Raw genomic sequence first — 576,716 nt, forward strand, 5'->3', positions numbered from 1 at the left:
GCCCATACAAGCTTCTCTACATTGTTCTGAGAGCACCCAAAAGCCACTGGGATTGTTGAGACCACTGGTTTCTTTGTCCTGAAGAGAAGAGAGAGGGAAATGATTGCTGCTACACTCACTTTGAAGTGAGAAAAGTTGCGGGTGGCTGAAAATTTTACTCTGAAAAGATGCTGGGTAGCTCTTTGTTCCTACAGCCCTGCAAACTATGCTCCTGATACAGAGTGGGGCAAGTGGGGCGGGAAAGTGCTGGGAAGGGAAAGGCGTAGTCCCTCGCTGGGGATCCAGCCCCAGACCTGTGCCCACAGACCTTGGTGAGGATGGGCATTTCTGTTCTCATGCCCAAATATTGCATTTCCCACGACCACCCTGGGCTGCCATACCCCTATCTTGTGCCTATAAAAACTCCAAGATCCTAGCGGGCACACACACAAGCAGCTGGACATCAAGAGGAACACACCAATGGTTGAGGACACAAGCGGCTGGAAATTGAGAGGAACACACCCGCGTAAGAGCACACCCACAGGCACTGACAGATTTCGGCAGGCCATCGACTGGTGGAACAATGCAGAGTTTGGCTGGGGTGGTCGGAGAAGAGCCCAGCTGCCCGGAAGCCCGATTGCAGGGGAAAACCACCTTCCCACTCCAGCCCCCTTCTGGCCTTCCCATCTACCTCGCTGAGAGCTACCACTCAATAAAAATCCTTACACTCATTCTCCAAGCCCACATGTGATCTGGTTCTTCTGGTACACCAAGGCAAAAACCCCGGGATACAGAACGCCCTCTGTCCTTATAAGGCAGAGGGTCTAATAGAGCTGATTGACACAAGCCACCTACAGACAGCAAAGCTAAAAGAGCACTCTGTAACACACACCCACTGGGGCTTCAGGAGCTGTAAGCATTCACCCCTAGATGCTGCTGTGGGGTCGGAGCCCCACAACCTACCCTTCTGCATGCTCCCCCTAGAGGTTTGAGCAGCTGGGCACTGAAGAAGTGAGCCACTCCCCCTGTCACACGCCCTGTGAGGGGGACAAGGGAACTCTTCCCGTTTCACTCCCACCGCTCACCCTCTATGTCCTGGCACCCAGAGGGGAGCCCTAGGGCAGGCACACCCCCAGCCTTGTTGGCTTTAGTTATGTTCATCCCATCTTCCATCTTCATTCTCAGTGCATCTGCATAAGCCTCATTGAAGTTAGCCAAGTCCAGGACCGTAGAAGCACATATGGGTTAAATAATCCCCTCACATTCCAATCCCAGCCTTCCTTTCGCCTAAAGCATCTCCATCCCTAATTCACTGCAAAGTACTAACCTCTAACTCACGGAGGCTCAGAACTCACCTTTTGGGGATCTCCTTATGGCCTCACTCCCTGGCTGTTACTGACAACCAGCCCCAGTGGAAAGCCAGAGCACTCTGTGGCCAGAATGAGTTTTTTAAATTTGCCTTGTCTTGGCTACAATTTTTGTCACTTTTTACAATAAAAAAGTTTTTCCTGTACTTTTAGGAATTTTCTATAGCCAGAGAAGTCAAGGATGGCCAAGAAACTCCAAGTGACTAGAATACCATGACCCCAATAATTAGTATGTGGTTAGCTAAGAGATGTAAATTCATATGTACATTATACTTTTTGAGAAATAACTATCGGCTCAATTAAAGATAATCATTAAAGAAAATTTAATGCAGACTGTGTATACGTATTTGAGACAGGGTCTCACTCTGTTGCCCAGGCTGCAGTGCAGTGGTGTGATCATAGCTCACTGTAACCTTGAACTCTTGGGCTCAAACGATCCTCCCGCCTCAGCCTCCTGCAGAGCTGGGACTTACAGGTATGCACCACCATGACCGGCTTACTTTTTTTGTTTGTTTTTTGTAGAGACAGGGTCTCACCAAGTTGCCCAGGCTGGTCACAAACTCCTGCCCTCAAGCAACCCTGCCACTCTGGCCCCCTAAAGTGCTGGGATTATAGGTATGAGCCCCTGCTCCTAGATGAACTGTATATTTAAAAAGAGTTTATAATCTAGAGAAAATGTAAGTAAATATAAATAGTTATGTTTAGATACATTTTTGTTAAGTTCTCAACACTTCTCTAGAATTATTTACTCCAACATTATTTTTCCCATATTATAAAACTTCCTCCTGCCTTGTGCAGCAACTTCTGAACTGCCACCCTTGCCAACTTCAGGCTGTTGAAATGGATACAGGCAGGTTCCTAGAGAAGTATGGGAGTAGAATAGACTCTTGTGGTTTAACAAATCAGAACAAGTTTTTAAATCAAAGAAACACCAGTTTTACAGGTAAACTGAGAGGTGATCATCTAATTGATGTGATGCATAGATGCTATAAACCACCTTACTTCCCAAAATGTATTTGTTCACCTCATCCATAAAATTTCACCATTCTATTTCTTCATCTTAAAGCACTTACTCCGTCAAAATGTAGATACCCATAAGATTTTTTTATGTGTACCGTTTTGCAAAAGATTTGCAGTCTTTTCTAAGAGTTCATTCTATTTTTTTTTTCATATCCTTTAGACTCAGTAAGAGTCCATTTAAATAGATGACATAGGAAAAGTAGAAGAGGACAGATACATCTATGGGGATTGGGGAAAGGATGGAAATCTGAGAGCCTGATGGTTTTGGCTTCAGCAATCCATAAATTCATTAAGCTTGGAACTGCTTTACCAACAGAAGAATTATATACACAGATTCATCCATTAGCTAAGTCTTTTATGCCAATGGACACCGCCGAAGAAGCATAAAGTCTCTCTTCCCACTGCTGTCATGTCTAAGTCAGAGTCTCCTAAAGAACCCAAACAGCTGCAGACGCTCTTCATCTGAGAGTTGAGCTTTGAAACAACCGACGAGACTCTGAAGAGCCGTTCTGAGCAATGGGGACAATTACCACACACCAACTGTGTGGTAATAAGAGATCCCAACACCAAACACTCCAGGGGCTTTGGGTTTGTCACATATGCCCTTATGGAGGAGGTAGATGCAGCCATGAATGCAAGGCCACACAAGGAGGATGGAAGAGTTGTGGAACCAAAGAGAGCTGTCTCAAGAGAAGATTCTCAGAGACTAGGTGCCCACTTAACTCTGAAAAAGATATTTGTTGGTGGCATTAAAGAAGACACTGAAGAACATCACCTAAGAGATTATTTTGAAGAGTATGGGAAGAATTGAAGTGATTGAAATCATGACTGGACGAGACAGTGGCAAAAAGAGGGGCGTTGCTTTTGTAACCTTTGGCAAAAAGAGGGACTTTGTTTTTGTAATCATGGCTCCGTAGATAAGACTGTCATTCAGAAATACCATACTGTGAATGGCCACCACTGTGAAGTAAAGAAAGCCCTGTAGTAGCAAGAGATGGCTAGTTTTTTGTTCAGCCAAAGAGGCTGCAGTGGTTCTGGAAACTTTGGTGGTGGTCATGGAGGTGGTTTTGGTGGGAATGACAACTTTGGTCACGGAGGAAACTTCAGTGTTATGGTGCCTTTGGTGGCAGCTGTGGTGATGGTGGATATGGTGGCAATAAGGATGGCTATAATGGATTTGGTAGTGATAGTGGTTATGAAGGAGGCAGCCCTAGTTACTCTGGAGGAAGCAGAGGCTACGGAAGTGGTGGACAGGATTCTGGAAACCAGGGCAGTGGCTATGATGGGGGTGGCAGCCATGACAGCTATAACAATGGAGTAGGCGTAAGTGACTTTGGTGGTGAGAGTGGAAGCAATTTGGGAGGGGGTGGAAGCTACAGTTATTTCTGAAAAAACAACAATCAATCTTAAAATTTGGACTCATGAAGGGAGGGAACTTTGGAGGCAGAATCTCTATGGTGGTGGAGACCAATACTTTGCCAAACCACAAAACCAAGGTGGCTATGGCAGCTCCAGCAACAGCAGTAGCTATGGCAATGGCAGAAGACTTCAATTCCTGCCAGAAAACACAGCTTAGCAGGAGAGGAGAGCCAGAGAAGTGACAGGGAGCTTACAGGTTACAATAGATTTGTGAGCTTAGCCAAGCATAGTGGTGGCAGGGCCTAGCTGCTACAAAGAAGGCATATTTTAGACAATACTCATGTGCATCGGCAAAAAAAAACCTCGAGGAGTGTATTTGTGACTAATTGTATAGCAGGTTATTCTAGTTTCTGTTCTGTGGAAAGTAGAAAGCATTCCAACAAAAGGTTTTAATGTCCATTTCTTAATTAATCCATTTATTGTTACACCCATGCTGTTGATTGCTAAGTATAATAGTCCAATCATGATGCTGAATAAATGTGCCGAAGAAGAAGAAGAAGAAGAAAAGAAAAAAAGAAGAAGAAGATAGTCGCCAACTTACAGTGGTTCAACTTGAGCTTTTTCAACTTTAAGATGGGTTTATCAGAGTATTAAATGCATTTTTGACTTATATTTTTGATTTATGGGATGGGTTTATCAGGACATAACCTCATTTTAAGTTCAGGAACATGTGGACTTACAGTGGTTTAACTTACAATTTTTTGACTTTACAATGGGCTTATTGAGGGCATTAAATGCATATTTGATTTATGATATTTTTGACTTATGATGGGTTTATCAGGACATAACCCATCATAAGTCAAGGTGCATCTGTACAAAATAGGAATATTGTTCTTAAGGGCAAGGAAAGACAAATGTAACAACCATATAACATATGCTTCCACATGCCTTTCTGTGAATCTAGACTTCCTTGGAATGATACCTGAAGTGTACTGCCTGTTTCCCCTTTCTCTTGGCTTATCAGGCTTTGGAGGGGAAAGGCACTTGATAATACTAAGTGCATATGCCTTTGTTGAAAATAAATTTTTGTATAAAATAAACATTTTCAACAAAGGCATTGAAAAAATTCAGTGTGAAAGAAAGGATTATTGTTGTTTTTTTCCAGTAAGTAATGTTGCAGCAACTAGCTATCTGTAAGAAAAGACAGAAGAAACTTGAATCCCCTAGTCCCTACCTCACACCATATACACCATACAGAAATAAATCTGAGATGGGTCATACATTTAAATGTAAAAGCTAAAACCATAAAGTATCTAAGAGAAAATATAGGAAATATGTTCCTGAACCCTAAGGCAGGCAAAACATATCAGAGGCAATAACCATGAAGGAAAGAAATGGACATCATCATAATTAGAAATTTCTGTTCATCAAAAAACACTCATTATGAAATTAAAAAGGTAAGCTTCAGACTGAGAGAAAATATTAGGCAAGCTACAGACTGAGAGAAAATATTATATATATATATGTAATATATACTCTGAAATATATATATATATGTATAATCTGACAAAGAACTCACATCCAGAATATATAAAGAACTTTTTCAATATGGAAAAGGTGGGGTGCAAAAGACTTGAATAGGGATTTCATTTTAAAAAATCCAAATGGTCAATAAACACATGAAAATGGGCTAAAAATTATTACTCTTCAGAGAAATGCAAATTAAAACCACCGGACGATATACTGTATACCCACAAGAATGGTTAAAATTAAGTAGTTAAAATTTAAAAGACTGATAATATCAAGTGTTGGAGAGAATGGAGCAACTAGAACTCCTATGAATTGCTGATGGAGTGTAAAATGATACAACCACATTGGAAAGTGGTAGTTTCTAATAAAGTTCAACATACACTTTGCCCTTGTCCCAAAATTTCCACTCCTAGATATATAGACTAATGACTTGTTGATAGCAGATTTATTAATAGCCAAAAACTAGTATCAATCCAAATGCTATCAGCAGGAGACTGAAGAAACAAACATAGCATGTTATTACACTGGAATACTACACAGCAATAAAAAAGAACAAACTACTAATAAATCTGATAACATGGATGAATATCAAAAACATTATGCTAAGCAGATGAAACAAAGAGCACCTACATCATACTTCCACTTATATGAAATTTAAAAACAGGCAAAACTAGTGGTTGAGCACATTGTAGTGATGGGAGAGAACTTTCTGGGGTGATGGAATGTTCTATATATAACAATTGTAAAAAATGTGGGAACATATTATGTAGCTGTGCACTTAAAATTCGTGCATTTTACTATGCATAAATTATGCCTCAGTTTTCAAAAAGGAAAAGAAATTCCACCTGGACTCCTAAAATACGTGTAACCCAAATAAGAACTAGGAAGTCCCCAGCCACAAATATGTGGGTAGAATTACCTCGTCCTCCAGTTTAGAGAAGGGAAACCCTAGGCCTCCCCAAGAGTTTGGCTGATCTCTAAGGTCTGGCTCTCTTGATTCTCTTCTGATCACTCTGTTTTGCTCCACAGTGATTCAGGCATGAACTTAGTGTGCTCTTCCTTGACCCTGAAAAAAATAAATACCCTCATGCTAAGCTTTTAGCAAGTCCAGTTAGTTTTTTGCAGGCTTGGCGTCGCAGCAGGGGTCTCGCCATGGAGTATGGGCTGCTCTCCTGCCATCCCGCTGGCTGCACTGTCTCTCCCCTCCTCAACATGGAACAGAAACTCTGCTTTTCTCAAGCCAGGAAGCCAGACAACAATGCGGGTACAGGGATTCAGCTTCCATGCACTATGATGGCCAGAGCATGTTGAGTGTTGAGGGTTTAGTAGAAGAGAGGGAGTTAGTTCGTGTTTTCCTAATATACCAGTCTACACATTGCCTCCAGTTTTATCTTCCTAAAGCACAAATGGCTTCTCTATAGCTCTGACTTTTCAGTGACCTCCATTACCTAACAACTAAAGTGTAAGATCGTTCACCTGTTTTTCATGACCTGTCCTCAGTCAACCCTGCCCCCCACTTTCCCTCTTCACCACAAGGATAGCCAGGAGGAATAACTATGTCCTCCCTTGAACACACACTTCAAATAGGGCCTTCACAGTCATTTTTAAAGCACTGTATTGGTGCAGTAGGAGTTAAGACTCTAATGAAAAACATTAGAGGAAGAAGTATAACAGCGAGACCAAGAGACACACAAAGAAGGCATTCAAAAGGCAGTGCTTTTATATTCTAGCTTTTTGGGGGTGTAACTTACATATGATAAAGTCCACCCACTTTTTTATTTTTTTATTTTTTTGGTGTGGAAACAAGACCACCCACTTTAAGTGCACAATCTGATGAAGTTTGGTAATCATATACTGTTGTGTAGCCACTATCGCAATCCATGTATAGAACAATTCCATCTCCCTAAGACGTTTTCTTGCGCCCCTTTACAGTGCATTCCATCCCTCACCTCAGCCTCAAGCAACCTCTGATCTCCTTTTTGTCACTATAATTTTGCCTCTTCTAAGGTCTCATCTAAATGGAATAATATAGTCCATGGCCTCCTGTGTTTGCTTTCTTTCACTTCTTCTTACATTGTCTTGTTTTTGAGGTTTACCTATGTGATTTAATGTATTACTATTTTGTTCCTTTTTATTGTTAAGTAGTATTCTATACTGTGACTCTACCACAACTATTCTTACCATTCACCAGTTGATGGACAAGGAGTTTTCTTCGGTTTTGAATCATTATGAATAATGCAGCTGTTAGCATTCATATGCCAGTCTTTGTGCAGACATATTTCATTTCTCCTGGGGAAATAGCTAGCAGTAGGAACGGTGGGTTGCATGGTAAGTGTATGCATCCACACATCTACTCCTGGCAATGGGTAGAAGCGCAATTAGCTGGGGAAGTTCAGAGCCCAGGCCTGTAACTAAAGCTGGAGACAAGCCCAAATTCTCAGTATCTTTATGGTGCAAGAGCTCTAAGCCAACAGTAAAGTAAGAACTGGGCTGGGGCTTGTGTACCTCCTAGGACCTGGTAGCGGAAACCACCCCATAGGAAAGCCCCACAAACCAGCCACAAAAGAGAAAACTCACATAAAAGATAACTCCTGTGGCAGATGAGCTCACAGACAAGAAATATGAAATATATGAGGATATCTAGCTCCAGAAACACAGTCTGCATAATTCATACCAAAAAATCCAAAAAGCAATCTTAAAGGTACCTTTAAAATAAATGTGTATTTAATCAACTGTTTGTTTAACTTAAGTAAACAATTAATACAGAGATATGAATTGTGCTTTTCTCTTTTGCACTTCCTTGTGTGCGACTCTTTCCCTGTCAATCAGAGGCACACATACTACTCTTGAGAAGAACTAGGATTGTTATAGGAGGAATACAAAACACAAAAGCAATATTTGCTTTGGGGAAGTTTTTACTTCTAAAATAAATTATTGAGAATCAATAGGAAAAAGCTGAAAGTACAGGGCATAGACCCTAGAAAGAGAAGGGTAGACTTGTGGTTTACCATATCTCTTACCACTGGGGAGATTCAATAAGGATGGCCTGGACTAGGATGTCAGCAGACAACTAAAAATGGGCTTCAGGCTTGGAAAAACGTCAGGGGCCTTAATATGAAAGGACTTGACTTGGGGAGGTCACATGAAGATGAGTAGAACCAGTGGCCTATGAAAGCTGAGCCAAAGTCTTCAGATGACCTGTGGCCTCTTGAGGGAGCACCTTGTCATCCACATTCGCTGTTCTTCTTAATCCACAGGGTAAAGGCATTCTATGGAGAGATACTTGTGTAGCACCCCTTAGTTTAGCCTGTAAGACACTCACTTAGCTCCAAGAGTTTGCCAAGCACCCACCAAACATCATTATAAAGAAACAAGCACCTCCCTGTATTGTGATATAGAACAGTCTCCAAAATATATTGTTAGGAATAAAACAAAAAGTATAATAATTTATGTAGGATACCATTTTTATAAAAGAAAACCTATATAGATGAATATGTATCTATGTGTGTGTGTGCGTGTGTGTGTAGCCAATTTTTTTTTTTTTTTTTTTTTTGAGACACAGTATTGCTCTGTCACCAGGCTGGAGTGCAGTGGCGCGATCTTGGCTCACTGCAACCTCTGCCTCCCAGGTTCAAGCGATTGTCCTGCCTCAGCCTCCTGAGCAGCTGGGACTACAGGCGCACGCAACCACGCCCAGCTAATTTTTGTATTTTTAGTAGAGATGGGGTTTCACCATGTTGGCCAGGATGGTCTCAATCTCTTGACCTTGTGATCCACCCACCTCGGCTTCCCAAAGTGCTGGGATCACAGGCGTGAGTCACCGTGCCCAGCCTCCAATTATTTTTATATTTGTATGTGTAAAGAATGTCTCTGAAGGATACAGAAGAAGTTGGTGCCAATAATTGTCTCTGGAGAGTAGAAGGGTGTCTGAGGAATTAAGTGAGTGAATAATTCCTTATATTGTAAAGCCTGGTTCCTTCCAAACATTTTTATCCTGTGTATGTATTATATATTCCCAAAATTGAATAAAATAATATACATAAATATTCACACAATGTGGCCATTTTGCTTCTAGATAAGTTGTCTGCAGAAGCCCTCACTCATGTAAAAAGGAGAAAAAATGCAACGTTGTTTGTAAGAATGAAACACCAGAAACAACGAAAATCGTCATCAATAGAGAAATGAGTATGTAAAATATGAACTAGAATATAGCAATTAGATAGGTAGACTAAATAGATAGGTCTAGCATAAAATAGCATATCACAGTTAAAGGAAATGAACAGGATTGATCTATCTGTGGATTGATCTATGTGTATATCAACATAGAAAGGCTCAAAAACATGTTGAATAGAAAAAGGAACATAACATAGAATATATTTAGCATACAATTTAAGTGAAATTTTAAAGACACACCAAGTAAGACATATTTTAATTTTAAAGACACACATATAAAAATGGCCTGGAAGGATATTAATTCACCATGTACTTTGCCTTCTGGAAGGCAAGGTTGCGTGGGGTGTGGGGCTTCCTCCATATCTGTAATATTTTATTTCCTAAAAATAACTACAAAAATAAAAAACAGCAAGCAAATATGACAAAAGGGTTAAAAGTTTTAATTCTGAGTGATAGAAATATAGATGTTTGTTATTTTATTCTTTGTGTTTTACCGTATGTTAAACATTTCCAGATATTTAAATAAGAGTAAAGAAGACACATCCAGCCAAGGTCCTCCAGATAGATCCTTTTGCTTTCTTTCTAAAGTCAAGTAAATTCTAAACTAACCTTGACATTATTAGTAAGTTTTGCTTTAAAAAAAATAAAATTTTGTGTTAGAAGTTTTAAAACATTTGGAAATTCTAGTTGCGGCTTCAGATTTCATAATTCAGATGATGCAACAGGATGGAACCATTGTCAAAGAGAATGCAGGGACGTTTGATGCTTGTTAGGACATGACTCCTGTACTTGCCCATTTGTTCATCCTCCAACCCCTCTTTCTTCCAAATTCCATGTAGCATATTCTCTCCAGGAAGCAAGAAGACTTGCCTGGCGGCATACTCATTTTCCCCATGCCTCTTTGCTGTTTGTGGAAAATAAAGCATTCTATAGGCGGAGCTAGTGAACGCCTCTTTTAAAACACGAGTCTCCACACTTCCCTGTTCACTTTGGTTCCAGCATCCTGTCCAGCAAAGAAGCAATCAGCCAAAATGATACCTGGAGGCTTATCTGAGGCCAAACCCGCCACTCCAGAAATCCAGGAGATTGTTGATAAGGTGAGTTGATGCCATTCAGGAAAAAGTCTGAGCCAAAATCTTGATTCATAAGTTGTCCCTGTGGAAAGGCTGTGGTTGAACATGAAAACCAGAAGTTTAGGATGTTTGTGGCTTTGTTCAGGTTTCTTTACAACTAAGATGAAATAAGAGTTTTTCAGATGAAGCCTCAAATAATCCCCAAACTGTGAGTGTGACCTTGAGCAAATCACATTTCTTCTCTGAGCTTCATTTTCTCCATGGGTAAAAGAATTTGTATTGTATCTTCTCTAAAGCTCTTACAAGATATGATTCTAGAATTACTAATTCAGTTTCTGATGAAACTTTTCTAATCTCACCAAGTGAAGCCAACGTGTAATTGAAGTCTAAGGTTATTAACAATTTGATGAAGTAGTCTTGGAATGCACTGCAGGGAAAATTTTTTTAAATAGATTGAATGAAGAATAATATTGTAAAGGCAATCTACTTACAAACTTCATACACTTTTGCCCAAATAGATAGTGTTTTAGTCTTTTCATAGTTAAAAGGTAATTCAACTAATAGAACAGAGGTGACAGTCTATAGTGACTCCGAAATGTCATAGGGCACCAAATTATATATGGAAAAATAGAACTCAATGTTGTTAGCAGATTGATGTGTTTTTCACTTCTTCTTTTTTGTTTTGTTTTGTTTCATTTTTAAGAGATGGGGTCTCACTCTGTCACCCAGGCTGGAGTGCAATGGTCTGATCACGGCTCACTGTAGCCTCAACTTTTTGAGTTCAAGCGATCCTCCCCACTCAGCCTCCTGAGTAGCTGGGATTACAGACATATGCCACCACGCCTGGCTGATTTGGGGGGTTTTGTTTTGTTTTGTTTTTAGAGATGGCATTTCATTCTGTTGCTAGACTGGTCTTGAATTCCTGGGCTCAAGCCATCCACTCACCTAGGCTTCCCAAAGTATTGGGATTACAGGCGTGAGCCACCACACCCATCCCTGATATATTTTTCTTTGTGTGATTAGCTATCATCTAGCTATGTAGTAAACATTTATTTGCATATTTTATGAAAGGAAAACATGTACAAATTACTACTTTAGGTTTTTAGTTTGTTGCCTTATTTTCTTATATTATTCCTTCTTATTTTTTCTCTCTGAAACATCATTCTATGACAGCTTGGAAAACAAGATCAGCTTTTTGTGTGATTATAAGAGTTGGGATCCTGTATATTCTGGGAACTAGAAAGCTCTCTAAGGGGCCAGATGCCTAGAATCCCATCACTCATTCTTGGGGACTAATTATTTCTCTTTCAAGAGTTCTTTTTTTAAATAAATATCTTGGAGCTTTTTTCCTGGGAGATGATATTAAGTCAGTAATGTCTTCATGTGAATCCCCAGATCAGATCAATGTTCTCAAACTTGAATGTGCACATGAATCACCTGCACGTCTTGATAAACCTTAGATTCTGATTCAGGGGACCTGGGGTAGGTCTGAGATTCTGCATTTCTACCAGACTCCCAAGTGCTGCTGCTGCTGCCACCCATGGCCTTGCTTGCTGGCAGGACCAGAGATATATGGCATCCTACAAGGCCAGTGGGAGATGGGGCTTTAAAAGTCAGGGTGCAGGCTGGGCTCAGTGGCTCATGCCTGTAATCCCAGCACTTTGGGAGGCTGAGGCAGGTGGATCACAAGGTCAGCAGTTCGAGACCAGCCTGGCCAACATGGTGAAACCCCATCTCTACTAAAAATACAAAAATTAGCCGAGCATGGTGGTGGGTGCCTGTAATCCCAACTACTCAGGAGGCTGAGGCAGGAGAATTACTTGAGCCCAGGATGCAGAAGGTGCAGTGAGCCAAGATAGTGCCTGCACCCCAGTCTGGGCAACAGAGCAAGACTCTGTCTCAAAAAAAAAAAGGGCCAGGCGCAGTGGCTCACACCTGTAATCCCAGCACTTTGGGAGGCCGAGGCGGGTGGATCACGAGGTCAGGAGATCAAGACCATCCTGGCTAACACAGTGAAACCCCGTCTCTACTAAAAAATACAAAAATCAGCTTGGCGTGGTGGCGGGCGCCTGTAGTCCCAGCTACTCGGGAGGCTGAGGCAGGAGAATGGCGTGAACCCGGGAGGTGGAGTTTGCAGTGAGCCGAGATTGCACCACTGCACTCCAGCCTGGGCAACAGAGTGAGACTCCGTCTCAAAAAAAAAAAAAAAAAAAAAAAAGTCAGGGTGCCAAAATAAAATTTGTCTATTTCATTTGAAAAATGAAGGTAACACCTCTTGCCCTACCTATGTCAGAGCTGTAAGGACTAAGTGAGATAATGTGCATAAAAATGACTTGAAAATGAAAAAGAAATGTGCATAGGTGAGGTATCACAATTGTTTACTTCAAATTTGTGGCTGAAAGCATCCCTGACCCTAAAAAAATCCCCCTGAGACTCTCTAAGGAACAGAGCTGTAGGAACATAGGGAAAAATAAATTTGAAATAGAGACAGTACAGAAAATTTTAATGATTTTTAAAAAAATCTATCACTCGATTAGCAAGAATTATTAATTTTTAAAATAAGAAGCTACCAGAAGGCCTTGCATTGCTAATAACACCTATCTGTGAGCCCCATCTTAAATTATAAAATTAATTTGAAAGTGTGTGTGTGGCAGGGAGGAAGCTGCTTCCCTTTGGCTCCAATGTCATCAGAGAGGTAGAATGAGAGATAAGTATTAAGAACAGCTACCTCACCCCAGAAAGGGGTTTTGCAGTTTTTAAAAGCTTGACCTCCATTCGAGCTCTGATTTCATCTTCATAACCCCTGGAGCAGGCAGGGAAGATATTGTGTCTATCTTGCAGATGATGAAACCAAGATTCAAAGAGATTAAGAGTCACTTAATTAAACTGGGCATGGTGGCTCAAGCCTGTAATCCCAGCACTTTGGAAGGCTGAGGCGGGCAGATCACATGAGGTCAGGAGTTCGAGACCAGCCTGGCCAACATGGTGAAACCCTGTCTCTACTAAAAATACAAAAATTAGCCCGGCGTGGTGGCAGGTGCCTGTAATCCCAGCTACCCAGAGGCTGAGGCAGGAGAATCACTTGAACCCGGGAGGCGGAGGCCACAGTGAGCCAAGATCATGACATTGCACTCCAGCCTGGGCCACAGAACAAGATTCCATCTCAAAAAAAAAAAAAAAAAAAAGAGTCACCTAGTTAAGAAGTTAGCTCACCCCCAGTGTTTGACTGCCTGCCCTCTCTACCACACAGTGGCAGAACACAGAGGAGCTTTGTTAGGAAACGGAAATACACTGAATGGAGAGAGTGTGGTAAGTTTGTCTTCTCAGTGGAAGCACCAGCCTCACAGTTAAGTCCATATAGGAGGCCAAGGCAGGCGGATCACCTGAGGTCAAGAGTTCAAGACCAGCCTGGCCAACATAGCTTTCTACTTTCTAGTTTTCTACTAAAACTAGAAAATTAGCTGGGCGTGGTGACGGGCGCCTGTAGTCCCAGCTACTCAGGAGGCTGAGGCAGGAGAATTGCTTGAGCTCAGGAGGTGGAGGTTGGAGTGAGCCGAGACTGTGCCACTGCACTCCAGCCTGGATGACAGAGCGAGACTCCATTTCAAAAAGTAAAAAAAAATTAAAAATTTAAAATTTAATTTTTTTTTTGACGGAATCTCGCTCTGTCGCCCAGGCTGGAGTGCGGTGGCACGGTCTCGGCTCACTGCAAGCTCCGCCTCCCGGGTTCACGCCATTCTCCTGCCTCAGCCCCCCGAGTAGGTGGGACTACAGGCGCCCGCCACCATGCCTGGCTAATTTTTTGTATTTTTTAGTAGAGACGGGGTTTCACCATGTTAGCCAGGATGGTCTCGATCTCCTGACCTCATGATCCACCCGCCTTGGCCTCCCAAAGTGCTGGGATTACAGGCGTGAGCCACCGCGCCCAGCCAAAATAAAATTTTTTACTCCTTAGAAGGACTGGTGCGGTGGCTCTCGGCTGTAATCCCAGCACTTTAGAAGGCAGAAGCGGGCAGATTGCTTGATCTGGGTGGTTCAAGGGCATCATGACAAAACCCTGTCTCTACCCCCTCCAAAATACAAAAAAATAGCCAGGTAGTACACGCCTGTAGTCCCAGCTACTTGGGAGGCTTAGGTGAGAGAATCACTTGCACTCAGGAAGTTGAGGATGCAGTGAGCCATGATCACGCCACTGCACTCCAGCCTGGCCAACAAAGCGAGACTCTGTTTCAAAAAATAAATAAATAAATAAATACAGGAAATGAATATCACTGAATCATTTCATAGTAGGTGCATTTCTTGTATATCTCCTAGGTGTCTAGCATTATGCTAATTATTATAGAAGCTACATGAGGTCTATAAGATATGGCCCCTGGCCTCTAGGAGTTTACAGGGTAGTTGGGAAAATCGAGATATCTGGAACATAATATAAAACAATATCCAATTAAGTGCTTTTTTTATAATCACAGGTTTTGGACCAGAAAAGATGTTAGAGATTGCTGGTCAAACCTCCTTCCTTTCAGGTGAATAATTACTGTGAGGCAGTTCAGCTCCTCTGGTGTTAAAGCCCCAATTATCACTTATCTGCCCTCTCTTGCAGGAGTGAGCCTTAGGGCACAATTTCCAATTCAGTGTTAGAAGGTAGAGGAAGAGTTGGAAAACTCTTTGTAGTTTAGGAAGCACTTTCACGTCAATTATATCATTTATGCCCCTACAAACAGCCCCAAGAGGCAGGTATTATTATAACCGCTTTATAGGTGAGAAACTTGAGTCAATTCCTTCTCCAAAATTACAGTTAGGTCCCCATGCAGGAATAGGGAAAATGGATAGATGCTAGTAATTTAGGGACAATCTCCACTACCTGTCACTTACTTGCTAGTTTTATTATTTTTTATTTTTGAATGTATCTCTGTTTTTTAAAATCACCTGTTAAAGTGGAAGTATTCTCAGAGGAGCTGAAGTTTATCAGCTTTCCTTGGACTTCTCAGAGAGCTTCTTAGTGGAAGGCCAACTGAAGAACCCCATTAGAAGGAGAGAAAGAAGGAAGAAAAAGATCATCACATAGAAAAGGGAAGAGTGTCAAAGACAAATGATAACTGCATGACCAAGGAATTTGATATCACAGTGAAAGAGGAATATTGGATGAGGGCAGAAAGAAAAGAAAGGCAAACAAGGGATGGCAATTGAGAAAACTTGAATGTTTTTGAAGGCAGGAGAAATGAGTTTTCCCATTCTGAAGATAACAGAGACTGAACATGTCATTGTAGCACCATGTACTAAAGTACACTTGGAAGAAAACCCTCTTCCAAGATTCTCCGTATTAGCTGATGTCATTGCTATACTCATCTTTCCTATTTGGGGAGACAAGTTGTCAGGATGGAAAACAACTGTGGTCTTTTCATTCAGAAAACATTGATTAGGTAGACAGAACTGTGTGAATTGCTATGGGGGTAGCAGGGACATAAAATAGTGCCTGCCCTTTGGGAAATTAATAAAATAGAATGGAGCTAAGAGGGACACATCCAGAAAGACAGAGCCATACACAGGCCCATTCATGAAAAGCCACAATCTGTATAACGAAGAACCAAATAAATGAATGGCCCAACAGCAAAAGCCTCCGGATCATTATTGCTGATCCATTATCTTATATAATATGTTAATAAGCATTTTGATGAGAATTGTGAGCATATTTATGAGAAGGAAAGAAATGTTATTTAATTGTTTTTAGAGGTAAGGGCTACTATACATGCAATGTGCATGCACACAACAAACACACACACACACACACACACACACACACACACACACACTCCCCTTAGTCATAAACCTAATTGCTGAATACTATTCCTGGCCAACACACAGAACATGATTTTTGTCAGTCAGGACACCGCACAAACACTTCATCTGCATACCATCCTGGGCACACCCTGGAACTTAGCATGTCATGGCTCTCACCCCATCCACAAATTTGCATTCCCCTCTCTGACCACAGCCTCCTTATTAGTCGCCTCTCCCACTGTCCCACACCCAAAGAACCTGTCATTCAGCCACACCAGAATCCTTCAGGCACCTACCTTCCCAACTTCATGAGAACATGCCCAGGCCCACTGAGTCTCTCATCCAGCCTGGACCCCATGACAGGAGGGTAGCTTCAAATACTCCTCCACTCATGATGATTTCCTTGACCCTGGGAGCTCCTGACATTCTAATTCTCAATTAAAGGTCACACCCACTGCCACCACTTTCTATGCAGCTACTACTGTTCCAGAATCAAAGAACTTTGCCAAAGCGAGGTGCAGAACCACAGAAAACTCACCATTACAAACCTGTGGATTAATGCTTAACAACCCGGACAGGACCCAGGGCTGCCAGAACATTCTTGCAGTCATATTTGTTGGTCTTTTTCTAGAAACCCCACAAATGTAAATCTCTCTTCAGTTGTTCATTGCCTCCCACCCCCATGGTCCCTCCAGCAGGATGTCTCAGTTCCTACTCTTCTTAGGCCAGCTGTCCCCAACCTTTTTGGTACCTTTGTGGAAGGCAATTTTTCCACAGATGGGGTGGAGGGGATAGTTTTGGGATGAAGCTGTTCCACCTCAGATCATCAGGCATTATTTTCTCATAAGGAGCACGCAACCTTGATCCTTTGCATGCAGTTCACAATAGGGTTCCCACTCCTATGAGAATCTAATGCTGCCGCTAATCTGACAGGAGGCGGAGCTCAGGCCATAATGCTCACTGGCCCACTGCTCCCCTCCTGCTGTGCAGCCCGATTCCTAACAGGCCATGGATGGGTACTGGTCTGCAGCCCAGGGGTTGGGAACACCTGTCTTAGGAGATTGCAGATCTCTGGTAAGAAAATGCCCCAGCTGACCCTATCTCTTGCTGGATCTCATTCCTCCCTAGACTCTATTCTCCTCTCTTCAGCCAGTCCTTCCTCTCTTAGCCAGGTGACTTCATTTCTTGCATCCTCAATGCCTTGTCCCATACTTCCTTCTTCCTTCAAAACATACTTAGACAATAAATGTCCACAAGTCACATCTTACTGGCCCTACTGTCCTTTCATGTTACTATTCAAACTCTCCTTCCTTACTCTCTAAATCTCCCCCAAATGTAATTCATCCACTTTGCCATCAATATCTTTCTATCTATTTTCTATTAAATTAGGCACAGTCCTATTGTTTCTGTAGAATGACTACAGATTAGGGGAAAAGCCTGAGTGTTGGGTGCCTCATGGCTCAAATCCTCAGATCTCAGAGAATAAACACCTCACCAAGATTCATGCTCAGTAGCAATGAGAAATGCTTGAAGAACTCTGGGTTAAATGCATTATACCAGGTGCTTCTCCCTGGTAGCCTCCTCCCCGGCTGGAGACCAAGCGACAAACCTCCACTGTATTCCTTGAGCTCCCGTCACCATCACGCGTGGCAGACTGAGAAAGGTGAAGGCCAACTGCATTCAGCAGGAGATGTGTCCGTTCACCGCCAGTCTCCCACCACCGTTCCCAGCTGGCCTGCATCCTCCTAGTGCCCATCCTGGGGAGTCTTTCAGCACCAAGCTACCTTCTGAGACTTAAGTTTCACTGACAAGCTCCCCTACTCTGCCCCTTTCCCTGCTCCTCAGCTCAAATCTCATCACTCAGGTCCATGTCATCTAACATTAAACCATGCAAATCTATTTTACTGGGAAGAGGGAGGGAGGCTGCAAGTTACAAGTAGAGTGAACCAGAAATCAAGGTCCACAGTCTGACAGGTGCCAGAACACTTCAAGAAACAAACCAGATCTTTTAAATCCCCTCTCTCATGGAAAATTCTGCATTTGTGGATTACACAGATACGATGGAAAAGTTAAAGATTTGGATATATTTCTAGGACAGATAGAAATAAAAACTTAGGGCCAGGCATGGGGGCTCACCCCTGTAATCCCAGCACTTTGGGAGACCAAGGTGGGTGGATCACCTGAGGCCAGGAGTTTGAGACCAGCCTGGCAAACATGGTGAAACTCCATCTCTCCAAAAATATAAAAAATTAGCTGGGAGTGGTGGCAGATGCCTGTAGTCCCAGCTACTCATGAGGCTGAGGCAGGAGAATTGCTTAAACCCAGGAGGGAGAGGTTGTAGTGAGCTGAGATTGTGCCACTACACTCCAGCCTAGGTGACAGAGCAAGACTCCATGAAAGAGAGAGAGAAGAAAGAAAGAAAAGAAAGAAGAAAGAAAGAAAGAAAGAAAGAAAGAAAGAAAGAAAGAAAGAAAGAAAGAAGAAAGAGAGAGAGAGGAAGGAAGGAAAAGGAAAGGAAAGGAAGGAAGGAAAAGGAAAGGAAAGGAAGAAAAAAGGAAGAAAGAAAGAAGAAAGAAAGAGAGAGAGAAAGAAAGAAAAAGAAAGAAAGAGAAAGAAAGAAAGAGAAAGAAAGAAAAGAAAAGAAAGGCTGGTTGGCTTAGGATACGTGCTTAAAAAGAAACATGACTGAAAAGCAGAAGGAACACAGATCAGATATATAAGTTATCATGCAAGGACTTTAAAATAACTATGTTGAATAATTTTTCAACTTTAAGCAGTCATGCTCAACTCATAGCCTTACATTCTCCATTCATAAAATGAGGTTTAAATGGATACTTTGGGGGTTAGTGTAGAGATTAACTCTTTCAAACTCAGCTCCTAACTTGACTGGTGCCAAGTACTGGCCATCCCTCCTTTGGAATTTTGAAAGGCTTTGGAAAGGGACCCTAAGACAATAACCTGTTTCCTTACTCTACTTCTCTGTGCATCCTTTCTCCGCTCTCCTGCCCCTAGCTCTTCCCACTTCTGGTTTGTCCTCACTATTTGTCTTCTCCCTTTCTCCACTTTGAAATTTCATTTCCATCTCAACAGAACAATCACACTTTTCCCGTCTATTCTCAAGGTTACAGGAGAACTGAGTGGTGGTCCGTGGAGTGTTTGGCCTTTCAGAAATGGTCTGAGAACTCACAGTTTGCATATGTCTACATCTTTGAAAACAGTTCTGGTACTCAAACTGAGGCATCAGTAGTAAAGGTTCAAAACATCTGCCCAGGGAGGATTGTTTGAGTCCGGGAATTCGAGGCTGCAGTGAACTATGATCACGCCACTGCACTCCAGCCTGGGTGAGGGGGAGATTCTGTCTCTTAAATTTAAAAAAACAAAAAACAAAAAAAACCTGCCCACTGATAGGAAGGACTGCCTTGGGAGAATCCTAGATGGACTGGAGGCCTGATTGAAGTTGTATGGACATGCAATGCTTTCATGAAGGGCATAAAAGCAAGTTCTCAATAAACAAGGTACATTCAACACAGAGAGTTATATCCTTTTTCCTCCAAAAGACAGAAAAGAATTGGGGTTGAAGGACAAATCCACAGACATAAAGACAACAGGAGATAGGCAAGTACCACCTCAGAAATACCAATAAAATTTTGGAAGTTGGAAAACAGATGAACAATGGAAAATGCTGAGCAGTCTAAACAGAAGCTAAGCCCATAGAGGGGAAAGTCTAAGCCAGAAGCAAGCAGATTCACACTGCAGAACGTCACAATGGCGCAGGCATGAGCAACACCAAAAAGTCGTAGCCAGGAGTAAGGTCTCAGACCAAAAGCAAGAGGACTGATCTGTATGAAGGACAGTGAGACCTCCCATAGTTCCTTCTCCCTCACTGTCCTCCACCCCGGCAGAAGACGAGCTTTACACTTAGCAGGAACTGAGTCAAGAGCTCATAGTAGACTCTTGCATATCAGGCCCAGCTGAGAGTGGGAATGAAGCACTGTACAGAAAGTTGATGGGCTCAGTAAAAGTTTACATATTGAATTTGGGACTGTCTCCCTTCTCATGCTGGGTTCGGGAATGCTGACATTTAAACCCAACCCATATCCCTCCATGGTAGACAGAATGATGGCCCTCCAAAGATGTCCATGTCCTAATCCCTGGAACCTGTGACTAGGTTCCTTTACACAGCAAAAGAGACTTTGCAGGTGTGATTAAGTTAAGGCTCTGGAGATGGAGAGGTTATCCTGGATTATCCAGGTAAGCCCATGCAATCACAGGGTCTTTATAAGAATTATACCCAAATACTGCACTCTAGTTAGTATATTGTTTTCCACAGGGGTATAGGTCAACAATTCTGAAATTATTTTATGTATATGCTAGAACTGAGAAAATAGGCGAATACATTGCAAATAATAAGAACCAGGATTCTTCCTCAGTGTTTGAGAAAGGAGTTATAATAAGGAAAAGGGAAAAGCTAAATGAGTCCTGTGGTATTTGATTTATTTTATTATTTATTTATTTATTTATTTATTTATGTATTTTGAGGCAGAGTTTCACTCTTGTTGCCCAGGCTGGAGTGCAATGGTGTGATCTCGGCTCACTGCAACCTCCGCCTCCCAGGTTCAAGCAATTCTCCTGCCTCAGCCTCCTGAGTAGCTGGAATTACAGACACCCACCATTGCGCCCAGCTAATTTTTGTATTTTTAGTAGAGACGGGGTTTCATCATGTTGGTCACACTGGTCTCAAACTCCTGACCTCAAGTGATCCACCCGCCTCTGCCTCCCAAAGTGCTGGGATTACAGGCATGAGCCACCACACCCGGCCGTGGTATTTGATTTTAATCAGAGGAATACACACACACACACACACACACACACACACACACACACGTACACACACATATATAATGTATATATATAATGACACACAGATAAATGTGTGTATATATGCACACACATACACAAATGCGTAAAGATGTGTGCATGTGTGAGTACACATATTATTTTGTAGCCCTTTCCACTGAGTGGGCCTAGAAGCAATGACATTTAGTAACAAGAGACACAGCACCCAAATCTTGGGTCTTAAATACCGTTCTCCAATAAAAGGAGCAGGGACTCCTTGGAGAAATAGTTGATTCCAGTGAGGAGGCAAGGAAACTTCAAGATAAACCTGGAACATCTGACTCTACTTTTGTAGAGTCAGAAAGTAAGGAAGTGCTTATAAAATGATGGAGGCATGTTGAAAGAACACAGGCATCAGGTGAAGGAGCTCCCAACGGCCAAATCTAGGGCATTTGAGTAACAAAATAGAGTAATGAATTGTAATCCACAGAGTAAAAGAAATATCCATGAGTCATATTAATATAAAATAAGTAATTGACTACATAAAGAGGAGAGAGGGAACAGCTCTTCCTTATGGCAGAATTCCAGATAATAAATGCACAAGAAATGATTTTTTAATTACCATTTGGCCAACACCACAATTAATCATTGTTGTAGGCAAGAACCATCAATGGATGCTAAAATTCATGTATGAAAGTATGGCGAGAAACAAGACTCCTCACAAGACACTTACTAATTACAAAGGGGAAAAAAATGGTAACTTTACCGTGGAGAAACCTGGCAGACATCCTAAGTGATCAAAATTAACATCACCAGTAATGAAACGTAGCTCCTGATAGGATGCACTTAAGCACAACATCACGTTTGTGCTATCCTTACAAACATGTATAATACTAACATAAGAGGAGATCACACAAACCTAAATTGAGAGACATTCTACCATTTAACAGGCCAGTATTCTTCAAAAACATCAAGGCCATGAACAAAAAGGAATGAACCCAGATTGTAGGAGACTGAGGAGAAATGACAACTAAATGCAATGTAGGATCCTGCATGAGATCCTGGAGCAGAAAAGAGACATTTTCAGGAAAACTGGCAAAATTCTGATAAGGTTTAGAGACTACTTAATAGTATTATACCATGTTAATTTCCTCATTTTGGTGATTATACTATGTTATGTAAAACGGCAAAATTAAGGGAACTGTAAATGATATAAGAGAATTCATTATACTAATTTTACAACTTTTAAGTCTGAAATCATTTTAAAATAATGTTTTAATCAAGTAGTAATTATTGCTCCACTGATTTTTATTAATCAAAGATACATATAACTCTTAGAGTTTTAGCAGTCAAAACGCTCCTATATTGCATTACCACACTGAGTTGATGTGAATTCAGCCTAAAGCAACAAAATTTGACTTTTTAACCTATGTAATTGTATTAAAACAGGTGTTTTCTATTGAAATAATAAAAATAGTTCATAGATTTCATTACCATCTTTGAAGACTTTTAGGAGGATGAGGTTCCCAGATGGGTACATTGCATACATGGAGTCTAATATAGCTTTGATTATTTGTTTCCTCTTTTCTTTTCTTTAGGTTAAACCACAGCTTGAAGAAAAAACAAATGAGACTTACGGAAAATTGGAAGCTGTGCAGTATAAAACTCAAGTTGTTGCTGGAACAAATTACTACATTAAGGTTAGAGTTCAGCACCTACTTTAGCGCCAAAAGATGTATTTCTCATTTTATGTAAAATATTCCCTGATTTCCCTACCACATAATTCCTTCCTTACGGTTGTCCTAAATTAAGATGCCCAGCATGATTCCTTCCAAGTGGTGGACTCTCAAATTTGGTAGATGATGTGACACCATTTTTTTTCTTGTGAATTCAGAAAGTTTTATTACATTGATTCTTGATTTCTGGAAATTGTATAGAAAAAGATTTCATAACAGTTCAGGGCATGCTGGATTTGTGGCTGTGCTGCTGCTTAGGTAAGGAGGGAGGATCACGTCTCATCTGCCTGAAGGTGTGGGGCTGGACCACATGGTATCTTGAAGCTGATTCTACCTCAAAGCTGTATGATTCTCTATGTCTAAATTAAATAAATTAAAGTAACGACTCAAATCATTAGCTGGGAAAATAATTTAAACCTTTTTTGCCCTTCAATTAATATAATGTAAATACTATTTTGTAACTCAAATTAGATTTAACTTGTGGCACTCTAGGCATAGTTTAAAAGAGTGGAGTATTTAAAATAGTTTAAAAGTTAATTTTATAGCTCTGTCAAAAAATTACACAATGCATTGATCGAGTTCTAATTGAAGTTATCAAGAGGAAACCAGTTGAACAAGTCAACCATGAATATTTGAGAGCCATGTTTGTCCTTATATATTAAGAAGATGATAATGCTGATTTTAAAAATAAAAACAAATATTCAAGTATATTTACTTAATCTTTACTTCACTATTTGACCAGGGCACAGTGTGGCTTATTTCTCTTTAACAAATATTTCTATTAAAATATAAACATTTTAAAAGATTTTTTCAGCAAAAAAAAAAAAAAAAGTAAGTGAAGTAAGTGGAGCTAGTCAGCTCAGCATAAGAAAGTTTCAGTACAGAGCTATGTACACAGATCAGCCCTGTTCTGCCAAATGTGAGCTCCTAGTAACGACCAGGTCCCGGGGAGACACATGTGAAAGAGGACCCTGCTGTATCCTCAGAAAACAATGGCACCATTTCCTCCATTCTCAATCTGCTTTCTTCATGGCTGGAAAAGAAAGTTTTCCAGTTAAAAATGATTATGTGCAAAGATAGGAAACATTCCATCAACATTAACATATTTAATAATTTATGATTAATTCAAATGCATAAATTTCACATATTACCAGCTCACATGTTTCTTCAACAGTTCATCAGATAACTATCTTGAAAATTTCTGCTTGAAAATTTGTTCCCTTGACCACCCTTTTGCCCTCTCTTAATCAGTCTCCTCTCTCTCTCTCATCTTTTCTTCCTTCTGCTATCAAACTTTTCCTACTGGATCTCAGCCACCGATCCCAGTTCCCTTTTACTTCCTGGTAGTCTGGCTGTTGATCCCTTTGCTCTGAGGCACTCTAGATTTAAGGTCTTGCCAGTGATGTGACCTTCTCTATGTATTTCAAGTACCTATCAAGAGGTAGGTGGTAGAATGGAAGGACCACAAGCTTAGGTGTCAGAGTGTCCTGGGTTTGAACCCTTGTTCAATTTGTTCTATGGGAAGCTCCTCCTCCTCTCTGAGCCTTCATTCCCTTATCTGCACAATGAGGGTAATAATCTACTTCGCAGCGTGTTGTGAGGAATAAATAAGCTGGAAATTTATTGAGCACTTATAATTCACTATGCACTATTCTAAGAACAGGGCTTATCTCATTTAATCCTCACAACAAATCTATGAGATAAGTACAATCACTTCTCTTGGGTTACCAACGAAAAAACTGAGTTCCAGGGTGGTGAAGAAACTAAAAAGATCACACAACTACAAGAGCAGAGTCAGGATTTGAACCCAGATAGACTGAGCTTAACTACTGGCTGTGCTGCCTCTAATATAAAGCACAAAATAAGAGCTTTTACAAGGTTACACTGGCCTGGTGTGGTGGCTTATACCTGTAATCCGAACACTTTGGGAGGCCAAGGTGGGAGGATAGCTTGAAGCCAGGAGTTTGAGATCATTCTGGGCAACATAGCAAGACCCTGCCTCTACAAAGAAAATGTTTTAATTACCTAGGCATGGTGATGCACACCAGTAGTCCTAGCTACTTGGGAAGCTGAGGTAGGAGGATCACTTGAGCCGAGGAGTTTGAGGTTGCAGTGAGCTGCGATCGCACCACTGCACTGTGAGCCAGGCCTCATTCCCCGATCAGTACCCCCCAAAAATGTTACATTGTAGAGTGAAAAGAATGTAGATGCTAGAGGCTAACAGATCTGGGTTTGAATATTGGCTGTGCCACTGACTAGCTGAGAGATTTATGGAAAATCACTTAATCTCTCCTACTCTGCTTCCACGTCTGTAAAAATTTCATTGCTCCACTTTTCTTCAGGCCTATAATATAGGTTAATATAATCATTTATATAAAATGTTCATCATAGTGTCTGGCTCACAGTAAACATTTGATATATGGCATTTGTTAAAATTAGGATAGGAAGTGACATCAGAAGCACAATAAATATTTGTATAAGACAAAGCATTTATTGTCTCCAGCAAGAACCAAAGTAAAAATTCTTACCATAATTTTCCAGGTCTCAGATTCATGTCCAAACTACTGCTTCTGCTTCAACCTTCCTACCAATGACTTCCTAGTAAAACCCCTTAGCTTTTTTTTTTCTTTTCTTTTTTGAGACGGAGTTTCACTCTGTCACTCAGGCTGGAGTGCAGTGGCACAATCTCGGCTCTCTGCGACCTCCACCTCCCGGATTCAAGCGATTCTCCTGCTTCAGCCTCCCAAGTAGCTGGGATTACAGATGTGCACCACCACACCCAGCTAATTTTGTATTTTTAGTAGAGACCAGATTTCACCATGTTGGCCAGGTTTGTCTCAAACTCCTGACCTCAGGTGATCCACCCACCTTGGCCTCCCAAAGTGCTGGGATTATAGGCGTGAGCCACAGTGCCCGGCTGGCCCCTTCACTTTAGAAGGGAGGGTGTCCGCCCCCTGGGCTCTGCTCAATCCTACCAGTGGGTGTTTATAAAGTAGGTTCTGATATAGGTATGGGAACCCTGCATCCCAAATTTTCTAGGGCAATTCTGATTTTCTTCTCCCTTATCAGACTGTATGGCAAACAAAGTGTCCCAAGTTGAGAGTCAGAAAACAGTATCACCAAAAATATAGGCTATCACTTGTTTTCTTGCTCCATGCATCTTTGAAAATAAAATGCTGTCCTTTGTGCCCAGATTATACTAAAAAAAATAACAAAATAAACCTAGGACCTATGCCTCTTGCCATGCCATTAGTCTACAATTTTTTTTTTTTTTTAAGACAAACTCTTGCTCTATCACCCAGGCTGGAGTACAGTGGCATGATCTCGGCTCACTGCAACCTTCTCCTCCTGGGTTCAAGTGATTCTCCTGCCTCAGCCTCTAGAGTAGCTGGGATTACAGGCATGCACCACCATGCCCGGCTAATTTTTTGTATTTTTAGTAGAGACGGGATTTCACCATGCTGGCCAGGCTTGTCTTGAACTCCTGACCTCGTGATCCCCCTGCCTCAGCCTCCCAAAGTGCTAGGATTACAGGTGGGAGCCACGGCACCCAGCCTAGTCTGCTCTTTTTCTCCTAAAATAAGGTGGTGGATTTATGAATACAAAGAGTCTAAGAATGGTGGACTAGGTCTAGCAATGCTGTTCCTCAGCAGCTTTTTGGACAGAAGTCTTTGTAGACCTGTGGCTCTCTCACTTGATGTAGACCCATTTGAATGAATCTCCTTTTGCTTTCTCTTTCTTTAATATTTTTCAGGTACGAGCAGGTGATAATAAATATATGCACTTGAAAGTATTCAAAAGTCTTCCCGGACAAAATGAGGACTTGGTACTTACTGGATACCAGGTTGACAAAAACAAGGATGACGAGCTGACGGGCTTTTAGCAGCATGTACCCAAAGTGTTCTGATTCCTTCAACTGGCTACTGAGTCATGATCCTTGCTGATAAATATAACCATCAATAAAGAAGCATTCTTTTCCAAAGAAATTATTTCTTCAATTATTTCTCATTTATTGTATTAAGCAGAAATTACCTTTTCTTTCTCAAAATCAGTGTTATTGCTTTAGAGTATAAACTCCATATAAATTGATGGCAATTGGAAATCTTATAAAAACTAGTCAAGCCTAATGCAACTGGCTAAAGGATAGTACCACCCTCACCCCCACCATAGGCAGGCTGGATCGTGGACTATCAATTCACCAGCCTCCTTGTTCCCTGTGGCTGCTGATAACCCAACATTCCATCTCTACCCTCATACTTCAAAATTAAATCAAGTATTTTACAAAGTGTGTGTGTGTGTGTGTGTGTGTATATATATACTTTTTTTTTTTTTTTTTTTTTGAGACAGAGTCTCGTTCTGTCACCCAGGCTAGAGTGCAATGGTGTGATCTCGGCTCACTGCAACCTCCACCTCCCAGGTTTAAGCGATTCTCCCATCTCAGCCTCCCAAGTAGCTGGGATTACAGGCACCTACCACTGCGCCTAGCTAATTTTTGTATTTTTAGTAGAGACAGGGTTTTGCCATGTTGGCCAGGCTGGTTTCGAACTCCTGACCCTAGGTGATCTGCTCGCCTTGGCTTCCCAAAGTGCTGGGATTACAGGTGTGAGCCACCTTGCCCAGTCTATATTTTTATTCTGAAACAAACTTAAACATAGAGAAAAGTTGCAAAAAAAAAAAACCCACTTTTTTTCCTGGACATTTGAGACTAAGTTACTTACCATGATGCCCCATCATCAACAAATACTTCAGTGTGCATTTCCTACAAACAAGGATATTCTCCTGCAAAACTGAAATACAACCATCAAAATCAGGAAATTGCCAGGTCGCAGTGGCTCACGCCTGTAATCCCAGCACTTTGGTAGGCCAAGGCAGCAGGATTGCTTGAGGACAGGAATTTAAGACAAACCTGGGCAACATAGCGAGACCATGTCTCTACAAAAAGAAATTAGAAATTAGCTGGGCATGGTGGTATGCACCTGTAGTCCTAGCTACTTGGGAGGCTGACGTGGGGGGATGGCTTAAGCCCAGGAATTCGAGGCTACAGTGAGCTATACTCATGCCACTGCACTCCAGCCTGGGTGACAAAGAGAGACCGTGTCTCTAAAAAAAAAAAATTAAAAATAAAATTAAACAATTAAGAAATTAACACTGATACACTGGTAGCATCTAATCCCCAGACACCATTCAAATTACCCCAATTGTCCCAATAATGTCATTTATTACAAAAAGATCCAAGCCAGGTGAGGTGGCAAGCACCTGTAGTCCTAGCTACTCAGGTGGCAGAGGCAGGAGGACCTCTAGAGGCCAGGAGTTCAAGGCTATGGTGTGCAATGATCGTGCCCATGAGTAGCCACTGCATGCCAGCCTGGGCAACATAGCAAGACCCCATCCCAAAAAAAAGATCCAATCCAAAATAACTTGCTCCATTTAATTGCCATTTTCCTCTTATTTAATACCTTCATTGAGACATAAATTGAAACATACAACTTACCCATTTAAAGTGTACAAGTGAATAGTTTTATACCACATTCACAAATGCGTGCAGACCTCACAAAATTTTAGAACATTTTCGTCACCTCAAAAAGAAGTCTCATACCTGTTAGCTGTCACTTCCCCAGCCTCCTCCACACATAAGCAACAACTCAACTCCTAAGCAACAACTAATTTACTGTCTAGATTTGCCTGGTCTGGACATTCATACATGTGGAATTATATAATATGTGGTGGTCCTTTGTAACTGCCTTCCTTCACTTAACATAGTTTTCAAAATTCATCAGTGTTGTAGCACGTCTCAGTATTTTATTCCTTTTTATGGACAAATATTCCATTTTATCAATATATCACACGTTGTTTATTAACTAATCAGTTGACAGATATTTAAGTTGCTTTCACCTTTTGACTATCAGGAACACTGCTACTATAAATATTTGTGTACAAGGTTTTGTGTGTACATAGGTTTTCATTTCTCTTGGGTATATACCTAGGAGTAGAATTGCTGGTTCATACGGTAACTAACTCTATGTTTAATTGTTTGAGAAACTTACAGACGGTTTTCTGAAGTGGTCACACCATTTTACATTCTCACCAACAGTGGATGAGAGTTCCATTTTCTCCATATCCTCACCCACACTTGTTATTATCTGAATTTTTTTAAGGTTAGCCATCTTAGTGGATGTGAAATAATAGCTCATTGTGGTTTTGATTTGTATTTCCCTGATGACTAATGCTATTGAACATCTTTTCATGAGATGATTAGCCATTTGTATTAGGCTGATGCAAAAGTTAGTGTAGTTTTTGCCATTTAAAAATAATAACAAAAAACATAATTACCTGTCTTAGTCCATTTTCTGTTGCTTATAACAGAATATCTGAAACTGGGTAATTTATAAAGAAAATGAGTTTATTTATTACAGTTATGGAGGCTGAGAAGTCCAAAGCTGAGGGCCAGGCACAGTGGCACATGCCTGTAATCCCAGCACTTTGGGAGGCCGAGGTGGGTGGATCACCTGAGGTCAGGAGTTTGAGACCAGTTTGACTAACATGGTGAAATTCCATCTCTACTAAATACAAAAAATTAGCCAGGAGTGGTGGTGCATGCCTGTAATCCCAGCTATTTGGGAGGCTGAGGCAGGAGAATCACTTGAACCCAGGAGGCAGAGGTTGCAGTGAGCTAAGATCGTGCCATTGCACTCCAGCCTGGGCAACAAGTGTGAAACCCTGTCTCAAAAAAAAAGAAGTGCAAAGTTGAGGGACCACATCTGGTGAGAGCCTTCTTGCAGGTGGCGACTCTCTGCAGAGTCCTGTCCTGAGGCAGCACAAGCATCATCACATGGCGAGGGGGCTGAGCATGATAGATCAGGTCTCTCTTCCTCTTCTTACAAAGCCACCCGCCCCACTCCCATGATAACCCATTAATCCATTAATCCATGAATGGATTAAGCCATTCATGAGGGCAGAGCCCTTATTATTCCATCATCTTTTAAGGGCCCCACCTCTCAATAGTACCACATTGGGGATTAAGTTTCAACATCAGTTTTGAAGGAGTCAAATATTCAAACCACAGCATATATTCTGAATACAGGCCCCTTATCTGATATATGATTTGCAAATACTTTCTTCTCATTTTGTGGTTATCTTTTCAATCTCTTGATGGCATTCTCTGAAGCACAAAAGTTTTTAATTTTAATGAAGTCCAAATTATCTATTTATCTTTTTGCTCCTCATGCTCTTGGTATCATAACTAAGGATCCTTTGCCAAATCCAAACTCATAGTGATTTACTCCCCTGTTTTCTTCTAAGTGATATGTAGCTTTAGCTCTTACATTTAGGTCGTTTGTCCCTTTTGAGTTAATTTTTGTATATGGTGTGAGGTAAGTGTCCAACTTCATTCTTTTGCATGTGGCTATCTAGTTATCTTAGCACCATTGGTTGAAAAGATTTCTTTACCCCATCGAATTATCTTGGCACCCTTGTTGAAAATCAGTTGATCACAGGCACGAGTTAATTTCTCAACTCTCAATTTTATTCCATTAATCTATATATCTATCCTTTTGTCAGTACTACACTTTTTTGATTACTGTTGCCTTGTAATAAGTTTTACAATTGTGAAGTGTGAGTCCTTCCAACTTTGCTCTTCCTTTTCAAGAGTTTTTTGGCTCTTCTGAATTCTTTGAACTTCCACATGAATTTTAGAATCAGCTTATAAATTTCTACAAAGAAGTCAGCTAGGATTTTCATAGAGATTATGCTGAATCTGTAGATAAGTTTGGGTAATACTGCCATCTTAACAATATTAAGCCTCTGATCCATGAACATAAGATGTTTTCCCAATTATTTCTATCTGTATTTCTTTCAACAATTGTTTTTAGTTTTCAGAGTATATATTTTGTACTTTTTTTGTTAAATTCATTCCCAAATATTTTGTTCTTATTGATGCTATTATAAATGAGATTTTTTGGCTTATGTATTGCAAGTTTATAGAAATACAATTGATTTTTGTACATTGATTTTATATTTTTTAACCTTGATGACCTTGTGTATTGGTGGATTCTTTAGAATTTTCTATATACAAGACCATATCATTGCAAATAGAGGCAGTTTTATTTCCCCCTTTCTAACCTGGATACTTTTTTTTTCTTGCATAATTGCACTGGTGAGAAACTTCAATATAAAACTGAATAGAAGTGATGAGAGCAGGCATCCTTGTCTTGTTCCTGATCTTAGGAGGAAAACATATAATTTTTTTATCCTTTAGTAAAAAGTTAGCTGTGGAGTTTTCATAGATGCCTTGTATTAAGTTAAGAAAGTTTACTTCAAGGCTAAGCGTGGTGGCTCACACCTGTAACCTTAGCACTTTGGGAGGCCGAGGTGGGTAGATCACTTGAGCTCAGGAGTTAGAGACCAGCCTGGGTAACATGGTGAAATCCTGTATCTACGAAAAATACAAAAATTATCTGGGCATGGTAATACACGCCCGTAGTCCCAGCTACTTGGGGAGCTGAGGCCAGAGAATCACTTGAACCCAGAGGTTGAGGCTGCAGTGAGCCAAGATTATGCCACTGCACTCCAGTGACAAAGTGAGACCCTGTTTCAAAAAAAGAAAGTTTCCTTCTAGCTCATTTTTATTATGAAAGGACATTGGATTTTATTACATGCTCTTTCTGCATCTGTTGAAACAGTGATGTGGTTTTGTTTTTTACTCTATCGATATAGTATATTATATTGATTTTTTATATGAAACCAACTTTGCATTTCTGGAATAAACCCCGTATGGTCATGGTATATAATTATTTTTAGACGTGCTACATTCAGTTTGCTAGAATTTTGTTGAGGATTTTTGCATTTATATTCATAAGAGATATTGGTCTACAGTTTTCTTGTTGTTGTTGTTGTTGAGACAGCGTTTTGCTCTGTCACCCAGGCTGGAGTGCAGTGGCACAATCTTGGCTCACTGCAACCTCTGTCTCTCAGGTTCAAGCGATTCTCCTGCCTTAAGCTCCTGAGTAGTCGGGAGTTGGGACTACAGTCATGCACCACCACGCCCGGCTAATTTTTGTATTTTAGTAGAGACAGGGTTTCACCATCTTGGCCAACCTGGTCTCGAATTCCTGACCTCAGGTGATCCACCCTCCTTTGCCTCCCAAAGCATTGGGATTACAGGCATGAGCCACCATGTCCACCCTGTCTATAGTTTTCTTGTGACACCTTTGTCTGGTTTTGGTAGAATTGGTGAATTGGTATTAATTCTTCTTTAAACCTTTTTTTTTTTTTTTTTTTTTTTGAGAAATGGTCTCACTCTGTTGCCCAGGCTGGAGCGCACTGGCCAATCTTGGCTCACTGCAACCTCCATCTCCTGGGTTCAAGTGATTTTCCTGCCTCAACCTCTTAAGTAGCTGGGATTACAGGTGCTCACTACCACTCTGGGCTAATTTTTATATTTTTTCAGTACAGACAGGGTTTCACCATGTTGGTCAGTCTGGTCTCAAACTCCTGACCTCAAGTGATCCACCCACCTTGGCCTCCCAAAATGCTAGTATTACCGGTGTGAGCCACTGTGCCCAGCCTTCTTTAAACCTTTAGTAGAATTCAGCAGTGAAGCCATCTGGGCCTGGGCTTTTCTCTGTGGGAACTTTTTTTATTACTAATTCAATATCCAAACTTATTATAGGTCTATTTAGGTTCACTGTTTCTTCTTGAGTCAGTTTTGGTAGTATGTGTTATTCTAGGAATTGTTCATTTTATCTATGTTATCTATTATTGGCATACAATTGTTCATAGTATTCCTTCATAATCCTTTCATTTCTGTAACATCAATATTAATGTCTCACCTTTCATTTCTGATTCTAGTAATTTGAGTATTCTCTTTTTGCTCTTAGTCTACCTGTAGGTTTGTCAACTTTGTTCATCTTTTCGAAAAAACAACTTTTATTTCAATAATATTCTGTAGTGTTTTTCTATTCTCTATTTTATTAATTTCTACTCTAATCTTTATTATTTCTTTCCCTCTGCTTGCTTTGGGTTGACTTTGATCTTCTATTTTCTGTGTCTTAAGGTAAAAGGTTAGGTTATTGATTTGATATTATCTTTTTTGGCATAAGTGTTGACAGCTATAAATTTCCCTCTAAGCATTGCTTTAGCTGCATTCCATAAGTTTTGGTATGTTGTTTATTTTCATTCATGTCAAAGTACTTTCTAATTTTCCTTTTGATTTTTTCTTGATTTCTTCTGTGACCCATTGATTATTTAGGAGTATGCTGTTTAATTTCTACGTATTTGTAAAGTCTTCCATCCTTGCTCCTGTCGCCTACCCTTGTGACTCCCACCTCCACCGTCCTCACCCCCTCATCTGCCCCCCAATGCTCAGTCTCTTATATCCTGTCCTGGACCACTGCCACTATCCCCCTATGTAAATACCTGCCCTCTCCATGCCAGCTATGCTCCACCATGGTGGGTGGGCACCTACCCATGGAGAAGCCAACTCCAACATCTAGTTTCAGACCATCCAAAACCAATATCTGCTCTCCTTGGCCCTACTTAATGGATTTGGGGCTAAATTGTTAGGGAAGGAGAGAGGAAGAGGAAGTGGAGGGGAGAGTAAAGGAAAAGGAGAGAATGAGAGAGGCAAAGTGAAGAGAAAACTTGTCTTAAACATGCTCGAGCCGGGGCCAGGTGCAGTCGCTCACGCCTGTAATCTCAGCACTTTGGGAGGCCAAGGTGGGAGGATCATGAGGTCAAGAATAGAGACCATCATGGCCAACATGGTGAAACCCTGTCTCTACTAAAAATACAAAAATTAGCTGGACGTCGTAGCGTGCGCCTGTAGTCCCGCTACTCGAGAGGCTGAGGCAGGAGAACCGCTTGAACCCAGGAGGCAGAGGTTGCAGTAAGCCAAGATTGCACCACTGCACTCCAGCCTGGCTACAGAGTGAGACTCTATCCCAAAAAAAAAAGAAAAAAAAAATTGCTCGAACCTGGTGTGGTGGTATGCACCTGTAGCTACTTGTGAGGCTGAGGCAGGAGGATTGCTTGAGCACAGGATTTTGAGGTTGCAATGAGCTATGATTGCACCACTGCACTCCAGCCTGAGTGAGAGAGCAAGATCCTGTCTCTAAAAAAAAAAAAAAAAAAAAGATGTTGTAAAGCAAGCTTGTCCAACCCGCAACCCACAGGCACCCAGGACGGCTTTGAATGCAGCCCAACACAAATTCGTAAACTTTCTTAAAACATTATGAGTTTTGTGTTTTTTTTTAGCTCATCAGCCATCATTAGAGTTAGTGTCTTTTATGTGGGGCCCAAGACAATTCTTCTACCAATGTGGCCAGGGAAGCCAAAAGATTGGACACCCCTGCTCTAAAGTCTCCCTCTGGGCTCTGCACTCTGCTCATCACCCCATTAATGCCACTTGCCAATCCTCTGTCCCAAATAATAATAATAGCTAATATATATTAAATGCTTACCATAGTCTAGGTAGTGTTCCAAAGACTTTACAAATAAAACTTATTTAACTTTTATAACAATCTCATGAGGTAAATATTATTGCTATCCTCTCTTTACAGAAGACTGAGTATAGAGAGGTGAAATTACTTGTGCAAGGCCACCTGACTAGTTAGTAGAGAAGTAAGGATGTGATCCCAGGCTGTTTGCCTCCAGGGCCAATACTCTACCCCTACACTCTACTAACATATGCTCAGAATTCCTTCCCTCAGCTATTCTGACCCCTTGAAGCAGATACGTAAGGGAGTGTTGAAACACTGGTTGTTTTTAAATAACCATTACTAACTCTTAATGCCTCAGAATGGAGAAGCTATCCTATTCATCTGCCTTCAGCTCCTAGCACATAAACAGTCAATAAGTGAACTAAAAGATCTCCACTGGCTGACTAGTATTAGCACTCTGGAGCTCTTAGGTAACAAGAACAACTAGAGACAACTCTACTGGCCCAGTAATAAGAATTCTTTTCTGAGCAATGCAAAAACATAGACACACACACATGGGTAGCTGTATACACAGAGCAGTTGATTAAAGATATAGGAAACACCATAATTAGGGTGATTAGATTTACTTTAACCTGATTTTGGGGTGGAAAGTCTAAATACATCACACGCTTAAAAATTAATCTAATAAGGGACATACAAAACCTATGCAAAGAGAATGACACTCATGCACTGCCATAATGATGTTTTCATCAATGACAGACCACATATACAATGGGGTCCCATAAAATTATAATGCAGCTGAAAAATTCCTATCACCTAGTGACATCGTAGCCATAGTAAAAACTTAATGCAATACATTACTCACATGTTTTTGGTGATGCTGGTGTAAACAAACCTACCTTGCCGCCTGTCATATAAAAGTATAGTGCATACAATTATGTACAGTACAGTACATAACACTTGATAATGATAATAAACAGCTATGTTATTGGCTTATGTATTTACTGTACTATACTTTTTATCATTATTTTAGAATATACTCCTTGTACTTTTTTTTTTTAAGTTAACTGTAAAACAGGCTCTGGCAAATGCTTCGGGGGGTATTCTAGAAGAAGGCATTGTTATCGCAGGAGATAACTCTATGTGTGTTATTGTCTCTGAAGACCTTGCAGTGGGATAAGATGTGGAGGTTGAAAATAGTAATATTCGGCCAGGCGCGGTGGTTCACGCCTGTAATCCCAGCACTTTGGAAGGCCAAGGCAGGCAGATCACCTGAGGTCGGGAGTTTGAGACCAGCCTGACCAACATGGAGAAACCTGGTCCGTACTGAAAATACAAAATTAGCCGGGCATGGTGGCACATGCCTGTAATCCCAGCTACTTGGGAGGCTGAGGCAGGAGAATCACTTGAACCCAGGAGGCTGAGGTTGTGGTGAGCTGAGATCGTGCCACTGCACTCCAGCCTGGGCAACAAGGGCAAAACTCCGTCTCAAAAAAAAAAAAAAGAAAGAAAAGAAAAAAAGAAAATAGTAATATTGATCATCCTGACCCTGTGTAGGTCTAGGCTAATCTCTGTGTTTGTGTCTTCATTTTTAATAAAAATCTCAAAAAGTAAAAATATTAAATATAGAAAAAAGCTTCTAGAATAAGGATATAAAGGAAAAATATTTTTATACAGCTGTGCAATGTTTCTCTTTTAAGTTAAGTGTTATTATAAGAGCCAAAAAGTTTTAAAAGTTTATAAAGTAAAATTTTGCAGTAAGCTAAGGCTAATTTATTGTTGAAGAAAGAAAAAATTTAAAATAAATGTAGTGTAGCCTAAGTGTACAGTGTTTATAAAGTCTACAGGAGTGCACAGTGAGTCTCAGGCCTTCACATTCACTCACCACCCACTCACTGACTCACCCAGAGCAGCTTCCACTCCTGCAAGTTCTGTTTATTACACCATTTAAAAAATCTTTTATACTGATTTTTATTGTACCCTTCTATGGGTTTTTTGTTTGTTTTTTGCTTTCTTTCTTTTTTTTTTTTTTTTTTAGGAGACAGAGTCTCACTTTATTACTCAGGCTGGAGTACAGTGGCATGATCATAGCTCACTGCAACCTCAAACTCCTGGACTCAAAGAGATCCTTCTCTTTCAGCCTTCCAAGTACCTTAGACTACAGGCACATGCCACCGTGCCTGGCTGATTTTTTCCTTTTCTTTTTTCTTTTTTTTTTCTTTTTTTGAGACGGAGACTCGCTCTGTCGCCCAGGCTAGAGTGCAGTGGCGTGGTCTCAGCTCACTGCAAGCTCCACCTCCCGGGTTCACGCCATTCTCCTGCCTCAGCCTCCCGAGTAGCTGGGGCTACAGGCGCCCATCACCATACCTGGCCAATTTTTTGTATTTTTTAATAGAGACAGGGTTTCACCGTTTTAGCCAGGATGGTCTTGATCTCCTGACCTCGTGATCCACCCACCTTGGCCTCCCAAAGGGCTGGGATTACAGGCGTGAGCCACCGCGCCCGGCCAATTTTTTTTCTTTCTTTTTTTTTTTTTTTTTGGTAGAGACAGGGTCTCACTATATTGCCCAGGCTGGTCTCAAACTCCTGGGCTCCTGCCTTGGTATCCCAGAGTGCCTGTTCTATGTTTACATAGATACACAAATACTCACCACTGTGTTACGATTGCATACTGTACTGTATTCAGTATGGTAACAGGCTATACAGGTTAGTAGCCTAGGAGCAATAGGCTATACCATATAGCCTAGGTGTATAGTAGTCTGTACAATCTAGGTTTGTGTAAGTATAGTCTATGATGTTTGCACAATGACAAAATTGTTTAATGGCATATTTCTCAGAATGTGTCCCCATTGTTCAGTAACATGTGACTCTACAACAATTCACTCTCCAAAATAAAAGACTTGAACAAATAGATAAACATATCCTGTTGCTGGTTAGGTACACTTCATGTTAAAGAGAACGTAACAATACATAAAAATAAATAGGAAAAAATATCAAGTAATGTGTGCAGGGATTCTTGATCTTGCCTGCATATTAGAGTCTCTTAACTTATAAACTAACACCAAAAATTCCAAGGTAGGGTACCACTGCAGATCGATTAAAAAAGAATCTCTGGAAAATAGTCCAGGTGATTCTGATGTCAGCAAGGGTTGAGTGCTACTGTGATATAAAGGGAAAAGGTGTAGTGGAAATACTAGCTGTAATGGAATTAAAAATATATCTTAAAGTATAAAATGTATTACAAAATATTCCACTGAGCCAGGCCAGGCATGGTGGCTCACACCTGTAATCCCAGCACTTTAGGAGGCCAAGGTGGGCAGATCACTTGAGGTCAGGAGTTAGAGACCAGCCTGGATAACATGGTAAAACCCCATCCTACTAAAAGTACAAAAATTAGATGGGTGTGGTGGTGCATGCTTGTAATCCCAGCTACTCAGGAGGCTGAGGCAGGAACCTCCCCTGAACCCGGGAGGCAGAGGTTGCAGTGAACTGAGATTGTGCCACTGCACTCCAACCTGGGTGACAGAGCAAGGCTTCTCCCCCAAAAGGAAAAAAAAAAATGTGAGCCAAATTTGTTTAAGCCAGATGGAACAAAAGCAATGTAAAAATATTTTTTTATTTACTAAATGCTGTTGAAATACTGCATTTTATTTTGGAATATAATCAAAAATTTGGATACAAATTTCATATATACCATAACAAATTACAAATTGGTTAAAAAGTGAAAAATTGGAATAATTTAAAAACAACTTTATTGCAGAAGATGACTATTTTTTTTAAAGCTTATTTTAAAGGGTTAGGAAGTGGTGTTTGAATTAGACTTATTCTCCAGAATTATTGGGATTCTCAGAGTAATGAGAATAAGAGACCTGCAACTGGATAAACTGCTGATGGAAAGAGTGTTTGGAAGTTTCTTCGTCATTAACAGCTGTTAAAGGAACAAGTTTCCCCTCAAAAAAGACCGATCTTCCCTCAGCAGTACTCTTGCAACCAAAGGAAAAATTACATCTCTGAAATATTTTCCCCACCAAATTTGAAATGGAATCTGGAAGCAAGAATTTGTACTCTATTGCAAATATTATTTTGCCTGACCCCAAAGGGAGAGACAGAGAATGTACTCTTGCCTTGCAAGGGTGAGAGACTCAATCTGTACTCTGGCAGGCACTCCTAGAATTTTCTGCCACAGACTGTGTTTTTGGCACAGTGTGTGGCCACTGGTATTGGGCCAAGTGAAGATTCAGAGGGTATGACCGTGCCCAGGGCTGTGGGCAGGGCTTATTCTGTTCTCTCTGGGAAACAGATTTCCTCCCCTACCTGAGGGAGAGAATCAATCATCATCTGTCTAGTTTCTCATTTGGAGAGTTCCAGAGACCCATCCTGGGCCCTGGAGGCTCAGAGGCTTACCTTGTTGGACTTGAAGTTCAGACGCAGTGATGAGTTTCACCCAAGGAGCTACCCAAACCCATCCCTGCTGCTCTGAACAATATGAGAAGTATTTCATGAGGAAAATAATGTGCTAATGTCAGTGGATTATTTAAACAGGGAGATACTGCTTGGACACTGGCTCACTGGGAATGTTTTAGATAGGCTCTTTTGGTTCAAGAGAATTTATTTTATGTAACAGGGATTCTTTATAAAGATGCATTTGCTTAGAAATCTAGAAAATGCCAAATAGCCAGGCTTCATAGAGGAAAGGGGCCCACACAGAACTGGGTCTCATAGCCAGAATCAGAATCCAGGCAGCTCTAAGAACCTGAGGAACTGTGGTAATGGGTTTTTGTTCTAGGGCTCCATCATTAATGGGTCTCAGCTGTTCCCCAAGCAGCTGTCTGTACTTCTCTTTGTGTCTACTTTTCTGCCAGCTTCCACTGGTGTTCTTCCTTCTACTCTATATAACTCTTCTCTGCCTCACAGTGTACATCCTTGTTACAGCTTCTGCTTTCTCAGAACATTGAGCTTCCATGGCCCCTGTTGTGCCTTATCACCCTGCTCCTTCAGGCCTTACTTCGCACCACTCACTACATAATTCTCTCAGTATTTCTCAGTTCAAAGCTGTGAAAAATTTGATTGCCCAGATCCTCTTTTTGCCCCAAGTCATGTCATAGGACACTGGCCAACTTAAGGTTTGGCAGTTCTTGGGTGAGCTGCCCAACCTTAGTCTAATCAACCTAATGCAGAATGGGTCAGCTGGGGGCACTCTTTCAGTAGGAGCTGTGGGTCAGTCTTCCTTAGAAAGGGCTCTGATGTAGCAGGCATCTGATCCACATGACAAATGGATGAATGGATGGATAAGTAGATAAAAAGCAGAAAGGTATATTAGATAGAGAGAGAGAGAGAGATAGACAGATAGATAAATAGATAGACAGACAGAGATACTTAGATAGACTGACCAGCATATTTGTCCTTAGAGAAGTAGGGAGAGATTGTGGGCTGAACAACTGAGCAAGGCGGGAACGGCATTCACGTGTTGAAATATTTTATTTTATTTTTATTATTATTATTTTTGAGATGGAGTCTCACTCTTTTGCCTGGGCTAGAGTTCAGTGGTGTGATCACACCTCACTGCAACCTCCGCCTCCTGGGCTCAAGCAATCCTCCCACCTCAGCCTCCAGAGTAGCTGGGACCACAGGCACACACCACCACACCTGGCTAATTTTTTTGTATTGTTGGTAGAGATGGGGTTTCACCATGTTGCCCAGGCTGGCCTTAAACTCCCAAGCTTAAGCAACCTGCCTGCCTTGGCCTCCCAAAGTGTTGAGATTATAGGTGTGAGCCACCGCACCCAGCCAACACGTTGCAATATGTTAAAGAGATCTGATCCCCACCCTTAGGAACCAAGTAATGGACAGGTCCTGGTTGGGCCAGCGATTAATGCTAAGTTTCCTTTTAGAGAAATAAGATAGATTTCTCCCAAATTCTTCCACACAATTCTGCCTATTTCTTCATGTAGGGCTTAGTATTCTCCAGAATTTTCCTATTAGAATCTGCCGTAAATTACTTAGAATGGAGCCTAATTTGTGGTAACCACTCAGCAAATGAGCGGTTATTATTATAATCTTCATTAATTGAACAAATATTTGAGCAGCATATTACTTGTGGGCTACATTTGGCTGCATGTAATAGAATCCCAAATATAGAGGTTTAACCAAATAGGGTAACCACCCCTGTTACATCCCCAAATGAACAGATAATAACATCTCACCACCTTCATATAATAACAAGTTTGAAGGCAGGTAGCCCAGGGCTGGAATGACAACACACAATTCCTTCTCCTTCTTTCTGTTCAGCCATGTTCAGACATGGTTTTCGTCTTCATCTTTCGTCTTTGTCACCACATAGGCAAATAGCCCTAATCCTTGTCACTTCTAGCCACCCTAACCACATTCGAGGTAGGAAGAAGGAGGAAAAGAGGAGGAAGGGACAGTTCTCTTCACACTGTAAACGTTTCTCAAAAATGCCCTAGCCTATCTCATTGGTCAGGATTGTCTGGCTGATACTTGGAGCTGCAGGGGAAGCTGGGCACAATGCTACCCTAAACAAAACCAGGATTCTATTGGTAAGGAAGAGAAAAATGAATATAGGGTAGGAAACTAGCAGTGTCTCATCCAGCTCAGACACTGAGAAGCACAGTGCCAGCCCTCAAAAACAGGTGGAGGAAAGAGATAAGCGAGGAACTGTAACAGTGTGATAAAGATCGTGATGGAGGTGTTATCGTGGATGTGCATAAAAGGGACACGTAACTTGTATTTGAGAGGTCAGGAAAGCCTTGCTGAAGGAAATGATAGCTGAGACCTGAAGCATGGATAGGAGTTGGCCAGGGAAGAGAGAGAATGCACAGATGTTCAGAGGTGAGACTGGGTCTTTTCTTGCAGCACAAAGAAGTTTAGTGGGGAACAGAGTGCACCATAGCGAGCAGTGAGGTTGGAGGTGAGCAGGAGACAGAGCATGGACTTCCTAAGCCACTTTAAGGAATTTGTACCTGTCTTCAAGGCACTAAGAAGCCACTGGGGGTGCTTTTTTTTTTTTTTTTTGAGACAGAGTCTCAAATCTGTCAAAAATCTGTCGCCCAGGCTGGAGTGCAGTGGCGCAATCTCAGCTCACTGCAACCTCCACCTCCTGGGTTTAAGCAATTCTCCTGCCTCAGCCCTCTGAGTAGCTTGGATTACAGGCGCCCGCCACCACGCCCAGCTAATTTTTGTATTTTTAGTAGAGACTGGGTTTCACCATGTTGGCCAGGCTGGTCTTGAACTCCTGACCTCAAGTGATCCACCCACCTTGGCCTCCCAAAGTGCTGGGATTACAGGCGTAAGCCACTGCGCCCGGCCAGCCACTGGGGGCTTTTAAGCAGGAGAAATTTTGCTTGCTGGTTTTTAAAACTGGAGTGGGAAAATCATTCAATCACAGCAATTATCTTTAAGTGCCAGTAGATTACCTATCCCTTCTTAATGCACCAGGAGATACACAAATGCACCTCAGCCAAGTCCTCTTCCCTTGGACAGGGGTGCCCCCAGCTGGCCATTGCATTCAGAAGCTGGAAGCCATGTTTGTCTAAACCTCTTTAGAGGTTGGGAATTTCCTTCCCAACGTAATTCTGTGGGATAAAATCAGGCTTGTCCTGGAAATGCTACCCCAATCAGGAGTGGTCACTTTCTATCTTCTTTATTCTTCAATGTTTATGCTCAATAATAAAGATTCTTTTTTAAGGGTCAATCAAGTTCATCAAGGGTACTCTACAAGCCTAAATACACACAGAAATCATGAGTAACCTAAGTAATCTCTAATATGTTTGATTAGATCACCTAACTCTAGATAGAATGTTCATTTTTCTTGATTTAAAAAGGGCTCACACATTTGATTAATCTCCCATTTTACAAGATGACAAGTTTATCACTCCTGGACACTGGCACATTAGCAGGGACTACTATAGCAGCACTGGGTACATTATCACTACATTTCCCAAACTGGTATCTTCAGTGTACAACTTATTATTAAAACAGGATCTTGCTCTGCCACCAAGGCTGGAAGGCAGTGGCACAATCATAGTTCACTGGAGCCTCAACCTCCTGGGTTCAAGAGATCTTCCCGTCTCAGCCTCATGAGTAGCTGGAACTACAGACAAGCACCATTTAAAAATTTTTTTTAAGAGACTGGGTCTCACTGTGTTGCCTGGGCTGGTCTCGAACTCCTGGGCTCTTGATCCTTCCGACTCAGCCTCCCAAAGTACTGGGATTGCAGACATGAACCACCACATGTAGTTCGGAGAACAACTTATAAAAGAATGACATATTAGAAAACACCCTTTTTATTACTGCACTTACTTGGTACATTTCAATCTCAAGTTAAAGCAACTTTTCAAAGACAAGGGCATTATATTTTCCAGTCAGCTGAAAACAGTCATTTGCAACCCACTCTCCATCCCATTCCTGATTTCCTTCTCTATTTTTTTTCATAGAACTTTATCACATTTTAGCATACCATATAACTTACTACTGTCTTCCTTCACCAAATATAAGCTCTTTAAAACCAGGTATTTTTGTTTTGCTGAGTGATGCAACAATAGTGGTTAATAGTGCCCAGGAAGGCATTTAAATATTTGTTAAAAGAATTTGCAAATGTATCATCATAGGTGTTTCTTCGTATGGCTGTCTTCTGTTCTGCCAAGGAAGGGCCAAACTCATCTGTGAATTTTCGCACCTTCTACTTCTTTTCTGTGTGTGTGAGTTGCTGAATCCTACCTTTCAGGCAACAAAAGCAAATCAACAAATTGTTCTAAGGCAGTAATTACACACAGGACCCTTTTCCAGCAGGCAAATCAACTTTCAAAAGCAATGTCATCCATCTTCCTTCATTAGTTGAGGCTCTAAATGCCATTCATCACACTAAACCTATTCATTTATACTGTCACTCCATGCTGCCGTCATTGCACATTTTTCATATGTTACACTGGAATGATTCAGGCACTCTACTAACATAATTGGATTAGCTAGATGGTATTTTGGCAGACCTGAAAATCTGGAAAGACTGTTAATGAATCCTTTCCAAGGATCTGAATTCCCTCCTGAGCAGCAGAATCAGGGAGATCTTTGTCTTTCTATTCTTGCATCCATCCTTTCAACTCACTTATCTACCCAAAAATTACTTACTCAACTTTATATATAAAGGCATTTTTTACTGCAGACCTCTAGGAAATTTTTGTTGAGACTAGATTATAATCTCCACAAAAAGTGTCTGACCTACAGTAAGTGCTCTACGTTTTGTTGAAAGAATGGTGGGCACTTTATATCTTTATCACTCATTTCCAAATGCATAATCTGATGGTGGTCAATGTACACAGGCCCACCAGAGACCCAGCTGGCTAATCTAACTGGGCCAGAGCCAGGTGGCTTGTTTAAATCACTGTGGTGGGCAGAGTCCTAAATTGGCTCCCCAAGATATCCCTCAGACCATGAAACTTGGTGTCTGTGGTTATTACATAATCTGGCAAGAGATTTACAGATGTAATTATGATTCTCATCAGTTGACTTTGAGTCAAGCAAAAAGATGTGGTAGGCCTAATCACACAAGCCCTTTAAAATCATTTTGTCTGGTTTGTAGCAGAAAGGGAAGTCAGATAGATTCCAAGTATGAGAAGAACTGAATGCACCACGCCCAGCTTAAAGATGGAAGGAGCCATGTGTCAAGAAATGTGGGTAGCTTCCTGGAGCTGAGAGTGGTACCTGACAGTCAGCAAGGAAATGGGGACCTCAGGACCACGATGCAACAATCTGGCAACTCAATGAGCTTAGCAGCAGACTCTTCCCCTAGACTCCAGACCAAAGCCCAGCCTGGGACTCAGCTTGATTTCAGCTTTGAGACCCTAAACAAAAAAAATTCCAGTCAAATCTGCCCATCTGGCCTACAGAACTGTAAGATACTGTTTGTGGTAATTTGTTAAGCAGCAACAGAAAACTAGTAACATAACCACTCCATACACTAGAAAGTGGTTTTTTTTGCAAGGACCAAATCCTGTAATTACAGCAGGTTTGTTACTAACTCATTTGCTGTCATGCAAGCTCTTCCCTGCTCTTCCCTTTCCTGAATTTCTGCTTTCCTTTTCCATGACCATGGAAATACTGTCCAGGAAAGAATTCCACCAAAAATTAGTTTTTATATCTGAAAATAAGATCAGTTAAGGTACTAAAAGAAAACTTCTTTGGGCATTGTCCAGCTTATAATACTGCCCTTTTATAATCAACCCACAAAGATAAATCAAGGAATAAACTTATCAATAACCAAAAAGGTCCACATCCATGCCAATAAATTTATAAAAATTAAAAAATACACTACAAATCAGATATTGAAAGTGCATGCAAATTATCTTATGAGAACTGTCTTGCAACCTGACAGGATATTAAAAAAATAGAAACTAAAAATTCAATAAATAAATAAAAAGAGAACTGTCTCAACATAGAAAACAATCAAATAAATATGTACACTGAGTCAGAAAATTATTTTAATAGTTACAAAAATTTTTTTTTTTTTTTTTTACAGAATCAGTATAAAATAGCAGTTGATTTCTCCATAATTATCAGAATTATTTATACTTGAGGTCTTGGCTAAGTGGGGCTGAAATCAACAAAAGGTCTTGGACTGTTGGCTCAGAAATCATCCTAGAAAGCCCGCCCTGTTGATATCTGTCATGCTTAGCTCTTATGAGATGACCCAGTCCTTAAAAAAAAAAAAAAAAAAAAAAAAAAAAGAATCTCTCTTTATTCATTCTTTGGAGGCTTGAAGTGAATTCGGCAGCGTTCATTAAACACCTAAAATATTGAAACAGAAACAAAAGTCATTGAGTTATCCTGCGTAAATCAGGCCTGGAACTAAATTCAATTTAGTAGGCTCCAAAAGGCTATTACCATTTTTGTCCTAAGTCAACAGATTTAGGAAACAGAAGAGTTTCCTCAGCAGTTCAAACTGACTTATGAGGTGCCAAATGCACAGAAGGCCTTGACATCCATTTACAAGACAATTCTAGTATTTTAATAAAATTTAAGTTACTTCGGGAAAAAATCATCAAGAGCCAGGTAATTTAGTTACTAGCAAACATTTCAATTTCATATTCTGGACATTTTTTAAACAACAACACAAAAATATCTAAAATAAGTTAAATAAAGAATGCTCAATAACTAAATGTCCACATGGAACTGTGTTAAATAAAAATTTGGTATGGTTATTCAATGGAATACATGCAAGGTTAAAAATAATTTATGTTCTGATTTAAAAAGATCTCCAAGATTATCAAGGGAAAAAAAAGTGTGAATAGTACAGTTTCACTTGTGTAACAAAGGTAGAAAAATACACACACACATAAAATTAGAAAAGGTTTGAGTATCTGAAAGCATATACCATCTTTCAGAGGGAAGGGAAAGTAGGAGGTAGCTGAAGGAGAGGGACAGAAGGCAGAATTTTTACTGTATATTACTATTTTTAAAATTTTTAAAACATTTTTAATATTAAAAAAATTTAAATCATGTCAAAAATTTTAAGTGTCCAATTATAACAATTCTGAAATTGAAAAGAATTTTTTCTCAGAATTTACCCCCATACATCATTAATGTAAAGAACAAATCACTTTTTAGGTTAAAAAAAAACAAACTACCTATGTTGGCTGCCATTGACTATTATAAAAATAAAAGAAAAATCTAAACACAGAGGTTGTGAGGTACTGTTACTCTATTTCTTTTTATTTATTTATTTTTTTGAGACGGAGTTTCGCTCTTGTCGCCCAGGCTGGAGTGCAATGGCGTGATCTCGGCTCACTGAAACCTCCACCTCCTGGGTTCAAGCAATTCTCCCGCCTCAGCCTCCCGAGTAGCTGGGACTACAGGCACCCGCCACCATGCCCAGCTAATTTTTTGTATTTTTAGTAGAGACGGGGTTTCACCCTGTTGGTCAGGCTGGTATCGAACTCCTGACCTCAAGAGACCCACTCACCTCGGCCTCCCAAAGTGCTGGGATTACAGGCGTGAGCCAGTAAAGTGCTGCGCCTGACCTATTATTCAATTTCTTAAGCTGAGTGGTAGATACATGAATATTCATTTTATTAATATTCATTAAATTCTACATGTCACATAATCTTTCGCATATGCATCTCACAATTAATAGAAAATATGTAGAAATTATATAGACTCTGTCTAGCCCTTTTGTCTTACAATTCATCTCACCCATTTCCAGCCCTGACATTTCCCTGAAATTCCCAATCAGACAAGAGGGAGGCTTCAGTTTAGTGGCCTTGACACACTGGTTGGGGTGATATATACAACTTGGCTGAGCTTCTCCAAATCCTTTTCCCAAATGATTTCCTATCCACTTCTGCTGGCCCACTGCACCAGAGCACCATGGCTACATTTTCTTCTTTTTAAAACAAGTAGGGGCCTCATCTTCTGTGGAGTGGATAGAACATATTTTCTTTAAAACTAATATTAAATTCAAAATAGTTCACTCTTCCCACTACATTTTACATATATCATAAACTTCTGCACTTGTTTTTTCAAGCCAGATGTTTCATTGTACCCCTTCCCCATCCAATCCCAAGAGTAAATATTATTTTTCCAGAGAATATAAATGGGAAATATTGCCAAATCCTCTCAAGTGACAGACACCTTATCATGTTGGTGGAAAGGGCAGGAATAGGAAACCTTGGCAAAGAGGATAAGATAGAGAAATGTGATAAAGCAAAGAAAGCCAATTTGTATTTTGCAATGTGTTCATGTCTCAGCAAGCCGGTACATTCTGGTTTTGGTTCAGCTAACCTCTCTTATAAGCATATAGTTTAACAACATTCCAGTAGTTAAATTCAAATGATAAAACAGAATTTTCAGTACATTTTCTCAGATTTAATAGATTTTTGCCCTTCGTAAATCTTTTAGAGTTTTAGAGAGGGGTAAATGGATATACTTTTTCAGAAAACTAAAGTCAGAGTTTCATGAATTTTGACTATATGTTTCTGGGATCTGGTCCCCTAATCTAGTTCCTAACAAGAACTATGCAATGATAATAAGGAGCTTGTAAATCTATGAGCAATAAAAAGCCTTATCAGATACCAGTAAAACTACATATAATAACAAGTTTTATGATCAGGTAAGTTAGAAGACAAGCAACCGTATAGGTTACCTAATGATAGGAAAACTTACGGAAAGTAACTGAGCTCAAAAAGGCTAATTTGAACAAATAGCCTCCTTGAAGGTTCTGAGTAGTAACTCTAAATAGCAACCATGCCTGTAATTAGTGTTAGGAGACATAGAGAATGTCTCTAATGCTGTTATGATGGCAGCTCATTCAGTTCTATCATATGCTTATAAAGCTAATTTTGTTTTGTTTTGTTTTGGTTTTTTTTTTTGGAGATGGAGTCTCATTCTGTTGCCCAGGCTGGAGTGCAATGGCTTGATCTCAGCTCACTCCAACCTCTGCCTCCTGGGTTCGAGCGATTCTCCTGCCTCAGCCTCCCGAGTAGCTGGGATTACAGGCTCATGCCACCACGCTAATTTTTGTATTTTTAGTAGACACCTGACTTCAGGTGACCCACCCACCTTGGCCTCCCAAAGTGTTGGGATTACAGGTGTGAGCCACCTCGCCTGGCCCTGTAAAGCTAATCGTTATAAAATGGCTCTAATTAGATGCTAACTGCATCCTGCTCTCCCTACCCTCCCCCCAACCCCAAAAGGTTACAATCCTCAATTGTAAATGTAAACGAGTGATCTCTACTTTCCTTACAGCCTCAAGGCACTCTTTACTCCCCCTCCCTTGGTTTCCCTTTGCTAGTTCAGTTTCCCTCCTACTTCTTTCCAAACACCAACATTATTTTATACCTTCCAGCTCCTGTCATTTACCACTTCTTCAACATTCAGTTCTGACTGCATCCATTTCAACTGCAAGAAAAAAAAAAATTGAAGTTATAAAATTTAAAGAGCAAGAAAAAAAACTGAAGTTATAAAATTTAAAGAGCTAAAACCACACTCATGTTTACCCAACAAAACCTGCTACTGCTCTAGTATTTTTGTCTGTTAATGGCAGAGTTTGGAAGCTTCTTTGACACAATCAGCTTTCCCCATATCTAATCAATTGCTAATCTCAAACTTTGCTGCATATCCTAATCACCTTGAGAGCTTTAAAAAAAAAATATCCCAAGGCCAGTCAGTTCACAGAAGACATACAAAAGGCCAGTAAACATAACAAAATGCCAATCTTACTCCAGTATAAAGAAATGCAAATTAAGCCATAACATGGCAGAATGAATAAGTTTGATAAAACCTAACATTAGTGAAGGTACGTGAAAAGATATACTCATATATTCTTAGTAAGAGTATAAATTGTTACAAAATCTATGGAGGGCAATTTGGCAAGAATCATAGGAAATGTACATTCTCATGTCCTTGAACCCAGGGATTCCAGTTCTAGAGATTGATCATACAACTACAGACTTGCAAAGATAGCACAGAGGAAAAAAAGGACAAGGAAGTGCAAACCTGACCTGAATAGAGAATTAAGAAAAAAAACCCTCAGGGAGGAAAGAGAATATACATGGAAGTGATCTAGAAAGGCATGCGTTTCCTCACACCTTAACCATACAGTCAGAGGTCTCAGGCTAAAAATGCCAAGTCTTTCTAGCTTTCTTTATAACTGCCAACCTAATTACTCCAACAGAAAAGTAGCCAATTCCATTGCCAGGCCCTGAGAGCAGGACTCACCATACTCCCAGTAGCATTTTGTTAGAGGACTTGAAGGGGAAAAAGCTGGCTAGTTCCAGGCAGAAGGCTTGAAAATATTCAGGAAAATGAGGAGAAAAAAGCATGAACTATAGGTTGATGCCAACTAAGAGGTTAACACCAGGACGATTTCCTCAGGCCAAAGTGAAGAACCCAGGCCAGATTTGGGAACAAAATGTCAGAAAGCTCAACAAGATCTGGGCAAGCATGAATCTGACACCTAGGCCAAAGACCCTGGCCAACCAGGAGCGCAGTTCAGGCAGGAGGTTTGAGAAATTTGTGGCAACAACGATAAGAATGGAACTTCGGACAGATCCAATGGCTCCTTGCAAACTCCCTTCTTAGATTCAGAACTGGCGTCAAAGCGTAGGCCTGTACATATGGCTAGAACTGTGGAACAAGGAGAAGGACTCATTCTGACAATTAGTCCTGTGCTGTGCAGTAGTAACAAGCCTGAAGAAGCCCACCAATGCAACCTAAGTTCCCATTTTAATCAGCCATACAGACCAAAATCATTAAAGCTCCACTTCTCTGACAAAGCCTGGACTGACTGCCAAAGAAATAATTTCAGTTGAAGAACAGTGTGAAAGTCACTAAGATAGTCTTCAAAACTGCTCTCAAATATTTAAAGGGATACTATGTAGAAAAGGGTTCAGAATTATCCTGGGTAACTCCAGAGAGAAGATTAAGAAGCAGTACTTATATATCATGGGAGCAGAATTTCACAATATGAAAATCTTCGAACATTAGAACTGTCCAAAAGAGAATACCCTGACACTGAGACAGGGAATCCTCCCCTGTCACAACACCCTGCCCTTAAGCAGTAGTGAAACAAAAGCTAGAAACCACTGGTTGGTGATATGACAAAGAAGATTAATGCAACAAATATGGAGTCCCAGAGACTCATAAAGGAAAGAAACTGCTACTTTGTAGCAGCCAATATGCTAGCTCTTACTTACATCCTTGAATCCTCCCCGCACATGCCCCCCAGAAATAAGAAGTTATTAGGTATCAACTCCATTTTACAGATTCAAAATCAGACTTTTCAGAACAATTAATACACAAGGTTACAAAGCCACCAAGGTAGGTGGGATTTATTTCCTCAGAGCTGTCTGCCTTTGGATTATTTTTTAAAATTCTACAACATTGCAGATATTACAGCCAATTTCTAATACAATTTTATCAGTGCTACCAACAAACTGTCACCTTTGAGACAGTTGTCTTTGAGACTGTAGGTCTTCAACAGGTAAACTTAAGGCCACTAACATGTGACAGCAGTTATAGAGGTCCAGCAACGAAGGTGCTTTTTTTGAGTTAAATATTCAGGTAAACTAGTGGGGATTTTTTGACTGGCATCTGTCTATAAATGAAATATACTCACTAAAGTATCTGACTATTAGTCACAACTTAAAGAAACTGACTGAATGCAGGGTCAGAAGAGATGGGTTAAAGTCCCAGTTCTACCACTTACTAGCTTGTGGCTTTGGGGGTGTCAGTTAGTATCTCAAGTATCTCTGAGTCTTTTTCCTCAGATAGAAAATGAAGAGGTAGAGCTGTACCATCTCCAAGAGCTCTCTCTGATTCCATAATCTTCATAGCAAACTTGAAAATTGAAAAAAAAAATTCACATTTCCTTATTTGCTTATGTACTACCCCATGGTTACCCCCAACCCTATATGTTATCAAGCTAGAAAGCAAACCTCATGCAACTCACTGATTGGTTTCTAAACCCTCCTTGCAGTGGTCATCCTGGTGATTCTATCTGGGCCCTAAAGACACAAGGGCAGATCTCAAGGCTGAGCAAATTGTGTGTCACAATCATTCCCAAACACTCAGTAGAGTTTTGAACTTTGCTCTCCACTAATGAGTCACTCTGTTGTTTGACTTGATCTGCAAACAGTGACTTTTCAGTTTCCAATTTAACAGCCTTTGCCCTGCAGTTTCCTTTGTCAACACCTTCAAGGGCGTTGAAATACAAACTCCAAAATTACTAGACTTTCACCAGTTTTATATAAATTATCTATATGCCGGCTGGACACGGTGGCTCATGCCTGTAATCCCAGCACTTTGGGAAGCTGAGACGGGCAGATCACAAGGTCAGGAGTTCGAGACCAGTCTGGCCAACATGGTGAAACCCTGTCTCTACTAAAAATACAAAAAAAAATTAGCTGGACGTGGTGGCAGGCACCTGTAACCCCAGCTACTAGGGAGGCTGAGGCAGGAGAATCTCTTGAACCTGGGAGGCGGAAGTTTCAGTGAGCCAAGATTGCACCACTGCACTCCAGCCCAGGCGATAGTGCGAGACTCCATCTCAAAAATAAATAAATAAATAAATAAATAAATAAATAAATAAATAAATAATCTATATGCCTTCATGAACAGCAAGGGGAGTAAGATCAACATCACTGCATAAGGTCACTGTCCAAGGGATCCACCAGTGCCTGTGGCATGAGCAGGTATGGAATACAGACCTGACGCAGTAGTCATGAACAAAGAGAGCAGCAAAGACAGTGGCTGAGTCCTGGATCCAGTGAGACATCCAGAATTGGCGGAATGATCGAAAAAGTGCAGCAGCCTGGCCTACTCACCTTGTGTGCAGCCAGCTACAAGGAAAGAGGTTTCTTTTCTTTTCTACTAATAGTTTTCAATAGATGACGAGGTCCCCTTTTCAAAGTTCAGCTACATCTACTAAACAAAGGGCAAACTTCATGACTGTGCAGTATGAAAAGCATGACTCAATCCCACAAGGATCCGTAAGTCACCTATTATGCCATCTTAAAATACAAACATGAAGTCAGGTGTGATGGCTCACACCTATAATCCTAGCACTTTGGGAGGCTGAGGAAGGTGGATCACTTTGAGCTCAGGAGTTTGAGATAAACCCGTGTAACATGGTGAGACTCCATCTCTACCCAAAATACAAAAAATAAGCTGGGTGTGGTGGTTCGCGCCCGTAGTCCCAGCTACTGGGGAGGCTGAGGCAGGATTGCTTGAGCCCCAGAACCAGAGGTTGCAGTAAGCTGAGATTGCAACACTGCACTCCAGCCTAGGTGACAGAGTGAGACCCCATCTCAAAAAACAAAAAAAAAACCATGATTTTGATAATTGTACACTGGTCCTGTAGGAAAAGTCCCTGTTCTTAGAAATAACTAATGAGTTTAAGGGTAAAGTGGTACAATGTGTATAACATAGTCTCAAAATGGTTCATGAAAAAACTGTATTTATGCATACAGGTGTGTGGGGAGACAGGGAGAGGGAGGAAGGCAGGGAAGGATGAAGAGAAGGAGAGAGGGAGGGTGAAGAGAAGGAGAGAGGGAGGGTGAAGAGAATGAACTGTAAAGCAGGTGGGGCAACATATAAACAATAAGTGAATATAGGTAAAGGGCACATGGGAGTTCCTTACACTATTCTTACAACTTTTTGGTAAGTTTGAAATTATACAAGATAAAAAGTTACCCCCTAAGAGTCCCCTCAAAAGAAAGACAGCAATAAATCCCACATAATAAAATATGCTGTATTTTTCTATTGTTTCCTTGACACGTCACATACAAGTGCTGTAAAGAAACAGTTCTGCTGCATTAACTGTATTCTGAAGTCTACACCCTATCTACATTATAGTTGATTTGGGAAAATAAGGCTTCCTCTGACACATCCCTAGGTAGGTACTTGCTATTTTCTTAAAAGTAAAAACACTGCAGGGATAGGGGAGGAAATGGGAAAAAGTCATGTCCAAGAAAAAGCCAAAGATCCCTAGCAACTTTTACACAGTAGGGAAATAAATTATAATGAGGTACAAGTAAATCTGGTTATATTTAAATCATACTATATTTTTATGGCTAACGAGGGTAATATCCTGAAGTTAAATAGTCTATATTACATTTCAGCAGATTTCTACACAATGAAACTGGAGCTATTTCCAAAATATATTAGAGATGTTTTTCTCAGGTTATGTCTCAAAAGGCAGATACTGTACAGATGTGATTTCCCCAGAATTTCTGATGTGGTACTTCACCTGTAGTGATCCCTTGTCTTTAATAGTGGGAAAGAAACAAAGAAATGAAAATAAATTATGACTGTGCTTATTTTAGACAAAGCTGCTATGCTGCATTTGTTCAAGAAGTGCACATTAATTTACCAATTAATAACTAAACATAATAAAATAAAGCTCACTAAAAATGAAGCACTAATCTCTTGATCATTTTTTTAAGTAACTGCCATATTATATGCCAAAATTTTCATATTAAAAATCTTACTTTGAAGGCTACAATTGGAAAAACTTTGCCTGAGAAATGTTAATTCTGTTCAACTTACCTTTGTCTGCTCTTTTCTAAGTTGTTTTAATAACGTTAAATCGTCCAAATTCTTTTCTCTCTCTTCTCGGAGGTTTTTTACTACTGCTGAAGTCTGGGCTATACAGTTTTTTATGACTCTGTCTCTACTGGCATGAGCTGCCATCAACTAAAAGAACAAAGGAATGAAAGGAGAAAAAAAAACTGCATAAATTTATCACATTTTAGTGTTTTTCAAAAAAATCCTTGAGACTATAGAAATTCAATACTTTCTAAAACAATTTCTGACGACTGAAACCATGAAAGAGAAGATTGTGTTGAATCAGCTACCTCATCTAAAAACATAACTGGCAGCATCTCTGAGGGTGGAAGGTATGAGGTCTGGGGCTGTCCTCTTCCTCAATATGCTCCTGGTATTGACTTCAGCTTTCCTTCTGCATTCCCCAAGCTGGGCTTTTCTCACTTCAGTTTCCTCTGCCCTACACCACTGACTTTCCCCATGATTCCATTCATGTGTTCCTCTATTCTACAACCACCCGCACACACCTGGCCACTTAAACGGCTATTCTTCCTCTCTTTGTCCTTTCATATTTTTTCCTGTCTCACATTGTCAACAAGTGAAAGAAATTATAAACTAAGTCATGTATAGAAGATTTCATTACAATAAATAACAAAGAATGCTACCTTTACCTTCGCAAGACAGAGCCCTTTTCAAGATTATAAAATATAAGTATTGATAAGGAAAACTTATATATGAAGCACAGATTAGTGGTTGCATCAATTGTGTGTGCTTATTGAAATTAAGGATGTCTGACAGAACAACTCTTGATAACCTCCATCTTAATGCAACAAATTAATAAAAACATTTCTCATTTATTTCCCATCTTGATTCTAAAGTATCATGGTCATGTTTCAAACATACTTCCATAATCATAGCCACATTTTGATAATACCCCAAAATCTGCATTTGTTAAACATTGTTTCAAGTTCATAGACTCTATTGTTCAGTATTGATTTTTATGTTTACCATGGGAATAAACAATGTAAAGCTAGAAAAATGTCATAGATTGAAGGGAATATGCTCTAATAAGATCTCATTGAAATTTACAAGTTTTACCTTGAGTATACTTTTGAGATTTGAAATTTCTAAAATGAGTGCTTCATAATAACCTTACTGATCAACTCCTAGGAAGAAGCGTTATTTGAAAAGGCAAATATCCCTTCTTCAGCTACAGAAGGAAGCTGGGTCAGGGATTAAAGTCAGGGTGAACATGAGCAACTTGGATATTTCATAGAGTTCTGCTTCTTGACTGACATAATACTTAAGGGAACTCAGTGGTGCTTATTGGTATGGGCACTCTGCTGCAGGCTCGATCCCTGGCACAAAGCTACTTGAAAAATTAAGCTTTACTTGATATACATGTTGCTGAATCCTTCCAGGATATAGATACAGAGAAAAACTCAAACACACACACAGGATTTCCAAAACAGAAGAGTTCTAAATTTAGTATGCAAGCTTATCCTGATTCAACAAGGAGATAAAAAACAACAACTTGTGATTCTCACAGGGCCTGTTAAAAAAAAAATGATAGCAGTAGCAGCAAACATTTTTTTGAGACAGGGTCTTGCTCTGTCACTCAGGCTGGACTGTGGTGGTGTGATCTTGGCTCACTGCAACCTCTGCCTTCTGGGCTCAAGCAATCCTCCTGCCTTAGCCTCCCAGGTAGCTGGGACTATAGGCGCACACCACTACGTCCAGCTAATTTTTGTATTTTTTGTGGAGATGTGGTTTCGCCATGTCACCCAGGCTTGTCTTGAACTCCTGGACTCAAGTGATCCTCTCACCTCAGCCTCCCAAAGTGTTGGGATTACAGGTGTGAGCCACTGCACCTGGCCAGCAATATTTGTATACAAAACACTTAGTACTGTAAGCACTTTATAATTCAATGCGCCAACAACTCTATGAACTAGGTACCATTATTATACTATTTTACAAATATTAAAACTGAGGCAGACAGCCGGGCATGTTGGCTCACGCCTGTAATCCCAGCACTCTGGGAGGCCAAGGCGGGTGGATCACTTGAGGTCAGCAGTTCAAGACCAGACTGGCCAACAGGGTGAAAACCCTATCTCTACCAAAAAATACAAAAAAAATCAGCCAGGCATGGTAGCGTGTGCCTGTAGTCCCAGCTACTTGGGAGGCTGAGGTGCAAGAATCATTTGAACCCAGGAGGTGGAGGCTGCACTGAGCTGAGATTCTGCCACTGTACTCCAGCCTGGGTGACAAAGTGAGACACTGTCTCAAAAAAAAAAAAAAAAAAAAAAAAACTGAGGCAGAGGTTATGTGACATAATCAAGGTTACCCAGCTAGGAGGTAGCAGATGTGAGATTAATCTAGATCTAGAGTCCATATTGTTAATCACTACACTATAAACGTCTAGGTTAATAGGAAGATTGTAAATGGAAACAATTTTATAGATTATGGAGATTATATGAGTAGTGAGGTGAGAGAGGGAGTATCACCAAAGTGACCATAAATTCTAGTTCTTCAGACAGAGGTACCCAAAGAAAGTGAACTGTCAAACAACCTCATAGCCAATTAGGACTAGGTCCCATCCTGTCGACTCCCAATACTGAATTCTACTCATTAAAGTCCACAATCTTATGATTTTCTCAAAGAAGACTTACCTGCTCATTTAAAATAACATACTTTAACACAGAACAAAAATATCAGTAGTTAATGCTCTGAATTTAACTGACATGGATAAGCTTGTCCAAAACTGATCTGAGAAAGGCAGTTTAGGTTTTAAGGATGCCTTCTTTACGACTATGAATCCAAACAGTAACCTTGTGGTAGAGCTTAAAATAGCAAGTGTCATTTGAACTTTAGCTTCCAAATTACTAAAAGAATATAGGTAAATAAACTATAAAAAAGATTTTGCTGCATCATTATTTCCTTCTGCTTTTGGAGACTAAAAAAGAGAAATAAAGGGGGGCAATGAAAAATGTATACTTGAGAAACCAAAGCCTCAGGAAAGGACAACTGATCCACTGGCTTTCCTTCTCTCCCAGTTGCCAAATGCTTCTATTCCCCTTCCTGAGGAGTGAGAAAAAGAAGGTTTAAAGGTGTGAAGGGTTTTAATTCTTCCTTGTACCAGCTGCCTGGCTTTTTAGGACTGACGTGCTCACATTCCTTGCTCTTGTTACTGTTTTACTTCACTGTTTCACTCTCCTCCTTTCATTCCTTTGTACATAAGGTCTCCTTAAGTTAAAGGCTACAAAACAACTGCTCCCATTCTTTAGAACCATTTCTTCCCAGGTTTGGTAAGATTTCACAAGCGTAAGGTCACACATTTTCTTTAATGTGTAGTAACCAGATCAAAACTTATATACACCATCAGGTATAGGCAAAGAAAAGATGTCATTCCTTTAGTCACAGTCGAGTTACAAGATAACTGATTTCTTATTCAGCCTGCAAAGAAAGGCATGAAAGAAGCAAAAGACTCAAAAAATACACTTACAGACTCATAAAGTTGTTTACAGGTTTGGCTGGCATCAATTTTCCCTGCAAAGGAAGCTGTTGGAACCGTAGTGTTTAATTCATGTACTATTCTGTCATCAATTGTCCTCATCACCTTGAGTAATTCCTATATGTATTTAAAATAAAAGAATATAACCCAAATGGAAAGTTAGTGACAAAAAATAAGCATTTAAGTAAAAAATAAAGCTCTTGGATATTTTACAATCCTTTAAGTCAGGAGTGAGGAAACCAAGCCAAATACATGCAACCATAAGAAAATGTTCAAGGACAATAGGTAGGTTAAGTAATGGTAATCCTAACAGTGGGCACCAACTCTGCCTCCTTGGCTCAAATGTGATTGTCTTAAGGGTTAAGACTGTTTTACTCATGTTGAAATCCCATTTGCTGGCACGGTGTTTAGCAAACAGTGTATGCTCCTTCCACCTCCAGCATACAGCCAATAAAGTGTACTACTAGTTTTTATTTTTTCTTAGTAACCATAGCTCATATGTTCCAAGGATCCATCTTACCTCAGAAAGCCTCCAACTCTCAAAAAAAAAAAAAAAAAAAAAAAACCAACAGAAAAATAATATCAAAAGGGCAGGGAACTTAAAAAGACTGGTAGTAAGTACCTACACAGCACAACCCCTCCTACCCACATATGATCAGTGTACTTCTTTTCACTTGTCACTAGAGAAAGGCTGGACATCAGCTACATCTCGTCTTCAGTTAAACTCTGGGAGAAGTTTCTGGCAGTATATCTTTCTCTTTCTTTTTAGTTTCTCAAATTTACAAAATATTCAAACAAGAACAAGAACAACAACAACAACAACAAAACACAGCCACTTAAAAAGCATCAAGAAAATGGCTGGGCACGGTGGCTCACACCTGTAATCCCAACACTTTAGGAGGCTGAGGCAGGAGTATCACTTGAACCCAGAAATTTGAGACCAGCCTTAATGACAGACATAGTGAGACCCTGTCTCTACAAAAAAAAAATTTTTTTTAATTAGCCGGACATGGTGACTCATGCCTACAATCCTAGCTACCTGGGAGGCTGGGGCAGGAAGATCACTGAACCCAGGAGTACAAGGCTGCAGTGAGCTATGATCACACCACTGTACTCCTGCCTGGGCAATAGTAAGACCCTGTCTCTTAAAAAAAGAAAGAACGAATGAAAATAAAACAGAATTATATAATACTAGGAATATACTTATTATTGAAAACATCCAAGTTAATATTCAATATTAATATGTATTAAAAGCAACGTTTGATTCTTTTTCCCTCAATATACTATGCTACTTCTTACCTTTGCCAAACTTAAATCCATGACTGAAACCAACTCCTTTCTTTCCTCGTCCATTTGTTAAAATAAAAATTATTATTATTATTACTTTCATTTTAGAAAAGTTAGAAAAAAACTTTAAATAAAAATCATCCATAGTTAACCATTATCAACATTTTAATATGTCCCTTTGGTCTTTTTTCTACACATACCTATTAATGTTTTTATACAACTGAGGTACTATGTAACATTTTAAAATCTGGCTTCAAGACATTATATTATGAGCATAATATAATGTTGCTAGAAATGTCTTGAAAGTTTTTTTTTTTTTGAGACAGGGTCTCACTCTGTTGCTCAGGCTGGAGTGCAGTGGCGCGATCTTGGCTCACTGTAACCTCTGCCTCCTGGGCTCAGGTGATCCTCCCACCTCAGCCCCTCAAATAGCTGCAACCACAGGCATGTGCAATACACCTTGCTAATTTTTTTGTATATTTTTGTAGAGAGAGGGTTTCACCACATGGCCCAGGCTGGTCTTGAACTCCTGGACTCAAGCGATCCACCGGCCTCAGCCTCCCAAAGTGCTGGGATTACAGGCAAAAGCCACCGCACCCAGCCCTGAAGATATTTTAAATAGTTGCGTTTAAGTATTCTATCCTGTTCAAGCACAACTCATTTGGCCACTTTCTCATTAACAAACATTTAGGTTGTTTCCAATTATAAACCATTTAGCCCATTCAATCTAAGTCTGTAGTCTAGATTCTGTTCTATCATTCCACTAATTTTTAATTAGTGAATTTAATGGCCTTTTCTATACCTCAATCTAGAAGTGAAACGGCTTGCAGAAGGCTCATAATTCAGACTAATAAAACACTAGCAAATATCAGGTCTAAAACCAAGTTCATTATCTTCTCGTCCTGTATCTTTCTATTTTTTTAATAGTATTCTCTGTAAACTGGAATTCTTAAGGAATAATCTCAATGCATTCATTGGGCAACCACCACACATAGTGAAGGATATATGTATTGTGCTTAAGTGGTAAATTCCAAACAAATGATGGCAGTACTATTTGGGAAGTCCAAAAAAAAAAATAGGTAAGTAGAAGACAGGGACCTACCTTGCCACTTTACCTCCTATGACTGGCCTATTTTTTTTTTTTTTTTTAAAAAAAAAGCCTCTTTAAATTCTCTTTCAAAACCTTCCTTTTCGCTATCTAAACTGAACTGATCTTCTGAGGCCAAGGGTTAAGTTGTGCCTTTTGGATAGAGGTTTCCTTGGTTATGAAAGCCCTCAGCAATATTTGTCTTTAAATAATGCAGCAGTAAGAGACAGTATCACAGAGCTCATTATTTATTAACTCATTCTTCATATAATTACTGTCATCCCTTAGTATCCATGGGGGTTTGGTTCCAGGTCCTCCTATGGTTAACAAAATCCAAGGATGCTCAAGTCCCTGATATAAAATGGCACAATATTTGTATATAACCTATGCACATCCTTCCATATACTTTAAATAATCTCTAGATTACTTATATCTAATACAATATAAATGCTATGTAAATAGGTGTTAGTTACACTGTATTGTGTAGGGTATGATAACAAGAAAAATGTCTGTACATGTTCAGTATGGATGCAACTTTTTTTTCAACTATCTTCGATCCACGGTTGATTGAATCCATGGATGTAAAACCCATAGATATGGGAGGGCCAACTGTCCTATGTCTAGCATGTGTCAGGCACCATTCAAAACATCAAGGCTACAGTAGCGAATAAAAGAGGTCCTTGCTCTTACAGAGCAAAATTCCTGAAGGGGGAGATAGAAATTAAACAAGTGTCCTATAAACAAGATAATCTCAGATACTAAAAAGTACTATGAAAAAGAAAACAAACTAAGGTGATGAGATGAAGAGTGACTGAGTGGTGCTTGGGGGCTACTTCAGATAGACATCAAAAAAGGCTTTTCTGAGGATGTAACATTTGCGCTAAAATCTAAATGACATGATTGAACCAACGATAGGAACATCTGGGCTGGGGGTGGTGGCTCATGCCTGTAATCCCAGCAATTTGAGAGGCTGAGGCAAGGTAGGAGGATTGCTTGAGCTGAGGAGGTTGAGGCACTGGTGAGCCATGATTGCACCACTGCACTCCAGCCTGGGCAACACAGCGAGACTCTGTCTAAAACAAACAAACAAACAAAAAAACTGGTAGCAGTAGAATTAAGGAGAGGTAGTTGGACTTAGGATATATTTTGAAGATAGAGCTAACAGAAATTGCTGAATTGGTGGTCAGGGACGAGAAAATAAAATAGCATGACTTCCAGGCTTGGGGCCTAAGCATCTAATTGTATGGAAGTGCCATTAACTTATGGTGGGGGAGACTGGGGAAGGAAGAGACTTGGAAAGAGTAGGAACATCAAGAGTTGTATTCTGACTCAGGCTATCTGGTGATTACTGTTCATTGTCTGTATGTGGCAATAGTATGGTGTTAGAAAGTTGTAATCTTTTGGAGATATAGACAGAAATTTTACAGAAAAAAATGATATGGTATTTGGGATGACCTCAAAATGATCGGATTAGGGTGGGATATGTGGTAGTAGCGAACAGATGAAACAAGAGTAGCCATGAATTAGTTAGTTGTTGGAGTTGGGGGATGGGTACATGAGTGTTTGTGGTACAGCCTTCTTTTGTGTTATGTTTAAAATCTTGTATAATAAAACTTTTTTTTAAAGTTTTGTTGTGGCAACAGATATTGGTAAGCATGCAGAGAAAAGGGAACGCTTATACACTGTTGACAGAAATGTAAATTAGTACAACCTCTATGGAATATGTGGAGACTTCTCAGAGAACCAACAACAGAACTACCATTTGACCCAGCAGTCCCACTACTGGGTACTTACCCAAAGGAAAATAAATCATTATATAAAAAACACACCTAGAGGATGGGCGCAGTGGCTCACGCCTGACTTTGGGAGGCCAAGGTGGGTGGATCATGAGGTCAGGAGTTCGAGATCAGCCTGACCAACATGGTGAAACCCCATCTCTACTAAAAATACAAAAATTAGACTGGCATGGTGGCGCGCACCTGTAATCCCAGCTACTTGGGGAGGCTGAGGCAGGAAAATCACTTGAACAAGGGAGGCAGAGGTTGCAGTGAGCCGAGATCGTGCCACTGCATTCCAGCCTGCCTGGGCAGCAGAGAGAGACTCCGTCTCAAAAAAAAAAAAAAAAAAAAAAAGACACCTGTACTTATATGTTGATCACAGCACTATTCACAGCAGCAAGCTAAGTGTCCATCAACAGTTGACTGGATAAAGAAAATATGGTGTACGTATACACACACATATATATAGAATACCATGCAGCCACAGAAAAGAATGAAATCATCCAGGCATGGTGGCTCACGTCTGTAATCCAGCACTTTGGGAGGCTGAGGTGGGTGGATCACCTGAGGTCAGGAGTTCAAGACCAGCTTGGACAACACGGTGAAACCCCATCTCTACTAAAAATACAAAAAAATAGCTGGGTGTGGTGGTAGGTGCCTGTAATCCTAACTATTTGGGACTCTGAGGCAGGAGAATAGCTTGAACCCAGGAGGTGGAGGTTGCAGTGAACCAAGATTGCACCATTGCACTCCAGCCTGGGAAACAAGAACGAAACTCTGTCTCCAAGTCTCCAAAAAAAGAAGAAAAATTATGAAATCATGTCCTTTGCAGCAACATGGATGGAGCTGGAGGCCATTAAGTGAAATAACTCAAAACAGAAAATCAAATACCAAATGTGCTTGCTTATAAATGGTAGCTAAACAATGGGTACATATAGACATAAAGATGGAAAGAATAGACATTGGGGACTCCAAAGGGCAAGGGTAAGGAGGAAGGTGGGGGGTGAAAAATTACCTGTTGGGTACTATGTTCATAATTTGTGTGATGGGTAAATTAGAAGGCTATCAAGCAGGTGCAGTGGCTCACACCTGTAATCCCAGCACTTTGGGAGGCTGAGGTGGGTGGATCACGAGGTCAGGAGTTTGAGACCAGTTTGGCCATGGCAAAACCCCGTCTTTACCAAAAATACAAAAAATTAGCCGCGCATGGTGGCGCACACCTGTAGTCTCAGCTACTTAGGAGGCTAAGGCAGGAGAATTGCTTGAACCCAGCACGCAGAGGTTGCAGTGGGCTGAGATCACGCCACTGTACTCCAGCCTGGGTGACAAAGCGAGACTCCATCTCCGAAAAGAAACCTGTATATGTACCCCCAAATCTAAAATTTTTTAAATTAGAAAAAACAAAAAACAAAAAACAAAGCTCTGTTTTGGACTTGTTAACGTTTGAGATGCCTATTAGATATCTGAGTAGAAGAGTGGAATAGAAAGTAGAGTATGCCAGTCTGACACTGATCGGGGTGGAGTTATATTAATAAACTGATGTTCTTTAAAACCATGAAACTAGAAGAGATCACTGGAGGAGACTGTAGAAAGCGAAGGAGGCCAATGATTAAGGAATTCTTACATCTAAAAGTAAAGGAAAAATTCTGTGATGTCACGGAAGTCAGAAGAAAGGTTTAACGGAGGGATTGGTCATTTGTGTTGAATGTTACTAACTCAAGAATTATATGGGGCCAGGTGTGGTAGCTCACATCTGTAATCCCAGCTCTTTGGCAGATTCAGGCGGGAGGACTGCTTACGGCTAGGAGTTCAAGACCAGCCTGGGCAACACAGTAAGACTCTGTCTCAACAAAAGTAAAAAATTTAGCCAAGCATGGTGGCATGTGCCTACAGTCCTAGCTACTTGGGATGCTGGGGCAGAAGGATCACTTGAGCCCAGGAGTTCAAGGTTACGGTTACCTATGATGTGCCACTGCCCTCCAGCCTTGGTGACTATGTCTCAAAAAAATTTTAAATGAATAAATGATTATATGAACAGAAATTAAACTTTTAAACTTAGCAGGATGGAAATCAAGGGTGACCTTAAAGAGAGCCATATAAATAGAGTGTTTAATGGACTGAAAAGGTAATGTGGCTTAAGTACACAGAGAAAGATAAAACATGGTGTAACATGAGGTCCATTATTAGAGGTCATATGATAGGATTTTAGTCTTTTCTGAGACCCACAGGGAACCAAACATGTGTTTTCTGTTGTGATTAAGGTTACATGATCAGATCTGTGTTCTAAAATGACTGCTTAGATTAAAGTGGACTGCAGAGGAACTAGAGTAGGTGTCAAAAGATCAGTTAGACGACTGCAGCAATCCACGTGAAAGATTACATCGTTTGACATTTCCTGGGGTTTGTGTTGACTCTGAACTTTAACCAGTTTTGAGTTTGAACACTTTAGCCCGATTCATCTCCAATAAAACAATTTGGACATACTACTAAATTCCTTACATAGCAATGGGAATCTATCCACATTAACTATGTAATGAGTCCATCAATTTTATTGTATTACCAGTGGAACCTATGGATTATCAAATAGTCATGTAGTGCTTAATGACAAGGAAACATTCTGAGAAATGTGTCATTGGGTGATTCTGTTGTGTGAACATCATAGAGTGTACTTACACAAACCTAGATGGTATGGCCTACTTACACACTTAGGCTATATAGTATAGATGATTGCTTTTAGGCTACAAACCTATACAGCAGGTTACTGTACTGAATGCTGTGGGCAACTGTAACACAGTGATACTTGTGTATCTAAATATATCTACATATGGAAAAGGTGCAGTAAAAATATGGTGTTATAATCTCATGGGACCACCGTTGTATATGTAGTCAGTCACTGACTGAAACATCATTATGTGGAGCATGACTCTGTATCAATTTTTCTGTGTGTACTAGAGAATTATCAATATATGATCTAGAGCTTGCCTTTAACATGGCAGACATTAGCCATGTGAGATTATTTAAATTAAAATTAAATGCAATTTAAAATTTAGTTCCTTAATTGCACTAGTCACATTTCAAGTATTCAAGAGCCACCTGTTGCTAGTGGCTATCATATGGAGATAGCATAAATGCAAAACATTCCCACCATCACAGAAAGTCCTACTGGACAGTGCTATATTCTAGAAAATATAATGACAACCCCTAAACTGATAATGTACTTGTTCAGGAATTGCTGAAAACTGTATGCCATTCTTAAATGTCACAGAAGAGATACCAGAAAAGCTAAAGAGAAAGAAAAAAAGGGAGGTAAAATGATTGGGGAAGGAAACATTGTAGCGAAATAAAGTGTGGGTGATGAAGTAGTAGAGGCATGCCATTTAGTCAATCATTTCAGCTATGAAAAGAAGGAGATTCGAATTTTATTTATAGGAACCTGTTGAGAACAGTGAATGTTCTGTCCAACATAGTAGCCCCTCAGTGTTTTTGTGGTGTAATGAGACAGGAAGTGATTTCTTTCAAAATTGAAAAGGGAGAAGGAAAAGAACTGTAAACCGTCTCACCAGGCTCACATTTCTTCACAGGGAAAAAAGTGCCAAAGCTGTTAAGGCAACTCCAAGAGGTTCTAGGCAAAAGTTCGGGCTGCCCTCACACATTGTGAGCAAACGAAGGTGAATGAAGGCACAAAAATGCTGCCATTGAATTATGTGGATCATCCATAAGGAATTACTGACTACCTACCGGAGGCTTAGCCCCAATGGCATACACTCCTGTCCAGAAATTCACCAAGAAAATACATAGAAGACACCCCTGAACAGAACAGACATTATACACAATAAACTGCAACACCTGTCCACAGAAATAACACAGAAATACACACAGTTCAATGGTTCTCTGAAGGCTGCATCTTGTGTAGAACCCTCATGAGCTTCTAAACATTAAATCACAGCCAAAGATAACTTTATAAATTCTGTAGTACTCCCAGCTTCTTCTATCTTTCATCCTCCTCAAAACAAGAAGAGATCTGATATATCATGAACCTCTCATTGTAGGCTGACTCTGAAATTATGCAGGCGTTTTTCTTGGAATGCATTTTATGTCTTCTCTGTAATTGGTGGGGTAAAAATCTCATCCTCTTGGAAGGCAATTTAGGTATTGAAGGAGTGCCTATATTTAGTAGTGGGAAGGGGTAGAGAAAACTTTCTGTTGCCCCTACAATTATACTATAGTCTATTCCTAAGATTCATTCTCAGGTAAAGTTATTTTATAATTCTACATATTTTTTAGGGTACATAGGGGTGAGGAGTAGGAAAGGGGCCATTATATAACTAAAATACACTGTACTCCAAAGAATGATATGGAACTCCCTTAACCTTTCCTCTCCTCTCCCTTTGCCTGATGGTACCCAGAAGTAATGTCATTGGTACTTGACATCAAAGTCCCTTTTACATGATGCTCTTTTCAGACAGATCTGGTTCCTCAAACTCTATTTTTACATCAAAGCTCCCACGGTGCTTCCCCCAAACCAGAAACACAAACTTGTCTACAACTGCCAGAGTCCTCTAACACCCAGCATCCCCAGGACAGGAATAGAAAGCAGCCCTGTAAGCATAAAAGAAACCATCATTGATGCTAGAAAATAACCTATTTAGTACCTAATTACAATGTGATTCAAAAATCACTTATGTGTCAATGAATATTCCTAATAGAAATACTAATATTTAAACATGCATGTTGAAGTGCTGGGGGGTGGGTATGATGAAAGAGACACGTATGAGGACAATAATAAGAGACATGACAAGAGGCACTTTGGGATTGGATTTTAAAAGGTCTTATATGCCATGTTAAGAAGTTTATATCTAGTCATATGAACCCAAAACTCAAAAGCATAGCTTAGATTATAAAATTCAGAATATAATAGCATATGCCACAGTATTATGGAGATTAGATTGAAGGGGGAATATAGTAGAGAAAAAAAGTGCCAGAAGATAGGAAGGCCTGTTGCAAAGCTAGTTTCAAAAATGATACGGGCCTAAACAAAGCCACTGGCAGTAGTGATGAATCTTCCTAAAGCACCTCTTCGATCATCTCACCCCTCTGCCCAAAAAGGACTCCCTAACTCACACGTGACACACAAGGCTTTCCACAAATCTGGTTGCAATCTTGTGTAATCCCAATGTGCCCCTGTATGAATAATGTGTTCTAGCAATACTGATTTTCTATTTCCTTTAAATACATAAAACTTTTTTGTCTATTATCCTATTGCCTCTGCCTAGAATACCCCTAGTCCCTGCCTGCCTAAGGCCCAACTCTCTAAATTCTTTCAGCATTTTATTCTTTTTTCTTCCCAATATTTTCTACATTTTATAGCCCTACTTAGATTACGTTCCTTGTTTTATACTCCATCCACTGGGTTTCGCAAGTGCCAGGAGACTAGTAGGTATCTGTTACGGGTTGAATTGTGTGTCCCCAAAATTCATGAATCCCTAATCCCCAACATGACTGTATCTGGAGATAGGGCCTTGAGGTATGTAATAAAGGTTAAACAGAGGTCATAAGGGTGGGCCCTAATCCGATAGAACTGATGTCCCTATAAGAAGAGGAAGAGATAGGCTGGGCGCCATGGCTCACGCCTGTAATCCCAGCATTTCGGAAGGCTGAAAGGGGTGCGGATCACCTGAGGTCTGGAGTTTGGAACCAGCCTGGTCAACATGGTGAAACCCCATCTCTACTAAAAATACAAAAATTAACCGGGCACGGTGGTAGGCGCCTATAATCCCAGCTACTCAGGAGGAGAATCGCTTGAACTCGGGAGGTGGAGGTTGGAGTGAGCCAAGATTGTGCCACTGCACTCCAGCCTGGGGGATAGAGCGAGACTCTGTCTCAAAAAAAAAATAAAAAAAAAAAAAAAAAGAAGAGGAGGAAGAGATAGCAGAGATCCTTCTCCTTCCAGGTGCAGGCACAGAGAAGAGATAGTGACATAGAGAAGACATGGTGAGAAAGCAGCCATTTACAAGCCAGGAAGAGAAGCCTTACTATAACTAATTCTGATGGCACTCTTTTTCCCCCCTTAAATCAAACTGTATAGCCTAGAAACTGATGGCAGCTTAATCTTGGACTTCTAGTCTCCAGAACTGTGAAAAAATAAATCTCTATTGTTTAAGCCACCTAGTCTGTGGTATTTTGTTATGGCAGCCCTAGCGGACTAATACAGTATCTAATAAATTCTTGAATGCATGCTAAAATGGGATTCTAGGCACTCGATTTTAAACACTCTTTTCTGGATTTTATTTCAATTTGGAAATAGGATATTTTACAGAAGTACTAAATCTAATTTTTATAATGAAAAAATAAGAGTTGCAAAAATTTTAAACACTTTAGGCCGGGCGTGGTGACTCACGCCTGTAATCCCAACACTTTGGGAGGACGAGGCAAGAGGATTATTTGGTGAGACACTCTCGCTACAAAATTTCTTTTAAAAAATTACCCGGGCGTGGTGACACGTGCCTGTAGTCCTAGCTACAGGGAGGCTGAGGCAGTATTCAAGAATACCACTACCTTCAAACCGTTCAAAGTACAAAGCTTACTACAGATAGGTCAATTTTTCAGTATCTTGGGTTAGTTAATAATGCAATACATATTTAAGATCATGATTTTGGAATTCAACTTTGTAACTAAACAGAAGCACATTTATGACTGAATTGGAACAGATAACTTTAATGGCAACTTGGTCAAAACCAGATCCCTATTCTTGCATTCAGGTGTTAATAATTAGCCCTAGGTCTCTGATATTTGAACATAAAAAGGCAAAACCTCTAAATATTACATCTTCTCTAATGGGCAATGACACTAGAGCAGGTACTATAATTAATCCTCCCTCCAAGCTTCCATACGTCCTGTCCCACAAAAATAGTAAATTGCACCAAGTATGTTTTATCAACTAAATAGCTCTTCTGCACCTTCTTCTCTCCCACAAAAACTCTACTTACAAAAGTAGGAGAGGAATGGCAGAAGCTGGAAACTGAGTTCAGGGAACTGCTACAAGATTGTTACAATCCTTATCCACGCATCCCGAGCTTTACCACAGCAGATTACCCAGAGCTTCCCAGACAAGGCCGGAGAGCCGCGGAGAGAACTATGACCCCCCTCCTCCCTCCTCCTACAGAGCAGCCTCGCTCCCTAAGGCCAAACCCGCGCCCCCCATGACCTCCAATGGCTCGAGAAAAGAGCTTTGAATTGCCCGCTTTTTCCAAAGCTGGTTCATACTCCCTCGCAAAGCAGGGAATAGGGTCTGGGGACAAAAGGAGGCACATGCCTGCCACATGAGGAAAACCCCATCACCTGGAACTCGGCGAACTCCTCACAGTTCACACCGCCACTGGGCGCCGCCATATTGGACAAACACGAGGACCCCGCTGCAGGCCAATCACCGCGGAGCAAAGGTGACCGCGGAGTCGCCTGACAAAAAATATAGTACGAGGGGAATCCTTAGGAAAGCTGAGTGCAAGGCTTGAGTTCAACGTGGTCCGCATCCACCTCGGAACCTGTCACCCTGCTGTCCCAACCCTTTTAACATGTCCTCCTGGAACTGGGCCAGATACATGGATCAAAGATTGTCAGACCTTGAAGGGACTGTTTACTCCAATCCCATCTTTTCACAAAAGGGAAACAATTTCCTTGTGGTTCCCCTACCAGGTCGTTGAAGGAAATCTAGGCAAGTGAGGCCTTTCTAATACCTCTCACTCCAGTGCCTAACCTCCTCCCCGGACCCTGGAGCAGGGGGGTCTTTGTTAAGAATTTGGGACCACTAAGAAACGTCAAGAAAAAACGGCATTTCTGGCAGTGTGGGTGGGTATGAGTAAAGTGTTTAGGATGGAGATGATCAAATGTTTTTAGAAAATAGGTAAATAGAAAACAAATTGAAAACATACATGTTAATTTCTCAGATTAGCCTGAGGGATGCTCCAACAAGAGATAGGGCCACTGAGCAGAGTCCAATTATGTGTTTTCTGATAAAAGCATATGTTCATTGAAAACACTGGAAGAGCGGCATACTGGAATACTGGTTTATCTGGTGTATTTCGGGAGTTTACAGATCACGAAAGTTGCACATTTCCTTTCTATTTCACACAGGTACTCCCATGGGTACATATCCGCTAGGGCAAGGGCCCACGGCGCCACACTCCACAGGACCATCTCCGAGGCTGGCTCAGGATGCGGCGCCAGGGGCACTAGGCTGGCGCCGCGGGTCTCCAGCGCGTGGCGCACGTCCTACACGCCCCGCACTGGCGCAGGCCTGTACACCGCGTCGCGCACGCCCCGCCCCCCGGCGCCGCCTGCGTCCTTCCCACTCCAACGCTGGGTGACATTGAGCTCACCAGCGCCACCGTCCCCGGCGAAGTTCTGCGCTGGTCGGCGGAGTAGCAAGTGGCCATGGGGAGCCTCAGCGGTCTGCGCCTGGCAGCAGGTGAGACGCCGGTCGGGATATGGGAGGTAGGGGAGCTGGCCCGGCCGCTGCGGGTGGGGGAATCCTGAAGCCTTCCTGGGCCCCGGAGTGGCTCCATTCCATGACGCACTTTCTCGGTTCCTCAGAATCCTACCTACTTAGTAGCCATGTGGGAGGGAACTAGGTGAGCAGCTGCTGATAGGCATTGGAGACTGCCCGTGAATTACCCTCATCTCCATCCACCCAGCTCCCACCAACTTAACTGCCCACGCGCCTACCCTTCTCCCCACCCCCGTCCTCAGCCTCCCCTGAGCTCAGTCTGTAAAGCACCTACTATCCCTAGACCTCCCCTTTACCCATGCATTCAGCTTTCCACCCTAACCTCCCCTATCTATTGCTCTCCTTGAGTCTTCCCTCTTCCCCCTGCTCCTTCCTCTCTGGAGTTTATCCCAGAAAACCTCCAGTCTGAAGTTTCCCCACTCATTAAATGTCTGATTAGGCCAAGGATTTAGGTCTTAGAGATTAATAATAATTGTTTTCTTAAAATGGAGGATACATTACTTTTAAACACTTATACAATTAATTGATTCGAATTTCTTGGAGGAAGTGTGTAATTGAAGGATCTGCAGTTTGTTTTGGTGGTAGACATTTGTGTGATGACTATTTTGGACTTAGGTAATGAAAGCTTAATTCTTTTTTTTTGGGAGAACCAGCAGAGCCTTGGCATAGTAGGGGTTGAGAAATCAGAGGGCTTGCATTTTGACTCTTTTCTGGGTACCAGAGATCTTTTGTTCAATGGCACACACTACATTATTAAAAAGTTGTTAATTAAATTTTTAAAGGAAAAATAGCCCCAAACTTGGCTATTCAAATAATATAAATATATATTGTAATGTAAATGAAGTAATGCAAAAAAAAAGAGTGAATGTTGCATAGTTTCACAAGTTTGATACATAACCTTCCCCACCTCAAGATTATCCTTTACACAGCTTATCTAGTGTTCCGGTAGAGAATGGACTGGAAAACATGTCTCAAACTAGAGAGTATTATTATATTTACTTCCTTTAAAAGCAAACACTTCTTCCACTAAAATCCTCAATACTATGATTTCATTGATTTTGTCAGTTTTGTTGAACTAATTCACCTAAAATATCTTCTGTACATCCTATTAACATTATGAAGCTTTTCAACAAGGCAAGTGAAAGGATCATTGCTCTGTAAAAAAGTTAAAATGGACTGCATGAAAAGAACTTTGACATCTTGGAACTACTTTGACATCTTTGAACTAATACTGAGTATATTGTAAGTAGTTCATCTTCTTGCTTTGAGAATATATTTATGCATCTTGCATAAATATATTTTTGCATCTCTGCAAACTTCTGATGTGTAAAAACTTCACTATTGACCACTTAACCAAAGCAGAATTCCTTGAGTGATTTAAGAACAATTTATTTTACTTCAGATATAAAATTTTTAATAGCACACTAAGGATGTTATATGAGCAGCTCTCTCCATATGATCTTCCACGAATGTCTGATGCTTTGTGAGCAACTCCGCAACAACCTACTACCTTTCACCCACTTCATAGCTAAATACTTTCATATACATTATTTTGTTGGATGGATTTCTCATAGCAGCCCTCTCAGGTAAGTCTTATTCCTCCCACACTTTATAAATGAAGAAACATAGGTCAGAGATGACTTGTCCAGGATCTCTTTGCCAAAAAATGTTAGAGCCAGGAGAGGGTACCCTTTAATTCTGGAATTTTTGTGCTTTTTGCTGTTGTTCAAGCTGTTCATTCAGGGGCTGTGCGTGTGTGAATTTGTCATGACTAATTGGATCTCATTAATCTGAAATGGAAGAGTCATGAAATGCAGATTTAGTTCTGAAATGAAAGTACACCTTCATGTGCAAATGGCTTTTCAAGAAAGAAGACTGCTTTAATAAGCAGCCTTAGCCAAAGGAATGAAAGATCAAATAGAAATGTAGGCTCAATGTGGTGGCTCACACCTGCTATCCCAGCACTTTGGGAGGCTGATACTGGAGGATTGCTTGAGACCAGGAGTTTGAGACCAGCCTGGCTAACTTAGCAAGACCCTGTCTCTACAAAAAAAACTTTTAAAAATTAGCTGGGCATGGTGGCTCAAACCCATAGTCTCAGCTACTCAGGAGGCTGAGGCAAGAGGATCACTTGAGCCCAGAAGTTTGAGGCTGCATTGAGCTATAATACGATCATGCTACCACATTCCAATCTGGACAACAGAGTGAGACCCTGTCTAAAAAAAAAAAAAAAAAAGAAAAGAAGCATAATCTAGGCATACCTTACTTATCCAGAATATTTGGAATAAGATTCTCTAGGTAAGTGAAATTTCAGATGATCAAAACTTAACCTTATAAATGATGGACCTTTACTTTTGTTTCTGTTGGAAATCTTTGGTATACTCCCTTAGCAAACAATATAGCAAACATAATGTAGGCTTTTATGAGCTCGAATTTGTTGTTTTGTAGATGTAGTTGTAGATACAGATCAGGGTTGTTAACTTGTGGTACTGGACACCTCCACATTTGAGAGGTCCTGTGAACTTCTCAAATTTTTATGATTGTATACCATTTTTGAGAGAGAGGGTCCATATTTTATATCTGCTACTCAGAGCAGTTCATGCTCTTTAAGTTAAAAAGCACTGATACAGATGATTAGGAACTAAATGGCCATTTACCCACACTACGCTGGGTTTCATAAGGGTAAACACTGGCTCTGTTTTGTTTTTACTCAGTCCTTACCACTTATTGGTGTTCAGTTCATAGTAGACAGGCAATACATATTTTTTGGATGAAGGATGCTAGGAAATATCTTGGAACATGCTGCAAATGTAAGGTGAGTTTTCACACCTGTTTTCTCCTGAAAGAATAAAATAGATATAACTTTTAGGATATTGTATCTTTCCACAGAATGATTATTAGTTCAAAGGAATGGAATGACCTTACAAGAATGTTTCTTATTGAAAGAAAGTTTTGCTCCCCTAAACTCTGTTGACTGGTCAGATTTGAAAATGAATTTGTTACCGTCATTGTTACCAATGTAATGGACTATGGGCTGCCTTCCTTTTAGTTTAACCCACATCTCAGAGCATTAGAGTAGAGAGGTATCTTAGAAGTCAGGTAATTTAGTCCTCTAATTTTTACAGATGAGGAAACTTAAGGGCCAAGAAGGGAATCAGCTTGCCAAGGACCACACAGGTACAGACCTGGGACATAGCCAGTATCCCCTGGCTCCCATTCTGATTTTATTTCTACCACATTCTGCTACCTTATTCTTTTTGTTTGTTCTTGCTAACCAAACCTAAATGAGAACGTACGCATTTTAACTACCCCCACATTTGGCTTTACTTATTGCTCCTTTCCAGGTCTTGCCAAGTATTTATTGAGTACACAATGGATGCCCTGTGTGTATACTGTGAAGGCTCTAAAATGAATGGACTGCCCCACTCCTAGGGCTGATTTATTGCAATGAACAAACAAACATATATAATATACCATTGGCTTCAAGAATTCTGAGATTCTTGAAGGCTCCATTGAAATGAAGGGGTGTGAGAGTGATGTGAGCACATGTAGGGGCGGTAATGAGTTGTGAGCACATGTAGGGGCGGTAATGAGTCTGAAAAAGGATATGAGAGAGGAAAGATTACCTTAGGGATTTTGATCAGGAGGCAATAGGAGGTAAAGTGTAGTGTTTGGAGACGTTTGAACCAAATGAATTTGGACCAAAAAAACCTTTTAGCAGGAGAAGTAACACAAGAAACATTTCTGGAAAATTAACTCAGCAACTACATACCAGTTGAATTGCTGCTACCTATGAAGATATTACAGTAACTGATGTGTGAGGTGATGATGGAAATAACGAATATATTTAGGAAGTGTCTTGAAGAAAGGATGAGTTTGGAGATACTGAGTAAGGAAGGACTTAAAGACAAGTTTTTTAATGTTGAGGACTACAGAAGTATTGCCTCATTGTCAGAAATAAGAAAGTTGGAAAAATAATCAGAAACGCCATCAAAGATTTGTGTTAGTTTGGCAGAGAAGATGGTGCATTATTGAGTAGGTTTAGGTGGCACTGAGTTATAGGTTGTGAGAGGTTGAAGACCTGAGGGCAAAGGAAGAGTAAAGTTATGGAGATAAAGATATGGGAGCAATTAGTCTGGAGTTGATTTTTAAAACAGAATGGAGGAGTCCTTCCAGAGAGTAGCACAGAATAGAAGCAAGGACTAAGCCTTGGAGGTGTGACATGGTGTAAATAATAGGAACTGGGAAAGAAGACATTAAAGAAGATTGGTCATAGAGGTTGGAGATGAAGTGAGAGAATTTGGTGGTACAATGTAAGGAGGCATTGAATCCTTGTAGAAAGATGAGATCAGTCGAATCAAATGGCCACAAAAATGGGAAGAGTAGAGTCAGAAGGGCTAATGATGAGAATCTAAAAAAATGTATTCATGACCGGGCACGGTGGCTCAAGCTTGTAATCCCAGCATTTTGGGAGGCCGAGGTGGGCGGATCACGAGGTCAGGAGATCGAGACCATCCTTGCTAACACGGTGAAACCCTGTCTCTACTAAAAACACAAAAAATTAGCCGGGCGTGGTGGTGGGCGCCTGTAGTCCCAGCTACTCAGGAGGCTGAGGCAGGAGAATGGCGTGAAGCCGGGAGGCAGAGCTTGCAGTGAGCTGAGATCACAGCACTGCACTCCAGCCTGGGCAACAGAGCAAGACTCCGTCTCAAAAAAAAAAAAAATGTATTCATATGACTAGAAAGAGGTCACTAATGTTGGTAGAGTAATTTTAGTAAAATGATTGGAGAAGGAAACATTGTAGCAAAATAAAGTGTGGGTGGTGAAGTGAAGTAGTAGATACATGCCATTTATTCAATCATTTGAGCTATGAAAAAGAGGAAATAAGAATTTTATTAATAGTACCTGTTGAGAACAAGTGAATGCTTTGTCCAACATAGTGGACCTTCAGTGTTATTGTAGAGTAATAAGACAGAATTCTCAGTAACTACTAGTAGAAGTTACTGGAGAAGTAGTCAGCCTTTCTGGAAAGTAGTATAGATGGATAGATAGATAGATAGATAGATAGATAGATAGATAGATAGATAGATAGATAGATGAGATAGATAGATGGAAACTTAAAGGGGTTCATACCCTTTTACCCTTCACTTCCAGGATTTTATTCTAAGGAAATAATCAGAAATACCATCAAAGATGTATGTAGAGAACTGTTCATTGAAACATTACTTATAACACTGAAAAATTGGAAAGAAATCAAGTTGTAGGGAATTACTACATTCAGATTATAGCTGTGTGTCGGGTTTTATACAGCTATTAAAAGTATTAATATCTTGGAAAGTATTTGTGACATAGCAAGATACAGTATTATCTGATTATGAAAAATGTATATGTTTTATGTAAGTATAGGAAAGGTCTGAAAAGAAATATTAATGCACCAAGTTGTTATCCCTAAGTGCTATGATTATGAGTGCTTTTATTTTTCTTCACATCTTTTTTTAACTTCCAAATTTTCTGTAATGAGCAAGTGTTACTTTTATCATTTAAAGTTTGTTTTACTAAAAGCTTTTTACATAACATGGTGTGTAACAACTTGGTGGTACAAAGGTTTTTACATAGTGAGACCCGATCTCTACAAAACAAATTTTTTTAATTAGCTAGACATGGTGGCATCTGCCTGTGGTCCCAACTACTCCAGAAGATGATACAGGAGGATCGCTTGAGCCCGGTTCAAAGTTACAGTGAGCTATGATCTCTCCACTGCCCTTTACCCTAGGTGACAAAGTGAGACCTTGTCTCTAAAAAAAAAAATAAGTTTTTTAGTTTTGATTTTAAAGATGGGGGAGATAACATTTGGCAGGAAAAAGGCAGTGGAAAATAAGGATAAGTTTGGTACGACATCCCTCAGCAGAGGGATTACTACTTAAGAATAAAGGAAGACTGGTATTTCTTCAAGCCTGCAGGGAAGGATGAGAAAACGGATATAGGGAGTCTGTTTCTGTCACAAAGCCCAGGTCAACAGCTAAGGCCTAGAGAGTTTCAGATAGACACTCTGGGGAGTGGGTTGTAATATTGATTCTCTGATTCCCAGAGAGTTGTCATATCTCCAGTCACATCACCTATGGTTTTCTCCAAGAGGACCTTGAAAGATTCTGAGAAAGAAAAAGCATCCCTACCTTTCCTCACTGTCTATCATGGGGTTGGAAAGGATATTTATGGAAAGGAGGGGACTACCAGGAGAGAAGCTGGTACTTCAACCAGCCTCACCCTGGCTGACCACTATAGCCTCCAGCTAGCAATGATATTTCTAAGGCACTGGTTTTCAGATTATGGGTCCCCCATAGCAGAAGTTTCACCATTACCTGGGCAATTGTTAGAAGTGCACATTCTCAGGTTCTGTCCATACTGACTGTATCAGTTGGGTCCAGTAATCTGTTTCACAGGGTCCCCCAGGTGATTTCGATAGATAAAAAAGTTAAGAACCTTTACTCTTAAGATTAGCCGTTTGCCACCCAGAGCCTTAGAGACAGCTGTGAGGCTTCATCTTAACTTCCTGCTAGGGCCCTGGAGACACAGAATTGGTCAGCCAGGGACAAGCTGTTAAGTCCAGCTAGAGGGTTAAAGGGCTGTTTTTCTTTTGGTTTGTATGTTTTTAATCGTGATCCACCAGAGGATGGAAAATTTCTGGCTTGGACGTCTGGTCAATATATTCTGTCTCTTTGAGAGAAAACGAAGGTCTTAGTAATGATATTAAAGTTTGTTTATGCTTTCATGTTGTTATAATTGCAAAATAAAAACCAAGACCACATCAAATACTTCAGACATTTTTTAGCGATAACTTTTTAAAATTTAAAATTTTATTTTATTTTATTTTTGAGAGAAGGTCTGGCATTATCGCCCAGGCTGAAGTGCAGTGGCATGATCTCAGCTCTCTGCAACCTCTGCCTCCAGGGCTCAAGCCACCCTTCTGCCTCAGCCTCCTGAGTAGCTGGGACCACAGGCACATGCCACTGCGCCCAGCTAGTTTTTGTATTTTTTGTAGAGGTGGGGTTTCACTATGTAGTGATAACATTTTTAAAAATATTTTTAAAGCAAGACCTCATCTTTAAAAAAATATATTTACATTAGTCTATTATTCTAATATCTATAATAAGATAATATGTGTGTATGTTTTAATCAGCATTTATACTGTAGGGAGGTAAAAGTTATTAGCATACAATATGAAGTTGTAGTAAGAAAAAGTTGGGAGATACAGTCTGATCTAGGTGAACCTCTCATGTCTCCAAGTCCTTACCCTCCATAACTACCTCAGTACCTCTCTCACATCAAATTCTACTTGTCTTCCCATTATTCATTCTGTTCTGGCCATACTGGCCTTCTCTTTATGGGCTCTAGAATCTTTTAGGGTCTTTGCATTTATAATTCTTTCTGTTTGGAATATTCTTCCACCAGATAGCTGCATAGCTAGCCCTTGCTTCCCTTCAAGAGTGACATTCTCACAGAGGACTTCCTAACTACTCTATGTAAAATTTCATACACAGCCCATTCCAAACACATACTTCATGTCCCCATTGTTTATTTTTTTCTCTCTGGCACTTAGTATCTAACATATGTATAACTTTCTCCCCAGTAGAATGCAAGTTCTATTGGCACAGATTTTTATCTTTTTTATATATTGCCTAAAACAATGCCTGGCACATAGGAAGTACTTTGTTGAATGAATTACTCCAACATACATCGATGTCACTGATAGTAGGTATACATGTTAGCATTTTTTGCTTTATTATTTCTCAAACTGAGCTAGCTGAGAGGCAGTTTGTCTTCTGTTCTCCTAAACTGCCTTTGTTCTATAATTAGGAGGAATGGGAAAGGACAGCTGTCTTAGGAAATAATTATTGATTCTTTTTCTGTTTAAAGAGCAGAGTCCTTCTAGCTTGCTGCCGGTTAACCTTGTTCCTTTTGTAAGTGCCTGCCAAAGGAGGAATGGGATAGCATTGTGTGAGATGGGGCCTTGTAGGTCACATTAAACCAGTGGTTCTCTGGGGAGATGAAAAAGTCCTGGAGATGGATAGTAGTAATAGTTGCACAGCAGTGTAAATGTACTTAATGCCACTGAATTGTACACTTAAAATAATTAAAATGGTAAATTTTATGTTATGTATATTTAACCACATCTTAGGGGAGAGAAAAGCCTAGGTTCTCAAAGTATAGTCCAGAACCAGCATAGCAGCATCACCTAGGAACTTGTTAGAAATGCGAATTCCCAGCCTCCATTCCAGAACTGTGGATGCAGAAACTGGAGGTAGACAGCCTCATGATTTGTGTTTTAACAAGGCATTCCTCTGATTCACACCAAACACTAAAACACTAAAATTTGAAGATCACAGGATTTAATAATTGTGTCTTAATCCTGAGTGCTATGAAAATCTATTGAAGAGTTTCATAGACTTTTCCCATGGCCTCATAACTGCATAATTAACTTTGTCAGAAATCCTGACCACATTAGGGGTAAAATTGAAAAGTGTTCTAGAAGTTTTATCAAAGTTAATGTTTTACATAATATTTCAAAAAAAAAATAAACTTAACAGTTAGAGAGCCTGCTGTGTTTCAAGCATCTTACCAGATGCTCCCATATTTGCTTTTCCATTTAACCCTCAAATCAACTTTGGTACAAGAAACACTGCATTATCCACATTTTAAATGAGGAAACAAGCTAAAAGCAGTTAATTTATCTCCTTTCCACTAGGTGGCACTGATGTTGTGTTTGCCAGATCCAGGCAAAGCTTTCTGGCATTTATAGCCCTAGAAAACAAAATAAATGAGGCCTTTTATGAAAAAGACTGTGTGCCAGGTAACCACAAATAGAGATTCCAACTTCTGGTGTGTCAAGAGTAAGGACCTCTGAAAATCCATTTTTACCCAAAAGCAATGATAACACTGCCAGAAGTTGGCAGAAGCAACTTTTCCAGAACTCTGGAAAATTACCAGGCATTTGTGACAATCTGAGGAGCATTTATCCAAAAAAAAAAGCCTGAAATCGTGGTAGGACAGCAAGTTTTGTGGAGTTTTAACTTGCTTTATTCCTGTCTTCTTTCAGCTTCACAATAGTCTTGAAAACCAACAGCCTCACAAATCACAGTTACTTTGAAAACCAGCAGCCTTGCAGGCACTGAAGAAGGCAGAATGGGTTTAAGAGTTTTCCAAAACTTCCAGCTGCAGAGAATTGTTACTATTTGACTTGTCTGACAGTTCGCTGGAAACCCCACTCACAGGGCTTATCTTTTTTCACCTGACTTGGAGTTTATTCACTGCAAACAGTGTTTTCCCTGGTGCATTTGTTGAAAATAATCAGCAGCACTTGTTTGACATAACATGGAGTGGGTAACAGCTGGGTCAAACAAGAAGCTGGGGAATGAGATGTCCATCCTGACATCTGGAAAGCTCTGACATATTTCTAGAATGTAATATGTGTAAGGTTGGACACATTTTCCAGGAAAAACCTGAGAGGTCTCTAAGCTCTCACCTCACATTTAGTCTCTGTCCGAGCACGAATGGAAGGTGTGTTAGGCCAGTCTCGCATTGCTAAAAAGAAATACCTACGACTAGGTAATTTATAAAGAAAAGCAGTTTAATTGGTTCATCGTTCTTCAGGCTGTACAGGAAACATGATACTGGCATTTGTCAAGTTTCTAGGGAGGCCTTAGGAAACTTACAATCATGGTGGAAGGCGAAGGGGGAGCTGGCATGTCACATGTCCAGAGCAAGAGCAAGAGAGATCAGGGAGGTGCCACACACTTTTAAACGACCAGATCTCATAAGAACTCACTATCACGAGGACAGCACCAAGAAGGATGGTGCTAAACTATTCATGAGAAATCCACCCCCATGATCCACTCACTTCCCACCAGGCCACACCTCCAACACTGGGGGTTACATTTCAACATGAGATTTGGGTGGGGGTACAGATCCAAACTATATCAGAAGGCTAAGGCAGTGTTGCAGACTGCCTGCCTGAGGGTAGAAGACATGCCCCAACATGCACACACAGCCCGTAGGCAAACACTTAATAAACTTAAAGGCATTTATTAGTCTCTCCAGTTACTAGCTGACCACTAAGATAACCAGACAGACCTCTGTGGCCAAACACACAAAGGATACAAGGAGAGACTATGAACAACTCTATGGCAAAAATTACATAAACCAGATGAAATGGACACACTTTTAGAAAAAGAAAAATTATCAAAACTAAGTCAAGAAAAAATAAAATATCTGAAAAGTCCTGTAACAGGAGATTGAACTAGTGATTTTAAAACTTCCTGCAAAGAAAAAGTCCAGGCCCAGATGGCTTCAATTGTGCATTCTACCAAACATTTAAAGAAAAAAATAGAATTAATCTTTCACAAATTCTTCCAAAATACAAAAGAGGAGGGATCACTTCCCAATACATTTGATGAGGCCACATTATCCTCATACCAAACCCCTCCCAAAAAAATCTCAAGAAAACTATAGACCCATATATATCCCTTAGGAATATTGATGCAGAAATCCTCAAGAACTGCTACAAAATGAATCCAGTGACATGAAAAATTATAGACTGATCAAGTGGGATGTATGCTAAAAATGTAAGGTTAGGACTCCTGACTCAACATCATTCACCATGTTAATAGAATAAAGGAAAAAAACACATAACCACATCAGTAAACACAGAAAAAGCATTTGACAAAATGCAACTCCTCTTCATTATAAAAACACTCAGAAACTATGAATAGAAAGGAACTTCCTCAACCTGATAAAGGGCATTAAATGAAAAACCCACAACTAACATCGGACTTAATGGTGAAAGGCTGAATGCGTTTCCCCCATGACATGACAAGGATGTCCATTTTCAACAGACATTTCTGTTCAACACTGTACTTACTGGAGGTTCTCGTTAGGGAATTTAGGCAGGAAAAACAATAAGTGGCAAAAGAAGTAAAACTATATTCCCAGATAACATGATCATGTATATAGAAAATCCTAAGGAATACACACACACATACCCTGTTAGACTAAATGTTGAACAGTTTTGCAGTATGCAAGATAAATGGGCAATAAATAATGCAAACATGAAGAAAATTCCATTTATAATAGCATCAAAAAGAATAACGAAGTTTAAAACGTACTCTGGAAATTGCAAAAACACTACTGAAAGAAATTAAAGAAGACCCAAATAAATGGAAAGACATCCCATGTTCATGGTTTGAGAGACTTAATATTTTTAAGATGGAAGAATTCCTCAAATTGATCTATGGATTCAACACAATCCCCAACAAAATCCCAGCTGGGGTCTTTGTAGAGATTGACAAGCTGATCCTCAAATTCATACAGAAATTTAGAAATTTAAGGGACCCTGAGTAGGCAAACTAATCTTTAAAAAGAAAAGCCAAGTTGGATGACTCATACTTCCTGATTAAAAACTTAACTACAAAGCTGTAATAATTAAGACAGTGTGGTGCTGGCATAAGGACAGACATTTAGATCGGTGGAATAGAATTGATAGTCCAGAAATATACTCTCATATTTACAGTCAATTGATTTTCTATATGGCGCTAAAACAACTCAGTGCGGAAAAGAACAGTCTTTTAAACAAGTGGTGCTGGGAGAACTGGATATTTACATGCCAAAGAATGAATTTGGATCCTTTTCACAGAAAGTATACTAGTATAACTCAAAATGGATCACAGACCTAAATGTTAGAGCTAAAACTATAAAATTCTTAGAATATAGGAGTAAATCTTTGTGATATCGTATATGGCACCAAAAGCTCAAGCAATAAAAGAAAAGATGGATAAACTGGACCTCACCCAAATTAAATTTTTTTGTACTTCAAAGGACATCATCAAGATAGTGAAAAGATACCCATGGAGTGGGAGACTATATTTGCAAAGTACATATCAGATAAGGAAAGAACTCTTACAACTCAAAAATGAAAAGACATAACCCTACTTAAAAAAAAATAGGCAGAGGACCTAAATAGATGTTTCTCCAGAGAAGATATGCAAATGGCCAATTAGTACATGAAAAGATCCTCATTATTACTCATTAGATAAATGTAACTTAAGACTACAATGAGATACCACTTCCTACCTACTGGGACAGTTATAATCAAAAAGAATAACAAATGTGGGTATGGATGTGAAGAAATTGGATCCCTCATATATGGAAATGTGAAATGTTACAGCCACTTGGAAAATGGTCTTGTAATTCCTTAAATGATTAAATGGAGAATTATATCACCCAGTTGTTTCACCCCTTAGTATATACCCCACAAATGAAAATACATGTTCCTCAAAAACTTGTACACAAATGTTTATAACAGTATTATTCATAATAGCCAAAAAGTGGAAACCACCCAAATGTCCATTAGTTGACTAATGTGTAAACAAACTCTGGTATAGTGGAATAAAATTTGTCAATAAAAAGGAATCAAGTGCTGACAAATGCTACAACATGGATGAACCTTGAAAATATAAGTAAAAGAAGACAGTCATAAAAGGCCACATGTTGTATGATTCCATTTATATAAAATGTCCAGAATATGTAAATCCATAGAGACTGTGACTTTTAGGGTTGGGGGAAGGAGGAAACAGGGAATGACTGCTAATGTATTCAGGATTTCTTTCTGGGGTGATGAATGTCTTCTGGAATTAGTGATCAATACACAACTTAGTGAATATATGAAAACCACCAAATTTCACACTTTAAAAGTGAGTTTTATGGTAGGGAATTATGTATCAATAAAAGTATTATTTTAAAAATCTTAACAACCATGAACATATTTTCATGAGAAATCCACAGTAGTGTCTTTTAAATTGTTATGTTCAAAAGATTTTTTTTTTTAACAGCAAGGGGGGAAAAGTAAGGAAATGATGCTTTTCACCATCATTGGGAAAACCGCCTCTGTAACCATATTTTACTCCTACTCCCTCTCTCACCTCCCCTTACTGCTCCAAACTCTGAGGCTGCAAGACACCCAAGTGGGAGTTTGGAACTTCCAAGGCACAGTCTTTTTATCTATTAGCAAATTCATTTTTAACCACAAAGGTCTGAGGGCACACTCTTACTGCATTCAATACAAGTCTTGGACATTCCATTTCTGTCATCTAGAGCATCATATAGTGGCAAAGCCCTAGTCAGATTTATCTCTGGTGCCTTTCCAGCTTTCATTTCTGTTCCACTGCTCCACATCCTAGGGACTCAGGGGCTCTTAGGTGTCTTCTGATTCTCAGGAGCCTGTACCAGACCTGGCCTCATCTGCACCACAATCCCAAGATCAGAATTACTCTCCTTTTCTCCCACCTGATCAAAACTATTTCTGGTTGTCTCTGCTTCTGATTTTAATTAATTAAAATTATTCATGCTAAAGCTGAAGGTAACAATTGCTAATCAAAACTAATGTCTTAAATGTATTTATTTTATGAAGGTATTTCCTAGCTTTGTTCACTGAAAAGGCAAAAACAGTGACAAACTGAAAAAAAATGAGCCCCCACTAAGGAGTCTCTAAAAACATTTCTTTAAAAGAACCAGAGCCCATTGGGAGGAATGTGTGATTCCAACTCGGGCAGAAAACATTTAAAATCAGTCTGGAATATCTTGTCAGAAAGAAAGCTATCAATGACCACTGATGATGTGTTGAAAGGACTCGGGAGCCAACTTAGAAGGGTTCCCAATGGGATTAAAAGGAACAACTGAAACAGTCTAGAGCACATCACATGTGTAAAAATGCAACGTAAGGAAGTGCAAGAAAACCAATTTGTTCATTTTAAAACTGGCAAATAAAGGGAAAGAATCCAGCATTTATTCCACATTTTCTGCACGGTTTATGCCTTAAGATAACCAAATAGTTAATGTGAAGGGGGAGAATACCACCATTTTGCAATCCCTAATGAAATGAATGGATCTAGGTAATAATCACCATTGTCTGCTAAAAAAAAAAGATAGATGAAAGGTTGATGGGGAACTTTCTAAAAGGTGAATCAGACTGATAGCATGTACTGAACAATCTTAATATGAAAAGAGACAAAATTGGCATATGCCTATTGATGTGGCATAATAAGACAGACACAATACCACCTATGACATTCTTGCTAAAAGATCTAATCTAAATCTTTCAAGCCTCAAAAATCTGTTTACAAGGAATAGAGGAGTTTGGAGAATATGTTGGGCAACACCATGGGGGTGTGATAAGCAAAATCTAAAATTGAGGGACACTATAGGACTAAAGACTGGTTTCTTTAACAAATAAATTATTTTAAAAAGTAAGAGGGGAGACCTATAGATTTAAAGAAACTCAGGAAGCATCAGCCATATTCAGTTTGTGCACCTATTTTGAATAAGCCAACTGCAAAAAAAAATGAGCCTATCAGAAATTTCATCTTAATAGGATTTGATCATAATATACTGATAATAAGGAACATTTAAAAATTATATTAGTATTTCAGATATGATTTTGAAATACATACTGAAGTATTTGTGGATGAACTAATATAATATTTGGGATTTGCTTTAAAACAATCTAGTAAGGGGTAGATAGTAGATGGAGTTTAGGTTAAACGATATTTTTAAAATTTTTTAAGTTCAGGGCTACATGTGCAGGTTTGTTATATAGGTAAACTTATGTCACAGAGGTTTGCTGTACAGTTTATTTTGTCACCCAGGCACTAAGCCTAGCACCCATTAGTTATCTTTTCTGATCCTCTCCTCCCTACCACCCACAACCCTCAGGTAGGCCCCAATGTTTGTTGTTCCCTTCTGTTTGTCCATGTGTTCTCATTATTTAGCTCCCACTTATTAATGAGAACATGCAGTATTTGGTTTTCTGTTCCTGTGTTAGTTTGCTAAGGATAATGAATGACCTCCAGCTCCATCAGTGTTCCTACAGAGGACATGCTCTCATTCTTTTTTTATGGCCGTGTAGTATTCCATGGTGTATATGTACCACATTTTCTTATTTTATTTATTTATTTTTTGAGACACAGTCTCACTCTTGCCCAGGTTGGAGTGCACTGTCATGATCTAGGCTCACTGCGACCTTCGGCTCCGGGGTTCAAGTGAGCAATTCTCATGCCTCAGCTACCCAAGTAGCTGGGATTACAGGCATGCACCACTGGGCCCAGCCTAAAGAAAAGACCACATTTTCTTTATCCAGTCTGCCATTGATGGACATTTAGGTTGATTCATGTCTTTACTGTTGTGAATAGTGCTGCAGTGAACATACACATTCATGTGTCTTCATGATAGAACATTTATATTCCTTTGGAGATATACCCAGTAATGGCATTGCTGGGTCTAATGGTAGTTCTGTTTTTAGGTCTTTGAGGAATCGCCATACTTCTTTCCACAATGGTTGAACTAATTTATACTCCCATCAACAGCATCTAAGTGTTCCTTTTTCTCTGAAACCTCACCACAGCATCCCTTATTTTTTGACTTTTTAATAGCCATTCTGGCCAGGCACGGTGGCTCATGCCTGTAATCCCAGCACTTTGGGAGGCTGAGGCAGTCGGATCACCTGAGGTCAGGAGTTCAAGACCAGCCTGGCCAACATGGTAAAACCCCGTCTCTACTAAAAATACAGAAATTAGGCGGGTGTGGTGGCAGACGCCTGTAATCCCAGCTACTCGGAAGGCTGAAGCAGGAGAATCGCTTGTACCTGGGAGGTGGAGGTTGCAGTGAGCTGAGACCACACCATTGCACTCCAGCCTGGGCAACAAGAGCAAAACTAAATAGCAAAGGCTTGGAACCAACCCAAATGCCCATCAGCGATAGAGTGGATAAAGAAAATGTAGCCCATATAACCATGGAATACTATGCAGCCATAAAAAGGATGAGTTCATGTCCCTTGCAGGGACATGGATGAAGCTGGAAACCATCATTCTCAGCAAACTAACACAGGAACAGAAAACCAAACACTGCATGTTCTCACTCTTAAGTGGGAGCTAAACAATGAGAACACATGGACACAGGGAGCGGAACATCATGCACCAGGGCCTGTCAGGGGGTGGGGGTTTAGGGGAGGGATAGCACTGGGAGAAATAGCTAATGTAGATGACGAGTTGATGGGTGCAGCAAACCACCATAGCATGTGTATACCTATGTAACAAACCTGCATGTTCTGCACATGTATCCTAGAACTTAAATAAATAGATAAATGAAAAAGACTGAGAATGGCCGGGCATGGTGGCTCACACCTGTAATCCCAGCACTTTGGGAGGCCGAGGCAGGCGGATCACCTAAGGTCAGGAGTTTGAGACTAGCCTGACCAACATGGAGAAACCCCGTCTATACTAAAAATACAAAAAAATTAGCTGGGCATGGTGGCAGGCGCCTGTATTCCCAGCTACGTGGGAGGCTGAGGCAGGAGAATCACTTGAACCTGGGAGACAGAGGTTGCGGTGAGCCGAGATCGCGCCACTGCACTCCAGCCTGGGCACCAAGAGCGAAACTCCATCTCAAAACAAAAAAAAAAAGACTGAGAATATCGTTACTATATAGAGATGTTCATTGGGGAGAAAGTCAATAGAGTCTTGAATATTCTCGTGATGTGCAGAATAATTGTGTAGAGATTATTTTAAATCATAAATACATCTTATATCTTAATATCTTAAATATGTTTTGTTTTCCATATATACTTAAGATATTTCTATGAAAATGTCTTATCCTAATATTTGCCAGCAAGAGTCTTGTGTAACCTTTTGAAAGTTGAGTAATAACTGTAATGCTGCTTTGCTTATTTTTCATAAAACAGTGATTTTCTTTAATATATCTGAAAATGCATTTTTCATTTATTTTTTCTTATTATTATATGTATATATCAAGTGTGGCATTTGAGAGTCTGTTGATAAAATTTACAAAAGTAGAATTACAATTTTATGTTAATGATGAAAGAATGACTTATAATATTCACCTGATTGTATCTCTTATTTTGTGTGCTTTTGTTAAACATATGTCGATTTATTTTGCCAACATGATTATATAGACAGAGAACTCCTTTTCTTTCAGGTTGGTTCATGTGATCCTGGTTAATGGAACATAAGTGAGATTTTATGGGTGACAGGGAGAGAGATCAGGCTTGACTTGAGAGCACGTGGGAAAAGAAGGGGGCTATCTCTTCGCAAAGATTTAAGTATCTTATAAGAACTGTTTGCCAGTGCAATTATGAGTAAGTGTATTTGTGCCTAATTTTTATTTTTTAAAAGCTCAGGTGATTATAATTTCATCTGTGAAATGTTGGAAGTATAGTCTGATTAAAATAGTATATATCTAAAAAAAAAAAATAGCCATTCTGGCTGGTTGTGAGATGGTATTGCATTGTGGTTTTGATGTGCATTTCTCTAGTGATCAGTGATGTTACTTTTTCTTCTGTATGCCTGTTGGCTGCACGTATGTCTTCTTTTGAAAAGTGTCTGCTCACGTCCTTTGCCCACCTTTTAATGGGCTGGTGTTTTTTTTCTTGATAATTTGTTTAAGTTCCTTATAGAGCTGGATATAGACCTTTGTCAGATGCATAGTTTGCAAAAATTTTGTCTCATTCTATAAGTTGTCTGTTTGTTGATAGTTTCTTTTGCTGTGCAGAACCTGTTTAGTTTCTGCACAGTAAAAGTTAAATTTATTAGATCCCATTTGTCCATTTTTGCTTTTGTTGCAGTTGCTTTTGGCATCTTCATCATGAAATCTTTGCCCATTCCTATGTCCAGAATGGTATTGCCTAGGTTGTCTTCCAGGGTTTTTATAGAGGTTAAATGGTATTTATTAGCCATATAGCGATCATTGTTGAAAATGGGTGATGAGTATATAGGGGTTCGTAATGCTACTATCTGTGCTTTGAGTTTAAATTTTTAAAATAAACTATATATATTATATATATAGTTTTAAAGTTATATGTAGTTCAAAACTACATCTAAAATTGATTTCTAATTAAGGACTTGTGGCTTGCAAGGAGCAAGGCTTTCTAGAGTCACTTGCTGACCACTGCAGCCCCCTAACCAGTTTATCAGCATCGTATTGGCAACTTGGTTACCTAGTTTATCACTTTTGGGAGGTTACTAATCTTTACTTAAACAGCCCTGATGCCATAATACATAATATTGCCACCAGAGCCATTGTTATGATAAGACACATGTGGGAAGTACTTATTTAAAATTTACAGCTGATAACATTTTTATGTTGTAAATTCCTAATTTCCTAATCAATAAAACATTTATATTTTAAAACAGCATCAAGCATAGCACTTTAAATATACTATGTGTATCTTACATATAGTAAATTCATTTCCTAAATGAACTACCTTTTATAAATGAAACGTAACTTGCGGGTATTTCTTATTTTGAGAAAACATCACATTTTCTTTCTTTCTTTCTTTGAAACATTTTCCTCTCTTTTTTAGGAAGCTGTTTTAGGTTATGTGAAAGAGATGTTTCCTCATCTCTAAGGCTTACCAGAAGCTCTGATTTGAAGAGAATAAATGGATTTTGCACAAAACCACAGGAAAGTCCCGGAGCTCCATCCCGTAAGTTTTTATTTTTTCTATTTATGGAGTTGGTAGCTCCCAAAGAGTAGGAAAACTTGGAATCAAAAGAACCCAAAAGAGAAGAGGTTCCTATATCATACCCTCCCATGTAGAGAGAACACATTGTGTTCACATTGTGCATGTGCACATGACCAATATGAGCACAACATGGGAGGCCTGAGGGAGGCCCATGTTCCTACATCATACCTCCCATGTTTTACTCATATGCAGGCCCATCTTCCTACATCACACTTCTCATGTTTTACTCATACGTAGGCCCATGTTCCTACATCATACCTCCCATGTTTTACTCATATGCAGGCCCATCTTCCTACGTCACACTTCTCATGTTTTACTCATACGTAGGCCCATGTTCCTACAGCAGACCTCCCATGTTGTATTAATATTGGTCATGGGCACATGCACAGTGGTTTCTTCATTTTCAGCATTTGTCATTTTCATCTTCTTGCCTGTAGGGTTGGACTGGAGCTTTCTGTAGGAGAATGGATGCACCAAAGTAAATAGTAGTCCAGAAATTATGTTTTAAAGAACTCTAAAGATGAACCAAATTAAGATATTATGCGTTAGGTAAAATATAAGCAGGGCCTTCTCCTTATCACCCTCACTGGCTCTCCCTTTGCACTGATTTTTATCTCTATTCCCGACTTATTAATGAAATGACTCAGATGGCATATATTCCCTTCAGAGTCAGCAAATCTTTAAGTAGTATTCATGCTCTTTCCTTCCCCAACTGGGTCTTTTCCCGTCTTCTTTTAGTTACAATACTGCTGTTGTCTTAGTCATCCAAGTTTGAGGTTCTTCGTGACTCCTTCCTCTTTGTCTTAACCAGTCTCCACATTCTTTCAGTCATCCTCAGACTGACCTCATCTCTCTTTCCACTGCGACAACTCTGGTTCAGAGAATATCCGCTCACCATGGTATTACAGGCTCCCATTTGGACTTTTTGCCCACTCTACCGTGTCCCCCTTTTCTGTCTCCATCCATTGTACAGATAATAAGCCTTCCTAAAACATTAGTTTCTTCCTTGTTTCAAAATGTACAGTAGTTCCCAATCAAGTCTAAACCCCTTAGCCTGACATTCAAGATCTGGTAAAATCTGATTGTACCTTACAAACTTTTTCTTAGTCTGCTGAAGTCAGACAAGCTCCTCACCGTTTCCTTGGGATTTTATAATCTTATTTGGAAAATGAAGCATCCTAAGAAATTCCATTCAAATAAAGTTCTAATTAACTTGAGGTTTCTCAGTGTTTCTGTTTAGTGACTAGTTAAAAAGCACTAATACCATTTTTCTGTTGTTAAATTTGAGAGTTATAATCTCAAACACATAAAATTTCTTGTCTGGTTTTTCTCATAGGCACTTACAACAGAGTGCCTTTACACAAACCTACGGATTGGCAGAAAAAGATCCTCATATGGTCAGGTCGCTTCAAAAAGGAAGATGAAATCCCAGAGACTGTCTCGTGAGTGCTGAATTTAGTATTACAAGCAGCTTTCATTTCTCACTGATCTAAGGGAAAAGCAATGCCTCTGAGTTCCAACTGTTTAAAACTTTTCAACCAAATTTGAAAACATTTTTCACTTTTCCAAATGTTTTATCTTTGGTAAGTACTTGGAATATAAACAATGCTAGAAAACCTGTGTCTTATCATTGTTAAGTTACACAGTGACTGGTGAAGAACTGTCAGGTACTCTGAAGTCAATTGATTATTTGATTTCATCCCCTGGCTACAGAAGTGTGACTTTTTTAAAGTTTGTTTTTAATCTAGGTATATAAATTAAGTACCATTGACAATGACTGTATTCCCCCAAATCCACTTAAGTACTCAACCTTAGGTGTAAAAGTATTTAATTGCAATATTCTGGAATTCAGGAAAGAGTGCTTCCTGTCACCAACTTCCTTAAACCTAAGGGAAGGGATCTTGGCTGGGATCATGGAACTTTTTCAGAGTTTGTAGATGATGAGTGCAGGTTCCTCCAACCCAGTTTCTCAACTCAGTACTATTGATATTTGGGGCTTGATAATGCTTTGTGGCAGGGGGGTGTCCTATTTGTTGGAAGATGTTTGGCAGCATCCCCGGCTTCTGCCCCCTACATGCCCGTAGCATTGCGGCAGTGCTGACAACCAGAAATGTCTCCAGACACTGCCAAATGTCCAAGGGGCACGAGCGGGGTGGGAATCTCCCCTGGTTGAGAACCAGTGCCCTAGCCTCATGTTAAAGACCCTGACTGGCTGGCATCTTGGCTAAAAAGAGATTCTGAGAAATAGATGTCATCTCCTCTGTGAGGCATCATCCTATTCAGGGACAGGGACTTCAGACAAAGCTCGTGGAAGTTCCCTGTCAGCAAGAAACTATTCCTGGATCTTCTGGTCTCTGGTTTCAAGTCATGATTGAAAAAGATCTGAGCTCATTCAGGATTTCTTTCCCAGGGAAATATGTAGTATTTACTTTCTGTTTACAACAGCTTTAATAGAGCTTTTCTGCTTCTGCCAGTCAAATTGATAGCACATTACTTTAACTAGAATTATTTCAGCAGGAAAGCCCTGGTTTTTCTTAGCTCAAGTCATGTATTCTTCTGGGAAATAAGAGAATACTGGAAATAACAGTGACATCAGGTTCTTGCCTATGCCCTAATTCTTCCTATACCAGCAGAAAATAAGCTGGTAGACACCCATGGCCTTAACAGATGCTGTATAGGCTTTGCTATAGAACACCTTCCTCAGTCTGCCTAATAGTTGGTTCCAAGATCCCCTCAGGCCCAAAATACTACCTCACGAATCACTCTGGAAGGGTCTTTTCTGGGCCTGGGCAGCCATTTGTCCTTGTGCTGGTAGTTCTGAACAGGCACTGCTTAACTTGCCCATTCCTATTACTCCCTATGGAATGGATTACTTTTCATGAGGATCATGGCACTTCAAATCCCATAAAATACCGTCAACATGGGAAGTCAGTTTGTGGTTAGTGGAATCTCAGGTGCTCCTAACTGACCAATTTGACAGTCCTTAGCAGTTGTCTTGGGTTCCTGCCAGCCTGCAGGCCCAGCTTAAGTGCCTGGAGAACCCCGTCCACATGCTGCCTCACAGGTCCCAGCTCCTACATCACATTGTACATGGCTTCATCATCTTCCTCCTTCCACCTGCAACATCCCAGACTCTTTGCCTCCTTCCAAGCATTTTTAAAGTACTCCCCTCCCCAATTTTAAAAGTAATATATGTTAAATATCTCAGGGGAAAGAAAGCACTTCAATCCCATCATCTAGAGATAATCACTTCCTATTTACACATCTACTGAGAAGGCCATAAGTTAATCCTGGGCCCCATAAGGGCTCCACATCCCCTGCCTTGAGGTTCTGCCAGACACCGAGGTAACAGAATCGTGACCACCAGGTGTGGCAATGCATGCCTATAGCCCCGGCTGCTCAGGAGGCTGAGGCAGGAGGATCGCTTCAGTCTAAGATTTTGAGTCAGCAACATGGTGAGACCCCATCTCTTTAAATAAAGTAAATTAAAAATAGAACCATGACTCACTGCCTACTTGCAAAATCACCAAGGTAGATTGGCCTTTAGACTCTTCTATATTAAGCCTCTTAGGTTTCACACAAGAATGATGAACCAACCATCAACTTTTTTTTAAGGCACATGGGTCTGTATTCAGTAGATAGGTTAGAAGAGCTGCACTTTGGCACTTGCCAAAGACCACAATATCAAGTTCACTGTCACTCAATTTTAGCAAAACATTTGTTTAAAAAGATAAATATTGAGGAGCATTGCTTAAAGGATCTTCCTACTATTTTAGATATTCTCAAATCTATTCTGGGTTCAAGACAGAGAGCAAAAAGCTGGGTATATGGAGCACATTGGTTAACTTTCTCCAATGTTTGATCATTCTGAATTGTGCTTTGTGTTGAAACATATGAAGCTTATTGTAGTATCTGTTGTCGAGATGTTTTCAGACGATGACTACATCACATAATGTCTTCTTAAGAACCTCAGGGAGAAATGACTGTTTCACTTCTAGCATTTATAGGCTGCTTGGAAACCTGAGAGCCAAAATTGGGGTCCACCATAGCAAGTGTAGATTAATATGCCTTGCCCATTTTTTTTTTTTGGCTTTGTTCTTGACTTCTCTTTTTGTTTTCTTCTTTTGTACTTAATTGTGTGCTATCCTGTATTTTATACATAAATGAGTTACGAAAAATGCCTCATCCTCCCCAAAGTCCTATGAGATCTCTAGGCCCTTTTTAAAGAGATCTCTAGGTCTCCCTATTTATATTTATAGACACTACTACATTTTGAATTTATACACAGCCTTTTATCCTGAGCAACTTCAGAAAGGGAAAAGTTAATAACTTTCTCTCATGATCTCATTGTATTACTAGGTTGGAGATGCTTGATGCTGCAAAGAACAAGATGCGAGTGAAGATCAGCTATCTAATGATTGCCCTGACGGTGGTAGGATGCATCTTCATGGTTATTGAGGGCAAGAAGGTGAGAAGGGGTTTCTTCTCTATCCAGTATGTATGTTCTCCACCAAGAACCTAGAGTAAATCAGGGATTGACCCTTGTATTTACCCTCTGAGAAGAGGAGGCTACTTTCTACATTACATGAGAAAAGATAAGCAAAAAAATAAGACATATTGGGAACAAGCCTGGAATATCATCCTTGGGGATAGATAGCAAATCCTAACTTTGGCGTGGTGAAGAAGGACTAGATTCATTTTGTGTAATGTAAATTTAAAAAGTGTTTCTGATGACAGGTGTCATAATGTAAATTAAGAAATAGGACACTGGCATATTTAATCACCCACTGCATATTTCCAGAGTGCTCTTGGTACCCAAGTGTATTTACCCTCACCATAACTGCCTTCAGCATGGTGAGCTTTCTTAGCGGGGTTCTTTATTTGAAGCTCAGCCAGACAGGGCCATGTGTCTAAGGACCACAGCTCCTAAGCAGTACATAGGAATACAAGTCCAGAAATCTTTAGCACAGATTATAATTAATAGCTATCACTAATTGAACACTCACTGCATTCCAGGTACTTTTCTAGCTGGTATCTCATCTGAACCTCACAAAAACACTGTAAGATAAGTATTATTAGGACCTGATTTATAGATGAGGAAAACTATAGCTTAGAAAGCTTTAGTAACTTGCCCAAGGCCACATATCTCCTTAATGACGAGCCACAGTGTGAACCTAGACCCAATTCAGGTAATAGGAAAATTCCTCCCATTTATTGAGTGCTTATTATGTAACAGGCACTGTTAAGCTCACTTAATCACCCCCATAACCCTAAGAGGTAAATAGTTTTCCCAAACTCACACAGCTAACAAGTGGCAAGATAAAAATCTAGACCCAAGTTTGCAGGTTACCAAACCTCATACTATACTATCTTGCTATTAAGCCATAGTTATTTTTATATTCAGCAGCTTTGGTCAAATTCTTCTTTTAATACCATGTATAATTCTATATATCACAGCTTCCATGTGGAAAGTGATGTCTTACAACTACTTTAAGATACTAAAAAGGTCCTTCTATACACGCACTCTTAACTGACTTTCTTATCCTCAGTAATTCCAGAGTAAAAGGAAATGTACTTTTGGCTGTCTTCATTCTTGCAGTTAAATGGAAATACTGACCATTTTAGGCTGACCTCATGGGAGTACGAAGGGGCAAATGTGCTGAGCTGGGTGAAGTTCTCTTGAAAACTCTGTTCCCACCCCACTTCATTTTTTCTTGTCTCCCTCTTTGACCTCTCATGCATAGTTCTCAGATTAAAACCAGCAGAAACATGTGGACAGGACTGTGAGCTTCTAGGATTCTGAGAAATTTGCATTGCTTTTGTATACTCGATTGTACTAGCTGAGTTTAAATACTCCAGAAGCAAATTATTCACCTGGAATCTCTTCTAGCATCATCCAGGGGTATATGCTGTGTATTTTAGAGAGTTCTTCTCCTGTTCTTTACCATAAAATTGTAACATTTTAGTTTTATGGAATTTCTGTTTCCATAAATACTACTGGAATGGAGAACTTTTGAACTCAATGTGATTTGGAAGAGAAAAATTAGCCATTGTATATTTTGCTCTCACCATCAACTTCCCTTTCTCCCCCCGCTCCCCCACCCCCCGCCACATACCCAATTCTTTTACATATGAAATTACACAGATAGAAGGAAATATCAGCTTAGGGTGCTAGTTTCACTATTTGGTATAAAAGTGTTGAAACTGGCCTGTATGTAAGCTTCATAGAAATCTGACCGTTTACATGGAGGGAAACAAGGGAAGAGGACGGTTGCCTCCCCCACTCAAAGGTTGGAATTGTAGTACAGATACTCGTGGAAATCATCAATGGTAGTATTTGGGTAAAGTCTGGGATTCCCAAAGCTGAATGTTTTTGGTAAAAGAGAAGTGAGGAACTAGAAGGATCTGAGTATGCAGATAAGTTGGGGAAGGAGAAATGGCAGCAACAGAGAAAAGTGAAAGAAGAAAAACGGGATAGAAATGGCAATGAGAAGGTATTTAGTATAAAAGAGAAGTGGGGTGGAATGAGAAGAAAGTATAAGAGAAAAGGAGAGGATAAAGACTGAAAGAAAGGGGCCAGAAGGGAAGAAAAAGGAGAGGTGTGGCACTTCTTACTTATGCTTGAGTGGATGAGCTGCTGTTCTTGGAAGCGTACGAGGAAGTTGAAGCACATAGAGGAAACTGCCGTGCTCAGTGTGCAAGCAGCAGAGGACTCCATGCCTCCATGCCTCTGTTAACCTGCTGTCATCAGTGCAAGGTAAAGACACCCTCCCCTGACCAGCATACAAATCACCTGTTCAAATCTGTTTTGCTTTAGGCTGCCCAAAGACACGAGACTTTAACAAGCTTGAACTTAGAAAAGAAAGCTCGTCTGAAAGAGGAAGCAGCTATGAAGGCCAAAACAGAGTAGCAGAGGTATCCGTGTTGGCTGGATTTTGAAAATCCAGGAATTATGTTATAACGTGCCTGTATTAAAAAGGATGTGGTATGAGGATCCATTTCATAAAGTATGATTTGCCCAAACCTGTACCATTTCCGTATTTCTGCTGTAGAAGTAGAAATAAATTTTCTTAAATAATGACTGTGTTTTATTGTTTTGATCCAAGTCAAGTGTAGCCTCTCAGCCTTTTGGAGAAAAATGAAACAATTTATTTCAACTTGAATACCAACTCTTCAGAGAAGCAGGTACCATATCTTACTTCTCTTCCCATTATCAAAGTAACCTCTCCACAGGCGAACTCATTTTGAGGAGATAAGGAAGGCCAGTTGAGTATATGGCCCAGGTGCAGCTTGGAGGGCCAGCCTTCTCAAATGTCCTGGTGTACTGGTGGGGAGGCTGCCCCCTAATAGAGCGAGCGCTGAGAAGCAGCCAGACCACATTCTATAATCTTTGAACATGCTGGCAGATGGAGGCTTTTAGGAGAATAGTTTTTTAAACATTCTGACAAGGTCCAGCCAGGAATTTCTAAGGACTTAGAAATCCCAGCGTCATGGAGTTGCTTGGGGTCAACACAAGTCACCTCTTAGCTTCATGCCTTAGAATTCTCAACTGGCTGTTTTCTTACCACCTGAGAAACTAAATTTCTCAATTATAAAAATCTCATGTATTATTACTGTTAGAAGTATTTGCACCTCATATATATCTCATTTACAGTTTGACCTTGGGATATCGAGTTGTCTCATATTTAGGTATGAATACAGGTTTCTATTTTAAACATTGATTCTCACATGCTTCTTAATTATTCATGGATGACAAGCCATTATAGTAGTCCCTTCTTATCCACGGCTTTGTTTTCTGTGGTTTCAGTTACCTGAGGTCTGAAAATATTAAATGGAAAATTCCTATAACAATGCATAAGTTATAGATTACATACCATTCAGTGTAGCATGATGAAATCTCTTGCCAATCTGTTCCATCCACCTGGGATGTGAATCATCCCTCTCTCTGGTGTATTCACACTGTATGTGCTAGCCGTCTCTGTTACGAGATCAGCTGTCGTGGAATCAGTGCTAGTGTTCAGGTAACTCTTATTTAATAATTGCCTCAAAGTGCATTGTGCTGTGCCTAATTTATAAAATAAACGGTATCATAGGTATGTATGTATACGAAAAACATAGTATATGCAGGGTTGGGTACTATCCACAGTTTCAGGCATCTACTGGGGGGTCTTGGAATATATCCCCAGAGGGTAAGGGGTGACTACTGTATACAGCCATGCCAACATGCTGGTTCTCAGAGAGTTATAAGAGAGATTAAAAATACATGCAGCTGTTTGGGCACTTTCTTCCCAAATAAAATACCCAGTAAAATGTAACATACTACCTATAGCTTGATAATCTATCTGAGGATGTTTATGATGTCTGTCTATATACTTTAATTTGGCCTTAGCTTCTTTGTAGGTATCAAGTTATCACTTGCAAATTTATTTTCAAAAAGCATAGTTTCTTGTACATTTTAGAAGATTAGTTTTTCTTATTTTGGGACACCTACACCAATGTTTTAAATGTGGATAAATTTTAATGTGGAATTTCTTTTAAAAATAATCCTCTTCATAGAGCAATACAACAAAAATGTGTTGTATCTTGGAGATTTACATTATAAATGTAGTAACATTTATGAGCTTAAATTTAATGAAACCTTTTTTTTTTTTTTGAGACAGTCTTGCACTGTCGCCCAGGCTAGAGTGCAGGGCATGATCTCAGCTCACTGCAACCTCCGTCTCCCGGGTTCAAGCAATTCTCGTGCCTCAGCCTCCTCAGTAACTGGCATTATAGGTGTGCACCACCACACCTGGCTAATTTTTGTATTTTTCATAAAGACGGGGGTTTCACCATGTTGGCCAGGCTGGTCTCAAACTCCTGACCTCAGGTGATCAGCCTCCCTCGGCCTCCCAAAGTGCTGGGATTACAGGCATGAGCCATGGTGCCTGGCCAAACGTTTTTATTACAAATATTACATTAAACTAAAGCTCACAACTGTTATTATGCATCAGGAATTAACAGTCATTTCTCATTTGTGTTATTCTCCTATTTGATAACATATAGTGACTATCTCTTTATGGGTTAAATATCAGTTTCTTGGCCAGAATTCAAGATCTGCCCCTAACTAATCCTACTTCTCCCAGTACCCTTACAGCACTCCTACCCTACTAGTAACTCTGATATCTCATAGTCCTCAGATTTATCAAGCAAACGAAACTGAATGAGCACTACTATAAGGTACCACAAACTACAAAAGGAGACAGTTTTGCCCTTGTTGCTTTCAGTTAAATTATTGTGCTATTTTTTGCTTAATTTCTAGGTTTTTTTTGCGTGTTTATCATGTCTCCGTAGGTAAAGTGGGCAGAAATCTTTTTCTACTTTACATTTCCTGTAAGTGCTGTTTGTTTGAATAAAGTTAATGTGTGAGGTTACGGTTACTTTTTATTTTTAATCAACATGATAGTTTTGGGAATTTATTACTAAAATTTATCAAAGCAGGCAAGGAATGAAGTTGTATCCTTCACTGTCAAACATTACTTGAGTCCCTTTACTACACAAAAAAGCCAAAGAATACAAGAATACAGAGACATACTTCCTGATTCCACAGAACTCATAATCTGGAAGCACAGCCCATGAAAGCATTTCAGTACAAACTGGTAAATAATAGGGACAGGAAAACCTAACTAACTCAGCTGTCAGCTGTGGTTGCAGGCAGGCCGGCAGTGGATGGTTCCTTCAGTGATTTCTGAACTGAGTTTGAAGCATGGGCAGGAATTAGTAGGTCAGACACAGAACAAAAGAAGAGCAGTCTTCATCAGACATTTAGCTTGCCTGAAAATCACAAGCACAATCTAAAAAGGTAGTGAAAGGTCCTTGAGAAACACCATTTATAATGTTGTTTTGGTTTTTGAAATTTTTAGACTCTTAGAATGAACCTAACCTTGGCGTATTTTTCCGGTTTTTTTCTATGGACCATTTCATATCCCATCACACAGAATATTACCAAAAGTGTGCAGGTAGCATCTGCCATGTCTCTCCAGTCCTCCACCAGCATCCCAGGCTTATGCACTTGTTCATCTGATCTCCCAAACCAGAAACCCTGGAATTATTTCAAATTCCCTTGCTCCCCTCTTTTAATCAATCATCCTGTCCTGTCAACTTTACTTCTAAATATTTCTCAAATACACTGATCCTCTAGGATAGTCACTGAGAGGAATGAGAAATTGTCCAGTGACAGACAAATGAAATTATTAATAGGCCTCAAGATTAGAAGTCAGTTTTCAAAGAAGACATACAAGTGGCCAACAAACACACACAAAAAAATGCTCAACATCACTAATCATCAGAGGAATACAAAATATAACCACAATGAGATACTCTCTTAAACCAGTTAGAATGGCTATTATTAAAAAGTCAAAAAATGGCTGGGTACAGTGGCTCATGCCTGTAATCCCAGCACTTTGGGAGGCCGAGGCAGGTGGATCACTTGAGGCCAGGAGTTCAAGACCAGCCTCGAACATGGTGAAACCCTGTCTCTACTAAAAATAGAAACATTAGCCAGGCATGGTGGCACGCCTGTAATCCTAGCTACCTGGGATGTTGAGACATGAGAACTGCTTGAACCCGGGAGGCAGAGGTTGCAGTGAGCCAAGATTGTGCCACTGCACTCCAGCCTGGGCACCAGAGACTCTGTCTCAAAAAGAATCATGGCAAAGATGCAGAGTAAAGGCACAGCTTATACACTGTGGGGAGGAATGTACATTTTACAACCTCTGGAAAACAGTATGGAGATTTTCCAACTAAAAACTACCATTCGATCCAGCAATCCCACTAGTAGGTATCTACCCAAAGGAAATTATATTTTAAAATCACCTGCACTGTTTATCGCAGCACTATTCATAATAGTGCTGTTTATCGCAGCACTATTCGTAATAGCAAAGTTATGGAACCAACCTAAGGGTCCATCAAGAGATGACTGGATAAAGAAAATGTGGTGTATATACTTATATACATATCCAGATGACTGGATAATGTGGTGTATATACTTATATACATACACATACACATATATGCATACACACACACACATACACACCACAGAATACTACTCAGCCAAAAAAAAATAATGAAATCTTATCTTTTGCAACAACATGGATGGACCTGGAGGCCATTAAGTGAAGTAATGATACAGAAAGTCAAAAACCACATGTTCTCGTAAGTGGGAGATAAACAATGTGTACACCTGGACGTGGAGAGCAGAATCATAGACACTAGAGCCTTCAAAGGTGGGAGTGGGGTGAGAGATGGGAAAGTATTTACTAGGTACAATGTATACTATTTGGGTGAGGGTATACTAAGCCCAGATTTCACCACTATGCAATATATCCCTGTAATAAAAGTGACATAAATCCATAAAAATTACAAAAAGTTGCTCAAAAAAGATTGGTAGTCAGAAGCTGAATTCTAGATGTGCTTTTTCAACTATCTCATTTTGTAAATGTAGTGTATGAATCTCAAAATTTAACAATAGACAATTTTTAAAATACCAAACTGCCAAAATTAAAAGAAACCGTCTTTTTAAATATCCAAGTTTTTTGGCCAACTTGGCTCTACTACTTGATTTTCAAAGGGATTAGTGGTTACTCATCCACAGTTTAATTGTTTTGTCATTTTCTAATGCTGCTGATGCGATGAGGTTTTCTGTAGGATGACAAGCTGCTGAGATCACAACATCTGTATGGCCTTGTAATTTCTGCACAATCTCTTTAGTCTGAAGGTTCCAAATGTAAACCAGGTTATCCTCGGAACCAGACACAATCCACTTTCCACCAGTAACTGAAAAATTGGCAAATATGCAATATTTCTCATTCTTATGACCAGTGTATGTTTTCAGGCACCTGCCTCTGCTATAATCCCATAGTTTAAGAGTGTTGTCCAAAGTTGCAGTGAGAATGTATTTACCATTTGGAGAAAATTTTACAAAAGAGACAGGAGGGTTATCGTCATCAACGAGCGTTTTTAAACACTGACCTGATGCAGCATCCCAGATTCTACAGAGGCCATCATAGCTACCTGACACTATCAAGGACCCACTACAATTAAAATGAACAGCAGAAACTGGGTCAGAATGAGCAGACAAAGTCTTGAGACACTTTCCTGTTTTCACCTCCCATATTTTTACAGTCTCATCAAAAGATCCCGAGATTATAAGGTTGGATGGCGGATTGAAGTTACAACAAAAGACATAATTACTGTGCCCCTTCAGTGTTTTCAAACATTTTCCAGATCTCACATCCCATAATTTTAGAGTTTTATCATCTGAGGCAGAAACAAGACGACTGGAATCTGATGACCAGGCAACATCCGATATTTCCAAATTATGACCATAGAGTGTTTTCTCATATTTTCCATCATATGCTCCCCAAATTATGATTAGCCTATCAGCAGAAGAACTTGCTAGCCATTCTCCATTAGGACTAAACTTAACTGATGACACTGCTTCCGTGTGTCCCACAAGAGTACATTTGAGAGCATAGTTTGGGTTTTCAGGCACTTCCTTGCTCTGATTGGCCGATGAGGAGAGGGCCAACTGTGCTTTGGCGTCTCTTGACTCCTTGGTTGCCATGGCTCTGAAGCTCCAAGTTAGCAGGTGTACTAGGCGTTCAGCCCTGAACCAGGCAGTCCAGTACTTTGGCTTTCTGCCCAGCAAAATGAAGATAAACGCACAGGATTTTAAAATGTACAGTTTTGAAAGCTTAAAGTTTCTGGACAGTCTTTAAACTGTGAGACGGAATCAGCAGCACGGCTTGGACTTCAAGTTTTCATCTTTTTGTTAAGTACTTGAGAAATACTGTTAGAAGGATCCTGTGCGCTGTCAGCAAGTAGGACACAAATGTTCGGCATTCCGTTAATACATAAAGCCTTCAAAGCAGGGGCGACGCGAGGGGCACTCTCTACAGAAAGTATTCTTTCACCGCCGCCCCCCTCCCCAGGTCGAAATGTTTCGGAATGCTGAGCAGCCCTACCAGTCAGGCTAGGTACTTGAAGATGAATGAACCGCCGCTTTTAGCGGATTTCAGAAGCTAAAAGCCTACGAAGCCACCGAAACTGGAAACTCTGGCCTGTCGGCTACTTTTGCTCGTACCAGCAGGTGTGCACTGCCGCGTCAATCTCCAACAAAGCCGGAAAAGCAGCCTGGCGCATGTGCAAAGGAAGTCCCTCCTACCACTACCGAGCCGAGATGACCAATGGGAGACGGCCATCTGCGCCTGCGCAAAAAAGTCGCCAATGTTCATTTCCGGTCTTTTTCGCCCCGCCCTTCAAATGCGAAAGCGACTGCCTTCTTGGGTGAGTGCATTAGCTGGGTAGGGTCTGTCCCGGACCTAACTGGATAGTGTGGGAAGCAGTGGATCGTTGTTTCAAAAACCATTTCTTTTTGGAAATTGTCACAGAGAAGGACTAGATTTGCGGATGCCTACCTTAGCTGCAGGCTTAGGCCCACACCTGACGCGTAAGCTGCCTAAACGGCAGCTAACGTAGATCCACCCAGACGCCGGAAACGGGGGAAGCTCCTGCTTTGCATGGGTTCCGCTCCCTCCTGTTTGTTGTGGTGTGGAGCCAGGTGGCATGTGTGGCGATGGAGTCACGGGGCGGGTGACAGAATTTATGCCAGATTGTAAAATTCCTGGTTTAAGTTTCCCCTGGAAAAGTTTCGTAAAGGTTAAGAAACGTGTCTGTTGAGGTCCTTTAAAAGCCGGTGCTCTGCTGGGAGTAACGAGCAAACGTTTGTTTTAGCATCTACGGCTTAAGCTTCCATAGAGAAGTCGGTATCTCAAAGTTGCTTGAAACAGAAAAGGACAAAGAGGTTGGTGGAATAGGGTAACGGATAAGGTTACTCTTAAGGAGGTTTTAGAGAGCTTTCCCCAGTTTTAGGAGATGATTAATGGTCATGAAAGTGTGTAAAATATACATGCTATTGAAGTTGCAACGAAAGACATAATTACTGTGCCCCTTTAGTGTTTTCAAACATTTTCCAGATCTCACATCCTATAATTTTAGAGTTTTATCATCTGAGGCAGAAACAAGACGACTGGAATCTGATGACCAGGCAGACTTTTAAACAATAGGTTTACCAAAAAACTGGAAGCCCTACTAGTTTCTCCAACCTGTTGTTGCTCAGTAAAGAGTGCCCGAGGCCGAGCACTCACGCCTGTAATCCCAGCACTTTGGGAGGCCCAGTCGGGCGGGACACTTTAGGTCGGGTGTCCGAGACCAGCCTGACCAACATGGCGCAACCAATACTGCTAAAAATACAAAAATTAGCTGCGCGTGATGGCGCACGCCTGTAGTCCCAGCTACTCAGGAGGCTGAGGTGGGAGAATGGCATGAACCAGGAGGTGGAGGGTGCAGTAAGCTGAGATTCCACCAGTGCACTCCAGCCTGGGCAACAGTGAGACTCCGTCTCAAAAAAAAAAAAAAAAAGAGTGCCCAAGAAAAGCAGAAAAAACGTGGCTTAAAAGATTTTACTGGTGGCTGGTCACGATGCAAATGTCTCATCAGCGTCAAGAATTTAAAAGCACTTGGAAACAATGGGTATCCTATTGTATACTTATTAGGGATAATTGAAAGTCTTGGCCTTTATAAGGCACAACAGGCACCGTTAGGTCACCTGTAATAAACCGACTGTAGTTAAAATATCATTACTTTAAGACCCTACCAGTCTAGGGGGAAATTTAAATAAGAATTGGACAAATACTTTAGTCTTAGCTAGTGCATATTAACTGTATAAACACAGTGAGGTAGTCCTGAGAATGAAGACTCTAAAATGGTTTAGAGTATTTATTTCTATACATTAAATTACAACGGTTTTTAGCTATTAAGGTCTCCATGGACCTCCCCTTGTTAACACTTTTAGAAATTTTTTTTCCTTCAGCATATCTTAAAGTTCAGTTCTAACTAAACCCTGCTGCTGCTTTTCTCTTCCCATTAGCCTGGATTAGTGATTTTTGCTGAGAAGTTTAGAAACTGCACCAATTGAAAACTATTTCCATTTTTATTAACTCAATAAAAGGTAACGTAAAAGCCCCTTGGAGCACAGGAGCAGAATTTAATCATTGTTTCAAATAATTTAAATCTGCATTTTCCAGTAACTGTTGTATGCACTAGAAGAGTAAAATTTAAGAATCGTGAACACTTGACATGAAGGCTAGGATAGGGTATTAGTGCTGGAATATATTTAGCCCACCACAGCTATCACAAGCAAGAGAGAGGGGGGGACACAATAAAGGATGTGTTGATAGGAAGATCCGGAAGTTATTTTTCTTCAGATTTTCCTAAAATCTGAAGAAATTCCTATTAACAAAATCCATTTCTTGATGTCTGGGATTTGTTTACAAATAGCATTAGGAACATATGCAAACAAAATCAAGGCTATGAATATAACTAGTTTTTTTTTTTTTTGAGACAGAGTTTCGCTCTTGTTGCCCAGGCTGGAGTGCAGTGGCGCGATCTCAGCTCACTGCAATCTCCATCTCCCTGGTTCAAGCGATTCTCCTGCCTCAGCCTCCCGGGTAACTGGGATTACAGGCATGCGCCACCATGCCCGGCTAATTTTGTATTTTTAGTAGAGTCAGGGTTTCTCCATGTTGGCCAGGCTGGTCTTGAACTCCCGACCTCAGGTGATCCGCCCGCCTCGGCCTCCCAAAGTGCTGGGATTACAAGCGTGAGCCACCGCGCCTGGCGAATATAACTAGTTATGTTCTATTGTTTATTCATTCATGTTCTGATATTAACATGTAGTCCTAACATTGTAGTCCTTAGGAAATTAGAACTAAGATTTTCAGTTTACTTGCTTGGGAGGATCAGCGACATTTCGGTGCAGGAGCACGGAATACTGATACAGGTAAATCCGAAGTGGCAGAACAGAGATTTGCATTTTGGGTTCCTTATTTATTCATTTATGAGACGGAGTTTTGCTGAATACTGATACATGTAGGTAAATCCAAAGTGGCAGAATAAGAGATACGCATTTTGGGTTTCTTATTTACTTATTAATTTATTTATGAGACGGAGTTTTGCCCTTGTCGCCCAGGCTGGAGTGCAGTGGTGCCATCTCAGTTCACTGCAGCGTTGCCAGGGCTCAGGCGATCCTCCCACCTCAGCCTCCCACAGGCACCCGCCACCATGCCCGGCTACTTTTTAAAATACCTTGTTGGCTGGGCACTATGGCTCACGCCTGTAATCCCAGCACTTTGCGAGGCCGAGGCGGGTGGATCACCTGAGGTCAGGAGTTCTAGACCAGCCTGGCCAACATGGTGAAGCCCCTTCTCAACTAAAAATACAAAAATTAGCCGGGCGTGGTGGCAGGCGCCTGTAATCCCAGCTACTCAGGGGGCTGAGGCAGGAGAATCGCTTGAACCCAGGAGGCGGAGGTTGCAGTGAGCCGAGATTGTGCCATCACACTCTAGCCTGAGGGACAAGAGCGAGACTTCATCTCAAAAAAAAAAAAAACAACAACAACCCTTTGTAGAGACAGAGTTTCACTACATTGCCCGGGTTGACCAAGCAAAATTTCTTACATGGTCTCATTAACAGTTTCTATTTCTGCTGCCCTTAATCTTTACCATCTAAGTGCTTTGGAAGTTTCCTCCCTACAGAAATCAACTAGATTTCTTTAAATTTCCCAGACATCTTAGAAATGAAGGCCGGGCGCGGTGGCTCACGCCTGTAATCCCAGCACTTTGGGAGGCCGAGGCGGGTGGATCATGAGGTCAAGAGATCGAGACCATCCTGGCTAACAAGGTGAAACCCCGTCTCTACTAAAAATACAAAAAATTAGCCGGGCGCGGTGGCGGGCGCCTGTAGTCCCAGCTACTCGGGAGGCTGAGGCAGGAGAATGGCGTGAACCCGGGAAGCGGAGCTTGCAGTGAGCCGAGATTGCGCCACTGCAGTCCGCAGTCCGGCCTGGGCGACAGAGCGAGACTCCGTCTCAAAAAAAAAAAAAAAAAAAAAAAAAAAAAAGAAATGAAAGTCTCTTATCTTAATATAGTTTAAAGGTGTGTTTCCCTTGCCCCTCAGTATTGTAAATATCTAAACAGATGTGTTGCCACAAATGGGGCAATTTTTAAATTTAAAAACAATTTTTTTTTTGTATGTGTGCTGGACCAAACCGTGGCATGGGAGTGATTCCCACATTAAGGAATGTCTCAACATCCTTCATAGCAATTCTTGACTACCAAATCCAGTCTCAATATCAAGCATTAATAGAACTATGTATACCTAGTTGCTTAAGACCATTAGCCAATGTATGAAAATCTAGTTGGGCTTTATAAATATGGAGTGGCCACGTAACATTATCTAAACTGGGACATTTTTAAAAGTGAAAGGGGGCAGTAAAATAATTCACAGGTGTTAGCTGATCTCCAAATGTAAACTGGGGCTGTGCCCAGCAGACACTACTTTTGACTTCCCAAGAGGACACTCCTCATAATCGTAACTTAATCTTGCAACCATTTCACACTCTGGTAGTTTACACCTCAGCCTGCGCAGGTCTCTCCCAAACCTGGTACTGTTCTCTCACCACCCATTACGGTCTTTTGCGTTTCTGTTTTCTCCTTACCCATCACTGTATCTTAATAATGCCCAGCCCAAGTGATGGGTAAAGCAGTGATCCTTATTGAGGACTCCCAGCGGACTACATTGGCCTTCTGCAGGTTAAGTGGATATGAATAAGAATGAGTAATTTTACTTTCTGCAAAAAAACACAGAAATGACTGTATATTAATTTAAAATTAGAGAAAACAATGACTCCTTCAAAATGCAAGTGAAATGGGGCAACAATCATTCAAGCTATCTTTAATAAACTTGTAAACCCAGTGATTTTTTTTTTTTTTTTTTTTTTTTTTTTTGAGATGGAGTCTTGCTCTGTCAGCCAGGTTGGAGTGCAGTGGTGCAATCTTGGCTCACTGCAACCTCCACCTCCCGGATTCAAGCGATTCTCCTGCCTCGACTTCTTGAGTAGCTGGGATTGCAAGCTTGTGGTACGATGGCTGGCTAATTTTTTTTTTTTTTTTTTTTTTTTTAGTAGACAGGGTGTCGCCATGTTTGCCAGGCTGGCCTCGAACTCCTGACCTCAAGTGATTTGCCTGCCTTGGCTTCCCAAAGTGCTGGGATTACAGGCATGAGCCACCACGTCTGGACATAAACCCAGTAATTTTGTACGATTTATAAAACAATGTAGTCTGCAGGAACTAAGGCTATGTTTTGCCTCAAATGTTCTTTGTTTTCAGAATAAAATACTTGGTCAGTGGAATCTCTTCAACAAAATAGAAGAGAAGCAGTCATGGAGTGAAGAAATAAATCATCTTTGTTTCTACTCATCTGTCACTTATGCAATACATACAATATGTAAAAAGGAAAAATCCCTGTGTAATAGCCTAAGGCAACCAGCAGCTTCCACGTCGGTTGGATATTAATAAATTTTTTTCTTTACTGTAAAATATACCCATCAGCTTTTTTTTTTTTTTTTTTTTTTGAGATGGAGTCTTGCACTGTCACCCAGGCTGGAGTGCAGTGGCGCAATCTCCACCCACTGCAAGCTCTGCCTCCTGGGTTCACACCATTCTCCTGCCTCAGCCTCCCAAGTAGCTGGGACTACAGGCGCCCGCCACCACACCCGGCTAGTTTTTTGTACTTTTAGTAGAGACGAGGTTTCACCATATTAGCCAGGATGGTCTCGATCTCCTGACCTCGTGATCCACCTGCCTCGGCCTCCCAAAGTGCTGGGATTACAGGCATGAGCCACCGCACCCGGCCACTAGCTTTTCTAAGACACTTTGTTTGTTTTTAAATACCAGACCTCTGCTATGACAATGTTTGATTTTGTAAACTTCAGGTCAAATCATGTCTTCTGAAAAGTAACTGCATATAAAACACGTTGAGACATTTGCTTAAGATGTTGATCCTGGTTTCAAGTAACAGCATAAGGGAATTCCTTTGAATTTTCTTTTATCAAGCACCCTTTACTAACATCACAAAGATGCATGCATATTCCTTCATTTAGTATTTATTGAATGTCTACTATGTGCAAGGCACTCACCCATGGCCTGACAGACCACATTCAAGTACAAAGAATCATTAGAGCCATTCCAAATCTAAGTGTCAGAACACTTTGAAGCAGGATGTAGAGTGGTCAGAATGACTTGAGGTAAAGCAGAAACACTCAACAACCAGTACATTAAAAGGTGATTTTAATTTTTGACATTCCTTGGGATGATATTCCTTTAGGAAGAAGTAGACTGTGTTAAATTCGCATCCATGGCACTGCTTCCTGAGGCAGTAATTCTTCAAAGCCTTTCCTTCCGTGTCAATACTTTCCACATTTGTGCGTTTGAATGGATCCATGTGTTTAGCCATTATTTTACTAAACACAAAATCATTTGCACAAAAAAAAAAAAAAAAAAAACCTATTACCATACTTGTCTGGTCATACAGAATTTTAGCACCACAGAAGAGGAAAGATGTTTGGCCTGAGAGGGCCTACACTCCAGTCTGTGTAACCTAAAAGCAACTTAAGCCTGATTTCGTCATTTTAAGGGTGCTGATGGTAAGCAGGAGTCAGGAAGAATGGTCTAACAAAAAAGGCTGGCCCAGCTGTGGTTGCCAAGTCTAGTTCTGGGAGATCCTGGGCACGGAACTACTGCGTGGCCACTGCTTTCTTCAAGACACAGAATTTGCAGGGCTCTTCCCCGCCCTTGGACAGCCATCTAAGTGTTGTAACCTTGGGGCAAAGTAATTTCTCGTAAGTCTTCACTTTGTCATCTATAATATAGTGACAATTATCAAAGAACATTTGGAAGACTACATGAGAAAAAAGGAAAGCCCTTAGCCAGGTATCTGGTGTACAATAGATGATCAAATAAAGACATGTTACCTTAATTTGACCTACAGGGAAAACACTCTGGGACTTCGTTTACCCTTAGTTGAAAACAGAACGGAACACTTCTTTTCTTTCTTCTTACCCCAAGCTTCCAGATGTATTTTATGTCCAGTAGCAATTTGATATTTTAAATTAGCATATAAATATTTGCTTTATCAGATATTCTGATGTCCTGGTATCCATTGTTATAACCTGTATATAACCTGTAATCCTGAACTGCTGGGATTACAGGCATGAGCCACCACATCCGGCCATAAACCCAGTAATTTTGTATGGCAGATAAAACATTTTATGGAATATTCTTTATGATAGCCAACTTACTGTAGTAGTCACATCTGACCTTTGATAATTTTTTTAAATTAAGTTCTGATGACAGGAAAAGATAGACCAAAATATTTCCCAACCTGGCAGATATATACTTAATCTGTTCAGCTCACAACAGAGAGAAATGGTCATATTGAGATGGATAAAAATTCAGATTTGAGACTTCCATGTATATAGGCATACCTGTGTCTGCAAATGAGCACATTTTGGAACGTAGGAGTTAGCATACAGTATGAAAGTTGAAAGCAAACAATGCTGGTTTCTAAAAGTGGATCCCTTTTCTTCACTGAACATCATCCTTAGACACCACAATTTCCAATATACTTAAAAACCATCAACCCCTAAAAAGTTATAATGATTTGCCTATTGATATAAAAATTTTCACAAAACTAGCGAGAAAGAAAAACCCCTTGACTCCAGGAAAACCTTTTCATAATGCATCCCCCAAGTTGGGGGATTAAATCGCTGAAATGTTTATTTAGCACTAGAGAAGTAAATTCAAAGTTGCCTGTGGGTAGACGTACAATAGAATTGGTTGACAAAGTTTGGTTTATAAAATATACTTACATATTGTTTCTTAGGCAAAAATCGGCAGCAATCTGGAATAATTCAGATTTTTTATGAGATTAATTGCCAATCTTTTTATCTGTGACGATAATGCCAAAAATGACTCAGAGCCAATAACCTTCATCTGTCATATGGAAGAAACAATCCTAGGGCAATAGTTTTTTCAAAAGCGGAACTGACAAAGATAAGCGTTTAAAAGGGTCTTGATCAATTAGTTACAGGAACATGAAAGAAAGTGTTCCACAGAGAACTGTGTCTCCTAAAATCTCTTTCTTCTATCATCTACCTTACCCAAAATTTCTCAATCCAACCACATCTACCTGCTGGTCCATCAGATACCAGATGCCTTTACATCCAAAATTCTCTTAATGCTTTTTTTCCCCCACCAAAGTTCTCATTACAAATAATATAGATTGGAAGTTTGGAGGATGGAGGGGAATAAAAAGGAAAAGTAAAACAAAGTCACTTTCCCCAATCCATATATAAAACTACAAAAGAGTTTTCCTGTATTGAAATTAACATGCTTTTGTAATGAGCAACGCCTTAGTGGTAGGGTATTCAGTGAATTTAAACTAAGTTAACAGAATCTGAGAGGCAAAGAACTAAAAACAGGATATACAGTTACCCCTTAAAATGTCATTTCTGTTACCAAAAAGCCTGCTTCAGTACCAAGTTCCAACATATCTGAGTTATGCTACTTCACTTTTAGCCAATTCCAACTTTGATACTTTAAGAAAAAATCATTTTATTGTTAAAAAAGAAAAAAAAACTTAGATCTTATAGTTCATGAACTTCTAGGACAAGATAAATTCCTCTGTTTTAGACACAAAATAGATCACGTCAGTTAAATAGACTTTGTTTTAATTCACTCACTGAAACATCTCCAACTACTAGCAAAAATTCCGAATGTCTGAATGCACACTACTCTTCCTAATGTGGGGAGACAACTGTGTGCTTTGTATCTTTCCCACTCAAATTGGCTTATAAAATGAAATTATTTTAACTATCCAATGGAAGGTACATAATTTAAAACATCCTATAGAAATGACATGTTACTAGTAATTTACAATTTTAAAAAACAGCCACAAAAAAGTCAAAGCTAAAAACAAGATTTTTACTATGAATCAGTGCTTCTATTATCCTTCTGAAAGAAGTTATATTTTAATGTGATGTAAAGGCAACATTGAAATTTCTTCTTTAAATTAACCACCTAATTTATCCCTAAAATTACAAAGAATCAGTCTTTTACAGGTCAAGTGCAGTAAACTAAAATGTTCTCTCAGCACAAAGCAGCACTAGAAAAAGTAACAGTTATAGATGGGAGTTGACTAGTTTTGCAGTGGCTGCGCCATCAATAACAAACAGACATCAGACGGTATCCATCCCAGAGCACAGACACTACTACAGACTAGATGCGAAGAATGCGTCACACTCTTGGCTGATAAATGTCCTTTGTCTTTGACTCTTTCTAGTTTGAATGAAGTGGATTTTTTAAAAGTTTAAATCAGGTCACATAAGTTGGCTGCTTAAATAACATCATGATGAGGTATGAAAAGCTCTGAATATCCCTTACATTCAGCAGGATTTACCAGAGATGTATAATAGCTTGTCAGGGGCAACTTCCAAATAGTTTTTACACTTTGGGGTTATAATGAATTCTAGAAGAGGACAAGTCTAAAAAGGTTTAAAAGGGTATGCTCTGAAACAGAGGTGAGCAACCTTTTCCTTCAGAATTCACTTTGAACAGCACATCAACAAAAAAATCTTCTCTGGTAGTGTATCCCAACATTGAGTCAAGATGGCCAACTAGCACCGAGAAGTCGTATTGAACTCATTTGCAGTTGTCTTGGCAATTAAGCGTATTTTTTCATTCCAGTCCAAGCACAAATGTGGATCACTGAACACAGTACTGGAAGCGCCATTTGCAGGTACAGATTGCAGTCATCATTAAATGAGCCAGAAGGCAGATACTGTTTTTATTTTGTGTGGGGGGAGGGGGAAGCGGCACAGTACTAGCAGGAGATGAAATAAAATGATTAGGAAACAATGAGGTTATAAGATCACTGTTCTTATTTGGGTTAAGCAGGTCATGTTGAGAAGATGGTTATTTCTTTCAGATAAGGATGCTACATTAAAGGAATCGTGTGCAGCATGAAAAGATTAGAATCGAGCTGCACCTAAGAAAAAAATCCCAAAGTTACTTTCAAAAGTATGTGTTATCTGCCAGTCACAGAGGGGAAAAGCACCTAGGGTGAACTCCAATTTTTTAATGAGGACCTTGATCAGGACCACAAAGCCTGAAACATTTATTTTAATGCAGAAACACAGCCCCTAGTTACACTGATTGCATTTGGGAAAATTGGAGGGTTTTTTCGTCCTTAGTTTTTTTTATTAAATTACAGGATATGGTTTTCGATTACTAAGTATTCGAAATCCTCATACCAGCAACAGAAATGAACCACTTCCAAATTCTAAGACACAAAAGACCAAAGAGAAGCAAAAGCGATACAAATTAATATGTGCCCCTCTCCTTTCTGCTCTAAGGGAATCTACAAACCAGTATCACATTTAGGAGTCAAAGTGTTAATTCTTCAGCATTCCTGACAACTAGAAAGCACATTCACTGAAGGCTGAAGGTGAGGGAGTGGATGGTTTAACTTTAATATCTGAAGAATGGCGCCAATAGAGGAAAGAAAACCATCCAATCTCAGTAAGGATTAATGCAAATCTGGCTAGAAAAAGCCACCAGGTAATCCAAGGGTTCACTGTGGAAGAACTCATGAAAAGTACTCTGAAGTATACACAACAGGTCTAAACATCTCCCTTGTCGTAAGTAGTTGTGTAAAATTCAAGATAAAGATTTAGTCTCATCTTTTAATGTCAGTTTTTTCCCCCATGTTAAAGGGAATGAGGAGGAGTCCTCTTTTATTCCCCCACAAGAAAAAGGGAGCCACATTAATATGTGTATATTCCCATAACTCTAATGTAAGTGCGGATCTCCAAAGCCTAGGGATTTTTCCGTAAAAGAGAGTGGGCCGTTCTGGTTACCCTTTTATTAGAAGGGTATTCCACCACAGAGAGCCGGAGGTTTTCCAGATGTGTGTAAGAGAGCAGGTGCGCAAGGCAAGCAAATGAGCGCAAACAGTATTATGGAAAACATTTGAGAAGTTAGCTCCATGAGGACTGTGGGCTCCACAAGAGGACTCGACTGGGTAGCCTGGTCTGACACAGGTACGTGAAAGCAGAGTATTGCTTCAAAGCTGGAAACCTTCCATAGGAGCCTCACACTGTTGGAAGATGTACTGCTGCTGGTTAAGGTCAACCTGGGGTGCAATGCTGCTGTCTTCATCTTCGGTCCCGAAGTAATGCTCAATAAGATCAAAGGCCTTTTGGTAGATCTCCTGGTTTTCATGACTCTGTAAGAACTCAATTTTATCCAGACCTAAAATGAAGAATAAAGGAAAATCTTTATTGAAAACTTCAATAAATATTGGAAATTCCATAACTATATATTCCTAAACTATATTTTGTCATATATCTCTGTTCTTGATGTAAAGAAAGATTATTTGTATCTCATAAGTATTTTATAATAGCACAGAAATGACTGCTGGGATTACATCTGAAAGCTAGTATTATAAACTGACATCTTAAATACATATGCAAGTAATATCCAGTCTGCAGAAGCAGCAATTTCCTAACAGTCCTCTTTTCATCCAGTGCCTAGCAGTAGTAGTATTGTTTTTACTGAACTCTATCTATGACCCAATTCATTCTTGGCCATAAACTTCTTCAACCAAAGCATCTTACCATAAGCTTCTTCAATCAAAGCACAGTAAGGGTTAATGCCAGTGCCATTCCTTTTGGCTTCCTGTTCTCCAAGCCTCAGGATATTTTCCAAGCCATTTAGGGCAACCTGTACAATCTTAGAGTCCATGACCGTGAGGAGATCACAGAGCGGCTTGATACAACCCAGTTCTACTAGGTACCTAAATACAAAGAATAATGTAGTCAAACAAAACTTTTAATTTTGTTAAACTTATGAAATTAGTGAGCAAGTCATCCTCAACTTCACTGCAGAGACTTAAAAAAAAAAACAAAAAACAAGCACTCTTTCAACCATACAAGCTATACCTTTTCACAAAACAAAAACAAAAAACCCTCTAAATAAATTATCCCAAACCAGTTCTCTGGCACCTTTCTCCATTCTTTTCTCTTCACAATTTATGCATTCCAAAAACAGGAATACTTACTTATTAATACCTTGAAATGAGCGACTCATCAAAATAGTATAGGTTTGAGTAATTTCATCTTTGTTTCCATAGATAGCCACACCTCTCAAACATGACACTCTTGGTGCTAAAAGCCAGCACAAGCCTGATAAGCCAAATCTTTCAAAGATGATTAGAATTTTAGTAAAGTAAGTTGTGGGAAGAATAAACAAATGTCAGAGGATTCTAGAACTGGTATTTTTCCTTTAATTCAAGCAGAATGTATAACCGTATGTAATCAAGATTAATCATACTTGAACTTCAGAGACATGATTACTGTATCACATTCACAGTAAATAGTCATGTCATTTTTTATCATTCTGGTTTCTCAAGTTGAGTACAGAGAGGCAGGGATAATGAATCCAGTTGCATTATGTGAATGTTTGGTAAGGTCATTTTGAAACTTACTGCTAGTGCTAATCTATTTCTTTCTCACATATTGCTTTTTTGTGTGGGGGAGGAAGAATTCAAAAATATATAAAAATAAATCTCTAGCCAAACAAGAAAAAAGGAGAAAAGACAAAATTACTAATATCATGAAAGAGAATCATCACTTGATCTCATGGATATTAAAAGGATAATAAAGGAATACTACAAACAACTCTATGCTCACACATTTGATCATTCAGATGATAAAATGAACAATTTCTTGAAAGACACAAACCACCAAAACTCAGTCATGGAGAAATGACTGATGTGAACAGGCTTACATGTATTAAATAAATTGAATCATTAATAACTTCCCAGAATAGAAAACATCAGGATGAGGGTTTCACACTGGTGAATTCTGGCAAACATTTACGGACAAAACGATACTAGTATTCTACCATCTCTTCCAGAAAACAAACAGTGGGGATACTTCTTAACTCAATCTTTGAGGCCAGCACTTCCCCAATACCAAAATTAAATAAAGACATCATAAGAAAGGAAAATTACAGACTAATATGTCTCATGAACATGAATACAAAAATCCTCAACAAAACATTATCAAATCAAATCCAAGAATGTATACAAAGAATTATATACCAAGTGGATTTATTCCAAATATGCCAGGCTGATCCGTCATTTTAAAAAAATGAATCAATGTAATCAACTTACGATCATTTCAACGGATGCAAAAAAGCATTTAACAAAATCTAATACCTATTCATGATAAAAACTCAGCAAACAGGCCAGGCATGGTGGCTCAAGCCTGTAATCCCAACTCTTCGGGAGGCCAACGCGGGTGGATCACCTGAGGTCAGGAGTTCAAGACTAGCCTGGCCCACATGGTGAAACTCCGTTTCTACTAAAAATACAAAAATTAGCCAGACATGGCAGCGGGCACCTGTATTCCCAGCTACTTGGGAGGCTGAGGCAGAATTGCTTGAACACAGGAGGCGGAGGTTGCAGGAGCCGAGACCGTGCCACTGCACTCCAGCCTGGGCGAAAGAGCGAAACTCTGTCTCAAAAAAAAAAAAAAAAAAAAAAAGAATCTCATTTACATCAGCATCAAAAAAGTGTAAATCTAATAAATATGTACAACAGGATATATATGAGGAAAACTACAAAACTGATGATCTAAAAAAAAAAATGGAGAAATATTCCATGCTCATGGACAAGACTCAATATTGTTAAGATGGCAATTCTTCCCAACTTGATCTATAGATTCAATGTGATACTCCCAAACAAAATCCCAGCATGTTAATAGATACCAACAAACTGATTCTAAAGTTTATATGGGAAGGCAAAAGGCCCAGAATAGTCAATACAATACTGAAGAACAAAGTTGGAGGAATGACATTATCAACTTACTATAATCTAATCAAGACAGTGTGGTATTGGTGAAAGAACAAACAAAAAACCAGTGGAACAAAATAGAGGGCCCAGACATTCACAATACTTGAATGTTTGTTCCCCTGATGGTATCCTAGATGCCATTTAGGCTTTCTTTTTTAATTATTTTTTTCATTCATTCATTCATTCATGTATGTCTGACTGAGTTATTTCAAAAGACCTATCTTTAAGTTTAGTAATTCTTTCTTCTGCTTGATCTGATCCACTGCTGAATATCTCAACTGTATTTTTATTTCATTCATTAAATTCTTCAGTGCTGGGAATCCTTTTTTATATGTTATTGTTGCTTTTTTAATTGTGTGGTGGCAGGATGGTAGGAGATGCTCATAACTTTTGTTTTGTAAATCTGTATTCTTTGATTTAACCCACCACCACTACTACTGCCATCATTCACGGATTCACCAAAAATTGGATATTATCATACTTGTTTTTATTAATCTTTCTTACATTTATGTATAGCTGACATCTGTTTCAATGTTTAATATTAGAAGGTTTTTGGGTCTATATTTTGAAGGTTGGGGATGTTTCCTTGACCAGAAATATCACGTAGTAACTCAACTGATTTATATTAATTAGCCTATGATAAAATTGGTTTTGATATATACAATGTTTCTCTTAAAGTCAAAGTTTCCTGGAACCTATCAATGACATTAAGTGAGGACTTCCTATACTGTACTACCAGTGTGTGTGTGTGTGTGTGTGTGTGTGTGGTTTCTCAAATAAACTGTGTGTGTGTGTGTGTGTGTGGTTTCTCAGATAAACTGTGTGTTTGTGTGTTTGGTTTCTCAGATAAACTGCAAATTCATGCACAGACCCACACAAAAAGAATAGAAAGCCCAGAAACACACCCGCACAAAAACAGTCAACTGATCTTTAACAGAATAGCAAAGGCAATTAAATGGAGAAAGGATTCCACCTTTTCAACAGTGCTAAAACAACTGAACATCCATACAGAAAAATAATGAACCTAGACACAGGCCTTACTTTGTGTCACTCGTGAGCTTAGACAGGCCAAGTCTTCCCAATACCCAAGACTGAGGCTTTCATCCCAGTATTCACCAGTCGATTACTTAATCATCCTTGTGAAAGAACGACCTATAGCAAGACTGACCTGCCACCTCCAAAAACACTGCATTCTCTCACTTTTCCTCATGCTATTCTCCCCTCCAAAACTGCCAATTCTCTATACAAATAGTAAGTTTCACTTCTTTGATGAATGTTTCTCTAATTTCAGTTAATAATCCTTATCCTTCATTAAGAACATGTGTTATATATGTATTAACATTTGATTATATTCAACCTAAAATTCTAGATGTTTCCTAAAACATTCTTTTTTATCTTTTGAGACAGAGTCTCTCACTCTGTCTCCGAGGGTGGAGTGCAGTGGCACGATCTTGTCTCACTGCAACCAACCTCTGCCTCCTGGGTTCAAGCCATTTTCCCACCTCAGCCTCCCAAGTAGCTGGAACTACAGGAGAACACCAACACGCCCAGCTAATTTTTGTAGAGACAAGGTTTCTCCATGTTAGCTAGGCTGGTCTCGAACTCCTGACCTCAAGTGATTTGCTTGCCTTGTCCTCCCAAAGTGCTGGAATTACAGACATGAGCCACCACACCCGGCCAAGATATTTCCTAAAATATTCTAATTGTTTCTTGCATCCAAATCTGGTATCTGCAACAAGAAGCAGCAGAAGCCAGATAGATGTCTTTTATAAGTGATAAAGTCAGTTTGTTTTTTGTAATTTGGACTGTAATATTTTTGTGACATTCTTTCAAGATAACTCTTCATGTGGGGAAGAAGAAACTGCTAGGAGGTTGGTAATTAATTTTATTATAAATAGCTATGCTGAATTTTAAAAAGGGACAGCAGCAATTCTGCGCTTCTCTAACAGAGCAAAATACTCCTGAATACTTTCTCATGAAAGATGGCATAATAAAATATATATGTTTATGGTTTATTTCTTCTTCTTCTTTTTTTTTTTTTGTTGAAATGGAGTCTCACTCTGTCACCCAGGCTGGAGTGCAGTGGCATGATCTCAGCTCACTGCAACCTCTGCCTCCCGGGTTCAAGCGATTCTCCAGTCTCAGCCCCACAAGTAGCTGGGATTACGGGTGCACGCCACCACACCTGGCTAATTTTTGTACTTTTAGTAGACACGGGGTTTCACCCTGTTGGCCAGGCTGGTCTCGAACTCCTGACCTTGTGATCCACCTGCCTTGGCCTCCCAAAGTGGTGGGATTACAGACATGAGCCGCTGCACCCGGCCTGGCTTATTTCAATTAAGAAAATATATTTGCTATAAAATATAGAGACAATTAATAACTATAAATGTGAATTTGAACATAAAGCTTATTCAAATAACTATAGTACTTCATTATTTTTACCATCTGGTGACAGCATAATTAAAATCATAGTACTCTAGAATCAGAATTTTGGAGGTTGGAAAAAACCTACAAGACAAATGTGCTTCTGTCTCCCTGAAATAACCTGCCCATGATGAACTTCACCAAAATAGCTACTGCATATGTTAATCTGTTTGTAATTTTATTCTTTCAGGTACATATTTCTTATTTTCTCTACCTGATAAATTTCTGTACTTTGTTACTATTTTTATTTTTTAATTCCAAACAGAACACTCAAAACTAGCATCTGATGAATGCCTACATTCAGTCCACAAAGCAACAATGTAAGTAGTAGCTATGTTTGTCTGATATTACGTATGAGTAAGGAGTTAATGCTTTAGCACTCATTTGAAACCATCTTTCCTTAATTTTGGATTCCCCATAAAGTTAAGACTGGCTGAGTCTAGGCTAGGCTCCATTTTTCTCTTCATCATTACTTTTTTTCCCTATCTGAAATACTAGATGTCCTGAATTTTGCATTTAATTATATGATGCTCCTTTGAAGAACTGATTCCCATCCATATTTATGTTTTCTTCCACTCATTAAGCTTATAAGCTGCTCGTCGGGCATGATGGCTCACACCTGTAATTCCAGCACTCTGGGAGGCCAAGGCAGGTGGATCGCCGGAGCTCCGGAATTCAAGATCAGCCTGGCCAACAGGGGAAAACTCCGTTTCTACTAAAAATACAAAAATTAGCTGGGTGTGGTGGCACTCACCTGTAATCCTAGCTACTAGGAAGGCTGAGGCAGGAGAATCGCTTGAACCCAGGAGGCGGAGGTTGCAGTGAGCCGACAGTGCCACTGCACTCCAGCCTGGGCAACAGAGAGACTCCATCTCAATCAGTCAATCACTAAGCTGCTACCAAGGGAGCCATTTAAGTCTTGAGCTGCTACAGCTCCTCCCTTTAACAAGAATACCATAGTACTTTAGAAGATACCTGCCTCTACTAAATTTGGCACTTCATTCTCAGACATACCACTCTTTCAATTCTGATCCAATTCTACTATTAAGACATCTAAACTAAAAAGGGCAAGAGTGAGTTATTAAACTTGGGCTCAAGTTCTACAAGTAACCTATATTACCCAAGATATTTCTGACAAGTAGCTCCAGAGTAGGTTGAAGCAAGGATTTCTATTGCCTCAAGCCTCGACTATGCCTACTTCTTATATCCCAGGATTGTTTTTCAGCAAAAAGAAATGGGAGAGTTATAAAGAATTAAATACACATCTAATTATGACACCAAGGACAATTTCCTAAGGACTGGAACTAAACATTCTTATTTGGTAAGATCGTCTCTCACTTACTTTTCCCCTCAAAGGCAGCTAATCTTTTACTCTAGGTAATATGTGGGAGGTTATAAAGTGATAGACACAATAATAATTTTTCTTTAACTTACAATATGCTGCCTGATTGGTACTTACTTGATCTGTTCAGCTGATCCTCCAGAAGTTGCATTTGTGATGGCCCAAGCTGCTTCTTTTCTTGTCCGAAATTCAGCAGTTTGTAAAATACTAATGAGGGCTGGGAAAATGTTGGCATCTATCACAGTCTAAAATTAAAGAAAAACTTAAATGGAAAAAACTGTGAGATTTATAAAAATATTCATGATACTAATTATAATTTCTAAGCTAGTTTGACTATTAACACCCCTTCTCCTGTCAGAAATAAATTGAAAAGAGTTATGTCATTATCTCTAACCTTTTTTTTTCTTTTTTGAGATGGAGTCTCACTCTGTTGCCCAGGCTGGAGTGCAGTGGTGCAATCTCAGCTCACTGCAGCTTCCACCTCCTGGGTTCAAGTGATTCTCCTGCCTCAGCCTCCCGGGTAGCTGGGACTACAGGTGCACACCACCAAACCCGGCTAATTTTTGTACTTTTAGTAGAGACAGGGCTTCACCATGTTGGCCAGGCTGGCCTTGAACTCCTGACCTCAGGTGATCCACCCACCTCGGCCTCCCAAAGTGCAGGGATTACAGGTGGGAGCCACCGCACCCAGCCTATCCCTAATCCTTATTCTGTCTTGGTATCACTGAAAACATCTTCCCTGGAGTTTATGATCTTATAATCTCCTATTTTCTCTGAGTTCTTTTCTCTTTCACTTTCCTCTTTTGTTCTGCCCACAGTAACAAATTGTTAAGAGCTCAATTTTCTGCTCCTCTGCTATTCCATTCTCTCATAGCATGTGAACTTCCATGTGCGAAAACTCTCTAGTCCTCACTTCTCACTGGAGCATCAGCCCAGGGTAGCCAGCAGTTTACGTTAGGTCTGCTAGTCATCTCAAACACATCATCTGCCCGCTATATCAAGTTTCCTTTTAAACCCCTCTAGTTCACAAAGGCTATTAATTTACATTCTCAATTTTTAAAATCCTGAGTCCATCTTTTTCCTTTCCTTTGGCATTGCCATGCTATTCTCCAAGCCACCACCTCCCAGATTACCAAAATAAGACTTATAGTTGGATGGAGTACTTTTACTCAATCCCCTTCATGTACTAACACTAAAGTAGCCTTCCCAAAATTACTTTCTCCCTGTTTCTTCCTGGCTCAAGTACCTAACATGGGTTTATATCATTTCCTACATTAAGAAACTGAGAAGTTCTGCATAAAAAAGCCTGGTGGTGACAGGCAATCAAATACAGATGAAATCACCTCATATGAATGCTATAGATTGTTATAGCTATTAATCTCAGTTCCTAATTCAGCATTTTGGGGACAAAATGCTTTCCTGGTCAAAAACTCTTATTATACCTGTGAAGGACGTCAACAAAGTTTGACAAAGTTGATTACTGGAAAGACACCTAATCCCGGTCCTGTCATTTTACTAGAGGTGCTCTTGAGCAAATCATTTTAATTCCATGAGCCGTTTCATCTTTTTATTCAAATTTTTTATTGACAAATAATAATTGTATATATTTATGGGATACAATGTAATGGATGCTTCAATACACACACACAAACACACACACACAAAATTGTGGTAAATGAAAACCTTGGATTAGATGATCTCTCTGTTTCCATTCATCTCCAAGGCCCTCTATGTCTGTGTTATATCTTTTCCTACCCACTGTTCCATCCTTGAACATTGCCCAGGCTGAACACTTTGGCCCACTGCTTGTCGTCCACTTGAGTTACTCTCCCACCAATACAAAGACAAAAGTAAAAACCAAGTAACTATTTAAAGAAAAATGGGTATCCAAAAATTCATGAAAATTTGAGGCAATCTACATGGGTCCACTGGAAAAATAAATATCTTACTTGGAAAGCGTTAAAGCCAATCGTGCTCAGCATAAAGCCCATCAAAACATTTTGAAAATACAAGACATTATTTGTTGCAAGAAGTCAGGGACCCTGAATGGAGGGACCATGAAGCCTGGCAGAAGGACATAAATTGTGAAGATTTCATGGACATTTATTAGTTCCCCCAAATTAATACTTTTATCATTTCTTACACCTGTCTTTACTGCAGTCTCTGAACATAAACTGTGAAGATTTCATGGACATTTATCACCTCCCCAATCAATACTCTTATAATTTCCTATGCCTATCTTTACTTTAATCTCTTAATCCCGTCATCTTCATTAAGCTGAGGATGTATGTCGCCTCAGGACCCTGTGATGATTGCATCATAAAGCATGTGTGTTTAAACAATATGAAATCTGGGCACCTTGAAAAAAGAAGAGGATAACAGCGATGTTCAGGGAACAAGGGAGATAACCATCAGGTCTGACTGCCTGAGAGCTAGGCGGAACAGAGCTATTATTTCTCTTCTTACAAAAGTGAATAGGAGAAATATTACTGAATTCTTTTTCTCAGCAAGGAACAGTCATGAGAAAGAGAATGCGTTCCTAGGGGGAGGTCTCTAAAATGGCCACTCTGGGACTGTCTGTCTTATATGGTTGTGGATAAGGGATGAAATAAACCCCGGTCTCCCTTAGCGCTCCCAGGCCTATTAGGACGAGGAAATTCCCGCCTAGTAAATTTTAGTCAGACTGGTTGTCTGTTCTCAAACCCTGTCTCCTGATAAGATGTTATCGATGACAATGCATGCCTGAAACCTCATTAGCAATTTTAATTTCGCCCCGTGCTCTGCCATTTGCCTTGTGATATTTTATTGCCTTGTGAAGTATGTGATCTCTGTGACCCACAACCTATTCGTACACTCCCTCCCCTTTGAAAATCACTAATAAAAACCTGCTGGTTTTGCAGCTTGGGGGGCATCACGGAACGTGCCGATATGTGATGTCTCCCCCAGACAGCCAGCTTTAAAATTTCTCTTGTACTCTTTCCCTTTATTTCTCAGACCGGCCGACACTTAGGGAAAACAGAAAAGAACCTACATGAAACACTGGAGGTGGTTCCCCTGATAACTATTTCTTGGGTCTTGGTGAAACATCAAATATTAACGGCAACAGAAAAAATGAAGGCTTAAGTGTAAATTTCAAAAGACTTAACATCTATAAGCTAGGATAAAGTAAAAAGCTGACTATGAAATAAGACAACAACATTGAAAGTGGTCTTCAAAGCAATAATGAAAACGATATACGTTTTATTTTGTTTTGAGATGGAGTCTTGCTCTGTCACCCAGGATGGAGTACAGTGGCACAATCTCGGCTCACTACAACCTCTACCTCCACGGTTCAAGTAATTCTCCTCCCTCAGCCTCCCGCGTAGCTGGGACTACAGGCACCTGCCACTGCGACTGGCTAATTTTTTTGTATTTTTAGTAGAGACAAGGTTTCAGCATGTTGACCAGGATAGTCTTGAACTCCTGACCGCAAGTGATCCACGGGCCTCAGCCTCCCAGAGTGCTGGGATTACAGGCAGGAGCCACCGCACCCAGCCAAAAACAAATGTGTTTTAAAGGGTGACTGAGAAAAAAACCTTACTTTTCAATAAAAATACTGAAAGAGAAGTTAGGTCCTATGAGGTTACCTGGATCTGTGCCCTATTTCCAGCTGTAATATTAGATATCGTCCAACATGCTTCCTTTTTGATAGATTCCTTTGGGCTACTCAGCAAATGCAATAAACTCTGCAGAGCTGAGCAATTCAGAATTACCTAAAAGAAAAAGTTTGAAAATTTTACTTATTGTATTGTTCTAAATATCAATGTTTAACTTAAGGAACACATTTTATGAAAGACATAACATCTCCCCTTGAAATTTTATAAATAAGTAACTTTATACAGGTAAAAAAAAGTATTCACTGTTAATAAGAATTAGTTTCTAAGAGTATCAGTACAGTTTCATTGTACACATTCACAACTGCTAAACTGTACTTAATAAGATACAATAATGTTACTATTGTAATTACAAAAGCATTACTCATTCACCTTCCCATCCCAATAGCGTAAGTCTTCTGAATGGGTAAATATATCAAGTGGCCAGAAAAGTCAGGAGTCTCAGATTTGTAGGTCCTCTGATAACACACTACTTGGTAGTCAATGAACGAATACGTACTTAATGAGGTATATTAGATGCTTTATAGGATACAAAGATAAAAAAGATATGACCTCAGCTATCAGTTTATAAAGGTGAAGGAGGTAACACAAATACACATGAAGAAGGAGACCTACTCTACTAGAAACTAAAATAATATAAGTTTGATTAAAATAGTATATGGCAGATTTAAGAATTAATCACTAAACAGAGAACAGAGATCTATTCTAGAAACAAATGCAGCTATTTATAAAGTTTATAATAAGTTAATCCTTTCTTCCAATGACTTGTGGCTATGACAGAACTGGAATAAAAAGCTAAACAGATTAAAGACAATTTTTTCAATATCATTTCTTAACCCTGATATGGTTTGGATCTGTGTCCCCACCCAAATCACATGTTGAATTGTAATCCCCAAGGTTGGAGGTGGGGCCTGGTAGGAGGTGACTGGATCATGGGGGTGGATCCTTCAAGAATGGTCAGCGCCATCCCCATGGTTCTGTTCTAGTATGTAGCACCTTCTCCTACTCTTTGCTCCTGCTCACGTCACATAAGACAAGCCTGCTTTCTCTTCACCTTCCACCATAACTTTTAAGTTTCCTGAGACCTCCCCAGAAGCAGAAGCTACTATATGCGTCCTGTATGGCCTACAAAAACATGAGCCAATTAAACCTCTTTTCTTTATAAACTACTCAGTCTTCGGTATTTCTTTTTTGTTTTTTTTTTTTTGAGACAGAGTTTCGCTCCTGTTGCCCAGGCTGGAGCGCAATGGCACAATCTCTGCTCACCGCAACCTCCGCCTCCTGGGTTCAAGTAATTCTCCTGCCTCAGCCTCCTGAGTAGCTGGGATTACAGGCATGCGCCACCACGCCCGGCTAATTTTGTATTTTTAGTAGAGACAGGGTTTCTCCATGTTGGTCAGGCTGGTCTTGAACTCCCGACCTCATGTGATCCACCTACCTCAGCCTCCCAAAGTGCTGGGATTACAGGCAGGAGCCACCACGCTCGGCCAGGTATTTCTTTATAGCAATGAAATAACAGACTAATATAAACCCTAAGTCACCAAAATAAATTTGCAACTACTTAAGAGTAAATATTTTTAAAAGAAATCATAAAGCAGAATATTAGAAAATAGCTGACTTGGGGATGGTAAAAGACTGTATGTATGAGCATAAAAATAAAGAAATTATAGGGGAAAATAAAAATTTCATGAAACATGTTTTCATGTCAAAAATCGTAACAGATTTTAAATGTACACCATCCACTGTGAAAAATATTTGCAACAAATGAGAGGGTTGCTATGTGTAAACTGAAAAGAGAAACTAAAATTTTAATAGAAAATTATCTCCTAAGTAATGAAAGAAATGCAAATTAAAATGAAGTCTTTTATGCCTATTAAATAGGCAATAGGATTTCATTAGCAAAAAGAGGGACTGACACTGCACATAAGCTAGAAATGAAAAAATGCAGAGACAAGCTATTACAAAGTACTGTAAGAACAGACTACTGAGGCTATTTTATTTTAAGAAACATAGTCTCGTTCTATCACTAAGGCTGGAGTGTGGTGGCATGATCATAGCTCACTGCAACCTCAAACTCCTGGGTGCAAGCAATCCTCCTGCCTCAGCCTCCTGAGTAGAGTAGGTAGGACTACAGTTACATTCCATCATGCTCAGCTAATTAAAAAAAAATGTTTTTAGAGATGGGGTCTTGCTATATTGCATGGGCTGGTTTGGAACTCCTGGGCTCAGGCAATTCTCTCACCTCAGCCTCTCAAAAAGCTAGGAATACAAGCATGAGCCAGCATACCTGGCCATGATGAGGCTATTACAAAAGAGTTCTATGCCCCAAAAATAATAGGCTAGAAAGAAGAATGAGACTAAAATCTTAAGGAGAAATTCCTTTGAATCTTTCAAGTTTCTTTATCTTACAGGCACTAAAGCAGCTTATTATTTCTAGAGGAAGATAATGCAAATAACATTACTTTAGGAAAGATTCAGCTGTTATTAGGGGGAATAAATTGAGAAGAGTAACTGCTTAGGACAGTCGGAGGATGGATGGGTACAGCAACAACCTGTGTGTGTGACAAGGACCAAAAGTACGTAATTTGATGGGGATCTAGTAACAATAACAATCAAGAAGACCCAGCAACTTGCTATACAAACTATAAGGGAGGGAGACACCACATGTAACTGCAAAGTTTCATGTGTAGGTAAAGAGAATAGTTATATCATTACCTGAAATAGGAAAAATAAAAACTTGGAACTTGCCTTGTGGGGGAAAGAAGATATACTGTGAGACAAACGTGAGATATGCAAGCAGAAATATGTAAGAAACTACTGCAGATATAGGACTGAAACTTGAGATAGGTCAGAAGTAGATGTAGAGATTCAGAACTTCATTGCATTCAATAAATATTCTTTAAGTCCCTATATATTGTGCCAGAAATTATTAGATTTACAGAGGCACAGAAATAAACACTGACATAATCCACCTCTAGAATCTTAAAATCTAGTAATTAGTTACAATACAATGTGATTAATATTCTGATGGATAAAGAAAAAAAAATAAGTACCTAACTTAAGAGTTTAGGGTCAAACAGGGCTTCTCAGAGAAAATAATGTTAATACCAAGACTTGAAGAACAAGAAAACATTAGGAGCAGAGAATGTGGATATGTGTGAGGTGGCAGTCAGAGCAAGGGGTAGCAGTGGAGACACATGTTCCAGGCAGAGGGAATAAAGCATGCGTTAAAACTCTGAGCTGAGAGTGGCCACAGCCAATTCAAGGAACAAATATGGCAAAAGCATACAGCATATGGAGGTGGGTGAGGGACAGAAAGATACTGATAGGGTTCAAAAATTCAGAGGGTATAAAAGACTCCATAGTTGTTAAAAGCCTCTTTCCCCTTCTTGTATCCCAGCCAACCAGTTCCCCTCAAAGACAACCAACATTTTCAGTTCCCTGTATATCCTTCCAGAGAAATTTTATGCAAATATAGTCAAACATATATTCTTTTCTTCTCCTATTCTCTTCTGAAGTGTCTGAACTAAGCCCTGCAAAGGATGAATAGAGACAGAACAACAGGACTTAGTAACTGATGATGGAGTTGGAGGAGAGGAAAGAATCAAGCTGATGTCCAGGTTTCAGGGGAACTGATGGTGCCATTCACTGATACAGGGAACATAAGCAGAGGTTCAGGTAATGCAAGGGGAAATGAGTTCCCTTGTGTACAGAATATATTTAAAGTAAATACATTACAGTTAGAAGACACCTGAGAGAACAAATCTAATCTCCTTAATTTTAGAGATTAGAAAAGGCATTAAATGTATTGCTGAAAGTCAGAACTGGTGAAGAAAACGCTAAGGCTAAAACCCAATTCCCAATTCTGAATCCATGCACACAAGGGTAATCACTGACATTATAAATAAGATCTATGAATGAGGCAGAAGGATTGCCCCGTGGAAGATGTCCACAAAAGGAGACAAGAGGAAAAGGAGCTTGCTAGGGAGAAATAAATGGTCGATGAGGCAGAAGAACTAAAAGACTTCAACATCACAACACAGCTGAGATTTCAGGAAGAAATATGGCTAGAACAATGCACTGTGAATGGTGTGTCTTGATACAGAAGTTGAATAGAGTAGATGGTGACATTAGAAAGTAGGAGGGAAGAATCTTCCTCACACAGGGGACTTACCATGTACAAAAGGAGAAAGCTATCAGAGAAGGTGATATTGAGATGAAAAAGACAGAGAAAAGATGCTACTAGAGGATTCTGATGCCCATGAGAACTATTTCAAATAGGAGTGAAGAAAAACAAATCTGCCTGACCAAAAAATAGTCACTATCATAGGACAACCCCAAACTACTACAAGCAACAGGTCAAGTCAGAGATACTAAAGGTATTGAGAGTAGATGCCTAAACCAACTTTTTTTTTTTTCTTTGAGCTGGAGTCTCACTCTGTTGCCCAGGCTGGAGTGCAGTGGTGCGATCTCGGCTCACTGCAACCTCTACCTCCTGGGTTCAAGCGATTCTTCTACCTCAGCCTCCAAGTAGCTGGAACTACAGGCGTGTGCAACCACGCCCGGCTAATTTTTTGTATTTTTAGTAGAGATGAGGTTTCACCATGTTGCCCAGGCTGGTGTCGAACTCCTGAGCTCAGGCAATCCGTCCGCCTCAGTCTCCCAAAGTGCTGGGATTACAGGCGTGAGTGACCGCCCCCGGCCCAACATTTTTAAACATTAGTGTAACAGAGTATCAAGTTTCCCTAATAATATGGAGTAAAATACGATAATAGAAACATGATCATGAAGTTCAATATACTGTTTTTAAAGGACAAAAAAAAGTTACCACTTCTTCATACCTGTGTCTGAATATCATCCCCTGTGACAATGTTTCCCACAGCTCGCAAAGCAGGAGAAACCACTTTATAATCATTATGCCTGCAAAAACAAAAAGTAATGTTATAGCAAACAGTTCTATCCTTAGTTTCATTTCCTTCCAAGACCAAAATTAAAAAACAAAAAAATTGTGATAGAATTTTAGAGCAGAAATGTACCCATGGGGCTAATTAAGGGAACGCTTATCATGATGATGGAATGTCTGGTGTTCCCTAGAACTGTCTTTCCCCTTATTTTAGTACATTTGGAAAAAACTACCAATCTTTCCTAGGAATCTTTCCCAGGTATTCCATCACCTGGATTCCAACTTTTCCCTCTCATTCTTTAGTATAGGTTTCATTTCCTCTTTACTGGCTTTTGTATGGTTGCTGAGATAATTGAGAGCAATAATTAACATTTACGCAACATTTTTAAGTTTTATAAATTGTCTTAATTTTCAGACGTAAAAGTGACACATCAACAGCTGAACTAACTTGAAAATGCAAGTCAGGAGTCACACTCTAAATACAAAGGTCTTTCAACTAAACTTACTAAATAAGCTGCCTTACTGGTCCAAAAACCACTCCACAAAGCCATATATATATATTTGAAGACAGATATTAAGTCCTTATTTCTAGCTAAATTAAGTCACTATCTTTTGATTTTCCTTAAGGGTCCTATTTTTCCCTCCACTTTAATGAGACCGATCACTCTTCTAAAAACTAAGCCAGTTCCTTCAAATTTAACATGTGATGATTAAAAAGAAATGGCTGGGTTCCGTTCCAAGATAGCTGAATAGGAACAGCTCTGGTCTGCAGCTCCCAGAGTGATCGACGCAGAAGACGGGTGATTTCTGCATCACCAACTGAGGTACCTGATTCATCTCACTGGGACTGGTTGGACAGTGGGTGCAGCCCACGGAGGGCAAGGTGAAGCATGACAGGGCGTCGCCTCACCCAGGAAGCACAATGGGTCGGGGGATTTTCCTTTCCTAGCCAAGGGAAGCTGTGACAGACTGTACATGGAAAATCAGTACACCCCGCCCAAACACTGTGCTTTTCCCACAGTCTTAGCAAATGGCAGACGAGGAGATTGCTCTCCCATGCCTGGCTCAGCGGGTCCCATGCCCATGCAGCCTTGCTCACTGCTAGCGCAGCAGCTGGAGATCGACCTGCAAGGCTGCAGCCTGGCGGGGGGAGGGGCGTCTGCCATTGCTGGGGCTTGAGTAGGTAAACAAAGCAGCCAGAAAGCTCGAAATGGGTGGATCCCACCGCACCTCAGCAAGGCCTACTATCTCTATACACTCCACCTCTGGGGGCAGGGCATAGGCTGAACAAAAGGCAGCAGACAACTTCTACAGATGTAAACGTCCCTGTCTGACAGCTCTGAAGAGAGCAGTGGTTCTCCCAGCATGGTGTTTGAGCTCTGAGAATGGACAGACTACCTCCTCAAGTGGGTCCCTGAACCCCGTGTAGCCTATTGGGGGAACCAGCCCCCAATATTTCAATGTAGGTTCTTTTCTATTTTCTCTAAGTGTTGGCCAGTCTAAGAAATAAAGAGAAAGAGTACAAAAGAGAGAAATTTTACACCTGAGTCTCCGGGGGTGACATCACATGTCGGCAGGTTCCGTGATGCTCCCAAGCCACAAAACCAGCAATATTTTATTAGCGATTTTCAAAGGGGAGGGAGTGTACGAATAGGGTGTGGGTCACAGAGATCACATGCTTCAAAAGGCAATAAAATATCACAAGGAAAATGGGGGCAGAGCAAGATCACAAGGCCAGGGTGAGATTAGAACTGCTGATGAGGTTTCATGTCCCACTGTACACCCATTGTCACTGATAAACATCTTAACAAGAAACAGTGTTTTCTAGAGCAGAAAACCGGTCTGACTAGAATTCGCCAGGCTGGAATTTCCTAATCCTAGCAAGCCTGAGGGCACTGAAGGAGACCAGGGCGTATTTTATGCCTTATCTTCAACTGCAAAAGACAGACACTCCCAGAGCGGCCATTTTAGAGGCCGCCCCCTGGGAATGCATTCTTTTCCCAGGGCTGTTCCTTGCTGAGAAAAAGAACTGAGCGCTATTTCTCCTATTCGCTTTTGCAAGAAGAGAAATATGATTCTGTTCTGCCCAGCCCCGCAGGCAGTCAGACCTTATGGTTATCTCCCTTGTTCCCTGAAAATCACTGTTATCTTGTTCTTTTAGAATGCCCAGATTTCATACTGTTCAAACACACCTTTCACAAACAATTTGTACACATAATGCAATCATCACAGGACCCTGAGGCAACATACATCCTCAGCTTATGAAGATGACAGGATTAAGAGATTAAAGACAGGCATAGGAAATTATAAGAGTATTGACTGGGGAAGTGATAAATGTCCATGAAATCTTCACGATTTATGTTCAGAGACTGCAGTAGACACGCGTAAGAAATTATAAAAGTATTAATTTGGGGAACTAATAAATGTCCATGAAATCTTTACAATTTATGTCCTTCTGCCATGGCTTCAGCCGGTCCTTCCATTCAGGGTCCCTGACTTCCTGCCTAACTGGGAGACACCTCCAAGTAGGGGCCGAGAGACACCTCATACAGGCGGGTGCCCCTCTGGGACGAAGCTTCCAGAGAAAATATCAGGCAGCAATATTTGCTGTTCTGCAATATTTGCTGTTCTGTGGCCTCTGCTGGTAATCCAGGAAAACAGGGTCTGGAGTGGACCTCCAGCAAACTCCAACAGACCTGCAGCTGAGGGAACTGACTGTTAGAAGGAAAACGAATAAGCAGAAAGGAATAGCATCAACATCAACAAAAAGGACACCCACACCAAAACCTCATCTGTAGGTCACCAATATCGAAGACCAAAGGTAGATAAAACCACAAAGATGGGGAGAAACCAGAGCAGAAAAGCTGAAAATTCTAAAAACCAGAGCGCCTGTTTTCCTCCAAAAGATCGCAGCTTCTCGCCAGCAACAGAACAAAGCTGGACGGAGAATAACTTTGACGAGTTGACAGAAGTAGGCTTCAGAAGGTCGGTAATAACTAACTTCTCTGGGCTAAAGGAGCATGTTCTAACCCATTGCAAGGAAGCTAAAAACCTTGAACAAAGGTTAGACCAACGGCTAACTAGAATAAACAGTGTAGAGAAGAGCTTAAAAGACCTGATGGAGCTGAAAACCATGGCACAAGAACTTCGTGACGTATGCACAAGCTTCAATAGCCGATTCAATCAAGTGGAAGAAAGGATATCAGTGACTGAAGATCAAATTAATGAAATAAAGTGTGAAGACAAGATTAGAGAAAAAAGAGTAAAAAGAAGAGTTTTCAAAAGAGTTTTCAACCAAGAATGTCATATCCAGCCAAACTAAGCTTCATAAGTGAAGGAGAAATAAAATCCTTTACAGACAAGCAAATGCTGACAGAGTTTGTCACCACCAGGCCTGCCTTGCAAGAGCTCCTGAAGGAAGCACTAAACATGGAAAGGAACAACCGGTACCAGCCACTGCAAAAACATGCCAAATTGTAAAGACCATCAATGCTGGGAAGAAACTGCATCAGTTAACGGGCAAATTAACCAGCTAACATCATAATGATAAAATGAAATTCACACATAACAATAATAACCTTAATTGTAAATGGGTTAAATGCCCCAATTAAAAGACACAGACTGGCAAATTGGATAAAGAGTCAAGACCCATCAGTGTGCTATATTCAGGAGACCCATCTCACGTGCAGAGACACACATAGGCTCAAAATAAAGGGATGGAGGAAGATGTACAAAGCACATGGAAAGCAAAAAAAAAGCAGGGGTTGCAATCCTAGTCTCTGATAAAACAAACTTTAAACCAACAAAGATCAAAAGAGACAAAGAAAGCCATTACATAATGGTAAAGGGATCAATTCAACAAGAAGAGCTAACTATCCTAAATATATATGCACCCAATACAGGAGCACCCAGATTCATAAACCAAGTCCTTGGAGACCTACAAAGAGACTTACACTCCCACGCAATAATAATGGGAGACTTTAACACCCCACTGTCAATATTAGACAGATCAACACGACAGAAGGTTAACAAGGATATCCAGGACTTGAACTCAGCTCTGCACCAAGTGGACCTAATAAACATCTACAGAACTCTCCACCCCAAATCAACAAAATATACACTCTTCTCAGCACCACATTGTACTTATTCTAAAACTGACCACATAATTGGAAGTAAAACACTGCTCAGCAAATGTAAAAGAACAGAAATCACAACAAACTGTCTTTCAGACCAGAGTGCAATCAAATTAGAACTCAGGATTAAGAAACTCACTCAAAACCGCACAACTACATGGAAACTGAACAACCTGATCCTGAATGACTACTGGGTAAATAACGAAATGAAGGCAGAAATAAAGATGTTCTTTGAAACCAATGAAAACAAAGACACAACATACCAGAATCTCTGGGACACATTTAAAGCAGTGTGTAGAGGGAAATTTATAGCACTAAATGCCCACAAGAGAAAGCAGGAAAGATCTAAAATCAACACCCAACATCACCATTAAAAGAACTAGAGAAGCAAGAGCAAACAAATTCAAAAGTTAGCAGAAGGCAAGAAATAACTAAGATCAGAGCAGAACTGAAAGAGATACAGACACAAAAAACCCTTCAAAAAAATAAATGAATCCAGGAGCTGGTGTTTTGAAAAGATCAACAAAATTGATAGACCGCTAGCAAGACTAATAAAGAAAAGAGAAAAGAATCAAATAGATGCAATAAAAAATGATAAAGGGGATATCACCACCGATCCCACAGAAATACAAACTACCATCAGAGAATACTATCAACACCTCTACACAAATAAACTAGAAAATCTAGAAGAAATGGATACATTCCTGGACACATACACCCTCCCAAGACTAAACCAGGAAGAAGTTGAATCCTTGAATAGACCAATAACAGGCTCTGAAATTGAGGCAGTAATTAATAGCCTACCAACCAAAAAAAGCCCAGGACCAGATGGATTCACAGCCAAGTTCTACCAGAGGTACAAAGAGGAGCTGGTACCATTCCTTCTGAAACTATTCCAATCAACAGAAAAAGAGGGAATCCTACCTAACTCATTTTATGAGGCCAGCATCATCCTGATACCAAAGCCTGGCAAAGACACAACAACAAAAAAGAAAATTTTAGACCAATATCCCTGATGAACATTGATGTGAAAATCCTCAATAAAATACTGGCAAACCGAATCCAGCAGCATGTCAAAAAGCTTATCCACCACGATCAAGTCGGCTTCATCCCTGGGATGCAAGGCTGGTTCAACATATGCAAATCAATAAATGTAATCCATCACATAAACAGAACCAACGACAAAAACTACATGATTATCTCAACAGATGCAGAAAAGGCCTTTGACAAAATTCAACAGCCCTTCATGCTAAAAACTCTCAATAAACTAGGTATTGATGGACCATATCTCAAAATAATAAGAGCTATTTATGACTAACCCACAGCCAATATCATACTGAATGGGCAAAAACTGGAAGCATTCCCTTTGAAAACCAGCACAAGACAAGGATGCCCTCTCTCAGCACTCGTATTCAACACAGCACTGGAAGTTCTGGCCAGGGCAATCAGGTAAGAGAAAGAAATAAAGGGTATTCAATTAGGAAAAGAGGAAGTCAAACTGTCCCTGTTTGCAGATGACATGATTCTATATTTAGAAAACTCCATCGTCTCAGCCCCAAATCTCCTTGAGCTGATAAGCAACTTCAGCAAAGTCTCAGGATACAAAATCAATGTGCAAAAATCACAAGCATTCCTATGACAAAGGGCTAATATCCAGAATCTACAAAGTACTTAAACTAATTTACAAGAAAAAAAAACCCCCTCAAAAAGTGGGCAAAGGATATGAACAGACACTTCTCAAAAGAAGACTTTTATGCAGCCAACAGACACATGAAAAAATGCTCATCATCACTGGTCATCAGAGAAATGCAAATCAAAACCACAATGAGATACTATCTCACGTCATCATTAAAAAGTCAGGAAACAAGAGATGCTGGAGAGGATGTGGAGAAATAGGAACACTCTTACATTGTTGGTGAGAGTGTAAATTAGTTCAACCATTGTGGAAGACAGTGTGGCGATTCCTCAAGGATCTAGAACTAGAAATACCATTTGACCCAGCCATCCCACTACTGGGTATATACCCAGAGGATTATAAATCATGCTACTACAAAGACACATCCATGTTTATTGCGGCACTATTCACAATAGCAAAGACTTGGAACCAACCCAAATGTCCATCAGTGATAGACTGGATTAAGAAAATGTGGTACATATACACCACGGAATACTATGCAGCCATAAAAAAGGATGAGTTCATATCCTTTGCAGGGACGTGGATGAAGCTGGAAACGATCATTCTGAGTAAACTATCACAAGGACAGAAAACCAAACACTGCATGTTCTCACTCACAGGTGGGAATTGAACAATGAGAACACTTGGACACAGGGCGGGGAACATCACACACTGGGGCCTGTCGTGGAGTTGGGGGCAGGGGGAGGGATAGCATTAAGAGAAATACCTAATGTAAATGACGAGTTAATTGGTGCAGCAAATCAACATGGCACATGTATACCTATGTAACAAACCTGCATGTTGTGTACATTTACCCTAGGACTTAAAGTATAATTTTTAAAAAAGAAAAAAAAAAAAGAAATGGCTAAAATATATAGTAGTCTAGTGACTAAAGAATACAAAGGATTACTTCCCAGATTTTGAATGATGTACTTCAGACTCCTGCAGCATCATACTGCCATTAATTCACATTAGCACTACATTACTGATCTGCATCCAGTCTGTAGCCTGCTATAATCCCAGAGTTTTCTATTTTGTATTAATACATTATAACTATCTAATATATTCCAAATGTCATGTTTGCGACAATGTCTCTTTGCATCTACTTTGTACTTTAAATCTCCCATACCTTGTAACTGTACCATTTCTCCATTATGTTATCACTTTCATTTTTTTCTTCTGTAGTATCTAAAAATTTGATTAATACAGTCTCAAATTATTTATGTCACGAGTAAATCTTCCACTCCATTATCAAAAGCATCACGGAGATGATAAAGCAAAATAAGATTGAATTTCTGATACTTGTCTAAAATAAGCTCTAAATGAGACAGACAGATAAGGAATGACTATTTTAGTGGCAGTATGCCTTCTGATGTCCGGTGGTTGATCTCAGGCCATCCAGTATGAGCCTGGAACTACACATATCAGAGTTTTCCCAATGTTTCTGCTAAAGGCCTGCTAACAGCAGAGGACTAAGAGGTTCTCTATAAGCCTCAATAAAACAAGACAAACAGATCTGACATCAAAATAAACAAGTAACAAAAACAGTAGCCCAAAGCACAATAAATCAATTATCATGTACAATCCATTAATATTTAAGTATTAGCAGCTAGAAAACTAGTACCAAGGGAGAGAAAGTGGACACACTTTCTAAAAGATATCTTACATCAGCAGTTCCACAAGTCTCCTACATACTCCCGCATCGATGACCGCTTGAATTTTATCATTGGGTCCATCTGATAGATATGAGAGGGCCCAGCAGGCATCAGCCAGTACATCAGTGTCACTGACAAACAGCAACCAGGAAAGCACATTCAGACATGGAGAAACCTGTAAAAGGAAAATGATGATTATGAAATTCAATAGACTAAAAGCCAGAAGTGAGGTGAGATACTCAAGAAGGCAACCAGGCATGTACTTGGTGACTTCTAGGGTGATTTACACTTCTAAAGATGAAGCAGCAAGTACCTAAGTGGCATTTCCATCTTTGGCAATGTTGTCAGTGATCTTGCACTAATCTGTAGTCAAAGCCCAAGGAAAATAATTTCAGAGAGCAAAGTTTTATATACATCAATTCTTGGAGTAAGACTCCCTATCAAAACACATTCTTTGTGGACTAAACAGGTAAAGGAACTTTCACAAATGTGAAAACTAGGAAATTCTGTATTTTAGATACTTTGTTAAAGACCAAAAATGCTAAGGTTTTGTTCAGTGAAAAATGATTCCAAATTAAAAACAACTACAAAAATACCCATTTATTTTAATATCCAGAATCTGCAAGAAATTCAAATCAGCAAGAAAAAAAAATCCCATCAAAAAGTGGGCTAAGGACATGAACAGACAATTCTCAAAAGAAGATATACAAATAGCCAACAAACATATTAAAAAATGCAGCTGGGCGTGGTGGCTCACGCCTGTAATCCCAGCACTTTGGGAGGCTGAGGTGGGTGGATCACCTGAGGTCTGGAGTTCAAGACCAACCTGGCCAACATGGTGAAACCCCGTCTCTACTAAAAATACAAAAATTAGCCGGGTGTGGTGGTATGCGCCTGTAATCCCAGCTACTCGGGAGGCTGAGGCAGGAGAATCACTTGAACCTAGGAGGCAGAGGTTGCAGTGTGCCGAGACCGCGCCACTGCACTTCAGCCTGGGCAACAAGAGCAAAACTCCGTCTCAAAAAACCAAAAAACAAAAAATAGATGTTGGCATGAATGTGGTGAAAAGGGAACACTTTTACACTGTTGCTGGGAATGTAAACCAGTATAACCACTATGGAAAACAGTGTGGAGATTCCTTAAAGAACTAAAAGTATATCTACCATTTGATGCACCAGTCCCATTCCTGGGTATCTACCCAGAGGAAAAGAGGTCATTATAAGAAAAAGATACTTGTATACGCAGGTTTATAGCAGCACAATTCACAATTGCAAACACATGGAACCAGCCCAAATGCCCATCAATCAACAAGTAGATAAAGTCACTCAGGACTGGAAAACCAAACATCAGATGTTCTCATTCATAAGTGGGAGCTAAGCTATGAGGACGCAAAAGCGTAAGAATGATACAATGTACTTTGGGGACTCAGGGAGAAAGGGTCGGAGGTGGGTGAGAGATAAAGGACTACACACTGGGTACAGCGTACACTGCTTGGGTGTTGGGTGCACCAAAATCTCAGAAATCACCACTAAACAAGTAACTCATGTACCTAAACACCACCTGTTCCCCAAAAACCTATTGGAAAAAAAAAAAGAATCTCATGGACTCCCAGAGAACTCACAGACCACACTTTGAGAACCACTGTTTTAAGAGAACTGAAAGGATAGTCTCCTAAACAGTATACTAATTGTATGAAGCCTAATTTCAATAAGCTTTACAAATTCTTCCTTCATGCTATGCTTTATTTGCAGTCCCATCGTAAATGTGCACCTTCAAGCTATGCTCTAAATTTGCTTTTTAAATAATAAAGAGAACCAACAAAAACAACAACAACCCTGTTTCTCCAAAAACAGATAAAATTCTAACATTTTAAATTTTAACAAAAATTATCTTCCTGTTCACCTTACCATTGGTTGCAATACTCTTTTAATTGTATTTTTTCTGCCAATGTCCCAAAAGCATAGTCCTTACCTTTGCAAATTCTGGAGGTGGACTTTTCCCTCTACAGAGATTAGACAAAGCCCATACTGCATTCCGGGTCATGGTCAGGCGGTTTTGCTTTGAAAATAACCTAAAAGCACGATGGTACAATGGTAAACTATGTAACAGACAGTGATTATCTGATGACATAAATACTAAATAATAATACTTTTGATAAAGAGATGTCTTCAGATAGCTTTTCTCCAGAACATTAAAACTTCATTAATTCTGATGCAAGTAATTCAGAATTCAGAATTTTGGCATGGAAAAAGATAGGGTGCTTGAGGAAATGATCTAAACAAGAAAATATCTGGAATTAAAAATAACACTAGAAAATCCAAAATGATTTCCAAACATGTAATGCTTTCTGAGGAATCTCTTACATTTTTATTCTCAAAAAGAAAAAAAAAGGAAGAAGGAAGAAGAAACTTACTGCAAAAGAGGGGGAAGGATATTGCAGTCTAAGACATAGTCCCTGCACATGGTACTATCTCCAGCAATGTTGCCAAGAGCCCAGACTGCCTGTGAAAGAATCATTCATTAATAAAGGTTACATAGTTTAATTCCCTCATAATTCTTTCAGATGCCAGTATATCACAATAACACGTTCATCAGGGAGTCAAATGAAACAGTTGTAGGATTGGGGGAGGAAGATAAATAATATCCTAAAGTGTACAACAAACAGAAGGTATTCGGTTTATTAAAGGAAAGAACTAATTCATTTTTGTTTGTTTTTGTTTTTTGATACAGAATCTCGCTCTGTCACCCAGTATGGAGTGCAACACAGTGAAACTCCATCTCTACTAAAAATACAAAATTAGCCGGGTGTGGTGGCAGGCGCCTGTAATCCCAGCTGCTTGAGAGGCTGAGGCATGAGAACTGCTTGAACCTGACAGGCCAAGGTTGCAGTGAGCCGAGATTGAGCCAATGCACTCCAGCCTGGGTGACAGGGACAGACGGAAGGAGGGAAGGAGGGAAGGAGGGAAGGAGGGAAGGAGGGAAGGAGGGAGGGAGGGAGGGAGGGAAGGAGGGAAGGAAGGAAGGAAGGAAGGAAGGAAGGAAGGAAGGGAGGGAGGGAAAGGAGGGAGGGAGGAGAGAGGGAGGGAGGGAGGGAGGGAGGAAGCAAGAGAAGGAGGGAAGGAGGGAGGGAGGGAGAGACGGAGAGACGGAGGGAAGGAGGGAAGGAGAGACGGAGGGAAGGAGAGACAGAGGGAAGGAGAGACGGAGAGAAGGAGAGATGGAGAGACGGAGAGAAAGAAAGACGGAAAGATGGAGAGACAGAAAGAGAGAAAGACAGAAAGAAAAAAAGAGACAGAAAGAGAGTATTTTCTTGCTTACATAAGAAAACAGTGAACAAAAAGAAACTTGCTTTCTGTACTTTTCTGCACAAAAGTGGCAAAGACTAGCCACTTTCTTTTTTTTTGAGATAGGTCTCACTCTGTTACCGAGGCTGGAGTGCGGTGGTGTGATATCGGCTCACTGCAGCCTCAGCCTCCTGGAGCTCAAGTGAACCCTCCCACCTCAGCCTCTCAAGCAGCTGGGACAACAGGCGTGTGCCACCATGCCCACCTACTTTATTTTCTGTAGAGACTGGGTTTCGCCATGTTGCCCTGGCTGGTCTCGAGCTCCTGGGCTCAAGCAAGCTGCCCACTTCAGCCTCCCAAGTGCTGGAATTACAGGCAGGAACCACAGCACCTGGCCTACTTTCAACACTTGAAATTTCTACAAGAAAAAACCTCTATCAGTAACTGCTTACATGGTCTAAAAAAGTACATATACAGGGCTTAAAGAATGTCAGGTTTGGAAGGGGAAGATTATTTTATGTGTCTAAGAGAAATTCTGCCTACAGTCACTAAGAAATTTTCTATTTGGTTAAGACTAAATTTCTAGAACACTCCTTTGTGACAATCCATAGATTACCAAAGCCAACTGGTGAAACTCAGCCCCTTATTATGTTGGGAAATTTTGTGGTTTTTTTTGTTTTTCTTTTTTTGTTTGTTTTGTTTTTTTTGAGACAAAGTCTTGCTCTCGTCACCCAGGCTGGAGTGCAATGACGCGATCTCGGCTCACTGTAACCTCCACCTCTCGGGTTCAAGCAATTCTCCTGCCTCAGCCTCCCAAGTAGCTGGGATTACAGACACGTACCACCATGCCCGGCTAATTTTTGTATTTTTAGTAGAGACGGGATTTCACCATGTTGGCTAGGCTGGTCTCGAACTCCTCGTGATCCACCCACCTTGGCCTCCCAAAATGTTGGGATTACAGGAGTGAGCGACATGCCCAGCCAAAAACTTTCTTTCACCTGCTTCTTTTTGTTTCATTTTTACCTGTTCCTGGACATCTTCAAACTCTGAGCTGAGCAACTCTATGAAGATGGGCACAGCTCCTGCCTGAATCACAATTCGGGTCTGAAGAGAATTTCCTGAAGCAATATTTGTCAGTACCCAAGCTGATTCAAACTATAAAGATAAAAATAATTTTCATTATCTTTTTAGAATGTAAAAGTTTGTTTACTTATAACAGTAACATTTTCTGTACATGAAAAAAAGATTCTGAGATCATTATTTGCACATAACCTATCAGTTGAGTACTATATTAATTTTAAAAGAAGAATATCCAGAAGAAATACCTCAACCTAGAAGAATATTCAGGGTGTCTAAAATTTCAGTTCAAGAAAGAGTAAACATGACACCATAAAAAGAATGAGAGAGTGTTACATATGCTGATATGGTATGATCTCCCAAGATATAAATGAAAACAAAATGCAAACAGTGTACATTAATATGGCATTATACCATATTTTCTAAAAGCGTTAAAAAGGAATATATGCATTAATTTACTTATTGCACAGATTATCTTCAGAATGAGTTAGAGGAAACTAAATACTTGTTGCCTGCATAGAAAGGTGATGGTAACTAGGGAATAAGGATGAAAAAGATACTTTTCACTGGAAAGCTTTATGTGCCTTTTAGCCTGTACCATGTATGTTATCTAATAAAAAAGATTTAAAAACTTCTGTAGAATGGGCAAAGTAAAATGGGGGGAGAATGTTAGTGTGAAACATAAAATACAGGCACAGTGAAAAAGGCAAAAGGTATCAAATGATAAGTAGGTGAAAGGAGTTAACAGCACATAATGAAAAGAAATGACAACTTCAAAGAATAAGAGCTTCCAATAAATGAGAGAGCTCCAAACCAAAATACAGAGATAGGACTTTTTGGGCATTCTTAATAGGGAGGGAAAAATGAAGGTAAACTGACTAAAGGTTGATATATAGCATTACAGCACTGGTAAACAGAAGATATAAAGGAAATTATGGCCAACAAAAAATAGAGCATATTACTAAAATATATCTCTAACACTAACTTGACTCTTTAGCTTAATATTGAGAAATCCAATAATGAACTCTTTTCTATTTAGTTAAGAGTTCTTAATTACATTTCAGGTTGTTTCTTCCACCATTCTGTCTTCTATTTAATAAAGCACATACACAGAAAAAAAGAAAAATTCCATGGCATGTCCTTTAAATCAGAGAAAATAACAAGTCGTCATCAAATGACCTGTGATTCTTCTAAGCTTCCAGATTAACTAAAAGGTAGCTGTCAGGTAGAAAACTAAATTCATTAATCTTTGGGAATAGAGGAAGACAGGAAAATGGGCCATCTGATCAAATCACGTTCAAAGCCATGTTAGTGATAGAAAATTCATAGCAGAAGACACATAACCAATGGATGTTCCAAAGAAAACTATAAAAGTGACATACATGAGTGAGGTAAGGTGGTTTAGTAGCAGCAGGGAGGCCCAGAGTAGGAGTACTTCGGTTAAAGAGCCCGTATCTGGTCCCTTTTTGTTATAACAAAAATTCTGGGGACTTACAGATTAAACCCCAGATATCATGAAATAAAAATTCTTCCCATATTTATCTCTATGATTAAATTACTAATGAAAGCAACACTCAGTCCCTTTCAGTACGTCTGAATTAAAACTTGACATTTGTACCGTACTTTATATTTTCTTTTTTTTCTTTTTTGAGACAGAGTCTCAGTCTTGTTGCCCAGGCTGGAGTGCAATGTCACGTTCTCAGCTCACTGCAACCTCCACCTCCCGGATTCAAGTGATTCTCCTGCCTCAGCCTCCCAAGTAGCTGGGATTACAGGCATGTGCCACCACGCCCGGCTAATTTTTATATTTTTAGTAGAGACGAGGTTTCATCATGTTTGTCAGGCTGGCCTTGAACTCCTGATCTCAAGTCATCCTCCCATCTAGGCCTCCCAAAGTGCTGGGATTACAAGCATGAGCCACCGCACCCGGCCACTTTATATTTTCAAAGTACTATTCACATACTCGCAGATGATCCCTACAACAACCCAGAGATGTAAAGTATCTGGCTTTTCTTGTGTACAAATGAGGAAACTATCTGAAAAAAAATCCAACAATTTGACTAATGACTCGAGTAATGTTACACAGTCAAAGACAAGGACTAAGTTACAGCCTCCTAATCTAATACATTACGAAGCCCAGTCATAGTTTCCTGAAACATAATGCTGACCCAGAAATATTTCATTTGCTTGTAGTTTGGATATCTAGTTCAAGAAATTTTAAATAACAGTATGCCAGATTATTTATACTAAAAAAGAAAAAACAAGTTCACCTAAGATGTAGTTTCTTTTGCTTACTAGGAAAATTAATTTGTAAACCAGAGTCATATGATGTAAGTATAAAAGCAAACTGTCCCACCACAAGGCAGGCTCAAAGTTCAATAAACAGTCATCAGATACTGCAAACATAAAGTCAAATAAATGAAAACTCTAAGGAAAAGCAATCTGGAAAAAAAATAAGATCAGAATACATACCATCTGTATACAAGAAAAAGATTACAGTGAGATTTGGATGCAAAAGAAATTATAATAATAACCTGGGTATACAGGGATATAGTACAGAGTTATTGGTGAGAAAAAATTACTTAGAATTCTAATTGGTGCCAGCGTTCAAACTGCTATTTTGAGTTTAGCACCAAAGATCTCAGGGGAAATGAGGGAGAATTCCAGAAGCTACACAAGTTAATAAAATAGAGAAGCAAAACAATTCAAGTGACAATGACTAAGAAAATGAAAAGTAAGTGAATAACAGCCTGAATACAGATGGTAAAAAAAAGAAATTATTACATCTTAGCAAAAGAATAACATGCCAGTTATGCTTATCACTAAGTAGTACACAATGATGATAACCTCTCAATGCAATTCAGGAATGAAAATCAAAAACAGTTTTGCTATTATTGGGGATAGAAGTAGATGGGTAACTGTAACAAGAGGACCACTGAAAATACAACCATATTCATGCATTAATAAGGCAATAAAACACACACACACAGGGTGCTGATTACTTTGCTGTTTTCACTTTGTGAAAGCTAATCAAGCTGTATTTGTGAAATTTTCTACACCCATCTATACATGTGTGATATGTATGTATGTTTATGCAGGTATCCACATATGTATGAGAGGAGGGAGTAAAAAACAGAATTTCCCTGAGTATAGGCCTCTGTTAATGTTAGAAGAAGTAACTGTTAAACGTATTTATGTTTTTAAAAAATTAGATGTACTTTAAACTACATAACTTCCCTTTCATCATAGTCTGTACTTTAAAGCTGTATTCCACTGAGATTTGCCATCTATTTTTTTGTTTTTTCTAAATGTTTCAGCCTTGGGTACTAGATTAGAATTTAACATGAAATAGTTGTGAAATGGGAAAGCCTAGAATTGATGGCAAACACATATGCATAAAGTTATGATAGAAACAGCCAAAAAAATTAATTAAAGTAAGCAACCCTGTTACCAGGAAATCATTAACCTGGGAAAAAAAAAAATCTAAGAAATGGTATTGCCTGAAGTAACAAATGGTGGCCAAATAAAATCTTCACTTCTTTTGTTGTTTTAAACTACTATATTCTTAATATCCAAGAATGGCATCATACAAGGAAACAAGCTATCATGCAGCTGGAACTACTTATAAACTGTAATTCCACTCATTATTTTTCACTGTCCTGAACTCACTAAATAAGGCTACACCTGAAATCTGCACACTGAAGGTTTGATGTTTTCTCTCTTCCCTTTCTTAGTCTCTACCTTCTGGCGCTCAGTTCCTTAAATAAGGAAAATGAGAATCCAAAGCTGAAGTACTTCTGACCTCCTATCAAGTTTCCCACTCCAGGTTGAGGTACGCCTGGTTCCCTTTCTCCATTTGGATCAGGACTCTGTTGCTGGCCACTTTGCCGGTTCCACTCTGGTTCCTAGCAAATGCCAGGCTCACCTGGAGAGCAAGTGAAAAGAAAGGCTCACATCAGAAAAATAAACCCAGATAGCAAACTCTGCAGAGAACAGTGCCTGAGTCATCTGAGCAACTTTCCAGGAAAGGCAGAGAGATCAATGAAGATGGGAAAAGACACAGGAGGATGAAGGCTTACTGCAGTTTATCACATTAAGCTTTTAGAGGGGACAAGAAAGGCAGAAAAGGGGAAACTAAGCCAATGTAATTCAAATTTACAACTTTTCAAGGATTATCTGTCTAATATTTGGAAATAGAAGGCAATATATTTATTTCTAGCTATTTTTATAAACTTCTATAAGAAAGTTTGGGAATGCCACATCTCAGCATTGCAAAGGACAGCACAAAGATACTGGGCCTGGACTCAAAGAAGCAAAAAAGTAGGCTCACAGACCATGCCATAAACCAGACCAGTCTCATGACAAGGGCTCAAGTCTATCTGAGACCTAGATGTCACTGAGCTTGAGAATGCGCTTAGCTAAAAGCCATTGTCTGCTTCCAAAATCCTAGATTCCACCCATGTTCACCTTCAGCACCTGGGTAGCAATGCTCAAAGCAGGCACTTTTATCTCCCTGGTTTGAGGTACCTTACTGACTTGGGAAGCCAGAAAGAACATAAAAAGACCCTTCAATAGGATTCACAGTTCTTTATCTATGGAATGAAGAAATTAAGTTTGTCCACAAGATTTATTAGTGAGCTGAGCCATCAAATTTCCTCTTGGCACCACATAGCATGACTCTCCTTCTGGAAGAGAAATGACAAAAGCCCTATTCCAAAGGTGCATTATTCAAGTTCTAGTAAGCAGGTAAGAGTATCAGGGATAGCTTACATCTGTCTGCTCTCCAAGAAGGCAGAGGAAGGAGTAACCTCCAAGCTTCCCAGAGCATGTCTAATTATTTGAAAGCATGGTAGATCATCAAGTCTCCTGGCTTTAAGGTCTCTCTCGATATATTTGCCCCCTTGCTTCTGAGGTGGTCAAAGGTCCCCACTAGTCACAGTGGAGGGAGAACACCATGGTGTCCTTAAATGTGCACATAAAAAAGCTAGAGATGGCCCTTAGATAACAAACAGTTGGTTATTTCTCAGAGTTAGGACAGCTAAGACTATCCTCATAAAATCATGAGGTTATCACTTCCGGAGGAATCATTTTGCAATATTTCAGCCTAATTATTAGTTTGCACAAGGGTGGAATCTGGGAGTTTACATAGAAGCAAATTAGAGATTTCTGAAGGCTTTCATCTTCAGATGTGTTAAAATACAAGTTCCAAGATTACAGAGTAATGAATTAAAAAAAGATGTAGAATGTCTTAGCCAGAAGAGGGCACTGTCGGAGAATGTACTTGTACTTTTTAAGGAGTACAAGGGAATGCAGAGATGGGGAAAGATCCATTTCTCCGACTTTTTTCATTTTAGATCTGAAAGGTTATATACCATCTATATTTAATGCATAAAAGAACTACCACCTAATAAAAACCGCCAGATCAAGGAGTAAATTCAGTATCTCTCATCTACTCTCATTCCCAGAGACAGGAAAGAAACACTTTTTTCAGCATGAACAAAATAATTTTCCCTACCTCCCTCTTCCTACAAAGCATTTCAAATGATAAACTGCAGTAAGGTTCCTCATTTGGTCCCTCTGGTTCTCGGCAGGTTGCTTAGGGGATCAGGCTCTGTTCTCTGCAGTGTTGGTTGTCTGGATTTCCTTTTATCCTGAGAAAAGTCTCTCTTCCCTTGCTCTCAGGGTGAACGTGATTATTTTTCAGGTGTCTGATGATCCTGGCCTTAGATGGGGACCAGAATTACAATCCAGGAGGCAGCTAGCAAAACAGAACCTTAATTCAAATGAGCATGGGAACTGGTAAGTGTCAAACTGGAGAAGAAAAACTGATGTGACATTGAAGTACTCTACCTTTTCTGGATTTCTTGTTTTTCCTCTGGAAGGAACTCATCACCGCAACAAAGAGTGTAAAACAAAGAGAAAGAAGGGATAGGAGGAAAGGAGAGAAAACATCAAGGCAAATCATCAAGTTGTATGAATAATCTATAATGGTGTAGACAGTAAGGAACCTGGGGACAGGAGCTATCACTTAACAAAAATGCCCCAGTGTCTACATGGCTCCAGCCTTAGAGTAAAGAACAGCACACAAGGGGTGGGGGATATCTTTGATTAACTAGTTTTTGGCAAATATTTACTTAGAAAGATAATCCCATTTTGTGATCAACTTGGTACCTAACCAATTTTTATAGCTGCATAGTCTCAGGGCCCAAGCCTTTGAGATTAGATCCTACAGGTGAGAATTTAGGGATCACATGTATTTGTAACTAATAAAGGCACTGACTCAGTTGGTTACTCCAGGGAAGTTTACTAAAAAATCATCAGTTTCTAAAAACCCAACTTTATCCAGGGGGAAAAAAAATAGTAGTTTAGAATTTCTAGGATGAGAGTCAGCTGACTGTTGGTTTCTTTTCTTATGAAAATTATTGAATACTTGGCTGGGAGCAGTGGCTCACACCTGTAATCCCAGCACTTTGGGAGGCCAAGCAGGTGGATCACTTGAGGTCAGGAGTTTGAGACCAGCCTGGCCAACATGGCAAAACCTCATCTCTACTAAAAATAAAAGAATTAGCTGGATATGGTGGTGGCTGCCTGTAATCCCAGCTTCATGGGAGGCTGAGGCAGGAGAATCACTTGAATCTGGGAGATGGAATTTGCAGTGAGCTGAGATCTTGCCACTGCACTCCAGCATGGGCGACAGAGCAAGACTCTGTCTCAAGAAAAAGAAGAAAAAAAAAAAAAAGAAAATTCTGAATCCAGAGATTACAAAATTTCCTCTTGGAATCCCTTATATAGTACAGTACTGAAAGCCTAAATTGACACAGCAATAAGTACACAGATTCCTGACAAAGTTATCTCCTTATCGGCTTTTTGTGGGGTGGAGGAAGAATTAATTAGGAACAGATTTGGGAATTAATAAGACTCTGATCTAGCCCATGTTACACCATCCTGAGAAAGCCACCAAGTATCATCTAAAACTCCCTCAACACCAAATTTTATGTAGCCCACACATAAGTTCCTGGCTGTAATGGCTCCTCTGCTGTAAACATTTCCCTATTAGAGAAGTATTATCCACAATCATAAACATTTTAAATGATTAAAAATTATAATAATAATAAAGAGTATAACGAAGGCCTACATGTTAACAAAGCTATGAAAGCAGCTTGCAATGTAGTTGTCAGGAATATCATTATAAACAAACTTAATTCTTCATACAGATAAAAATTAGTAACAAATTTGTGTACAAAATAAAAATTTTCAAAAGGAATTAAGTTATGAGGCAATAAATAAAAATTATTCGCACCTGCAGTGTACAATTCTCTTTTCGTTTGAGGAACTCCACAAACCTGGCCACTACTCCTGGTGTGCTGATAACTTCATCAATAGGAGGGTTAGGTTCTGTTTCCCCATAAAATAAAAGAAAAAAAAAATCCTTTGATTTCAATGCAAGAACTTAACAGCTCAAAACTTCTTAACATCCCTCCCTCCATTTACCATCTCTCATGCTGGAAATCTACCTAAAACAAATGAAATGTCAAATTGGGTTTATCACTTTGAGGACAGGGTAGTCTGAAATGTTTCACAATGAAGACAAGTCTCAATATGAGAATAAAGGATGGGAAAAATTCTTAAAAATTAAATTACTGCCTCCACTTTTTAGAAAACCTAAAAAGCAGGGGGCAAAAAACCCCTCAAAAGACCATTGTTAAGTGTTCTGGTATACTTCCTTCTAGCCTGTTTCCTGTACATGAGTTTTAAGTCTAACTGCTCTTGTCTGTTGTAAATCATCTTAAGGAATTGCATTACAAGATTCTCAATAGGCCTGCAGAATTTAATTTTGTACCTGTAGGAGCTAGCAAGAATTCACGAAGATTGACTTGCCAACTTAGTCTCACTTTCATTCATGATAATACAGTATCCTATAAATGATGTCACTCAATAAAAACTTATAAGGCAAATAGGAGGGAAATGTCATAGACAATCAGATTAATAACTTCAGCCAGAGACTGACAAAGTTACTGACAATATGCGTGTGGCAATGCCAGAAAAATGGCAATTAGATCACAATACTACTAGGGAGATTCTTACCCAAGTCGATGGCCTTACTGAAAGAGGTGACTAATGGTTCAATGTTCATTTGGAAAGGACTCTAATGACATGTCATTTACCTGGTTGAACATTTATATTAACCACGCAGGTAAGCACAAAAAAACAAATTTGATGATTACAATAAACTAGTTAATATGCTGAGTTACAGAAATAACACAGAAAAAGAACAATAAGTCAGAATAGGCAACAACAACAACAAAAAAAAACAGAAATAAAGCAAAGTTCAGCATCTAAGTTTTTTAAATGGCAATTTTTAAAAATCTACATGACTTCACAAACAAAACCTAACAACAGTTCGTGAACAAAAGCACTAGGGAGTTTAGTTTGCTGAAAATTCAATAAAATATTACTATGCCATGACTATCAAAATAACTAGCTACCTTGGACTACATTATCAAAATAGACACTCTTAGGGCAAAGAAGGTAACCTCTCACCATACCCTACATTAATAACAACACATCTGAAATATTGGATTCTAGTTATCACATTTTTAAGAGGTATGCTGGCAAACCAGAATACATGCAGGAAGGTAGCAGAATGGTGAAAGCCCTTAAAAAAAAAAAAAAGCACATTACAGAAGAAAACCATTAAGCTTAGCATGTTGAAAGAGATAAGACTTTTTTAAAAGGGGTGAGGAAGTGTACATTTCCTTCAAATATTTTTAATAAGCGGTCTGCAAAAGACAATATTTTTTTGTCATAGTAGTAGTTTTTTATTCCACTTAACCTCAAGGGATATATTAAATTTTTTTAAATCACTAATGACTCTAAACAACCATAACTTAATACTGGGGGGTTTAAGTATTTACTACCAACGTTATAATCGGGTTCAGAATTCTTTTTACTTGCCCAGGTTGATAACAAGTATCAGATTCCATTCTACACTAATTATATCAAAAAAAGTACTTACCAGCCGGGTGCGGTGGCTCATGCCTGTAATCCCAGTATTTTGGGAGGCAGAGGCAGACGGATCATGATAGGATATCGAGATCATCCTGGCCAACATGGTGAAATCCTATCTCTACTAAAAATACAAAAAAGGCCGGGCGCAGTGGCTCACGCCTGTAATCCCAGCACTTTGGGAGGCCGAGGCAGGAGGATCACAAGGTCAGGAGATCGAGATCCTGGCTAACACAGTGAAACACCGTCTCTACTAAAAATACAAAAAATTAGCTGGGCACGGTGGCGAGCGCCTGTAGTCCCAACTACTTGGGAGGCTGAGGCAGGAGAATGGCGTGAACCCGGGAGGCGGCGCTTGCAGTGAGCCGAGATAGCGCCACTGTACTCCAGCCTGGGCGACAGAGTGAGACTCCATCTCAAAAAAAAAAAAAAAATACAAAAATTAGCTGGGGGTGGTGGCGTGTAACTGTAATCCCAGCTACTCGGGAGACTGAGGCAGGAAAATCGCTTGAACCAGGGAGTCGGAGGTTGCAGTGAGCCAAGATCGCGCCCAGCCTGCACTCCAGACTGGCAACAGAGCCGTCTTTAAAAAAAAAAAAAAAGGTAATCACCCTGCCCACCAGTAAATGCATTCCTAACTTTCAGTGGTAAATTGCTAACATTAAAATCAACAATCATAACTCTTTCAAGGAGTATTTTTAAAGTCACTCTATAAAAAAAAGTCAGTCTCTCAATTTGAATTAACATGATACTGACTACTATTCACTATAAAGTCTTTTATAAAATAACCCAAAAATGAAAATAATTCTGTTTTCTGATCCTGGTGAGATCCCACAAATAAATAGGAAACTTAAAATTTAGGCATGGTTCACAATTACATATATGTCTGTATTTTTATTCTTTTATTGATAAAAATACTCCAACACAAATTACCTGTGGTATGAAAAACAGACTATGGGAAAGTAATTTTGTAGAGAGATGAAAAAATATACTGAACATATTCATAGCTCACCTTTTGAAAGCAGCTTCCTGAATTTCTGTGTTGCTGAAAGCTGTTGCTCTGGGCTTTTGGAAAATATCATTTCAATCATGTCAGAAGTGATGACACCACCCTGCGATCACAAACAAAAAGAACATATAATAAATTATCACCCTTAATTCAAAGGAAAGAAAGATAACAGATATCATGGCCAAGTTATTAAGTTAATCATACTTCCCCAGAAGTTACATAAAGGTAGGACAATCTTTACATATAGAAACGTGTAAGATTATTAATAATATAATGAAGCCAAATTCTTTGTCTATCATTAAAAAGCTCACAGTAGAAAGTGATCTTACTAGTAAATAAGACAAGGAGCTTATTGCTCTTCCCCTCCTTGCTCATCACATAGCTGGCTATTCTTTCTTATCAAAATTAAATGTTAAGTTTTAAAAGATGGCTTTTCAAGACCTCCAAGCCTAAAGTAGCCACTTTATCTCTATCACAGCACCATATTTCAATCGTATGCCCCAGCCCTTATTACACTCCCAGATATTTTTCTGTGTTCCTCCAGTATACTGTAACTTCCTTGTAAGCCCAAGACCCTGTCTGTCTTACTCTATCACTAAGGGCTGGTGTACTGTAAATGCTCTGCAATACTTATTGAGTGAGTAAATAGAGTGGTCCTGTATAAATCCAGCCACTGCCAAATTCAACAGCTGACTCTTAAACTTATTTAAAATTTCTTTCTTGTTTTATTAAAACTTTCCAGTTTCCCACTACCTTCTTGCTTTATTAGAATGTTTCCATTTCCCACCATAACTCATCCCCAGTATTAGCAGTTAATTTTCTTCTCAGGGTCATTTGTCAGAAAGAAACAAAGTTCTTATTTCATGAAGGGTAGCAGTCAACAAGATGAATTGTGAAGAAAGCTGCACTAAGCTGTAAATGCTAGATGACTGGTAAGCAATACCTAAGAATCCTCATAGGGGAATATATGACGCATTCTACTCAAGAATCAGAAAAGTAACTATTTTCAAAATTGCAAGACTGATTCCTAAATCAAGGTTTCTATATGATTTGTTATGAATATGTTTGCATAAACACATTCATATATATATATACACACATTAAGCAAATATCTTTTTCTTCCCTCTCTCATCCTCTTATAGCAAGCTGTACTGACTTTACATTACACTATTTAAGTATTGTTAACTTTACATTATAATATTTAAGTCACAGGCTATCAAGGACAGGAGTGAACATCACCCAAAGATTTTGCATCCTCTTCCGCAGAAGGAGTTAGTAAAGATGTGCCTCAACTTACAATGAATGGGGTTATGCCCCACTAATCCCATCATAAGTTGAAAATATTAAGTAAAAAGTACACTTAATACACCTAACCTACCAAACTTCATTGCCTAGCCTAGCCTACCTTAAACATGCTCAGAACACATACATTAGCCTACAGCTGAACAAATGATCTAACACAAAGCCTATTTTATAATAAAGTGGTTGACTATCTCGTGTAATTTACTTAATACTGTACTGAAAATGAGAAACAGAGTGACTGTATGGGTATTCAAAATACAGTTCCTACTGATTGCATATTGCTTTCACACCACTGTAAAGTTGAAAAATCCTGACTTGAACCCTCCTAAGTCAAGAACCATCCATACATTTTTAGTTGCACAAAGGAAAGTTGTAATCTGGCTGGGTGCGGTGGCTCACGCCTGTAATCCCAACACTTTGGGAAGCCAAGGCGGGTGGATCACGAGGTCAGGAGTTCAAGACCAACCTGGCCAATATGGTGAAACCCTGTCTCTACTAAAACTACAAAAAAATTAGCTGGGGGTAGTGGCGCACGCCTGTAGTCCAAGTTGGCCTCATCCAATCAGTTGAAACCCTTAAAAGCAAAGACTAGGTTTTCTGAAGAAAAGGGATTCAACAACATCAACTCTTAACCTGAATTTATAGTGGGCCAGTGTGCCCTACAGATTTCACACTTGCCAGCTCCCAAAGACACGAGCCACTTTCTTAAACTAAATTTCTTTCTCTCATTGGTTCTGTTTCTCTGGAGAACCCTAATACAATCCATAAAACACTTTATATTCACTTAACACTCTCTTCTTAAAAAAATTGGAAAGACTGGCTTTCTGAAGGGCCTAGAAACTTTCATCACAAAATGATGGCATTGGCTATGTCTGTATGAATTCCAAAGGAAATAATACTACCCTCCCAACTCTCAAAGAAAGCTGGTTCATGTAAACTGGAGATCTATGAAATGAAATAAAAATAAAAACTACAAAATACTATGAATAGTATGCCACCATTTACCAAAAAAAAAGGTGGGGGAGAGGAGAACATTTTAATATACAAAAGTTCTCAGAAAGAATAAATAGGAATTTAGTAATACTAGTTGCCAATGGAGAAAAATACTAGGTGGCTAAGCGGAAGAAAGATTTTTCTTCATTTTTTTTAATTGTACTTTTTTTGTTACTACAAACAACAGTACCTTTTAGGAGATAATTTTCTTTTTAAAAAAACTGTGTGTGTGTACACATATATATATATGTACACATATATAACCTATTTTTAAAATTACGTAATTACAATACTCTAGAAATCTAGATAGGTCTAATCCATACAAATAAAGCATGACTTTTATCTCTTCATGTTAACTTCAAAAAAGTAACAAAATGGTTTACAACAGAAAAATCCAAGAGTTCTGATGTGGAATCAAGTTTTTAAATCATACAAACAGGTCAATTTTGTAAATCAATAAAAAATCATTATTTTCTTTAAAGTATCTCTTATGGCTTGGTGTGATGGCTCAAGCTTGTAATTCTAGCACTTTGGGAGGCCAAGGCAAAAGGATCACTTGAGGCCAGGAGTTCACCTGGGCAACACAGTGAGATCCTGTCTCCACAAAAAATTTAAAAATTTGCCAGTCATGGTGGCACATGCCTGTAGTCCCAGCTATTTGGGAGGCTAAAGCAGGAGGATCACTTAAGCCCAGGAGTTCGAGGTTGCAGTGACCTACGATTGCGCCACTGCACTCCAACCTGGGCAACACAGCAAGACCCTGTCTCTAAAACATAAATAAATAAATAAATAAATAAATAAATAAATAAATAAATAAATAAGGTGTCTATTCTTATTCAACTTTTAAAGAGTAATTTTATCTTATAATTAGCTTGTTAAGTTTTTAGAGCAGAATTAATCTTTATAATTTAACTGCACTTTATCCAAAATATAATAAACATTTAATGAACCATGAGATTAAGCATATTCTTTTTAAAAATGAAATGCCAAGTACTTTTTGTAGCCATCTAACCTTTTTTAAAACTCAAAAGGAAATCTACATCTCATATCTTCATCACAAAAACACTGAAAAGAGTTCATTATCTTACTGGTGCCATCTCCATGTTACTAATCTGAGCCTCATGAAAGCCTCCATCTGACATAACTTCTTCTTCTGTTTCTTCTTCTGCTGTAGCAACATTTCTCCGCTTGAATAACTGAAAGATAAAAGATTGGTAGCAATGTAAATGTAAATTCTAACACAAGGGAGTTCAACATTCAAATACTAGGCACCCCATTCAAAGTGAAGTCTTTGAAAATCATTTTTAAAATTCTAAAGCTGTCAGCTTTTACTGATGAGTAACCATTTCAGATTTCTCCATAGTCTTATAATCAAATATAATTAACTATTACAACATGCTATAAACAACACTTGATAATGTAAAACTTACTAAGAGAGGTCTGACACTATATGACATTAAAAAAAAAAAGGTTGGAAAAAGGAGCTGGGTCATGCTTGGCCATTTTCCTCATCCCTTTATGTAAAGTATACATCAGGACAGTCCTAACAATGTACCAAGGAAAATGAAAATAAAAACTATGTTCAAATGACTTAATACTTCCCTCCTAATCTCCAAAGATGGTGGACTGTGGCTTCTGACCTTCCCAACCTATCCAGCAACCAGTGGCAACAAATGATGACTGCTTAAGCACTACCTTTAAAGCAGCTCCGTTAATGTGTATAGGCAAAGGAGACTAGTTCTCTCCAAAGTCAGCCAACGAGGGTGATTACCATTATATCCTTATGAATCCTGGGCAGCACATTTATTCATCAAGCCATGATGGAGTAACAGTAACTTACCCTCTCTCACGCTGAACAACTAAAAACAGACAAAATACATAAAATAATGTTTCAGCCATTGGACAATAAAAACCACAGAGTAGTGATATCTCAGAAAGAAAAACCCAAGATAAGCCCCAATACTGCCTCAGATTACTATGCAGACAGTTCCAGGCTGCAGTGCAGGAAAGGTAAACTCAACCAGAGTTTAGATGCTCCTTGGATTTGAGAAAACACAGTTCAGAGCTGAGAAGGCCAAGAGACCTAAAATTCATAACGCAGAGTACAACACAAAAAGAACACCCAAGATCTACAGGAGGTTCTCTCTGAGATTTAACTTAATACTAATCAGCACATAATCATATTCTTTCAGAAGACAGAAGCAGAGACAGTACTTCTCAACTCATTCTAGGAGATCAGCATTACTCTTAATACCAAAACCACCTACCAAAGGCCTATTTAACAGTAGTTTCTTTTACCCAGTACATGTCCAGCTATCAAGAAAAAATTACAAGGCATACTAAAATATAAAAAACACATTTTGAAGAGACAGAGCAAGTATCAGAACCAGATTCAGCCACGGCAGTGATGTTGAGATTATCGGACCAAGAATTTAAAACTACGATTAATATGCTAAGGGCTTTAAATGGATAAAGTGGACAGCATACAAGAACAGATAGGCAATGTAAGGAGAGAGATGGAAATTCTAAAAAAGAACTAAAAAGAAATGCAAGAGATCAACAACAACAGAAATGAAGAATGCCTTTGATCGACTTTTTAGTAAACAAGACACAGCTAAGGAAATAATCTCTGAGCTTAAGGAAATCTCATTCGAAATCTTTAAAACTGAAAAGAAAACAGAAAAAGGACTGACACAAATAGAACAGAGTATCTATGAACTGAAACAACTACAAATGGTATAATAAACATGGAATGGAACTATCAGGAGGAGAGGAAAGAACAAAAGAAATATTTGACACAATAATGACTGAGAATTTCCCCCAAATTAGTATCAGACACCAAACTGTAGCAGGCCATGTCTCATTAATGCAGGGCTCCATAACAACTGTTTCAGTACTGACTGACTGGTTAAGTTAAATATTAAAAGCTAAAAAAAGCCAGTGCCCTTATACAAAGGCTGGAATCTAACAAAAGCCCACCAAGAGTTTTGCCTAGGCCTTTCCTGGGCCTTAAAGCATAACAAAGAAATTCCCCAGGCCTCCACAAACAAGTTTATTGGATGTCTGAAAGAACTCCCCAAACCTCCACGAGCAGGAGACAAGATAAGGGTAATCACCTCAGCACCTAGATTAAGTAAATTTACTGAGACTCCAGAGGAAGGTCTTCAAGACTCAGACCTTAGTTACAGATTAAAAGAAGTTTCATCACTTATGTCTTTAGATGAATACACACTTACACGCAGACATATAGCTTAAAAGGTATATAATATCTGGAAAACTTTGTAATTTCGAGTTGGTCTGGCAATAATTTCTAGGCCTTCTCCCTGTAACCAGGTACAAAAATAAAAACTCTCTTCCTCCCCAGTTCATCTGCATCTTGTTATTGGGCCATGAGAAACAGCAGCCCAACCCAGTTTGGTCTGGGAACAAAACCACTGGAAGCCCAGAGAACACCAAGCTGGACAAAGGCCAAAAAAATCCCACTACACCTAGGGATATCATTTTCAAACAACAGAAAATCAGAAATAAAGGAAAAACAATCCTAAAAGACAAGGGTAAAAACACTGTACTTAACACATGAATAAAGATAAGAATGATAACCACACATGCCAGAAGAAAGTGAAGTGAAATATTTGAAGTGTTGAGAGAGAAAACCACCAACCTAGAAACTCTGAACCTTGCAAAATCATCCTTCAAAAGTGGAAACAAAAATAAAGATTTTTTTCAGAATACTAAGGAAATTTATTGTCAGTAGACCTGCTTTGCAAGAAATGTTAAACGAAATTCTTTGGCAAAAAGGAAATGATACAGGTCAGAAACTTGGATCTACATAAAGGAAGAACATCAAAGAATGAATAAGTGAATGTAAAATTAAAACATCTTAAAAATTGATTTAGCAGGTAAAATTTTGTTTAAAATAGCAACAATGCATTTGATTATGTAAGCTAATGTGTATATACATAAGATTACAAACATTTCTGTATAAGCTAAATAAGTAGGCGGGGCACGGTGGCTCACACCTGTACTCCCAGCCCTTTGGGAGGAGGCGGCGGGTGGATCATGAGGTCAGGAGATTGAGACTATCTGGGCTAACACAGTGCAACCCCATCTCTACTAAAAATACAAAAAATTAGCCGGGCGTGGCAGCGGGCGCCTGTAGTCCCAGCTACCCAGGAAGCTGAGGCAGGAGAATGGCGTGAACCCGGGGGGTGGAGCTTGCAGTGAGCCAATATCGCACCACTGCACTCCAGCCAGGGAAACAGAGTAAGACTCCGTCTCAAAAATAAATAAACAAATAAATAAATAAATAAATAAATAAAAATTTTTAAAAAAAGTTAAATGAGTTAACAGCAATGATACAAGGAATGGAAGGGAGAAACAGGATTATCTTATAGTAAGATACACTACCTGTTAAAAGGTATAGTGTTATTTTAAAGCAGATTTGAGGTAGTTGTAAATATACATTTACAATCTAGGACATTCTAGGACAACCACTAAGCAAAGTAAAAAAGTACAATTGATATGCTAAGAAAGAACAGAAAATGGAAATCATATAAAATGCTCAATTAAAACCACAAAGGCAGAAAAAGAGTGAAAGACAAAACTAGAAACAAAAAAAAAAGGCTAACAAATAGAAATCAGTAACAAATATGGTAAATATCAATCCAACTATCTTTGCAATTCCTTTGACTGTCAATAGTCTAAGTGCACCAATTAAAAGAGATTGTCAGATACATCTTGGAGTCATCCTATTCAGGGGTGAGGGAACTGGAGTATTATTTATATATCATCTTCCATCATTGGTTCAAGGTTGTTGGGGAATGTTAATTTCCTAGTACCTGCAACTTGTCACACAGATGCAAAATTGGAATTCAGTGGCCACAGAAAGTCCTCAGATAAAGAAATGCAGGTTCTGACATAGAAGCTGGGCCTGCATACAATGCAGGGGTGAGAGTAAGGGCAGGAAATGGAAGAGGTCAGCTATAAAATACCTTTATATTTGTCAACATAATCACTCTACACCTTTATATTTAGTCCCGCAATTCCTTGAAAGTTTGCAGTATGTCCCAAAATGCAAACTGTTTTGCTTATACAATGTTTTCCTTCACTGATTTCAATTTGACAGTTAATATTCAGTTCAATATTCTAAATAAATCGGCATTTTGGCAAAAAATAAAGACTAAAAGAGACTGTCGAAGTGGATCACAAAACAAGAACCGACTGGATGTGGTTTACAAGAAACCCACTTTAAATAAAAACACAGATTAAAAGTAAATAGATGGAGAAATATATATCATATTAACACCAATTAAAAGAAAGCGGAGTTGGCCAGACGTGGTGACTCATGCCTGTAATCCCAGCACTTTGGGAGGCCAAGGCAGGCAGATCACACGAGGCCAAGAGTTCAAGACGAGCCTGGCCAACATAGCAAAACCCCATCTCTACTAAAAATACAAAAATTAGCCAGGCATGGTGGTACATGTCTTGGGAGACAGAGATTGCATTGAGCCGAGATCGCGCCCCTGCACTCCAGCCTGGGCCACAGGGCGAGACTGTCTCAAAAAAAGAAAGCGGAGTTGTCCGTAATAATTTCAGACACAGCAGATAAGACAAGTTAAGTTATCAAGGATAACTTTTATCAAGGATAAAAATAAGGATAAAAAGACATAACAATGCTTAGCGTGTATAAGCCTAACAACAAAGTGTCTGTGTAGGCAAAAACTGATAGAATTGCAAAGAGAAATAAATGAATTCACTATTATAGTTGGACACTTCAACACCTCTCTATCAGAAACGGCCAGATCAAGCAGGGAGAAAACCAGTAAGGACATAATTGAACTCAACATTAATCAACTGGATATAATGAACATTCACAGATTATGTCACAGAAGAAATAACAGAATACACATTTTTACACTCATAGGATATTCATCAAGATAGACCACATTCTGGGCCATAAAACAAACCTTAACACATTCAAAAGAACAAGTTATAAAATGCCTCCTCTCAGGTCACAATAAAATTAAATTACAAATCAATAACAGAAATATAATTTTTAAAAAAAACCCAAGTACTTGGAGATTAAACAACACACTTCTAATAACACATAGGTCAAAAAAGAGATCTCAAGAGAAATTTTAAAATATTTTGAGCTAAATGAAAATGAAGACACAACTTATCAAAATCTATGGGATGACGTGAAAGCAGTGCTTAGAGGGAAATTCATAGCATTGAATGCATTTACCAGAAAAGACAAAAGATCTAAAATCACCTAATCAATCACCTTAAAAAAAACAGAAAAAGAAGCAGCGAATTAAATCCAAAGTTAGCAGAAGAATAAAAACAAGAGCAGATATCAATGTAACTGAAAACAGGAAATCAACTGAGAAAAATCAATGAAAAAACCAAAAGCTGGTTCTTTGAAAAGACCAATTAAATCATAAACCTCTAGCCAAGTAGACTAACAAAAAGACAGAGGACACAAACTCCTAATATCAGAACTCAAAGAAAGAAAATCACTACAAATCTCATGAACATTAAAAGGACAATAAAATAATACTGGCCAGGCACAGTATACTGGCTCACACCTGTAATCCCAGCACTTTGGGAGGCTGAGGCAGGCAGATCACTTGAGATCAGGAGTTCAAGACCAGTGTGGCCAACGCGGCAAAACCCCGTTTCCACTAAAAATATGAAAATTAGCCAGGTGTGGTGGCGGGCGCCTGTAATCCCAGCAACTCAGGAGGCTGAGGCACCAGAATCACCTGGACCCGGGAGGCAGAGGTTGCAGTGAGCCAAGATTGCACCACTACACTTCAGCCTAGGTAACAGCGAGACTCTGTCTCAAAAAAATAAAAATAAAAAAAGAATACTATGAACAATTCTATTTCCACAAATTTGATCACCTAGATAAAATGAACCACTTCCCTGAAAGCCACAAACTACCAAAACTCACACAAGAAACAATCTGAATAGGCCTGTATTAAAGAAACTGAACCAATCAACCTTCCAAAACAGAAAACACCAGGACTAGATGGGTTTGCTGGTGAATTTTATAAAACATTTAGGAAAGAAATTATACCCATTCTGTACCATCTCCTACACAAGATAGAAGCAGAAGGAATACTTCCTAACTCATTCAGTAGAGGCCAACATCAGAGTATTCCAAAACTTGACAAATATACATTATAACAAAACTACAGACCAACATTTTTTATGAACACAGGTGCAAAATCCTCAACAAAACATTAGCAAAACAAACCCAACAATGTATAAAACGAATCATATACCATGATCAAGTGGGATTTATCCCAGGTGTAAATTACTGGTCCAACATTTGAAAATCATTAATAAAATCCATCACATCAACAGACTAAGGAAGAAAAATCACACACCCATATCAATAGATGCAGAAGAAGCATATGAAAAAAAATCCAACACCCATTCACGATTTTAAAAATTCTCATTCCTCAACTTGACAAGGAATATCCAGAAAAAAACCTACAGCTAACATCATACTTAAATGGTATGAAACTAGAAGCTTCTCTGCTAAGATCAGGAGCAAGACAAGGAGATTTCCTCTCACTACTCCTTTTCAACATTGTATTGCAAGTCCTAATGAATGCAGTAAGACAAGAAAAGGGAAAAAGGCATGCTGATGGGAACAGAAGAAATAAAACCATCTTTTTTTCTCTGATGACACAGTCGTCCACATGGAGAATTCAAAAGAATCAATAAAAAAACCTCTGGAACTAATAAGCAATTATAGCAAGGTTACATGACAGAAGGTTAATATACAAAATTCAACTGCTTTCCTATACACCAGCAATGAATAAAGGGAATTTGAAATTAAAAAGTGTCATTTACATTACACTCCCCAAAAAACAGAATACTTAGGTATGAATCTAACAAAACATATACGAGATTTCTATGAGGAAAACTACAAAACTCTGATGAAACAAATCAAAGACCTAAATAACTGGAGAGGTATTATTCCTATCTATAAAGAAAGACTCAACATTGGCAAGATGTCAGTGCTTCCCAACTAGACCTATAGATTCAATGCAATTACAATCCCAGAAAGTTATTTTCTATCACCAAGATGATTCTAAAATGTATATGGAAAGGAAAAAGATCCAAAATAGCCAACAAAATATTGAAGGAAAAGGACAAAGTTAGAGGAATGACTCTACCCAACTTCAAGATTTATCGTAAGCAAGACAGCATGGTATTGGCAAAAGACTAGACAAACAGATCAATGAAACAGAATAGAGAGCCCAGAAATAGACCTCATAAATCTAGTACAATGATCTTCAACAAAGAAAAGGATAAAATACAATGGTGCAAAGGTAGTCTTTTCAATAAACGGTGCTGGAGTTCAACGAAACACTAACAAAATTCAACAAACAGCACATTAAAAAGATCATTCAATATGAACATGTAGGATTTACCTCAGGGATACAAGGATGGTTCAACATACGCAAATCTATGAATGTGAATCACATTAACAGAATGAAGGACAAAAACCTATGATCATCTCAATAGATGCAGAAAAAGCATGAGACAAATTTCAACATCCTTTCATAAAAACTCTCAACAAATTAGGTATAGAAAGAATTTACCTCCACACAATAAAGGCCATATATGACAAACCAACAGTTAGCATCATACTAAACAGTGAAAAGTTGAAAGCTTTTCCTCTAAGATCAGAAACAAGACAAGGATGCCCACTCTTGCCATCTTCACTCAATATGGTGTTGGAAGTCCTAGCCAGAGCAATTAGGCAAGAGAAAGAAATAAAAGGCATCTAAATTAAAAAGGAAGAAATGAAATTGTCCCTGATTGCTGAAGACATATCTTACATGGAAAGAACTCTGAAGACTCCGCCAATAAACTGTTAGAAATAATACATGGATTCAGGAAAGTTGTAGGATATAAAATCAATAAACAAAAACGTGTAGCATTTCCATACACTAACAACAAACTATCTGAAAAAGAAATTAAGAAAACAATCCCATTTACAATGGCTACAAAAATAAAATAAAATACTTAGGAATAAATTTAGCCAAGGAGGTGAAAGACCTGTACATTAAAAACTACATAAAACACAGATGAAACAAATTGAAATAAATGAATGGAAAGATATTCTTATGTTCATGAATTAGAAGAACAGTATTAACATGTTCATACTAACCAAAGCTATCTACAGATTCAATGTAACTTCCATCAAAATTCCAATGACATTTCTCACAGAAATTTTTTAAAATCCTAAAATTCATATGGACCTACAAAAGACCCCAAATAGCCAAAGCAATCTGGAGCAAAAATGAACAGAGGAGGAGGCTTCACACTGACTGATTTCAAAATACAATTGACCCTTAAATGACACAGGCGTTAGGGAAGCCAATCCCCTACGCAGTCAAAAACCTACATATAACTTTTAACTCCCCCACAGCCTAACTACAAATATGCTACCATTGACTGGAAGCCTTATCAATGACTTAAACACTAAATTAACACATTTTGCATGATATATGTATTATATGCTGTATTTTTTACAATAAAGTAAGCTACAGAAAAGAAAATGTTATTTAGAAAATCATAAGGAAGAGAAAATATAGTTACAATTCATAAAGTGGAAGTGGATCATCATAAGGGCCTTCATCTTCTCATCTTCAAGTTGAGTAAGCTGAGGAGGAGGGAAGAGGAAGGGTTGGTCTTGCTGTCTCAGAAGTGGCAAAGGCAGGGGAAAATCTGCATATAAGTGGACCCAAGCAGTTCAAGACCTTATTCAAGGGTCAACTGTATGTTACACACTATAGTAATCAAAACAGCAAGGTCTTGGCATGAAAACGAACACATAAAGCAATGGAATAGAATAAACAGCCCAGAAATAAATCCACACATTTATGATTAATTGATTTTTCTACAAAGGTGCCAAGAACACACAATAGGGGAAGAACAGTCTCTTCAATAAATGGGGCTCAAAAAATTAGATATCCATGTGCACAAGAAAGAAACTGAACCTTTATCCCACACCATAAACAAAAATTAATTCAATATGCATTAAAGACTGAAACTAAGACCTGAAACTGTAAAACATAGGGAAAAAGCTTCTTGACACTGGTCTAGACAATGATTTTTTGGATGGAACCCCAAAAGCACAGGCAACAAAAGCAGGGCGACAAATGGGGTTACAACAAACTTTTTAAAAAGCACAGCAGAGGAATCAAAAGAGTGAAGAGATAATTTATGCAACAGAAGAAAATATTTGCAAACCGTACATCAGATAAGGGGTTAATATCCAAAATATATAAGGAACTCAAAAATAACTCAATAGTAAGAAAACAACCTGATTTTAAAATAGGGAAAGAACTTAGTCATTTCTCAAAAAGAAGACATAAAATGGCCAATAAGTATATGAAAAAAATGCTCACCATCACTCATCACCAGGGAAATACAAATTGAAGCCATAATGAGGTATTACCTCATACCTGTTAGAATGACAATCATCAAACAGACAAAAGATAACATATTGGCGAGGATGCTGAGGAAAGGAAACCCTTGCACATCGCTGGTGGGAATGTAATTTATTACAGCCAGTATGAAAAACAGTATGGAGGTTCCACAAAAAAAAAAAAAAAAAAAAAAACTAAAAAAAGAATTACCATATGATCCAGCAATCCCACTACTGGGCATATATCCAAAGGAAAGGAAGTCAGTATGTCAAAGAGATATCTGCACTCCCAGGTTCACTGTAACATTATTCACAATAGCCAAGATATGGAATCAACCTAAGTGTCCATCTCAGATGAATGGAGCAAAAAAGTGTGGTCTATATATACAACAGACCGACGTTCTTAAAAATGAAAGAAATCCTATCATTTTCAACAACATGGATGAACCTGGAGGATATTATGTTAAGGCAATAAGACAGATACAGAAAGACCACATAAGCATCTCACTTTTATGTGGAATCTAAAAAAGCCAAACTCACAGAAGTAGAGAGTATAATGGTTGTTAATAAGTGTGGAGGGCTGGGGACAGGAAAGGCTGGAGAGATGTTGGTGAAGGGATACAAAATTTCAGTTAGGAAGAGTAAGTTCAAGAGATCTATTGTACAACATGGTGACTATAGTTCATAACAGTATATTGTACATTTGAAGACTGTTAAGACAACAGATTAGCCAGGCATGATGGCTCACACCTGAAATCCCAGCAATTTGGAAGGCTGAGGACGGAGGATCATTTGAGACCAGGAGTTCAAGACTCACCTGGGCAACACAGCAAGACCCTGCCTCTACAAAAAAGCAAAAAATTAGCTGGGCAGGGTGGCACTGGCCTGTAGTCCCAGCTACTCAAAAGGCTAAGGTGGGAGCTCCAGGCTACGGTGACCCACAATCACACCACTGCACTCCAGCCTGGGCGACAGAGTAAGACCTTGTCTCAAAAAAACAAATCCTGCTGAGACTGTAGAAGTGTGCTTAACACAAAATGATAGGTATATGAGATGATCTGTATATTAATTTGCTTGATTTAGCCATTCCACAATATATACATATTTCAAAACATCATGTTGTACACCATAAATATATAAAATTTTATTTGCCATTTGAAATATCTGTATCAAAAAAAAAAAAAAATGTCCAGGCTGCGTGCAATGGCTCATGCCTGAAATCCCAGCACTTTGGGTGGTCAAGGCGGGGGGATCATGATGTCAGGAGATTGAGACCATCCTGGCCAACATGGTGAAACCCCGTCTCTAATAAAAATACAAAAATTAGCTGGGCGTGGTGGCACGTGCCTCTAATGCCAGCTACTTGGGAGGCTGAGGCAGGAGAATTACTTGAACCAGGGAGTTGGAGGTTGCAGTAAGCCAAGATGGCACCACTGCACTCCAGCCTGGCAACAGAGCGAGATGCTGTCTCAAAAAAAAAAAAAAAAGAAAAGAAAAAGAAAAAGAAAAAAGGGTCCAAAGAGAGGAAATGGTGCTGGAACAACTGGGCACACACAGGCAAAAAAACAAATCTAAACCACAGGTCTTACATCCTTCGTTCACAAAAATTAACCCAAAAGGAATCACAGACCTAAATGTAATAAAAAACTAGGCCACGCGCATTGGCTCACACCTGTAATCCCAGCACTTTGGGAGGCTGAGGTGGGTGGATCACCTGAGGTCAGGAGTTCAAGACCAGCCTGACCAACATGGTGAAACCCCATCTCTATTAATACAAAAATTTAATCGCAGCACTTGGGGAGACTGAGGTGGGCAGGTCAGGAGTTCAAGACCACCAGCCTGGACAACATGGGGAAACCCCATCTCTACTAAAAATACAAAAATTAGCTGGACATGTTGGCACATGTCTGTAATCCCAGCTACTCAGGAGGCTGAGGCAGGAGAATTGCTTGAACTGGGACCCAGGAGGCGGAAGTTGCAGTGAGCCAAGATCGCGCCACTGCACTCCAGCCTCGGCTACACAGCGAGGCTTCATCTAAAAAAAAAAAAAAAAAAATTAGCCAGGCATGATAGAAGGCACTTGTAATCCCAGCTACTCTGGAGCTGAGGCAGGAGAATCGCTTGAATCCAGGAGGCGGAGGTTGCAATGAGCCAAGATTGTGCCATTGCTCTCCAGCCTGGGCAACAAGAGCAAAACCTCGTCTCAAAAAAAAAAAAAAAAAAAAAAAAAAGAACTAAAAAACTCCTAAAAGGTAATACAGGGGAAACGCTAGAGTTCCTAGGATTGGTAATGATATTTTAGATACAACACCACAGGCATGATCCATGAAATAACTGATAAGCTCAACTTCGTTAAAATTAAAACATTCTGCTCTGTGAAAGACGCTACCAAGAGAATGAAAAGACAAGCCACAGACTGGGAAGAAATATCTGCAAAATATCTAATGAAAGACTGGTAGCCAAAATATATAAAAAACTTAACAGGAAAACAAACAACCCACTTAAAAATGGGCCAAAGACCTTTATAGACACTTCACTAAAGAAGATATACAGATGGCAAACAAGCATATGAAGAGGTAACCCATATTATATGTTATCAGGGAAACGCAAACTAAATGAGATACCACTACCTACCTATCAGAATGGCCAAAATCCAAAACCACTGCTAACACCAAATGCTGGCAAGGCTGTGGAACAGGAACTCATATTCATTGCCGGCAGAAAAGGCAAAATGGTACAGCCACTTTGGAAGACAGTTTAGCAGTCTGTTACAAAATTAAACATACTCAGCCAGGCACAGTGGCTCATGCCTGTAATCCCAGCACTTTGGGAGGCCGAGGCAGGTGGATCACCTGAGGTCAGGAGTTCAAGACCAGCCTGAGCAACATGGTGAAACCCTGTCTCTACTAAAAATACAAAAATTAGCCGGGAGTGGTGGTAGGCGCCTGTAATCCCAGCTACTCGGGAGGCTGAGGCAGGAGAATCACTTGAACCAAGGAGGCAGAGGCTGCAGTGAACCGAAATCATGCCACTGCACTCTAGCCTAGGCGACAGAACAAGACTCTGTCTCAACAACAACAACAAAAATTAACTCTTCCATAGGATCAGCAACAATACTCCTTTGTATTCATCAAAAAAACCTGAAAGCTTATATCTATACAAAATCCTTCCCACAAATGTATATAGGAGTTTTATCCATAACTGTCAAAACTCAGAAGCAATCCAGATGTCTTTCAGCAGGTAAATGGATAAACTATGGTGCATCCAGACAATGGAATATTATTCAGCATTAAAAAGAAATGAGCTATGAAGCCGTGGAAAGACATGGAAGAACATTAAATAATACATATTATTAAGTGAAAGAGGCCAATCTGAAAAGGCATACACATTGTATGATTCCAACTATATGACATTCTGGAAAAGGCAAAACTATGGAGACAGTAAAAAGATTAGTAGTTGTTGTAGGAGGTTGGGGAAAGGAGGGACAAATAGGTGGAGCACAGAATTTTAGCACAGGGAATCTACTCTGTGTGATATCAAACCCACAGAATGCACAACACCAGGAATGAATCTTAATATAAACTATAGACTTTGGGTGACGATGTGTCAATGTAGGTTCATTAATTATAGCAAATGTATCACTCCATGGGGGATGCTGACAATGCCGGAGGCTATGCATGTGTGGGGGCAGAGAGCATATAAGAAATCTCTGTACTATCTGTTCAGTTTTGAGGGGAACCAAAAACTGCTAAAAAAAAAAAATTAATTAAGGTCTTTATAAAAATAGTGAAATAAACTTTTTTCAGACACATACAAACTGAATGAATTCATCATAACAGACCAGTCCTATAAGAAAATGTTAAAGGATGTTCCTTAGATAGAAGGAAACTAACACCAGATGAAATACAGATCTACAAAAAGGAATAAAGACCATCGGAAACAGTAATAATGTGGTACAATTTTTTTTAAACTTTTCTCATTTAAAAAAAAAAAAGTATTTTAAAAAAACCATTGAGGCCAGGCACAGTGCCTCACACCTGCAACCCTAGTGCTTTGGGAGGCTGAAGCAGGAGGATCACTTGAGGCCAGGAGTTCGAGACCAGCCTGGACAATACAGTGAGACTCTGTGTCTACAAAAAATAATAAAAAATTAGCTAGGCATGGTGGCGTGTGCCTGTAGTCCTAGCTACTTGGGAGGATGAGGTGGAAGGATCACTTGACCCTGGGAGCTCAAAGCTGCAGTGAACCATAATGGCACCACTGCACTCCAGCCTAGGCAATAGAGGGAGACCCTGCCTCAAAAAAGATAACAAGTGTTCCAAGAAGGTGGAGAAACTGAAGCCTTCAAACATTGCTAATAAAAATGTAAAATGGTACAGCTTTTGTAGAAAACAGGTTGGCAGTTCCACAAAATATTAAATGTAGATTTACCACATAACCCAGCAATTCCACTCTCAGTATACTGTACTAAGTGCCGTACTTAGCATACCGTATAGTACATACATAGAAATAAAAACATACATCCACACAAAAACTTGTATGTGTTCACAGAAGCATTATTCACAATAGTAAAAAAGTTAATCCAAATGTCCAACAACTGAGTCAATAAACAAAAAGTGGTATATCTGCACAATGGAATATTTAGTGAGAAAAGGGAATGAAGTACCAATACATGTTACAACATGGATCAATCTTTAACACACTCTACTAAGTTAAAGAAACCAATCACAAAAGACCACATATACTGTATGATTCCACTTATATGAAATGTCCAGAATAGGCAAATCTATAGAGACAGAAAGTAGATAAGGGTTGAGGGGTCCTAAGCGGGGAGCAGAGGGAATGGAGAGTGACTGCTAATGGGCATAAGGGGTTTTTTAGCGGGTGACTAAAATGTTCTAAAATTGGTTGTGGTGAAGTACTGGAACTCTATGAATATACTAAAAACCACTGAATTACACACTTCAAGTGGGTGAATTGTACAGCGTGTGAATTATATCTCAATGAAACTGTTTTAAAGCCAATGCTAGCTAACAGAAAGCTGGAGTGACTGTATTGTAATGTCAGACAAGTTGGTTCAAGATAAATAATATATCAGAAAGTAGGTAATTTCATAATGATCAAGGAGTCAATTCATCAAGAAGATGTAAGAACTCTAAACATTTATATATCTATTCAACTAGGAACAGAAGAGAACTTCCTTAACGTCATATGACATTTTGGGCTCAATGAAATTTTTTTTTAAGGTTTTAAAGAAACTCTCCTAAAAAAGTTTTTCTTTAGCATACTGTATAAGAACATACATAGAAATAAAAACTTTTTAAAAAGAGAGAGAACTTCCTTAATCTCATAAAATACACACATGCATCACTTAACAAGAGTCTGAGAAATACATCACACGACTTCATCATCATGTGAACATCACAGATTGTAGTTACACAAACCTAGATGGAATAGCTACTACACGCCTAGGCGATATGATATGCCCTATTGCTCCTAGGCTACAAACTTGTACAGCACGTTACTGTACTGAACACTGGAGGCGATTTTAACCCAAAGGTAAAAATTTGCATATCAAAACATAGAAAAGGTACAGTAAAAATATGGTAATTATAATCTTATGGGACCACATCATATATGTGCTCCATAGCTGATGGAAACATAGTTATATAGTACATGACTATATATGAAAAACCTGTCATTAACATCACAGGTAATGAAAGACCCACTACTTTTCATCTAAGGTCAGAAATAAAACAGATAGGTCTGTTTTTATTATTTTCATTCAACACTGCACCATTAAGTTCTAGTCAGTACAACCAAACAAGTTAAAGAAATAAAAGTCATCCAGATAAGAATGGAAAATAAGGAAACTTTTATCTGTAGATGACATGATTGCCTATGTAAAAAACCCAATGGAATCTATAACAAAGGGACTAGAACTAACAAGTGAGTTCAGCAAGCTTTAGGAGATCAATATACAAAATTAAATTGCATTTCTACATATTAACAATGAACAACTGAAATCTAAAAAATAACAATTACAACAGCATCAATAAAAATGAAATACTTAGGGAAAAATCTGACAAAAGATAAAAATCTGTAAGACCTATACACCAAAAACTACAAATTGCTAAGAGAATGTAAAGATGACCTAACCCCCGCAGCAGGTCTCAGTAGCTGGTAGAGACTGGGGAGGACGGGATGGGACGGGATGGGACGGGACAGGACAGCAATAGCTAGGCAGCCTAGCTTCACCAAGGCTCTCGCGCCTCTCCACCACCAAAATATCAAAGAGGAAGGAAGGTCAGCTCAGCTGAAGGGATAGTGAAGGAAGAGCCCAGGTGGAGACCCAGCACAGTTCTCAGCTAACTCTGCTCCTACAAAAGTGGACAGGAAACCAAAAAAGGCAGCAGGAAAGGATACATCTTCAGACAAAACAAAAGTGAAAAGGAAAGCAGAGAAAATACATCGCAGTGGCAAACCAAGAAACTAAAGATTTACCTACCTACAGAAAACAGAGAAACTAAACTGAGAAAGCCAGAGGAAAAAAAAGCCAAGTGTGATTAATATCACATACCTTGTCTTATGAGTCATTCCTGTTTCCCTTCTTGTACTATCCACAGGAATTTTCTGGTTTTTTCATTGTTGTTGTTTTGTTTTGTTTTTTTTAAATTGGAGTTTCACTCTTGTTGCCGAGGCTGGAGTACAACGGTATGGTCTAGGCTCACTACAACCTCCACCTCCCAGGTTCAAGCAATCCTTCTGCTTCAGCCTCACAAGTAGCTGGGATTACAGGCGCCCACTACCACACCTGGCTAATTTTTGTATTTTTAGTAGAAACGGGGCTTCAACATATTGGCCAGGCTGGTCTTGAACTCCTGACCTCAGCTGATCCACCCGCCTCAGCCTCCCAAAGTGCTGGGATTACAGGTGTGAGCCACCGTGCCCAGCCTAGAGGAATATTTTCATAAACTATTTTGTAAATATAAGTTTTCTAGTAGCTCTAGAAACATTTTTAAAAGGAGGGAATCCCACCTCATCCCATTTTTTAAGTGTAAATGCTTTTCTTAAGAGGTGAAATCATTTGCTGGTTGTTTATTTTTTGGTACAACCAGAAAATAGTGTGGGATACTGAATTATGGGAGGCTCTGACATTCCATAGATGAGGGATTAGTTTTTATATCCTACAATACAAAGTATACAAAATGGCAATATGGAATCACAGTCCTGCATTTAATGTCTTGAATATTTTAAATTACTTCTATTCCTATGTTATTTTTTAGCAGAATTGTTTCCTAAAGAAAACCACTCCTTGATCATGGCTCTCCCTATCAGAATTGTGCATACTCTGTAAAATCTTCAGTCATGGTAGTGCTGTTTTCCTAATAACTTTGTTAATGTACTGCAAAAGATTGAAAATTTGAATATGTAGTATATATGCTATTAAACTGTGAATTGGTGGGATGTATGCAGTAACTTAACATTTTAAGATACTGGTACTGGACAGCCTCTTAAAAATTTGCCTCCAGATTTTAAGCTGGAAACTCACTGGAATAACTGTTTAAAAAAGAATTACAATACACAGCTTTTTAGATTTTTAGTACATAAGAACTGTGTACAAACTGAAATGTCTGTATACTAATCCTCAACACAACCAATAAAATCTCAATTATAAAAAATAAACATGACCGGGCACAGTGGCTCACGCCTGTAATTCCAGCACTTTGGGAGGCCGAGGCAGGCAGATCACCTAAGACCAGCCTGGCCAATATGGTGAAACCTCATCTCTACTAAAAATTCAAAAATTAGCTGGCATGGTGGTGGGCGCCTATAATCCCAGCTGCTTGAGAGGCTGAAGCAGAATTGTTTGAGCAAGGGAAGCAGAAGTTGCAGTGAGCTGAGATCACACCACTGCACTCCAGCCTGGGAGACAGAGTGAGACTCCGTCTCAAAAAAAAATAATAATAAAAAAAATAAATAAAATAAAGGAAAGCAAAGGAAAGGAAGAAAGAAAGATGACATAAATAAATGAAGATACTGTGCTCATGGGTCAGAGGACTCAAGATTGTTAACAGTATCAATTCTCCAAACTGATTTATAGATTCAACATAATCCCAATCAAATTCCCAGCAGGCTTTCATGTACAAACTGAATAGCTGATTCTAAAGTTCATATAAATGTGAAGGACCTACAATAACCAAAACAACGTTTTACTTTTTTTAAGGGATGAGATCTCGCTTTGACGCCCAGGCTGGAGTGCAGGGGCACAATCATACCTCATTGCTGCCTCGAATTTCTGGGCTCAAGCAATCCTTCTACCTCGGCCTCTTGAGTATCTGGGACTATAGGTGCATGCTAATTAGTTTTGTTGTTGTTGCTGTTGTTGTTGTTTTGTTCTTTCTGTAGAGATGGTGTCTCGCCACCTTACCCAGGCTGGTCTCAAACTCCTGTGCTTAAGCAATCTTCCCGCCTCGGCCTCCCAAAGTGCTGAGATTACAGGCATGAGTCACTGCACCCAGACCAAAACAATTTTGAAAAAGAAAAAGTTGGAGCTCTAACACTACCTGATTTGAAACTAATCTTAAGGCTACAGTTACCAGCCAGCATGGTATTTAAGCTAGATAAATAGACCAATAGAACAAAGTAGAGGTCCAGAAACAGACCTATACAGATATGGTCAACGGTAAGTGTTTCCAAGGAAATTCAATGGGGGAAATAATCTTTACAATAAATGGCACCTGAACGACTGGATAGCCATATGCCAAAAAAAAAAAAAAGAACCCTTAACATGTACCTCACATCAGATATACATGCTTGTTCTTTAAAATGTTACTTTTGTAAATGAAAAGGCAAGCCACTGACTGGGAGAAAATATGTGTAAAACACGTATCTAGCAAAAGACATATCTAGAAGACAATCGACTCAGTTAAAAAATTTAACTGGAAAGGAATTTTTTTTTTAACAGACTTCACTAAAGTAGATACACAGCAAATAAGCCGATGAAAAGATGCTCACTGGTGATCTATCGTATAGCATAGTGACTACAGTTAATAATAATGTATTACATAAGTCAAAATTGCTGAAAGAGTGAATATTAAATGTTCGCACCACAAAGAAGTATATAAGATGATAAATATACATAATTATTATTTGCCAATTAAAAATAAACTTTTTTAAAAAAGAAAAGATGCTTACAACTTTATTTATTAGGTGAATGAAAACTGAAACCATCATGGAGTACTTCTACATACTCCTCAGAATAGCTGAAATAGAAAAGACTGACCATACCAAATGTTAACAATGATGTGCAGCAACTCAAACTCTTGTACACTGCTCATGGGAAGGTAAAATAGTACAACCTATTTTGGCAAACAGTTGACAGCTCCTAAGTATACACCAGCTATACAACCCAGCCATATCACTTCTAGACACTTACCTGAGGGAAAAGAAAAGTTATATCCACACAAAAAGCTGTCCACGAGTGTTCCTAACAATTTTATTTGTAATCACCAAAAACTGGAAATAATCCAAATTTCCATCAACAAGTGAATGGATAAACCAGTTGTTGTTTATCCATACAAAAGAATACTATTCAATTATAAAATGGAATGAACAATTCATACACAAAACAATAAGTGAATACCAAAATGATTAAACTGTGTGAAACTAGAAAGAAAAAGAATACACGTTGCATAATTCCATTTATGGTAACTAATCAGTAGTAACAGAAAATAGATCAGAGGAAAGAGGTAGAGAAAAATGTACTAAAAAGGTGCACTAGGAAACCTCTGGGTGAGATGAATATGTTCACAACTTAACTATGGTGATGGTTTTCACAGACTGTCAACCAGACTGTCATAAACCTATTTTTGAAAGTATCTATGTTAAAGTCTGTGCATTCTTTTTTTTTTTTGAGACGGAGTCTCGCTCTGTCGCCCAGGCTGGAGTGCAGTGGCGCGATCTCAGCTCACTGCAAGCTCCACCTCCCAGGTTCACGCCATTCTCCTGCCTCAGCCTCCCAAGTAGCTGGGACTACAGGCACCGCCACCACGCCCGGCTAATTTTTTATATTTTTAGTAGAGTCGGGGTTTCACCAATGTTAGCCAGGATGGTCTTGATCTCCTGACCTCGTGATCCGCCCGCCTCAGCCTCCCAAAGTGCTGGGATTACAATTCTGTACATTCTTAATGATATTAAAGCACACACTATTTCATCCCTTTGGAGGATGCTAAGAAACCAACTCATTATTCTGAAAACAAATACAGGAAGAGAATCAAGCATTTCTCTGTCCTGTGTGAACTGTAGCTAAGGGAAAGGTCTTCTTTTGAGTGACCTTCCAGCGAATAAAAGCAGAAGGAATGATCACTGTAACCTCTATAAAAGTAATGGATCTAGGCAGGGACCATCAAAGACTGCTAAAACTTGAGGTAAAAAGCTGTCGGGCCTCTTTATAATGACAGATCAGGCTGACAAAACCAGAATGTAAGGATTAGTCAAGTAACCAAATTAAAAAATAGGCAAAACACCAGACATTTCTCCAAAGACATACAAATGCCAACAAGCATATGAAAAGATGCTCAACATCACTTATCATTAGACAAATGGAAATCAAAACTACCATAAAATAAAACGTGTACCCACTATGAAAAACAGTAGGGAGGCTCTTGAAATATTAAAAATGAAATTATCATTATGATCTAGACATCCCACTTACGTGTATATGTCCAAAAGAATTCAAAACAGAATATCAAAAGAGATATTTGCACTCTCATGCTCATTGCAGCATTATTCACATGGGCCAGGAGGTGGAAGCAGCCCAAATGTCCATCAACAGATGAATAAGGAAAATGTGGTAATACATACAATGGAATATTATTCAGCCTTAAAGAAAAAGGGATCCTGTCACAAGCTACAATACAGATGAACCTTGAAGTCATTATGCTGAGTGAAATAAGTCAGTTACAAGAGGACAAATATTGTACGAGTCTACTTATATGAGATATCTAGAGAAATCAAAATCATGGAAACAGAAAGTAGAATGCCAGTTATCAGAAGCTGGGAAAGGAGAAATGAGGAATACTTGTTTAATGTGGCATAGAATTTCAATTCTGCAAGATGAAAAAGTTCTAGATATATGTTATATAACAATGTGAATATTGTTAACACTACTGAACTGTACACTTAAAAATGAGTAAGAGGAAAAATTTTTTCACCAATTATTAATAAAAATTTTTTAAAACAGTTAAGAGACAGCACCAAATACAATGTATGACTTAGTTTCTGACTCTAAGAAACAAACATAAGATTTTGTGACAATGTAGAAAATCTGAATGTTGACTAGATGCTTAATATTAAAAAACTAACTTTTTAAAGTATGATAACACTATTCTGAATGACCTTCCAGCTAATAAAAGCAGAAGAAATGATCCCCGTAACTCCTATAAAAGTAATGGATCTAGGAAGGGACCATGGAAGACTGCTAAAATTTGAGGTGAAAAGCTGACTGCGCTCTTTGATGATTTTTAAGTTTAAAAATCTTTATCCGGGACTGGGCACAGTGGCTCACTCCTGTAATGCCAGCACTTTGGGAAGCCAAGGCAGGAGGATTGCTTGAGGCCAGGAGTTTGAGACCAGCCTGGGCAACATAGTGAGACCCCATCTCTACAAGAAAATTTTTTAATCAGCCAGATGTAGTGGTGCGTGCCTGCAGCCTCAGCTACCAGGGAGGCTGAGGTGAATCACTTTGAGTCTGGGAGGTTGAGGCTATAGTGAGTTGTAATCACACCACTACACTCTAGCCTGCATGGGCAACAGAATGAGACTCTGTCTCCAGAAAAGAAAAAAAGAATCTTTATTCTGTAGAGATACATATTGAAGTATTTACAGATAAAATAATTTGATAGCTGGGATTTGCTCAAGTAATCCAGGACATTATTTTACTTCTGTCTCAGTGCAACGTCTGGGGGTGAAGAATTCTTTAGTTGACAGTTTCCTTAAACGATTCTCCACTGTCTTCTGGCTTGTATTGTTTACAACGAGAACTGTGATGTCATCCTTATCTCTGTTCCTCTGCAGGTAACATGTCTTTACTCTGGGCGTTTTTAAGAGTTTCCTTTTAAGTTTGGGTTTGAGCAGTTTGGCTATGATATGCCATGACGTAGTTTTCTTCATCTTTCTTGTGATGGGGATTCACTTAGTTCCTTCAATCAGTGGATTTACAGTTCTTCATTATAAAAGGTTTTCGGCCATTACTTCTTTAAATATTTTTTCTCTTCCACCCTCTCTTTTCCTTTACGGACTCCAATTGCCTGTATTTAGCTTTCTTGAAGTTGTCCCATAACTCGCTTGTGGGTTTTTTTGCGTGCGTGTGTGTGTGTGTGTGTGTGTGTGTGTCAGGGCAGGGCGGGGGTGGGTTATTTTACCTCTTTTTCATTCTTGATGGTTTCTATTCCTATGCCCAGAGTTCACTAATCTTTTCTTCTGCAATTTTTAATTTGCAATCAATCCCATTTGGGAATTTCTCATCTTGGACATCACAGTTTTTATCTCCAGGAGTTCAAATTGAGTCTTTTTATACCTTTTTACTTTGTTTGTTTTTTTTTGTTTGTTTTTTTTTTAAGAGGGTCTCACTCTGTCACTCAGGCTGGAGCACAGTGGCACAGTCATAGCTCAATGAAGCCTCAAACTCCTGGGCTCAAGCCATCCTCCCACCTCAACCTTGGGACTTAGGACTATAGCGTGCGCCACTAAGCCTGGCTAAGTTTTTTATTTATTTATCTTTTGGTAGACTCGTTATGTTGCTCCTGGGCTCAAGCGATCCTCCCACCTCAGCCTCCCAAAGCACTGGGATTATAGGTGTGAACCACCATGCCTGGCAGAGTCTTTTTTTATCTTCCATGTCTCTAACTTTTTGAACACATGGAATATGGTATGGTTATAATAACCATTTATATTTTATTACCTGATAACTCTAACATCTTTATCAGTCGAGTCAGTTTCAACTGATCATTCTCCCCATTACAGTTGTGTTTTCCTGCTTTTTTGTATACGTCACAATCTTTGGATGCCAGACAATGTCAATTTTACCTCGTGTACTGGATATTTTCGTATTCCTATAAACATTCTTGAGCTCCATTTCGGTATACAGCTAAGTTATATGGAAACTGTTTGATCCTTTTGGACCTTGTTTTCATTTGTCAGGTTAAGTATGGAGCAGTACTAAGTATACAGCTCATTAATCTCCACTACTGAGGCAAGGCTCTCCTGAATACTCTACCTAATCCCTCATGAATTATGAGTTTCTCCAGTCCAGCTAGAGGGATAGGCACTGTTTCCAGCCCTGTGTAAGTACCAGGCACTGTTCCGTCTAATCCTTTAAAATGATATTTTCTCTAACCTTGGGTAGTTTCCTCAAACACATGTGCTAATCAGCATTCTGCTGAATATCTGAGGAAAGCCTTTGAAGATTTTCAGGCTTCACTCAATATACAGGTCTCTCTTCTTTGATATTCCATCCTACGAAACTCTATTTGCCTGGTCTTCACAGACTCTGAGCTCTGCCTCAAGGCAGCGAGGCTGTGGGCTCTGCCTTAGCGCCTCTTTCTATGTTTACAACTAGAAAGCTGAGATAATCACAGGATTTATCTCATTTGTTTCCCATCTTTAGAGATCACTATCTTCCACTGCCTAATGCCTAGTGTCTTGAACTGCTGTTTTCATGTATTTTATCTGTTTATTCCTGGTTCCTTCAGGTAGGAAGGTAAATCCTGGTCCTAATACTCCATTTTGGCCAGAAGCAGAAGTCTTTATAACCTTTTCTGATACTCAAAATACCCTATTTTTACCCAATGGGAGCTAGGAGCTAGTTCAAGTTGGCTCTGAGTCTTTTCAACAAAACTCCAGTGATCTCAGAAAACTTCTTTGCTTTATAAAATATTCCCTATCTTTAACCAAGAACCAGTTATTTTTGCAAGGAACCTGGTTCCTTTGAGAAAAAATTCTAAATACCTCAGAATGCCAGTGCTCACTGCAAAAAGGTAATTTGCTATTTCTAGGCCTTCTCAGGACAGAGCTGGTGTTTTGTTTTATTAAAGAAAATATATCATAAATTCCCAGTGATATTACCAATTCAAACTTACTTAACTTCTTTAATTTTCTTATTTACTTATTTTCTTAAACTAAAAGTATCAGGTTTCTAATATTAATATAAATATGAATTTCCTTTATTCATATACAAATGTATATATAGTTTCATAACTACCAATTTTATATGATTACCAAAAGCAAGTGAAGATTCATTTATACTTCTTTTTTGTCCTTAAGATATAAACTAGCAGAGGAAATTAGTCAAATTACCACAGTTTAAAGGTATACTAAAATAATTCTTCTCTGTGTGGCTTAGCCACAAGCATGACAAACCAGGTCACTTGTTTCCTTCTTTTTGAGGATTTCTTCTCTCATTTTAATTTTGTTTTACAGTTATTTAAAACATTTACACGATTCCAAAATCATACCCAGTCACTAACATTACATCTATTGGTATTGCAGTTTATACGCACAGGCAGTTTGGTACAGCGGGATGCTGTTAGTGATCTTTAAGTACTACAGGTCATGAAAAACACGACTGCTCGTCCAATATTTGACTTAGAACAGCAAAGCTATGTCAACAGTATTCAAAACTGCTAGAAAAAAAATTAGCAACAGAAAATATTTTTAAAATGTACAACCACTTTCAAGATATGTTAAATGTTATTAATGCAGTGATAAAAACTGTAGCGGCCGTTGGTTAAACAGGTGAAATCAAAGGGCAAACTGACAAACATGCAACTAATACTACTAGCCAAAAGAAGCACAAACACTGGTTTGATAAAAGTGGAAGAATGAGATTAACACATTAAATTTGTCAAAGACAATTTATAATGCAGTAAAAGGTTGGAAAACATGCAAGTTATGCAACTACTCAAGCGAAAACGTCTCAGCATGATGGACAACTGTGAAAATCTTTAAAATGACATTAAATGAAATAATCCCAAAAAGGTAATAGAGGTCATACAGAATAAGAGATGTACCACGGTATCTAAATAGCTATAATCAATATCATTTAATCGTTAGTTATAAGAGGTGAGCTAAGCATGCAAAGCAATGCTTTGACCATCACATTTTTTTTTTTTTTTTTTTTTTTTTTTTTGAGACGGAGTTTCGCTCTGTCGCCCAGGCTGGAGTGCAGTGGCGCGATCTCGACTCACTGCAAGCTCCGCCTCCCGGGTTCACGCCATTCTCCTGCCTCAGCCTCCCGTGTAGCTGGGACTACAGGCGCGCGCCACCATGCCCGGCTAATTTTTGTATTTTTAGTAGAGACGGGGTTTCACCGTGTTAGCCAGGATGGTCTCGATCTCCTGACCTCGTGATCCGCCCGTCTCGGCCTCCCAAAGTGCTGGGATTACAGGCGTGAGCCACCGTGCCCGGCCCGACCATCACATTTTAACTATGCTTTCTTTCCAATCCTGCTCTGCAAAACAAACACAAGATTTGTGTCACAGCGTGCCAGTACAACTTTTATCAGGTGGACCTAATGCTGCACAATCCTGTAGAAAGAACACTAATTCAGATGTGAGAAGATCTTGGTTCTACTTATCTGCTATGTAATCTTGGCCAAATCATTCAAACTCAAAATTTTGGTATAAAATAGAAACATGGTTTGTATCTGCACTGTCCTACAGAAATATAATGAAAGCCACAAATGAAATTTTAAAAATTTCTAGCAGCCATTTGAAAAAGGAAATAAAAGATAAAATTAATTTTAATATTTTATTTAACCCATGTCTAGAATATTTCAGTATAAAAATTGAGATTTCATTATTTTTTCATATGGAAGCTTCAACATCCAATGTAAATTTTACACTTACATGTCTCAATTTGAATTAGCCACATATTAAATGCTCAATAGCTAACTGTAGCTAGTGACTATCTCATATTGGACAGCATAGCTCAACCATTTTCAAACGTTTCATGGGGGAACAGAAGCAGCAGGAGACTCAACTCAGAGCCTCAAAGCTCCACAGAACATAATTTTAACATTGCTGGTCTAGATTATTGCAAAGGTTCTTTCCAGAGAAAAAGGCTATTATTCTTTACGGCAATGGTCATTCACACTGAACTGCTGTAACCACTTAGCTGAGCTTCGGATAAAGGACCAGTAATGCTATGAATTTATTTTCTATCCATTTCAGTGTTTTTATATACATATGCTTTATCTTGTCCATAATCAGATACTTAAAGACATTCACAATTATTGTGTAACTATAACATATCAGAAAATAATAACCTACCTCAGAGTTTGGTTGAGATGATTAGAAAGGTTAATTCATTAAGTGCTTAAAATAGTACCTGACATAACAAACACTCAACAGTTAACTGTTATCATCAATACTTCATCATTAATCCACTACACTATTCTAGAACTGTCCAGCTCTATTCACAACAGGATTAAAACATATTATAGTTTTTCTTCCCAAGGTCAATAAAATTTTCATGCCAGTTGTAAACTAATCAACATAATAATCTACCTTATACAATGAGACATACAGATTAAAAATAGTAGAATCAGGCCTTCCCATCCTTTTAGTCTCAGAAATACTACCCCACAATGATAAAAGGGACAAGAAAAAAAAAAAAACAGTATGTGTAGCTCCCAGCCATATCTACAACAATGGAAAAACAGATTGAGAAACAATATACGAGTTAGAGTGGAGGAAGATCAAACCTAAGAGCCTATGGAGGGATATACTGTTGAGAAGCAAGCCCACAAACCACAAAGAGCCTTGGAAAGCCTCAGGAATTTTTCTTAATTGAGCTGTAACGGAAAGCTGTGGTGAGGCAGCAGAACAAGGGCACGGTTTGAAAAAGAGAAAATTAAGAAAACCAGCCTGGTAAATCCAACATTTGACTTACAGGATATGAGGAAGGAAGGAGCTTCTCAATGAATTAACACAGGAAAATTCCCAAGAACATAGTCTTATACTGAAAGTGCCCTCCTTTACCCTATCACCACACTGGCTAAATTTTATATTTTTAGTAGAGACGGGATTTCACCATCTTGGCCAGGCTGGTCTCGAACTCCTGATCTCAGGTGATCTGCCCACCCCGGCCTCCCAAAGTGCTGGGATTACAGGCATGAGCCACCCCGCCCAGCCTCATTATAGTTTTAACTTTTATTTATTTGATAATTAGTGATGTCGACCCTTTTTTCATGGCCACTTGTATGTCTTCTTTTGAGAAGTATCTTTTCATGTCCTGTGCCCACGTTTTAATGGAGTTGTTTTTTTCTTGTTGTTTGAGTTCCTTGTAGATTCTGAACATTAGAACTTTGTCAGATAGTGTTAACAAATACTTTCTCCCATTCTGTAGGTTGTCTGTTAAATACATTATTGCTTTTGCTGTGCAAAAGCTTTTTAGTTTAAGTCCCATTTATCTATTTTTGGTTTTGTTTCCTTTTGAGGACTTACTCATAAATTCTTTGCTTAGACCAATGTCCAGAAGAGTTTTTCCCAGGTTTTCTTCTAGGATTTTTATAGTTTCAGGTTATACATTTAATTATTGAATCCATCTTGAGTTAATTTTTGTATATGGTAGGGGTACAGTTTCATTCTTTTGCACACAGCTCTCCAATTTTCCCAGCACTATTCATTGAATAGGGTATCCTTTCCCCAGTATATACTTTTGCCAACTTTGTCAAAGATCAGTTGGTTGACAGTATGGGGCTTTATTTCTGGACTCTCTATTCCATTCCATTGACTTATATGTCTACTTTTATACCAGTACTGTGCTGTTTTCAATTACTATAACCTTGTAGTATAATTTTACATCAGGTAATGTGATACCTCCAGCTTTATATTTTGCTTAAGATGGCTTTGGCAATTGGGGCTCTTTTTTGGTTCTGTATGAATCCTAGGATTGTTTTTTCTTATTCTGTGAAGAATGACACTGGTAATTGGACAGAAATTGCACTGAATCTGTAGATTGCTTTCGGTAGTATATAAATTTTATAATGAAGTTTAATTACATGAAATCAGTAGTCACCAAGAAGAAACAGAATAAAATGAACATCGTGTTAATCAAAGAGTGCCACTGCTACACCTTCAAATGGTGTTATGCCAAATACGATCCCTAGACTGGTGGTTATATTCAGACCTATACCTACCTGGGTTCACATGTATCATACATGTATTCCACTTAAATATATGAATATAAATATATAATCATGCTGTTAAGATTTCTGAGAATAAAAGGAAAGGAAATTCCTGTAATCCCAGCACTTTGGGAGGCTGAGGCAGGCAGATCACGAGGACAAGAGATCAAGACCATCCTGGCCAAGATGGTGAAACCCTGTCTCTACTAAAAATACAAAAATTAGCTGGGTGTGGTGGCACGCGCCTGTAGTCCCAGCTACTCAGGAGGCTGAGACAGGAGAATCGCTTGAACCTGGGAGGTGGAGGTTGCAGCGAGCCAAGATCACGCCACCATACTCCATTCCAGCCTGGCCACAGAGCGAGACTCTGCCTCAAACAAACCAAAAAAAAAAAAAGAAAAGGAAATTCACCCAAAAAACAGAACTAATTTAAAAGCTCTGTGAAAGAAAAGGATCCATTTTCAGTTCAAAAAATAAATAAGAGAAAATTAAGTGGATACATTCAAAGATGATAAAGCAGGTCAAGAACTCATAACTTAATTTGCTGCACTCAATATAAAGTCTATTACAATATTACAAAATACCTTTGCCAATAATAAAGTGCTTGATTCATACAACTCTAACAAATAAAATACTGAGGTTGTAATGTACTGTTGGACTTCACCTAAATGGATTATCTAACGCAGTGTTTCATAAAATGTGTTTTGAGAATATTTCACTATAACTGCAAAATATTTATAATAGAATATCTTATTTCTCAAGCATGAGGGTTCTAATTCATCTGCCTTTATGGAATTTCTATAGTGAGGGTCAAATGGTCCTTCAGGCTCCAAAGTCTCTCCTTAGCAAAAAAAAAAAAAAAAAAAAAGTCACTTAAGCCTTATGTCTTTTCATTTCTTTGCCGAATGTAACAGACCATTTGTCAACAGCATTTTCAAAGGAAGGCTTAAAAAAAAAAAATCAATGTTCTAAATGTCTTTATGAATAATACAGAATTAATCTGGAATAAAAAGACATATTCTGTGAATGAAATTTTACTTTAAAATGTTAGATAACAAAGAAATGTAAAGACAAACACGAAGCAAGTGTAGCAAACTGTTGACAATTACTGAATCCAAAGGACTGGTTTATGTATGAGGTTTATTCTTTCTTTTTGTGTATATTTTTACATTTCCAATTTTAAGTTTACAATGAACAGCAACACTTTAGTGGTCACTTGTGAATTAATTAACAAACATACATCAAAAAAATCTTAAAGAAGAAAGTTGCACCCTTAGAAAACTAAAATACACTAAACACAAATAGGTGAAAATATTGAATAGTGTAGTTATGCTGAGAAAATGAGAACCTGAGAGATTTCCCCATTCTTGTATACCACTTTTCAGTACCTCCTCATCCCCACTCCAAAAAAGTGTTGATTTTACAGGGGAGAAGGGGAAAACACACACACACACACACACACACACACACCCCAACTTTGCTAAAATGAAGATAGTTTCAGGCTTAAAATGGAACATTAAATTCTTTAAAAGAAATGAATAAAGGTAAAGGATTTACCTGCTCTTCTCTTTTCTGCTTTCGTAACTGCAGTCCTTCTTCCTCCCTCCTCCTGCGCATCTCATCGGGATTCAGAGATTTGTTCTTGTAACTTTTCAGGCGAAAGTTCTCTTTTCCTGGGGTGGTCATGATTTCTACAATACAAGTGGGGAGAGAACAAATGAGTTTACTGTGAAGAGCTCTGTTATTCTAAGAGCTCAGTCTTTTAAACATATACATGCCCAGACATATCCCAAAGGGACATCAGAAATGGCTACTTCCCCTCCCCCACTCCTGTCTTTTTTGAGACAAGGTCTTGCTCTGTCCACCCGGACTGGAGTACAGTGGTGCAATCATAGCTCACTGTAGCCTCAAATTCCTGGGTTCAAGCAATCCTCCCACTTCAGTTTCCTGAGTAGCTGGGACCACAGGTGCATGCCACCATGCCCAGAGAATTTTTTTATTTTTTGTAGAGACAGGGTCTGATCATGTTGCCCAGGCTGGTCTTGAACTCCTAGCTTCAAGTGATCCCCCAACCTTGGCCTCCCAAAGGGCTGGGATTTCAGGCGTGAGCCACTTCACCTGGCCAGGTTACTTTAACAGTTTTATTAAAATGTGCTATTCAACAGTTTTTAGTGTATTTACAGCTTGTACAACCTTCATCATAGTGAATTTTGGGACATTTTAATCACCTCAAAAAGAAATCCTGTATTGTTTAAGCTATCATCCCTATTCTGGACATTTCACATGAACAGAACAGAATCATATAATATGCAGTATTTTGTGACTGGCTTCTTTCACTTAGCATGTTTTCAAGGTTCATCCATGTTGTAGCATATATCAGTACTTCATTTCTTTTTATGGCTGAATAATATTCCATTCTATATATATACCCAATTCTATTTATCCATTCGCCAGCTAATGGACATTTGGAATGTTTCCACCTTTCAGCTATTATGAATAACACTTCTACAACATTTGTGGTCAAGTTTTACACAGATATGTTTTAATTTCTCTGGGTTATATATCTAAAATTGCTAGGTCATATGGTAACTATGTTTAATTGCTTAAGAAACTGCTCAACTGTTTTTCCAAAGTGGCTGTGCCATTTTATATTCCCCTCAGCAGCATATGAGGCTTGCAGTATCTCCACATCCTTGCCAGCACTTTGCTATTAAAACTTTCATTGAAACCATCCTAGTGGGTGTGAGTGGCAACTCATTGTGGTTTTGGTTTGCAATCCCCTGATGACTAATGAGATAGAGCAACTTTTCACATACGTATTTGGTAACTGTGTATCTCCCATTAAAATGAAGTCTATTCAAGTGCCTTAGCCCATTTTTAAATTAGGTTGTCCTTTTATTATTGAGTTGTAAGAGTTCTTTTTACATTCTAGATAAAGGTCCCTTATCAGATATGCTTTTCAAATATAATCTATAGACTGTCTTTTCACTTTCTTGGTGTCCTTTAAAACACAGAAGTTTTAATTTTGATGAAGTCCAAATTAATCTGTTTTTTGCTGTTGTTGTTGTTCATGCTTTTGGTGTCATATCCAAGAATCCTTAACCTTGTGTTTCTTTCCAAGAGTTTTAACTGATACATTTAAGTCTGTGATCCATTTTGAGTTAATTTTTCTTTGTAGCATGGTATGAGAGTCCAACCTCATTTTTTTGCATGTGTCTATCCAGCTGTCCCAACAATACTTGTTGAAAAGACTCCTCTTTCTCCACAGAATGGTCTTGGCACCTGCTATAGACTGAATGTGTGTCTCACCCAAAATTCATATGTTAAATCCTAACTCCCAATGTGATAGTGTTTGAAGGTGAAGCCTTTGAGAGATGATTAGCCCTTAGTGGTAGAGTCCATATGAATAGGATTAAAGCCCTTAAAAAGAGACCCCCCAAAGAGTTTGCTTGCTCCTTCAGCCATGTGAGGACACAGAGAAAAGATAAGGCATCTGTAAACAAGGAAGCAGGCTCTCACCAGACACTGAATCTGCCAGTGCCTTGATCTTGGACTTCCCAGCATCCAGAACTGTGAGAAACAAATTTCTATTGTCTGTTAGCCACCTAGTCTCTGGTATTTCATTACAGCAACCCAAACGGACCATGACAGCACCTTGCTGACAACCAGCTGACTATATACATATATATAGTTTAATTTCTTGACATTCAATTCTATTCCACTGATCTATATGTGTATCCCTGTGTCAGCCCCACACTGTCTTGGTTACCATTGCTTCAAAATAAGTTTTGAACTCGAAAAATGTCAGTCTTCTTACTTTTTTGGTTCTTTTTTCAAGATTGTTTTGGCTATAATTGATCCCTTGCAATTCCATATGAACTTTAGAATCAGTTTGTCAATTTCTATGAAGAAGTCAGCTATGATTCTGATAAGAGACTGCACTGTCTGTAGATCAGTTTGGGAAATACCGGCACCTTAATGCTAAATCTTCCACTTATTTAAGATAGGAGCTCTATTTAGATCTTAATTTCTGTCTATAATGTAATGTAGCTTTCAGAATATGTTTTATACTTTTGTTAAATTCATTCCTAAGTATTTAATTTTTATACCATTGGAAATGAAATTGTTTTAATTCTCAGACTGTTCACAAATCTAGAAAAATATAACTGATTTTTGTATACTGATCTTGTATTTTACAATCCTGCTGAACTTGTTTAATTGGTGCTAATGCTTTATTTGATACACATCATGTCGTCTACAATATAGCTTTACTTCTCCCTTTCCAATTTTGATGTCTTTTACTTCTTTTTCTTGTCTAACTTCCCTGGCTAGAGCCTCCAATACAATGTTGAATAGAAATAGAGCAGACACCCCTGTCTTATGCTAGACCTTAGAATGAAAGCAGTCTTTTACATTAAGCATGATGTTACCTTTGGATTTTCTGTAAAGGCACTTTTATCGGGCTGAGAAGTTCCCTCTTATTCCTAGTTGACTGTTTTATAATTAAAGAGTGTCAGATTCTGTCAAATGCTTTTTCTGTGTCTATTGATATCACAATGTGATTTTTTTTTCTTTTTTTTTAACAGACAAGGGACGGGTAGAGTGGCTCATGTCTGTAATTCTAGCATTTTGGGAGGTTAAGGCGGGAGTATCACTTGAAGCCAGGAGTTCAAGATCAGACTGGGCAACATGGTGAGACTCCATCTCTACAAAAAATTTAAAAAATAAAAATCAGACAGGCTGGTGGTGTGCACCTGTAGTTCCAGGTACTCAGGAGGCTGAAGCAGCAGGATGGCTTGAGTCCAGCAGTTGCAGGCTGCAGTGAGCCATGATCACACCACTGTACTCCAGCCTGGGTGACAGTGAAACCCTGTCTCTTCAAGAAAAAAAAAAAAAAAGAGACGGGTTTATATTTTCTTGTGATGTCTTTGTCTGGCTTTGGTATCAGAGTGATACCAGCTTCATAAAATGAGTTGGAAAGTATTCCCCAGGAAGATTTTGTCAAGAATTATATTATTTCTTTAAATGTTTGGTAAAATTCAGCAGTAAAGCCATATGGGCCTAGGCTGTTTCTTTGCGGGCAGTTCTGTGACTACTATTTCAGTGTCTTCACGTGTTACAGGTCTATTCAGATTGTCTGTTCCTCTTATTGAGTCAGTTTTGGTAGTTTTTGTCTTTCCAAAAATTTGTGCACTTCATCTAAACCATTTTATTTACTGGGATACAACTGTTTTTTTGTTGTTGTTGTTGTTGTTGTTTTGAGATGGAGTCTCACTCTGTTGCCCAGGCTGGAGTGCAGTGGCGTAATCTCGGCTCACTGCAACTTCTGTCTCTCAGGTTCAAGCCATTCTCCTGCCTCAGCCTCCTGAGTAGCTGGGATTATAGGCATGCACCACCACGCCTGGCTACTTTTTGTATTTTTAGTAGAGACAGCGTTTCACCATGTTGGCCAGGCTGGACTCAAACTCCTGACCTCAGAAGATCCACCCGCCTCTGCCTCCCAAAGTGCTGGGATTATAGGCATGAGCTACCATACCCAGCCACAACTGTTAACAGTATTTCTTTATAACCTTACTAATTTTTACAAGGTCACTAGTAATGTCTCCTCTTTCATTTCTAATTTTTTTTTTCCCCCAGATACTCTCTCTCTCTGTTGCCCAGGCTGGAGAGTACAGTGGCACAATCATGGCTCACTGTAGCATCAACCTCCCAGCTCAAGCAATCCTCCCACCTCAGCCTCCCAAGTATCTGGGACTACAGGTGCATGCCCAGATTATTATTATATATTGGGCTGGGGGGCTAGGGGGATAGAGATAGGGTCTCACCATGTGGGCAACTGGTCTCGAACTCCTGGGCTCAAGTGATCCTCCTGTCTTGGCCTCTCAAAGTGCTGAGATTACAAGCATATGCCACTGTGCCCAGGAAATCTGAAAAATGTTGAGTTTTTCTCAATCTAGCTAAAAGTTTGTCAATTTTATTCATCTTTAATGCTCTCTATTGTTTTCCTATTCTCTATGTCATTAATTTTCACTCTACTCTTTATTTGCTTCCTTCTGCTTGCTTTAGGTTTACTCTGCTCTTCTTAACTCAGTCACTTAAAGTGGAAAGTTAGGTTACTGATTTGAGATCTTTCTTCTTTTCTTTTCTTTCCTTTTTTTTTTTTTTTTGAGACAGAGTCTCACTCTATTGCCCAAGCTGAAGGGCAGTGGCATGATCTCGGCTCACTGCAATCTCTGCCTCCCAGGTTCAAGTGATTCTCCTGCCTCAGCCTTCCAAGTAGCTAGGGTTACAGGCGACTGCCATCACACCCAGCTAATTTTTGTATTTTTAGTAGAGTCGAGGTTTCACCATGTTGGCCAGGCTGGTCAACTCCTGACCTCAAGTGATCCACCCACCTCCGCGTCCTGAAGTGCTGGGATTACAGGTGTAAGCCACCACGCCCAGCATCCTTTCTTCTTTAACAAAGGCATTCACAACTAAGTTTCCCTTTAAGCACTGCTTTAGCTGTATCCCTAAGTATTCCTACACGATGTCTTCATTTTCATTTATCCCAAAGTGTTTTCTGATTTCCTTTTTGATTTCTTCATGGACCCATCAGTTATTTAGGAGTATGTTCTTTAACTTACACATATTGGTGAGTTTCTCAAATTTCCTCCTGTTACTGATCTAATTTCTTTCCATTGTGATCAAAGAACAGGATCCTTTTAAAATTTATCTAGCTTGTTTTGTAGCCCAGCAAAATGCACACATAACACTTGCTATCCTGGAAAACACATATTTCCAGGATATACATATTTCTATTTGAAAATACATATTTTTGACTGCTGCTGGCTGGTAGTGTGGTCTATACATGTCAGTTAGGTCTAGTGGGTTTATTGTACTGATTCCTTCTTGACCTTCCACCAAGTTGTTCTGTCCTCTACTGAAAGTGGGGTACTAAAGCCTCCAACTCTTATTACTGAATTCTCTGTTTCTGTCAGTTTTTGCTTCTCTCATTCATTTACTGCATATATCCTAGGACCATTTCCAGAGGCTTTCCATGGTTGTTTTTGAAATACTTTACCCTAAGTTTACTGGGTAGTGGGTCAGCAGAGCTCCTTATTATGCTAAAAGCTGCATAAATAATTACATATACGAACATGATTTTGATGCAAACCTGGGTTGAGAATCACTAATTTATAACATGCTACCACATCTTCTATTTTATTTGGATCTCTTAACAAACCTTTATGGCAAAAAATATCATTCTCACCTTTTACAGATAAGGAATCAGAAGGCTCACAGAGTGACTTGGCCAGGGTTACACACTAAATACAAGATAGAGCTAGGATATGAACACAGGTCTCATTATACACCCAGTGATCTACTGAGAGAGACTGAATTGTGCCGTCCCCTCAAAACTCTTATGTTGACACCCTAACCACCAGTGTGACTTGTATTTTGTTATAGTGCCTTTTAGGAGGCAGAGTTAAATGAGGTCATGAGGGTCCCACCCTGATAAGACTGGTGTCGTTATAACAGAATGAGACACTAGAGACTTCTCTGAGAGATACAGAGAAAGGCTACATAAGAAGACAAGAATGCAGCTGTCTGCAAGCAAAAGAGTGCCCAGAAATCAACTCTGCTGGCACCTTGATCTGGAATTCTAGCCTTCAGAACTGTGAGAAAATAAATTTCTGCTTAAGCCACACAGTCTGCAGTATTTTGTTATGGTAGCCTGAGCAGATTAATATGTCTACTCAGTGGAAATCTGGCAGAAACTTTATCAGACTAAAAGGTGGGTGTAATACGGATGAGAACTTGTGAATAATTCCAAGGGAATCATATTTAAAGGTGATGAAAAATGATATAAAGAAGAGTGCTGGTTTCCTGAAGCAGGCAGCATTTTAGCTATGAAATATCACAATATGGCACAATAATAGTAGTGTTGCAATGATGTCCCAAATTCAAAATCTGAGTGGGACGCGGTAGTTCACGCCTGTATTCCCAGCACTTTGGGAGGCCAAGGTGGGAGGATCACTTGAGCCGAGTTTTGTAGCGACCCTGTCTCCACAAAAAATACAAAAAAATTAGACAGGCATGGTGGCAGGCACCTGTGGTCCCAGCTACTTGGGAGGCTGAGATGGGAGCATCACTTGAGCCTGGGAGGTCAAGGCTGCAGTGAGCCAAGATCGCACCACTGAGCAAAATCCCATCTCAAAACAAAAAAAAAGATTCGTTAAGTTTCAGTTTCAGGTCAAAAAAAGGAAAAAGCCAACAGTAAACTCCAACAAAACCAAAAACCTAAAATTAGACTTAAGGAAGTAACTTAGAGGTCTGTATTCAATGTGGAGTTGTAAGGGTAAGCAATTAAAGCCAGTGTTGGAAGCATGCATACATATATATATATATAAAGAAAGAAAGAATAAATGATAAATAAGGCAAAAGATAAACAATTGAGAAATGTCAATGAAGGCATATAGGAAGTCTCGTGCACTTCTTAAAACGTTTTTGTAGTTTGAAATGATTCCAAACTTTTTAAAAAATCTAAAAGGAAAGAAATGTTACGCAAAAATTAAATATTCAACTGCTTTTTTATTAAAGTGTCATAGGCAGCAAGTTGAATAAATGAAGCCTAGCCTTCCACAAGTCCCATGTTCAAATTTGCTTTGCAGACCAATCACATACAGAAGACAGTAGACTTCTGTGAGCCTGTTTCCTCATCTGTACAATGGACATAATGATACCTCATAAGGTGAAGAACATGTAAAAGCATACTTCCCACTGTCTGGCCCTTGTATAGTTTATACTTGGGAGTTACTGAAATGGTCATTATTTTTTCTCTTTTGAACTATTAAATATGGTGAATTATATTAATAGACTTTCTAATACCAAATGATCCTGTTTCTTTGGATAAACACACTTGGTGATGGTGTGTATTACCCCTTTCCAATTCTATTTGTTATATTTGTCACACTGAGAGCTGTTTGAAAAAAAACACGGGTATGATTCCAATTATATGACATTCTGGAAGAGGTAAAACCAGAAACAAACAAACAAAAAACCCAGTGGCTGCTGGGTGTTTTGGGGGAAGGCAGGATTAACAGGTGGAACACAGAAGAATTCTAGGGCAGGAAAACTATTCTGTATGATACAATAGTAGTTAATGCATGCTATTACACATTTGTCAAAACCCAAAGAATGTACAACACTAAGAATGAACCATAATGTAAACCATGGACTTAGAGTGAGGATGATGTGCCAATGTTGGTTCATCAATTGTTTTAGCTTGATCAGGCTACTGTAACAAAACACCATCAACTGGGTGTCTTATAAACAATAGAAATTTATTTCTCACAGTTCTAGAGGCTGGAAAGTCCAAATCAAGACCCTGGCTAATTCAGTATCTGGTGAGGACCCACCTCCTGGTTCACAGATGACCATTTTTTTCACTGTGTATTCACATAGCAGAAGGGGCTAAGGAGCTCTCTGTGATCTCGTGTAAGGGCACTAATTCCATTCATGAGGGCTCCATTTTCATCACCCAAAGGCCTCATCTTCAAACACCACCATACTGGAGATTGGGTTCAACACATGAATCGTAAGGGGACATAAACATTCAGTCTACAGCATTACTTGTAACAAATGAGCCATTCTGGAGCTTGTGCAATGTTGATGGTGGGAGAGTCTATATTCATGTGGGGGCAAGGGGTTGACGGAAACCCTGTACTTTCCATTCAATTTTGCTATGAACCCAAAACTGCTCTAAGAAACTGTCTGTGTGTGTGTGCGTGTGTCTGCGCACACGCATGTATGTGTGTATTTAGACTTCCCACCCCAAGAGGGGACAACCAATCTCATTTATGGATACTGGTGAGATTTTTAAGTTTCACTCCTTTCACTCTATTACTTCAATGGATGCATTTAGACTTTGGGTGAGAGAGAGAGAGAGATTTTTTAAAACATAAATATCTCATCAGTATCCATAAATGAGATTCGTTGCCCCCTCTTAGGATGGAGAGGGGATTACATTTGTTCTGTTGGGAGAGACTCTTTTTTTTTTTAAACACAAGCCTCAAATGTCCCTCTAAAGAGTCTAATTAATGTGTCTGAAGCAGACAGACACCTCTGGGTTTTTCTTCCTTTTAAGATCCCCAAGTGGGCCAGGCACAGTGGCTCACACCAGTAATCCCATCACTTTGGGAGGCCAAGGGGCGGGCAGATCACTTGAGGTCAGGAGTTCGAGACCAGCCTGGCCAACATGGTGAAACCCCGCCTCTACTAAAAATACAAAAATTAGCCAGCATAGTGGCATGCACCTGTGAGTCCAGGTACTTGGGAGGATGAGGCATAAGTATGGCTTGAACCCGGGAGGCAGAAGTTGCAGTGAGCCAGGATTGTACCACTGCATGCCTCAAAAAAAAAAAAAAAAAAAAATCCAAGCAAATTCTGATATGCATCTGCAGTTGAAAATCACTATAGTAGAGCAAAAGTTTTATTTTAAAACAATGTAAAATACAGTTGAAAATGAAGGCTGAAGTTGGACTGAAGATAGCTTTGATAGGAAAGAAAGGAAATAAATCTCTATGTCTGTAATAAGAGGAATAACAAAGTAATTGTATGAGAAAATTAGTTTATCCTAAGCAAATATTTTTAGGTGTTATCACCTAAGCTACTAATTAAAAATTGTAAGTTACTTTTCAAAGTACCCTCTCAGGAATCAGAAGCCTTCAAAATTAAAGCCATTATACCTAAATTTCCTCTTGTTTTCTAGAGAAATAAAGCCAAAGAAGCAATAAACTTAAAAACAAGATGCAATACTGGTGGTGAAATAGAAACACACTCTTTCAAAGACAGATCCCCTCACTTTCTCCTTCATGTCTAGTTACTCAATTATCAAATTTTGCTTATTCTATCCAAAGTCTTTGATTTTATCTGATCCGATCTATTCCCACTGCCACCAGCCTGGCTCAAGTCTGTGTCAACTGACACCTAGATAACTACAACAGCTCTAAACCAGCATTCTTAACCTCAGACTCTTTGCTCCTCAATTCATCCTACACAGCCCTCAGATTAATCTCAACACCCTTTTCACTGTATCACTTCAATGGATAAGGAACTACAACGTTTTTAACCACTTCTTAGAACAAGTCTAAACTTCTTGGTCCTGCAAGATCCTTTTGTCTGGATTCATTCAATACCATTCTCCACCACTCTAAACCCAAAACAATGAGTGTAGATCTTTTTATATTTTTATTATATTCAAGATGTTATATATTCAGTGCACTGGGTCAGCCCACCTAATCAGTAAATCTCAAACACATTCTAAATGTTCTGAATATTTAAAATCCATAATACTCTTGTGGAACAACTTGAAATCCTAATATACTTAATTCCACCATATAAATCAGGCATAATTTTATTAGAAAGTATATGATATGCATTTACTATTAAAAACCAAAACTACAAGAAAGTATGACTACAAAAAAGTTATGAATTTAAATAAGTGGAGTATAAGTATAAAGTGTTCAGTTCATTTGAAAATATAAATTATTGATGTTAACAGCTTCTAGTCAAACGATAGTAGGTCCGTTTAAAATATTTTAATAGAAATTAGAAAAGAAAATTAAAATTTGAAATATCCTACCCATTCTTTTCCTATACGATAATTAAGGAGTAGCTTTATTTTTATTAAGAGCATTTCAGTGTTCAATGAAAGCAAAGTTTGAAAAACCCTTCAATAAAGCTTTTCCTGTGAGAAGTCAATGTGGCAGACATATGATTCATAGGTGTTCATCTCTGGCCTCATCTTATAGCTCTAACCAATAATCCAATGGCAATACATATTTTCTTTCACAGCCCAGTTTCAAATGTTTTCCTTTGAGAGGTTTATCATAACCTTTGCCCCAAATTCTGACCCCCAACTCCCAGTATCTATAGGTTCCCAAGCTGGGAAGTTCTCCAAAGACATTCTCAATATCAAAACACTTAAAGGAAAATATCTGTCAAGGATCTGGAGAACTCAAACCCTGAATTGAATACTTCCACTTTTAGAATGTACATAAAGGAAACAAAACTAGTAGTATGTGTAAGACTGTTCACTGCAGTGTGATTATTCTAGTGAAAAATTGTAAAAAACCTAAAAGTTCCAATATGAGGGCTTGGTTAAAGGAAATGTTCACAATGTATTGAGAAAACAGAACACTAACATGAAAAATCTGAATGCTGGGAACAAAAACCCAACCTACACTATTCTCTATACTTTCGAAAAATATTTCGTAACTTAAGAAATCAGAATATAGCTGGGCGCAGTAGTTCACACCTGTAATCCCAGCACTTTGGGAGGCCAAGGCGGGCGGATCACCAGAGGTCAGGAGTTCGAGACCAGCCTGGCCAACATGGGGAAACCCCATTTCTATTAAAAATACAAAAATTAGCCGGGCGTGGTGGCGGGCGCTTGCAATCCCAGCTACTCGGGAGGTTGAGGCAGGAGAATCACTTGAACCCAGATGGCAGAGGTTGCAGTGAGCTGAGATTGTGCCATTGCACTCCAGCCTGGGCGACAGAGCAAGACTCCATCTCAAAAAAAAAAAAAAAGAAAAGAGAAGATATCAGCATATAAAATTTGAATATGGAAATATTATTTTATCTTCCAAATTTTCTGTGATAAGCAATATACTGATTATACAAGAAAAAAACTTTCAAAAAGTAGAGCTGAAAGCATATGTTTACTATGATAAAGCTTATCAACCTACCTAAAACACTGAATTTCTATACTTTTCACTACTATTTTTTCAACTGAGTATGCTGTTATTTCTTCAGAAGTTCTGATCTTTATGGTCTTTATGAAGGAGAAAAATTATCTCTTATCTAAAAGTTGAATGATTTTTTGGGGGGTTAAAAAAAAAAAAAGACAAATCTTTCCAGAAGATGACATAAAGGGTTCGTTCCCTCAGTAGTAAAAAAATTTTTAATCGCAAAAACTTGCCTTCATTCAATTCATATCCATTAATGAATTTAATAACCACTGTAATATATCTGTTTTAAGAACACTTATGAGGGTTTTCAAATTTCAAATCAGGAATTAGCACATATAGACTGCACTTTTCTTCCCATATCATATTAACTCAAAGCCAGAAATTCAATTTTAATCTTCAATAGGCACACAGTGGTCATTCAAATGCTGTGAAAAAATGAACAGAGGAGAAAACAAAGAGTTTATGTAAAGAAATAAAATGGTAGACATGGTAGAATACTAAAATTATAAAGAAATTTTTTTTTCAAATAAATGAACCAGAACCACGGCATAAAGAGAATAGGTAAGCAAAAGAATCAGAGATGGTGTCAAAACCTAAAAGAAGCCATAAAATAGACAAATTATATGTCACTAGCAAAGTGGAAAACTCTGAAGCCTAACCTGCAAACGAAGAAGGCAATAAGAAACAAGCTGATTCACACTACCTACCCACAAACAGGATGCTTCAGACAGATCATCCAGGTACTATCCCTCCTTAAGGTAGTGAGGAGTTGGGCTCAAAATCAGAAGGTTTGTTGAAAGTCTACAAAACAGCCATCACATGCCCAGATTTCCTCCTCCACTCTTCACAACCAGACAACCATCCTTCAGTAATCCCTTCAAATGGGTGCTCCAATGCAGGTGAGGGTGGGGGTGAGGTGCCTTATTGATAACAGAATTACATGAGCACAACAGTAAAAACCCAAGCTCCTTTTCTAAAATGAGTTCTCAAAACATGGCAGCCAGACACACATTCTCCTGGCAAGAGACTGGAGACTCTCAGGGAAACTGACTAGCCCAAGAGAAACAAACCTATGAGTATATGCCCTCCACCCACCACAAAAAAAATGGCCACCAGCTACTCTCTTCACCCTTCAACAAGCCACACTTAATAGAGCTTCCAATTCAGTTTTTGGCACTTCATTCTTAAATATGAATGGACAGCCACAAGACTACCAGACATCTGGGGAAAGCCTCAATAAAGAAAAGACAACAATGGTAACAAAATTTTTAAAACTATCATTAATATCCCCAGAAAGAATACAGCATCTATGAAACAACACAAATATACTATAAAATAAGAATGAGAGGCTGGACGCGGTAGCTCACGCCTGTAATCCCAGCACTTTGGGAAGCCGAGGAGGGTGGATCACTTGAGGTCAGGAGTTCAAGACCAGCCTGGCCAACATGGTGAAACCCCGTATCTACTAAAAATACAAAAATTAGCCAGGCGTAGTGGCGGGCCCCTGTAAACCCAGCTACTCGTGAGGCTGAGTCAGAACAATGGCTTAAGCCCAGGAGGCAGAGGTTGCGGTGAGCCAAGATCATGCCACTGCACTCACTTGGGCAACTGAACAAGACTCTCTATCAAACAAAAAAAAAAAAAAGAAAGATAAAACCAAGTAAAGGCAAACATGTGAGCAAAAAAGAACTCTCAAGCACTCAAGTAGGCACATACACTAATTCTCCCACTCTATGCCCAAGGAATCACAATCTTGGGTATATATCCTAGAGAACTTCTATACAGGTCTATAATAATGTACAAGAGTATATATAACACAGGGTATTTGAAATAGCAGAAAGGCAACTCAGGGATCAATTCCTAGGGAATGAAAAGTAAAATGTGGTAGATCTGCATTACAGAATTCTACATTAGACACAACTATACATACTTACAACAAAACAGAAAGATCCCCAAATCAATGTTGAATAAAAAAGAAAAAGACCTTTGCAAGGTCTATAACACAATACCTAAACATACACAGCTCCACTACATATTTTACAATGTTTCATATATAATCAAGGAATGTACCAACCACAATGTTATACAAAGAGGTAACAGAAGTAGGGCTCAGAAATTTAAGATAAAAATTTAAAGGACCTTGTACGATCTGATGTGTGACAAGAACTGAGAAGCATAATTCATTCTAAAATTCTTTTTGCCTAACATCCAAATAATAACAAAAACTTTCGAGAACTAAAGGACATGAACTCCCAGCTTATAAAGGTCCATGGAATGCCCTTAAACAAAAAAATACCCATACCTAGACACATCATCATGGAATTTTGAGGGTTAAAAATATCCTAAAAGCTTCTAGAGATTGGGGTAAAGGAAGATCACATACAAACAAAGAATCAGATTGGCTTTGGATTTCAAGAGTAACCCTGGAAGAAAGAAAACAATAGAACTATGACTTGCAAACTTGAAGTAGAAGTTACTTTCAACTCAGAATTTTATACCCAGACAAATTACTGATCAAATGCGAAGGAAGAATAAAGATTTTTTTCAGTCATGTAAGATGTCAGGAAGTTTTTGTTTTCCATGTATCCTTTCTCAGAAAGCTACTAAAAAATGTACTCCAAGGAAATAAGTAAACCAAGAAAGAAAATACAGGAAACAGTAAACAGGGGAACCAGTACAAAAGAGGGCAAAGAAGTTTAAGGATGATGAAAAGAGAAGTCCCTGGATAACAACTATGAAATAGGCCTAGAAAGTAACCAGTCCTAATTGCATTAAGAGGTTCCAGGTTAGCTGTCTCAGGAAATGAAGCAAACAACAACAAAAAATACTAACTTGTAGAAAAACAAAAATTTATTAAGAGAAGAAATGATATCACAGTACTCTACATGGGTCAGCTGTGAACATTTATAGAGTTACAATATTGTAAACACTAAATATTGGTTTAGTAGACACACCTGTGATAACTATATTTGGAGGATGGTAGAGACAGTGTGTGCATATGGCAGGTGAGGTGAATATATATGTGAAACACTAAGGAACATCTTGCTTAGACGAAAGCCAATAATATCTATAATTGCTATATCATGATATAGCAATAAAAGCAAGTCACTGTATTTATAAATATGAAAGCAAACACAAGAGGAAACAGCTAGAAGAAAGAAAATGGTAGCTTTTCAAGTGCAGAGGCTGGGACAGGGAACAGCTGCTTTTCAGGTATTCTAATTCCAAAATTTTATTTTTTTAATGTTGATAAAACAAGGAACTTGAACAATCTCACGACGGTTATATTAGATCTTCAGTATTATTTCATGGTGTTAAACTACATCTAGTTTGTTCTGCCAAAGAGACTGAACGGCTAAAACCAATCTTTAACGATCAATGTGAACACAGTACAAACAGCCCTATTTGAATCCCAACTCCACTACTTTGTGAAGTAAGGCGAGTTACCCAATCACCTTGCACACGTAATCACCTCCTCAAAATGGTTTTGCAAGAACAAGTAAGTGAAAGCACCTGATGCAGAACCTGACCCATCAATAGATGTCAGAGTACTTTCAGCGGGTCTTTCTGTTCCCTAGCTGACCCCAAGCTGCCTATTCTGACCCCAAGCTGCCTATTCTGACCCCAACCTGCCTTGTTGCTCACAGAGTATATAGGCACTCATGGACTCAGCACATATCCCTCCTCACGCTGGAAAAACAATCATGATGAGTAAGCAGACTTATCTTTGTATATGAAGGGCAGCATTATTCTTGTTAATATGAAGGAGATTATCTCCATTATCCACATTCTGGATTACTGCCTGCTTTCAAGAACTGTCCCAATTAGTCTACAACACTTGGACAGAACCATTTTTTCATGTTGTTTTGTAGGTTTGTAACATCTTTAAAAAAAAGAAAGAAAGAAACATACATTCCCACAGTCTTCATCCCTACTCTTCCAATGTACAACCTCAAAATTTTCTAATGCAGGCCCTATCTGGCCCTCAGTTGGCCTCAGGCCATCTCCTGCTTACTGCAGCAAAAGACAGAAATCAGCCCAAATCAGCTAATTTAACTGTTTACCATTTCCAGTGTTTTCTTCCCTATTATGGCTAAATTCATAACACCATGCAAAGTACAAAGATACCTTAAAACAAAACAAGGAGTTATCTTTATCACTAGGTCAGTCATCTTTACTTGCAAGACCAATCAAAGGTCTTAACTGATTTTATACACAGTACTCATACATCTAAAAACAATCTGGTAGACTTAAAAGCACAGACATCATAAATCATTAAAACTCTATTTTATCATTAATTCAACAAACACTGTGCTAAAACACTGAAGATGCAAAGAATAAGATATAATCCTATTCTCAAATGTAAAGGGAAAAGGGAAAAGGTAAAAGGACCATTGAGAGCAACAGAGAATAAAGAAAATAATGCAAGAAACAACTGACAGCAATTCCAGGTTACGTATAAAATAATTCTTAACATAGTTGAGACTAAAGAAAATTATAAAAATTGAACACAGCTCTGAGACTCCTGACAGTCAAAGTATAGAGAAACAGGATGGCTTACAAAACAAAAATAATCTAATAAAACCAATCATTAGTTTAAAAAAAAAAAGCTTAATACTGGGGTCTTAGGAAGAATTTGTCTCTAAGGTCTGTATTTTATAGGAACCAATACATAAATTAGAAATTTCTTCATTAGATATTAATGAAGAAAAGATGTTTTTAATGGCCCCTTTGGTAAGTATCAGCTCTAGATAAGATGTATATTAAATCATAGTTCTGTGAAGAAACTTCTACGAGAACCACTTTATAAAGTAACATAATGCGGCTGGGCGCGGTGGCTCATGCCTGTAATCCTAGAACTTCGGGAGGCCGAGGAGGGCGGATTGCGTGAGCTCAGGAGTTCGAGACCAGCCTGGGCAAGACGGTGAAACCACCCGTCTCTACTAAAATACAAAAAATTAGCCGAGTGTGGCCTCATGCCCCTGTAGTCCCAGCTACTCAGGCAGTCTCAGGCAGGAGAACTGCTTGAACCAGGGAGGCAGAGGCTGCAGTAAGCCGAGATCGCGTCACTGCCCAGCCTGGGCAACAGAGCAAGCATCCAAAAAAATAAATAAATAAAATAAAAAATACCATAATGCAAGTATAGTGATTTCAGGTGATACCTTTCTAATTTAGTTTATTCTAGGTTTTCATAAATGTATGTTTTGTTGCCCTACAGGACTGTAAACTCCTCAAGGCTTATGTTGTCTGCTTCCATTTGAACTGCCTTTACTATTTAGTAGAGTGCTTTACAGTTGCTACTCAACTATAATAACTGACAAAATGTTATGCAGTCAATATTTGTAATATTAGCTTTCCCTGCTACACTATAAATTCCATGAGAACAGGGACAGTGAGTTTTGATCGCGACTATATCCCCCCAAGTCTAGAAGATCACTCTGTAAGTATTCGCTGATTGAACGGATTAAATAAAGAAAACAACGAAAAAGTATGAAAGGAGAGAAATAATTTAAATGGCAGTAACTTTGGGTTCTAAGGTTGTTCTCAACAAGAACTGGAAGACCTTAGGTAAGTTACTTAACATTTGATTGTCAATGCTTTCATCTGTAAAATAGAAAAATTAACAGATACTTCAGATTCAAATGTTTTTAATATATGTAAAGCATTTAACACAATACCTGAAAAAAGAACTCAATAAATGTTAATTCCTTTACTTTCTCTTACGTCTCATCTATCCATAAAACAGTGTCTTCCAAGAATATTTCAGTAAAAATACAACAGAACTCATTCTTACTTTCCTTTGAAAAATTAAATTTTCATCTCTTTGATCTTTAAAAAGGAGGGAAAAATAACTTGTGTACTGCTTTCAAAATATTACAAATGCAAAAGCTAGTTAAGACAAAAACAATGTCGAGAATGAGCCTTGCTGGTGGCATCCGCCTGTAGTTCCAGCTAGTAGGGAGGATGCCTTGAGGCCAGGAGTTCCAGATCAGCCCGGGAAACAAAGCAAGACTCCATCTCTTAAGAAAAAAAAAAACAAAACAGGAGGGGGGAAATCACTTCATCTACTAATAGAGATTTTTAAGCAACCGTTTATTTAAGAAAAAAGGGTGAAATTCAAGTTAATATTACTTGACAGTACGTTTCAGAAAAAAAAATACTCTGCAGAGCTGGGTGTGGTTGCCCAAGACTAGTCCCAGCTACTTGGGAAGCTGAGGCAAGAGGACAGTTTGAGCTCAGGAGTTGGAGTACAGCCTGGGCAATATAGCGAGACCCCATCTCTTTAAAATACAAACAAAAACTCGGCAATCGTTTGTTCTGAGTTGAAACCTTAAAAATCAAATATTTTGAACGCTTTCATTTAAAAGTGGAACACGACCCAATCCTAAAACATTACTTCATGACGACTTCCTTGACTCCAGTCATCCTTGTTTCCTCCTCCCGTTTTGAGCTTAATCCGATACCTCGCTGCTTCCCTCGCATCGCACACGCGGCGTGCAGACCAAGTTCTGTCATTGCTATAATTACCACACCCCCGATCAGCCGCTCCAGGCCCATGTTGTTATGACATCGGTAAACTGCAGCCGGCCGTCTCCACCCCCCGCTTCCCCCACCTCCCTCCGGGCCGCCGGCTCCGACCCGGTCTGTAACTTGTGAATTCCCAAGACGGTCCCTTTTTGCCAGGGTTAGAATTTTTACACGCCACCCCTGCTCCTTCCTGCCTCTGTCACAGCGCTCTGCGCGGCCCACCCCCGCCTCCCGCCCGCCGCCCGGCCGCGGCGCAGGCTCCGCGCTCGCCTCCTCTCCGCCCGCTGCCTCGGCGCCCCGCAGTCCCCGGCGCCGCTTACAGCCCCGCCGCCGCGCCACGCCGCCCCGCCCCGCCTAGCCTCGACCGGCGTTCCCGATGGCGATCACACCAGGGCTCCCCACCCCCACCCTCTCCTCCGCCGGCCTTGTGGCCGTTAGGACAGCCGGGCCCGTGACGCACGGACGCGGCGCGAGCGTCCGGCCCAGGAACCCCGGCTCTAGGCCCTGCCGGCACCCGCCCTCGCCCCAGGGCCTCTCCTGAGTCCCTCCGGGACTGCCCGGATCTGCCGGCGGGAGGGGGAGGGGCCGGGGCCGCAAGGCCCCAGCACTCACCAGGCTCAAGGCAACCGATCCCGGTGCCACCGCTGAAGTTAGCCCCTCGCTCGCCCGCCCGCCGTGCCACTCCCGCGCACAACCTCGAAGAGCTGGCCCGCGCCTCGGCGGTGCTCACCAGGCCTCGCTCTCCGCCGCCTCGCACCGAGCAGCGAGACTCAGCTCAGCCGGCGTTCGCAGTGCGCCTGCGTGCGGGGGCCGGCCCGAGCGCCTACGCGCGCCCCTCCGGCGCTTGTCGCAGAGGCTGCCGGGAGACGTAGTCTTGTAACGCTCTCTCGCCGGACATTCCTAATGGTTAGCGCCCAGCCTGTGAAGAGTCGGGGGTCGGGGAGGGGGTCTCGCTAAGAAGGAGGTTTGCAGACCATGGCAAAGGTTGGAGAAAGTTATATGTACAAACCTGTCTTTGCTAAGCTCTTCCAGGGCGGATCGATGCTCACCTCTGTATAGCTTCTAAGTACCTAATACGCGTTGATGGAATGAATGATGGAATGATTGAAGGCTGAGGGAGTATTACAAAATTAGTAGGTCAGCGCCTCGTGTCTAAAGGGCTCACATGCAGCATGAATGCAGGAAGCTTCTGGACATTCCTTTTTTAGTTATCTCCCATCCCCTTTGCTTGATAACGTATGCGTAGTATCAAAAATAATTAAGGGCCGGGCGCGGTGGCTCACACCTGTAATCCCAGCACCTTGGGAGGCCGAGGTGGGTGGATCACTTGAGGCTAGGAGTTTTGAGACTAGCCTGGGCAACATGGCGAAACCCCGTCTCTACTAAAAACACAAAAATTAGCAGGGGGTGGTGACGGGCGCCTGAAGTCCCAGCTACTCGGGAGGCTGAGGTGGGAGAATCACCTGAGCCCGGGGTTGACGGTGAGACTGCAGTGAGCCGAGATCGCGCCACTACACTCCAGCCTGGGCAACCGGAGTGAGACCCTGCCTCAAAAATAATAATAACAATAATAATAATAATAATAATGAAACTACATGAAACACATACTCGTTTTACTCTCAACTGCTCTCAAACGAAAACTTGGAGCAAATGATTGCTAATGTTAAATTTCATGGAATTCTTTGGGGGAGCAAATGGAGTAGTGGCTTCAAAAGAAGAAAAACTGAAGCCAGCCTAGCAGGGATCACGGAATAGTAGACAGATTTAAAACACATGCCAAGAAGCAAGGTGAAAGAGATGAGGTAGATTAATACATTTATAAATGTCCCAGGGAAGAGGAGAGGAGAGAGGACCACTCTACCTGAATCCTAGGTTATGCAATGTTCATTTGTCCTGGACTTCTCTCTGCTGCATCAGCATTCTCCCGCTGATGTTGTGTTTACTAAGATCAGAGTTGAGTTTGAGCAAGGGGGCTGGGGAAAGGGAAGGTGTGTTCAACAGGAGAGACTTAAGGGCAAGTTTGCCTGACCACAGCTAGACTGAAGACAGATCACCTTATTCCAATAAGGAACTAAGACTGATTATTCAGAGCCGGTCTTCAGTCTTTGGGAAAGCTAATTTATTTCCGGTTCACCCTTATTCCTAGCTAGTCCTTGATGGTCCCATCCAAAAGTCTGGGGTATTTACTAGGGCCTCTTCTCTTTGGTGGGCCTTCTAAGCCCCATGAGACAGCCATAAGCTCTTCTCCCTGTTTCAGCCACTGCTTTCAGAGTCAGCAATCACCTTAGCTTTGGAAAAATGATGGCAAATATCAGGCTAACCTCTGGTGGCTTCCTTTTTCTTCCAGACCTTGCACTCACAAATTCTCACTTCCTTGGTAGCTCTTCAGTACATTAACGTTTTTATATTTTGTTCAGTTGTTCTCTGTAGTGGAAAGGTTGATTGAAAACAACAGTAGGCCATTGCTGGAAGTTGAATTCCTATGTATGTTACTTTTACAAAAATGTTATCATACCATACATGGTGTTTTATAAGCTACTGTCTCTCTGACAATATCATTTTATAGTTTGAGAAATTTGAAAGTATAGAACAGTATTTTTTACTGTCACAAACAATGCTGCTGTGAACATTCTTGTACATCTCTACTGTGTATAGGGAAACTGCTAGATCCTAGGACATTGCATCTTTAACCTTACTATATGTATCAGGCAGAAATCTAAGATGGCCCCCATAATCTCTGGTCCCTGGTGTTGCCTATATAATCTCCACCCCTTGAGTGTAGGTGGGACCTTTGACTTACTTCTAGCCAACAGAATATGGCAAAGGTGATAGAATGTCACTCCCATGATTCCGTTTCATTATATAAGACTGTCTTTCCAGACTGGAGCTAGAGATTCGCTGGCCTTGAAGAAGCAAGCTGTCATGTTGCGAACTGCCTATGGAGAAAACTAAATGGCAGGGAACTGCAGACGGCTTCTAGAACTTGAGCGCAGCCTGCAGCTGACAACCAGTAAGAAGCCAGGGCCCTCAGTCACACAACCACAAGGAAATGAATTCTGCCAACAACCTGAGAGGTGGCCTCCAGATGAGAAGACAGCCTGACTTAAACCTTGATAGCAGTTTTGTGAGACCCTGAGCAAAGAAAACAGATAAACTGTGCGTAGACTCCTGGTCTACAGAAACTGTGAGATAATAAATGTGTCTTAAGATACTATGTTTATGGTAATTTATTATACAATAGAAAACTAATACACTAGACATTGCTGGATTATTTCATAAAGTGATTGTACCAATTTGTACTCTAGAAACGGTATATAAGATACTCTTCACTTGCTAACAGTTAGAAATGTCTGGCTTTTTAAATTTTTGCCAATCTAACATATAAATTACTTGAACATAAAAACATGAAAAATAGATATTTACTTAGAATTATGCATTCTGTTGTATTTCTTTTCTGTTGCATAAATGCAATTAAATAAAATAGCAGGCTGGGAACAGTGGCTCATGCCTGTAATCCCAGCACTTTGGGAGGCTGAGGCAGGAGGATCACTTGAACCCAGGAGTTCCAGACCAGCCTGGGCAACATAGCAAGACCCCCATCTCAACACACAAAAAAATTAGTCGGGCATGGTGAGTCGCACCTGTAATCCCAGCTATTCAGGAGACTGAGGTGGGAGGATCACTTGAGACCAGGAGTCTGAGCACACCACTGCACTTCAGCGTGGGTGGCAGAGCAAGATATTGTCTCAAAAAAAAAAAAAAAAAAGCAACTAGTAGTAATAAATAGAGAGACTAATTAAGCAAATAATATGTATGAGAAAAATGCAACAATTTCATAAGGTTTCTTTCTTTCCTCTGGTATAGCAATTTAGCTCTATTGCATATTTGAATTTTGTAGGCTATATCATCCTATATTCTTGAGATAAATAAGTGTAAGAATTTTTTAAAGAATGTATACAATAGAACTAATGAGATAGATATTACCTATATTAAATAAAAAATAATGACATATTTCTTTCTGTCCCATGATAGCTTGAGATATTTTTATTCTTTCTGTTTCCTTTTCCATTAGTACTTTTCTGAACTACTTGGGATCTTTAGGACGTTTTTCTTTTCTTTTGTGTGATAGTAAAACTGAATACAGTCAAACATAAAACTAATTTTGACTTGCAGCTTTGCTCCTCTGCCTACATTACACTGCTTCTGTTGTCAAAGTAAAAACATAAAGCTAAATATTCTATAAACAAAATTGTTGGAGCACAAAATACTTAGGATTTTATTTACTAGCACAGCACATTTTTAAACTTGTAGGAATTCGTTTCCAGCTCTCCGAAAGGTCCATCCACTTTGTATATTCAGGTAAACCTGCTGTTTGTCTATCAGTCATGTCCTGTGCATCTATAAATTAACCATGTAGGCTTTCCATATGTGAAATGACTATCATTTTTAAACACTCTGAAGCACATTGGATGTCATCCTCAGTTAAACCTCATTTCCCCAGAGAAAATGGTTTATGCACTTCTAACTCTTCAGCAAAACAACAACAAAAAAATTGAGCTTATAAAATTGAAGTTAGATTTCAAGTAAGTTTACAGCTGTAGTAAAGAAATCCAGAAAGTTCTGTTTAATTTGCCTTTTTCTGGATACTTTTTTTAAAAGTTCTGAAACAATCTTATTTCCAGAAAGTTGACCTATTTTTCTTGGTTGGAGTTTTTATTGCAACCTACACATAACATTGAACAACTCAAGTCAGTGAGTTTATCCTTGTAGTCTCCTTATGGCCTCTTAGAGGATTATCAGACAGTTTCAGAGAACCAGCAGGTTTATTTCTGTTTTATTATAAACCTTCTCTCCATTCTCATCTTCGGTGTATTTACAAATTGAAGCAGACCATGCTGTTTTGTTCCACACTCAGATATTTTATGGCAAGCCAACATTTTAACATCTTTTCTGTGGCCAGCTTCAGTGATAGCCACCTTATAGACACATGTTTAAGGAAGCTATCTCCTTCCATTTCTATAAAGTCAAAAATTTCATTAAGTGCTTCTGTACATTTCAAGGAAATTGAAATGACCAAAAACTTTCATTATCAAAGCCTCCATATCTCAGGTAAGCAAATCACAGCTCTCTTTTAGCATTGTTTAGCAGATGAGATCCTTTCATTTTATTTGGTGAGAAGTTAAGAGACTGAATAGAATTCGTCAAAATTATCATTTACATCAAAAGCAGATAAATGAGCCAAGCCTAGTTTGTATTTGGCCAAGACATGATACCCTTTGTTTTGTGTTTCTGTGATTTTGTGAAAATCTTAATAGACATCAAGATGACAATTTGAAACTTCAGTTTTCAAGTCAAATTACCTAAGAGCTAGAGGGAACACTTTTTTTTTTTTTTTGATATGGAGTCTTGCTCTGTCACCCAGGCTGGAGTGCAGTGGCATGATCTCAGCTTACTGCAGCCTTCACCTCCCAGATTCAAGTGATTCTCCTGACTCAGCCGCCCGAGTAGCTGGAACTACAGGTGTGCACCACCACACCTGGCTAATTTTTTTGTATTTTTAGTAGGGATGGGGTTTTGCTATGTTGGCCAGGCTGGTCTCAAACTCCTGGCCTCAAGTGATCCACTTGTTTGCCTTGGACTCCCAAAGTCCTGGGATTACAGGCATTAGCCACCACACCCAGCAAAGGGAACACTTTCTGAATCAGGAAATGTAACTTTACATAGTTTCATAGAGTGATGCAACAATGGATTATAATTACTGTGAACTGTACATCATGGTTGCCAACATCAGTGGGCAGGAAAATAATAACAGTGACTACATAAGGTGAATAATCTATGCTATATCCATTAAACACTAAAAGCAGTATTGTTTTCAGCCCCTATTTTTTTGGCTGTCATAGGAGTTTTGCACTTTTCATCCCAACCTCCATACCCATCACAGAAAAACAGGATTTTTTGTGTCCTGGGAGGGTTTCCCACGACATGGGAATTTTAGTGCTAAAATCTGGGAAGTCAAACAAATGGGGACAGCTGGTAATTCTTCCTCACATCTCCTTCATCAGACTAGTGACCCATTCCCCTACCTACTGTGAGTGGGGCTTGTAACTCTACTGCCCCACTTCTCTGAATTGCCCTAGGTCTAACAGGAGCCACCTTGCTAGAAGGGTTCCACTCCCCAGAGAGGGCAGACCTAGGCCAAAAACTGTAGCAGGGTTCAAAAGGCCAGCCCCTGCTGCAGAGGGCTACTTCTAATTATATAATTTGTAGGCCCACCATGCGAGGTGGCTCACGCCAGCACTTTGGGAGGCCGAGGCGGGCAGATCATTGAGGTCAGGAGTTCGAGACCAGCCTGGCTAACATGGTAAAACCCTGTCTCTACTAAAAATACAAAAATTAGCCAGGCGTGGTGGAGCACACCTGTAGTCCTATCTACTCAGGAGGCTGAGGCAGGAGAATCACTTGAACCCAGGAGGCAGAGGTTGCAGTGAGCTGAAATCGTGGCACTGCACTCCAGCCTGGGCAACAGAGTGAGACTCCATCTCAAAAAAAAAAAAAAAAAAAAAAGAGAATTTGTGCTCTAGAATTTCCCCTTAGAATTAGACTAAAGCTAGTCTTCAGCTGAGACTATTAATATCTTCTTGCTAACTTTTTCCCCTGCTCTGTGCTGTCTCCATTATTCCCATATTCCTGAGAGTACTCCCCCTAAAAATAATTAAACATGAATTCCCATCTCAGGTTCTGCTTCTAGGGAAACATCACCTAGGACAAGATCCAAACCTATTCTCTTCCATTTCCTTAACCAGTTGTCCAAGACCATTTATTGAGATTCGTGCACTGAATTCCAAGTGATCTGCAATTTTACCTCAGTCATTCATACACACACACACACACACACACAGCTCCATGTTGAGAAATGTATGCATAGAGTCATATGATACTCAGAAAATAAACAGAACCAGTGAGCAAACCGGGCACGGTGGCTCACGTCTGTAATCCAGCACTTTGGGAGGCCAAGGCAGATGGATCTCTTGAGGCCAGGAGTTTGAGACCAGCCTGGCCAGCATGGTGAAACCCCATCTCTACTAAAAATTAAAAATTTAGCTGGGCATGGTAGTGGGTGCCTGTAATCCCAGCTACTCAGGAAGCTGAGGCATGAGAATCCCTTGAACCTGGGAGGCGGAGGTTGCAGTGAGCCGAGATCATGCCACTACACTCCAGCCTGGGCAACAGAGCAAGACTCCATCTCAAAAAAAAAAAAAAAAAAACCAGTAAGCAAAAACACAAGTACCAGGCCAGGCTTGGTGACTCACACCTGTAATCCCAGCACTATGGGAGGCTGAGGCAGGAGAATCACTTGAGGCCAGGAGTTCAAGATCAGCCTGGGCAACAACATGGTGAGACCCCATCTTCTACAAAAATAAAAAAATAAAAAACAACAAAAAACAACTTTTTAAATACAAACACCAAATAGCAGTTTCAACTTTAGTATGAAAAAGTGGGCCGGGCTTGGTGGCTCAAGTCTGTAATCCCAGCACTTTGGAAGGCCGAGGTGAGCGGATCACAAGGTCAAGAGATCAAGACCATCTTGGCCAACATGGTGAAACCTTGTCTCTACTACAAATACAGAAATTAGCTGGGTGTGGTAGCGCATGGCTGTAGTCCCAGCTACTCAGGAGGCTGAGGCAGGAGAATTGCTTGAACCCACGAGTCAGAGGTTGCAGTGAGCTGAGATCGTACCACTGCACTCCAGCCTGGTGACAGAGCGAGACTCCGTCTCAAAAAAAAAAAAAAAAAAGACAAAGAAAAAGTGAATAAGGATTCAGTTGTATTCTTTGTCATATAAATTCTAACTTTTAAGTGGTACTTAGCTTCTAATTGCAAATATTTGCTGGAAATTTTTTAATGTACCCTAAAAATATTGATACCATGCAACCTGCAGTGTGAAAAGGTATTTAAAAAATATTGCAGAATATTTATACATATTTATATAATTGATACATTATATGTAAACTTGAGCAACACATGTATCTTGAATATATACATAAATATAGATATATACATCATATATGTGTGTATATATACACATCTATATGATATATATACACATGATATATAGTATCTATATATGAGATATGTATATGTGATATATATGATATATATAATATATATACACATATGTATGTTCTTATATATACACAAATTTAACAGAGTTTGCTTGACCAAAGAATGATTCATGAATCAGGCAGCACTCAGAACCAGGAGAGGTTCCAAGAGCTCTACCCAGCAATGTGGGCAGGCAGTATTTATAGAAAGAAAAAGAGTGACATACAGAAACAACCTGATTGGTTATAGCTCAGCATTTACCTTTTCTGGGCATGATATGATGGGGCATTTGCCTTACATGAATGTTCTAATGAGTTGGCAGCCTGTGATTGTCTGAGACTCAGCTACTTGTTAAAAGAATAGATGCTTAGCCAGGTGCAGTAGCTCATGCCTGTAATCCCAGCACTTTGGGAGGCCGAGGTGGGCAGATCACCTGAGGCCAGGAGTTTAAGACCAGCCTGACCAACATGGTGAAACCCCATCTGTACTAAAAATACAAAATTAGCCGGGTGTGGTGGTGCATCCCTGTAATCCCAGCTACTTGGGAGGCTGAGGCAGGAGAACTGCTTGAACCTGGGAGGTGGAGGTTGCAGTGAGCCGAGATCACACCATTGCACTCCAGCCTGGGCAACAAGAGTGAAACTCTGTCTCAAAAAAAAAAAAAAAAAAACCAACCAAGAACCAAGAATATACTATTAAATTAGGTTGCAGTTTGCTATGTATGAGGCAGCTTTAAGCCAAACTTAAAGTGTAAGTTATTACACTTACTGTTTCACATGTATAGGAATGCAATTGATTTACGTATAACTTATATTTAGAACCTTGATGCATGCTCTTATTAATTCTAATAATTTGTATCTAGATTTTCTTGAATTTTCTTTCTTTTTTTTTTTTTTTTCAAAAAGAGTCTCTGTCGCCCAGGCTGGAATGCAATGGTGTGATCTCGGCTCACTGCAACCTCCACCTCCTGGGGTCAAGTGAATCTCGTGTCTCAGCCTCCCAAGTAGCTGGGATTTAACAGGCACACACCACCATGCCCAGCTAATTTTTGTATTTTCAGTAGAGATAGGGTTTCACCATGTTGGCCAAGGCTGGTCTCGAACTCCTGGCTTCCGGTGATCCGCCCACCTCGGCCTCCCAAAGTGCTGGGATTGTGCTGGCTCCCAAAGGCATGAGCCACCATGCCTGGCTTGAATTTTCTATAAACAATCATCTTCTCTATGATCAATGACATTTTTATTTCTCCATTTTTACTTGTCCTTCCTTTCTCCCTTTCTTCCTTTCTTCCTTCCTTCCTTCCCTCCCTCCCTCCTTCCTTCCTTTCTCACTCTTTCTTTTTCTTTTCTTTCTTTTTTTTTTTTTTTTTGAGACGGAGGTGTCCAGGCTTCAGTGCAGTGGCGCGATCCCGGCTCACTGCAAGCTCCGCCTCCCGGGTTCACACCATTCTCCTGCCTCAGACTACAGCCGCCCGCCACAACACCAGGCTAATTTTTTTGTATTTTTAGTAGAGAAGAGGTTTCACCGTGTTAGCCAGGATGGTCTCGATCTCCTGACATCGTGATCCGCCGGCCTCGGCCTCCCAAAGTGCTGGGATTACAGGTGTGAGCCACTGCGCCCAGCCGTCTTTTCTTTCTTATTATGTTGGACAGGACCTCTAATTGATTGTTGATGAGTAGTAATAGGAAGTAATAGGAAGCATTTATTGTCTCATTCATTATTTCATAGGGAATCATTCTAATGTTTAATCATGAAATACTTGTTTTTGGTAGCTATCCTTTAATGAATTGTCTATCAGGTGATTTTTCTCTAAATATTGAGATGAGCACAACCTTTAATATATTTATATGGTGAGTTACACTAATTGATTTTTGAAAGTTAAATTATCCTTGCATTTCTGAGGTAAACCCAAGTTGACTATGATTTACTTATTTACACAGAGCCAAATTATAATTGTTAATATTTTCTTTAGAATTTGTACGTCTACTTACATAATTTAATTCATCTATAATTTTTTTATCTTATACTGTTTTCTATTTTTTGGTATCAAGGTTATACTTGCCCTAAAAAATTTGTCGGGGAGTGTTCCCTCTATTTCTGTTCTCTAGAAGATTTTATTTAAGATTGGAATACTCTGTTCTTTGAATATGTTGTAGAATTCACTAATAAAGTCAAAATCATCTTAGCCTGTTGTATTTACCTGTTTGCTTGGTAGGTAAATTTTTAAATACCAATTCAATTTATTTAACAGATATTAGAAAATTCAGGATTTCTAGTTCTTCAATCAATTTTGTTAAATTATATTTTTCTAAGAAAGTCTACATTTTGTCCAAATTTTGAATTAGCACAAAACTGTTTCTAGTTACTACTTTTAGATCTCTAGTGTGTCTTGGTTACATTCTTCTATTATTAACAATTTCTATTTGTACCTTTTCTTATATTTTCTTGATCAGTCTTACCAAAGGTTTGTCTGTTTCTTTAATCTTTACCAAAAAACAGCTATTCATTTTATTGTTCTCGCATTGGATATTGTTTCTATTTCATTATTTTCTGTTTATATTTTCTTTCTTCAAGTTTGTTCTGATTTTATTTTCTTACCTTAAGTTAGATGTCTGCCTAGCTCATTGATTTATTCCTTTATTTTTCTTAATATAACCCTTAAGCTTAGAAAGAATTTAAGCACTATTTTAGCTTTATGTCACAAGCTGTGGTAGTAATATTTTCATTATCATTCAGTTCTAAATATTTTCTATTTTGTTATGTTTTCATGACCCATGGGATATTATTTTGAAGATTATATCTAATTTCCAAACAGATTTATTTTAAGCTATTTTAAAAATTGAATTATATGTTAATTGCATAACGGATGATGGCTAGAGAACATAGACCAACTGAGAATATCTTTAAAACTGTTGAATTTAGTGATTTCTTATCTAGAGTCTTTGGCAAAATGTAAATAAATAAAAAGAAAATTGTTAAATTTGGAATATGGTCAATATACATAACTGTTCAGTGTCTATTTAAGAGGACTATGTATTCTCTCATTGTTGAGTGGGGAATTCTATACACATAAATCAAATAAAAATTGTGTAACTCAATTCTATATTCTCATTAATTTTTTTTTTTTTTTTTTACTGGGTCATCTACAAGTTACTGAGAGAGCTGTTAAATCATTATGATAGTGGATTTGTCCCCTTTGCCTATAATTCTGCCAGGTTTTGCTAATAATCCTTTTCAACTTAACATCTATTTTGTCTGATTTTATTTTATTTTATTTTATCTTTTGGAGACAGGGCCTCAATTTGTCACCCAGGCTGAAGTGCAGTGGTGTGATTTCGGCTCACTGCAGGCTCCACCTCCTGGGCTCAAGTGTTCCTCCTGCCTCAGCCTCCCAAGTAGGTGGTACTGAATATAAGTTCAGCTAATTGTAGAATTCTAGGCTAACAGTTAACTTCTGTCAGCCCTTTGGAAATATACTAACGTCTTCAGACTTTCATTGTTGCTATTGAAAAGTGTATTCATTTTTTTATGGCTGTCACAAATTATCATGACTTTACTGGATTAAAAGAGCACAAATTTATTGTTTCAAAGTTCTGTAGGTCAAAAGTCAGGAATGGATCTCACTGGGCTAAAATCAAGGTGTTGGTCAGCTGGCTTTATTCCTTTCTGAGGGCTCTTGAGTTTGTTTCCTTGCTCATGCAGATGTTGGAAGAATTCAGTTCCATGCAGTTAAAGGACTGAGGTATGTTTCCTCACTGGTTGTCAACTGGGAGCTACCCTTTACTCTTAGAAGCTCCTTTCTGATCCTTGCACATAGCCTCCTACATCTCAGGATCAAATTCTTCCCATCCTGCCATCTCTTTGACCCAGCTAGTCAGCATTCTCTACTTTTAAATACTTTAGTGATTAGATTGGGCCCACCTGGATAATCCTGGCTACTCTTCCCATCTGAAGGGTAACCTTAACTACTTCTGCAGAGTCCCTTTTGCCATGTAAGGTAACATATTCATAAATTTAGGGGATTAAGGTGTAAACATCTTTGCAGGGTGTGGGGAGGACATTATTCTGCCAAACAAAGAAATGGGCTGTCAGTCTAATTGTCTTTCCTTTGTAGATGATTTGGCTGTTCTCTCTAGCTGCTTTTAAGATCTGGCTGTTTCTTGGAATGTATTTCTTATTTATCCTTGTGAACACTGACTCTCCTCCATTCTCTTTTAAAATTCCTACTAAGCACAAACTAGATCTTTCTTCACTCTTTCTTTCTCTCTTTCTTTCTTAACAGGGTCTTGCTCTGTCACCCAGGCTGGAGTGCAGTTGCTCTATCATGACTCACTGCAGCCTCAAATGCTTGGACTCGAGCAATCCTTCAGGTAATTTGTGTGTGTGTATGTGTGTGTGTGTGTGTGTGTGTGTGTGTGTGTGTGTGTGTAGATGGAGGTCTCACTATGTTGCCTAGGCTGGTCTCAAACTCCTGGCCTCAAGTGATCCTCTCACTTTGGCCTCCCAAAGTGTTGGGATTATAGGAGTGAGCCACTACGCCTTGCCAACTAGATCTTTCAAATCTGTCCTCTCACTCTCAGCTCAGCTCTGCACCACAGGCCTCAAGCATGTGTGGATGCTTCAGCACCCATGTCCAAGCCTCATACCTACAGATGATCATCTATTGGCTATTCTTGATGCAGACTTTGGCACAGTCCACCCTCAGGAGGAGGGATGCAAGAAAGAGACCCGATCAAGCCCTGGAAGTAGACTCAGAGCTGTTAGGGCAGGAAATTTTGGGGCTCTGCATTCCTAGTGGGTGATTTAGGAATGAAGAGTGTGGGGTCCAGATGAATCCAATCTTTTGGCCGTGTGGACTCCTCACCTTGTGAGCATGGGCACAACTGGAGGAAGGCTAGAATGAGACCCTCTTAAGTAAGGAGCCTAAGGCAGGGGGCCTCTCAATCCAGGGGTACAAGGCAGATCCCCTCTTACTCAGATCCAAGGGCAGTGCCATATGAGACAACAAGCACACTTCTTTCAAGAGGGAGAATGCTAGTAAGGTAAGGCAAGGAAGAGGAGGAAGTGTTCTGTGCAAGAGGTTGAGGATGTGAGGTCAGGAAAGTTTGGAAGTACAGAGAAATATGGATTTAAAAGTAGGCAAGAGATGCATGGTGAAATTAGCTGGCCTCTACATTGCAAGTAGAACCGTGTAGTCAACTTTGGGCATAGTTACAGCAGATTCAGCCTTTATAAAGGCTATTCTTTCTACCTAAACAACTCTTCTGACTGCTCCTGATTTGCTACATCCCTTATGTTCTCAGCTTGAATTTCACTTGCTTTAGGAGGCCTTGCTCCAAGCCCCTGATTAATCTATCCCTCTCTGTCTTCAATTTTTCCATAAACTCTGTAGTTCTCTTTTTGTTATATCTAATCACACTTGTTAAGTTGTCCATGCCTTTTTGATTATTCAGGCTAAAAGGTTTATGAAGACATCTGTCTTGTCCGGCATCATATCCTGGGACCCACAAAGTGACTGAAATATATCTGGTGGTCAATATATATTTGGTGAGTAGATAATATGTCCTCATGGTGTTTGAGTGGCATTGCTTGATGTAGCTGAATCCAAATAGAATATCAGCTTTTTTATGTCCTTCCACTTCAAATTGTTTCATTTTACACATAATTTTTCAGAGCCAGTTAATCAGACAAAGATGATTTATTTTCATACCTAAAGCACTTTATAATATTCTCTGGAAAATCTAAAATCATTCTGTTATCCTAACATTTTTATACTATCATCATTTTAGAAAATAAAAGGCCTGCGTTATATACTAGAAAAATTTCTTCATTATATGCAAAATATTTATCTCCTCTAGTAAAGGAGATTAAAGAACAACTGCAAGAGGAAGGAAGGTCCTGAAAGTGTTTCATTTGGTATCTACCTACCCCAACCCCAAGACATAAAGACAGATAAAGGCACTAAGATGCTAGTATGTGGCTAGTCCTTTCAATAACCCAGTCAGTCCATACAGATAACCCATGGGATATATTCAAGCCACTCTTTGAGCCATCGATGGTCATTATTTGGTTAGTTCACCCAAGGTAAGGCCATACCAGCTGTTAAAATGATGTAGAGATTAATCAACAGGGCTGCCACTTGCGAATCCCCTCCAAGGATGCTGTGCAAAGGGTCTCATTGGTCCTGATGAGTAATCTTGTGACTGTACATATTCCTGGGTGCATGTCCACAAATACTGAGGTATAGCCTGCATGCCACTAAAAATAACAAAGGTTTCAGGGCTGGAGACATTGTCAACCACACTGTCATGACCATCTATAGCTCCAGGACTCAGTGGTGGGGGAACAATATTTAACGGATGTCCCTGGCAGAAGAAGCCTGTGAGTACTTCAGCCTCAAACACATAGATCAGCTTATCTGCAGCAGAGATTTTCTTGGCCTTCTCTGCCAGGTTTTTGAGGTTCTTGGTGAAGTATATGCCAGCTCCGTATTTTGGATCTGATAAAGGAAAAAATAAAATAAAAAGATTATTATAATCTGGTAAATGATATTGCCGATTTGGGTACTAATATCTATTCTTTCTTTAGTCTTCCAAATAATCACTTCCTCCTGATTCTGAGTTCCTGTGTCTATAGCAAAGACACTCAAAATTGTTCCTTGAAACAAATTATCACTGACACCATCAACATCATAATAACTTACATTCAAATATACCATTAGGGCTGGGCACAGTGGCTCACACCTGTAATCCCTGCACTTTGGGAGGCTGAGGCGGGTGGAACACCTGAGGTCAGAAGCCTGGCCAACATGATGATACCCCGTCTCTACTAAAAATACAAAAATTTAGCCAGGTGTGGTGGCAGGCACCTGCAATCCCAGCTACTCAGGAGGCTGAGGCAGGAGAATCACTTGAACCCAGGAGTCGGAGGTTGTAGTGAGCCAAGATCGCACCACTGCACTCCAACCTGGGCAATAAGAGCGAAACTCTTAAAAAAAAAAAAAAAAAAAAAAAAGAACCATTAGTGTTCATAGAGAAGTTAATGGTTTTCAAAGTATTGCACATTGATTAGATTAAATTATCTGTGATTTGGGTAGTAACTCCACGTAAAAGACAAAGATCTGAGATTCAAAGAACTTAGATTCAAGTCAGTATTATCAACTAAGTAGCTGACAGAGCATAACAAAAGGAAGGTTCTGTTTCCCTTAGAACATTGTCTGACTTCGGCCGGGCGCGGTGGCTCACGCCTGTAATCCCAGCACTTTGGTAGGCCGAGGCGGGCTGATCACGAGGTCAGGAGATGGACACCATCCTGGCTAACACGGTGAAACCCCGTCTCTACTAAAAAAAATACAAAAAAATTAGCCGGGCGCAGTTGGGGGCGCCTGTAGTCCCAGCTACTCCGGGGGCTGAGGCAGGAGAATGGCATGAACCCGGGAGGCGGAGCTTGCAGTGAGCCGAGGTTGCGCCACTGCACTCCAGCCTGGGCAACACAGCGAGACTCCGTCCCAAAAAAAAAAAAAAAAAAGAACATTGTCTGACTTCTACATGCTACAAATAGGGATATTTCCAGAACTCTCAAGAAGATGGTTTGAAAATAGCATCTAATAAGAGAAGACGGAGTGCCTCCTAACCTCATGAACAGCATTACAAGAAAAATATGTCATCTGGGCCCGGTGGTACACACCTGTAATCCCAGCACTTTGGGAGGCCAAAGTGGGTGGATCGCTTAAGCCCAGTATGGGCAACATGGCAAAACCCTATCCCCACAAAGAATACAAAAATTAACCAGGCATGGTGGTGCACACCTGTAATCATAGCTACTCAGGAGGCTGAGGTGGGAGGACTGATTGAACTCAGGAGGTTGAGGTTGCAGTGAGCTGTGATCGTGCCACTGCACTCCAACCTGGGTGACAAAGCAAGGCCCTGTCTCAAAAAAAAAAAAAAAAAAAAAGGAAAGAAAAAGAAAAATATGTCAAGGGGAATGTGGAGTATATAAAATGACAGTGTGCATACTTCATTGTTTAGGAAAAGCACTCCTGGATTTGGAAGGACAGAGGCATTCTAGTCACCAGGAGGGTATTGTGTACTCTCCATGGGTTGGCACAATACCTCATGAAGAATCTCCACGTGCATGTTATCTAGGTCCATGCTCACCGGGCAACTTTCCACCCATCAAGCACTCTGGGGACTGTGATACTAAGGAAGATATGCCCTATTCCCACCACTAGAAATGAGTACTCTCCATTCTGACACATTGCCTGTGATCTGTATTATCTTCTTTGGGGTATTAAAAACACTCAGGAGGCTGAGGGCCAAATTCTGGATCTCGAAGTAATCCCTGTTCACTGCCCTTTCTGACCTCACTTAGAGGGAAAAAAATTATACCTTCTTTGATGCCATATTATCCTTCCTTCCTTTCCTTTTTTCATTTCTTCCCTCTCTTTCTTTATGTGGGATGTAACCAAACACTTTTAGGCTCAAGAGCAGAACTAAACAACAGAAACGTACTATGAGTCACACATGTCGTTTAAAACTTCCAGGCTGAGTGGCTCATGTCTGTAATCCCAGCACTTTGGGAGGCCAAGGCAGGAGGATTGGTGGAGGTCAGGAGTTTGAGACTAGCCTGGGCAACACAGTGAGACCCAATCTCTACCAAAAATAAAAAAATTAGTCAGGTATTGTGCCACTCACCTGGATTCCCAGCTACTCTAGTAGCCACATTTTAAAACATTTTTTTAAAAAAGGTGAAATTAACATTTTTATTTAAGCCATTCAAGATGTTATTTTAACATGTAATCTATATTTTGAAAAGTATTAGATATTTTACATTCTTTTGTAGTAGGTCTTTGAAATCCGGTGTGTATTTTATACTTACAGCATCTTTCAATTTAGACCGGCCACATTTCAAGTGCTCAATAGCCGCATGTAGCTAGCGGCTACAATATTGAACAGTGCAGCTCTGGAAATTTAAAAGTGAGTAAGATATGATCCCTATTCTCAACATTTCACAAAGGGAAGTCTCATCATGTAAACAGATAAAATATAGTACAATTTATGTGGCAAGGTAATATTTTGAGATAAAAATCAAAGATTTTCTTTCCCGGGAGTTTCTTCTTGCTCTTTGTTCTTCCACCTATTGAGTCCTTGCTACTTCTTATTAAGGGCGAAAAGGATAAAGATGAGAACAAAGTCTATATATAAATATATGTATAGTTTTTTGAGAACTGCCTGCTGGGTGCAGTGGCTCACATCTGTAATCCCAGCACTTCGGGAGGCCGAGGCGGGTGGATCACGAGGTCAGGAGTTCGAGACCAGCCTGGCCAACATGGTGAAACCCCGTATAACTGTATGTATATAATTGTATGTATCTATATGTTTGTGTTTACAAGTACATATATATATATGTAATTATTTTTAATTCACAGAAGAGAGTATGGTCTTGAAATTCTGGCTTTCAGAGTTAGCTTTTCTGAGAGGAAAAGGGCTTTTTGAACCAAAAGCTAAAAACCAGAAGGATTCAGAGCATGGGTTGTTTTTTTTTATTATTTTATTTTGTTTACCATAAATGACAGAGCAGAGAGTAATACAAAATATTCTAAGAACATTTTTCTCATTTCAAGACAAATGAAAGTTCTTTCTTCCAGCTGGTGGGAAAAGAAGTATCAGAAGTGATGTGACTAGAGCTCTTGGGGGAGCTTGGGAAAGGGCTCCCTTCACTACCCCCACTCCCTTGAGAGCCCTGGGAGTCAAGAGGGGGCAGAACAATGGAAATCTCGGAATAAGAACAATTGGAGGGACTCACAGAGCAGACAGGACCCTGGCCTGACTCTGGTGGGTGCAGTCCCTCATCCAGCTTCATCACCTGAGTGGAGAGTGGCAATGGCTGGAGAAGTCTCTGGAGCAGGTGAGGACCACTACCCAAGACCCTGCATTCAGCTTGGAGGATGAACATGCTCAAAAATTTCCTGTGTGGCAGGAGGAACACAGACATGGCCTGGAAAGGAATTTCTTCAGCATGGAAAAGACATAGAGTGGCCTGTGCAGACACTACCTGAGTGTGAAAGGCACAGGAGACTGCTAATGACCAAAGCTCAGGTGGTTTATCAAGCAGAGGACAATGGGAGCCATAAGCCAGACAACCCTCCCCACAATGCCTCTCCCAGCATAGACAAAAGAGGAGAAAAGGGGCAAACATTGCAGGAACTGAGTTTCAATCTTGAAGGGACTATGAAAACTCTGAAAATGACTGAGTTCACCTTGAACTGTCAAGATTCAAATTTTCCACATCTGTGGTCATGGGGAACGTGAGAGTTGGGTAAAGTTCCATTATAGAGCCATAAAGGAAATGAGTTCTATGCCTGAGTTTTGTAGGACTACAGATTTTAGTACTTATTAAAGTTATAGATGTCATAACAAAGGAATGGAGGTATGCAGGAGCACAGAGGAGGAAGATACTTACTAGGCCTGTAGGCCTGCAGGAAAGATGCCAACCAGGAGATGCCATTTGTACTATGTCTTAAAGAATAGGGGTTTGTAGCACTGAAAAGGGCAAGGAGGGAAGTCATTCCACAGACAACGGGATAGAGGCATGAAAGTAAACAGCATGTTTAGGGAACTCTAAAAAGTTAATGGCTGCAGTCTTGAGGAACATAGTGGGTGATGACTGCTGAAATAATGTGGGAGCTAGGGCCTTATATTCTCTGCTAAGGAGTTTGGGCTTTTATCCCGTAGGCAACTGGGAATACAGATATTAAGCAAGAATGTAATTTTTAGCGTGATAATTCTGGTGGTAAAGGATAGATTAGGTAGGGGTGTGTTTTGTGGCAAGGAGAGGACCTAGTAATAGTCTAGGTCTGAAGGAAGATTAACTAAGGCAGTAGGAATAGAGAGGTGAAACTGGGCTGAGATCTTCATGAGAGTGAATCACTAGGACTGGGTGAATGCCTGGGTATAAGGGTGAGGGAAAAGGAGGAATGGAGGATGATAATGTTTCAGCCTTAGGAAACCTGGTAGGTAGATGGTGATGATACTAACCAGGTTAGGGAGAATCAGCAAACAAAGGGCATATTTCTTAGGGAAAATCATGACCAAGAAAAGGGATCAATTTGAGTTACCTATGGGACATCTGGGTAAAGATGTCAAAAAGAGAGTGAGACATATGAACCTGCAGGTCAGGAGAGAGGTAGGGAGTTAAGAGTTAGAAATTCCTAAGTCGTCATCATTGAGGTAGGAGTTGAGGCCATGGGAACAGGTGCCATCACCAAGGGGGACATCGTAGAGGAAAAAAGAGAGAAGATAAAGAATGGGCAACAGGTGAACTCGTGAGATTATAAATTGTAAGGGCAAGAACTCTATGGTTTTTTATTTACACTCTATTTCTAGTACCCCTAGCACAGGGCCTGATTCATAGAATGTGCTTAATAAATACCTGTGGAACAAATGAATCAACCCAGTAAGAAACTGCATGTGTAGATGCCTTCTTGCTGCACTCAACCAAGTCCTACAAGCAAGAGATTTATTCAGAACTGGTTGGAATGCAAACATAAATAGAAAAAAGAAAATAAAGGTTTGTTAACAGAAGTTCTGTCTCCTTTGCCTGTGGGTGGCCATCTAAATTGACTGAGAGTCCTATAATTTGGAATATTGCACGGCTGAAAAAGCTAAGAGCTTTTGTACTCCAAATAACAACAGCTTCAGTGGTAGCAAGATTGGTGTCTCCTGGGCTTGTCTGGCACCTTCTGTTAAGAGTTCTCTCTAGCCTACAGAGATGAGTCAATTGGTGCAGGTCACATTATGAGTCATGTCTGAATTGCCTCAAGGCAGTGGCTGTTAAGCTAAGGGATAGGGAGAAGGGCAGAGCACACAGACAGCAGGTAAGAGACCAAAATCTTGAGTTGAAAGACTATATGGAGACAAGATCTGTGGTTAGGTTATAAAGACATAAACTTAACCAGAAGAAATTAGGCCTCGTGCCCACTGAATTTTTAAAGGAACTGTATTGCTGAAGAAACCACAAGCCTGGTTGCAACAGCCTGAGCACATTCTAGCCTGTGAGAAAATCCATGGCTCCCTGATAGGCAATGAACCTGGAAATAGCCAAGGGCCACAATATATAAGGAAGATTTTCCCAGAGTGCAAAATAAAGGTTTTACAACATGGAATAGGGAGTCCTCTCTATACCTGTTCGGCAGCATGTAGATAAGTGGTGTGAGCCAGTGGCTGTTGTGTGTTTTGCTTCTCCCCTTTCAACATGAGAGTTTTCATTGCAGTTTTCCCGCTCCTTTTTATATCACTATATAATGAGTATGTTGGGGGCAGTATCTTGCCTTTAAGCTTTAAGAGAGAACTGCCTGCTGGGCATGGTGGCTCATACCTGTAAGCCCAACACTTTGGGAGGCTGAGGTGGACGGATCACGAGTAGCTGGAGATCAGCCTGGCCAACATGATGAAACCTCGTCTCTACTAAAAAAAATACAAAAATTAACTGCACGTGGTGGCACATGCCTGTAATCCCAGCTACCTGGGAGGCTGAGGCAGGAGAACTGTTTGAATCTCGGAGGCGGAGGTTGCAGTGAGCCAAGATGGTGCCACTGCACTCCAGCCTGAGTGACAGAGCAAGACTCCGTCTCAGAAAAATAAATAAATAAATAAAGAGAGAACTGCCTGAACTTGAGCTGATGATGAGTCTGGCTAAGACCTTGGGACCATATTCCTTGGGAGGATAGTGGGTGTCTTAGATGTTTTAGTAAGAAAGATGTGTATAGATGTTGGGTAGGCAAGTAGCAGAGTCTGTCACAGGACTGAAAAGAGAATACTCACTAGATTTGGAAAGTAAGAGCACAGCGATGATCTTAATGAAAGTAATTTAAGTAGAAGTAGTGGGTGGGGATTGCAGAGAAGCCAGCTTTAGGAGCAAATGGAAATTATAGATTTTTTAAGACTTTGCTAATGAAGGGACTATACTGATCATCACTTTCCTGATTGCCCCAAAAGGCTTCTTGGTAGGGATTCATTTCTCTATTTTTATCCCCAGTAATTGTCTATGTTCAACATTTACCCCAAGTTTTGCCTATGTTCTCTCCAGAACAAAGAAAAGATGATTTCTAGAGCCTTTGCATCCTAGAAACCAAGTCTATTGGAATTGACTCCTCAGCAAGGATCATGCTACATATGTTGAAAGATAAAGATCAAGAGCCACATATTTAATAGACCAAGCAAAATCAAGCCACCCCGCTAAGTATCTCTCCATAATTTTTACTAAATTTCTTTTCCTCTTTTGGAGAGAACTAAAGCCAGAAATCTTCATTAGTGACTGAGGAGTAGAGGGGGCAATATAAGAATTATATATGCAATGTTTTTGTACATCTGAAAAGAGACATGGGAGTTACACATAGAACTCCTATGGATGAAGAGGATCTTAAGATGTTATGCACTTCACCTGCCAAATGATACCTAATTCATTCACTAGCAGGCTATAGGAAACAAAGGGATGAAAGAGAAAAGACCAACTTTCTTAAATTTGGGAAAATGCCCTTTTAATTAAGGGATGAGGACGGTTCAGTGCTGTTGGTAATAATTTTGTTGAGATAAGTAAGGCAAAAAAAAAAAAAAAAAGCCTCAACGTGTTCTCTGCGGATAGGACACAGAAACACATAAAGGAGAAAAACAGTGAACCGTAGTTCTTACTGCTCACACTTTTCATCAATGTAAAATGCATCAGCAACAAAAGATACGAAGGAAAAGTAAAAAATACCACTCTTTCCAAAATACTTTGTGACCTGGGTCATCATTTGTGACCTCTAAATCACAGTCACAAATGATCCCTTCCCCACAACAACAAATGCTATCAGTGGAAGAATCTACTGATGTCAGCTCACCAAATTCCACAGAGTAGCCCCAATGATGAGGCATTGACACCTACCGCAAGGTGTCGAGTACATTCTTTGAAAGCCAACTCTGCATACCACATTGCAGAACTGGTATGGGACTTGCTGAAACAGCCTATGGCTCACAGGTTGCCTGTGCAGTTTTTCTTCCATCATTTTCTTCTTTCTTTGAAAGGCAGCCATAAGGACCTCATTGTCTATCTTCTCCACCTAGAACCATAGAAAAGAAAGACTGAAAAAGAGGCTAGAGAACCGCTCTTTAAATTGCCTGCTATACTGCTTCAAAAATAAAGGAGCTTATGTGCATAATACTACTTTGCATGCAATTCGCTTTTCATAGAAAGTTGCAAAAGAGTCTCTCCTCCCTCTAATCCTCTCCTATTTTGATTCGTTCTTCAAAATTCCCTGCCCCTTCTCTAATAAATTCCTTTAACAAAAATTCACTGACCTAGACATAGTCTCTGCCCTCTTAAGCTCATAGTTTAGTGAGATAGAAAAATAGGTAAACAATTATAACACAGTGTGATAAATGCTATTCCACTTCTTTTATTTTGCTCAAAGACGGGCTTCCTGGATCTGGAATCCTTGCTTCTGTGTGTCCTGATGTCATTCCTACCTCCCGATTCCAACTATATCCCTCGTGCCTGCCCTGCCCTGCTCTCTTTTCAGTCTTACTGACCTAGGATTCCAAGTCCATGAGCAGCCAGCTTAGAATCATCAGCAGGTGAGCTTTTCCTTTGGCTACAGAAACAAGTTAATTAACAACAAAATGAGCCAAATCTTCCCCTTTGTTAGGTATACCTTTAGAACCTGCAAACCACATTTTTCAAACTGTTTCTTTTGATCTAGAAGCTCTTGAGTTGGAGGCACAGGACATTTCAGAAATATGATATTTTCTTTCATTTCGTCTTGGGTTTTTTGTTGCTGAATAGTCCACTGTCCTAAAAATGAGTAACACAAAAACTTTACTTCAATGCTCTGAGAGAGGAGAAAAGAAATTTAATGAAACAAATTCTAGAAATTTAGAGGAAGGGATTAGCCAGTTTAAATTGTGTGCCTCATGTGTTTAGGACATGCGAGGAGAGCTATAATACTACGAGCGGTCAGGATAAAATAAAGGGGTAATAAATTTGTCTTTGGATGATTTGAATCATGAGGCTAAGGGGATGTGAGTAAAAGGAGCATAATATATACTTGCTTCTCCACAATCAATGCTGTAATGATGAGAAATAATTGTGTTGCTCATAGGAAATGTTTTTATTTCTAGCCCCAATGCCTATCAGCAAAAACAGACAGGCATTAGAAAATATTAAGTAAGGAATGATGGGAAATGACATGACATTTGTAAAACACTTCAAAATTTTCAGTTTCCTTCCTTATTTGATCATTATAGCACCACCACGTAATAATTAACACAATTTTACAAATAAAGAAATTGAAGTTCAAATAAGTAACTTGCCCCATATCACACACCTAGTAAGTAAAGAACTAAGATTACAAACCTGGCTTTCACCAATGCTTTTTGTAAGTGACAAGGCAAAATACTTGGAACATGTATCACTCATATACCACCCAATGAAGAAGAGCAAAATTTGGAGATTAAGAGTCTATGATGTCTTGTTTTTCCTCCCTTCCTCCTTTCTCCTCCTCCCATTTCCCTCCCTCCCTCTCCTTCCTTCCTTACTTCCTTCTTTCCTTCCTTCCTTCCTCCTTCCTTCCTTTTTTTCCTCCCATCCTTGTTTTCAACCTGTTTTTGTCCAAGGGAGCTCCTTACTGGACTAAATATACAGGTGGACAAATGAAAACCAAAAAAGACTTGTTTTCTCTTGGTTTACTTTTAGTTTGACTTAAGACCAAGTATACTAAAATGACCTAATCCCTGGTTCATTATCTAATTGAATGGGCTCAATTTAACCACAAAAAGCAGGTGACGAATTGAGGGGAACTCACTAGAGAGCCAAGTTGTAAATCTGAGAAAGTAGGAGGGACAAAACTCCATAGCAGAGGAGTTGCAAAGCCCAGAAACTACAACAGAAGACTGTAAATTAACTTTGGGGAGCAATAGCTCATATTTATAAGGTGTAATATTAGAGTTCAGTTTACTTGAGTTCAACAAACATTTGCCAAGCTCCTCCTACATGTCAGGCACTGGGCTGGGCACTGGGGACCCAAAGATCACAAACTTCTGCCGTTGGAAATGCCTACCAGGAAGGATTAAGAGTGGCATAAAAGAGAGGCCATGCCTAACTTTGATTTAAAAAATAAAATTATTGTTCTGATGGATATTTGATATTCCTTATAATGATAACTCATCTCAAAATTATCCATTTTGTTAATGAAGATCTTAATCTGATTAAGACAGGGCAGGTTTGCCTGAACCTCTAAGGCTTCTATGGAATAATATGCTTAGTCCTCAACTACCAAAAGTGCCATCGTGCGGCAGAGCAAGAGACTTATATGACTCAAAATTGTCAATAGCTGGGAGCATTGGCCCACCTTATGATTTCAGTTAATTTAAAGCAATGCCACACACACACACACACACACACACACACACACACTCTAACAAAATAATGCCACAAGTTTTATAGGAGATCCATGTTTCTTTGTATCCTGTTCCCCTAAGCTGGCACTGGTGTCAGTTTCAATACCTACATTCACTGTTTCAAAAACTAAGCGAAAATCATAATCTTGGTTCTTATGCTTGTGTATTCTTTTTATCCATGTTTTTTTTTTTGCCACTGTGTTTTCTGTGGGATGTAAATACAACATTTATGGCGAACTCTCGCTCACTCTAATCATTTATTCCTGCATTATTTTTACAAACACATGGTGAAAATAAGGTGTCCTTTGAAATTTTGCCTCTGAATTTTTGTACCTCTTACTAAATCCATTCTCCACATTATAACCAATGATCTTTCTAAAAACACAAGTCTGATGTTAACTTTGCTTAAAATTCTTTAAGGTTCCCTATTTGTTTCAAGAAACTCTCTGTACTCTTTCACGTGATTTATAAGGTCTTGCATAATCCAGGCCTTGCGACAATCTTATTTCTTGACGTTTTCTTTCTTTGCCTGACTTCTACCTATTATCCAGTTCTCCATTTATGACACCTGTGATAAGCCCTTCCCTGACTTCCCAAGTCTGGGTTAGGTGCCTCTCCGCAGTGCTCCCAGAGCACTTTTCGCTCTCCTCTATCATCACTAATCTGTGTGCTCGTCAAGGTCCCCCATTAGACTTTGAGCAGGAACAATGTCTATCTTGTTTATTGCTGTAGTCCTTGCACCTAGCACAATGCTTGGCACGTCATGGGTGCAATATGCATTAGTTGAATGATATCTATATCTATCTCTATCTCTATCTCCCAAGATGGCATTTCTTTCTTTCTTTCTTTCTTTCTTTCTTTCTTTCTTTCTTTCTTTCTTTCTTTCTTTCTTTTTTTTTTGAGACAGAGTTTCGCTTTTGTTGCCCAGGCTGGAGTGCAATGGTTCGATCTTGGTTCACTGCAACCTCTGCCTCCTGGGTTCAAGTGATTCTCCTGCCTCAGCCTCCTGAGTAGCTGGGATTACAAGCATGGGCCACCATGCCTGGCTAATTTTTTTTGTATTTTTAGTAGAGACAGAGTTTCTCCATGTTGGTCAGATTGGTCTTGAACTCCCAACCTCAGGTGATGCGCCCACCTCGGCCTCCCAAAGTGCCGGGATTACAGGCGTGAGCCACCGTGCCCAGCCCCGAGATGGCATTTCAATAGTATAATTTCCTAGTTAGCTCTAGGGCTCTGTTAAAAGGATCTCTCCAGATCCAAATTCCCACGTGTATCCTGATGAGTTTAGTCCCGCTGAATGGGAGATACTTGAGTGTACCTCACATTACCAATGTATAACTTCATTGGCGAGAGGGCTCAAGGTAAGTAATTTTAGCGTTCCTAATGCTGTCAGTGACAAATAAATACAATAAAACTTGATAAAAGAAATAAGTTAATCAGATGGAATGTGTCTACACTTGAGTGCTGCATCTGAAGAATTAGAAATGTATACTTTTCCCCATGGCTTGGGCTTGAGTTTTACCACTGCCAAAATTCCATGTAATTGCCTCTTAGACAATCAAGGTTATTACAAGTAAATAAAATTGTGTTTGTGTATGTGTTCACAAATAACCCTGATTGTCAAAAGAGAGCAAAAAAATAGCTCACAAAGGCTTATGATCTAACAAAGAACCAGAATGTTTGATCCCTCCTCTCTCCTTCTGTCTCTTACCCACATCCATACATACACGCTCACACCCAAAAGAAGAAACAATGGGGAGAATTTACTTTCTAATTTGATAGAAAGTTACTCACCTAACGAGCGCCAAAGGCCTCGCTCCTTTTTCCTTGCCATTTCCTCCTGTACTTTACAAAGCATATCTTCAATGTTCATAACCACCTCAATGAGGTCAGCCCGGGCTCCTTCAATCTCTAACTCTGTCCTTCCTGGGCTGATAATTTCTGTGATGGAGACACTTGAAGTTTTCTGAAGCTGAGACAAAATGTCATGTTCCTTTCTCCCAAGGTACAGAATATGATTATTCTCAATGATGTGGTGGTTCTGGAGACTCAGGATTCTTTGGATCCATGCGTGGGCCTCATACATCTCTTCCACGTTGAATCCCATCAGATTGATGGCAGGAGATCTAGCTTCAAGCCCATTTTCTCTTTTCTCCTCTCTGGTTGACTGGGGGACTGAAATGACTATAATAAGCAACCATGGAAGACTAGCAGTTTTTTGTTTTTTTTTTGAGATGGAGTCTCGCTCTGTCTCACAAGCTGGAGTGCAGTGCTGCGATCTCAGCTCACTGCAAGCTCCGCCTCCCGGGTTCACGCCATTCTCCTGCCTCAGCCTCCCGAGTAGCTGGGACTACAGGCGCCCGCCACCAAGCCCGGCTAATTTTTTGTATTTTTAGTCGAGACGGGGTTTCACCGTGTTAGCCGGGATGGTCTCAATCTCCCGACCTCGTGATCTGCCTGCCTCGGCCTCCCACAGTGCCAGGATTACAGGCGTGAGCCAACGTGCCCGGCCGACTAGTGGGTTTTAAAACAGTGCAGAACAAAACACCATGGCCAGTGTTTTACCCCTATGATATTGTCACCACTGTCAGCAGTAGCAGCTTCAATTAAGTACCTATCTCTGAAAGCTGCATTGGGTATGAAGGAAATCAACCTGTATCGTTTACAGCCTCCTTGGGAACACAGAGTTTAGCTTGTAATGGATTAGCTTTATCGTCTCTTGCCTCTGCTATGTTGCATTTGGCAGTTCACAGATGAGTTCACCTTGTGATCTCACCCTGGATGTTAACTAAGTATTATTTCCTGCTGAATAGGATTTTCCTTAACCTCTTGCTACTAGTTTTAAAATCAAACATCTCTGAAAGACACAGAGCTTGAAGAGTCAAAATTATTTTTTAAAAAACAAACATGAATCTCTGATTTTAAGAATAATACATGTTTATTATTTAAAAATTGGGAAATTATCGACATATAATGGAAAGAAGAAATACCTGTAATTCCACTACTCAGGATTCCTCACAACCTTATGAGAAAGATACTAGTAGTTGTCCCATCTCACCAACAAGGAAACTGATTCACAGAGTCATTAAGTAACTTGCCCATGGCTATAGGACTAGTTAGTGGTGGCCATGAAGCTAGTAGGTATGGGCATCTGACTCCAGTGCTCCCACATATGCCTCCCAGTGAGTAATATCTGAATAGCAGTGGAAATTCTCATCTTTCTCCTGAGATCTCAGTTGTGTGGTACAGGAGCTACAAAAGAAGTATAAGGACAGACCTAGAAGTAAGATGGGGAGGATGGCCTTCCTCTGAGTAAAGATAAAAAAGACAAAAGCCAAGGTTTTAGACAACAGTAAGAAGTAACCCAGGTTTTATATTGGAGGCATACTTTTTTTAAAACCCTTGTTCTGTCTAGGAGATTATATTATTTTTTAGGAGAAAATAAAAACAATGCATAGTGATATTGCATTTATCCATTATTATCAAGAGAAACTTCTTTTTCTTCTTCTTCTTCCTCTTCTTCCTTTCTCCTCTCCCTCCCCCTACCCCTTTCTTCTCCTCCTCCTCCTTCTACTACTACTTTTTTTTTTTTTTTTTTTTTTTAGAGACAGGGTGTCACTATGCTGGTCTTGACCTCCTGGCCTCAAGCAATACACCCACCTTGGCCTCCCAAAGCACTGGGACTACAGGCATGAGTCAGCATGCCTGGCCAATAATCATAATAATAATAATACTAATTTTTTTTTTGAGACAGAGTCTCGCTCTGTTGCCCAGGCTGGAGTGCAGTGGTGCAATCTTGGCTCACTGCAAGCTCCGCCTCCCGGGTTCACACCAGGCTGTCGCCCAGGCTGGAGTGTAGTGGCGCAATCTCGGCTCACTGCAGCCTCCGCCTCCTGGGTTCAGACGATTCTCCTGCTGCAGCCTCCCGAGTAGCTGGGATTACAGGCGCCCACCACCACACCCGGCTAATTTTTGTACTTTTAGTAGAGATGGGGTTTCACCATGTTGGCCAGGCTGGTCTTGAACTCCTGACCTCATGATCTGCTCGCCTTGGCCTCCCAAAGTGCTGGGATTACAGGCGTGAGCCACTGCACCCGGCCAATAATTATTATTCTAACTTTAGTATATGTGTTGGCAAAGCGAGCACTATTCTTCTAGATAAGTAAATTGTTCGGATCACTAAAGGATAACTCTTCTAGCACCAAAATACACTGAATTTTAACTCTGAGTTATCTATTTATTTTTTTGAGACCAAGTCTCCCTCCGTTGCCCAAGCTGGAGTGCAGTGGCACAATCTCAGCTCACTGCAACCTCCGCCTCCTGGGTTCAAGCGATTCTCCTGCCTCAGCCTCCTGAGTAGTTGGGATTACAGGCACACGCCACCATGCCTGGCTAATTCTTTTTTGTATTTTTAGTAGAGATAAGGTTTCACCATGTTGGCCAAACTGGTCTCGAACTCCTGACCTCAGGTGATCCACTTGCCTCGGCCTCCCAAAGTGCTGGGATTACAGGCATGAGCCACCGTGCCCGGCTGAATTAAATATTTCTAATGATAACGTACCACCTCTCTGCCTTCCTAAATAGTTTTTTGTTTGTTTGTTTGTTTTTTGTTTTTTTTTGAGACAGTTTCCCTCTTGTTGCTCAGGCTGGAGTGCAATGGCGCAATCTTGGCTCACTGCAATCTCCACCTCCCACGTTTAAGCGATTCTCCTGCCTCAGCCTCCCGAGTAGCTGGGATTACAGACATGTGCCACCATGCCCGGCTAATTTTGTATTTTTAGCAGAGATGGGATTTCTCCATGTTAGTCAGGCTGGTCTCGAACTCCCGACCTCAGGTGATCCGCCTGCCTCAGCCTCCCAAAGTGCTGGGATTACAGGCGTAAGCCACGGTGCCCGGCCCTTCCTAAATAGTTTATTTAACCTTTCCTTGATAATCTGAGATCATCATCATTAATCATTTTGTTTATTTGTCACCCAGGTTGGAGTGCAGTGGCACAATCATGGCTCACTGCAGCCTTGACCTCCCCGGGCTTAGGTGATCCTCCCATCTCAGCCTCCCAAGTAGCTGGGACTATAGGTATGCACCACCACACCTGGCTAATTTTTGTATTTTTTGTAGAGATGGGTTTTAACATCTTGCCCAGGCTGGTCTCGAACTCCTGACCTCAAGTGATCCACCTGCCCTGGCCTCCCAAAGTGCTGGGATTACAGGCTTGAGCCGCCATGTCCCTTGATTAATCATCTCCATGTTAATTATTGTCCTGTGCTATATAATTCCTTTACAGATGTCCGCAAGAATTACTGAATTAAATGGTGACATTTGCCGCCATTATTCAGATTAATGACATACAGACCTTTTTATGTTCCTTTTTTATGTTATCCTCACCTAAAACTCCTCTTATGTACCCACCATGGATTCCCTGTGGTTCCCCAAACATGCACTGGATTTCTTTGCTCCTGTGGGTTTTCTCTACCTTGGATGCCCCACCCTACCCTCTCTGGACATTGGAAATCTTGCCATGCTCAAAGCCCAGCTTAGAACCATCTCATTCATGAAGCCATTCTTGATCTTTTCCAGTCAAAAGGAATCCCTTTCTCCCCTTAGCTAACTGGGGAGTTTGTCTATCTTCCCAGTCATTATTTATTGCCTGGCATTTGTTTAATGCTTTCAATTTATAGAACACTTTTACATACATAATCTATTATCCTCACAATGTCTGTTATTATCATCATTATACAGATAAATAAACAGGATCATAAAAGGCACAGTTCCAGGCCAGAACTGTTAATGCTCTCCTTCCTTACTTACAGCACTGCCAGGCCACTGAACATTCCATCTCAGTCCACCCAAACTCCACTAAAAGAATGATGTTATATGCCTGTAATCCCAACATTTTCGGAGGTGGAGGCAGGCAGATCACTTGAGCCCAGGAGTTTAAGACCAGTCTGGGCAACATGGCGAAACCCCGTCTCTACCAAAAAAAAAATTAAATAAAATAATAAAATAAATTAGCTGGGTGTGGTGGCATGTGCCTGTAGTCCAAGCTACTTGGGAGACTTAGGTGGGAGGATGGCTTGAGCCTGTGAAGCAGAGGATGCAGTGAGCTGAGATCACGCCACTGCACTCCAACCAGAGTGACAGAGTCAGAACTTGTCTCAAAAAGAAAAGAAAATATGCTCGGCATCAAAATTGACTAGGGAGCATTCAAAATAGATATGCTTGGCCCAGACCCAGAGTCCCTGAATCAGCATCTGTAGAGTTGGGACAAATACATATTTTGGGGGTTTTGCGTTTGTTTGTTTTTTAAAGTTTCCATCATGATCCCAGTGATTACTTGGGTTTGAGTAACACTGAGTTAACCCATTTATCTGGCATTACTGAGATGTGTTTTCCATAATTACAATAAGTAACCCTATTTAGATGTTCAGAGCAGAAAGAGTGACTGAATGCCAGTTTATGGAAGCCAGAACTTTTCCTTGGGAAAAAATTATAGATATCTATTTATGAATCAACCACCCACATCTTGGATTATCCACTGCAACTCAACCTTCCTCTGTTCATATCATGAAACTGGACCAAGCAAGAAAAGAATCATGATCAGGGTAGAGAGTAGGCAGGTATCCAAGCAGGACCACAATGCAATACCTTTGGCTTATTTATTCTTCTTCTCCCCTCCGTTAGTTCAGATGATCAAGAATAGAATGAGCCAATGGTGGGCGACCCTACTTATTGGCCTGTGAATTTCTTACTCACCACTGTAATTGTTCAAACTCAGCATCTTGGACCTCTTTGCCATTTCAGAACTGAAAGCCTACAAGAAGCAAAACAGAGCAGAGAGTCATAAGCAGGGCTGATAGCCATTGTCATCAAAGTCTCCCTCTCTGCACACACAGCACTTGACTTCATCCACTCTGTCAGTCCCATTCCTACTACCACAAATCTAAAGCAGCCTTTAGGAAAGTCCCAGAGAAGAGGACCTCAGTCTATTAGAACACGGAAAGAATAAGCATAGGAAAAATGGAGATGAAATCAAAATCTGGTATAAATAAAGAAGACTATACATTCCGAGACAAAATATAACCGTGCATTCATTCAACAGATTTTAATGCCCTGCTTGTGCTAAACTAAAGCTGTGGATATGTCACTGAAGAAGAAAACTATAGGTAACTAATAAAACACAAATTCATTTAAAAATGGTATACACACCAAACTTGGTCTGTAAATTGAATAATAAAATAATCTGTTTTATGTAAGTTAATTCCTATAGAGTGCTTAAAATTGTTCCTGGCTTGTAGTAAACATTAAGTACATGGTAGCTATTGTAATTGTTATTATATGAAAGTCTATAGACAAAGATTTGTGCATATTGCAACACAGATCCATTAACATAATGTCTATTAGAAATAACACATCTCACTTAGCTTTTGGAGCCATGGTATTCACTGTCTTCCTTGTTCAAAGTAGATACAATTGGCAATATAGATGGTCCTGACTTACAATGGTTTGATTTAGGACTTTTAGGCTTTATTGATGGTGCAGAAGTGATATACATTCAGTGGAAACTGTACTTGGAATTTTTAATCTTGAGCTTTTCCCAGGCTGTTGACATGTAGTAAGATGCTCTTTCATGATGCTGGGCGGCGGCAGCAAGCCAAGCTCTCAGTCAGCCACGTGATCACAAGAGTAAACACTGTATTCAATAAGTTACATGAGATACGCAACACTTTATAAAGTAGGCTTGCGTTAGATGATTTTTCCCAACTATAGGCAAATATAAGTGTTCTGAACATGTTTAAGGTAGGATAGGCTAAGCTATAATGTTTGGTAGGTTAGGTGTATTAAATGCATTTATCTCACTACAACTTATTTAGGAAGAAAATACATGCTTATTAAAAGGCTTATTAGAAGATGTATACATTATGTCTGCACACATACCTCCATGTGGATATAATGTAGTGTTAATGCTGAAAAGAGCCTGAAGGAATGGTCAACATTCACTTTTAATGTAAATTACTGTGTAAAATAATCCTCTTGTTTGAGTTACAAAACTGAAAGATGTATCATTCTCTGTGTTTCTGTTTAATGGTTCAGAACAAGGCTTTGAGGGCAGACAGACACCAAGGTTGATCTTGGTTTGGCCATGTAACTAGCTGTGTGCATATTAACCTCTGGGTTATGTTTTTGGATTTGTAAAATGGAGACGACAACAGTGGCTTCATCAAAAGATTAAGGGGAGAAGGAGATAAGACACCTTCTCAGCACAGTGCCTGACAGACACAATACATGGCACTATATATATATATATATATATATATATATATATATATATATATATACACACACACACATACACACACATATACATACACACATATATATACACATACATATATACACACACACACACATATATATATACACGTATTTTTTTTTCTTTTTTTTTTTTTTTGAGATGGCCCTGGCTGGCGTGCAGTGGTGCAATCTCGGGTCACTGCAACCTCCGTCTCCCTGGTTCAAGTGATTCTCCTGCCTCAGCCTCCCAAGGAGCTGGGATTACAGGCACGTACCACCATGCCCTTCTAAGTTTTGTATTTTTAGTAGAGCTGGGGTTTCACCATGTTGGCCAGACTGGTCTCGAATTCCTGACCTCAGGTGATCCGCCCAGCTCAGCCTCCCAAAGGGCTGGGATTACAGGCATGAGCCACCAAGCCCGGCCCCCTACGGCACTATTTTTATTATTAGTCCCTGGGGGAGCGCTCAGACCGTGGTTGATCTTTCCATTTTTCTTAAACTGTCATGCATATTTTTGTTTGTATGTTGGAGAGAATGAACCTTCTTTTCTAGATGTGGTTAATTCCTCTTGTATGAAAATGGTGCTTCATAAAGTTCAGGGGCTGGGCACGGTGGCTCACGTCTGTAATCCCAGAATTTTGGGAGGCTGAGGTGGGAGGATTACTTGAGTCCAGGAGTTTGAGATTGGCCTGGGCAACATAGTGAGACCCCACTTCCACAAAAAATAAAAGTATTAGCCAGGCATGGTGGCGCATGCCTGTAGGTCTAACTACTCAGGAGGCTGAGATGGGAGGATTGCTTGAGCCTGGGAGGCTGAGGCTTCAGGGAGTTATGATCACACCACTGCACTCCAGCCGAGGCAGCAGAGCGACATCCTGTCTCAAAAAAAAGGAAATTAAAAAAAGAAATAGTTCAGGGAGGTGATCAGGGCACCTATCTGGGCTTAGAGATAATCCTCTGCATGGGAAACTGATGAACTTCATCTGAAGGACAGGATTATTCATTTTATCAGAAGGTGAGCTACTTCCTTGGGTCATGCACCACCATCTCACCAGTTAGCTGTGGGTGAGGCGCAGTGGGATACTGGAGCTGGCATACAATGACTCAAGACAGCTTGCTGTGACCATCTCTTCTAAATCTGTTTTCAGTGATGTCATATCAACAGCTTGAAAGCAGCCACAGAAATCAGCAAATGCTACAAATCTCCCCGTGTTTAATTGGGCAGCAGAAGGAATAAGAACTTTTATACTTGCTCCAAGAAAGAGCAAGCTGGAACAAGTATAAATTCACTTCCATATAGGCAGAGATAAAATGGCAACCATGCACATAGAGCAGGCCAAGAGGTGGGAATATGAGCAGTCAGAGAACTAATGTTTGCAGCCACTCTCTGCAAGGCAAACCTTGCAAGGCCCTCTATATCCAAAATCCAGACACATGCCGAGAAGTCTCTCTAAAACTCGGATGTTGCTGTTGGCAGAATCAGAAACCTATATCTTGAAAACCTATTTTAGGTTGCTGTATCTTATTTCCTTTCCTTTTTATTCTTCCCTAACATCATTAAAGTCTTTCTCGAAAATGCCAGCTAAGTGAGAATAAAGCAGAGATGGTCGGTACTTTAAAGGCAGAACAGCACTGCAATATATACTAATTATGCTGAAAATATCACAGTTTATTCACATGCTAGGAACTCAGCTTGATCTGTCCACCCAAACAAAAAGCTGAGATGAAGTGCACTCAGACACATAAGACAAGCTCCCCTCCAACACATGGACCCCAAATGTGTTAGACCACAGCTGATTTCCTTCCGAGGTCACCTACAGATGAGCTAAAAAAGAATGGGTTGAATTTGAGGGCAGTACTGGAGACATGGCAAAACTAGCCAGGCATACCACTGCTGTTAAAGAAATTGGAAAGAAAAGATAAACAATTCACTGAATTTAGTAACAATTCAGCACTCAGTGAACTACAGCTCATTACAGTTGATGTAACAGCTAACCTTCTACTCTGTGCTAGGTACTATTCTAAGTGTTTTACAGGTATTAACTCATTTTTTTTTTTTTTGAGATGGAGTTTCACTCTTGTTGCCCAAGCCCGGGTGCAATGGTGCGATCTCAGCTCACTCCAACCTCCGCCTCCTGGGTTCAAGCAATTCTCCTGCCTCAGCCTCCCGAGTAGCTGGGATTACAGGTGTGTGCCACCACGCCTGGCTAATTTTTTGTATTTTTAGTAGAAACGGGATTTCATCATGTTAGCTACACTGGTCTCAAACTCGTGACCTCAGATGATCCGCCTGCCTCAGCCTCCCAAAGTGCTGGGATTACAGGCGTGAGCCACCTCACCCACCTGTATTAACTCATTTCATCTTCACAACAGCTCCATAAGATGGTAATCAGTATCCCTCTTTTAAGGATGAGGAAACTGAGGCACAGATAAGTAAACTAACTTGCCCAAGGTTATATAGCCAGCGAGAGGCAAAGCTGAGACTGATGGGGATTTTAGAGGGAAAACTGATTGAGGAGGAGAAGACAGGCCAGGCATATTGGCTCACACCTATTATCCCAGAGCTTTGGGAGGCTGAGATGGGAAGATCACTTGAGCCCAGGAGCTCAAGACCAGATTGGGCAACATAGTAAGACTGCTTTTCTACAAAAAATTTAAAAATTAGCCAGGCATGGTAGCATGTGCCTGTAGTGCCTGCTACTCAAGAGGCTGGAGTGGGAGGATCACTTGAGCCCAGGAGTTCAAGACTGCAGTGAGCTATGATTGTGCCACTGCACTCCAGCCTGAGCAACAGAGCAAGATCACATCTGTTTAAAAAAAAAAAGAGAGAGAGAGAGAAGACAAAGAATTTGCCTTAAATACACTGGATTTGAGATGACGGTCAGAGATCCAAGTGGAAATGAGAGAGGATTGGCTAAGAAGACAGGACTTCACAGAAGTTGTAAGAACAGTTGTGTTCTTGAAGGGAGAGAGATGAGAGAGGGGCAAGGACCCCACACTGAAACTAGAAGGTTGCTTACCTTTAAGGAGCAGAGGGAAGAATAAGTGCCATTAAAAGAAAAGACAGAAGCTAGGTAGTGGGTAAACATGGCTTCTTTGTTTTTTGTTTTGTTTTGTTTTGTTTTTGAGATGGAGTTTCACTCTTGTTGCTCAGGCTGGAGTACAATGGCGTGATCTCGGCTCACCACAATCTCCGCCTCCCAGGTTCAAGCTATTCTCTTGCCTCAGCCTCCCTAGTAGCTGGGATTAAAGGCATGTGCCACCACGCCCAGCTAATTTTGTATTTTTAGTAGAGACAGGGTTTCTCCATGTTGGTCAGGTTGGTCTAGAACTCCCGACCTCAGGTGATCCGCCTGCCTCCGCCTCCCAGAGTGCTGGGATTACAGGTGTGAGCCACCGTGTCTTGCCAAACATGGCTTCTATAATGACATGTTTTACTAGGTCAGAGGTGGACAATCTGTAAAAATTAAACTTCACCAAGTTAGAACACCACCACACTGTACAGCACCTAGCCCTGCATCCCCTGCATCTTACATTGTAGATACTAAACAGATGTTGCTGAATGAATGAATGAATGAATGAACAGTAGGACATTTCTAAGATATTAACTTACCTTATATATCTCCAAATCTGTTGGAAAGATCACAAATTTTACAGTTAACTGGTGTTTTACATGGTCTTTGGCAAATGTTAAAACTTCATCAAACAAAATCTCTGCTGCTGTTTCCTTCTTTATTTCCATGTTTCCAGTCCCAAGGGCAGGAAAGGAAATGGAAGTTATATTTTGCTCAATGCATTTTTCCAAACACTCCTTCATTGCATGTTTTAATATCTGCAGGAAAACACAAATTTAAGATCAGCATTTGAGTCAAGAACAAGACTCCACTTACCCCTTGATCCTGCCCATATTTTACAATGTCCACCTTCACCCTCCCTCAGGGTTCGTGTCCCTGCCTCCTCAGATGACAGGAAAGGTCCCACTCCAGAGGGAACCCATTATGGTATAAGGTTAGATGGTGAGAAACTGAAGCAATAGAGTGGCCATCTTGTGCTATTCAGGACATGAGGGCACTAGAATTTCTCCCAGTTTATATAGCCTTACCCATCCCCCCAGGTCAGAGAGCCAACCATCTGTTTACCCCATTCACCTGCCCCTTCCAGGTCAACGTCAAGAGCCCTTGAATTTTCATAAAGGAGATCGAGATTAAAATAAGAAAGCAGCACTTATTCAACATCATTAAGATCTATCATGTAATTTCTCTTGGAGAAATGCTAATATTTTTGGCAGATTTAAATTTCTACCAACTGTTAACATCAAAGTAATACAGGAATGTTGCCCATGGAAGGACTTTGGAAAACTGAGGGATAGAGGGAGACTAGAGGACCAGTTTGGGATTAGAGAGCTCTCAAGAAGGGACCAGAAATGGTGAAGAAGAAAGATAGACAAAGGCAGAGAAGGGGATTAAGTTTCCCTCTTTTCACCATCTGAGTGGGTTCCTCCTATTCTTTAATGCTTTTATTTTATTTTATTTTATATTTTATTTTTTGAGACAGAGTCTCACTCTGTCATCCAGGCTAGAGGGCAGTGGCGCGATCTCGGCTCACTGCAACCTTTGCCTCCTGAGTTCGTTAATGCTTGTATTTTATGTGCCTCAGTGGAGAGTGGGCTAGACAGCCAGGCTCCACTGCAGGCATGGGTGGGAAGAGACCTCAGGTAATAGATTTGATTGGAATGATGCTGGAGGGGGAACCCCAGCTGCTCCAGGAATATAACACATGGAGGGACATAAGAGGCTGAATCCCTTGCCTACTTAGGAAAAGGCCAACGAGGTCACTGGGTATGTTGGGGTGAACCAGTGTTCAGACTGAGGGAATACTAGTTTCAGTGTCTATCTGCAGTATGCCTACTTAAAATTTAGACATGGGTTAGGTAACATTTTAAACTTCTTTGTTGTTTTGTTTGTTTTTTGAGACAGTCTCTGTCACCCAGGCTAGAGTGCAGCAGTGTGATCACAGCTCACTGCAGCCTCAATCTCCTGGGCTCAAGTGATCCTCCTACCTCAGCCTCCCGAGTAGCTGGGACTACAGGTGTGCACCACCACACCTGGCTAATTTTTTTTTTCTTTTTGGTAGAGATGGGGGTCTTGCTATGTTGCTTAGGCTGGTCTCAGACTCCTGGGCTCAAGTGATCCTCCCACCTTGGCCTCCCAAAGCGCTGGACTCACAGGCATGAGCCACTGCGACAGACCTAAATCAAACTTCTTAAGATAACTTATGGCAACTGTACCTGTTCAGTATTTCTGGTACTCGCAGGTGTGCTAAAAATTGAGAACTATACCACTTGACAAAATATTTCATGAATGTAATGAAATGATGGAAATTTGTTTAAAAAAAAAAGACTGTATAGACTATGGAGCTAAATAAAGCCACATTTATTTTAAACTTACCTGAGGTTTAGGAAATTCTGAATGCCACAGTACATGGTATATATATTTACAGAACAAGTTAAATCCTTTTGTGACCAGTACCAACTGGGACCGTTGAAACTGTTTAGCCTTTGTGGCAAGAAATTCCGATTTCATTTCAACTCCTGCTTGTTGTAGAATTGACTTTGCCACAGGTCCAACTGTAATATCATGTGGGTTTACAGAATTAACAATTACATCTGCCTGAAAAGGGAAGAAAGGGTAGGATTCATTGTTAAATTCCTTCTTCTTAAATGACTAATTTAAATCTTTACTTCCCTGAAGAGCTTTGAAAAATACTCTTTGAAGATCCTAAATTCTAAAAAATTTCATTAATAATGAATAGAAACTCGTATTTCCAAAGAGTGATTATTTGATTGCCATGAACGAAGCTGAATTACATAATTCAGAAATTATGTAAATGTACGGATGATATAATTTTCATTGCAAACATCTGTTTGCCCCTTGCTGTATTACCTTACCAGATGGCTAGATTCTGAGTATTCCCTGTGATTTGTTTTAAGTTCTGTCGATAAATGGTTTCATCTCTGCCCGACCACCATGACTTTTTGCTATTTCGTCGTGGGTTTTTGTTTTGTCTCGTTTTAAATAGGAAATAAAATTTCTTGGAGAATTTCCACCTTCTAATGTTTTTATGGTTTAAGGTATAAGAAACTTAACAAGGTTAAAGAAACTCCAAATGGGACAAAAAGGTCTTCAATGAAAAGTAGGTCCCCTTCTTGGTCAGGTTCCCAGACCCCCCCACTCACCCACCCATCTTATGTGCAACCAAGTTCTTCATCTCTCTCTTCAGAAATAGACTGTACATATACATGAGCTGTACTTTAGATAACATCGTCTCCTAGTTAACCCTCAGAGCTGTGCTAAAAATGATAGTGTCCTTCCTTCCCCCATGCCCAGATTCCCCTAATCATTCTATTGACTTTGGCTCCCTTTCAGGGTAACTCAGGTATTTCTTCACTGATGTTAATGAATGCTTCATTTTGAAAGCACAATTAGAATTTGCAATTTGGGGGCACCGACACCCTTTAAAAATTGTAATGTTCCTAACGTTGCTGGCAATAAATATACCTTAAAAAATTCAGTTAAAGGGATAAGTTACTCAACTAGGATGCTTCCATTTTAGTTTTAAATTTGTGTGTTAATGACTTCTCAAATATTTCATTTCATGAACTCCCCTCAGTCTTCCCTCTAATTGTCTTATAGGCAATAAGTGTTATTGGTTTGTTTGTTTTACCAGTGTCTAAGACTATTTGATTGTGGTCACGAGAGTCTTAAGTGTGACATCACTGATCCAGAAGAAAAAAAAAGAATAAAGCCTTATATTCATTCTCACCCTCTGTTGTGGTGCCTTCTCCCTCCTGCCCCCTCCACTTATTTATCTTTAATTTGCTGAACCCTTAGATGCATGCCCAGACCAGGCCTTGAGGCTATAGGGATGAATAAGCCAAGATCTCCATCTTTAAGGTGCTCTCCGTCTAGCAGGGGAGCTGCACTGACTCAGAAATACCTAGGTTCACCGCTACCCTGACTCCTTCCCCTTCCCTGCCAGCATCCTCACCTTTGTGCCCAGTGACCCCCAGCTAAATGCTTAGTTGCACCTTGCATTCTCCACAGCCCCTGGCAGAGTTATATTCTGTGTATAAACACACAGACTATGACTTAGAGCTCCACCTGTGTCTCCTGACTGTAGTCAAGCCCATTATTTTCTGTCAATTCCTCTGCATCTCTCTGATCAAGTCACTCTGACCACCCAGAAAGCTTCCCCTCCTGCCAATCATACCCATCGAAACTTGAGATCACATTCAAAACTCATACCTTCTGAAGCAATCTTTCTTGGTCCACTATACTCCACTCTTGTCACAAATTTACATACTCTTAAGTATTATTTTTGTTTACTATTGATAGGTTGCTTCAGAAATGTTGAGATGGTTTTTCTCCCCAGAGAGATTTTTCAAATAAAGAATATTTTTATAATAAAGAATATAATTGATTTTAGGTTCCTTGGGATCAAAGATTGTTCTAATTCCTCCGGGTGCCTAAGATAATAGCAACAGCCATAATAATGATAAATACTTATTATGTGCCAAGCACTACTCTAAGCATTTTATGTATATTGATCCCAGCTCTAAGATATAAATGCTATTATTATCCTCAATGTACAAATGAGGAAACTGAAGAACAAAAGATAAAGTAACTTGCTTTGGGTTACCCAGTTAATAAATAGCAAAGCTGGTATTCAAATCCAGATGGCCTGGCACTGAATGCTATATTATTATTATTATTATTTTTAGAGTCAAAGTCAAAGTCTTGCTCTGTTGCCCTGGCAGGAATCACTGCAGCCTTGAACTCATGGGCTCAAGTGCGCCTCCTGCCTTAGTCTCCCAAAGTAGTTGGGACTACAGATGTGCATCACCATGCCCTGATAATTTTTTTTTTTTTTTGAGACAGGGTCTTGCTATGTTCCTCAGGCTGGTCTTGAACACCTGGGCTCAAGTGATCCTCCTGTCTCAACCTCCCAAAGTGCTGGGATTATAGGCATGAGCCACCATGACCAGCCTATTTTAAAAAAAAACTTAAATTAAAATTTTTTAAAGAGATGGGGTCTGGGTATGTTGCCTAGGCTGGCCTCCAACTCCTGGGCTCAAATGGTCCTCCAACCTCAGGCTCTCAAGTAGCTGGGTTACAGGCATGTACCACTGCATCTGGCTCATATTCTTAATCCAAACAAGATGGTTTCTACATAGTGTTGCATAGTGTACACTCAAAAATTATTTAATTTTCAGGGATCACCTGTGCCAGTGCAAGAGAATAGAAACAAAGACTTACCGTCTGCCATTCAATGTGGCCCTGGACAATCTGGAGGGTCAGGTTGTTCACGACCATTGCATTGAAAGAAGGGGTGGTTTCTTGTCCCAGCTCACTCTTCCCTAGGATGAATTCTGAAGCAGCTTTAAAGGCAGCAACAGTAGGGTCCTCATTGCTCACCAGGTGAATTTCTTTCAAATTACTCATCATTGGCTTCCCTTGCAAACTAACCCGGATAGTCTCTACAATAGTCTTTGTACACAAATTCAGAGGGAACTGAAAAATCCCAGAGCTCAAGGCTGGAATTGCTACTGTCTTAATGTGAGTATTTTTATAGATGACATAATTCAGAATACTTACAATGGCCCTCTGCAGCTTTCCAGTACATCCCTGTTTATCCCATTCCATCCACCGAGGCCCAACAGCATGGATGATCTGTTTGCAGGGAAGCCTCCCTGCTCCCGTGACAGCTATCTCACCAGCTGACACTTTACCATATCTGGCAACAAACTGTTTGCTCTCTTCTTGGATTTCAAATCCACCAGCTTTTACCAGGGCCAGGGCCAGGCCTCCCCCATGCAGAAGATCTTCATTGGCTGCATTCACCACAGCATCAACAGCATGTGTGGTGAGGTCATCTTTCCAGACTGATAACTCTATCCTAGGAGTCAGCATTTTTCTGAACACTTGCAGAGATTTGCTGTTGCCTTCCTGAACTGGAGAGACCAGGGTAGAGATACAGCCAAACTTATTCTGGAGGACTTCACACAGCTGACGCTCATTATTTTTTAAAATTTTGAAGTCATTGTGGTTAATGGGAATTTGCCAACTATAGTTTTCTCCAAGAGCACCAGTCTCTGGAAAAGAAGAGAAGATTAAAAAAAAAAAAAAAAAAAAAAAAAAAAAAAAGCACAGTTTGAAAGGTTGTAATCCCACTTCATACCAGGAGACTGTGTTTCCTATGTGCAAAAGAGAGATGAACTTCATGTAGTGCTCTTCATGATTCTTCTTCTCAACTACACATATAATTAGACCACGGACATCTAAGAGTTTTCAGTGGTAGGTCACCCATAAAGTGCATAGTCTTGTGCCTGGCATATATTAAGTACTCCATAAGTGGTAGTTACTATGATGCAGTGATGATGGTAGGAAAACCATGTATATGGGGGCTTGTGAATTTTTAAAAATATATATAAAAGTGGCGAGCTTAGAAAGACCAATGCTTAGGGCACAGGTATTGGAAGGGACTTAATTATGAGCCAAAATAGGCGGAGGTTTTATAACTTTTTTGCCTTTGTCAGCATCTAAGTTTATGTTTTCTTAAGAGTAGACCCTGAGACAAAGATGTGAATGTAAGTAGTTTATTTGGGAGGTGATCCTAGGAAATACTAGGGCCTTGGGGTGGGGAGGGCAGGCTGGGAAAGTAAGACAAATGAACAAAGCACGTGTAACTAGGCAGATGGAACTTAACTCTACTGGGAAACAGTGTAGATCTTGTGCCTCAGGGTTATACCACTGGAGGGGTAGTAACCACAGGAGCTGGAGTATTTATCCAACTTCTTTTTCTTTTGAGACAGGGTCTCACTGTGTTGCTCAGGCTGCAGTGTAGTGATGCAGTCTTGGCTCACTGCAACTTCTGCCTCCTATGCTCAAGCCATCCTCCCACCTCAGCCTCCTGAGTAGCCAGGGCTACAGGCTCACAGCACTACACCCACACCATCGTGTCCAGCTAATTTCCGTATTTTTTTCTGTAGAGATGGGGTTTCACCATATTGCCTAGGCTGGTCTCAAACTCCTGATTTCAAGCAATCTGCCCACCTGGGCCGATTGAAATAAGGTAGTATACCTGTTATCAATTGATGGTAAGCCCCAGTTTAGCTGGCATTTTTTCCCCTTTCTCAGAGGCATTTCCCAGAGTGCTCCAAAAGATTCAAGCAATCTGCCCACCTGGGTGGCTTCAAAAAGGCCACCATGCCTGGCCTACCCAACTTCTATTGGTCATTGATTGAGGCAGTTCCCTGGTGAGGAGGAGTAGGGGAGACATTGGACCAGCCAATGAGCACTGATACTGTCTGCTTCAGTTCAGTAAATAATTCTTTATGATATTCTAGTCTGGCACAATTTTGGTGAAATTAAAACTAATTGACTAAAAATTATTTACCGTATGTGGCAGACAAGAAGATGTGCTACTCAGATCTCCCTGCGATTGGCTATGAAGTGGGAAATACAGTTAGCTGACAGCCTCCAGCTGTTAGCCCCTCAGGGTTCATCTCAGCTTTCAGCCAAGGTCATGCTATTCTCAGGGCAGCCTCCATCAGTAGCTGAGCAAGGCCATTCATGCCCAACGTGGGACACCTCTAACAGTCAATCTCAGGCTTGCAGAGACTGTCGGGTTTTTATTACAGTCTGATGGCTAGTCTGCCCAGTCCGGCTTCCTCTCTTTACCTTTCACAGTGAATTTTTTGCACTCCTAATTCCATCTCAAATTCTGCTTCCTGGAGGACCCAGCTTGGGACACTGTATTTCATGGTGTCTAAGATATTGTTGTTACAATGCCTCTGAGAAAGGGAAAAAAATGCCAACTAAACTGGGGCATACCATCAATTGATAACAGGTACACTACCTTATTTCAGTATTGTTAAAATGTGAAAAAAAAATGTGCATCCTAAAATAGATAAAATGTGATCATTACTTTTATTTTGCTTCAACTCCCATTTCTAATCTGAGTCTCCTAGAAAGACCTCTTGTGGCCTCAATTACCCAAACGAAGCCGGAATTGGGTAGTCAGGCCCTATTGGCCTGAGCTTTGGTTGAAAATCTTTAATGGGGGACCCCTGGAATTAGGCCAGAACTATTTAGCTTGTATAGTACTCGTTGAGCAAGGAGACAATCAGTTGGCCACCCCATCTGGTCAATTCAGCCATAGGCTGTCGTTAAAAGAGTCTCACATTTACGGGCAAAGGAGAGGAATGGTGTAGGCCTTGAGAGAATATGCCTGCTGGTCGGTGCCACACCAACTCTGAAGCATGTGCGGGGGTCCCCACAAGGGTCTGCAGTCACGCACCTGAGCACTTGTAGGGGAGACATTCTTCTGTATTCCCCTTTCTCCACTGAGGAAAGATCTGAGCAAAGACTTTCTGAAACAAGAGTGAGAGCGAGGTAATCCTACCTGATTTTTCATTGTAAGCTGCTGCTCCGGCCACCTGTGAAAAATGAGAATGGCTTTCTTAAAAAATGGAAGTGGAATGACTACAGCTTACTGATAACCAATACACCCTAGTAAACACAATGCAATGGAAATCCTGCTCAAAGCACTGTGTTTGGGAGGGCAGGAAGCATGTGTTTTTTTAAATCTGCATGCCCGAAACACTTAAAATACTAAATGTGCCAGCAAACATTGGCCCTATGTCATTTCCCTAGGGGCCGATGCATTTCTTTTTTTAAATTTAATTTTATTGTTTTTCGAGACAAGGTTTCACTCTGTCACCCAGGCTGGAGTGCAGTGGTGCAATCACAGTTCACTGCAGCCTTGAACTCCTGGGCTGAAGCAATCCTCCCATCTCAGTCTCCTGAATAGCTGGGACTACAGGCATGCACCACCATGCCCAGCTAATTGTTTTTACTTTTTTAGAGATGAGCGGAGTCTTGCTATGTTGACCAGGCTGGTCTCGAACTACTGATTTCAAGTGATCCTCCTGGCTTCAGCCTCTGTAGTAACTGGGATTATAGGCGCCAGCCACCGCCAATGCATCTCAGTGCATCTCATTCTAATTCAGAATGAGATGAGGTTTAGAGATCAACACTTTAAAAGGCCCAAAAGTCACAGACCAAAATGACCCCAAACTCTCAGATAGACTCCAATCTCCAAAAGCTCATGGGGTTTCTCTAGACAGAAGACCTGGGGACATGAGCCTCATCAGCTCTGTCTCTCATCCACCAGCAAGGATCCACTTTTAATTGCCTTTGTCATGGTACAAACCTTAATGTGGAATTTTCAAGTTTAGTAAGTGACTTCTAATCTGATCTTTCTCTATTCCCTTCTTTTCATTCATCCTCTATTACTCTCCTTACCCCAACCCGAAAAAGCAGAATCACTAAATGAGCTGAGAATTAAAATGATTCTGAAAAATCATCCAGCTTCAAGTTGACACTATTTATTAGATTAGCATATTCTTGATTCCCCATTTCTCAAGAAGGGAGAAAGGAGAAAACTTTATTGAGCTATTAAAAGCAGATGAGGATGTCAACTGTTGGTGAACACCCCAGATTTCTTGCTGTTATATAAAGAAGTATTCATGTGCTGATCAAGGTTCATGACGTATACACATTTATGCTTTTTACCATGGAAAAGTCCATCCTCCAGGTCCCCGGGGGAGTCTTTAAATGTTTATTCCCTTTTGCGCTTCAAAGCATAGACTGTAGTTTCCAGATATGGTGGCCCACTTCTAGGAATGAATTAGAAAAGATGCAATAAACATTAGCCAGAATCTTAGGAAATTCGGTAAGAATATACTGTAGGAGGACTGAACATGATTTCTGATCTTGATGAGTTCTTAATTTCCTTGATAACGATGTACACATTGTTTTGCTGTTGTTGTTACTGTTTGCCTTCTACCCTTTCCAAGAGAGGTTCCAGTGGAAATCATAATGGCAGTTCAGAGAAGGGAAAATGCTCTACGACCTGGAACAGGAAAAGCTATATGGAGGAGTTGAGACTAGAGCCTGGTCATGAAGGATGCAGGAGGTTTTTACATATTTAGAAGAAGAGGGTGATAACAAAGTGGTGAGACTGAGAACAGCATTCAAAGAACAGTAAAGAAGACCGAGCTTATGAGTGAGTGAAGCCCCCTGGAGAGCGTTTGAAGAAAGAGGAAATGCCACTAGAGCCTGTGAGGGGGGTGTATTATTGAATTTGTGATAAACATCCTTGACCTAATGATAGGGGTATATCTGGTTAAAAGTCAGAAAATCTGGGAAAAATACTTTGTTATGATTTTCCATCTAATAGGTAGGAATTAAAGATTATGAATTTTTAGAAGACTGATGATGAAAATGCTTAAAGATACAGTTGCCCACACTTGTTGCTATATTTAGGCCTCGAAATGATTTCTTTGTTTGTTTTTTTGTTTGTTTTTTTGTTTTTTGAGTTGGAGTCTCACTCTGTCCCCCAGGAATGCAGTGGCTCGATCTTGGCTCACTGCAAGCTCCGCCTCCTGGGTTCACGCCATTCTCCTGCCTCAGCCTCCTGAGTAGCTGGGACTACAGGCGCCCGCCACCACGCCCAGCTAATTTTTTGTATTTTTAGTAGAGATGAGGCTTCACCGTGTTAGCCAGCACGGTCTCAATCTCCTGACCTCGTGATCTACCCGTCTCGGCCTCCCAAAGTGCTGGGATTACAGGCGTGAGCGACCGCGCCTGGTCGAAATGATTTCTAATGTCTTTGCAATAGAAACATTTTGTACAACCATCTACAGCATCAGAGCACTATTCTTACTCATCAAGGGAAAGCAGCAGGTCTAGTACAATCCTTTGCATTCTAAAATGCAAAGACAAGATGCATTTTTTGCCTCCAGAGGGCACTGCTGTTTTCAAAAAAGAAGGATGACTTCATCTGCTTTGGCCATGGGCTTTTGCTTTAAATGTTGCACCTGTTTCTGTCTTCAGGCCAAGTTTTACAGGCCTATGGATAGCCAAACAAGGAGCATAGTGCCCTAAGCATTCCATTTCTTCCATTTTAAAAACAGAAAAGCCTTCCCAACTTTCCATCACTGGTTCCTACTGTGTTTCCTTCTCTTCATAAGCAGCCAAACTTCTGGAATGAGTAGTGGACTCTCCTTCTGTCCACCTGCCCACTCAGCCTACTATAACCTGGCTCCCTGCCTCATTCCCAGCACCCTTTTGAAACTGCCAGTGGCCAGGCATGGCGGCTCACACCTGTAACCACAGCACTTTGGGAGGCAGAGGCAGGCAGATTGCTTGAGCTCAGGAGTTCGAGACCAACCTGGGCAACATGGCAAGACCTCATCTCTACTAAAAATACAAAAAGTTAGCTGGCCATGTTGGTGCATGCCTATAGTCCCAGCTACTTGGGAGGCTGAGATGGGAGGATCACTTGGTGGGAAGTTCAGGCTGTAGTGAGCTGTGATTGTGCCACTGCACTCCAGCCTGGGCAAGAGGAATGAGACCCTGTCTCAAAAAAAAGAAGAGAAACTGCTCATCAGAATCCCTCATGTGGTTAATGCCAATGGATTATCTTCTATCCATCTTTACTGGACCACTTTCTATAGTATTTCACTCTTTGATTCCTGAAATTCTGCTTTCCTGGCTTCTCCTATGCCATCTTCCCTTGGTTCTTCTATTACCCTTCACTTTGCCTTTACAGGCCTTTTCCCTGCGTTCACTTCCACCATCTCCCTCTTAATTGTTTGCCCCAGGATTCTGTCTAAGGCGTTTTTCATCTCATTCTGCATACTCCCCAGGAGTGATCTCATCCATTTCCATGGCTTCAACTCACCAATTGCAAATATGACTCTTATATCTGCAGTTCTAGGCCATGGCTCTCCTGAGCCCCATTTTTCAACTCCACCTGGAGGTCTCACAGTCCCCTCAAATTAGCCTCTGCAAAAGTAGACCTCTTATCTCCTGGTCCCCAATCCTCCATCCCACCCCCACCAAATCCATACTTTATCTCCTGGATTCTACAGCTCAGTAAATGATAATACCATTTACGTACTCAAATCAGAAATCTAGGAACTTTCCCTGAGTCTTTTTTGTCTCATATCTGGGACCTGACAAACTAAATCACTTTCAAATATGCCCCTTCCTTCCTCGCCCACTGACACTGCCTCACTTCAGAGTCTCAGCAACTTTTGCCTGAGCTGTGGCAATATACTCTTTTCTTTTCTTTTCTTTTCTTTTCTTTTCTTTTCTTTTCTTTTCTTTTTGAGACGGAGTCTTACTCTGTCGCCCAGGCTGTGGCGCGATCTTGGCTCATTGGAAGCTCCGCCTCCCGGGTTCACGCCATTCTGCTGCCTCAGCCTCCCTAGTAGCTGGGACTACAGGCGCCCACCACCACGCCTGGCTAATTTTTTTTTTTTTTGTATTTTTTTTAGTAGAGACGGGGTTTCACCATGTTAGCCAGGATGGTCTCGATCTCCTGACCTCATGATCCGCCTGCCTTGGCCTCCCAAAGTGCTGGGATTACAGGCGTGAGCCACCGCGCCCAGCCATCAATATACTCTTTTCAAAGATTTAAATGTACCTAGTTTGACATTTTATTGTTTGAATAGGTATTACATTTACATGGTTCAAATTTAGAAAATGTAAAAGGTTTCCTCCTGTCTCCGCTGCTAAATTCCCTGTCCAGAGTCAATCAGCGCTTCTCCTGTATTCTTCCAGTGGCATTTTTTACACGAAAGGTAGTAGCTTATACACACACTTCTGCATCTTATTTTTCCCACATAATGTATCCTAGAGATCTTTTCATGTTAGCACATAGAGAGCTTTTTCATTTTTCCTACTGCCCATTGTATTCCATTGTATAGATATACTATTATTATTAAACTGCTAGTCCCCCTATTTATGGGCATTAAAGAGTTCCCTATCTTTTGCTATTGTAAACAAGGCTGTAAAGAACATCTTTGTACACAGGTCACTTCACACAGGGGCTAATATATCAATGGGACAAATTCCTAGAAATGGAACTCCAGAACCAAAAAGTATATGCAGTTGTAATTCTGACAGTATTGCCAAATTGTTCACAGTAAAGACGGGCCCATTTCCAGTCTTACCAGCCATGTGCAAAAACCTTATCTCAGGCCTCTCTGCCGCCACTCATCCCTGCTTGTAAATGTGTCCTCCACACGGTTGTCAGCACCATATTTCTAAAATGCAAATCTGGCAAGTCATTTTCTTGCTTTCCCTGCTTAAAGCCCTTCAGGTCATCTTCACTGCTCTTCAAGGCTTTTCACCATCTAAATATGTCCTGTCCAGGGTGGACTATCAGCCTCACATAGCTACTGAGGCTACATGTGGCCAGTCTGAATCGAGATGTGATGTAAGTATAAGAAAAACACTGGGTTGCAAAGACGTGGTATGATAAAAAGAATGTAAAAATCTCATTACATGCTGAAATGATTAAGTTTTGGATATGTCAAGCTAAATAACATCATTACAGTTAATTTCATCTGTTTCTTTATCCTTTAAAAATTTCCTAAAAATCATTAAAATTAATTTCATCTGTTTCTTTATCCTTTAAAAAATATGGCTGCAAAAATTTTAGAATGAACCTACTGGCTCCCATTGTATTTCTGCTGGACAGTGCCCATCTAGGTAGGCTCTCCCTCCTTCATCCCCTCACCCATCTCCTCTCCTCCCAGGCCCCAGGCCCACTCTGTGCTTCAGACCACAGTGGTCCCTAAGCCTCAGGTGCTTTTCCCCCCAATCCTGTCCTCCCCATCTCGCCGCCACACTCAATTTATTAAGATTCTGCTTGAAACTTCCCCTTGGAGGCCTTGGAGAAGTTTTGCTCCTTGGTTCACAGGTCCGCCTCCCCTCACCAGCCCTTGACATCAGGGCCTTGCTCTGCTCTTTGGGCAGCAAGAAACAATTCAGTGCTGTTGGTTAAATCAAGCAATGGAGGAGAAAAGCCCGCAGAAGCCCGTCTAAAGGGTAGAGTTGGAGGGAGGGAAGGGGTAACAGGTCACAATTACCAGATGAACACATTCAAATTTTCAAAAATGGGTAAGTTTAACATGGATTCAGAATGTGAATTACTTTTTAGGATCAAATAATAGTGGTAACAGCAGTAAGAGTTACAAAGAATAAGAAACACAGGAGAAACTTACTTTCTTTGCATAGTCTACTCACAAGGGAGGCCTGGCCCTGGGACCCGGGTCCGCGCCCGTCCCCCTTCTCCCCGCCCACCTCGAGCCTGCAGGAGAGGGGACCCCGAGGGCCCAGAGGCACCGGACCTACTCACCCGGCAGGCCGCTCTCCTCGGTGCAGACAGCACAGGGAGGAGGGGGAAGCGGCTCTGCCGGGAACAGGGAGGGACCTCCAGGGAAGCGAAACTGAAACTTTGCGCCCAGTCCGCAGGGCGGGCCGCGCCTTTACCGCCCAGCTGCCTCCCGGAGCCCCCGCGCCCTCCCGACGCGCAGAGCCATGGCCTCCCACCTGCGCCCGCCGTCCCCGCTCCTCGTGCGGGTGTACAAGTCCGGCCCCCGAGTACGAAGGAAGCTGGAGAGCTACTTCCAGAGCTCTAAGTCCTCGGGCGGCGGGGAGTGCACGGTCAGCACCCAGGAACACGAAGCCCCGGGCACCTTCCGGGTGGAGTTCAGTGAAAGGGCAGGTGAGCTTCGGGCGGCCAGGCTGCGAAAGCCCTCTGGGGGCCCGGCCCCCGGGTTTCCAGGCGGACCCAGTTCCAGCTGACCTAGGGGAGAGGGCGGGAGAAAGTATGTCACTGTGCGGTGGCGGACAGGGACGGGGCCCTACTGCCAAGAGACTCACTGAGACAGTGAACACTCGGTGGAGGATGGGGCCTCACATGTGCCTGGTGCGGGTCTGGCTGACGGCGCCTTAGTGTGGATGCTTTCCATATCCTCATTCTAACTTAATTTCTCAGCTGTCATCTTCCTTCCCCCAGATGCCTGCCAGCTGCTGTCCTTGTCATTCAGGGATTCCACTTTTATGTTTTAAATAATGGTTCCATTGTTCCATCCATGAACAAAAGGATGTTCCATTTTGTGTTTTTGAGGATTACAAAAGTGATATATGCTCACTATAGAAATAAAAGAGTAAAAAAGAAAACAACCTGAAGATAAACAATGTGACCATTTGGTGTATTTCCTTCCTGCCTTTTTTTATGAATGCCAGCAAACACATGTATATTTACAAAATTCGGAGTCTGCACTTTTGATTCCTGCTGTTGTCACTTACCTGTATAATGAGTATTGAAATGGGAGACTGGGCCGGGTGCGGTGGCTCACGCCTGTAATCCTAGCACTTTGGAGGCCGAGGTTGGTGGATCACCTGAGGCCAGGAGTTCGAGACCAGCCTGGCCAACATGGGGAAATTCCGTCTCTACTAATAATACAAAAATTACCCGGGCATGGTGGTGCGCACCTGTAATCCAAGCTACTCTGGAGGCTGAGGCAGGAGAATCGCTGGAACTCGGGAGGCAGAGAGGTTGCAGTGAGACGAGGTCCTACCATTGCACTCCAGCCTGGGTGACAGAGTGAGACTCCGTCTAAAAAAAAAAAAAAAAAAAAAAAGAAGGAAGGAAGGGAGGGAGGGAGGGAAAGAAGGAAGAAGGAAAGGGGAGACTGGAGACAGTTTTAGAAACATGATGTTTAATCGGTGGACAATGTTCCATTGTCATTAAGCTTTCACTTCTATAGTAAAACTTAATCCGCACACTTTAGAGCTCTTAATAGCTCCCCGACTTTCTCCATCGCCAACCCACCATTCCAGGATGCAGGGAGCAGCCTTACTGGGAGGTGCTGGGGCAGAGTACAGACACAGGAATGAGAGGATTACTTGAAATCTCTCCCATTTTTATGTGTGTATATGTGTGTGTTTAATGTCTCCACTGAAGCTAAGGAGAGAGTGTTGAAAAAAGGAGAGCACCAAATACTTGTTGACGAAAAACCTGTGCCCATTTTCCTGGTACCCACTGAAAATTCAATAAAGAAGAACACGAGACCTCAAATTTCTTCACTGACACAATCACAAGCAGAAACACCGTCTGGTGATATGCATCAACATGAAGGACATATTCCTAATGCTGTGGATTCCTGTCTCCAAAAGGTGAGTATTGAAAGAAGGAGCTGGCTGTGCCTGCGCCTCCTCTCCAGTCACCAGCCTCATGTATTATTGATCCAACACCCATGTGCTGGGCACGTACATGGGAGCCAGGCACTGTTTTAGGCACTGGACACAGAGATGAATATAACAGACAAGGCCCCTGCTCTCAGGCAGCTTATACTGGGGGCCAGGTCATGCACAGAAAGACAGTAGGCAAGTAAACAAAATAAATAAAACCATTTTATTTATTTGGAGAGAAACAGCGCCAGGGCAAGCAAGGGGAAGATGGGGGTGGTGTTACTTCTTTTTTTCCCCCCAAGACAGAGTCTCACTTTATCGCCCAGGCTGGAGTACAGTGGCACAATCATGGCTCACTGCAGAGTTGACCTCCTGGGCTCAAGGGATCCTCTCACCTCAGTCTCCTGAGTAGCTAGGACTATAGGCGCCACTACACCCAGCCAATTTTTTTTTTTTTTGTAGAAACAGAGTCTCACTATGTTGCCCAGGCTGTTCTCAAATTCCTGGGCTCAAGCGATCTGCCCGCCTTGGCCTCCCAAAGTGCTGGGATTACAGTCATGAATTACTGCACCTGGCCTGGTGCTACTTCTAACCAGAAATCAGAGACAACTTGACTGAGGAGGTGATGTTTGGCCTGAAACTTGAATGATGACAAGATTCATTCAACAATAGATATCCACTGCCTACTGTGTTCCAGGCACTGTTATAGGAGCTGGGGAGGCAGCCAGGAACATGGCAGACTCGGCTTCCAGGGACGGCACCTTCTAGAGAGAGAAACAGACAATATTAGTAAACAATAGATATATAATAAAATGTCTGCCAGTCATACCTGCTAGGAAGAAGAATAAGTGACAGACAGTGACAGAACCACCATTTAAAATAGGATGTCTGGAAAAACCTCAAGTGAGGTGACATCTCTAGCCAAGTGGATTTCTGGGCGGAAAGTGTCCTAGAGGGAAGCATAGGTGCAAAGTCCCCAAGAGCTGACATTTTGAGGCCCAGAAGCTTTAAGGAAGCCAGTGTGGTGGGGAGGGCAGTGAGCAATGGAGAGAGGTGCTAGGAACTCGGGAAGGTACCCAGAAGACAGGCCTTTGGGGCTGAAGGTAAGGATTTTGGATTTTTAACTTAAAATGTTAGGGGATTCATCAGATAGTTTTGAGCCAGGGGAGAGGGCGATCTGGTTTATATTTCTAAAGGGTCACTCTGGCTGCTGTTGGAAAACTGAACGTAGAAAGGGGATAGAATGGAGAGTTAGAGCCTGGTTAGGAGGGGTTGCAGTGCGCCAGGTGAAAGATGATAATGGCATGCACTTTGGTGGCCTTGATGGAGGTGTGAGAAATGGCTGGATTCAGGAAACATTTTGAAGATCTAGAGGAAGGATCTTAACATGCAAAGTCCTTGAGAAGGAACAAAACATTAGGAATTTTGCTTTTATATTACAGTCAATTGGTCTCTGTCCTTTTTATCTTAACCTGGCGTGTCTTATATTTGAGCTTCTAAAGGCCAGGGTTTAGAAGGGTCCACAACTTTGCATGCAGTCGAGTGTTTAGTTGAAACAAGAATAAAGGAGGAAGAGTGAAGAAGAGAAAAAATAGTAATAGGAAAAGCCATTGCCCTCAGTTTTATGGCTCCCTTCCAAGTTCACAAACTTTTGTGAGGGCCACAACAACTTGCCCAGAGAGCACAGGTGCCTTCCCTTGACTGCTGTTCCCAAGATCAAACAGCTAGTGGCAGTTGTAGAACACGGATCTCTTGGCCATGGAGCTTTTAGAAATGCTCATGCCCAGGCTCCACTGCAGATTAGTTAACATCAGAATCTCTGGGGATGTGCTTGGGCTTTGGCTGGTTTGTTTTTCCCTGAATTCGCCAGGTGAGTCTTATATGCAGACAGGGCTGAGAACCTCTGGGATGTAGCGTGCTGTATCCTCTAAAAAGGATTTGAGACCAGGCACGGTGGCACATGTCTGTAATCCCAGCACTTTGGGAGGCTGAGGTGGGTGGATCACCTGAGGTCAGGAGTTCCAGGCTAGCCTGACCAACATGGAGAAACCTCGTCTCTACTAAAGATACAAAATTAGCCGGGCGTGGTGGCACATGCCTATAATCCCAGCTACTCAGGAGGCTGAGGCAGGAGAATTGCTTGAACCCGGGAGGCGGAGGTTGCAGTGAGCTGAGATCGCGCCATTGCACTCCAGCCTGGGTAACAAGAGTGAAACTCCATCTTGAAATAAATAAATAAATAAATAAATAAATAAATAAATAAATAGGATTTGAAAGAAGTTGCCCCCACTTGGGAAAGATGTAGTGGTTGTTTCTCTAGTCTCTATGCATTCTCCTGAAGAGAAGATGGTAGGCCTGCATGCTGAGAGGTTTTATTTGTTCCTGTTCCTTTTAAAATTTCAGATCTTTCTTACTGTAACAGCTGACCTGAACTGTAACCTGTTCTCCAAAGAGCAGAGGGCATACATAACCACACTGTGCCCTAGTATCAGAAAAATGGAAGGTCACGATGGAATTGAGAAGGTGTGTGGTGACTTCCAAGACATTGAAAGAATACATCAATTTTTGAGTGAGCAGTTCCTGGAAAGTGAGCAGAAACAACAATTTTCCCCTTCAATGACAGAGAGGAAGCCACTCAGTCAGCAGGAGAGGGACAGCTGCATTTCTCCTTCTGAACCAGAAACCAAGGCAGAACAAAAAAGCAACTATTTTGAAGTTCCCTTGCCTTACTTTGAATACTTTAAATATATCTGTCCTGATAAAATCAACTCAATAGAGAAAAGATTTGGTGTAAACATTGAAATCCAGGAGAGTTCTCCAAATATGGTCTGTTTAGATTTCACCTCAAGTCGATCAGGTGACCTGGAAGCAGCTCGTGAGTCTTTTGCTAGTGAATTTCAGAAGAACACAGAACCTCTGAAGCAAGAATGTGTCTCTTTAGCAGACAGTAAGCAGGCAAATAAATTCAAACAGGAATTGAATCACCAGTTTACAAAGCTCCTTATAAAGGAGAAAGGAGGCGAATTAACTCTCCTTGGGACCCAAGATGACATTTCAGCTGCCAAACAAAAAATCTCTGAAGCTTTTGTCAAGATACCTGTGAAACTATTTGCTGCCAATTACATGATGAATGTAATTGAGGTTGATAGTGCCCACTATAAACTTTTAGAAACTGAATTACTACAGGAGATATCAGAGATCGAAAAAAGGTATGACATTTGCAGCAAGGTTTCTGAGAAAGGTCAGAAAACCTGCATTCTGTTTGAATCCAAGGACAGGCAGGTAGATCTATCTGTGCATGCTTATGCAAGTTTCATCGATGCCTTTCAACATGCCTCATGTCAGTTGATGAGAGAAGTTCTTTTACTGAAGTCTTTGGGCAAGGAGAGAAAGCACTTACATCAGACCAAGTTTGCTGATGACTTTAGAAAAAGACATCCAAATGTACACTTTGTGCTAAATCAAGAGTCAATGACTTTGACTGGTTTGCCAAATCACCTTGCAAAGGCGAAGCAGTATGTTCTAAAAGGAGGAGGAATGTCTTCATTGGCTGGAAAGAAATTGAAAGAGGGTCATGAAACACCGATGGACATTGATAGCGATGATTCCAAAGCAGCTTCTCCGCCACTCAAGGGCTCTGTGAGTTCTGAGGCCTCAGAACTGGACAAGAAGGAAAAGGGCATCTGTGTCATCTGTATGGACACCATTAGTAACAAAAAAGTGCTACCAAAGTGCAAGCATGAATTCTGCGCCCCTTGTATCAACAAAGCCATGTCATATAAGCCAATCTGTCCCACATGCCAGACTTCCTATGGTATTCAGAAAGGAAATCAGCCAGAGGGAAGCATGGTTTTCACTGTTTCAAGAGACTCACTTCCAGGTTATGAGTCCTTTGGCACCATTGTGATTACTTATTCTATGAAAGCAGGCATACAAACAGTAAGTATTTCTCAAGTCCATGGGTTTCTTGCCACTATGCTACGATTACCAGGGCAAAAGAGACTGTCCTGTTGCCTATTAGACAATAGATTTCCCAAGGAATTATCTCCAGGGTCATGTGCAAGGGACTGAAATAGTGGTAAAGGTCACAATGTTTGCTGGTAATTCAAATACCTTTTGTGTCTATTTCTTAAGACAGAGAAAGGGTGGGTGGAGATTATATCTTGAGATGGGGGTATCAGGAAGGTGGACAGTGTTTCCAGCATGAATTCAAGGAAAGAGGAGAAATATGAGTTATTGGGAATATGAGCATAACTTCAATACCTTTCTTGCTTTTGATTTGCTTTATCTACAAATGAACACATCTATACCTATAGTAAAAATTAGACAGGGCACTCTTTTCACATGACATTTTCTTGTTCTCACACAGGAAGAACACCCAAACCCAGGAAAGAGATACCCTGGAATACAGCGAACTGCATACTTGCCTGATAATAAGGAAGGAAGGAAGGTTTTGAAACTGCTTTATAGGGCCTTTGACCAAAAGCTGATTTTTACAGTGGGGTACTCTCGCGTATTAGGAGTCTCAGATGTCATCACTTGGAATGATATTCACCACAAAACATCCCGGTTTGGAGGACCAGAAATGTGAGATCCTTTTGGGATGTAATGGCTGCTCAACAGAGTATAGGGATTATGAAATACGGCAATTTCTGGATGTGGATATAAGTAGACTCTATAGCAGTGGAATTGGTGTTTTGAGAGCTGCTGATCGGGGATGGTAATCTCAAAGACAGAAAGATTGGTCCCCATCAACTTCTACCCTGCCAGCTATAAAGTACTATGGAGTTATTTAAATTTTGCACCAAAGGACAGGGGGCTTTTGAATCCGAGATGAATACTATATAAGCTGATTTAATTTGAGGCGTTGTGTCTATCTGAAGGCTAGATGCTCGGAATGTCACTTTGCTTCCTTTTAAGGTCACCTTTCTTTTTCACCCCTTCCCCCACCAGTCCACAGAGAACCTGAAATCACTTGGCCAATAATATTCTAGAAAAAGTCTAAGTTGTGAGGAGACTATTGGTAGAAACTGTATTATACGAAATCCAATTGTTCTTTATGAAACCCAAATAGGATTCCTCAGACCCTTGGCACTAAAGAAAAAATATATACCCTGAGACTTTTCCAAAACCTTAAATTTGAAAATCCTACTAGCATGTGATTACGATGCCCCCCTAAAACACAGTATATTATTATATTTTTAGGAGAGTCACTACTTACCATAAACTGAAAAATTTTAAGAATTAACATAGACATGAAGCCTCAAAGTAAATCAACGTATTACTATTCATCTTGGATTCTCAAACCCCCTGCCCTTTGATGCGAAATGTAATAAATACATCATATTAATACTTTGTAGTTGGCAGGGTAGAAGCCAGCTTGAAAGGCAGATGCTGGCCAGACAGCTAGGCTCACTCGCTAGCGAAATGACTCGCATCTGCGAATTTAAAAGTCATGATACGTCATCCACCTTCAGGATTACTTGTGAATGTTTGCAACACTGGATATTAATTAAATCCTTAAATGCTGGATATCTATTGCACATATCCGAACAATTTGTGGTGACACTAAAGGAATTTTTGTTTCTTCAGGTATGGCTATCCTGATCCTTCTTACCTGAAACGTGTCAAAGAGGAGCTGAAAGCCAAAGGAATTGAGTAAGACAACTGCTGGAAGATGTCTTAAATCAAGCTTTCAAAAAAATATATTTTAGGAGGCTGATTTAATGCCAGTCTAAATCCTTATGTAGAAAGGACTTTGAAATTTTTCTTCTCAAGAAATGGTTTGTATAAGAATAACAATCTGCTAGTCTGTCATTTCTGGAGTGATACTTTTTTTTTTGAGACGGAGTCTGCTCTGTCGCTCGCGCTGGAGTGCAGTGGCATGATCTCGGCTCACTGCAAGCTCCGCCTCCCAGGTTCATGCCATTCTCCTACCTCAGCCTCCCGAGTAGCTGGGACTACAGGCGCCCACCACCATGCCCGGCTAATTTTTGTTTTTGTATTTTTAGTAGAGACAGGGTTTCACTGTGTTAGCCAGGATGGTCTCGATCTCCTGACCTCGTGATCCGCCCGCCTCAGCCTTCCAAAGTGTTGGGATTATAGGCGTGAGCCACCGCGCCCAGCCCTGGAGTGATACTTTTTATGGAAGACAAAAGCCCCCCAAATCTGTGTAAAATCTGCTGCAAAGGTGTCATCCCTCTTGTGTCATCACTGGGGTTAGAGGTGGGTCCGAAATAATCTTCTGTGTCCTTCAGTTGGACTCTCGGCTGCCAATTGATCTCTTTTTCATTGCCATCTCTGGGGTGGTTCTTTGGTTTTTTGTGTGTTTTCCCCTTCATCTCTACCTGTGAAAGTGAAATTCTATTGTAAATGGGAGGAAAAAGGGTTGGTTGTGAAAAATTAAAGACCCACATTCTGCTTTCTTACTCATGGTAAGAAAAGTGGCCATGAGTAGAGATTGGGCAAGCATTGGTAATAAATGGAATAAGACTATTATTATTATTATTTGAGATGGAGTCTCACTCTGTCACCCAGGCTGGAATGCAGTGGTGTGATCTTGGCTCACTGCAACCTCCACTTCCCGGGTTCAAGCGATTCTCCTGCCTCAGCCTCCTGAGTAGCTGGGATTACAGGTGTGTGCCTCCACACCCGGCTAATTTTTTGTATTTTTAGTAGAGACGGGGTTTTGCCATGTTGGCCAGGCTGGTTTCAAACTCCTGAGCTCAAATGATCCTCCTGCCTTGGCCTCCCAAAGTGCTGGAATTACAGGCATGAGCCACCACACCCACACAAGACTATCATTTTTAATGACCAAGAGCCTAGTATATAGTTGGTGCCTGTCTTAGTCTGTTTGTGTTGCTATAAAAGAACACCTGAGACTGGGTAATTGATAAAGAAAAAGGTTTGTTTGGCTCACAATTTTGCTGGCTAGAAGGTTGGGCATCCGGTGAAAGCCTCAGGCTGCTTCCATTCATAGCAAAGGGCAGCCAGTGTGTGCAGAAATCAAATGACAGAGAGGAAGTGAGAGAGAGAGGTGTCGGGGAGGTGCCAGGCTCTTTTTAACAAGCAGTTCTTCAGGAACTAAGAGTGAGTCACTCCCATGAGAACAGCACCAAGCCATTCATGGGGGAATCTGCCCCCATGACCCAGACCCCTCCCGTTAGGCTTCACCTCCAACACTGAGGATCAAATTTCAACATGAGATTTGGAGGAGGTCAAACAAACTAAACTGTAGCAGTGTTTCATAAAATTGTTTGCCTGACTCAGGTTGCTAGTAAGCCAGCAGAGGGATATTTGCCTCCTAAATCTTTGGCAGAGGCAGGAGTAAGGAAGCCATTTCTGGAGTCCTTGCTACTAATTTGGAAAACTGAGCTTCTTTCTTTCATTGCTTTTTCCCTTAAGAGACAAGTCCTTACTATATTGCCCTGTCTCTCAAGGGAAGACATCAAGACTGGACTTGAACTCCTGGGCTCAAGCCATCCCCCAACCTTGGCCTCTCGAGTAGATGGGATTATAGGCATGTGCCACGGTGCCTGACTTGAGTTTCTTATTCTAGAACACTTGGAGCCTGAACTCTGACCAGGCCCCTCACTTGAGCCTTTGCTTTCTGCTCCTTGTAAACTGCCATATTGGGTGCACTTGCCCTGCCACAGTAATGCTATATATTTCTGAGCATTGTTTTTCTCTAGATAATTTTATATTTTTGAGTATACCCCACTTCCAAGTGTTTTTTGTTTTGTTTTGCTTTGTTTTTGTTGTTGTTGTTTTGAGACAGGGTCTCACTGTGTCCCCCAGGCTGGAGTGCAGTGGCACAATGACGACTCACTGCAGCCTCAACCTCCTGGGGCCAAGTGATCCTCCCACCTCAGCCTCTCAAGTGGCTGGGACCACAGAAGTGCACCACCATGCCTGGCTTTTTTTTTTTTTTTTGGTCGAGATGGGGTGTCCCTGTGTTGCCCAGACTGGTCTTGAACTCCTGGACTCAAGGGATCCTCCTGTCTTGGGCTCCCAAAGTGTTGGGATTACAGGCGTGAGTGACCATGCCTAGCTCACTTCCAGGTTTAACAGACAAAATAAACTTACTCTAGTTTCCATCTCTATCATTTTATAATAACCGTAGCCCACATTGTAGTAGTTTTTCAGCTCTTTACTAAGTCCCACCAATTCATGTTTTCACCCTTAAAATCTTTCTCACTGATACTCTCTCTGGACAGAAAAAAGGTGAAATAAGCCTACTATAAGGAATATATGACATGCTAAATTTTATTTTTAAACGGTTCTTCAAGTCAGATTAAAGTAATAATAGCAAATTATGTGATTATCCATGTCCCAGCCTCTCTCCAAAAAAATAGTAAACAAGATGTCTTCTTCTTTTCCCAAAGATACACATACACACATGTACAAATTTTTTTATCAGATAATAATAGCTAATATTTAATGAGTACTTACCTTAGTTTGTCCCCTTTACAACAGCTTTACATCTGTGTGATTGATACAGTTCATATTCCCATTTTATAACTGAGAAAACTGGTGCACAGAGAGGATAAGCAACTTGCCAAAGGTCACACAGTTAATAAGTGGAAATGCTGGGGTATGAACCAGGTAGTCTGCCCCCATAGCTCTGCCCCCCAGAGCTGTACTGTCTCCCATGAGGGTACTTCTCCATGGAGCAGCCTGAGGCGATCCCTTTATTCTGGGCTTCTCTCAGAAATGGATTCCCACACAGTATTCAAAGCAAATTTCCCCAGAGGAAATCCTATTGGAAGAACTTAAAAACTCAGAATCTTTTTCTTTGTCCAGAGAGTTGAGGAAGCTTAAGCTAAATGATACATGTTTTTAAAAAAAAATCAGATTATAAATTTAGTTTTTGGTGATTCATTAAATTCTTTACTATTATAGTTATTTTCTAGCTGTTCATCTTTTAGCTAAATTTGTTCCAAAGAAGCAAAAGTTTGGTTTCTACTAAGTTCTGGATTCTGGATGGGAGATTGCACTGTGTGTGACATGCAAGTTTCATGGTGTGGGAGATTGCAGAGCATTTGGGTTACTGCTTTTACTCTTTGGAAGCTGTTATCATCTGTATCTGCTTTAAATAAAGTTAAAGATTTGGAACAAATTGTGTTCTTTCCCTTGCTTCTTTTTTTTTCCTTTAGGTTGAGATTCTGGGTGTTTCCTACAACACACACAGCATACAGTTGTATAACATGTGCATGGAGATCTTTGGTTGATTTTGTGTGTAGCTGCTTCCTAAATATGATCACAGTACAACTTAACTACTCTTGACTTCACTGCTGTTACTTTTGGCTGTAAAAATCACATTTCTCAGTATTTTTTCCTTATAACATATAGGTTATAAAGATAAAAGTAGGCTGCAGATATCATCTCTTCTCTCCTGGAGAGAGTATATACAATACCCTATCAAACTATATTTGCCCTCTCCTTGCTTCTTGAGGTTCTGTTTCACCTCTCCAACATTGGTGCTGAAGTACCCAGACAGGTCATTGAGCACTATTAGATCAGGGGCACCCTTCTCTCCAAAGAAAAAATAAAATAAAAGAATAATACATATTTGATGCTTCCCTGAAAATAGCATCAAAGTAATCATTAGGAGAAAAATAAGATCTTTATTGGACTTCCTTACACTTACCGTAATAGTTTAGTGTTTACAAAAATTATCCAGGCATGGTGGTACACATCTGTAATCCCAGCTATTCCGGAGGCTGAGGCATGAGAATTGCTTGAACCCAGGAGGCAGAGGTTGCAGTAGGCTGGGATCAGGCCACTGCACTCCAGCCTGGGCAACAGAGCGAGACTCTGTCTCAAAAAAAAAAAAAAATGTTTAGTACTGTTTTTGGTTTGATTTCCATACAGAAGTTAGGTGCTATTTCCTTTTTTATCGATTGGGTCATTTTTATTGATCAGATCTAAAACATAGAGCTTGATGCAAAGATTAAGATATTAATAATTTTGGAGGTCCAAGCCCAAGGACAAACAAAAAGAGAAGTGAGGCAAAGTAAGATGTAATGTAACGCGGTGCTAGGGGTTATCACCCTGGTTACTGCTTCACAATGAACCTGATGTTGCTGGTCTGGGAATTACATTTAGAGATCCACTGGCCTAGAAAATAGAGTTTAAACTCAGCAGCATGGCCGTTAGCGATTGCTCATGCCACTTTGCATACTTTGTGCTCCTTCCTCACCACCAAGTCCCTAGGGTTCAGTCACACCAGACTACAAGATTTTCCAAAGCACAGTCTATGCTTTCATTCATGTGATCTTTGTTCTGTGTAATCCACCCCCATCGCTGCTCTCTGCATGACAGATGATGAAAAAGGGAACTCTGAAGAGAGAGAGGGAGAGAGAGACACACCTCATTCTCATTCTTCACCTGATTTTCCTCTTAGAAAGTCCCCTACTCATCATGCAAGGTCTTACTGAAATGCCACTACTATAGAAACTTTTCTCCAATCTTGTCTCTAAATTACAACGAACCACTGATTTCTGTTATCCTAATACTTTATATGTATCTCAATGCAAATACGATACCAAAACCTTTTACCCTGCTCTCTGCCTTGGAGGTGGTACTGAGGGCTGACCTCTAAGTACCACATCAGCTCCATTCTCTGATTACTCATTGGGTTCTGCAGTGGGAGGTACCAGCACGAGATTGGAAGGCACACGGAGAGAGTACTTGGGATGCTTATACTCCCCTGGCTGTCTTCCGAAAGCAGTCATGGGTTCTACCTGCTGGCACTTGGTATAGCTCTTACCAAGTTCAGGAGATGCCCCCTCCCTTGCCCCTTCAGCCTAGATGGTAAGGGGAGGAGGCTACTTCACCATCTCTCAATGGTTTCCTTAACCCTTTGCCCACACCTGTGTAAATAATTTCTTTATTAAATTATCTTCAATTATTAATTTTGAGTATACCATCTGTATACTGCCAGGACTTTTCGTGATACACCAGGTAACAGTATTAATCTATGTTTTATTTCTCCACCTCCTACTTCACCCCTCACTCCAAAGAGAGGGGATCTGTGTCTAATTCATCTTTATAATCTTAACACAGTGCCAGGCATATCAAAGGCCTTCAATACGCGTTGATTGAATTAAATAATGCCCTGTTGGGCCAGAGGGGAACCTGACTCCAGCCCTGGCTTAGGGAGCACAGGAGAGAACCCAGTGTATTTTTCTAAATATGGGTGTGTAGGGAGAATTGGGGGGAAAGGAGTGGGATGCCCAACAGAAAAGGAAAGGAATACTGATTCCTGTGTTTTAATGTGCCAGGCATTCTACAGACTTTATCTCATTTAATCTTCATTATAATAACATGAAATAGTTATGGCTGTGCCCACTGTACAGATGCTATTGACTGAGGCTACATAACTAATAAAATTGCAGACCTCAGGATTTTGACCCAGGATTTGTCTGGCAGTAACGTCTGTCCCAAAGGGCGACACAATCCTGAGGCAGCTGTTCGCAAACTCGAGGCCTCAATCTTTGACGGAAGCGGTTTTCAGAGAAAAGAAGTTCGAGGCACAAGCCTGTTGGGTGGGGCGCAACTGCAGTCCCAGCGAGCTGAGGATGGCTGCGCCAGGCCCCCTTCCTGCCGCTGCTCTGAGTCCAGGGGCTCCGACCCCCAGAGAACTTATGCACGGAGTTGCAGGTGTTACTTCCAGAGCCGGACGAGATCGGGAGGCGGGGAGCGTGCTGCCGGCCGGGAACCGTGGGGCGCGGAAGGCCTCCCGGCGCTCTTCCTCCCGGAGTATGGTGAGGAGCGCGGGGGACGGGTGCGGGAAGGGGACAGCAGGGCTGAGCCTGGGGCCCGCAAGACCCAGCAGCCCGAGCGGGCGCAGAGACCCCACGCCACGCACAACCCTCTCTTCTAGGGGGCGCCGACTACACTGACTTCCCTGTTCCGGAAGAGGGGGATGCGTGCTGCTTCTTTTTCCTTAGCATTTCTGGTGGTTTTTTTTTTTTTTCCCTTAAAATTTAAAAGTTCTTTATAAAGTTTGAAAGGATATGAGTCCTTTATTCGTGATATGTGTTATGAATATGTCCTCCCAATTTATTTTTTGTTTTTTGAGTTTGCTTATGGGGGGCTTTTGTTTCTCTTTGCCATGCAAATATTTTAAATTTTGTGTGGCAAGACTTACCAGTCTTTTATTTTATGACGTCTAGACTTTTAGTCATATTTTAATATATGACTTTTAGTCATACTCTTCCCTACACCCAAGTTATAGAAGAGTTCACTCATGCTTGCTTCTAGTACTTGAACTGATGTATTTTTTACATTTAGATCTATAATACATTTGGAGTGTGTTATTGTGTGTGGTTTGAGGAGTGAATCTAATTATTTTTTTTCAAATGGGTATCAAGTGTCCCAACACCATTTATTATAAAGGTCGTCACTGTCCCAGTAACTTGAGATACCAGCTTTATCATGTACTAGACTTTCATATGTGGTTCGGGTATTTCTGGACCTTCTATTTTCATCCATTGACCCGTTTATTCATCTGCTTTAGAGAGGCTTTGCTGTATGTTTTAATGTCAGGGCTAGTCTTCCTAGAGAGTGCTTCCTTGTCACTATTTTCCTAGCTATTCTTGTTGTTTATTTTTCCTTATGAACTTTTCTGATGTATGATCAGTTTAAAAAAAAAAAAGAAAAGCTCTTTGGAATTTTTATTGGGATTGCATTAAATTAATAAATTACAGAGAGCTGATATCTTTAGGTGGTGTTGACATGGTCTAACCTACTGTGCTGTGAAAGATTGAAAATTTGAGTATGTAATGTATATGATATTAAATTGTGAATTGGTGGGACATATGTAACAGCTTTTCAACAATTGTAGATACTGGTACTTCATATCCTCTTAAGGAAAATTTGCCTCCAAATTTTAAGCTGGAAAGTCACTAGAATAACTTTTAAAAACAATTACAATACATGACTTTTTAAACTTTTTTGTGTGTGTATGTTAAGAATAGTGTACAAATTGAAATATCTGTGTACTGATCCTCGACACAACCAATGAAATCTCCATTATGAAGGAATGTTTTGAAGCACATAGAAAAGGAAGCGAAACAAAGGATGCCTTTTCATTGTTTAAGTCTATTTTTGTGTCTTTAAAGAAGGTTTATAGTTATCTTCACATAAAACATTTCAATTTTTCTTTTTTCTCAATATTATATATGAGGTTTACTCATTCGCTATGTTGTCTATTTACGTGTATGTATGCTTTGATGTTTTCTTTCATTTTAAAAATTAAGGTGTAATTTACAGACAGCTTTTCTATATTTAGAAAATTCATACTTTTTAGTGTATACTTCTGTGAGTTTTGACAAATGTTTACCAGTATAATGAAGATATAAAAGAGTTTTCTACCAGTTTCTTTGTCTTCAACCTCTTCACTCAAGATGAGCTCCTGGCAACCACTAGGGTCATCTTTTGGTCCCTGTAGTTCCAGAACGTCATGTACATGAAATCATTCAGCAGAGAGTCTTTGGAGCCTTAGGTATCACTAATTTGCTACTGCTTTCTATTAATAGTTAAATTTCATTGTGGTCAGAAAACATATTTTTCATTATTTGAATTCTTTAAAATCTATGTATTGAGGGCCGGTCGCGGTGGCTCACGCCTGTAATCCCAGCACTTTGGGAGGCCAAGGTAGGTGGATCACTTGAGGTCAGGAGTTCAAGATCAGCCTGGCGAACATGGTGAAACCTCGTCTCTACTAAAAATACAAAAATTAGCCAGGCATGGTGGCACACACCTGTAGTCCCAGCTACTCAAGAGGCTGAGGTAGGAGAATTGCTGGAACCTGGGAGGCAGAGGTTGCAGTGAGCTGAGATTGCGCCACTGCACTCCAGCCTGGGTGACAGAGCAAGACTCTGTCTGAACAACAACAGCAACTATATGTATATATATATATATATATATATATATATATATATATGCACGCGCGCACACACACACACAGAGACATTTGTCTTATGGACACAATATGATCTATCTTGGTAAATTTCCAAGCACACTTGAAAACAAAGTACATTCTCTCATTGGATAGAGTGTTCTATAAATGTCAATTAGGTGGAGTTGGTTGTTGTTCAAGTCCTCATGTCCTTACTGATTTTATGTCTACTTGTTCTATCAATTATTTAGAGAGGATGATGAAATCTCCAACTATAATTGTGGATTTGTTTATTTTCTCCTCGGAGTTCTCTCAATTTTGCTTCATATATTTTGAAGCTCTGTTATTAGGAATAAAATGTTTAGGATTATTTCCTCTTGATGAATTGGTTCATTTGTCATTATGAAATGACATTTTTACCCTTGATAATATTTGCACTGAAATCTACCAAGTTTCTTTTTCTTTTATTTTTAAAAATAATGATAAAATGCATATAACATCAGATTTACCGTCTTAACCATTTTTAAGTATACAGTTCAGTAGTGTTAGGTGTGTTTACATTGTTGCATAGGCAATCTTCAGAACTTTTTCATCTTGCAAAACTGAAACAGTATGTGTTTGTCTTTTTGGGACTGACATTTCACTTAGCATAATGTCTTCCGGGTTCATCCATGTGATAGCATGTGTCAGAATTTCCTTCCTTTTTAAGGCTGAATAATATTTTATACGTATATATAAACATATTTTGTTTATACATTCACCAACTGATGGATTTGGGTTGCTTCCACCTTTTGGCTATTGTGACTAATAATAATGAACTTGGGCTAATAATAATGACTGTACAAATACAGTCATGCTCTGCATAATGAAGTTCAGTCAGTGACCGACCATGTAAACCATGCTGGTCCTGGAAGATTATAATACTGTGTTTTTACTGTACCTTTTCTATATTTAGATATGTTTAATACACAAATCCCATTGTGTTACCATTGCCTGTAGTATTCAGTATGTTAACATGCTGTATAGATTTGTAGCCTAGGAGCAATAGACTATACCATATAGCCTAAGTGTATAGTAGGCTATACCATCTAGGTTTGTGTAAGTACACTCTATGGTGTTCACACAATGACAGAATTGCCTAATAACACATTTATCAGACTGTATCCCCATCATTAAGTGACAGATTACTGTATCTCTTCAAGATCCTGTTTTCAATTCTTTTGTATTTATATCCAGAACTGGGATTGCTGGATCATATGGTAATCCTATTTTTAATTTTTTTGGGACTGCCATGCTGTTTTCCATAGCAACCAAATCATTTTTGCATTCCCACCAACAGTACACAAGGATTCCAATTTCTTCACATCCTTGACAATACTTGTTATTTATTTTCTTTCTTCCTTCCTTCCCATCTTCCTTTCCTTTCCTTTTCTTTCACAGCACCCATCCTAATGGGTATGAGGTGATATTCCACCATGCTTTTGATTTTTATTTCCCTAATGATTAGCAGTGTTGAGCATCTTTTTATATTCTTGTCATCCATTTGTATATCTTCTTCAGAGAAATGTCTATTCAAGTCCTTGGCCCATTTTTAAATCAGGTTTTTGTTGAAGTTGAGTTGTAGGGGTTCTTTGTATGTTCTGAATATTAACCTCTTCACCAATATATGATTTGCAAATATTTTCTCCTGTTCTGTAGGTCACCTTTTTATTCTGTTGATTGTTTCCTTTGCTATGCGGTTTTTTGCTTCACGTAGTCCATTTGTTTATTCTTACTTTTATTGCCTGTGTTTTTGGTGTCATATCCAAGAAATCATTGCCAAATTCAATGCCATCAAGCTTTTCTTTTTTGGTCCATTGTTCTATATGTCTTCTTTATGCCAGTACTGTACTGTTTTGACTACTGTAGCTTTGTAATATGTTTTGAAATCAGGAAGTGAAAGATCACCAGCTTAGTTGTTCTTTCTTAAGATAGTTTTGGTTATTTGGAGATTAAAAGTGACTTAAAAAATTAGAGAACCAGTCTTTTATATTTACTCACATTTTACCATTTTCATCTAGCATTATTGTTGTTCTCTCTGAAAACCTTTTAACATTTCTTATAGCACTGGTCTACTGGTGATGAGTTCTTTCAGCTTTTGCATGTCTGAAAGGTTTTTATTTCACATTTATTGTGAATGATATTTCCTTTTTTTTTTTGAAACAAGGTCTCCCTCTGTCATCCAGGCTGGAATGCAGTGGTGCAAACACTGCTCACAGCAGCCTTGACTTCCTGGGCTCAAGTGATCCTCTCACCTCAGCCTCCTGAGTAGCTGGGACCACAAGCATGCACCATCTTGGCATTCAGCTGGTTTTTAAACATTTTTTGTAGAAATGGGGTCTCACTATATTGCCCAGGCTGGTCTTGAACCCCCAGACTCAAGCAATTCTCTCACCTCAGCCTCCCAAAGTGTTGAGATTAAATGTAAGAGCCACTGCACCCAGCATGAATGACATTTTCTAAGTTGACAGTTAAAGATATTGCTCTACTGTTTTCTAGCTTGCATTATTTCTAACTGGAAGTCTGCTGTCATTCTTATCTTTACCCTTCTGTGTGTAATTCTTTTTTCTTTAATTGCTGTTCAGATTTTCTCCTTATCACTGGTTTTAATCAAGTAGATGTGTCTAGGTGTAGTTTTTCTTCATGTTTATTGTGCTTCTTGGTTTATAGTTTTCATCAAATTTGAATTTTTTTGGCTATAATTTCTTCAAATATTTTCTCCTGTACCTTCCTCTCTCTCTTTCGTATTAGTCCTCTTAAAGTTTTGCCATAGCTTACTAATAATTTATTCATTATTTTGTGTCTTTCATTCTGCATAGTTTCCATTGCTGTGACTTAAATTTCACTTGTCTTTTGTTTCTGCTGTATATAATTATGCTGTTAATCCCATACAGTGTTTACAGTGTTTTTTTTCTTTTTTACCTCAGGCATTGTATTTTTTCTCTCTAGGAGTTTGATTTGGTTCTCCTTTATAGTAAGTGTCTGCTAAGTATGCCCGTGTTTTCCTCTACCTTCTTGGAAGTATGAAATACCATTATAATAATTGTTTTAATATCTTTGTTTACTAATTCTATCATCTGTATCTTTTTTTTTTTTTTTTTTTTTTTGAGATGGAGTATTGCTCTTGTTGCCCAAGCTGGAGTGCAATGGCATGATCTCGGCTCGCTGCAACCTCTGTCTCCCAGGTTCAAGCAATTCTCCTTCCTCAGCCTCCTAAACGCTGGGATTACAGGTGCCTGCCACCATGCCTGGCTAGTTTTTTTTTTTTGTATTTTTAGTAGAGATAGGGTTTCACTATGTTGGTCAGGCTGGTCTCAAACTCCTGACCTCAGGTGATCCACCCACTTCGGCCTCCCAAAGTGCTGGGATTACAGGCGTGAGCCACCAAGCACAGTCTGTATCATTTTTAAATTAGTTTCAATTGATTTATTTTTCTCTTCATTATGCATTATATATTGCTACTTTTTTCATGCCTAGTAATTTTTGATTGGATGCCAGACATTATATGAATTTCACCTTGTTGAGTCCTGAATATTTTTGCACTTTAACAAATATTCTTGAGATTGTATCTGGGTTACAGTTAAGTTACTTGAGAAATGTTTCACCTGTTTGAGGCTTGCTTTTAAGCTTTGTTAGGCAGGAGCAGAGTGATCTTTAATCTATAATTAATTTTTCCACCATGGAGGCAAAACCCTTCTGAATGCTTTACCCTATACCATAAGAATTATGAGATTTTTCTACTGTGGCTATTGAGAACAGGCACTATTCTTAGCTCTTTTGTCATTTGAGACTCAAGGGGGATCCTCTGTAGACTTCTGGAGCTCTTTGCGCAACTCTCTCCTCTCCAGTACTCTGACTTGTAATTTCTAGTCACTTTAGCCTCCGGTAAGTCCCAAGTCTGTCTGTCTCCTCAACTCAGTGAGGCTTCCAGGCTTCTTCTGAGTTTCTTTTTCCTGCTTTGTGGCTTGCACCGCTCTCCATGTGGTAAGCCTATGTGGTAAGCCTATGTGGTAAGCTCCATGTGGAGCAATTGTAGCATTCACCTTATTTGTTTCTTCTCTCCAAGGAATCACTGTCCCATATTGCCTGTTATCAAATATCTCAAAAAATATTTTAGATATCTTTTAACAAAATTTCTAATTGTTTAAAGTGGGATAGGAAGTGTGTTACTCATATTTGCCTAAGTAGAAGTCCTAAAGCTTTTGATGTTTGCATGCTCATTTTATATATTACTGCCAGCTGAGTTTTTAAAATTATTATTATTATTTTCCACTTAATTTAGGGTCTTCCAGGTATAAATCATGTCACCTTCAAGTGAAGACAGTTTTATTTCATCTTTTTCTATTCTATGATCTTGTTTTTTGACCAATATAATTGCATTAGTTAGTTCCTACAGAACAATGTTAAGTCATAGTTACCATACTTACCTTGTTCCTGACGTTAATGAAAAAATACCTACAAAGTTTTCCTAAGTAAGATGCTTCTTTGGGATTGAAGTTCATCTGTTTTTATCATGTTAAGGAAATATTCATCCATTTCTTTCCTTTTTTTTTTTTTTCCGAGATGGAGTTTCACTCTTGTTGCCCAAGCTGAAGTACAATGAATGGCACAATTTTGGCTCACTACAACCTCCACACCCCGGGTTCAGGCGATTCTCCTGCTTCAGCCTCCCAAGTATCTGGGATTACAGGCATGTGTGACCATGCCTGGCTAATTTTTGCATTTTTAGTGGAGACGGCGTTTCACCACGTTGGTCAGGCTGGTCTTGAACTCCTGACCTCAGGTGATCCACCCGCCGTGGCCTCCCAAAGTGCTGGGATTACAGGCATGAGCTACCACGCCGGGCCCATTTCCATTTTTCAAGAGATTTTGTTAGGAATCGGTGTTAAATTTGGTCTAAGTTTTTTCAGTATTTTTGGAAATAATCATGTTGGTTTTTTTCCTTAAACCTATTAATATGGTGAATCATAGTAATAGATTTTCAAAAACTCACCCATTCTTGATTTGCTTGACTTTTATGTAACTCATATTCTAGTGCTTTAAACATTGATCTCTCTGAAGTGCCCTTTTGTCACCGAACTAAACTGGGTCTATTTGCTTGTGTAATGGAAAGCCAAATACTAAAGTACCAGGTTTTTGCAGTGAGAAAGATTTATTTTGAGTCAGCTGACACAGACAGGAGGAAGTGCTTAAATCTACCTAGCTACTCAGGAGGCTGAGGTGGGAGGATCGCTTGAGCCCAGGAGGTCAAAGCTGCAGAGAGTAGTGTTTGCACTTCTGCACTCTGGCCTGGGTGACAGAGGGAGACCTTGTTTAAATCTGTCTCTCCAATCTGGAGGCTGGGTCAGATTTTATAGCCATAGAATAATGGGGTATGATCTGATTGGATCTTGCAAAGAGGTAGTGCTAAGAGACATGATCTGACTGGATCCTGTTATGGAGTGACATCAGGACTTTATCTGATTGGATCCTGGATCCTGCCATGTAGTGTCCACTACTTAATATGGTCCCCATTCCTTGCTCCTGAGCACTTAGGTTCTGCCCGTGGTTGCACACTTGGGTGTTCAGCTACGTGACCTTCAACCTGGGGGTCTATGGCAACTGAAAAACAACTTACAACTTTGTTACATAAAAGCTGAACCAGATTGGTCTGATACAGTTACATTTTTGCATACTGAACTCACCCTTTCGTCAATCATCTGATAGAAGACTGTTTTGATTTATCACATGGACTCCATAAACTGCCATCCCCTATTCCATTTCTGGAACTTTAGACAGTTTACCACCCTGGTTGAGGATACAGCCTTGTGTTCCATTGTGTCAATTTATGAACCGACATTTCTTGAGTAACTGCTGTTTTGCAAATGTCTTTTTTAAAGATTAATGTTTTAGTATTTTATGCGAATCCCTATCAATTGCCATTGGTAGATCTTCTATTTGCTTTATTAGTTGACACATTTTCACCTTAGTACAGTTAGTTAAATAAATATAGAACTTTTATTCTACTACTTTTGGGGTGTTAAAAGTTAAAAATTGTAACCCATCAGTGTTAGTTTTACTGTGATTAGGTGTTGGTTGTGAGGTATGAATTGATATTTAATTTTCTTCATAATAAAACCCAACTTTCCCAGCAATATTTATTAAGTGATGATTCATATTTTCACTCTCCTATTCTTAATATTTCATATGTTAAACGTATTTTTTTTTTTCCTATCACCTCTGTTGGAGTGCAGTGGCCTAATCATGACTCACTCTAACCTGGAACTCCTGTGTTCAAGTGATCCTCCCACCTCACCCTCCTAAGTAGCTAGGACTACAGGAACACACCACCATGCCCAGCTAATTTTTTGAAAAGCTTTTTTATAGATGAAGACTTGCTGTGTTGCCTAGGCTGGTCTCAAACTCCTGGCCTGAAGTGATCCTCCCACCTCAGCCTCCCAAAGTACTGGGATTACAGGCATGAGCCAACATGCCCAACCCATATGTAAACTTTTTGAGAGATTAAGGCTTATTTCTAGAATTGCTATTGTGGTTCTTATATTATCCATTCTTAACTTAGAACTATTTAGTTTTATAATTGGTATTTAAGGATGCATTTTTAAAAAATAGTCTTTAATTTTTAGAGTAGTTTTAGGTTCCCAGCACAATTTAGCAGAAAGTACAGAGTTCCTATATACCCCTCACACCCCACCCCCACACAATCCCCCCAACTATCAACATCCAGCGCCAGAGTGGTACATTTGTCACAATTTATAAACCTACATTGACACATCATTATCACCCAAAGCCCCTAGTTTATATTTGGGTTCACTCTGGCTGTTGTACATTCTGTGGATTTTGACAATGTTTAATAATATGTATATACCATTACAGTATCACACAGAATAATTTCACTGCCCTAAAAACTCTCTGTGCTCTGCTATTCATCCTCCCTCTTGGCAACAGCTGATCTTTTTACTGTCTCCATAACTTTGCCTTTTCCAGAATGTCATATAGTTGAAATCATACTGTATTTTGCCTTTTCAGATTGACTTTTTTCACTTAGTAATATGCCTTAAGTTTCCTCTGTGTTTGTGTGTGTGTGTGTCTTGATAACTCATTTCTTTTTAGCACTAAATGATAGTCCCTTGTTTGAATGTACTGTAGATTATGTATCCATTCACCTACTGCAGGACATCTTGGTTGCTTCCAAGCTTTGGCAATTATGAATAAAGCTGCTATAAATATTTATGTGCAGATTTTTGCATGGGCAAAAGTTGTCAAGTCATTTGGGTAAATACCAATGAGCATGACTGCTGGATCATATGAGAGGAGTATGTTTAGATTTGTAAGAAACTGCAAGACTGTCTTCAAAGTAGCTGTACCATTTTGCATTCCCATCAACAACAAATGAGTGTTCCTGTTGCTCCACATCCTTGCCAGCATTTGGTGTTGCCAATGTTCTGGATTTTCACCATTCTAACAGGCGTATAGGGTAGCTCATTGTTGTTTTGTTTTTATTTTTATTTATTTATTTTTTGAGCTGGGGTCTCGCTCTGTCCCGCAGGCTGGAGTGCAGTGGCACAATCACTTACTGCAGCCGCAACCTCCTGGGATCAAGTGATCCTTCCACCTCAGCCTCCCTGGTAGCTGGGACTATAATCCACCACACCTGGCTTATTTTGTTTATTTTTTGTAGAGATGAGGTCTCACTATATTGTCCAGGTCTTGAAGTCCTGGGCTCAAGAAATCCTCCCTTCTCAGTCTCCTAAAGTACTAGGATTACAGGCTGGTGTGAGCCACTTCACCCTGCTTCATTGTTGTTTGAATTTGCAACTCACTAACATGACATTGTGCATCTTTTCATATGCTTATTTACTGTCTGTATATCCTCCTTGGTGAAGTGTCTGTTCACATCTTTTGCTCATTTTAAAATTTGGTGTTTTTTAAAAAAATTGTTGACTTTTAAGAGTTCTTTGTATGTTTTAGATAACACTTCTTTTTATCAGATATATCTTTTGCAAAAATTTTCTCCCAGTCTGTGGAAAGATGCATTTTAAAGTATAGCAAGCCAAGTTCCTAATCATTTCCTTTGGTATTATCTTTTTAAAAATATCTACATTTTGCTTTCATTTTACCAAATTTTATAGTTGATCATGTTAGTGTCTTGAGATTAAGTTTTATTTTATTATATCTATAATTACCTTGGAGACTATTATTATTTGTAATATATTTATGCAAGAGCAGAGGATATCTGTTGAGGCTTATTTTTGCCATTAAAATTAAGTTATTCTGTTACTATGAGCTAATGTATCATATCTATATATTTTCTAGGAATTGGTTTATTGATTTTTTTTTTTGGTTTATTGATTCTTGTTTTTTGGTACCAGCTTTATTAAGATATAATTTACATGCCATAAAATTCACTCTTTAAAAGTGTGCAATTCAGTGGTTGTTAGTATGTTTACTGAGTCCACTGCTATCTACTTTTAGAAATTTTCAGCAAGGTGTGGTGGCTCATACCTATAATCCCTGCTACTTCAGAAGCTGAGGTGGGAGGATCACTTGAGCCAGGGAGATTGAGGCTGCAGTGAACCATGATTGCGCCACTGCACTCCAGCCTGGGTGACAGAGCAAGACTGTCTCTAAAAAATAAAAATAAATAAAACAAAGAAATTTTCATCACCGCAAGAGAAACTCCATATGCATTAGCAGTCACCCCTTATTTCCTCCTCCCCCAAACTCTGGTAACCACTACTATACTTTCTGTCTTCATGGATTTATATATTCTGGACATTTCACATAAATGGATTCATACAATATGTGGCCTTTTGTGACTGGCTTCTTTCACTTAGCATGTTTTTTCCAGGTATGTTGCAGAATGTATAAGAACTTCATTACTTTTTCTTCTTTTAACCAAATAATATTCCATTGTATGAATATATCACCTTTTATTTATCCATTCAGTTGGTGGACATTTGGGTTGTTTCTACTTTTTGATGATTGTGAATAATGCTGCCGTGAACATTTGTTGTCTCAGTCAGCTTGGGCTGCTGTATCAAATATCATAGACTGGATGACTTCAAAAATGAACTTTTTTTCTCATAGTCTGGAGGCTGGAGGTTTGCGATCAGGGTCCCAGCATGGTAGAGTTCTTAGTAAGGGCTCTCTCATCCTGGTTTGTCGATGGCCCCTACTTGCTGTTTCCTCACATGGGCTTGTCCCTTCATCTTCTTATATTAATCCCATCATGGGGTCCACCCTCATGACCTCATCTAAACGTAATTGTCTCCCGAGAGCCCCAACTCCAAATACAATCACATTGAGAATTAGGACTTCAACTTAAGAATTTAAAGAGGGACACAAACATTCAGTCCATAGTATTTTTGTAGAGGTTACTGTGTGGACGTATGTTTTCACGCCTCTTGGGTATATACCTTGAAGTGAAATTGCTGAGTCACATGGTAACTAACTTTTTAAGGAACTGATACATTATTTTCCTAAATCGTTGCCTTATTTTATATTTCCACCAGCAATGTGTCTTTTTCATTTTAGTCATTCTAGTGGGGTGAAGTGGCACCTCATTGTGGTTTTGATTTCCACTTTCTTAATGGCTAACGATGTTGTGCATCTTTTTAATGTCCTTATTGGCCATTTGTATATCTTCCTTTAAGAAATGTCTATTCAAATCCTTTGTTGGTTTTTAAATTGGATTTTTTAAAAATTGTTGACTTGTAAGGGATCTTTATATATTCTAGGTACAAGTCTTATTGGCTATATGATTTGAAAATATTTTCTTCCATTCTGTGAGTTGTCTTTTCACTTTCTCATTCATGTTATTTTTTATTTTCACAAAATGTATTATTTGTAAGGCATAACTTTTTTTTTTTTTTTTTTTTTGAGACAGAGTCTCGCTCTGTCCCTGGGGTGCAGTGGCACAATCTTGGCTCACTGCAAGCTCTGTGTCCTGGGTTCATGCCATTCTTCTGCCTCACCCTCTCAAGTAGCTGGGACTACAGGTGCCCTTCACCACGCCTGGCTAATTTTTTTGTATTTTTAGTAGAGACGGAGTTTCACCGTGTTAGCCAGGATGGTCTTGATTTCCTGACCTCATGATCCACCCGCCTCGGCCTCCCAAAGTGCTGGGATTACAGGCATGGGCCACCGCACCCGGCCTGTAAAGCATAACTTTTTATCATTTTCATTTCTATACTTACCCTCTTTTCTTTTCCTCACCTTATTTGGATGACCAAGAAGAGTTCCAAATAATATATATATTTTGAGATGGGGTCTCGCTCTGTTGCCCAGGCTGGAGTGCAGTGGCATGATCTCGGCTCACTGCAAGCTCCACCTCTGGGGTTCATGCCATTCTCCTGCCTCAGCCTCCCGAGTAGCTGGGACTACAGGCACCCAGCACCACGCCCAACTAATTTTTTTTGCATTTTTATTAGAGACGGGGTTTCGCCTTGTTAGCCAGGATGGTCTCGATCTCCTGACCTCGTGATCCACCTGCCTCGGCCTCCCAAAGTGCTGGGATTACAGGCGTGAGCCACCGTGCCCAGCCCCAAATAATATATTGAAGCAAAGTATACATATCAGTATACATATCTGATTTTTGTTTTATTTTGATTTTTACTACTTCTAAGGAGAGTGACTTCTTCTTCACTGTGAATACTGTTGACTTTGACTCTTTATTATGCTAAGGGAAAGTTCCTTTATTTCTCTTTCAAAGATAAAAAACAATGAAAAATGGAAGTCAGAGTCTCTATTGTCCCCTTCCTTTGTGATAAAAGTCTACTTAAACCCAGTCTTCTTTCTGAATATGCAACACTTTTGTGTCTTGGTTACATCTGCAGACTGCCCTTTTGTTATGCACTAACAGAAACTTTATTTGCGGTAAAATGTTGTAGCTCTATTAATTTAAATCAGTGGATGATCGCCATCATTTACTATCATGTTTGTTACTTTTTTCCCCATGATTTGGTGAGTAAATCTGACTTTACAAAATATAATGTTTAACTTTATGCAATATTTTAGCCAATGAGTTACCATTTTCCTTGTTATTAAAAGAATAAAGCAATGAGTCAAATCTATATTCTTCCAAAGTATTTAAAAATAGGAAGTAATATAAAGGCCAAATCCTTTCAAATCTCAAATCAGATATAAAAATATCCTGAGTGTTTCTGTCTCCTTAAAAATCAGTAAGTTGGAACATTCAGGCACAAAAGTAATACTTTCCAGAAGAGTGGATAAAATGGAAGAAGTGGAAATGGATGAAATAGATGAATTTGCAAAAGAGATCCTTTACAAGTCTCTCTTTTGGTTGCACTTCACAATATCCAAGACGTCATGACTGAGAACATGCTATCCTTGCTCATGGAGTCTGTTACTGGCCTGCCAGAAGCCAATTGTGACTTCAGGGTGGGAGTAACACACAACATTAAAGTCGTCACTTTTCTTAAAAATATTGGGGCCAGGCACAGTGGCTCACGCCTGTAATCCCAGCACTTTGGGAGGCCGAGGCGGGCAGATCACGAGGTGAGGAAATCAAGACCATCCTGGCAAACATGGTGAAACTGCATCTCTACTAAAAATACAAATATTAGCTGGGCATGGTGGCGCATGCCTGTAATCCCCACTACTCAGGAGGCTGAGGCAGGAGAATTGCTTGAACCAGGGAGGCGGTTATTGCAGTGAGCCGAGCCGAGATTGCTCCACTGCACTCCAGCCTGGTGACAGAGCGAGACTCTGTCTCAAAAAAAAAAAAAAAAAGGTATTGATAAGACAGACTATAGCTTTCACCTTTCATTTGCAAACTATGGTTGCATGCTACTTTGAGATTCCAGGCGTCCCACAATGGGTCTTCATTAAAAGAATGAGATACCATCTCACGCCAATCAGAATGGTGATTATTAAAAAGTCAAGAAACAATAGATGCTGGTGAGTTTGCAGAGAAATAAGAATGCTTTTACACTGTTGGTGGGAATGTAAATTAGTTCAACCATTGTGGAAGATGGTGTAGTGATTCCTCAAAGATCTAGAACCAGAAATACCATTTGACCTGGCAATCCCATTACTGGGTATGTATCCAAAGGAATATAAATCATTCTGTTACAAAGATACATGCATACATATGTTCATTACAGCACTTTTCACAATAGCAAAGACATGGAATCAACCCAGATGCCCAATGATGATAGACTGAATAAAGAAAATATGGTACATATATATCATGGAATACTATACTGCCATAAAAAGGATGAGATCATGTCCTTTGCAGGGACATGGATGGAGCTGGAAGCCATTATCCTCAGCAAACTAACACAGGAACAGAAAACCAAACACCACATGTTCTCACTTATAAGCTGGAGCTGAACAGTGAGAACACATGAATACAGGGAAGGGAACAGCACACACTGGGGCCTGTCTGGGAGTGAGGTGGGGGAAGGGAGAACATTAGGAAAAATAGCTAATGCACACTGGGCTTAATACTGAGGTGATGGGTATTTAGGTGCAGCAAACCACCACGGCAAACATTTACCTATGTAACAAACCTGCACATCCTGCACATGTACCACAGAACTTAAAATAAATATTAAAATTAAAATTAAAAAAAAAAAAAGAAAACCAGACAAGGCAAAGGAAGAGGGGAAAGTCAAGCATGCACATAGCACTGTTCTAACCATTAAACTAATGTTAACTCTTTTAATCTTCTTACAAGGCAAGTAGTATCATTATCCTCACTTTCTGGGTGAGGAAACTAAGGCATAGAGAAGTTAAATGACTTGCCCAAAGTCACACATTCAGTAATGGTGGAGCTGGGATTCAAATCCCAGGCAACCCTTGCTTTTAAGCCTTACACTAAATGGCCTTATTAATGCTACAGCAAGAATTCAAAATCAAATCTCTCTGACTCCAATGTGTGTGCCCTTATCCACTATGCCAGGAATGAGCTCTGCTACTTCATTTTTGTAAATCATTTTATCTTCTAGTCACCTTGAACATTCAATTTGTAAATCACTTTATCTTCTAGTCACCTTGAACATATATATATGTATAGACTAAAAGATAAAATTATCTGTCTATCTATCTATCTATCTATCTATCTATCTATGTATCTATCTATCATGTATCTATCTATATTTTTGAGACAGAGTCTCCCTCTGTCGTCCAGGCTGGAGTGCAGTGGCGCAATCTCAGCTCACTGCAACCTTCACCCCCCGGGTTCAAGCTATTGTCCTGCTTCAGCATCCCGAGTAGCTAGGATTACAGATGCCCGCCACCATGCCTGGCTAATTTTTTTTGCATTTTTAATAGAGACGGGGTTTCACCATGTTGGCCAGGCTGGTCTCGAATTCCTGATCTCAAGTGATCCACCCACCTCAGCCTCCCAAAGTGTTGGGATTACAGGCATGAGCCACTGCGCCTGGCCAATTTATATTTTTAAATACGTTTTTATCTATGTTATTAAGATAACGTGGATTCACTGTAAAAAAGAAATTAGTACAAAAATATGTATGGAAAAATGCAAAAATAATCCTATTAATAACTTAATATTTCAGTAACCATGCATTTGTACATCTTTTGATGCATATATGCAAATATATAGATAAAATGATACTAATGTATAGGACATTATACATACATACATTTTTATTATAAACACATTTGTTTTCTCTAGTGTTTTACTTTTTCTTCTGTGTTCACTCCCTCAGCCTTTCCCAGCCCCACCTGCCCCAAACTGGGAAATCAATTTTACTACAAAATCACAAGTATATATTTACATTTATAGAAATTTTGTCGCTTGTTTTGAAAAGGTAGAATCCTATAAGAAAAAAAAAAGTTGTGCTCTTTCTAACACTCAGTAAGAGAGAATTGTGAGGGAAATATGCATAATTACTTCTGCTACTACTAATAGCTAACATGTATTAAGCACTTACTCTATGCCAGGCACTGTGCTTAGACTTTTACTTACCCTATCTTAAAACATATAGCAATATGAGATAGGTACTATTAGTAAGAATGAAATTGGGGGTTAGAGAGGATTGAATGACATATTCACAGTCACACAGCTAGTACCTGTTTCAGAATTCCATGTTAGACATCCTGACTTCTGAGTGTATTTTCTTAACTGCTATGTACATCCCCTCAAATTGCCAGTGAGTTTTAATAGTGAAGCTATATGACATGGCTGTTGTCAGGGATCACTTGAGCCAAGGAGTTTAAGGTTACAGTGAGCTATGATGGGACACTGCATTCCAGCCTAGGCAACAGAAAAACAACAACAACAACAAAGAATCAGATATTTATGACTTTATAATCATGACATGTCCAAATAGATATCAAGGTATGGGTAAGTTTGTATGGGAGACAAAGATAAATCAGATTGAGAAAACAATATTGTGTAACAATTATTACTATTATCATATTACAAAGTAGCTCCATGTCCTTGATTACACTTGGAGAGGTAACTGTTGATCCTGTTCCTCAAACGATCTCAAATTGGAAGTCATTGTTAAAGATTGCTGTGTATTCAGGGTAGGCAACGTAGGGTAAGTTGAAATTGATATAGGGTAGGGGAGGTTGAAATTGACGTTGTGAAATCTAACTTTACATAGAAATTAGCATCTAATTTTAATTTGTGGTTATCGCCTCTAAATCAAATTACTTTTAAAAATCTATTTTCTTCTAATATGAAATAAAATTACAATACCAATAAGTTGATTTTTACTTCTAGATGTCAACACATTTATTAATGTTTGTGATGGACACCATGGAAGTTCAGCAACTTCAGATTTCCTCAGAACCTTTGGAACAGACAACAACCATTAAGATTGAAAATATGCCACTTGATGGTGAATGTAATTACATAACAATTTTCTTCAAAAATCCCAAAAATGGAAGAGAAAGAGTAACCAATGTTCAGTATTTCCCAGAGGAGGGTTCAGCCCTGGTTGAGTTTTCTGACTACAAAGGATTAATTTCTCTTCCTTCTTGATGTTCAAAGTGGTTATTCAGCTTTTAATGCATGGATGAAGTCAGATTAGAGGCTGCACAGGTGATAAGGAAACCCATCAAAGCCACAACATTCTTACTGGAATATGCTGTGAATTAACTCAAGCTTTGAACAGGTTCTATGGGGATCTAGCTAAAGGAATTGTTTTTTTTTTCGCAGTAACAAAACAAAAGCTTCCCTTGACCCCAATTTCCACATAGCTACTACTTCATTTCTTTGCTTCCCTTTGCAGCAAAATTTCTTGATCGAAATTTGTCTACCTCACCCCCATTTCCTCTCCCCCCATTCTTTCTTAAATCCATTCCAGACAGGCTTTTACCTCCAGTGTTCCACCAAAGCTGTTCTTGTCAAAGTCACAAATGATCTCCACTTTGCTGGACTCAATATCCTCTTTTCAGTCCTCCTTTTACTCGATCTCTTAGCAGCATTTCATACAATTGATGGCTCCTTCCTCCTAAATACAGGTTTTTCACTCGCTGCTAGGACACCATACTTTTCGGTTTTGTCCTACCTCAGTGGCTGCTTTTTGTTGGTTTGTTTTGAGACTTTAGTCTTGCTCTGCTGCCCAGGCTAGAGGGCAGTAGCACGATCTTGGCCCACTGCCACTTCCCCCTCCCTTTTCAGCCTCCCTAGTAGTTGGGACTACAGGCATGCACCACCACACCCAGCTAATTTTTGTATTTTTTTTGTAGAGACAGGGTTTTGCCACAGTGCCCAGGGTGGTCCCAAACTCATGAGCTCTAGCAATCCGCCTGCCTTGGCCTCCCAAAGTGTTGGGATTACAGGCATGAGCCACCACGCTGGCTTGGCTGCTCATTTTTATTCTTCTTTTCTCATTCCTCTTCTTTCCTCCAGTTCTTAATGTGGGACTTAGTCCTTGGTTCTTTTTTTCCTCTTTCTCTACACTCTCTAGGATCTAGTGGCATTAAATACTGTGTACCTATGGCTCAGTTTTTATCTGCAGTCAAGACTCTCTCCTAAACTCCAGTATCTATGCTCATTGCCCAGAAGACTTCCATACCTGGTTGTCTAAAAGAATATGCATAAACATGGCTGGGTGCGGTGGCTCACTCCTGTAATCCCAGCACTTTGGGAGGCCGAGGCAGGTGGATCACAAGATCAGGAGATCAAGACCATCCTGGCCAACATGGTGAAACCCGTCTCTACTAAAAATACAAAAATTAGCTGGCCGTAGTGGCATGTGCCTGTAATCCCAGCTACTAGGAAGGCTGAGGCAGGATAATCCCTTGAACCAAGGAGTCGGAGGTTGCAGTGAGCTGAGATCTCGCCACTGTACTCCAGCCTGGCAACAGAGCGAGACTCCATCTCAAAAAAAAAAAAAAAAAAAAAAAAAAGCATAAACGTAACATGTCCTAAACAAAAACTGCTTACCCTCTCCACCCCACCTCATCAACTTGCATTACCCATGGCCTTTCCCATGTCAGCGGATAGCAACTCTATCCTCCTAGTTGCTCAGACCAAAGCCCAGGAGTCATCTTGACTCTTCTGTTTCTCTCATATCCTCTATTTTCCTTTGGGAAATCCTGTTCACCTTCAAGATATATTCAGAATCTGATCACTTGTCAAATAAAACATAAAGCATTTAGAAAATGGAATGAACCATTTTAAAGACAGTAACATTTTCTTGAAGGGTTTACCATGCACAAAATAGCTTATACTTATACTTTGGATAATATGACCAAATAAACATCATTTTTTAATGGCTGTACCTCACCTGCATGTCCCTTCCCAACTGTGATCATGAGGAAGAAGTGGTGAAGCCAAAAAGTATCCCTGAAACTATAAGTGGGAAGAGAACACTGGGGGAAAAGTCAGAGGATAGAAGCAGATATTAGGATCTTCCTCACATAGCTTCAATGAAAACCAGTCAGGTAGGAGAGCTAAAAGTTGAGAGGCTATCTACAAAGAAAAGGAGCTTAACTTTCAATAGTGGTGTCTTAGTCTGTTCAGGCTACTACAACAAAATACCTTAGACCAGGTAATATATAAGCAACATAAATGTATTGCTCATAGTTCTGGCGATTGGAAAGTCCAAGATCAAAACACTAGCAGATTTAGTGTCTGATGAGGGCTTATTTTCTCTTCCAAAGATGGCACATTCTTGCTGTGTCCTCACGTGGCAGAGAGGTAGAAGGCTTCTGAAAGCCTTTTTAAAATAATGGCACTAATCCCATTCATGAGGGCTCCACACTTATGACCTAATCACCTCTTAAAGGCCCCATCTCTTAATAATACCACAATGGAAATTAGGTTTCAACATCAGTTTTGGAGGGACACAAACATTCAGACCATAGCAAGTGGTTTTTTTTTTCTTTTTTAAAATTATTATTATACTTTAAGTTTTAGGGTACATGTGCACAATGTGCAGGTTAGTTACATATGTATACATGTGCCATGCTGGTGTACTGCACCCATTAACTCGTCATCCTGATCTCGAACTCCCAACCGCAGGTGATCTGCCCGCCTTGGCCTCCCAAAGTGCTGGGATTACAGATGTGAGTCACCGCGCCCAGCTTTTTTTTTCTTTTTCCACAATACATCCTAAGAAATATATTTTATATCCCAGACCATACCTTATATTAAAAGAACAGTATTTGTTGCAATTTGGAAAAATAAATTTTGTTGCAATATGTGCATTCGCTGCTAAGGAATAGATGCATTTTCTTTTCTAGTCTATACATATAGATTTTATATATATGCATATTATAATATACACAGAGTTGTTCCTCAGTATCCACAGGGGATAGATTCTTGGACCCCAAGCAATGCCAAAATCCATGGATCCTCAAGTCCCTTATGTAAAATGGCCTAGTATTTGCATGTAACCTACATGCATCCTTCTATATACTTTAAGTCATCTCTAGATTACTTTATAATACCTAATGCAGTGTAAATGCTATGTAAATAGTTGTTATACTGTATTTTTATTTATTTTTCACTGTTGTGTTATTTTGTATTTTTTAAAAAATATTTTCAATCAATGGTTGGTTGAACCCATGGATATATATTTACATGTTTTTTGTTAAGACCTTTAAATTTCATATTGCTGGTATAGTGGTTAGAGCTTGGCTCTCAGCAATTACTTTGCTAAAAAGGATTAGGGGATGGGAGTTTCAGCCTTATCCCCACTGTCTCTACCAGCCTGCCTCCTCAAGCCATCCTATATAAGCATACAATTTATATTTTTACTTTTCTATTGCTACATAACAAATTACCACAAAACTTGGGTGTTTTAGATAACAAACATTTATTATCTCACACTTTCTGTGATCAGGAATTTGAGAGCAGCTTAGCTGGGTGATTCTGGCTCAGTATCTATCATGACGTGGTTATTCAGTTGTTGGTTGGGGCTGCAGTCATCGTAGGCTTGACTGCGACTGGAGAGTCTGCTTCTGAGCCCACTCACATGGCTCCTGTCAGACACTACAGTCCCTTGACTTTGAGGGCCTCTCCATAGGGCTGTTCATAAATGGCAGCTGACTTTCCCCAGATTGAGTTATCTGTGGGAGGAAGAGGGAAAGAGAGAGAGAGAAAGAGAGGCCATGAGAGCGCAGAAAGCTGCAGTGCTTTTCATACACCAGCCTCAGAAGTGACATAGCGTCAATTCTGCCATATTTTGTTGGTCACACAGCCAACTCTGATATGATATGGAAGGAGACTACGCAAAGGCTCAATGACCAGGAAGTAGGAATTGAGAGTGATCTTACTTTCACTATCCAAGAAGGTACAGCTTCAAGACAGTCTCCCTTCACCACCCTCTACTTCTAGCCAGATTGTCACACCTAAGCCATCTATATAGAAATATTAGAGCACCACGGTCCTTTATTTTTATTTTATTCTTTTTTTTATTTTTTATTTTTTTGAGATGGAGTTTTGCTCTTGTCACCCTGGAGTGCAGGAGTGCAGTGGCGTGATCTCAGCTCACTGCAAGGTCTGCCTCCCAGGTTCAAGCAATTATCCCACCTCAGCCTCCTGAGTAGCTGGGACTTCAGGTGTGCGCCACCACACTCAGCTAATTTTTTGTATTTTTAGTAGAGACAGGGTTTCACCACTTTGGGCAGGCTGGTCTTGAACTCCTGACCTCAGGTGATCCACCCGCTTCAGCCTCCAAAGTGCTGGGATTACAGGCGTGAGCCACCACACCCAGCCTGTCCTTTAGAATTCCAAATGTATTAGCCAGGTGTAGTGGCACATGGCTGTGCTCCCATCTACTTGGGAAGCCGAGGTGAGAGGAAGATCACTTGAGCCCAGGAGGCTGAGGCTGCAGTGAGCCATGATATTGTGCCACTGCACTCCAGCCTGGGCAACAGAGCGAGACATAGTCTCAAAAAAAAAAAAAGAATCCCAAATGTATAGATCTAAATCCTTCCAGATTTTATTAGCTGGATAACAATGGCAAAGTTACTTTCTGATTCTCTCTCTCTCCCCTCTCTCTCTTTCTTTTTCTTGCCTTTCTTCCTCGAATTTCTCTTTTTTCTTTTCTTTCCTTTCCTTTCTCTCTCTTTCTTTCTTTTTCTTTCCTTTTCTTCATTTATTTATTTACTTATTTGAGACAGGGTTTCACTGTGTTGCCCAGGCATGCAGTGGCATAATCATAGCTAATTGCAGCCTCAAAATCCAGAGCTCTAGTAATCTTTCCACTTCAGCCTCCAGCATAGCTGGGATTACAGGTGTGCACCACCAAGCCCAGCTAATTTTTCAATGTTTTCATAGAGATGGGGTTTTGCTATGTTGGCCGGGCTTGTCTTGAACTCCTGGCCTCAAATGATCCTCCTGCCTTGGCCTCCCAAAGTACTGGGATTACAGACATGAACCATTGCACCAGGCTTGTTTCCTCATTCAGAAAGTATCTATCTCACAGGCTCATTGTTAAGATTAAATTAAGTGAGATAATATTTACAAAATATCTGACACATAACAGGTACCCAATAAATAAAGCTATTATAATTATCAAATTAAGAACAAATGGGAAACACAAGTTACTAATTTGGTGAGAAATAACAGGTATGAATTGTGTTTTGGATAGCTATAATTCTTAGCAGATATAAGCACAAAATGCCATTATTAAATGTTATTTAAGTATTTCACTCTTTCATTTTCACTGTCCTTCATTGCTATCACCTCTGACATAAGAGTACTAAAATAAAACTATTTTTACTAGTAAAATGCATTCAAAGTAGGCTAGGGAGTTCAATTAAGAAAAATATGGGAGAAAAAAGGCAAAAGAGTTCACTTAGATGTAAAACCAGACCACTAAGTGATGGTCTATCTTCTGCTTGCCTGGGAAGTTATTGTTTCCCATGTTGACCTACCCATTCCATCTTAGGGCAGTTCTAATTATTTTAAAACGTAGCTTTATGTTAAGCCCAAATATGTTTTACTATAGCTGTACATACCAACTTAGAGTAGTAGAAATCATTCCTTCATAAGGCAGCTCTTCAAATGTCTAAAGACAACTGCTCTTGCATTCCACCCCACTCATTATCTCTACTCCTGCAAGTTAAAGATTCTCATTCCCTTCTGCATATCCTCATGTGACATGGTTTTGCATCCTTTCAGGGCATCGGTTTTTCTATTCTGCACATACCTAGTTTTCATAATCCCTTTGCAACATTTGGCACTTTGAAGTAAGCACATACCACAGGTGTTGCCTGTTTTTAACAGTGAAAAGTAGAATAAAGTCGTTATTCATGCCCATTCTCGTTAGTATGTTTCTATTAGTATTGCCCCCAAATTCATTATTACCTTTTTTTTTTTTAAGGAAAGGACTTTGTTTTTAGAGTAGTTTTAGGTACACAGAAAAATTTAGCGAAAGCGGAAAATTCTCAAATACCCCCCTCCCCTAGTTTCCCCTATTATTAACATCTTGCATTAGTGTGATACATTTGTTGCAACTGATGAACCAATGCATTGTTATTAACTAATGTCCATAGTTTAGAGTTCACTTTTTGTGTTGTATAGTTCCATTGGTTTTTGTTTGTCTTTTATGGTTTTTTTTTTTTTTTTTTTTTTTGAGACGGAGCCTTGCTCTGTTACCCAGGCTGGAGTGCAGCGGTGCGATCTCAGCTCACTACAGCCTCCACCTACTGGGTCAAGCCTCCCAAGTAGCTGGGACTACAGGTGCTTGCCACCACGCCCAGCTAATTTTTGTATTTTTAGTAGAGATGGGGTTTCACCATGTTGGCCAGGCTGGTCTCAAACGCCTGACCTCAGGTGATCCACTTGCCTCAGCCTCCCAAAGTTACAGGCATGAGCCACTGCCTTGGCCTGTTCCATTGTTTTTGACAAATGCATAATGTCATGTGTCCACCATTGCAATATCATACAGAATAGTTTCACTGCCCTGAAAATTGCCTGTGCTCCACCTATTCATCCCTCCCTCCTTCTCCAAAATCTCTGGCAACCACTCATCTGTTTACTGTCTCTAGAGTTTTGCCTTTTCCAGAATGTCATATAGTTAAATTATACAGTATGTAGCCTTTTCAGACTGACTTCTTTCACCTAGGAATCTGCATTTAAGTTTCTTCCATGTCTTTCTGTGGCTTGATAACTCAGTTCTTTTTCTTTTTAGTGCTAAATAATATTCTATCGTATGGAAGTACCATAGTTTATTTATCCACTCACAGAAGGACATCTTGGTTGCTTCCAAGTTTTGGCAGTTATGAATAAAGCTTTATTGCTTCCAGAAACATTCATGTGCAGGTATTGTGTGAACAAAAGTTTTCAATTTATTTGGGTAAATACCAAGTCATGCAACTGCTGAATCATATGGGAAGAGTATGTTTAGTTTTGTAAAAAACTGCCTGTCTTCCAAAGTGGCTGTAGCATTTTGCATTCCCACCAGCAATGAATGAGTGTTCCTGCTGCTCCACATCCTTGCATTTGGTGGCCTTTTTTTTTTCTTTCTTAAACAGGACTATATTACTGTTAATTTGTACTGAGTTTACTGCCAATCAGGATCCCTTAGACGTTTTTATATGACTTAGCTGCTGAGCCACATTCTCTTTCTCTCAAACTTGTGCAGTTATTCTTTGGACTTTCCTTAGTGGTCTTTCTTTTCTTTTGTGCCTCTCCCAGATGCCCTGGGCTTGGTCTCTTTTACTTATCAGGTGCATTCATAAGCCAACTGCTTATTGACTGTATTACTGTTAAGGACTCACACTTGGATTCTTTCCCAGGGCACTGCCTTTGGGAGACTGAAGGGTGCCTCTCCCAGAGGTGCCTGGGAGTTGACATTCATCTCCTGATCAGATGGTACGTAGACAATAACTGACTGGTATGGAGGTAGAGGAACTGAGCTCCCTTGCCCCTAGGAGGGACAAATGCTGTTATGGAAGTTATACACTCTAGAGCTCCCTGGGAGATCAGGCAGATACCAGGGTACACCGAAAAACATATTCTAGCTTAGCTTCTTCCTCTTCTCTATCTTCATCTCTCACTTCCTACACGTTTCTCCTGCGGGCACAACCTTAATAAATCACTTGCATATGAATCCCAAACTCAGGCTCTGTTGCTAGGGAATCTGACCTAATTTTATGACTTCTTTCAATTATAGCACAAAATTGTTCCTAATATTTTTGTCTATTATAACCATTCCTTTCAAAAATAGTAATGACCTTACTTTAAAGAGGTTATTTTGAATTGCTCCTGCATTGTTGCTTGTATTTATTGAATCTCTAAGGGCAAGACTTTTTCAGGAAAGAATTACTTTTTCAATATTACAACGAATGTCAGTGGGAAAATCAGACCAATGTGATAAAACTTTATGGCTAAGTAAACATGCATGGAATTGACTTGTTCCATTAGTTGAGGATTACCTCCATTGCATTTACGAATGTCACATTCTTTCACTGACCTGTTGACAGTGGTGCCATTTTAGGAAGACACTCTATTTCAGTCTCATGAGTGTCAGCATTTATGTGCCAGAGGTACCTTTTACTCTTTAAAATATTACCATTTGGTTTTGTCTGAATGATGACTACCCTTTATTTTTATTTTTGGTGGTGAACACCTACTTGACCAAAAAGTCTGGGTCTTCAATGAAAGGCCCATTTCTGTGTCCCAGTGTTGTGTGTCTTTGGCCACAGCCTTGTATCAAGGGGAAAAGTCCCTGAAAAAGTTGCCAGGCCAGCACCACTCCTGGTGGCCCTGGATCCTCGCATATGGAAGTTCCTGCCTAAAATGCATCACCTGATCAGAATGACAAATCACAGGATGAGAAGTTGTCACTGTGAGGTAACATGACCCCAAGGTGTAAGGGGTTGGAGGCAACATGCAGGTCTACAACCACCCAGCTTACTCAAGGAAGACCGAAAAAAAATCAGTGTCATCAAGACCTGTAGAGAACATGTTTCTAAAAAAACCTCCTGCATTGTGTCTAAATATCAAGTCACCAGATTGAATATGAAGCCAGCAGTATGGGAGGACATAAAAAACAGTTTAGAGGATGATAGGATTTTGATTGAATTTGATATGTTCAAGGAGATGGTCATAATAATTGGTTGTCTGGAGGATGTGAAGAGTTGTAACACAATTAAAGACAATAAGAGAAAGCACCAACCAAAACAAAAAGGAAAACCAAAATGTGACTGAGAATGTAGCTGGTTCTTTTGGGAGGTTTTCTAGTCTTCACATCAATGCTTTAAGACTCTCACCCAAAGTATTCTCTGGGTGGGAGATCACGGATAAAACTTTCATCAAACATACCAGTGTGCATGCAGAAGAGTAACAAATCATGAAATTCTTGAGCAAATGAAAGTATTGCCCAGAAACCTACTGCCAAAGCATAGACTGAAAAATAATCAAAGACAATTTTAAACAGAAAAAAATTGATATCCTTTTTGAGTGAGATCAGGCATGGAAAATAGATTTAGTTTCATGGATTACCTCTGACCAAATGATAATTGTTGCCTGGAGCTCTGTGTTGAGGAAGATTCTGAGACTGGATCTGGGTTGATTGAAAAAGAATGCTGATATGGATTAGTAATGTCTGTCACAAGTGCAAGAGGGATAACATGTACTATATTTTTACCATTTGTGTGAGAAATACCATGAGGTAGATAAGCTCAGATTCCATGAAGAGTAGAACTGAACTGGGTGTCAAGAGACCACATTCAAGTACTGTGTCCTTCATTAGCTAGTAGTTTGATTTTGATCAAATGATTTCATCCATCTGCACACTGGTTTCCTTTTCAGGACAATGAAGTTTCTATCCTGGATGGTCTGTCATGACCCTTTAAATTCTAAAATTCTATGATCGATTAATAGTCAAACTTCAAATGCATTATTATGGAGTACTCAGGGATGTGTCTTAGGTTGAGTGCCTCCTGAAGAGCACCCTAAGACAGGATTCAAGTGCAACTTATTTAACTAAGAAAATAAAGAAAACAGACTGGGTGCAGTGGCTTATGCTTGTAATCCCAGCACTTTGGGAGGCCAAGGCGGGTGGATCACTTGAGGTCAGGAGTTTGAGACCAGCCTGGTCAACTTGGTGAAACTGTGTCTCTACTAAAAATACAGAAAGTAGGGCCGGGTGTGGTGGCTCGCACCTGTAATCCCAGCACTTTGGGAGGCTGAGGCGGGCAGATCACGAGGTCAGGAGTTCAAGACCAGCCTGGCCAACAATTAAAAAGATAATTTTTGTATCTTTGTAAAGATACAAAAAATTAGACGGGAGTGGTGGCGAGTGCCTGTAATCCCAGCTACTCAGGAGGTTGAGGCAGGAGAATCACTTGAACCCGGGAGGCAGAGGTTGCAGTGAGCCAAAATCGTGCCATTACACTCCAGCCTGGGTGACAGGGCAAGACTCTGTTCAAAAAGAAAAGAAAAAAAATACAGAAATTAGCGGGGTGTGGTGGTGTGCACCTGTAATCCCAGTTACTTGGGAGGCTGAGGCAGGAGAATCACTTGAATCCGGGAGGCAGAGGTTGCAGTGAGCCGAGATCACGCTACTTCACTGCAGCCTAGGTGACAGAGCAACACTCCATCTCAGAAAAAAAGAAAGAAAGAAAGAAAGAAAGTAAAGGAAACTGGTAGGGCGCATCATCAAATCAGCTCCCACTTAATCCCACTGGGGAAACTCATAGTGAATCTCTCTGGGAGGCAAGGTTGCTGCTGTATTTTTATACCAGCTCCTGTCAATCACTGGATGAGGGCTGGTGGTGGGGGATTGTGGAGGGGGGTTCAGTATGCCTGTACTTCCTCTCTGCTACACCAGCAAGCCAAATGAGATTTGGCACTAGAGAAAGTCTCCAGGCAAGAAATACAGTTGGAAATATATCCAGGGTACATTTAAGTAGTAAGGGCTGGGGAATACAGACAGGGTTGGCTATGCTAGGATTCTTGGGGGGAATAAGTAAAAAACTCACTGGCATTTGGGATATTAAATACAATTGATATTCAAACATTATAATAATAAACTATCTGCTTTTAAATCTCAGAGCCAAGTTATGAGTTTAGTTGGAGAATTCTGTGAAATGTAATAGTTATTTTCTATATGAACACCTATAAGGAAAGTTTACTTATTTACTTATTTTTCATCTTTTTGAGACAGGGTCTCGCTTTGTTACGCAGGCTGGAGTGCAGTGGTGCCATCATGGCTCACCGCCACCTTGATTTCCTGGGCTCAAGCAATCCTCCTATCTCAGCCTCCTAAGTAGTGGGCACTACAGGCACATGCCACTGAGCCCGGCTAATTTTTTATTTATTTATTTTTTCGTAGAGACAGGGTCTCAATATGTTGCCCAAGCTGTTCTTGAACTCCTGGGCTCAAGTGATTCTCCCACCTAGTCTTCCAAAGTGCTGAGATTACAGACCTGAGCCACCGCACCTGGCCTAAGAGAACTCTTGAAATTGGCATTGCTGGTAATGCTTTACTGTTTTCTCCACAGTCCAGAGACAACAAGTTCAGCAAGAAAGATTGTCTTTCAATCAGGAATGTTGTAGCTTCAATCCAAACCAAAGAAGGTCTGAATCTCAAGTTGATAAGTGGAGATGTTCTGTACATCTGGGTAGGTGATGCCATTTAATAAATCTACCAAGGAACAGTGGGATCTATTTAACTTGTTCTGTGAGTTGTTCCATGATTTAATTTGTTCTTTATCTTAATCAAAGATTAAAGATATCAAAGATAAATTTGAGAAGTTAAACCCACTTAAAGTTTATGCAGATATATACTTACCATCCCCTATATTCTTCCACATGTACTCATGTGGAGGGGTTCAAGTTTAACCACAAACAAGAGTTTGCAAATCTATCTCTTTTATTTCTCTGTAACTGATCTTGACTTACTCTCAACCCAGTTCTATTTTTCTCTCCTGCACCAGTCAGCATTAGTGAGGAAGATATGTGTACAGCACACTATAGAATCACCCTTCACAAACACGCCTTTGCTCCTGCCTGAGCACTTTGCAGAAACACAGGAAGAATGAGGAGGGATAAAGGTTACCAGAAGAGGTGCTAAATCCTCAGCCTGGCTCCTGCCTACCCCTCCTCTCCTACTGTTTCCTCTTCCTTGGAATCACCAGTTAACAGAAGATACAGGCCCTATATTCCTCCTATAGTTGACATCCATCGTGCTCAATCCTGGCTGCAGATCATAATCATCCGGGGGACCTTTTAAAAATACGGACTCCCAGGCCCCACCCCTAGAGATCCTGCCTTTAATTGGTCAGGGATGTGGTGTAGGCGACAATAGTTTTTGAAAGCATTCCAAGTGATTATCTTATGCAGCTAGGGCTGAGAATCACTGGTTCAGATGCTTCTTAGAATTCTATAGCCCCACCATTTGGACACCTGATGTTTACCTTCAGATGGCAGACATTCAGGACTAACAGAAAGAGAACTCTGCTGAGAAATTGGGAGACTCTTCTGGATTGTGAGCCACTGGAAATATTCTTTGCATTTGCTGTAGTTAATGGGATGGCAGAGGGGAGGCAGCCGGCTGCTTTCTTCATGTTCTCTAGAGTTTTAGAGTCCTCTGTCACGTGGGTTCAGGACCTTGTCCTCAAATCAGCAGGTTGAGAAGTTGCATCTTGTCATTTTACACAGAATTGATCTGACTCACACTAATCAAACTCAAGAGACTTACTTATAACACTGGAATTGTAATTATTTCATTTGCAATGAGAAAGATAATTGCCATGGCTACTGGTAATAGTGAGCTCTGCAACCGAGTATTATGAGAGTGATTGGTGAGTGATATAACCAGAAGAACTGGATGATATAAAAGGACAGTAAATTTATTTTTCACTCTAGTTATAGGCATAGTGTGGTGGGTAAGCAGACCAACTCTAAAGTCAGTTCTGGCAGGGTTCAAATACTGCTCCACCACTCAGCAGCCACTGATCTTGGTCAATATCCATCTTATGTCTCAGAGTTCTTATCTATAAATATGGATGATGGTGATATGAAGGTTGTTATGAGGCTTAAATGAAATAATTCATATAAACCACTTATCCCCTGCCTTGCACATAATAAGGACTCAAAAAAATGATAGCTATTATCATTATCCCCTTATGATGGGCCACTTTATATTTTACCTTACTCAATTAGTACTACAACCTAATGAAGAAATATATGACTTACCCACATTTTATAGATAAAGAAACCAAGGTCTTTTCACTATGCAGTCCACTGAGTTGATTATAAATTTCGTGTCAACTCATATTGGGGTTTACCTATTCTTACCATTGGATGGTGCTGTGTAAACTTTGGAATCCTCTTTATCTTTCTTCTCTGAATTCTTTCTCCTATCCAGTTAGTTTCCAAGCCCTAATAAGCCCTCTTTCAAAATATCTCATGTACATGTCTTTCCTTTTCATTGCCATTGTCTACCCGTGTTTCGGTACACACCACTCCCAACCTCCAATCACGCCTCAGTACTACCCTTACCTCCTTGTCACTCTTTAATCTGTCCTCTACATCACTGTTTGATATATATTCCAAAAACATTATTTTAGCAGGTACTTCTCTGCACACACATCTTCGGTGTCTTCCTACTACCTATAGGGCAAAGTCCAAAAAAGTGTGGCTTTCCAAGTACTCCATCGTCTGGCCCTAAATCTCTTCCCAGCCGCTCTTCTCACTACTGAACCTCTGCTTTAGCTAAATTTGGACTACTTTCTGATCTTTCACAATCCCATGCTTTCTTTTTTTCTTTCTCTTTTCTTTTTTTTTTTTTTTTTTTTTGATACTGAGTCTTGCTCTGTCGCCCAGGCTGGATACAGTGGTGTGATCTCGGCTCACTACAACCTCCGCCTCCTGGGTTCAAGTGATTCTCCTGCCTCAGCCTCCCAAGTAGCTGGGATTATAGGCGCCCACCACCATGCCCAGCTAATTTTTCTATTTTTAGTAGAGACCGGGTTTTGCCATGTTGGCCAGGCTGGTCTCGAACTCCTGACCTCAGGTGATCTGCCTGCCTTGGCCTCCCAAAATGCTGGGATTACAGGCATGAGCCACCACACCCGGCCACAATCCTGTGCTTTCTTAAATATTCCATGCACCTTGAATGCCTTGCTGCCTTCTTTCTACCTGACCCAATTATAGCCATTCTTCAAGGCCTATCTGAAATCTGAAATTCTTATCCCCTTTAAAAAGCCTTCACTCACTATTCCAATCTAAATGATTTCCTATCTTTTTTGAAATCTATACCAACTAATATTTGTATATTTAACAATGTCTTTTGATTATTTTGAATTGATTTAAACATTACAACAAGGTTACTTTTTTTTTTTTTTTTTGAGATAGCGTCTTGCCTTGTCACCTAGGCTGGAGTGCAGTGGCGCAGTCACGGTTCACTGCAGTCTCAACCTCCTAGGCTCAAGCAATCCTCCCACCTCAGCTTTCCAAGTAGCTGGGAATACAGGCCACTAGCTAATTTTTTTTTAATTGTAGAGACAAAGTCTCACTGTGTTGCTCAGGCTGGTCTTGAACTCCTGGGTTCAAGTGATCTTCCTGCCTCATCCTCCCAAAATGCTGGATTACAGGAGTAAACCACTACACCCAGCCTATTTTTTTACATGTTAATATATTGCTTCCCTAAACTGTGTAGGAATCAGTAAATGGAGAGTGAAACTGCAAGTGGGAGTGAGGAGAACATGGGCTAGATCTAATTTTGTTTTGTTTTGTTTTGTTTTGTTTCTTGGATGGCTTGCTCACTCTTGTCTCTGCAAGGGGCTTCTCAGATATTGAGATTAGTTTATGCTAACTTCATATAATACCTCATATGCTAACTAACATTATATAAGTGGATCCAAGAATGCCGATTATTAGGTTGAGAAATATAACCTATTATATGTCCCAGAGACATAGACATCTTTTAATTTACAATGAAGAAGAGTTCCCCAAAGAACCAGGACATTAAAAATCCACATGATCAGGCTGGGCTCATGCCAGTAATCCCAACACTTTGGGGGGCCAAGGTGGGCAGGTCACTTGAGATCAGGAGTTCAAGACCAGCCTGGCCAACATGGCAAAACCCCATCTCTACTAATAATACAAATATTAGCCAGGCATGGTGGCACATGCCTGTAATCCCCGCTACTCAGGAGGCTGAGGCATGAGAATTGCTTGAACCTGGGAGGCAGAGGGTGCAGTGAGCCGAGATCATGCCACTGCACTCCAGCCCTGGGAACAGATCGAAATCGTGTTTAAAAAAAAAAAAATTAAAAAAAAAAAAGGCCACACGATGAGAGTGTTTGTCTCCTCTTACTCCCAACTTACCAGGGAATCAGAAGGTTTCTGGTGAGCACAAAATCTGAGTAATAGGAGTTATGAGTTGAATATGTAACATCTCATGGCATTAGGCTATGACCCTCACTTCACCAAAGGAACAGCCTTAGCATTGACACTGGAGAACTCAACATCCCTGGACAGGCTAGAATGGATACTGCCTACCCTCACCTTAGTGACTTTCCTTTGCCAAGGCCTTCAGGGCCGACCATACCCTCCTTCACATTGACCTAGTCTTTCTTTTGGTATATTGTTAAATTCAAAACAAGTATTCTCAGTTCCTGCCAGGCTGAGAGCAATTCTTTCTCCCTTCCCCTGTCTCTCTGTCTCAATCTTTCTGTGTTTTTGTTTCTGTCTGTCTCTGTCTCTGTTTTTCACTTTCATTTTTCTTCTTTCTCCATTTCTCTCTCTCAGTCTTCGTCTCTGACTCTCTGCCTCTGGTCTCTGACTCATTTTCATAGCTCTACTCTGACTCATTACGTGTTGATTTCACAGCAGTGGTTAATATATTTCCTTAATGTCTAAGTTTTGGAAGTAACCTCATCATGGTGTTTCAGTGCTAACAATAGACTGTAAGCTCCTTGAGGGTGGGGCTGACATGTTAGTATGACAGGCAAAACATATCTGTACATTACCCCACAATACTTAGTAAATTTACAGTTGCTCCATCATTATGTATTATTGATTCAATCTCTAACTGTTGCTATTTTCGTTAAGGCCGATGTCATTGTCAACAGCGTTCCCATGAATCTTCAGCTTGGAGGAGGACCACTATCTCGGGCATTTTTGCAGAAAGCTGGTCCCATGCTCCAGAAAGAGTTAGATGACAGAAGGCGGGAAACAGAGGAAAAAGTAGGTAACATATTCATGACAAGCGGCTGCAATCTGGACTGCAAAGCTGTGCTCCATGCTGTGGCTCCATACTGGAATAATGGAGCAGAGACTTCTTGGCAGGTAGGGAACGCTCTTAGTTCTCCAACGTATTGGGTGGCTTTGGGAATCTCCTTCTGGTGTGGTATAGATCTGTGCTCAAGGGAAGCAATTTTGCCCCACAGAGGACAGTTGGGTTGTTACAACTGCTGCTGGTATCTAGTGGGTAGAAGCGAGGGATGCTGGTAAATATTCTATGATGCACACACCAGCCCCCACAACAAAGAAGTGTCTGCCCTAGGCTGTGAAACCCTCGTATTGATTGAACCCTGTCTATCTATTGAAATCTTTATTACATTCCATGGAGAATTCATCACAACTACCAGTTATTTCCAAGTAATTGACCCTTGGAGGTAGTAACATTCATTGGGATTCTACAGGAGTGGTGTCTAAGTTGTAATGTAATAATCTTTCAGTACAGCAAAGAGGTGCGCCCAGCACTGTGGTGAAGAAGAAAAAAGAGTCAGTGCCCTTCTTTCGATAACATCATTCCCACCTCCACTACCAGTTTAATTTCCCAACTTTTTTTCAGAATATAAAAAAGTAATACAAATACATTGTGGAAAATATAGAAAAGTACAAAAAGACAATAAAAATAATAATCCAACCACCAAGAGATAACTGTTTTCTTCTTCTTCTTTTTGAGACCGAGTTTCGCTCTGTTGCCCAGGCTGGAGTGCAGTGGGGCGCCATCTCAGCTCATTGCAACCTCCTCTCTGCCTCCCGGGTTCAAGTGATTCTCCTGCCTCAGCCTCCTGAATAGCTGGGATTACAGGTGCCCACCACGGGGCCTGGCTAATTTTTGTATTTTTAGTAGAGACGGGGTTTCACCATGTTAGCCAGGCTGGTCTCAAACTCCTGACCTCAAGTGATCCACCCGCCTCAGCCTCCCAAAGTGCTGGGATTACAGGCATGAGCTACTGTGCCTGGCCTTAAGAGGTAACTTTAGTTAACATTTTACTATATTTCCTTCAAGTCAACTTTATGACTTTATGCATATTTATTTATTTATTTATTTATTTTTTGAGATGGAGTTTTGCTCTTGTTGCCCAGGCTGGAGTGCAATGGCACAATCTTGGCTCACCGCAGCCTCCGCCTCCCGGGTTCAAGCAATTCTCCTGCCTCAGCCTCCCGAGTAGCTAGGATTATAGGCATGTGCCACTACACCTGGCTAATTTTGTATTTTTAGTAGAGATGGGATTTCTCCATGTTGGTCAGGCTGGTCTTGAACTCCCGACTTCAGGTGATCTGCCTGCTTCATCCTCCCAAAGTGCTGGGATTACAGGTGTGAGCCACCACAACTGGACAGCATATTTATGTCTTAGTTGAGATTCTCTTTCTCTCTCTTCTTTTTTTTTCTTTTAATTGAAACAGGGTCCCACTCTATTGCCCAGGCTGGAGTGCAGTGGCGCGATCTTACCTCACTGCAACCTCCACCTCCTGGGCTCAGGTGATCCTCCTACCTCAGCCTCCCGAGTAGCTGGGACAACAGGCACACATCACCATCCCTGGCTAATTTTTGTGTTTTTGTAAAGATGGGGTTTCACCATGTTGCCCAGGCTGGTCTTGAACTCAAGGACTCAAGCGATCTGCCCACCTCAGCCTCCCAAAGTGCTGGGATTACAGGTGTGAACCACTGTGTTAGGCCCAATATTCTCTCTCTTTTTTTTTTTTTTGAACCAATATTCTCTTTAAACATTTTTAAATACAGTTTTTTTGTTTTTGTTTTTGTTTTTGCTTTTGAGACGGAGTCTTGCTCTGTCACCCAGGCTGGAGTTGGAGTACAGTGGCGCAATCTTGGCTCACTGCAAGCTCCGCCTGCCAGGTTCACGCCATTCTCCTGCCTCAGCCTCCCAAGTAGCTGGGACTACAGGCGCCTGCCACCACGCCTGGCTAATTTTGTTTTTGTATTTTTAGTAGAGACGGGGTTTCACTGTGTTAGCCAGGATGGTCTCGATCTCCTGACCTCATTATCTGCCTGCCTCAGCTTCCCAAAGTGCTGGGAGCCACCGCGCCCTGCCAATACATTTTTTTTTTAACTTAACATAAATACTGCATGTTGTTAAAGACTCTTCATAAACACCACTTTTAGTTACATTGAGCTACCATTTTTATGCAGCCATTCCCACGCTGTTGGACCCGCCTCTCCTGAATGAGTGTGACTCTCTCTGGAAAGTACTCTGCCCTGTTTTTGTTTCCTCTTTCTGACTTCTCAGGCCCTGACTAAGCCAACAATAGCAGAGAGGTCCTTGTCAGAGTTGCTGGGACCACAACTCTTTCTGTTTTCCGCTAGCTTAAGCCCTAACTTATGTAAATGTACTTTGCACATTTCAGATCATGGCAAATATAATCAAGAAATGTTTGACAACTGTAGAAGTGCTATCTTTCTCATCAATCACATTTCCCATGATTGGAACAGGAAGTTTGCAGTTTCCCAAAGCTGTTTTTGCTAAACTAATCCTTTCAGAAGTGTTCGAATACAGTAGCAGCACAAGGCCGATAACTAGCCCTTTACAAGAAGTCCACTTTCTGGTATATACAAATGACGATGAAGGCTGTCAGGTATGGTTACATATCCCATCTGGTTAATTCTGGCAAGTGAACCCAAGCGCATTCAGATGTTTTTATAGATCTAGGAATAACCGTGTTTTCTAATCCTGTGCCTATAAGTGATGGTTGCTAATGGGAGGTTGTCATATGACTTAACTATGAGCCAACACTGATAACTCATGTTCCTAGACAGTTCATCAAGAGACAAGCTAATCTGTAATAAATACATTCTTAGAAAGAAGTGGAAAGTTATTGGCATAAAAATGGCCTAGACATTTTAACACTGACTACATGAAAGCTAAGTCATGGCTTTATCTATGGGGAAAGGGCAGAATGAGAGAAGCCTCAAGGATTTAGTTATTTGGATAGCATAGACCAGTCTACACAAGTCTGTGAGTGTCTACAAACTAGAAATAGCAGCACCATATTCAGCAGTGGAGAAGCAGTCAAGGCACACTAACTAAGTAGTTCCCACTGACATTAGAAGAATGGTATACTTAGGTTTAATCTCAGTTTTGCCATTTAAAAGTTGGGTGACATACCTCTCTGAATCTCAGCTTTTTTTTTTTTTTTTTTTTTTTTTGAGACAGAGTCTCGTTCTGTTACCCAGGCTGGAGTGCAGTGGTGTGATCTCGGCTCACTGCAGCGGCGTGATCTCAGCTCAATGCAGCCTCCGCCTCCTGGGCTCAAGCAATCCTCCCATCTTAGCCTCCCTAGTAGCTGGGATTACAGGCATGTGCTACCACGCTCGGCTAATTTTTGTATTATTAGTAGAGATGGGGTTTCTCCATGTTGGCCAGGCTGGTCCTGACCTCAGGTGATCCACCCACCTCAGCCTCCCAAAGTGCTGGGATTACAGGCGTGAGCCACTGTGCCCAGCCTGAATCTCAGTTTTATCAAGTGTAAGATGAGTGTGGTAATAACACCTTTCGGAATTGTTCTAACTATTAAAACGGGTGTATTTGAAGTGTTTTGCATGATATCTAGCACATAGAAAACCCCCAAAACTGGTAGTAGTCATTACCCAACTTTAAGGACTGACAAGCAATTGCTACAACTTACTAACATCACCACTTAAACTGGATCAAAGATAATTTTGTTTTTTAAGTTCTTAGTTATACTTACCCATTCTGGATGGAAGTGTGGTCTTTCCAGAGATGTTTCCCAGAGTTCCCCAGAAACACTCCAAAGTATTGCATGATGTAGTTTGTAAGCAAATTTATCCATAGGAAATAATAATAATATTTTAAAAAACAACATTTACCCCCAAAGGTTCTTAGTTTTTTTCCCCCGGTAAATATAAAATATCCAGAGACATATTTTTTTGCTCAAAGATAAACTGGGGGAAATTATTATTAGCAAACTGTTCGTGATATCTGTGTCCTTGTTGAGTTCACAATAACATCTGCCCTTTATTGGGGTGACATCTTCAGTAGCAATCTGGAAAGTAACTGCCCCAAATTTCATTGTTAACCAAGAATTAGAAACATGGACTGGTGCAGTGGCTCACGCCTATAATCCCAGCACTTTGGGAGGCTGAGGCAGGGGGATTGCTTGAGTCCAGGAGTTCAAAACCAGCCTGTGCCACATGGCAAAACCTCATCTCTACAAAAAATACAAAAAATTAGCCGGGCGTGGTGGTGTACATCTGTAGTCCCAGCTACTTGGGAGGCTGAGGTGGGAGGATCAGTTGAGTCCAGGGGGTTGAGGCTGCAGTGAGTCAAGATCATGCCACTGCACTCCAGCCTGGGCAACAGAATGAGACTCTGTCTGCAAAAAAAAAAAAAAAAGAAAAGAAAAGAAAAGAAAGAAAGAAAGAGAAAAAGAAAAAGTAGAAACAGTCCCAAAGATACCTGAAAAGAAAGAAAATGGATGAAGACAACCCAAGTGAAACTTTATAACTCTACTCTGTCGCCCATTGCTCAATTTTATCACTCACACGACCAAAATGCCTTTTTGTTTTTTCCATTTCTAAACAAAACTTCAATGTCTGAGGTTTTCTAACGTGGATTTTCGTGTTTTCATTCAGGAGGCTTTGGCTGGACCTAAGAGATGAAGCATACTGTATGTATTTGTTGTTAATCAACCCCAGAATGTACCTAACAGCCAAAGATGCCAAGGAACGTTGTTGCCCTGCCCCCTGCTCACCTACAAATACTCTACACTTCCCTCAGCCTATTGGATGTAGGAGATTAGAATTATGGGGCTTCAAAAGAGGAGGGATAACGATAGTGGTCACAAAAAAGGCATGTGACTTCCTGCAGAGCCACAGTCAGCACCCCTGCTGACATACTTGCCTGGACAGTGTTAGTTTACTCACAAAGTAAAGCAAATCAGCACTGCTATTTGTGGAGAAAATTCCTAGGTTGAACCGCAATCCTTTAAGAAGTCTCTGAGGGAAGAGGAAATATTTTGAGAACTATTGTTATCAACTCTTTGATATCTGATGATCAATGCTCCAAAGAATTGGATTAATATTTTTACACAATATTGTTGTAGTCAGTAACTGTTTCTATTTCCAGGCATTTTTAGATGAATTCACTAACTGGTCAAGAATAAATCCCAACAAGGCCAGGATTCCCATGGCAGGAGATACCCAAGGTCTGGTAAAGTCGTTCTGCTAAGGAAATATTTCCTTTTGCTGAGCAACTCTTCAGTGGTAGTTGAAGTCCAGTAGAAGTAGGCAAAGCTAATTCACATGAAGAACAAATCTGTGATGGGGGAGGTGTTAGAGCATGTCCCATTGTCTGGGCACACAAAGAAGCAATCGCATATTAACATGAACCAAATTAATGGTAATGAAACCAGAGTTTCTAAGAAATGGTAATAAAATAATAACTAAACCGTGCCTGGCACACTATACTTTACTGATTGCTTTCATATATAGTATATTATTTAACGTGTACAATGGCCCCGTGGCAGGTGGTTCTGTTGCCACTGTATAAACGTTGAAAGGTAGATCTAAAGGGTTTAAGGGATGAGCTGAAGTGGCACAGCTAAGTTGTAAGCCTCAGAGTGTGGAGTGGAGAGTAATATGCCAACAGGTTAAAGGTAACTTCCTCTGAGCAGTCTTTTTTTTTTTTTTTTTTTTGAGATGGAGTCTTGCTCTGTCACCCAGGATGGAGTGCAGTGGCGTGATCTTGGCTCACTACAAACCCCGCCTCCTGGGTTCAAGCAATCCTCCTGCTTCAGTCTCCCGAGTAGCTGGGATGACAGGTGTGCACCACCACACCCAGCTAATTTTTCTGTATTTTTAGTAAACACACGGTTTCACCATGTTGACCAAGCTGGTCTCGAACTCCTAACCTCAAGTGATCCTCCCACCTCAGCCTCCCAAAGTGCTGGGATTTTGGAGCAGCCTTTATATTGCTACACCTGTGGTAATAAAAGACCCTCCTAGCAGTGTTGTCTGCAAGAAAGGACAGTGCCCTTTTCACACTCCCTTTTTTTTCTCACTCCTCTCTCTTGACACCCCAGCAGCTCTTGCCAGTAAACAGACTGACACTATCGGATATTTCTGCCTTATCCTATGTAACTCAGAAAATGTAGATATGCTTACTGTCACAAAGCGTTATTTTCTAATTTCCTTTAAAAAGAAAACCAAGCTGTTTAAGAGGCCAGGAGATGTGGCAATATTTCGGTTTATGTTGGGGGAAAAGAAAGAGGGCTGAGCTGGGAAGAGAATAGGGCCCCAAGATGAGTGCTGTTCCTCCAGAAGCTGAGCCAGCCCATTCTTTACCTATTTTCTTTCTTTTCAGGTGTGGTCGGGACTGTCTCTAAGCCTTGTTTCACAGCATATGAAATGAAAATCGGTGCAATTACTTTTCAGGTTGCTACTGGAGATATAGCCACTGAACAGGTAGATGTTATTGTAAACTCAACAGCAAGGACATTTAATCGGAAATCAGGTACTTTATTTAAGCAATATATTGTAATTATTAGTATGACTAATTTCTGGAAGGGAAATTGTGGCTAATATTTGCCCTGAGTGGACAGAGAGTGTTGTAGAAAATATGTGGTCTCTGAACTCAGGAAGACGTGGGTTGAATCCCAGCTATGCCACTTAGCAATGTGTAGCTGTGGACAAGTCACTTAACCTCTCTGAGTGTCAGTTTCTTTGCCTGTCAAACACCTATTTCCCAGGAGAGGATTAGATGGGGTGTTAACTGATATAAAGGTGGAGTTTAACTGACGCATTGTACTTAGTGTCAGCTCTCAACTGTTGAATTTCCACAAGTATAGTTTAGTACCTCTAAGTTCCTCTATTTTTACTTTCCTGTTTATGTAACCTACTTGGCATTTAGAACTCACCTTCGGTAGCTCTTCTCTTCTCTGCATTACACTGACCGAGAAATGAAACGCAACCGTTTTTCTTTATTTTCCGTGACATGTTTGACTCCCATTATAGTAACACATTCGGGCAGGCCCTCCCCTCATATGTCTATTAATTTATAACTTATACACATACACTCAACCTTTTTGGGTTTTTTGAGGCGGAGTCTCACTCTGTCGCCCAGGCTGGAATGCAGTGGTGCAATCTTGGCTCACTGCAACCTCTGCCTCCCGGGTTCAAGTGATTCTCATGCCTTAGCCTCCTGAGTAGCTGGGACTACAGGCATGTGCCACCCCCTAATTTATTTATTTATTTATTTTTTAGTAGAGATGGGGTTTTGCCATGTTGGCCAAGCTGGTCTGGAACTCCTGACCTCAGGTGATCTGCCTGTCTTGGCCTCCCTAAGTGCTGGGATTACAGGTGTGAGCCACCATGCCCAGCCCTCTTAAACTTTTGTATATTATAAAATGTTGACTTTTAAATTAAAAGGGTAAAATAAAACGGAAATAGAATTTAAATATTTTCTAAGTTGAAAAATATTATGGAACTTACCATGCAGAAGTGAATCTGTAGAATATCCATTTAATTCATTGGTCATTCCATTTTTCAGTCATTTAAAATGTAGACATAAAGAACATTTGGTTATTTGAAACATGCTAAGTTGAATCTATGCATTTATCCCTGTCCCCTTTTGGAATTCCATTATGTATTACAGTATACAGTTGTATACTGTAAAGGAATGAAAAGGATATAAACACACAAGAAAAAAGAACGTTGGAAGGAAAACAACTATGAACAAAAGATAACAAATTTTTAGACGATGGGGAGCTGCTAGCCAAGGGTGGTAACTGCCATGGAGTAGAGAAAATTTAGTACCTGCAGGCGAGAAGAGTAGCCCCAGAGACACAGGAATTAGAGGCTGCTGGTATCTGGGAAGGCAGGGGGCAAGTACAGAGATGAAAATAAGATTGAATGAAATTCCAGATCAGTAGCAGTTAGACTACTTGATTGGATCCTCCATCCTATACAGCAGTAACTTTCCTTGCTCTTCCCTGGCCAGAGATGGGAGGTTTATTCTCTAGAGAAACAGAACCAGAGGGATTTTGGACTTAGGGCACCAGGCATAGGTGAGATGAGGAGCTAGGCTGAAAACTGTTTAAGAGAACATCTGTGGACCAAACATCGAGTGCCCAGCCCCTCTCCTGCATGGATCCCAGAGCAGCAGACAGGAGGTGCTGCCTGCTCGCCTTACACTGAAGCCCGCTGGTCAACAAGCCTTCTTGCATAGAGCTTCTAAGCTCACTCTTAAATAGGAATGGACTGGTGAAGATCACTTGACATTTGAGGAAAATCTTCACAGCAAAGACAGAGACCAGAACAAACAAATTGAAAAGAGATTTTTTTAAAAAGAGACATTTTATAACACATATATAATCAAGGATATAGAGATATAGATATCTTCATAATGATAAAACAACTAACATTCATTCAATATTTTCTGCATGCCGGCTTCTGTGCTAAGCATTTTTCATCCATTATCTCTTTTAATGTACAAATAACCCTGTGAGGGAAGTGCCATATTAGCCTCTGTGTAACAGATGAGGAACTTATTAGTCACATACTAGCTAGTAAATACTGGAGTCAACTTCAACCCAATTTGTCAAAATGCAAAGTCCATATTTTTAACGACTCGACCCAGCTGTCATTAGACTTGACCAAAGTGGTGAAGCTACGACTTTGACTGGAAGATTCACTGGAGTGAAACCAGCTGTTTAACTGAGCAGGGCAGGGAATCAAAGAACTTAGTAAAGTGCTTGATTTTATTACAGTTTTGAGATCCATGCTTCTCAGTATCAGAACTTTTATTTTTATAGTTTCATTCGTTTTTACAAAATAATAAGGGTAGAATGCAAAAAATTTCAAATAACTGCAAAAACAGTCCTGTATAAATAGAGAAGGTAAAGTTGCAGACGCCAGCCTTTCAGCTCCTGGGCACTTCCATGGCACTGAGATCAGACTGTTCATCAGCCACTGGGTGGAGGTTGCTATAGAAAGAGCAGTTGGTCGGGCGTGGGGGTGGTCAATGGATTATGCACAAAAGGGTGAGTTGAGCAGAAGTCTAATGTACAAAAACTATAACCACTTATTGAATTCTAACTGATGCCTTTTACCATTAACATGTCTTATTTAGGTGTGTCAAGAGCTATTTTAGAAGGTGCTGGACAAGCTGTGGAAAGTGAATGTGCTGTACTAGGTATGGGCACATGTTACTTTTGACTACAAACTTGAAAATCAGAGGGCTGAGATTACAGTGAGAGGATGTACAGGAGGACTGGAGGTGGAGTAAGTAGCGAGCAAAACTTTGCAAGAAGGTTGGTTCACTGGAAGAGCAGGCAGAGGTGGTGGAACTTGGAGGCTATGGGGGAGAGGTTCTTCATCCCACCATCTCATCTGTCTCTTACTTCCTGAGTAGTAAAAAGAACCCAGGCCTGGGTCCTAATAATCCAGGCTCTGCCATTTACTGAGCGATCCTAGGCACGTCATCTAACTGCTAAGAGCTTTGCTTCTCTCATCAGTAGGAAAGTTCTACTAATAAGTAGTGTGGGAAAGCTGTGCCACAGGTGGTTTTGAGGATCAGAAGGAACAATTAATGTGAAAAGTTCTGTAAACTGTGAAGTGCTGTACAAACTTTCCCCAAACTTGTTCTACTTCTTCCAGCACAACTGCATATAGCCAACTTCTAATCCTTTTATGAATGAGTGTGGACTTTGAGTGGGGAACCTAAGGTAGTGATTATAAACTGTTTGTCCTTCAAAATATCCCTTGCAGAGTAGGGTAGACACTCAGCTATGAGTATGCTTTCAAGAAGTCATAGAGCACCATGTTTGACAATGTATTCCCACAACCGACCTGCTACAATGCCTGAAACTCCTATCTTAGTAGCTGTCCTCTGATTAAGAAATTTCTCTGGAGTGAATACAGTTCTGGAGTGACAGCAAAGGAAGGTAATATTTGATTACTAACATGAGGACGTTAGCAGGTGTTTGAGTACTGGGAGAGCTCGCTGTGCCTGGGAGGCAGGAGCAGAGGATGAAGGTGGGCTGGACAAGCTGGAAAAGCCTGAGGAGGCTGCCTGGGAGGGGAGGGTGGGAGGGACACCCGAGGGGCCCTAGGGAGTGCCTGGTCATGGGTGCTCCTCAGGAGGGCAGGATGGGATGGGCAGGGATCCACTCTCCTCCTCCCTTTTGCTGGCCCCAGCCTTACTCAGAGCAGTCTGAACCAAAGAAGCAGTGCCTTAAAATGGCCCTCATAATTTCCATGTGCTCAAGAGCTCTAGGGTCCTGAGCCAAGGAGAAGTTTTCATCCTTTCACACCTCTGTGCCACAGAGTACGTTGCTTTTATCTCCTTCAAAATTAATGTGGCTGAATGTGCATAGAAATTGCTCTTCTGGGACAGCAGAGTGGGGGTTAAGAGCTATGGAGACTGGCTGCTTGGGTTCGAGTCCTAGGCAATCTTTAGCTACTGACCTTACCTCTCTCTGTGGCTGTTTCATGTGTGTAATGGGGAAAACAGTACCTGCCTCATAGGCTTGTTTTGAGGATTGAGCAGATTGATGCAGATAAAGTACTTTTGAACAGCACCCCAAATACTCAACAGTGTATTTGTTGAGCTCGAGAATTCTGATTGTAAAGAAAATGTGGTTGTCACAGTCCAGTGAATGAAACCAACAAGCTCGAGTGAGACTGGGCTTCACAGCCTTCACGGATGTCAGCTGTTTTCATTTCTCAAAAATCAAAGTGTTGCCTCCAGTAATTAATGGGCTGCATGTTTGTTTTTCTTTCCTTTTTTTCAGCTGCACAGCCTCACAGAGATTTTATAATTACACCAGGTGGATGCTTAAAGTGCAAAATAATAATTCATGTTCCTGGGGGAAAAGATGTCAGGAAAACGGTCACCAGTGTTCTAGAAGAGTGTGAACAGAGGAAGTACACATCGGTTTCCCTTCCAGCCATTGGAACAGGTTTGCAGCTTATCATTCTATAATAAAATTTGAGTGATACAAATTCCTTTAGAATTAGTCTCACTCTTAAGCAGATCAGTGCTGAATCCATCTGAAAGTGGGAACAATGATGTAAATCAGAGAGGGAGCCATCTTTTAGATCTGGAGGGCACCACCAGCTACTGGGCCGAAGCCTCTTTCCTCCATCTTTCTTCTTTATTTTTTCAAGACAGAGTCTCACTCTGTTGCCCAGGCTGGAGTGCAGTGGTGTAATCTCAGCTCACTGCAACCTCCTCCTCCCAGGCTCACGCAATCCTCCCACTTCAGCCTCCCAAATAGCTAGGACCACAGGTGTGTACCACCATGCCTGGCAAATATTTGTATTTTTTATGGAGACAGCGTTTCCCCATGTTGCCCACGCTGGTCTCAAACTCCTAGGCTCAAGCAATCCGCCTGCCTCAGCCTCCCTAAGTGCTGGGATTACAGGCATGGGCCACTGTGCCCACCCCTTTCTTCTTTATTTTATGTTCCCTAAGTATCTTTCCAAGTTTGGTCCTTAACTTCATAGTTTTCTCACTCTTCATTTTTTCTCCTTGGGGGATTCATTCAGTCTCATGTCTGGTAACATTTCTGCATTGACTCCCAAATCAGCATTTCTCATTCTCTCCAGGATCTCCTCTGGGGGAGTTTTCTATTACCAGAAACTTCATTACATCAGAATCCAAACTCATGATCCTCTCTTGAAAACAGACACTCCTCTTGAGCTCCTGGGCTTTCTCGTTTCCTCCTTTGGTGGTGCCATGACGCTCCCAGCTGCCCTGGCCTGCCATCCTTGCTTTGTTGTGTCCCCAGACACCCACAGTCAGCAAGTCCTGCTGAATCTTCTTCCAGAGAGTTGTTGAATTCCAGCCTTTCTTTTTGTTTCCAAACTCTTCAGACCTCCCCCATCTGGTTTACTTCAGCATCTCCCAGCCGGCTCCTCATTTGTGCATTCATTCATTGAATTGAAATGCCGTTACCTAGGCTCTGTGCAAGGCACTGGGGAGAAAATCATGAGTAAGATGCAGTCACTCCCCATGAGCAACAAACTCAGGTTTGTCCTGCTCACAGTTTCTAGGAACGCTTTCCTCATCTCTGTCATATCATCCAGTCATTTGCTCTTCTTAGTTGACAGTGCTACTGGTCACTCACTTCCTGATTCATTCACATCCATGTCCCCTGTCACTCTCATGGAAGTGAGGGCTTCTTATTTGGGAAGTATTAATAGTATGTAGCCACAGATTACCATTAATCTAAGAGAGTTTTTCAGCAATTAAATTCCTGGTCTTACAGCCACCACCATCATTTTAGCTCAACTCTGTAGACTTCCTTCCTCTTCCCAGATTAAAACAGAATGCTCCTGCAGGTATCCCAGGTCCCTCTCGTATGAACCCCAGGGCACCCTGCAATGTTTGCAGTACATTCTTCCTGGCTTCCACACACCGATAACCTTTTGTTATAACCTTTTGCTATCGGCGGTAATGAGGCCAATAGGGAAGCCAGGGGGAACGTGCTGCAGGCATTTTGTTACCACTTTTTGTTTCTTTTATTCATGCATTTCTCCCGATCTGGAGCTTCTCCCACACCATCTGGCAAATTACAGCTCTCACAAACCCAAATTGTTTTGTTCCCATCACCCAGGGCAAGCACTCTGCTACTTGGCACTGGGCAAACAGAGTGGAGTAAGCTCTGGCCCCTTCAGGAATTCATGATTTTGGAACAGATGCAAGACATTGTAACCAAGAATGATACCCAATGCAGAGGTCACAGGTGTAGGTGTGTTCAGCCACATAGTGGGAAGGGTTGCAACTGGATAGGTGGAATGAGCCTGTCAAGGGACTGCATACAGAAAGAGAAGAGGGCTGAGACCAGAACAGTGAGAAATGCCCACAGGTAGATTGTGGCAGGGAAAGGGCAGAAAAGTCAGCAAAAGAACCAACCAATAATCGTAAGTGTTGGAGGAGAGTAAGTGCAAAGCCCCAGAGGAGGAAGTGGGAGGCCATGAAATGCTTGTGCCACACCTCTTCGACTGTGAATACATTGTGAGATCCTCAAAAGGGAAGGACCAGATCTTTATGTCTTCTCTGCCCCGTGTTGAGTGAAGAATCATTGCCCATTAAATTTTGTTGAATGGAGGAATGAATAACAGGTGATTTTGATGATGCCTTCAGAGATGCTCATGGATGTTCTCTTCCCCATTGATTTCAACGGACATTTTTGGAATGTTTCTCAGACCTGGCTCAGGGGCTCACGCCTGTAATCCTAGCACTTTGCGGGGCTGAGGCGGGTGGATCACTTGATTGCTTGAGGTCAGGAGTTCGAGACCAGCCTGGCCAACATGTTGAAACCCTGTCTCTACTAAAATAGAAAAATTAGCCAGGCGTGGTGGCGGACACCTCTAGTCTCAGCTACTCAGGAGGCTGAGGTGGGAGAATCACTTGAATTCGGGAGGCAGAGGTTGCAGTGAGCTGAGATTGCACCACTGCACTCCAGCATGGGCAACAAAGTGAGACTCTATCTCGGAAAAAAAAAAAGAAAGAAAGAAAAAATAAATGCTTACTAGACGCAGTCTATTTTGAGTACCACTAAACTCCTATGAAGTAGCTGGAATAGCTACATTAGTTGTATTAGTAATATTAATAATTGCTAAGATTTATTGAGTCCTTACTGTACGTTCTAGGTGTTTTACATGTCAAAGCTCATGTATTCCTCACAGTAACCTTATATAGGGTGATCAATTCTTTCGAGTTTGACCAGGACTTTCCTGGTTTTAACACAGAAAGTCCCATGTTGCAGGCAGCCTCTCTGCTCTGGGGAAACTGGGAGGGTTGGTCTTCATACCTGTGACATGGAAACTATTAGCAAAGACAAGTTTATTGTGAAGATAATGAAGCTTAAGTGATCAGACTTCACTTGCACAGGCTTTTTAAAAGATCCTGAGAGGAGCCCTAATAATGTCTTCACCTGGTTATATGACTTAGTAAAATTTCAAAAGTAGGATATTTTAACCATCATGAATTAAGACCACTGTTTCCCCCACTTTGACGTCTCATACTTCCCCTTGCACTGAGTGATGCTGGGGTGGCTGTAAACATTTATGCGATACAGCTAAGGAAAGTTGCGTTAGGAATCTAATTTTCAGCATTTTAAAAGATACACTTTGTTGTGGTTTCTTTTCTGATTCTAAATATTCACCATTATACATAATTGTATACTTATTCTTTTTCTGAGATATGTAAATTTCAAAACCTGGATCCATCCTATACTCTGTGTCCCCATTTTGTAGATGAGGAACTTGAGGGTAGGTTCAACCTAGCAACAGAGCTAGGTTCAAAGCCATGCAGCCTGGTCCCAAATCCTGCACAAATTTTACCATTACTTTTTTTTTTTACTATTACATTTTTTTACCATTATTATATTCTTAATTACTCTATTCTTACCTACCATATTCTTATCCCTATTACCTTCTATTATTACCCCCAATTTCTAGCTGAGCAAACTGAAGTGTAGAGGTGTTATAGGTTGAGTGTGTCTCTCCAAAATTCATATGTTGAAGTCCTAACCCTGGTACCTCAGATTTAGAGATAGGGTTTTGTTTGTTGTTGTTGTTGTTCTTTGTTTGTTTTTTTGTTGTTGTTTTTTGAGACAGTGTCTCACTCTGTCACCCAGGCTGGAGTTCAGTGGCACGATCTTGGCTCACTGCAACCTCCACCTCCCTGGTTCAAGTGATTTTCCTACCTTAGCTTCCCGAGTAGCTGGGATTACAGGTGTCCGCCACCATGGCTGGCTAATTTTTGTATTTTTAGTGGTGGCAGGATTTCACCATATTGGCCGGTCCAGTCTCAAACTCCTGACCTGAAGTGATCTGCACGCCTTGGCCTCCCAAAGTGCTGGGATTACAGGCGTGAGCACCTAGCCTGGAGATAGGGTCTTTAAAGAGCTAATTAAGTTAAAATGAGGCCATTAAGGTGGGCCCCAAACTAATATGACTAATGTCCTTATAAGAAGAGGACATTAGGACGCTGCCAGGTATGGAAGGAAGAACATGTGAAGACACAGAGAGAAGACAGCCATCTACGGGTCAACCTTGCTGATACCTTGGCCTCAGTCTTCTAGCCTCCAAGATTATGAGAACATCAGTTTCTCTTACTTCAGCCCCCCGTCCATGGCTTTTTGTACCGCAGCCCTAGCTAACTTCAAGAGGGATCAAATGACTTACCCAAGATCAGACAGCTAGTAAGTAGTGGAGCCAGGACATAAACTCAGCTCTTCTGCATCCAGATCACATGTTCTTATTTCTGCACTGCCAATGCCCATCAGCTAAAGATCACCAGGAACACACACTACGGGGACCTCTGCAGCATCTCAGTAGGAGAGTGTTAGAAAGGACTTAATGGATTTGGGCTTGTTTTAGGTGATTTTGTGGCAGTCTCAAGTAAGTGGGGCTTTTCTCTGGATCAGAGACTTTTAGGAAACAGACATAATTCTATGATTGGGTATCTTATCTAGAAGGAAGGAGGATGCATTCTGGCTAAATGTATGATTGGTAATGCAGCAGCTGTCACTCTTTTTTTTTTTTTTTTTTTTGAGACGGAGTCTTGCTCTGTCGCCCAGGCTGGAGTGCAGTGGCACGATCTTGGCTCACTGCAAGCTCCGCCTCCCAGGTTCACGCCATTCTCCTGCCTCAGCCTCCCGAGTAGCTGGGACTACAGGTGCCCGCCACAACGCCTGGCTAATTTTTTGTATTTTTAGTAGAGATGGGGTTTCACCATGTTAGCCAGGATGGTTTCAATCTCCTGACCTCGTGATCCACCCACCTCAGCCTCTCAAAGTGCTGGAATTACAGGCGTGAGCCACCGCACCTGGCCTAGCAGCTGGCACTCTTATTAGTCAAGATAGGGAGATATTTGGCCATCTCTGTGATTTGGGCAGGGTTTATGTTTTTGTCTGCGATAAGACACAATTATGGAGTAGTCTTGTTTTTGTGTTAATTCATCATGGTCAGAGTGGTTACATGGATGATGTACTATGAAATTGTTTGTATTCAGCTAAAGAACACCAACTAGCTGTGAGTGTCAGATCAATTCCTGGCTGTGAGGGGCTTTCCTGTTTCTCAGCACTGAGAACTGGATTTGCCATATTTCATCATATTAGCAACATCGGGGGAAACTTCTTTGTCATTAAATTTTTTTTTCAGGAAATGCCGGAAAAAACCCTATCACAGTTGCTGATAACATAATCGATGCTATTGTAGACTTCTCATCACAACATTCCACCCCATCATTAAAAACAGTTAAAGTTGTCATTTTTCAACCTGAGCTGCTAAATATATTCTACGACAGCATGAAAAAAAGAGACCTCTCTGCATCACTGAACTTTCAGTCCACATTCTCCATGACTACATGTAAGATGTTCACTTTTTAAAAATCACCCTGCTGGCTCTGATAATCACTTAGAAAATGTTTAAGTGTGAATGTACACTGAGTTTATAGTTTTCTATTCGTTTTAGGACTTTTCAGACAACTTCTTATGATCCATGGGAAAAGTATAAAAATTAGAGAATGCAACCTCCTGTCAACTGATTATTTTCCTGAGAGGCAAAATCATGCCTGGGAAATAGGAATGGTAAATAAACAGGAAGAGAATGGAAGTGAGGAAGCAGAAAGAGGGGAGGAGGCTTTGCAAATTCTAGCCAATATTTATTGATTGGTTGGTATTGACCCTCATTTCCTCTTGGAGCTGTGAACTAGCTGATTAATATTGGTCTGCTAATCATCCCCCTATAGACATGTTAGCCTGGAATAGAATCAGATGTAAGAAGGGAGTGGCTAGGGTCAGCTGGGTGTACTACATCACAAGCAGCCAGACAGATTCCAGATCCCCAGCTGCTACTCTGTAAGGTGTGTTTATACTTTAAGTACTTGTACCAACCTGTTCCTCCTCTGATTTCGTTTTCCCCTATTTTGTGGCATTTGTACTGCTATTAAAATAACTAGGATTGCAGCCTCCTCTTGCAATCACTATTTTCAGCCATTTGGAGCACTCACCCTTAAAGCACTGTGAGTTTTGCTAGTGATAAGGCACATATGCCATCAACAGCCTCCCTAAACTGAGAATGATTGTCTGCTGCTGTCAGAAGAAATGTCAGTTCTCTCTACATTTATTTCCTGACAAGCATTCTCCTTGGTGTGCTACAACACACAATACATGTAGGACACACACAATAAAAACATGAATATAATAGTTGGATCTGTTAAAGTTCTTGCAGTAGCAAATAATAGAAAGTCCATCTTACACTGGCTTAAGCAAAAAGCAGAATTCAATAACTCATGTTATTATAAAGCCCACACATTCCTGGGTTCAGGTACAGTTTGGTCCAGGTGCTCATATAATAATATCATCTAGACCCTGAATTTCTTCATCTCTCATTCTCTTCTCAGCTATGTTGTCTTTTTCCTCAAGCTTCATATGGTGAAAGCTGGCTGCTAGCAGCTTTAGGCCTACATCCTTCCATACTCAGTTTCAAGAGGAAAGAGTATATCCAGTGGAGATATACAGTCATCATCAGGAACATGATGCCAGGGAACAGAGCTCTTTTAAGCGCTGAGAGTCTTTCTGATTGGACCATTTTAGGTTATCATTGCAGGCAGGGAACCGGAATTACACTGGCCAAGCCAGAGTCACATGCTCCACACTTCAGCTAGAGGGGGTCACCATCCGAAGCAATGGGGAATAGCTGTTCCCCAGAGGAAATTCAGAAAGCTTTTACCAGAAGAGGAGAAAAGGATACTGGGCAGTTAAAAATAGTATGTACCTACTATAGTATCTAGGGATATATAAACTAACATTTTTTCCCTTTGGTCCTTGTAGATGAAAATTTTTATTTAAATTTAAGAACAGTAAATAAGTCATTATCAGTAAAGTAAAAAATAAAGCTTAACTGGTTCATCACTCTTTGCTTTCATCGAGATTTTAAACTGACTTACAAATTTAAAAAACAAAACAGTGTAGTTGAAGAGAGAAGCAAACAAAAAACTGACTAAAATGAGCAGACAACTGACCCTCTGAGACAGCAGGGTTGTCAGTGCTGTGAAAGACTGATTTCAACCTGAACTTCTGGCACCCGAGGCAAAAACAAACCACAATACAACTGCATTACGTCATCTTTGTTGTTAGAGAAAAGGAATAATACAGATGAAATATCAGATAAAAGGAAGTTTGTTGGCTCAGATAAACTGGAATTTTAGTAAGGATTTATCATATAGCCCTTTTCCAAAAAGAACTTAAAGAGGATAGCTTTGAGTTTCATTTGTGCAGATGATACACAATTACTTTTCAAATGTATGTTAAAGCTATTTATTGAGTCCAGAGATTACTTATTGAGCACCAAGTATATATCAGATATTAGAAATATAGATTTGGGAAGTCATGTGAGTAGGTGGGATTGAAGTCCTTAAGTGTGATTGGCTTAAGTGTGAGAATAAACAGTGAGGAGAGGAAGACTGGGGGCAGAACCAGGGATCTTGTTTGTTTATTTGTTTTTGTTTTTTTGAGACTGAATCTCACTATGTTGCCCAGGCTGGAGTGCAGTGGTGCAATCTTGGCTCACTGCAACCGCTGCCTCCCAGGCTCAAGCAGTTCTCTTGCCTCAGCCTCCTGAGTAGCTGAGATTACAGGCATTTTAGTAGAGATGGGGTTTCAACATGTTGGCCAGATTGGTCTCAAATTACTGACCTCAAGTGATCCACCCACCGGCCTCTCAAAGTGCTGGGATTATAGGCATGAGCCTACGTGCTCAGCTGGGATCTTGGTTTTTAATCCCACCCCCACAGGTGAGGGCATTTATCCTGAACTACCAGGAATTTGAAAGTAGAGCTTATCTTTTAAAACAGTGGTCCCCAAACTTTTTGGGCCCAGGGACCAGTTTCATATAAGACAAATTTTCCACGGACTGGGTTATGAAGGGGGTGGTTTCAGGATGGTCCGAGTGCATTACATTTATTGTCCACTTTGTTATTATTATTATTACATTGTAATATATTATGAAATAATTATACAACTTACCACAGTGTAGAATCAGTGGGAGCCCTGAGCTTGTTTTCCTGCAACTAGACAGTCCCATCTGGGGGTGATGGGAGACAGTGTCAGATCATCAGGCATTAGATTCTCATTAGGAGTGCACAACCTAGATCCCTTGCATGCACAGTTCACAATAGGGTTTGAGCTCCTATGAGAATCTAATGCTGCCACTGATCTGACAGAAGACAGAGCTCAGGTGGTAATGTGAATGATAGGGAGCAGCTATAAATACAAATGAAGCTTTGTTCTCTTGCCTGCCGCTCACCTCCTGCTGGGCAGTCTGCTTCCTAACAGGTTGTAGACCAGTGCTAGTCTGTGGCCTGGGATTTGGGGACCCCTGTCTTAAAAAACACTAATCTTTTCAAAGAGCTGTATGGGAAGAGGGCTCAGGAAAATGCCTAGCACATGGAAACACTTTTAAAAGGGTAGTTATCATGCTATTTTCTGTGAAGCCGTGGGCTGCAAGTCAACAGTGCTCCTTACTTTGATAATGACCTTCCATGTGATGCTGGGTGAGTATTCCTGGGACTCTGTTTTCTCTCCTCTAAATTGTCTAGCCGAAGTCACCTTTTGTACATAGAAGTTGGAGTAGATAGCATGGTTTGGTGTGGCTTAAGGGTGTGATTTAAATGTCTTTCCCCTCAAGAAAATACCTTTGGCTTTATGCTTTATTCCTTATTAATATACAAATACCAGCTGGGCGCTGTGGCTCATGCCTGTAATCCCAGCACTTCAGAAGGCCAAGGCAGGAGGATTGCTTCAGCCCAGGAGTTTGAGACCAGCCTGGGCAACATGGCAGAACCTCATCTCTACAAAAAAAAATAGCGAGGCATAGTGGCATGTGCCTGTAGTTGCAGCTACTGGAAAGGCTGAGGTGGGAGGATTGCCTGAGCCCAGGAGGTCAAGGCTGCAGTGATCCATGATTGTGTCACCGCACTCAAGACTGGGTAACAGAGTGAGACTCTGTCTCAAAATAATAATAATAATTAATAATAATATACAAATACCTCTGGGATGTAAAAAATATCAAGCTTAATTGGTTTTTAAGAATAATAACCCTATGTTTACAAAAGACTTGGCATTTCCTAAAGCGCTTTCAGACTCCTTACTATATTTTAACTTTGCAACAATCCCATGAGGTGGTAGATAGAGCTCATGGGATCTATCTTATAATTCCCATTACACAGATGAGAAAATAAAAACTCACCCAGAAGTGGTGTTATATGTGTTCAATGTCATATGGCTGGTCACAGGTTGAGGCTGATCTGTTCTTCTGATTCCAAGTCCTGATAGCTTCCTGCTTTCCAGCCTCAGGGCATGAAAGGAATAGAAGGCCCCCAAAAAACCTTCACCTCCTTACTTCCCAGGCTTGCCTGCTGTATTCAGGGGAAAGGAAGCAGCAGATCCAAAAGGACTGTAAGGCCTTGGACTAGAAATGATTAGGCAGAAAGATCCTGAAGGAGATGGACAGTGGGGAAAGGAAGGAATGTAGCTTTCAGAAATCACGCACCTTATTGGTGGGAAACTGCCAGAATGACTTTAAAAATGGAGTTTGAAAAGAGCTTACTGATTAGGGTTAGATGCCTCCCTGTGTCACGAGAACTTACCCTGGATGGACTTGCTCAACAGGAAGACAGTGCCCTGGATCCCTCTCTCAGGCCAGGTATATCTTTCACTAAAAATGAGCAAATTGTGGCTTTGTTTGTAAGGAAGAAATCCTTTGGTTTTTACCTGTGGTGGTGTATCTCTAATGCAGGGTGTCCGTATTCACACTAGTCCTGCTATCTTAGCAAGTTGATGTCTAGCCTTGGTGTTTTAGAAGTTCCAGGAAGCCACTGAAAACAAAGGAAACCCGGGCATGATCACCTTATGGGAAAGCATTCTCTCAGCACATCTGCTATTTTCTTTACATGGTGCTTTCTCTACTTGGTGTATAAGATGGGGTACAGAACAATGTGCTTTAAATGTCTTTAGCAAGGTAATCATTTTCAAAAAATAGAAGAGAACTACATTAAATATTACTGATAAAAGCAAAAGCATCTATAAATTAGCATTCATGTTTACATATTAGTTTCTTACAAAATTAATTCCATAGAAATCTCTGGGAAAATTACAATTTCAAGCTACAGTGGATCTAAGTTTATCTAAATATTTTATCTAGAGCATTAATGAATATATTGTGTCATATTTGTGTCAGACCATTCACTTCATCTGGATTTACTCAACTGAGGATAATAGAAGAAGCAATTGTGAAATGTGTAACTTCTCCTTTAAAGACCAGGTTTGGATGACGAGAGACAAGTGCAGAGGAGGTGCCCTGATTTTCAGAGGTCTTTGGAAATGAATGTTGTGTTTTGACCAAATGCTGACTTTCCAGGTAATCTTCCTGAACACTGGACTGACATGAATCATCAGCTGTTTTGCATGGTCCAGCTAGAGCCAGGACAATCAGAATATAATACCATAAAGGACAAGTTCACCCGAACTTGTTCTTCCTACGCAATAGAGAAGGTAATACTGTGTTAAAATTTACTGTTCAAAAATGTTGATGAACTAACATAAAAGCTATCTCTTTTTAAATAACACCCTTCCTTCCTTTGTACCTTACTATGTTTATTTTAACTGGAATTAGACTTACTCAAGTTCCATAGACTTCAAATCTCATAGTTTATTCATTAGCAGTAATGAAGGAGATTCCAAGTCACATGTGTATGTTAGGATACTTTCAGTTGCAAGTCACAAACCAACCCACTCAAACTGATTAAACAAGGAGAACTGTGTTGGAAATTAATGGAAAGTCCCAAAGTAGGATGGGCTTTGGAGAAGTCTGATCCAGCGGCTTGATGGTGTCCTGGATCCAGTTGCTCCAACTTTGCTGTCCTCTGTGTCAGCTTTGTTTTAAGGCTGGACTCTCCTTGTGGTTGTTGGATGGCTGCTGGCAGCAATTAGGGGGTCTCTGTTTTCTCATTCACAACCCATAGAAGACAACTGTGTCCTGTCCCGCAGTTACTGGACGAGAATCCCAACTACTGCAACCATCTCCGTGTCTAGGGAATACCTTGTTCTGGTTGGCTTGGGCCTGAGCTATCAGATCCCATCAATGTGTGATCCATATTGAAATCCTGATCAGTTTAACTTAATTAGACTCCATCCTAGAACTATAAGTAGGGCCAATCCCACTCAAACCAGAGGTTGCTGATGGGGTAGAATGCATGTTTAGAAGATTACCACAATGTCCACTATGCTGCATAAAAATATTAGTAAACTATAGGGGTTTATCACGAGGTCATTATCATACCATGTGTATCAGAACAGGGTGTAGCATCCTAGTAATTTAAAATCTTGTTACCGCTTCCATAGAACTGTGTACTTACCTCTTGGAGCACTTATAAAGTGGTACTTTGTAACTATGTACTTACATTACAGCACTTATAAGGTACTTTGATAACTTTTCACATACCTGGCTCCCCGACTAGACAGTGAGCTGCTTAAGGTAGGAGTCGCATCTTGTTCATTTCTTCATTCTCAGTACCTAGGAAGCTGTCTAGCACACAGTAGGACACAATATGTGTTGAGTAAACTTGATTGAATGAATGAGCTTAATTCCTGAGAAAGGGGAGCCAGGAGATAGAGACATCCTGCAGGAAGGACAGAATTTAAAGGAGGAGATACCTCGTGGTGTTAAAAGCTGTTGGAAGTACAGTCCTGGGCCTCTGAATCGATAGGTTCTGCATCCATGATTTCAACCAACCTCGGATGGAAAGTGTGGTGAGGCCTATGATGGTTGAGTGTACTTAATGTGTACAGACCTTTTCTTTTTTTTTTTCAGACTTTTTCTTCTTGTCATTATTCCCTAAACAATATAACAACTATTTACATAGTATTTGTTAATACATTTTATGAAGTAATATAAGAAATCTACAGATGATTGAAAGTATATGGGAGGATTGTGTAGATTATATATTAATACAAATACAGTACTATGTCATTTTATGTCAGGGACTTGAGCATCCTCAGATTTTGATATCTGCGAGGTCCTGGAACCAATCCTCCATGGATATTGAGGGATGACTGTACAAGAAGTGCAAGAACCTCATTTCAATTGTGTTTACACAATATCTGTGACTTTCTTGGCTCATACTTCTTTTGAAAACCCCCAACTTTGGATTAGTCCCATAACCTACCTTCTCTGCTGCTGCTCTTAGATGAAATCCTTACTAATTCATGGTCCCCAGCCTCAGCTGGACCCTCCAGGCTTCCTGGAATCCTTCATTGCTTCCTCCAGTCAACCCCCTCACACATTCCCCATTGCAAACCTTCGTTACTCTCCCGGAGGCCTCCACTACTTTCAGCAGAACAACTTTCTCACCTGCTTTTATGGCTTGGATTCTCCTCAACAGCTGCCCAGGTACTCACTCCATTCTTCTTGAACCTCTCTTCTTCCTCTGTTTCCAGAACATCATCCTCTCAGATTTCCTCCTCCTTCCCCAGACACAGGTTATCTGGAGCCCCTTCCTATATTTTCATAGCCCCTTGTGTGTTCTCCTGACCATCCCTTATCACTCTGAGCAGTAGTGATTAGTTTTCTTGTCTTGCCCACCACCCCCATGCCATTAGACTGAATGTTTCATGAGGACAGAGACCCAACACAAACTTGATTCATAGAGATGTTCAGTAGGTGATGACTGAATGGATGTTAACTCCATTTCCTAGGAGGAAGGAGAACCAGTAGAGGGTGATATTTTGAAAAGAAGTGAAAGAAGAGCAGAGTTTTAAGAAGGGGATGGCTCGTGGTTTGAAATGCTATTCAGAGGTCTAGAAAAAAATAGTCATAAGATTAGGCAATTATGAGGTGATCTGTGACCATAATTGGAGCAATAACAGAAAGAATTGTTATGAGGAGAAGCCACATGGAATGAGTTGGAAGATGAGGAGTTAAGGACATGGCTATTGAATGACTACAAATTTTTGAGTAGGTGTTTGAATGTCAGTGAATCTCCAGGAATTCCAGGGAATATATGTTGGTAATCATTTAGATATAAACCGCAAATTATGTTATTTAAAATATATACCAACAAGCACTATTACAAAGCATAGACACTAATAGATACTTTTAGCCCATCTTTCTCTAAAGGCAGAAAGCTGCCTACTCTCTGAATTTGCTGTCTATTTGTATTTTCTTCTCCTTTTCCTTCACCAAATTCTCTTCCTCTTCCTTCTTTTTCATATTGCTTATTTTAAATCCACAACAAGTACAATATACTGAGCCCCAAGGTCCTTTCTGAAATATTTTGTCTTTTGTTACCTGCAGATTGAGAGGATACAGAATGCATTTCTCTGGCAGAGCTACCAGGTAAAGAAAAGGCAAATGGATATCAAGAATGACCATAAGAATAATGAGAGACTCCTCTTCCATGGGACAGATGCAGACTCAGTGCCATATGTCAATCAGCACGGCTTTAATAGAAGTTGTGCTGGGAAAAATGGTAAGGAAGCAAGTAATTTGGCTGATCAGAATAAGGCAAACAATAGTCTCAGACTTTTCATACCCAAGCAGTGTGGAACCATGGTGGGCAGCTGTATTATCACTGTCAGAATAGAGCTCACTGTGTTTCACTGTAAAGGAGACTGGCAACCTTCTAAGGGAAGATGGAGTGAATTTTAGAAATGATGAAAAATAACTTTAACGTGCAGTTTTTTTTTTAATGGGCTTTTTTTTTTAGACGGTCTCATTCTGTCACCCAAACTGGAGTGCAGTGGCAAGATCATGGCTCACTGCAGCCTTGATCTCTTGAGCTCAAATGATGCCCCCACCTCAGTCCCCTGAGTAGCTGGGATTACAGGCATGCACCACTATGCCTGGCTAATAATTTTGTTTTATTTTTGTAGAGAAGGGGTCTCATAATGCTAGCCAGGCTGGTCTCGAACTCCTGGCCTTAAGCAATCCTCTTGCCTCAGCCTCCCAAAGTGTTGGGATTACAGGCATGAGCCAACACACCTGGCTAAAACTGCATTTAGAAAACAATTTTGTCAGATTGGGCATGGTTCTACACATTGTGTAATTTTATATTCTTAGGAAGGTTTTTGTCTTTCTCTTTCCAGCTGTATCCTATGGAAAAGGAACCTATTTTGCTGTGGATGCCAGTTATTCTGCCAAGGACACCTACTCCAAGCCAGACAGCAATGGGAGAAAGCACATGTACGTTGTGCGAGTACTTACTGGAGTCTTCACAAAGGGACGTGCAGGATTAGTCACCCCTCCACCCAAGAATCCTCACAATCCCACAGATCTCTTTGACTCAGTGACAAACAATACACGATCTCCAAAGCTATTTGTGGTATTCTTTGATAATCAGGCTTACCCAGAATATCTCATAACTTTCACGGCTTAAAAATATTTTTATCATCAAAGAGATGATTTAAGTCATCTGTAAGAACAACATGCAATCTTTGTCTTTGCTTCTGGCCTGTGTAAGCAGATGAAAGTTTCCCTTTTAGGTGCCAAAATGCTGAAAATTACCTTTTTAAAGTGCTCTATTGCTGCGATTTGTAGCATACCTTTTTTTCTCAGCAAATTGATGGGTGGAAGCTGAGAAATGTATGGTAAATGTCACAGAGCTACAACCATTCACAGACACCAAATCTCTAGGAGAATAAAAAGCACATTATTCTTTTTCTATCAGAAAAAAACAAGATGCATCACCTTAAAACCAAGATGACATTGTTCTTCTTGGAACATGTTAAGACATCGAATGGTGGCGGGTTAAACTGTACTGCTTAAGTGGAGCGGCTACCGTTATGCATCTATCACAGTTGGGGATTTTGCCTTATTAAGGAAAACTTGTCAATAGTTCAGCTGAAATGACTGAATCACAGAATATTAACTCTGTTATGGAACAAATCATAACAGATTTTACCTGTTTACATTTCAGGTAAAAATGTATCGCATTGTTATCTAATATTAAAAAATTACCCCCAATTTTAGTGACTTAATCCCACACAGTCTTTATGGGTCAGGAATTCAGGCATGGCTTACCTGGATCATTCTGCTAGGGTCTCTCTGAAGTTACAGACAAGATGTCAGGGGATGTGGTCGTTTGAAGGCTTGTCTGGGCTGGAGGTCTATTTCCAAGGTGAATCACTCACATACCTGGCACGTTTCTGTCAGGTATTGGCAGTCCTCAGTTCCTCTCCTCTCAGGCCTCTCCACAGGCTGCTTGAGTGTCCTCATGACACAACAGTTGGCTTACTCCAGAGTGAGCAACTCAAGAGAGAGCAAGGCAGAAGCTACCAAATCTTTATGTTTGAAGTCATGCACCATCTTTTCCACGAGTATCCTGTTGATTATTTTGATCAGCTTGTTCAGTCTGGGAGGGAATTGCACAAGGGCATGAATACTCCACTGGCAAGGATCATTGGGGGCCATCTTGGAAGCTGTGTGAATGAGCAAATGAATGCACAGATAGAATATTAGCAGTGACAATGATGCTAGAGGTCACCTACCCCACTGTCCTCTTGTCCTTCTCCCCCAACCCTCCCCTGCTCCCAGGCAAGAAGCCCTCTAGCCTCTGCTTGATCACTTTCAGCACTCAACATCTTCAGGGAACCTATTCCGCCGTGGGACAGTGTTAATTAGTGGAAAACTCTTTTTCAAAAGTTGAAATCAGTTCCTCTGTGTCTATTACCTGCTGATCACTGTCCAGACTTCTGGAGGACACAGAGCAAGTTTTATTCCTCTTACTGATGGTAGCCTTTCAGATCCATCCCTTCCCTCCAGTATATTAGAGTTACGTAAATTCTTAAAATGCTTAGCAGCTCATTTATCCTGAAGCATCACTTTTGAAGAGTTACAGACATTTAAGAAGTATTTACATTATCATAAATAAATTACATGCGCATTTAAAGAGAACAGAAAAGTATAAAGAAAAATAACTCACCAAACTCACTCATAATTCCAGCACTAAGGGAAAACCACTGCCAATTTCTCATGTCTCCCTTCCAGTTTCTTCTCTGTCCAAATTCAACAAAGTCAAAATCACATTTTGTTCTGTCACAAATCATATAATATTATTTCTACCATTTTTCTTTTTTTAATCTTTTTTTATTATACTTTAAGTTTTAGGGTACATGTGCACAATGTGCAGTTTAGTTACATATGTAAACATGTGCCATGTTGGTGTGCTGCACCCAGTAACTCATCATTTAGCATTAGGTATATCTCCAAATGCTATCCCTCTCCCCTCTCCCCACCCCACAACAGGCCCCGGTGTGTGATGTTCCCCTTCCTGTGTCCATGTGTTCTCATTGTTCAATTCCCACCTGTGAGTGAGAACATGTGGTGTTTGGTTTTTTGTCCTTGCGATAGTTTGCTGAGAATGATGGTTTCCAGCTTCATCCATGTCCCTACAAAGGACATGAACTCATCATTTTTTATGGCTGCATAGTATTCCATGGTGTATATGTGCCACATTTTCTTAATCCAGTCTATCATTGTTGGACATTTGGGTTGGTTCCAAGTCTTTGCTATTGTGAATAGTGCCGCAATAAACATACGTGTGCATGTGTCTTTACAGCAGCATGATTTATAATCCTTTGGGTATATACCCAGTAATGGGATTGCTGGGTCAAATGGTATTTCTAGTTCTAGATCCCCGAGGAATCGCCACACTGACTTCCACAATGGTTGAACTAGTTTACAGTCCCACCAACAGTGTAAAAGTGTTCCTATTTCTCCACATCCTCTCCAGCACCTGTTGCTTCCTAACTTTTTAATGATTGCCATTCTAACGGGTGTGGGATGGTATCTCATTGTTGTTTTGATTTGCATTTCTCTGATGGCCAGTGATGATGAGCATTTTTTCATGTGTTTTTTGGCTGCATAAATGTCTTCTTTTGAGAAGTGTCCGTTCATATCCTTTGCCCACTTTTTGATGGGGTTCTTTGTTTTTTTCTTGTATATTTGTTTGAGTTCATTGTAGATTCTGGATATTAGCCCTTTGTCAGATGAGTAGATTGCAAAAATTTTCTCCCATTCTGTAGGTTGCCTGTTCACTCTGATGGTAGTTTCTTTTGTTGTACAGAAGCTCTTTAGTTTAATTAGATCCCATATTTCTACCATTTTTCATTAAACATTACAAGTTGTTCTCTTGTGTTCTTATTTTTTCTGTAAACATAATTTTAATGGCAGAGATATTCTGCTTTATATCTTTCCCTATTTTATGTATATAGAATTATAAAGTTTTTAAAAATGTAATCATCATTATTTATAGTTTAATAATCAGTTTCATCTTGCAGTGTATCATTTTCCTCGTCATTAAATATTTTACGTATCATTTTTAATGGTTGCACCGTATTTCATTGCCTGTTTCTACCTACATGTCATGTCAAAATAAGGTACCTATATTTTTGATAAATATGAGGTTAGAATATGAGATGCAAAGATCCTAGTCTACCTTCAACAAGACAGTTAAAATGCTCTATTGCTGCAATTTGTAGCACGCCTGAAGGAAATATAGTCCCAGAGAACAAAGTATGGTTAAATAATGCAGTTCCTGCCTGGGCCTTGGTTCTCAATACCAGTGCAGAATTCTAGTGAGCCATGTTAGAACAAGAAAGGACTCCTAGCCTGGGCAACATAGGGAGACCCCATCTCTACAAAAATAAAAAAATTAGCCCAGCATGGTGGCGCATGCCTGTGGTTCCAGCTGCCTGGGAGGCTGAGGTGGGAGGATTGCTTGGAACCAGGGGGTCAAGGATGCAGTGAGCTATGATCCTGCCACTGCATTCCAGCCTGGATCACAGAGCAAAACCCTATCTCAAAAAGAAAAGACCCTTTTACTTAGGTTAGGTGGACTCTTATTTACAATGTCTGCTGCTGACTTGTTGCCTCCTCCAATGTTGTTACTCAAGGATGTTGTTCCCCAGTTTATTTTGCTGTACCCTTACTTCAGGAGTAAGACACAGAAGCTTTGACTACAGTGGGCCGGGCGTGGTGGCTTATGCCTGTAATCCCAGCACTTTGGGAGGCCGAGGCGGGTGGATCACAAGGTCAGGAGTTTGAGACCATCCTGGCTAACACAGTGAAACCCCGTCTCTACTAAAAATAGAAAAAAAATTAGCTGGGCGTGGTGGCGGGCGCCTGTAGTCCCAGATACTCGGGAGGCTGAGGCAGGAGAATGGCGTGAACCTGGGAGGCAGAGCTTACAGTGAGCCACTGCACTCCAGCCTGGGCAACAGAGTGAGACTCTGTCTCAAAAAAAAAAAAAAAGAAGTTTTGAGTAAAGTATACCCATGTTATTAAAGTTGTTATTCTTTCTTGAGGAACAAACTATGAACCAATCAATAATTATAGTTATTTAGAAATTCTACCTTCCATCAGTCTGAAGCTAAATTGTATCTTTCCATCCTTTAAGTCCATCTCCTTCCCACTTGGCTTGATGTTTTCTCTCTATATGACTAGAATGGTCTCTACTTTTATCCTAAGAACTAACTGTTATCTAGCTTAGTATCAAAATTAGAAGTCTTGTCAAACTGTTAATTACTGAAGAAATCCATCTCTTTTCTCTGTATCTTCAGAGTTCAAGCAAATGGTACCTGATTAATCCAAGACCAGAGACCATGAGCTCTAATTCTGGACTGGCAGCCTTCTTTCACGGAAGGCTTCACGGTCTCAAATATCTTCTCTTATTGCTTTTCTTACCATTCTTCTCCTTCTTATTCCTTTTTTTGTTTCTTTTAATTCTTTCTCTCACTTGTGGAAAAAAAGGACACACACTCTGCTTGGATGAATCAGAGGAAATATTTTCATTTTTTTCTGCACCAATAGTAGATAGCCACTCAAATTCCACATAGTATATATGGTAATGTATTAATTGAACACAAGGTTTACAAATTCATTTACAGTGTGGCAGGTTATCACAGGGCTGGTGAGATCATTCATAGCTAGTATGATCAAATTCAATTTCTTTTGAGTACTTTACTAGAACAAATACAGTTTCTTTTAGTAAATAAGCTTTATAGTAAATATGCTTTACAAGATTAATTGATTAAATTATTACATATCCTAGCTTTGGTCTCACCACATTAGTAAACATAGGAAGGGAATCTTGCAACTAAATTCAAAGTATGAATAACTTAAAAGACCTTTGGCCCATTTCTCTTTGTTTATGTTATTTTTGTGGTCACTAGGATATAAATATTCTCTAATCTTCTTTTCTTTATTTCACTGAGAAGGGCATTTTCTACACAGTATTTAATTCCCTTAAGTCTCTTGTTCCTAAAATTATCACCCTATAACTAAGACCTATCAGAGGAGTGATTTTGGCTTCCACAAAATCCAACCACCTCTTCAATCTGAGCTTTTCTTTACACGTGCTTAATGTGTTCTTGTCTCTTCACACCTAGATGGCTCAACTCTCAACACCTTTTTCACATTCAATTTACTCAATTAGTACAATGCGAGATCAACCCTCCACCTAAACGGAAAAAAAAAATAATGAAAATGCTTCTCTTTAGGTCTTTGTAGTTTATGGTGTTAGATGGAGCTCTTTTTTTCATATTAATTCCACTAAAATTCCAATTAAAGTGCCTGAGATAAGGGAAGTACCAATACAAAAAGAACAACATAAAATTAACAAATCTGGGGCCAACAACAAAAACAAAATTTCAGTGTAAATTCAGGATAAAACAAGAACCCAGAAAGTAAAAGTAGGAGTATTAGAATCTAGAACAGATAATGATAAACATCATAGAGCAATAACAATTTTATAATGTTCTATTGTTTTTTGTTTTTTGTTTTTTTTTGTTTTGAGATGGAGTCTCACTCTATTGCCCAGGCTGGAGTGCAGTGGTGCCATCTTGGCTCACTGCAACCTCCACCTCCCGGGTTCTAGCGATTCTCCTGCCTCAGCCTCCCAAGTAGCTGGGATTGCAGGTGCTCACAACCACGCCCGGCTAATTTTTGTGTTTTTAGCAGAGTCGGAGTTTCACCATGGTGGCCAGGCTGATCTTGAACTCCTGACCTCAGGTGATCTGACTGCCTCAGCCTCCCAAAGTGCTGGGATTACAGGTGTGAGCCACCATACCTGGCCAAATCTTCTATTGTTAACAGAGGTTTGTTTGTTCTTTTTTTTTTTTTTTTTCTTTTTTTGAGACGAAGTCTCTGTTGCCCAGGCTGGAGTATAGTGGTGCAATCTCAGCTCGCTGCAACCTCTGTCTCCCAGGTTCAAGTGATTTTCGTGCCTCAGCCTTCTGAGTAGCTGGGACTAGCATGTGCCACTATGCCTGGCTAATTTTTATATTATTAGTAGAGATGGGGTTTTGCCATGTTGTCCAGGCTAGTCTCGAACTCCTGATCTCAGGTGATCTGCCCACCTTGGCCTCCCAAAGTGCTGGGATTACAGGCTTGAGCCACTGCCCCAGGCCTTGTTTTTTACTCTTGAGACAGGGTCTCACTTTGTCACCCATGCCAGAGTGCAGTGGTGCAATCATGGCTCACTGCAGCCTTGACTTCACAAGCTCAAGTGATCCTCCCATCTTAGCCTCAAGTGATCCTCCCATCTCAGCCTCCCAAGTAGCTGGGATCACAGGCACGTGCCACCACACTGGAATAATTTTTTTTTTTCAGTAGAGAAAATGTCTCCCTATGTTGCCCAGCGTGGTGTCAAACTCCTTGGCTCCAGTGATCCTTCTACTTGGCCTCTCAAAGTGCTGGGATTACAGACATGAGCCACCGCACCCAGCCAACAGAGCATTTTAATATATACAGTATCTCACTTCTCTCTGTAGCAGTCCTCTGAGGAAGGAGGCCCCTTTGATGGAGGACGCTGATCCTCAAAGGGATCAACTGACATGCCTCTCTCATTCAGCTAGTAAGTGGCAGTGCTGGGAGTGGGTGTCAAATCTCTGAGAAAGACCATAGTTGTTGATAGACTCCACACTGCATGAATGGAAACAGAAAACAGTATACTGACTTACAGAATGGTGAATCAACAAATAAAATGAAAAATGGCTGGGCACAGTGGCTCACGTCTGTAATGCCAACACTTTGGGAGGCTGAGGTGGGTGGATCATGAGGTCAGGAGTTTGAGACCAGCCTGGCCAACATGGTAAAACCCTGTATCTCCTAAAGGTACAAAAATTAGCCAGGAGTGGTGGTGCATGCCTATAATCCCAGCTACTCGGGAGTCTGAGGCAGGAGAATTGCTTGAACCTGGGAGTCAGAGGCTGCAGTGAGCTGAGATTGCGCCACTGCACTCCAGCCTGGGCAACAGAGCAAGATTCTGTCTCAAAAAAAAAAAAAAACAAAAAACAAAAAACAAACACACACACACACCAACACAGCAAAAAACTGAAAAACGAAAGAGCACTAAGTAGTCCTATCACAAGAAGTCAAGAAGGCTTAATTAACTCAGAAAACAGGGTATGCAAATTCAAAGTCCTAACCAAAGGGGTTTCTGAGTAAACACAACCAACAGGCAGCTTGAAAAACCACAAGTCAAGAATATGAAAGAGAAAATTTCCTGGAATTGAAAAAAGAATATAGCCTTGGGGGAAGAAGGATACTTCATTCAATTAAGGGGGATTGCATAATAATCACATGCATTAGAATAACTTTTATTTTGTTACCTTAGATTGTCCACCAACAGCCCCCAAGTTTTAAAATATACTTAAAAATAATTTTTTTCTTTGAGACAGAGTCTCGCTCTGTTGTCCAGGCTGGTGTGCAGTGGTATGATCTCAATCTCGGCTTACTGCAACCTCTGACTCTTGGGTTCAAGCAATTCTTCTGCTTCAGCCTCCTGAGTAGCTGGGATTATAGGCACTGGCTAATTTTTGTATTTTTAGTAGAGACGGGGACCAGGCTGGTCTCAAACTCCGACCTCAAGTGATCCACCTGCCTCGGCCTCCCAGAGTGCTGGGATTACAGGCATGAGCCACTGTGCCTGGCCTAAATTAAGTTTTGTTTGTTTCTTTGTTTGTTTGTTTTTTGAGACAGTCTCACTCTGTCGCCCAGGTTGGAGTGCAGTGGTGCGATCTCTGCTCACTGCAACCTTGCCTCCTGGGTTTAAGGGATTCTCCTTCCTCCTAGCTGGGATTACATGGGCCCACCACCATGCCCAGCGAATTTTTTTATTTTTAGTTTTAGTAGAAATGGGGCTTCACCATGTTGGCCAGGCTGGTCTTGAACTCCTGACCTCAAGTGATCCGCCTGCCTCGGCCTCCCAAGGTGCTGGGATTACAGGCGTGAGCCACCGCACCCTGCCAGTAAGCTTTTTAACTAAAGTTAAGTGATGCATGCTTTAGCTACAAACTAAATGGTTTCCTTGTGTGCCTACCTGCAAAGGAAAAGTACTCCAGTGTGAGTCAAGGGAGAATGCTTTTCTCAGGGATATCTCTCAATAATTGAGACAAGATACTCAGGGATGTGTTTCTGTTGGATTGACCCTTTTTACTCTCTTTTTCCAGTTCCTTTTTCTCCCTCTCTCATACAAGGGAAGTGGGGCAGTACGAAGGAACTGGAGATGGGAAAAGCATGGGGCTGGCTCTTCCCCAGAGAAGCCATCTCACTTTGAAAGGCTAATGGGGGCTGGCCGCGGTGGCTCACACCTGTAATCCCAGCACTTTGGGAGGCCGAGGTTGGTGGATCATTTGAGGGCAGGAGTTTGAGACCAGCCTGGCCAACATGGTGAAACCCTGCCTCTCAGCTACTTGGGAGGCTGAGGCAGGAGAATCGCTTGAACCTGGGAGGTGGAGGCTATAGAGCCAAGATCGGTGCCGCTGCACTCCAGTGTGGATGACAGAGCAAGACTGTGAAGGAAAGAAAGAAAGAAAGAGAGAGAGAGAGAAAGGAAGGAAGGAAGGGAGAAGAAAAGAAAAGAGAAAAGAAAAAAGAAAAGAAAAGAAAAGAGAAAAGAAGAAAGGCTAATGGGGCCAGGGTGAGATCCGAGGGAAAGGAGGCTTGGGGTGTGAGACTTGGCCATTTGGGCTCTTGGCTTCAGGGAAAAAAACCTTTCTTCTTTGGATTCATCTTTCCACCATGTTGACTCTTCCTACATCGTATGAAGACCTAGAGAATAAACTAGGCAGGCAAGCGGCCTATGATTCAGGAAGCCACACAACCAAGAAACAGAACTGAGGACAACCCATTTGCTGAGATTGTTCTTTGCTGCCAGACAACCCAGGGATTTGGGGGTCATCATTAACTTTCTATAGGTAATAAATATTAATCCAATGCACTAACAAAAGAGGTTGGTGTGCAAAGCAGATTGAGAGACAGTGCATTAATCTGCTAGGGCTGCCATAGAGAAACACCTCAGACTGCATGGCTTAAACAAGAGAAATCCATTTTTCTCATAGTTCTGAAGGCTGGAAGTGCAAGATCCAAATGTCACCAGGGTTTGGTTCTCCTGAGACTTCTCTCCTTGGCTTGCAGATGGCCCTTCTTACTGTGTCCTCACGTGACCTTTCCTCGGTGCTCACATCCCTGGTGTCTCTTTGTTTCCTTCTAAGGATACTTGTTCTATCGAATTAGGGACCCACCTTTATGCCCACATTTAACCTTAGGTACCTTTTCAAAGGTTCTATCTCCACATACAGTTACATTGAAGGTTAGGGTTTCAATATAAGAATTTGGGGGTAACGCAATTCAGTCCCTAACAGAGTAAAAATTCAAGAGGTTAAGTACAAAAAAAATTTAGAAATTAAAGAGAAGGAAAGAAAATTCATTTCAGAATATCAAGAGTTGGTACCATGTAGTCCTGGCCTAGCATCAGCAAACTTGGAGGGGTCAGTCCTAAACTTAGAACTAATATAATGTGCTAACTGGGTAAACTTGGGCAAGTCATTTACACTCAGCCTCAATTCCTCATATTTAAATTGAAATAATAGGCCAGGAGAGCTGGCTCATGCCTGTAATCCCAGCACTTTGGGAGGTCAAGGCAGGAGGATCACTTGAGGTCAAGAGTTCAAGACCAGCCTGGTCAACATGGTGAAAATCCATCTCTACTAAAAATACAAAAATTAGCCAGGTGTGGTGGCACATGACTGTAGTCCCAGCTACTCGGGAGGCTAAGGCAGGAGAATCACTTGAACCCAGGAGACGGAGGTTGCAGTGAGCCAAGATCATGCCACTGCATTCCAGTCGGGGCAACAGAGCAAGACTCCATCTCAAAATAAATAAATAAATAAATAAATAAATAAATAAATAAATAAATAAATAAATTGAAATAATAACTTCCAGGGTTAAAGATAATACCAAAATGATAATGAAAAAAACATATTACTATTTTAAACCAAAAATTTGGAAGGGAAGTCATGAATAGCACAAACCATAGAGACAACCATAAATACATTTGATTACATTAACATTTTAAAAATTGAGGTTCAAGGTTAAGATGTCTGATTGAATTAGATGTATCTAACTTTGCTTTCTCTAACCTAGGAAAACCACATTAATGTGATTTTAAAGGACACGTATGCCCTCCAGAACAGGGAGGTAGAAGAGGAAATGTAGCTACACCATATTAGAAGCTAGAGGCAGATGGATCTGTGATTATGACTGCAGACTTACAACAGCTCAACCCTAAGTTGGCAAGTGGAGGGAAAGCTGAGAAACCACCTGATTTACTTTTAAAAGTCTCAGGAACTGAGAATGAGAGTGTCTCTGGCGCTAACAGTAAAGCAGCAAAGCATGGCAGGTGCTAAAATAAGAAAGATAGGATGAGAGCCGTTTAAGAAACAGTACATCCCTAGATCTCTCTGCCCCTTCTTTCCCCAGAATAACTGCCTTTCTCCTACTCCAGGAGAAATCTCGAAGCTATTCCCTATAAAAAGTAAATTGAAGGGTCTTTGAGGATATCAGGCACAGACAAGGCATTTGGTACTGTACCAAAAATAGGCAAATCAGAAGCCAAAAGCACACTAAATGCTTAATCCTGAAATGACAGCCCTCCCCAAACTGCCTTCCACCATTTGGCTCCCAGAATAGCAGCAGCCAGAAGTTTACTCACCAAGCAAGAGACTGAAAATTTCTATACAAGTGGAAATTTTACCTAAAGAGACTGACGTTAGAGATTCATCAACACACAGGCCACCAAATCCTGTAGAGTGAAACTCAAAGTTGATAAGCCCCACTCACTAGCTCAGAATTCTCACTAGTTTTTTAAACTCTTGTGAAACAGACAACCAAGGTTTAACAAACATTGCAGGAAAATCTCTAACTCAGAATATAAAGCTTTTTAAAAAAAACTATAATAAGAAAGAAAATGCCATAAAAAGGGAACATTTAGGAAACAAGCAAGAGGTCTTAAACATAATAACAGAAATGGAAAAAAAAAGCATTGGAAGATAAAGTTGAGGAAATCTCAGAAAGTAGAGTAAAAAGGCAATGAAGTGGAGAATAGAAAACCAAATATAAAATTAGAGGACCAGGCCAAGTTGTCCAACATCAGAAAGAGAGATCAGAAAGCAGAGAGAAAAACAAAAATCAAAGAAATAATTCAAGAAAACATCCTCAAACTAAAGAACACAAGTTTTCAGATTAGAAGTTTGTACCTAGTGCTCAGCATAATGGAAAAAAAAAATGCAGACCAACCCCAAAGTATACCATGGGGAAATTTCAGAAACAGGAAGGAAAAACTTCTAGAGGGAAGAAAAGAGAACAGGTTATCTACAGAGGATCAATAATCAGAATGGTTTCAGATTTCTTAGCACCAACACGAAGCTTAAAGACAATGGAACAATGCTTTCAAAATTCCAGCAGAGGCCAGGCACCGTGGCTCACAGCTGTAATCTCAGCACTTTGGGAAGCTGAGGCAGGAACATCACTTGAGCCCAGCCCAGGAGTTTGAGACCAGCCTGGGCAACAGAGTGAGACCTTATGTCTACAAAAAATTTTTAAATTAGCCAGGTGTGGTGGTACATGCCTGTAGTCCCAGCTACTGGGAAGGCTGAGGAAGGAGGATTGGGGGTCGCTTGAGCCTGGGAGGTCAAGGCTGCATTGATGGTGCCACGGCACTCCAGCCTGGGCAACAGAGTAAGACCCTGTCTCAAAAATAAGAAAAATTCCAACAGGAAGATATTTCTAGCTATAGTGATGGCAAGAGCCTTTTGATCACTGTAGACTGCAACGCAAAAGAAAACACAAGTCTGTCCAAATAAGAGAAATCCTCCCATATTTAAATATGTGTTTGGATGTGCATAGAATATCTCTAGAAGGATATACTAGAAGCTAGTAACTGTGTTCCCTCTAGACAGAACTGGGTGCTATGGAATAAAGGTGTAAGGCAGACTTAATTGTTACTGTTTACCTTTTTGTTTCCTTTAAATTTTATACTATGTGCATATATCACCTATTTGAAAAATAAATAAAATAAAATACATTTTATTTTAAAAGCTATATTGAGATATCCCTCTTTTTAACCTATTAGACTTGCAAAGATCAGTTCTGTAACACACTGTGTCAGCGAAGGTGCAGGAAAGTGGGGGCTTTGTTGGTGGGAGGGTAAATTGGCTCAATTTCTATGGAGGGCAATTTGGCAATAACTATCAACATTACAAGTGCATATATCCTTGACCCAGCAATTCCATTGCTAGGAATTTGTCATACAGATAAAACTGAAGAACGATTATTTGTAAAAGGTTATTTATTGTAGCAGCATAGCATTTTTTTTGCATTGTTTTCCTTGCAAGAAAGGAAACTAGAAGGCTAGATGGAGTAGGAGGGAGGTTTTTGTTTGTTTGTTTTTGAGACAGAGTCTCACTCTGTTGCCCAGGCTGGAGTGCAGTGGCACAATCTCAGCTCACTGCAACCTCCTCCTCCCAGGTTCAAGTGATTCTTGTGCCTCAGCCTCCTGAGTAGCTGGGATTACAAGCACCTGCCACCACACCTGGCTAATTTTTGTATTTTTAGTAGAGACAGGATTTCACCATGTTGGCCAGACTGGTCTTGAATTCCTGACCTCAAGGGATCCACCCACCTCAGCCTCCCAAAGTGCTGGGATTACAGGCATGAGCCATCATGACCAGCCTGAGGGAGATTTTTCACTGGGTACTTTCATGCCTTTGAATTTTGAACTTCAAGAATGTCTGTATTAGTCCATTTTCACGTTGCTGATAAAGGCATACCTGAGACTGAGTAATTTATACAGGAAAAAAGGTTTAATGGACTTACAGTTCCACGTGGCTGGGGAGGCCTCACAATCATGGTGGAAGACAAGGAGGAGCAAGTCATATCTACGTGGATGGCAGCAGGCAAAGAGAGAGAGAGCATATTCAGGGAAACTCCTCTTTATAAAGTCATCAGATCTCGTGAGACTTACTATCACGAGAACAGCATGGGAAAGACCTGCCCCCATAATTCAATTACCTCCCACTGGGTCCCTCCCACAACATGTGGTAATTCAAGATGAGATTTGGGTGGGGACACAGCCAAATCATATCAATGTCTTACCTATTTTTTTAAAAAAACAAATACTATCCCTTAAAATTTTACAACTTCTTTAAAAATTTTTAAAAAGCAATAAATAAGGTGAAAGAGACAAGTCACATGTTGAAACAAGAGATTTATAGTGCATATAACCAGTAAAGGACTAGTATCCAGATAATACTAAAGAACTCCTATGAATCAAGAGAAAAAGCAAGACTCCTCACAAATATATGGCAAGACCATGAAGATGCAATTCACAGAAGAGGAAAATTGAATGATCAATAAATAGATTTCTTAAACATTCAACTTCATTAAAACTATAAGATATTATTTCATATGTATCAGTTTAGGAAAATTTAAACGTCCGACAATATCAAGTGTTGAGACTGTGGAACAGGAGCTCTCATATAGCTGGTGGAAATACTAATTAGAGTAATCACTTTGGAGAGCAAGTCAGGGTCTTTAGGTGTATTATAGATAAGGCATCATTTAAAACACACCAAACAAAAAGTAAAAGGAAAGATGGTATGGATTGTACATTTTATAACGGTAAGCAAACTAATTCCCAAATAGAAGAAGAGAAAGTCTCAACTGCGATTCAGCCCATGGAGAAAGATGGAAGCTGTTTAGGTAATTCAACCTTACTCTCTATCTGACAGTCATCTCCAAGAGGGTCTGTCCAGTTTTTCATCCACATTGAAGACACCACCAGTCAGGTGTCTGTCACTGACTGGGGTGAGAGACTTCGTTTTATTCTCTTCTCTCTGTGGTATGAGCACACAACCATGCAACTGCAACAGATACCCCGTGTGCTCTTTACTCTGAGTACCCCAAGGAAGTAGCCATACTGTAAGGGGGAAAAAGAGACCTCATGTCTTTACTGGAACTCATCCCTATGGGCAGTCTCCTCGTCCAGGCCTTAACCAGGTGAAGCAAGTGGGATACAGAACGCTCCTCCCTTCCTTGTGCTACTGTGTTCTCCTTTCTCCCATGTTCTTTTAACTTCTCCCAACTTTGATCCTTCCCTCCTTTTCCAGACTACAACCTTGGTATTAGTCCATTTTCACACTGCTATAAAGAACTGCCCGAGACTGGGTAATTTATAACGGAAAGAGGTTTAATTGACTCACAGTTCAGCATGGCTGGGAAGCCTCGGGAAACTTATAATCATGACAGAAGGCAAAGGAGAAGCGGGCACCTTCTCCACCAGGCGGCAGGAAGGAGAGTGAATGCAGGAGGAACTACCAAACATTTATAAAACCATCAGATCTCATGAGAACAATATGAGGGAAACTGCCCCCATGATTCAATTACCCCCACCTGGTCTCTCCCTTGACATTTGGGGATTATGGGGATTATAGGAATTACAATTCAAGATGAGATTTTGGGTGGGGACACAAGCCAAACCATATTCACCATTTCCTCAGCATTTGGCAAGGCCCATGTTTCCTCTAGTATCTACAAAATCGTTGTAACCTACAGTGTCAGTTGAAAGTCATAGCCTTAACTTCCCAGCCCTTCCACGCTACTGGATGGAAAGACCTGGAGGCTGAATGCCTGGAGATGGAGGAAAGGAAGAGAACATGAAGGTATTTTTGTCCTATGGAAGGCAATACCTTCCCTCCCTCCCTCCCTCCCTCCCTCCCTTCCTTCCTTCATTTCTCTGATGTATTTTTTAAAGAACAATAAAAATTTAAAATCCAGATGTTAATCTTTCATTATATATGGTTTCATATCTACCATAATTTAAATACATATTTTGCTTTAAAAAACCCTTCTGGACCATTTCTATCTTTCAAAAAATGTTTTTAAAACCCTTTACACTCTTGAGCTCTGTTCCAAGATGGCTGAATAGGAACAGCTCCAGTCTGCAGCTCCCAGCATGATTGATGCTGGTGATTTCTGCATATCCAACTGAGGTACCTGGTTCATCTCATTGGAACTGGTTGGACAGTGGATGCAGCCCACGGAGGGCGAGCCAAAGCAGGGCAGGGCATCACCTCACCCGGGAAGCACAAGGGGTTGGGGGATTTCCATTTCCTAGCCAAGGGAAGCCATGACAGACTGTACCTGGAAAAATGGGACACTCCTGCCCAAATACCATGGTTTTCCAAAGGTCTTAGCAACTGGCAGACAAGGAGATTCTCTCTCGTGCCTGGCTCGGTGGGTCCCATGCCCACGGAGCCTTGCTCACTGCTAGGGCAGCAGCCTGAGATTGAACTGCGAGGCGGCAGCCTGGCTGGGGGAGGGGCATCTGCCATTGCTGAGGCTTGAGTAGATAAACACAGAGGTCAGGAAGCTCAAACTGTGCAGAGCCCACCACAGCTCAGCAAGGCCTACTGCCGCTATAGACTCCACCTCTGTGGGCAGGGCATAGCTGAACAAAAGGCAGCAGACAACTTCTGAAGACTTAAACGTCCCTGTCTGACAGCTCTGAAGAGAGCAGTGGTTCTCCCAGCACGGCGTTTGAGCTCTGAGAATGGACAGACTGCCTCCTCAAGTGGGTCCCTGAACCCCGTGTAGCCTAACTGGGAGACACCTCCCAGTAGGGGCTGACTGACACCTCATATAGGCGGATGCCCCTCTGGGATGAAACTTCCAGAGGGAGGATCAGGCAGCAATATTTGCTGTTCTACAATATTTGCTGTTCTGCAATATTTGCTGTTCTGCAATATTTGCTGTTCTGCAATATTTGCTGTTCTACAATATTTGCTGTTCTGTAGCCTCTGCTGGTGATACCCAGGCAAACAGAGTCTGGAGTGGACCTCCAGCAAACTCCAACAGACCTGCAGCTGAGGGAACTGACTGTTAGACGGAAAATTAACAAATAGAAAGGAATAGCATCAACATCAACAAAAAGGACATCTACACCAAAACCCCATCTGTAGATCACCAACATCAAAGACCAAAGGTAGATAAAACCACAAAGATGGGGAGAAACCAGAGCAGAAAAGCTGAAAATTCTGAAAACCAGAGTGCCTCTTCTCCTCCAAAGGATCACGGCTCCTTGCCAGCAATGGAACGAAGCTGGACGGAAAATGACTTTGATGAGCTGACAGAAGCAGGCTTCAGAAGGTCGGTAATAAAAAACTACTCTGAGCTAAAGGAGCGTGTACCTAACCTATCGCAAGGAAGCTAAAAACCTTGAAAAAAGGTTAGACAAATGGCTAACTAGAATAAACAGTGTAGAAAAGACCTTAAATGATCTGATGGAGCTAAAAACTGTGGCACAAGAACTTTGTGACCCATGCACAAGCTTTGATAGCTGATTTGATCAAGTGGAAGAAAGAGTATCAGTGATTGAAAATCAAATTAATGAAATAAAGCGAGAAGACAAGTTTAGAGAAAAAACAGTAAAACGAAACAAACAAAGCCTCCAAGAAACACGAGACTATGTGAAAAGACCAAATCTACATTTGATTGGTGTACCTGATAGTGACAGGGAGAATGGAACCAAGTTGGAAAACACTCTGCAGGGTATTATCCAGGATAACTTCCCCAACCTAGCAAGACAGGCCAACATTCAAATTCAGGACATACAGAGAACACCACAAAGATACTCCTCGAGAAGAGTAACCCAAGACACATAATTGTCAGATTCACCAAGGTTGAAATGAAGGAAAAAATGTTAAGGGCAGCCAGAGAGAAAGGTCAGGTTACCCACAAAGGGAAGCCCATCAGACTAACAGTGGATCTCTTGGCAGAAACTCTACAAGTCAGAAGAGAGTGGGGGCCAATATTCAACAATCTTAAAGAAGACAATTTTCAACCCAGAACTTCATATCCAGCCAAACTAAGCTTCATAAGTGAAGGAGAAATAAAAACCTTTACAGACAAGCAAATGCGGAGATTTTGTCACCACCAGACCTGCCTTACAAGAGCTCCTGAAGGAAGCACTAAACATGGAAAGAAACAACCAATACCAGCCACATCAAAAACATGCCAAATTGTAAAGACCATCGATGCTATGAAGAAACTGCATAAATTAACGGGCAAAATAACCAACTAACATCATAATGACAGGATCAAATTCACACATAACAATATTAACCTTAAGTGTAAATGGGCTAAATACCCCAATTAAAAGACACAGACTGGCAAATTGGATAAAGAGTCAAGACCCATCAGTGTCCTGTATTCAGGAAACCCATCTCACGTGCAGAGACACACATAGGCTCAAAATAAAGGGATGGAGGAAGATTTACCAAGCAAAGGAAAAGGAAAAAAAGGCAGGGGTTGCAATCCTAGTTTTTGAGAAAGCGGACTTTAAACCAACAAAGATCAAAAGAGACAAAGAAGGCCATTACACAATGGTAAAGGGATCAATTCAACAAGAAGAGCTAACTATCCTAAATATATATGAACCCAATACAGGAGCACCCAGATTCATAAAGCAAGTCCTTGGAGACCTACAAAGAGACTTAAGATTTCCACACAATAATAATGGGAGAATTTAACACCTCACTGTCAATATTAGACAGATCAACGAGACAGAAGGTTAGCAAGGATATCCAGGATTTGAACTCAGCTCTGCACCAAGGAGACCTAACAGACATCTACAGAACTCTCCATCCCAAATCAACAGAATATACATTCTTCTCAGCACCACATCACACTTACTCCAAAATTGACCACATAATTGGAAGTAAAGCACTCCTCAGCAAATGTAAAATAATAGAAATCACAGGCCAGGCGCGGTGGCTCACGCCTGTAATCCCAGCACTTTGGGAGGCCGAGGCAGGTGGATCACGAGGTCAGGAGATTGAGACCACTCTGGCTAACACAGTGAAACCCCGTCTCTAGTAAAAATACAAAAAATTAGCCGGGCGTGGTGGCAGGTGCCTGTAGTCCCAGCTACTCGGGAGGCTGAGGCAGGAGAATGGTGTGAACCCAGGAGGTGGATCTTGCAGTGAGCTGAGATCTCGCCACTGCACTCCAGCCTGGGTGACAGAGCGAGACTCCACCTCAAAAAAAAAAAGAAAAAGAAAAAATAAAAATAAATCACAACAAGCTGTCTCTCAGACCACAGTGCAATCAAATTAGAAGAATCAAGAAACTCACTCAAAACCACACAACTACATGGAAACTGAACAATCTGCTCCTGAGTGACTACTGGGTAAATAACGAAATAAAGGCAGAAATAAAGATGTTCTTTGAAACCAATGAGAACAAACACACAACGTACCAGAATCTCTGGGACACATTTAAAGCATGTGTAGAGGGAAATTTATAGCACTAAATGCCCACAAGAGAAAGCAGGAAAGATCTAAAATTGACACCCTAACATCACAATTAAAAGAACTAGAGAAGCAAGAGCAAACAAATTCAAAAGCTAGCAGATGGCAAGAAATAGCTAAGATCAGAGCAGAACTGAAAGAGATAGAGAGACAAAAAAACCTTCAAAAAAATCAATGAATCCAGGAGCTGGTTTTTTGAAATGATCAACAAAGTTGATAGACCACTAGCAAGACTAATAAAGAAGAAAAGAGAGAAGAATCAAATAGACACCAAAAAAAATGATAAAGGGGATTATCACCACTGATCCCACAGAAATACAAACTACCATCAGAGAATATTATAAACACCTCTACACAGGCCGGGCGTGGTGGCTCACGCCTGTAATCCCAGCACTTTGGGAGGCTGAGGTAGGTGGATCACGAGGTCAGGAGATTGAGACCATCCTGGTTAACACAGTGAAACCCCATCTCTATTAAAAATACAAAAAAATTAGCTGGGGCATGGTGGCATGCCCCTGTAGTCCCAGCTACTCGGGAGGCTGAGGCAGGAGAATCGCTTGAACCTGGGAGGTGGAGGTTGCAGTCAGCCAAGATCGTGCCGCTGCACTCCAGCCTGCGAGACACAGAGAGACTGTGTCTCAAAAACAAACAAACAAACAAACAAACAAAACACCTCTACACAAATAAACTAGAAAATCTAGAAGAAATGGATAAATTCCTGGACACATACACCCTCCCAAGACTAAACCAGGAAGAAGTTGAATCTCTGAATAGACCAGTAACAGGCTCTGGAATTAAGACAATAATTAATAGCCTACCAATCAAAAAAAGTCCAGGACCAGATGGATTCACAGCCGAATTCTACCAGAGGTACAAAGAGGAGCTGGTACCATTTCTTCTGAAACTATTCCCATCAATAGAAAAAGAGGGAATCCTCCCTAATTCATTTTATGAGGCCAGCATCATCCTGATACCAAAGCCTGGCAGAGACACAACAAAAAAAGAGAATTTTAGGCCAATATCCATGATGAACATCTATGCGGAAATCCGCAATAAAATACTGGCAAACTGAATCCAGCAGCACATCAAAAACTTATCCACCATGATAAAGTTGGCTTCATCCCTGGGATTTGAAGCTGGTTCAACATACACAAATCAATAAACATGATCCATCACATAAACAGAACCAATGACAAAACCACATGATAATCTCAATAGATGCAGAAAAGGCCTTTGACAAAATTCAACAGCCCTTCATGCTAAAACCTCTCAATAAACTAGGTATTGATGGAACGTATCTCAAAATAATAAGAGCTATTTATGACAAAGCCACAGCCAATATCATACTGAATGGGCAAAAACTGGAAGCATTCCCTTTGAAAACCGGCACAAGACAAGGATGCCCTCTCTCACCACTCCTATTCAACATAGTGTTGGAAGTTCTGGCCAGGGCAATCAGGCAAGATAAAGAAATAAAGGGTATTCAGTTAGGAAAAGAGGAAGTCAAATTGTCCCTGTTTGCAGATGACATGATTGTATATTTAGAAAACCCCACTGTCTCAGCCCAAAATCTCCTTAAGCTGATAAGCAACTTCAGCAAAGTCTCAGGATACAAAATCAATGTGCAAAAATCACAAGCATTCCTATACACCAATAACAGACAAACAAAGAGCCAAATCATGAGTGAACTCCCATTCACAATTGCTACAAAGAGAATAAAATACCTTGGAATCCAACTTACAAGGAATGTAAAGGACCTCTTCAAGGAGAACTACAAACAACTGCTCAATGAAATAAAAGAGGACACATACAAATGGACGAATATTCCATGCTCATGGATAGGAAGAATCAATATCGTAATTTATAGATTCAATGCCATCCCCATTAAGCTACCAATGACTTTCCTCACAGAATTGGAAAAAACTACTTTAAAGTTCATATGGACCCAAAAAAAAGCCTGCATTGCCAAGACAATCCTAAGCAAAAAGAACAAAGCTGGAGGCATCACACTACCTGACTTCAAACTATACAAGTCTACAGTAACCAAAACAGCATGGTACTGGTACCGAAACAGAGATATAGACAGATGGAACAGAACAGAGGCCTCAGAAATAACACCACACGTCTACAACCATCTGATCTTTGACAAACCTGACAAAAACAAGAAATGGAGAAAGGATTCCCTGTATAATAAATGGTGCTGGGAAAACTGGCTAGCCATATGCAGAAAGATGAAACTGCATCCCTTCCTTACACCTTATACAAAAATTAATTCAAAATTGTTTAAAGACTTAAATGTTAGACCTAAAATCATAAAAACCCTAGAAGAAAACCTAGGCAATACCATTCAGGACATAGGCATGGGCAAGGACTTCATGACTAAAACACCAAAAGCAATGGCAACAAAAGCCAAAATAGATAAATGGTATCTAATTAAATGAAAGGGCTTCTGCACAGCAAAAGAAACTACCATCAGAGTGAATAGGCAACCTACAGAATGGGAAAAAATTTTTGCAATCTACCTATCTGACAAAGGGCTAATATCCAGAATCTACAAAGAACTCAAACAAATTTACAAGAAAAAAACAACCCCATCAAAAAGTGGGCAAAGGATATGAACAGACACTTCTCAAAAGAAGACATTAATGCAGCCAACAGACAAATGAAAAAATGCTCATCATCACTGGTCATCAGAGAAATCCAAATCAAAACCACAATGAGATACCATCTCACACCAGTTAGAATGGCGATCATTAAGAAGGCAGTAAACAACAGATGCTGGAGAGGATGTGGAGAAATAGGAACGCTTTTACACTGTTGGTGGGAGTGTAAACTAATTCAACCATTGTGGAAGACAGTGTGGTGATTCCTCAAGGGTCTAGAACTAGAAATACCATTTGACCCAGCGATCCCATTACTGGGTATATACCCAAAGGATTGTAAATCATGCACACGTATGTTTATTGTGGCACTATTCACAATAGCAAAGACTTGGAACCAACCCAAATGTCCATCAATGATAGACTGGATTAAGAAAATGTGGCACATATACACCATGGAGTACTATGCAGCCATAAAAAAGGATGAGTTCATGTCCTTGGCAGGGATGTGGATGAAGCTGGAAACCATCATTCTGAGCAAACTATCACAAGGACAGAAAATCAAGCACCGCATGTTCTCACTCATAGGTGGGAATTGAACAATGAGAACACTTGGACACAGGGTGGGGAACATCACACACCGGGGCCTGTCAGGTGGTGGGAGGCTGGGGGAGAGATAGCATTAGGAGAAATACCTAATGTAAATGAGGAATTGATGGGTTCAGCAAACCAACATGGTACGTGTATACCTATGTATCAAACCTGCACACTGTGCCCATGTACCCTAGAACTTAAAGTATAATAAAAAATAAAAACAAAACAAAAAAAAAACCTTTAACTTGGCCTGATACTAAATAATTGTATTGGTCAGGGTTCTCTAGAGAAACAGAACCAACAGGGCGTGTTGAGATTATATAAATAAATTACAGGCTGGGCATAGTGGTTCACACCTGTAATCCCAGCATTTTGGGAGGAGTGGGCAGGTAGATCACTTGAGCCCAGGAGTTTGAGACCAGCCTGGGCAACATGGCAGAACACTGTCTCTACAAAAAATACAAAAATTACCTGAGCGTGGTGGTGCATGCCTGCAGTCCCAGCTACTTAGGAGGCTGAGGTGGGAGGATTGCTTGAGCTCAGGAGGTTGAGCAAGGCTGCAGTGAGCCGTGATTGCACCACTCTACTCCAGCCTGGGCAACAGAGTGAGACACCGTCTCTAAAAATAAATAAATAAATTACAGTTCGCAGTGGCTTATGCCTGTAATCCCAGCACTTTGGGAGGCAAGGCGGGTGGATCACTTGAGGTCAGGAATTCGAGACCAGCCTGGTCAACATGGTGAAACCCCATCTCTATGAAAAATACAAAAAATTCCCGGGCGTAATGGTGTCTGTAATCTCAGCTACTCAGGAGGCTGAGGGAGGAGAATCGCTTGAACCTGGGAGGCGGAGGTTGCAATGAGCCAAGATCACACCATTGCACTCCAGCCTGGGTGACAGAACAAGACTCTGTCTCAAATAAAATAAAATAAAATAAAATAAAACAAAATAAAATAAATAAAATAAAATAAAATAAAATAATTAAAAAATAAATTACAGAATTAATTAAAATTGCAATAAATATTTAAAAAGAGGTAGAGAGTGATATAAAATGTACTGCTTAACTGAGTCTGAGAAGTCAGGATAGGCTTTTCTGAGGAATATGTCAAACAGAAATAAGATTTTTTGGTTTTAAAATATAAGAAGGTAGAAGAAAAATGTTTAAGGTGAAATAAACCTATGTTTCCAAGTGGGATGAATTAGCTAGTGACAGAATGTGTTCTCACCTAAAATAAGCAGAAAATTAGAACAAAATAGAGGAGGCATCTATTTTAAGGCAGAAAAGGGCTTCTGAGTTAGCAATAACTGAAGGAGCCAAAACTCCAGAGAGGGAGAATCACAGCTAGGGAGAGCTGAGTTCTGCAGCCACTGTGCCTAGGGGTCATCTGCTGATTCTGTGCTTGGGGAGGAGACTGATAACCCCAGGCCTTGCACCCAAGGAAGGCCACTGCTGGGAGGCAGAGGCCAGGAGGGATATGGGAGGAGATTTGGAAGGTCTCCAGAGAACATCTGTTAAATTACAGGGGTGCATGAGGCTGGAGTCTAAAAAGAGAAGCAGAAAACTTCTGAAGCAGAACAGAGCCTTCGGCAGTCTTGTAAAGACAAAGATTAGAATTCTTGGCCCACCAGGTGGAAGAGCATGGAGAATACACTAGGATTTCTGCTGAAAATCCTGAAGAAGCAGGAGTAAAATCAATGCAGGCTGAGCCTTACGAAGGACACAACTCAGCCTCAACTCACCACAGTGCATAGAGGATTCAGGGTTAGATTTAATTAATTCTAAATTAGAATTAGATACAAGTCACCAATTAGAAGCAAGATGCTTTATAAAATTAATATAATTTTTATTGTATGTGGAGAAAATAAATGAGCAAGTACATCAAAGAGCATTTCAGATTCAAAAAGAGTGATGAGAAGAATTTGTCCTAGCAGACATTTAATGTACTGGTAACAAATTTGAAACACTTGGTGTACAGGAATATCAATAATGAGAATATTTAAAAGACCCACACTTTGCACTACACTCTGAAAAAAAAAATCCAGGTAGATTGGGAGTTAAATACATTTAAAAAAACAAATACACATATGTAAAAGACTAGCACTAGGGGAAATCACTTTTTGACTGTCGATGGAATATAAATGAAAAAAAGACGGACAGGTTCATGACTTAGATAGCTTTATCTTTGGTGGAATGAATACCAATAAAGCTGAAATTTAAAAATTCAGAAGACTGGAGAAAAAGTTTGCAAATGAAGACAAAGTTCAATAACTAAAAAGTATAAAGAGTGCATATAAATAGGTAAAATTACCAACTATTAAACAAATGATTAAAAAACAGTTCATACAACAAGAAACACTGTCAGTAAATCATAATTTTAAAACTATTCAGTCAACCTTGTTGGTAAAATAACTGCAAATTAAACCTACGGTGAAGTTTCATTTTGTGCCTTAAAAAAATTTAGAAAAACTTTTAAAAAGTTGTAAAAGCCAAAGCCTGCAAGGCTTCGGGAAGCAGATATGCTCATGCATTAATGAAAGCAGCGTAAACTGATTCAGTCTTCCTGAAGGGCAAAATGGTACTTTATTGAAAGAATCATAAATATGCCTAACCCCTGACCAAGTAATAGAATTTATCCTGAGGAAATGATGTTTAATAAAAAGTGTATGTATATATAATGTTTATTTTATGATGGCAAACATTGGAATAAAGCTAAGAGCCCAACAATACAGATATACAGAAAGAAGCTAACTATGGCATATCAAAATGATATACTCTAGTGATATACTAAAAATGATGAATATGAAGGTGCTATAGGAAATAGAAAATATTTGGATAAATCATGTTACATAAAAGGAAGAATACCAAATTGAACATACACACCCATTATGACTATAACAGAACCATGAATATACATAAGCAAAGTGAGAAAAGGACACACCTAGGAAATGTTTCTAGCTGGGTTAAGATCAACAGACTTGCAGTGAATTATTCTGTCAAGTTGTTAAGACATTAGATTTCCCTTTGCGTTCTCTTTCCCTCTCCCAACATGGCTGCCTCAGCGAAAAAGAAGAATAAGAAGGGGAAGACTATCTCCCTAACAGACTTTCTGGCTGAGGATGGCGGACTGGTGGAGGAAGTAGCTATGTATCCAAACCAGTCAGCTGGGTTGATGAAACGGATGACCTGAAGGAGATGTTTCAGCTTGGCACAGTAACGATGACGATGTGTATAGGGCGCCCCCAGTTGACCGTTCCATCCTTCCCACTGCTCCACGGGCTGCTAGGGAACCCATTATCGACCGGAGCGGTCTTCCCAAATCGCCACCCTACACTGCTTTTCTAGGGAACCTACCCTATGACGTGACAGAAGAGTCAATTAAGGAATTATTTAGAGGATTAAATATCAGTGCAGTGTGTTTACCACGTGAACCCAGCAATCCAGAGAGGTTGAAAGGTTTTGGTTATGCTGAATTTGACGACCTGGATTCCCTGTTCAGTGCCCTGAGTCTCAATAAAGAATCTCTAGGTAACAGGAGAATTCGAGTGGACGTTGCTGACCGAGCACAGGATAAAGACAGGGACGATCGTTCTTTTGGCCATGAGAGAAATCGGGATTTTGACAAAACAAATACAGACTGGAGGGCTCGTCCTGTCACAGACAGCTTGGATGACTACTCGCCTAGAAGAGGTGATGATTGCTTTGGAGACAAGTATCAAGATCGTTATGATTCAGACCGGTATCGCGGTGGGTATCGGGAGGGGTATCAGGATGGCCCACGCTGGGATATGGATCGATATGGCGGCCAGGATTGCTATGATGACCCAGGCAGCAGACACTATGATAGAGGCTATGATTCCCAGATAGGCAATGGCAGAAGAGCATTTGGTAGTGGGTACCGCAGGGATAATGACTACAGAGGAGGCAGGGACCGCTCTGAAGACCGATACAACAGACGGGATGATCGGTCGTGGAGCTCCAGAGATGATTACACTTGGGATGATTATAGGTGTGATGATAGAGGTCCCCGCAAAGACCCAAACTGAATCTAAAGCTTTGGAGTACTCCCAAGGAAGATGATTCCTCTGCTAGTACCTCCCAGTCCAGTCGAGCTGCTTCTATCTTTGGAGGGGCAAAGCCGGTTGACACAGCTGGTAGAGAAAGAGAAGTAGAAGAAATGCTACAGAACAAGAGAAGTTGCAGCGTCAGCTGGATGAGCCATAACTAGAACGACGGCCTCGGGAGAGACACCCAAGCTGGCAAAGTGAAGAAACTCAAGAATGGAACGGTCGCGGACAGGAAGTGAGTCATCGCAGACTGAGACCTCCGCCATACCCAGCAGAAATGCACGAAGGAGAGAGAGTGAGAAGTCTCTAGAAAATGAAACACTCAATAAGGAGGAAGATTGTCACTCTCCAACTTCTAAACGTCTCAAACCTGATCCTACCAGACCCAAAGGTAATGCCAGCCCCTCCACCAAAGGAGAATGCTTCGGTGAAGTGAAGTTCTAACGCTCCTGCTCCATCTCAGAGCTCAGACACAGAGCAGCAATCCCCTACAAGTGGTGGGGGAAAAGTAGCTCCAGCTCGATCATCTGAGGAAGGACCAGCAAAGAAAGATGAAAATAAAGTGGATGGGATGAAAGTCCCAAAAGGTCAAACTGGGAACTCTAGCTGTGGTCCAGGAGATGGAGGGAACAAAGACCACTGAAAGGAGTCAGATAGGAAAGATGGCAAAAAGGATCAAGACTCCAGATCTGCACCTGAGCCAAAGAAACCTGAGGAAAATCCAGCTTCCAAGTTCAGTTCTGCAAGCAAGTATGCTGCTGTCTCCGTTTCTGGTGAAGATGAAAACAAGGGAGAAGATTATGCCGAGTGGACCTAGACATCCTGTGCTTTCTCCTAGTTTCTCTCCACCCTGGAACGTTCGAGAGCAAATCAAACTTCTATCCAGACAAGACAAAATAAAACTCACCATCTCCTGGAGACTTTTCTTACCTTTCTTTTTTTTTTTTTTAAGTGAAATTCTTTTGCATGCTGCTGCAGCCTTTAGAGTATTGAAGTAACTGGAGAATCGCCAATATAGCCAGAGAGAAAGAGACTACAGCTTTTTAGTGGAAAAGTTGTGGTGCGTTTTGTCACCATGCAGTTGCCAGAGTGATTAATACCTAGGAGCCTCCATTTAGTGGAAATGGTAATGACAGTGAGATAAGGTCTGGAATCTGGTTGGACAGTAGGGGAAGGAAGTATAAGGAAAAGTGTGAGATTTCTACTTTTTATTTTTTACCCTATTGTGGCATATATGAATTCTCAAACATCTAAATAAATTTTTCACTCTTGGAAAGGTAGATTTAGCCTCAAGTTGTTTTAGTCTTCAGGAGGCTCCCAGCCCCTCCTGTTATTTAATTCTGAGTTTTAGGGGCCAGCCTAGAGGGAATTCTTTCATTCTTTTTTTTTTTTTTTTTTACCCTCCAAGGGGGTAGTTCGGGGTGAGTCTATAGGCCATAAAGAATAGGACTGCATTGGACCAAGATAAATGGGAAAATTGTGGTTTGAAAAGAAGCTTTTGGGAGGTAATGAGTCATTTTGTATCAGGTAATAGGGGAAAATTGTGCGACCTCCAGCAAACACAAGAATGGTTATTTCCCGGAGCCAGAAGCACTTGGGGGTCATGATAATTCCCAATGTTTGTGTGTCCTGGTTTTACCCTTTTTAAACACTGTCCTTTTTGAAAGTTCGAATATATCCACATTCTGTTGAAACCTTGAAACTTTAAAAATTTAGACTCTTGTCGTCATCTTAAGCTCTTCATGCTACTCTTAACCTCCCAAAAAGCAGTCTCTAAGTCACATAGATGATCTCTTGGGCATTTTCTCTCAGCCATGGAGAGGAGTGAAAGGCAGAATCGCTGCTTTTCTCAAGCAAATCGGTTTCTTGATGTCTTTTGGTTCTCACTCGTTGCCTACTCCTAATGGTTTGACCCCTTTTATAGATCAGGGTGCTCTAGGGTAATGGATGGTCTTGGGTGGTGAATAAAGGTGGATAAATAGGGACAGGGACAGTTAAATTGGGAGCCTTTCTCACAACCTCGATGGTTTTTTCCCCCCAAGTTTCCTTCTCCACTGAAATGACACACCAATGGTTGTTGGATTTATGAGGTGGCCAGACCAATGGGTTGTTTTTTCTTTTTCTTTTCTTTTTTTTAAGTCTCCCTTGAGAGAATAAATGGTAATGGAGAGAACTATTTAACAAGGTCCTGGTTTCTCTTGCAACACAGTAGCTAAACTTGCCTGCTTTTATGTGCATTTTTGTAGGGATCAGCTTGGTAGACAGTATTAGCAGAGAAATGACACCTTGATCTTGGTTTGCAAGCACTTCTCCTGTCAGTCCTAGATTAGGCCCTGCTCAGCCATGCAGGGGTGTTGGTTTATGCGTGCTGCAGCAGTGGGCATAATGAATATAATTTGCCCAGTGAACAAAAGTGTGTACCAAATGAATTTAAATAATTAGGGTGGACTGGCTAGTAGCTAAGAAGTAGGCTTTTAAAGAGAGATTGAAAGCTTTTTTTTAAGAAAAAAAAAACATTGATTGTAGATAATGAGAAGCTAGGGTTTGCCCTCTTCATGTCTACTCTCCCTCCAAATAGATACCAAACTGTTTTTCCCTCTCCCCTACCTTGCCCCCCTGTTAAAATAGAAATGGGGATTGATTAATGTCCCTCTCCTAAATACATGTAAAATTTGAAAATGATTTATAATCTATAGACTTATTATGTGGGAGATGTCCTGAGATGTAAAATCCCATCCTTTGGGTTGTGAGTTTTTTGTTTCCTCCAAAAAAATCTGATCTTAAAAAAATAGATTTTTTAAAAACTTTAATATTGCTATGATGAGATTGTCTTTGTAGGACACTGAATTGGCTTATAAAAATACAGTTTTTTGCTGCCTTCCTAAACTGCACAGATGGACAGATGACTGTGTTTCTGTTTAGTTATAGGGACTTTGTTGAATCTATATTCTGATAGAAAGATAAAAGGCCAGGCCAGGCGTGGTGGCTCACACCTGTAATCCTAGCACTTTGGGAGGCTGAGGCAGGTAGATCGCCTGAGTTCAGGAGTATGAGACCAGCCTGGCCAACATGGCAAAAACCCCATTTCTACTAAAAATACAAAAATTAGCTGGATGTGGTAGCATGAGCCTGTGGTCCCAGCTACTTGGGAGGCTGAGACAGGAGAATTTCTTGAACCCGGGAGGCGGAGGTTGCAGTGAGCCAAGATGGTGCCACTGTACTCCAGCCTGGGTGACAGAGTGAGACTCTGCCTCAAAAAACAAAAACCAAAAACCAAAAAAAAAAAAAAAGAAAAAAGAAAAAGAAAAAGAAAAGAAAAGAAAAAAAGGAAATTTAATTTCTGTGTCCATAACAGAGTTGTACTGAAGTACAGCCATACTCACTTGTTTATGTACATTCTATGGCTGCATATGGGTGAATATGAATCAAAATTAAAAATCTAATTCTCTCAGGTGCACAAGAGGAAACTCTCCTCCCATTTTTATTTTTGAAAATTTGTAATTGTTAATTTTCTTTCTGCCTTTTTGAGATGTATAAAAATCTCTTTTGAAGGCATTTTTTTTTTAAAGCCTCTTGCCAGTTTTACAACCCAGGAGTGTTTTCTCAAGGACCTGGGAGCCATCTCTTTGAAATGTAATCATCAAGGAGGATGGTGCCCCATCTCCCGGTTTCCACGGGAGGGCAGGAGCCTGACTTCAGCTGGCATCTGGCTCCAAATCATAACTACCTACTTGTCATAGAACTATGAGAAATTTTATTATTTCTTTGGATAAAGACAATTAGCTAACACAGATGGCCATCCCAATTACTGGGTGGTTTAGGATGACCTATGTGTGACAAATGGTATTGTCAAATCCTCTTACTTGAGGGCTAGTTATCAACTGAGAACATGTGTGTAATGGGGTGTATCTACTGGACTACGTAAAAAGGTGAGATTTCTTTCTATCTTTGAAATCTTTTTAGTGGATTACCTGTGATAAGCATCACATTCTGGTTTAATGCTTATTCAATAATATACTATTTTCTTTCTCTTCTGCCTTGTGTAGAGGTTTTCCGGGTCAGCAGGAGATTTGGCTTTTAATTATATTTCCCTAACAGCTGCTTCTGGTCTTGGATGGCAGAATTGAGTAGTTGCAACAGAGACCATATGGCCTACATAACCTAAACTATTTACTCTCTCGCTCTTTAAGGGAAAAGTTTGCGGTCAAACCTGGGCTAGGTAACTAGATGTGTATGCAAGATACTTAAAGAAAGTTAAATTATTTAGTATAATAAAGTGAGGGATTTTGAGTTTGTATAGGTGGCTTAAAGAGAAGCAGTAGGGGCCTGGGAACATGGGGAAGGGGGTGATCAGAAGAGGTGGATCTTAGGGCAAGGCATTGCAAACCCAAATGTCTAGAGGGGCTGGGATGCCAATGAGCAAAGTGAGCCAAATGGAAATTTTACTGAACTGGAGCCAGGACCCTTGGTTGCAGCTGATGGCAAACCATCTGTTTTTTTGTTTGTTTGTTTTTCCCCAAATAAGCTGTAAATCTGAGGTTTTATATGAAGACTCACTTTTAAAATGTTAGCATCTAATTTGAATTTTTCAAAAGCAGGTCTCAGGCAGGCTTCAGTTTGGTGGACACCAACTTGTGACTTCTGATCTCAAGCGAGGGAGTCGGAGAGGACCTTTCCATGTTAACTGTTAAATGGTTTGGGCAGGAATTGCCTGATAAATTAATTCCTAGAAATAGTTATGTGTGAACTTTGACCTGGGAGTTGATTTCTACATTGAGATGTAATTAATTTTCAGTAAGTATGTTAGTGATAATTTGGGGGTAAGAAATGGGGGTAGTATTTCTAGAGTAGAAGCAGTGTGAAAACAGGACCACAGAGGCAGGAGCCATGAAGCAGATTTAGTTGCGCACTTTCTCTGGAAAAATGTAGGCCCCTGAAAACAGATATTGCAGAGAGCTCTCGGCCTTTCCACAGCGCACTGAATGGGGATTTCGGACATTTTATTTAGATATCAAGTGAAATACAATTCAAACAGGATAGAGAACTTAGGGACTTAGAATAATGATTGACATTTAGCAAGCCCTCAATAAATGTTAGCTCTTGTAATTAACTACTGTTTTCTAGAATATGTATGGAAACTCAGATCACTTGGCCAGGATGCAACACCTGCCAAAAAACAAAGGAAGCGCAATCACTTTTCAAATCCAAAGGAAAAGACTTGGAGTATATGTGGTTTAAAAAATGTCTGCACTGAAGCAGGAGGATCACTTGAGCCCTGGAGTTCAAGACCAGCCTAGGCAACACAGCAAGACTCCATCTTTATAAAAAAAATTTAAAAATTAACCAAGTGTGCTGGCATGTGCCTATAGTCTCAGCTACTCAGGGCTGAGATGGGAGGATTACTTGAGCACAGGAGGTAGTGGCTGCAGTGAGCCATGATTGAGTCACTGCACTCCAGCCTGGGCAAGAAAGTGAGACCCTGTCTCAAAAAAATAAAAAATGAAAAGAAAAATGTCTGCAAATTATTATTATTATTATTATTATTTTATTATACTTTAAGTTCTAGGGTACATGTGCACAACATGCAGGTTTGTTACATAGGTATACATGTGCCATGTTGGTTTGCTGAACCCATTAACTCATCATTTACATTAGATAGTTCTCCTAATACTATCCCTCCCCCTGCCCCCCACCCCACGACAGGCCCCCACTTGTGATGTTCCCCACCCTGTGTCCAAGTGTTCTCATTGTTCAATTCCCACCTATGAGTGACAACATGCGGTGTTTGGTTTTCTGTCCTTGTGATAGTTTGCTCAGAATGATGGTTTCCAGCTTCATCCATGTCCCTGAAAAGGACATAAACTCATCCTTTTTTATGGCTGCATAGTACTCCATGGTATATATGTGCCACATTTTCTTAATCCAGTCTATCATTGATGGACATTTGGGTTGGTTCCAAGTTTTTGCTATTGTGAATAGTGCCACAATAAACACACATGTGCATGTGTCTTTATAGTAGCATGATTTATAATCCTTTGGGTATATACACAGTAATGGGATCGCTGGGTCAAATGGTATTTCTAGTTCTAGATCCTTGAGGAATCGCCACACTGTCTTCCACAATGGTTGAACTAATTTACACTCCCACCAGAAGTGTAAAAGCTTTCCTATTTCTCCACATCCTCTCCAGCAACTGTTGTTTCTTGCCTTTTTAATGATTGCCATTCTAACTGGTGTGAGATGGTATCTCATTGTGGTTTTGATTTGTGTTTCTCTGATGACCAGTGATGATGAGCATTTTTTCAATTGTCTGTTGGCTGCATAAATGTCTTCTTTTGAGAAGTGTCTGTTCATATCTTTGGCCACTTTTTGATGGGGTTGTTTGTGTTTTTCTTGTAAATTTGTTTGAGTTCTTTGTAGATTCTTGTTACTAGCCCTGTGTCAGATGGGTAGATTACAAAAATTTTCTCCCATTCTGTAGGTTGCCTGCTCATTCTGATAGTGGTTCTTTTGCTGTGCAGAAGTTCTTTAGTTTAATTAGATCCCATTTGTCTATTTTGGCTTTTGTTGCCATTGCTTTTGGTGTTTTAGACATGAAGTCCTTGCCCATGCCTATGTCCTGAATGGTATTGCCTAGGTTTTCTTCTAGGGTTTTTATGGTTTTAGGTCTAACATTTAAGTCTTTAATCCATCTTGAATTAACTTTTGTATAAGGTGTAAGGAAGGGATCCAGTTTTAACTTTCTACATACGGCACCCGCCTGTATGTGGTGTCAGTCAGCCCATACTGGGAGGTGTCTCCCAGTTAGGCTACACGAGGGTCAGGGACCCACTTGAAGAGGCAGTCTGTCCGTTCTCAGAGCTCAAACAACCTGCTTGGAAAAGCACTGCTCTCTTCAGAGCTGTCAGACAGGGACGTTTAAGTCTGCAAAAGTTTCTGCTGCCTTTTGTTCAGCTATGCCCTGCCCGGAGGTGGGGTCTACGGAGGCAGCAGGCCTTGCAGAGCTGTGGTGGGCTCTGCCCAGTTTGAGCTTCCTGGCCATTTTGTTTACCTACTCAAGCCTCAGCAATGATGGACGTCCCTCCCCCTGCTAGGCTGCTGCCTCGCAGGTTGATCTCAGTCTCTGCACTAGCAGTGAGCAAGGCTCTGTGGGCATGGGACCTGTCGAGCCAGGTGCGGGATATACTCTCCTGGTGTTCCATTTGCTAACACCGTTGGAAATGCACAGTATTTGGGTGCCAGCATCCTGATTATCTAGGTACAGTCTGTCATGGCTTCCCTTGCCTATGAAAGGGACATCCCCCAACCCCTTGTGCTTCCCTGGTGAGGTGATGCCCCACCCTGCTTTGGCTCGCCCTCCGTGGGCTGCACCCACTGTCCAACCAGTCCCAGTGAGATGAACTACGTACCTCAGCTGGAAATGCAGAAATCACCATCTTCTGTGTTTATCACGCTGGATGCTGCAGACTGTAGCTGTTCCTATTCAGCCATCTCGGAACAGAGAGGCAAATGTCTGCAAATTCTTAAACACCCCTCCAGTGAGGATGTGGAATCTGTTTCTCTTCTACCTGACTATGAACTTGACTTAGTGACTCACTTCATTTTTTAGAGATGGGGTCTCTCTCTCGAGTGCAGTGGTGCCATCATAGCTCACTGCAGCCTTGAACTCCTGGCCTCAAGTGATCCTCCTGCCTCAGCCTGTTAAGTAGCTAGGACTACAGGTGCACACCACCATGCTCAGTTAATTTTTAAAAAATGTTTTTTGTTAGGCAGGGTCTAGCTATGTTGTTCAGGCTATGACTCACTTCTAATCAATAGAATGCTTGAGAAGTGAAACTATAACTTCTAAGGGCCAAGTCATAAAAAGTAATAGAGCTTTCGACTCTCTCTTGCTCTCTCTCAACATGCCTTAGGAGCTGAGTCACCAAGTTGAAAGTTCACCTACTCTGAAGCCACCATGCTGGAGAAACCATGTGGTGAGCCCACATATTGATAGAGATACCAGAGGAGCTCCAGAGGGTCCAGCCCCCAGTTTTTTGAGTTATCCTAGGCTGGGTACCAGATGTGTGAGTAAGTAGGCTTCGAGATGCCTCCAGCCTCAGCCACAGTCTGATTACAATTTTCTCAATTCTTGAGAAAGAATTGTCTAGTTTAGCCCAGTCTACCCCCAGAATCTTGAGGGATAATACCACTAAATTTGGGGGAGGATTGTTAAGCAGGAAAAGATAACTGGAATAATGTTCTCACCTCCTGCTGTATATGAAAAAAATTGTTTTAAGTTAGCTACATTGCCTACTATAAAAAGGGAGTCATTTATACTGAAATTTCTTTCATATTCATGCCTTTAAATGACTAAGAGATTATGGGATTTAGGGAAGAAGTTGATACGTAGGATAGGGATTTAATTTATTTTAATTCAGGCTTATGACCGATTTTTAGAAACAGAAAAGATCTTCCAAATCTCTTCCTCAGAGCAAATTTTTTTTGTATGTAAGGGCTTTGAGATATCTACTACTTGATTGTACGTGGAATAGCTCATAAGATTGCACTTTTTGGCGGATGATAGATGCAACGTCCAAATACTCTGAATTTGAGGCTGCAAGGAGGAAGGACGCTACTGCTTTCTTCAAGGTGTTCATGGTTAGGCTGTGGAAAACACATGGATTGAGCAGATGGCACTTATTCCCAGCCACTGACCAGCCTTCCGTTCAGTGGCATTAAAAGATGCTTTAAAATGTCAGCCTTTCCCAGGGAATGTTTATTCCGTTTATGTTTATTCATAAACATAATGTTTATTATGTATATTATTTATATATAATATATATTACATATAACATAATAATATATATTATATATAATATATATTACATATAACATAATAATATATATTATATATAATATATATTACATATAACATAATAATATATATTATATATAATATATATTACATATAACATAATAATATATATTATTTATATATAATATATATTACATATAACATAATAATATATATTATTTATATATAATATATATTACATATAACATAATATATATTATTTATATATAATATATATTACATATAACATAATATATATTATTTATAAATAATATATATTACATATAACATAATAATATATATTATTTATATATTGTTTATATATAACATTATGTTCAAGTTGGGTTAGTTCCAGGAATGCCTGAGCAATGTGAGGAGGGTGGCTGCATGGGGATATGGTGGTAGCAACAGGAGATTGGTATGTAACCAACACAGGATATTGCACAGTTATATCGAATCCAACACAGTTATGTAGAAGGGATTGACCCAATAAGTAAATATATTGGGGATAATGGAAGGCAGATTTCTCACTATTGGAGAAAGGAGTTACAAATATGCAAAGGAAAAAAACCAGAATGAACTTTGTAGTGTTGGCTTGGAACTGGAGGTATCAGTATAAACTCATCATTTTGTAAGTATATAGATATATAGATATAAAGACAGAGAGAAATAAAAAATGCACTTGTGTGTGTACACATGTATTCCCTAGCACTGTCCACTGAGAAAGCCTGAGACAGTAACACTTTAAAATCGATGAACACAGCACTAATTGGAATAATGAGTGATTCCAGGCTCAAGTTAGGGAAGTAATGAAACTTTATTTACATAAACAAGTAGTATGCTGGATTTGGCCAGCATGATACACACACATACACACACACACACACACACACACACACACACACACACACACATATATATCTTGTTCTTTTTTATGGCTGCATAGTATTCTATGGTGTATATGTACCATATTTTCCTTATCCAATCTGTCATTGATGGACATGTAGGTTAATTCCATATCTTTGCTATTGTGAATAGTGCTGCAATGAACATATACGTGCATGTGTCTTTATGGTAGAATGATTTCTATTCCTTTGGGGATATACCCCAATAATGGGATTCCTGGGTTAAATGGTAGTTCTGTTGACTCTTTGAGTAATCACCACACTGCTTTCCATAATGGTTGAACTAATTTACATTCCCACCAGTAGTGTATAAGTGTTCCCTTTTCTCCGTAACCTCTCCAGTATCTGTTATTTTTTTACTTCTTAATAGCCATTCTGACTGGCAGCATGCCATATTTTGCGATGTCCTATTCCAACATACTCAGGGTGATGGGGTATTATGTCAGCTATTTACTTTCAAATTGTTCAGGAAATAAAAAATTCTCTATACTAGTCTTGCAACTTTTCTGTGAGGTCAAAATTATTTCAAAATAAAAATTATTAAAATTAAAGACATTTTCAGACCAATAGATTGAGAAAGCTCATCATTCATGAGCTCTTACAGAAAGAACTGCAAATAATAAGTATCTACTTTAGGAAAAAGAAGATTGAATGAGGAAGAAAAAAGAGTGCTTTAGAACAAAATAATTGTTAATTGTTAAACATATTGCTAAATAAATATTGACTAATTCTGAAAAGACTAATTTTGGAGTGTTAAAAAACAGTTAACAACAGCAAAAGGATAGCAAAATAGGGGGCAAGTTTTTCTCAGGTCTTTGTGTCTTTTGAGATGTATTGACTAGCTTTATACTTTGTTTAGTCTAAACTCCGCAAAAGAATAGATACAGAAATTCAATCAAAATAGAGAAGGAAAAAGGGAATAAAGAAAAACTATCAATCTAATAAAAACTATAATCTAATATTTGATATCAATCTAATAATATCAAACTATCAATCTAATCTAAGAAATGAAGAAAAATAAGCAAGGAAGAAGGTAGTTTATTTAAAAACCCACAAATAAAATAGTGGGAATAAGTCTAACTATACCAGTCATTTATAATATCTAGAAATTTATGTTTGCCAATTAAAAGACAGATTGGATTTAAAATAATCCAGCCGTATTCTGTTAGCAAGAGACTTACCTAAACTAAAGACATAGAAAATTTGACAGAAAAGGGATGAAAAAGTTTTTCAGGTGTATCAGAGAGAATGCTTTTGGCAATAGGCAACGGAATAACTAACTAAAACAGGCTTAAATAACAGGGATGTATATTGACTCACTTCACAAGAAATTTTGAGGTAGGTGTTCTAAGGTTGGTTCTATAGCTCAATGGTGCCATCAAATATCCAGGCATTTTGTAGATTTCTGAGAGATTGGCCTTCAAAGTTACAAAATGGCTGGTCACATCCTACTTGATAACATTTTTTTTTAAAAAAAAGAAGGAGAAAAATGATTTCTTCTCACATGTCTCTATTTATGGAGGAAGAAAGTGTTTTCCAGGAGCAGACAATGGACTTCCCTTTATATTTCTGCCTAGAACTGGCTCACATGGTCATCCCTAAACCAATCCCACTAGAAGGGAATTAGATTATTAAAACTGGCTTAGCCCAAGCATCAGTCAGGTGTGGGTCAAAAGAACATCTATTTTAGCTAAACACTTTGCTACTTAGTATCTAAAAAAAATTGAAATTCCCCTAGCAAGGAAAAAAAGAGTATCTTAGAGTAAGTAATCAATCTACTCGAAGTATCTGCCCCACTTGGCAAGATCTAGTAAAGTGGTCATAGAAATGTTAATATAAGACAAAATGGACATTAGGGCAATGAGAATACAGCAGAAAGAATGACACTCACTGATGACAAAAAGGAACAATTCACTGGGAAGATACAAAAATTTTGAAACTGGAGGCTGGGTGCGGTGGCTCATGCCTGTAATCTCAGCATTTTGGGAGGCTGAGGTGGGAGGATCACTTGAGCCCAGACGTTCAAGACATGCCTGGGCAACATAGCGAAACCCTGTCTCTTAAAAGAAAATATAAAAATCTTGAAACTGTATAGCTTCAAATTAAGCAAAATCTGAGATTTTGCTTATCTGAAGATAAGCAGAAAGTGGCAATATTACAAGGAAAAATTAACAAATAATCTACCAGGTATGAAAGTCTCTATTTTCCCATACAGTCACTACCAGAGCTTTGTTATTCAGGCCATATAAACATGATATGGCTAACTTGGCCTTGAGGTAGACCTGGATTCAAACGTAAGAGTCAACAGTAATCTCTGCTATAGGTGGGAGAGGTGAGGCAAAGGCAAGGCCAATGAGAGATGCTGCTATGAGTTGTCAGCAGCCAATATTTCCAGCAGCTAGGGAATGGGCTTATAACTCTGAAGAAGGGATCCAAGCAGAGCATTGCAGTATGCACTATGAAAGTATAGCATAAGGTTGAACTCTATGGCAAGACAGCCTGGGTTTGTATCCTAGCTTGACCATTCTCTAGCTGTGTGGCCTTGGGCAAGATATTTAACCTTGATATTTTCTTGATAACCAAGATATTTTCTGTGTCTTTAGTTAGGTACATCTCTTGTTAACCAGTTAGGTTAGGCACGTCTCTTGTTAACCAGTTTCCTCATAGTAAAGTGGAGATAATATTAATTGTCTTATAAGTTTGTTGTGAGAATTAAATGAGTTACTATACTGTTTTATGAACTGTAGATCCTACTGTAATAATGGGTTGTAAAATCAATTTGTGAGTTTCAGTCTGTTTTTTTCCATGAAATATAATATAATCAATACTTTTATGATAAGATGTTCTATTGGCAAGCTATAGGGAAACAAGTACTCTCATACATTGCTGGTGGCAGTGTAAAATGGTACAGTTACTATTGTGGTAGACTGTTACAAAATGCTGCCCCCATGACTTCTATTTCCTGTATTCATACCCAGTGTAGTCTCTGTATTAGTCCATTCTCCCATTGCTATAAAGAAATACCTGAGACTGGGTAATTTACAAAGAAAAGTGGTTTAATTGGCTTACAATTCTGCCAGCTGTACAGGAAGCATGTCTGCAGAGGCCTCAGGAAACTTATAATCACGGTGGAAGGCAAAGGGGAAGCAAGCAGGCATGTCTTCACATGGCCAGAGCAGGAGGAAGAGAGAGAAGGGGGAAGTGCTACACACCTTTAAACGATCAGATCTCATGAAAACTCACTCACTGTCACAAAAACAGCAAAGGGGAAATCAGCCCCCATGATCCAATCACCTCCCACTAGGCCCTTCCTCCAATACTGGAGATTACAATTCGACATGAGATTTGGGCAGGGACACAAATCCAAACCGTATCAGTCTCCTTCCATGTGAATGAATATGAACTAGCCCTGTGACTTGCTTTTACCAATCAAATGGGGGAGGCAATGTTATGTGACCTCAAAGCCCATGCATTAAGAAGCCTTGCAATTTAAATTTTTGCTCACCGTGAAGCCAGGGCCACATAAAGTCTAGGCTATCCTGCCCGAGAGATCACATCAAAGGAAGGCTCTGTATTCTAACCATCGTAGCTGAGGGGCCAGGTATGAGTGAGGCCATCTTAGATCTTCTAGACCAAATAGGAGCTGTATGAGCAAGCTTAACTGGCACCTCCAATAGCAGAGAGGAACCATCTTGGCTGATCCCTGCCCAGCCAACTCATAGAGTGTGATAAATATAAAATGGTTGTGTTTTAAGCCATTACATTTTGAGATGGTTTGTTATCTAACCACAGATAACTGAAACACCTATGGAAAGAAATTTGCAATATATAAGGAAAGTGTATGTGCATTTACTCTTTAACCTGTCATTCCCACATCTAGGGATTTACATTGAAAATATACTCCCAACAAAACAAACAAATAACCAAACAAACATGTGCAAGGTTACTCAATGTGACATTATTTGTAATTGCAAAATATTAGAGATGCCCTAAATGCCATGCCTAGGAGATGAGTTAAATAAACTCTATATATCTATACTTCAGTGAACTGGGCAGCTGTAAAAAGTAATGAGGAAGATCTCTGTGATCTGATATGGAATAACTTACAGCATATATTAAATGTAAAATTCAAAGTATAACTGTGTGTATAGATACAGATATAAATTACTTATTTATAGCATGTTACCTATTGCATGAAAAGAAGAAAAGGTCATACACAAAACACATATTTTTGCAAAAAGAAAACGGTGGAAGAATATTCCAGAAACTGATGATATGCTTACCTGGTTACTTACAGAGATAGTGGAGATGGAGTGAGAGGATTAGGGGACTTCTCTGAATATATATCTTTATATGGTTTTGATTTTTGAGTGTTAAAATTTTATCATTTCCAAAAAGAAAGTCAACAAGGATGAGGAAAAGCCCTAAAATTGAATCCAAACAGAAATGATGACCCTGATTATGTGTCTTATAACAAAACCATACTCAGGAAAAAAGTATTCCAAGTAACTTTTGAGCCTAGTACTCTTACTATACACCCTCAATAGTTTCTATTCAGTGGATAAAAAGAACTACAAGGAAATCTTTATTTAGTAGATTTGTTGTTGATAATGGTATTGGGTATTGGTGTTTGTCTTAGTCTATTCAGTTTTGCTATAACAAAGTACCATAGACTGGCTAGCTAATAAACAATAGAGATGTATTTCTCACAGTTCTGGAGTCTGGGAAGTCTAAGATCAAGGTGCCAGCAGATTTCATGTCTACAGAGGGCCCAAACTGCTGATTCACAGATGGCCATATTCTTGCCATGTCTTCCTATGGCAGAAGGCAGAGAGGAGCCCTCTGGGTTCTCTTTTATAAGGGCACTAATCTGACTTATGAGGGCACCACCCTTATGACCTAATCACTTCCCAAAGGCCTCAATTCCTAATGCCCATCACATTAGGAGTTAGGATTTAACATATGAATTTGGGGGGATACAAGCATTCAGCTTATAACAGAGTTCCAATTCCAAACTATGTTGTGTGTAATGAAGGATTGAGAAAATAAGTAAATATATTAATGTTCTTGGGAAACAAAGTTCATACTTTGAGATAAGGTTCATACAAGAGAATCATATGAGAAGAAGATCATAAGAATTATACAAATATGAAATAGTAGGAGAGAAAGAACCTGTGGTGACTGATTGAAATTAGAGCTATTTCCTAACTCTGTCCACAAGGCTGAATAGAAGAATTAGGCTTATACTATTTATTTCTCCACAGTCTTCATTATATATTTTTCCTTTGCTATATATTTTTTTAGGCTTCCCTTGCTATATATTTTTTTAGGCTTCAAAGGAAATACTTTTGTCTTCTAGTATAATAGTAACATAAACAAAGTATTCCTTGAGTTTCATGATCTGAGGTCAGTGTAGCAACCAAGAAGAAAGGTGAGATTAGATGTCTGAGTAAAACTTCTGGAAATATCTTTCTGTCTTTATTATTCAAGAATTTAATGGAGATGTGTGTGGGTGACACAGACAGTTCTGGAAGTGAGCCCAGAACTCAATGAGTTCTTTCAATTTTCAAGTTGGATTCTGACAGTTTTTGTTGTTTTTCTTTAAATTTGATTACCACATTGACTCTGTAGCTACATTTCCAGGCAGTCCATAATCCAATAAAAACGTCCTGCCTCAGGCTTTGATGGATCTAGGACTTGGAGCTTTTAGATAATAAATATCTGTGATATTTGTAATGGTGTGCCACTGTTCATCTCTTTCCAACTCGGCATTCACTGAAATCACACTGGGAACTTCATCAGCTGTTGTGAGAATATTTACATCATGGAATTGAAAAACACTACACATCAGGGCCTGAGTCGTTGCTTTGTTGGTTATCTTGACTTAAAGTGATGGAGAATTTGCTAACAGGGCAGATTATTTAAAAGTGGGTCACATCTATAGCCATTACATTGTAAAAAGCACAAAAAATTGAGGAAATATTCTTCCAGTATTTGAAAATTATTATCCAATTTAGTAAAGAAGGAATTATGTCATTGACAAATAAGGGTTCTGACATGTCTGCATTGCTTCACTTTCATTTTACTTGTTAATGTAAACAAAAGTGTCAACTTACATTTATGTCAAAACTACACTCATTCCTCAATGGCAACCATAGTTTGCCTATGGCTTTAAAAAAAAAAAAAAAAAAAAAATATATATATATATATATATATATCCAACACAAACTTTATTGTTAAATGAGTTATGTTTGTCTTGCACTAATAAACTTTTATTTCACCCAAATTAGAGCAATAATCTTCCATACTTAAGTATCTTCCCTGCCCAATAATTCAAAGAAACAAAATCCAGAATGATTAGTATAGATATAATTGTGGCAAAAATCTTTGAAACATTCTTTGAGAATCAATCAGCTATTTAGAAACTACAATAGAGTATTATATATTTTGTTATTATTTGTAAATTATGTGTTATCCAACCATTATATCAGTAAAATTTATAATAAACATAACACACATGGAAACTTTGTTTCAAAAATCTGGTTGCTCAATATTTAACAGCCATTACTGGTAGGTGTCATGCATGATATAGTGTGGTAGTAAAATATTGTGTGTTTCTATTTAAAAAAATATGATCTAGATTATACTGAAAATGAATGCTTGTCTTGAGACATACACATGTGTGTTCAATTCAATGGTTACCTAATTGCATGATGAGGAAAGGTCTTTACACAAACACGGAAAGATCAAGTCTACTCTGGACTCTTCTGGAGAAGCCACCTCCACCTCCCACTCAACCATAGTATTGGTGAAACGAAATTACTTCTATTTGGGAAAATGCATCAGTAGTAATTACTGTCCTGGCCAGTTGAGGGGTATGGAGACTGTCCCTATGGAGGTTTGAAGATAAAAGCTCTTGAAAGGTACCTGAGCATAGGGAGTAAGGCCAAAGACTGTGATGTGTCCATCAGGGGGCTCCCTCTGAGGGTAGAACTTCTTGGAGTACTTTTCCCTTGATGTATGGCCATGTCTTATTTTGGGGTGACTAGGTCAGGAGTTTCAGAAGCAAAATGAGGTGGAGTGGTGGGCATGAGGTACCTACAACTCACTGATTCAGGACAGAAGGGAAAGCAGCCCTTTCCCTCCTTTATACCTCAATGGTAGAAATGAGGAGGCTGATGCTAGTTGGTAGAGAAGTTCAAAAGAGCACGATGCTAGGCTACGGCAGTTTGTAGAGAAACCAAAAGGGGGAATTTAGATGAAGTAGGGAAAGGGAAGTTCAGCCCAAAAATGCAGACATGGGCTGTTACATTAAGATGAGCTGTAGCTGTGAAGTAGAAGGAGAATCAAGGAACACGGCCACTTCTACAGCAGGCCACCCCCACCCCAGGCCCTGAGAAGACACGTGCTTCCCAGGAAGAAAGGATCAGAAGGCAGATACCCACAGGAAACAGAGAATTGTGAGAGGATACGCATTCTTCAAGTGAACAAGGCAAAAATAACTTGCAGAAAACAAAGTACTGCAGGAGCTAATGCCGTTCAACAATTTGCCCCTTCTAGAACTTTCTTTCCTTGGCTTTCAAGACCTGCCATCCTGATCCTCTGATAGCTCCTTCCCAGTCCACCCAGGCATGATAAGCAGACCTCGGTGGTAAGACACATTGTCGATAATTAAATAAATCCTCGAAAGTAATCCAGAAATGCCTCTGACTTTATTTCTTATACAATAATTATGTGAGGAAAAAGGGAAACTTTTTGCTGAGTTCTGGAACCCCAAACTCAGGGGAGAGTGGGAGAGGAGGAGTGCTGATTTTAGTTGTGGTTTGGGATGAGATGTAAAGGCCCTGGGGAGAAACAGTCACCAAGTCTGGCTGAGGGCGCTTGTCCTCCCGTCTTCCGCATGCGGGGGTCCAGAGCAGTTTTGGATCAGATGATGAGCGCCATCTGCAGGTAGCAAGCTGGAGGCAGGAGAAAATATCTGTGTACTGTTTAGGATTATTACAGAGCCGAAATAAAAGCCAGGTAAACCATTTGGCCCATCTCTGGTTCTCTTCATTCTGAAATTCAGCCCGATCCTGTAACCCCACAACCTACTGCCTGGCTCCTTCTTCCCCTTCACGGTCACATTTCTGCAAAGAGCGTGTTACGCTCTCTGCTTCCACTTCCTTCCCTCCCTTTCAGTCTTCAGTAGCTGCCATCTCCCTCTCCTCCCTCCTCACCAGGAGACTATGCTTGCCGCTCCTCAGCAGTCCAGCAGACACTTCTCTGACCTGAGGTATCGGTAGCACTGGAATGATAATCCCCCCGCCCCCCTCGACTTGCAACACTGCTTTATTTGGGGTCAAGGAAACACACAGCCCCAGCTTCTCTCCCATCACTCGGCCTCCCCTCTTGCAGATGCCACTATTATCCAGCCACTTGCACGGGCCATCCATGGCTGACCATGGAGTCATCCTTGAGCTTCTCCTTCTCTCAAGGCTCACATTCTTCAGCAAGTCCTGCTTTCACTATTAATTGAGAATCCTCGTTTTCTCAGTTCTTCTCTGCCAGCACCCCAGTCTCAGCCACCCTTGTCTCTCACTTAGGACACTATGGTAGCCACTTGGCTGATCTCTCTGCCTCCACTCTAGCCACCACGCAGCAGCCGGAGTGATCCTGTACATGTGAATCACACCGTGGAACCCCACTTCCTAACCCTCCAAGGCTATCCCCTGATATCCTGGGGTTATCAGGTTACATGTCACCGCCCTATAAACCCTCCCTGAGCCGCCACAGCTGGACTAGGAGCCACTCCTCATCTGTTCCAGGAACACAAGTATATTCTTTCCCAGAGCACCTATTGCCCACTGTGTTCACCATAGCTCCGTGAGCTCAGCGAGGGTTCAGTGAGTGAGTGCATGGCGCCTAGTAAATATTCCACAAAAAAAACTGTGAGTGTAATTGTTTCCCCCACATTTCTAGACATGTAGTATTAACAGATCAAGGAACAGAAAGCAAAACAGGGAAAGCAACGTAAAATTCTGATAATCACAATGATTGCTGAAAAAGTCCCCAAATAGGCAGCAAACATTCTAAAGGGGCCACAGTTTGTGAGTCATTTTATTCTTTTGTAAAGGGTCGGCTTGCGGCAAAAATTAAATGATCTTTGCGTTTGGGCAAGGTCTGGTGCCCCAAAGCTGCCGACTTGATCTGCGGTTGGGGCGAGCGGCAGGTAGGGGGCCCGGAGTTAGGAGGGGGTGTGGGAGCCCGTGGAGCACAGGTGAACTGAGGCCGCCTTCCCGGGGCGCCGCTGGCCAGCCCCAAAGGGTTACTTTGGCCTTGGCTGTGGGCCGAATGCGAAGGTGGGGAGGTGGGCGGGGGATGACTCTGCCATTCCTGGGTCCGCTGTGTTAGGCTGAAGGCAAAAGGAAACCAAGGCCTGGGAGTTTTCCAGGAAACGAAAGCGAAAGAGTCAAAGTTAGCGGCCCGGAGTTGGCGCGGCCCCTGCAGTCCGGCGGAGAGCGGAGCTGAGGATGGCTGTGCCCGGCTCCTTCCCGCTGCTGGTCGAGGGCTCCTGGGGCCCCGACCCCCCGAAGAACTTGAACACCAAGTTGCAGATGTACTTCCAGAGCCCGAAGAGGTCGGGAGGCGGCGAGTGTGAGGTCCGCCAGGATCCCAGGAGCCCATCCCGCTTCCTGGTGTTCTTCTACCCGGAGGACGGTGAGGGGCGCGAGGGGTGGGGTGAGGAGGGGGCACCTCTGCCCTCCCTCCAGGGAAATGGCGGCAGGGCACGCACGGGAGGGTGACCCGCCCGACTTCGGCGGCTGCTGTAGCGGAGGTGGCCGGGGCGGGGGCGGGGGCGGGGGCGGCAGAATGGATTCCGAGCGCACCCGGGGCGCTGCGGTTCCCCGGCGCCCTGCGCTTCCAGGCGCTTAATGGCGCGGCCCGGAGGTGGCGGCGGAACCGCGCAAGTAACTCTTTATCCCTCGATCGTTTTCTGTCTTTCCCTGTTGTGGTGGTGTTATTGTTTGTTGTTGTTGTTGTGGAAGTGAGTCTATCCTCTTATCATCCTTTTCTGTCTTTTCCTGTTGTTATTATTCTTGTGTGGGGAAGGAAACTGATTAAGAAACGTGGCAAGTCACAGAGATTCCTTGTGGTTCTTGGAGATTCCCAGGGGTCCCGGGGTCACTTGGGAGAGGGGCAGAGGCGCTACCTAAAATCACACTGCCTGAATGTCAACGTAGAGCCGTCACAGCGGCCACATTGGAGGGGCTGTCGATCGACCACAGGTGCCCATTGTCGAGGGCCTGCCGGGGCCTCTTCTCCGAGTCTCTAGTGGCCCTCAGATTGGGAGCAAGGATGATATTCTGAAGTGATTGTGGGTTGGGAGATTTGAGCTTTGGAGGGAAAGTCGGCAAAGTTCCCTCCTTACAGACCCACCACTACTTGGTGGGCCAAGAGCCCAGAGGTGATCTGCTGGCTCAAGGGCCTCCCTGGTCTGCAATGGGAAGCCAGTGACCTGCAGCTCCCAGAATGGGCACCTTTTCCACTGGCATCTTATGGATGATGACCTATCGGGATCTAGTCAACCCCTAATTCCGCTTTCATGTCGCTAGATTTGGAGAAGCATTCGGGCCAGAGGAGAGGCAAGGAGGCTGAGGCTGAGGCCATGCAATTAGAGTGCCCAAGCAGGGATCCAAAAAGGAAAAATGAAACAGAAAAAGAATGGCGCACAGAAGGAAGGAAGGAGGGGGACAGGAGATATGCTTGGCTCATGGCCCTTATGAAAACAAAATACCATGTTTTCCTAGGATTAATTTTACCAAGGAGTGCTCAGAAGGGCAACTGTGTGATATTAGTCATTTCTCTTTTGGGTGTCACTTTTCCTTGAGGGTTTTCCCCACTTTGACTTCAGAGGTCAGCATCACCATCGATCTGGCCCTTAAGGATGCTTCTTTCTCCTTTAGATTCCATTATCCTTAGAAGTAGGTCTGACCTGCATCTGAATCACCTGGAGAGCAGGTTAACCAGGCACCTTCCCAGCTCTGTTTTAGAGATTCAGGTTCAGTGAATGTGGGGTGGGTGGGAAGCGTGTATTTAACCGGCAGCCCAGGTGACCCTAATGTGTTCAAGTTTCAGAATTTCCGTAGTTAATGTTAACCCCAAATGAACAAAAAGAAATAATTATACAAATTTAAACAGCATGAAAATACAAATAGCACAAAGTATAATTTTGTGATGATAAAATAACTCAATTCTAGCCCTCCAAGCAGAAAAGATTTCAGTCTTCCTGCTGGGCTTCCATCCTTGACCGGCCCCAGCCCACTACTCCTCTTCCTCCACCCCCAGGCTGCTCCAGTGGCCCCTCTTGTCTTACCCCCCAGCACAGATGACCCAAAACTTATTAAAACTCAAAACCGGCCGGGCGTGGTGGCTCACGCCTGTTAATCCCAGCACTTTGGGAGGCTGAGGCAGGTGGATGACGAGTTGAGGAGATCGAGACCATCCTTGAGCAACATGGTGAAACCCTGTCTCTACTAAAACACACAAAAAAATTAGCCGAGCGTGGTGGTGTGCGCCTATAGTCCCAGCTACTCAGGAGGCTGAGGCAGGGGAATTGCTTGAACCAGGGAGGCAGAGGTTGCAGTGAGGTGAGATCGCACCACTGCACTCCAGCCTGGCAACAGAGCAAGACTCCATCTAAAACAAAACAAAAACAAACAAACAAAAAGAAACAAACAAACAAAAACAAACTCGAAACCTAGTATGGTCTAAGTTCTTGGGGGTGGAAAATCCCTAGTCAGTTTCAGTTTCCTACTTGAGGAACCACTTTCTCAGTAACAAGGGTCAGGAATTTGCTAACAATGAATGACCTACGCTTGAAGTCCCAGAAGTGCATTCTTCTTCTGCAGAGGACACTCTCCACCCTCCATGCCAGGAAGTGGCCTCAACAGGTGCGGGCCCATAGCATAACCTGATTTGATTCATATAAACTGTAATAGGCAGATAACAAGAATGAGCCCACCAGCACTTCTCCGTATTTATTCATGTATAGCAAATAGAAACAAATGGGAAGCTGTATCTCACTTTTATATAGTTCACTGGATTTCTGAAAAGTTGGTGTAAATTGACATAACATTTTAAGCCCTGTTTCAGATGTGTCTATTTTATCATACTTTACCAACATAGTTTGGTTCCTGGTTGTTGTCGGGTTCCTTGTGGTAAGAACCCATCTTCTCCTTAAATAAAATTAAATGTTGATGATCTAAAGTTGGTGCAGGTGGAAGACTGTCCACTTGGGTAAGGGAGGTTGGACATCAGAGTTTCAGCTTTTTCCTCCCAGATTGACTTTCTCCTTTTTGGAGATCATATACCCATATTATTACCAACTGTTCTCCTGAAATACTTGTGCCCATAAATATTGCCCACAATCTGAGAACAGACTGGCACATTTAGATGCCTAGACAGGACTTTATCAAAGTCTAGGGAATAAGAAAAGGACTGTAACACAGAGGTCCATGACTCTAAATAACTTGACTTACAAAATTTAGCTTGTTGTCAGGCTGCAGGGGTCCTATCCAGTCCTCAATCCCCACCTTGGTTTAGTAAAGCCCTTCAGGAGTTTGTGTGGAAACATCTGCCCTCCTCATAAAGAGTGAGATTAGAAGCTGGCGTTCCTTCTCAGGTTGTTTCTGAGGCCTATTTCTGAGTTGGCATCCAATTAAGACCCCACTTCCTCCACCCTCTTCACAGAGGGTTGAGGTGGGAAAGCTATCATGCTCCTATTCATGAAAGATTCTGATCTATATCCTTGGCCTCATCAGGCCAGCCATATCAGAACACAGCATAGTGACCCAACATTCATGCTAGAGCTACACCTGTGACCTGTAGGGCACTCTCAAAAACTCCTTTTTTCCCTGACCTCTTTGTACTATCTGACTATGTTGATCATGCCTCCTCCTTGAAACTCACTTCTTCCCGTTCTTCATGGACTGAGATATGCTGATTTTCTTCATATCTCTCTGGCTGCTCCTTTTTATAATCGTAACTCACATCTGCGTAGTTCTTGAGGATGTTACAGTGTGCATTCATGGACACCACTTTAAGTGAGGAAACTGAGAGTTGAGAGAAGTTAAGGTATTCACTCAGCTATTTGTGGTAGAGTTGGAATTCAAATCCAGATCTTTGGACTCTATGTCCACTGTTCAGTTGTTTCACTACAGCCAAGCTGCCTGATATGCTAATCTATTAATTTGTTCATTTTTTTTTTTGCAAAAATCTCCCCCTTCTTTTATACTCCTTTTACTATCAGATGTGAGACCTGTTTCTAACTAGGCTCCTGCTTACAGCCACCTAGCCACCTTCCTAAAACGTGACTTTCATCATGGCATGTCCCAGTACCCAATCTTCACTGGCTCCCATTGAAGGATGCTTTAATTTAATTCACTTCAATATAGAATAAATATTGCTACCTTTTGAGTACCTCCTGAGTGTCAGGTCCTGTACCAAGTTCTTTATAATGTTTCTTCAATTTAATACACGTGGCACTCATACAAAACAGTCTCCATTAACCTTACAAATAGACAAGAAAACTGAGGCCTTATAAGTATGGCTTATTAGGGAACATGCTCAATATTAAAAAGTCAGTTTAAGGAAGAAATTCAAATCCATGTTTGCTTGCTAAACTTTTCCTCTTTTACTTCACATATAGCCTCTCTTGAGAAACCGACCAAGCCATTGATTGATGGTAATGCAGCCCACGGAAATCATAGAATAATTTTGTAAATAAAGATTGCTTGTCATTTGTCTTTTTTCCCCCCTTTGGACATTTCAGTTCGGCAGAAGGTTCTGGAGAGAAAAAATCATGAGTTGGTATGGCAAGGAAAAGGAACATTCAAGTTAACTGTCCAGTTACCTGCAACCCCAGATGAAATCGATCATGTCTTTGAAGAGGAACTTCTAACAAAAGCAAGTAAACTTTAGGCATGAATAAAAGGGATTTAGGTCTCCCAAGGTGTGTGAGATGGGAATCACCATGAAGAAAATATAGTGGAAAGAAAAGCATGAAGCAAACTGCAGCGAGAAAAGCAGATTACAAATGTAGGGGGAGTGAGGGCAGTGGTAGGGTAGGGTAGTATGGGATAAAGTAGGAGGGGGTACTTTTTTTTTTTTTTTTTGAGACGGAGTCTCGCTCTGTCAACCAGGCTGGAGTACAGTGGTATAATCTTGGCTCACTGCAACCTCTGCCTCCTGGGTTCAAGTGATTCTTCTGCCTTAGCCTCCTGAGTAGCTGTGACTACAGGCATATGCCACTATGCCCAGATAATTTTTATATTTTTAGTAGAGACGGGGTTTCACCATATTGGCCAGGCTGGTATCAAACTCCTGACCTCATGATCGGCCCACCTAGGCCTCCCAAAGTGCTGGGATTACAGTCATGAGCCACCGCACCCTGCTGGGGGTACTTTTTATGTGATTTTAGACACATTTGGAAAAGCCAAGATTTGGGGATTATAATAATGGTGGTTTTGGATGTAAAATTTGGGGTCTGTGTCTCCAGAGTTCTTTATAACCTGTAACCTGTTATATTTGTTTTATTTTCTATGTCATTTTGAGGAGACAGCAATCCATACTACCTGTATTAAGTATTACCCCAATTGTAAAATGGAATAGTAACATTAATGATCCAACAACAGATTGCAGGATTATTGTGAGGGTTGAACAAGATGATCTGTATAAAGCACATGACACAGTTCTTGTTATATATAATAAACACTCAGTAAATGTTTTATTTGTATTTGTTTTATTTATTTCTTTTTTAGAGGCAGGGTCTCACTCTGTTGCCCAGGCTGGAGTGCAGTGGCATGATCATGGCTTGCTGCCTCCTTGACCTCCTGGGCTTAGGTGATCCTCCTACCTCAGCCTCCCCAGTAGCTGGGACTGTAGGCACATGCCACCACACCTGGCTAATTTTTTGTATTTTTTGTAGAGTCGGGGTTTTACCATGTTGCCTAGGCTGCTCTTGAACTGCTGGGCTCATGTGATCCACTTGCCTTGGCCTCCCAAAGTGCTGGGATTACAGGTGTGAGCCACCACACCCGTCCTTAATTTAATTTTTATCTTTTTTAGAGACTGCTTTCATCTGTATCCCAGGCTGGAGTGCAGTGGCACCACCATAGCTCACTGTAATCTTGAACTCCTGGGCTCAAGTGATCCTCCTGCCTCAGCCTCCCAAGTAGCTGGGACTACAGGCATGCATCACTATGCCTGGCTAATTTTTTTTCCTAATTTTTTTTTGTAGAGATGGGGTCTCACTATGTTGCCCAGGCTGGCCTTGAACTCCTGGCCTCAAGCGATCCTCCCACACTGGCCTCCCAAAATGCTGAAATTACAGGTGTGAGCCACCAAGTCCAGCCTCAATAAATATTAAACAAGGGAAAAATTATGAGCTAAGATGTTTCTCTGATGTAGGATGTACCTCATATTCCCAAATGCTTGGTGTTAATTGAGGTTTCTGTTATTTGTGTCTCATCTTCATTGGTGATTTTTGTGACTTGCAAGTGAATATGCCACTATATATGGCCCCAGATGTATTCAAGAGCACCCTTATCAGACCTTTTCATTATTGTTTCTATTTACCCTCCATCTCCAGGCTGGTCCCAGGGACATTTTCTTATGTAAATAAATTGTTAATCATGTATTAATGCTACTTTATTGTTTGTGTTTCAGGAATCCAAGACCAAAGAAGATGTTAAAGAACCAGGTAAAATCTCAGTTGAGATGACTCTGACATTCACCAAGCTGTTTTGCATTTATTAAAGGCAGCACTTGAGGGAGTCAGCCCTCTCTTCTTGACTTCCACTATGCAGGATGTGCTCCGCTGGGAGCTGCCTTGGACTGCATCATCTTCATATTCTGAGCCAGCTGTGCAGAGGGTGGCTTTTAGCGCTCAGGTCATAATGATTGGAACTGCTCTCTCTGGGGACTGGAAGACACCTTGCAATAGAGGGGAGGGCAAAGAAGTGCCAGAGAGCTGGGGATGAGCTGATCTTTACTTTCCACTTGTGCTGAGCCAGCCATAGAGAAGCAAGGACACGATATGTCCAAGGGAGTCACATGTGGCTTAGTTGATGAGCACTGCTTCCTGAGCACTGGGTGTGAGGGTGCTGTGCTCTGGAGCCAAAACAGGAAGTTGTGACTTCTCTGTGAACATAGGCTTTTGAGCATTGGTGCAGGATTGGATTGGAGGATTGCAGTCCTCCCAAAGACAGCAGCTCTTCTGATCTCATCTGCTCTAGGAAACAGCCAGCGACCAATTAGCTGTTGTGGACTCCAATGCTCAACTAGCGTCTGGGCATTGAGCTGCCATGCCACTTGACATTCACTAAAGAAGCAACTAGTTTTCATAGCTAAGCATGCTATTATAAAGGGTAGGAAGTGAACTACACTGAATGAACCGAGCTAGAGAGATAAAGTGGTACATATACCTAAACCTTAAGGAAAATGAACAATGTATAATCATTGTCCTGTAATATTGAAATTATCTTGAGAACATGTAGTTTTCTGCAACTTTCTCTTTTGGAAAATGGCACTAGAGTGAGAGCTGCCTATATTTGGCAAAAAGATTGGATAGAGATATATGGCTTATTTTTGTCTAATATCGATGTCCTGTTAAAACTGTAGAATTTAGTATGCATGGCTTTCTTAGGCAGCTCAGGAGTTTTATGAAATAGGATTTTTTTTTTTGTCTCTTTAGAGTAATTCCTGCTTTCCATTCCTCACTTGTCGAACTGGCTCCCCCAGCTCCCAGTGTTTGTCGTTGGGATCTCCTAAATCCTTATCTTCTTCTTGGAAGATGCCAAAGCGCTATACCGTCAAGCTCAACTTCAGACTAGGAAGTGGTTTTATATGTGCATATTTATTCTTGCTCTATAGCCCTAGATCTAAAATTTAATCACATCTGTGTTTCTTATGACTTCATAGATTTTTACCTTAACTCTGTCTTAACTGACATGTTAGTACTGTTTTAAATTTGCTTAAAACTCCCAAATGTATTCCCAGCGAAAGCCCCAGTCCCCTTCCACCAATAGACTTTTCATTGTCCTGGGAATTTTAGGCCCATTTTCTAACCTGTTTTTACCCGACCTGGACTCTAAGGATAGTAGCCAGCTAGGAATTTGGGTTGTCTACACCAGATACTTAAGTTGGCTCCTTTAAAGGAAGCAGAGGTTCTTTGCTGAATGGTTACCCCACACTGATCCCTGACTATGGCCCTAAGGCTGGGACTCTTGAAATTAATTGGAATGGGGTAGACAGTTTCAGAACTGAGCAAAGTGTGGGTGGAGAATAGGTACTGACTGGATTCTGTTTCTCAGGGATGGGGAACGTACTCTCCGGACAATGAACCACAACCAACGCCACCAACCAATACTCATAATTAATAATTACAACAGCCCTGGTGCAGAAGACATTGCACCATGAATGCACTAAGCATGCCCGAAACCTCATGCAAAAAGTTTAAAACTGAGGCGTCTGCAGGAGCTGACAGGGCAGGGAAAGGCACACACACCAAGATCAGGTGAAGTCAGCACTGAGCTAATGTCCTGTTCCAGGATAAGCTTAGTTGGGCTGGGTCTGAAAGGTGGAAACCAGCACTTGGAAGGTCCTGGAGAAGAGACAAGGGCAAGAGCAGAGAAATACTGCTTACCTGTGGTCGGAAATTCTGGTGTTTTCAAATCCATATCCCCAGCCTGGACTCCTCTCTCAATTCCAGAACTTCTGTCTGACCTTCCTGTTGGGAAGTATATTAGAGCCAACATGCCTGAAGCCACATGTGTCATCTTCCTCCCCAAGCAAGGGCCCTTTCTGGCTTCCTCATTTCTCTTGAAGTACACAATCAGTCTGCTCGTCACCTACTAGACATTTCACGCATCACTCCTTTCACATCTGCTGATCATAGAGACCTATTTATTTTATTTTATTGTTTTTGGAGAGAGGGTTTCATTCTGTTGCTCAGGCTGTCTTGGCTCACTGCAGCCTCGACCTCCCTGGCTCAAGCAATCCTCCCACAGCAGCCTCCTAAGTAGCTGGGGCTATTATAACATGCATTACCATGCCCAGCCAATTTTTAACATTTTTTGTGGAGTCGTGGTCTCACTATGTTACCCAGGCTGGTCTTGAACTCCTGGCCCCAAATGACCCTCCCGCCTTGGCCTCCCAGAGTGCTGAGATTACAGGCATGAGCCACTGCACCCAGCCTCATTTTCTTTTAAAGTTTTCCTTATCCATCCTTCTCTCACCACGGGCCCTTCCTTTTTACCTCACAAGTTCAACATGGCAGGAGCTCCCTGCCTGCTCTGTCTGTGTCTGCCACCCTTCTCCTTAAACCTGACCAGCCCTTTGCACTATTGCTAAATAGCCTGCCATCCTTTTCATGGAAACCTTCCATGACTCACCCTTACCACAAGCTGGGAGATAAAGTCCAGACCACCTTCTGGATCTAGTCTGCTTTTCTGGCCTCATTTTCTTCATTCTGCACAATTGTGCGCCTTTTGAGCCACATCAGTCAAATCACTGTTTTCTAAATTGTCTGATGCAGTTGCAGCACTCTGCCTGTGCTTCTGTTGCTCACCATTCCCTCTAGCCCACTTTTCTCTACCCAATTCCACATACCCTTCAAGACCTGCTGAACTTCCTCCTCTTCTCTCAAGTCTTTCCATGCCAGCCCAGCCCTTTTATCTCTTTCTGGGACTCTTGGCCTGATTGTTAATGCTCTTTTTTGGTCAATTAAGCCTTTCTTGTGGTGAAGCGTCTAATATTGATGGGATTATAAAACTATATTGCTGGAAAGATTCTTTCAGTCCAGTTCACTTAGTCCTATACCCTCATTTTATGATTAAGAGACATGCCCAAGGTCACATGGCTAAAGAGTGGCAGCAGGGATTAAACACATATAGCCTCCTCCCTAGCCCAGCAGTCATTGTGATTTGTCATACCTGTCTCACTTAGTGCTAATTTATGTAGTTGCTTTATGCTTAAGCTATTTTTTTTTTAATTTAGCATGAGTGTGTGTGCATGGCATGATAGCCAGCACACAACAGAGTGGTCTAACTGTTGTAACAAACAACCTCCCAAATCAGTAACCTAACACAACACAAGTTTGTTTGTTTATTTATTCATTTATTTTTCTGAGACGGAATCGCCCAGACTGGAGTGCAGTGGTACAATCTCGGCTCACTGCAACCTCCGCCTCCCAGCTTCAAGCGATTCTCCAGCCTCAGCCTCCTGAGTAGCTGGGATTAGAGGCGTGTGTTACCACACTCGGCTAATTTTTGTATTTTTGGTAGAGACAGGGTTTCATCACATTGGCCAGGCTAGTCTGGAACTCCTGATGTCAAGTGATCCGCCTGCCTCGTTCTCCCAAAGTGCTGGGATTACAGGCATGAGCCACTGCGCCTGGCCACAACACAAGTTTATTTCTCCTTCGCATCACAGTTCAGTGTAGTTGGCAGCTGTGATGGTGGTGGGAGTGTCAGTCACTTCATGTGGTCATTCAGGGACCCAGGCTCCTTCCACCCTTTGACACCATTATCTTTAAATGTGGTTTCCAAGGTCACTGCAAGGGAGAATGGGGTTTCATATTAAGGATATTTATATTGGCCAGGCCTGAAGGTGGAATTCACTTCCACCCATATTCCATTAACTGCAGGGACACTACTGTTGAAACTGAACTGCAGAAAACTTGAGAAATATTGTCCAGGAAGTAAGCAAAATGGATTTGGTGCACACAGAGCATTTTATGTGGCCACTGCGAACATTTACACATGTCATTTTCCTCATATACCTCCATTAGAAAATCTGTAAATTTCTTAACTAATGTTTTTTTATATTCTTACTTCTCCTTACATCCAGGGTCTTGAACACGATAAGAGTCCCCATTGAAAAACTGTCCACAGAATGCCTAAAGATCAGATCGTACCCACCATGCTTCAGTGGACAAGCATACAGTGAGACTGACCTTGTGTGTATGTGTAACTCATTTTTACAGTCAACAGTGGAGAGGAATGAGTCAGCTGGGTGATTGCCATTCAGCGGGCTTCGTATACAGCAGGCCTTGGCCATTTCACTTTCTGTGTGTATTCCTTAATCATTTGCTATAGGGATCCTTTTTTCTTTTCAGTGATGGGAACTTAACTATTTTTTGGAGTATAATGTGTTAGGTGATACCCATGTTTGGGCATCATCAGATAGTCTTGCTTTCCTCCAGTGACCCAAGCAGTAAATCTCCAATTCAGCAAACATTTACTGAGCCTCAATTATATACCATATGCTAGCAATACAAGGATGAATAAACATGTGTCTCGCTTTTGAGAAGCTTTGTTGAATAATTTTAGTCTGGTGCTGTGCTAGAAATAGATATCAAGTGCTAGGAAATATAAGGCAGGTTCCTCAAAAAGGCCAGGCAGAAAAGGGTATAATAAAATTAAACTTCAATTATGTATAATTTTAATATAAAATTCACATATAAAAATAGTCCTATAATGTAAATTGTTCTATAAATGACTATTTACTTAGCTAAGTAATGTGAATATTTTTTCTTATCACTAATAATTTTGGACAAATTTTTAAAATTCATTTCCACAGAGGTTAATATATGTACCCACCAGCAATAAATGAAAATCTTTTTATCCCTATAATGCCTATAATCTTGAAAATACAGACCTATTTTGTCAAAATGAAAATTTAAAAATATGAATTTTAATAATAGGCAATTACATGTTACATGTTGTTTTTATTTAAATAAAGCAAAAAGCCATCCAAGGTCTGTTATTCTGTGAGTTAGCCAAGAGATTGGCAAGGAGAGAGGGCAGTGCCTTGTGATAACTTACTTTGCTAAGACCATGGTAGATAAGTATAACATCTTGTACCTCTTTTGTCTTCCTAAAATCAGATGTGTCAGAAGAATTGGATACAAAACTCCCTCTTGATGGTGGATTAGACAAAATGGAAGATATCCCAGAGGAATGTGAAAATATTTCCTCTTTGGTGGCATTTGAAAACCTCAAGGCAAATGTGACTGACATAATGCTAATCTTGTTAGTGGAGAACATAAGTGGCCTGTCTAATGATGACTTTCAAGTGGAAATAATAAGAGATTTTGATGTTGCTGTTGTTACCTTTCAAAAGCACATAGGTAAGATGAAGTGACACTTCCTCTGCCTGTCTTCTTTGTACCACATCATGAGACTTGAGATACCTCTTAGGGGGACATCTCTGAAAGTTTGACTCTTTCTAGTAGCTACTAAGAGAGGTTTCCAAGTTAATATAGTTTTTTTTATTTTGAAAGTGAAGCATATTCATATTGAAACCAAATTCCATATTTTTAGTAGAATTAACTTTATTGCAGGAGTGCCCAAGTGTGTGTGTGTGACTGAGAGAGAGAGAGAGACAGGCAGAGAGGGTAAGAAAGTGCGTGAACACAGCAAATAGACATCTGAAGTCCAAGTGATTCCAAGTACAGGAGTCGGCTTTTTCACATGTGTTATCTCACTGGGTGAAGTAAATATTTGTATTACCAAACTGGACTTCATGGAAGGTAATGATAACACACTCTCATAGAGTGCTTACTATAAGCCAGGTGCTATGCCAGCCTCTTTACGTGTATTAATTTATTTGTCCTTTCCAAAACCTTATGAGATTATTATTATTGATCCCCATGTTACAGTTGGGGAGACAAAACACAAAGGTGCGAATGCATGGATGAACTGGGTTTGAACCCAGGCAGCCTATCTCTACACCTGTCCTCTTACCTCTTTACCTGATATGTCCTTAGCACTTTCATGGTCATTCACATATGTAGGTATGAGTAAGTGCGTGTGATGCAGACAATGAGTGCTCTTTAAGGTAATTGTCAGGAATCTGTAGACAATCTCTGAGATTGGGAAGAGAGCTGTCACCACCCAAAACAAGTACATTTTCCAATTCTAAGCCTTCACTATTCCATGGCCATGGCAGTGGAGCGGTTAAGAGCACAGGTCATGGAGTCAAAATTCCAGCTCTGCCATTTAACTAGTTATATGAGGTTGGCCAAGTTATTATCCTCCCTATGCCTCACTTTCCTCATCTATAAAATGGTACAATAATACCTACCTAATATAGTTTTTGTAAAGATTGAATGAGATAATGTTTGAAAAGTACTTAACATAGGGCCAGGTGTAGTGGCTCACGCCTGTAATTCCAGCACTTTGGGAGGCCAAGGCAGATGGATTGCCTGAGTCCAGGAGTTTGAGAGCAGCCTGGGCAACATAGTGAAACTGCATCTCTACAAAAAAAATACAAAAATTAGCCAGGCATGGTGGCGCACACCCGTCCTCCCAGCTACTCAGGAGGCTGAGGTGGAAGGATCACTTGAGCTTGGGAGGCAGAGATTGCAGTGAGCCAAGATCATGCCACTGCACTCCAGCCTGGGTGACAGAGTGAGACCCCGTGTCTGAAAAAAAAAAAAAGAAAAGAAAAGAAAAAGAAAAGTGCTTAACAACTTAACGTAGTACCTGAGACGTAGTAATGACTGAAAGGGAGCTATTCTTATTTCAAATTTATTACTGTTTCTTACAAAGGAAAAACTAAATGGACTTGCTTTTGTTCATCGATCAGAATCTTGAATGCTTAATATGTGCCAGGCACTGGTCTAGGTGCTGTGGGCACAGAGATGAATAATCAGGTTCCTGCCCTTGAGAAACTCATAGCCTGGGGTCAGGGAGGAAGCCCATATGTAAACAAATAAAGAAGGTCCAAGAGAAGAAGCTGTCTCTAAGCTGTGAACAAAAAGCTGTGGGAAATGGGAGGAAAGGGACCCAAACAAGGTGGCTTGGTCTTGCTTCTGTGAAGTTTATATTCATAATGTCCAGAATATATTCCATCTGCTTGACATAGATCTTTCCCTATCCATCTGGTAAACCCCTCTTCATTGTTCAAAACCCAGATCAGAGCCACTTACTCTGGGAACCATTGTCTGATTCCCAGTATTAGTCTTCCCACCTCATTTGATCCCACAATAGGCAATTTATTTGCTCTCAAGACTTGCTCCCACATGGATGATGCACTGGCAAAGATTTGTTATATTTATTTCTGTATCCTCAGATCCTAGCACAGTGCCTGGCACATCGTGGGCCCACCATCAATACTTATTATTATTATTATTTTAAGATAGAGTCTTGCTCTGTCGCCCAGGCTGGAATGCAATGCAGTGGCGTGATCTCAGCTCACTACAAGTGATTCTCCTGCCTCAACTTCCTGAGTAGCTGGGACTACAGGCGCGCACAACCATGCCTGGCTAATTTTCGTATTTTTAGTAGAGACGGAGTTTCACTATGTTGGCCAGGCTTTTCTCGAACTCCTGATCTCAGGTGATCCGCCTGCCTTGGCTTCCCAGAGTGCTTAGATTACAGGCATGAACCACCACGCCCGGCCAATACTTATTATTAAAGAGACAATTGAGTTGAGTCCTAAAAGATGAATAGGATCAAGACAAAAACTAGAGAAGAGCATTCCAAATGCAGGAAATTGTATACACAAAGACCCTTTCAAGGAGAAGGGGTTTTACAAAAATAATGACTAGTTTTTGTGGCAACACGGACAATAAAATGAATGGCAGGGAATAACCGAAGGTGATGCTTGGAAATTAGTTTCGAGTCACATCACCAAGGGCATTGTACACCTGGCTGAGGAGTGTCAACGCTCATACCTGCAGGTAATGGGGAGCCATTGAAGGGCTTGAGAAAGGGGTGAAATGAGATTTGTAGGGAAAACCCTCAGGAGGGTTGGTGAGGTCTGGGGCAGGAAGTGGGGACACAGCTCAGTGGCAGCAATCCAAGTAAGACATTCGTGTGTGTGTCGCCCAGCGACTGGGAGTTTTAGGTATGTAAATTCTCATGTAGGTATTAAAATCTTGTGTCTAAAAATGGAGTGCTTAGCTCTTCCTTTTATTTCAATTAGTAGCCAGACATTTTCTTCTATACAACATAAAGATACAATAAAAATTTACTGATTTTCTTTCTTTTTTTTTTTGGTTTGTAGATACTATAAGATTTGTTGATGATTGTACCAAGCACCATTCAATTAAACAACTTCAGCTTTCTCCAAGACTTCTGGAAGTGACAAACACAATCAGGGTTGAAAACCTGCCACCTGGTGCTGATGACTACAGTTTAAAACTTTTCTTTGAAAATCCCTATAATGGAGGGGGAAGAGTTGCCAATGTTGAATATTTTCCTGAAGAGAGTTCAGCTCTGATTGAATTTTTTGACAGAAAAGGTAATATTTATTAACCTGTCATACCTGGCATAATCTAGGCCATTATTAGCAGAGCTTAATAGTTATAAATTTAGTTCTGATGTGTTTTATTTGTTTATTTATGTATTTCTTTGGGAATTGAATAAATAATCCTGTTCATCTGCGATATGATGCTTAATAAGGCCAGTGATTCAGACTTTAGAGAAGCAAAATCAAGTTTTTGAAAGATATAAGGAGGTTTTTTCATGAGTCTCTACCTATGATGGGCTGAAAAATATATTCTTGGGATCTTTGAAATAATATATTAAAAAGGAGATGATCTGTGTTTTAGCCACACACTTGATAGAAGCTCTCAAATTAATTATGACAAGGTTAGGTAAAGAAATACTCAGCAACTCATAGAGTTCCTATAAAGTACCACTCCTTTCACCTATTGTATCATCATTCAAAAATGGACAGGAGTGGTTTCACATGACCAGTGGATGCCTGCTGGACTATTGTTTGGAGTGACCCTGTGAAACCCATGTCTAGCTGAACCTTAGAGAAACACTTCTGAGTGTTTTGTGATATAGACTGCCAGTTCTCTGAGGCATATGCAAGGTCAGCTTGGAGGTTCCACTTGTGTTCAGAAGTCAAGGCTGAGCAGAAGGAATTAGGGGGCCAGGCTTCTTGGGAAAAGAAGGAAAACTGTGCCTGGGATTAATCAGGGTGGGGCATGACATAGGATAATGTGGTATGCCACCCACTTGAGAGAAGTTGTTTCAACAAGGTACTTGAAGGAACCTCCCTTTTCCCAACTCAGTTTTCATGTGTTGGGAAAACTGGATGAAAGTATGGTTTGAATTAAAATGGAATGAAAGACCTACTATTCCTTGGGCAAAGGGACAAAGAGGAGCTTCTGTCACATATTCAAATCTCCCTCTGCCTGGTCTTGGGCCCAGGGAGAGAGAGGGGTACATAAAATCCTCTACCCTAGAAATTAACCTCCCAGTTTGTGGTGAGAGTTGATATTTTCAGGGCTTTCAAACATCTTTAGGGCATGGGGCTGTTGGGTTTGTCCTCAGAAGGGCTATTCTGCACATATACAACTAATGTTAAGTACTATTTAATTAAGGTTTATTTTCTGCCAGAGCTATTCATGTAAACTCTATGAGGCACTCTCAAAGGTTCCCTTTCTCCCTGATCTCTTTGCACCATCTAACTTTTTTGACCACACCTCCTCCTCCAAACTCACTCATTCTCTGTCCTCCACCATCTGTGATTTACTGACTTTCTTTTATGTTCTCTAGCTTCTCCTTTTTATTTTTTATTTTCATTTTATTATGTATTTGAGACAGGGTCTCACTGTCTCTCAGGCTGGAGTGCAGTGGCATGATCATGGCTCACTGCAGCATCAGCCTCCCCAGGCTCAGGTGATCCTTCCACCTCAGCCTCCAGAGTAGCTGGGAGTACAGGTGCATGCCACCATACCCAGCTAATATATTGTATTTTTAGTAGAGATGGAGTTTCGCCATGTTTCCCAGTCTGGTCTTGAACTCCTGGGCTCAAGCAATACTCCCTCCTTTGCCTCCTAAAGTGCTGGGATTATAGGCGTGAGTCACTGCACCCAGCTTAGCTTCTCCTTCTTTTAATTTTAACTTACATTTGCATAGCTTCGCAGGTTATTACCAAGTGCATTCAGACAGTCTTATGGGCATCTTGATTGTTATAATCCCTGTTTTGCACATGACGAAACTGAAGCACAGAAAGGTCCAATAACTTGCCCAAGATTACACAGCTAGTGAGTGACATAGTCAGGATTTGAACTTGGGTATTCTGGTCCCATAACATATACCCTAACTTCTCTCCTCTTTCCAAATCTCCTGTTCACCTATAACGTTAATTTTTCTTATAGGATATTTCACCATTCACAATGGGTTGCCAATAATGAGGCAGATGGTAGATAGAGCTTGGTTTAAAAGAGAATTTATTGTACAATATTGTGTTTTATGTAGATTTCTTGAAAGGAAAAAATTAGGCATTTTACTGTAAAATTATTTGGTTCAACTTCACAAAATCTGTTTTATTTCTTAAGAGAATTTTCATTGAACACCTATGTCTGTAAGATCTTTTGCTGTTTTTTCTGCTACAGTATCTCACAATCCCATTAATAATCTGCACAGTTAGATAAACTTTGTCCTTACAGACAAGAAAAGCAGGATGGAGACTTTAAGGCATATTAAGGTGACATCTGTGATGGTTCTTGAGTCAGACAGACCTGAGTTTGATTCCTGGCCTTGGTGCTTACTAGCTTTGTAATCTTGGCCGAGTTACTTTAACCCACCTAAGCCTCTGTGTTCTTATCTGTAAAATGGGGTTCACATTACTGGTTACTTAGAGGAATGCTGTGAGGTTGAAATGAAATAATACCAGCAAAGAGCCTGGTGCCTGATGGTGCTCAGTAAGTTGGTAATCATAAATACTGCCCAGGCTCAGGGCTGCCACAGAGCCATGTTGAAGCTATAAAGCTCAGGGCTGCCACAGGGAAGTTGAAGCTATATGTTTGGGCCTCTGAAGGCCACTGCTTTTCCCTCATGCTTGATACCAGCTCTAGGACCCAATCATACACAAGGTGAAGTTATTTTTAACATCTTTCCACAAAGGTTGCTCTTTTAACCCAAGTTGTTATTGGAGCACATTCTGATTCCCTTTCTGCAGATGCTCTGCTTAATAACTTACACAAAACGAGGAGGGGCTTGGAAGAGAAGAGCATGCACATGCACACACATGCAAACACACCCAGTGAAGTGGAAAAGGGAGATTCCAGCAGGGCCAGGAGGAGGTGTGGTTCTTACTGAATCATAGTCTGTGGGGCTGGGCTCTCAGAGGACAGTGATGATAACTTGGATTTGGTAGAGGGGCAAGAGGATGGGCGTTGGGGTTGGACAACCACTGAATCTCAGCTGAATTATCTGCAGTCTATGTAACCCTATCCAAGTTATCTAACCTTTCCTAGCCTCAGTTTTAGTAGGATGATAATAATAATGTCTCTACCTCAAATGGTTGTTGTGAGGATGAAATGAATTAAATATATGTAAAGCACTCAGAATAGTGTGTGACACATGCTAAGCTATAATAATTTATTATTATGCTCCTCCTTTTTGAGGTATTAATGTTAATCTAAGTCAACTTTGAAGCCTAAAATTATAGGACTGTACAAGAAGAACAAATAGCATAATACTAAGGTGAGCTTCACTTTGAGCACCAAAATATTTTTTATACTTTGAGCACCAAAATATTTTTTATACTAGGGCAAACATTATTCTCACGATTGTGACCAAACTCATGTATTTCTTAACATGATGGTGATATATCAGTAATATCAGGAAAACAGTAAACAGAATTTAATTAACAAGATTTCAACATAGATGGATCTTGGCTAGAAAGTAATTATTCCATTCAATAAGGGATACCTGTGCACTGCTAACACATATCAGTTTATATTTGAGCACTTTGAGAGTATATTGCTTTTTAATACGCTGTAACATCAAAATTCTACCAACATTAGTTTTTTTTACTCTAAAATGGGAAGATTTTGTTTTGTTTTTCTTTGCCACATATCATCTTGGTCTTACATTGTTTTATTTCTTTCCTTTAAGTGTTAGAAAAACATTAGATTTTTTTTTCTCTAAAATAGGAAAATTTTGTTTTGTTTTTATTTGCCATATATCATCCTGGGCTTACATTATTTTACTTCTTTCCTTTTAAGTGTTAGACACCATCATGGCCACAAAACTCGACTTCAATAAAATGCCACTTTCTGTGTTCCCATACTATGCCTCATTGGGCACAGCCTTGTATGGAAAGGAGAAGCCTCTGATCAAGCTTCCAGCACCATTTGAAGAGTCACTAGATCTTCCCTTATGGAAGTTCTTACAGAAAAAGAATCACCTCATTGAGGAGATAAACGATGAAATGAGGCGTTGTCACTGTGAGCTCACGTGGTCCCAACTCAGTGGTAAAGTTACCATCAGACCAGCAGCCACCTTAGTCAATGAAGGAAGACCGAGAATCAAGACCTGGCAGGCAGATACTTCCACAACACTCTCTAGCATCAGGTCTAAATATAAAGTCAACCCAATTAAAGTGGATCCAACAATGTGGGACACCATAAAAAATGATGTGAAAGATGACAGGATTTTGATTGAGTTTGATACACTTAAGGAGATGGTAATCTTAGCAGGGAAATCAGAGGATGTCCAAAGCATTGAGGTACAAGTCAGGGAGTTAATAGAAAGCACTACTCAAAAAATTAAAAGGGAAGAGCAAAGTTTGAAGGAAAAAATGATCATTTCTCCAGGCAGGTATTTTCTTTTGTGTCACAGCAGTCTACTGGACCATTTACTCACGGAGTGCCCAGAGATAGAGATTTGTTACGATAGAGTCACTCAACACTTGTGCTTGAAAGGACCTAGTGCAGATGTGTATAAAGCAAAGTGTGAAATCCAGGAAAAGGTGTACACCATGGCTCAGAAAAACATTCAGGTTTCTCCTGAGATTTTTCAGTTTTTGCAACAGGTAAACTGGAAAGAATTCTCTAAGTGTCTTTTCATAGCACAGAAGATTCTTGCACTTTATGAGCTAGAGGGTACAACTGTTCTCTTAACCAGCTGTTCTTCTGAAGCCCTGTTAGAAGCAGAAAAGCAAATGCTCAGTGCCTTAAATTATAAGCGCATTGAAGTTGAGAACAAAGAAGTTCTTCATGGCAAGAAATGGAAAGGGCTCACTCACAATTTGCTTAAGAAACAAAATTCCTCCCCAAACACTGTAATCATCAATGAGTTAACTTCAGAAACCACAGCTGAAGTCATCATTACAGGCTGTGTAAAAGAAGTAAATGAAACCTATAAATTGCTTTTTAACTTCGTTGAACAAAACATGAAAATAGAGAGACTGGTTGAAGTAAAGCCTTCCTTAGTTATTGACTATTTAAAGACAGAAAAGAAGCTATTCTGGCCAAAGATAAAGAAGGTAAATGTGCAGGTAAGTTTCAATCCTGAGAACAAACAAAAAGGCATTTTACTAACTGGCTCAAAGACCGAAGTACTGAAGGCAGTGGACATTGTCAAGCAAGTCTGGGATTCAGTCTGTGTTAAAAGTGTCCATACTGATAAGCCAGGAGCCAAGCAGTTCTTCCAGGATAAAGCACGGTTTTATCAAAGTGAGATCAAACGGTTGTTTGGTTGTTACATTGAACTACAGGAGAATGAAGTAATGAAGGAGGGAGGCAGCCCCGCTGGGCAGAAGTGCTTCTCTCGGACAGTCTTGGCCCCTGGCGTTGTGCTGATTGTGCAGCAGGGTGACTTGGCACGGCTTCCTGTCGATGTGGTGGTGAATGCATCTAATGAGGACCTTAAGCATTATGGTGGCCTGGCCGCTGCGCTCTCAAAAGCAGCTGGCCCTGAGCTCCAGGCCGACTGTGACCAGATAGTGAAGAGAGAGGGCAGACTCCTACCGGGCAATGCCACCATCTCCAAGGCAGGAAAGCTGCCCTACCACCACGTGATCCATGCAGTGGGGCCCCGCTGGAGCGGATATGAGGCCCCGAGGTGTGTGTACCTATTAAGGAGAGCTGTGCAACTCAGTCTCTGTCTAGCCGAAAAATACAAGTACCGATCCATAGCCATCCCAGCTATTAGTTCTGGAGTCTTTGGCTTTCCCTTAGGCCGATGCGTGGAGACCATTGTTTCTGCCATCAAGGAAAACTTCCAATTCAAGAAGGATGGACACTGCTTGAAAGAAATCTACCTTGTGGATGTATCTGAGAAGACTGTTGAGGCCTTTGCAGAAGCTGTGAAAACTGTATTTAAAGCCACCCTGCCAGATACAGCTGCCCCGCCAGGTTTACCACCAGCAGCAGCGGGGCCTGGGAAAACATCATGGGAAAAAGGAAGCCTGGTGTCCCCGGGAGGCCTGCAGATGCTGTTGGTGAAAGAGGGTGTGCAGAATGCTAAGGTGAGTGTCGCTTTTACAGAACACCACCAGGGCACTGTGACTTTACTTAGTCAGTGGCTCTCTCATGGAGGGCTGAAGAAAGATAAGGACCAAGGTGAGAATCAAGGGAGAGAATCCCATGCCTTCCACCCCTGCCTTGAAACAATTTTCCTTAGATAATTGGGCTTCTTACCAAATCATTTACTAATAGAGATCGGCCAATTATTTGTGAGAACTGAAAGGGTATAGAGGTCAGATTGCTAGATTTCCAGTAGATGTAAAACTCCATAATATCACACGTTTAGACAGTTCTCTATACCTTACACCTGCCGTGTTTTGGTAAATCTAAGACTAATTTCCTAATTTACTGACAGCAGATACAGAACAATCAGAGCATAGGGTATGCAGAGGACAGGAATCTTGTCAATGATGCTGAGCAAGAGTGAGCTTGGGGCCAGAGTCTAAGGGGCCATCAGCGCCCAACACCAGTGAGGAAGTGAAAAGTGGACCTGAGGAAGTTACAGGTGCCAGGCAATATGTGGGGACAATTCTTGTAGGCTGCAGGGGCATGGCAGGGGTTGGAGGGAGGCTAATATGTTTCTTTTTCTTTTTATTTTTTTGAGGCAGGGTCTCTCTCTGTCATCCAGGCTGGAGTGCAGTGGCACCATCTCGGCTCACTGCAACCTCCGCCCCCTGGGTTCAAGTGATTCTCCCACCTCAGCCTCCCGAGTAGCTGGGACTACAGGTGCATGCCACCACGCCTGGCTAATTTTTGTATTTTTTTTGGTAGAGATGGGGTTTCACCATGTTGGCCAGGCTGGTCTTGAACTCCTGACCTCGGGTGATCCGCCTGCTTCAGCCTCCCAAAGTGCTGGGATTAGAGGCGTGAGCCATCATGTCCAGCCAGCACTGTGCTGTTTTTGACATGCATGTTCTCATTCACTGCCATGCGGCAGATTCTAGGATTATTATTATTCTCACTTTACAGATGAGGGAGTGAGACTTAAAGGGGTTAGGTAATTTGCCCACATCCCCCAACTAGCAAATGGTAGAGCCAGGATTGGAATTTGTTCAGGCTCTTAACCATTGCACTCTTTCAAAATGTTAAAAATAATGTTGTGTCTCATTTTAAAAAATTAAATAAAAACTCTTTGGACCAAGCATCAGTTATGGGAATGAATTTCATTCCTTGTCTCTTTTGACACCAAATATCAAGACATTCTTTCCCAGCTAGGCATGGTGGCTCATACCTGTAGTCCTTACTACTCGGAATGCTGAGGTGGGAGGATCACTTGAACCCTAGGAGTTTGAGGCTGCAGTGAACTATGATCATGCCACTGCCCTCCAGCCTGGGTGGACAGAGCAAGACCCTCTCTCTTAAAAAAAAAAAAAAAAACAAAAAAAAAAAACAAAAAACAAAAAACAGTCATAGTTTGCTTTCCTTTCACTCCCATAGATGCTTAGCTTCCATGGCTGTAATAACTGCTCTGCATTACTCCTTAGTGACCCAGGCAGGGCAGCTTTGAAAATCACTTGGTTACATTCCCTCTCCTCTGTTCTCTTGACCTCTCTAATCTAGCCCGATTAATCTGCTCACATTCACTGATGAAAAAGCTTCCGGGGCTGCTCCCTTTCTGTCAGGGAGTCCAGATGTCTTGGCACTCGAGGTGGGCCCCCTAGTTTACCCCCAGTGTAACATTTCTAGCCTGGAGCATACCATTTTGCTGCAGAAGCTCTCTCAGATCAAATTAATCTGTTCACAGCTCACAACCCACCATGCCTATGTTCATGCTGCTCCCTGTCTTGCTCTGCCTGCTGAAATTCTTCCCATTTCTCAAACCCCACATTGCCCATGGTATCTTCACTAGTTACTGAAACAGCTTTCTCTGGACTCCTTCAGTGATGCCATACCATTCATAGATTACTTTTTGACTGCTCTCTTTTTTTCCTAAGTGTCACTTCAATAAGTATTTAGTCACACTTTGTCTTATGTTGATATTTCAATCACTGAAACCGTAGTCATCTTAGTTGTCTCCAATTGTGCCAAGCCCAGTGCCTCAAATATAGTAATCATTGATGAATGCTTTTTGTTAAAATTTGAAACAAATTTTTGGTTTTGTCTTTAAGACCGATGTTGTTGTCAACTCCGTTCCCTTGGATCTCGTGCTTAGTAGAGGGCCTCTTTCTAAGTCCCTCTTGGAAAAAGCTGGACCAGAGCTCCAGGAGGAATTGGACACAGTTGGACAAGGGGTGGCTGTCAGCATGGGCACAGTGCTCAAAACCAGCAGCTGGAATCTGGACTGTCGCTATGTGCTTCACGTGGTAGCTCCGGAGTGGAGAAATGGTAGCACATCTTCACTCAAGGTTGGGCCTGGTTTTGAATTCTCCATGAAGTTGGGTAGCCCTTTGGGTTCTCCTTTTAGTAGCATATTAATTGGACATAGATTGGGCCTTGTCTGTTTCTCTTCCATAATAATCACTCTTTTGGCAGATTCCATCATGTGGCCATTTCTTTCAGCTGTAGCTGACTTCTCCTGAGGACTAGTTAATACTATAAATGGATTATTGTGCTCAATAATTATTGGAGCTCAGGGAAGGGTTACTGAAGATAATATTATTGCTTGCTTAGTGAAGAAAGCCAGAGGAGGGTGTGAAGAATGGAAGAGAATGAAGGAAAAGAACAGTAGTTGCTTTGCTTCTTTCCTTCATTGTGAATGTGTTTAAGTCTCTCGCATTCTCTTTTCCTTTTCCTTGCCTTCTCCTGTATTTTTCTTTCCTCTTCTGATTGCCCTTAATCAGTGTTGACAGCAAAAAGGAGTATTCAAGTTCACAAAGTTGCTAAATTCTTGTCCTTTTTGTTCTAACTCCCATTTCTAGACAAGATGTATAAGGATGTGCTTTGTGCGTTTCAGATAATGGAAGACATAATCAGAGAATGTATGGAGATCACTGAGAGCTTGTCCTTAAAATCAATTGCATTTCCAGCAATAGGAACAGGAAACTTGGGATTTCCTAAAAACATATTCGCTGAATTAATCATTTCAGAGGTGTTCAAATTTAGTAGCAAGAATCAGCTGAAAACTTTACAAGAGGTTCACTTTCTGCTGCACCCGAGTGATCATGAAAATATTCAGGTACAGTGCCACTAATTTCTGATTATTTTGGCAACTGAGACCTAGTGTTTTTTCAAATGTCTTTTTGGTCTAACAGGATACTTTTTTCATTCATTTCCCCATTCAGGAAAGTAAGAAGGTAGTTTATACTTGTAGTTGTAGTTGTAGCATGACAAATTTTAAGAAAAGTTACAGATGTAGAAAAAATTTAACTTCCTATTCAGGAAAATTTTGAACATATCCAAAAGTAGACATAATAGTATAATGCAGTCCCTTGTACCTATCACTGAACTTCAACAGTTATCAACCTATGGCCAATATGTTTCATCTCTATCTTCATCTATTTCCCTTCCTTCTATATTCTTTTGAAGCAAATCTCAGACATATCATTTTATCCATAAACAATTCAACATTTATTTTAAACAATAACAATTCTTTTTAAAAAAGTAACATAACCACAATATTGTATCACACCTAAAATAAATGGACAATAATTCCTTTAACCAATTATCAAATCAATTCTCAAATTTCTGACTATCTCATAAACGTTTTGTTTTTACAGCTTTGTGTTTGAATCAGAATCCAAATAAGGCCCACATATTGCAATGGAGTTGACTATAGGATTTCCCTCCATATGGACATAGAAATTTTAATACATAGTATAAAAGCACAGTCTGGCCTTATCAATAGGAAGATGTCAGAAGGTGTGGTTAGAATGGATTAGCACATTCCCATGTAAATAGGAGAGTTGGGACCAGAAACACCAGAACTATCATCAATCATGAGTTCATGATTCAGCTCACATCAGCTGTGGGAGAGCCACTGGACTCAGCATTATGGCAGCACAACAGGCTTTTAAGCCATTATCCCTGCACTCCGAGTCTTTACTTAATCAAATAAAGTAGATGACATTCAGTGTTTGAAAAGCTCCCAAGGTACTGCAAAAATTGATCAAACAGATTAAGATCAGCAACCCAAGAGATACCTGTGGATCATTGGACCATCTGAATTTTTAGGTAATGCTTCATTTTTCTGTGATGCTAGATACTACCTATAAGTTCTTTGGAAGCAAGTAAATCTGACCTGAATTCTGATCAGGCAGCCAAACCACCTGAGTAAAATATGTGGTCCATTTACTTGTCCCGTATAATTAGTTACTCTTCTGTGCAACAGAAGCTTTTAAAATAATTTCCCTATGACTTGCATTGTGCAAGGTGATGTGGATCGTGGAACAGGACGAATAGGAATAGCACATACTTTCCCTCCTATAAATCACAATTACTTTGGAGCTAAGATTTATATACACAAAATGAACTAAATGAGAGGCATGAAGTGCTGTTTTTGAATGCATGGGTGATTGAATACAGCATGAGTCCTGTGACACAGACCTGAACCTTCAAATATCACTCTTTTTCATGCAACCTCAGCATTCATTTTCTTTCCTGAAGACTGAGTATTTTTCAAATACTCTGTAAAAAGAATTAGTCTATACAGATGCCTTTAGTACCATTTGAAATTCTCTGTATGTGTCTGTTACACTTTTTCTCTTTAGACTTTTAAAGACAGTTAAACTTTGGTTACATTTGCACAAAAAAATCAGCAAAGCTTATCGAGATGTTTATAGATGGAGACTGTCACAGAGGATGCAAAGCAGCAGTCCTGTGATTTGAACATGGCCTCTAGATGTGCTTTATTTAGATTATTAAAAAAAAATTTCAATCAGTTGCTAACATTTAAAAATCAAAAATTTTACATAAAACTCTAGATATTCACTACAACCTAAAACTTCAAAACTTCTGGCACATTAAACATGGCTTCCTGCTTGGGACAGGAAGTTTTCCATGGCTGAGTGGCAGGTGTTCTCTAGTTCTCCATAGTCAAATCAGACCACCTTTACACATGTGCCTTACCTACCTGGCTCCTAGAAGCCTGTGAGTCTGAGATCTTTGCTCTACCCTCTCTCTGGTTCCTTCTCCCATTATTGCATCTATCTTTAGCCAAGATGTTACTTGTTTTTTTTCCAACAAAATTATCTGTTGCTTGTTTACAAGGAGGAAGAAAATGATGATTATGGAGGGTCACCAACAGGCAAAAAAAAAAAAAATGAAATTCACAGGTTTATTAACACTAGAATACATACACCAGCTACTTGCTCCAAAAATCATGACTCCTCAGCCCCTCCTCTTTTGGTACAAATAGGAAATTAAAAACGGAAGTGTTTGGGACCTTGTGATGGTCATTCTCTTAACATTGTAGTTTTTACAATTGGCAAGTTATTTGCTTTGACTGACCATTATGGTAATTCATGTTCATTGTAGAAACTTTGAACAATGCAAAATGCATAAATTCTTTAGTTGGATTTTATTCCAGCCTGCTTTTTTTTACATATGTACTTTTAAAAGTGGGATTGGCTCGGAGCGGTGGCTCATGCCTGTAATCCCAGCACCTTGGGCAGCCAAGGCAGGCAGATCACCTGAGGTCAGGAGAACAGCCTGGCTAACATGGTGAAACCCCGTCTCTACTAAAAATACAAAAATTACCTCCCAAGTAGGCTGAAGCAGGAGAATCACTTGAACCTGGGAGGCGGAGTTTGCAATGAACCAAGATTGTGCCACTACACTCCAGCCTGGGTGACAGAATGAGACTCCATCTCAAATAAATAAATAAATAAATAAATAAATAAATAAATAAAGGATTGTGATTATAAATTATTTTATTTAATATCCTTCGCTTTTATTTTCTATTTCACTAAATCTTCTTTGAGGCTGGGCACAGTGGCTCACACCTTTAATCCCTGCACTTTGGGAGGCCAAGGCAGGAGGATCACTTGAGGCCAGAAGTTCAAGACCAGCTTGAGCAACATAGGGAGATCCTGTTTCTACAAAAAACAAACAAACAAAAAAACACAAAAAACAAAAAACGTAGCTGGGTGTGGTGCCATATACTTATAGTCCCAGCTACTTGGGAGGCTGAGGTGGGAGAATTGCTTAAGCCCAGGAGGTCGAGGCTGCAGTGAACTGTGATCACGCCTCTAGCATTCCAGCCTGGGCGACACCCCAGCCTGGGCAACACAGCAAGACCTCATTTAAAAAATTCTTTGAAAATACGATTTTTAATGGCTAATAAATACTCCAACACATGGATACAGCAACATTTATTTAACTTTTTCCCTGTTGAATTTTTAACTGTTTTTTCTCTGTTATGAATAGCACTGTAGTGAATATCCTTGTATTTATCCACATCGTTGTCCACATCGTTGATATTTTCATTAGACACATTTATAGAAACAGAATCATGTGTTGTTTTTATAACTTTCAAGATCTGCAATGAAATTAAATAATACTGTTTGAGAATGGTTATCTCCCAAATATGTATGTGTGCATGCAGGACAAAACACCCTGATGATTCCAATTTATTCATTTACTGAGGAGTGTAATGATCAACGCTGTGTTTATATTTCAGGCATTTTCAGATGAATTTGCCAGAAGGGCTAATGGAAATCTCGTCAGTGACAAAATTCCGAAGGCTAAAGATACACAAGGTTCAGTAAAGCTTCTAAATTGAGAAGTGATTTCTAGTTGCTAAGTAACTGTTCATTGGCAGGTAAAAGACAGTAGTGATAATTTTTATGAAAAAAAAATCAATGAGTGACAAATGATACTAAGTTATGTTTCATATACCTGAGCATGTAAGACACTGGTCATGTTTATATAATCTGAAGCAAAAGGGAAGGCAGGCCAAGTTATGTAATCTGTATAATGGGTTTTAAGTAATGACAAGACTACCATTTCCTGAGGAGAATGTGACATGTATTTTCCAAAATAGACAAATTTGAGAGACAATACTCACCAAATCTTTCACCTTTGTCAAATTTGTTGATGCCATATTTGAGTTTATCCTGTTTGAGTTTCACCGAGGCTTCTTGAATATAAAAATGTATGTCTTTCATCAAATTTGGAAAATTTTAAGTTATCTCTTTAAATGCTTTTTTGTGCACTGATCTATTTCATATCTCCTTCTGTTTTCCAATACTGTGGTGCTAAGCCTTTTGACAGTGTTCCAAGGTCTCTGCAGAGCTGTTCTCCCCATGCCTACCCCCCTCAATCCCACTCATCTTTTTTCTCTCTTGTTCTTCAGATTGGATAATTTATCTTGACCTGCCTTCAAGTTCACTGAGTCTTTTCTCTGTCCTCTATGCTATTGAGCCCATCCAGTGAATGTTTTATTTTAGATACGTATGTGTATGTTCTAAAATGTCTATTTGGTTCTTTTTTAAATTTTTAAATTCTTTAAAGTTTGAACTTTATTTTCATTTGCAATATATTATTATTATGATTATTTCAATAGTTTTGGGGGTACAGGTGGTTTTTGGTTACATGGATAAATTCTTTAGTAGTGATTTCTGAGATTTTAGTGCATCCGTCACCTGAGCAGCATATACTGTACCCGTTATGTAGTCTTTTATCCCTCATCCCCCTCTCAACCTTCCCCCTGGAGTCCCCAAATTCCATTATATCACTCTTATGATTTTGCATCCTCATAGCTTAGCTTTCACTTATAAGTGAGAACATAGGATGTTTGGTTTTGCATTCCTAAGCTACTTCACTTAGAATAATAGCCTCCAGCTCCATCCAAGTTGCTTCAAAAGACATTATTTCATTCCTTTTTATGGCTGAAGAGTATTCCATAGTGTATATACAGCACATTTTCTTTATCCACTTGTTGGTTGATGGACACTTAGGTTGGTTCCATATCTTAAATTGTGCTGCTATAAACATGTGTGTGTATGTTTTTTCATATAATGACTTATTTTGCTTTGGGTAGATACCCAGTAGTGGGATTGCTGGATTGAATGGTAGTTTTACTTTTAGTTCTTTCAGGAATCTCCACACTGTTTTCCGTAGTGGTTGTAATAATTTGCATTCCGACTAGCAATGTAAAAGTGATCCCTTTTTACCACATCCATGCCAACATCTATTGTTTCTTGACTTAAGTTATGGCCATTCTTGCAGGAGTAAGGAGGCATCTCATTGTGGTTTTAATTTGAATTTTCCTGATGATTAATGATGTTGAGCATTTTTTCTTATGTTTGTTGGCTGTTTGTATACCTTCTTTTGAGAAATGTCTGCTCAGATCCTTTGCTGACTTTTTGATGGGATTATTTGTTTTTTTTTTTGTTTGTTTGTTTGTTTTTTCTTGCGATTTGCTTGAGTTCCTTGTAGATTCTAGATACTGGTCCTTTGTCGGATGCATAGTCTTCAAATATTTTCTCCCATTCTGTGGATTGTCTGCTTACTCTCCTGATTACTTTGCTGTGCAGAAGCTTTTTAGTTTAATTAGGTCCCATTTTTAATTTTTGTTTTTGTTGCATTTGCTTTTGGGGTCTTAGTCATGAATTCTTTGCCTAAGTCAATGTCCAGAAGAGTTTTTCCAATGTTATCTTTTAGAATTTTTATGGTTTCAGGTCTTAAATGTAAGTCTTTGCTCCATTTTGAGTTGATTTTTATATGAGGTGAGAGATGGGGATCCAGTTTAATCTTCTACATGTGGCTTGCCAGTTTTCCCAGCACCGTTTATTGAATAGGTATCCTTTCCCCAATTTATGTTTTTGTATGCTTTGCTGAAGATCAATTGGTTTTAAGTATTTGACTTTATTTCTTGACCCTCTATTCTGTTTCATTGGTCTATGTGCCTATTTTTATACCAGTACCTTGCTGTTTTGGTAACTATAGCCTTGTAGTATAATTTGAAGTTGGGTAATGTGATGTCTCCAGATTTGTTCTTTTTGCTTAGTCTTGCTTGGCTATATGGGCTCTTTTTTGGTTCCATGTGAATTTTAGGATTTTTTTTCTAGTTCTGTGAAGAATGATGCTGGTATTTGGATGAGAATTGCATTGAATCTGTAGATTGCTTTGGGCAGAATGGTCATTTTCACAATATTGATAATTCCCATCCATGAGCATGGAATGTGTTTCCATTTGTTTGTGTCATTTCTTTGACCAGTGTTTTGTAGTTTTCCTTGTAGAGATCTTTCACCTCCTTGGTTAAGTATATTCCTAGGTATTTTATTTATTTATTTATTTATTTATTTATTTATTTATTTATTTATTTATTTTTGCAGCTATTGTATAAGGGATTGAGCTTTGATTTGATTCTCAGCTTGGTGGTTGTTGGTGTATAGCAGGGCTACTAATTTGTGTACATTGATTTTTTAACCTGAGACTTTACTGAAATTGTTTATCAGAACTAGGAGCTTTTTGGATGAGTCGTTAGGATTTTCTAGTATACAATCATATTATCTGCAAACAGCAACAGTTTGACTTCCTCTTTTCCAGTTTGGATGGCCTTTATTTCTTTGTCTTGCCTGATTGCTCTGGCAAGGACTTCCAGTACTATGTTGAATAGAAGTGGTAAAAGTGGGCATCCTTGTCTTGTTCCAGTTCCCAGGGGTATGCTGTCAACTTTCCCCCATTCAATATGATGTTGGCTGTGGATTTGTCACATATGGCTTTTACTACTTCAAGATATGTCCCCTCTATGCCTATTTTGTTGAGGGTTTTTATAATAAAGTGGTGCTGGATTTTATCAGATGCTTTTTCTGCATCTATTGAGATGATTATATGATTTTTGTTTTTAATTCAGTTTATGTGATGTATCATATTTATTGACTTTTATATGTTAAACCATCCCTGCATCCCTGGGATAAAGTACGCTTGTTCATAATGTATTATCTTTTTGAAGTGCTGTTGGATTTTGTTAGCTCATATTTTGTCAAAGATTTTTGCATCTGTGTTCATCAGGGATATTGGTCTGTAGTTTTTTTTTGTTGTATCCTTTCTTGGATTTATTATTAGTTTAATACTAGCTTTTAGACTGATTTAGGGAGGATTTCTTCTTTCTCTATCTTTTGGAATAGTTTCAGTAGGATTGGTACCAATTCTTTGAATGTCTGGTAGAATTCAGCTGTGAATCCACCTGGTCTGGGACTTTTTTGTTGTTGGCAATTTTTTTTAATTACTAGTTCAGTCTTGCTGCTTGTTATTGGTCTGTTCAAGGTTTCTGTTTCTTTCTGATTTAACCTAGGAGGGTTGTATGTTTCCAGGAATTTATCCATTTCCTCTAGAGTTTCTAGTTTGTGCATGTAAAGGTGTTCATAGCAGCCTTGAATGATCTTTTGTATTTCTGAGGCATTGATTGTAATGTCTCCAGTTTCATTTCTAATTGAGCTTATTTGGATCTTCTCTCTTCTTTTCTTGGTTAATCTCACTAATGGTCTATGAATTTTCTTTATCTTTTCAAAGAACCAGCTTTTTGTTTCATTTTTATCTTTTTTTGTTTGTTTGTTTGAGGTCTTTTTAAAATAGTTTCTATTTCTCTGCAGAGACATCCTATTTTTCCATTCATTCCACATCATTTCCATCCATTCAAATGTGTTTACTTTGACCTCATGGATCATAGTTATAGTAGATGCTTTAAAGTCTTCTATAATTCACATCTTTTTGGGATTCACATCTTTTTTTTTTTTTTTCTTTTTTCTATGGAGTCTTGCTCTGTTGCCCAGTCTGGAGTGCAGTGGTGCAATCTTGGCTCACTGCAACCTCCGCCTCCCGGGTTCAAGTGATTTCCTTGCTCAGCCTCCCAAATAGCTGGGATTACAGGCCTGTGCCACCACGCCCAGCTAAGTTTTGTATTTTTCTTTTAGCAGAGAGAAGGTTTTACCATGTTGGACAGGCTTGTCTTGAACTCCTGACCTCAAGTGATCCACCTGCCTCGGCCTCCCAAAGTGCTGGAATTACAGGCATGAGCCACCATGCCTGGCCAGGATTGACATCTTTTTTTTTTTGAGACAGAGTCTCACTCTGTCACTCAAGCTGGAGTGCAGTGGCACAATCTCAACTCACTGCAGCCTCAACCTCTGGGGGCTCAGGTGATCCTCCTACCTCAGCCTCCCAAGTAGCTGGGACTACAGTTGTGCACCACCATCCCAGCTAATATTTGTATTATTTGTAGAGATGGGGTTTCACCATGTTGTTCAGGCTGATCTCGAACTCCTGGACTCAAGTGATCCACCCACCTCGGCCTCCCAAAGTGCTGGGATTGCAGACATGAGCCATTGTGTCTGGCTGGATTGACAGCTTTTGATTTTCTTTATCCTTAAGGGTTGATCAAATTTTCCTGGTTCTTTATATAACAAGCAATTTTGGAATACAGACTTGACATTTTAAATATTATGTTGTGAGACTAGGGCCACCCTTGGGTCAAAGCTGGGAGAGAAAAGAGGAAAAATTTTAAAACAGAACAAAATGGAAAACTGCCCCACTTAGCAGATTGCTTCTGCAAGTTTTGGCACCTTTCTTCAATCTGTCTGCTGTTATTGTAACTTTTCAGAGCTCTTGGGTGGTGGCTTTTTGTATTTGTCCTGTTTTTAGTTGTAATCAACGGGAGAGATAGGCTATAGTACGCTAACTTCACCTTGGTCAGCACCAGAGTTCATGTTTGATATGGATTCTATGTTCTAATTCTTTTTTCTTAAACAGATCATCACTGAGGCTGAGGAGCAGGGCCAGGTTAAAGACCAGAGGTCACAGAAAGAGAGGGAGAGGGAAGACATCCAAGAGGGTCCCATGTGAGCAGGATACCCAAGTCATTCTTGCTGTGGCTGACTCGGTTATTGACTTTACTTCTTTTCTTTTCAGGTTTTTATGGGACTGTTTCTAGCCCTGATTCAGGTGTGTATGAAATGAAGATTGGCTCCATCATCTTCCAGGTGGCTTCTGGAGATATCACGAAAGAAGAGGCAGATGTGATTGTAAATTCAACATCAAACTCATTCAATCTCAAAGCAGGTACTTGTACAATTTTGATGAGTGCAATAGTTAATGGTAGATGCTATGAAGGAGGGTTTCTATAGCCAAACTGGTTTTTAGAACTTTGGCTTGTTAATTAATAACTTTTAAATTATGCTGACAGGGTTTTCCATAATTAATAATGTTTATTTTATGAAGTTTTCTTCTTTGTCATCAGCAATACCCAATTAGAGGATTCCTCAGATGATGGAGAATGCATTCAGATAATCCTTCTGATCCAAATATACCATAGTGGTTTTTTACTCATGTTTGTTATCATCTTGATTTTCTCATGTAGGGGTCTCCAAAGCAATTTTAGAATGTGCTGGACAAAATGTAGAAAGGGAATGTTCTCAGCAAGGTAAGGCATATTCTATTTTTTGGTCCTAAGTTGTAATTGTATGGGAGGCTGTGGAGAGGCTGAGAAAAGTCTTAGGGTTGGGGAGACAACACTCTAATTTTAAAATGATACATTTTACTAAAGAATTCCAATCACAGACACTTAGAAGTGAAAAGTAATCTCACAGTTAAAAGTAAAGTTAAGTCATAGCATTCCATCAAAGATAGTATTTCAGGAGTTTTTTTTTTTTCACAAAATGCTTACTTGCCAAGTTATACATTTTGCTTTCTAAACAAATGACGGGTTCAACTTCTACTAATTTTGCATCTTTTTGTCTGTGTTTCCCAGCTCAGCAGCGCAAAAATGATTATATAATCACCGGAGGTGGATTTTTGAGGTGCAAGAATATCATTCATGTAATTGGTGGAAATGATGTCAAGAGTTCAGTTTCCTCTGTTTTGCAGGAGTGTGAAAAAAAAAATTACTCATCCATTTGCCTCCCAGCCATTGGGACAGGTTCGTAGCCTCTGGCTGTCAAGGCTAAATCCCAAGCCATCTACTTTCCCTTTCATTTGGAGCTGAGTGTGAATGCGGTCAGTGCTGAGTCTGACCCAGGGCAGCAACCATTAAGCTAGGAGTGGACAGCTTCCTCCCCATAAGACAACTCCCAAGGGAATGACAAAGCCTGTGGATTGTTTGAGTAAAAGAGGGACAAAATGCAGGAGACTGAAGAGAGTGTTAGAATGTTAGAGAGGCAGAAAGAAGGGAAGGGAAAATAAGGAGGAGAAGAGAAGGGAGAGAGTGGAAAGGCCATCCCTCATTCTCTTTCCTCAGTTACTTTCCCTTTTTCCATTCCCTACATATTCTCCATTATGCAGTCCTTAGCTTCCTCCTCTTTCCCCTCTCCATGGAGAATATTAGTACAACAACTTCCACCTCACTCTAGCTGATTCCCAGAGGAATATTACCAGGCTTCAGCTCAACAGTCAGCTGTGTCACTTGGCCTCAGGGCATTTCTGTGTAGAAGCTTCTCAGTCACCAGAACCTAGTGGGTCAGAAACTCAACTCTCCACTTTCCTCTTTTCAGCCTACTTGCTTCTTTGATTTTCTTCTTTTCCTAAAACTAGGTAATGATAGCGTGATTTTTCATATATAAGGATGGCGCTCTGGATTTATCATTAATTAGGTGGTTTTTTTTTTTTAATTATACTGGGGTACATGGGCAGAATGTGCAGTTTTGTTGCACAGGTGTTCTTTGAGCTCTTTAGGAATCCCTGCTTGGTCTCCTTCAGAGAGCTGGTCAGGGGAGGCATGCATTCTTAGGCTTGAAGTCAACGGAGCTGCCTTGTTCCAGTGCGAGAATAGTCAGCATCGGATCTGTCATTCTGTTGCTCGGGAATCTAAGTTTGAATCTCTTATGCTGGCATTCTAGGCTTTCCAAAAGGTTATCCTCAATAAACTTAACCATCCTTGTCAATTTCTGGGCCTTCTTCTAACCCTCTGACCCATATCTGTAATTCTGTACCATTTCTTATAATGTTCCGAGATGGAATTCTATGTCTATTTTACAACTTTTCTATTTCTAAAAGTATAATTTTTGATCCCTTTGTTTTCATTCCCCTTAGAGTATCATCTATTCCTAGCAGATTAGCCAACATTTCTCCTATCTCTCTCTACCAGTCATCTATCTATCTATCTATCTATCTATCTATCTATCTATCTATCTATCTATCTATCTATCGATCTGTCTATCTATCTCTATCATCTCTCTACTGACTTATCTTTTATGGACACCCACCAATGACTCCTCAGTCTCTGTCTCCATCTGTTTTTTTCTCTGAGCTCTAGTCTTGGGTTTCCACCTTCAGTTGATTTGGGCCAAGAAAGCAAGCAGCTTAGGGGTGCCACAGACCTTCCCAAAGGAGTCCCTGGTAGAGTCAAAAGAAGAAACAAAGAAAGAAGGTAGGTTTCGTTTTGTATAAATATGTACACATTTGAGCATTTCTGGACTCAATTCTGGACTCAACAACAAATCCTGTTGTTTCTTCCACTGACCTGGTTGCATTGCTGGTCAGCACAAATAAATCAGGGTTAGTGGGTTATCCTTGCATGTCCTCTTTACCTATCTTTATCACCACCTGAGCTGGTTCTGAGACTGATAGATGTAGAAGCTTTCTCTTTTAGTGGTGTATATGAGTTGAATTAAGACTGTGATCAAGACAGCCTCTGGCAGTTAAAGGAGCCTCCTCTCTGTTCCTTAAAGACACCTGCATAAGAGGAGAGATTAGGTGGTTAGCAATACCTGTGATCACCTCAAGCTCAACGCAGACTCCAAACTCTCATTCCTTGTCATCTCCCCAAACCTGCCCTTCCTCTTATATCCCCAATCACGTGAAAAACATCACTTTCCATCTAGAGTCCTTGACTCTACCCTCTTCGTCACTCCGATCTTCATTAGCTTAGGAATTATTTGATTGAATATTTACTGAGTGCCTGCATCTGCAAGGCACCATGTTTAGGCTCTGGAGATAGAAAGATAACTAAGAAAAGGATCCAGTTCACAAGGAGCACTGAGCCCAGTGTGAGAGACAGGCATGCAAACAAACAACTGCAATGCAACGTGAACCATGATATAGTGAAGGTATGTGTATGGCAAAAGACAGAGAGGGAAAGGTGAAGGACAAACCCAGCTGGTCCCTAGGTACTCCTGACTTTACTTCCAAAATAGCTCCTCAATCCCTATTCTTCATTCTGGCCTCCTCTTTTTGTTCAGCTCTTGTCTTTTGACTAAGCTTTTATTACAGCGTCCTAACTAGACCTGGGCTCCCCGCTCCATGCTTCCTCCATACCCCTCCAGACTTAACTTCCTCAAAACTAGGTCTGTTCTGCATACGTGCCAGGCTGAACATATACCCATTACATAGTTCCATCTGGCATAGCCTTTCCCTCAATTTTCCATATTTCACCTGTTGATCACCTGTTCATCCCCGCATATCACATCATCTGTGTTCTAGCAAGTGCCTAGTGAGTACCTAGCCAGTGATAGGACATAGCAGATGTTTCTTGAAAGTGAATGAATGTAACTGAATGTGTCCATATAAACTCTTCAAAATACCATGGGAAAATTACAGCTTTGCAAAAGAGAATTTCCCTCGTTCTCTGATCATCTGATTTAAAAAGATTTGAACAACCCCCCTTGGTTAATTTTATGTGGGGTTGTCTACATTCCCACAATTGTCAGCATAGCCAAGTCAAAGAAGCCTACTCTTCTTCTGCAATAGTGGTGGGTACCATCAACAACAATTAGCCAGGTGGGCTCTTAGTCTGTCACATCAGCTTGGCCAAGGAACTTTTACATTGCCCATCATGTGACTTTGCCAGCTGTTATTCACATGGGACTGTTCCCCCAGCTGGAAAGGGACTTTTCATGATCTTACCTAGGCTGTTGCTTTCATGGCTTGAGAAGGAGGATATGGAGTATGCTGAAAACAGGAAACGCTCTGCTTCAGGTGGCTACCTTGAATCCTGCTGGTCAGCTAAAATCTCACTGAGTGTGGAGGGAAAGGCTTCTTGGAGGCTTATAGATAACTTGTGTCTGAAAAATTATAGATTATAACAAATAGCCTGTAGCACTGGGTGTCTTACTAAATTTTGCTTAGTTCAAATTAGGTTCCCAGAGATATCTGGGAGAATAAGGATACATACATAAAATCAAGTGATGACTGATCCTAAAAAAGATTTTCATCTTTAAAAAGTATTTTATGTCAACATATATTAGCATCTGCTTTTTATGAAATTTCAAGGACACTAGCGAGCTAAGTAGAAAAGCTACTTGTGCTCTGTAATAGGAGAGGAGGAACACAATGAGCTGGGATCAGTTGAATAGAGTAGATATGATTGTCAGACACCAAAAGTCAGATTTCTGGGTCCTTTGTTCACTGCTAGGCTGTGGGCTTCCTGACATCCTGGAACAAAAACACTTCATTGCATCTAGGACTTCAAAAGTGTTTGCTGATGCTTTGTTAGAAAATTCCACAATGATGAAAGAATTGAGGAGTGGGCATTTATTCTCTGAGCATTGGAAACCCTAATTTATTCCTCAGCCTTCCACTTGGGGCTTTTTTGTCCTTCAGCAATTTTATTATTTGCTTTTCCAGGAAATGCCAAACAACACCCAGATAAGGTTGCTGAAGCCATAATTGATGCCATTGAAGACTTTGTCCAGAAAGGATCAGCCCAGTCTGTGAAAAAAGTTAAAGTTGTTATCTTTCTGCCTCAAGTACTGGATGTGTTTTATGCCAACATGAAGAAAAGAGAAGGGACTCAGCTTTCTTCCCAACAGTCTGTGATGTCTAAACTTGCATGTGAGTTCTTTGTTTTTATGAAATGCATGTTCATAACGTTGATGTCACATGTGAAATACCTAATCTTCCTTTTCTTTTTAGCATTTTTGGGCTTTTCAAAGCAATCTCCCCAAAAAAAGAATCATTTGGTTTTGGAAAAGAAAACAGAATCAGCAACTTTTCGGGTGTGTGGTGAAAATGTCACGTGTGTGGAATATGCTATCTCCTGGCTACAAGACCTGATTGAAAAAGAACAGTGTCCTTACACCAGTGAAGATGAGTGCATCAAAGACTTTGATGAAAAGGAGTATCAGGAGTTGAATGAGCTGCAGAAGAAGTTAAATATTAACATTTCCCTGGACCATAAGAGACCTTTGATTAAGGTTTTGGGAATTAGCAGAGATGTGATGCAGGCTAGAGATGAAATTGAGGCGATGATCAAGAGAGTTCGATTGGCCAAAGAACAGGAATCCCGGGCAGATTGTATCAGTGAGTTTATAGAATGGCAGTATAATGACAATAACACTTCTCATTGTTTTAACAAAATGACCAATCTGAAATTAGAGGATGCAAGGAGAGAAAAGAAAAAAACAGTTGATGTCAAAATTAATCATCGGCACTACACAGTGAACTTGAACACATACACTGCCACAGACACAAAGGGCCACAGTTTATCTGTTCAGCGCCTCACGAAATCCAAAGGTGAGTTAAACATTCATACTTGTCATCCACTATTTCACATCTACTTTGGGCATAACACTATTTGGTACGTACATCAGAATTTCAAATTGGAAAAAATTCATGTGACACTAATGAAATAAACTAGAAAATGTGGCCTCTGCGCTTAAAGAGCTTACGTTATGGCCAGGAAAACCCAGAATGGATGTACCCAAAAGCCTGAAGATGACTATCTTCTTGGTAACAATAGTCAAATCTCACCTTTGTTCTCATCTCTACAGTTTATAAGCTTCCCAGAGCCAGTTGTGCTGAGAAGGTAATAGCAGCATCAATTAGGGGAAGGAAAACCATAGGCTTAAAGGAAAAGTGATGGCCCAAGGTTTTCTAGAACAAAAAAGGCCAAGGGAAAAACAGAAAGGAAAGCCTGGTCAGAGGGTGTGCCCTCTCTGTGTCTGACTGATAATCCAGGGAGGATCGGGAGCCTGTAGGAACTTCTCCCAGTAGTCACCTCTGCCAAGAGCAAAAGGTTCCTTGACACACATGGCAGGAAGCAGGCTTCAGATTCTCTGACCAGACCTACTCTCCAAGAAGGGAAGCCCTGTCTTGTGTAGGCAGCCCTTCCTACCTTCGAACCAGATTAAGTCCCCTTTGAAAATGAGTAAATTGGCTTCCATTACACTATATTTATCTCCTGTGAGATCAGTGTGAACAGATTCCCGAGACTCTGAGCAACCCTGGGGAAATGATAAATCACATATAGTATTCTGCTTAGCAGAGGAGAAGACAGAGCTGTCACCACAGCTTGTCACATAGCAAAATCTGCCACCTAACTGCCTCTTAAAGATGCTATGAAGAATAATGAAAAAATAGATGTAGAGTGCCTGTGGTGGTGATGGTGAGGAGTTCTGGCAAAAATCCATGCACAAACAAAACAGCAACTACTTAGAACACTGTAGGGAAATAATTTATTGTGAAATTGTGACTACTAGAGATTGAACAGAAAACACAGATGAGTTATACTGCACCAACAGTTCTCAAATCGTAGTATGATCCAAACTTAGGAGGCAGACATACAGGCTCTGCCCCTCACAGATGCTGATTCAGTTGATCTGTGGCTTTCCTTTTTTTTGTTTAACAAGCATTCCAGTTGGTTCTGATGTAGGTTGTCTGTTGTTCATGCTTTGAAAAGCGTTCTCCTAGAAAGATAAGGAACTCTTTGAATGCTTAGAATTGGGAGATAGTAAAACAAGAACACAGATACTAAATGTTCCAGAGTGTACCGGGGATGTATGAGGGCATCCTCAAATGTCTCCTTTGCAGTTGACATCCCTGCACACTGGAGTGATATGAAGCAGCAGAATTTCTGTGTGGTGGAGCTGCTGCCTAGTGATCCTGAGTACAACACGGTGGCAAGCAAGTTTAATCAGACCTGCTCACACTTCAGAATAGAGAAGGTAAGCCTTCTGCTAGAATGCAGTTTCTGGATGGTGGAAATAAGTTCTGTCATGGTCCTATATAAAATCCATTTTCATTCACTTCCTATCACATTTTTTTAAACCCAGAATTAGAATTTGTATGGTAATTAGTAGTTCTAGATTCTACTCATGTGACCATAATTACTGAGGCATTAAGATTCTTGTGTCAGTGATTACAATATTTGATTGTAATATGATAGAACACTAAAGACATATATTTACTTTGTGAAGCAAGCTAATACAAATTCAAAGATATGGCTTTAAAATTGGATTTGATAGCTAGCAAATTCCACAGAGAGCCATGCAGAGGCTCCTTAGATCAGGACCATGTTACTCTGCCCCATTATTCACAGATCAACAGTGCTTCCTTGATAAAGCCAGCAGGCCTTTTCTCGTTTATCATAATTATTTTGGGCAGGTGAATGTGATGATTCGTGCCTGTAGTCCCAGCTATTGGGAGGCTGAGGTGGAAGGATTGCATGAGCCCAGGAGTTTGACGCCAGTCTGGGTAACATAGTGAGATCCTGCTCTCAAATAAAAACAACCAATTATTTTGGCATCTTCTTCCATTTTTAAACATTTTTGATATTGCTGTTTGAAATTATATTTTCCTTGACTTCTCTAGCAAAATTATTATGATTTTTTTTTCCTTGACTAATTTTCTTTTCATTTTTGCAGGCACGCTGTTTCTCTTCCAAACCCCTAATTCTAGCTTTATTCACGCCATTTATGCTTAAACGGTCTTTTGTCTCTGTACCTCACCAGGGAATATATTTACCCTTCTTGGATTCAACTATTAGTTCAATGTCAATAGCTCCCAAATCAACATTACCAACCTGGGTCTTTGACTCAAGCTCTAGAACATACTCCCAGTGGCCTAAAAAAATCTCCACTTGAGGCTGGGCACAGTGGCTCACGCCTGTAATCCCAGCACTTTGGGAGGCCGAGGTGGGTGGATCACGAGGTCAGGGGTTCAAGACCATCCTGGTGAAGATGGTGAAACCACGTCTCTACTAAAACTACAAAAATTAGCCGGGCATGTTGGCAGGTGCCTATAATCCCACCTACTTGGGAGGCTGAGGCAGGATAATTGCTTGAACATGGGTGGCAGAGATTGCAGTGAGCCAAGATCACGCCACTGCACTCCAGCCTGGTCGACAGAGTGAGACTCCGTCTCAAAAAAAAAATCTCCACTTGAATATCTAACTGCAAAATCAACTTCTCTAAAATCTAATGCATCATACGTAAGTAATTCTCTTTCCCTTTCCTTCCTCATTTCTGTTTTTGGTTCTACCACTTTCTGAGTAAAGCCGGAGATCTTTGATCCACCATAAGTCTGCCAGTAAGACCTACATTTTCTTTGCAAATTTTTCTTACTCTCTATTTGAACTGCCAACACTGTTTATTCATGTTGTTAAGTACATCATAATTTAAAAAGATTCAAAGTGCCCTACAAAGATATAAACTATACCTTCAGATAAAATAAATATACAAAGAAAAATGGTTAAAGAGAAAAGAATGGCAGGGAAAATAAGATAATACAGACGAACTGCTAGTTCTCAAAAATATATAACATGAGGTTACCAATTTGTCCCTGAGCTTCCTAGTAGACAAAGCAAGAAGTAAACATTCAGGTACAAGACTCATAATGTCCGTAAATCAAAAAGCAAACCATTTGATAAGGAGGCTCACAGCTCCTCACAATACTGAGACTGACTCCTGAGAGATTTCTCTTGTGGATCAAGTACTAGAGAATATCCTCAACGTCATCCTCACAATAAATTAAATATCAACTTTTATATCACTGTTTTTTTTTAATGTAAAACTGGTTGAACAAAACCGATGCCTGATTGAATGAAAACAATTCTATGAGGCACCAAGACAATATGATTCAAGTATGCAGCTCTATGATGGTCTATTTCTGAGATAACAAGTAAGTCTCACTCCAAGTACCAATTACTACTAACTGGTAGTGGCTGATTGGCACATTGTGATGAGATGCTAAGTTTAGATTGAGCAGGAATGAATGTTCTGCTTGACCAGCAATATCTACAGTGGGCCCTGTGGATGCCTGCTGTGTATTGGCAGACCCTGGCCAGAGAATTGATTTCAACACTTTTTTGCAGTGAAACCTTTTTTTTCAATAAAATCTTATGTGAAATCCCAGTGTATGAACCAGATAAAAGCAGAGGTGTGGGTAGTACTTAAGGTGCCTCCATGGAGGTCCCTAGAATTGTGAAAATAACATAAAAAATGGGTGGTCTGTCATCCTCTATGACTATTATGTCTTATGATTAAGGTTTTTAATATCCATAAGCCTTCCACTTAGATTCAACAATTGTGCCACTTTTGCTTTCTCTCCCTGTCTGTTTTTGCTGAAGCATTTGAAGGTAAGTTGCAGACATCATGATACTCCTATTTTAGCAAGTATCTCCCAATTAAAGACATTCTCCTAAATTATGGCAATGCCATTATCCCAATTAAAAACTTAACATTAATTCAGTAATATCCAATATGCATTTCATATTTTTTTTTTTTTTCCCCGAGACGGAGTCTTGCTCTTTCACCCAGGCTGGAGTGCAGTGGCGCGATCTTGGCTCACTGCAACCTCCGCCTACCGGTTGCAAGCGATTCTCCTGCCTCAGCGTCCCAAGTAGCTGAAATTGCAGGTGCCCACCACCACACCCGGCTAATTTTTTTTTGTATTTTTAGTAAAGATGGGGTTTCACCATGTTGGCCAGGCTGGTCTCGAACTCCTGACCTCAAGTGATCCCCCCGCCTGGGCCTCCCAAAGTGTTGGGATTACAGGTGTGAGCCACCACATCTGGCCACAGTCCATATTCTAATTTTTCCAGTTGTTCAAAAAAATCTCTTATAACTCCCCCTCCCCAACCCCAGTCTGAGTTCACACACGGTTTGGACATTATGTCTCCTTTGTGTCTTCTAATATAGAGTAGTACTCTTGCATTTAAAAAATTATTTTTCATGACATGAATTTTTTTAGAGTTTAAGCCAATTGTATTGTAGAATGTATCACATTCTGGATCTGTCATGCCTTGATTTTTGTGGAAGAATCCATGCCAGTTTTATAGATTCTAGACTTATCTGATTCTTGATAATATCATTTATTTCTCTATCCTCTTTATTTCTGGTAAGCTGAGTTAGGTTGAAAGGTTTGAGTAAATTCAGATAAATATTTTTTGCAAGAATACTTCATAGGTGATACATCACATCAGGAACCTCAGATGGTAAGGCCATCCCACTATTAATGATGCTAAGTTTGATCACTAGTTAAGTGGGTGACCACCATTTCTCTCCACTGGAATCAGTAGATTATCTGTGGGATGATACTTCGTCAGCATATGAGTATCCTGTTCCCCAACAATTTTGTACTGATTGACTTTCACTTCCATTGATGATCCTTGCCTGAATCCATCATTACACTGGAGGTTGCAGGATGTTGATTTTCTAATTCTGTCATTCCTTCTGTATATGTTATTTGGCATTTTTTTGAAGAATAAATGTTCTTTTTTCCTGATTTTGAAAAAAATCAGTATGTTATATTTAATTACAGTGATTATTCTGTTAGATGTACACATTATCCTCCATTTGGCTGGCAGGAAGTTGGGTCCCATGTCTTTTAATGACCCCATTAATCTTTGAGCATTTCTTTACTTTTTGCCATGAGATTTGTCTTGCTTATCCTGTACTTTCCTTGTCTCGTGCCTGGAATCAGACATTTTTCTAAGAAGCCATGTTACCTTTTAGTGGGGAATGGTAGTGAGAAACCAAAAGTCGTGTGTTGCGTGTGTTCACTGCTATTGAGGTGTTGCTGTTTCCAGGGTCTTTTGTGGCTAGAGCTAAGAAAATCATGAACTTGTATTTATGTTTTCTTTTTTTTTTTTTTGAGGCAAAGTTTTGCTCTGTCATTCCAGCTGGAGTGCATCAGCGTGATCATAGCTTACTGCAGCTTCCAACTCCTGGGCTCAAGCAATCCTCCCCACTCAGACTCTAGAGTAGCTGGGGCTACAGGCACATGCCACCACGCCTATTTTTTTTTTTTTTTTTTTTTTGTAGAGATGGAGTCCGTGTTATCCAGGCTGGTTTCAAACTTTTGACTTCAAAAGTGCTGGGATCCACCCACCTCTGTCTCTCAGAGTGCTGGGATTACAAGTGTGAGCCACAGCACCCAGCCATATTCATGTTTTCAATTAAAATTTAATGTTGAAAAAAAAATTTTTTTTTTTTTTTTTAGTATTTATTGATCATTCTTGGGTGTTTCTTGGAGAGGGGGATGTGGCAGGGTCATAGGATAATAGTGGAGAGAAGGTCAGCAGATAAACACGTGAATAAAGGACTCTGGTTTTCCTAGGCAGAGATCCCTGCGGCCTTCCGCAGTGTTTGTGTCCCTGGGTACTTGAGATTAGGGAGTGGTGATGACTCTTAAGGAGCATGCTGCCTTCAAGCATCTGTTTAACAAAGCACATCTTGCACCGCCCTTAATCCATTTAACCCTGAGTTGACACAGCACATGTTTCAGAGAGCACGGGGTTGGGGGTAAGGTTGTAGATTAACAGCATCCCAAGGCAGAAGAATTTTTCTTAGTACAGAACAAAATGGAGTCTCCTATGTCTACTTCTTTCTACACAGACACAGTAACAATCTGTTCTCTCTTTTCCCCACATTTCCTCCTTTTCTTTTCGACAAAACTGCCATCGTCATCATGGCCCGTTCTCAATGGTCGCTGTCTCTTCGGAGCTGTTGGGTACACCTCCCAGACGGGGTGGCTGGGCAAAGGCGCTCACTTCCCATACGGGGCGGTTGGGCAGAGGCGCTCACTTCCTAGACAGGGCGGCCGGGCAGAGGCACTCCTCACCTCCCAGATGGGGCAGCTGGGCAGAGGTACTCCTCAGTTCCCAGATGGGGTGGCGGCCGGGCAGAGGTGCTCCCCACCTCCCAGACGGGGCAGCGGCCGGGCAAAGGTGCTCCCCACCTCCCAGACAGGGCGGCCGGGCAGAGGCGAATTTTTTCTTAATATCTTAATATTTTATGTCATTTTGTGTACAAAATGAAATTCTGGCTTTTAATAATAGTACATTCTTACTTGTTTCATCCTATAGAATACATACAACTGTTTCAAAATTATCATACCAAAATTATTATTAGCAATATTAAAATAGCTATGCTAGCTTTCTTTTGGTTATTGTTAGCATGTTATGGTATATCTTTTCCCACTCTTTTTCTTTTAATCTTATAATAAGTGTATATTTAAGATGTGTCTCTTGATAGCAACATATACTTGAGTTTTGCTTTTCATCATCCAGCCTGACAATCTTTTATCTTTTAACTAGAGTACTTAATCTTACTTACTGTACTTACTGATATGTTTGGGTTTAAATGTACCATATTAATCTCTGTTTTCTATTTATCATATCTATTCTTTGTTCTTTTTTATCTTTTCCTGGTTTCTTTTGCATTATTTCTATTTCATTTTCACCCCTATTATGTTGTTAGTTATACATTCTAATTCTTTCATTGCTTACCCTAGAGATTATAACATGCATCCTTGACTTATTGAACTGTAATGTAAATTAGTATATTCATCATTCCCCAGACAATGCAAAGACCTTTGAATACTTTAAGCCTTATTTATCTCTCTTCTGCTTTTTGTGTTGCTTTTAACACACATTTTAATTCTATTTATATTTGAAACCCGATGAAACATTTTTAATTTGTTTATATTTATTTATATGTACCAACATATTTACCATTTATTTCCAGTGTCCTTCAATTCTTCCTATATTTCCATGCTTCCATGTGGGATAATTTTTCATCTAGATTTAGTATTTCTTCCAATGCAGATCTGGTAGTGATGAATTCTCTCAGTTTTTATTTATCTGAAAACGTCTCTTTCTCTTTCATTCTTTGAAGGATATTTTTGCTGGGCATAGAAGTTTGGATGGCAATTATTTTCTTTCAGCACTTTGAAGAAATTATTGTCTTCTGATTTTACTGTTTCACCATACTTCCCTTCTCTCTGCAATCTTAGCTCATCAAATCCTTGATGTCTTCAAATAGACTTTTCTCCCTCTCTAGCTCTTCTAGTAGTTGTTGGTGAGAGGTTGGTCTGATAAAAGTAATCTACCCTGGCTAGACATCTGCTGCTAATAATAAACCTACTAAATAAAGTTTAAGATTTATTTGCAATTTTTTTTACCTTAGAATTTATCCCATGAGAAATGTAGAATCAGGTTACTATATTCAAAAATTACTTGACATAATTATTTTTAAAAATTTTAAAAGGTAAGAAACAACCTTTTTAAATTTAAGAATTAAGAGACTAAGAAATTGAGAATTATTTCAAAACTCAAAAAATGTTGAAGGCTTTAAAAATGAGTAAGATAAAATGTAAGGTAAATGAAATGAATGTAGGCATTTTGAAGATTAGAAATTTAGCCGTAGGTAAAGAATACAAAGGAAAAATAATTTTAAAATCATCAACCAGATCAACAAAATATATGTTAATGCCGAGACTTTGAATTAGAGTGCGAATTGTATCTTAATTAAAAAGAGAAAACCCAAAACTGGAAAAAAAAAAAAAAAGAACCAGATGATGGCAGGTAATGGTGTTAAGCCTGAGAGTTCTCCAAAACGGAAAACATTCTGACAACATGGACAACAGGGAACCTTTACCTTGTGCATTTCCATGAGGGACTTTGGTCACCTTTACCCACCCCTCGGTCTTCCCAGGACAGCCTTATGAAACTGCTACTACTTGGGGACTAGGGGAGTTTAGAAGTAGAACTGCAACCCAGGACCCAAGCAGTTTCCACCACCGCCCTGGAGGCCACTGCCTAAAGAGTATGGTCAAAGCATGGCCACTTTGGTCTACAACATTCAAGATTCATGCACCGGTCTTCCAACTGGACCAGAGATTAATTTTCATTAGTTAATTTCATTCTTGCCTAGATATTCTGTTGCTTCTCTTACTGTTAGTACACAACTAGGTCAACCAGTATCCCAGAAGGACTGAGGTGGTGAGAGGCAAAGTGCAAAGTGAGGTGGACAGCAACAGGAGCAGTCATTAGAGTATGTGTAAAAAGCAGAAGTTGCAGAGGCTGGGTCAGCAGAATTCATGTCATGAGTACTTAAAATCCTAAACCTTGTTTGATCTCATGCGGTACATAAAAGATGTTAAAAATTAAACCAACATTCTTCCCATTGCCTGTTTTTATGAAACACTGGATCTAAAAAGGTTTCTGAATGCAGAAAGCTGCCGTCTGGCATTGGATTTGCTGTTTAGTGTGCTTTTATTTATGAAACATAGTGATCATGTTTCATTTGCTGTATATTGGCAAGTGCTCTTGGAACTGGCAGAATATTATCCTTTATTAATTTGCAGATTGAGAGGATCCAGAATCCAGATCTCTGGAATAGCTACCAGGCAAAGAAAAAAACTATGGATGCCAAGAATGGCCAGACAATGAATGAGAAGCAACTCTTCCATGGGACAGATGCCGGCTCCGTGCCACACGTCAATCGAAATGGCTTTAACCGCAGCTATGCCGGAAAGAATGGTAAGGAAGCGAGTAATCTGGCTGCTTGGAATGAGGCATCAGCCATGAGAGCCCGAGTTGGCTGGGACAGTGTGGATTCATTGTGGTCCCCCATCATTGGTGGCCATGTTGCAGCCCGAGTTTCAGGGTAGGACTCACTGTATTTCATCCCAAAGGGGATTGACTGGCCCTTCTAGGTAGAAAAATTGATGATTAAAAGTGAAAAGCACACACAAAAAATTTTAAGAGAGGCTTTAGAAAGAACATTATTTAACAGATTGGGCCAACATATCAAATTTTACATTAACTTGAAATGCTTAAAAATGGTTTTTCTTTTCACAGCTGTGGCATATGGAAAGGGAACCTATTTTGCTGTCAATGCCAATTATTCTGCCAATGATACGTACTCCAGACCAGATGCAAATGGGAGAAAGCATGTGTATTATGTGCGAGTACTTACTGGAATCTATACACATGGAAATCATTCATTAATTGTGCCTCCTTCAAAGAACCCTCAAAATCCTACTGACCTGTATGACACTGTCACAGATAATGTGCACCATCCAAGTTTATTTGTGGCATTTTATGACTACCAAGCATACCCAGAGTACCTTATTACGTTTAGAAAATAACACTTTGGTATCCTTCCCACAAAATTATTCTCCATTTGTACATATCTAGTTGTAAAACAAGTTTTAGCTTTTTTTTTTAATTCCTCTTAACAGATTTTTCTAATATCCAAGGATCATTCTTTGTCGCTGAAGTCAGTCTTTCTTCAGCTTCCCTTTCATAATGGAAATGAACTTATTATCTTGAGAGCAAATAACTTGGAAAATTTAAATGAGATAATGCAGTTGCAACTGTGTGTCCACAAGTATGGACATCAAATCTGTGGGAAAAGAACAGGTTTGTATTTTCAGGAAGGAGAGAATAACAGTCTTATAGACAGAGGGCACAGCTAAGCACAGCTGCCACTGCAGGAGACAGGCCCCATGTCAGGATGCCATAGTGCTGTGGGGAGCACAGTATTACCCAGTGGGTAGGGCTTCTGTCTTCCCTGGGAGCAGGGATGGTATCTTAGTCAATTTTTTTCCCTTGAGATGAGGTCTGTGCCTGATGTACAACGGATACTCCATAAATGTTTGACAAACCAACGAAGAATGAAAAAAAGCCTAGTCAGACTCCCATCCAAAGTAGGAACTATCTCTTTAACATTCTTGACTCACTATCACTTTACCTCAAATTGAACAGATTCCATGACGGAACTTCATTCTTCACAAACTAGCCAGTGACATGTGGGACAGCTCTGGCCAGGGCTCTGGGACTGCAGTGTACTTGCGCTCTGCACGGTCCAGGAGCTGTGATGTGGCTGTGGTCTAGGGGAATCCTGCCTGCCCCATGGAGTTGCGCAGCACAACCCTGGCTCCAATTGCCAGAAGGCTCTTTTTAATGCTGAACCAAAATGTGCCTTTTTTTTTTTTTTTTTGAGATGGAGTTTCACTCTTGTTGCCCAGGCTGGAGTGCAATGGCGCGATCTCAGCTCACTGCAGCCACTGCCTCCCAGGTTCAAGTGATTCTCCTGCCTCAGCCTCCCGAGTAGCTGGGATTACAGGCATGCGCTAACACACCCAGCTAATTTTGTATTTTTAGTAGAGACGAGGTTTCTCCATGTTCGACAGGCTGGTCTCGAACTCCCACCTCAGCCTCCCAAACTGCTGGGATTACAGGTGTGAGCCACCGTGACCAGCCAATGTGCCTTCTTATAGTGTCTACTCATTGGTCTTTGTTCTGCCCAGTGATAACAATGGGATAACGCCTGCTACACATCTTCATTGTGAAACCCTTCCCCTGTGCTGAGATTAAATGAACTCTAAGATTATTAAATAGTATATTTTCCTTGACAGCCTAGCGTTTGATGATTTTAAAGCCTTATGTATAAATAAACCAAAGGAAGTAAGCAGTCATATTGCTAATTTGCTAACTCCTATCTATTGAATGGTGAAGTTTTAAAAATTTCCCCAGGTAAGTTTAAGATTCAAACACCATCTATTGAGCACCTACATTGTGTGCCAGGTAGTAAAATAGGTGCTTTCATACACATTGTCTCAATTCCTGTGAGGTCAGAATTATCTCTGCATTTGAAACTTGAGGAAACATGCTCAGAGTGCAAGAAGCTTCCTTGCCTGAGATCACCTAGAAAGGAACCCTCAGAGCCGGCAACTGAATCTTGGTCCCTGTGATGTCAAGCCCATTGCTCTCCCACTGCAGAACATGGCCTCTAGATTAATGCCACCGATTCAGGAACACCTCCGACAGTCTTGAAATACCCCCATGTTGCCTTGTTTGTTTTTTCCTTCTGGCTTCTTCTATTACAGTCTCTTCATTGGAAGCTCTGTAGGCCAAGGCCAGAGCTGATACTGACACGGAGCCAATGCAGATAGCACATCAGATGCTAGGGGTCGCTGGGAGGATTAAGGGACTTAATCTGCTAGGAACACCTGTACTTGAAGTGGAGGAGGCTAGGGGGCCACAGTTGCTGCTTCATTAACATAGAGGTTTTGGATTTTTTTCTCTTGTGGTTTGTTTTTTAAGTGGATTGGCAGACTCCTTGTTGCTTAAGAGTGGCTTTCTAGGCAGGCCACTGGCATCTGAATTCATCATTGACAATAAATGTAAGAAATTGGAATAAAAAAGAGAGACCTGCTGTTATTCGCTTTTGTTCTCCAGTGATTTGATTAACTCAGGGCAAGGCTGAATATCAGAGTGTATCGCACTGAAGAATAATAATCCATTCAGTAATGTTATAGTTATCCTCAATCTAAATATGTCAACTGTCATTTTGCTACTTTTCAAATAAAATACTTGAAAACTGTCATTTAATGGTAAACATTTTTATCCTAAAGGGCAAATACAGGGGGGCTTAATGATAAACACAGACCACTGCTGATAATAATAATTAAAAAACAACTAAGTATGACAGCATGAAGGGATGCTCAGTGTATTAATATTTGGTTGAAAATTACAGGAAGGGGCACGATACAGCCATAGTTCAGTGAATCTGAAGGGCTTATTGACCCCAGCAAGTAGCCCCGGCTGAAACAAGTCCACTTTGCACCTGTGATAGGTCTTGATCGTTTACTCTAGGGTCAGAAATTCTCTTTTTTGGTATTTGGATCACCTGAGGTGTTTGCTGAAACTCCAAGCTCTGGCCTCATCCCAAAGGAGTCAGATTCTATAGCACTAAAGTGGTTCCCAAGAATCTGCATTTTGGGCAAGCACCTCAAATAATTCTGATATCTCTAACACCCAGAGCCACCTTAAAATGTTCATGGGCCTCAGGCACTTTTGCCATTGTGGGCCCTTTATTGCATAAAAAAATTAAATATAATTTGCAACTGCATTGACATGAACACAAATGAAGTTGAGGCTGGATTATATATTTTGTTCCTGGTTTTAAAAGAAACTAAAACATTTTTGTGGCCTCCTAAAAGATTCATGGGCCCTAGCCATTGTCTACTGCACCTAATGGATAAGGCAGCTGCTGCTGCTCCCTTGATTCTGTGATGTTAGGCAGAAGGCTGAGCTTTTATTTATTTTTTAATTTTTTTAAGGATAGAGGTTTTACTATGTTGCCCAAGGTGGGCTCAAGCAATCTCCCTGGCTTAGCTGGGATTATAGGCACATTCGGCCGGGTTTGTATTCTTTAACTACTTTGGCGCCCAGGCTGGAGTGCAGTGGTGTGATCTTGGCTCATGGCAACCTCTGCCTACTGGGTTCAAGCAATTCTCTTGCCTCAGCCTCCCGAGTAGCTGGGACTGCAGGTGTGCGCCACCACACTCGGCTAATTTTTTATTTTTAGTAGAGATGGGGTTTCACCATGTTTGCCAGGCTGGTCCCACACTCCTGACCTCAGGTGATCTGCCCGCCTTGGCCTCCCAAAGTGCTGGGATTACAGGCATGAGCCACCGCGCCCAGCTGAGGGTCTCTTTAATCAATGGTATCACTCACTCAGGCAGCTTACCTGTGAAATGCAGGATGAAAAGGGACCCAGCTACTGTAGTGGCTGACAGCCCCCCTTTCACTCTCTTTTCTCACATCACTCTTTGCGGATAACCAGAATCTCTTGCTGCCTTGTAGTCTCTACGAAATCAGGAAATTACCCCCCATAATCCATTTCATACCATAGAAATCCATACATAACAATGTGTTAACTCTTCTCCCAGGTCTCAGCATGTCAAAGACTTAACTCTAATTGAATTAAATGTTTTGTCTCAAAACACCTTGTAAACTTTCCTGACCCCAACCTACACTAAAAAATACATTTTATATCAAGCCCAATACATACACAGATGTAACTGAAAAGTTTTATGAGATATACTTACCCTGAAATATTTTTCATAAAGGTGTCCTGAAATAATAGAGTATTCCAATTCAGTGACATTATTTTATTCCATTAAAAAAAAAAAAAGCTAGTCTCTGTAATCCCAGCACTTTGGGAGGCTGATGTGGGCAGATAACACGGTCAGGAGTTCGAGACCAGCATGGCCAATATGGTGAAACCCTGTCTCTACTAAAAAAAAATACAAAAATTAGCTGGGCATGGTGGTGTGCACCTATAATCCCAGCTACTCAGGAGGCTGAGAGAATCGCTTGAACCCGGGTGGCAGAGGCTGCAGTGAGCTGAGATCGGGCCACTGCACTCCGGCCTGAGCAACAGAGCGAGACTCCATCTCGAAACAAAAAACCAAAACAGAGCAAAAAAAACACGCTGGTCTCACCCACTACACTGATTTTATAATAGGTCACTATCTGCAGTTTGAAAAAGTGGTCAAAGGAGTAGCAAGCATAAAAAGTAAAATATCTGCAGTAAACGATGTCTATTTCTGCAATAGGAATATACCAAGGTGGGGGTGGTGCCAAGATGGCCGAATAGGAACAGCTCCGGTCTACAGCTCCCAGCATGAGCGACGCAGAAGACGGGTGATTTCTGCATTTCCATCTGAGGTACTGGGTTCATCTCACTAGGGAGTGCCAGACAGTGGGTGCAGGACAGTGGGTGCAGCACACCGTGCGCAAGCCAAAGCAGGGCGAGGCATTGCCTCACTCAGGAAGTGCAAGGGGTCAGGGATTTCCCTTTCCCAGTCCAAGAAAGGGGTGACAGACAGCACCTGGAAAATCGGGTCACTCCCACCCGAATACTGCGCTTTTCCAATGGGCTTAAAAAACAGCACACCAGGAGATTATATCCCACACATGGCTCGGAGGGTCCTACACCCACCGAGTCTCGCTGATTGCTAGCACAGCAGTCTGAGATCAAACTGCAAGGTGGCAGTGAGGCTGGGGGAGGGGCGCCTGCCATTGCCCAGGCTTGCTTATGTAAACAAAGCAGCCTGGAAGCTCGAACTGGGTGGAGCCCACCACAGCTCAAGGAGGCCTGCCTGCCTCTGTAGGCTCCACCTCTGCGGGCAGGGCACAGACAAACAAAAAGACAGCAGTAACCTCTGCAGACTTAAACGTCCCTGTCTGACAGCTTTGAAGAGAGTAGTGGTTCTCCCAGCACGCAGCTGGAGATCTGAGAACGGGCAGACTGCCTCCTCAAGTGGGTCCCTGACCCTCGAGCAGCCTAACTGGGAGGCACCCCCCAGTAGGGGCAGACTGACACCTCACACGGCCGGGTACTCCTCTGAGACAAAACTTCCAGAGGACCGATCAGGCAGCAGCATTTGTGGTTCACGAAAATCCGCTGTTCTACACCCACCGCTGTTCTGCAGCCACCGCTGCTGATACCCAGGCAAACAGCATCTGGAGTGGACCTCTAACAAACTTCAACAGACCTGCAGCTGAGGGTCCTGTCTGTTAGAAGGAAAACTAACAAAGGACATGCACACCAAAAACCCATCTGTACGTCACCATCATCAAAGACCAAAAGTAGATAAAACCACAAAGATGGGGAGAAAACAAAGCAGAAAAACTGGAAACTCTAAAAAGCAGAGCGCCTCTCCTCCTCCAAAGGAACGCAGCTCCTCACCAGCAATGGAACAAAGCTGGACGGAGAATGACTTTGACGAGCTGAGAGAAGAAGTCTTCAGATGCTCAAACTACTCTGAGCTACAGGAGGAAATTCAATCAAACCAATGGCAAAGAAGTTAAGAACTCTGAAAAAAAATTAGATGAATGTATAACTAGAATAACCAATGCAGAGAAGTGCTTAAAGGAGCTGATGGAGCTGAAAGCCAAGGCTCAAGAACTACGTGAAGAATGCAGAAGCCTCAGGAGCCAATGTGATCAACTGGAAGAAAGGGTATCAGTGATGGAAGATGAAATGAATGAAATGAAGTGAGAAGGGAAGTTTAGAGAAAAAAGAATAAAAAGAAAAGAACAAAGTCTCCAAGAAATATGGGACTATGTGAAAAGACCAAATCTACGTCTGATTGGTGTACCTGAAAGTGATGGGGAGAATGGAACCAAGTTGGAAAACACTCTGCAGGATATTATCCAGAAGAACTTCCCCAGTCTAGCAAGGCAGGCCAACATTCAGATTCAGGAAATACAGAGAACGCCACAAAGATACTCCTCGAGAAGAGCAACTCCAAGACACATAATTGTCAGATTCACCAAAGTTGAAATGAAGGAAAAAATGTTAAGGGCAACCAGAGAGAAAGGTCGGGTTACCCACAAAGAGAAGCCCATCAGACTAACAGCGGATCTCTCGGCAGAAACTCTACAAGCCAGAAGAGGGTGGGGGCCAATATTCAACATTCTTAAAGAAAAGAATTTTCAACCCAGAATTTCATATCCAGCCAAACTAAGCTTCACAAGTGAAGTAGAAATAGAATACTTTACAGACAAGCAAATGCTGAGAGATTTTGTCACCACCGGGCCTGCCCTAAAAGAGCTCCTGAAGGAAGCACTAAACATGGAAAGGAACAACCGGTACCAGCCACTGCAAAAACATGCCAAATTGTAAAGACCGTCAAGGCTAGGAAGAAACTGCATCAACTAACGAGCAAAATAACCAGCTAATATCATAATGACAGGATCAAATTCACACATAACAATATTAACTTTAAATGTAAATGGGCTAAGTGCTCCAATTAAAAGACACAGACTGGCAAATTGGATAAAGAGTCAAGACCCATTAGTGTGCTGTATTCAGGAAACCCATCTCATGTGCAGAGACACACATGGGCTCAAAATCAAGGGATGGAGGAAGATCTACCAAGCAAATGGAAAACAAAAAAAGGCAGGGGTTGCAATCCTAGTCTCTGATAAAACAGACTTTAAACCAACAAAGATCAAAGGAGACAAAGAAGGCCATTACATAATGGTAAAGGGATCAATTCAACAAGAAGAGCTATCCTAAATATATATGCACCCAATACAGGAGCACCCAGATTCATAAAGCAAGTCCTGAGTGACCTACAAAGAGACTTAGACTCCCACACAATAATACTGGGAGAGTATAACACCCCACTGTCAACATTAGACAGATCAACGAGACAGAAAGTTAACAAGGATACCCAGGAATTGAACTCAGCTCTGCACCAGGCGGACCTAACAGACATCTACAGAACTCTCCACCCCAAATCAACAGAATATACATTTTTTTCAGCACCACACCACACCTATTCCAAAATTGACCACATAGTTGGAAGTAAAGCACTCCTCAGCAAATGTAAAAGAACAGAAATTACAACAAACTGTCTCTCAGACCACAGTGCAATCAAACTAGAACTCAGGATTAAGAAACTCACTCAAAACTGCTCAACTACATGGAAACTGAACAACCTGCTCCTGAATGACTACTGAGTACATAACGAAATGAAGGCAGAAATAAAGATGTTCTTTGAAACCAACGAGAACAAAGACACAACATACCAGAATCTCTGGGACACATTCAAAGCAGTGTGTAGAGGGAAATTTATAGCACTAAATGCCCACAAGAGAAAGCAGGAAAGATCCAAAATCGACACCCTAACATCACAATTAAAAGAACTAGAAAAGCAAGAGCAAACACATTCAAAAGCTAGCAGAAGGCAAGAAATAACTAAAATCAGAGCAGAACTGAAGGAAATAGAGACACAAAAAACCCTTCAAAAAATTAATGAATCCAGGAGCTGGTTTTTTGAAAAGATCAACAAAATTGATAGACCGCTAGCAAGACTAATAAAGAAGAAAAGAGGGAAGAATCAAATAGACGCAATAAAAAATGATAAAGGGGATATCACCACCGATCCCACAGAAATACAAACTACCATCAGAGAATACTACAAACACCTCTACACAAATAAACTAGAAAATCTAGAAGAAATGGATAAATTCCTCGACACATACATCCTCCCAAGACTAAACCAGGAAGAAGTTGAATCTCTGAATAGACAAATAACAGGCTCTGAAATTGTGGCAATAATCAATAGTTTACCAACAAAAAGAGTCCAGGACCAGATGGATTCACAGCCGAATTCTACCAGAGGTACAAGGAGGAGCTGGTACCATTCCTTCTGAAACTATTCCAACCAATAGAAAAAGAGGGAATCCTCCCTAACTCATTTCATGAGGCCAGCATCATCCTGATACCAAAGCCTGGCAGAGACACAACAAAAAAAGAGAATTTTAGAACAATATCCTTGATGAGCATTGATGCAAAAATCCTCAATAAAATACTGGCAAACCGAATCCAGCAGCACATCAAAAAGCTTATCCACCATGATCAAGTGGGCTTCATCCCTGGGATGCAAGGCTGGTTCAATATACGAAAATCAATAAATGTAATCCAGCATATAAACAGAACCAAAGACAAAAACCACATGATTATCTCAATAGATGCAGAAAAGGCCTTTGACAAAATTCAACAACCTTTCATGCTAAAAACTCTCAATAAATTAGGTATTGATGGGATGTATCTCAAAATAATAAGAGCTATCTATGACAAACCCACAGCCAATATCATACTGAATGGGCAAGAACTGGAAGCATTCCCTTTGAAAACTGGCACAAGACAGGGATGCCCTCTCTCACCACTTCTATTCAACATAGTGTTGGAAGTTCTGGCCAGGGCAATTAGGCAGGAGAAGGAAATAAAGGGTATTCAATTAGGAAAAGAGGAAGTCAAATTGTCCCTGTTTGCAGATGACATGATTGTATATCTAGAAAACCCCACTGTCTCAGCCCAAAATCTCCTTAAGCTGATAAGCAACTTCAGCAAAGTCTCAGGATACAAAATCAATGTGCAAAAATCACAAGCATTCTTATACACCAATAACAGACAGAGAGCCAAATCATGAGTGAACTCCCATTCACAATTGCTTCGAAGAGAATAAAATACCTAGGAATCCAACTTACAAGGGATGTGAAGGACCTCTTCAAGGAGAACTACAAACCACTGCTCGATGAAATAAAAGAGGATATAAACAAATGGAAGAACATTCCATGCTCATCGGTTGGAAGAATCAATATCATGAAAATGGCCATACAGCCCAAGGTAATTTATAGATTCAATGCCATCCCCATCAAGCTACCAATGACTTTCTTCACAGAATTGGAAAAAACTACTTTAAAGTTCATATGGAAGCAAAAAAGAGCCCGCATCGCCAAGTCAATCCTAAGCCAAAAGAACAAAGCTGGAGGCATCACGCTACCTGACTTCAAACTATACAAGGCTACAGTAACCAAAACAGCATAGTACTGGTACCAAAACAGAGATATAGATCAATGGAACAGAACAGAGCCCTCAGAAATAATGCCACATATCTACAACTATCTGATCTTTGACAAACTTGACAAAAACAAGAAATGGGGAAAGGATTCCCTATTTAATAAATGGTGCTGGGAAAACTGGCTAGCCATATGTAGAAAGCTGAAACTGGATACCTTCTTTACACCTTATACAAAAATTAATTCAAGATGGATTAAAGACTTACATGTTAGACCTAAAACCATAAAAACCCTAGAAGAAAACCTAGGCAATACCATTCAGGACGTAGGCATGGGCAAGGACTTCATGTCTAAAACACCAAAAGCAATGGCAACAAAAGCCAAAATTGACAAATGGGATCTAATTAAACTAAAGAGCTTCTGCACAGCAAAAGAAACTACCATCAGAGTGAACAGGCAACCTACAGAATGGGAGAAAATTTTCACAACCTACTCATCTGACAAACGGCTAATATCCGGAATCTACAATGAACTCAAACAAATTTACAAGAAAAAAACAAACAACCCCATCAAAAAGTGAGCAAAGGACATGAACAGACACTTCTCAAAAGAAGACATTTATGCAGCCAAAAAACACATGAAAAAATGCTCATCATCACTGGCCATCAGAGAAATGCAAATCAAAACAATGAGATACCATCTCACACCAGTTAGAATGGTGATCATTAAAACATCAGGAAACAACAGGTGCTGGAGAGGATATGGAGAAATAGGAACACTTTTACACTGTTGGTGGGACTGTAAATTAGTTCAACCATTGTGGAAGTCAGTGTGGCGATTCCTCAAGGATCTAGAACTAGAAATACCATTTGACCCAGCCATCCTATTACTGGGTATATACCCAAAGGACTATAAATCATGCTGCTATAAAGACACATGCACACGTATGTTTATAGCGGCACTATTCACAATAGCAAAGACTTGGAACCAACCCAAATGTCCAACAACGATAGACTGGATTAAGAAAATGTGGCACATATACACCATGGAAAACTATGCAGCCATAAAAAAGGATGAGTTCATGTCCTTTGTAGGGACATGGATGAAACTGGAAATCATCATTCTCAGCAAACTATCGCAAGGACAAAAAACCAAACACTGCACGTTCTCACTCATAGGTGGGAATTGAACAATGAGAACACATGGACATAGGAAGGGGAACATCACACACCGGGGCCTGTTGTGGGGTGGGGGGAGGGGGAGGGATAGCATTAGGAGATACACCTAATGCTAAATGATGAGTTAATGGGTGCAGTACACCAACATGGCACATGTATACACATGTAACAAACCTGTACATTGTGCACATGCACTGTAAAACTTAAAGTACAATAATAATAAAATGAATGAATAAATAAATAAATAAATAAAGGACTATACCAAGAATCACAGCTACCTTACTTTGGCCACATTCTCTGTCCCAATGTACTTGATGAGGTATTGTCAATGAGGTCTCATTTTTATTATTCATTCATTCAAATATTTAATAAGCACCTACTACATGCTGGGTACTCATTGCGGCTCTACAAATAACAGCAATAATCACAGTCCCTACCCTTAAGGAGTTACATTTTGGTTGAGAGAGATAGTAATGAAATTCATAGGTAAATACATAGTGGTCCGATGGAGATAAAAGCCACAGAAGGGCTCTTTTCAGGCCCTTCTTTCCCTGGCATGCTTACATAACAATACCCTCCTTCCCTCTGTGACAACACATACTTTCTTTGGATTTACTGATACTCATTACCTCGAGGACAGTAGGATAGCCAGCAATCAGTTCATCTCAAAGGTGACTTTGCATATCTTTTCTGTTGTGTATTTGTTTCATGCATGGTTACTCAGAGATCAATATGCTTTTCTAATTTCTAAATTCCTTCTTAGACAGTAATGGTAATTAATTATCCCTGGATCTTGCAAATGTAATGAGAGTGGGATCAATTTCACTGAGCTAAGCCTTTAGTCACTGTTTGGGGAGTTTGAGTCCTTTTTAGCCCTAGGATTGGTGTCCCTAGATGTCCAAGTTCCTTGCCTAAAGAGGCCTCATACTGAACCCACAACTACTTTTCTCCTGATTGGTATCCTACTCTGAATGACAGGGGATAACCAGTGAGAATTCTGCAGCTGTTACAAGTGAGATCACTTCAGAGCGAGGCTAGACTCCAGACCCACTGGATCCATTAGACCAGAGGCTGACAAAGCTTTTCTGTAAAGGAACAGATACTGAATATTTTTTCTGGGCCATACACTCTCTGTCACTACTCAACACTGCCGTCGTAATCCTGAAGACATCATAGACAATATGTAAATGAATGGCATGGCCGTGTTCTAGTAAAATTTTATTTGCAAAAGTAAGCAGCCGGTTGGTCCCTGGTTGAGGCTGAGGAAGACATTACTTCCTGCTGGAAATACTTGGGACTTACATTTGACACAGGCTAAAAGTATGGGATGAGAGAGGAACAAAAGCTTACAAACAAAGAGCAGCCAGTTTGGCCAAAGAGGAATGTGCATGAAAGAAGGTGGCAACAGACTGACATGTAATTCGGTAAGGATAAATACATTTACAAATGTGCAAACTGACCTTTTGCTGGTTCATCTTTATTTTAGTCATACTACTTAAAAATATATATTTAAAAAATATTATTTTAAAAGTCATCTTCCACTTGAATCATAAACTTCTTCCTTGTATCAAAAGTTGTGCCACTATCCTGGTTACTTGTGGATTCACCAAGCAGTCCAGCAAGTCATCCGTAGAAATGAATGTTTGAGGAGTCGTAGTAGTATTTGAGGCAATCTGTTCCTCAATTGCATTTTCACTGTTGCTCATTATTTGTTGTCTCTTGGCACAATGCAATTTTCCAAAGTGTTCTCCATCCTTGTCCACAAAGTCTTTCCCATCACTTCCAAATATGCCTCCTCTTTCTGAAGGCGGTTCTTCGGACCTCTGTGCTACAGGGACCAGATCAGGGCCAAAGGGACTTGCTGCCTCCGGTTTGTCTGTTCCTGTGGTCAAGTTCTGGCTACCTGTTTGGCCCACCTCCATGTGGTTGCACACATTTAATTCTTCCTTTTTCATGTGCTCTCCATCTGTTCTCAGTGCTTGGATTTCTACTACCTCAGATGTTCTGCAGCGATCAAAAAATGCAGAAACAGCTGCATTTAAGTAGCAACAGTTGACTGCATGGGACGTTTCCTCAACCTAAGGGAAGAGAAAAACCTTTTAAAATGGTTACATACATTTAGTTACACTGGAAAACATATGTTCTAGTCAGGGCTGGTTTACCACAGGAAACTAACTGCCATGATGAAGACCAGAAGCCGCCTACCTCAGTGGGGTTTAACCAGGCTCTGGTATTTTGTGGATTCTCTGCAGTTTTCAGGGCACACACAAGCATACGGGTGATTGCCTCTTCTACCCGGGCTAGGTGATCCTCTTCCTGAATTAAAAAAACACGCTTTTAACTTCTGTTAAGTCTCATGGCTTTTTAAGAGATAATAAAGTCTGTTTTAATTTCATCTTCTGTTCTCTCATTAATATAAGCTTTGTTATAGAAGGAATGAATATGCTATTGGTAGAACCACAATTTTTGTGTATTTACTATCACCTGCCATCTAGAAGAGCTGCAGAATATTTCACCAATCAAATTTAAGTATGTATTCTATCTATAAGTCATGGCCTTAAGTATGAATCACCTTATGATATTTTCTCCAATCTTTTCCATTATTTGACATGTTTAAAGTTTTTTTTTTAAAGTACCACATACAGAGGAATAATCCCTATAGAGTCTGACAAGCAAATTATTTCAGAGATGGAAGAAAAATTACAATAAACATGCTTGGCTACAAGAATGAGATGGCTATCCATCTAAACGTGGCTTTAAGACAGAGTAAATATAAGGTATAGCATTAATGAGGAACTGCATTAAAATCAACAACTTCTGTTTACGAAAAAACACCACAAAGGAAAAAAACAAACTAGATGCCTGTAACATATATAACTGATAAAATATTAATGTGTAGAATAATCTACACATATCAATAAGAGAAATGAGCAAATTTTAAAAAATGGGCAAAAGACACAATGATAAGCATTTTAAAAAGGAGCAATCAGAGGACTAATAAACATATGAAGATATGTTTAGCCTCCAGGGAAGTGCAAATTGAGAAATCCATGAAATTGGCAAAAAGGGGCCTGATAGTTCCAAGTGGGACATTGAGAGACAAAAGTCTTATACACTAATGGGAAAGCAAACTGATAGAGACATTTGGAAAACATGGGTGGCATTATCTCGTAAACTTGAGTATTGTATACCCTATGGACCAGCAATACCACTCTGAGATTTATACACAGTCTAGATAAACTTTTGCACATGTGTGCCAGGAAACATGTACAAGAATATTCTGTTCATAGAAGCAAAAAATTGAACACTGAATCATCCATCAATAGAACAATGAATAATATATAAATTATTATAAATATAATAAATTATTGATATATATACATATATTAATATATGAATAGTAACTAAAATAGTAACAATGAATAAATATTAATAATGAATAAATTATGGGCTACCTTAACACAGTATTATATCACAGTGAAAAGGAATGAACAGCTTACATGTGACAACACAAATGAATCTTAGAAACACAATATTGAACTTAAAAAAGCAAATCTCCATGATGAGATATGACTTCACACCAGGATAGTGCTAATAAAAAAAAGACAGATATTAACAAGTGTTGGTGAGGATGCAGAGAAATCAGAATCTTCATACATTGCTGGTGGGAATGTAAAATGGTGCTTCAGAAACCTGGGAGTTCCTCAAAAGGTTAAACACAGAGTTACCATATGTAATGATTAATTTTGAGTCAAGGTGGCTAGACAATAGCACCCAGTTGTTTGGTCAAACAATAATCTGGATGTTGCTGTGAAGATAACTTGAAGATATTATTAGCATTTACAATCAACTGACTTTATGTAAAGGAGATTATACTCAATAATGTATGTGGTCCTTACCCAATTAGTTGAAGTCCTTAAGAGCAAAAACTGAGATGTCTTAGAGAAAAAAATTCTGCCTCAAGACTGTAATAGAAGTCCTATGTGAGTTTCCAGCCTGCCAGCCTGCCCTACAAATTTCAGACATGCCAGCCACTACAATCAAGTAAGCCCATTCCTTAAAGTAAATCTCAATCTCTTGTTCTCTATATAAATACAGACATTTCTATCTATGTATTTATAGATATCTACATTTACGTACATGTAGACATCATGTAAAGATATCTATCTACGTATATACTCATACGAATGGGATTACTGGATCATATGGTGTATCGGAGTTCCTCAGAGAAACAGAACCAACAGAAGATACAGTCAGATAACCAGATACAGACATAACACATAACATTAGATTCATTATATACCATAAGATTTAGCCAGGCTATAGCATGCATCAGTATTTCATTCCTTGTGATAGTTGAAAAACATTCCATTGTACACATATACCACATTTTGTTTATCCACTCATCAGATGATTGATATTTGAGTTGTGTCACTTTGGGCTATTATGAATACTACTACTGTAAACATTCGTGTAGAAGTTTTTGTGTGGGCCAGGCACGGTGGCTCACACCTGTAATCCTGGCATTTTGGGAGGCCAAGGCGGGTGGATCACCTGAGGTCAGGAGTTCGAGACCAGCTTCAACTTGGAGAAACCCCGTCTCTACTAAAAATACAAAATTAGCTGGGCCTGGTGGTGCATGCCTTTAATCCCAGCTACTCAGGAGGCTGAAGCAGGAGAATTGCCTGAACCTGGGAGGCGGAGGTTGCGGTGGGCCGAGATCGAGCCATTGCACTCCAGCCTGGGCAACAAGAGCGAAACTTTGTCTCAAACAACAAAAAAAAAAGTTTTTGTGTGGACATATATTTTCATTTTTCTTGGGTATACACCTAGGAATGGAATTGCTGGGTCATATGGTATATCAGTCAAGGTTCTCCAAAGAAAGAGAACCAATAGAAAAAAATATATATGTGTGCATATGTGTACAGAGATAAGACAGATGGATAGATGGACAGATAATGTGACAAAACTTTTTTGTTTAAACAAGAGAATGAGGAGAGTGAACGGAACAGACAGGAAAGGGATTGGGAAGAACACAGCACAAATGCAAGTTACTGATAAAATTCTAGGCTGGGCATGGTGGCTCATGCCTGTAATCCCAGCACTTTTGGAGGCCAAAGTGGAAGTACTGCTTGAGGCCAAGAGTTTGACGCTGCAGTGAGCTATGACTGCACCACTGCACTCCAGCCTGGGCAACAGAATGAGATTCCATCTCTAAAAAATAAAAAAATAAAAAATTCTAGTTTTCGGGTTAGGTAATGAGTTTACTGGTGCTCGTTGTATTATATATTATGTTACATATTCTTTTATATGTATAAATATAACAAAAGATATAACAAAGGAAAAATGCTGAGAATGAGAAAAAGCTTTAAAATTAACAAAATATTTTCTAAAAATGTTTAGAAAAAATACTGATAAATACATTTCAATACTCGAATAAGGAGGTGAAAAAGATGAAAAGGCACCAGCCAAGAAGAAATGGATCCTGCACCACTTGAACAGAGCTAAAATCTCTACTCTTTTCCAAGTATGTGATTCATGAAAGCAATATCAGAACCTGGGGTTAACTTGAGTTATATAAGTATGGTAGGCTCTAAAACCTATGAGCTTTTTGGAGCTAAATTTGGCAAAAAGAAGGAATTATTGTCCAATGTTGAAGAGACAATGATAAAAGCAACATATGACAGAGAAAGATATGATTATTTAACTCCAGTTGTGCATTCCAGTTTTTCAATAAACATTGAATGGCCTTCAAACAGAATTATACAGAAAGATGTTGAAGAAGGAACTGGAGGTCTGGTTTGGTGAAGGACAGAAATCATCCACTTGAAATCAGCATGAAGTTCTTAGCTACCATACTTCTAAGTACTACCTTGGAGTCTGTTTATAGTCAACGATACTAATCCTTTGGAAAATTATACAAAAGATGACTAAATAGTATATAATAAGCCTTTTAAAACACTGTGGTGAAGTCTTTCATGTTATTGAGGCCATGTAAATGCATATCTAAATAAAATATGAACAAACAGTATTAAAAACAGTATATCAAAACCAAGTGGTATTTACTCCAGAAATTAAGGATGAATCAATATTAGGCAATCAATTGATATAATTTATTGCAATATCAGGTGTTTACTAAAGAAGAATATTATGTAATCATCTTTATCAATTCAACAAAATTCAATACCTTTTCCTGATTTTGAAAAAAACAAAAAGTAATGAAATAGAAATTGATGGATACTTAATATGATAAAACACATACAACTCAGCCGCAAATCTAGCATTTCATAGTCAGGAACAAGACAAGGATGCCCACTATCTCCCCTATTATTAATGAATTGGATGGATTAGCCAATGTAATCAGACCAAATCTCCACCCCCACCCCACAATTATAGGCAAACAAATTAGAAAGGAAGAAGAAAAACTATCTTAATTTTCAGGTAATCTGAGAGATACCTGAAAACCCCAGAAAGTCAATATAAAACTACCACAAAATAAAATAATTCAAATTAACACAAAAATCAATAGCTATCATATACACTAATAATATCCAGTTAGAAGACAGAATGGAAGAGAAGACCTTACCCTAGCAGCAAAAAAAGATGAAATATGGCAGTCCGCCCTTATCTGCAGTTTCGCTTTCCACAGTTTCAGTTACCCGTGGGCAATCTCAGTCAGAAAATATTAAGTGAAAAATTCCAGAATTAAACAATTTATAAGCTTTAAGTTTCATGCAATTCTGAGTAGTGTGATGAAATCTCTCACCATTCCACTCCACACAGTATACATCACCTGCCTCTGAGTCACTCAGTAGTTAGCTCAGTGATCAGATCACTGTCATGGTATTTGCAGTGCCTATATTCAAGGAACCCTTATTTTACTTAATAATAGCCCCAAAGTACAAGAGTTGTGATGCTGGCAATTTGGATATGCCAAAGACAAGGCATAAAGTGCTTCCTTTAAGTGAAAAGGTGAAAGTTCTCGACTTAATAAGGAGAAGGAAAACCAGCATGCTGAGGTTACTAAGGTCTATGGTAAGAAGAAATCTTCTATCTACAAAACTGTCAAGAGAAAAAATTATGGTAGTTTTGCTATCACACCTCAAACTGCAAAAGCTGCAGCCACAGTGCATAAGTGCTTAGTTAAAATGGATTAAGTTTGCATCTTAGCTAAGACATTACATTTGTAGGTGGAAGGCATGAACAGAAAAGTGTTGACTGATTACAATCGGGTTTGGTAATACTCGGGGTTTCAGTAATCCACTGGGGATCTTGGAATATATCCCCCGAGGATAAGGAGATACTACTGTATTTAGGAATAAACATTTAAAAGAAATGTGCAAAGCTTATGTGAGGAAAACTTTAAAACACAGCTGTAAAAACAAAAACAAACAAAACTGAACTTGGATACATGGAAAGGCACCTAATTTGTGGACAGAACAATTCAACATCATAAAGCTCAGATAAAATTTAATATGGATCAAAAAAAAAATCAAAAGGTTTTTTTTTTTTTTCCTAAAGCTAGACAAGCTGATTTTAAAGAACACATTAAAAAAACAGAGGCAAGAATAGCCAGAAAAACCCTGCAAAACAAAGCAATGGTCAGTCCTACTGATGTTAAAACATAAGACCTCACTAAATAAATAGGCAGAAAGACCAATGGACAAAATAGACCCAGATATGTTCAGGTATCTAGTATATGATTAAACAGACATTTCAAATCATGAAGGGAAAACAAACTGTAAAATAAATGATGGTCCTGACAATCCTATTACCATTTTGGAAAAGATAAAATTAGATCTCAGCTCTCTCCTCTCTCCTCTCTCCTCTCTCTCTCCTCTCCCCTCTCCCCTCTCCCCACGGTCTCCCTCTCCCTCTCTTTCCACGGTCTCCCTCTGATGCCGAGCCGAAGCTGGACTGTACTGCTGCCATCTCGGCTCACTGCAACCTCCCTGCCTGATTCTCCTGCCTCGGCCTGCCGAGTGCCTGCGATTGCAGGCGCGCGCCGCCACGCCTGGCTGGTTTTCGTATTTTTTTGGTGGAGATGGGGTTTCACTGTGTTGGCCGTGCTGGTCTCCAGCTCCTAACCGCGAGTGATCTGCCAGCCTCGGCCTCCCGAGGTGCTGGGATTGCAGACGGAGTCTCGTTCACTCAGTGCTCAATGGTGCCCAGGCTGGAGTGCAGTGGCGTGATCTCGGCTCGCTACAACCTCCACCTCCCAGCCGCCTGCCTTGGCCTCCCAAAGTGCCGAGATTGCAGCCTCTGCCCGGCCGCCACCCCATCTGGGAAGTGAGGAGCATCTCTGCCTGGCCGCCTATCGTCTGGGATGTGAGGAGCCCCTCTGCCCGGCTGCCCAGTCTGGAAAGTGAGGAGCATCTCTGCCCGGCCGCCATCCCATCTAGGAAGTGAGGAGTGCCTCTTCCCGGCTGCCATCCCATCTAGGAAGTGAGGAGCGTCTCTGCCCGGCCGCCCATCGTCTGAGATGTGGGGAGCGCCTCTGCCCGGCCGCGACCCCATCTAGGAAGTGAGGAGCGTCTCTGCCCGGCCGCCCCGTCTGAGAAGTGAGGAGACCCTCCGCCTGGCAACCGCCCCATCTGAGAAATGAGGAGCCCCTCCGCCCGGCAACCACACCGTCTGGGAAGTGAGGAGCGTCTCCGCCCGGCCAGCCGCCCTGTCTGGGAGGGAGGTCGGGGGGGTCAGCCCCCCTCCCGGCCAGCCGCCCCGTCTCGGAGGGAGGTGGGGGTCAGCCCCCTGCCCGGCCAGCCGCCCCGTCCGGGAGGGAGGTGGGGGGTCAGCGCCCCGCCCGGCCAGCCGCCCCATCTGGGAGGGAGGTGGGGGGGTCAGCCCCCCGCCCGGCCAGCCGCCCCGTCCGGGAGGTGAGGGGCGCCTCTGCCCAGCCGCCCCTACTGGGAAGTGAGGAGCCCCTCTGCCCGGCCAGCCGCCCCGTCCCGGAGGGAGGTGGGGGGGTCAGCCCCCCGCCCGGCCAGCCGCCCCGTCCGGGAGGTGAGGGGCGCCTCTGCCCAGCCGCCCCTACTGGGAAGTGAGGAGCCCCTGTGCCCGGCCGCCACCCCGTCTGGGAGGTGTACCCAACAGCTCATTGAGAACGGGCCATGATGACAATGGCGGTTTTGTGGAATAGAAAGGGGGGAACGGTGGGGAAAAGATTGAGAAATCGGATGGTTGCCGTGTCTGTGTAGAAAGAAGTAGACATGGGAAACTTTTCATTTTGTTCTGTACTAAGAAAAATTCTTCGGCCTTGGGATCCTGTTGATCTGTGACTTTACCCCCAACCCTGTGCTCTCTGAAACATGTGCTGTGTCCACTCAGGGTTAAATGGATTAAGGGTGGTGCAAGATGTGCTTTGTTAAACAGACGCTTGAAGGCAGCGTGCTCGTTGAGAGTCATCACCACTCCCTAATCTCAAGTACCCAGGGACACAAACACTGCGGAAGGCCGCAGGGTCCTCTGCCTAGGAAAACCAGAGACCTTTGTTCACTTGTTTATCTGCTGACCTTCCCTCCACTATTGTCCTATGACCCTGCCAAATCCCCCTCTGTGAGAAACACCCAAGAATGATCAATTAAAAAAAAAAAAAGAAAAAAAAATTAGATCTCAAACTTATACTATATCCTAGTGAAAAACTTCCAAATGGATAAGAGATCGAAATGCAAAAAACATGAAACAATCTAAATTCTAACACAAAACATTGGTGAATTCCTTTATGACCTGGAAAGGGTCATATGACCTTGGTTTCTAATTATGACTCAAAAACAATAAAGTTCAACAACAGATTTTGTTGGTGAGGCTGTGGAGGAAACAAGCACTTTCACATACTACTAATGGAAATGCAAAATGGCACAATCACAATGAAGCTGAATTTGGCAAAACCTAACAAAATTAAAGATACATTTACCCTATGACATGGCAAATCCATTGTTAAGATCTCCCCCAAAGACACACTTCAACAAATATAAAACAACATATGCACAAGGTTATTCAGTGGCATTATTTGTAATTACAAAAGACTGGAAACAACCCAAACATCTATCCTTAAAGGAACTAATGAACAGTAGAGCACCCATACAGTGAAGTACTAGACAGTGGTTGAAGAAAAATATGAATATTTCTCTGTACTATTATGTAGTGAAATTCAAGATATTATTGTTGAAAAAAGCAAGGTATGGAACACTATAGTTTATTACTTTCTATGGAATAAAGGATAGAAAATTTAAAATATATTTGAATAAGTATATAAATAAGTAAAGACATATTTATATGCTTATGCACTTTGTACATATAAGACTGTTTATATACTTATTTACATATATAAATATATCTATTCATTTACTTACTTTTATATATAGATATAGATATATATGTTTACAAGAAACACTGGAAATGATAAACCAGAAATGAATAAAAATGGATCTCTATAAAGGTTGGGAAAAATGGAGTGGATGGAACAGGGATGAAAGGCAGACTTCCCTGAGTATAACTTTTAACATAGTTTTGACAAGTTAAATGTTCTACATATTTAAAATATTAAATTAGATCAAAATTTTAAAAAGGTAAATCCTAAAATTGAAAACAAACTGAAACAAATGAACTTAACTAAATATCCAATTAGTAAAATAACCATAAATGAAAAGAATTCCTTCACAATGACTCCTGAATAAAGGACTTTGTATCTATCCCTCTTAGTGATAGATACAGTCTAATAATAAAAAGAATTGCAAAGAAATCTTAATTTTTACTTGCAAGCTTTATGGTTAGTAGTAATATTACTATTTGAATTTTGGAAACATAAATTTGACATCTTTTTCTTTTTTTGAGATGGAGTCTTGTTCTGTCACCAGGCTAGAGTGCAATGGCGCGATCTCAGCTCACTGCAACCTCCACCTCCTGGGTTCAAGTGACTCCCCTGCCTCAGCCTCCTGAGTAGCTGGAACTACAGGCATGCGCCACCATGCCCGGCTAATTTTTTGTATTTTTTTAGTAGAGAAGGGGTTTCACCATGTTGGCCAGGATGGTCTCAATCTCCTGACCATGTGATCTGCCCGCCTCGGCCTCCCAAAGTGCCGGGATTATAGGTGTGAGCCACTGCACCCGGCCAAATTTGATATCTTAAAAAATATATTGCTGGATACAGCAAACAAGTAAATATGTTACTGGTTTTCTTTCTTTTTTTTTTTTTTTGAGACAGAGACTCGCTCTGTTGCCAGGCCAGAGTGCAGTGACTTGATCTCGGCTCACTGCAACTTCTGTCTCCCTGGTTCAAGCGATTCTCCTGCCTCAGCCTCCCGAATAGCCGGGATTACAGGTGCGTGCCACTATGCCCAGCTAATTTTTGCATTTTTAGTAGAGATAGGGTTTCACCATGTTGGCCAGGATGGTCTCGATCTTTTGACCTCATGATCCACCCACCTCGGCCTCCCAAAGTGCTGGGATTACAGGCGTAAGCCACCGTGCCCGGCCTTATGTTACTGTTTTTAAGGACCCAGATTTTCAGTGTTAAGAGAAGAGATAAAAATACAGAAACAAATAAAAAATTCTATCATGTTAAACTTGAATTAGATACTTTTATAGTTCATAAGTCTGATGATTGGGTGTCATGCTCATGTGTGAGACATGCCTCCCTTAAGCCTTGTTATGACGTCAGCATATTACCTGTCTAGATATATTTTTTAAACACATGAATTAGAAATATAAATACATCAATATCTATCTATCTATCTATCTATCTATCTATCTATCTAATCTATCTATCTATCTCACATTCTAGCTACATCACTGAAAGAGCCTAGAAACACTGACACCCAGGAGCAATGAACAGATTTAGAGCTGAGATCTCAGTTTCTAAATGCCATTTCCTACAAAAAGAACTGTGGCTACCTGGAGAAATGATTGACTTCCAAGTGTGGGGCACTAAAGGAGAAAGGGTATCCTGGGATATCTTCCTGTGCCAGAAAGCCAGGATACACTCAAAGTCTAATTAACGGGGACATATCAAAAGGGCACAGGCCAGCTTGAAGTTTCACTAAAATGACAGATAAGACCCAAATTTAAAATTATCTTGTCAAGCTGGAATGCTCAACCAAACCAATATGATGAAAATTAACAGGGATGACTGTGAAATACTGGATTTAGAATTAAAATCAGCTTTATAGGTACAGGATAGGATTCAACCTGCCTGACAGCAGATCATGTGAAAAAAAATCACAGATATTTTAAAGTTGAATATGAAACTAAAGTGAGATGAGATTACTTAAAAAACTAACCCAATATTACAAGCAGCACTGGAGATATTTAGGATCGAGATCATGTGGGGTAGAAATCTTATACTCTACCAAATAAGGCCTACTGATATTCAGTTTTAGGCACTATATATTAAGAGAACTATTCTTGACATAATAGCTCTCCCTCCTCCTCATAGCAATTTCTACTTTTTAAACACTTCCCATATGCCACGCACTATATTAGATGCTTTTACAATGTGTTGTCCAATTACTCTACTGAGGTGGGTTCAATTATAATCCTCATTTTACAAGAAAATGGAGGCTTGAAGAGATTAAGTAATTATCTATGTTAGACAGCTAACAAAGGTAACCTGTATCTTAAAGTTGCCTGATTCCAAAGTCTATGGCCAGAATGGTAAAAAGTCTGGAAAAAGGAAAAAATCACCCATAAAAACACCCCATTAAAGAAAGTAAGAGGTTTTGAGCATGGAAGAAGAAAAGATTATGGAAAAACTTGGAGGTATTTTCAAATATTTTAAAAAGATGACAGCTCTACTCTTTAACAACAAGCGAACTTCCTTGGGAGGTGAAGCACCTGTCAGGGCTATTGTAGATATGACTTTGGCATTGGGAGTGGAAGTTCTCCATGGATTCTACCTTGACATCTGCTGCAACTCCAGTTCAGCATGCTATAGGCGAAATTTCTGTGACGCTACTGATCTCCTGCCATACCTCTCACTTAAGCCTCAAGGGCTACAACTCTTCACTAAGCCCACACAACATAGCTTTCTGTAACAATATTCCTTCTGTTCCACTGATTCCAAAGCCATTCCTATTAGCAAAGGATAGGAAAAACTAGACTAGGGAGAGGATACGGCTGTCAAACAGAGCAGAAAGATGCAATCCAGGCTTCAGGTCAAGGAGAGCAGAGATGCAGTCAGGGCCTCTGGTTAAAGAGAGGCAGCTGCAATTAAGGCCCCAGTTGAAGAGACAGACTTGAGCATAACAAGCAGCTATTCTAATTGTCAAATAGAGCAGGCAACCAGGATTAAGCTTAACACATCAGAGGGAAAGGCTTCTGGCAGAAATGAAATGATAAAAACCTAGCACTGAAAGAAAGACTCCGCTTTGAGAATATGTAGAAGCCAAGACAGAATTCTGCAATTAGTAATGACCCTGAACCAAGAAGCAGGTATTTCCAGCCCAGATGGTGTGAAAGAGGAGCGGCAACAAGGGACACATATCGGCAAATCTGGCCAGGCCCAATACAATTTTCCTAACAACACTGGTCAAGGGAAAGGACCCTGCATGCCAGCATCAGGCGCATTCTGTGTCCTTAAAAGAAAGAGAGTGGCACACCACTAAAATTCCAATTTCCAACCTAAACATCCATTAACAGAAGACAGAATGCATACGTTATAGTGCACTGCAACAAAAAAATACTGAAGCATTGGTTAAAAAAAATTAATTACCCAGTTGTACAGCCAGACCTTATATATCTTTTAAAAGCATGATTTGCACTTACTTAAAAAAAAAAAAAAAACAACGAAAAAGTACCAGTTCAATCCATGAGTTTATACTGACAGTGACAGGATCAATGGATTCTACGTAATGCCACCAGTGTCTGGGAACAAAGAGAACCTGAAAACCAAACAAAGAATGGTTAGCACAAGAACAGGACGTTTCATTTTTATGTCAGAATCAGACCCTAATTGAGGCTGCTAGGAAAAAAAGGAATACAAATGAATTCACAATAATATTGCTGGAGAAAAGTAAAGTAAGAAAAAAAACCCCGCAAACCTTTTTTCCTTTTATTCCTTTTTTATTGACAAGTTCACATGTTCTACAAAGGATACTGCCAGCATCTCTATTCTCTTTAATCCTGGGCCTTCTTTGTCTGCACCTAAATCTTAGTACATGATTCTGAGATTCTAATTTTTCCTCCTTTCCGTCACAAAATAGTTGCGTGCATTCTGAGAAAGGGCATAGGTAAAACACATAGGACGTGGCTTCTGTTTTCTCACAGCTCAAAATCTAGCCAATGAGAAGATAAAGTATAGAAAGGTGGCATTATAGAAGTGGTAAATCAGGGGACAATGGTGTTTCAGAATTTCAGAGGTGGGTGAAACAGGCATGAACTAGGGAGGTCAGGGGCAACATGGATGGAAGAAGTGTGATTTGAACCCGGGCTAGGAGAGAATTTAGACACAGAAAGAATGAGGACATGCCAGGAAGGATAAGAGGTACAGGTGAGGGAGGTAGGACTACAGAAGATAGCAAGTAGGTCAGTCTTACTATCACAGAGGGAATAATGGGAGATAAGGTAGGGGAATTAGTTTAGGGACAGCGGACTTCAGAATCTAGATTTTATCTGGTAGGCACTAGGAGTTGTTGAGAAATTCTAAGTAGGGGGATGGTTAAAATAGTGGTATCGAGAGAGTCTGAGAAGGACAGGAGATACTTGCAAAGGTCCACTTATTAAACGTTAAGATATAAATAGGAAGGTATAATAAACAAAAGCAATGGGCAGAGTCAAGAAGGATGGCATCTATCCAGACTCAGTATGAGATTTCCTATTAAGAGCAGAGTAGATGGAAATGATGTGAAGCTTTTGGGCTTCACATTAGGAAACTACTGGTATTTGCTGTGAACAAGGCAGGACTGGGAAATAGAAAGAGAGATCCTTTCAGGAAAACTGGAAACTATAAAAGGCCACTTGATAGTCATTAGTAGGTTATGCATGTCCTATCAGAGTAAAGTTTCAGTAAAGTGGTGACAGAAAGAGCTGGGTTTGAGTGGATTAAAGAATGGATAGGATGTAAGGAAAACTGATACAATAGGCAAAACCAATCACTCAAATTTGGCTATTAAACACAGAAGAGAAAATGAATTGGCAACCACTTCACACTCTCTGGAATGGCTGTAAAAATAATGATAAAAAAGCAAAACAAGTGTTGGGAAAGATAAAAAGAAATTGGAACCCTCATACAATGCTGGTGGGAATGCAAAATAGTACAGCTGCTATGGAAAATAGTTTGACAACTCCTCAAAAAGTTAAACACAGGGTTACCATATAACCCAGCAATTCTACTCCTAGGTATACCCAAGAGTATTGAAAACATATGTACACACAAAACTTGTACATGAATGTTCAAAGTAGCATTACTTATAATAGCCAACAAAGCAGAAACAACCCAAATGTCCATCAACTGATGAACAGATAAACAAAATGTTGTATATCCATACAATGGAATATTATTCAGCCATAAAAAAGAAATGAAGTGCTAGTAACATTCTATGACGTGGATGACCCTTGAATACATTATGCTATGTGAAAGAAGTCAGACACAGAAGGCCCTGTATTATAATATTGCACTGTGTGAAATGTCCAGAATGGGCAAATCTAGAGATAGAAAAAGATTAGTTGTTGTCAGGGGCTGTGGGGAGAGGGGAATGCAGAGTGACTAACAGGTCGAGGCAACTCAGTCAAGTGAAATTGTTTGAGTTGATAGTACTTGAGTGAAGGAAGCAGGAAAAGAGCCAGTGAGACCGGTACAATGGATGGAAGACAGGCAAGGGAGAGGGATAATCGAGAGAATAAAATCTTCTTAAGTGACTAAGAAAACCTTTCAAATTATTAATGAAATATCAGACAGCAAGTGCCAATGTTGAAAAGGAAATTTTCCTCACTGGGAAGCAGCACTATGTACAGTACCTTTGGAAATGTTTCAGAGTTAGTAATTTATGAAAACAACATCCATTTTTGCTTAAAAGCAAACATTCTCGGTTCCTTCTGCCCGTTGGCCCACACCTGGAGGCATTCCGACCTGTGTTTATGTGTCTGGGTTCAGTGCTATCATAATTGAACAGATACTAACTGTGATTAAATGTTCCAGAGATGCTCGAGTACCCATGCCTTGAACATTTTCTCCTGACCTAAATGAAAATGACTCTTGTAGACTGTCTTCCTCCAAAGTCCATTCTCCTCTTTACCAATAGGAGGAGCTGTGTTCCCTCTTGCCATTTCCTTTCCAGGACCTGTGAAGCAGAGGTGTATGTGTCTGAAGCCTACAACTGGGGAAGCTACCTTCCAACAGCAGAGCAGAGGGAAGGAAGCCATTCTCATTTGCACTGCGCAGGGAGGGGAAGCACACAGCATAAGGACTTGAGAGAGTTACAGCTGTGGTGTCCCCTGGCAGGTCATTAATGTTTTAAAGCCCTATTACCTGTCCTGGGCTCAGTGTAACCGCATGTCTTTGAGCTTTCCGGAACTGAGGAAAACGCTTTAAATCAGGATTGACAACATTGATTTTACTGAACACACTAGATTCTTCATAAGGGATTCTAGTTGGATAAAGGAAAGGAGTATCTTCAGGAGGAAAGAGATGCCATCGTTTCCTAATTAAAAAAAAAAAAAAAAGATACAAGTTAGTACTCTGACCTTAAGACAAAACATGGAAGAAGACAAAAGCTAAGTGTTCATTTTTACTTGTTTAAATTCAATCCCTAAGGGAATATAGGCACCATCAGTGGTCACCTGTCCATCTCTGACTCAGCGCTAGAATCCCTCTGCAGATACCGGGTGGAAGGTTGTGTAGCAACTAAGGGGCTGCCTCATGGATGTCTCAGGACATCCATGAGGCAGCCTCTTACATTGCTGGGATAGAATCTAGTTCATAAGATCATTCTTTCTTATCTCAAATCAAAGTCTGCCTTCTCATAAATAGTTTTCATCCCTGACTCTAGAGCTATTCACAATAACCCCCACCCTTTCAAATATCTGTATTCTTATCTTATTCAGAGCAAACACTCATAGTTCTATCCACCAAATAGTTTCCAGACTTCTCCCTGTTTGGGTTATAAATTCCTTAAGTTAAACATTTGTTAAGTTGATCCATTAGGGAGTGGACATGCACAAATAATGCCACATAAATAAAGCAGTATAATATAGGAATTTTCAAAGAAAACTGTTAAAATGTTTGTCATTTAAAACAGTTTTGAAAATGGAGGTAATAAATTCTAACTCACAAAACACTAGACACTCCTATGCTTTATGCCAATAGAGGGAAGACATCTGAGGCAAAAGCGAGAGAAGTATGAGAAAAAAATGAGACCCAGACATCTAGATGTCTAGATGGGGAGGCAAAGAGAAAAGAGGGAAAAACCTAGTTCTGAGAAAAGAAGCCCAAAGCCCTCTAGTGACCCCTTGCAGTTGTTAGAATGGGGCTATCAAGTCCTTTCAGAACCAAGAAACAGCGGCTGCTGTTTTCGAACTAAGAAGTATATGCTGAAGTCTTATTTTGCTTTGGAAATTTGAAGGTTTTATAGAAATAGTGAAATTCTTTACTCTTCAGTAAACATTTACATTCAAGCCATGTATGGTGGCTCACTGCCTGTAACCTCAGCACTTTGGGAGGCCGAGGCAGAAGGAATGCTTGAGGCCAGGATAGAGAACAACCTCGGAGCCTGGGAAACATAGCAATACCTCATCCCCATAAAAAATTTTCTTAAAAAATTAGCCAGGTGTGATGGTGTGTGCCTGTAGTCCCAGCTACTCAGGAGGCTGAGGTGGGAGGATTGTTTGAGCCCAGGAGTTCGAGGAAGCAGTGAGCTATGATTGTGCCACTGCACTCCAGCCTGGGTGACAAAGCAAAACCTTGTATCTAAAAAAAAAAAAAAAAAAATTCATTTCGGAGCTATAAGGCAGCCTATCAATTTACACGGCCATCAGCTTAAAAACCATTGAGGTTCAAAAGCTGTTTGCCTAATCTTAAAGCTTTAACTTAATTTAAGCTTTAAGAGCTGCTCCATTCCACTGTATGATTAGTTTGAAAGCAGTTTTCAGTATTGATATGCTTCGAATGTTAGAGTTGGAAGGGCTCTGAAGAGATCATCAGTCTAATTTCATTTCCAAAGTAGTGGCAGAAAGACTCAGAGCTTGCCCAGTGTCACTCACTGGGGTAGTGGTGGATTCAGAGCTAGGTCACAGATCTCCTGGCTTCTCCAGATCCCAGTTCCTTCCCCTGCACCACAGCAATATTTCCCAAAGGAACAGCCATAATGATAACCATCCCATCCAATCTGCTTTGTTTGGGTTAAAAAATGTAAAATGCATGAATCCTTCTATTAGAAAAGGTATTCAATCATCATGTGATCTCCTGCTTTAAAAACTTCTCATGGTTCTGGATGCTGAAAGAACAGAGAATAACAGTGTCTGCCTGGAAGTCAAGACCCTGGGGACTCAACCTACCTGCCTTTCTGGTCTACTCCCTCTGTCTCCAATGCACAACATATACTGGACAACTCAAGGGGTCCTCTCTACACCCCATGCTTTCTCAGGGTCCCTCTGCCCTTCCCATCTGGGTCTTTTGAGCACTTATCCATCCTTCAAGGCCCACCACAAATGGCAGCTCCTCTGTGAAATCTTCCCTGATCTTTACAACAGGAACATGATCTCTTCTACTTTTTAGTCCCACAGCTCTGTGAAACCTTCCTCTAGAGCATGGGTATTCTGCCTTGTATCATGGATGTCTGTCGGCTTGCCTTGCACTCTGGCTGTAAACTCCCATCATAGAGAGGGTGTCTTACTCCCTCACCTCTGTACCTACTGTAACACATGGTCCCTGTACAGAAGGATACTCAATGGATATTTACTAAAGCTATTTTATTATTCCAGAGTTATATAAGGCCAGAAAATGTCTTATTACAAAGTTAAAATAAAGTGATATTAACTTTATATCATAGAGAGAATTCAGGTATTTTTTGATGTTTTTCCAACTTGAATTTCTTTGGCTTGTTTCCAATTCAGAACACATGGACAGCAGCTACTTAAAATGTTGTCTCTCTTACCAAGTTTAAGGTTTCAGCCTGTTAACTCCACAAGGATAGAGACCACACTCATCTGATTGACTCTTGCATCCACAGCGTGTAGCTATGTACCTGACACATTCTATGCCCTTTAATAAAGACGGAATGCATCAGAGAGTGGACTAACTTCTACCATTCTGTAATTCTCAGAGTTCTTCACATGTGAAATGTATCCACAGACATACTGACTATTTCTCCTGAATCTGCTCATAATCCTTTTCACATCTAATAGGTCTGAGAACTTGCACATGACCTTTTCTGTTTTACTCTCTGTGCTGCCCTGTAAATGTCCCACATGACCAGGAGAAAAGACTGGGGCATCATTAATTAGGGGAAAATAAGGCTGCACATACATCTGAGTACATCCTCCAAGTGGCACAAACACTTAGACTCTCATAGAACTCCAGAAACCAGGTATATCAAAAGCACTGCCTATCCCTCGTATCTTCTAGAGTCCACAGATAGATGGAGACAAAAACTGACCTAAGGTAACAATACACTGTATTGTGTCAAGTAGGCACAAACTAAAATTTAGAGTTGAAAGCGTCCAGTATTTTTCAAACCAGGATCGCTGGCATCCCTTGGAGAGGAGCTTGAGGGCAACAGTGAAGCCTCTTCCTTTCAACAAACTGCTCTGCTCTTATTTATTTAGATTTGAAGAAAGGGTGTTCCCATTTTTAAATAAAAGTTTGAAAACTACAAACTCTTATGTAAAAAAGAAAAGCTAAGCATAGGCTGGGCATAGTGGCTCACACCAGAACTTTGAGAGGCCAAGGCAGGAGTATGGTTTGAGGCCATACTTGGGCAACACAGAAAGACTCCATCTCTAAATAAAAAGTTTTTTAAATTAGCTGGGCATACTGGCACACACCTGTAGTCCTAGATACTTGAGAGGCTGCGGCAGGAGGATGGCTTGAGGTCCAGGAGCTATGATCATGCCATTGCACTCCAGCCTGGGCAACAGAGCAAGACTGTCTCAAATGTCTCTAATTTACCAAAAAAAAAAAAAAAAAAAAGACCAAGCAGAGAGCTGTCTAGCTGACCTGGGAGTGGAATCTCAGAGTTCTAGAATAAACTCTCTGAAGACAATCCTGATCATGACAAGGCACGCACCTGTAAACCACCATTTTAACTGTCCTCATTTCACAGAGGAGAAACCAAAACCAGAGGTTAAGAGGTCTGCCCTAATCATGAGGCAGGCTGACAGGATGGGGCTGGGACTACACCTTGGGGTATTGCCCTATTCTCTCTGCCACCCCTATTGCATGCATGCACATGTGCGTTCCACACACACACACACACACACACACACACACACATTACCTTCCTTGTACCTGGAATACCAAGTTACAACCATAGGAGTCCAGATGACAGGGTGTGTGGGCTCCCAAGGAGCCAATCCACAATGTACTTTCCTGTCCATTTCTTCCAGGAAACCCGAAGTCAGACCATTTCACATCCTGTTTTGAAATAAAGTTGCAATCCATCAAGAACTAACCAACTTCTCTGTATGGTAATGCTGCCCATTTTCACTTGCACATCTGTTATTTAGCAGTTGGAATATTCTATTATGGAAAATGCTACAGATGGAAGAGGTTAGGTTTCCAGGGCAGTTCAAGAAATCTTTTTAGCCAATAACATATTTGAATAACCACACTAATAGTAATCATTCAACAAATATTTACTGACTACTTACAACATGCCAGGCACTGTTCTGGAAGCTTGTAATGAATCAATGAACAAAAGAGACAAAATGCCTACTCGGATGAAGCTTACATTTCAGAGTTGGAAACAGACAATAAACAGACAGGATTATGCTGATATTTAGGGAAAGCGTGTTTTGGGCAGTTAGAACAGTGAATGCAGCGGAAATGGCATTATTTCAAATATCTCTGAGACACAACCGAAGAAGTCAGAAAGCCGTATTTCCTCTAAGCAGTGCAGATATTTGTGTACATACGCAACTTACTAACTTTGTGTACTTCAATGACCACATAAATGAAGACTTCTCCTACATTAGTGGGGTTACTTAAAACTATCAATGCTGGAGCCTTAGCTCATACCTACTAGATCAGTCTTCAGATGAGGGTGTCAAAATACATCTTTTGAAATATACATCCATGGATGGCTTTCAATATACTCCCCAAAGTCATGAACTTCTTAAGTGCAATGATCTTTAGAACAGAGACAGCATAGTGCTCTGGACTTAAGACTCTCCATATGCCTGGTTCTGTGAGCAAATCCTGCCCAAGTCAACTACTGGGAAAAGCCTATACTTTTAGAAGCCGATGGCGCATTTGCAGCACAGAAAAATAGGGTCACACATAAACCCAAATCCATGTGATTAAACAGATTTATAAGCTAGAAAAGAAAAAAAACATACTAGTGAACCAGGCATGATGGCTCTGCCTTATTTTTATTTTAATCATGAGGTTTTCCTTTCAGTTTTAAAAAATAAAAGCAAAAAAAAAAACACCCCACTTCTATGTGCAGAACATCGTTCTCAATGCTGACACTCCTTTTATCAGTAACTACAGTCTAAATTTTCTATTTTTAGAGGGAAAACATTAACAGCTGTATTCAAAGAGAAAGGATTTTAAAGAGAAATTTAATGGATGGTTTTGAGGAAGACTAGAAAGAGCATTTTTTTTTTTCATTTTTGCTTTGAGTGATGAAAATGGCTGAATACGTGCACATAATTAATGTCTGTCATAGAAGGGGGAATTTTTGCAAGGTCAGCACCACTGTAAATGCACATGGCTCACATGTGGCAGTTCCAGTGGGTGGCAAAAATCCTGTTCTCTCTGCATGTAGCCTATAAGCTCCATACTGGGAGCTTACCCCTGTTTTCTCAATGCCTAATTTAGTACCTGGCTCAGGGTTACAGCTTGGAACACACTGGCTGCTTGGGAGGGAAAGAAGAATCTGTTGACTTATGATGGTTAAAATAGTTCAGGCCAATGACATTTTTGAGTACCTACCATATACGTGGTATGATGCTGGGTGCTGGGGATACAAAAATTAATATAACACAGGCCAACCCTTCAAGTCTAATAATGAGTGATAATCCCATAAACAGAGCCTTTCAATATGATGTAACAAGCGCTCTGACACAAGTATGCAGGGAATGCTTTAAGATCACAGCAGGAGGGCCCTGCACCCAGCCAGGGAGCTTAGGGGAGGCTTCCAATTAACCTGGTCCTTGTTGAACAATTTACCACACCTCAGTCTGAGGAATTTAACTAAAGGTAGCTGAAAGCCATTCAGTATAAAAAGGAAAAAAGAGAGACTTGCCTTAGCTAAGAAGAGATAGGTCATGTGATTCTTAATCTTATAGATACATCCCTTCAGGAATCTAATGAATACCAAAGCCCCTTCTCCTCAGAAAAAAGCACACACGAAACTTTATATATACTTTCAAAGAGGTGACAGACCAACCCCACATGAAAAACCCTGTTCTAGAGCCCTGCTTTGGAAAGAATCACTGAAGGTTTTTCTACAGGGTGAGGTTACTGTATGAGAAACTGAGGAGAGACTTCCCTGGCCTCCTGTCTAACAGTAATAATGACTTAAAAAGCAAAACTGTCAGCCAGGTGCAGTGGCTCATGCCTGTAATCCCAGCACTCTGGGAGGCTGAGGTGGGAGGACTGCCTGGGTCCAGGAGTTCAAGACCAGCGTGGGCAATGTTTGGTGAGGCTCTGTCTCTACAAAAAGGTTTTTTTTTTTTTTTTAACAAATTGGCTGGGCGTGGTGGCATGCACCTGTGGTCCCAGCTACTTGGGAGGCTGAGAAGGGAGGATCACTTGAGCTTGGGAGGTCAAGGCTTCAGGGAGCTATGTTTGCACCACAGCACTCCAGCCTGAGTGCCTGAGTGACAGAGCAAGACCTTGTCTCAAAAAAAAAAAAAAAAAAGCAAAATTGTCAGTGTAAAAATAGACAGCATTGAGAGTTGGGATTCTCTTCCCAATTAAGTTCAGCCACTTATGGGTAGTCAAATGTCTGAAGTCAATGTGGGCCCAGGAATCTGTCTTGAGTCTTGCTAGAAACAGGAGGCCCTGTTTGAGTGCTGCATCTGTAAAACCAAAAAGGGTGATCAGTGGGGTGATCTGTTCTGGAGTCTACTCATACATACCTCAAGAGTTGGAAAAATCTTTAAAAATCATCTATTCTCAGCAAGTTCTATTCTACACCATCCCTGAAAAGAGCGACAAGTAGCTAGCTAGTTGACCACTTACTACAAAATCAGTATCTACTTCCTGGTAGCTTACAGAGGAGGGTCCTAGATCTGCTTTCTATAACTAAAGAGAACAAGTTTATTTCCTGCCAAAAATTGCTATTTTTATCAGAAAACTGTCCAACTTCTCCTTTATCTTTTTTTTTTTTTAACCTAGACACAGCAGCATTAACTTTTCCTTCCAATTGCTCTTCTCTCAATTTCCTTTACTTTGTCAACAGCCCTAAAGCCTGGCTCCCAAACTGAACCCCAGATACAGTCTACACAGAACCTGTATCCATGGAATTGTAACATTCCATGACCCGCACATCATACCATTAATGCACTGTCAGACGGCACTTTTCTTTTTAAGCAACTAAATTATACCAAGGCTAATATTGGGCCTCCCTGTCTCTTACTTGCAGACTGTTGCTTAGCATATCTCTTCAGCCTTGACTTATAGTCAAGGACTAGCCTAATATTTCCTAATTTTCCTTGTGATTTACTATTTGACTTATGGATTATTTGGAAGTGTAATGTTTAATTTCAAATTTTTGGGGATTTTTCAGCTATCTTTTTGTCATGAATTTTTAATTTAATTCTGTTGTGGTGAGAGAACATAATTTGTATGAGTTAAATCCTTTTAAATTATTGAAACTTGTTTTATGGCCCAGAATATAATCAATCTTGATAAAGATTCCATATGCACTTGGAAATAGTGTTTTCTGTTGTTGGGTGGAGTGTTTTATAAATGTCAATTAAATCAAGTTGATTGTTCAAGTCTCCTGTATCCTTACTGATTTTCTGTATATTTGTTTTACCCATTATAGAGACAGAGGTATTGAAATCCCCCTACTATAATTGTGTATTTGTGTTTTTCTCATTTTAGGTTGGTCAGTTTTGTTCATGTATTTTGAAACTGTTATTGGGTTCATACACATCTGGGATTATTATATCAGCTTGGTGAAGTGACCTTTTATTGTGATGAAATACCCTCTCTACCTTGGGTTTACTTGTTCTGATGTTAACTATGTCTGTCTCCTCCTTTGATTAGTGTTAGCATGAAAAAGGAGTACTTACTATATGATTCCATTTTTATGAAATTCTAGAACTGCCAAACTAACCTGCAGTGACAGAAAGTAGATCAGTGGTGTCTGAGAATGAGGGTGTAGGGAGAGACAGGTTAGGAAGGGACACTGGGAACCTTCTGGACATGATCAAAATGTCTGTCATCTTGAATGTGGTGATGGTTTCTTGGGTGTAGGTATATGTAAAACTTAATCAAACTGTTCACGTTAAATATATGCTGTTTATTACATATCAGTTATACCCCAATAAAGCTGTGTGTGTTTTTTTTTAATACAATACTATTAGTACACTTTGGTCCCACTGTCTCGACACTAGCAGTTTTGTTCACCATTGCATTTGTATTATCAGTGCAAATGTCAACACTGTGAAATAAGCAAGTATCATCTTAGAAGTATTATGAAAATAATTTTGATCTCAAAGATCCTCTGAAAGGGTGTCAGGGACCCCCAGGGGTCTATGGGCCACTCTGGTTTACAACATCACAACTGTAATTACTCTATTTTTTTCTGTTCTGACTCCTCCTCTAAGTAATTCTAAAACAGTTTCTTATGAAAATACATTTTAAATCATACTCCAGATTAAAATTAAAATACTTTAATCATGTTCACAAACATTTTATAAGTTAAAATTATATAAGGATAGCATTTAAGACCCTCCCAAGTATGGCTGATGCCGCCTGTCTGCTCCACGCAAGGCCCTGTCCAATCTCCCCACTGACCTATGTTCTCTCTTCCCTCCTGGCCTCTGCTCATGCCCCCTTCAATTTCTGCCTGTTAAAGTTCTATGTTTTAGGGCCTGGCTCAGGTTCAGCCTTGGCTATGAAGCCTTCTCAACCGCTTGTCCCCATATCCATCTGTCCCTTGCCTTCCTTCCTATATGTTTTATTTGGATTACTATTTAAATGGTAAGCAACACAGAACGTTTGTGTTCTGTTCCTTTAACAATATTGTAAGCTCTTTGGGCAATGTTTTATAATTTTTTATTCCTGCAAACTGCTAACATAGTGCTGAATACATAATAGGTATTTGAATGATTATATAAGTGGATTTTTTCCTACTCTATTTCTTGTTTTGATATTTCTCTGGTCTTTAGGACCCCTCAGAGAATGTTTTGACTTAAACCCCTAGCTTCACCTTTGTCAAATTTTCTGTGGCTTCTAGTTAATCAGTGTAGCATTTGTCAGCCTTGGTAAGAAATTCTTAATCTCTCTGGCCCTCTACTAGTTTTTTAAGTTTTTACTTATAGCCTCTACTTGAAGTTTCCTCTTATTAACTCTTTTCTTCCACAAATTAAATTCATCCATGAAAAATATGTACATTGATAAACATACTAATATGATTGGAAAATATCCTGTAGCCTTGAGATGGCCTAAAAGTATGATTTTGACACTTAACTGACTTTTGTGTATAGCAAATAAAATTAATCTTATTATTTTTTAGTTATACATCATATCATTGACTAAATAAAGCATTTGTTTTGAACATTTTGTTCTCTACTTTCCTAGAAAGGTAGGGAATTTGTGACAGTACAAAACAAAATTTCTTGCTCTCAGACTCATTAGGTAAGAATGACAAGTTTTACCTTTTGCAATTATCGTAAGTATCATCATAATTGAAGTTATTAAGAATCAACATGTAACAAAAGGGATTTTGCCCCAAGGATGCTTCTCAGGTAGATTCCATTTGATATTGTGATTTGAATTGGCTACTGAAGGTCAGGAGCCTCGTTAAGTCACCAGGACACAGAATCCCAAAATACAGTAGATGGAAGATTAGTTGTAACATGTCTTGGACTTTAAAACATAGCTATGAGAGCATGTTGAAATTGAGGCAGGTGATTTGGTAATGAATAATGGCGTCTGATGGCCAGTGATGCTTTCTGATGAGACAAGTTGGAATGTAAGAATTAAGGTGTTTATCAAGCCTTTTCTGTTTATGTACCTAAGGTAATTTTTCTAAGGAAAAAAAGACTCAGACAATTGCTAATGTATAATGTCCATTTAAGGGGCTGTTTGAAATTTGGATTGAAATATTTATCCTTCGTAAGTTTTGGATAGTAATTATAGTTAATTATATTATTTTAAAAGTTGCATTTTTGGCTGGGCATGATGGCTCATGCCTGCAATCCCAGCACTTTGGGAGGCTGAGGCAGGCGGATCACTTGAGTTCAGGAGTTCGAGGCCAGCCTGGCCAACATGGTGAAACCCCGTTTCTACTAAAAATCCAAAATTTAGCCAGGTGTGGTGGTGCACGCCTGTAATCCCAGCTACTCAGGAGGCTGAGGCAGGAGAATTGCTTGAACCTAGGAGGCAGAGGTTGCAGTGAGCTGAGATCATGTGACTGCACTCCAGCCTGGGTGACAGAGTCAGACTCTGTCTCAAAAAAAAAAAAAAGAGAAAAAGAAAAAAAAAAAGAAATACATGAGCCTGAAAGCTTCCTAACACTATTTTTCTGATAAGAACAGTGGTATTAACAAATGTGACTTTTTGAATAATGAAATGTATCAAGTATACTGAAAATGTGTCAACATTTGGAAGATCTACTAATTCAGTAAGTCAATATTTTCCAAATGGTCCATGAATAACATTACATAAGATCCATTCTGTGCAAGACAGACCAATGGATTTTATAAGAGTAGAGAGTTCATTCATTATAGGTTCAGATTTTTATACTGCAACTAATGAACCTTTAAGAAACTACCCCTCATCAAGTTTGGTGTGTGTGGTATAAAAAAATCCACAATTATCTGAAAAGGCTGTTATTAATAAATACTCCTCCCTTTTTCAGTTTCATATGTGTGTGAGGCAAAATTTTCTTCATATACTTTAAACAAACCAACAAATTGCAACAGCTTGAATGGAGAAGCAGAGAATCCAGCTGTCTTCTTACAGCCAGACATCAAGAAGACATGCCAAAATGTACAACAATCTATCCCTCTAATGACATTAAACATTTTTTGAATATAGTTATTTTCTCAAAAATATTATTATGTTAACGTATAGTGGGTTGTGTCATTTTAAATAAATCAATAAACATTTTTAAAATGTACCCATTTTAATGTTTAACTACCCACCATTTTATGACAGATATAAGAAAGCTTGAAACAGCAAGTAATAAGACTTGGTGGCTGAATGAATTAAACCAACACAGGTACCTGTGATGTAAGAAGACTTGGTGCCCAGAAAATTTTGAGACAAAAGATGATATAATCTTAATGGACTTGGTTATTCATAGCAGAATTAATTGCCATAATATGAGCTGACAGAAAACTCATTCAACTCAAAATATCAGATTTTATAAGGGCTCAGTCAGAATTCCAGCACATTGCCAAAAGGCTGCCCTTTATATCCGCACTTAATGGACAGGTCACATACTGCACAGTACTGCCTTGCCTGGGGTGGGACAGAACTACTAATGGGGTCAGATCAAACACTCATCCAAGGCAGAGTGAGCCTACACTCAGGACAGAGAGTCCCAACAGGACCGAATGTATGCACACGCTCTGTAGGCACAGCAGTAATTAAAGCTCTGTAGTAGTTAAAGCTCTGAAGGCAGACTATTTGGGTTACCCCTTCCTTGTTGTATAATCTTAGAAAAGGTTTACTTAACCTCTTTGGGTCTCATTTTTCTTAAAATGGGGACAATTATTAAATCATAGAGTTACTTTGAGGATTATAAGTGTAAAACATTAGAAAAATTCCCCCAAAAAGTAAGTACATGATCAATGTTACTATTAAGCAATATTTTACCTGAAATATGGAGTAAAGTACTAGTCTAATTTACGGAATGGTGGGGCGTGGGTATGAGAAACATAACAAAACACTTTTAAAGTTAACTATGAAACCTGTAAGTTCCATAATTAAAGAACCATAAAGTGATCACAATTAAGGTTGTAAGAAAAAACATCTACCTTAAAATTATCATTTAAAAATGAGTAAATAGTAGATTTGGTATTGACTTTGAATTCAGAGTCATTTACTGAATGTTTTTAAAACCTATGCATTTCTTTCATGGGTATGAGAATGAAAATACATTCTCAACTAACAACTATGACAGGACGGGCACAGTGGCTCACGCCTGTAATCCCAGCACTTTGGGCGGCCGAGGCTGGTGGATCACTTAAAGTCGGGAATTTGAGACCACCCTGGCCAACATGGTAAAACCCTGTCTCTACAAAACAATACAAAAATTAGCTGGGCATGGCGGCAGTCACCTGTAATCCCAGCTACTGGGGTCAGGGGGTGGGTGATGGCTGTGGCAGGAGAATTGCTTGAACCTGGGAGGAGGCAGAGGTTGCAGGGAGTCGTAATTGCGCCACTGCATTCCAGCCTGGGTGACAGAGTGAGACTCCATCTCAAAACAACAATGACAACAACAACAAAAAAAACAACTATGGGGCAAGGTGACACATTTTTCCTTTTTTATAAAATAAAAAAGCAAAATTAAGCCAGGCGCAGTGGCACATTCCTATACTCCCAGCAACTCGGGAGACTGAGATGGGAGGATCTATTATAATAACTATGTTAACATCAGCATTTACATCTTGACTCAACATAAAAAAGAAAAATATACACTGAATGGAAAATTACTGAGGAGCCAAAGAACTATCAGCCTATATGAAAGCCAAGTCCAGAGAGTGGGTGGTGGCAGAGAGGAGAAGGGGTGAACAGCCTGCAGGGATGGTGAAATACTTCTCTCCACAAAGAAGGGGCAGGAAGAAGGACTCTGGAGCCTTGGCCTGAGTCAGGGCAAGGCAGAGTCCTCCAAACAGCCTCCAGGATGGCTCCCATTCCTGCCCCACACCTAAGACACATGGCAACAAGAGCAGGGAGTTTGCAAAATTATCTCACAAAATAAACTGCCAGTTTAAGGTAGAAAACACTTAAAAGAGGATATGGTAGTCTGGAAACTCTGTTGTCAGTTATGTCAACATACGGCAAAGAACTTCCATAATTTTACTTCTGCAAGTCACTCCCACACTTCTACAGGGCTTCCACTACCAAATACTGGGAGCCAAGTGTTCTCTGCCTCAGGCCATGAACTGCCAGAGAAAACAGCTGTCCAAAACCCCTAGAGCAGGTAGAAATTGCAGCAGCAGCCTGGTCACAGCCCAAGGAATGCTCCTTCACAGAATCAGCTTTATGCTTTCATCTGCCTCACTGACAGGACAAGAACTTATATGGAGGTCAGGAGGCAATGAAGTTTTATACACAATCTATGCTTCTAACATACTCCAAACCGACTCAAGCACTGTTTAAAAGCAAAGGAGGGTGTGTAGGAAGTTTGGGAGTAGGAAAACAAGGAAGCCTGCTCATCTGTGTGAGCCAAATGGTACACTTCTCTTCAGCAAATCTTTTGGTTTGAGTGGGTGAAATATCCAAGATTCATGGCGATTACTTATGAGAGAAAAAGGCAGAGAAGGTGCCAGGGAGATTCTAATTTGTGTTCTTTTCTCAAAAACAAATTCCTACCAAGATTAGAAGGAAGGTTCTGACTTACCTGGAAAAGATCTGTCTTGTCTTCAAATAGACTGACAAAATATTTATAGTCAGCATAAGCCCAGAACTTGGAATGGTCATAATCTCTAAATGGTCCAGAAATACTAGACTGGTCACAGTTCCAGGTCAGAAACTCTTCGAGTGTAGCTTCTACGTAATTACATGTAGTTTCAAACTGAGGAACTGCAATGTAAGAGAATGCAACCTTAAATGTATAATGAACACATTTCCTAATTATTGTTTTTTTTTTAAAATAAAGATAATTTCAACCAAAAAATTAACTTTGAAGACTAATTAAAAATTCGTGTTGAGCCAGGTGTGGTGGTGCATGCCTGTAATCCTAGTTTCTCTGGAGGTTGAGGCAGGAAGATGGCTTGAGCCCAGGAATTTGAGACCAGTCTGTGCAACAGAGCAAAACCCCATCTCCAAAAAAAAATTAATTAAAAAATTTAAAAATTAATTTGTACTTGTTATATAATGAGTGCCATTTACAAAATTCACAATACTCAGGATTAAACATAAAAGTATAAAGCAGTTTTAACCTTAAGATTAAAGACTACCCTATGAGTAGATTTAATAATCCAAACTTGAGGATTTAGTAAATAAAAACTTGAGGCACCATACAGTTAAATGCAAAATTTTATGCTGCTGACACCTGGAAAAGGCAAAGACCACTAGAGATGAGGGTTGATCAGGAAAGCTTCAATAAAAGATGTATTATCTGTCCACAGTGGCTTGTTATTATGGGTATGACTCCAATGAGTCAAGATTGGAGTCAGTGGATTGACACAAAAACTATTCTAAAAGAATGATGAAATTAATTTTATTTTTGCAACTTAAATGAACAGAGGAAGTTAATATTTAAGAAATCTGATTATGACTTCCTTTACAAAACATGAAATCCTTTCAGGATGTGATGTAGATCAGTTAGCACAGTGCTTGACACAGCAGATTTCAATAAATGTTCGCCACTATTTTTTTATTTTTTGTTTTTGTTTTGAGACAGGGTCTTGCTCATCATACAGGCTGGAGTGCAGTGGTGCAATCTCGGCTCACTGCAACTTCTGCCTCCCGAGTTCAAGCAATCCTCGCGTCTCAGCCTCTCAAGTAGCTAGGACTAGAGGCATGTGCCACCACGTCTGGCTAATTTTTGTATTTTTTAGTAGAGATGGGGTTTGGCCATGTTGGCCAGGCTGATCTTGAACTCCTGCCCTCAAGTGATCTGCCCACCTGGGCCTCAAAGTGCTGGGATTACAGGTGTGGGCCACCGTGCCCAGTCAATGTTAGGCACTATTATTAGTACTTCTTATCCATTCATATATTTACTTGGAACCCTTTAAAAGTTAGCTGAATCAGTAGCAGGAAGAGAAGAATATTCACATTCTTCTTTCAACAGCTTTTATCTTTTCTTACGTTTCTGCCTGTAACTGCTTAGAATTATCCAATAATCTTTTTCCTTTACCTTCTTTTTCCTAAGCCACAGAATGGCAGAGAGGTAATAGAGGCAGGGTGTATGTCAACGAATCATCCTAATTCATCCACTTTAACTTGTCACCTCACTTTGAGAAGCAGAAGAACTTAACTAGGGCACATTTATCTAAAAGATTAAAATGTACATATTCAAGAACTATTTAAATTTTAACAATTTTTGTAAAGCACTTAGTGCCTGGCACATAGTAAACAATCAATATACATAAACTCTTAACATACCAACATTGGCCAGGCGTAGTGGAACATGCCTATAATCCCAGCACTTTGGGAGGCCGAGGTGGGAGGACTACTTGAGCCCAGGAGTTTGAGATCATCCTGGGCAATACGGTGAAACCCTGTCTCTACAAAAAATACAAAAAAATTAGCCAGATGTGGTAGCACGTGCCTGTAGTTGCAGCTACTCGGGCAGCTGAGGCAGGAGGATCACTTGAGCCCTGGAGGTTGAGGCTGCAGTGAGTAGAGATTGTGTCACCGCACTCCAGCCTGGGTGACACAGTGAGATCCTGTCTCAAAAAAACAAAAAACAAAAAACAACCAAAAAATTATCAACTTCATCAAAAATTTACCATAAAAGCACAGAATTACATAAAGTTTAATTTTGACAAACAAAAGTGCATGTGGCAAGAAAGCTGTATGACTCTGGGAAATAGGAGTCATTTCTAAAAGATTTAAGTAACTCCACTATAAGCCTAAACATATTATACTGTCTTAGGAGTTTTCACTTCCTAGAATTCAGTCCAACTGAATACTAAAGCCATTAAATGAGCTACTTGCCCCTGGGGCGGACTAAGCAGGACTTTTCTGCTGAGGCCAGCTATCTCAGGCAAGCCTGATTTGCAGCCCCCAGAAACTGGCCTCATTAGAAGACTTCATTTTCTGTTACAGCAAGCTCTGCACATTAAAAAATGTTAAAACTAAAAATGTAAAAATTACATACGAGAACTGTTACTGTCAGGGGAAAATTATCATGAATGGAATGAATGGAAATGACAGATCTTTTCATTTCCATAATGATATAATTTTTTCACTCTTTCCTGGTAGTAGCATCATTAAAGGTACTGCTCTGATTTTGTTATAATGACAATTTCTTTCTGGGTAGTACAGTTGTTATTCTTAGTTTGTCTTATGCAATGAAATTATTCCTTTCTAATTTTACCATGATTCTTTCATTTAACGTTGAAGTAGTCTAGGCAACTATAATGTTCATCCTACTTACTGTAAAGTGCTAGGTAAGAAGCTCAACTGAGGTCAGGATTTGGCAGTGTTGTACAAGCTGAGCTTGCTTTTAATTATTATAAAAAGGGGTCCTAAAATAGTTTCTGCACAACAGGATAACAACTATTTCTCCATTTTGTTAAACTTTCATCATTTTACAAATAAGAAATACTACATGATGCATAAACTCTAAACAGGTCTTTCGATCACTCTATCCCCCTGCTTTCAGATGTTCAGGGTTATTTCTACAACTGCTTGCCAAATTTACTGCCAACTGAGATACAACACTGCCACTGAGCACGTATCTTGGGAAACAAATCTGATCCAAAATGCTATGTGATGTTCTCTATCTGCTTCCTAAAATAAACTAAGGAACACATGATATTCAAAAATGCCAATTATTAACACTTCTATTTCAAGTATTCTAGATAAATTCTAACCAAGACCTAAGACCTAAAACAGAAATAAGAAATACACTCAACAGAGAGGAAACAAAGTTATCCTTACTTTTAAAATCATATGCCTGTCTAACTAGAAAACCCACAAGACAACAAAAAACTACCTAGGCTAATAAGTAGGTGCACACAATATAAACACACAGAAACAACTGGCTTTTCTCTATGACCAATCACAACCAGTTAGAAAACTGTAACAGGCAAAAATATTTCCTTCGTAACAGTTATAATAAATTTACAATATTTTAAGGAATCTGTAGACCTATATAAAAACTATAAATCATTTTACTGAGAGCCAAATAGACTTGATAAGTAAAGATAACATGTTCCTGTGTGGGAAGATACAGTATTATAACAATGGGATTAATTAATTATAGAGCTTAATGAATTTTCATTTGAAATCCCAACAGGATTTCTTTACAGTGAGAACTTTGTGTAACTCTAAAGTTCATTTAGATGTATAAAATTCAATAATATATAAGAAAAAAGAGTAATTAGGGAGGATGAATTGTATATTCAAATATTAAAATACATACCAGAACTAAAATCATGTTTTAAAACTGTTTTACTGGCCCCCAAACTGGTAGCTTAATATGCGGCCCAAAAACCGATGCTGGAATATACAAGAATATAGTAAAATAATAAAGGTGATTTCCAAAGTCAGTAGGGTAAAAAATAAATATTCAGTAAATGGTACAGGAATAAAATTTCCAAATTTAGCTATTTGTGTAAAAAAAATTCATTGACTACCATATACCAAAATAAATAAGAAATGGATAGTTAAATGTAAAAAAGAAATAATCAATTAGAAAAAAATTATTAGAATATTTCTCTATTTTCAGGATAAAGAAGGAATTTCTGAAGTTAAAATAAAAATGTTAATAAAGCATTATTTGATTATATAAAAATATAAAACTGTGAAGCTAAAATGAGAAAGCAAACAATAACTAGGAAGCTTATTAGTTAACAACACAATCTTTATTTTTTCATTTTTTTTACTTATTTTTTTATTTCTAGAGGCAGGGTCTTACTCCATTGCCCAGGCTGGAGGGCAGTGGCGTGGTCAGAACTTTGAACTGCTGGGCTTAAGCAATCCTCCTGCCTCAGCTTCCTGAGTAGCTAAGACTACAGGTGTGCACCATCACACCTGGCTAATTAAAATTTTTTTTTTGTAGAGACAGGATCTTGCTATGTTGCCCAGGCTGTTCTGGAACTCCCAGTCTCAAGTGATGCTTCTGTCTAGGCCTCCTACAGTGCTGGGATTTTAGGTGTGAGTCACTGTGCCATGCCACAATCTTCATAATATATATGAAGAATTCAAAAAAATTTTTAAACCCTAAAATCCCAATAAGGAAATAGTCAAAGACCAATTATCAGGAAAAAATACAAATTACTAATAAACATGAACGTATGTTCAACATCACCAGCAATCAAATAAATGTGTTTTTTTTTTTTTTTTTTTTTTTGGAGACAGAGTCTCACTCTGTGGCCCAGGTTGGAGTGCAGTGGCACTATCTTGGCTCACTGCAACCTCTGCTTCTGGGGTTCAAGCGAGTCTCACGCCTCACCTCCCAAATAGCTGAGATTACAGGCGTGCACCACCACACTGGCTAATTGGCTAATTTTTTGTATTTTTAGCAGAGACGGGGTTTTGCCACGTGCCCAGGCTGGTCTCGAACTCCTGAGCTCAGGTAATCCGCCCACCTTGGCCCCCCAAAGTGCTAGGATTACAGGCATGAGCCACTGTGCCCGGCCAAATAAATGTTAATTAAAATAATGAGATAACATTTTTCACGTAACAGGGCCTCATTCTGTCTCCCAGGCTTGAGTGCAGTAGCATGATCACAGCTGACTGCAGCCTCGACCTCCCAGGCTCAGGTGATCTCCCATCTCAACCTCCTGGGTAGCTGGGACAACAGGTGCACACCATCATGCCAAGATAATTTTTTTATACTTTTTGTAGAGACAGGGTTTTGCTATGTTGCCCAGGCTGGTCTTGAACTCCTGGGCTCAAGCAATCCTCCTGCTCCAGCCTCCCAAAGAACTGGGATTACAGGCATGAGCTACCATGGCCAGCCTGAAAGATCTTTAAGATAAATTTCAGTTTTGGCCAAAGAGTAGCAAAACAGGAACCCTCACATGTTCTGAAAAGAATGTAAATAGAAACCGCCTTCGTGCAAAGCCCTTAGCTGTATGTTTCAAAGTCTTTCATTCTTTCACTTCACAAATTCAATGTCCATTAGGTGCTCAGCCCATGATGAGACGTGGCCCTTGCCCTCACAGAAGTGACCTTCTTGAGGGGAAGAGACTTTAAACAGGTAATTATACAACCATGTGATTACAACTGTGCTAAGTGTTACTAAGAAATACAAAGTGTTCTGAGGTAATTGAATAGTCACACCTGATTTGGGGTATGGGGAAGGATAGATTTGGTCAGGAAAAATGACATTTAAGCTAAGATCTGACAGAAGGAGATGAATTATTTAGGTAAAGTAGGGGGAAAGGGAAGTGAGAAAAGAGAGGCTAGACACAGGGAACTACATACACATGCAAAGGCCCTGAAGTAGGAAGAAACAAAGCCCTGGAAATACAGAAACTGAAAAATGCTTGTCTGGCCTGAGCTCAGGGACAGAAATGATGCTGGGCCTTCCACACCACAATGGACATTTTGGTCTTTAGCCTAAGCGTAACTGGAAGCCATTTAAGTGTTTTAAGCAGAGAAATAAGATTAGATTTGTTTTCCTAAAAGTCATCTCTGGCTTCAGTATGAGGAATGGTGTGGGAAGGGAGGGCAAGGGGTGCAGAGAGACTAGGATGAGGCCACGCAACTATGGAGGTGAGAGACAGCGAGCAGGGTAACGCCCACTAGAGGATGGCTGTGGAGACAGACAGAAGCAGGCAGATGCTAGATATTTAGGATGTAAGTCACTGAGTCACAAGACACCATTCAAGACAGGCAATCAGAATGATTCAGAAGTTCTGGTGTAAGAAGCTTCACAGATAGTGTTGCTACTGATGATAATGCTCATATCCTTTGATCCAGTAACTCTCCTTCTAGGTATCAATCCTAAGGAAGTAATCAGAAACTGACAAAATCTGTTTGCAAAGATGTTCACTACAGTCTTTTTAAAATTTAAAACTTGTAAGCAATCTAAATCATCAAAACTTTAAAATAAATTATGATACTACCAAACAATGAAATATTACGTAGCCATTGAAAAATCATACAATCTCAAGAGAAGCTGCTCAGAGTAAAAGAAAAAAAAAAAGCAAGCTGTGAAAATTAATATAACTTTATTTTTAAAATACAAAAAGGCCTACATGGGCATACCTCAAAATATAACTAGTGATTATCTCTGGGTAGTGGGACCTTTGCAAGTCATATACTTAATAAGGGTAGTATCCAGAATATATAAAGAACTCTTATAACTCAATAATAAAAAGACAAAAACAATTAGAAAATGGGCAAAGGATTTGAATAGACATTTTTCCAAAGAAGACATACAAATGGCCAACACACACATAAAAAGATGCTCAACATTATTAGTCATTAAGGAAACACAAATCAAAACTATAATAATACTTCCCATACACTAGAATAGTTATAATTTTTTTTTCTTTTTTTTTGTACTTTTAGTAGAGACGGGGTTTCACCATGTTGGCCAGGCTGGTCTCAAACTCCTGACCTCGTGATCCACCCGCCTTGGCCTCCCAAAGTGCTGGGATTACAGGCGTGAGCCACTGCGTCCGGCCTAGAATAGCTATAATTTTTAAAATGGAGTGTTGGCAAGGATGTGGAAAAAACTGGAACTCTCATACATTGAAGGTGAGAATATAAAATGATGCAGCTGCTTTGGAAAACGGTTTCTCAAAATGTTAAACACAGAATTACTGTATGACCCAGCAATTCTACTCCAAGAGAAATGAAAATACATGTCCACACAAAAACATGTACATGAATGTTCATAGTAGCATTATCTGTAATAGCCAAAAAATGGAATGACTCAAACGTCCATCAACTGAATAGATAAATAAAATGTACATATTTGTACAACAAAATATTATTTGGCAATAGAAAGAATTGAAGTACTGATATGTATTACAACATGGATGAACCTTCAAAACATACTAAATGAAAGAAGCCAGGCACAAAAGGGCCAATAGTGAATGATTCCACTTATATGATATATTCTAAGTAGTCAAATTCATAGACACAGAAAGTAAATCAGTGGTTGCCAGGGCCTGGGGTAAGGCAGAATGGAAAATGATGGCTTAAGGGGTACTGGGCTTATTTATGGGATAATAGCAATATTCTAGAATTAGATAGTAGTGATGATTGTACAATATTGTGCATATACTAACAACCAATGAATTGCATACTTTTAAATGGCTAAAATGCTAAATTTTATGTTATGTGGATTTTATTTAATAAAAAAGAACATCGTCTTTACTAAAAGCTCAGAGTCATTTCTCACAACCTCAGAGAGTTATTTTCCTTTTTTTTGTGCTTAAGTATTAACTTGAAAATGTCAAATTACTGTGTCTTATCTATAAAATGGGATAACAGCAGCTCTGTCCTAAGGTTTTAGGAAGATTAAGAAAGCTAATACCGTATGTGCAAAGTATTCACAATAGTGCCTGAAACAATAGCTTTAAATAAATATTAGCTATTGGTAGTATTGTGTACTTGGAGTCTAACTAGAATGTGAAAAAATTACTATTTCTATTTTTCTCCAAATTAGTGCCTAACAGACACTTCAGTGAGAGGCAGATTTCTTTGACTAAAATCAAGAAAGAAAAGGCACAATTTGATTTTTATGTTATTGCTGCTGGTCTAAATTGAATTTTAAACAGTTTGGTCTCTGATTATAATGAGATGACAAAGAGTTCCAGGTATATTCAACATGCTACACCTGTCACAGGAGTACAAAGGGGTTCCAGACACCAAAAACTAAATAATTCTGTCAGCTATACTACAAGGTCGAAATGAGAGAAAGCAGCTTGGAGCAGCAGGAAGCGAAGCTGGGGACTTTTCTAGTTCTCCTAAGCTATTAATAGATATTAATAAGCCACTTTACCTCAATGCTTAAAAAACTGAAATTCTAGACTACCAAACTTACCCATATTGAAATACAAGTTAAACATCAGAAAAATGATTATAGACTCTCTTAGATTAGAAACTGTAATTTTAGAGTTAATGGTAAATTACCTAAATTTTAGAGTTAATGGTAATTGCTTTATCTGAAAATAGGGCAAACAAATCAAAATGTTATGATTTTGATTTCAGAAAAGAAGAGGCAGAATCTATTTGCTTAAGAGAATAAAAGAGCGAGCTTTACATATGTTTCATGTTTGTGCAATGCAAAACAGGTCAGTCAGTCAATAAAGCAGAGGGATAAAATTACAACCAAGTAATTATATACAACTATAAATAGTGCCCGAAGCCACAAATAAAAGGACACATTCTACTTGAGTAAAAAGTGGACGGGACTATTAGATTAGTATTGGTCTAATAGGAACATGAATAAGAGCACATTAACAAATATTTATTTATTAAGTGTCTAACATTTAATGAACCACAATAATGTCTAGCAATATACATATAAGATACATGAACAAATACATTTTGTATGGGGTTATAAACTATAGACAAAACAGTCTATAGTTTATACAGACAAAAACAAAAAACACTTAAGCCAAACTGTTTTCCAAACCTTCCAATAAAATGTTCCTGTATGTGCAGTGAATGGTCAAAAAAAGGATTAGAAAGAAAGGATTCTCAAGAGATCAGGAGGCCACTGCTGAGAATGTAGGGATGCTCCTGAAGAGACATTATGATGGTGATTACCTATAGTCATACCTGTGCTCATGCTTTTCATCCCCATTCTGAATCGTATCTGCTTGCCATGAAGGACCTGCGAAAGGTATTTAGCATTCCAGTGTCGTGCTGGCCAATCAAACACCATGTTACAGAAGATTGCAGGTTGTTGTAAAGACATGATAATTTCTTTTGCTTTCTCTGGCTTAAAAGGTTTGACATGTTCACCTAGAAAGAGAAATGAATACAGCAATAGATAGAAAACTATCAAGTTTTTTCATACAATATGGAGAAAAAATAGCTAATATTGTTTTTATCATGGCAAATCATTCTCTACAATTACAATAATGTATACGTCATTTACTGCTGTTTATATACACATGTGGCCTCAAAAGACCTGATTCTTTTCTTTTTTTAGATCCAGGGGTATATGTGCAGGTTTGTTACATGGGTATATTGTAGAATGCCAAGATTTGGGTTTCTATTGAACCTATCACCCAAATAGTGAGCACAGTACTCAACAGGTAGTTTTTTTTGTTGTTTTTTTTTTTTAATGTGTATAGTGTTTTCCAAAATACTTACTTAGAAATTATGATTTAACTTATTAACAATAAAAAGTATATATAGTTCCAATTATAAGTTAATACACACACATTAAATACAATTTGGAAAATACTGAAAAGAACAAATTGATTGGTTGCCTATAGACTACAAACCAAAAACAACCACTGTTGCATTTCAGTTCCTTCTTTTTTTTAACCGTCAAGCTAGACATTTTTATTTTCCAAGGGTATACAAATAGAATTACTACAACCATCCACAGTCTAGTATTTCTTTTTTTTTTATTTTTTTTTTTTTTTTGAGACGGAGTCTCGCTCTCTCGCCCAGGCTAGAGTGCTGGAGTGCAGTGATGCGATCTCGGCTCACTGCAAGCTCCGCCTCCCAGGTTCACGCCGTTCTCCTGCCTCAGCCTCCCAAGTAGCAGGGACTACAGGCGCCCGCCACTGCGCCCGGCTAATTTTTTTGTAGTTTTAGTAGAGACGGGGTTTCACTGTATTAGCCAAAATGGTCTCGATCTCCTGACCTCGTGATCCACCTGCCTTGGCCTCCCAAAGTGCTGGAATTACAGACGTGAGCCACTGCACCCGGCCCACACAGTCTATGATTTCTAAACATTTAAATATCAATGGTTTCTGGAAGATGCTGTTATCCTTCATAGTTCATTGAAAGTTCACATCCCTTCTGTGAAAGCCAAACTTTTCTTCGACCTATAAAATTGTCTTTTCAGAAGTCTCATGGGATGTTTTGTTTGCTTCTCCATATTGATCCTTAATGTGATAGATTTCATTTTCTTTCTTTTTCTTTTTTTTTTGTGAGACAGAGTCTCGCTCTGTCGCTCTGTTGCCCAGGCTGGAGTGCAGTGGCGCAGTCTCGGCTCACTGCAACCTCCACCTCCCGGGTTCAAGCAATTCTCTGCCTCAGCCTTCCGAGTAGCTGGGATTACAGGCACCCGCCACCTCGCCAGGTTAATTTTTTGTATTTTTAGTAGAGACGGGCTTTCACCATCTTGGCCAGGCTGGTCTTGAACTCCTGACCTCGTGATCCACCTGCCTCGACCTCCCGTAGTGCTGGGATTACAGGCATAAGCCACCGCACCCGGCCACATAGATTTCATTTTCTAGTTGAACAATAGTCTGTTCAATCTCATAATTCTTACTGACCAGGGATACCCAATTTGACTCCATTTCTCTCAATTTAGATCCAGCGAGTTGCATGTTCTTTCTCTGCCCGTTAAACTCTTGAATATGTTTTCTTTTATTTATTTATTTATTTATTTATTTATTTTTTATTGATCATTCTTGGGTGTTTCTCGCAGAGGGGGATCTGGCAGGGTCATAGGACAATAGTGGAGGGAAGGTCAGCAGATAAACAAGTGAACAAAGGTCTCTGGTTTTCCTAGGCAGAGGACCCTGCGGCCTTCCGCAGTGTTTGTGTCCCTGATTACTTGAGATTAGGGATTGGTGATGACTCTTAACGAGCATGCTGCCTTCAAGCATCTGTTTAACAAAGCACATCTTGCACCGCCCTTAATCCATTTAACCCTGAGTGGACACAGCACATGTTTCAGAGAGCACAGGGTTGGGGGTAAGGTCACAGATCAACAGGATACCAAGGCAGAAGAATTTTTCTTAGTACAGAACAAAATGAAAAGTCTCCCATGTATACTTCTTTCTACACAGACACGGCAACCATCCGATTTCTCAATCTTTTCCCCACCTTTCCCCCCTTTCCATTCCACAAAACCGCCATTGTCATCATGGCCCGTTCTCAATGAGCTGCTGGGTACACCTCCCAGATGGGGTGGCAGCCGGGCAGAGGGGCTCCTCACTTCCCAGTAGGGGCGGCCGGGCAGAGGCGCCCCTCACCTCCCGGACGGGGCGGCTGGCCGGGCGGGGAGCTGACCCCCCCACCTCCCTCCTGGACGGGGCGGCTGGCCGGGCGGGGGGCTGACCCCCCCACCTCCCTCCCGGACGGGGCGGCTGGCCGGGCGGGGGGCTGACCCCCCCACCTCCCTCCCGGACGGGGCGGCTGGCCGGGCGGGGGGCTGACCCCCCCACCTCCCTCCCGGACGGGGCGGCTGGCCGGGCGGGGGGCTGACCCCCCCACCTCCCTCCCGGACGGGGCGGCTGACCGGGCGGGGGGCTGACCCCCCACCTCCCTCCTGGACGGGGCGGCTGGCCGGGCAGAGGGGCTCCTCACTTCCCAGTAGGGGCGGCCGGGCAGAGGCGCCCCTCACCTCCCGGACGGGGCAGCTGGCCGGGCGGGGGCTGACCCCCCCACCTCCCTCCCGGACGGGGCGGCTGGCCGGACGGGGGGCTGAACCCCCAACTCACTCCCGGACGGGGCGGCTGGCCGGGCGGGGGGCTGACCCCCCCACATCCCTCCCGGACAGGGCGGCTGGCCAGGCGGGGGGCTGACCCCCCCACCTCCCTCCCGGACGGGGTGGCTGCCGGGCGGAGAGGCTCCTCACTTCCCAGACGGGGTGGCTGCCGGGCGGAGGGGCTCCTCACTTCTCAGACGGGGCGGCTGCCGGGCGGAGGGGCTCCTCACTTCTCAGACGGGGCGGTTGCCAGGCAGAGGGTCTCCTCACTTCTCAGACGGGGCGGCCGGGCAGAGACGCTCCTCACCTCCCAGACGGGGTCGCGGCCGGGCAGAGGCACTCCTCACATCCCAGACGGGGCGGCGGGGCAGAGGCGGTCCCCACATCTCAGACGATGGGCGGCCGGGCAGAGACGCTCCTCACTTCCTAGATGTGATGGCAGCCGGGAAGAGGCGCTCCTCACTTCCTAGATGGGATGGCGGCCGGGCAGAGAAGCTCCTCACTTTCCAGACTGGGCAGCCGGGCAGAGGGGCTCCTCACATCCCAGACGATGGGCGGCCAGGCAGAGACGCTCCTCACTTCCCAGACGGGGTGGCGGCCGGGCAGAGGCTGCAATCTCGGCACTTTGGGAGGCCAAGGCAGGCGGCTGGGAGGTGGAGGTTGTAGCGAGCCGAGATCACGCCACTGCACTCCAGCCTGGGCACCATTGAGCACTGAGTGAACGAGACTCCGCCTGCAATCCCGGCACCTCGGGAGGCCGAGGCTGGAGGATCACTCGTGGTTAGGAGCTGGAGACCGGCCCGGCCAACACAGCGAAACCCCGTCTCCACCAAAAAAATACGAAAACCAGTCAGGCGTGGCGGCGCGTGCCTGCAATCGCAGGCACTCGGCAGGCTGAGGCAGGAGAATCAGGCAGGGAGGTTGCAGTGAGCCGAGATGGCAGCAGTACAGTCCAGCTTCGGCTTGGCACCAGAGGCAGACCGTAGGAGAGGGAGACCGTGGGGAGACGGAGAGAGAGAGGGAGAGGGAGAACAGGTAGTTTTTTTAACCCTTGCTCCTCTCTCTCCCTCCCCTCTTTTGGAGTTCCCAGTGTTTACTGTTCCCATCTTTATGTCTGTGTGTACTTGATGTTTAGCTCCCACTTATAAGTGAGAACTTGTGGTATTTGGCTGTTTCTGCATTAATTTAAGATAATGGCTTCCATCTGCATCCATGTTGCTGCAAGGGAAATGATTTTGTTCTTTTTTATGGCTGTGTAGCATTCCATGGCATATATATATACACACCATATTTTCTTTATCCAATTCACCATTAGTGGGCACCTAGGCAGATTCCATCTCTTTGCTATTGTGAATAATGCTGTGATAAACACATGAAGGCAGGTGAAAAGACCTAATTCTTAAATGATTTTTCTCATACTAAATTTTAAGTGTTTAAATTTTGGTAGATATTTACAATATACAATGTCAAAAATGAAACTTTAGTGTTAAAAAAAGGCTTTCCAACTACATCTTCAAATTTTAAAAGATGTGATTTTTTGGAAAATACTACTTCCTAAGTAGAGGATTATGTAAGAAATGCTGATGGGAACTACTCTTGAACAACTAGAGTTGCTGGAGTCAGTCACAATTCTACTCGTTATATCACAGGTTAATGCCAGAAAGACTACTGAGTCAATATAGCAGTCAACCTGGGAGGGGAAATATTATTTTTATTGCAATTTTAAAAGGATAAAAGATGTACTTAGATGGCAATCAATATTAATCCTTGGTTTCAACTGCATCTATAAACAGTACAGAAGAGCTCTACAAACCAACACTGTAACTTACTATTTAAATAAATTTCACAGAATCATAAAATATTAACCTTGGATAGGATAGTAAAGATTAGTAATTTTTGAATTAAAAAACAAGCAAGTTTCTCTTTTAAAGACATCTTAAGAGGGCAAGTTTTTTGGGAGGTTTAAAAAACCTCCCAATAAAATGTTCCTATATGTGCAGTGAATGGTCAAAAAAAGGATTAGAAAGAAAGGATTCTCAAGAGATCAGGAGGCCACTGCTGAGAATGTAGGGATGCTCCTTTATACTCTCTGACCCTCAAAATATATATTTATGATTCTCAAGAACAATCAGCTAACCCTCTATTTTAGTTACTTTATCTATAATTACACTTAATTCAAAAAATTAAGAAAAATTCTTAAATAATCCAAATTCTTCTATCACCCAACCTTCTTCTCTACGATAAAAGGAAGAGGGATAGGGAAGGAATCATCAAAGAACTTGAGTAATTTGTGTTTGTCTAAAGGTAAGGCTTGTTTTTAAAGAAACTGAAAACTTAAATCAGTTTGGCCTCCTTTCTCAGACAAGGACAAAAACTTGGAATCCCTTCTTAAGCCCTCAGTGAAAGTCAGCAGGCTCTAAGCCCTTGGCAGCTGACATTTTGAGAACAATCTGTTACCTTCTACACAGTCATCATTCTAAGTGAGGAGGGCAGCGTGGATGCTTAGAAGGGAAAGGCAGAAGACTCAGGGAGTGTGTGCAGTGAGAAAGAGAAGGCACCCTTGGTCTCACTGAAAAGTAGCCCCTGGTTTATCTTCAGGTGACCTTTACATGGTAAAGAGCCTTGTAAAGGATAACATTATGTGACCAAGAATACAATTTTCTGTTTTTCCTTGAGATGGTTGCTGCTTGTCGTGTTTTTCACTTTTGACATGTACAGCAACTTTGCATTCAAGTTCTTCATCCTTCCATACAGGCCTATGAATCTAAGTACAAGATTACCTATATTGCAGTGCACCAAATCTTCCTGGACTTGATGTGCCTGGATTCCGCGTGTATGAAAATGAACACCCACATTTTTTTATTATACGTTTTTAAAGTTTTGCTGTAGACTACTTGTACAAAACGTCAAATTTCTCCTCTACCCTCTTAAAGTCTCTAGCTGAGGCTGACGTAAAACAGGTTAACAGGGAAAAGCATACAAACATGATTCAGTACTTTTTACATGTACATGGGAGCCCTCACAAGAAAAATGAAGACCGAAAGAAGCAGTTAGAGCTTACTTAACATCTATATAGTAGGTTGGACAAAGAGTAAATTTAGAAAACATGACAAGACAAAGAAGTTGGGTGACTGCAGTTAATTGTGGAAAAGTGACTGGGAAGTTAAGGGTTGGTTTAACAAGGTTTGTTTGTACAGATTTCTCTCAGCCTTTATTACCCATCTTTGGTTATAAGAATGTCTTCCTTGTTCCTGGTACAGGGAGGGCAACTTTCTTTTTTTTTTTTTTTGAGACGGAGTCTCGCTCTGTCGCCCAGGCTGGAGTGCAGTGGCGGGATCTCGGCTCACTGCAAGCTCCGCCTCCCGGGTTCACGCCATTCTCCTGCCTTAGCCTCCTGAGTAGCTGGGACTACAGGCACACACCACCATGCCCAGCTAATTTTTATATTTTTAGTAGAGATGGGGTTTCACCATGTTAGCCAGGATGGTCTCAATCTCTTGACCTTGTGATCCACCCACCTTGGTCTCCCAAAGTGCTGGGACTACAGGCATGAGCCACCATGCCCAGCCTTTTCAATGCCTTTTACCCAAAATAATCAATATACCAAAGTGGCATATTTGGGGGTGGCATATTTTGATCCCTACACTATGAAAAGCTATAATATATTCATGATAAATAGTATTCTGTTTTTCATGGGATATAAATTGGAATCATCCTTTGGGAAACAACTGGGAAAAATGAAAGAACTGTTCATTATCTCAGTAACTCATGTTAAAGGAATTTACTGTAACAAATAATTAATCATAAGCTATGTACAGCATACACATACACACACACAAATGTCTACTACCACACTATAACAACAAAAAATGTAAACAACCTGATGCCCCAAAGCAGAAAAATATTTACTAAATTATGACAAGGCAATCCCATAGTATACTATATCCACTAAAAATGAGGGCTGTCTAGAAATATGTAGAGATATGAGGTGGGAAGGGAGAGTTGGACCTGAAGTTGACTCAGAGAGCTATTGCAATAGCCAAGCGATAAGTATGATACAGGCCTGAACAACAGGGGTGGCAGTGAGTAAGTCAGATATGGTGAAGATGAAGAAATACTAAGAGAATAATATCAAAGGCTATTACAACCAGAGATGTGGGGTGGGAGTCAGATGTAGCCAAAAGACTGAGGTGTCTAGACTTGGTGACTTGCCATAAGAGAAGTCAGGAGCAATAGCTCATTCTTTTGGGAAGATGAGTAGCTTGATTTTGAACACAGGCATCATAACAATACCATACATTTAACTGTTTAATGCTTCACTGTTTACAATGCACTTTTACAGACATTAAAAGTGCTCATGTGATCTTATAAGAAGCCTGTAAAACAGGCAGAGACGGTAATTCATTTCCATTAATTGAAGGAAGAAATGGAAGCTTAGATGTCAGAGGACTGGAACCAGATTTATCAGGTCCCCTCAGTCCAAGTCCAGTGCTCTTTCCACTGCACAATCCTATTTCTAGAGAATTGACTGTGTGATTTAACTAGGGCTAAAAACTCAGAAGAAAAAATATAACCTGAAAGGATACACAGGAAAGCTCAAGATCAATTCATAGATAATCATTCACATGTGCTCCAGGGAGAGAGGAATGTTTTGAGGAGTGCATGAGTGTATGTGCACGTGCACTCATGGCAGGGAGTGCTAGTTGCCTGTGACAAAGACTCTTTGCTTGGCCAAACTTTAGTCAGGCTTTAATTCTTCTGCTAGGTCCATCTATGCACTTCCTTGTAAAACCCAGTTTTAGGAAAGAACCTTGCTAAGTCAGTTTAGCAAGAATTGCCCCCATCCCTGATATCTGATCAGGTTCTTCACCCCCAGCCAACCTCCAGGTGGTATCTGATCACCTTGGCCTGCCTTCAGCAAGAATCCTGTTAGGTTGGTTTTTCCAGATTTCCCCTTACCCCTGATGTTTCCTCTTAGTAATTTCTTATCCACTGACTCTGCTCCTTGGCTGTAAATTCTCACTTGCCCATGCTGTCTTTGGAGTTGGGCCCAATCTCTCTCCCCAGCTGTGGGACCCCGTTACAGTAGTCCTTACATCTATGGTGATGGTCCTGAATAGTCTTCCTTACCATGCCTTAACAAGTGTCACTGAATAATTTTTTATTTAACTTCTACTTACCCAATACTCATTCTCTTCTTCCTTACTAAAGAACTTTGGGCAACAGGACTGACTGAAAAATTTTATTTCCCAGACTTCTTTGCAGACAGGAGTAGCCAAATATAGATAGATAGATAGATAGATAGATAGGGAATATATATCTATAATTTCCATGTGTGTGCGTGTGTGTGTGTGTGTGCACGCGCGCACATATGGAAGTTGCGAGTCAGCCTTTTTGCCCTCATCCTTTTCTATATACTGCCTGAAAAGCAGACATGATGATTAGCCCTCTTGAGAGACAAATGAAAGGTCCAGGAAATCGCAAACCTTAACCAAAAGAATGCAAATATGTTCATCTTTGTGCTACTGAACCAACTACTACCTCCTGAATCCTTTTAGATTAAAAAAAAAAACAAAATTCCTTCTAGTCTAGACTGTTATTAATTCATAGCTGGTATAACACCTTGCTTTCTGAGGCCATCATTTTCAAGGATAACCATATTCTCCCTCTACACTGTTCTGTGGCTTGGGCTGGATGAATCATGGCTGGTCTGACACACTGTAGCATTCTTTCAGTTCCAAGCTTGTAAAATATTCAACCTTTGAACATTTTGCTTCTGGAACTTTAAAGGGCAGAGAAAAACAGAAGCATGAGTTACTTTGGGGTAGCGATTTATTTATTCTACTTACCTTACATTAGAGCCAATAGATCACATGGCTTTGATTATTCCCAAAATGGTTCATACTTGGGTAGATATAACTGGGTAGCCTTCTATAAATATGGACACAGGCGACAGTAACACATGAGTAGTATTTTGACAAAAAAGCTATAAAGAAGTAAATATTTCTTCTCTAGCATAAAGTTAAATTTAAAAAATGTAATTATCTGATCTAAAAATCCCACACATCCCAGAGATTATTTAATAGGAGACCTCCAACACTAAAATTTGCTGAGAGAGTGCCTGGCCTAGTGACTGGTATATATTAAATGCCAAAACATTTGCTAAATGAATGAGAGCACTATGAAGTGTGTGCAAAGCAGAGTAGCAGGATGTTCACCATAACAGGAAATTAGCATATTTACAGAATTTCAGGCCCATCGTGAAATAAAACAATCAGCTGGTTGTGAGATAAAACTAATTTAGCTTCTGATAATTTAATCAACAATAAACTGGGCCATTAAATTAATGAATTTAAATGTTACAATTTCCTTTAAAGAAGAATGCAATGCTACCCTGTATTAGTTAAACAGCCTATGGATGCACCCAGTTATTCCATGCTAATAATATTTTGCAAAGAGCTATAAAAATTCTGAAGCAACCTCAACAGTCTTCAAAGGATAAGGGTATTTAGGTCTAAACTTGCAGCAGGTAGTAATTTTTAACTAGATGATTTAGAAACTACTGAAAAAAAACAGATTAGTGATCTGGGTGTTACCCAATAGTTTTTTCTCTCTCCAAATGTAGGATGTTCTCCAGTCAATTTATTACAGCCTGAGTTGCAACTAATTCTTTGGAGATAGTGAAACATCATCAAAAATAAATTGCGTCCTTCTCAGTAATTTTTTAAAATTAATGTAAAGTACAAGATAATTTGAAACCTAATTTCTCTGAGAACGCCAACTATCTGGTGTCTGTCAATTAACACCTGGCCTGGATTTGTATCTGAGATTTAGACTTTAAGACAAGAATAAGGAACATTTACCATGTGTCCAGGACACTCCGAATATTAACAGAATATAACAAAAATCTTGAAATTGAAATTAACTTGTCTCTCATCAGATATAATTTTAATGAAAAAATTAAAGATTTTTAAAAACCTTTAGAAGTTGACATAAGAGTAAGTCACACATTACACTACAGAGAATCACTATAATGATACAGCATGAATTTAAAACTGGGTCCTGGCACAGTGAGATCATTTATTTCTGAATGTATACATCTAAGTGTATATATGGTGTTTCATCAAACAACTATTGTATATACATATAAGAAAGTTTAAAACCTCTGGAATGGTAGATATTAGGGCAAAAAATAATGACCATTTGGGTCATGTTAGAAAAACCTGATGGAATCGTGCAAGTACTATCTGACAAAATTACTGGATTAGTACTGAAGACTGAATGGTAAAACTTACACCAAAAAGAATTTTTCATTTTGTAACCACTATTTTAAAATGTCAACACAAACTAAGAAAATTCTCCTGAAAGGTAACATAATACTTAAGTACAATGACGGCTAACCATAAACCCTTTGAATTTCAAGGTCTAGAAGGTGATGTCTATCACTGAAAAAAACCCACAAACATTAGTGCTGCGGCTGTTATGACCTAGCCTTATCAATACCAATGCTTGGTGTGGCAGTAAACACACAGGAAGTTCAGGCTGGGCACCTGAGACAGTTACATCCTGGACACTTACCAAAGGTTCATGAGCCTTTTAGCTTCTTTCCATCCTCCTACACTTATAAACCCTTGTTCAGTTAACCCAGAAAACTTATCTTTACCTCAAAAAATGGCTCATAAATTCAAAAGTAATACTAGTCTCAAACCAAAGCAAGAAAAAGGAAATCTGTCTATATTTTAAGTGAAGTTAACACTAGAAGGAATGATGTCTCAAATACTAAAGGTTTTTGCAACGTACCTCCAAAATTTCTACCCAAATGTTTCCATTGAACCCCAGCCTCCCCAAGTGAATTTTCGATAATTTAAAATAAATGATTATTTTATCTTACTTTTCCTCAAAAGTATTCTACAGTAAGGTCTTGAAAAGACATCTGCACACCCATGTTCACAGCAGCACTATTACAATAGCTAAGTGGTGGAAGCAACTCAAAGGTCTGTTGACGAATGGATAAGCAAAATGCTTACACGTGCAATGGAACGTTATTCCGCCTTAAAAAGGAAGGAAATTCTATCATATACTACAACATGGATGAACCTTGAAGACAGTATGCTAACTGAAATAAGCCAGTCACAAGAAGATAAACACTATATGATTCCACTTATATGGAGTATCTAAAGTGGTTAAATTTCTAGAAACTGAAAATAAAATGGCAGTTACCAGGGACTGGGGGAAGAGGAGAAAGGGAAGTTATTGTTTAACGGATACAGAGTTCCAGATTTGCAATATGAAAAAGCTCTAGAGATCACCTTCACAATGTTGTGTACCTACCTAACACTACTAACACTGAAAAATGGTTAACATGGTAAATTTTATGTTATATGTTTTTACCACAATAAAACAAATGGTATTGTTTTTCTGATACTCATCAATACCAAGCATTCAGTGAAATTAAAAATTTTATCTACATTATGAATTACATATGGATTCTAACATGGGAATTTTTTACTTTTTGAGATAACACAGACTTTTGCTTTTCTTTAAACTCCTCCACCCTTTGCCCCTTTTAAAAATGAGAACAAAAATGACATGGTGAGTACGGGTCTCCAACTGAAAAAGATAAATCCAGTTATGTAGGAATGTTAGTTCTAAGTGAAAATCAATTCCATACAACTCTAGATGAGATATTTCCTCAGAAAGCACTGGAAGAAGAGTTACTAACACATTCTCCTCTTTATCAAGGAATAATCTTGGCTATAACTAAAAACTAAAAAACAGCCCAATAGAGAGAAATATAATAACCTCAGTTTGAAAGATAGAATCACACTCAAATAACTGCAATTTTTAATTTCACTGAATGCTTCAATCTATGTATGATTCTGAGAGTAACATTTCACATTCAGAATTTAAATTAATTCTTAATTAACAATAAGTAGTTTCATGTTTGTTTTTAATTATTTCTAAGCTGTTATTTCAAACAAACAATATCACATTCTTGAAGGCAGACCTCTTACTTTTATCTCCCTAGAGGTTAGTCCAGTGCCTAGCATAAAATGATGCTAAACAAATGTTTCTTTCAAATAACTGTATAAGAATACCTGATTTTTAGCAATGTATAAAACTTTATTGAAACTAAGCACTTGTTTTCTCCACTTCTGTAGAATGAGCTATCAAGCATAACCAAGGTGATTAGTTCCACGATTTTATGCTCACCTCTACCAGTTACCCTTTCCTGCTCCCAAGCACTGACTCACTCCTATCACTCCTAATCACCCGCAACCCTATGGCAATCATGCCAAAGCTTCTTTTTTTTTTTTTTTTGAGACAGGGTCTGGCCCTGTTGCTCAGGCTGGAGTGCCATAGCACGATCTCAACTCACTACAACCTCCGCTTCACAGGTTCAAACGATTCTTGTGCCTCAGCCTCCCAAGCAGCTGGAACTACAAGCGTGTGCCACCATGCCCAGTTTATTTTCGTATTTTCCGTAGAGACAGGGTTTCACTATGTTGCCCAGGCTGGTCTCAAATTCCTGAGCTCAAGCGATCTGCCTGCCTCGCCTCCCAAAGTGCTGGGATTACAGGCATGCACCAGCATGCCTGGATGCTTCTTCACTCTCAAATCTCCAGTACCTTTCTCTACTTCCTTACTTTTGTGGTACCTTGCTCTATTTTTCTGCAAAGACTGAAACCCATGATTTCCCTCTTCGTCACTTCAGCATTTCTGTTTTCACCCTGCTCTTCTCTGGATTCAATGGATACAAGTCTTCCCCTTTTTCACCCAGGTTCTCTGTCATTATTTCTACTTTAGTAGAATTGGTATCCTCACCTGGCTCATCTTCAAGAAATTATCCTAGGAAGCACAAACCAACCCAATTTCTATTAGTTCCTTCTCCTCTCAGCCTCCAAAGTACTTAATGTGTATCATATTGAGTATCATATCCCAGCTAATTACATCTGACCTTTAGGATATGTCTTATACTACTGTTCTTTTTATCTATGTCTTTATTGCCAAAAATGATATTTATAATTATTTTGGGGCAAAGATTGTCTTTTGCTTTACCACATGAAAAAGGTCTGTTTACCATGTGCCATTCAAATATTTTTTGATAATGGAATAAGTTTGCTCAAAAATGAACTTTTCAGCTGGGCACAGTGGCTTATGCCTGAAATCCCAGTGCTCTGGGAGGCTGAGGTGGGAGCATCACTTGAGGCCAGGAGTTCGAGACCAGCCTACGGAACATTGTGAGACCCTGTATCTACAAAAATAAAAAATAAACCAAAAATTTTAAAAATGAACTTTTCTATGACTCCCATTGTATTCATCATTGTACTGAACATACTGACCCTTTCACTTGACTTTATTTAATGTATTTATTTTTCTCATTCTCTTACATAACATCTCTAATTTCTTTTCTTTCAGTTTCAACATCAGTTACTAAGGCTGGCACTTTCTATTAATAATAAAAATGGTCACGATTCTTGAATATCCAATTCCTGCCAGATACTATGCTAGATAATCTACACATATTAACTCTAATCTTCACAATAATCATGCATTTTACAGAGGAGGAAACTGAGGCTCAAAGGGATTAAGTACCTTGTCCTCCAGTCTTTCTCCCTCCAATCGGTCTTCTACCCTTCAGCCAAAGTGATCTTCCTACAACCAAATCTAATCATGTTATTTCCCTCACCTAAAGCTCTTTAAGGCTTCCTACTGTCTTAATGTCTAGATTCCTTAACTAGGCCTAAGGTAACCTTCAGGATACCTCTTTTCTTACCACTCCTGACACCAACTTCTTTCAGTTCTTGGACCATGCCATGCTTTCTCCTTTTGCCTCTGGACTTGGCATGGAGTGCCCTTATTCATCCACTCAACAAACATGTGGCATGTGCCAACTATGTGCCTGGCATTGTACTAGCAGCTGGGCACATGGTAGAGAATGAAACAGACATAGGTCCTGCCCTCAAGGTACTTATGATCTAATGGAAAAAACAAATAATAAATAATTACAGATTGTAGTAAGTAAAATGACAGAAGCAGGATGCTGTATTCCAGAACATCTAGGGTTGGGGGGTGCAAGAGAAATCACAGTGACTGTTTTAAATAGTTTGATCTGGTAAGGTCTCAGGTGGTGACATACTTTAAAAGCTAAAGATTAAGCCAGCTATGTGAAAAGCCAAAGGGGAGGTGAGTGACAAGAGATCCTGCTAAAGACATCAGCAGAGCCCAGACCAAGGATTATTACAGGCCACGGTTAAGAATCTGGGTTTTATTCTAACTTCTAAGGGCAATGTAATTCGCTGAAGAATTTTACATAAGGAAGAGTCACTTTTTGCTGCAGAGTGGAGAAGGGATTAGAGGGGCACAGAATAGAAAACAGAGACACAAGTCAGTCAGGAAGATACAGTAGTAGTTGAGGTGAGAAAATGTGGATGATTTGAAGTACGGTCTGATAGTGAAAGGAAAAAAGTAGACAGATTAGATGCAGAATTGACCTGACTTGCAAAGTCATTACCTGAAATTAAGAAAGAGGCAGAGAGAGGTTATAGAGTTTGGGAATTTGTCATTGGAGAACGTTAGCAGGCTCACTAGAGAAACAGAGGATCAGAGGGATCTCAAGCCCATACTGACTGAATATTCAAGAGTTTGGCCATTTTCACTTTATACGGTCATCAGTTTGTGCAGGACTTTTTCCAGCAAAGTTCAGGCCCACGGGTGCAGGTACAAAGAGGGCAAAAGGTTGACTTCATCCAGAGTAAGAGTTTTGTCAGAAAAAAGTGCAGGAAGGGACAAGAGAATTTTTCAAAGGAACGACATACATTCTGGATAAGGGGGTGCAGTGGATAGAAAATGGAAAGATCAATGCAATGGAGGTATAGATGAAGGTCAAGAATTGTCTCCCTGGTAGAAAGTGGTCAGATAGTAGGAGGCTATAATTTGTTTCTTCTGCTTGGAATGGGCATCTCCCCCTTCAGCAAACTGTTTGACCCCTAAATACATCCATCCTTTTCTGCTCCCTGACTTCCTGAACCCCAGCACCACTCCCTGAGTTTGTCACCATCTCATCCAATCAGAAAGGCCCACCTCAGCGGATCACAAGGTCAAGAGAGCGAGACCATCCTGGCCAACATGGTGAAACCCCGTCTCTACTAAAAATACAAAAATTAGCTGGGCGTGGTGGCACGCTTGTAGTCCCAGCTGCTTGGGACGCTGAGGCAGAAGAATTGCTTGAACCTGGGAGGTGGAGGTTGCAGTGAGCCAAAATCGCGCCACTGCACTCCAGCCTGGTGACAGAGCGAGACTCCGTCTCAAAAAAAGAAAAAAAAAAAAAGAGAGAAAAGAAAAAGAAAGGCCGACCTCAAACTATTCGCTCCTTGAAGCATTTATGTTCTCCCCACTGAGATCCCTCCTCCTAACAACCCTCACAGAGTGTACTACTGGTAGAATAGTTCAGGTGACCACATAGTAAGTCATTCTTTTTCCTTTCTAGGCTCCTTTGGAAAAGGTATTGTTATAAATATTCAAAAGTCTCTGGATCCTGCGACAGTATTCAGAACACAGCCCTGCACGGTGCAATCATTCAATAAATAATAACAGGGATCTCAGGCTCATGGGCCTCCAAACCTCATCCCCACTTGCTAAACCAGGGTTCACTGAAATAGAATAAAAGCGCATAATCCCTGTTCACAAAAGTCTCAGATAACTTCCATTAATCTCAAAGGTTGCCTTCAATTTCACAAATTTAATTTTAATCCCCTCTAAACGTTCAAAACACCTCTATTTAGCTAATGATGGGCAAATATAAAACAAAACAAAACAAAAATAACACCCCATGCGTGAAACAGCACTCGTAGGCTACCCTACGACGATCAAAAATCTGGATGCCACAATTCGAGAAATGCCACGCTCACTAGAAAATATAGATTTTTCTTCATAGTCTAATGCAAGGCCAGAGAGACCTGGGTTGGGGCTAAGGCAAACGGCCCCACGAGGGGTGCCACGAGAGTCAACTGGCATTGGGTTTGTACTCAGGGTCGGACCTCAGCCTGGCACCTACCTTCCTCCCCTCCAGCCCCAGCCGCAACGATCACAGGAGTGGTCGCCTCGGAGCCTGCTGCCATGGCTACCGCAAGGCGGGTTCTGCCGGAACCCAAGGCGGAGCGGAGCTGGGGTGGGGTCAGAGTAGGGGCCAAACTCCGAGACCCGAAGCTGCACCACAGGAAGGAGCCCCGGCGACTCCCGCCCGGCTCCTACGGAAACGCCGGCTCTCACGTGGAGGTCACGTGACGGATGCTGGGCGGGACCACGCAGCTTTGTTTTGATACCCCGGGTGTGGAAATACAAACACGTGGTCTGAGTTGTGGCGCTTTTTACCTAACCCGGACCTTAGCGTTCTTTATTGTAGTCTTAGCTTCGTTTCTGTTTCTCCTTTTCTAGTCAGATCCTTCCTTTCCACCTCGGCTTTTCTCCACCCTAAAGGATTGGAGTTTTAGGGGAAGGTTTGCCGCTTAGTGGGGCTCCGGCGGTGGGATGGGTCTCTGCCGTGAGCTTTCGCGAGCCGCTCTTGGCAGCCTGGAATGCGAGGCTAGCTCACGCTTCTCTTACACCTCTCTTGCCCTTCTGGTGGTAACCTGACTCCTTCTGATTTTAGTGGCTGCCGGGAAATACGAACCTCGGGCAAAGAATCCTGTGATTGCGTTCCCTGTGACTCATTTCCCGATCCAGACAAGCCAAATTGCTTGACTTTAGGTTTTCAAGGACACTAATCCACAGCTGTCAGGCTTCTGAATTTGTATACCAAAATAAACAAACAGCTGTGTGAAGAGATCAACAACCACCTTTCTTCTCGTTTACCCTGTGGTCAAATCATAATCACTGGAGATGGATCTTTGGGGCAAAAATCTTCCAACTTTACTGGACATACCTTTATTGCTCGCCTATTGGCAGGCGAAATGGGTAAAGTTTACATATATATGAATGAAATTGGCTAGTTTGGAATCTCCTCTTTGGATATGTAAGACAAAAAAGTAACAAAAATAGGTAGTACTTATTGCACGTAAGAAATGATTTTTATGAGATAATCCCCTGGGACCAACTACGCTTAAACTTTATCCTTCGCCTATAATTTCTGAAGTTACTAACTCAACAAAAATGAGAATAAGCCCAAAATAGAAGCAAGCATCAGGTTAACTGACGTCACTTAACAGGTCACTGAGTTGTTTATTAGGCACAAGATTTAACTTGGACACTTCCTCCAAACACCCCAGGGTTCCTTGCCCAACCTCCTCGAATACAGCCTCTCTGGGAGTTTCCCTCTCCCCGACTCAGCCGCGCTGGTCCCTGCCTTTTCAGCGCTACCTGCCCTCCGTCTGGGACCTGGCTCCTTTCCTCTCGCCGGTGTTTCCTCGCCACCCGCGGAGGGGAGGGCGGACCCCAGCCTCCTTGCCGCCTGCCCCGCCTCCCCGCCTCCCCGCCGGCCCGGCTCGGGCCGCGCAGGCGCACCAGGCGCGGTCCGGAGGCCGAGGGCGACCACAGCAGCCTCCGCCTCCTGCTGCTCAGGACTATTCTGCGCTGGGCTAGTCGGCGGTGACCCGGACTGCGCCCGGCAGTGGCTTCGCGGGCGACGCGTCGCCATGGGCTCTCGCTGGAGCAGCGAAGAGGAGAGGCAGCCGCTGCTGGGGCCCGGGCTCGGGCCTGGGCTGGGGGCCTCCTGGAGAAGCCGGGAGGCGGCGGCGGCGGCGCTGCCCGCGGCGGTCCCGGGTCCCGGGCGGGTATACGGGCGCCGCTGGCTGGTGCTGCTGCTCTTCTCGCTGCTGGCGTTCGTTCAGGGCCTGGTCTGGAACACCTGGGGTCCCATCCAGAACTCGGCGCGCCAGGCCTACGGCTTCTCCAGCTGGGACATCGCGCTGCTCGTGCTGTGGGGGCCCATCGGCTTCCTGCCCTGCTTCGCGTTCATGTGGCTCCTGGACAAGAGAGGTGAGGGGTCGCGGAGCGCCAGCCCGCGCTGTCTCTCCTCCGGGAGCAGGCGCCTGCCCGCGCTCCAGGCCTGCCAGCCGCCTCCCTTGGCCCCGGCATAGGGGTTGTGTGAGGTGATAGAGTGTTGCTAGCATTCCATTTCTGACTTAGGAACCCTCCGTCCCCAAAGCGACAAATATGGAAAGGCAACCTTGCAAATATTTATGTTTTTTATCAAGGCCCTTTATGCAACACCAGGGATTTAAGCGATCTCTAAACGTTCAAGTTTTTACACATTGTGAACATCAGAGCATCCCCGTGCACGTGCGGTGTATGTGTTTTACACCTGACAAAAATGACTGATGCTTTGACTTCAAAGGGATATGGGGATGTTGAGGATGAAAGGTCGGAAAATAGATTGACGGTGCCCATATGTAAGGAAATAATGAGTTCGTTTTGTGTAATAGATGACTCCAGCCCAGGAAGAGCTATTGGGAAACTCAGATCTGACACTTTGGTTTCTGGAAGGTGGTGCTCGGCAGCTTTAAAATGTGTGTATGTGACTAGATGGCTTTCTCAGTTGAGATTTGTGACTTTCAATTAAAGCTTGCAGATGAGTGAAGATGCTTGCTTAGAATGGTACCCTGGACATCTCACTTTACCACTTGCCAGTGTGATTCTCTGAGAAGAAAAAGCCATAGGGCTGAGAATCAAGGCATACTTACCACATAAGTATGGATAAATGATTAGTAGTGACAGTCTACCCTCAAGAGGCTGTTGTGCAAGATTTTATATTTATTAATTGAATAATGCCTGGGAGCTACTTTGTACAGTTTCTGTTCAACCTTTTATAAGTTTTGTTGCAATGAGTTCTTTAGTCAGATTTGGAAGGTTGTCTTAGTCCACTGGAGCTGCTATAACAAAATACCATAAACTGGGTAGTTCATAAACACAGAAATTTATTTCTCACAGTTCTGGAGGCTGGGAAGTCCAAGATGAAGGCTCAGGCAGAATCGGTGTCGGGTGAGGGCCTGCTTCCTACACAGTGGTCTCTTCACTATAACATAAGATGGAAGAAGGGGTTAGGGAATCCCTCTGAGGTCTGTTTTATACGGGCAGTAATCCTATTCACATGGGTTCCACCCTCATAACCTAATCACCTTCCAAAGGCTGCACCTTCTTATTCCATCATTTTGAGGGTTAAGATTTCAAAATGTGAATTTGAGGCCTGGCGCAGTGGCTCAAGTAATCCCAGCACGTTGGGAGGCTGGGGTGGGAGGATTGCTTGAGCTCAGGAGGTCGAAGCTGGAGTGAGCTGTGATGGCACCACTGCACTCTGCCCTGGTCAACAGGGCAAGACTCGTCTCAGAAAAATTAATACATAAACAAAATATGAATTTGAGGGGAACACATTCAGACCTCAGCAAAAGTCAAGTGTAGGTAGGTATAGAATTGCAATTGTCTGGCATGTAGTTAGCACTCAAAATTAGTTGGTTATTAAGAGAATAGAATAGCAGGGTGATGTTAGTAGTTATACTTCCTTCTCTCCTCCTTCACTGGAATTCCTTCATTGGAATCCATGTGAAAAAGACTAAGGAATAGTTGATTGTGAATTCCTTAATGATCAACAATATAATGTAGCTGCTAAAAAAGAAAGGACAGTTTAGGCATAGAAACATAGTGTCCAAAACAAGAAGCAAAATAGTTTGATAGGCTCTACATTAGTGTTTAGTTCTGAGCTTGATTCTGAGAAGGCCATTTGACAAACTGCAGAACTTTAAAGGTTCTGCGACAAGAATGATAAAGGGTATAAAAATCATGATGTGTAAAATGAAGGGAACTTGTGTGTATCACACTTCAAAAAGAAACTTGAGGCAAGATATAGACTATGTGAAGATCAAGTCAAAGAGGAATTCGACTTATGTGTTGTTCTAGGAGGAAGAACTAGACTGAGTCAAGTTACAAAGAAATGTAACTCAAAGCAATACAAGGAAGAACCTTCTAACAAAGATACCCAGCCCTGAATGGGTGTGTCTTGACTGCTGTAGAACTTCCAGCTAGAGCAAATACTTTTGCAGAGGATGTGTGCTAGATGCCGAAGAAGGGCTTCTCCTACCAAAGGGAGATTTTCTTTGGGTTATTGTTGTTTGCTTTTAAACTAAATATTGATTTTCTCTGGGTTTCTGCTGGGCTCAGTGGCTCATGTTTGTAATCTCAGCACTTTGGGAGGCTGAGGCGGGTGGGTCACTTGAGCCCAGGAGTTAGAGACCAGCCTGGGCAACATGGTGAAACTCCAAATCTACAAAAAATACAAAAATTAGCCAGACATGTTGGCATGCGCCTGTAGTCTTAGTTACTGGGGAGGCTGAGGCTGGAGGATCAGTTGAGCCCAGGAAGTAGAGGCTGCAGTGAGCTATGATTGCTCCACTGCACTCCAGCCTCAGTGACAGAATGAGACCCTGTCTCAAAACAAACAAACAAACAAACCCAAAGTAGTACTTTACCTATAATCAATGTTACAATAATATTTTTTTAAAAAGAAAAAAGATTGTATTTGTTTCCACTGATGTATTTTTCTTCTGTTCCAGGATTCGGTCTAGGGTCCTCTGTTACATTTAGTTGTAATTTCTCTTTAGTTTCCTCCAATCTGTGATAATTCCTTGGTCATTCCCTTAACAAGGTTGGCTAAATTCAGGGGAAAATGCTGTGTTATAGTTTCTTTTTATTTTTATCAGGAGCATTTTTCAATATTATTCCCCAAATTTAGCCAACCTTGTTTTTTATGGTAGAAAAATGTTAATTTGCACCCTTCTTATTATAATTGTACCTACTATCCATGGCAGGATAAATTAGAAACTACCCATTCACTTTATAAAATAAGGTACTTTAGTTCTTCAGTAGTTCTTGTGACTATATGGTGAATTCAATTTTATATTTTCCTTTGGTTGAAGCAATAAAAAATACATTTAAAAATTCTCTTTATTAGGAAGTAGTTTTCATTTTTAGTAGAAGAAAGCAAATACACTTTTATATGTTGGCTTTCCTGCTACAGGTGTTCCATCTACGCACGTAGAAAGCAGGTTCTTTCTTGCTTCTGGCATCCTTGGGTACTAAAATATCTTTTTTTTTTTTTTTTTTTTTTTTTTTTGAGACAGAGTCTCACTTGGTCACTCAGGCTGGAGTACAGTTGTGTGATCTTGGCTCACTGCAACCTCAACCTCCCTGGGCTCAGGTGATTCTCAGCCTCTGAGTAGCTGAGACTACAGGCACGCACCACCAAGCCTGGCTAGTTTTTTGTATTTTTTGCAGAGACAGGGTCTCACCATGTTGTCCAGGCTGGTTTTCAACTCCTAGGCTCAAGCAAGGCACCAAAATATCTTGCACCCTGGGGGGTAGGTGGTTGTTTGGCCTTTGTGCTGCCTCACGCCCCAGCCTGATTAGCCTAGGAGACTGTTTATCTTCCTAAAATGGGTTTGTACCTTCCCACCCTTTTTCATTTACCAGCAAGGAGACAGAAAAGGACTAGCCAGAGAGGTAGTAGAGCCAAGACCAAGTGTGCCCTCGAAGCTAACTAAAGGAAGTTTCAAGGAGATAGCAACCCAGTGTGTTCCACGCACTGGGGACATGGCCCTCACAGACCCTCCTCCTAGTAAGGAGATCCAGACAGCAAACAAGAAAAGCAAATATTTAGTATGTCACCTAGTGATATTGATACTTGCTTTGGAGAAAAATAAAGCAGGGTAAAGGAGGAAGGGAATGTGATAGAGTGGTATCATACTTTACATAAGGTTTTAGGGAAGGTGTCACTGATAAGGTGTATTTGAGCAGACACCTGAAGGAAAAATGACACCTGACATGTTAGTTCTGGAGAAGACTGTTTCTGGCAAAGGGAATAGCAAAGATAAAGATTCCAAACTTGTCTGGCATGTCCAAGAAAGAGCAATAAGGCCTTTGTGACTGGAGTAGAGCCACTGAGGGGAACAGTGGTAGGAAATGAGGTCAGAGAGGTGGTGAGAGGCCAGGAGATACAGGGCCCTGTAAATCATTCTTAAATGGCATCTCAGCCATTATCCAGTGAGGAGGGCTCACTCCATTGACGGGCTTTAAGTGGAAGAGTAAAACGATGACTATGCTCTTGTCTTCAGGACAAGAGCCAGAACAGGGAGACAAGTTAGGCTAGTAGAATAACCCAGATGGGAGCTGATGATGGCTTTTGACTAAGGTGATAGTAGTGGAGGATTTGAGAAGTGGTTAGATTGCAGATATGTGTCGAAAGTAGATTCACCAGTATTTGTTGATGGATGAGATGTGGAGCGTGAAGGAAGGAGACGAGTCTAAGCTGTTTCTCAACTTTTTAGTATTACTGATAGGGAGAATACAGCTTCAATTTACTAAGTTGTGTAAGATGGTAGAGAGAGCAATTTTGGAGCAGATGGCGTGGAGATGAGGGATTTGAAATGCCTATTAGATACCCAAGTAGACAGATTAAACTGTCAATTGGATATACAAGTATGGAGTTAAGGGGAGAGGCCTGTGCAGTATATTTGGGAGTTGTCAGCCTACAATGGTATTTAAAGTAATGGGGCTGGTTCAAGCTCATTCTTATTGGTTAAAAAAAAGAAAAAAGAAAAATATAAAAAGTGTCTTGTGGCTGGGTGAGATCACCTGTGGAGAAGGGTGGAGCTTCCCTGGAGTAGAGGACTGAGCCTTGGGGCATTCCAACATTCAGAGGTTGGGGAGATAAGAAAGAACCAGCTAGTAAGGACTGAGAATAGAGCACTGGATTTAGCAACATCGAGATCTTTTGGTGTCCTTTGAAAGAATCATCTCCCTTGAATGATGTGGTGAGTTTGAAATAAAATGTAACAAGAGGAATCAAAGACAGTGAGTGTAGAAATTTCTTTCAAGAATTTATGCCATAAAGGGCAGCAGAGAAATAGGCAGTAGCCAGAGGGAATGTGGGTACTAAGGAGGTTTAGGTTTTGTTTTGTTTTTTCTTTTTTTTGGTAAGAGATATTAAAGTATATCTATTAATGCAGCATCCTAACAGTTCTATAAAAAGGGGAAAATTGATGATGCCGGAGGGAAAGGGAGGAACTGCTGTAGCCATGTAGGCAAGATGGGATGTGGTCCTCCAGGGCACAGGTAGACAAGTTGGCCTTAGATAGAAGCATTGACAGTTGATTCTTTAGTAGTAACGGGAAAGAAGATAGAGTATACACATAAGGTGCAGATGGTGGATGATAAGAGCTTGTAGAAGTTATCTTTGCTTTTTTCCCCTCAGAAAAATAAGAAACAAAATGATCCCCTGATGAGGGAGAATAGGGGAACAGTTACTGGAGAGAGGATTAATTATGAAACTATTTTATAGAAAAATGGAGAACACATGGTTTACGAAATTGTAGTAGGATTCTTGGGTAGCACTGAGGGCCTGCTTTCAGTGACTGATTATTAATTTGAAGTCAGACCAGTCAGCATGGTTGTGTGTTTCCCTCCAGCCTGTTCTGCTGGGCAAGTACAGGCATGGGCAGAGTTGGCAGAGAGATTTAACCAGAGTTGCAGTTTTACCAGGTGAATAGGACTGACAAGTACAGGCCAAGAGTAGAGGGTTAGGTAGAGAGCAATCTGACAGTGGACCATGGAATCTAAGGAGGACAAAGGAAACACATGAGGTGGTTGAGAAGAAGTAGCAAGCTCCCAAATTGTCATTCCGTATTTAATCAATAATTTGTTCTTGTTAGACTACTAGAGGGAATGAAAGGGAAAGAGAGGAGGCCATGGTTGAGGAATGGGGTACTTGAAATTGAGATTATGGCCTGTAATCCCAGCACTTTGGGAGGCCAGGTTGGGTGGATCACCTGAGGTCAGGAATTCAAGACCACCCTGGCCAACATGTAGAAACCCCCTCTCTACTAAAAATACAAGAAATTAGCCAGGTCTGGTGGTGGGCACCTGTAATCCCAGCTACTCGGGAGGCTGAGGCAGGAGAACACTTGAACCCAGAAGGCGGATGTTGCAGTGAGCTGAGATCGAGATCGCGCCATTACACTCCAGATGAATAGCGAAACCTCATCTCAAAAACAAAAAAAGAAATTGAGATTATGACATGGATGTAGTTGTGGTAAAGATAAGGTCAGAGTATAACCAAAAGCATGGATGGCAGAGGTAGGGAAAAGAGCGTACCTCAGACCATGGAACAAGAGGTCAGAGATCTGAGAGACCAGCATACTGAAAGGATCATCTAGTGGATATTGAAATCACCAAGTTTATGAAAGGAGTAGTGTCCTGAGGAGTAATAATGAGCCAAGACATCTTTAAGCAGTGAAGGCGAATGACCTGGAGGCAGGTGTGTGGTGGTCTGTAGACAACCACAGCAAGGAGCAGTGGGTATTAGTCAGAAAAAATTAGACCAAAGGCTGTTCTGGCCATGATGGAGTAACGGGAACTGGATTTATCCTTCTGTCTTAATTAAAAATGAAAAATAAGAAATCAAAATATATGGAACTAAATAAATTTCATGAGCCAGGCATAGCACACCTGTAATCCCAGCTACTGGGGAGGCTGAGAAAGGAGGATCACTTCAGGCCAGGAGTTCAAGACCAGCCTGGGCAACATCGTGAGACCCTATCTCTAAAAAATAATAATAAATAAATATTAGAATAAAACAAAATATGTAAAACAATGGTTTTCAAACATTGGGCGACAGGCAGGGCAGGACAGGGCAGTGATCCCTATGACTGCTTCAGTTTACCATCCAGAGAGAATTTCCAGGCAGGAGTACAGAAATGGGGAGCTCAGTCAGAGCCCAGCAGTTTTCCTGAATTGAGGAGACGGAGGTGAGAATTCAAAGAGGCCAACATAGCTAGAATTCTTAAGGTATAAAACAACAGAGGAGGAAACTTTACAGAGAATGTTCTGGATCTGCAGGGTGTTCCTCTTGAGTCTTCAGCAGAAAACTGATCAGAGGATACATGTGAGGAAATTAGCCAAGACTGGAGGAAGGACTGCCAAAAAAGAGCAGGCAGAACAGTTCCCCAGGATCACACAGGCTGGGAATAGTTCATGTTCCCAAGACCTGGAATGGAAAAACCTCTGCAAACATACTACAAATGTTCAAGAAGATAGAAGAAAGAAAGCATGAGCACATTAAGGAGAGACAAAGAGGACAGAAAAAGAACAACATTGAACTTCTAGAAATGAAAAATGTAATCAATGTGTAAGACGAAAAATATAATCAATGTCTGAGATGAAAAAAATATACTGGACAGGATTTAACAGCAGACTAGACATTGCTGAAGAAAAGGTCGTGTGACTTGAGTATATAGCACTAGAAACTGTCCACAATGGAACACAGAGAAATAAAGACTAAAACCGATCAAACAAAAAACATGAGTATCGGTGAGCTGTGGGACAGTTTTAAGTGGCCTAATATGCATGTAATTGGAGTCTCATAAGGAAAAGAGAGAGAAGTAAGCAGGGAGAGCATGGAGTGAGATGGAGTGGTGCAAGAAAATTGAAGAAATAATGGCAGAACATTTTCCAAATTTAATGACTTCTATAAACCCACAAATCTAAGAAATTTAAGAATCCCAGCAGAAGACCCATAAGGAATCCTACACCAAGGCACATCATGGTCATACTTCTTTAAACCCAGTGATAAAGAGAAATCCTTAAAAGCATGGAGAGAAAAAAGACCAGGTAACTTGTGGGCAGAGAGAGTAGGAATGATCTGGAAGTGGCAGGGAAAGCAATGTAAGGGATTTCTCTGGGAGTAAGAAGGTAGAGAGAATGTTTGGAGAAGAGCTTCAGGAAGGTAGGGATTCCAGTGATTATGCCTGAGCACTCCAGAAGGCACAGAGGAAGGTTTCTGGAGTTGAGGAGGTAGGAAGAAGAGATGAGGTCTCATTAGGGGATGTATAAAGCCATATCAGGATAAAGATGACCTGTGAATCTTGAATCTTTTGTGTCTGATTTAAACAGGAAAAACAGGCATGATGTCATTAGTTCTGACAATCTCCAAGGCAGATTGGGGTGACAAGGCTGTGAGGGTTATGAGCAGGGAAAAGGGGATCTGCCCCGGAGCCAGCAGAGCTCATCTTCACTTCAGCTGATGGAAGTGTGGAGCCACGGGAGGGTGGTCTTACCAGGTGAGCTCTGTGCCTGTTGCTGATTTTCCATGCTTCCACTATGGGTGTGTGGGTTGTGGGGGAGGGATTTAGTCAACTCTGCAGCCTGATTCTTTAGACATCTGCTGTGGAGATTTCCATTCCTACACTCAATGGGTCCCCAGCAAAAGGAGTTATCACATCTGTTGAAAGGAAGCATTCTGAATGTTGGATGCCATGTTTGAAAAGAAATATTTTTATTTTCAATGATGTTTGTTTTTCTGAAATTGTTCACAGATGGCTTTTACACTTACATCCTATTACTGTTGTAATCACTTGGGGTCTATTTATATAACAGTCCTATATGTCTCAGAAGCCAATCTGTTAGGCAGTTCCTACATTGCTATAAAGAAATACCTGAGGCTGGGTAATGTGTAAAGAAAAGAGGTTTCATTGGCTCATGGTTCTGCGGGTTTTACAGGAAACATGGTGCTGGCATTCACTCATCATCCAGGGAGGCCACAGGAAGCTTACAATCATAACAGAAGGTGAAGGGGGAGCAGCCACATCACTTGGTGAAAGCAGGAGCAGGAGAGAGAAAGTCGGGGAGGGGGATGCCACACACTTTTAATGGGCCAGATCTCATCTCCTGTGAACTCAGCAAGAACTCAGTCATCACCAAGGGGATGGCCCAAGCCATTCATGAGGATCTGTCCCTATGATCCAAACACCTCCCACCAGGCCCCACCTCCAACATTGAGGATTACATTTCAACGTGAGACCTGAGTGGGGACAAATACCCAAACTATATTAGGCTATTCTCCTGGGGTCCTCATAACTCCTTTCCCTTGATGAGCTGATATCTTTTTGATTACATGGAATTATAGAGTTATGCCTTGTCAGGATGTGAGTGACATGAGGAAAGCATTTTATTCAAGATCATCAGCTGGGATAGATTAAACAACACTTGGCAGCAATTAAAAATACACAAGAAAGCCACCACACTGTACTTGTGAGGTTGCTTTATTTTTCATTTTTGTATTTTTGTGGAGATGGGGTCTCACTATGTTACCCAGGCTAATCTCAAACTCCTGGCTTCAAGGGATCCTCCCACCTTGGCCTCCCAGTGTGTTAGGATTATAGGCGTGAACCACAGTGCCTGGCCACAGATTGCTTTAATAAGCAGTTTTTCACAATTTATTTACTCTTAAAAGTTTATATTAGCTGTTGTATTGTTAAATATTTGATAAAAAGCATAACTGAGTAAAGTATGGTAGCCTTCAGCAGTAACAATAGGAAGCCTGGTTATTGGACCATATGGCCATAAACAGTGCCTCACTGCTTGCTTAGTGTCTGCTTACCTTAATTAAAAACAAACTCTTTAGAAAAAAATAAATATCATGTAGAATGTAAGCCTATGGTCCCCAACCTATAAAAATTCTATTCAGTATCTCGTAGGGTACCCAGTATATCCTTGTAAGAGCAACATTTTGTGATTTTAGGATATTTATGACCATGTATGTACGTTTCATTAATTGCACTCTGTTTCCTGTGGCTATAATGTGATTTTTAAAGTCTGTATTCTGTTAGTAGAAGCAGTAAATGAGCAGTATGTATGCATTACTTGTTACCAAGAAGCACAGTTCCCTATGGTATTCCTTCTGGTAAATTGTATTAATCATATCCAGATTATATAAGAATATTATAAAGTAATTCAGTTCATATCACAAATTATCCTTAATGTAGCATGTCTGGATCTCAAGTTTATTTTCTTTGCTATGTTTGATCTGCATAATTATAGTCTTGTTGACTTTCAATTTTCTTCAAGGAGAGTAGCTCTTTAAAAACCAAACATTTAACCATGTACCCTCTGCAAAAAGAGAGGAGAGAGCCCTGGAAAAAAAGAAATATTACATCAGTCAGTTTATGTCTATTCTCTGTGTGAAGTGGTTTCAAGGTGATGTTGGATTTGGGAAAAATTTGAAGCAATGTGGCCACCTTTGCCATAGACTTTGTATGAACCACCTGTGTGATGTGGCTGCCACAAACAGTAAGATATGTTAATTTAGTATTAACAGAGGCGTAGCATTCCAACAATAGGAGGATAGAGTTCTGTTAGATTATTCTGCCATAGCTAGAATATTGTTGTCTATTTCTGATTATCTTGTTTTTGTATTTGTATACTTTGCCCTCTGTGTGACCAACCACTGACACACATTTTCAAAGTAATTGTTGTGTTTGGAATACAAGGGGAAAAAACTATGTGATCCACATTGTCTTCTAAAGTCCTAAGCCGTGATTTTTTTTAACATTATTAAGCATTATTCTATAATGAAAACCATCGGATAAATCAAGAAAAAAATAAAGACTGTGATTATATTAATAATCAGAGAGTTCTAAAGGACCACTTCCTATGACGCTTTAACAACCTTAGCTTGTTCTGATTATGAAATATGTAGTTCCCTAGTTGTCAGTTTTGAGAAAAGTTAAGGCAGTACTCTATCACCTTAAAATACTTTTTAGGGACAGTTAAGAGTTTTTTTTTATTAGCAGCTTACATTTGAAAATTCAGATTTTTCTATTAGAGATATAAAACTAAAATATCTAGTCTTTGAAAATTATTTGCCATATTTTTAAGTATTATATCTGAACGGAACATTTTAGACATTCCTTTTGAAAAATTAGAGCTAATAGAACTTCTTCCTCCATCTTTGATATGAACATTCCTATTTTCCATTAAAGTTAGAATCATCTTATTTTCTTTTTTCTTTTTTTGGAAACAGAGTCTCACTCTGTCGCCCAGGCTGGAGTGAAGTGGTGTGATCTCAGCTCACTGTAGCCTCTGCCTCCCAGGTTCAAGCAATTCTCATGCCTCAGCCTCCCGAGTAGCCGGGATTACAGGTGTAATCCACCACACACGGCTAATTTTTTTATTTTTAGTAGAGACAGTTTTACCATGTTGCCCAGGCTGGCCTCAAACTCCTGAGCTCAGGTGATCTGCCCACCTCGGCCTCTCAAAGTGCAAGGATTACAGGTGTGAGCCACCATGCCCAGCCCATCATTTCATTTTCAGCATGTAGGGTTCGTTGTTTTTTTTTTTTTCCATTTTTAAAGTTATACAGAAAAGCCATAATATTAGCATATAATGTCAGTATGATTGACTAAAAATAATCTTTATTTTTAACATTGGACTTAGGAGAAAATCAAGATAATTTCAATGTCTTTGTTTCATTTTAGGTCTCCGGATAACTGTGCTCCTGACATCCTTCCTTATGGTTTTGGGAACTGGTCTAAGATGCATACCTATATCAGACTTAATCCTTAAAAGAAGGTAAATCCTGTAAATAACATTTCTCCCCCATTTTTCATTTTATTATGTGTATAAATTTTTAAGAAGATCAGTAAAGGGTCATATTTATAGAAGCGTTTATTTTTTTACTCTATATGATGATTAATTTAATTGATATTTATCAGTTGTCATGGAAGACACTAGTTGTTGTGGAAATAAAAAGAGCAAGTTAATCTTCATATTGTCCAGGAACAATAATAATCATGTGAAAATAATAGTATAACATACCATTTGTAAGTATAATAATATAACATATTATATATATATATAGTGTAGTTAATGCTACAGAAGAAATACAAAATTGCCTCGAGACTAGGAGAAGTTTTGGCTGTGGGTATCAAAAAGAGGAGTTCATAAAGGTGGTGGTAATTAAACTAGGCATTGAATGATGAGTAGAATGTTGGTAACTATAGTCAGGGGAAGGGTATTCCAGGATGGGGGAATAGCAAGAGTGAAGCCATGGAGGCAGGTAAGCATAGGCCTTTTCTGGGGTGGATAGGTAGTCTTATTTGTATATAGCAGCCTTTCTGCAACTGGGACCGTGGATTTATTCTTAGGGAGTGTAAGGTATACGAAGGTTTTAAATTTTGTTTTTATATTGGTTATGATACAGTATTATTTTACCAGTAATAATCTGCAATAAAAAGGTATTTTTGTTGACCAGGATGTTAATTTCTTAAATTAGTGTTTCCGAGACTGGGGTCCTTGAATGTGACCTTGAGAGTCGTTGAGAAATTTTTTCCCTTTCAGAAGGACCCATAAATTACTCAAGTTCGAGAGATACTGGTCTACAGATTAAGGTGTAAGAATGGGATATAAAAAGATGAGGTTAGAAGGTTATATTTTGATTCTGAAGGGTCTTGATGCCATCCTGTATTATTAACAGTGTACTTTACTCACTGGATAGTGGAAAACCCCTTAGGCTCTTAATCAGAGGAGTGCTAGTATCAGACCTATGTTATATTCACTATGGATTGAGATATGTAGGCTTGATTATAAGGGGTAGAGATTGCTGGCAGAAGACCTGGAAAGATACAGTGGGACCCCAAGCTGAAGTCATTCTTTTGTTGGTTCATTTATTAGGTCATTCATTCATTCAACAGAATTCACTGAGCTTCTACTATGTGCCAACCTCTTTGTGGGCATTGGGAATATGACAGAAGACAAAGCAGATAAAAATTACTATGTAATGTAGTAAATTACATAGTATATTACATAGTACATAGTAATTTACTATATAATGTACATTACATGACATACTATGTTTGTGATGTAGTTTCATTCCACTCAGGGAAACCAGCAATAAACTAGATAAATAAGTAAAATACATAGTATGTGCTATGGAGAGTAAAACAAAATAGGAAAGAAGGATATGAAAAGGCGAGGAAAGGATGGTGAGATTTCAGAAAGAAAAACCTAACTGGGAAGATAACCTTTTGGGATAAAAACCTGACAGAAGTAATGGATGATGCAGTATCTAGGAATCAAGCATTATATGCAGAGAGAACCGCAAGAGTTCAGGGTGGAAGAGGGACAGGGATGCCTGGCAGGGAGGCTGGTGTGGCATGAGAAAAGCAGGTAGCAAATGAGGTCAGAGCGGTTACAGAGTGGTAGTGGGAGGGTGGGACCAGATTCTTTAAGACCACGTCAGCTCCTCAGCTTTTTCTGAGCTAGGAAACCACTGGAGGTTTTGAGCTGAGAGTGCCATGGTGCTCGGCTGCTCCTTTGAGAATGGACTGAAGCTTGAGGTCATGGGCATAAGTAAGGAAAGTTGGGAAACAAGTGCAATAAACCAGGTGAGAGATGATGGTGGCTTGGACCATAGTGGTGGCAGTGGGAGTGGTGAGAAGTGGTCAAATTCTGATCATCTTGAATATTCAAAATGTAATTATATTCTGATTATATTCTGGTCCATTTGCTGATGGACCAGATGTGGGAAGTAAGAGAAAGGAGTCCAGAATGATTCCATGCTGTGGGAAGTTGGGGGAATGGAAAGGATGGCACAGACATGAGGGGAAGTGTGAGAAAAAGAGATGGGAGGTGATATGCTGGAAGTTTCACTCGAGGGACTCTGAAATTGTTGATTCCATTAACAGATGGGGAACACAGAAGTGGGGGAGAGTGGATTTCAGGGACAAGATGTTGACTTTCTTTTGGAACAGAATTTTTCAGTTTCAAAATAAATGTTCAGTTTTGAATTTCAAAATGTGTTTTCTTTCTAGAAAATTTAGGGTACAAGGGTTCATGTTTGAAAAGGGAGATAAGACAATCATCTAGGTTCCTATGGAAAGCTAGTCATAATTTTCCATCCTTCTCAGTTAGATTTTAACACAAGTCTCATTATTGTATTTGAGATGCTCTTAATTTTTCAAACACCCAGAGGTGTGTTTTTTCAAGCATCCACAGATTTTAAGTACAGATTTTCATGTAAGCTTAAATTCAACACTGCTTTCTTTTAAAATGCCTATTAAGGCCAGGTGCAGTGGCCCACACCTGTAATCCCAGCACTTTGGGAGGCTGAGACAGGTGGATCTCTTGTGCCTGAAGTTTGAGACCAGCCTGGGCAACACAGCGAGACCCCATCTCAAAAAAAATACCTATTAATATTTTTGCTAGTTTTTCTTCTGTTTTGGGCCATCCATACTATTACTTGCCTCCAGTCTCATATCCCTTTATATCCTTTCCATATACAAAATTCTGGGAATAATAGAGTTGACCCTCCATCTTGTTGGAGAAGGTGGTATGAAAAAGAAACAATTCATAAATAAATGTAAACAAATGTAGAACAGGTAAGAAGTAGAAATAAAAAGTTCAGAGATTGAATCTTTCATAAAAAGAGTGTATAAATTGAATTTTCAATCTTATACATTCATCTATAAAGAATACAGGAGTATTAACCCCTTGAAATAAGACTTCATTTCGTAGTCTTTAAGCATATCTTTTAAGCAGTGTTGTTAACAATGCATGATGAAGCTGTTAAAATGAAAATGCTACAATTGGAACATGTATTTTCAACAAATCAGGTGTATAGCCATCACTTTTAAGCTTCAGTCTCCATCCGATGTTCCAGGGAAGGCCAGTGTTGAAACAAGCATTTACAAGTCTGTGTTTTTGTGGCCTTGTTTCACTCGGAGCTTTTTGAGCTTTTGACCCAGCCTTTTGGAATGGCTCCCCTGCACCCTTGACTTCCTGTATCTTAGCTCCCTTAAGTATCAAGACATGAGAATAGCAGCATTCTGACAAGCTCTTCCTAATGGTGTTCTACTTATATATAGTATCAGTATTTATTTTATTTGCATAGTACTGATGAAAACTCAGGAAAAAATTATTTTGCCACGTTTTTCTTATAACATCTTAGATAAATAAGGAACTTGGTATAACAAATTATAAAGCATTTTTTCTTCTATGATCTCGAACAAAATAATACCCCAAAAAAATTGTAAAAGCCATCACTCTATTGCAATGAGCGCTATTACTCTATAGTGTGAAATATTATTATATTGCTTTCCCAGTAAACAACTTAAGGACTTCTGAAGGGTGAACTTATAGTAAGTTATATCTGCTCGTAATCATAGGTGTATCCAGTGATTCCTGTAACACATGCCATGTATATTTTTAAATTTTATTTTAAGTTCCAGGATGCATGTGCAGGATGTGCAGGTTTATTACGTAGGTAAACATGTGCAACACATGCCACATTATCTTTTCAGTTCGGTGTAATTTTCATTAATATTAACAATACTTAATGTTTACCAACATGTATTAAATAGTTTGGTTCTAGTAAACATAGATTTTCTAGAAATATACTCCATTGTGAAATACTTTGCAGCTGGCAGGATTATGTTTAAAATGACCCTAACAGAAAAAGGTGAATTGTTTAGTGACTGATTTTGTGACAGCTGCTTAGCTATCTGAATAAACAGGAAGAAGAACCTAGATCCCTCCCTTACCACTTAAGTAAATCCCAGCTGTATCAAAGACTTACATGTAAATAATGAATCATAAAAGTATTAGAACATGACTGTTTTACAGAATCTGAGGGTGGAGAGGACCTTCCAATTAAGACACAAGTCCCAGAAGCCATAAAAGAAAGCCTTGATATATTTGACTATGTAAAAATTTAGATTATCTTTATGATTGAATATACTATAAAACAAAGTCAAAAGATGAGTTAACTGGGAAATATTTGCAACCGTAAGACAAATGAGTAATTCCTTAGTTCTTTGAAATCAATAAGAAAAATAGCAACTCAATAGGAAAATAGGTAATGGATATGAGCAAGCAATTACAGAAGTTGAAATATAAATGGCATGAACTCAAGAGAAGTTCAAGAGAATTCTTTCTTGAGAACTCGAGAGAACTCAGGAGAATATTCAGCTTTCGTCATAATTAAATAAATGAAAATTAAAATAGCAGACAGATGTCTATTTACTGGCAAAGATGAAAAAAATTGATAATGTTCTATGCCTGAGATGTGGGGAAAAACAGGCACTGCTGATGTGTGAGCAGTTTGGGGCATCATCCTATTTGGAGGGCACTTTGGCAGTATTTACCAGATTCAAATATACATGTCTTTAACCTACACCTATATTTGCACTTATAGAAAATTAGCCCACATATAAAGCTCTGTCAGTTTGCAAGAATTACCATGTTTGTGCAGCTTTGCTTGTAATAGCAGAAGGCTGGATGTAACCCAGATGCCTTCAGCAGAGAACTGATTAGGATGCAGTATATCATGGAATCATATTGCACCATGAAAAGGAAGTAAAAGTCCTATAAGTGCTAATATGAAAATATCTCCAAAATATATTGTTTAGTTAAAAGGCAAACTTTAGAATATTATGTTTAGTATGTTCTTACTTGGAAAAAAATGGGAAGGGTATCATTGGTTTTTTCTGGGAAGAGCATCTGAGGAATAGAAGTCTGAGGTGGAAAGGACATTTACTTTTTATTTTTTACTACTTTTGGGAATATTTTTACCATGTGCATATATTAGCTTTTTTTTTTCTTTTGGAAACACTCTGTTGCCCAGGCTGGAGTGTGGTGGTGTGATCATAGCTAATTGCAGCCTCAAACTCCTAGGCTCAAGGGATCCTCCTGCCTCAGCCTCCCATGTAGCTGGGACTACAGGCATGTGCCATCACACCTGGCTAGTTTTTAAATTTTTTGTAGAGACAGAGTCCCAATATTTTGCCTGAGTTGGTCTCAAATTCTGGGTGCTAGTGATCCTCCCATCTCAGCCTTCCAAAGTGCTGGGATTACAGGTGTGAGCCACTGCACCCAGCCTATATTACCTTTTTAACTGAAAGCACTAGCTAAGTAAAACTAAAATCACCACCTCAGAGCCTTAATAATAGGAAAAGTAAAGAGAAGGAAGGGTTATAAATTTGCCCAGCATAGAAATGTAAATCTTTTGATGTAAAAATGAGCAATTGGTAGATTTAAGAACTAAGACTTTTCTCAGTAAAATACAGAAGATTCAGATTCCCCTATATCAGTGTCTTCTAAAATATCATTCACAGATTTCCTGCTTATTAAAATACAGATCCCAGGGCTCCAACCCAGTCCCACTTAGTTAGGCTCTTGAGTGAACCCTGAGAATGAGCAGTTTTAACAAGCTCTTTTAGTTAGTCTTACACTCATTTAAATTTGAGAACTACTTTCCTAGTTCCCTAGTCTTATACTCATTTAAATTTGAGAACTACCTCCCATCTTCACTTTAAATAGTAATTGATTAAACAAATACCTTTATGCTTGTCCATCCTACAGTATAATCACACAATACATTTAATGTCTTATTTTAAAGCAGATTAAGGATTAGCCTCTATTTAATAAATCTGTTTGCCTTAATTTGACTCTTAAAACTCAAGGCAACTCAAGGCAAGTAAAACTCATGACTATGTCTGCATAGTGGTCAGGTGGACTTAAGAAAGATTTGTAAGAAAAGATAACCAGTCATGATAAGCATTTAAGAGGGAAAAAAAGGGAGTAAAAGGTGTGTAAAGGCAGGGCGTGATGCCTTTATAATCCCAGTACTTTGGGAGGTCAAGGCGGGCGGATCACCTGAGGTCAGGAGTTTAAGACCAGCCTAGCCAACATAGTGAAACCCAGTCTCTACTAAAAATACAAAAATTAGCCGGGCGTGGAGGCGCTTGCCTGTAATCCCAGCTACTCGGGAGGCTGAAGCAGGAGAATCCGGGAGGTGGAGGTTGCAGTGAGCTGAGATTGCACCACTGCACTCTACCCTGGGCGATAGAGCGAGACTCTGTCTCAAAAAAAAAAAAAAAAGCTGTGTAAAATTGTCTTTAGAGTTTTGGAAAACTCTTTTTTTAACCTTTTTGTTGTTTTTGAAATACGGTTATTTATGAGACATTTTTTCCAAGGGCCCACAATGTCATTTATGAATTTTTTATTGACTTTTTTCTTGTTCGGTACATCATACAGAGAAGTATATACAACATACATGTGTATCATCAGACTGATACCCATGTAGCCGTCACTCAGCCCAGACTCCAGAAGTCTCCTGCGTGCCCCTTCCTGCTCATAATCCTCTCTCTCCCTCCTGTATATCATCACAATCATGAATGGATAGAATTTTCAAAGTAGACCGAGTTGAAATTTATTAAGAATATATTCAAAACCTATTGCAAATGTTTATTCTTTTCTTTGAAATAAGGATTTGCCTTAGATTTCTTTTCCGCTTAATACCAAAGGGGCAAACAATTAAAACTTTATCTGCAACAAAATGATTAGAGGAACAAAATATGCTAGAGGCAGATGTTGATAACAATTTAACATATAATTTAAAAAATCAGGATTATTTGAAAAATCATATTTTATTAAATAGAAGTTTATGTATTTTTGCAAATTCATTACATATTAGTTTAAAAAAATGAATCCTTACTTTGCACCATGCATTAAAACATATTCCTGATGGATTGGAGAGCTGTGTATTTAAAATGAGACAGGATAAGGGAAAATGAATCTTAAAGACATTGCTTTATTTCCCAAGCATAAAAACAATGAAAGTGGTGGCTCACACCTGTAATCACAGCAGTTTAGGAGGCCAAGGCAGGTGGATCACTTGAGGCCAGGAGTTCAAGACTAGCATGGTCAACATGGTGAAACCTCGTCTCTACTAAAAATACGAAAATTATCCAGGCATGGTGCATTCCTATAATCCCAGCTACTTGGGAGGCTGAGGCATGAGAATCACTTGAACCTGGGAGGCGGAGGTTACAGTGAGCCGAGATTGCGCCACTGCACTCCAGCCTGGGCCACAGAGCAAGACCCTGTCTCAAAAACAAAAACAAACACAAATCACAAAGGGAAAGATTTGTGATTTGGGTTTTCAGGTTAGAGTTAGGCTAACATTTTGACAACATTTTCCAGCTTTATGCTTCAAAACAGATTATAAAATTAAAATGCAAACTGGGAGAAATATGTGTTGCAAATATAATAGATAACTTATAAGTAACATGAGCATTTTTGAAAATTGAATAGAAAAATGGACATAGTAGACATGGCTAACAATTGTTGATTCTCAGATTTCATCATTTAAATGTATAATTCAACAGTCAACATTTATTGACAGCATATGTATATGTTAGTAAAGTACAGACTGAGCTGTGTAACAAACCAAAAATATTGAGGCTCAATAAGGTAGAAGTTCATTTTTCTCTCAAGGAACAATCTAAAACAAGCTTGTCCAATCTGTGGCATGCATGCGGCCCAGGATGGCTTTGAATGTGGCCCAAAACAAATTTGTAAACTTTCTTAAAACATTTTTTTGTGTGACATTTTTTTGTGAGTTTTTTTGTGTGACTTTTTTTTTTCTTTTAGCTCATCAGCTGTCATTCGTGTTAGTGTATTTTATGTGTGGCCCAAGACGGTTCTTCTTCTTCCAGTGTGGCCCAGGGAATCCAAAAGATTGGACACCCCTGGTCTAAACAATAGTGGGCTATTCAGGGGAAGTAGGCAGCTTTGTTCTGAAAGGTCCTCCAGGACCTAGGCCCCTTCTCTGTTGTTGCTCCAGCATCTCCTAGGGTGATATTATTGTCTGTATCATGCTGTCATTCCAGCCCACAGGAGGGTAAGTGGGATATCCAAGGCAGGTGACTGCATCTTCTTTTTTTTTTTTTGAGATGGAGTCTCACTGTCACCCAGGCTGGAGTGCAGTGGCATGATCTTGGCTCACTGCCACCTCCACCTCCTGGGTTCAAGCAATCCTCCTGCCTCAGCCTCCTGAGTAACTAGGATTACAGACACCTGCCACCATGCCCTGCTAATTTTTGTATTTTTAGTAGAGATGAGGTTATTTATGTTGGCCAGACTTGTCTTGAACTCCTGGCCTCAAGTAATCTGCCCGCCTCGGCCTCTCAAAGTGCTGGGATTACAGATGTGGGCCCCCATGCCTGGCCTGTTTGTGTCATTTCTAGCCATATCCCATTGGTTGCAGACTTAAAACTTGGCCACATGGATCTGGAAGAGAGGTTGGAAAAGTAGCTCAGCAGCAATGTATGTAGTTAAACTCAAGGATGCCATACCAAAACAAAGAAAGGGAGAATAAATAGGCAGAGACAGTTAGGAGTCTCTGCTGTCAGATGCCTCCATGTGTCCATGCACTCCCCTCTTCCCATGTAGAGAACATACTCATCCTTCCTCAATGGAGAAAACTCAAAGTCCTGTCCAATTAATGCATCCAGCTCAAAATCCAGAATCTCTGGGCTCTATCAGATCTTTGTGGCTCTCTGAAAGTAATTTCTTTGATTATTGTTTGTGGCTTTTGGCTTTGTCCTCTGGAAAGCTCTTTTTTTGGTCCATTATTCCCAGTGACCACACCTGAAGTGGTTGTTGGACATTTCACTTTCTGCTTGATGCTGATTTGGGAACCTGAAGATTACTTTAGGGATCAAGCAGTCTTAATCCTTGGTAGAAGCGTTTTGTAGTATCTTGGCAATACGCTTCCCTCAAATGCTTAATAGTCTTTTGGTCTATTTACATCAGGTAGGTTCCATGGAAATGTAGCCATGCCAAAATATTTCTCCTTCTGCTTATGGTTCTTATACCTGTTGAATCTCCTCTTTACTTTACCAGCTTGGGTACCCATCCCAGATTTTCTCAATTTAGTGGTATCCACATTGATGCCATCTGAAAAAAGTAGGCCTGGGAAGGAAAATATCACCCTTAACCTAATTTTTGCTGCTAGACTGGCTCTGAAGCACATTTTATTTCCTGCCATTTGGATTCAGAAGCAACCTGAGGCTTCAAATTTCTGGATTCTCATTAAATTTATATTGCAGGCCTCGGGCAGAGAAACTCCCTTAGCAGAGCTCTTGTCCCTTCCATCTCTGCTTGCAAACCAGCTAATTCTTTATATCTCTCTTGTGCCATCCTACACTCAGTAAGGAGCAAGAAACACAGAGTAATGTTCTGATTTTTTTCCAGCAAATCCCAGGTCATCACAAGCAGTGGTATTGCTGCGGCCACAGGTCACCTGCCTTTTCTGCCTACAGCCTGACCACTAAGTCAGTGCCAATATGTTGTGCCTTTGTGAATGCAGCACCCCAATTCTTGAGCTAATTTCTCAATTAGAGGACAAATTAAGTTGCTATAATGAGGAGATCTCAAAATAGAGTGGTTCAAACAAGACAATATTTCTTTCTTATTATTAGTCCAGAGTAAGCAGGTGGGCCAGGGCAGGTAGCAGTTCTGATCTACGAGGTTGTCTAGGGACCTGGGTTCCCTCTATCTTGTTACCTTCTCCCCAGGGAGATGACCTTGACAGTATAGTCAACAGCCAGTTCATCAGCACAGTGGTCACATTGCACCCACAGGAAGAAGCAGAGCAGGGAGAACAGTTCTGTCTTCATGGAGGTGACCTTGAGGTCCCCCTGCTCTAATCTCATTGGCCTGAACTTAGTAATAACAAGGCCCCAGCTATCTGTGAGGAGCGCTTTTACTCCTGCAAAAACTTAAGGTCTTCTGTAACTAAAAGGAAAACAGAATGACCCTGGGGTAATAGTTAATCATCTCTACCACAGGCAAATTGGCTACCTATTTGGGAGGAAAAGACCATTTTGTATCCTCATGTCATATAATGTGTCAAAATAAATTCAAATAAACAAAATGGTTAAATATTTAGCTGAGAAACAATATATGGGGGTATTTATCTGATCTCCACATGGGAAAGATATTTTTTCCAAGCATGAAAATAAAGGAAAATCATAAAGAGAAAGGTAGATAGATTTGAGGAAGAAGAAGTCAGAGAAATGTTTTCTTGCATCTTCCAGCAACTGCAGTTGCTGCCTTTGAAAACAGAGGAAGAGGGCCCTGAGCCAACGAATGCGGGCGGCCACTACAAGCTGGAAAATCAGGGAAACAGATTCTCTTCTAGAGCCTCTTGAAAGGAACCCAGCCTTGCCAACACCTTGATTTTAGCCCTAGAGTCCCATGTTGGACTTCTGATTTATGGAACTGTAAGATGACGCGTATGTATTATTTTAACCACTGAGTTTGTGGTAATTTGTTATAGCAGGACTAGGAAACTAGTCACCAAGTTTTGCATGTGTGTGTGAGAGAGAGAGAGAGTGTGTGTGTGTGTATTTTTATTTATTTATTTATTGTTTTCTTTGATTTTTTTGTTTGAGATGGGGTCTCATTCTGTTGCCCAGGCAATTGTGGCTCACTGCAACCTCAATCTCCTGGGCTCAAGCAATCCTCCTACCTGAGCTTCACAAGTACCTGGAACTACAGGCATGTGCCACCACACCCAGCTAATTTTTTTTTTTTTTTTTTTTTTTTTTTTGTAGAGACAGGGTTTCACTATGTTGCCCAGGCTGGTCTCAAACTCCTGGGCTCACATGATCCACCTGCCCTGGCCTCCCAAAGTGCTAGGATTGCAGGTGTGCACCACCTTGCCCAGTGTGCATGTATCTTTAAATAGTGATGCTCTGTGCTGATGAAGCAGACACTGTCAGCTACTACTGATGGGAATGTAAATTACTACTAATCCTCCTGAAAAACAGTTTGCGAGTATATTTCCTAAGATCTAGAGTGTTCACACATTTTAACTTACTGACCCTAAAATAATTTTGAAAGTAGCTAATATTCACATACAAAGATTGTCACACCAGCATTATTAATATTAGCAAATAAGTTGTTGGAAACAACTATCCAACATTAGGAAAATGGTTAAATGAGATTTTATATATCTGTATAATATAATATCACAAAACCATTAACAATTATTATAAAGAATAATGAAATGAGAAAATGCTTGATAGACCATAAAATGACTTAGTGCATAAGCTGTATATTCAGTATGGTATCTGTGGTTACCTATGTACGATTAAGTATTGATTGATCAAGAGAGTGAGAGATGCATTAGGAAAAAAACTGAAGAAAAGACTGGAAAATCAAAATATTAGTAGTGGTTGTCTGAATTGGGGTATTCCATTTATAGATGATTTTTTTTCTTCTTTATGCATTTCTTTTCAAAATTTTCTACTATGAATATGTATTAATATATACTCTTAAACAAAAAGACAAAATAAAAGTTATGTGACAAGAAACAAGGAATGAAACAAAATGAGGGGAGGTAGACATCTTTCAGACCAGGACTAAGGCCATTTTTCCCCTGTGCATTGCTGAGAGATTATTGTATATGACCTTAATAAAAATCTTGTGAGAGAAACTGGGCTTGTTGGCTCACACTTGTAATCCCAGCACTTTGGAAGGCTGAGGTGGGTGGATTGCTTGAGGCCAGGAGTTCAAGAGCAGCCTGGCTAACATGGTGAAACCCCATCTCTACTAAAAATATAAAAATTAGCCGGGCGTGGTGGGGTGTGCCTGTAGTCCCAGCTACTCAGGAGGTGAGGCAGGAGAATAGTTTGAACCCAGGAGACAGAGGTTGCAGTGAGCTGAAATCACACCACTGCACTCCAGCCTGGGCAACAGAGTGAGTGAGATTCTGTCCCCCCCAAAAAAAAAAATATTGTGAGAGGCCAGCCTCTGTGGCTTATGCCTATAATCCTAGCACTTTCGGAGGCCAAGGCAGGAGGATCACTTGAGGCCAGGAGGACTAGCCTGGGTAACATAGCAAGACCCTGTCTCTACAAAAAATTTAAAAATTAGGTGTGCTAGTGTGTGCCTGTAGTCCCAGCTACTTGAGAGGCTGAAGTGGGAGGATCACTTGAGCCCAGAGGTCGAGGCTGCAGTGAGCTGCCTTCGTGCCACTGCATTCCAGCCTGGGAGACAGAGCAAGACCCTGCCTCAAAAAAAAAAAAAAAAAAAAATCCTGTGAGACAGAAAGTATCTTTGGAGAAATTGAAACAGAAAGAGAATGTGATTTTCTAAAGATTATATGGTTAATAAATTTAGTTAAGACTAGAAGCTAAGCCCTGTGATAGCTAATCTAATATTATTTTCACTGTATTTTTTTATGTATTTTCTATAGCTGGTACTTGGTAAGTTATTAAAAGCTTCTTTAGGGCCAAGACTGTAATGTTCATCTTCATATTCCCTTTAGTGCCTAGCTGCAGGTGCCTTGACCATAGCAGATACTCAATAGATATTTTTAATTGAATCATTATTGACCAAAATTAATAAAGGATACAAAAATAAAATAGATTTTTGTGAAAGAAAACTGAGGCTGTGATACCAAAGTTTTTGGAATGCTCATTACTTTTCCACCACCACCTCTATTTCTCTTTTCCTGTCTTCCTTTTTCCTGTAGTTAATTCATAACATCTCTAACCCTCTTTATTGCCCACCTTTTCTTGGGCTAAATAAAGGAAAACTATTTCCAGCACTTTTGCCATTTTCAACATCAAAAAAATCCTATAAACACATGACTTTTTTTTAAAGTTTTTTTTTTTTAAAGAATATGAGCTAAGAGTTTATTTTGATATGGCATAATTAGGAATTGGGAGAAAGTTTCTGAACTATTGACCTAATGAGTTTTGGAGGTAAGTATTTTTATGTATTCTAAATTACTTCATATTAAAAATATATAGAATTTAAATTCTGAATACTAGAATAGCACTGAGGAAGTATCTGCCAGATTTCTAAAAAGCCAACTCGAATGTTAGCATCAATGTTAGTCATAATAAACTAGAGGTTTATAAAGCAGGTTGATTAACAGAATAAAAATATTCTGTACTGTGTGCCTTTGGATTTAAGGAACATTGGATTTTCTTAACAATCAGTAATTTTTTTTATTATTAACAGAGAACCTTCAGAATGGGATCATGTGAGAGAGTAGAGATTTGTGGACTGATGAAATTAGCTATAATTTTGATTTCTAGTTCTGGCTGAGCCATTAGCTAGTTGTATGACTGGAGCTCCCTCCAATACTTTTTAAAGAAAGGAAAGTTATAAAATTATAAATGTGATTTTACATGTGTTATTAACTTTCTGGAAGGGGTTGGGTTATCTAGGTGAGGTCTGAAGTCACTTCTGGCTCTAAAGATTTTAATTCTAAAACATCATATTATTTAAGTAGAAATAATTTAGGAGTCATAGGTATTTCTTCCAGGATATTAGAAAGCAAAAGGTTAGGATACCAGAATATTAAATGCAAGCTAAAATGTCAACTACATTAGAAGATGTGAACTGTAGATCTTCAATTTGAACTTCAGCTATTGGCATTTGTCTGAAAAGCTATAGTCAATTGAATGATACAGAAAGAAATGCAGCTGTGCACCAGCTCCATCCCACGCACCCCTGCAGGCATTGTCCTCTGTGGGCAGGGGCACTAATCGAGGGCAGTGGGACTCTGCAGCGCACCTGGGGCTGAGCCTGGCTGGGTCCTCTCCTATTCCTGCCACAGGCTAGAAGTCTCAGCAGTGCTGATGCTAGTGGGCAGCACCAGGTCTCCCTCTCTAGTCTCCACCATTCCTGCTCTGCCAATGCAGGAGAAGTTCCCCTCTGATATGGTTTGGCTGTGTCCCCACCCAAATCTCATCTTGAACTGTAGTTCCCATAATCCCCACATGTGGGAGAGACCTGGTGGGAGGTAATTGAATCGGGGGTGGTTACCCCCATGCTGCTGTTCTTGTGATAGTGTGTGAGTGTCGTGAGATCTGATGGTTTTATAAAGGGCATTTCCCCTGCACACACTGTCTTGCCTGCCGCCATGTAAGGCATGCCTTTACTCCTCCTTCGCTTTCCACCATGATTCTGAGGCCTTCCAGCCATGTGGAACTGTGAGTCCATTAAACTTCTTTTTCTTTATAAATTACTCAGTCTCGGGTATGTCTTTATTAGCAGCAGAGAATGGACTAATACACCCTCTCTCATTCACTTTTCCATCTGGCTTGTGGGGATGGGATGAGCCAGGCTTCAGAAGTAGACAGAGGCTAGGTAAGGAGGAAAAAAAGGGAAAAGGAGAAAGACTTCAGAGAAGAGGGAAGAAAAGGGAGTTGGGGGCCGTGGGTTGGGAGGTGGATGGAGAAACAGGAGAGAGTTAAGGAGTCAGTATGAGGAGACTGGGCTGAAGGAGGAGGCACACATCTGCTTCCTGACAGATCTCTCACAGCTTGACCTGCAGAGGTGCAAGAGAAATGCAGTCCATTAACTGTGAGGATACACGTGCTTTCATCAGGTGTGGAGTTTCGGGTAAGGAGGCAAGAGTCAGACCCCTTGAATTAACTAGTCCATTACTGGACAACTGCCTTTCTGCTCCAGAGCTTATTGCCCAGAAGACAAAACTGCCTCCTCACACTCCTAACTTCTGCCCACCCTTCCCAAGTCCACTGTGCTTGAGACAGTTATGTCACATTGGCCTTGCTTTTAAAACACCCTAAAACATCCTTTTTTAAAATGTCACATTGGCCTTGCTTTTAAAGCACCCTAAAACATCTTTTTTTAAAAGCTTTATTTTGAGAATATTAGTCATCTTGTTTTTTGTATTACTGAATTTAAACTTGTTAAAATTTATCAATAGAACTGATCTGATGTATGCATTTGGATAACTTTGTGAAGTTTTGGAAACACAGTTTAGTTGCATATTTCAGTGACTGCATGTCCCTGTACTGGGCCCAGTCTGTGAGTTCCCGAGAGCATCCACACTGCCTTAGCGCTATGGGAGTGAGGCCTGTGGGGACTGCTGCCATGATCCTGACCTACAAGGACCTTAACTTTTACCTAGCAAAACAAAACTGAGGCATGTAATGATGACAAACAATTAATATTAAACTGTGTGGTTGACTTCACTGTACTGAAGATTATGAATCCCCCTCCTTCGTTTTTCTTTGTCGTTTTTAATAGTCAGCCCAGATCAACAGGTACTAGTTTCTGAGAGCCAGCTTCTTTCATAAGTGCTTAGAAAGCATTAGGATAATCGTGAGTCGCATTTTATCTTTTAATGTGTGAAAGTGGAGAGACTTTTTAGTTCAGACTGTTCATTTAAGCTGGATGTTTTTTCTTTTCAGTTCACTTCGCTAAGCTTATATAGCTAATTTTTATTCCTGCATCTGTTTCTTCTAGAAATAGTCTAAATCTAGATTTCGATTTCCTCATGAGTCTGACTTCCATGCTGAACACTCCACTGAAACTGCTTCTACTCAGACCACAAATGACCTCTTCTTTGCTGAATCTGGTGGTTACATTTCAGTTATTATAAACGATCTTTCTGTTTGATGTGATGTTGTTGACCACTTGCTCTTATGTTCTTGGAACTCGTCTCTCTTTAGTTGCCGTGATACCAGTCTTTCCTCTTTTGCTTTTTTTCTGCCTTGTAATGGCTCCTTCTCAATCATCTTGCTCGACTCCCATTCCTCTATTTTTAAAATGTTGTTATTCTCTAGTGTTTCTTCCCCACCCCAATCCACCTACAACTTATATTTCTCAGCTCAGACTGCTTTTCTTAGCTTCTGGCCTATATTAGCCACATGTTAGATGTTTGCACAGAGTTATGGGTGCCCTCCAGTATCCACCCCCTCTCCTTGCCATATATATTGTATCACCTTAACGGTTCTCCAGACCATCCGCCCTCCACCTCCCCACTGTGTTGCCAGTACCACTTTAAACCATGCCATAGAGTCCCTGTCCTGGATTCCATGCCTGAGGGTGTCCCATTCTGGCTTTCTTTCAGCCTTGCCCTTCCATGTGGGTTGAGGATTTCATAGGGCCAAGGGGATGTGCACACCCTGCCCTCTACCCTCTAGTCTTATGCACTAGCTACACAAGACCCCAGAAATAGGCCTTACAACAAGCCTGTTTCCCAGGCCTGCTCTTCCAAGAGTAGGCTGCATCCCTGCTGTGTACTTCCTAGGCCTAAGGGATAGCTAAGGGGCAGCTGTTTGGAGGGGATAGTTGGAGCTTAGATGGAGTTGGACCTTCAGCTCCACATGCATATATGCAAAGCCCTGATATATAGGCCAGGGCCAGAGGTCAGAAGAGAAGAAGGACATGCAGAGACCTCCATCTGTACTCTTGTCATAGGCAGCATAAGCATAGGGCAAGGCCTAACTATTGCCTTCTTTTTCTTTATATTCCTGCTACAGTGCTAGTATCACTGTACTTTTAGGGATTCTTAAGGGCAAGGGCTTTAGCTTTTTAATTTTACATTCTCATTTGCCTGTCACAGTGCCTACCCAACACATGGTGACTACTCAATATATGTTTGTTGAATTAAGTAATAAATGCATAGTTACCATTTTATAATTATTTTATTTCCTTTATTATCATTTTAAAGAGGTTATGGTAATGTTCATATGATTTTATGATGTCTTAGGGTCAATATTTTTCCAGAAAAAATGTATCTCTAATTTGCATTCCTATTAAATGGAAAAATTAGACTTAATGTATAAAGCAGAATTTTATTTTTACATATCTTTTTACAGATTTATTTCGTAAAATGATGTTTGTTAATGGTAGGTGGTAGAAAATAGTGTCAGGCAAACATGACAATCTTAATATTACAGATTACTGTAACATCACAGTCCCCAGGACAACAGTGCTTATGACCAGTTGTAACACATTAGAAGCTGCTGAACCCTGAGGGACGCTAGGATATAAGTGTCAGAAGGAGCAGGACTAAGTTCTGGAAAACTACAAAGTGCTGGGAGGAGTGGGACTGGGTTTCCCTGCCAGGTTTCTCATGAATTCAGAGGATAACTAGTTCTCCTACTGAGCTTGTTTATGAAGAGTGTATGTATGATGACTTTTAATACAAAAGCATGTAATTATCTAAAATTGGAGTAACTTTGCAACACCACATAAGCTTATTTTAATTCCTGAGATGGTTTTTAACTCTAACTTATATGCCCTAGATTGGCCTCCCAAGTTCAAGGACCTTTAAACCAAGAACCCATCTGAAGTGTCCCTGGTGCTATTCCTTCTTTGGATACTACTTTAACACGTACTGTATCGTAGTGAGAAATGTTCTGGTCTAAGAGTCAAGTAAACTGGATTTGGATGGCCCTTAAATTATCTGAAACTCACACATTCTCTGACTCTTAGGTCAGACTCTGCTGCTTGGGTAATAGTCTATTTGTGATTCCACTGAGAGGTGACAAAGAGTTAAGCCATGGCAATAATTTGAGTTTTATACCTTAACTATGAGGAGCTTCACTTTGCTTCTCTTCTCTTCTCTTCTTTCTTTCTCTTTCTTTCTTTCCTGTCTTTCCTTTCCTTTCTTTTCTTTCTCTTTCTTTCTTTCTTTCTTTTTCCTTCCCTCCCTCCCTCTCGTCTTTCCTTCCTTCCTTCCCTCCCTCCCTTCCTTTCTTCCTTTCCTTTCCTTTCTTTTTTTTTCCTTCTTTTTTTTTTTTTTTTTTTTGAGACAAAATCTTGCTCTGTCGCCCAGGCTGTAGTGCAGTGGCACAATCTCTGCTCACTGCAACCTCTGCCTCCCAAGCTCAAGTGATTCTCGCGCCTCAGCCTTCTGAGTAGCTGGGATTACAGGCATGCGTCACCATGCCCAGCTAATTTTTGTATTTTTAGAGGAGGTGGGGTTTTGTCATGTTGGCCAGGCTGGTCTTGAACTCCTGGCCTCAAGTGATCCACCCACCTCGGCCTCCCAAAGTGCTGGGGTTACAGGCATGAGCCACTGTTCCCAGCCAGGAGTCCTGCTTTCTTATCAGTCTTTTTGTTTGTTTGTTTTTGATTTATTTCTTCCATGTTCTCCTTCTACCCTTAACATTTTTAGACATAGTAAAGTTTACTCATTCCAAGCCTTCTAGTTGACATGAGTCTAATACCTCATTAAAAGTATCAAATATCAAAGCAGTTACTTTATGGGTCATCACACACTGTCTCATTGTTGTGCCATCACATGCAATGATTAAAACCACTTAATGACGTTATTGCTGGAACATTTCTGTAATAAAATTGCTGTGGGACAGCTTTGGTTCCACTGGCTTTTGGAGGACATAAACAGTTTAAATTATTTCTGTCATCTGGAAAATAATTCCCCTTACACAGAGAGATTTTTAAATGTCTTGAGTTTTTTTAATTTAGTAATATCAATATCAATGACACTTGGAGCTATGTTGCCTTCATATAATTTTTCCAACATAACGAAGCTATGGGCAGCCCTAATTCACATATTTCACTTCCCACTCACTTCTGTTTCTACATTAGGGCCCTTCCTCTCCCCACGTGCCTGTTTATTTTTCTCTTCGGCATTCAGCAAACTTTTCTAACTGGCTTAAGATGGCAGTTTAAAAAAAAAAAGAGGATTTGAGACTCACATAGTGCTTAGAAAGCAAAACAAGCAGAAGAAAAAGATGAGTTCATATCATGAAATGTCACATGTACTGTCCCTTCCCTTTCCTCTACCTCCAGGGCAAGAGAGGTCGACACATCTCCCTTTCTTGTCTATGCTTTCTTTGGACTTCTGGCCTCTTTTCTATTTCAAGGCAGCTCTTAAATGTGAATGTGTATATTGGGGGTGAGGGAGTAATGGGAGAAAAGAGTTGGTCAACAAGGAACAGGAGTGCTAAGGAGAATATTGGGAAAAGGTCAGCAAGAGAACAAATGGAATGGAAAAAAGAAACTGCTTTTCATTAACCCTTACAATTAAAGTCAGAATTAGAGTATGAGAACTGGAAGGGACTTAGTGGTCCTGTCATTACAGTACCCTAACCTAACAGATGCTCCGTAAATGCATATTCAACTTCAGCTGATCTCCTCATTTCACGAGGGAAGAAATGGAACCCCACAAAGTTAGGTATTGTTCAGGGCTAGCCCTGAGCTCAGCTGGAACCCAGGTCCTCCGGTTCCTCAACTACCTTTTCTATTAGAAGATATTTTAATGAGTCTTTCATTTTTTGTATTTCCACCATTTGGCAAAGAGTGGGTATGAAATGTTGAGCTCAACTATAAGGCTGGTGGCACTTAGTAGGTCTGTTAATGAGTGGCAGTCTAGTAGAAGGAGTATGGATTTTGGAATCAGACCTGGATCTAAACTTCAGCTCTGCCTGTCAGCGCTTGGGCAAGTTTCTTAATCTTTCCAAATCTAGGATTTTTCATCTCAGTAAATGGGGATCATAATAGCTACCACTTAGTGTTGTTATAACAACTAAATGAAGCAAGGTTCTAAGTACTTACAGGAAGTACTTAGTTTGATGTGTGGCACAAATCATAGGTCACAGTAAATATTTGTGAAATGAATAAATGGTAACTATTACTATGTTTGATCCTCCCTCATAGGGAGTCAACATACCTGTTTTAGAAGGTAAATCAACATGTCTTTTAGGCATGTCATATTCTTTACAGATATGTATACTTATTGCCATAGTTAAAAACTGCTGTTTGGCTCATTTCTTTTTGTCTTAGAAAATGCCTGTTTCAAATACCTCACAGCCTTTTAATTTTTAAATTCCAGATTAATTCATGGAGGACAGATGTTAAATGGATTGGCAGGTCCAACTGTAATGAATGCAGCACCATTTCTCTCTACGACGTGGTTTTCTGCAGATGAAAGGGCCACAGCCACAGCTATTGCATCAATGCTCAGTTATCTTGGGGGAGCATGTGCATTTTTAGTTGGACCACTTGTTGTTCCAGCTCCCAATGGGACATCACCTCTTCTTGCTGCAGAGAGCAGCAGGGCGCATATTAAAGATCGCATAGAGGCTGTGTTATATGCAGGTAATTTGAAGTTTATTTTCTTCTTGTTATACTTTGTCTTTTATCTCAATCATCTTCACTCTACTTTTTGTATAACAGATACCTTCATATGAAATACTTGAGAGGACTAATATGTAAATTTACATGCACTGTGCATTCCTTGTCATATGATATAGAGATGCTTAATTAAAACTGAACACTCTTCCTAGGAAGTTAAGTTTTAAATTTATTATTGCCACATGGAGGGGTATTTCTTAATTTTAGTCTTTTCATCTATTTACGGTTAAGTACTGTATAACACATTTTCTATGTCCTCTCTAGATATCTTATCAGGATATAAAACGTCATGACTGACAATAACCTTTTGTTAAACATCTATCTGTTGGTAGGTGTTAAGCCCGTTTTCTCCCTTGTAGTTTCTCCATTATTAGCCATGTTCTGTAACCTTATTTACCTTGATCATCTACAGTTTATCCTCATTTCCTACTCTCTGTATGTTTAGTCTGTTATCAGGGATACTGACCTTTCTAAAATATTCTTTGAATTATTTTATTTCTAGAGTCAAGCCCTGGTCCACTCTTATAGTATAGTCTCCTACGGATTTTCATAGATATAGCCCCTCTCTCTATATCCCTGTTTGTTATTTCCTCTGCATTCAGAACACTTTTTGTAGGTGTTTACTATATGCCAAGCACTGTGCTAAGCACTAGGAATTGGTAAGGTCAACGATGAGACAATTATAATACAAGTAGAGATATACAGAGGTTGGGAGACCTAACTTGCCTGGGTTTGTAGGGAAGTTGAGGGGGCAGGAAAGGCTTCAACAAGAATGTAATAATTAAAGTTAAGAATTTTGTAGGAGTTCACCAAGTGTTTGAGTGGTTAGTGTATTCCATACAGAGGGAACAGTAACTGCAAAGGCAGGGAAGGTATGAGAGAGCTCAGTATGTCTAGGGAACTGCAAGTAATTGAGTATGGCTGGAGTGGTGTAAATGTTTGTGTTTGGGTATGGGTAACAAGTGGCAGAAAATGAGACTGGAATGATAAGGGACCCAATTATACTGAACCTTGTTTTAACTTTTTTGTTCACTTATAAATTTCACAAACATGTTTTGAACGCCTATGTATCTGTCACTATGTGAGTCACTGAGATAGGCATGGTTCCTGGTGTAACAGAACTTACAGTGTCCTGAATGGTACAGACAGGTAAACAATTGTAAAATAGAGCAGGGAGTATTATAAACCAAAGGCCTACAATTGCTCTGAGAGCTCGGAGAAGGAGCACCTAACCCAGATTTTGGAGGTAAAGTAGAGCTTCCTGGAGATGCAGCTTCTAAATCAGAGCCTGAGGAATGAGAGAACGATGGTTAAATACAGTAGGCAGGAAGATTACACTGTAGAGAGGAAACTTAAAGGAGAAGTCCAGTGAAGGGAGACACCCTGGTACGTTCAAGCCCAGAGTGGCTTAGATCTAGTGAGAGTACTAGTAGGTGAAGCTAGAGAGGAAGGCAAGCCCCACGCAAACCTTCTAAGCAGGCCTGAAGGGTTTAAGGTTCACCACATTGTAGGCAAAGGCCACACTCTGAAGAACTGTATGTCAGAGAGTTATTTGATGACATTTACATTTCAAAATATGGTTTAGAAGGATTAAAACTGAAAGCAAGGGTAGCAGCAGTATATAAAGCATTTCACCTCCTTTACACAACTTATTCCTTTTAAAGAAAAAATAAAAATGTAAAAATGAGTAAATAAAACTGAACGCAGGTGAAACATAAGTTTTAAACTTTATTTTGGTCATGTTATTATTTTTATTGAAAACCTAAGCAATGATTGTATTTTTTACATGATGTTAAGCACTGTTAAGCATATATTAATGCAGTACATGCAGCTCATGGTTCTCATGCAGTCAAGCAGAAGCCCCTGCTCAAAGCTTCCCAGTTACTTCTTCATTGCTTTCATGTTTGCCAATCTGCCTTTCTGAAAGACTGTCCCAGGACTTCATTCTATTCAAAATACTGTACTAGAATTGTCATTTTAAAAAGTTAGAGATTCTTAAATTATTCCCGACAAAGGTAACATAAGAAAAGTAAACTACAGATCCAAATCTCAGATGAGTATAAACACAAAAGTCCTGAACAAAATACTAGCAAACTGATTCCAGCAACATATATCATAAAACGGATGATATACCATGACTAAATGGGATTTATTCCAGCAATGCAAGGTTGGTTTAACATTCAAAACTCAATTTATGGAATGTATCATATCAGCAGATAAAAGGGAAAAAACATGATCATCTTAAAAGATGAAGAAAAAGCATTTGACAAATCCAACACCCTTTCAATGAACTGGAAACAATCAATGAATTAGGAATAGACAGGAACTCTCTCAACCTAATAAAAAGCATCTATTGGAAACCCACAAGAGGCCTGGCACAGTGGCTTGTGCCTGTAATCCCAGCACTGTGGGAGGCCGACAAGGGAGGATCACTTGAGGCCAGAAGTCTGAGACCAGCCTGGCCAACATAGCAAAACCCCATCTCTACTAAAAAGAAAAATGGCCGGACATGATGGCACATGCCTGTAATCCCAGTTACTCGGGAGGCTGAGGCACGAGAATCGTTTGAGCCTGGGAGGCAGAGGTTATAATGTGAGCCAAGATCACACCACTGCACTCCAGCCTGGGTGACAAACAAACAAACAAACAAAAAACCTGGAGGTAACATCACATTTCACTTCTAGGGTTATGAACAAGACAAGGATGTCCATTTTTCCATGCCTTTTTAAAACTGTGCTGGAGGTTCTAGGCAGTATCACTGAACAAGAAAAGCAAAAGATATCCAGATTGTAAGGGAAGTAGTAAAGAATATCTCTGTTGAAAATGATCTTGAATATAGAAAATTATCTGGAGTTCACTAAAAACTATTAGATCTAAAAAAAGATTTTAGCAAAGTTTTATGGTACAAGATTAATATGTAAAAATCAATTGTCTATATATTGGCAATGAACAATCTTAACATGCAATTCAATTTGCAATAGCATCAAAAAGAATAAAAGATTTAGGAATAAACTTAACAAATGAAGTGCAGAACTTATAATCTGAAGACTACCACTGTTGAAAGAAATTTAAAAAGACCTAAATAAATGGAAAGGCATTCCATGTTCATGTTGGGAGGTTTAATATTGTGAAGATATCCCCAAGTTTATCTGCAAATGTAGTGCAATCCCTTTAAAAATCCCAGCTGCCTTTGTTGCAGAAATCGACAAGGCGATCCTGAAATTTACATGGAAATGCAAAGGACCAGCAATATCCAAAACAATCTTGAAAAGGAACAAAATTGGAGAACTCAGACTTCTCAACTACAAAACTTATTACAAAGCTATAAGATAGCATAGTACTGGCATAAGGATAGGCATATAAATCAGTAGAATAGAAATGAGATTCTAAAAAAGTGATACTGCGTAGAAACGCCATTACATTTATGGTTAATTGATTTTTCAGAAGGGTCCCAAGATAATAAGGGAAAAAGTCTTTTCAGTAAATGGTACAGGAATAACTGAATATCCAAATTCAAAAGAATGAATTTGAACCCCGTTGTTAACTCAAACCTAAATGTAAGAGCTAAAACTATAAAACTCTTGGAAGAAAACTAACAAGTAAATCTTTATGACCTTGGATTAGGTGAAGCCTTTTTATAAAAGACACCAAAAGCACCAGTGACAAAGGAAAAAAGATAAATTAGACTTCATCACAATTTAAAATTTTTGTGCTTCAAAGAACCCAGAGAGTGAAAAAGACAGTCCACAGAATGGGAGAAAATAATTGCAAATCATATATCTGATAAGGGACTTATATTCAGATTATATAAAGCATTCTTACAACTCAACAACAGAAAGACAACGCCATTAAGAAGTGGGTAAAGGACTCAAACACATTTCTCCCAAGAAAATACACAAATGTTCATCGAACACATGAAAGATACTCAGTGTCATTAGTCATTAGGGAAATGCAAATCAAAACCATGGTAAGATACACTTCACACCCAGTAGGATTGCTAGAATCAATAAAATGGAAAATAATAAAGTACTGGCAAGAAAGTGGAGAAATTAGAACCTTCATACATTCCCATATGTGGGAATGTAAAATGGTGTAGCCGCATTGGAAACAGTTTCACAGTTCCTCAAAATGTTAAACAAAGATTACCATACAATCCAGAAATTACATTTCTAGATATATATCCAAGTGAAATGAAAACATACACCCATGTAAAAATGTATACATGAGCATTATTTATAATAGCGAAAAAGTGGAAACAACCCAGATGTCTATCTACTGATAAGTGGATGAACAAAATGTGATATATCTGTGCAATGGAATATTATTTGACAATAAAAAATACTAAAGTACTGATACATACTCCAACATGAATGACCCTTGAGAACATTATGCAAAGTGAAAGAAGCCAGTCATAAAAGACCACATATTATATGATTCCATTTATAGGAAATGTCCATAATACTCAAATCTATAGGGACTAAAAGTAGATCAGAGGTTGCCTAGGGCTGGGAGATTGAGAGTAATGGGTACAGAGTTTCTTTTTGGGTTGTTGAAAAAATTCTAAAATTGATTGTGGTTATGATTGTACAATTCTGCTGGTAAATGAAAAACCACTAGATTGTGCACTTTAAATGTGTGCATTGTATGTCATGTGAATTATATCTCAGTGAAGTTGTTTACAAAAATGCCAGTAGATGGTCAAAGAATATGAATAAGGCAATCATGCAAGACATACAGGTGGCCAATATGCATATTTTAGGTGCTCATTCAGTATTACTAATAATTAAAATAACTCTAAATTAGAACAGTTCATTAACTTCTTGTTGCTCCTTAGATTGACAAAGACTAAACAGACTGAAAACACCAAAAAAAAAAAGAAAGAAAAAAAAGGAATCTGCTAACAATCTTGTGTTTAAAAAAATAGGAATCTTTAAATTTCTAACTGAATTAAACAGAATTATCTGTGGTTAATTGTCTTATAGGAATGTTGTCCTTTTTTGCTAAGAATATAGCCCTAGAATTAAAATTATCCAACTGAAAGGACCTCTAGAAATCACTAAATTCAATCTGTTTATTGGCCTAGAAAGATTAAGGGATTTGTTCAAATTACAAGCTAATTAATGGCATAGACAGGTCTATATTCCAAGTTTCCTGACTTTTCTACTAGGGCTGTGCTTTTCTACAAAATTGGACACAGTTATCAAAAGCTGGAACTTCCAAGTGCCAGAATTATAGAGGGAAAGATTGGGATGCTAGAACCTTCCCTTCTATAATGGGGACAAATTAAGATTGTTTGGGTATTCATTTTACTTCTGATTGTTTAATACTCTACATTAGCTAGTCTTGTGTTTAAATTCTATTCCCTGTCTCTTGGTCTCTTATTTTTGGATGCTTTCTTGTTCAAATTTTCCATACAGTCTGTAAATTGGGTCTGTCTTATACAATGCATCAGACTATCCTATTATGAATCAAACAAACCTCCTATCCTGTTATTTCTTACCAGTTTTTTTTTCTGAATGCCACACTTATTAGACAATCATCCTAGACCTGTTTCACAATCTCTTTTATAGTAAGGTACTGTTGGCTTTTAATGTTTTCTCCATAAGACAACATTTGTTTACTTCCTCAGTCTTTTTATCTGTGTGCCATAGTATCAGCATATACATCATTGTTAGTATAACCTCTTTACCAATTACTTGTTGAAATTTATATTTTTATATATTCAATTTTGTTTTTACTAGACTGAGCAATCTTGGCTAGATACTATATTTTGCTTATCTCTATACGTCTCAGACTCAGTTGATACTTAGTAAATATTTGTTAGATAAATAAATACCTGAGAGGCCGGGCATGGTGGCCCACACCTGTAATTCCAGCATTTTGGGAGACTGAGGCAGGAGAATGGCTTGAACATCACTTGAGCTCAGGAGTTCGAGACCAGCCTGGACAACATGGTGAGACCCTATCTCTACAAAAATAAAAAATAAAAATTAGCCTGGTATGGTGGCATGCATCTATGGTCCCAGCTACTTGGGAGGCTGAGGCAGGAGGATCACTTGAGCCCAGGAGGTCAAGTCTGTAGTGAGCCATGTTCATGCCACTGCATTCCAGCCTGGGTGACGGAGTGAGACCCTGTTTCAAAAAACAAATAAATACTTGAAGTCTTCAACTTTTTGTGTTTCCTGGTTAACATTTTACCTATTTTTTTCTTTCAGAATTTGGAGTTGTCTGCTTAATATTTTCTGCAACACTAGCTTATTTCCCACCCCGACCTCCTCTTCCTCCCAGTGTTGCTGCAGCTAGCCAGCGGCTGAGTTATCGGAGAAGCGTTTGTAGATTATTAAGGTAAATATACTGAGAGTCACTGGATGGCTTTGACTGACACCTTCAAGGTAACTTCAGATTTTTAAAAAATAATTTAAGATAGTAATTTTTCAGCAACCTATTAATTAGGTTGTAAGTAATTGATAAAATACTAATTGAATATTTTAGATTTCCTACCAGAAATCTATCTTGAAAAATCACCAAAAACAAAAACTTCTATAATTTTTGCCTTCTCTACATATCACCTATACTATTATTTGCTTAATGTTTTAAAAATCAAATATTTTATTTTTCTTAAATAATTTTCTTTTTTAAAGAATCCCATATCATACAATAGTGTCTGTGAAATCATGAATTCTATGTGTTATACTTTTCCTAATATGCACATTATTTTAACTTATTATGTATTTGTTAAGGCATATTAAAATAAGCAGGTGGTAGTCAATACAAAGTGAATAAAATAAATAATATTATTCACATATCACCTGAAATCATTTTCTGTACGAGCAGTAGGATCATACTTTAAGAAACCAAATATATTATTTAATTTTATTGGTATAACTTAGTATAGTTAGATTAAACTCTACTCTTGAAGGCTCAAATGCCCAGTACTGAATTTAATTCTTGGGATATATAAAATACCACTATTGATTATGATTTGCAGTTGGACCACTAGACTTTGTCATTTGAAATTTTTTCACAGGTAGTTGTTATGAGTTTTTATTGATTCTTCAACAACTCTCTCTAAATTGGTTCTTTCTTTTCTTGGGTTCCTCTCCCCAGATGGTAAGTTTCTTGTGGTCAAGAAGCAGTATCTATGTCTTTACATCTGCTGCAGTAATACTGTCCAGTAGGAATAAAATGCAAGCCACATAAGTAATCTTACATTTTCTGATAGTCTTCAATAAATTTTTATAAATCAAAATCATATCAAGTATCTTCTGTGACCACAGTGGAATAAAACTAGAAATCAACTCCAAAAGGAACCCTCAAAACTGTACAAACACACGGAAATTAAACAATCTGCTCCTGAATGATTTTTGGGTTAACAATGAAATCAAGATGAAAATTAAATTCTTTAACATGAACCGTAATAGTGATGTAAGTTATTAAAACTTCTGGGATACAGCAAAAGCAGCGCTAAGAGGAAAGTTTATAGCACTAAATGCCTATATCAAAAAGTCTGAAAGATTACAAATTGACAACCTAATGTCACACCTCAAGAAACTAGAGAAACAATAACAAACCAAAACCAAAGCCAGCAGAAAAAAAGAAAAAACAAAGATCAGAGCAGAACTAAATAAAATTGAAACAAAAAATACAAAAGATCAATAAAACAAAAAGTTGGCTATTTGAAAAGATAAACAAAATTGATACCCCATTAGCTAGATTAACCAAGAAAAGAAGATTCAGTTAAGCTCAATTAAAAATGAAAATGGAGACGTTACAGTCAATACCACAGAAATACAAAAGATCATTCAAGACTACTATGAACACCTCTATGGACACAAACTAGAAAATCTAGGGGAAATGGATAAACTTCTGGAAACATACAACCCTCCTAGATTAAATCAGGAAGAAATAGAAACCCTGAACAGACCAATAATGAGCCGTGAGATTGATTCAGTAACTTAAAAATTGCCAACCAAGAAAAGGTTATGGTCAGATTGGCCAGATGGATTCACAGTTGAATTCTACCGGACTTTCAAAGAAGAATTTATACCAATCCTACTGAAACTATTCCAAAAGATTGAGAAAGCAGGAATCCTCCCTAACTCATTTTATGAAGCCATCACCCTGATACCAAAACCAGATTGAGAAAGAGGGACTCCTCCCTAACTCATTCTATGAAGCCAGTGTCACCCTGATACCAAAACCGGAAAAAGACATAACAAAAAAGAAAACTACAGGCCAATAGCCTTGATGATCATAGATACAAAAATCCTTAATAAAAACACTAGCTTACTGAATCCAACAGCACATCAGAAAGATAATACACCATGATCAAGTGGGTTTCATACCAGAGATTGTTTAAAATACGCAAGTCAAATGTGATATATGACATAAACAGAATTAACAACAAAAACAGTATGATCATAATAGATGCAGAAAAGGCATTCAGTAGCATCTCTTTATGATAAAAAAAAAACCCTCAACAAACTAGGCATAGAAGGGACATACTTCAAAATAAAAGCTGTATATGACAAACCCACAGCCAACATCATACTGAATGGGAAAACTTGAAAGTATTTCCCCTGAGAACTGGAACAAGACAAGGATGCCCACATTCACCACTTCAGTTCGAAAGTACTAGAAGTCCTAGCCAGAACAGTCAGGCAACTGAAAGAAATAAAGGGCATCCAAATTGGAAAAAGAGGAAGTCAAATGATCACTGTTTGCCAATGATATGATCATATACCTAAAAAACCCTAAAGACTCTTCCAAAAGACTCCTAGATTTGATAAATGAATTCAGTAAACTCTCAGGTTACAAAATCAGTGTACACAAATCAGTAGCACTGCTCTACACCAACAACGAGAAAGGCAAGAATCAAATGAATAACTCAGTCCTCTTTACAATAGCTGCAAAAAAATTAAAATACCTAGGAATATTCTTAACCAAGAAGGTGAAATATCTCTACAATAACTACAAAACACTGCTGAAAGAAATCATAGATGCCCATTCAGTGTGATATTGGCTGTGGGTTTGTCGTAGATAGCTCTTACTATTTTGAGATACATTCCATCAATACCTAATTTATTGAGAGTTTTAGCATGAAGGGTTGTTGAATTTTGTCAAAGGCCTTTTCTGCATCTATTGAGATAATCATGTGGTTTTTGTCTTTGATTCTGTTTATATGCTGGATTACATTTATTGATTTGCATATGTTGAACCAGCCTTGCATCCCAGGGATGAAGCCCACTTGATCATGGTGGATAAGCTTTTTGATGTGCTGCTGGATTCGGTTTGCCAGTATTTTATTGAGGATTTTTGCATCGATGTTCATCAAGGATATTGGTCTAAAATTCTCTTTTTTGGTTGTGTCTCTGCCAGGTTTTGGTATCAGGATGATGCTGGCCTCATAAAATGAGTTAGGGAGGATTCCCTCTTTTTCTATTGATTGGAATAGTTTCAGAAGGAATGGTACCAGCTCCTCTTTGAACCTCTGGTAGAATTCGGCTGTGAATCCATCTGGTCCTAGGAGCATTCCCTTTGAAAATGGGCATGAGACAGGGATGCCCTCTCTCACCACTCCTATTCAACATAGTGTTGGAAGTTCTGGCCAGGGCAATCAGGCAGGAGAAGGAAATAAAGGGTATTCAATTAGGAAAAGAGGAAGTCAAATTGTGCCTGTTTGCAGATGGCATGATCGTATATCTAGAAAACCCCATCGTCTCAGCCCAAAATCTCCTCAAGCTGATAAGCGACTTCAGCAAAGTCTCAGGATACAAAATTAATGTACAAAAATCACAAGCATTCTTATACACCAATAGCAGACAAACAGAGCCAAATCATGAGTGAACTCCCATTCACAATTGCTTCAAAGAGAATAAAATACCTAGGAATCCAACTTACAAGGGATGTGAAGGACCTCTTCAAGGAGAGCTACAAACCACTGCTCAATGAAACAAAAGAGGATACAAATAAATGGAAGAACATTCCATGCTCATGGGTTGGAAGAATCAATATCGTGAAAATGGCCATGCTGCCCAAGGTAATTTATAGATTCAATGCCATCCCCATCAAGCTACCAATGACTTTCTTCACAGACTTGGAAAAAACTACTTTAAAGTTCATATGGAACCAAAAAAGAGCCCGCAATGCCCAGTCAATTCTAAGCCAAAAGAACAAAGCTGGAGGCATCATGTGACCTGACTTCAAACTATACTACAAGGCTACAGTAACCAAAACAGCATGGTACTGGTACCAAACAGAGATATAGACCAATGGAACAGAACAGAGCCCTCAGAAATAATGCCGCATATCTACAACTATCTGATCTTTGACAAACCTGACAAAAACAAGCAATGGGGACAGGATTCCCTATTTAATAAATGGTGCTGGGAAAACTGGCTAGCCATATGTAGAAAGCTGAAACTGGATCCCTTCCTTACACCTTATACAAAAATTAATTCAAGATGGATTAAAGACTTAAACGTTAGACCTAAAACCATAAAAACCCTAGAAGAAAACCTGGGCAATACCATTCAGGACATAGGCATGGGCAAGGACTTCATGTCTGAAACACCAAAAGCAATGGCAACAAAAGCCAAAATTGACAAATGGGATCTAATTAAACTAAAGAGCTTCTGCACAGCAAAAGAAACTACCATCAGAGTGAACAGGCAACCTACAGAATGGGAGAAAATTTTCACAACCTACTTATCTGACAAAGGGCTAATATCCAGAATCTACAATGAACTCAAACAAATTTACAAGAAAAAAACAACCCCATCAAAAAGTGGGCAAAGGATATGAACAGACACTTCTCAAAAGAAGACATTAATGCAGCCAAAAAACACATGAAAAAATGCTCATCATCACTGGCCATCAGAGAAATGCAAATCAAAACCACAATGAGATACCATCTCACACCAGTTAGAATGGCGATCATTAAAAAGTCAGGAAACAACAGGTGCTGGAGAGGATGTGGAGAAATAGGAACACTTTTACACTGTTGGTGGGACTGTAAACTAGTTCAACCATTGTGGAAGTCAGTGTGGTGATTCCTCAGGGATCTAGAACTAGAAATACCATTTGACCCAGCCATCGCATTACTGGGTATATACCCAAAGGATTATAAATCATGCTGCTATAAAGACATGCAAACGTATGTTTATGGTGGCAATATTCACAATAGCAAAGACTTGGAACCAACCTAAATATCCAACAACGATAGACTGGATTAAGAAAATATGGCACATATACACCATGGAATACTATGCAGCCATAAAAAATGATGAGTTCATGTCCTTTGTAGGGACATGGATGAAGCTGGAAACCATCATTCTCAGCAAACTGTCACAAGGACAAAAAACCAAACACCGCATGTTCTCACTCATAGGTGGGAATTGAACAATGAGAACACATGGACACAAGAAGGGGAACATCACACACCAGGGACTGTTGTGGGGTGGGGGGAGGGGGGAAGGATAGCATTAGGAGATATACCTAATGCTAAATGACGAGTTAATGGGTGCAGCACACCAACATGGCACATGTATACATATGTAACAAACCTGCAGATTGTGCACATGTACCCTAAAACTTAAAGTATAATAATAATAAAATAAAATAAAAAGAAATCATAGATGACACAAAAAAATGGAAACACATTCCATGTTCATGGATTGGAAGAATCAATATTGTGAAAATGACCATACTGCCCAAAGCAATCTACAGATTCAGTGCAGTTACTATCAAAATAGCAACATCATTTTTCATAGAATTAGAAAAAAAAATCCTAAAATTCATATGTAACCAAAAAAGAGTCCAAATAGCCAAAGCAATCCTAAGCAAAAGGAACAAATCTGGAGGCATCACATTACCTGACTTCAAATTATACTACAAGGGTATAGTTACTAAAACAGCATGGTACTGGTATAAAAGTAGTCAATGGGACAGTCCAATGGAACAGAATAGAGAAATCAGAAATGAAGCCAAATACATACAACCAACTAATCTTCAGCAAAGCATACAAAAACATAAATTGGAGAAAGGACACCCTATTTAATAAATAGTTCTGGGAAAACTGGCAAGCCACAAGTAGAAGAATGAAACTGGATCCCTATCTCTCACCTTATACAAAAATAAACTCAAGATGCATCAAAGACTTAAATATAAGATCTGAAACCATAAAAATTCTAGAAGATAATGTTGGAGAAACACTTCTGGACATTGGCCTAGGCAAAGAATTCATGACTAATACCCCAAAAGCAAATGCAACAAAAACAAAAATAAACGGGACCTAATTAAACAAAAAGTTTCTGTACAGCAAAAGAAGTAATCATCAGAGTAAACAAACAGCCCACAGAATGGGCGAAAATATTTGCAAACTCTGTATCTGACAGGAGACTAATATCTAGAATCTACAAAGGAACTCAAACAGATCAGCAAGAAAAAAAAAATCTCATCAAAAAGTGGGCAAATGTCATGACCAGGAGACATTTCTCAGAAGAAGACATACAAACACTAACAAACATAGGAAAAAATGCTCAACATCACTAATCATCAGGGAAATGCACATTAAAACCACAATTAGATACCACCTTACCCCTGCAAGAATAGCCATTATTAAAAAGTCAAAAAACAATAGATGTTGACATGGATGTGGTGAAAAGGGAATGCTTATACACTGCTGGTAGGAATGTGAGTTAGTACCACCTCTATGCAAAACAGTATGGAGATTCCTTAAAGAACTAAAAGGAGATCTACCATTCAACCCAGCAATCCCACTACTGGTGTCTACCCAAAGGAGAAAAGTCTTTATATGAAAAAGACGTATGCACATGCACATACATGTTTATACCAACACAATTTGCAATTCCAAAGATATGGAACCAACCTAAGTGCCCATTGACCAATGAGTAGGAAAATGAGTGTATATACACCATAGAATACTACTCAGCCGTAAAAAAAGAACAAAATAATGCTTTTACATCAACTTGTAGGGAGCTGGAAGCCGTTATTCTAAGTGAAGTAACTCAGGAATGCAAAATCAAACACTGTATGTTCTGACTTATAAGTGGGAGCTAAGCTTAGGGTAGGCAAAGACAGAGTGGTATAGTGGACTTTGGAGACTCAGAATGGAGAGGATGGTGGAGACTGAAGGGTAACAAACTCCATATTGGGTACACTGTACACTACTCAGGTGGCAGGTGCACCAAAGTCTCAGACTTCACCGCTATCCAATTCATCCTTGTAACCAAAAATCATTTGTACCCCAAAAGCTATTGAAATTTTTAAAAATTTGTTTTAATTTTTTGTATATTTGGGATAAAAATCTTTGAAAATTTTTAATAATCTTATTTTAACAGGAAAAATAAGTAAAATTAATTAGAAATAAGTAAAATTAATAAGTAAAATTAGTTCTAAGAAATGAGTAAAATCAATTTTAGTAGCATATTGTTTAACCAAGCATATCTAAAACATTATTTTAACATGTAATCAATATTAAAACTTATTAATGAGATATGTTATTCATAACATCTTTGATATTCAGTGGATATTTTGCACTTAAAGCACATGTCAATTTGGACATTAAATTTTTACTGGAAATACTTGATTTCCAGTAGAATTAAGTGGAATATTTCAGATATCACTAAATTTACCGTTGAAAAAGTATGCATTGAGCAATGTCTCTTGTATTGCACTGTTTATCCTAAGTTAAAAATAAATAATTAGTTTCTGAAATTTTGAATCAACAGATATTTGCTATCGTTAGAAAGGATCTTACATTCTATAGGCCATTGTTTGGGGCTTAATTGCAGATCTAACACTTCTGTAGAATACTATTTTTATTCTTTTCCTCGTAATTTTTAACAAATTTCCATAGCTAAAAACAATTCCTTTACCATCTCTTGATCTAAAATGCTTTTCTTTTTGTACAAGGATCCAAACAGTTTTATAGCTGGCCAAATTATTAGTTCAGATCTGTTAAAAATCATTTAAGTGTTCATTGGACATTTAATTCTGATTTCAGGCAACTAATTTTCTTGATTCTTTTTTGATCTGAAAAGAAACGTCTATAAAATTGACCATGTGTTTGCTAAAATGTCTTTTAATATTATTCACTTAATTATTCTAAACTTTTTTTCCACAGCAGACATTTTATTTTGCTCTGCTGTAGCAAATTGTAATTGCCGTTCATTGTGAAGTTTGCAACATGCCGTCTTCTCTTTTGGTCTCTTCTTTCTACAGGAAATATTCAAATACACAAATTACAATGTCACATGTCACATCAGTGTGTAGAAAAAAATAATTAGAACTGAATCCATTCATTGACGCCAATATCAGTGATGGATGATGATACTAGAGACAACACATGCCCCAGCATGCACACTATAATAATATCTTAGTGTTGCAGCTGTTAAAGTAAAATGTACTCCTACCAAACAGAGTTACGTTTAATGGAAAAGTAACTTTCACTGCTTCGCTTCAAATTTAGATTTAAATTAGTTAAAATGAAATAAAATTAAAAACTCAGTTCCTTGGTTGCACCAGCCACATTTCAAATGCTATGTAATATTGTTTTCCAAACTTTGGTTTACAGCCAACTAATTCAGTGAGGTGACAGCCATTTTCCTTAAGCAAAATAGAATGGAATAAAATAGAATAGAAAATATTATTTCATCACATGTAATAAGGATACCTTCTTTTAGACTTTTGTTTCAGTATATATGTTGCATATAGGTAGGTCACAAAGTAAAAATAAATTTCTTACTCTGGGTACAGTAAAAAGTTTTTGAAAATCACTTCTCTATAGCACGTCGTACATTGCCTTTCACATAATAGGTAAAAAAAATGTTAGGTTGAATTGTGATTAGTGGCACACATTTGTAAGATGACAGTTTAAAATGATCGTTTTTTAAAAACAATGCCACTTAAGTAAATTTTTTTCCATGCAAACCTAGCTGCAGATGTTAGATAGCAATAGAGAAAGGTAGAGAGGTAGATTGGGATCATATTATGACATACTAATAATTTTGGACTATTCTTTAGGAAATGAGTCACTGAAGGATGTTAAGCCAAGAAGTTATGTACAAGATTGCAGATGTTAGGCCGGGCGCGGTGGCTCACGCCTGTAATCCCAGCACTTTGGGAGGCCGAGGCGGGCGGATCACGAGGTCAGGAGATCGAGACCATCCTGGCTAACACGGTGAAACCCCGTCTCTACTAAAAATACAAAAAATTAACCGGGCTTGGTAGCGGGTGCCTGTAGTCCCAGCTACTCGGGAGGCTGAGGCAGGAGAATGGCGTGAACCCGGGAGGCGGAGCTTGCAGTGAGCCGAGATCGCGCCACTGCACTCCAGCCTGGGCGACAGAGCGAGACTCCGTCTCAAAAAAAAAAAAAAAAAAAAAAAAAAAGATTGCAGATGTTAGATAGCAATAGAGAAGGGTAGACAGGTAGATTGGGGTCATATTATGACGTACTAATAATTTTGGACTATTCTGTAGGAAATCGTGAGTCACTGAAGGATTTTAAGCCAAGAAGTTATGTACAGGATTGTTCTGACAAGGAAAAACAGTTAACTTAAAATTGTCCCCCCAACCCCTTTGACTTGTGTTTACTTCTAATTACCCTAGAGTCAAACTCTTCATTCTGTTTAAACCGTAAAGTGTAAGATCTTCCTTCTCTATAAAGAGTCCTTTTCACCAGTACCTAACATTCCTTTGTCTTTTATTGCTTACTCTGCATGAATGCCAGCTTCTACCTTTGGGCTCTCCAGGGGAGTTCTGTGGGCCTGCCATGCCCCATTCCCTTCCTACCAGTGTAATTACCCCCAGTCTCTCATAGAATTCCTGAAATCATTGCTTTCTGAGTTAATCAGATTATTTGCCAGCACGTAAACACATTTACTCATCTACTTTTTTTACGTTTATATTTCCTTCTCCCATTTCCCTCCCCCAACCCAGGCCACCTCTCAGATGCCTTTAATGTGTATCTCTTTGTCTCTGTGCTTTTGCAGTATGTGTACTGTTTTGTATGCATCTATGTTTAATTCATCTAAATTATGCCATATTGTGCATATCATTCTGTTTGACATTTTTCACTAAGCACTACATGGTTTATTTTTTTTTAACTTTTCATTTGGGAATGTTACAATAATATACAAAGGTAGAATAGTATAACCCCATAAGTCGGTATCAACAATTGTCAGTGAGTTTACAACCAGTCTCGTTTTATCTTTGTACCACCCACTTCCCACTTCCCACCTTCCTGCATCATGAAACAAATCCCAGATGACAACTCCATTTCATCCAGAAATATTTCAATATGTGCAATATATGTCAAAAATAGACTCTTTTTAACATATAGTGCCGTTATTTTAACTAAAAACTTTTAAATAATAATTTGCTAATATCAAATCAGTGTTTAAATTTTCAATTATCTCATAAACATTTAACAGTTTGTTTGAACAGTTTCCACATTAGGGCCACACATTGCAATTGGTCCAAAGTGCCTTAGAATCTATAGGTTTCCTTAACATGGCTCTTTGTTTCTTATAATTTAATTGTTGAGGAGCCAGCACTTTTATTCCCAACATCTGGATTTTGTTGATTTCCTCATTGTATAGTTTGACATGTTCCCCTCTCCTTTATGGTTCTTGTAAAGTATGTTGTGATTCAGGTTTTAGTTTTGCTTTTGTTTTTGTTTTACAAGACCGCTTCGTAAGTGATGCTGCTTCCTTTCATCAGGAGGCGTATAATATCTGGACAACTCTCATTTTGTGATGTTAGCACTCTGTTTCAAGATGCACCCCTGCTGCTGTGTGTACACCTAGTTCTTTGTACTCCATGGTATTAATCTATCACATTTCATCTACTCATTCTCATTGTGTACCCAGATTGCCTCCAATTTATTGTTACCATAAACACTACTGCAGTGACATCCTCATGCACGTCACCATAGACCTGAAAATTTCTTTGGAAAACAGACCCTGTAACATGATTGCTAGGTCATAAAATAGTCTAAGCTTAATTTGTCAAGTACTGCCAGATTGTAGTGATGTGATCATAGCACACAGTAACCACCTGCCTCAGCCTTGCAATTAACTGGGATTACAGGTGCACACCACTATACCTGGCTAATTTTTATATATTTTTTATAGAGGTGAGGTCTCACTATCTTGCTCAGGCTGATCTTGAACTCCTGGCCTCAAGTTATTCTCCTACCTTGGTCTCCCAAAGTGCTGAGATTACAGGCATGAGCCACCATACCTGGCCAGAGCTTTTTTTAAACTACCTACTCATTTGATGAAATAATATTGGTTATCTGTATAATAAACATTGAGAATTTTAAACAATATGAACAAAATATTATTCTTATAAAAATAAAAAATTTCAAGAAGCGAGCCAGGTGCAATGTCTCACGCCTGTAATCCCAGCACTTTGGGAGGCCAAGGTGGGTGGATCATCTGAGGTCAGGAGTTCGAGGCCAGCCTGGCCAACATGGCGAAACCCTATCTCTACTAAAAATACAAAAATTAGCTGGGTGTGCTGGCAGGTGCCTGTAATTCCAGCTCTTTGGGAGGCTGAGGCAGGAGAAGCACTTGAACCCGGGAAGCGGAGGTTGCAGTGAGCAGAGATCACACCATTGCACTCCATCCTGGGCTACAAGAGTGGAACTCCATCTTCAAAAAAAAAAAAAATTTCAAGAAGCTTGAATTTATTAACTGACAGATTTTTTTCTTTTATAAAGCTTGCCACTTTGAGCTTCTTGAAGAATATATATATATATATACCTGTACATACACATATTGTACATATATGTGTATATATAGTTATTCATATGTGTATATGTGTGTATATATACATATATATTTTTTAACTTTTAGGCTCAGGGTACGTGTGCAGATTTGTTACATGGGTAAATTCCATGTCATGGGGGTTTGGTGTACAGATTGTTTTGTCACCCAGATAATAAGCATAGTATCCAATAGGTAGTTTTTCTGTCCTCACCCTCCTCCCACCCTGCACCCTCAAGTTGGTCCCAGTGTCTGTTTTTCCCTTCTTTGTGTCCATATGTACTTGATGTTTAGCTCCCACTGATAAGTGAGAACATGTGGTATTTGCTTTTCTGTTCCTGTGTTAGTTTTCTTAGGATAATGGCCTCCTGCTCCATCCGTGTTGCTGCAAAGGTTGTGATCTTGTTCTTTTTTATGTCTGTGGAGTATTCCATAGTGTATTTGTACCACATTTTCTTTATCCAGTCTACCATTTATGGCCATTTAGGTTGATTCCACATCTTTGCTATTGTGAATAGTGCTGCAGTGAATACACTCGTGCATGTGTTTTTATAGTGGAGTGATTTACCCAATAATGGATTGCTGGGTCAAATGGTAATTCTCTTTTAAGTTCTTTTAGAAATTGCCAAACTGCCTTCCATGGTGGCTGAACCAATTTACACTTCAACCAGCAGTATATATGCGTTTCCTTTTCTCTGCTACCTTTCCAGCACGTTTTTTTTTTTTTTTTTTTTTGAGTTTTTAATGCCATTCTGCAGATATTTTCTGATTCTGGTGTTCCAGTTTCCAAATGACATACATTTTTCATGACTAAGTTTATTCTAGATTTTTAATTTGTTACAATGTTTCCTTTTATTTCTCATTCACAGCAATTTTCGATTTTTGATGATTGCTTTAGCATATGCCATACCACTTGGTGTATTTGCTGGCTGGTCTGGAGTTCTGGACTTAATTTTAACACCAGCGCATGTCAGCCAAGTAAGTATTTTATTTCTTTATATGTTGTAGGTATTTTTGTTCATTTAATTTATAAATACTGGTTACGTGTTCTTGGTTTTAGCTTCAAGGACTGGGTAAAACATCGTCCTATACCATTGTTGCAAAAGCAAGATCTTTATGGAATAGGTAAAAAATAATGTTGATTTTCCTCCTTGATTTTGACAATAGTTGTGAATTTCACATTTCTGTGGGCATTATTAATGATACTACTGGTTTTTTAAAAAAGGAAGGAAGTCTTAGTTTTGTTGACCCCATTCTTTATCCTTGCTTCGTACCTTATAAAGAAGATTAAGATCCCATCATCAAATATATAGCTATTTCTTCATCTAGTTTCTGACTTTCTCTCTGGGCTCCAAATAAGGGTATTTCATTTCTTTAAAAATAAACATTTCACCTATATGCTTGATGTCATCCATTCCTTCTCTTTGCTTCCAGATAGCATGGTAGAAAGGAGGAGAGAGAAATTTTGAGAGGTAAATAGAAGAGAACACACTGCTGTGATATTCTATTGTATGAGTAAAAAAAAAAAAATTTGTCTATTCTGCTTTTGGTGAACATTTGGATTGGATTGTTAACCAGTTTTGACAGCCACAAACAATGCTGTATTAACACTCTCTTACATGTCTCTATGCACCTCTATACACATTTCTACTGGATACATATCTAGGAATGGAACTGCTGCGTATAGTATATGCTACTTTGGTAGATGATGCCAAACTTCTCCAAAGTGGTGGTATCCATGTGTAATCCTACCAGCAAAAATTTCTCATCATCCCACATCATTTGCCACTTGTGTGATAATATTAGTCTTTTTCACTTTAGACATGCTGATAGCTGTGCAGTTGTATGCCATCATAGTGACTTCTGTGGTGTCTTTTCAGTGTGAATTGGATATTTTGAATATCTTTTTCTTGTGACATACTAGTTTGAGTCTCTTGCCCACTATTGGGCTGCCTTTTTCTTACCGATACGTAAAGAAGAGGGCTGTGCAGAAGAGGGCTCCCCAGAGGACTTTGGGGGACTCCAGTAATCTTTGGCTGAGAAATGGGCTGCACATATAAAGGGCAAAACTACTGGAGGCTTAACAGAGAGAGTGGTATGGGTTGAAAGCAGAACAAAGATAGAAGACGTCAAGATTGTCTTGGAGTTCTGGCCCAGCCAGAATGGTAACACCTCATTCACACTTGTTAACCAGAATAGCCAAACTGTAGAATCAAGGACCATGCCCTAGGTAGAGGAAGCCTTACTCTAGTGTAGACCCATTATAAACAAAGACAAAAATCTGAAGAGGAGAGAGTTTGGAGATCTATCCTTATAAAGTACAAAATGAGGCCTACACATGCTCAAGGTGATCAACTAGTAATTGAACTGCCTACTAGAACAAAAGCCAGCCATCTTAGAAAAGATAAAAGAATCTAGAATCTCTTTATTGTGTCATCCACAACATACAGTGTACAATTTTTTTTTTTTTTTTTGATGGAGTCTCGCTCTGTCGCCCAGGCTGGAGTGCAGTGGCGCGATCTCAGCTCACTGCAAGCTCTGACTCCCGGGTTCACGCCATTCTTCTGCCTCAGCCTCCCGAGTAGCTGGGACTGCAGGTGCCTCCCACACCCGGCTAATTTTTTTGTATTTTTAGTAGAGACGGGGTTTCACCATGTTAGCCAGGATGGTCTCAATCTCCTGACCTCGTGATCCGCCCACCTAAGCCTCCCAAAGTGCTGGGATTACAGGCGTGAGCCACCATGCCTGGCCCAGTATACAATTTAAAAAAAAGTGCATTAAACATGTAAAGAAACAGGAAAGTATGACCCCTATTTGGCTGGGTGTGGTGGTCTCAAATATAGATACATAAAATTAAAAAAATTAAAAAAGCAATCATTAGAAACCAACTCTTAGATACTCTAGATGTTGGATTTAGCAGACTGAGGCTATAATGCAGAAAAGAGAAAGATAAATCTTTGCTTGCTCCAAGTTCATAAATATGTTATCTTGTACAACTGTGTCATCCTGTATAGTAGCTACTAGCCACATTCAAAATAAACTTCAAACTTAATTGATATTTAAACCAATTGAAATGAAATAAAAGTAAAAAATCACTTCCTTAGTTGCAGTAGCACTTTTCAAGTGCGGGATAGCCACATGAGACTAGCAGCTACCATGTTGCACGGTGTAGATAGAGAGCATTTCTATCATCAAAGAAAGTTCTGTTGGACAGTGCTGTTCTGGAGCTCTGTTCTTTTACCTGTCACATTTACCTAGAATTTAAACCTAGAATTGATTTTATATTTATTATAGGCGTTAAGTTTCTTTTTTCCCCATAGATATTTGTTAACCTAATATCAGTGTTTGAAAAGATCATTTTTTTTCTTCACTGCCCTCTATTCATCTTTGTTGTAAGCAAGTCTCCTTATATACACTGGTGTATTTCTAGACTTTATTCCTTTAGTCTGTTTGTCTGTCCCTGCACCAATACCAAATTGTGTTATTTATACTAGTGTTATAAATAAGTACTAGTTTTGATATTTAGTAAATTTCTCCCTTTATTAGGATTTCTGTTAGAGTTTTTATATTTACAGATCATTTTCAAAATTAACTCCTTTATAATATTTGAGTTTTCTGAACCATGATCATTATATTTCTCCTCATTTACTTAGGTCCCAATGTCTCTGAATGATGCTTTATAATTTTCAGCAAAGATACCTTCTATGTGTTTGTTAGCTTTATTCTCAGGTATTTGATACTTTTTGAAGCTGAGCAGCTTTTAAAATTTTTATTTTATTTTTCTTATTTTTAAAATTGATATGTAATTGCTGTACATATTTGGGGGGGATATATAATATTTTGATACCTGTGCACAGTGTATAATGATCAAATTGGTAAGAGTGCTATCCACCTCAAACATTTATTTTTTCTTTGTGTTGGGAACTTACAACTCTTCTCTTCTAGCTATTTTGAAATACACAATAAGCTGTTGTTAACTGTAATTTCCCTACTGTACTATCAAGTACTAGAACTCACTCTTTCTATCTAACTGTATTTTTGTACCCCTTAACCAACTTCTCTTCATCCTCCCACCCTTCTTCATCAGCAGCTGGTAACTATCATTCTACATTCTGCTTCCCTGAAATCCACCTTTTTAGTTCCCACATATGAATGAGAACGTGCAATGTTTGTCTTTCTATACCTGGCTTATTTCACTTAACATGATTTCACTTAACATCCATGTTGCTGCAAATAACAGGATTTCATTCTTTTTTGTGACTGAATAATATTCCATTGTGTATATATCTGATATTTTCTTGATGCATTCATCTGTTGATGACACTTAGGTTGTTTCCAAACCTTGGCTATTGTGCTGCAATAAACATGGGAGTGCAGATTTCTTTTTCATATACTGATTTTATATACTGATTTTTATATACTGATTTCCTTTCTATTGGGTATATACCCAGAAATGGGATTGCTACATCATATGGTAGTTCTATTTTTCGTTTTCTACGGAACCTCTGTACCGTTTTCCATAATGGCTGTACTTCTTTAATTTCCACCAGCAGTGTCCAAGCACTCCCCCTTCTCTGTATCCTTGTCAGCATTTGTTACTTTTTGTCTTTTTGGTGATAGCTATCCTAACTGGGGTGAGATGCTATTCATTGTAGTTTTGTTGTACATTTCCCTGATTATTAGTGATGCTGAACATTTCTTTTTGTATATTTGTTGGCCATTATATGTCTTCTTTTGAGAAATGTCTATTCAGGTCTTTTGCTTATTTTTTAATTGGATTGGTTTTTTTTTGCTGTTGAGTTGCTTGGGTTCCTTATAGATAGATAGTGGTTCTTAATCCCTTGTTGGATGTATAGTTTGTGAATATTTCTCCCATTCTGTAAGTTGTCTCTTCCCTCTGTTGTTTCCTTTGCTGTTCAGAAGCCATTTAGCTTTATGTAATCCCATTTGTCTGATTTTGCTTTTGTTGCCTGTGTTTTTGAGGCTGTACTCAAAAAATCTGTGTCCAGACCAGTGTCCTGTAGTGTTCCCCCAATGTTTTCTTTTAGTAGTTTCATAGTTTCAAGTCTTACATTGAACCCTTTTCCCTTTTAGAAAAAAAAAAAGTGCAGCTCGCTGCCAGCACTCATTTAATTTTATATAAACATGCTCTTTGATGCTGAAGCAAATCTGACTGACTTTCAATATGAAAATATAAAAACTGTTCTTGGAGTTATTTCTAAATAGAACTAACATCAGAATCATCTGAATCATCAGAATCGTCTATTTCAGAAAAATCGGATCCGTCAAATAAATCTCTAGCCAACGACTGTTTGAGAACGATGTTAATATCACACGTAGGAATGCTCCTTTTTCTAGGATTTGACATTTTCAGCAGTTGAGAATTACTATATTTTGTAAATGGAAATACCACTACTAAAAACAGAATGCTATAAGTAGAACGATGTCTTTTGTCGCCAAAGTTGATATACTAAGAGTGATGTGAAAATAGTCATAAAAGCAAGATAGTTAATGGCAAAGATATCTTGGGGTAAATGCTGCAGCTGCAAAAGCACCTCTGGCGAGTATTCTCAGGGCAAACAGGAAAAGGATTAAATCTTTAATCCATTTTGAGTTGATTTTTTTTTTTTTTGAGACAGCATCTTGATCTGTTGCCCAGGCTGGAGTGCAGTGGCAGAAGCATGGCTCACTGGAGCCTCAACTTCTTGGGTTTAAATGATCCTCCCACCTCAGCCACCCAAGTAGCTAGGGCTACAGGTGCACACCACCACGCCCAGCTAATTTTTTCAAGTTTTGTAGAGATGAAGTCTCTATGTTTCCCAGGCTGGTCTGGAACTCCTGAGCTCAAACAATCCTTACACTTTGGCCTCCCAAAGTGTGGGCCATGTCGGGCCATCTTTGTGTTTTAATTGGAGTATTTAGTGCATTTATATTTAATACAATTACTGACAAGTTTGGGTTTAGACCTGCCATCTTACTATTGGTCTTTATTTTGTTCAGCCCTGTCTATTCTTTTTGTCATCTTTCCTACCTTCTGGATTAAGTATTTTTTATTACTTTAATTTCCCCCCACTCTATTAGCTTGGCAGTTATAGACTCTTTTACTGTTTAATGATTACCCTAAAAAGTACAGAATGCACACTTGACTTATCAAATTAGAATTTTACCTTTTCTAGGATAATCTAAGGTTTTTAGAACCCTTTAACTTCATTTAACCCTCTCCCATCTTTCAGGCTATTACTGTCATATATTTTAACTGCACAAGACATTATTGTTTACACAGTTAATATTCATTGACTCGAATTTATCTTCATGTTTACTCATTTTGTTCTTTATTTCTTTATCTTCAGTCTTCAAATCTGTAGTCATTTTTCTTCTATCTAAAGAGCACCCATTAGTGTTTTTGTTTGTTTATTGTACAGGTCTGTGGGTGACAAATTCTTTAGTTTGGTGTTTGCATTTTATTTTGTTGTTGTTTTGGTCTAAAAATGTCTTCATTTTATCTTCATTTTTAGAGTTTTTCTGTTGCTGGGCATAGAATTATTGGTTGACAGTCATTTTCTTTTGGTTCTTTGAAAAAAAAGATCCATTTTCTTCTGGCTTCCATTGTTTTAATTGAGAAGTTAGCTCTCAAATTTAAAAGCTGGCTGCTTTTAAGATTTTCTGTATATCATTGGTTTCAGCAGTTTTGCTTTGATATGATATAACTAGGTGGCATTTTTTTTCTAAATTTATTCTACTTGAGGTTTACACAACTTATTGAATGTCGTCTTGTTAGCTTGATGTCTCTCATTAATTTCTGAAAATTTCTAGTCAGTGTCTCTTCAAAACTTGTGCTCTGTTTTCTCTAATTTCTTTTGGGTATTCTAACTATATACATTATACCTTTATACTGTATTCTCTGTGTCTCTTTTGCCTTTCTTTTCTTCTCCCACCCACTTTTTTTTGTTATGACATATTCTTTTTCCTTTCTATGCTTCAGACTAGATATTTTAGCTATCTTTTCTTCCAACTCACTATTTCAGTTTTCAACTGTGTCAAATATGCTATTAAATTCATCTGTGAGTTACTTTACATTTTATAAAATTTATCTTTGATTCTTTTTTTTTTTTTTTTTTGAGATGGAGTCTTGCCCTGTCACCCAGGCTAGAGTGCAGCGGCGTGATCAGCTCACTGCAACCTCTGCCTTCTGGGTTCAAGCAGTCCTCCTGCCTCAGCCTCCCCAGTAGCTGGGACTACAGGCGCGTACAACCATACCCAGCTCATTTTTGTATTTTTAGTAGAGACGGGGTTTTGCCATGTTAGCCAGGCTGGTCTCAAACTCCTGACCTCAGGTGATTCGCCTGCTTTGGCTTCCCAAAGTGCTGGGATTAACGGCATGAGCCACCACACCTGGCCTGTCTTTGGTTCTTTTTTATAGTTGACAGATTTCAGTAGAAATGCTTGATATCTTATTTTTTTCTCTATTAAAAATAGTTATTTCAAATTTGTATCTCATAATTCCATTATCTTGGTCCCTTGTAGGTCTATTTATATGTTTGATATTTGGTAATTTTAAAAAATCTCTTTATGCATTCAGTTATTTTTGATTGAGTGCTAGACATAGTACATGAAAAACTGTGGAGATAATTTAAGTATCAAGATGATATTGTTTTCCTTCAGAGAGAATTTATATTTTTTCTGGCAGAAGTCTGAGAATCACCTTAATCTAGTTTCAGAGCTTGAGATCACTTAAAGCTGGGCTTTAGTCCCTCAGGAGGCTGTTCCATTTCTAGTTCCTCCTGCTCTTAGGTACAGCCCTTCAGAGTGCCCAGTTAAAACCCGGGGTTTTTACAAAGGCACCCCACAGCAGGCCCTAAACTCATATTTTTTCTTCTAGGTCAGTGAGGCTGTCAATAACTTCTCAGTCCCTTAGCCACCTTGTCTGAAATTAGCAGACAACCCTAAAGGAAAATTGTCTCCAAATACCGTGCTTATCTCTTCAGATTATCTTCCCATCCTAGATCATGGTTTCAGAATTCTGGATTATTTTCTTGGCTCTCTGATGGCTTCAGATAAAATTTTCCCCAGATTTTCTAGTTCTCAACCAGAATACTAACCTAAATTACCTAGTGTACGTGTCTTAGTCTGTTCAGACTTCCACAACAAAATACTTTAGACTGGGTAATTTATAAATCATAGAAATTTATTTCTCACAGTTCTGGAGGCTAGAAAGTCCAAGATCAAGGTTCCAACTCATTTATATCTGGCGAGGGCTCACTCTCTGCTGCCAAGATGGCCCCTTCTTGCTGCATTCTCATGTGGCAAAGGGGCAAGGCAGCTCCCTTCAACCTCTTTTATAAGGGCACTCATCCCTTAATTACTTCCTAAAGGCCCCCACCTCTTAATATGATCACTTTAGGGATTAAGTTCCAACATGTGAATTTGTGGGGGACACCAACATTCAGACCATAGCAGCACCTTTACTATAATAAGAAAGGCTTCCTTTAGTTTTCTCACCTGTTTTTCTGGATGGCAGGTATTCCAAGTATGCTCAGTTCTGTTAAGGAAAAGTGTAGCACCCATTTAAATGATACTGATTTTGACTGGGTATGGTGGCTCACGCCTGTTATCCCAGCACTTTGGGAGGGTGAGGCAGGTGGATCACTTGAGCTCAGGAATTCGAGACTAGCCTGGGCAACATGGCAAAATCCTGTCTCCACCAAAAATACAAAAAATTAGCTGGGCGCGGTAGCACACGCCTGTAATCCCAGCTACTTGGGAGTCTGAGATGAGAGGATCACTTGAGCCCAGGAGGCGGAGGCTGCAGTGAGCCAAGATTGCACCACTATACTCCGGCCTGGGTGACAGAGTAAGGCCCCATGTCACTCACACAAAAAATGATATTGATTTGGCAGATCTGTGCTTCATGTTGTAAACCCTAAGAAGTCCTTCCAAGTATCTTTCTTGGTACAAACTCTGAGAGAGATAGAGACCCTGAATCATATCAGTTATTAAATAAAGTAGAATTTAAAATTACATGAAAGCAATTTTTTAAATTTTTAAATTAAGTATTGGGTAGAATTGTATTAACTAGGGCAAATGTCATGAACAAAGCAAGTAGAAAAGTACTAAATGTTCTGAAAGTACCAGCATCAGTACAGCCAGATATGCAGTGGTCCTTAACCTAGAGCATGACCCCACTCACCTAGAGGATAGAAGGAAGTGTTTGTGGGAGCCTAGTGGGCGTTGGATTATAGATACCAGATGTGCTGCAATGAGAGGAGTGGTCCTACAGAACAGAGAATTCTCTTGCCTCAAATGCCAATAGTGTGAAAAACTATAGAGCGATAATTTAAGCTTCAGGATGTTATCCTTCTCCTGAGAGCCTTCATGTTTGCTTCTGGCAGCAAACACCAATAGAGCAAAAGACTCATATAAAGTTACTGTATCGCTTAGAATAGGCTATGCTCCTGGGAGAAGTAGACCTCCAAAATTCTGAGACTTAAGAAAAATTTATTTGTCATTCACATTGCAATCTGGGACAGCGTGTGTAATCTAGGACAGTTGTCCAGTTTGGACAGCTCTTTTCCTCACACTGATTTAAGAGACCGAGGCTGCTTCCACTTGTATTCTCTTCTGTCCCCTAGGACCTTGTCATTATATGCATGGGTGCAGCTGGGCAGCTACGTCCAGATTGCAGCTGGCAGGAAGGGAGAGAAAGCATGGAGGAGGCATACACCTTCTTCCAAGTTCTAACCTGGAGGTGGCACACTTCACTTATGCTCACTTCCATTAATGAGAACTGACACATGGTCACCTGTTCCAGCTAGGAACTGGGACATGTCATCTAGCTAAGTACCCAGGTAGAAGAAGAAATCGTTTGGTGGACAGCTGGCAATCCCTGTCACAAGTGTAATGAAAAATATGACTCAAAGGCTGGGCGCGGTGGCTCACGCCTGTAATCCCAGCACTTTGGGAGGCCGAGGCGGGCGGATCACGAGGTCAGGAGATCAAGACCATCCTGGCTAACACGGTGAAACCCAGTCTCTACTAAAAAAATACAAAAAATTAGCCGGGCGTGGTGGCGGGCGCCTGTAGTCCCAGCTACTCAGGAGGCTGAGGCAGGAGAATGGTGTAAACCCGGGAGGCGGAGCTTACAGTGAGCCGAGATCGTGCCACTGCACTCCAGCCTGGGCGACAGAGCAAGACTCTGTCTCAAAACAAAAAAAAAAAAGAAAGAAAAAGAAAAATATGACTCGAAAAACAACAAAAGGTAGAAGCTAGTTTGCACAATGCTCAAGTGCCAGGTCAAGTTTGGACTTTGTCCTGTAACCACAAGGAAAACCAGTAACTATTTCCGAGCAGGGACACGGAATGCTTAGGATAATTATTCTGGCAACAGTGAGCAAAATAGATTGCGAAGACCATTTAAGAAGCTCTGACAGGGGTCAAGAAGTAAGAAGATAATAAAAGCAAGCATGGTGGTCATGGGAAGGAGAAAGAGGAACCAGTATTATTAGAGACATGAAATTTCATTCATAACAACTAACATGCATTGAGCACTTTACATTTATTAACTTATTTAACCCTCAGAAAAACTTTATTATCCCCATTCCACTAATGCAGGAACTGAGACCTAGAGTATGAGTTGGGACAGAAGCCAAGTCATAATAAGAGTTAAAGATACAGGAGTGATGAGGAATGTAGGCAGCATTCGTAGATTGCTGTGAAAAAATGTGGCCACACAAGCAGGAAAGAGACAAGATAGATGGAGACGCCTCATCAGTTAGTAATAATAAGAACAGCTAATGTTTATTGAGCACTTCCTATGTCTTGGCCACTGATCTGGGTACTGTATACAAATTATCTCATTTAATCCATTTTACAGGTAAAAAGGCATAATTTGCTCAGAGTCACACAGTTAGTAAATGACAGGGCTGGAAATGTTTTCTCAAGAGGGGAACAAGCTATACTTTTGAAACCCAGCTCAACTTCTTTTTCTCTGTCTACTCTCTTGCTCAGCCCCACATTTCTCCCTGCCTTCCACCTCCTGATACATTTTTAGTTGTTGCCCCATGTTTTAGCATCTCATTATTACCTAGCAGTTTCCTATGTTGGTTATATTTAAACTTTTTCAGGCTGTGACTATCTTCCATCCTTTTCTTATTTTAAGAGTTCCTAGTCCAATATTAGGCATGTAGTACATACTTGAAAATATTTGTTTGATGACGTTGATTATTTTGTTTTCAATATTCCAATAAACAGTTAATCAAGGACATATTTTAGATGTTTGTATACATTAGTTACACATGAATTCTTTTATTTCATCCATTTAGCTACTAACATATTGATTATAGAGGACTTTTTTTCATTCCTTTTATATTGCAGTATGATTGTCTTGTATTAAATGTGTCTGCTTCTTTCTTAACAGGTAGATGCTGGCTGGATTGGATTTTGGTCCATAGTTGGAGGCTGTGTTGTTGGAATAGCTATGGCAAGGTGAGAATATTTTGTTAAACTTGTGAGTGGACAGAGCAGGGGGAAAAAGCCTAAAGATAAATAGGCTCCCCTAAATAAACATTACAATTCAGGGAAAAGTAAAACAAGCAAAGGTCAGAAAGGGGTACTTGTTCAGAGTACAAGAAAATTCATATGCGTTATATAGAATTGCTGCTAACAGGCCGGGAATGGTGGCTCACGCCTATAATCCTGGCACTTTGGGAGGCTGAGGCAGGCGGATTACCTGAGGTCAGGAGTTCAAGACCAGCCTGGCCAACACGGCAAAACCCTGTCTCTACTAAAAACACAAAATTACCTGGGTGTGGTGATGAGCGCCTGTAGTCCCAGCTACCAGGGAGGCTGAGGCAGGAGAATTGCTTGAACCCCGGGAGGCAGAGGTTGCAGTGAGCCATGATTACGCCACTGCTCTCCAGCCTGGGCAATAGAGTGAGACTCCATCTCAAAAAAAAAAAAAAAAAGAATTTGCTGCTATAAGAAAGTTTCTCTGGAGTATCCCTTCCTCAAGTGTTTTTTTCTGGAGACTGGAAATGTATTTCCAGTGTAGTTAAGGTGCCTCTTTCCATATTATTGGAGAACAACATCTACAAATGGAGACCAAAAAAGGTAATATAATAATAAAGACAAATTAATAGCTGTGGAGACTAAAAGGGTTGAGAAGAAATCATTTGTAAAAGTGTCAATAGAACTTTCCATGAACAGGCAGTGTCCTGATTAGCAGACATTATTTATTTATGGTCTTTTTTGGCTGGTATTTTCCTATGGTTATCCCTTTTTGATGCAAAATGTCTGTGAAGACTTTCAGTTTCATCACACTCTCTTTGATCATAACCTATTACAACAACACATTGTTAGAATGAGTCAGAAGTAGGAAAAAGGTCCCATTCGTTCTAAAAAAAAAAAAAAAAAAAAAGGAAAAGAATTAAAATGTTACTCTCTTAGGCAACTGCCTATAAAACTATTCTTGGTATTTCCAAAGAGATAATATTCATTCACTTCCCAAATCATTTTACTCTGCTCAAAAACAAAATTAGGCAATCAACTTTACCATGAAGAGGAGAATCTAATTATATATTTGGGAAGATCAAATATAAGATCCACATATCACCTCAATATCTAAATACTTGAATATAATTGATACAGGATAATGTTATACCTAGACTTTATGGTTCACATAGTGTTTCAGGGATATTGAAAGAATAAATTGACACTGTAATTTCTAAATCACTTTATTTGAAGTGTTAGGAAAATATAAGAAAACTAAAAGCTAAAGAAGCAGAAGGGGAATATAGTATTTGTAGGAAATCACTGATACTAAAAATACATTGACCTGTCTTATTTTGACAAGAATCATACCTCATTTTTCTAGTTAAATCTCCAAGCCAATTATAGTGAGTCATTGATCACATCCTATTCTGAGCACCAAATTGGTCAAAGGGGGAACAATTATGTATCAAAAATGATGTCTCAAATGCTCCTTTGTCATTATTTTCCTTCTATACCCCTTAATTTTAACTAGATATAGATATAATTAAAGGGAAAATTTAGAATGAGGACTTTTCTGCTTTTAATTTGTTGAAATGGAAGTTCTAAAAAAATACTACCCTTACTCTGGGATCTGAAGTCAATTTCAGTTATCTCCTAGCCCTAAAATCAATTTTAAAATTACTTTCCTGACACCATTTTTTGGGATTCCCTAGGACAGTGCTACCTTGTAGACATACATGAGTGCTTTGGGTGATATTTTTGTAATTAAAGACCACTATTAAAGATACTTCTTCGTCCTAATAATACACTTCAATGGTATCAGCCTATTCGAAAGGACTGGATCTCCAAAAATAGCAGACTACAGTTGTCGGTTTATTCTTGTATGATCAGTTTCTGTGAAACTTTCTTGCAATTCAACTCTGATTTGTACTAAAAGCCTGTTTTATTCTCTTATACCTTGTCATCTCTGTATCTGACAAATAAGTTTATGCAGCATACCAAAATGTAAATCTGAAAACTGTTAGGTAAGCGTGGGATTAAAACAGTCTTTTGGATTTTCTTGAGGAATATTTTGTAAAGCTGTGGAAACTTTTTCAGCATACCTAAGAATTTTCTGCTTGAGGACAAATTTAAGTCACTGGGCAAAAGTGCATTCATTTTTCCCACCAAAAGATGGCATCAGCTCTCATAGGAAGTCATTTTATTCTAGAAAACACAAACATGATTAACCATATCATGTCAAATAAGTACAAAACAGAAGATAGTATTCAAAGTTTTAAGAAGGACAGTCACATAATTACAATAGAAATGTAAATCAACTTTAGAAAATTAAAAGTGAAGAGAATATAGTAAATGTTGTATTTGAGATGGGATCAGCTATTCTATAAGAGGAACAGTTCTGAAGGACAGAATAAATTGTGCAGCCAGAGGATTGTGCCCGTACAATCAACAGTTAATCCACAGGTGAGGAAAAGCAGCTGGCAAGTGGAAAATTTTTTTGGCATAGCTAATGATAAGCGTCTCTACCAGATGCCCTTTAGTTTCATGAAAACTCAAACATGAAAACTTAAAATGCTATAAAAGTCCCAAGTTTAGAAGAATAATATTCACTATTCCAGATGCCGTGTATGTTTTGTTCTCAAGAAGTTTACAATCTGGTAGGGAAGACAAAAATAAATGCAAAAACAAGAGTTTCCAATAGAGAAAGTGCTATGAAGAAATAAAATAGAAAGTGGAGGTGGGATGGGGAAAGACTTCTTCACTGAGCCCAGAGGGCCTTGTTGAACTGAGACCTGAATGACCTGAGGGGTAAACAGGAGTAAGACGTGAAGATCCGGGTGGTACCAGCATTCCAGGCAGACGGAACAAGTACGGAAGCTACATATTGCTGTGGTAAGCAACCATGGCATGTATGAGAAACAGAAACATGGCCATCCAACTGGAGAACAGTAGAAGAAGAGAGAGCAGGGCCAGGCAGCAGGTCACATAGGACCTCAGAGGCTCTGGTGTAGGCATCTGTGTTTGTTCTCTAAGTGAGTTTGAATTTTGAGAGAGATCTTTGCAAGTTCATGTCAACAAGTTAGCCTGATTTTCAAAACTAAGATAATACATGTTCATTATAGAATGTTTGGAAAGTATAGAAAAATATGAAGAAAATGACAGTGACACTTAAAAACTCAGAATCAACTGGGCATGGTGGCTCATGCCTGTAATACCAGCACTTGGAGAGGCTGAGGTGGGAGGATCCTTGAGCCCAGGAGTTCAAGACCAGTCTGGGCAACATAGAGAAACCCTGTACACACACAAAAAAATAATAATTAGCCCAGCTACTCAGCAGGTTGAGGTGGAAGGATTGCTTGAGCCTGGGAGGTGAGGCTGCAGTGAGCCGTGATCACATCACTACACTCCAGCCAGGCAATGGTGAGATCCTGTCTCTAAAAAAAAGTAAACACTCAGAATATATCCTATAAATTATAGATCCTGAACAAAGATGCCGTTTTTTGTGTTTTATAAGAGAAAAAAAATTATCACAAAGTAACATCATACAAGAAAATTTGTTTTAAAAAAACACTGAAAACTGTCTTTTAAAAGAATATATGGAAAATTCCTCAAGTAGTTGTTAGTGAAAGTGTGTCATTTGCTTAAATAGTATTTTTAAATCCCACTAGAATTAATAGAGCATTTTTGTTTTTAGGTTTGCAGATTTTATCAGGGGTATGCTGAAACTAATTCTTCTCCTCCTGTTTTCGGGAGCTACACTGTCATCCACGTGGTTCACCCTGACCTGTTTGAACAGCATCACACACCTACCTTTAACCACAGGTGAGCATAGGCTATTTTTGAACTTTTAATAAATATTTTCATTCACAGAAGTGTACATAACTCTGACAGTAGGACTTCTTCTTGCTTTCTGTAAGTAATTGTTAAATATACAAAAAAGTTTCTCTTGTCCAGTCATCAAACCATCATCTTATCTAAAGAGTCCAAAAAATAACTAAAAATATTTTAATTGGTATTTTTCACATGGAAAAGAAGTATAATCTTTAGCCTTAACACATAGAGCATGGAAATGCTTATATTTGTTTAAAATTTCTATCAGAGCATAATACAAAGATTTTTATCTTGGTTATAGTCATTATATCACTGTTAAATAATAATAATAATTAACAAGGCAAAAAACTATGGTATACTTCAGTAAAGTTATTTGAACCAGCCCCTATAGGTTTATTTTACATTTAGTGTTATTCCATCATTAATACAAAGCAAAACTTACTGGAAATACCTGTTGAAAGTATATTACAGCCAGCTTACTTAGCTTATCTAATGGACCTGAAACATTTTTAGTTGCTGTTGTTTTTCTTGTCATTATTAATATCATCAATTCAGAGTCTATTTTCTATTGCTGCTGTAAAAGTTATGCAAATTTAGCAACTTAAAACAACAGAAATTTATTATCTTACATTTCTGTAGAGTAGAAGTTCAATACAGGTCTCACTGGGCTAAAATCAAAATGTGAACAGACTCTAGGGAAGAATCTTTTTCCTTGCCTTTTCCAACTTCTAGAGGTCACCCACATTCCTTGTTTATGGCTCTGTCCTCTGCCTTCAGAGCCAGCAACCTTGGGTCAAGTCCTTTTCACGTTGCATTATCTGTGCCTTTCTTCCATCGTTACATCTGCTTCTGAACCCTTCCCTTCTGCCTTCTTCTTTCTTCCTCTTCCACTTTTAAGGATGCTTATGATTACATTGGACCCACCAAGATAATTTGGAAAAGTCTGTCAATTTTAAGGCCAGCTGATTAGCAACCTTAGTCCCATTTCAACCTTAATCCCCTTTGTCTTGTGAAATAACATATTCACAAATTCCAGAGATTGTCATGAATATCTTTAGGGGAGGGAGGGCATTACTCTGCCTACCATGGGATCTTTTTAAAATTACTATGACAGATTATTATTGGCTTATAAACCAGAGACTCTGTTATTACTCCTTCCTTTCTTCCAGCAAAATATTAAGATGCATATTTTATATTATTTGCAAGTAATATTCAGCCACCTTTTGCATTATATATTTAATTATAGGATTATTTGGTAGATTGTAAGATTGTAACAGTCATTTATAACAAGCATTTGTGTGAGTAGAAATAAATAAGAGTCTGAAAGTGACTCCATGGGGACCTATTGCCCAGTGGCATGTATGTTCCATGGGAATCTTTGAGAAGGCAGGTGTTTTTGGTCTACATTATATGTAAGGAATATCCCACTTTGGATCTCTATACTCTGTAATAAAAGAACCAGCAGTTTACACATCAGAGGCATCAAATCTTTCAAGGACAGCCATTTATTTGGGATTTCCTACCACTTTTACAGTGATAATAGGGCAAGGGGATAAGATTGCCCTATACTCAAAATTAGCAACCTCTGCACCAAGCCAGCCACCCTGGAGTGCCTCAGTAAGCTCACAAGGGCAGCACAGGGATCTGCAACATCTGTCAGATACTGGTTGAACCTCTAGTTCAGAGAAGTTCCCAGTTTCAGCATTAGATTCTGCTGCATTCTTTTCGATGACATCGTATCTTTGCAAAGTAATTTTTTTGGTGGTTGCTGTGATAAAAAGGAAGTACCACACAAGTACCACACAAAAATTAGTGTGGAACACAAAATGAGGGTGGGGGTGTCCAGTCTGATTCCAAAACTTTTAAAAGTCTTGCAGTGCGCATCAGTGCACACATCTCATCAATAAGTAATTGTGGTTCTTTAAGGATGAAATAAAAATATATTTCTTTCAGCTTATGAGTATTATTTTTTTAATGGCTACTAAATTGTTAGGATATATCATACATGTTATTAAATAGTTTGAACCAAAGATGTGATTAATGGGATTGTTAGCTGTTTCTCTTGGCCTTGGAACACTGAAAAAATTACTGAGACGCTAGGAGTGCTAAGAACAAAGAAGGCCTGGAAATCCCTGTTCTACACCATCCTGCCAACAGTCCCTCTTCTCTGTACACATGCTTTGCCTGGAAAACCCAGTTGTCCAAAGTAATAATTAGATACAGAGTAAAATACTGTGCACTGTTGTACACAACTGGCATCCTACATTGGAGTTTTGAACAATTTTGGCAAGTATTCTGAGCCAGAGCCAGAATTTTTTTAAAATTTTATTCTGGTATAACTTCATAATTTAGCAGTTGTACAACATTCTGGTGGAACAGTCTTAGTTTACAACTCTTCTTATTCATGGCATTACATTCAGATTTTTTGTGTGTGATACTGTATGTCAAGTTAGCATCTGTGGGATTTTACAAGAACATAGTCATGAGTACATAAAGAACAGATTTCTTTCCCTTGAATTAAGTGTAGAATTTTTATTATAAGATAGTACATTCCATTAAATTTTATGTATTTTCAATTTAATGTGATAACAGCTTTATCTCTGGGTAGAATATTAAGAATGAATTTAATTTTTTAATCTCTTTTTTTTGGTCTGGATTTGTATGAGCATGTTTTAATTTTATAATCGGAAAAATGCATTTGAAAATTATTCATCTTTTAAATCTTAAAATTGATGTGATTGACCCTAGTCAAGACCATATTTTACCAGTCTGGTATTGAAAACAATTATGTTGGACAGAAAGGAAAGCAGAATTCTAATTAAGGCCAGAATTGAAAGATAGAATTGATGTGGCCACCTTAACAACCACAGAATTTATAAGTTCTACTGTTGTTTTCAATTGCAAGTAAGTTTTTGAATGTCACTTAGATACTCTTGAAAGATGTATTTTTACCTTACAAGCACACTGGGTTACGGACTAGATTTGTCCACATTCCTTCTCTGAATTATAGCAGGTTTTTGTCTCTCTCCCCTAATACTACTTAATAGTTACTTAGGTATATATGTCTTATCTTCCCTACCAGTCTGAAAATCTGGAGCATGGTTTTGTGCCAACTCCCACTGTGGAACCTAGCACAGGCCCTGAAGAAGGAGTGAATGAATGAATGAAGTATATGTTATCTCCATTTGAGCCACAGTAAATGTTACTTGTTGCCAGTGGTAGTCAGCAATTGTGGTCACTCTTATTCAGCACTTGCTGTAGGAAGGTAGAAGGGCATGTTTTAAATGGAACACGAGAATTTGAATAAATATGTCACAGATACCCTTACAAGCCTTGTAAAAATCTGACCTAATTCCTTTTAAGTAAAAGAGGTTTCATGAAAGGAAACTTACTACAAAATCTAATTATAGACAAATCTATACCTTTAGGCTGGTATTTAAAGTCTGTAATGGTAAATTCATGTTTCTTTTTTACTGGTCATTCCTATTTTAATCAGGAAAATATCTAGTCTTTTTCCTCTTTCCTAGCAAACTTAGAATTTCTTTTACTGCTTTTTATATATCAGAAGAATCTACCTGAAACGTATTTGTAAATATATGTATTAAACTGTTTAATAAATGGAAAGCTAGTTAATTTTGTTCAACCCATGTGTTATAAGTGCTACTGCTGTCTCATTAAAACTTTGTCTTTTTTTTTTGAGACAGTCTCACTCTGTCACCCAGACTGGAGTGCAGTGGTGCAATTTCAGCTCACTGCAACTTCCATTTCCCAGGTTCAAGTGATTCTCATGCCTCAGCCTCCCAAGTAGCTGGGATTACAGGAGTGAGTCACCACGCCCAACCTCATTAAAACTAAAATTTTCTATGGCAATCTTTCTGTAGTTCACTGGTTGTGATATTATTGTTACCATCTCTACAGAATAAAAACTGGGTCATTCCAGTCTATCCCAGAGCATACTGTTTTGATACATTTACTTGCTTACATATATCCTCTTGGATGCTTTTCCTTAGGGAAACTCAGAATATTTAAAATTGCATTATGTCTTTATTTAAATTGAAGTACTTAGAATAGGGCGAATAAATAACCTCATGACCAGATAACACGAGTTTCAAAATCTTGAAGTTTATGCAATAAACAAAATTTTGAAAATACATTATTCACCTTATCTGAGAACTAGATGTCTAGCAGCCCTGTTAGCCACAACTCACCAAGTCATTTTGTACTGAACAGATGAATGCTTTGAAAATGGCATTTTGAAAAATGTTAGCACTTTGTTGAGTTTACTGAAACAGTATAATTTGACTGTTTGACAGAAGTTGCCTTGGGAGAGATTATTTATCTAATTTCATCTAAACTTACTAGAATGCTATGACAGTGATATCAGAAACATGCTGGATGGGGGAGTAAGGAAGGACAACTAGCTAGACAGAAGCCCCCAGGGAGTGATAGCTGACCACAAGGTGACTTCAAGTGTTATTTAAAGAAAGGAAACATACCCAGTTGTATTGAAAGGCATGCAACAGCTGGGTCAGTGGGTTATGCCTGTAATACCAGCACTTTGGGAGGCCAAGGCAATAGGATCACTTGAGGCCAGGAGTTTGAGATCAGCCTGAGCAACATAGTGGGGCCATGTCCCTACAAAAAATAAAAAAATTACCAGATATCATGGCATGTTTCTGTAATCCCAGCTATTCAGGGGGCTGAGGTGGGAGGATCACTGGAGCCTGGAAGTTCGAGGCTGTAGTGAGCCATGACCACTGCACTCCAACGTGGATGACAGAGTGAGATCCTGTCTCTTAAAAAAAGAAAAATAAAAGGGCATTCAACATGTATAGGCTAGAGAGTAATCCTCTTACTATATTTTCATGTCTTTTGCCTCTGTTCTTAACTACTGTTTTCAATTTTATGGACTAAAAGTGACAAAGTCTCATGCTCATGACAGACAGCTCAAGGAAGAAAAAGTAGAATATGGATTAAAAGAAGAGAATGGATTTGTGAAAAATCTTAATGTAAGAATCATTAAATGCTGAGGCAGATCATATAATGTTTATCCATGGAGATTTTCAAGAAGAGAAATAAGTCTTGCAGCAGATTCTGTGTTTCTTACAGTTAGAGGGCTTGACTAGGTATCAGTGAGCGTTCCATGATTTAATAGTACCTTACAGCAAAATATGCCTCATCCTCTTTTGGAACCACAGTTGCATATACTGCGTATTTTAATCAGAAGTAGGTTATGAAGGCCACAGCAGTCACTTTTTTTTTAGGAAGAAATGTGATGCTGAGAGAAGAGGTACAGCTCAGTGATATAGAAATGTATATATCTGTGTGTGTACACACATACATGTGTATTCTATGTATTCAGCACACTCAAAACCTATGAAAAAACTATATAGTTAGCAAACACTGTGAATGTTTCTTCTGGCTGCTTGTTGTTTCTCTTTATATGTGCCTTCATTTGCAAAAGGTGTATTTTCACTTGTTCAAGTTTAATTGGATTGTGAAATATTTGTAATAAAGGTGTAATCTAATAATTCCCAGTTAACTTTCCTAACTTTATCATGAAATAAAAGTTCAGTCAGTATGCACAATAATAAAAGTTTGTCCAGTAAAGTGTGTTAATGTTATAAGCCTACACTTCAGGGACATTTCTTGATTCTACTCCTTAAGATATAATTCTTGATTCTACTCCTTAAGATAATTATTATCTACTCCTTAAGATAATAAAAATCTGTTGTGTTATTTTATAATGCTACTTATTTCTTCATAAAACTGTAAACAAATCTATTATTCTTTTCCACCAAGAAGCACCTACAAGTTTTTTGTTTATTTGTTTTTCTTCTGAAACAGTCTCACTCTGTTGTCCAAGCTGGAGTACACTGGTGCGACCTTGGCTCACAGCACCCTCAACCTCCCAGGCTAAAGCTATCCTCCCACCTCAGACTCCCAAGTTACTGACTATGGCGTGTGCCACCATGCCCAGCTAACTTTCGTTGTTTTTTTTTTTTTTTTTTGTAGAGATGGGGTTTCGCCACGTTGTCCAGGCTGGTCTCGAACTCCTGAGCTTAAGCGATTCGCCCACCTTGGCCTCCCAAAATGTTGGGATTGCAGATGTGAGCCCCATGCCTGGCAAGATTTTTGTTTTTAATATCCTGGTTAAGTTCTCCTCCCTACATGTATTTAAATTTGTTATTCATCTACTTAAATGAACTTTAGGCATCATCTAATATAATTTATCATTGAGTAAGTGAATCTCTTCTATCACATACCAGGTATATGTTCACCTGTCTACAACTTAAATATCTCCCACAAGAGAAGACATCACCTGTTTTGTTGTTAGCTCTGGGGCCTAGAATGTTCATCCTCCCAGTGAGTTATAACTGACTTGGAGCAACATAGCTTGCAGAGAACAAGTCAACTCCCTTTCTCTTCCACTGACAGCCCTCAAAACATTTGAAGACAGCTGTCATGTCTGACCTTAGCTTTTAATCTAACCATCCCCCCCTGCCCCCGACCCCATTCTTAGGACCATTCCTCATCGGATGTGGATTCCACACCACTGACCTGCCAGATGACTCTCTTCTAAACCTATCATAGATTGCTAGGGTCCTCCTTAAAACATTTTACTAGAATTTAGCACACTTTTCCTGCTGCATTCAGCACCAAGGCTGTTGCTTCTCATGGTTAGACATGCTTTTTTTTTTGGAGAGAGAAATATAATTATCATCTTAACACTGTGCATATAAATGGTTGCTGGGGCAGCAGGTGTCCATCATATTCCTTAGAGTATAAGAGTGATCTGAGGATAGAGTGTGTTTTATTTACTGCTCTAACATAGCAGCCTCCACGTAATAGGTATCTGATAAGTCGTTTTGAAGAAAGGCTTAAGCTAAGTTTTCCCTCTTATATACTTAAACAATTTGGGGCCAGTTTTATATTTAATGTGATTAAAATTCATCTTTTTGTTTGTAACCTTTTGATGTTCTTTGTTTTTGGTTCTGTCATATAATGTGCAGTCACTTCCAGCTTTTGTGCTGAATACAGATTTGGGAAATAGGCCTTTCATGTCAATACCATTGGATTAAAAAATACCAGGCCTTGTTACTTTTTTTCTTTTTTCACTGTGACACAGTGAATTGGCAGAAAACATGCTAGAGTCTGTAAGCCTTAATCATATTATTAGCACTGATAATTTACACTATTTCTAAATAAGCTGTTTTTTTACTTTCAGAACTTTGGTCACTTCAACTGTAAAATACCTGCCTCAAAGAGCTGATAGGATGATCAAATAAGATAATATATGTGAAAGCAGTTTTTAAAATATTTTTAGAAATTATATAAATCCAAGATTATAAAGTTGTAATTGTTATTGCTGTCTTGAGAATCTCGTTAGATGTTGATAGAATAGTTCTTATTCTTATCTGTGATTTGTTTTATAACCACTGATCCCCAAAGTTTTTAGTGTAACTTTAGTTAATAAAAATGTATTCAGGCTAGGCACGGTGGCTCACGCCTGTAATCCCAGCACTTTGGGAGGCCAAGACAGGCGGATCACGAGGTCAGGAGATCGAGACCATCCTGGCTAACACGGTGAAACCCTGTCTCTAGTAAGAATACAAAAAATTAGCCGGGCATGGTGGTGGGCGCCTGTAGTCCCAGCACTTTGGGAGGCCAAGACAGGCGGATCACGAGGTCAGGAGATCGAGACCATCCTGGCTAACACGGTGAAACCCTGTCTCTAGTAAGAATACAAAAAATTAGCCGGGCATGGTGGTGGGCGCCTGTAGTCCCAGCTACTTGGGAGGCTGAGGCAGGAGAATGGCGTGAACCCAGGAGGCAGAGCTTTCAGTGAGCCGAGATCACGCCACTGCACTCCAGCCTGGGCAACAGAGCGAGACTCCGTCTCCAAAAAAAAAAAAAAAGTATTCACACATAGTTTTGTTTCCCTAAAGTTTAGTAATTTGGTTTTTTACGGGCACAAGGGTGGGGAGGAGTATTTTCAGGGTTATGATCCAAGTCATGTGCTTGAAATACATTCATTTTTAACTGTAGTTTGTGCTACACAGGACTTTGTTTTTTACCATTTAAAGTGTGGGCCCATGAAATTTTATTAGCTTTTTATTAGAAAAAAAACTGCATCAGCACTTCAGTTGTGTTTGTTCTGCTGAATTACCTTGAATTTTTAATTGAAAGGCAGTTGATTGTAATTTTAGTATCAGTATTATACAAAGTTATGGAAATACTTAATGATCATGTAGTTTGAACCCTCTATGACAAGCAGGAAATTATCTTGTCTGCCTGACTTTTAATAGATGACATTCACCCACTGAATGTATGAGAACTGAAAACTCAAATGGAAGTCAAATTCAGACTTGGAATAATCAGCCTCTGCTTTATGCATGCCCCAGAACACTGGAATATATTAAATCAGTCCTGACACAGCTACCTTCCCCCATTCTGATGATGAAGATCTCAATCTAACCCCTTCCTGGGTAAATTATTGTGATTCTTTACTTTCTGCATTTCCACATGTCCAAGTGATTTCCACATGTCTATCCATTGTAATAGAAACCTCTTGGTCATCACTTTTATGGTAATACAAGAAGCAAACACCAAGACTGAGACAATTGAATGAAAATCTCTAATTTTTGATTACTGGCCTCTGAAGTTATATCATCCGTTTATCCTACATATAGTAGCCCATTTGTCCTCCATATAATAGGCATTCTAACAAATGGGAAAATCTTCATGTCAAGGATCCTGCGCCAAGGCTGTGTTATGTGGCTCCTGGGTATAGACATCAGCTCTTTGGGTCAGCTCACCTGGTGATAACCATTTCTGAGCTAATGAGCTCACAAACTCACATGAAGTGGAGTTGTGTCCGCTGTCCATTCATTTGTTCATAATGAAATTTCTTTTAATTTTATTAAATAAGTAAGCTATACACATAGTAAAAAATTCAAATTCAAGTAGTAGAAAAAGAGTATAGAGTGAAAAGTCTCTACTCTCCTGTGACCCCCCCCAGTTTTCCTCTCTAAAGGCAAATCTGATTGCCAGTTTCTTCTGTATTCTCCCAGGGAATTCTGTATATTTACAGATAGATAACGTGTATGTGCCGTTTATTTTAATATAACATACTTTTCAGCACCTTTTTCACTTATGTATCTTAGTTATTAATATTATTATAATACATACAGAGGTGCCTCATTTTTAATTGTATAATATTTCTTTGGATGTTTTATAAATTTTTAACCAACCAACACCGCCCCCATTGGGGGATACTTAGTTTGTTTTGAATCTTTTCACACTGTATTTTTTTGGATAAGTGTTCTTTGTATACCTATACCTGCATAGCAGTAGGATAAATTCCTAGGCATGGAATTGCTAGGTCAAAGAGTAATTACATTATTTATTTTGATAGACATTTCCAAATTACTCACCAGAAGATGAGCTATTTACAGTTTCATCAGCAATGTTTAACCACAATAAAAATTTTATCTTTCCAACGACAGTTAATTATCCCTCATCTTCCAAGTTCCTCCCAGGATTTAGATACATAAAAAGCCAAAATCCAAAGATTCTTAATAAGCATGAAATGAGGGCCAAGGGAGTTGTATGGTCTTGAGGTCTTAGGGTTTTCAGACAGCCCGCTGCTTCCCCGTCAGATGTATCAGAAGAGACTGGACTCTTCTGACACATCCCATGCCTCTTTCTTTGTACCATGCTTGATTTAAAAAATCATTAAAGTCAAATCTCTCTTTTCAAGACTCTATATTGATAGTTCCCTTTCAGTGTGTTATTATATTTTCATTATTTTATCACATAGAATTATTCTATTAACCAGATTGTGATTATTTTTCAATTATTACATTTTAATTTGTCTGATTACAAATTGTGTGGAGTACATTTCCTTCAGAAATAAAAATGTAGAAAGTATTATTTCAAAACATGTTTCCTAAAAACAGCTAATTCCATTGGAATTTGGGAATCTTTACTCAGAAGTAGTACTTGCTGGTCCTTAAGAGCTTGATTTCTTTCCTGTTACTTACTTCAGTATTTTCTTGTTTTAAACTCTTAGGCTCATCAAGGTTTTGGTCAATGGTTCTCTGTCCTCTGACTACCACTGACTGATCAATAAATTTTTATTTAAAAAAAAACTTTATTATTATTATCATTATTATTATTATTTGGAGAAACAGGGTCTCACCATGTTACCCAGGCTGGTCTCGAACTCCTGGGCTCAAGCAGCCCTGCCTCAGCCTCCCAAAGGGATTACAGGCATGAGCCATCATGCCAGCTTGATCGATAGATTATTCTAGGTCAGGTGCGGTGGCTCACACTTGTAATCCCAGCACTTTGGGGGGCTGAGGCAGGTGGATCACTTGAGGTCAGGAGTTCGAGACCAGCCTGGCCAACATGGTGAAACCCTGTCTCTACTAAAAATACAAAAAAAATTTAGCTTGGCATGGTGGCACGAACCTGTAATCCCACATGCTCAGGAGGCTGAGGCAGGAGAATCACTTGAACCGGGGAGGTGGAAGTTGGCAGTGAGCCGAGATCACACCACTGCACTTTAGCCTGGGCAACAGAGCAAGACTCCATCTCAACAATAATAATAATAATAATAATAATAATTAATTAATAATTCTAAAGTGTTTTAGAAATACAATACTCTATAGAAGCCACCAGTGATATTCCATCCCCAGATTTCCTAATGTACCACTAATGAGTCATATGTAAGTAGAAAATGTGATTGATTTATTTGATCTACATCTAGCAAATATATTGTGAACATGAAGTATTAGGTTACGTTTTAAGAATCTCTTGAAAATTATGTCACATTTTAAATGGTATTTATCATAGCTATCAGATGCTTCCCAAGTAATTGTGCAAATAATTTGGTCACTGCCTTAGCCAGCAGTATGTTCTTTATTCACTAAGTGATTCTTTTGTTATCTATTTCCATATCTATCTTCTATTCAAAGAAACAAAGTAATTACCAACTATTTGTATTATCAGAATATACTAAATATTTTATAATCCCCGAAGACTAATGTAATTGGAGGGGAAGCAAGAGTGGAGGTTAATTAGAGAAATTATATTAGAAATCAGTGTGTACTATTATTTTTTTTTTACCCCTTCAACAGTGTCATGGACTGTTAATGATTGCATCAGTTATGGTAAACTCTGATAATCTGATATGTTCTGTGAGTGTGTGAATAATACATAACAGATTTAATGTAACTTCCTTACTTTCTGCAGTTCCCATACAGGATTGTTTTTTTCCTTAACAAATATTTTTATTAAAAATATTTTCCTTGTAACCTTAAACTTAGGATAAATTCTACTCATTATTATCGGTGAATATGATATACTTATTAGGATATAGGGACATGTTTTAGGTTTCTAAATAGGGTATCATTCTTTCCTTTTGGGTTCTGTTTTCACCTTCAAGTTAAAATTAACAAGGGTTTATAGACAGACAGTAGTAGCAATGATTAAAATTAATTGTAGTATATTTCCCCAGACTTTCTTATAAGAATAATATCCTTATTCAATAGACTTTGCCACAGAATAGTGTTAACAGACTTTTTATGGTTTGATTGGGGATCCTAGTCACTATTAATTGTACATTTCTGGATGAAGTCTTTTTCTGTGTTTCAAAAAAGTTACTTATTTAAAAAAAATGTTGACCTAAAACCCATTCCAAAATTGAGGACTAATTCCATTGTGTTTCTCAAGAAATTACATACTGCATAATGTTTATTTTGTGCTTGAAAGCAATTATTAACCAATCTCTTTAAATATGTAATTTTCAGTAACATTTAATGTTTCTGACATTTATTCTTAGATTTTACGCTCTCTTTCTAAAATTATGGAACAAGTCTACAGGAATGTGACCAAGCAGGAGAAGAATCCTTTTAATTATATGATAGTGGTAAATTGTTTTGTGCTCTGGAATAATCCACCAGAAAGGTAAAGGAGATAAACTGGTACCCATCCAGCAATAAAATGGTTTTGTATCTACTCCAGAAAACTGCAGCAAAGAGCTGGCAGATGTGTGATGCTTTGTCAAACTTTATCAACTACCTTTGAAAAGAAGAAATTTTTGAGTCAATACTTAGGAAAGAGAACACCCCGAAGATCTATCTGATATGACTCACTGCCGCTAGTGTGAAACTAAAATGTTTGTGTTTTTATTTTAGTGACATTGTATGCCTCCTGTATTCTCCTGGGAGTGTTCTTGAATAGCAGCGTGCCTATATTTTTTGAGCTTTTTGTGGAAACTGTCTACCCAGTTCCAGAAGGAATTACTTGTGGAGTTGTCACTTTTTTAAGTAATATGTTTATGGGAGTACTTTTATTTTTTCTCACATTTTATCATACAGGTAAGAAATTTGATTTTTTATTTACTATCTAAATGTGTTACAAGAAAAGTTTGGGTCACTAGTGTATAGAAGTTTTTATATGGAGAAGTCTCACCAAGGCAAATTACTTTATGTGAACTTCCATTGCCAGTAAAAGAAAAATTCCTCAGTTGTTTTTCTTAAAATGCATTCTAGCTCAAGTGCACCCTCACTCTTCTCTGCCCCGCCCCTGTACTCCCCCACCCCCGAATTTCTGAATTAATTAACCTGGGCTGGAGCCCAGTATTTGTATTTTTAAAATCCTCCCCACCCCCACGCCTTACCCTACCAGGTGATTCAAATATGTAGATTCTCATTGAGAACCTCTGGTCTATTGCTTTTTAAAAACTACTTCGAATCTCTCTTAACACAGGGTGTAAATTAATGTTAGGGGTGTATATGGAGTTTAAAGCCTGAGGGATGAATGACAGGATGTCACCCAATGTAAGGAATGCTCTAAAATGTGACACTCCAAGAGGCCGAATTGTTTATAGGAGTGTTTCTGACAGGGTTATAACTGAAATAATAACCGTGCTAACCTCCTTGACTGGAAAGCAAATTTTGAAACTTTTTTTTTTTTTTGAGACAGAATCTAACTCGGTTGCCCAGGCTGGAGTGCAGTGGCACGATCTCAACTCACTGCAACCTCTGCCTCCCGGGCTAAAGCGATTCTCCCGCCTCAGCCTCCTGAGTAGCTGGGACTACAGGCAGGTGCCACCATGCCTGACTCATTTTTGTGTTTTTAGTAGAGACGGGGTTTCACTGTGTTGGCCAGGCTGGTCTGGAGCTCCTGACCTCAAGTAATCCACCCACCTCAGCCTCCTAAAGTGCTGGGATTACAGGCATGAGCCGCTGTGCCTGGCCAGAAACTTTCAAAGCCAGTGTGAAACATAATTATCCCTGGGTTTTGGACAACTTCTGGCATAGCACTTTCACCCAACAGCAAAAAGTGTCCATAGGATAGATGAATTTCTTAATATAATGAACAGTACATTAGATTGTTTCTGTCAATCAGTAATGCAGGTAAAGTAGGTCTTTGCTAAACCTGATACAAGTTTGGTTTATCATATGAAGGAGAGTGATATTAATGAAGTCAGAAGGCCACTCTTTGTTGTCCTGGAAACACGTGCTTCCATTAGGGAAAAGTGCCATCACCAGAAATCAGGTTCTTTGCTTCCAATTAGTTTTCTCAACAACGAAGTCTGACAATCATTACATATCAGCTTTAATCCACTTCAGTTGTATCACAATTTAAATTAAGTGGCTTATTGCCTGTCTGCCTGGTAAAGCATCGGAGATGGCTGTGATCCCCCCTGGGATGGTAGAAGCAGTTTTCCAGCCGATGGGCACAGCTTTGCTTAGTGGTTGGTGCCGCCCAGCAGAGCATGGTTTTTCCTGTCAGCTAGAAATAGAGTTTTGTCCTCCCAGTATTTAAAAAGAACAACAGCAGGTGCCAGATAATGTTATCCCCCAATAAATCTTTTGCTTATGGTCTCTAGGATATAACAAACACATTTTTGTTGATCAGTTTAAGGCAGAGAAGACACCAATAATGGAAACTGCCCTAAACTGTCTTACTGCAGCAGAGCTCCGTACACACCTGACCATTTTGCCTGGCCAGTAGTTTATCTCTGTCACTCTCCTGGGTCCTGCTGCGGTTTTGACTTGTTTAACAGCATCTGGTGTCTGGAGTGAATTAAATGGAACCGACGTCAGTCAGTGCTCATTCCTCATTTTGCAAATTCATAGTGACCAGATACAAGCAGATATTTTATTTCTTTGGCAGAGGGAGCAGAAGGAACACTTAGCACTATTTCTGCCCATTTCTGATATAATCAAGGATTTTTCTAGCTGGGAGAAACAAAACTTCCCTCTTTTTGGTCAGTTTCTGACCACATGTTCTTATACATGTTTGTGTAGATGTTAAAAAGTTTCCACCTAAACTTTGTGACTATTGTGAACAAAAGTGAAACTTATTTTTTAAATAATTTCAATGTTTCTTTTAGATTCAAGGAGTACATGTGCAGGATTGTTACATGGGTATATTGCATGACAATGAGGTTTGGGACATGAATGATCCCATCACCCAGGTAGTGAGCATAGTACCCTATGAAACTATAAATAATCATTAATTTTAATCCACCAAGGTGGTTTCCAGGAAAAAGGTCTCATTAAATTTTGGCATTTTAGGCAGTTAATGAGAAGATACCTGTAAAAGAGCCAAGTCCAGGGCACAGCTGGCACCCACCAGTGTTTGTTTTGTTTCTTCTAGATAATTAGCTGACTGATGCTAGGAAGTTAAATATCTAGTCTTCCATTGTAAAGAAATGCTTTTATATGTGTATTTATGAGTGTGCATAATGAATACACAGAAACATCGTCCACATCTCTCTAGGGCTAAAGTTACTAGAACCATGAAATCTATGTTGAAACTCTTTTTAGTAGGATTAATTGATCTTCCCCTAAAAGTCCTGCAGCAGAGGTCCACATTCTTTATGGTCTCAGGTATGATTATACACAAATTGCAAATCTAAAAATTCTGTAAAACTGTTTCCTAACAATAACTGTTAGTTCCACAGCCTAGTACCCTAAACATTTTATATGATAAACTGAACCCCCTTCCATTAAAGCCAGTGTTCATATGTCATTATTCAGTTATTTTGAAACTTGAAAACTCACCCAGAAGTTAATTATATGTCAAAATTCAACTATTAGTTATGTGATTAGAAGGCCTGAATTTTTTAGGGGTGGGGGAGACAGGGTCTTGCTCTGTCACCCAGTCTGGAGTACAGTGGCACCATTATGGCTCACTGCAACGTTGGCCTCCCAGCCTCAAGTGATCCTCCCACCTCAGCCTCCCAAGTAGCTGGGACCACAAGCATGTGCCACCAAACCTGGCTAATTTTTTGTATTTTTTGTAGAGATGGGGTTCTGCCATGTTGCCCATGCTGGTGTTGAACTCCTGGGCTCAAGCAATCCACCTGCCTTGGCCTCCCAAAGTGCTGAGATTACAGGTGTGAGCCACCACACCCAGCCTAGAAGGCCTGATTTTTAATCATCATAAAGATCTGTGGTTTTTTAAGTCACTTCTCAAGGAAGTACTAAACTTCCTGACTAGGGTTTTTCCCCCTACAGTGTGCTATCTGATAAATGAATACATCAGATAATTTTTCAGGGCTATACAGACTAACCCCAAAATGACCATAATGGAATATCTTGCCTAGCAAGCTAGGTTCTGCTGGCAATTTGCTTGCAGATTAGAGCCATTGCAGTCATTGAGGGCAAATGTGGTTCAGGCTCCTATACCAATGCCACTGGCTTATTTGGAGCCCTGGGTCACAGGGTCTCCACCTCCTATTTCAGTTCTGCTTTGGGTACCTGGAACCTTGTCAGAAGTTTTTTAGAGTTTTACTGACTTGGATTTTTCAAGGTCACTTTCAAAAAAAAAGTTGTTACTTGCTCCCTAATATAAACATATTTGTAAAACTGAGTTGCTTCCTGTGTTTGTTTTGAGAATCCCATTGAGTTGACATAGCACAGTGATGCTTTATTCTAATGATGTCACATAGAAAAATCAATTTGAGAATGCTGTTGTATCCTTTATGTGCTCTGCAATGTATTCTGTTTAATATTCTGAAGTTTGTGTTATCTGTTACTTTTTGTTCTAGAAGCTTTGCAGCGGGTTTTGCTAAAAGCATCATGATTTTTATCTCAGCTCTTTCATTTTAAAGTGGCTGACCATGAATGTGAGGCTGTGTTGTCACTCAAAAGATTCAGGGGCCTGGCAGAGGTGGGAGGCATTGACTAATGGTTACCAGGAAAACAAAGAGCAGGTTCAACAGATGTGGACTAGTGAGAAGTAATTTTATATCTAAGAAGCAGAATAATGGAATGTGATGGTAAGATCTACTGGGTAATTGATGTGGAATGAAGATAGCAGGGCATTATCCTGGGAAATCATGGGGTCAGCTGGCTGCTCACCTTGAGTGAGAAAGGAGACAATCTTGTTAAATCATCATAAAAGAAAATAGGAAGTTTGTTCTGGAGAGTGGTAGCTGGAAACAGACAAGTACTTATAAGTGGTAGAAACCGAAAGCGTGACTCCACTGTAGGGAAAGATGAGGTGAAAAGTACAACAGTGCTTCCAGAAGAAAAAGTAAGAGGATGAGCAAAATCCCAATTAATTCAGTCCCAACAGAGCCTCACCATTTGGTGCAGAGCCCACTTCACTGAGTAAAGTCGAGCACCTGTCTAAACTATAAGTTGGCAGAATGAGCACTCCGACTGCTGTGTAGTAGACAGTAGAGACACAGCGGAAGTATGGGGCAGACTGTAGGCCCCTGCCTTCAAGTGTGGATTTATATTTTATCTAGTGAAAGGCAAAGGGAAGGAGTATTAGAAAACCATGCTCATTTTAAAAGATGAAAAGAATTATAATACAAAAATTTCAGTGGCTCGCGATTCTGTTAGTTCATCTACATCAGGGTCAGAAAGGGGATCAGAAAGGACAGCAGCTGACTTTGCTACTGCCAAGTCAAATTAGATTTTTAAGCAAGTCATTTCCTTGCTTATTAGAGCACCTAAACAGTGGTTTATGTGAATGGTTTTCAGCAGGAAAATGTAGAGGTTCCCCTATCTCTGACTTTTTGCTTTCTAAAAAGGCAAATAATTTCGAAGAACACTTGTAGTTGATTGAGACAAGTGAATTTACTGAGAGGTGGATTTGACTTTTGAGAGAGAGGCACACAGTAAAAACCAGTCAACAAACCATGGCGCTAAAGAGCAATTATGAGACGTTTTTAGAGATTTCATCTGAACCTATGTAGAAGAAATGATTTTACAATTCTAATAGTAACGCTGAAATAAAAGATCTGTTTTGACAATATTTGAAATGTTTCTCAGTTTAAGAAAAGCAAGGACAGGCGGATTGTTGCTATGTGTGTTGCTCTAGTTCCCCATAAAATACAGTCTCTAAGATATAGCAACTATCGTTGTAAACTGTTTTGTCAATTACCATACTTTTTTTTATCTGTTGCTTAAAACTTGACCCTGAAGTCCAAGCTCTCCCTTTTAATACAAACAAAATGCTATTGTCTATATTTTACTACTTTTTAATTTTTTACTGCTTCTTTTTGCCTAGTAAAATTATCAGAAATCCAGGGGTTATATAGTCAAAAGCAGAAAATGCCCAGTGTGTCATTTCAGGGAACATCAGAATGAAGACAGGATCTCATAGATCACATCTTCTCTGAGTATTTAGACTATGTCCAATCCAAGTAAAGCAGAGAAAACAGCTTTGCATAAAAATACCATTGAAATATATGTCTTTGTTACATACTATAGAATAGCATGTCTGACTTTTAAAACATAGTAATAGAGAGGTGGGGAGTCTGTATTTGTGAGCATATTACAGAAAAAAAGGTATTGCAGCACCTTTTCTTGCCAGTCAGTTTTCTGATTTCCATTCCTGAGCATAAATTGCTCCTTTAGCCATAAGAATTATGGATTAAACTAAAGCAGCAGTGTGGAAATCTTTAGGATGACTTTTGAAGATTAAGGCAGTATTAGCATTTTGTAGAAGTACAAAGGGAAAATATAAACCCATAACAGTGACCAAAAAAGAAAAAAGGCACCAAGGAGCTTATTTTCCTTGTTTATTTTTTGAATTGAAACTGCTGAATGGATATTAAACTAGAAACGTTGTCCCCACCACCTTCACCAACCTCTTTATGCCGAGGAGCTATTCACTTCAGAGCCTTGGGATTGACTGGCAGATGGGATTGGGGTAGAGGAAGGCTGAACAGATGCACAGCCCTAGGGTCCCTGGAGCTCCAGGAAGCAGCTAGAGGCAGCCACAGTGGTCAGTGTGTGTTGGTAGCAAATGGCTGAGGATTGTCTTGTTGGAGAATCCTGAATTCATGAGAGAGCATTTCTAAAGAACCATGTTCTTGACACATTAAATCAAACAACAACAGAATTGCCCATTCAGATGATGCCTATAGGTTTTCCAATAATTGGCATCATATATAACCATTCATGCTGGTAGAGAAAAAGACTAGAAAGAAATAAGCCAAAATATTCACAGTGATCTCTCTGGGGACAGAATTATGATTGATTTTTTTGTATGTTTTATTTTTAAATATATTTTCTCATCTATTTTACAGTGATTTCTACTTAATGTTTTTGCTGAGAAATAGATATTTCTATCCAAAACATATAAAAGTGTTATTTCAAAATTCAGATGATTTTCGTATTTGTCTTTTTAATCCATCAGATATTTATAAACAGGGACAAGAGTGATGATGATAGAGGGTACTTAAAAAATAATTATCAAACTAACATTTAAAGGTGATTGATTTTTTTTCTTTGAAGTAATTTATTTTGTAACCAAAGTCAAGGTGGATTAAATTGATGAAAAGTTATGAACAATATTGATTAAAAATATTCCACATGGAAGCCCCGTCATATATTACACACATCACTTAGTCTCCAGATTGTCACTATTTATTGAAAGCCAGTTTCTAGGCCTTCCAGGGTACATTTATTATAAGTACTTTTTAATGCAGAGCAGATTCCTTCCGGCATACAGGTGGTGGTCTGCTGGTGATACATGAATGTTTAAAACTGCATGTTTTTTTGTCTTACAGAGTTGTCTTGGTTCAACTGGTGCCTTCCCGGGTCGTGTTTGCTCAGTCTCCTCCTCATTCTGTGCTTCAGGGAATCCTATGACAGACTCTATCTTGATGTGGTTGTCTCCGTTTAATAGCACAGACTTGAAGGAGTTTAAAAGGAGGCTGGAAATCAATACTGCACACTGCACATTTGCTCAGAATTGCACATCTAACAGGAAAAGAGGGAGAAGAAAGAAACTTCATTCAGAGGTTTTGTTAGGTTACAGATTATCACATTAATTTAATTACTACTAGGTAATAATAATGGGAGACTTGAGTGATAATAGGGGATTTTAAAACTCTACAGATGGCATACCTGTGCCTGCTTCTGGGGTTGGAAGTGTGACTTCTTACACATAAAGCACTACCTAAGTAATTCTCTCTCTGTTTTGTGCCAGTGCTAAACTACTGATTACTTGTAATTATGAAAAGAAATAAAGGGTGTCTATCATATGAAGATAACGCCTTCCCTAAGTCACATATCAGAATAGGAAGATATGCCACTAACTTCTAAAGAAGTTCAAACCCTGTATCCAATTTTAATGATAAAATAGCCAAGAGGTATATCGATGATGGAAATTAGCCACATGTACACTACATTTTTTCTAATAAAGCCATTTCTTATATGACTCCTTATTTTAATCAGGTCAGAAGCCCTTGGCCATCTTTACTATGGTGATCAGGTGCTTTCCAGTGACTTCTGAGCATAGGCACTGTGTCTCCATCTCAACTTATCCTTGTTTCTGTGAAATACAATTTCATCTACTAGGCCCTTAAATAATTATGTGAGGGTGTCTAAATGTTTAATATGATTACATTAAATATTGTATGAAAAAATGTAATTCCATTAGGATCTAGCACTTTGTTACAAGTGAAATGACAAGTCACATGGACATACTGTGTCTTCTGCCTGTATATGGTGGCATGAGATGTAATGTCCAGAGCCAACAATTATTTACCAGGGTTAGATTTTATTCAGTGACCCTTGTTTAAAAATAATAATTTATCACATTGAAACTTTCAGCTCTGTCGAATGATTTCTGAATTACATCCTGTGTTTCAGCTTAGGTTGTAAAATACTCCGTTCTCTGTGGAGTCAGCATATTTGAGAGGGCAGCGTTTTGCCAGTACCTATCTTCTTTCTACAGAAGATAGCTTTTTAAGAAATAAGAGTTCCACATTGAGTGGCTGTCAGACACAGATTTCACTGTGACGTAAAATACACTGCAGTGAGAATATGGTATCACCACTATTCATATTTACATCATTCCCCTCACACAGAAAAACCAACCCTTTTCCCAAAAAGTCAAGAATACTGCTATACCTTTATTATTCTCAGCTTCCTCCAGCCCTTCTTGTTTTTCCTCACTTGAAATTGAACCTTCATTGTCAGCTAAGTATATATACTTTTGTGTTTTCCTGGACAGAGTGCAAGTGGCTCTTATCAGCCAAGGTGGTGAAGGTTCAGGAAAGCTGGGCAGCACTGGGCCCTGCTCCTCTCTGCACCTGTGTGCGCCATGACACACCCACATGCAGATTCCCAAGTCTGTCTCCCCTCCCCCTTAGCAAGTACAAGGCTGTGCATTAACTCACCTCGGTCCTAGAGGAGTATCCTAGTACTGCTTGGCAACTTCTAAGACCCTAACTTGTGAAACTAGGGAAGTAAGAAACCGTTCAAATTTAACATCTGTCTTCAGTCATCTTTAAATCGTCTCTCTTTATAAACACTCTGCTCACTTAGCAGAAGGACTGAAGGAACTAAGGAACTTGCTAAAGAGAAGAAGAAAACAAAAGCTAGACTTAGTTCCAGTTAATTCTGTTATTCTTCTGAAATAAAAATGAAATAAAAGGAAGGCAGAATTCTCTTTTTTTTTTTTTTTAGACAGGATCTTGCTCTGTGATGGTGCAATCTCAACTCACTGCAACCTCCATGTCCCAGATGCAGGTGATCCTCCCGCCTCAGCCTCCCGAGTAGCTGGGACTACAGGCACGCACAACCATGCCTAGCTAATTTTTCTGTTTTTAGTAGAGACAGTGTTTCTCCATGTTGCCCAGGCTGGTCTCAAACTCCTAAGTGATCCACCCGCCTCAGCCTCCCAAAGTGCTGGGATTATAGGCGTGAGCCACCACACCAGGCCAAGAAGGCGGATTCCTTGAAGATGATTCAAAGCCAGCCATTAAGGATATCCGTAGACCATGACCCGGATGCTAAATAAGCACCACCCCTTCCTGTTCAGAGGGAAGAGAGAAAGGAGAGGGAAGAATTATAAGGTATTTGGTTTTAGTCCGAACTATTATGTTTGAGGATGTTGTGGTATAACATTCTGCAATAGTAAGATTTCTTGTGTAGAACATTTTAATTATGGTTAATTGCACTTTTTTTTTTTAAGGGACAGGATCTCAGTATGTTGCCCAGGCTGGACTCAAACTCCTGGGCTCAAGTGATCCTCCTACCTCAGCCTTCCGAGTAGCTGGGACTACAGGCATGCACCACCACACCAGGCTTAATTCTTCTTTTAACACAAAGTAGAATAACACTCTAAAAGTATTACCTAAATGACTAATTAGTTCAAAACATCCCAAGTGGTAGTGATTAAAAATTCTTGCATTGTTCAGAATTCTTGTTTTTAGAATACATGAGGTGAGACGAGTCCCTGTACTTTGTTTGTATGTGCTTACCCCTCCAGCAGGTAATTGTTCTAATTATAAACTGCAACTGTTTTAAGTGATCAAAAATTTCATATACCAAACCTGACAGGAAGGGAACCAAAAGGCTTGGGGGTGGGGAGAAGATTACACATCATTTACTTGAATATTGCAAATCATATTTTCTTTTTGTTTTTATTTCTATCATGCATCAAAATAGACCAGCTGCTTTCTTTGCACTTTCTAACCATTATAGAATCCTAATGAAATGTTACAGCTGAAAGAAATCTTAACCCTTCACTAATCCAAACCCTCATTTTAGAATTTATAGAAATGATTCTAGAGAGGTAAAGTACAACTGAGGCTCACAGTTTCTGACTCCTAAACCAGGTGTTTTTTTCCTACCTCACAGAAGCTTAATTTAGACCATTTTGGGTGTGCATGAATACCTTCATGTTAAAAAATGATAGGGCTTTAACAGTAAGCTTCCATTATTGAGTATGGGAAGTACAAGGATTAAGTTAAGGTGATTATTTGGTTTATAAGTAAAATTCTTTTTTCTCCATCACTATCCTGAAGATGCTCTGTCAGCTCTTAGCCCTTGGGTTGTAATGACATCATGTAAAAAGATTCTGATGAATAATTCAATCCCATAAACCAAGTCAACACCAATATTAATTGGTAAGGACATGCTGTAGTGCAGGTTCCCTGTGGCTTATCAATTAATACTTCACAGTTTATGGGAAGAAGCATTTTTTAATATGATCCCTGGTGGAGGTATAGGAACAAGACAGTTGTATACACAAATGCATTTCACTGGAGGATGGAGCTAATTACGAGAGAATCAAATACAAATGTAATTTTGTATATTTAAATATATATGGCCTGAGGGCCAAGTTTTTTCGTAGATCATGTACTCATGTTTAATTATGGAGAATGTTTACAGCTTGTTTTTATGAAGCCCTTCTAATGAGAGATCTAAGCTAAGGGATTTTAAATTGAAGAGGTTAAATCCCCATCTACTTAACTTTTAATTAGTTTTTTGTTTGTTTGTTTGTTTGTTTGTTTTTTACTATTTTACTAAAATCCAGGCATTCATCTTACTGTTTGCATAAGTACAAGCTTCACTTTAGGCTCAAGATTGAATAAAAATGCATAGCAAATTTGCTTTAAATTAATGTTTAAAAAATCACATTGCACATTTGTCCCTGAAATAAGTACAGAAATTACTATCATTTTGCCATATTAAGGCAAGTACTAAAGCTGTGATATGAAGAAAATGTCATATTAAAAAAGAAATGCAGGAAACTATGAGAACATTTTATCAAGCCTATTTTATGAATATCGGAGAAAAATGCAATTCCACTTTGATTTGGAATTATATTCATGCAGAAGGGACAAGATAGTTTATTTCTTTACTATCAGACAGTGTGCTGGTCTGTTAGGAAATGTGAGCAATACTCAGAGGGAATGTTTCTGGGTGTCAGAAAGTCAGTTCAAGAAAGTGGAACAGGACTTTACAGTGGGCTGTGGGGTACTTTGTGCTCAGTAGAGGCGGGGTGGCCTGCTCACTCAGCAGACATCTTGGCTCTCGAGCTCATTTCCTCACGTGTCCTTCTGGTTCAGATGGAACCTCAAACTTAGGAGAGGATTCCAGGAACTAATACAGAGGCCCGTAGGGGTCCCTTGGAGGGTGTCATCTCTGGCCAGGGGGATGGGAGTGATACAGGCAGTTACATGGCCCTCAGTCTCTCTGATTTACATTTGTTTGTGGTCAGGATTTAGATCACTTTATGATTTTCTGAGGCTCTGACTCGTCAGATACCTTTCTCAACCCTTGGATGAATCTGACCTCAGCTCTGTCCCTGAGACCTTCCACTTTCTTGAACTGACTTTCTGACACAGGCTTCTTCACCCTCAACCCCTCTCCAGGATCCCCAGCAGAAATCCATTCTCATTCCCGAATAGGAAATAAGGCCATACGCTCAGAGTTTCCTCTCCTGAACGAGACGCTAGCAAGCTCAGAACATGAGTAAGCCCAGGTGCTCCAGAAAGATTTAACAGGTCTTCTCACAGCTAAGCTTTAGAAGTTCGAGTATTTCCTTGATATGGGAATTTCAAAGGTCTCTAACAAGTTTCTATAGTTATTACTTGTTGCATTTTTAGAATATGGGCTAATTGCTTTATGTGGTCTTTTGGTTGTGCTCTAGAATCTGATATGCCTCAAACAGTAGCTTTCCATCTTAGCCCACTCTCAAAAAGAGAGAACAAAAAGCTACCCAGCCCCAGCTGTTCTGTTCATTCAACAAGGGAGAATTAAACTTTTTTTTAACCTAGCTAAAAAATGAAAGCATAGAATTGATTTCAGTAGCTTTGATGAAATAATCAAAACACATCAAGCTATTTTAACTCTAAACGTGCTTGCTGGACATAGTACATTGTAAGGCTTGGGACTCCAAAGGGGATACCAGAATATCAACCCAAACATCACAGAACTCTTCGCATTCCCTACTTTATAAATTCTTCTGATTTATAAAGACAGCTTCTGCAACCTTGAACAAAATGGCAAGGATAACTTGGAGAAACTGTCAGTTTACCTTAATGTTAGAAAATGATACTTCTTTTAAAGCACTATTTAATTTAGGCTTCATCTAATTCTAATTGGCTTTCTCATTTACCCAGAAGGATCATAGAATCAAAGAAATGATCTAATTCAGCCACCTCATTTTACAAATCAGTAGAGAACCTTTTAGGTTAAATGACACAGCCAGGTTTTAGCAGATCACTTGGCTCCTAGACCAGCATTCAATCCCTAAATGATCAATGTGTTAGCCATAAGTAATTCTTTTAAGTAATTTTTTTCATTTCTTTTAGAGTTTTGAAAATTACATGAGAAATACATGAGTGTATAACTATTATAAAATAGTACAGGAATAGAAAGTAAAGTCTACCTCCATACAAACATGCTGTTTAATCCATTCTCTCCAGAGGGTATCATCATTCATTCTTTCAGAAGAAACTTGTGTATGCATTTACATATCTATGTATAAAAACTCGGGGGGCATTTAAAATCGAGTCACCTAGGGATCTCTTTCTTGGACCATATTGGTATAAACTTTATGGGCAGAAGCAGAAGTTTCTGAGATCCTTATTTCTCTCCCAGATGAATCTGTCAGATGTAGCATATTGTGGTTAATGTAGGTGTTTCACAGACCTGCTTATGTACCATCAAGCTTTATCATATTCTAAAGTTCAAAAGTGAGTTCCAATATGCATTATTGAGTTGAGTTCCAATATGCACTATTGTGTTTTCTTACTGGAAATACAATTTCTGTTCTTAACACCATCAACTAAGCTCCCTGTACTGTGAGAAAAGAAAGTGAGTAACCGACCTATGAAATCCATATAGATTTCCTCCACAGGACTTTCTTGGCTTCCCTGTCTCTGCAGAGGCACACAATATTATAGAAAACAGAAGCCAAAAGAATAATCTTGTGCAATTTTTTTTTTTTTTTTTAGACAGGGTCTCACTTTGTCATTCAGGCTTGAGTGCCCTGGTGTGATCTCAGCCCACTGCAGCCTCAATCTTCCAGGCTCAAGCAAGCCTCCAGCCTCAGCCCCCCAAGTAGCTGGGACTACAGGTGTATACCACCATGCCAGCTAATTTTTTATATTTTTCGTAGAGATGGGGTTTCACCATGTTGCCCAGCCTGGCTTGTGCAATTTCGTTTTTTGAAAAAATAGCTAATGGAGATTCTGATAATTCTTATTGTTTCCTGGTCAACTTCTGTGTCTTTCCTAATTTTCAAGCTGTCAGTAGAAATGATGAACTGTAGCAGGCCAGAAGCTCAGCTTCATTTGGTCACTTTTTCCTTTCCTGTCTTCTTGCCCATCCAGCTTTCCCCTTTCTGATGGTGTCTTCTTATTTCTGACAATGCTTGGGAGCGAGCTGTGTGACACCCAGATTTTACGAGTTGCCAGCGGTGGAGAGGAGAGAGCCGGGCATGCAGATTCTTCATGGACCCTACTAGAGAGGACAGAGAAAAAGAGCACTGGTGTAGGAGCCCACGGGTCTGGCTCTTAACCCTGGCCTGGTGACTTCAGCTATTTGACCTTGAGCAAGTCACTTCATTTCTCCTTTAGCAACATCTCTAAAATGAGGGAGTGAGCAAAAATGTTCCCTTAGATTTCTTCTAATTCAGAAATACCAGTTGATTCTTATTTAAATATGAACATGACCAAAGCATGTGCAGTCTGTAAAGCTGGAGAGGTGCCCAGCACCTTGGTGTTTCCATTTGTGCGGTAGCCCCCCTCATGTGAGCCCTGTACGTGAACATATGAAATCTTATGCTGCATCCACATTCAATAAGAAGAAATTGCTTTTTCAGTGTCTGTGGGAGGAGATAAGCTGCAGGTGCTGTTTATTTTCCCAAAGGACTTTATATATGAAACACAGGGTTTATTAAATGTATCAAATGCAATAAGAGAAAAATCTGTCATCTGATGTTGAGATAGCATACTGGGAGCCAGGTCGGGGTACTGCATTTGCTCACCAGAATCAGATCAAACGAGATACGAGTCCTTTGGTTTGATTGGATTCATCATGAGGCAGCATGGGTTTGCACTTGTAGAAATCAAAACTGTTAGGTCAGGTAGTAAAGCCAATCCTTGAACTTACATCTTTAGTTAAGGCATCAAAGAATTGTAAGTTGCTTTGCAATGATGCCATCTCCACATGGTCAGATTCTTCCAGTAAACTGTGCAGATATTTTACAGAATAAGAGCTAAGTTTCAGCATGTCAAGGAATGATCTGTACTCAAGTGTTAGTAAACAAGGGTTTTTTTGTTTGTTTGTTTGTTTTGAGACAGTCTCTGTCATCCAGGCTGGAGTGCAGTGGCATGATCATAGCTCACTGTATCCTCAGACTACTGGGCTCAAGTGATCTTCCTGCCTCAGCCTCCTGCGTAGCTAAGACTACAAGCGCATGCCACCACCCCTGGCTAATTTTTTATTTTTTATGGAGAAGGGGTCTCACTATGTTCCCCCAAGCTGGTCTTGAACTCCTGGACTTAAGCAATCCTCCCACCTCAGCTTCCCAAAGAGTTGGGATTAAAGGCGTGAGCCCCCATGTCCGGCCAACAAGACTTCCTCGTGACTATAATGTGAGCATAATATTAATAGCTCTGAGAGAGAGAAGTGAACCAGAAGACCAACCTCAGTGTCAGGAAGTCTGGGCGTCTGTCTTCTGCATGGCTGAAGACATGGGGCTTTGGGCAAGTCATCTGTTCTCTTTGAACTTTGGCTTCCTCACTTCTGAAATAGGAGGGTCAGAGAAGATGTTTCTTTTTGCTGAAAAGTTTTACAGTTCTCTGATCTATACCCCTTGGTCACACACAACCAAAAAGTAGAAAACATGAGTGCAATACTTTTCCACCAGTACTCCCAGTTTATACATTATCTTCTCAAACCAATAAGGAACTTCTACAAGGCCCTGTTAGTGATGTGTTACAGGTGCCAGCATTAGGGAAACTTTCAGACTGTTATATCTATTCGTTCCTTCATCCATGTATACTATTCATTCTGTATGCAGAGTAATTTATATATGTACAATTACATGGCAGTGAAAGATAATCAGAAAAATGAAGTTTTTTTTTTTTTTTTGAGATAGTTTTGAGACAGAGTCTTGCTCTGTTTCCCAGGCTGGAGTGCAGTGGTGTGATCTTGGCTCACTGCAACCTCCGCCTCCCGGGTTCAAGGGATTCTCGTGCCTCATCCTCCCGAGTAGCTGGGACTACAGACATGCGCCACCATACCCAGCTAATTTTTGTATTTTTAGTAGAGATGGGGTTTTGCCATGTTGGCCAGGCCATTCTCGAACTCCTGGCCTCAAGCGATCCTCCTGCCGGCTTCCCAAAGTACCGGGATTCCAGGCATGAGCCACCATGCCCAGTCAGAAGGTTTTTTTTTAAAAAACACACTCCTGAACTAACAATTACAAAGAGCTAGTGACAATTTCCCAAATAATTATGCATAACAGGAGCCCATATATTGTTCTCAAATCATAAACCATAACTGATTTTGAGGAAAAGACATTCTGTCCCACTGATATTCTTTTCATGAGTAAGATCTGGATCTGTCTGGAGGCACAGAATTAATTTTTGCATGAGGAATCCCAACCCTACCATCATTCCATGGCTGAGGAATTGGTTATTACTCCTATGGGAAATTGGGAATGTTGTTGGTACCCCAGCCTTCTCTTAAGACAAAATTTAACAAATGCATACATGCTAAGATGCTTATACTCATAAGGCTTTGTGGGTCTCCTTTCTAAGGGGAATTTGAATACTAACAAGAACAAAGGCTAAATACCAAAAGGGGGCTTTCTAATGGTAGAATTTGGGATATCAGGTAGCCACATAGAGCAGGGCTACTTTGGGGGCTGGAGACTGCAGAAACCCTTCAGTTTATACGTGTGAGTAAACCTAATCACACTTGATGTATTGCTAGTGAAGTCCCAGCCCCCTGAGCCTTTGCAGAAACCCAAAGAATGCTAAAAAGGGCAGGTTTTAGTTCCTGCCAATTATTTCATTTACTACAAATGCCCCGAGTTCCGAATTTACTTCCCTCCCCACCAGAAATATGTCATTTTGGAGGCTTGTGAAAATTAAGCATTAAGAAAATCCCGCCTCCATCCTAATACACTGCATCCACAAGTCCCAAACAAAATCACTTCCTTGGCCTACACACATAACTACCTGTTTCTGTTTAGGTCTGTGACTCAGAAAGTGCCTGGAAGAAGTCATGAGAGGGAGTCGATCCCATCTTACCTGCCATAGGAAGAATAGGGCCTGCTCAGTAGAGTTCAGTGTGTGTGTTGAAGGTGGTGGTTCTTAGTCCTTCCCTGAATTCACTAATTCGCATTGCACTCACTCTTCCTGATCAATGAGTTATTGCTGAGAAATCATTGTAGTAAGTAATACAGGTATCCCCAGTAAAGCCATCCCTCTCCTCCATACCTCCGCTGTCCCTTGGGTTTTGGCTCCAGGATCCTTGCCCCATGTCCCAAAGAATCCCTACCTTGGGCCTCCCTCCTCCTCTTTTGTCAATTGCACTTGACCTTTTCAGGAAAAAGAAATCAATTGATACCTTAGTCCTAATGTTTGACCCTTTTCTATCTCAGAATAGAGAAGTCCCTGTATTTGTTCTTTTTTTACTCAAGTTTAATATAGACCACCTAGGCACAGAAGCTCCGTGCTATATTCTGTTGCCTGTAATTGTCCTTCCATCTAATTGGGAAAAGGTTACTCTATTGAACCATCTGCTGATTCCCTTACCTTTTCACTCTTTTGTCAGTATTCCTTTACCAGTAAATTCTTGGTTATCTAGGTCCTGAAGTTTCATTCATGTTTTTTTTAAAAGCTTTAATTTTTCTTAGGAAAACTGTTTCTCTCATCTTAAAGCAGACTATGATCTTTTCTACTTTGTTATACAATCTGAACATAATGAACACTCTAAAGTCAGGCATGGATTTTATCATAAAAGCAGATCGTATTAAGATTTTTTTAAAAAAGAACCAGGATTGAGGAATCTGTAGCTAATAATTTAATAATTCACCAGCATGTTTTGGGCTCCCACTTCATGCTGGCCACTGGGCTAGGCACTGAGGGTGCAGAAGCAAACAAATCAGCCTCCTGGCCCTCAGATTTGCATTCCAGTGAGTCCATTCATAAAACCTAACTCAAAGCCAGCAACACCCCCAAAAGGGCTGTTGGAAGCTTTGTAGCTCATCTGTACAGCTGTCTTGATTCCTGTACGGGATCTTACTTTCTTGGGAAAATATGTTCTAAATCCTGTTTCCTTGGGCCATTAAAAATCCATGCTGTCCCTAATCAATATATAGTTATGTGTGACCTTCTTAGAATTAAAAAAATGCCGCTGGACAGCCTTTGAAGGGAAAGGCAGAGAAATCTGTTTTGATGGCTTGAAAATAAGTGAAAAGGTTTTTAGGGAAAGCTAACAAGCTTTCAAAGATTTCAGATCTGCCAGCATTCATTCATTAAGGCATGGGATTAGGCCAAAAGAGCCTCCTACCAAGGGAGAGACAGGAACCATGTAAGGAGATCTGTGAGACCGCAGTGGAAGAGTATTGAAATAGAAGCCAGACCTGTAGACGTATTTGTTAATATGTGTGCCAAGCCAAAGTACAGGAGGAGGCTTGGAGGCATGGAGTTGTGGTGGAAGCAGGTTCTGAAAAGCAGAACTCTGAAGCTGGCTCATTCTCACGAAGTCATCTGGCCCAGCCTCCCGCCTCCAAGCACATCCTGCCTGCAGAGGGTCTGGCTAGCTGCCTTTTCAGCTCTCGAGGGATAGAGATTCTACAACCTCCCTCTGTCATCAGTTCCAGAGCCACTCCCCTTTGCACTAGAAGTTCTTGCTTTCAAAGAATGAGGGTGTGAGGGAGGGAGGGGTCAAGAAACAGAGTGACAGGGGAAACAGGCAGAACAAGTCAGGGCAAAGGACCCCAGCATGAAGAGTTGTGGAGGTGGAGGTGGGGAAGCAGCCTCACATCTCACACTTCCTTCCTTCTCTTAAATGTGAGCAGCTGACTCCAAGCCTTGTGGAAACTCTAGAAGGTAGAACCAGCCATCTGGGGAAGCTGGCCTTACAGATGCCCCGTCTGGCATAGTGGAGGTTCCTGTGCTCTGAGAACGCAGTGTGAATCTAGACATCCACTGCAGCCTGGGAAGAGCTGTGTTTTCTTCAAAAGTCTTTAACTTTCACAGTCACCCCTCTAAAGAAATGTTCTCTGATTGAAGGCATGCTTCTATTCCTACTTTATTGTGTTTCATGCATTCTGCCAGAGTAATTACTTTTCATACCAATTCTTGGATGCAGAGAAATCTCTGGTAGTCTAAGGGGATTTCGATCCAAGTAAAGCTACTATCTCCTATTCCATCCAGACTTTTCCGTCTGCCTCCATTCTCTCAGTCACATACCTAGAAGCAAGCCAGAAAGCCTGTCCAACCAAAATCACTCTCCAAAGCCCAAGCACTTTATTGTTCTCCCTGTCTGTTATCGAGCCAAGGTGTATTTGGCCTCATTTTATGCCATTAGTTGTCTGGCTTTCATGGCTCTGCACCACATTACAGTCAGAGCAGGAAGGCCAGCAGTGGAGATAGAATTATGGCAGAAACCCAGAGTAGAGGCCTCTGCTGGTGAGGGAGCCTGCAGCACTCTCCACGCTGGTGGGTCCTAGCATGCCCAACAGACCCCCATCCCTTCCCATCAGCCTTGGGCCTTGAGTCTCATTCCAACTCATCCCCTCCCCTTTCCCTTCTTTCCAGTCCCAGGTGACACTTGATGCCTCTGACTCCTTTGAAGAGGGCATCAAGAAGTGAAAGAACAAAGTCCTTTTCTGTTCGGGATCTGGGCCCATCCTGGGAGAGGTTTTTGGCAGAAATGGCTGCAGTGGAACCCTCTGACTGCCAGGGTGAAATAGTGCTCCAGCAGGCTGCGGTAGACTCACTGCCAGAGTGGGTCAGGACTGGCCCAGAGGACAGGGTCGTCTCTTGAGAGTCCTCCCAGCTCCAGGGCCTGATTTTAAAGCAGTAACACG

The 576,716-nt window shown here is 40.0% G+C and overlaps 11 protein-coding genes, 5 long non-coding RNA genes, 1 other non-coding gene and 3 pseudogenes across 82 annotated transcripts in view, besides 41 other annotated features; 14 read left to right on the plus strand and 6 right to left on the minus strand.

Annotated features, from left to right (window-relative positions):
- On the plus strand, window positions 2,698-4,070 carry HNRNPA1P23 (heterogeneous nuclear ribonucleoprotein A1 pseudogene 23; annotated as a pseudogene).
- Window positions 7,881-7,930: an enhancer, noted in NCBI's record as "active region_20366". NCBI's record gives its function as "activates an Ori minimal core promoter by ATAC-STARR-seq in GM12878 lymphoblastoid cells {active_cell/tissue: GM12878}" and the evidence as "EXISTENCE:reporter gene assay evidence [ECO:0000049][PMID:35858748]".
- CSTA (cystatin A) lies at window positions 10,415-27,136 on the plus strand. Its single transcript, NM_005213.4, has 3 exons — window positions 10,415-10,525; window positions 22,714-22,815; window positions 26,606-27,136. The coding sequence occupies exons 1-3, from the start codon at window positions 10,460-10,462 to the stop codon at window positions 26,732-26,734; spliced, it is 297 nt and encodes a 98-aa protein (NP_005204.1). The 5' UTR covers window positions 10,415-10,459; the 3' UTR covers window positions 26,735-27,136.
- Window positions 43,576-43,776: a silencer, noted in NCBI's record as "peak4796 fragment used in MPRA reporter construct". NCBI's record gives its function as "represses an SCP1 promoter by STARR-seq MPRAs in K562 erythroleukemia cells {active_cell/tissue: K562}" and the evidence as "EXISTENCE:reporter gene assay evidence [ECO:0000049][PMID:32103011]".
- Window positions 44,758-68,398, minus strand: MIX23 (mitochondrial matrix import factor 23). Of its 8 annotated transcripts, none has more exons than XM_047447427.1 (6): window positions 68,341-68,398; window positions 58,150-58,189; window positions 56,842-56,967; window positions 53,343-53,489; window positions 48,135-48,194; window positions 44,758-45,086 (listed from the first exon to the last, which is right to left on the minus strand). In XM_047447427.1, the coding sequence occupies exons 2-6, from the start codon at window positions 58,168-58,170 to the stop codon at window positions 45,036-45,038; spliced, it is 405 nt and encodes a 134-aa protein (XP_047303383.1). In that variant the 5' UTR covers window positions 58,171-58,189; window positions 68,341-68,398; the 3' UTR covers window positions 44,758-45,035. The 8 variants fall into 8 exon arrangements, with proteins under 8 accessions (XP_047303383.1, NP_001017928.1, NP_001295255.1 ...); XM_047447425.1 differs by lacking the exon at window positions 44,758-45,086 and adding an exon at window positions 50,503-50,633 and having other exon boundaries at window positions 48,130-48,194; NM_001017928.4 differs by lacking the exon at window positions 58,150-58,189.
- Window positions 50,811-50,955: an enhancer, noted in NCBI's record as "145 bp enhancer 1/2 fragment used in the MPRA reporter construct; PK_construct_1761". NCBI's record gives its function as "activates an SV40 promoter by MPRA in HepG2 cells {active_cell/tissue: HepG2}" and the evidence as "EXISTENCE:reporter gene assay evidence [ECO:0000049][PMID:23512712]".
- Window positions 50,876-50,889: a transcriptional cis regulatory region, noted in NCBI's record as "HNF4 motif; enhancer activity is reduced when this motif is scrambled". NCBI's record gives its function as "necessary for full MPRA enhancer 1/2 activity {active_cell/tissue: HepG2}" and the evidence as "EXISTENCE:site-directed mutagenesis evidence [ECO:0005528][PMID:23512712]".
- Window positions 69,160-69,660: an enhancer, noted in NCBI's record as "H3K27ac hESC enhancer chr3:122102840-122103340 (GRCh37/hg19 assembly coordinates)". NCBI's record gives its function as "activates a minimal SCP1, AML or CMV promoter by ChIP-STARR-seq in naive and primed H9 embryonic stem cells {active_cell/tissue: H9 hESC(naive and primed)}" and the evidence as "EXISTENCE:reporter gene assay evidence [ECO:0000049][PMID:30033119]".
- Window positions 69,244-69,393: a silencer, noted in NCBI's record as "silent region_14640". NCBI's record gives its function as "represses an Ori minimal core promoter by ATAC-STARR-seq in GM12878 lymphoblastoid cells {active_cell/tissue: GM12878}" and the evidence as "EXISTENCE:reporter gene assay evidence [ECO:0000049][PMID:35858748]".
- On the plus strand, window positions 69,349-97,501 carry FAM162A (family with sequence similarity 162 member A). Its single transcript, NM_014367.4, has 5 exons — window positions 69,349-69,466; window positions 87,927-88,049; window positions 89,425-89,530; window positions 92,448-92,556; window positions 94,906-97,501. The coding sequence occupies exons 1-5, from the start codon at window positions 69,433-69,435 to the stop codon at window positions 94,996-94,998; spliced, it is 465 nt and encodes a 154-aa protein (NP_055182.3). The 5' UTR covers window positions 69,349-69,432; the 3' UTR covers window positions 94,999-97,501.
- Window positions 69,484-69,533: an enhancer, noted in NCBI's record as "active region_20367". NCBI's record gives its function as "activates an Ori minimal core promoter by ATAC-STARR-seq in GM12878 lymphoblastoid cells {active_cell/tissue: GM12878}" and the evidence as "EXISTENCE:reporter gene assay evidence [ECO:0000049][PMID:35858748]".
- Window positions 91,627-91,676: an enhancer, noted in NCBI's record as "active region_20368". NCBI's record gives its function as "activates an Ori minimal core promoter by ATAC-STARR-seq in GM12878 lymphoblastoid cells {active_cell/tissue: GM12878}" and the evidence as "EXISTENCE:reporter gene assay evidence [ECO:0000049][PMID:35858748]".
- On the minus strand, window positions 97,013-101,229 carry WDR5B (WD repeat domain 5B). Its single transcript, NM_019069.4, has one exon. It carries the CDS (start codon window positions 100,693-100,695, stop codon window positions 99,703-99,705), a length of 993 nt encoding a protein of 330 aa, NP_061942.2. The 5' UTR covers window positions 100,696-101,229; the 3' UTR covers window positions 97,013-99,702.
- Window positions 100,774-100,973: an enhancer, noted in NCBI's record as "active region_20369". NCBI's record gives its function as "activates an Ori minimal core promoter by ATAC-STARR-seq in GM12878 lymphoblastoid cells {active_cell/tissue: GM12878}" and the evidence as "EXISTENCE:reporter gene assay evidence [ECO:0000049][PMID:35858748]".
- Window positions 101,209-102,026: an enhancer, noted in NCBI's record as "H3K27ac-H3K4me1 hESC enhancer chr3:122134889-122135706 (GRCh37/hg19 assembly coordinates)". NCBI's record gives its function as "activates a minimal SCP1, AML or CMV promoter by ChIP-STARR-seq in naive H9 embryonic stem cells {active_cell/tissue: H9 hESC(naive)}" and the evidence as "EXISTENCE:reporter gene assay evidence [ECO:0000049][PMID:30033119]".
- Window positions 101,244-101,483: an enhancer, noted in NCBI's record as "active region_20370". NCBI's record gives its function as "activates an Ori minimal core promoter by ATAC-STARR-seq in GM12878 lymphoblastoid cells {active_cell/tissue: GM12878}" and the evidence as "EXISTENCE:reporter gene assay evidence [ECO:0000049][PMID:35858748]".
- On the plus strand, window positions 101,373-128,414 carry WDR5B-DT (WDR5B divergent transcript). The gene is made up of 3 exons (NR_125405.1): window positions 101,373-101,417; window positions 117,634-117,688; window positions 127,894-128,414. It is a non-coding gene; the product is annotated as a WDR5B divergent transcript (long non-coding RNA).
- Window positions 101,514-101,563: an enhancer, noted in NCBI's record as "active region_20371". NCBI's record gives its function as "activates an Ori minimal core promoter by ATAC-STARR-seq in GM12878 lymphoblastoid cells {active_cell/tissue: GM12878}" and the evidence as "EXISTENCE:reporter gene assay evidence [ECO:0000049][PMID:35858748]".
- Window positions 101,724-101,923: an enhancer, noted in NCBI's record as "active region_20372". NCBI's record gives its function as "activates an Ori minimal core promoter by ATAC-STARR-seq in GM12878 lymphoblastoid cells {active_cell/tissue: GM12878}" and the evidence as "EXISTENCE:reporter gene assay evidence [ECO:0000049][PMID:35858748]".
- Window positions 102,027-102,842: an enhancer, noted in NCBI's record as "H3K27ac-H3K4me1 hESC enhancer chr3:122135707-122136522 (GRCh37/hg19 assembly coordinates)". NCBI's record gives its function as "activates a minimal SCP1, AML or CMV promoter by ChIP-STARR-seq in primed H9 embryonic stem cells {active_cell/tissue: H9 hESC(primed)}" and the evidence as "EXISTENCE:reporter gene assay evidence [ECO:0000049][PMID:30033119]".
- On the minus strand, window positions 107,069-200,106 carry KPNA1 (karyopherin subunit alpha 1). Of its 4 annotated transcripts, NR_026698.2 has the most exons (15): window positions 199,924-200,106; window positions 181,604-181,737; window positions 152,489-152,596; window positions 149,109-149,208; window positions 146,391-146,485; window positions 142,893-143,015; window positions 139,037-139,168; window positions 137,143-137,231; window positions 136,701-136,800; window positions 134,741-134,904; window positions 127,205-127,283; window positions 122,337-122,462; window positions 118,828-118,955; window positions 112,705-112,883; window positions 107,069-112,339 (listed from the first exon to the last, which is right to left on the minus strand). NR_026698.2 is itself a non-coding variant. In XM_005247437.5 (14 exons), exons 2-14 carry the CDS (start codon window positions 181,730-181,732, stop codon window positions 112,152-112,154), a joined length of 1,617 nt encoding a protein of 538 aa, XP_005247494.1. In that variant the 5' UTR covers window positions 181,733-181,737; window positions 200,042-200,106; the 3' UTR covers window positions 107,069-112,151. The 4 variants fall into 4 exon arrangements, 3 of the variants coding, with proteins under 3 accessions (XP_005247494.1, XP_024309282.1, NP_002255.3); XM_005247437.5 differs by lacking the exon at window positions 142,893-143,015 and having other exon boundaries at window positions 200,042-200,106; XM_024453514.2 differs by lacking the exon at window positions 142,893-143,015 and having other exon boundaries at window positions 200,007-200,106.
- Window positions 166,646-166,695: an enhancer, noted in NCBI's record as "active region_20373". NCBI's record gives its function as "activates an Ori minimal core promoter by ATAC-STARR-seq in GM12878 lymphoblastoid cells {active_cell/tissue: GM12878}" and the evidence as "EXISTENCE:reporter gene assay evidence [ECO:0000049][PMID:35858748]".
- Window positions 168,339-168,398: an enhancer, noted in NCBI's record as "active region_20374". NCBI's record gives its function as "activates an Ori minimal core promoter by ATAC-STARR-seq in GM12878 lymphoblastoid cells {active_cell/tissue: GM12878}" and the evidence as "EXISTENCE:reporter gene assay evidence [ECO:0000049][PMID:35858748]".
- Window positions 181,328-182,527: an enhancer, noted in NCBI's record as "MED14-independent group 3 enhancer chr3:122215008-122216207 (GRCh37/hg19 assembly coordinates)". NCBI's record gives its function as "activates an origin of replication core promoter dependent on BRD2, BRD4, P300/CBP and CDK7 cofactors, and independent of MED14, by STARR-seq in HCT116 cells {active_cell/tissue: HCT116}" and the evidence as "EXISTENCE:reporter gene assay evidence [ECO:0000049][PMID:35650434]".
- Window positions 193,696-193,745: an enhancer, noted in NCBI's record as "active region_20375". NCBI's record gives its function as "activates an Ori minimal core promoter by ATAC-STARR-seq in GM12878 lymphoblastoid cells {active_cell/tissue: GM12878}" and the evidence as "EXISTENCE:reporter gene assay evidence [ECO:0000049][PMID:35858748]".
- Window positions 193,906-193,955: an enhancer, noted in NCBI's record as "active region_20376". NCBI's record gives its function as "activates an Ori minimal core promoter by ATAC-STARR-seq in GM12878 lymphoblastoid cells {active_cell/tissue: GM12878}" and the evidence as "EXISTENCE:reporter gene assay evidence [ECO:0000049][PMID:35858748]".
- Window positions 199,384-200,073: a silencer, noted in NCBI's record as "silent region_14641". NCBI's record gives its function as "represses an Ori minimal core promoter by ATAC-STARR-seq in GM12878 lymphoblastoid cells {active_cell/tissue: GM12878}" and the evidence as "EXISTENCE:reporter gene assay evidence [ECO:0000049][PMID:35858748]".
- Window positions 200,196-202,525, plus strand: LOC107984000 (uncharacterized). The gene is made up of 2 exons (XR_924403.3): window positions 200,196-200,295; window positions 202,192-202,525. It is a non-coding gene; the product is annotated as an uncharacterized LOC107984000 (long non-coding RNA).
- Window positions 202,526-211,065: 8,540 nt separating this feature from the next.
- Window positions 211,066-245,137, plus strand: LOC105374071 (uncharacterized). Its single transcript, XR_001740869.2, has 5 exons — window positions 211,066-211,153; window positions 211,694-211,781; window positions 212,865-212,958; window positions 216,291-216,386; window positions 245,057-245,137. It is a non-coding gene; the product is annotated as an uncharacterized LOC105374071 (long non-coding RNA).
- Window positions 213,091-249,951, minus strand: PARP9 (poly(ADP-ribose) polymerase family member 9). Of its 32 annotated transcripts, none has more exons than NM_001387882.1 (12): window positions 249,412-249,467; window positions 244,773-244,873; window positions 243,601-243,634; window positions 240,453-241,288; window positions 237,585-237,806; window positions 235,751-235,969; window positions 230,599-230,656; window positions 225,639-226,019; window positions 222,101-222,240; window positions 221,335-221,509; window positions 215,922-216,062; window positions 213,091-213,910 (listed from the first exon to the last, which is right to left on the minus strand). In NM_001387882.1, the coding sequence occupies exons 2-11, from the start codon at window positions 244,785-244,787 to the stop codon at window positions 215,941-215,943; spliced, it is 2,202 nt and encodes a 733-aa protein (NP_001374811.1). In that variant the 5' UTR covers window positions 244,788-244,873; window positions 249,412-249,467; the 3' UTR covers window positions 213,091-213,910; window positions 215,922-215,940. The 32 variants fall into 32 exon arrangements, 23 of the variants coding, with proteins under 23 accessions (NP_001374811.1, NP_001374808.1, NP_001374812.1 ...); NM_001387879.1 differs by having other exon boundaries at window positions 243,496-243,634; NM_001387883.1 differs by having other exon boundaries at window positions 244,773-244,876.
- Window positions 219,049-219,343: a silencer, noted in NCBI's record as "tiled region #13157; HepG2 Repressive non-DNase unmatched - State 24:Quies". NCBI's record gives its function as "represses a minimal TATA promoter and a strong SV40 promoter by Sharpr-MPRA in HepG2 cells {active_cell/tissue: HepG2}" and the evidence as "EXISTENCE:reporter gene assay evidence [ECO:0000049][PMID:27701403]".
- Window positions 249,253-249,352: a silencer, noted in NCBI's record as "silent region_14642". NCBI's record gives its function as "represses an Ori minimal core promoter by ATAC-STARR-seq in GM12878 lymphoblastoid cells {active_cell/tissue: GM12878}" and the evidence as "EXISTENCE:reporter gene assay evidence [ECO:0000049][PMID:35858748]".
- Window positions 249,393-249,512: an enhancer, noted in NCBI's record as "active region_20377". NCBI's record gives its function as "activates an Ori minimal core promoter by ATAC-STARR-seq in GM12878 lymphoblastoid cells {active_cell/tissue: GM12878}" and the evidence as "EXISTENCE:reporter gene assay evidence [ECO:0000049][PMID:35858748]".
- DTX3L (deltex E3 ubiquitin ligase 3L) lies at window positions 249,505-260,370 on the plus strand. The gene is made up of 5 exons (NM_138287.3): window positions 249,505-249,780; window positions 251,026-251,237; window positions 253,656-255,191; window positions 255,622-255,839; window positions 256,845-260,370. Exons 1-5 carry the CDS (start codon window positions 249,594-249,596, stop codon window positions 256,912-256,914), a joined length of 2,223 nt encoding a protein of 740 aa, NP_612144.1. The 5' UTR covers window positions 249,505-249,593; the 3' UTR covers window positions 256,915-260,370.
- Window positions 261,200-261,249: an enhancer, noted in NCBI's record as "active region_20378". NCBI's record gives its function as "activates an Ori minimal core promoter by ATAC-STARR-seq in GM12878 lymphoblastoid cells {active_cell/tissue: GM12878}" and the evidence as "EXISTENCE:reporter gene assay evidence [ECO:0000049][PMID:35858748]".
- Window positions 262,784-263,063: an enhancer, noted in NCBI's record as "active region_20379". NCBI's record gives its function as "activates an Ori minimal core promoter by ATAC-STARR-seq in GM12878 lymphoblastoid cells {active_cell/tissue: GM12878}" and the evidence as "EXISTENCE:reporter gene assay evidence [ECO:0000049][PMID:35858748]".
- PARP15 (poly(ADP-ribose) polymerase family member 15) lies at window positions 262,817-324,214 on the plus strand. Of its 17 annotated transcripts, NM_001113523.3 has the most exons (12): window positions 262,817-263,020; window positions 291,103-291,222; window positions 295,661-295,897; window positions 298,208-298,435; window positions 300,946-301,024; window positions 302,182-302,331; window positions 304,948-305,010; window positions 306,611-306,778; window positions 311,994-312,200; window positions 317,253-317,386; window positions 320,187-320,361; window positions 320,978-324,214. In NM_001113523.3, the coding sequence occupies exons 1-12, from the start codon at window positions 262,835-262,837 to the stop codon at window positions 321,265-321,267; spliced, it is 2,037 nt and encodes a 678-aa protein (NP_001106995.1). In that variant the 5' UTR covers window positions 262,817-262,834; the 3' UTR covers window positions 321,268-324,214. The 17 variants fall into 17 exon arrangements, with proteins under 17 accessions (NP_001106995.1, XP_005247216.1, XP_011510778.1 ...); XM_005247159.5 differs by lacking the exon at window positions 311,994-312,200; XM_011512476.4 differs by lacking the exon at window positions 300,946-301,024 and having other exon boundaries at window positions 302,253-302,331.
- Window positions 263,124-263,173: a silencer, noted in NCBI's record as "silent region_14643". NCBI's record gives its function as "represses an Ori minimal core promoter by ATAC-STARR-seq in GM12878 lymphoblastoid cells {active_cell/tissue: GM12878}" and the evidence as "EXISTENCE:reporter gene assay evidence [ECO:0000049][PMID:35858748]".
- LOC100421636 (poly(ADP-ribose) polymerase family member 14 pseudogene) lies at window positions 279,937-288,794 on the plus strand (annotated as a pseudogene).
- Window positions 283,437-290,228, minus strand: LOC124909419 (uncharacterized). The gene is made up of 2 exons (XR_007096034.1): window positions 285,610-290,228; window positions 283,437-283,713 (listed from the first exon to the last, which is right to left on the minus strand). It is a non-coding gene; the product is annotated as an uncharacterized LOC124909419 (long non-coding RNA).
- Window positions 295,214-295,423: an enhancer, noted in NCBI's record as "active region_20380". NCBI's record gives its function as "activates an Ori minimal core promoter by ATAC-STARR-seq in GM12878 lymphoblastoid cells {active_cell/tissue: GM12878}" and the evidence as "EXISTENCE:reporter gene assay evidence [ECO:0000049][PMID:35858748]".
- Window positions 320,260-321,459: an enhancer, noted in NCBI's record as "CDK7 strongly-dependent group 2 enhancer chr3:122353940-122355139 (GRCh37/hg19 assembly coordinates)". NCBI's record gives its function as "activates an origin of replication core promoter dependent on BRD2, BRD4, P300/CBP, MED14 and CDK7 cofactors, with strong dependence on CDK7, by STARR-seq in HCT116 cells {active_cell/tissue: HCT116}" and the evidence as "EXISTENCE:reporter gene assay evidence [ECO:0000049][PMID:35650434]".
- On the plus strand, window positions 345,754-347,287 carry EIF4BP8 (eukaryotic translation initiation factor 4B pseudogene 8; annotated as a pseudogene).
- Window positions 353,821-355,020: an enhancer, noted in NCBI's record as "P300/CBP strongly-dependent group 1 enhancer chr3:122387501-122388700 (GRCh37/hg19 assembly coordinates)". NCBI's record gives its function as "activates an origin of replication core promoter dependent on BRD2, BRD4, P300/CBP, MED14 and CDK7 cofactors, with strong dependence on P300/CBP, by STARR-seq in HCT116 cells {active_cell/tissue: HCT116}" and the evidence as "EXISTENCE:reporter gene assay evidence [ECO:0000049][PMID:35650434]".
- Window positions 354,446-354,495: an enhancer, noted in NCBI's record as "active region_20381". NCBI's record gives its function as "activates an Ori minimal core promoter by ATAC-STARR-seq in GM12878 lymphoblastoid cells {active_cell/tissue: GM12878}" and the evidence as "EXISTENCE:reporter gene assay evidence [ECO:0000049][PMID:35858748]".
- Window positions 364,994-365,113: an enhancer, noted in NCBI's record as "active region_20382". NCBI's record gives its function as "activates an Ori minimal core promoter by ATAC-STARR-seq in GM12878 lymphoblastoid cells {active_cell/tissue: GM12878}" and the evidence as "EXISTENCE:reporter gene assay evidence [ECO:0000049][PMID:35858748]".
- Window positions 365,517-366,289: an enhancer, noted in NCBI's record as "H3K4me1 hESC enhancer chr3:122399197-122399969 (GRCh37/hg19 assembly coordinates)". NCBI's record gives its function as "activates a minimal SCP1, AML or CMV promoter by ChIP-STARR-seq in primed H9 embryonic stem cells {active_cell/tissue: H9 hESC(primed)}" and the evidence as "EXISTENCE:reporter gene assay evidence [ECO:0000049][PMID:30033119]".
- Window positions 365,714-366,113: an enhancer, noted in NCBI's record as "active region_20383". NCBI's record gives its function as "activates an Ori minimal core promoter by ATAC-STARR-seq in GM12878 lymphoblastoid cells {active_cell/tissue: GM12878}" and the evidence as "EXISTENCE:reporter gene assay evidence [ECO:0000049][PMID:35858748]".
- PARP14 (poly(ADP-ribose) polymerase family member 14) lies at window positions 366,006-416,007 on the plus strand. 3 transcript variants are annotated; one of them, XR_007095695.1, is made up of 17 exons: window positions 366,006-366,237; window positions 370,352-370,485; window positions 372,247-372,280; window positions 377,468-377,710; window positions 380,593-380,829; window positions 384,557-386,802; window positions 388,909-389,145; window positions 389,694-389,915; window positions 393,357-393,435; window positions 398,591-398,740; window positions 399,039-399,101; window positions 399,429-399,596; window positions 403,238-403,444; window positions 403,526-404,125; window positions 405,422-405,555; window positions 406,255-406,820; window positions 412,979-413,025. XR_007095695.1 is itself a non-coding variant. In NM_017554.3 (17 exons), the coding sequence occupies exons 1-17, from the start codon at window positions 366,051-366,053 to the stop codon at window positions 413,762-413,764; spliced, it is 5,406 nt and encodes a 1,801-aa protein (NP_060024.2). In that variant the 5' UTR covers window positions 366,006-366,050; the 3' UTR covers window positions 413,765-416,007. The 3 variants fall into 3 exon arrangements, 2 of the variants coding, with proteins under 2 accessions (NP_060024.2, XP_011511231.1); NM_017554.3 differs by lacking the exon at window positions 406,255-406,820 and adding an exon at window positions 413,475-416,007 and having other exon boundaries at window positions 412,979-413,153; XM_011512929.3 differs by lacking the exons at window positions 399,039-399,101; window positions 399,429-399,596; window positions 403,238-403,444; ... (2 more) ...; window positions 406,255-406,820; window positions 412,979-413,025 and having other exon boundaries at window positions 398,432-398,639.
- Window positions 366,354-366,403: a silencer, noted in NCBI's record as "silent region_14644". NCBI's record gives its function as "represses an Ori minimal core promoter by ATAC-STARR-seq in GM12878 lymphoblastoid cells {active_cell/tissue: GM12878}" and the evidence as "EXISTENCE:reporter gene assay evidence [ECO:0000049][PMID:35858748]".
- Window positions 366,655-366,744: an enhancer, noted in NCBI's record as "active region_20384". NCBI's record gives its function as "activates an Ori minimal core promoter by ATAC-STARR-seq in GM12878 lymphoblastoid cells {active_cell/tissue: GM12878}" and the evidence as "EXISTENCE:reporter gene assay evidence [ECO:0000049][PMID:35858748]".
- Window positions 368,130-368,209: an enhancer, noted in NCBI's record as "active region_20385". NCBI's record gives its function as "activates an Ori minimal core promoter by ATAC-STARR-seq in GM12878 lymphoblastoid cells {active_cell/tissue: GM12878}" and the evidence as "EXISTENCE:reporter gene assay evidence [ECO:0000049][PMID:35858748]".
- Window positions 368,230-368,419: an enhancer, noted in NCBI's record as "active region_20386". NCBI's record gives its function as "activates an Ori minimal core promoter by ATAC-STARR-seq in GM12878 lymphoblastoid cells {active_cell/tissue: GM12878}" and the evidence as "EXISTENCE:reporter gene assay evidence [ECO:0000049][PMID:35858748]".
- Window positions 386,257-386,757: an enhancer, noted in NCBI's record as "H3K4me1 hESC enhancer chr3:122419937-122420437 (GRCh37/hg19 assembly coordinates)". NCBI's record gives its function as "activates a minimal SCP1, AML or CMV promoter by ChIP-STARR-seq in naive H9 embryonic stem cells {active_cell/tissue: H9 hESC(naive)}" and the evidence as "EXISTENCE:reporter gene assay evidence [ECO:0000049][PMID:30033119]".
- Window positions 425,166-478,998, minus strand: HSPBAP1 (HSPB1 associated protein 1). 7 transcript variants are annotated; one of them, NM_024610.6, is made up of 8 exons: window positions 478,784-478,998; window positions 462,888-463,073; window positions 453,868-454,049; window positions 444,391-444,527; window positions 440,427-440,598; window positions 437,758-437,841; window positions 426,170-426,280; window positions 425,166-426,042 (listed from the first exon to the last, which is right to left on the minus strand). In NM_024610.6, exons 1-8 carry the CDS (start codon window positions 478,845-478,847, stop codon window positions 425,512-425,514), a joined length of 1,467 nt encoding a protein of 488 aa, NP_078886.2. In that variant the 5' UTR covers window positions 478,848-478,998; the 3' UTR covers window positions 425,166-425,511. The 7 variants fall into 7 exon arrangements, with proteins under 7 accessions (NP_078886.2, XP_047304874.1, XP_016862668.1 ...); XM_047448918.1 differs by having other exon boundaries at window positions 471,576-478,868; XM_017007179.2 differs by lacking the exon at window positions 462,888-463,073.
- Window positions 435,539-435,642, plus strand: LOC124906363 (small nucleolar RNA U13). Its single transcript, XR_007096330.1, has one exon. It is a non-coding gene; the product is annotated as a small nucleolar RNA U13 (small nucleolar RNA).
- Window positions 480,073-480,562: a silencer, noted in NCBI's record as "silent region_14645". NCBI's record gives its function as "represses an Ori minimal core promoter by ATAC-STARR-seq in GM12878 lymphoblastoid cells {active_cell/tissue: GM12878}" and the evidence as "EXISTENCE:reporter gene assay evidence [ECO:0000049][PMID:35858748]".
- SLC49A4 (solute carrier family 49 member 4) lies at window positions 480,236-566,306 on the plus strand. The gene is made up of 9 exons (NM_032839.3): window positions 480,236-480,702; window positions 492,024-492,117; window positions 511,967-512,232; window positions 518,484-518,613; window positions 530,930-531,038; window positions 541,474-541,541; window positions 545,242-545,369; window positions 557,582-557,764; window positions 564,430-566,306. Exons 1-9 carry the CDS (start codon window positions 480,360-480,362, stop codon window positions 564,543-564,545), a joined length of 1,437 nt encoding a protein of 478 aa, NP_116228.1. The 5' UTR covers window positions 480,236-480,359; the 3' UTR covers window positions 564,546-566,306.
- Window positions 559,355-559,555: a silencer, noted in NCBI's record as "peak4798 fragment used in MPRA reporter construct". NCBI's record gives its function as "represses an SCP1 promoter by STARR-seq MPRAs in K562 erythroleukemia cells {active_cell/tissue: K562}" and the evidence as "EXISTENCE:reporter gene assay evidence [ECO:0000049][PMID:32103011]".
- Window positions 571,680-576,716, plus strand: part of LINC02035 (long intergenic non-protein coding RNA 2035) — a 5,904-nt gene continuing 867 nt past the window's right edge. Inside the window, exon 1 of the long non-coding RNA NR_024618.1 lies at window positions 571,680-576,716. This exon is cut by the window's right edge and continues 867 nt beyond it. This is a non-coding gene — a long non-coding RNA (long intergenic non-protein coding RNA 2035).
- Window positions 575,587-575,676: an enhancer, noted in NCBI's record as "active region_20387". NCBI's record gives its function as "activates an Ori minimal core promoter by ATAC-STARR-seq in GM12878 lymphoblastoid cells {active_cell/tissue: GM12878}" and the evidence as "EXISTENCE:reporter gene assay evidence [ECO:0000049][PMID:35858748]".

Source organism: Homo sapiens, chromosome 3 (genome assembly GCF_000001405.40).
Source record: "Homo sapiens chromosome 3, GRCh38.p14 Primary Assembly".
Lineage (NCBI taxonomy): Eukaryota > Metazoa > Chordata > Mammalia > Primates > Hominidae > Homo > Homo sapiens.

Bases quoted from the DNA above. Each gene is read 5' to 3' on its own strand.
- CSTA (NM_005213.4), top strand. From the start codon at position 10,460: ATGATACCTGGAGGCTTATCTGAGGCCAAACCCGCCACTCCAGAAATC. The intron at 10,526-22,713 runs GTGAGTTGATGC...TCTTTTCTTTAG, and splicing joins TCCAGGAGATTGTTGATAAG to GTTAAACCACAGCTTGAAGA. The intron at 22,816-26,605 runs GTTAGAGTTCAG...AATATTTTTCAG, and splicing joins GAACAAATTACTACATTAAG to GTACGAGCAGGTGATAATAA.
- MIX23 (XM_047447424.1), bottom strand. From the start codon at position 68,391: ATGGCGGCGCCCAGTGGCGGTGTGAACTGTGAGGAGTTCGCCGAGTTC. The intron at 56,968-68,340 runs GTGATGGGGTTT...AAATACATATAG, and splicing joins AGGAGTTCGCCGAGTTCCAG to GAATTACTCAAGGTGATGAG. The intron at 50,634-53,342 runs GTAAGTTGAACA...TCAATTTTCAAG, and splicing joins TTAGAAAAGAGCAGACAAAG to TTTGCTATGAAGATTATGGA.
- FAM162A (NM_014367.4), top strand. From the start codon at position 69,433: ATGGGGAGCCTCAGCGGTCTGCGCCTGGCAGCAG. The intron at 89,531-92,447 runs GTGAGTGCTGAA...TTGTATTACTAG, and splicing joins GAAATCCCAGAGACTGTCTC to GTTGGAGATGCTTGATGCTG. The intron at 92,557-94,905 runs GTGAGAAGGGGT...GTTTTGCTTTAG, and splicing joins TGGTTATTGAGGGCAAGAAG to GCTGCCCAAAGACACGAGAC.
- WDR5B (NM_019069.4), bottom strand. From the start codon at position 100,695: ATGGCAACCAAGGAGTCAAGAGACGCCAAAGCACAGTTGGCCCTCTCC.
- KPNA1 (XM_005247437.5), bottom strand. From the start codon at position 181,732: ATGACCACCCCAGGAAAAGAGAACTTTCGCCTGAAAAGTTACAAGAAC. The intron at 137,232-139,036 runs GTAAAAATGAAA...ATTCTTTCACAG, and splicing joins TTGAAGATGTCCAGGAACAG to GCAGTCTGGGCTCTTGGCAA. The intron at 122,463-127,204 runs GTATGAAGAAGT...TTTTTCTTTTAG, and splicing joins GGGATGATATTCAGACACAG to GTAATTCTGAATTGCTCAGC.
- PARP9 (NM_031458.3), bottom strand. The intron at 237,807-240,452 runs GTAAGTCTTTGT...TTCCCTTTTCAG, and splicing joins GCCACATTGAATGGCAGACG to GCAGATGTAATTGTTAATTC. The intron at 230,657-235,750 runs GTAAGTTAATAT...TGCTTCTTGTAG, and splicing joins CAGATTTGGAGATATATAAG to GCTTTCAGTTCTGAAATGGC.
- DTX3L (NM_138287.3), top strand. From the start codon at position 249,594: ATGGCCTCCCACCTGCGCCCGCCGTCCCCGCTCCTCGTGCGGGTGTAC. The intron at 251,238-253,655 runs GTGAGTATTGAA...TTAAAATTTCAG, and splicing joins TGGATTCCTGTCTCCAAAAG to ATCTTTCTTACTGTAACAGC. The intron at 255,192-255,621 runs GTAAGTATTTCT...GTTCTCACACAG, and splicing joins TGAAAGCAGGCATACAAACA to GAAGAACACCCAAACCCAGG.
- PARP15 (NM_001113523.3), top strand. From the start codon at position 262,835: ATGGCTGCGCCAGGCCCCCTTCCTGCCGCTGCTCTGAGTCCAGGGGCT. The intron at 302,332-304,947 runs GTACTTTATTTA...TGTCTTATTTAG, and splicing joins GACATTTAATCGGAAATCAG to GTGTGTCAAGAGCTATTTTA. The intron at 305,011-306,610 runs GTATGGGCACAT...CCTTTTTTTCAG, and splicing joins AAGTGAATGTGCTGTACTAG to CTGCACAGCCTCACAGAGAT.
- PARP14 (NM_017554.3), top strand. From the start codon at position 366,051: ATGGCTGTGCCCGGCTCCTTCCCGCTGCTGGTCGAGGGCTCCTGGGGC. The intron at 399,597-403,237 runs GTTCGTAGCCTC...TTGCTTTTCCAG, and splicing joins CCTCCCAGCCATTGGGACAG to GAAATGCCAAACAACACCCA. The intron at 404,126-405,421 runs GTGAGTTAAACA...TCTCCTTTGCAG, and splicing joins GCGCCTCACGAAATCCAAAG to TTGACATCCCTGCACACTGG.
- HSPBAP1 (NM_024610.6), bottom strand. From the start codon at position 478,847: ATGGCAGCAGGCTCCGAGGCGACCACTCCTGTGATCGTTGCGGCTGGG. The intron at 426,281-437,757 runs GTACTTTTTCGT...TTTTTAATTCAG, and splicing joins TAAACTCATGGATTGAACTG to GAAGAGGATCACCTAGCCCG. The intron at 426,043-426,169 runs GTAGGCGGCTTC...CTCTTCCCTTAG, and splicing joins CCTGGTTAAACCCCACTGAG to GTTGAGGAAACGTCCCATGC.
- SLC49A4 (NM_032839.3), top strand. From the start codon at position 480,360: ATGGGCTCTCGCTGGAGCAGCGAAGAGGAGAGGCAGCCGCTGCTGGGG. The intron at 480,703-492,023 runs GTGAGGGGTCGC...GTTTCATTTTAG, and splicing joins GTGGCTCCTGGACAAGAGAG to GTCTCCGGATAACTGTGCTC. The intron at 512,233-518,483 runs GTAATTTGAAGT...TTTTTCTTTCAG, and splicing joins AGAGGCTGTGTTATATGCAG to AATTTGGAGTTGTCTGCTTA.